General features: G+C 32.0%; 8 protein-coding genes and 3 long non-coding RNA genes across 14 annotated transcripts; 7 read left to right on the top strand and 4 right to left on the bottom strand.

The window, feature by feature from the left end:
• Positions 1-31,240: 31,240 nt before the first annotated feature.
• LOC127738025 (receptor-type tyrosine-protein phosphatase epsilon-like) lies at positions 31,241-295,622 on the top strand. Its single transcript, XM_052249048.1, has 27 exons — positions 31,241-31,407; positions 43,265-43,462; positions 44,522-44,656; positions 49,651-49,788; positions 53,696-53,830; positions 56,781-56,924; positions 58,545-58,679; positions 59,112-59,255; positions 61,746-61,880; positions 63,344-63,452; positions 66,010-66,077; positions 66,545-66,786; positions 67,337-67,424; positions 68,920-68,987; positions 71,138-71,174; positions 71,918-72,015; positions 72,756-72,893; positions 75,434-75,579; positions 75,905-76,040; positions 78,683-78,832; positions 79,235-79,334; positions 289,537-289,610; positions 290,676-290,801; positions 292,079-292,189; positions 292,932-293,086; positions 293,796-293,931; positions 295,037-295,622. Exons 1-27 carry the CDS (start codon positions 31,365-31,367, stop codon positions 295,106-295,108), a joined length of 3,261 nt encoding a protein of 1,086 aa, XP_052105008.1. The 5' UTR covers positions 31,241-31,364; the 3' UTR covers positions 295,109-295,622.
• LOC127724469 (uncharacterized) lies at positions 94,379-141,192 on the top strand. The gene is made up of 7 exons (XM_052231439.1): positions 94,379-94,408; positions 104,205-104,300; positions 117,465-117,686; positions 135,936-136,163; positions 136,546-136,746; positions 137,685-137,860; positions 140,996-141,192. Exons 2-6 carry the CDS (start codon positions 104,225-104,227, stop codon positions 137,747-137,749), a joined length of 792 nt encoding a protein of 263 aa, XP_052087399.1. The 5' UTR covers positions 94,379-94,408; positions 104,205-104,224; the 3' UTR covers positions 137,750-137,860; positions 140,996-141,192.
• Positions 146,848-151,674, top strand: LOC127724479 (uncharacterized). The gene is made up of 3 exons (XR_007992523.1): positions 146,848-146,941; positions 147,838-147,968; positions 151,512-151,674. It is a non-coding gene; the product is annotated as an uncharacterized LOC127724479 (long non-coding RNA).
• On the top strand, positions 155,894-169,768 carry LOC127724475 (uncharacterized). The gene is made up of 4 exons (XR_007992522.1): positions 155,894-156,122; positions 157,701-157,809; positions 158,630-158,651; positions 169,349-169,768. It is a non-coding gene; the product is annotated as an uncharacterized LOC127724475 (long non-coding RNA).
• A 3,682-nt stretch (positions 295,623-299,304) lies between the features above and the next one.
• LOC127738026 (fibropellin-3-like) lies at positions 299,305-323,786 on the bottom strand. The gene is made up of 8 exons (XM_052249064.1): positions 323,666-323,786; positions 323,163-323,267; positions 306,842-306,955; positions 304,876-304,989; positions 304,079-304,192; positions 302,597-302,710; positions 299,808-299,892; positions 299,305-299,389 (listed from the first exon to the last, which is right to left on the bottom strand). Exons 1-8 carry the CDS (start codon positions 323,784-323,786, stop codon positions 299,305-299,307), a joined length of 852 nt encoding a protein of 283 aa, XP_052105024.1.
• Positions 323,787-341,675: 17,889 nt separating this feature from the next.
• LOC127738027 (cadherin-like and PC-esterase domain-containing protein 1) lies at positions 341,676-389,344 on the bottom strand. Its single transcript, XM_052249079.1, has 22 exons — positions 388,984-389,344; positions 378,502-378,637; positions 377,777-377,853; positions 377,169-377,253; positions 376,310-376,442; positions 375,466-375,610; positions 374,423-374,553; positions 373,136-373,239; positions 372,551-372,570; positions 372,281-372,418; positions 371,313-371,411; positions 369,483-369,703; positions 368,639-368,703; positions 367,205-367,388; positions 366,246-366,417; positions 364,777-364,909; positions 364,140-364,497; positions 363,744-363,845; positions 363,167-363,254; positions 357,850-357,996; positions 351,424-353,206; positions 341,676-342,325 (listed from the first exon to the last, which is right to left on the bottom strand). Exons 1-21 carry the CDS (start codon positions 389,293-389,295, stop codon positions 353,093-353,095), a joined length of 2,964 nt encoding a protein of 987 aa, XP_052105039.1. The 5' UTR covers positions 389,296-389,344; the 3' UTR covers positions 341,676-342,325; positions 351,424-353,092.
• Positions 389,345-395,192: 5,848 nt separating this feature from the next.
• On the bottom strand, positions 395,193-402,843 carry LOC127714272 (uncharacterized). The gene is made up of 3 exons (XR_007987671.1): positions 402,743-402,843; positions 395,838-395,948; positions 395,193-395,278 (listed from the first exon to the last, which is right to left on the bottom strand). It is a non-coding gene; the product is annotated as an uncharacterized LOC127714272 (long non-coding RNA).
• Positions 402,844-453,228: 50,385 nt separating this feature from the next.
• Positions 453,229-466,393, top strand: LOC127707991 (transcription factor E4F1-like). The gene is made up of 4 exons (XM_052212776.1): positions 453,229-453,275; positions 460,185-462,236; positions 463,031-463,198; positions 464,196-466,393. The coding sequence occupies exons 2-4, from the start codon at positions 460,217-460,219 to the stop codon at positions 464,987-464,989; spliced, it is 2,982 nt and encodes a 993-aa protein (XP_052068736.1). The 5' UTR covers positions 453,229-453,275; positions 460,185-460,216; the 3' UTR covers positions 464,990-466,393.
• A 4,794-nt stretch (positions 466,394-471,187) lies between these two features.
• Positions 471,188-518,126, bottom strand: LOC127708015 (striatin-interacting protein 1 homolog). Of its 4 annotated transcripts, none has more exons than XM_052212829.1 (21): positions 517,880-518,126; positions 495,535-495,604; positions 494,462-494,536; positions 493,031-493,162; positions 492,084-492,204; positions 490,950-491,018; positions 490,155-490,261; positions 488,221-488,348; positions 487,601-487,789; positions 486,620-486,640; positions 482,440-482,612; positions 481,652-481,781; positions 480,929-481,000; positions 479,886-479,960; positions 476,620-476,717; positions 475,767-475,893; positions 475,146-475,246; positions 474,338-474,404; positions 473,311-473,415; positions 472,761-472,965; positions 471,188-472,417 (listed from the first exon to the last, which is right to left on the bottom strand). In XM_052212829.1, exons 2-21 carry the CDS (start codon positions 495,599-495,601, stop codon positions 472,167-472,169), a joined length of 2,313 nt encoding a protein of 770 aa, XP_052068789.1. In that variant the 5' UTR covers positions 495,602-495,604; positions 517,880-518,126; the 3' UTR covers positions 471,188-472,166. The 4 variants fall into 4 exon arrangements, with proteins under 4 accessions (XP_052068789.1, XP_052068769.1, XP_052068783.1 ...); XM_052212809.1 differs by lacking the exon at positions 517,880-518,126 and adding an exon at positions 500,164-500,264; XM_052212823.1 differs by lacking the exons at positions 486,620-486,640; positions 517,880-518,126 and adding an exon at positions 500,164-500,264.
• On the top strand, positions 506,583-510,854 carry LOC127708816 (uncharacterized). Its single transcript, XM_052213966.1, has 4 exons — positions 506,583-506,697; positions 509,298-509,392; positions 509,760-509,818; positions 510,483-510,854. Exons 2-4 carry the CDS (start codon positions 509,309-509,311, stop codon positions 510,730-510,732), a joined length of 393 nt encoding a protein of 130 aa, XP_052069926.1. The 5' UTR covers positions 506,583-506,697; positions 509,298-509,308; the 3' UTR covers positions 510,733-510,854.
• A 14,060-nt stretch (positions 518,127-532,186) lies between the features above and the next one.
• LOC127708380 (chloride channel CLIC-like protein 1) lies at positions 532,187-560,519 on the top strand. Its single transcript, XM_052213246.1, has 8 exons — positions 532,187-532,301; positions 550,136-550,282; positions 551,022-551,297; positions 552,723-552,944; positions 553,661-553,801; positions 554,611-554,805; positions 555,606-555,884; positions 556,513-560,519. The coding sequence occupies exons 2-8, from the start codon at positions 550,142-550,144 to the stop codon at positions 556,852-556,854; spliced, it is 1,596 nt and encodes a 531-aa protein (XP_052069206.1). The 5' UTR covers positions 532,187-532,301; positions 550,136-550,141; the 3' UTR covers positions 556,855-560,519.
• The last annotated feature ends 3,861 nt before the right edge of the window (positions 560,520-564,380 follow it).

The raw sequence follows: 564,380 nt of genomic DNA on the forward strand, positions 1-564,380 counted from the left end.
TTTTTATCCCATTTCAGATTTGCTCTAAATGCTTTAATTTCAGAGATATAAGCCAAAAACTGCATTTTACCCCTATGTTCTATTTTTAGCCATGTCGGCCATGTTGGTTTGCAAGCGGGGTCATCGGACACATTTTTAAACCTAGAAACCCCAAACCCAAGTAGTTTCAGAGGAGAAGATTTTTATCAAAGTTAACGACGGACGACGGACGCCAAGTGATGATTGAGAAAAGCTCACTTGGCCCTTTGTGCCAGGTGAGCTAAAAAGGAATAGGACTTGCCCATAAATAATATACTGTACAACTAACTACATCAGCCACCAAAACCCAAACCTTTTGAAAAAAAGTATACATAAACAATAAAACAAAAATGTTCAGATAGAAAATATCTTGCTCGCAATATCATTAATAATATTTTCCATGGTTCAGTTTACTTTGAAATTGAACTAAAACTGTAATTTGGTATATAAGTTATAGATAGTTCATATCTTTTGGATAGTTTTGTGGTGTTTCGTAAATTATGAGACCGAAGGTCGAGTGAGGTTGCCGGGGGTTTCAACAAAAACTATGGTATAATTTTCGAAACGCCACAAAACTATCCAAAAGATATGAAATATCTGTTTTAACCTATAGCATCTTTTCATGTTTAAAATTTTATACTTCATTTTTTTTGTATGTTTAATTTAAAAATAATTTTGATAAAAATCAGCTAAATAACCCTTTTCTGGCCTTACACACAAAGCTCCGCCTACTTTCTTAAATAAGCACGGGATTCTGAAACCGCGGGAATATCAGTTAGACCTGAATTTTCGACATCGAAGGATGCACAATTACATTGGTGGCGGATAACGTTACAGATCTAGACGAAAACATGGCGAAGGAATTAGATTTTCTGGATATGGACGCAAGATAAGTCACAGATTTTCTGATATTTGGAAGCTCTCTTGAATCCCAGATTTAGGGTTAGTTTTTATACGCCCGTCAAATTTTTGACGGGACGTATTATGTTATACAAATGTCCGGCGTCTGTCCGTCTGTCTGTCTGTCTGTCCGTCTGTCTGTCCGTCTGTCCGTCTGTCTGTCCGGCGTAAACATGTCGCACCGTAACTTGAGAATGACTTGTCCAAATTTCATGAAACTTAACATAGTTGTTTCTTGTGATGGTCAAACGATCTGTATACTTTTTGGTGAAAATAAGATTAAAACTTTTTTGAGTTACGGGACTTAGTAACTAAAACAGGTGTGTGCTTTTTTTCACATGTCGCGCCGTACCTCAAAAACAATTTATGATTATTGCTTAAAACTTTACACACTTCTTAGTTATATTAACGTTAAGATCTGTATACTTTTTGGTGATGATTCAAAATTTTATTTTTGAGTTATTGAGTATTTTGTAAAATAGGGGAGGGGTTTTTCACATGTCGCGCCGTATCTCTAAAACGATTTATGATTATTGCTTAAAATTTTACACACTTCTTAGTTATATTAATCTAAAGATCTGTATACTTTTTGGTTTTGATTCAAAATTTTATTTTTGAGATATTGATTTTTTTTTTTAAAAGGGGGGGTTTTCACATGTCGCGCCGTATCTCAAAAACGATTTATGATTATTGCTTAAAATTTTACACACTTCTTGGTTATATTAATCTAAAGATCTGTATACTTTTTGGTTTTGATTCAAAATTTTATTTTAGAGATATTGAGTTTTTTGTAAAAAAAAAAAGGGGGGTTTTCGCATGTCACGCCGTATGTCAGAAACTATTTATGCTTATTGCATAAAAATTCACACACAAGACGACGGGCGTATCATGCGCTCATGGCGCAGCTGTTTATTATTTATTTCATCTCAACGTTCGAAATGTTAAATTGTTTTTATTATTAAGGATTATGTACCCTTGTGTTGATTCAATGCTAAACATATGGAAATGTTATAGAAAATCCAGTCTTTCCACTTGTACTCTCATATTTGGCAATTCGGTGCTTGATAGAAAGAGGATTATTGCATGGAGTGCTAGCAATGATTTCCTTAAAACAAGTTGATAAATTTAGATATTGGTTAAAACAAATATAAATATGGACCAATTCAAGTACACCTTCTAGGGTGCGCCCGACTTTATTGACTCTGCACGAGTTTTTTTTTAATTTAAAGATTGTTGAGGACTTTTTGTAAACAATTAACGCTAGAACATCATAGAAAAACATGTGAGTAATCTATGTTTAAAATTTTATATCAAAAATCTCTGTATTAAAGTCTGTGGATTTTTTACAAAAATCTTGGTTTTATTTTCCACAAAATCCTCTTTTTCTATTAAATGCAATGAAACAATAAATAATAATGCTTTGCACAAAGTTACCCCTTAGTATATGTACAATATGACCCATCTCTATTATTCATTATCTTTGCTGTTTTGAGACTATTGCAGTTTGAAAATTTCGTAATTCACATGACTACAGAAGGGGTCATAAACCTTAATTTTTAATAACGAGGAAATTAATTTCACCAGAGCTTTTAAAGTCATACATTAATTAAAAGGGATTTCAAAATTATCACGATTATAATCATGCACATGTTGATTATAGGTAATTCAGTGGCGAATCCAGAGGGGGGGGGGTTGGAACCCCCCCCCCCCCTTTTTTTTTGGACGATCAATGCATTTGAATGGGGACATATAGTTGGAACCCCCCCTTTTATCCTGGGTTGGGACCCCCCCCCCCCCTTTAAAAATGGCTGGATCCGCCCCTGTTATTTATACAAAAAGTTGAGCATTTTGAGTAACCAGTTGCTATCTAATTTTAACGGTCCAACATTATTGTTATAAAAAGTCTAATGTATTTATCATATATATGAAGCTGCTTAAAAGGGGCGTGCCATTTTTTCCATCCCTCTTAAAAAAAAAGCCTCGGCAAATTTAAATCTAGACACGTAGCTGTACAATGGAACCTATGATGATACAATCTAAGTGTATATTTCAATAACTGAAAATCAGCTGATATTTTCAAGTAATATAGATTATATATATTTTTTAAACTGTTCGTTTCGTTGTTTTGAGAGGGAATTTTTGTTTATTTTAAAATATAGGACAACGGAGTTGGTGTACGTGGGTTCGATTCCCACCCTAGGCATTCATTTAAATCGGCTGGTGCAAAGTGGGCAGTTTAGCTTAGTGGCCCCGCACTGACTCTGTTGTTCTTGTGTCAAAAAATTCAAGAGACCAACGCCAGGTCTCCCTACCTTTCTTTTTCTTTTCGAAGACCATATCCAACAAAACCATGGTATAATTGTGAAAATTATACCATAGATAGCTATGGTATAATTTTCAGTTATTGGGATTTATACTCTTGTTGCATTCCCATAGGTTGCATTGTACAGCTATAGGTTAATAAAAAGAAAATGTCACAGCATAATTCAAATTTGTACTAAGTTTCAAGTTGATGTCACTTAAACTTCATCATACAATACCTTAAACAAAAACTTGAACCTTATACGGAACGAACAAACAGACGAACGGACGAACAGACGAACAGACACACAGGCCAGAGAACATAAAGACCTTCTCCTACCATAGGGAGGTAATCAAATTAAAAGAAAGTAAAAAAATAAATTTACTCCTAATTTGATTTATTGTCTGAATTACTTCAACTTTTTAAAACTTGATCAGGTCAAAACGGGTCCTTTTCTTAATTCTTGTGTAAAAGACGGCTGTCACTGTTGCCTTTAATTTTTAATGTTGCGTATATCATTTTGCACAAAATAAATTTATTCGACTTCCATTTTTTGCATAAAACATTCTTTCTTTTGGGGTGAAAACGTTCATCAATCCACCCATCGGTACTTAGCCAACAAAGTTATTGAATTTGTAAGAAAGATAACAAAACTAGGATTTTGAATTATCCACATGAAATTTTTGTATCAGAAAAATGGTTCCTAGCTTTGAAGCTTAAGTGACATCAACTAGAAATCTTGTACATATGTGCATTATGATGTGAACTTTTTACAGGTTAACTGAACAAGGAATTTATATCTTTTTTTTTTTTTTTTTTTAACAGTATATTATTTTGGACAGTATCTATAATCCCTTTTTTTAATCATGGATATCTTGCTGATCATTTTAAACTGCTAACAGTTTCTGTCTTTTAAATATAAATATTGAGATAATTGCAAAGCAAGCTGAAATTCGTCAACAATTTTCGTCCTATAAATTTTTATTGCAAATTCAGCTATCTTCACCTTTTTGTCAATACTAGTATATTTATATTGAGGATGATTTCTGCTGTTTACAGTTTCTTTCTTTTTGTAGTTCTTAAGATTGAAGTGAAAAGTGCAAAACACGTATTTATAGTCCTTTAAGGGCAATAACTCTGATTAGAATTTACCTACACGATGCATCGATGTCGTTATTACGACAAATTCAGATATCGTTATCCCAATCATGTCGTATTTACGACATCGTTTTTTTTCATTGTGGCCCCAACCGGCTTCCGTAATATTCAGGTTATCAGTTCATATTATCTCATTGTTAAAATCATGTTCAACTGTTCAATATTCAACACAAAGTTTCGATGTATAACAATGAGTCCGATAGACAAGAATAGCACGAAAACAGTCTTTCTACAATAATAATTAAAACTATTTGTGCTCTGCTAGAAGATGGAGGTAACTTTGTACAAACTTTAGTTACTGCTAACTTGTATAAGTAAATTTATCTTACCTTCAATATAGATTAATGGGGATATGATTGGTAAATCGACTACACGTGGTGACCATATATATTTCATATAGGGTGTCCTAAAAAATACATGGTTAGTTACCATATACGGTTAGCAACCATATGGGGTTAGTAAGGGGTTACTTCCCTTTTAAAACAAAAATGACATCTGAAAGGTTTAAACAGACGAAGAAACTGGTAATAAACGATTGAAATACATTCATAAAACAAATTTAAAGCTGACATGTTGTTATTGTTGGCATTTGTTTTTTGTATAGACAAATGGAAGTAGGTTCTTAAACATGTTAAAATTAAGTATTGAAGTCTTTTAAATCACTTTGATAGGCCGCTAGTCTTAATACCACATGGGAAGATAGTCGGTAAGATAAATTCGTTACACGGTGTGCTAGTGACCTAATACGATATATATGGGGTCAGTAAATTCCATATGGGGATTCGAGCTTCGCTCTCAACCCATATGGAATTTACTGACCCCATATATATCGTATTCGAGCTTCGCTCTGACCCCATATGGAATTTACTGACCCCATATATATCGTATTAGGTCACTAACACACCATGTAACTAATAGTATAATTCATTTATCCTGACTATCGTGCTAAATTCCTGTGAAAAATTTATACAATCATAATTGAACGTTTTTTGTATACCATTTCAATTTCAATGGAACAGAATTTTAAATGTAGGATAATGACTTATATCTCCGTTTCATGTTTAAAATAAGTTTTTTAACAGGCAGGTAAATCACTGTCCTTGTAAATATTGAGTAGCCTTAACACCTGATTTCTCCTTTCAATACATTGTGTTTACTTTTAAAATGCACTACTGTAATAGTGTGTCTGCAGATTACAAATGTTAACATATTCGAGCCACGAATAAACTGAAAAAAACTGCATAAAATGAATTTACACTCTTCAACTTCTTTAATGTCTGTACCAAGTCAGGATTATGACATTTGTTTTCCATTCGTTTGATGTGTTTGAGTTTTGATTTTGCCATTTGATAAAGTACTTTCCGTTTGAATTTTCCTTGGAGTTCGGTATTTTTGTTATTTTACTTCTTACTTAATTTGATATTTTTTTTATTCGAGCGTCACTGGTGAGTCTTTTGTGGACCAAACCCGCGTCTGGCGTACAAAATTTCAATCCTGGTCTCTATGATGAATATATTTAGTATAAAGACGTCATATCTAAGCGGTCCGAGGAAACCTTGACACAACTTTTTCCAAAGGCAAACTATTATAATATAGATGAGAGAATTACGCGTCATCCAATGCTGCATCACAAATTAATAATGACCTTTTCAGAGGTGCGTCAGATTAATATAGAGTTGTTACTTAAATACTTTTTAGGCATGCTACTGTAAAAACTGAAGAAAGACAACTTCTGCAGTTGAAAATTCTTTCATCTAAATTCAAGTTAAATGTTCATGTATTTTAAGGTCTGAACTTTGTACAATAATCTTTAAATCATGGATTTGAACTAGAAACATAATAAACTAAACATTTAAAAAATATGAGATCAAATACACGGACAAAGATTGCATGACAATTATTGAAACTCAGCCCAATAAAAATGCTCTGATAACTAGTAAACACGTATGTATTACCGTCTTCAATTACAGAAGTACATAAGGTAGAATGGAGGGGAATCTACTAAAATACTTTTTAGTGGCTACAGACGCATAAAAGAATGCATTTTAATTATGTGAACAAATTATAAAGATGTATCTATACAAATGGCATAAATGGTCGATGAAAATCAGACTCAACATAATGTATTTTATTGTCCATCAACATTTCAATATTATAAAGTTGAAGGGTTATCTATGCTGAAACAAGAAAACAAATAATCTATATTCTATTTTGGAAAAGAACCGATAGTAGTAAAACTATCAAATAATTAAAATCGACATCAAATTGTGTAATTGACAAAACACTTTGGTATTAACATGAACCATTGGCGATTTATTAATTGAAACATGAATGTGAAAGAGAGGCGAAAGGACATTCAAACTCATAAGTCGAAAATAAACTGACAACGCCATGGCTAAAGAAAAAGACCAATAGAAAAACAACAGTACACAAAACACAACATAGAAGACTAAAGACGGAGCAACACGAACTCCATCAAAACTGGGGGTGATCTCAGGTGCTCCGGATGGGTAAACAGATCCTGTCCCACATGTGGCACCCGTCGTGTTGTTCATGCAAGTATAAACCCGGTGATAAGTCTAACTCGGTATGTCACATTCGGGGAAAAGGGGACGGGATTGTAGTTACGACAATTGGAACATATCCGTCGTCATCTGTGAAAAAGATATTCCATACCGGTCAACGTGTTAAAGGGGCAAACATGTCTACGAATTCGACAAAAAAATATTTTTTATTGCTTTGAAACATTTATAAAAGCGGAATTAACTTAAAAAAAACCATCACTGGTGTATTATTGACTTGCTAGTTTATAATTCTACTCACTTAAATCTGTTTTCACGTAACCTTTAATTTAACATATAGAAGAGATGGGTTGTGCATGTATTCAGCATATTGTGGTCAGCATGCTCATTCATTAAAAAGAAAGTATGTCAACATTGAAAAGTCAAACAAGGGAGACACTAGGAATAACCATTTTGTTTACTGATCCGGTCCACAAAAAAATCATTCTTAAACAGGTGAAACGTTGACTTACATATATAGTTAACCTATAACATGAAATCAAACAGACATGAAACAATTCGATTTTACGTGATCGCTATCTACTAAGTATTTATATCTATATTTATGTTCATATCGGGTTATATGATCGTCGACAGTCTTCGGAGGTCATCTCGATGGATAATGAATTGGCGTCTGGTCTGAAATGCTGATACATTATAACAAGTCCATGCATTGTTAATTGTTTCTTTTGGACTTTTGGACTTTTTGTAATTTTGATATATGTTTTAGTAAGTTATGAATAAAATGTGAGAATTTTGATTAAATCGGTGAGCAAGAACTTGACAGCCAATGCCTCTTTAGGGGAACGAACATATCTCAGTATAGGTATGAACTTACAAATACTTATTAAAACTGTGTCAGGAAGAAGCTGAAATTTAGCTAAAAGACATTTATCCTGCTATCTATGGTGCGTTTAATTACGCATATTATACTTGGGACATTAAATCGTAAATTTTTCTAATAAATGTTGTCGTTATACAAAATATCTATATGAATATAAATGTATCGTGTAACAGTAAGCATCGAACAAAAAGTATATTGTTCCTCGTTTCTCGTTTTTTATATAGATTAGACCATTGGTTTTCCTGTTTGAATTGTTTTACACTAGTCATTTTGGGGTCCTTTATAGCTTGCTGTTCGGTGTGAGCCAAGGCTCCGTGTTGAAGGCCGTACTTTGACCTATAATTATTAACTTTTTATACATTGTGACTTGGATGGCGAGTTTTCTCATTGGCACTCATACCACATCTTTTTATTTATATTCCATTAAAAGTCGCATCGATCAAAAAAACTCGTTTGAGATTGTTGCATGTGATAATCTTCTACCAGTACATGCGTTCAGTCACAACTTTGGACATTTTTCTAATGGCAAAGTCCAAAACTGTGATTATTAGTTCATAACATTGCATTTTCATATTGGCACTAAAACAGTCCATCGATCCATAATGAGACTTTAGGCTAAGCCCAATGTCCAATATAGGAGTCTCAAGATGATGTTATGTTAATTATTATCTATAATTATGATACTGTATGTGTTCCTAGTGAGAAGTAGAATAACAATGAATTAAAATGTATTTTAACCGATACAATTTGTCTTTTTAAAATTGTATTGCTTGATTTCTTAGCTTATCGTTCAGAGGCAAATATTTCATATATCTTCAGGACAAGAACACATGAACCGTTAATCCATTAATCTGAAAACGAATCGACCTTTTCAAAGAGCGGGAATTTTGACTACATTTGAACAATGGGTGTTACTGTCGAATTGGTGAAGCGATGACATAAAATTGTATAACCCAATCAACCTTGTCGTTTTTCAATTGAACAAAAATATTTTACAGACCAACGTGAGTCTAAAATCTCTAGCAGAAATGCTGTCTGATTGATTTAAGTGTTAAAGAAAAATGTATATTAATTATCATTCAACATAATTCACAAACCAATGTCAGGTTAAGAACAATTCTGGCTATAGATTCTGTCGGGACTTGTTTAAATCCATTTAATAATGCCTTACTTTTCCCAAACTACTATCCGGATTAATGTAGTAAATATGATTGGCCTTATACTAACGTTAAGTAACTTCGGAAAAACTGAGGTTGGTATATTATGTCAAATGTCATTAACTAATTTTTGTTATGCAAAGTACCGATTTGAAGACTCTATTCACTGTTTTCCTTATGTTTACAGAGAGACAAAAGATACAAAAGGGACATTCAAACTCATAGGTCGACAACACCATGGCTACATAAAAAAAAAACAACAGACAAACAACATTACATAAAACAAAACATAGAAAACTAAACACTGAGCAACACGAGCCCCAACAAAACTGGGGGTGATCTCAGGTGCTCCGGAAGGGTAAGCAGATCCTGTTCCATATGTGGCACCCGTCGTGTTGTTTATGGTAATACAAATCCAGTGATAAGTCTAATTCGGTAGGTAACATTCGGGAACGGGAATGTAGTTACGAAAATTTTAACATAATCGTTGTCATCTGTGAAACATATATTCCATAACGGTCAACCAACTCGTGATGGCGTCCGTAAAATTCGCAAAGGGATGATTTCAACTTCACCACTTGAAACTCTTGGTTCAAAAGCTTCTTTGTGAGCAGCAACCCTCTATCAAGGAAATCATACAAGGAAATACAAGCCTTGGAATATCGTATCAACTGGGAGATCACTACAATTGTTTCTATTGTTGTGTTCATATACCACTGTAAAAGGCTATATATTATTTAACTTTTTACAAGTCAGGAGCTGGGTTTCCAGTGATTGACGATGGTCTGCCATAATTGTCTGTCGTATATTGTTTTTAGCAGCGAAGTCATTTGGCTTTTCCTTTGAATAGCTTCATAGTTTGTTATTCGCAGGTCTTTTAAAATAGCTTTCTATAGGTTTTGCACATTGTAAATTATTTACGATCCTATATTGTCTTTGGCATAAAGTTATCCAACCGGCATTCATACCACATCTTCTTGTTATTTTATTTTAAGAATGTTGTGAAACTGAAGTTTTAAACCTGCTTACATTTTACGTTAATGTTTTTACAATCGGATTTAATACATGATAAAATGTCAGGTTTAGATGCAGAGATATAGTATAACATGTAATTTATAAATTTAAATCGCATTGCGGCTTTTAACAGTAGGTATACACTTGAAAAAAGTATTGTTGTCAAAATTGTCACACGAGTCCGATATCTTTAAAGAAGGTAAATTGATATAATTGCGTATTTAACACAAGATAGAAGGGGTTAAAATACCTATAATAACTAGTAATCACAACCCTGTGCAGTGTCAGTTTTCCTAAGGATGTTTTTAACCTGTTTTAAAACTTCCCGTTTCTTTTTTGCTGATGTGTGTACAATTTGATTTTTATGACGCGAGTTTACTTTCTGACAAATTTTAAGAAAAAATTAAAGCAATACTAGTAGTGATTTTTTAAATGAGAAAATGTACTGCTATTTGGTTAATGATGACCATAAAACTACAACTTCATCATTTATTTCCATCGATGAGTTTTTCTTGTCATAATTTCGCTAAGTCATTCTTAAATATTAACGTTGTAATATGATAGTAAAACCATTGAACAGTGTCTTTATCGTTACTAACCTAGTTTTTTTTATAATTTAATGCATAGTGATAGAAAAATTTCATTTCTGTTTTTGATACTAACTTAAATGCAAGATTATCAAGCGCGTCAAAAAGGCGGAGTGAAATTCATCCAAACATTATATTATTCCTCTTATCGGCAATTTGTCTTAATTATGTGCTTCATGGGGTAAAATTTGAAATTATATGAAGAAGTTGAAAAAGTATTTCAGCGCGTTGCATTATTTATTCGGTTGTTTGTATGACTTCGCGTGCATTTCACTGATAATTCGGCAAATATGAATATGCAAAATGTCCTGTCCGCGATCTAAAAACAATATTAAACATAAGGAAAATGGACAAATGGTCTATTACTTAACATGTTGCTATCCAGTTATTATCACCTACAGCCTGTTGTCATTGCAAAGTTTCGTGCTTTTCTGAGACTACCTATGACTTAAATCCGTAGAGTATGTACTGATTGACATTATGTCCGGAAAAAAACGGATCTTTTTTTTTATAATGTTATTAGGTTGAAAACTCCGGGCTTTGAATTACTTTTTATAACTGCGAGTACCCAAAAATCAAAATCTGTATCCTTTGTAAATTTGCTAGTTGTTGTACTTTACACCGATTAGTGGACCATTCTCAACAGTTTCGTCTAAGGCTATGACAGTGTATGTATGGAGCACCGTCCAATGTCAATGAAGATGTTGAGAGATAATAAACATGTTTTACCTCGCAACTTGCCTCTTGGTCAAAACCTTGTATCACTAAGTATGCCTAAAAATATCCTATATGGTCTAAACATGCAGAAAAATAATCACTGGTCCATTGCAGTTTATGTGGGGGTGATGAGTGACTCTATCTGAATTTATAGATGATAACTTTTCAACTAAATCATACTTTCACATAATGCAATGTAGTTATTCAAATATACACTTCACTGGTTTAGGTTAGAATGTTTTCCGATTTAAATTTAGATTACTTGGAAAAAGTACATTTTGTACGTCCGCTTATTATTTGTGTGATGTGGGAGAATTCATAACACAAGGTACGTCTTTTTTTTTAAATCGCCGAATTTGTCATTTGATAAATCTTAAACATCTTAACGGCATATAGTTTGTAAAGTTGTCGTTATATATCGACACAAAAAAACTATTAAACTGATAATCTCTTTTGTAATAGATACATGTATGTGTTAAAATACTAAAATTCGTTATGAAAATATACTTCAAACGTATTGAATAACAATTGTGTTACACGACCGTGAAATAATGTAATAGTAGTAATTTGTTGTCGTATATAATTTTACAATTAATTTTTCTTATGGGGAAACCTTGAACTGAAGAAACCCTAAAGGCTTCCGACATATAAAAGTGCAAATTCATTGTTGATCTTCTGTATGTTAACTTTATCATGTAAGTCCGATTCTTATGCATGTTGTTTTCTTTGAAAAGGGGAGGCATGTTTAACTTCTTATGATATTACTTGTGAACTTTTTTCATTCAGATTTATATTGAAATCGATATTTTTCCAGTTGGTTTCTCTTGATACATGTAGGAGTTTTTGATATAAACACAGGAAATCAGCATTGTGGTAGGGTTATATTAGTTTTCTGAGACTTTGACCCTCCACATTATAACCGAAAAGTCTAGACCAATTAAATAATAAGACGTATTAAGAGAGTCCTCAACTTCATTGTTACCAGTTAAGGCTAAAGAAGGTACCAACTCAAATTGCACATTCACGTCTTTATTATATTTAGTATACTTGTGTATGCGAGTGTTTGATACCGCATATATTTAGTTATAACTATTTCTTCAGCACTTACACAGGCGAGGATACAGCTTTCTTTTTTTTTTTAAGAATTTCAATAAATATCTTAACAAGAGTAAACATGCTGTGATGTCTCGAGTGCTTCACTGATCGTGATTGAATTTTATATTGAATGTCTTAACGATAAAAGTTTTACTACCGGTATCACATGAACTTTACATAGTCAGCAATGCCTGAAAATGATGTCCTGGACAGACAAACCCTGTAAGATTAATATGTTTACCTAACAATCATTCCATACACAGTATATAGTAGACCAACTGATTATAATATCGTACGTACATGCACATAACCACGGAAATAACCATGAACACGTAATGTGACCAATCATCCATGAACCATGTCAATTAAGTCCCACCAGTCATCTACACCGTACTCATTGGAAATTCAAACTTTAGCACATACTTACAACTTCTCGTCCAATCAAATTGCTTATATTTGCCTTCTAATTTTCATAGTACATACTTTTCCTGTGTACTAAGTAACTACGCATGAATGACCACAAGGGTAAGATTTCATTGTATCGTAATCAAGATATTTAAAACAAAAAATGCGATGTCATGAATTGAAAAACTGTGATTATGTCTAAAGATAATGTGCCACCTATATATATATATAAACATATTCTGATAAATCTTTTAGTTTTTACTTTGAACTAATAATAAAAAAAAAACACAAAACCTATAATCTCTGATCTATTTGTAGTTGCTTTTTAATGCCTATCTGCTAGACTATATCTTTGGGGACAAACTATCTATATGTTTCAAATTTATTATAGCTTTAGTTTTACTGTGAAATTAAAAAATGTTTTCAAAACATGTAAAGCTTCCACTGTAATTTAATTATTGCCTGCTTTTGGTCAATTTATTTCGTCATCTTACCTTGTAAGAAGAACATGTATAGTAAAACACCGCTTTATATCAGTAAACATACTTACACCAGCAGCTACATGTACCATCTTTTCATTCTGGAGTGAAGGGCCTTTTGAAATCACATATTTTACAATGATACTAGTGAGTAGATTTACAAAATTCGTTAATGAGCTCCGTTTTACAAACACCTGTGATACAAGTAGTCAGCCAAAATAAACTATCAATAGACCAATTAAAAGATTACTCGAGTTGTAAATATGTGCTAAATAGGATAGTCTATGGAAAGGTATATACTATGAAATTAAGAGCTCGGGGCAAGCCCCTCGCTCTAAATTTCATAGTATATACCTTTCCATAGACTAACCTAGACATAGTTGGCCTTCTGCATATAATATACGAGAAACAAAAAAACATTCAACAAAACTATTTAACGTTGACCAATGAACCATGAATAAGAGGTCAAGATAAAATAAATCTCCCTACAGACACATATAGCCAACAATCCTTTAACACACCAGATATACACTGTGTCTAAACTACCCCGGTAAAAAACGTTTGGACTCGATGTTATCTAATATTCGGCACGGTGACGGAACATCAAAAGACAGAGAAAAGGTAGTTTTCAGTTTATTCATTTGTTATTGTTATGATATCGAACAATATTTATACATATATAACTATTTTCTATTGTGAGATGTAATATTTTCTACAACCGTTCTAGATTAACGGGGAAATAAGTAAAAATGCACGTCAAAATGACGAATTGAGTGAACCTTGCTTCTAATTTGTTTAACTTTCTCCTTAAATTGTTCACATGGTACGGAAAGAAAGGTACGGAAAGAAAGATATTGACATGGAGATTGCAAAACTGATCACTTTGAGCACCTCAATCCTTGTATTTCTGCGTATGGAACGAAAGAAATGGGTCATGTCAAAATGGAAGCACCCGGTTTTGTCAATGTTGTTTACTACACAATGACCCGATTTTGCCTTTGTATAGAACCCGGTTTTGTTTATTTTATGAAAAGCAACGTTAACACTGGTACCCTGAAACAAAAAATAAATTTACAAATGGCTGACCATGTGGGTTTTCAAACCAGATACCTCAATAAAGCGTGTGGCCAAGTTTGATTAAATTGTTAAAGACGAGAAGATTTTTGTAAGATAATTGGCAAAAACGCATAGAAATGGTAAAAATCGTAATTAAAGATCAATAATTCTTACAAGGATATCGACCAAGTCGACTTATTTGTATATATTGTCTTGCTGATCATTTTTGCTATATAACTTTTATATATTTCAAGATAATAGACAAAACTGGAAAAAAGGAGAAATTTGTGAACATATCTGCCCCTGTTTTCTCTATCTATAGCTGTTTTCAAATAATAGACAAAACTTGCATCCCCCTATGTTCTATTTTAAGCCATGTCGGCCATCTTTGTTGACAAGCGGGGTACCCCAATGATGATGAAAAACAGTTAAACATAAGTTCGTTAGACCTTTTAAACCCGACATAAGATTGTGGATAAGGTAGCAATACACAGTTAGGAATTTGGTTTCGTATTTTGGCCCCGGTGGATTTTTCAAATATGAAAGTTATTGTGCAATAAAATTCATTTGTTGACAGCTGAGTACTAATTTAGCCTTCAAAGATGGTTTAGAACATAAAAATAATTTTCTTTTTGCATGTTTTATGCACTATTTTCTGTTTGACTCTCCGTATTTTCATAGCTAGACCGGCCATAGGTCCAGAAATTAATGTAATGTTTACGAACACTTTTTTTCTACACGAAGTTTTTGACGCAATTTTACAAAAAAATGAGATAAAAGACATGATTTTTATTGGATTTCTTTATAGATATATGTAAACAGTTTCAGAAAAGGTACTACTCAAAGTGATTAAAATTCTACTTCTGGCCAAATTTTGGGGAAATATGTGACATCTCCCCCCCCCCCCCCCCCTCCCCCTCCTTTTTGCAATATTTTATAACAAATAAATGCAGATTGTTGCCATGAATACACCAAAAAGAAATTATATTTTACCATTTTAACTACTAGATATAAAATCTATGGAAGATTCTGATTACATACATATGCATATATATGACACAAGCAGTAAGCTTTATTTGCAAGAAAGCAATGAAAAGGGGATGGTAAAATTTATGATGGTAAATTTTAATATTTTTTCCTAACTGTTTATTGCTATCTAAAGTTTTTTAAATGTATTGTAGCCCAGTAATTTCAGAGGAGAAGATTATGTAAAAAATTACGGAAGACGACGGACGACGGGGGCCAAGTGATGAAAAAAGCTCACTTTTCCCTTGGGGTCAGGTGAGCTAAAACCAACCAAGAATTTCAAACAAGATTGCACCGTTCTTGAATTAAAAAAAAAGTATAACAATTCATAATTAAGGCTTACACGAACGAGATAAACTAATCAGACATGGCAAAACAACTTCAATTGCGTTTTTTTTTAACAAAAATAAATACTACGTATTATTTATACAAGAGTGACTGTACGCACTGACATGTGTCGACTGCTGGAATGATCGTTATCGAATTGATTTTGAAGGTCTGTAAGATAAATAATTTTATAAAAGTATCTCATAAAATTAACATTGTTCATGGAACCATAAAAAAAGTTAAGGTCTGATGAAACCTGCCAGACGGACATGAACACATTACAATCATTAAAACCAACCAAAAAAAATGAACATTTACCAATTAATCAAGAAAATAAGTTCAAGGTCACTTAAATAGTCATATGCGTACGAGCAAATATAGTTGACATATTACTTATGGTATTAGAGATACGGACTTCAACACGAAATGTTAACCTTGATCATAGATATCAACCATTATCAGCTATTCATTTTGTTAGGAATTCGCTGAACCATGAAAATGAGGCCAAGGGCAATGGACATATGACAAATAGAAACATCGTTACATAACAGATCTGTGTGCGAGGCATATTGCAATCAGGCCTTCTAACTTCTAACATATGAAGCTTCATACAAATAGTTCAAGCCGCCACGAATTTGCATCCCTTGGTCTCGCATTCCGACAATTCCAAAATATCAATGTGAATTTTTAGAATAAACATGATAATCCTACTCACATACATCCAATTTCGCGGGTGTCCCTGCTTTCTTATTTCTTATAAAATTTTAAGTTGGTACACGATTTAGTTATATAACATCAGTGGCGAATCCAGGCGAATCCAGGCGGCGTATACATATACAGATGGGTGCGGTCCTAACCTGTACACAAGTTAACTTAAAGCAGTCCTTACGACTGCTCTATAGGTTAACTTTGGAAAATTTTAGCAGACCTGTAAGTTAACTTTATCCCTAGCAGACCAGACCTCATGTCTGCTTTAATAGGACTGCTGCAGACCAGACCTAAGGACAAGTTTGCTAGAGCAGACCTGTTCCCAGGACAGGTCAGCTCGACCAGACAAGACAAGACCTGAGGACAGGACTGCTTGACCGAACCAGACCAGACCTGTAGACAGGTCTGCTTGACCAGTCCAGACCTTTGGACAGGTCTGCTTGACCAGACCAGACCTGTGGACAGGTCTGCTTGACCAGACCAGACCAGTGGACAGGTCTGCTTGACCAGACCAGACCTGTGGACAGGTCTGCTTGACCAGACCAGACCTGTGGACAGGTCTGCTTGACCAGACCAGACCTGTGGACAGGTCTGCTTGACCGGACCAGACCAGACCTGTGGACAAGTTTGGTATTTAACAGAGCAGTCTTGTCAGTCATGGGGACAGGTCTGCTTTTTAATCGGTCCTATGGATATTCTTTACCACGTTGATACATACAATAAAAGCAGTCCTGTTTACAAGTTAACTTTGGATCATGTTAACTTTATTTTGGAAGAGCAGACCAGACCAAAGTTAACTTGAGATCAAGTTAACTTTATCTTAGAGGAGCAGACCAGACCAAAGTTAACTTTGGATCATGTTAACTTTATCATGGACCAAACCAAAGTTAACTTTTATAAGAACAGGTCTGGTTTGACTTTTGATAGCAGACATGGTCATAAGTTAACTTGTGTGTAGGACTGCTTGTGGCAAAGTTAACTTCGTCCAAAGTTAACTTCAATTCTGGACATGGACCTGTCCTGAAGTTAACTTTTCGGGCAATCATTAAACAGTCATAGGACCAAGTCTGCTTTTTAAGTTAACACAAATTCTGTCCTAGGACCGGTCACAGCAGTCATAAAACCGGCCCTAAGTTAACTTTAACCAGTCATAAAGTTTGCTTATTAAGTTAACTAGCTGTACAGGTTAGGACTGCACCCATCTGTGTGTAGGTCACAGTGTTTACAGATTCAAATAAATAATAAGTTGTCCTCTGTAAGAAATCGTTTTCCAACCAGCCACCAAACTCCTTTTAATTGCTGAAGTTCAATTATGTTATGCGATTATGCCTTTTTTATCTTTGACAAAACCGGATTCTGCCTTGTGAAATCTAGGACAAAACCGTGTTGTACACATTGACAAAACCGGGTGCTTCCATTTTGACATGACCCATTTCTTTCGTTCCATACGCAGAAATACAAGTATTGAGGTGCTCAAAGTGACTAGCTTTGCAATCGCCATGTCAATATCTTTCTTTCCGTACCTTTCTTCCCGTACCATGTGAACAATTTAAGGAGAAATTAAACAAATTCGAGGCATGGTTCACTCAATTCTCCATTTTGACGTGCATTTTTACTTATTTCTCCGTTAATCTAGAACGGTTGTAGAAAATATTACATCTCACAATAGAAAATAGTTGTTATATATGTATAAATATTCTTCGATATCATAACAATAACAAATAAATAAACAGAAAACTACCTTTTCTCTATCTATTGATGTTCCGTCACCGTGCCGAATATTAGATACCATCGAGTCCAAACATGTTTTGCCGGGGTAGTTTAGACACAGTGATATAGTTGACTTGCTGCTGATATTATTTGAGAAACGGACCTAACAGCGAACATTTAACCGTGACCAAAATGAACCCTGAAAATGAGACCAAGGACAGATGAACCCTGTCCGACAGATATTAACTACTAACAATAACTCCATACGCAAACTAAAGTTGACGTATTGCTTATAGTATGGGTTGAAGGGACCAATGGACCATGAAAATTGGGTTGAGGTCAGATAAACCCTACGTGAACACCGCACAGTAATTTTATACACGAACGGTGGTTGACCTGCCTATAGTATATGTAAAACGCATTTTACCAAAACACTAAGCGTTTACCAATGCACCTCGAAAATAAGAGTAAGGGAAAATTAACCCTGCCAAACGGACATGCATTACTAAAAATCATTTCATACAACAAATATAATTGATGTATCGGGAATATTATCCGAAAAACGGACTTAACCACGAAAATGTGACCTAGATTACTGTTACATTGAATGAGGTCAAGGATGGAGGAACACTGTCTGAGTGACATGTAAACTGTACAATGATTCCATATATCAATATTGAGATATGATAAATTATAGTTGCGGCCTTCAACAATGAGCAACAATCAATACCGTAAAGTAAGCTATAAATGCCCATGCTATGACAAAATGTAAAACATTATATCAAACAACAGCATTATGACCTGAATTTTTTAAAGGCTTCAGACTTGGAACTGACAAATATAAGATGTGGCGGGGATCAGCACGTTTTCTAGCGATCAACCAACTCCTTAATTACAGCGGTGTAACGGAATATAACATAAGAACAAACTCTAAAAATCAGTTGGAAAGTGAAAGAATTATCAGATCGGCACAAAGCATAAAAACAACTAACAAAAAAACAAAAAATAAAATAAACAAACAGAAAATTGAAACAACTTAGCGATATAAGATTACACAAAGTTACTGAAAAACAGTTCAAATACAAACATAAGAAGATGTGGTATGCTTGCCAATGAGACAACTCTCTACAACTGACCAAATGACATAAAAGATAACAACTATATATCACCGTACAGCCTTCAACAATGAGAAAAACCCATTCCACATAATCAGCTATAAAAGGACCGAACATGACAAATGTTACACCATTCAAACGAGAAAACTAACGGCCTGTACTAATGTCAAAACAATGAAGGAAAAAAAAAATATGATAAACAGCAACAAACGACAACAACTGGATTACAGGCTCGTGACTTGGGACAGGCACATACAGAATGTGGCGGGGTTAAACATGTTTACAGGCGCGCCAATCCTTTCCCTAAGCTAGGACAGTGGTGTAAAGTTCAACATAAGAACAAACTATAGAAATCAATAACAGGTTATAGATAAATAATATTTTCCCAGAACTTATGCAATGCCAAAATAGAAGTATCGACCGGATAATACCCAAATACTTATGAAAAAAAATGTCGCAGGCCAGACAAACTAGAGTGGGTGGCGCATATTCGCCTTGGACACATTTTCGCCGTTTAGCTATTTTTTCTGTCCTGTCAAATGTGTGTGCCTTTACCCAATACTTGCCTAAATAGATGGTAAAGGCTGATTGTAATGTTACAACTGTTGATATTCCTCTTAACCCCATTTCCAAGGTTATTCTCACACATTGAGAAATACACAGGTGTTTTTAAATGATTTTGGCAATTATGTAAGATTTATATGGCAATCGTGCGCAGTCTTAAAGTAAATATTTGTGAAAAAAATCGTATAGGAATGATCTCTCAAGCTAATTCATGTAATTGCAAACATTCTTTTTTGTAATATATCAGGATAATGAGTATGGTCATATCATACATTGCGTCGAAAATGTGTCCTCCATGGTACACGAACCACTTGATTTCCTCTCGAGTTTGCGTTCGTTTTTAGAACAATTTATCAATGTTTTGTAGATAATTTCTTTATCAAACATTTTTTTTCATATAGTTAAATTACTGAAACCTTCATAAAAAGTTCCAAATATTCGAATGTAGGTCAGATGTAATTGGAAATGAACGATTTATGCGGCGAATATGGGTCTCTCACTCTATTTATTTTAAGATCAAACAATTTAACAGATCAAAATGTATTGTAAAAAAGATGTAGGAAAGTTGGCAGTCTGAATCAATCATTTTCAATGCAATAGTAAATTTTAAAAAATCGCTCATTGAAAAGTGTTGAATAGTGAACTTATCTCACGGATGAAATATGACCTAAGGATGAATGTAAATATTATACTATAATTTTAATAGTTTTCTGAGGTTCAGATGTTTGTAAAAGCGTAAAAAAAGTTTTTTTTATACCTTTAAAAGACATTGTTTGCATTCCTTTAAAATTGTTTCACGAAACACGAAATAGTTTCCTTACAGAAAATATAACTATCATTGGGATTGGTATTGAATTAAAATTCACACTTTTTCAACGTTTTACGTTGAAATTTTATAGAGTTTATGAATTCAAAAGTCCAACAGTTTATTTTGAAATAAATGCAATCTATTTACTCCAGAGATCTTACATCTCGCATTTAAAAACAAACAAATGCGAGCAAAAGAAAAGAAAAGAAGATAAAAATATAAATCAATTGCTTTAAAAAAGCAATTGTAAACGGTCTTTCCCCCCTTCTGAAACATGATTGATTGATATGTTTGTTTGTTTGTTTGTTTGTTTGTTTGTTTCTTTCTTTAAAGGGTCCATATTAGTGTGTTGGTTAAGTTTCTATATTTAGCTAGTTGGAAAGTTTTTATTCTATTTCAGGTCCCGCGCGCGTATTTGTCTCGCGCCAGATTGTGTCGTCACGTGACGAAGCTTTTATAATAGCGAAAACAGCATTTTTATTTCTTTTTAGGTGGAGACGTTGGACAGACAACATGTAAAGTGACGGAATACACACAATGTATTTCTTTTGTCATTCTAGGTATTTGATGTTTTGATCACAGTTCACGAGCAGTGCATGCTTTGGATTTAATTGATCCTGTGTAACTTTCAAACACGTTTATCGATTATTTTCATACAATGTACATTTTTCAGCACCAGTTTGTATTTTAATCTAGGAGCAGACATTTTATTGTAGGATTTCCCTGAGATGTACGGAGCTAGCAAGCGATTTTTACGGCATTGCAATTTCTTTTCTCAACGAAAATTCTTGGGAGGTAGCTGCACCACGTTATTCTATAAAGATGTAATACATGCATACCCTGCTGACTGCAAATTTTGAGGTCAATTGGACATGTAGTTTCAGAGTTGATCAGACAACAAGCATGTGGATTTTTTTTTTCTGAAGAGATGTAAATACAATATTAAAAACCAATTGTTCAGAGAACAATTGAAGGTCTTTCCACCCGAAACGATATATTTTGATGTGAAAAATATTAAAACTCGGTTAGAAATGTAATTTTCAGCGCCAAATGATTATTATACGCTGAATTTAAAAATATATGGTTTCTATACATTTTTGTTTGCAATAAGGGAGATAATTTGTAACTTCCGGTTTGAAAAAGGTCACTTCCGGTATCATTTGATAGTTTACTTGACACTGATTCCAAAAACACTCTAGGTCTCTACTATATATTGTAAATGAGTTATATTACCATACAGCTAATATTAGATATAAAAGGGGCGAAAACTCCCATTAAATGTCTACGCACCCTTTCAACTAAAATTTACGTGTTACGACATGTCTCAACTAACAATTCTGTAAAAATATTTTGTCGATATCTTATTCAGTCTCTGAAAATAAGTGATAACAAGCCAAAATCAAAATTTAGAATATGACCTTGACCTTTGACCTTGACTTTATTTTCTTTTTTTTTTGGACAGAGGACCTCAAATCAAAAGACCTCAGGTCTCTATAAGTTATGGTTTTTCAGTTAAGAATGCACATCACTTTTATCAAATGCATAAGGGAAAATAATTCTCATATGGAGTCTCCGGATAGCTTCGGTCAAAATTGATCAAATCATCCGGAGGATATAGTGAGCAATTTGGTAAAATAAATTAGTCGGTTTCTTGTGCGGTTGCGACGTATAAGTAATAACAAGAAAAACAGTGTTCAGGGAGTAAACTCTTATATGGGAAAGTATTCGATTACGCGGTGTCAGTTTCAAAAGCGTATTAACTGTTTGATATCATATACCATATGTCTAAGTCACATCTTGCGAAACAAAAAAACAGCGAAGTAAAAAAATTAGGCGGAAGAAAAAAAAATAATAATTAAAAACCAATTGTTCAGAGAACAATTGAAGGTCTTTCCACATCAATGTTCTAAATTATTGATGAGAAGCTACATCCAGTTTACTCAAAATTACTATTGGCGTCCAAGCTTTGGTTTCTTCATACTGATTCAATTAATATATGGTTTATATATACTTTTGCCTGAAATAAGGGAGATAATTGCCAACTTCCGGTTTAGAAAATGTTACTTCCGGTCTCATATGATAGCTTTATTTATACTGATTCCAAAAATATATAGTTTATATATCCTTTTCCATGTAAAAAGGGAGATACTTAGCTACTTCCGGTTTAGAAAATGTCACTTCCGGTCTCATATGATAGCTTTATTCACACTGATTCCAAAAATATATAGTTTGTATATACTTATGGCTGTAATAAGGAAGATAATATGCTACTTCCGGTTTATAAAATGTTACTTCCGGTCTCAAAAGATAGGTTAACCTATGGTCATTCAAAAAATATATGGTTTCTAGGTACTTTTCCATGAAATAAGTGCAAAAAATACTACTTCCGGTTCACTCAAGGTCACTTCCGGTTGACATTTTTCAAGGTCATAGGTCAACCAACAGTTTGCAAAAGACCTTATGGCTTTATCATGTAACAAGTTGGAGTAATAATCAATTAACCTTAAATTGAATCATTTCAGGGACAATAACTCCTATAAGATGTCATTGGATTGTTTCAGACCAAATGTATCATATCTTAATCACAATTAGGCAAACATTTTGCACTTGATCTTTAATTTGTATCTTTAAAAGTGACAGAGGAGATCAAATAACAAGGAAAAGTCAAAATTTAGAATATGACCTTGACGTTTGACCTTGGCCTCAATTTTATTTAAATGAACCAAGGAACTCAAATCAATATACCTTAGGTCTCTATCACTTACCATTCATGCTATACATTTATATATCCCTTATGTCAAATACAGAAGGGGAAATAACTCTCATATGGAGTTTACGTACCGCCTCGGTCAAAATTGGACAAAACATCCTGAGGATATAACGAGCAATTTGGTAAAATAAGTTTGTCGCTTCCTTTAACGGTTATGGAGGAGATGCAGTAACAAGGAAAACAGTGTTCGGGGAGATAACTCCTACAAAGAAAATTGTTCGGCTTAGAATGGGTGAAAATAAAAAGCGCATAAACTGTATGATATTGTATAAGAAATATCTAAGCGACATCTTGCGAAACAAAAATTTTACGTGAGAACAAAATTAGGCGGAAGAAAAATAATAATGATAATAATCAGAACAAATACAATAGGTCTTTCCACAGAAAAGTGGAAAGACCTAATCAGAAGAAAACCAATAGGTCTTTCCACGGAAAAGTGGAAAGACCTAATTACAGAAATGGAAGCATTAATATTAATCAGATAGGAATAGAATGAAAATTGAACTGAATACGCCATAATATATTTTCATTCGATTTTTTCATTTTTAGATTTTCCAGATGAAAACTAAATTCCTATTTTGTTTACGTAACTTTAAATATCCTATACATTTTGCAATGGAATGGTCGGCAACTTACTAAATTACGTCATATAATTTGAATATGTGTAAGAACTTTTAAATTACTTAATTATATAGAAAGTTAAATTAGTTAAAAAGTTTAAATACGCGTGTTTTTTTTTTTTTTTTTTTTGATTAGCTGGACATAAAACCCTTAATAACTTAAACAGTTTTAAACTGTAGGGACACAATAGATTATAATTACGTAAAGGTGTGCTTACTTTATGCCTCTTTATGCTGTCATGATTTCCTATATGCATCAAATTTACTTTTGTTAAAAAGGCGGAAGATACAAAAGAGAGAATCAAACGCATCATTGAAGAGAGACCCTCTAAATCGTGGCAAAAATTGAAAAAAAAATGACAACTGCCAACTTTCCTACATCTTTTTTACAATACATTTTGATCTGTTAAATTGTTTGATCTTAAAATAAACAGTTTGTCTGGCCTGAATATAAAGAACTAAATACTGGGCAACACAAACCGCACAAAATTTCTGTTGTGAAAGGGTGTTGTGCTTTTGTGTGAAATTATTTTTTGTAGCATTAGCCGTTTTATTCAATGTTAACCTTAACTTGAAAATGTAAAACAAATTTCTGCTAAAACCATTTTAAATATGCGAATAATTATGACTTATATTAATTTTACATTTTTCATTGCATTTTCTTTTTTTAAATCATCGTCAGCCATTATTTACCATTTGTTTCGCTTTTTGGGGCTATTTGTAGAATTTTCCAGTCAGCAAGGTTGGTGGTAATATAAGTTATTTTGGCACTTTTCAAGATAAGTTAGCACATCAGTTAAACGGTTACATGTAAAACCCTTACTATATACATTTATGTAGTGAAAGCAGTTAACCATATGATATGGCTGTACATGTCATAGACACCAATAACAAAACAAGTAAAACAATACCAAAAAAAGATCATATACACGAATATTTGTTGGTAACTGCCTCATTGGAGTCTTTACAAAGAATACGTAAATATGAAATACGAAAAAATAGCGTGAACTTGATCCTAGTTTATCAAGTATATGTTATTCGTTCATTTCGAGCAAAAAACGTTCAACATTAATTACATGTTTCGTGATGCTGATTATCTATATATTAATATTGTTAAATTTCATCTCGAAACATCATTTTAGATGCATTCAATTATTCTTTGATTATTTATTTCAGCATAATATTTGTTCCGAATGTATTTCCTGAAAGCAAAAACAGAAAATATGTTTTTAGTATTTCTAATACAGACAGCTGATCTGTTGACCGTTATAGCACAACGTAAGATGATGTAATGTAATATTCAAAGTTTTGTCGACTATATGCCAAATGTATACAATTGTTCATAAACAATGAGAATCTGTTGTGATTCCTGATGAGACAACAATCCAAATGAAGCGCACTGAAGCAACGATAGATGACCGCATGACCTTCAACAATGAGCAAAACCCATACCGTATGGTCCGTTTTAGAGGCCCGACATAGTGAAACAATTCAAACGGAAAAAACGAACTGCATTATTTATGACAAGGCAATAAACGAAAAACAAATATACCAGACAGATGCTCTTGCTCATATAGAATGTGGCGAGGTTAAATATGTTGTGACTTCTCACCCTTCTCTAACTTTTGACAGTGGTGTAACAGCATAACATAAGAAAAAACTGTAAAATCAAGTTAGAAATAAGTCAGATGGACTCGAAACATAAAAAAAAAAAAAATAATTTAAAGCACCGATCTTAGTGTACTCGTAGTTTTTGAAAGCGCAGTTAAGGTCAATAATAACTAATAAATAGCTCTTGTTCTCTAAGACTAAATTCTTTTCTTCCTTACATTGACCGCATGATCTTCAACAATGTGCTCTTACCTAGCGTTATGTTGACTATCTTTCAAAGATAAGAAGGGTCTAGTAGATTCCTTGGAAAAGTGTGAAATACTTTGTAAATTAGCATCGCTTTTCTGTAATTACCTTCTTCAGGAAGACTCAAAGCCAAATATATTAAAGCTAAGGATGTACATTAATAAGATCTAAATTAATTGAAGAGCTATATGACAAAAGAGAAATTAGAAATGGAATATTTTGTACAAGCCCTATTTTTACCTTGAAAATTATACAAATTATAAAATTTTCATTTTGAAAACCCTTTGAATTGCATGTGTCGTTCTAAACAAAATAACATATCAAACGGTATGAAGAACCTTCAACTAAGCTTTTCTCGTCAAAGAAGTAATTACGAGGATGCATTTTTACACTTCTGTAAGCATTACACAAACTAACTTTGTAAGGAAGTCTTCTAGTTTTTTTAGCTTACATTCATCGTTCAAAAAAAGTTCAAGTCCATACTTTTATGCACAATTAAAGTTCAATAATGTACTCGTCAAATTGAAACCATTAGTAACAACATGCATGATAAAGGTGTAATCACACATTAAAATTTGGTTTTGGCAATATTTCGGCTCTTGCGGGCGAATTTTGAAGAAAAAAATTGAAGTAACAAAATATAATTCTTAAAATTTGAATAAGAAATAGAAAAATATCAAGGAACAAACATGTAAGTGTAGCAGGTTGGCCTGCAATTGAGATTAAGATCTTTGATCTAAAATTGTGAGAAACATATTTTGTTGGCTTTTTTGGCATGAGTATCTTACATCTTGTCATCTATTTTAATCAACTTACTTCATTAATTACTTGAAATCCAACATGTTGTTGTTTTATTAACTAAATAAAAAAAACTACCAAGCACAAACCTACATACAATTTTCCTAGTAAACGAATTTAAGTCTGAAACGGTTATTTTGATCTTTATCTCAAAAATTAATTAAATTATCAAGTTATGTTCAGTCTTTCAGTCAATTTTCAGATTAATTGACTGCGGTAAATTCAGTATCGTTCAGACGACTCGCTTGTAGTAAATTTAGTATTGTTCAGTAGCTTTCCGTAAAATGCAGAATGTTGTTGATCTGTACAGGTAAGTAACAACTACTGAACAGTCGGAATTTAGACTGAACAGATCTTAATTGACTGCACGCGAATGGTTTGAACAGTACATAATTGACTGCATTGGAAAAAACTAAAATTCTTTTACTAGTGTTTGACAAATGATGAAAAATCTATACAATAGACCGTTTCGAGTACGTTGCATTTCTGTCAAAAACTTTAGTTTTAGTGAACATCATTCGTGCGTTCAGGGGCATCGTCACTTCTTTCCCATGTTGAGCGAGCGATGGATAACATATGATTCTATATTGCACGAATTATTCGGCAAATTAAGTTTTATAATTGATTATCAGCACTGCTGTCATTAGGGAATTGTGATTAAGTACCTATGGAACAAACATTATTTCTAGTTTATCCTGCATAATGACGACCACGAGGACGCTTTATGAACTTTAATAGTGCAGGAATACAGGCGATCCCCTCTATCTGGTAAATGACGTCATAAAGGCAGGTATAAACGACGAACTTTTCCAGTAAAGAACATAAGTCGAAAGTTGTTTTTATTGAGACTCTTCCTACATCTTTTTTGTTACTACATGTAACATCTATGTTATATAGGCACCTACGTTTTAATATTGTATTTATATTGTGTCATAGATCATACTTATTCGTTCAGTGTATGATCACTTTTTTTTGTTTAATGTGTTTTATATCGAGTTTAGCCATTTCAATTGATATTTTATAGTGTGTCTTTTTATTTTGTAATGTTACACTACTGTCTCAGGTTAGAGTGAAGGTTGGCGCCTGTTAAAACGTTTAATCCCGCTGCATTTTTATACACCTGTCCTAAGTCAGGAGCATGTTGTTCAGTAGTTGTCGTTTGTTGGTGTTGTTCATTGGTGTTTCTTGTTTCTCATATAGATTAGACCGTTGGTTTTCCTGTTTGAATTGTTCTACACTAGTCATTTTGGAGCCCTTAATAGCTTGCTGTTCGGTCTGAGCCAAGTTTCCGTGTTGAAGGCAATACTTTGATCTATAATTGTTAACTTTTAATACATTTGACTCGGATGGAGAGTTGTTTCATTGGCACTCATACCACATCTTCTTATTTATATTAGAAGCAAGTTGATAATTTATAATATTATTGTTAATTCAAATAAAAAATACAAATGTTAAGAGTAACGTAACCTGATAGAGTTATGGGCCACGTCTATACATTTATTATAATTTTAGAATTACTACTGAATAATGATACATTTTACAATCTATTAATGTATAATCTAAAACATTTGATGTGGTATCATTATCATGTTTATATCGGGTGCATATATTACAGATAACCTTACACCATTTGGCACAGCTACGCAAAGTTCTCACTTCGGAGGCGATTATGGTAAACCAGAAAATGCTATAAAACCACCTATATCAAATAAATGGGGTTTGTATATATGTACCCATACACATGTAGACCGTTATAGAACACCAGCAGATTGGTGGATGTTTCAATTTTCATTCGGATCTGCATACATCACAGACATAACTATTTACTATAGAGAAGGCTGTAAGTATACACACAAATACATCATTATTAATACCATAGACATTTTTATGCTAAAGTAACTTGGAAAAGGGAGGCAAAAGATACAAAAGGGATATTCAAACTCATAAGTCGAAAATAAATTGACAACGCTATGTCTAAAAAAAAAAGACCAACAGACAAACAATTGTACACAAAAAACAACATAGAAAACTAAAGACTGAGCGACACAAACCCTACCAAAAACTGGAGGTCATCTCAGGTACTCTGGAAGGGTAAGCAGATCCTCCTCTACATGTGGCACCCGTTATATTGCTCATGTTGGTACAAACCCGGCAATAAGTCTAATTTGGTAGGTCACATTCGGGCAAAGGGGACGGCTATCATCCGTTAAACGGATATTCCATAACAGTCAACCAACTCGTGATGGCGTCCGTAAAATTAACGAAAGGATGATTTCAACTTCACCACTTGGAATTCTTGGTTTAATAACTTCCTTGTGAGCAGCAACCCTCTATCAATGATAGCAAATACAAGGCCTTGAATATCATATCTACTGGGAGATATATACTCCGTATGCAGGCGCTGCTGGAATGTTAATACATATAAATTGAAAGTTCACAATTGGGAAGATGAAATAATCTCTTTTGTCGTAAAGTTTGGTTTTCAACCGGCCCTTATTGTCAATCTCTAGATGTAAGTTGAACACTCTTCTGACAAAACCTACAAAACCTTCAAGGTATTGTAAATGTATCATTAAACTAAATATTTCGATTCAACGAGATATATGTATGTTAGATATGAATATAATGTCAACGGATTTTTAAAAAATATGACAGGTTTTTTAAATACTCGGTTGGAGACAACATACTCGGCAGTTTTAAACAACTATTACCACTTCATTATTCTCTACTGGTAAAATGTCCGCTAACATTTATGTTTTGTAATTGCTTATTCATAGTTGCATCAATAAAGTATGCTGGTGATAAAAAATGAAAACAATACTTTTTAAATTGGATACACCAAAAACGCTTTCTTGGATTTACCTTCACCAGGAACTTTCAAACAAAATATTTGATTGTCAAGGATGTATAAGAACCGAAATAATTGAAGAGCTATATGACCAAAAAGTACCTAAACATATAAACATAATAGCCAAATTCATCTAAGGTCAACTTTACTATCAAAGATCTGCTATCGTTACATTGCTAACGTTAAAATCTAAACCTGGATTATTTTTTGTGTTACAGTTGCTCGTCGTATGGATGGATTTAAATTATGTGTGACCAATACATCATCTATTCCACATGACAGTGATTCCTGTTATGAAGATCCCGATTCAGGTCTTCCAAATATCACTCAGACTTTTTCTTGGAATCAACTTGGAAAGTATGTCACTTATTACGATAACAAAGGATCAACAGAGGAAAATGGTCGCTACGATGGACCTGTTGTAGAGTTATGTTACGTTGCCATTAATGGTAGGTTCATCACTATTGTGTAAAGAATTTTCATATTTTCCACTATAATAATTTGTCCCTTTCTTAACTTGGTTTTTAATTTCTTCCACATATTTAGCTTTTAACAATAAGTATGATTACAGCTTCTAAATTTTCGGCTTAGCTGCATTTTACGCATATCCTGGATCATGGAGAGAGAGAGAGACAGAAAAATTAATTAAGTGAGCTCAACCTTGCAAATATAAGTTTAAATCACACTTTAAACAACTAGAACTAAAAATGTATAATGAGTATAACTAATGAAACATTCTAATCAAGGTTTATACTAACGAAAGCAAACATTTTGTATAACAGATAAATTTTAATGATCGACAAAAAACTGTGCAATTTTATAATTAATTTTGAATATAGTTCTAAATGAATCAGCGATTAATTCTTTTAGTCGTTTAAACTATTATTCTTTTCAGGATGTCAAAAAAGTTTCTGGGGAAGTAATTGTGAGACAAAGTGTGCCGAAAATTGCATCGAAGGTAATTGTTTCCCAGAAAATGGTTCTTGTGTTTGGGGATGTGACCCTACAAACTGTTTAAATGATGTTTGCAATAAAGATACGGCAGTTTGTACTGACGGTTGTAAGAAAAGAAGAACCGGAAGCCATTGTTACAAATGTAAGTGATTATGTAACAATATTATATATAGATGGTATGTAATAATATAAAGTTAAGCTTCTTTATGTCATAATCGTATACTATCAACGTGAACAAAATATAACAGCCTTATTGTAACTTATAAACCTACTAAAATGAGCAAATAAGCAGTGCCCAGTATACGTACGTTAATGTATTAAATAACACAATTGTAATGTGGCTCTATTTAGATATTTTATGAATGATGTTATATACTGAAACTACAGTCGAAACTACAGTCGAAATTCACTTAGACAAATTTCAATAGGACACTTTTGACTATGTTGTTCTTGTCTTTTTGATTTTAATGATCAGAAACGAAAAACTTATAGCACCATTTATGTATAGTGCCAGCATGTCATTTTAGAATTAATTTCAGTACGCTTGTTAACAAAAATTTATAAATTTGGAAAGTCATCGATATGGTTTTCCAAACTTTTGTTCGCCAGCTATCTAAAATTATTGAAATACGACTTGCGAGTATTATAAATCATTTGAAAAAAAACTTATCCGAATAGAAATCGGTATTAAACTGTGCATATTTGCCAGATCTGTATATTAACAAACGTGTTTTGATAAATGGTTTGTTGACATATACACACAGCTTTTTATTCCAAGTATTCGTTACAAATATTTTCTGCAATGGAAACATATTAACTACATCTTTTGTCACAGATAACCTGGCTTCAGACAGTTTGGTCACACAGAAGCCAAGCGGTAGTCTAGCGGCCAGTTTAGCTATTGACGGAAGTAAAATTTCATGTTCCAGAACTCAAGGATCTACTGTAACATTTCATGTTGATCTCATGAAAGCAAGCATTGTAACAGGAATATTTATAACATTTGGTGGTATGTAAGATAACAGATAATAATTACTATAATGAATACTATAAACATCAACTTTAAAAACCACATTAATCTAATGACAGGATAATTTATCAATACACGTGGAACGAGTATTTAAAGTTTTAAAAATATCAACGTACTCTTCATTGTGGGATGGACCATCTGTATGTGCGATTTCGAGTTTTCAGTAATTGTTACAAGGGCAATTAAATATTTGCTGATTCTTCCACTTGAATATTAATATGTAAGGTTTTTTTCATGTCGTCTGATATCTTTTTTCTGTAAATACACGTCAAACTGTTATTATACATGTTATAAAGGTAAACTTTTTCATAAATATTGATATTCAGGCAATCTATATGATCAAAGCAGTAAAGACTACATATTCAGCTGTTTCATTGTGAATTCTCTTTTTCATCCCTTCATTAGTTTATTGTTTTATCATCATAATTTTAAAATATCTTAGCATAAAGGACATATGTACATCTTTACAACTCTGTATAAAATTAGGAAGAATCCCTATAAAATAAAATCATTATATATTTAGATACATGATTGAACGATTATTAACAAATACATTCATTGTTAGATTTGCCAATCGAAATATTGACCAAGGTTTAGTGTTATTGATTTGTTATTCACTCTTTACTACATCCAGAAAGGCATTTAAACTCTCTCTCATACAAAGTTGACTTAAGATGGATTTGGTCATTATTTTAGTCCCTTTTTGATCATATAGCTCTTCAACTGGTTCGATTCTTATGCATCCTTGGCTTTCAAATATTCGGTTTTGAGCGTTCCTAATGAAAGTAAATCCGGAAAAGCACTCCAGACGCATGAAAGTTATAAAGTGTTGTTGTCAGTTTTTACTATTGTTATATATACCGTATATCGGCTTGTTTTCGCGTGTGTTTAATTTTTGCTTTGTTCGCGGCAGCTAAAGAAACGCAAGCATTTGACACCGCGTAAATTTACCTGCATATGCCCAGATTTACTGCTGTTGCATACATTATACTGTATATTATCGAGTATTCACGAATATGATACGTATAGACTGTTCTCAACTAAAGAAGAAATAACTTTATATATAAAATCAGTCTTTTGTGTTAACCGACAGATCACAAGAATATACATATTTAATCAAAATTTAATTAAAATCTCTCGTTTCATAATAATTAAATTGGCTTATTATACATGTCATACCTTTGAAAACACAGCAATCAGTGACAAGTTCCAAATGTTTATTAGCGACGATCTATTCAATGTTGTTTTACACCGAATATTTTGCATATTAGATGTAAAAAAAATGAAAAATCATATGGAAATTTGCAAAAATACATGCTTTAAAATGTTAAAACTGTTAAACCATCGCAACTTCCAATTTCAGAATGTCACAATGTACATTATTTACTTTCTTGAAAGATCTCCGAATTATGTGTATTTAAGATTGTAGTACTCGTATTCATTTGTAACCGATAATCTGTCAGTTAATAAAGTTTATGTCGTTTACATCTCTATCAATACGGTACAGTGATTTTTTCGTATGTGCTTTCCCATTCAGCAAAAATTATACACATCGAAAATGCAAACTGCCCCATTTTATCATCAAATCACGAAAAAGAGCAGACGCGAAAAAAAACCAGATATACGGTATTAGGGAAAATATTTGGTTCATTTTTTGACAGGTTAGATTTATTTTTCGAAACATATGTAAATTAAGACCTGTAGATGTTTTCACATGTAAAATTCACCTAAATGTATTTTTAGATCTGTATTGGTTGTGAATGTAATAGGATACAATGTACTCCTATGTTTGCCCTTTAGCATTATGGTAGACTTAAATGCTCTGAAGCATATTTAAAAAATACTATAATGAAAATTATAAATGCTTATTTGATGACAAAATGAAATGCTCAATGGGTCAATCAGACAATAAAATATAAAAGAACAGTCATAATCAGAATGTCAAACATTATGACCGGCAGGACGGCTTTTTGTTTCTTGTGTCGCCGATTTTTATATTCGTTTTTTTTGTAGTGTCTAGTTAACTAGTTCTTTTTAAGGAAGTATTTTCAGCTCGGTCAATATGCACGTAGTTACAGTATCGGATCAATTTCAATGAATACTACTGTTTCAAAACACACAATAAACATCAGGATAAAATATTTGCATCAACAGTGAAGTCTTTTCCAGAGAACGTCATTAGAATGTAGTACTTGCAACCTTAGGCGTTACTATTTTAGCGATCAGTCAGCAGTCATCGATCAGTCACCGATCAGTCAGGTCGCGTCAAACTCACGTCACCAATCCGTCAGAAGCCTAGTGAAAACCTTTGACTGATCGAACGGATCGAACGGATTAAAATTTATGGCGGACTGAACTGTTCTTCTATAAGTCATATGTTGAACTCATACAAATTACGGAATCTTACCTTCGTTTCTTTAATTCTGTATCTGTATGTTACTCGAGGCAGGATTCGATCGTGGATATATGCGCACAGGAAGGAGAGCTCGATGGGTAGTCCAACTGCCGTGAATCCCTCAACTGTCATTTGGGCTATTGTTTTCGGAAAGAGGAGTTCTTTCGGGTTGTCTGATTTGCAATCTTTCATTTTGAATGATCTTCTATTTCGGATTTCTTGTCTTTCTACGATGTTCGTGTCTAGGAATTCACTTTAGTTTTTTTGCATTGACTTGGCGTAATTAAAATGGCATCACGGAACTATACGAAATACGGAGGCCCGACATTTTATCATTGATCATTCAGCAAAGATTTCAACACTAAAATTTTATGTTTGTAAGAAGACAACAGAAGTATGCAGATTAAACTAAAAATTAAATCTCAAAGAATTGAGATGGTCGTAAATATATAGCCATATTTTTCAAACCCAATGAGTGTTAAACACGATGTTTATTGCGATTGGGTAATCTTCGAAATTGGACGAAAATGCTCTTAAAATCAATTGATCAAATATTATAAATTTCTGTGAATTAAGTTCAATGGAATAAAGAAATATACAAGTGGCACACATTAAAACATGCAAACACAATATAAAGTTTAAGTATCTTTTACATTATATTATTTAAGAAATAATTCATGGCAGCCGTAGATTTGTTTTCATTTAACCATGGGTTATGCATTTATATTCTATTATTTTATCCCGAGCAATAGCCGGAAGCATACATATGACGTCATCTTGTTTAGTTGCCGAAGACGATAACATCATTTCGCGGAATTTTCATTTTATGAAATTTTACAACGAAAAATAATGAAAATGGACTGATTTGTTTATTTTGCTTTAGAATAGGGATAACTGTATTGTATCTGAATATTGGCCTACGTAAACCATGGGTTTTTGCAGTGGAAAATTGAGTATACCTGGTAGTATAAATAAGTTGGGCGTAACGCGGAACAGCCAGTTTTGTGTATTTATGCGCTTGCGCTAAAAGTAGATATACTGTGATTATACTGGTTGACGATATATAGGTCGTCATATTAGAATCAAATTTTATAAAACATAACTTATTCAGAGGCATTTTAAATGACTGATTGCAAACACCAGTGCGTTATTGCCATTAATAAACAAGACGAACAACCTTTTATTATCTTTCCTCTGATATTCGTCATATTTTATGGGGAAAACATCCTGATGTTCATAAAAAAAACTAATACCAAAAGGCAGTTCTTAATTTCAATTAAAATAAAGAATATAACTTCTTACTTATTAAACACAAACAAAATTTTATTTTATTTTCTGTGATAATCATCATATTTTATGAAACAACAACCCATCCAGATGTATAAAAGGTACTATAATCCAACGGCGGTTCATGATTTCTATTACTGTGCTTATTCAGTTGCCTTTGGGGTATCATAACAGCAATGGCTAAAATAGTTTACCAAATTGCAGTTTGAATTCTTCTCCAACAAACTGGTAAAATATTTTAACAAATTGATTCAGTGAAAGTTTGTTAGTATGAAGTGATTGCAGTGAAATAAAAGGTAATACTTACCATCCGGCTCCAGTTAGTTGATGTCTATGTCATGAATTTCAAACAAAATATAAATGACTGACTATAATATGAGTAACTGGTTTCAAAAGGTCTAACTTTGAAATGAAAACTTCTATCCTAAATAAATTTTATAAATAAATAGTTCAAAACAATATTTTGTAGGTCAATAATGTATAGCTCTGTTTTTTCTAACAGCAAGTAAGTGCGTAATTGTAATTTGGATAATATTTTCTAAAGCAATTACTAATCTGCTAATATTAAAGGGAAATAATTTACATAACTGTAAAATCAGCAAAATTTTGTTCTGTCAAATGTCAACTTCCTTCATTTTATAAGTAATTTGTTTTTAACATTATTTCCATGATTATTCAACTATTATCCTCTGTTTTGAAAAGAACACTGAAATTTATTTTAAGACGATTAACATTTTGAAAAAAAAACAATTGTTAAAAACATACTATGGAACACATTCAAAGTTCTATAAATCATACAGATTCCTCTGTAAATTAAGAAGGTATCACCAGCCCATTAATCAGCAATTCTGTGTTGACATGATTCTTCATTGATATGGTCAAAATTATAGATTAATTGTTTTGCAAAACTTTGAATTGTTCAAAGTACTAATGATTTTTTACCACCCAGGATGAGATTACTTATAAGGAGTATTTAGCAAAACCTTTAGGAATTTCATTTCCTCAATACTCTCCAACTTCGTACTAATTTGGCATTTCAATATTGTTGATTCGAGTCGTATTGATGAATCTTTTGTAGGCAAAATCATAAGCCTGGTATCTTTGATTCAATTTTTAATATACAATGACTCAATAAAAATGATTTCCCATTTAATGCCAGCAGATCAGTAATTCTTATAGAAAATATTTTCCAAATCACAATTACACAATAATTTCCTCTTAGAAAACAAAGCCATAAATTATTGACCTACTAAACAATGTTTTGAACTATTTATTTATAAAATGTATTTACAATGTAGGCTAGAAGTTTTCATGTGTCAAAGTAAGACCTTTTTAAATCAGTTACTCATATTATAGTCATTATTTTGTTTGAAATTCATGAAATAGACATCAACTAACTGGAGCTGGATGGTAAGTATTACATTTTACTTCACTGCACTCACTTCATACTAACAAACTTTCACTGAAGCAATTTGTTGAAATATTTTACCAGTTGATCAGTTTGTGGGAGAAGAGTTCAAACTGCAAATTGGTAAACTGTTTTAGCCATTGCTCTTGTGATACCCCAAAGTCTACTGAATAAGCACAGTAAAATAAAGAAACAACTGCATTCTTATTCAATTCAAACACAATGTTAAGTATTTTTATCCCTATGTTATTAAAATTCTATAACAAATATTTTATCCAGAAGCAATAAAAATATCTGATGTCAAACACCAGTGCTTTATTTTTGTTTAAAAGTAGTAATATATATATATCTAAACAATGTGAACAGTATTTTAATATCTTTTCACTGATATCCATCATATTTTATGAAATAAAACCCATCCTGATGTTCAAAAAATACTTTTACCCAATGTCGGTTCATGATTTCTATTAAAATAAAGAAATAATTGCACAACAAAAACAAAGTTGAAGCATCTTTATCGTTATATTATTCACATTTTATAAAAAAAATAGCTTATCCATAGGCATTTATTATGACTGATTGCAAGTAATATTGTATTATTTTGGAAAAAAAAAAGAAACATTGGAATTTTTCAAACAATGCGAATAAAATGTTTATATTTTTTCACTGATAATCATCATATTTTATGAAAAACAACCCATCTGATGTATAAAAAGAATTAAATCCAATGGTGGGTCAGGCCTGTACCAAGTCAGGAATATGACAGTTGTTATCCATTCGTGTGATGTGTTTCAGCTTTTGATTTTGCCATTTGATTAGGGACTTTCCGTTTTGAATTTTTCGGAGTTCGGTATTTTTGTTATTTTACTTTTCATTTCCATTAGAATAAAGATACAGCTACTATCCCATTCAACACAAACAACAGTTTTAGTATATGTTACCTTATATCATTCAAATTTAATTAAAAAAAAATTTATGCAGAGGCATTTAAAATGACTGATTGCAAACAGCAGTTCTATATGTTTGATTAAAAAAAGAAATAAAGGTATATCTAAACAATGCGAATAGTATTTTAGTATCTTTTCTTATTCTATGAAAAACAAATCTCCCTGGTGTACAAAAAGTACTAATATCAAATTGTTGTTATAATTTCCATGAGAATAAAGAAATAATTGCATTCTTGTAAACCTGATAAAACAAAAACAAAAACAAAATTTTAAGCATCGTTATCCTTATATTATTCATATTTTATAAACATAGCTTATCCAGAGGTATTTTTTGATAAAAAGAAGAAACAAGGGTATTTTCATCAAAAGAAGAAACATGGGCATTTTCATAAAAAGAAGAAAGACGGGCATTTTCATAAAAAGAAGAAACATGGGCATTTTTAAACAATGCGAACAAACTTTTATCGATGGGGGTTCATGATTTCTATTTGAATAAAGAAATAATTTGTACATTCTTATTCAACAAACACAAATGTTTTTAAGAATCTTTATCCTTATATAAGTCAAATATTATTTAAAAAATAAATACTTATTCAGAGTCAAAGATTCATTTGAAATAACGGTTGCAAACAGTGCATTATTTAAAAAAAAAAGAAATCTAGGCATTTTTAAACCATGCGAACAAAATTTATGTATCTTTTCTTTGATATTCATCCTATCTCACGGAAAACAATCCGTCCTGATATTCTAAAAGTGCCAATTATCAATAACGTTGAATGACATCCATTTAAATGAAACAATTATTGGACAATTATTCAACACACATATAGGTATTAAGCATTTTTATCCTTAAGATATTTAAATTTTATACAAAATTAACTTATTCAGAAGCCATACAAATGACTGATTGCAAATAGCATTGCATTTTTCCGGATAAAAAAAGAAATCTTGACATTTTCAAACAATTCAAACACAATTTTAGTATCTTTCTCTTATATTCATCATATTTTATAAAAACAAAAAAACAATCCTGATGTACAAAAAATACTAAACACTTATGACGGTTTATGATTTCCATTAAAATAACGAAATAATTGCATTCTTTGTTAAAACTCACATAAGTTTAGGCATCGTTATCCTTAGATTATTCAAATGTTATAAAAAAAAAACACGCATCCAGGGGCATTTGAAAAGACTGGTTGCACTTAAAAGTGCATTGATTTTTATGATAAGAAGACATATTGGCTTTTTTTTTGTAAATGTGAACAAAATGTTGTAACTTATCTCATATGTCTAGCATATTTTATGAAAAAGAAACCATCCTGGTGTAAAGAAAAGTGCTAAAAACCAATGGTGGTTTATATTTTTCATTAAACTAAAGAAATAATTGCACTCTTAATCGACACAAACAAAGTTTTAGGTATCTTTACTATTTCATTATTTACTTTTATCAAAACTAACTCATCTAGTGGCCTAAAAATGCAGGTTTGCTAAATAGGGTACTTATTTCAAATGAGAACATTGTATCTCTTTGTGTTGATACAGAAAAAAAAGCATGACATTATTCGGTAATTATGCTATTTATATAGAAGAAAAATAAAGAAATAAAACAATAAGGAAAAAATAACATAAAATGCGTTAAATGTTATTAATTTATATATTTTTGATATTATTGCGATAGGTGTCTTCGTAGAGGTCTGCGTTTGTCGCACGTTATTAATGGGGATTTCGTTTCACATACGAATATTAATCATATATGCTTCCGTCCGATTATTTGACTGATCGATCGCTGAATGTTGTCACGGTAACTCTCACGTAGCTTATTTGACGTATCTGACAGATTCTATGAATCATCGATCACCGATCGTTCATCGATCAGTCAAACATCCGTCACCGATCATTCACCGATCAGTCAAGTAACCGTCAAACACAGAGTAACGCCTAAGGTTGCAAAAACTAAAACAGCTCCAAATGAGTCTTAATGAAGCGGATTTAAACAACTATAGTACGACCTTCAACAATGAGCAAACATCATACCGTATGAATGTAGTCAGCTATAAAAGGCACGATAAATACCATCATTTAGGACAAAACACATAACATATTTTCAAGCGAATAATTTGCATTTTGTATGTACGTTTTATATTTAAGTAACACTCTGCACCAACGCTTTTAAAATTCGAACTATTCATTTCATTTTTGGAACTATTTAAGAAGAGCTTATACTTTGTTTATCAAAAAGTAAAGTGCACGGATAAATTTCGTTATCTGTTTTTGACGTACAAAATGTAAATAAATTCTTCATAGATACCAGGATTAAACATTACGCCAGACGCGCGTTTCGTCTACAAAAGACTCATCAGTGACTGTCGAAACAAAAAAAGTTAAGAAGGTCAAATAAATTAAAAGCTTCATGCTAAGGTATATATTGTGTTGTATTTGGAGTAACCATTATTTTTCATGAACAGCAAATACAAAGGCACAACTTTTTAATACCCAAACTTCAAATCAAAGTTTGCAAGCAAGTTCAAAGTACTGACACAGATGACATAGAAATCATGACATGTACTATGGACAGCTGTGATAAAGAATATATTTCATTCAGTAAAGGCATGCCCAGTGCAGAAACACTGGATGTTGTGCAATAATTTGTGAACTGCATGTGTTTTAATCTAAATTTCGCCATGGTGTTGTCTTTTCCCTCCACGACTTTTGATTTATATAATTTCTTTATTATTTTATTTTCAATTATCTTCTCACATAACAGTGGTAAACTTTAAATGAACTCTCTCAATCACATTAAAATTAAAATATAACATAGGAAAACGTTTTAAAAGTCCCATTATTAGCGGTAAAGAGGACAGCCTGTGCTTTACACTTCTATTTCCCATAATCAATCGAAAGATCGCCTACATTGTCCCAATAAAAACAGCCTGTTGTAAAAATCAAAATTAATTCCCAAAACAAATGCAACTAAGACGATATTATCAAAATGCTGGACTTTTTTATCCACAAATATTAATAAAAAAATTATGAGATACCTATCCACCAGAGTTCATATTTAAGTAATTATAGGTCACCGTACGGCCTTCAACAATGAGAAACATATATACCATAGAGTCAATTTTAAAGGGCCCGAACATGTATCAAATGTAAAATAATTCAAACGAAAAAACTAACGACCTAATTTATAACAAAAAAAGTACGAAAAACAAATATTACAGTGATGAAACAATAACAATCACTGCATATCAGAATTTTTGGAGTACGGTTGATGAATAATTCAGCAAACAGTCCGTTCCGATTGGTATTAATTGTCTGCCGACTTGTTTTTGTACGCATATGAAGTAGAATTTTTTAACGGACCCGTCTCTAAGACAAAACGTCTTTTTCAAAGTTCCTTAATTTCACTCGTTCTGGTATATTTATCATGTTCTGTCACTTGATAGCCCACATTTCAATGGGTGCTTACATCTCATATTTCCTGGTGAACTTGAGATTGACACGGATGGACCAACCAAATTAGAATTTATGACTAAATGATTTTTTCAACTTTCAAAGTGTCAAATTCAAATTTCTACTCTATCGTATGGCGTTTACATACCTCTGTTAACACGTTACACACGTGAATGTTCACGCTATATATACTTTAGTAACAGAAGGGCGTTGCTCACACAAACTGCTTTAATAGAGTTACGAGGAAGAACGATTAAAATTAATAATACATATGTTTTACGGTCGACATCACACGTTAGGTTGACCAATATGATGTGTCCGTCACTCACTAGCGACATGTTTTTTTGTGGTCTAGGATCTTCAGATACATGTACAAGTTTAGTGGTCTGATCTGTAATTTTACCGATTACGTCCTATTCCCAATTGTGAAATTTTGTCAGAGTGAATTCGAATTGCGGTGATGAATGCATAGCAGTGTTGCTAGCCACGTAGACACACCCGGTCTCTTCCTACTCACATTACGAGGTTTTAACATCGATAGATCATAACAACTAGTTAACCGATTTTGATCTAAAACGGTATTTGTTTTCTGAAGAGCTCTTATAGAACTGATTAATAAATAATTAAGTAGTGTCCGAATTCAGTCTTTCAGTTAAATTTCAGACTAAACCATTGCTCAAAAAGTAGAAATGCATTAGGATAGTCATATATTTTGGTAAATCGGAGTTTCGTGTAATCAATCAATGTTCCTCTGATATAAGAAAAATATAAGAAAAATAAAGCAGCTCGTATTATTTTCTACACTTTTAAAGGGGCACTACCTACGAGATATGTAAAAAATTCAAAAAATGTTTTTTTTTGTTCAATCATTAATGAAAGTGAAATAGTAAAAAAAAAATATTCTTTTAGCAGTCAGTATGGCTCAATTTTGTCAAAATAAGCTAAGAAACATAGATGATGAATTATTCACTTGCAAGTGAATAATTCGACCTCATTGAATCCGTATTTATGTGCCCTTCAATTTAACCACTTAGCTAGAAATGGATTTCACATGAACTATGCGTGTCCAGTTATTAAAAGGAAAATAATGTCAACATTGAAAGTGAAACATTACAGTACGCCAGATGCGCGTTTCGTCTACAAAAGACTAATCAGTGACACTTGATTAAAAAATGTTAAAACGACTAAATAAATACGAAGTTGAAGATCACTGAGGACCCAAAACTCCGATAGGTTTTGCCAAAAACTGCTAAGATAATCAAACCTGGGATAGAACATAATTAGTAGTTACAAAAATTGGAATTGAGACGAAAAAAACGAAAGCATAGTTTACAGCCAGCTTTTTTAATTTTCCATACTCAAACATAAAAACAAAAACATAAACCTACTACTCGACCGAAAGCAACGTTTGACAGCAAACCAATACTAGCATACGATGACAACAATTTACCATGATAAACAGTCCATCTTTGAGAAAGAAAAAAAAACAGTACTTAAACAGAAACGTATGTATCACTACATTCATATACCATCACATAGCTTGTGTTTTCTATCATGGTTTTCACTTGATCATATTGCAGTGAGCAACAAATATGTCATTTGTGCAACAGGAATTACCACCTGAGTTCCTCTCTTGTTTAAAAGCCGACCGTGCTAGACCCTCATGTGTAATCAAGGTCGCTAAACACCCCCTAGTAGTTGTTTAAAAGAGGTGGTAAAATATGTTTGTGTCTCAACACACTAGCAATAGATCTTTAGATATCAGACCACTTTTTTATTACCGATCCTTACCCTGTCGACGCACTAGATCCTACTTCTTTAAGAGTTCATGCGATTCATTCAGTTTTTTACAGTTTCCTTCAGTATCTTGATTTGCATCTTCTCAATTGCTTAATTAGACATAAAACATTGGTAAACTACTATTCCCTTGTGTTTGTTTTTTGTCTTTGGTTTTAACCGTTTTCGAGTCAATATTTGTATTGTCCCCTTTGTGTCAGCTTTGTTCTAAAGATCATTACCGTATTCTGTCGTCTGACTGCGAATCTGTAGCGATACCAAGTTATCACTTCTGTTGTCTTGGGCGTCTGTAGCAACAAACTTTGCTACAACTTGGTGTGATATAATATTTCCATGCGCCTACTGTGTTTTCCCCTCTCTCTCTAATGATTATCCTTTAATGTATGATTAATAAAATTGTTGCAATCAAAAACAAAGCAGAATTTAATTGTTTTTTAACTGACCAATATGTGATTTATTGTATTCTTATTCCCCCCCCCCCAAACGAATCAATACGTATTATCAGTTCATATGTACTGTTAGTCTATAGTAATGATCTCATTTTAGAACACACTCCAACAGAGGATAATCATACCGTTTATGCTTCGAATACTAGCTCTTCCTGGGAAACTGGAACTGTTTTATACGATGGAAAAACGTTGCCTACTGAAATCAACTTCTTTGCTGTTTTAAGATTCTTGACTTATGTACCTCCAACTCAGGATCCATTTTTTGTGCTTGAAATATGTGAAATTGGGGTTATTGGTGAGTGTTTTATCAAAGCAGAACATTAAGATTTGACGATGTTTACATATCAAATGTATATATACTCGTCAATAAAAGTAACGATACACAAGTTTGAACTCCAATTTATCATAAAATATAATAAATAGGAAAAACTGTTAAATCATCCAATGAAAAACATACATTTGCAAAGCAAATGCATATGAATAAAAAAATCTGACCAAATTGGAAAGTGAGAAAATACTGTGTTATTGAACACAGAGGTCAAATTTATTTTGCGAAAAACGATGACAAAAGTCGACACTTAATTTCGAAGATGAGAATTAAGTATGCAAATATCAGCAAAGGCAATCAAAATTTTAGGCAGACCATGTTTAGGTTTAAAGTTTTAGTTCGAATATCGATTTTTTAATTTTTGGGTGAAAATACGTTTTTTGAAATAACAAAAATTGAAGAAAAAAAGTACGCGTATTTGTCTTAAATTGATGGTTTTGATAAGAAAATAACACTCTGTAGATATTAGAACAATTTGCCAATTATTAACCTTTGTACAGTGTATCATATTTTATCAAATATGGAATATACATTGCCTTGTATCGTTTCTTTTGTTGACTAGTATATGTCACTTATGCACTAAGGAAATTCTACATTGTTTCAAAAGTCAAAACACAACCTTTTAGTTGAATGCCTCCCCCCCCCCCCCAAAAAAAAAAAAACAATGCATTGACACCGCGACAATATTCACGTTAATAGTATGCTGATGAATTATTTAACAAGTGATGGTTGGTTAGTTGATGAATCGAATGTCGTTTTCTTCGAAAGAACGAATATACTTTTTATTTCTATAATATCAGATATAAAGTTTGATAATTTGTACAATAACATAAACAATATTTATTTGCATTAATGAAATATTGACCTTTGGAGTATGCTTTGTCAAACATATCAACTAAAACTACATATATGTCTAACTCGAAATATTTAAAAGTTAAACTACTTAAACAACAATTCCTTTGATGAACAGCTAGTTAGAAAATTTTATCTAATTAAGTACGATGAATTATTTTGACTACTTTTTAGGTTGTCCGCCTACACACTATGGTCCTGTTTGTACTTACTCTTGTCCGCAAAACTGTCAAGGACCATGTAACCTTGAATCCGGGAATTGTACATTTGGATGTTCAAACGGGTGGACTGGTAATAAATGTGAACAAGGTATAAAACATATATTTACATAATAATAATTATATTGGATTTTTGATCGCATTGATTCAGTTATTTTACAATTTAGGAAAACAACATCAATTAAATTTTAATCTTTTTACAACACTAAGGTATTCTAGCAGCTGCGACAATGAAAAAAGTATTAATCAGTAGAAACAAAAATCAAATAACATGGCAACAAATTTTTAACCGGAAAGTAAAAGATTGGGCAGCACGAAACCCTTGACAATAAGATAAGAATGATAACAATATCCAATAACGCTGGCTCATGACAGGTTAACGTCTTTAGGGCCTAAATGTTCATTAAAAGGTTTTAGGTAGTAAGCAAAATTAAATATGACTGTTCCTACAACATACAATCTTGGATCATCTTCCGCCAGAACAGTTATCTACAAGCGTTTTGGCAAATATATAGAAGTTACAGCAATCTCCACTACCAGGGTTAAAATTTGGATATAATACATTTTAAGACAATTTGTAAGACAACGAGCATTACGCAAAGCTAGCAAAATTAAGACCTTGAATTCTCTCAGAAAGCGTTGTGTGTTATTATCCGATGACAAAGAGATCAACAACGTTATCTCAGTTTGACATAGTACTATAAAGGAGAGGTGAAAGATACAAAAGAGACATTCAGACTAATAAGTCAAAAAAGAACTGACAACGTCATGGTACCGATATATAAAAATGGATTAAGATCACACATCCAATTATTCATACCTTCATTGTATAAATAATACTCCAGAAAATATCTTATATAACACGTTTGAAAACCGACTGATTTACAGGCTTCAACTGAACATATCAAAGTTTCAGCTGTGTCCTGTCTTCTCAAATCACACAAAACACATTGCAAATTTCGTTCTATTTCTGCATAAACTAATTATTCAACTAAGAATAATTCTACCAGACATTTTCTATTAAATAAAATGGTTATTCGATATATGTACGGCATCTCTATTGTTGTCGGTGTATTGATTCTTTTTCAATTATGAAACTAACAAAAAATCCATTCATTTTTTATGAGGTTTTCATCGATTATAATCGTATTGGTTTGGAGATAGAGCATATCGTGAAGTAATCGGTATTCTGAAAGTCTAAGTCTTTGCACAGTCAATATTTCATAAATATGCATGCTTATATTGGTGATTTCGAATCTGTTCAAAGTTTTGATTTTTCTACCCTATATACCACTTTGCCTCATAATCTTATTACGAAAAAATTCAGAATGCGAATAGATATGTTCAAACTCTTTTAGGTCATTTTTTTTGTCACAACAAACAAAAGAACTATGTCAATTGGACCTGCTTTGATACTATAACTGCCCTTGAATTTTTATTACATAACATTTTTGTTCGCTATGGAGATTCCGTATATCGTTAAGTTATCCGAATTTCAATGGGGACTAACTGTGCAACACTTATTGCGGACTTGTTTCTGTATTGTTATGAGTTACAATTTATGACTAAAATCAGCAAAGACCCATCAAACCTATCAAAACAACTGATACAAAAATTTAATAACACTTTTAGATATTTGGATGATATTTTGGCTCTCAATAGTGACGACTTGAGTATGTGCCCTAAATGGATTTATCCTGCTGAACTGACTTTGAATAAAGCTAATACTAACAATGAATACTGCCCTTTCCTGGATCTTGATATTTATATCTTCAACGGGAAGCTTAATACCAAAACTTATGATAAAAGAGATGATTTTTCATTTCCTATTGTTAATTATCCATTTTTAGATGGTAACTTTCCCTTGTCACCATCTAATGGTGTTTACATATCTCAACTTGTTCGATTCGCTAGTGTATGTTACAACGTATTTGATTTTAACGAAATAAATCTCTGTATTACTGAAAAATTATTACACCAGGGTTTTCGACATCTTCGATATCAAAAACTAGTCAAAAACATTTACTAAATTTTATCATCGGTACAAGGACATCATTCGTAAATATAAATCAACATGCAGACATCTTATACGTTCAGGTATTTCAGATCCAATCTTTTATGGTAATATTCTTTACAAAGCACAACAGTATCTGCATTCACCCATAAAGCTAACCAAACCTTTAAACAGACTTATTCAGAATGCATATAGGTACGATACTGTTGTCAGGTCATTAAAGATGGCATATTTAGGTATTAATATTGATTCACTCATAGGGCCTTTGCATCGGATATAAACACATTTATTCTAAAACCAGTTGTTGGCATGATACGGGTTATGTTCTTCTCATATATTTTATGATGGTATGATACTAAACCCCTAACGCGAGGGATTGTACTTGATTTTCATATGATGAAGACATACTCTTTCAATCAGTTTAATTGAGGTCTGGAGCTGGCATGTCAGTAACTGCTAGTAGTCCTTTGTTAATTTATGTATCATTGACATTTTGCTTAGTTTCTTTTGTTACCTATTCTGACATCGGACTCGGACTTCTTTTATACTGAGTTTTACTGTGCGTATTGTTGTGTGTTTGTTTTTTTCTACATTGGATAGAGGTATAGGGGGAGGGTTGAAATCTCACAAAACATTTTTAACCCCGCCGCATTATTGCGCCTGTCCCAAGTCAGGAGCCTCTTGCCTTTGTTAGTCTTGTATGATTTTTAATTTTAGTTCATTTATATGTTTTGGAATTTAGTATGACATCCATTTTCACTGAACTAGTACACAATTTTTTTTAGGGGCAAGCTGAAGCCCGCCTCTGGGGGCGGGATTTTCTCGCTGTGTTGAAGACCCATTGGTGGCCTTCGGCTGTTTTCTGATCGGGTTGTTGTCTCTTTGACACATTCCCCATTTCCATTCTCAATTCTATATCCAAATCTAATTAGTCCCAACTCACGCTTTTAAGAAAAGAGTGCGGATTTCCGTTTACTAAAATGCCCTATTACACTTCCTACCAAACGGAAAATTTAGTTTTTGCTTTCCTATTATACAATTTCATTTTCTCGGTGACAATGATCTGTTGTTTGAGATGCATATGTAAACTGTGATGTCTTAGATGGCAACAAACCTATTAGTTTTGTTATTAAAACCCTTTTATATCAGGAATACAGATTTTGAAAATTTGTTTATAAAGTTTATTTCATTTAATCAAACATATACGACTAATAGTTATCATGGAAGTTGAATTCATTCTGCAGGAATAATTTTTTTTCAAATTGGCATTTAACACCCGGCATTTAAAGAATAGAATATTGTCAAAGCCAACAATAACATGGTCGATTACACGACTTTTAGCTTTATAAACTTTCTGGTAAAGATAAGAATTATATTGCGTTTGGGTTGTTGACAATAACCGCGTCCGTTATTCAGTGTGATGAACACCAATTGACGAGATATTTACTGTTATATACACTCACCGATATAAAAATAAGTGACGGCATAATTTCATGACCGCAGGCTGAGTACATTAGACATTCAATAACCTGAAAACATTCTTTGATACTGTGCATATATATGTATTCATAATAATGTAACTTTAACACGCTATTGAGTGTTATAAAAAATGTTGCTTTATTTTAAATATTCAAGCAATCTTTCCCTAAACAAAGTTGTATTCTTAGGCATAATATAATTTAATGAGTAACTGCATCAGTTTATTTTCAAACTGATCCACGCCTAGATAGATTGACTGTTGATTGTTGCTATTTTTAGACATTTATATATACGTCTAAATATGTGACAACTTTACGACACACGTTCCCTATCGGATAATCTGTGGTTATACAGGGCTAACACCATAATTAATATATACTAAGTCTCAAATTTAGCCCAACAAGGTTAGATCCGCAAATTACCATTAGCATATTTCGATTCGAACCCCTGCATCTGAGACATGGTTAAAACACTGCCAGTACTGTGTGTAGCGCCCTAACCCACTCAACCAATTAGGCTATTAAGATATAGCGTTCGATAGTCGAGTAATGCCTTTCCTTGTTGGCTTTATCTAGGTTTGTAACACAGTATATGATGTAAAGTGGCAAGTAGATGGTATACCTTGCAGATCAGCTATTGTTTGTCTGTCGTAAAAGATCATTTTACCTGTCATGCCGTCTCATCAAATCTTTATTTTATAATGTTCGTCTTAATATGTGACAACTTTTCGACAGACGTTCTCCATCGGAAAACCTGTGGTTATACATGGCTAACACCATAATTAATATGTATATATAAGTGCCAATAAATAGCAACACATGAAATACAAATCTATTTGAGTGTGGATTAATCAGTACACAGATTAATACGATTACACAAATGCCTAATAATGTAATTTTAACACACTATTTAGTATGTAAATATTAAAATGTAAAACATATTTACAATGCAATAAAAAAATAAACGTAATGTTTCACTAGACAAACTAGCTTCATCAAGCGTGCATCTATCCATGTGAAATCGGATGAAGATAAGAAACTTTTGAAGCTCATTGTACATGGAAGCTGCGTTGTAAATAATTCAAAGTTTAATTATTTATCAAATTACAAAATTTCTGGTTGAAGTTTGCAACGTCCGTTTGCTAATATTACAGAGATATAAAGGACGATGCTGTATAATTGATTATTCTTTATCTTACCTGTATCTTTTTTCGTTTTTTTCATTAAGCCTATCAGGTTCTAGAGTATGCAGCTGGTGGATCAAACAATTTTCTCTTCTCCTTCTTGCCGTGGTGTTCCTCTCAGTGTTCACTTCTATGATTTGGATAGTAACATTATCAAAAAGATGTTTCTTTGAGCGAAGATGTCTTGTGAGGGGGCAGTATTTGTTTGGTTTGTATCACGATCGAGGGTTTCTTAGCCGAATAATAAATTTGTCCATTGTTTCTCCCTTTTTGATGATTTTTTTTCATATATAAACACGTTCTGTTCGCATATATATATATTTAAAAAAGGTAAATGTTCTTCCTTTAAGCATATTATAAACATGTGTACGTAATCTTTTTTGCTATTTTTAACGATTGTATATTACAGCATGTGATGTCGGCAAGTACGGCAAAGACTGTCTCGAGGAATGTTCAGAAAACTGTTTAAATCAACAATGTAATCATGTGACTGGTGAATGCAGCATTGGATGTACAGACGGATGGCAAGGATTCAATTGTACTCAAAGTTTGTTTCTTTTTTTCCATTTAACATCTTTTTATCTATCAAATTTCTGTTTTGTTACTTAACGAAATTTTTGATAATGAGATCAATGAATTGCATAACATTAACTTTAATTGGACTATAAAAAAGAGAGTTATGTTGTTAATCAGAATGTGCTAAAAGATTTTCCGGTAGATAAGTAATATAATTAAGCAATTTCAGGAAATTATGGGCAAAGAACAGTAAAGAGGCTATATCCCTGATTTTGGTAAAATTTTGCATACATCTTTGGCTCGTTGAACTATAACTGAAAATCGAAAAAATAATACATTTTTCTAGCTCTTTTATTGTCTGAAATATTTCCGTATTCGTGTAAAATAGGTGAGCATTTGTATAGAAAGCACATAAAATAAGCGAAAATCGTTCTTAAATTTGTCTTTATACCATCAAATCTCCGATTTCAAATACATAGATTTTTCTTAAAAAACTATATGTTGTTGATTCATAAATTTCCGTTTTAATGATATGAAATAATCAAATGGTCACCGACTATGACATAGCCTATATACTGTAACTTGACCTAACGGTATTTCGAGAACTTATATAAAATAAATGATATGAAAAAAAACAAATATGAAATGGAAAGATTTAAATATTGTAAAAACCCGGAAAATGTAGTGTTCCATGACTTGAAAACATGCTCTTTTTTTATATGTACTGATTTTACATTTCATCAATTTTCAGAATGTCGTAAAGGTCAATTTGGGACCAACTGTTCGGAGTTTTGTGGAGGATGTTTATCTCATATGTGTGATCATGTTGATGGTTTATGTGATAACACAACGGTCTGTAACCCTGGTTATGAATACATGAAATATTGCAATAAAGGTACGTAAAGTGCGGTATTAAAATTGTGATATACATGTGCTTGAGCAATTTACGTCAACGAGATGAAAACACTTATTTCAGAAAAAGATACCGCAAGTGATTATAAGTGTTTCATGATTGTCTGATGCCCAACTATTAGGTAAGTTTTAAGTTGTATTGAAACTTGACGGATTGGTCATATATTCACTAAACTGAAACAGCCTGAACCGGAAATAAAAATTACATGGCTTTGAATATTATAAACTGTTCTATTTTTTTTTTTTTTGCGTCTCTGTTAGATTAATCTGTACATGCTGTATGTTTGTTTGATTTTTTTTAGCCAGTTCAGTTGTGTGTCTGTGATGTATGTTTACACAGTTTTGGCTGGTGGGTCCCAATTATTGTCACATTGACCTATGATGTTTGTTTGGGTTGCTCTTCCAATTTTTCAATATAACGGAACTTTAAACAACTGCCATACAAGTTGGAGGTTTAGCTAGCTATACACCAGATTTAAACCAACATTTCTTCGGAAAATACATGTACATGTACCAAGTTAGGAATATTGCAGTTGTTTTTCACGTGTTCCATATGCATTGATTGATAACGTTTGATTTGTCATATTCCTGTTTTGGTACAAGCATTTTCCGAAGAAAATGGTGGGTTAAACCTGATTTATAGCTAAATAAACCTCCCATTTGTATAACAGTTGTTTGCAGTATACAAATGATAAACTATTAGTTAGTACGTTGAGATACTTCTTAAATTTCAAATAAGTCTTTAAATTCTGTAACATATGCATTTATGTAAACTATCTTTTTGTGACAAACATAGTTGTGTGAACTGATCTTTAAGTTTTTGTTCAAAATATTTTAAACCCATTTGTCAGCAAACTGCATATCCAATATATTTGATATCATACAGTTATCTAAACATTTTTTATATAAATAAACCATTTACTTTCAAAATCATTGTTATTTAAGTTTATAAATGATAAATCATAAAGATGATCAGAAATTGTTAACTCTTTACCTTTTTTTATAATTCAGCCCCAGAAAGTTATCATACGAACTTTTGCATAAAGAAAAACTGGTAAAATGCCAAATATATCAGAAACTATACAGTCTGTGATTGGTTGCTTCAAATGTAAAATGGGTCTGCAAAATTTTAGGTGCACCCGCTCTAATAATTCCAAAATTTAAACCCCACAAATCTTGGACCCATATAAAATAAAATAGGTACATCATCCTTATCAAAAAATCGTGTTGACATTTAATACATAGATTATCAATTCTACTCTTCTTCAAGATATAAAACATAGACTTTATTCCCTGGTCTCTGAAGTGTCTTTATTCCTTGGTCTCGTAAGTATTACTGTTTCTACTTTGTGGAAATGAACCACTTTTTGTGTAAAATATTCCAAAATATTTATAATTTTTAACAATCTCAATTTCAGAAACTTTGATATCTACCGTTTAAAAACCAGATCTTTTGTTGTATCAACATTAATCTTTAATTGCCATGTGTTACAATATATGACAAAGTTTAGCATATTTTGTGGTACAGTGTTACTATCTGCTAATAAAATAGTATCATTATCGCATAAAAGTAGGAAAATCTTCAAATATAAACCAATTTCAATTTGTAGGTCAGTACTTAGTGACTGCTAGACTTTTGTATCTAACTCTTCTATAAATGCTTTCAAATCATTCAGATATACAGAAAAAAAGCAGGAGATGCATTTTCACCTTGACGTAAACCCATTTCACGACGCTCGTTCTTCCTATTAAGTTTGATGAAAAGAATTGATAAAAAATCCCTTCATACAATATTGGTTTTCTTAATATTTTTTCGTATGAATATTACATTTAGGCACAGTTACAAAATTTCAATATAAAGAATTGATTTTAAAATTTTGTAGTTTTAGTTTTGCTAAAAAGCAAGTAATAGGTTATTGAATTATTCCCCTTTGAATAGTCATGAATTTTTGAAGATTTATGATTGGCCAGCTGATTTTTCTATCCTGTATTATATTATTTACTATCTAATCGTTACAAGTCTTTCTGTACAAAAAATATTTCCTTGATTAGCTCATTGTAATATACACTGCGTAAGCCGACCCTGTAAACACCAAATACCGGTTTCATAGTAAAGTCATCTAAAGACTCTTAATGCGTGTTGTATGTTGTAATAAACTCTCTTAAGAACATAGCAATGCTGATAAAGAAAATGTTAACAGAATGCATTTCGAGTGTTTGCACATTTTTCACCATCGACATTTATTACCACAGTGTATGCATTGAGTTCTATACGGATCCTTTTTAACTTTTACACAAACGTTGAAATTGCATGAATAATAAGTAAATTAATAGATAAGACAATTATTAGTATCTAATATCTTAAGACAAAAAAAAAAAACGTTTCTCACTTGATTATGACTGCAGAACTAATGTCGATTTTAGACCTTCTTCCCCGTACTGTATCAATTTTGCTTATGGAGCACAACCCGATGCCGAAATGGACTTGACTTGAATTAGGAGACTCTGTTTGAATTTCAATTAAATGCAAGAAATGTTTTCTTGTAAAAGAAAGCAGACCTCTGCAGACACAATTTCAAGACTTAATGTTAACTAGAAGTTGATGTCAAGAAAGACATTTTATGACCATTATACAAACTCATCTCGAATAACAGTTCATTACAGTCTAAGTTTGATCAAGAAACTTGTCTAATGTTATTACACAAAAACGGGGAACGTTATTTTGGGCATTGTTATGTTTGTAAGACATGTGGCAAGCAACAATTTTGCTTGGATAAGTTGATGTTGCATCATTGTTGATAAATAAAACCAATGTAGGTATGGTATATAGAAGACCGGATCGGCTACGTTCTTTACCTAATTTCAAGTTGCTGTTTCATCATTCCTTGATTTACCCGTCATTGAGTCGGGGGGGGGGGGGGGGGGGGGGGGGGGGTATTTATGTTTCAAACAGACTTTCGATAACATATCATATGGTATATATAATTATCATTTATGATTGAAAACTATATTTTTTCGTCTATCAGAATGTGACAATTGGTATTTTGGTAAAAATTGTTCAATGGAATGTAACTGTCTAGTCGAAACATGCAACAAAACAGATGGAATATGTCCAATTGAAGGTTGTAAAAAAGGATGGCATGGTGAATCATGTGACCAAAGTAAGTTGGTTATTTTTGTCGCAGTAAGCGAAAAAGTCATGAATAATTAATTCAACCAATTAAATTTATGTAAGATAAAGCTCTTCAAATTCAATCTTTTTCAAATATATATTTATTGTGGAAATCTAAGACACATTGTTTGATTGCTTTATTTGTACTGTAAGCATTTTACTATTTATCTATTGACATTTCCAACCAGCACCGCAAGACTATGTACCTCAATAAAACCAATAAACAAAGACGGAAAAACAAAACGTTAAAAACGATCGACTAAATTAAAAATTTATCAAGAGAGAGGTATGAAGATGATTTAATATTGGCAGTTATTTAAATTAAATGAAACTTCAAATGTTTGGGCAAAAAGATTCGCATCAGAAAAATTGAAAGCAATATCTTAACTGATTTTATCAGACGGAATTTTGCGTTATCTAAAGATTTCTTTTGAAATTGGCTACAAATTAAACTAAACCTTTTACCATTTAAAAATATATGCGTTAAAATGTTTAGAGGGAAATAAATCTATTAAATTCTTCACCGCAAGTAAAATGTTATTCCAATGGAAAATGATAATCGATAATAAATGTTGATACATGCATATGTGACCAAATAGAAATCTATACATATACCATTTCTTTTCAGATTTGCAATTTTTTTAGAGATAAAATATTAGGATCGAGAAATGATCCCTGATAAAAATCAAATTAAATTAACACATGAATAAACAATGAAAAACTTAAAACATAATTACAATATTCAATATAAATCATATCATAATATCAATTAGATTATATAAACTTTTTCTTTTCCCTGATTACAAAAAAGTTGGTAGGACAAAACAAATAATAAGTTGTTAAGCTTTAATCATGTTAAATACCAAAAAAAAACGGCAAAGGAGTACAATAACCTTAATCAGGCTGATATCCAGTTGAAATTATAGAAAAGAATACAACTGCCTATTATAGAAGGTATTAATGGTCAAGTTGTGTATATTTGAAATGTTTACATCTGTTTCTATGGGCTTTTAAAGTTTAATTTAGGTGAATGATTTATGATTTTTTGCATCTTATATACGTGTTCATAGTCATTTGTAGTATTGCGCTTCGACAAATTTTCAAATAAAGACAAATTTTCACAAAACCGTCGATTATGGCAGGTGCATATACATGTAGATCTTTTGTGTGCTCAGCATAAATTTAAAAATAAAAAGTTAAATGATTGATCTTTTTGAAATATTAATTTGCATCTCTGACCGTGGCAACAGTTTTTTTTTGAGAATAAAACCCTAAAAATTGGCAATAATCTCATCAAAAAGAGAAAGTCGGGCACTTCCTTTTTTGTGTGTTTTATCTAGGATAATTCGTCGTCAATCTCTGAAAATGTTTTTAAACTTTCGAAAATTCTCCCTGACAACCGATCAGACAATAGTTTAAAGTTGACAAATGGCATAAAACTACATTACGTGATGCTTAATAGCTAGTAGATACATTTGTCTTTTAAAACAAACTGTCATGTAAGAATGGTCATGATGCTTTGTGGATAAATTAACCGGTTTTCAGGAGCTAATTTTACAGCGCGTCATCCCTACAATGGTTTCCATTTTGAAAAAAAAAATAAGTTGCGTCGTGGGGATATAATTTTGATGAAGTAGAATCCTGACTGTAATATTTCGAATAATTCAACACTTAATATACAGTAAATCTGTAGAAAATGATCATATCGTTGATATTTCATGTCAACACAAAAGTTTAAGACATGACAAAATTTTGGTACAATCTTGCTGTACTATAATCTGAGGCATGTCAGTTGTGCAATAACTATCTCAGACATACTGCACAGTTCAAATGCACTCTTGCCTTATAATACCCACACTGTTCATTGATCAATTACATCTTTGTACAACACTCATCGTTGCCAAATATGAAATGAAATGAACTTAACAGTGTAAAAATGTATGGGAAGGAACAGAAGAAAGGCTTTTTCAACAACAACAAATATGACTTTTGTACAATGTCAATGTTAATCCAAAATTAATCCACAAACTAGGTAAGTCCGATAGATTATTATTTTTTTGTAAAAGCAATTAAAAAAAAGAATGTTAAGGAATTATTTCGTGACCGAATTAAATGGCATGATATCTACAAAATGTGTTTAAATAGATAAGATAATGATCAGGTGCAAATTTATTGAATGCGTTCAGGTGCGTCATGTCTTCAAAATTGGTTGTCGAATACAACTGAAAAAGGGTGCGATTAACTAATGAAAGCAGTATTACATTTTTCCATTTTACTTCATCCAAAAACTTTTTGCAGATCTTTCTTCAATTAAACTTCCTTTAAATTCAAAATAAAAACACTTAATGTATGCTCAATAACCAAATTAAGTTATTACTTTAGAATTTTCTACAGTTCTACGATGTCGCAAATAATCATACTAATTATAAGTATTTGTCCATCGACCATGTAACTTCCGTATGGAATATTTAAAATGCAATATTGGATATTTTAATGAAGGATTTATCTCCTATCGTTCAATAGTGTAGTGTGTTACGACCAAAATGGCCCCATAAAAATATAACAAATACTGTCATTATTTGACCAAAAATTTCACAACACCGAGCCATAAACGAGTTTGAAACAAGTTTAATTGAATTTTTGAACATTAACTATAAAGTATCAATGCGTTAGTTTTGAAAACACTTGACGCTATTAATGGTTTTATGAATACATAATTGAAAACGTGTCAAACAAATGATCATTTTTTATTTCAATGATGTAAACAGTATAACGTATGCATGTTTCACAAGAGGATGTACATATGCAATATATTGTGAAAAGAAGACAGAAAATGTCAGACGATTTGAGCGGGTAATTAAAGTAATAAGTCTAAGACAAAGATTTGGTCTAATTGAATTGAACAATACTTATTTAGTCAAAATTAACGAACATTTCAGGATGTAATAATGGTCGTTTCGGACGAAACTGTAATCGTTCATGTGATGGATGTTTATCAAATAGTTGCGAAGCCACTAATGGATTATGTTATAACACCACTGGCTGTGAGCCAGGTTATTACGTTGAGGAATACTGCAACAACAGTAAGTACAATATGGTGTTATACATTATTTCTCTTTCACTTTCCTGTATGTCAGTCCATCAATCTGTCTACGTCGTTATACTTTCGTTGTAAGACGTTTCACTATCCACTTCTTAGAATGGTCGAGGAAAAGAAGATAAGTTGTAGAATATTTCTCTATGCACGATTTTACAACATTTTGTTGTTTTTCTTTTTCCATGTTTTTGAAATTACAAAAACTTTTTGCTGCCATTCCCAATAATAAGGTCTTCAATATGAACTTGATGTCAGATAAGCCCAAGCTTAATATAACTTTATATGATTAATATAATTAACGATTTTCTTAAGAATAATATTCATATTGTATGCAATGTTCTTTGGATTCAGATTTGTGATTTCCCCACTGAAGGCTTGCTTATATTGTTGTTGGTGCCTTTCAACAGATCCTCTAACGTATAGCGTAAAAACAAAATGATTTATAACAGAGAGATTTCTAAAACAATACTTCAATATTGTGTTACGAAAGGGTCGATTGGTCAAACAATATTGCATCGAACAGCGGAACTAAATGTTGAGTTTTGGAAAATGCTAGACACCAAGTATAACCGATGATCTTAATTATAAGTGGCAATTCCGTGCTGCCTACAAAAAAGGTCAAGCAATGCAGCTAGTTTTTTATGACACAGTTTACGGAAAATATGAAGAAAATTTCATACTTGATAATTATAGAACACAATGAACCAATATGATTGCTGCTTTTGATGAGACTAGCATCTACTCAGTAAAATATTTATGTATGAAATTGGAAAGATCATGTTGTTTTACTATCACTTGGTCAATATTTCGTCACTGAAAATATCATAAAAATGCATACAAATATGATGTTTATTGATTTCAAATAACTAAATCCTCAAAATAAACATCCATCATGTAGAACTTTTAATAACAGAAATCAATAATTTGAGTTTCTTTTCGTTGATCTATATCCCGACCAGTTACATACACAAGCAGAGTGTAATTATCTAAATGCAGATTGTTAACTGCAGAAAAATATACAAATAAAAATTTCTCTATTTTTCATTTCATCTTTTTCATGTCATCAAGTAAGAGGCAACAGTAGTACACTGATGTTCAAATCTCGCATATTAAATTTCGATTAACAAATCTTGTTTTCTAAATACCTTAGGGAAATTGCATGAACTTCAAACGGTGAGAACCCAGGTTCGTCATCATGGTAAGCATCACTTGATTTGCATGTATCACTCATCAAGCGAATCCTCATTCAGTTAAAATGTCTAAATAGGCAATGGATTCAATAGGTACATTTGCATATCAAAAAACTATTCTGGTATTAAGATGCATGTATAAGACCGCGAACACATGTCGCTCATGTGTTAACACAAGAACATCGTTTCGGTTATGGTGACCATATATCATTTATAAAAATGCTTTGTCGATTTCAGTCTTTTTTCTTAATAATCATGTTGAAGCAGTTGCTGTGTCAGAAGTACACCCTCATATTAAATGAACATGCACGAGCGTTAAAAATCAATTTACATATATAAACTATATAATGTAGCAAGTGGTATTTCGAAAAGCGGTTTTAACATTGATATACTTTAATAAAATTTCTATTTTATAGCCTGCGATGATTGGTATTTCGGTACAAACTGTACAAGGAATTGTAATTGTTTGAATGAGCCATGCAACATGTTTACAGGAAAGTGTCCTATTGGTGGTTGTCAAAAGGGATGGCAAGGCCAATCATGTGAAGAAGGTAGGAAATTGGTTTTCACTTGTTCGACTTAACAAATATATTTATGGCATATTACAGACATAATCATTTGTTTGACCTGGCATACTTTTAGATTTGCAATCGAATTTACTGTCATGAATAAGATCATAGGAACCACATATTAACTTCTAATTCCAAATATCTCCGCCGACTTTTATCGATATATAACATTGTAGATGGCATGTCATTACAACTTAGCAAGAACAAGTGTGTGCCTTATTTTATAAAAAAAATACATGTATAAGATGATCTAAATCATTGAAAGTCTAAATCTATTCCTTAATATATACTTCGACAGAAGAAAGATTTCGATCGGGTATTCAAAGTTATTAGTCGAAGACAAAGAGTTGGTTTACTTTGACTTGAACAAAAGAGAACAAATACTAATTTGGACTAATATAACGAACATTTCAGGATGTAATGACGGTAATTTTGGACGAAACTGTAATCGTTCATGTGATGGATGTATATCACACAGTTGTGAAGCCATCAATGGATTATGTTATAATACCACTGGATGTGAACCTGGTTATTTGTTTGATGAATACTGCAACAACAGTACGTACAATATGGTATTCTTATAATTTTCAGTTTTAATTCCATTCAACTCCGTATTTGATTTGACCTTTCCATCGTTTTGGTTCAAGTGCCACTGATGAGTTTGATGTAGACGACGCGCGCGTCCGGATTGGTAAATTGTAAGCCGTGTATCTTTGGTTAGTTTTCAATATGTATTTCTTCTGTTACGTCTTTCTGTATTTCAGTACATCGAACCTTTTTAAATCCCTTTTCCATTCTCATACAGTAACTCTTTCGACTTTTTTCGAACGGTCAAGGAAAATCAGAATTAATTTTTAAATATTTGTTATTTCAAAAACGTTTTTAATTGTTATTTTCTAAATAATAATAAAAAAAACTCTTTGTTTCCATTCCCCAAAAACATAAGGCTGTCTGATATGAATACTATTTCAGATTTTCCATTCAATGCTTTAATCGATATTAATAATATTGTAAATGCAAGCTGTGTTTCTTCATCAACATATCATCATAAGCATAGCTTAAAAATAAAAATACATTCTGATAGAAAGGTAATTAACGATACTTTAAAGATATTGTCCGATTTGTAAAACAATATTGTGTTGGACATAAATAAAGGCAACAGTAGTATACCAGTGTTCAAAAGTCATAAATCGATTAAGAGAAAACATATCCGGGTTACAGGATTTTAAGAGGAAAACAAAGGAACAACAGGAACACCGAAGTTCAACAAAGACAAACGCCAACACACATAGAAACGAACTATTTGATAACATCTGCCATATTTCTGACTAGGTACAGGATATTTTAAGACAAAATGGTGGGTTGAACCTGGTTTCAAGCATGCCAAACCTCCCGCTTTATGACAATGTTAAAAAAGATCGTTAAAACGCTACGTGACAGAAATACAGCACAAACACACGCAAGAACATTCATAACAGAGAAACGCACAAACAAATAATATAATAGTCGACATAACATGCAAACCACAGAACAACAACGAACATATTCCAACAACAAAAAACACCACAGGATATCAAAAATGTGACGCGCTTACGTAACTAGCATGCAATCTCGAACTTTATACAATTATTTTCACAATATTCGTCCAAACAATTTTCATGACAATGATGGTATGGAAAGGCAATTTTATAATTATTTGGACTACAAACGATAAGACATAACAGATTATCCAAACGAAACCATAACAGAAACATCAAAATAAATCAATGAATGTTGGATGTACAAAACACCGAGACACGCCGCACAGCAATGCAAATTCACATTCAGTATAACAGTCATATTTGGGAATATGACAATGATGGTATTGAAAGGCAATTTTATAATTATTTAGACAACAAACAATACGACATAACACATTATTCAACCGAAACCATAACAAAAAACATCAAAAAATAAATACATGAATGTTGGATGTACAAAATACCGAGACACGTCGTATAGCAATGTAAATTCACTCTCGGTATAACAGTCATATTCGGGAATAGGTCACGTTCGGTACTTTGCAGACAGACGACATAGATGTTAAACCACAATCTAAGAGGTGGTAGAAATGTCATTAGTTAGTTTAGACACAGACACATCGTATAGATCAACCAATTCGTGATGGTGTCCATAAAATTTACGGAGTGTCATTTTTAATCTTTCCTCCTCATAACTCTGTTGGAGCAGTTTCTGCGTAAGAAGCACACTCCTGTATATGAAGTCAGTATAGTGTGAACATGCACGAGAATAACGTATCAATTGAGATATGTACACACCATACGACGGAGCAGAGGGTATGTTACTGCAGAGAAATGGGAAAGTGATAATTGGGAAGTTCCATAAGAAATGTACATGTAATGTTGAATTTTATCAACCGCTAAATATTTAAAAAAAATCTTCCTGAGAACTCTTTCCTTCTTTTTATCAAATATTACACGAAAGTTCCTTATATGAAACTACTGTGTGTTAGATCCTTGCTACTAAAATTGTCAAGTTTGTCCACTTTGCCAATGTCAACACTGCTCGACATTACCTCCTATTGAAAATTTCAGGCCCGGTATCAAATACAGACATTACTTTAAGAACCTCACTCGAACTTACTGCTAACTTGATGTGTCTATTGGTTGACATGATATTCTTGAGACCCGCATACCATAGGTAGCATGTAGAAATATATTCAGTTTTATATTACCGTTCTGTCAGTTCAATGCTGGTGAACATCTTTTTCCTCTATAACATAATCTCTTCAATATTATACACATGCATAATTTTACACTTCTACTTGTTGAAGTAACTTCTGACGAATATCATACACAATCATGTAAGATCTATTTTATGATTTACCTTTTCCATGATGGTAATTACGGTTGATGTTGACTGAAGTAGCATCTGGTACGTGCACATTTGAAAATACAGAAAATGGTAAAAAAAATTACATTTCAAATGGCTTTTTTAGCAAGAATAGCTATTGTTTTATTAAGATACTTTATATTTGCTATTTTGTAGCCTGTGACGATTGGTATTTTGGTAATAACTGCACATGGAAGTGTTATTGTTTAACTGGGCCATGCAGTCGGTTTACAGGAAAATGTCCATCTGGTGGATGCCAAAAGGGGTGGCATGGCGAATCATGCGAAGAAGGTAGGAAATTGATCTTCATGTGGTCGTCGTTATTTTTAAGTTACATAGCTCATTTATTGTTGTTTGCTGTGCATTAATTCTATGCTTTTTGCCCTTCATTAATTCGATTCATATTCATATTTTACCAGAGTATTAAAGGCTTGCCATACATTCTAAATTTTCAATAATACTGCTTCTTTTTTCTGTATGCAATATATTCTGAACCATTTTAAAAGGACGTGATGCTCTATTGTTTGTTGTCACAACAAAAAAGACACAAAATATAGACCTGAGAGTAGTTACAGCTACTGACAGCTAGTGCAAAGGCAATAACAACTTATTAAAAATCATGTATTAAACACTTAAAAATTAATCAGTACACGTTCAACATCCAATGGATTTAACCCCTTTCAGTAGGCAAATATTGGGACTTTGGCTCTACCTCTTTTCTAAAACAGTACTAAAACAATCGGCATTCTTTTCTGGTCCAATCTTAGTTACTTGTATGTTATTTTACGTTTGATGAAAATAATGTGGATTTGTTTTTGGTTTTATGGATTTGTGTGTATTTAAATGACAACTTAAAAAGCATTTAAACTTAAAATAAGGTCTTCTTTTTTAGGTATAATTTGACAAAAAGTCAGGATACTCGAGCTGTATTAGTACATATGAAAACAAAATGTTAATTTTAATTTCACGGCTTTTCCTCTCAAAATCTGAAAACATAAATCACCATCAAAAGGGTTACATTTAAGAATTGTATGGTATTCGCGTATGCAATGTTAGTGGTAAGTTACATATTTTGTCCGGATTTTAATGCGATATATAAACAAAAATGATATCATTTGGGGATTTCCCTATGTGGATAATACCAAATCTGTCATGGAAATAGGTCAACACAGGGAAATAAATGAACTTTGTTATACGAGTGTTCAAAGACCAATTAAGAGTTTTTATTACGATTTTTATCAACGAACTAACGTTATTTAACACTTGAAAATGATAAATATGTCTTTCTTTGTAGGTTTTGCCTTTTATCTGGCATAATTCTTGTATGAATCCATACGTGTAGTTGTATTTTTCTGCTTACGGATTCTGGCTCATGGTATTTTGGCGCTTCGGCTAACACATTTTGTAGAAATGTGTTGTGGCAATGTTAATGTCAAGAGTTATAAATTTATATTAATGGGACACTTCACGGGTGCGATCAGGTGGTTTATACTTGAAGTCGTCAATATTGAAATGCTGCCACAGTAACCAATGTCTGTATATCAAATGTATGTTCACAGTACATTAAGTATGGGTGAACAAATTTATCGCTGAAGATGGAAGTATTTTAGACTTTGGACGCTGCAAAATTATTGCTATTTTTCATTCACCGCAAATCAATCATCTGTGTAAATGGCTTGACATTTTTGGGTTGTTTTTTTTTTTTTTTTTGCTTCAAAATGTTCAAGTGACTGACTATTTACTTTATTTTTAAGCGATATCTGAATTACAAAAGGAAGATCCTCCTTATGCTGCCGCAATCGGTGGAAGTGCTGCTGCAGTCATACTTATTCTGCTTATAGTTGTGGTATTCATCATTTACAGGTTAGCTGTATTGTTCTTTAAAGATATCCTACTTTTCCGTTGAAAAGCATTTATTACTAACATCAATCATTTATTATTGTTATTGTTCAAAGTACTGTCTTGAAGTCGATAGACAAGATGCAAAACCTCGTGGAACAGTATCGGGTTTATTCATCATTATTTTCTTTGAACAAAATAAAGACAACGCTTTATAAATTTCATACGTTTAAAGTGCATTTCTTGATATTGGGATTGCAATTTAAAAGAATTGCTATTTATTTAGAATCAGATCAGTTGGTATCGCTCTTCATGAGCATTATAGGCAGCAATGTAGGTATCCAGTCGACTAAAATGTTTCAATTCTTATTTCTTTAGTTATTGACCAGTTGAAACTTCATTATATCAAACAGATCCCATGAATAAATGGACCTATAAAAACCCAACATAACATATTGACTATAAAGATTTATTTAAAGAAACAAATGTATTGTGTTTATATACGGTCACAACTATATATGAGTGCTATAAACTAGCTCAAACGAAAAATAGTAACTGTCCAATTTCATTGATTTGATATTTTAAACTTGACTTAAAAAATATAGGAAACAGTACTTTTCCGATGTTCAGTACTCCATAATGAACATAATGAACATAAATAAATCAAGTGACATCTTAAAGTACAGTAATCGTAGTACCGTTAGATTAATTACCCAGATCGATACCTCTGATAGTAGAATGTTAGTTCCAAAGGGTAACAGTTCAGTTTATTTAAACTGCTGTCATGGTTTTGTCTGTTCTCTTCCAGACATAGATTTTGATTGTCCCTTTGATATCTTTTGTATCTTTTAAGGAATATTTTCAGTCAAGTTTCCATGTGCCCCTTCTGGGTATGCTTTTGTCCCTTTTTGGTAATATCAACTCGTTAATGTTTTGTATAAGGTTATGTGTTTTCTCGATCAACTATGTAAATATCTAATTGGCGTCATATATATCGGATGCAGTGAATGCTAGTATCGTATAATTATTCATATGTTTTGACAAAGGATATTTAAATAGAATTAGTCCATCTTTTAAAACTTGTTTATTTTCTTTTTCCATGTACCATTCTACCAGCCAAAGTACGTATAACTTTTGCAAAACATAAGACGATTCTTAGTAATATTATTTTTAATTGTTATTTTCTTAATTAATTGATTAAACATTATAACGTATACTCTATAGTTAAAAATATTGTACATAATATGCAACATACCACACAGTTTCTTGAATACATGCTTTCAAATCGGGTCAAATTCGGGTGTCATTCTAGTAAACTTTCTACGTCGTTTATATATTCGATTCATAGAAGAATATTAACCGTTGGAATTTATCTAATCGTATTTATGTACTTTTTGGTTTTATCAGCTCTTCAATGTTTGCAGTGCGGGATGTATCAAGTACGCAGCCACGTCCGGTCAGACTGGGGTCGATAAAATCCAATGCCTCGTGTAGAGAGAGTGCCAAGCTCTCTGCACGTTAACAACCCTTGTAAAAACTCTTTGAGGGGTCCTTAGGTGGCCTGTTGCAAGGCAACATTTCTGTCAATATACAATATACCCTCGGTTTCCAGTGGCCTCTGTTACAAGACCTACCTATTGTATATATATAGGTCTTTATTGTTAGTTTATTTTGTCCTGAACATGTATGAAATATTTGCCACTGGACGATGGGCAACCAACAATGAATCAATGTTTGTAATATGTTTCGGATTTTTTATTATTTTGTACTCAAGCATTCTTGGAGAGACATTAATTGTCAGAATGGCATCAGGTACCATAAAATTGTAACCGTTTATGTTATTACACAAGGATTTCATTATCAAACTAGTATTCAATAATATATATGTACAATCCTTGTTCATTTAAGAACAAAACTAAAGTTTTCGCCTAGCACAATACATTGTACATACTTCCATCAGGTCCTTTCGAGACAAAACGTTGCTTATTTGAAAACCTTTAGTTTAATGTATATTGACAATTGAATTAGAATTTATTCATGGCTAGGTATACTTTAGGTAATTTGTTCCTCATACTTGAATGCATAGACATGTCTTTTTTATTTCAAAAAGGGAATGATACCATCTTAAAATTTGGAAAAGAAACAAAGACAGAAATGATTTCGTAGAATATTGATCCTGTATATGAGTTTGGAAATTTAAATTCAAATTATACTTTGGCTTCCTATCTTAATTATGTTGTATCCTCTGAAATTTCTTGACAATATTTACGTGTGTGCAAAACTTTACGGGTGACATTTTACAAGTGTTTCATTTAACGTGAGCATAACATTGCTATTGACATAATAACTTACCTTAAGTGTCTTTTACTAATGGTATGTTATAAATATAAAAAATATTTTGACAAAACAGCTCAACCATTTATTGAGACGATATTTACATTGTCAGGAACAGTTTTATCAATTGTCTTTTCCATCTCTACGTTTCTATGAATTTATGGCAGGCGTATGTTTTTCCATTATTCCTTGACATTCACAACTTCACCAATACTTATAGTTCATTTGGGTTTTTTTTTATTAACAGACGCAGGTTAATATCGACAAAAGATAGAAAATTACACCGGAAATCATCAAGAACTGAGACTGCATTCGGTGAGCAAACACATAATAATTCACTTTTAAATCTTACTATCTTCACCTTGAACCACAAAACACTAATCATTTGCATTTGATAACCATGAATACTGTAGTGCATTCAATGTAAAACTCTTGTTCCGTTAATCACACCCATGGTTGTGAAGTATGCATAAATAAACTCATCATAGATACCAGGATATATCGAGCATGATATATACCGGGGCACCATCCTGTTTGTGGTTCATGTCTGTTATGGTTATGTTGTATATTGTAAAAAGAATTTCAACGTTTATTATTCACGTTACGATCCTATTCGTTCTTGGTATTAGTAACTGGATTTAAATGATTTTGTTAGTGTCTGTTGGTTTTAAAAGAGACCTTAACATATCCATTGTATAACATGTATAATGAAGTCTTATCAAAGAATTGTTACATGTACATAACCTGATGAATGAGAACTATTCATTTAACATTTTATATAGATACAAGCAAGAAAAACAGTAGTGAACATAACTACGCTAATATAAATAGTATAGCAAAAGCAGAAGATGTTACTACTTCCTTGACAGAGAACGGGGAAACTGAATCACAAAAAGTCAAAAACGATGATGTGAACGTGTACAGTAATGTACTAAGCGTTTCTAAATACAAGATAATGATTGGAGATCTGAAGGCGGCTGTACATGAAAAACAAAAAGGCGAAGATTTCAAGAAAGAGTATGAGGTGAGTTATGCATATTTTAACACGTTTGATTAAATGGTTTTATTATTGTCTGTTAATTCAAAAGTGATCCGCTACAAGATCATGACTTGCGTTTTATAAAAGTAATGTTTTGGGGTTTTTTTAATTTGGTATTCAGAAATATAAAAGCTGGTATTCTTCACCATACTCTTCATGGTAAATCAATTACTGAGTTATTTTCTAGAGTTGAATAACGATGAACATTCAATAAGGCTGAAATATTTTACTTACTCAATTTATAAAAGCTTATCATAGATACCCAGAATAAAAAGACTCATTAGTAACTCTCGAATCAAAAGAGTTAACAGGGCCAAATAAAGTACGAAGTTGAAGAGCATTTATGAACCGAAATTCCGAATTTTCTTGTCAAATACATTAAAAGGTAATCTAATTCTTGGGTAGAAAATCCTTAGTATTTCGAAGAATCCAAATTTTTACAAACAGTTGAATTATAACTCTGACCATATCATTGATAATTCATGTCAACACAGAAGTGATGTAATATAACGGATTTTTATTTTTTCATTTTTAGGTTTTACAAAAAGGACTTCTTTATGCACATGTTGAAGGTTCAAAAGAAGGAAATAAAGTCAAAAACCGTTTTCTGTCTCTATGGCCTTGTATGTAAAATAGCATAAATATTCTGCTATGTGAAAGCTCTATAGATTATATGACTTAAAAGATATATATAGATCTTAAAAACAAATCCTACAATTCATAAAAATTCTCATATTTTATTTGCTTACACGGATGAACTAATATGTTTTGTGTGCTCAAAATGTTTCATTTTAAAAAAAAAGTCAATTTCTACATGTACGCATTACGAGGAGTAGTACGAGCTAGTTCCATATTAAAACTTTAATCAAATGAACATCTAACTATCCCTGATTTAAAGAATCATTGGCTTTATATTTAATTTTTACTTCATATATATTGTTGTTTTATTTCATGATATACTGTTTTAATGCATTATACATGTTATATACCCGTCAAGAGACAGTAAACTCAGTAAATGACGAGAAACTGTTGTTATTTTGGTAGAATGTGCTAATATTCAAGACTTCTGAAAGTTTTCTTCTTTTGAAGTTTGAAAACCTGAAAGAAGTTATATACTATCATGCATTTTATAAATGGAGAATTAACAAGGCCAAACGAATCCCAAACTGTATCTTCTTTCAAACAAAAATATTTAATTGCAAATCGTGAGTAAGATTATACATTCTTGAATCGGCAACATAAAGTTAAAATATGACTGTTTAACATTTGTATTCTAACAAAGCATTTAAGGATGTATTCTTCTGACGTTTCAGTCTCGTTGAAATCTCGTTTTGGAATTATTTCCAAAACATGTGATACAAGTGGAAAATATCAATGAATTTAAAAAATAATAATAATCAAACTTAACTCTGTGAACAAATTGTGTATTTACAATAAGCAGTTTTTGAGTAATAAAATTTTCAAATTTTATAACCAGTCAAGTCAGTCTCATTAGCCAAAATGTTGAGAAAATAGGTGAGGGGTACAAGAAATGATTTTACCAGATGCATGTACATCCCATATCAATTTCTTCTTTTCAAATTTCTTAGATATGTATTTTTTCAGTCATTTATAACAAAGAAGTTGAAATAATATGCTTCTCTAAAAAAAGAGAAAAATCACAAATTCACAAAATTGGCAACATGGTACATGTAAATTTGACACGAAAAAGCAAAAAAATTTTATAAAACTTTCTTATATTAACACCTACCCATAGTTCTTTAAGTTAAATTTATTCAGATTGGTCCACTTCATCTTTAGTGAAAATATGAAAAAAAGTTTAATTCTGAAACTGATTTTTTTCATAATAATAGCCCAAAAATGGGTAAAAATTGATGAAAAATGGGAAAAACATCAAAATTAGGTACTTTCAAATGGCTGTAGAAAAAAATAAGTACACCACCATATGATTTTTTTTTCATCAATTATTTGTTTACAGTCATATAAACCCAAAAATCAGGTTAAGAAAAAAAGTTTAATAATTTTTGGCTACTCAGAGGTGTACATCCTTAATCATACCAATGACAGATTGGTATCAATTTATAATACTGATATCATAACTATATGTATTCATTATAGATGATCATTCACGTGTTGTTTTGAAGGGGGACACGACGCACGATTATATAAATGCTAGTTATATTGATGTAAGTTTTAACAGATATATGTACATTCTTTTATATTCTAATATTCTAATATTGTCAACGGTGTATGTTGTCGACTTGAATTTAGAGATATTCAAAAGTCTAAGTCTCAATGACAATATTGCTACGATTTGAAATATAGTGGAAATGCATATGCAACTCCTGTTGGGAAAAGAACACAAAAACCAGTATTTCCAATTATTTCTATATCACTAAACCAGTAATAAAACTAGTACAATATTGTTTTCCTGTTTTCCAAAACGTTAACGACTACTCCAATCTAATTAAAATTAGTTCTCCGCACTTGCTCCTCGTTGTTTATATGTCGCGCGACTTATAGACAACGCGGAGCAAGTGCGAAAAACTAATTTTAATTAGATTGCGACTACTCATGAATAGTTTTGGTATGTAAATATAACCATGGTGTTCTTTCATTGTTACATTTAGTATGTGTTCTATTAGTAAACAAACAATGATAATTAAATAAGCAGGACGAAAAAAGGGGAGACCAAACTAACAAAAAAAAACAGCACAGACAACAAAGTTGCCAACTGTAAATAGATTGATTAATTGATGTTTTGTTTCCGTCCAAATATTGCATACAAAATACTGAAATCAACAAATAAACAAATATTTCAATAAGTAGATTCTGGAAACGTAGATTGACCGGTGATAAAAGGGCAAAACAATGTTTACAACTACTGGAAAATGAGGGAAAGGGGTAACCTACAGTCTAGGGACTGTGCAGATAGTTTCAAGGGTTCACAAACATGGAGAAAGATTGCCACTTTTGATAAATGAGACATCAGTTTAAATACTCCGGTTGGACTTTGCTACGTATTGACACATATCGTACAATTAAACGCATGCCGGTCGCGGGCATTTATATCAGTCTAACATAACAAGGGACAAAACACAAGGCAAATAGATATAGAATAATGGCATTTTTTGGTTTGATACTGACTTTATCAGCAAGAATATCAGGCGAGCTCGCTAGGTCGAGCTGATGAAGTTAGTATCGAATAAATGACATGCGATTATTCTATTTATCGGTAATTTGTTTTACAAAAAGGACTTCTTTATGCACATGTTGAAGGTTCAAAAGAAGGAAATAAAGTCAAAAACCGTTTTCTGTCTCTATGGCCTTGTATGTAAAATAGCATAAATATTCTGCTATGTGAAAGCTCTATAGATTATATGACTTAAAAGATATATATAGATCTTAAAAACAAATCCTACAATTCATAAAAATTCTCATATTTTATTTGCTTACACGGATGAACTAATATGTTTTTTGTGCTCAAAATGTTTCATTTTTAAAAAAGTCAATTCCTACATGTACGCATTACGAGGAGTAGTACGAGCTAGTTCCATATTAAAACTTTAATCAAATGAACATCAAATTATCCCTGATTTAAAGAATCATTTGCTTTATATTTAATTTTTACTTCATATAAATTGTTGTTTTATTTCATGATTTCGAGCTGATTTTCGAGCTGATGAAGTTAGTATCGAATAAATGACACGCGAGTATTGTATTTGGGGGGAGGGAGGGGGGTTGATAGTTGATAATATGAACTAAAACGAAATATTTAGTAAAACTACTTTTACGCGTACAAAACGTTGGGATAGTGGTTCGGTTGCATGAATGAACGTGCGTGTATTTCATTGATATATTGATGCGGATTGACTTGAGCCGTGACGACGTGCACTGATACATGACATCATTGCCTAATAATTTCGAGTATCAGGTTATACATCCTCGACTTTTAAATATTCGGCTTTCAGGGTTCCCGATGAAAGTAAATCCAGAAAAGCCCTTCGGAAGCATGAAATTATTTAACGTGTTGTTTTAAATTTTTTTCATTTCCTTGATTTTAACAATTGTAGATAGTTAGATCAAAGGGAAAATGTATAAATTGCCGATAACAGTCATTATCAGTCAGGAAAACAAACACACACTGATAATGTGTTCATTTGATGCAAGTTCGGACCAAACATTTCCACTGTACTGGTGATACAAATCGTATTGCTCTTGACCAGTAAGAAGTTGTTGCATGTAATCAATTTGGTACGATTTTCAAATTTGTAGTGTAACTATGACAAATAAAACTAAGTAGTATATTCAAAATACCCTCCTTGTACAATTTCAGAACTATGAAAAAGAAAAAGCATACATAGCAGCACAAGGTTTGTATACTATTTCCTATGTTTGATGGTTGTATTTTGTATAAAATCGATAATCGAAAGTCATTTGGTTTAAAAAGTGGGTTCTGTTATAAAAATAGTATTCGACATTCATATATTTCTGTCTATGTGTATAGAATATTTTTCATAGGTGTGTAACATGTATTCAAGAAAGGTAGAGAAACTTCTGCATTCATTTCAGAGCCTAGTTACATGCCACCACGAACTTGATTCAAGATGTAAAGTGATCTTTATAAATTTGGTGTGTCCGAATCTTTGCTCATGATTTACCTTTATTGAAAACGTTCAAACCTAATAATTTAAAAGCCAAGGATGTATAAGTACTTGAACACGTGAAGATCTGTATGACCAAAAGAGACATAAAAGGATTACTAGTAGTCAAATTCGTTTGTCGTAGCTTGATGATAGTCGTCTTTTTTATATTTTAGGAAGAGAGATTGTTCCCATTGTCTTTAAAGTATAAAGAACTACTAAAATGTATATCCTCAACGTTTGTTGTTTTTTTCTTTTCTTGTACATTTGACTGCCTTCTCTGGATTATTCATAAAAGATTTGAAAGTTTTTTATTTGGGCCTGTTACACAATCTAGGTGACTTATCGCAAGCGAAACATAATTAAAAAAAAACAGCGCATAGATTACAACTAATCTCTTTATCTAGATGACAGTCTTTTTGTTCTTATTGATAACCTACAAATCTTAATATTATCATTTTCCTAACATGAAGGTCCGAAAAACGAAACATTGAGAGATTTTTGGCATATGATCTGGCAAGAAAAGGTTGGGAAAATAGTGATGGTCACACAGCTAAAAGAAAATCACAAGGTAACAAACTACCTTAACACATTTTTTCTTCATGTTACATTTGTCTTATTATTTAGTCTATCGAAAAATGTGCTACGATATTTGAATTTTATTTGTATGTAATTGTTCATTGAATTGTTGAGTAAAAACATAACTAAATAAATACTCAAAACTAAAACATGTACAATGCCTATTTGATAACTAAAATTTAATTATGTTTAACTCATATAATTACGAGGCAACAACTATATTATCTGATGGTAAAAGAGAGGCGAAAAATACTAAAGGGACATTCAAACTCATAAGTCGAAAATGAACTAACAACGCCATGTCAAAAAAAAGATAAAAAGACAAACAACACTACACAAAGCACAACACAACACAGAGAACTGTAGCTTGATCAATACGAACCCAAACCATAAACCGGGGCGATCGCAGGTGCTCCGAAATGGTACGTAATTTCTGCTCCACATACGGCATTCGTGTTGTTGCTCATGTAAGTACAAACCCGGCGATAAGTCTAATTCGGTAGGTCATATTCGGGGAAAAGTGGACGGGATTGCGATCACTACAAATGGAAGATGTCCGTCATCAACTGTGAAACAGATATTCCATAACGGTCAACTAATTCGTGATGGCGTCCGTAAAATTTACGAAGTGATTATTGCAACTTCACCACTTAGTAAAGTGATTATCAAACTCTTCTATTACGTCGCTCTGAGATTGTATGTTAACTTATATCGATTTCATACGTTTTCCAGATAAAATGTGCAAAATACTGGCCTAAATCAGTCACAAAACCATTGGCAGTAAACAACTATATAGTAACCATGAAGGAAGAAAGAGAACATACAGTTTATGTGTACAGGTTGCTAACAGTGTTGAACAAAAACGACACGGTAATTTCATTATTAAAGAATATGGCTCGATAACAAAATATTCAGTTAAAAAACATCTATGATATGACGAATCAGCATTAATATGTTTGTTAAATTCCCCCCTTTGATTCATGTATGCTTAGAAATGAGCTGCGTCGGATAGAAATCGACCATATGCAAATCAATATCATTACATCTGTTATCCTATTTCGGGTTTAAAAAATATCTATGCAAAGTCTGTAACGGGTTGAAAACTGATTTGTTAAAAGAACTCTACAAAACAGACCAAAATTCATCTTTTATTTTGTATTTGAATGTTCCAAAATCAATGAAAGTGACTGTTTTAATGAGTGTGAAACGCATTGCTATAAGACGTTTCACGGTACTTTTCTATCCCAAATTCATGTATTTAATTTTGATGTTATATTTGTTATTCTCGTCGGATTTTTTCAAATGTCTTAACGTCTTTTCTGTTATATTCGTGTGTTATGGTAAATATAATTAATCACCCCTTCATTTATTAGATTTTAGTTTGGTTCAACGAAATTTATACGATATATTTGGTTTACAGTTTGATTCAGAAGAAACACCGACATAGCTAGATAATACAATTAATTATCTTATTACTACCACAATTTGATATTAATAAGTATTGTAATTTTCATTGTTATTAATAAATGTAATGTCAGTATTACAAATCTAATCTTGAATCAATCCTAATCCTATCTTATTTTTGGGAAATATTTTTACAAATTCAAATGTGACGTCACTTTGTGTGTTTTTTTAGAATTTCAAATGTGACGTCACTTTGTGCGTTGAGGCTTTGGCTAACTCGGCTGTGTATTTTTATGTGTTGGATTAAGTTGTTTTATGTAATGTATCCGTTTTAATTCTGTAGTTAGTCCCCACTTCGGTTTAATCATGTATATCTATTATATAGTCATTTAATAAAATTTACTGTTTGCTATATTATAAATTATTCTAAATAATAAGGATGTTCTTGTCCCAGGCAGAAAACCCTGGCCGTGTTAGGCGCAATTTTTTGGAAGTTTTGGTCCTCGGTGCTCTTCAGCTTTGTACTTGTTTTGGCTTTCAAACTGTTTTCATCTGAGCGTCAATGGTTGGTCTTGTGTGGACGAGACGCACGTCCGGCGTATTGAATTTTAAGCCTAGTACCTTTTGTTAGCTATTATTCGTGTGTTTCTTTGTCCTATGTGTTCTCCCATTTATTTGTATTGTGGTCCTCTCATGTGATGTTGTCGTTTTGGTGTTGTGTTTGACGTTGCCATAAAAGCGGGAGGTTTGGCATGCCACAAAACCAGGTTCAACCCACCATTTGTTTCTTAAAATGTCCTGTACAAAGTCAGGAAAATGGCCATTGTTATATTATAGTTCGTTTCTGTGTGTGTTACATTTTAATGTTGTGTTTTTGTTGTGTCGTTGTTCTCCTCTTATATTTGATGCGTTTCCCTCAGTTTTAGTTTGTAACCCGGATTTGTTTTTATCTCTATCGATTTATGAGTTTCGAACAGCGGTATACTACTGTTGCCTTTATTTATACATGTACATGTATATGTGATTTGAATGTTCCAAAATCAATACAAGTCTTATCAATGTACATGCATATGTGATTTGAATAGTCCAAAATCAATGAAAGTCTTATAAATATACATGTATATGTGCACTTACAAAAGGTTGAATTCTATTCGACGCAGCTCAAATGTCAACGAAATACAAGAAACTACGAAACATACTATAGACAAAAGTTCGCGAAACCATTGTGTATAAGATTTATCGCTCTTGACATTGACCGATAAAAGAGGGCAATCGTTAAATATTCAAAGTTAGTAATAGATAAACATGTTTTGTTTCAAGTATCAGATGGAAAGTCGATAGGACATTAATATCCGATCAGATATATGATATATGATATATACACGCTGAGTACATTTTGGATGGGAACCCGAGCTATGTTTTCGTCTCATATTGATTTACTGAACGTGTTCAGTTCATATAACGTCACAGATAGACAATGTTATATGTAGTTTTGATATGACAAATGGAGGGAAAATTGATGTCTGCCTTGAAAATTGATTTAATCAGTGTAATCGAGCGGAGGCATTAAAAAAAATCAGTTGTTGGTTATATATTTTTCTAATCTTCTAGTCTTCTTTAAAATCCTGTAAACTTTTCAATTTCTGACTCTCAAATTGCGTAGAACTTCAATATATCTAGGTCTTGACAGGCCTTAAAACATTTTCGAGTAGCAAAGCAAAAGTTGTCTGTACTAAGATTGAACTCTGGAGATTTTACAATGTTTATTGAACCTTTAAACTACAATTTTATTTAAATAGGTTTACCAAATTGCCTATTCCTCCTTAAAGTCCAGTGTTTCTTACTCAGTTTGTTTTGTTTGTATTTTTTTGTCATGCTTTGCTTTCTTGCTCTTTATTTTCGGACACTTTCGGCTTTTATATTAGGAAACCCGGGAGCTGTTTATATTGATTCTATAGTTTATATGTATTTTGCAGCTCCAATAACATCAATGTTTCCTATTTTAGAATGTACAGGAAAGAACAATTCACCATTTTCATTTCACTCAGTGGCCAGACCACGGTGTTCCTGACAGTATCAAATTAGTCAGTTTTTACAGGAAAGTTAAGATTGAAAAATGTTACCAAAATGGTCCGATGGTTGTACATTGTAGGTATGTGTATGAAAAGCAGATATCGTAATTAAAAGTTCAAAATTGCTTCATTAAATATCCTAGAAAAGGTATTATAATGCAATGTACACTACTTAGTCTAAAGCACTGTCTCTTTATAAATAAATTGTATAAACAACTAGAATAATGTTTACAATTTGATATCGAAAACTATCACAAAATATTTTCAATTAATCCTTCGTCTGAATTCGTAAAATTAAAAGGGAAAACGTTCTTTTTATGTTTTATTTCCGGTATAAAATGTTCTTCAGTTATACAAGGACATTGTAGTAAACAATTACTTTAAATTATTTAAACTATTCTAAAGCGCTGGAGTTGGAAGAACTGGAACATTTATAGCTATAGATGCTTTATATGAAATTGGCAAAAACGTTGGTTACGTAAATGTTATGGAATGTATCGAGATAATGAGGAAAGACAGAATGAATATGGTCCAAACATATGTAGGTATAACTGTTGTAGATAGACCGATATATGTACTAAAGTTTGAAAGACACTCCAAGAATCCCATATTGCTACAGTCCTTTGCTATTGATTCGTTTAATGACGACATGTTACATCGAAATCACATTCACTATGGAGTTATGAACGTACATGAATTGAGCATAAGTATTCCACGTTTATAATTTAAGAAATATTACAATAGACTTTTATCTCATCGAAACAAAATTTGGAGGCATTTATAACATTCTAAGCATTAATCCTGTCTTATTTGGCGTGCTGTTTAAAACAAATGTCTAATTGTAATGTATTGTTAATGGGTTTTTTTTTGTCCGCACAGGGTTACGATTAAGTGGGGTACTATAAATCACATAAAACAATTGATAGAAAAATAAGATGTGCAATCTTTAACTATGACAATGTACGTACTTAATAAAAACAGGGAAAATAAAAAAACAGTGACGCAGAAAAATGTCTTAAAATAATTTCTGAACCACACAGCAAAAGACTGGAACACATTCAGTCAAACGTGCGATCTATATTGGATATGAAGTATTGAGGCTAAATCATAAATGAATGCTTTGAAAGCAACCAACAGGTGCCTCATCTAACTCAATTTGGTATAAACTACAAATGTAATACTACTCTATCAAGCATTCATGAAGATTATTCTTAAATGGTCTTAATCAATTGTCCTTTAATCCACAAGATCTGGAAGTAGATAAAACGTCATAGAGCCAAAAAAAAAACTAAACATAATGTGAACTGACAAGCATGAATCATAAATAATAAAATTTAGTTACTGTGTTGTGTTTTCCGAATTAAACTGCTATCGATCAAATGTGCACCGGACAGGAATGTGAATTTATATACATTTGCACTTTATAAATAAATAACGTAAGAGGTGGGATTAACCAAATTTACCTTTTTGGGTCAAGTTACGGTTTATAATGGTTTTCTTCCATCTAAGGTGGTTACAGAAAACAATCGGTCTAAATTTTAAAGAAATATTCAAATTTTGTGGCCACAATGCAATTTATTTGTACTTCTATTCAACGAAAGAAGATAACAATGTAATTTTATCTAAATATATCAGTTTTAAATCATTTCTAATACAAACATAGTTGAAGATACATTAACTGTCGAAATGCGTATCTGGTGCAATACAAGTGTATAAGTACCGTTAATGTTATTACTACTGTCTTTAGAAAAACAGAATATTTCAGATTGATTAAAATGAAGGAACTCTGCCTGATAAGACATGGTATTATTTTGGTTGCAGTCTTAAACAAGAAACGCGTATTCATCGTAATGCTCTAATGCATAATCACCTAGAAATCCTTTTTAGCTCACCTGGCATAAAGTGCCAAGTGAGCTTTTCTCATGACTTGTCGTCCGTCGTCTGTCGTCCATCGTCGTCCGTTAATTTTTACAAAATATTCTCCTCTGAAACTACTGGGCCAAATTTAACCAAACTTGGCCACAATCATCATTGGGGTATCTAGTTTTAGAAATGTGTCCAATGACCCCGCCTGCCGACTAAGATGGTCGACATGGCTAAAAATAGAACTAATATTTTGAAAACCGTTATAAATAGAGAAATTCTGACGGGGGACAAAAATTTTCAGAATGTTGAGCTCAACCAATTGTCTTTATACTTCTTTTAGGAGTTATTGCCCTTAAATGACAAATTTTACAATTTTTTTCATGTTTGTCTATTATCTTGAAAACTATACTAAATAAAGAGAAACTTGAAAATGCAAAAATGATCAGCAAGATAAGTTCTATAAATAAGTAAAATGGTCCAAATCGTCAGTCGAGAGTTATTGCCCTTTGATGACGATTTTCATCAATTTTTTGCGTTTTTTGCCTTATATCTTAAAAATTATAATACATAATTTGTCATAGATAGAAACTTAACTAAGCAAAAATGATCAGCAAGACAAGATCTACATTAAAGACAGATGGAGGAAATCGTCCGACGTCTCCTTATTGGAGTAATTGCCCTTTATTTTCACCATTTGTGATGTATTTTGCTGATATGACAAACATTATAATAGATAAACAGAAACTTTGAATCACAAAAATGATCAGCAAGTCAAATTTTGCCGATATAGTAAGTAGACTGTCACTCTTTATAGGAGTGATTGCCCTTAAATGAGGATTTTTGTTTACCCTCTTTTGTGTTTTAAGCAAAAACTAAAGAAGATAGAGAGAAAGTAAACACACTAAATGGTCAACAATACAAGATCAACAAAACAGATTTTTGTCATGAATTCTTTTCTCGTCTACAATGTTGGAGAGTGTCCTTTGTTGAATATGCACATAGACAAAGGTGAGCGACACATGTTCTTTAGAGCTTCTAGTTTATATAGTGAGCAATGATTGTAAAAAGACAAATTACATTACTGAAAAAACATATACGTAAATAAAGGGTTCATTCATTAAGGTTTCTAATTGAATAAGTATGTTCTCCTAATTTTTCGTTTGCCAGAAGAAAAATCAAATTTAACAATTGTACAAGTGTATGCGCGCACAAATAACGTCATAAACAAAATCATTAAAACACCTTTTCAATGTAACAGCCATTACACATGATACTTTTGAAATGGTTGTGTTTAAATCTGTTCAATTTAAATTGCAGGAACAATATGAAGCAGTCTTTGAAGCCTTATTAGAACTTTTTACTGTACCAGAAACGTCAATTCCGAAGAATGATTTCTGTAAATACATTTCGGATCAAGAACATAAAACTTTACCACGAAATCAGAATATGTATAAACTACAATTCCAGGTATACTCCTTCATTTTGAGTGAATAAGCAAAAGTATGTTGAATTGATTAAAAATTTGCTACGGTATTTAAAATAGGATTGAAGAAACGATCGGTGACTATGAATTATTTTTACCAGAATCAACTTTTAATATTAATCAAGAATCGCATCACTGGAGGAGATGCATTAAGTGTCAAAATGCGCATTTAGTGCAATAAAAATTGGTATTGTTAATATTATTCTATAATATATATTAAAACCATTTTTTTTTCCAAATTTAAATCAAGCAGTTATGGTGTCCACTTAAACTTACGACTTAATAATCTACGGGCATTGCGTGTATGTACTGTTCTTTATCAGAACTTTCGACCATATATCTCTTCTTTCAAAACTAATTGTCATTTACGTATATGTTAATTTTAGAGATTGGAAGCCTTGCGACCCTTGAATCCTCAATCAGCATATACTGCTGGAACATCAAAAGAAAATATTCACAAAAATTCTGTAAAGAAAATATTTCCACGTAAGTAATCGTAATTTCTTTTAATCCAATAATTATTGTTGGCGCGGAAATATGTTTAACATGTAGTATGAAATATAAAGACAGTTTATGTATATGTGACTTCAAACGACGTAAGTCGATATACATAAAGTATAAGGCTACAAATATATGGACTGCCTATTCAACATGTGACTGATGCTTCCCAATGAGAAAACGTTCATCCTATTGCAATATGCATAACATTGCATATATCAAACTTGCGTCAACAAAAGATTTGTTTGTTCCACATGACAAATGAATGTTTCAGCATAATTGTTATTATTTGGTCAGATTCCTGAATACAATTGGTTTGCATATGAACGTTTTAATTTTCATCGAGTTTGTCTGTGTGTTTCCATGAAAATAAGAGTTGATGAATTTGTATTTGAAAAGAAAGATATGGTGTATCAATTCACCCTACAATATTACTTTGCATAAATGAAAATACGAAACCCAAACAGAGCTTTTATTATCTTTATTGTTGTTGTTTATAGTACAGTAAGGCTTTCAATATGCACCAACAAATTTAACCTCAATGCAAAGTCAAGACGTCCCCTCGCACCGGTTTGAACGGATTGTTTTTTGTTATGTTTTGTTTTTCATTTGCAACTCACTCGTGCAAAATTGACTATATATATAAATGAGAATTTGCGGTTCTTTTCAGAATTCTTTGGACGATATAAATTCCTAAGTATTTCAGTAAACATCTATTGCTCATATTTTGAATAAGAACCAATAAACTTATACCTTTCGTATGTTTTACCGTTAAAATAAAGAGAGAAAATACAAAAACAGATAAATTCAAGCATAACGGATTTTTTTTTAAATTAAGATGTAATGGTTATATTTTATTTTGTTTAGATGACAGGTATAGACCGTATTTAATGTCATATGGTAAAACACGTAATGATTACATTAACGCAGTGATTATTCCAGTAAGTTCTAATTTTGTCACACTTTATATCAATACTCGATATCCAAGTTATCAAAAAATGAAAGGCTGAATAACACTTTGTAATGAAAAGGTTTAAAACAATTTATCATCACCTCATAAACATTTTGTGAATTGACTCTTTAATAATGCATTCTTTTTTTTCTCATACCCACCATTATGTTGTATTGTTTGTATACATGTAAATATTTTATTCCTCTTGTTACACGTATGTAAAGTGTCTGAGTGATCAAAAAGAGTTGTTGTTCAATAGTTGTAAGATTCCAGAACATATCATACTTACATATAGAAATAAAAAAATCCGAAATGAATATTAATAACTGTTACATTGTACTAAAAAAGTGTTTTCAAAAAACCAAACCCTTAGGTAAATTCAAAAATGGGGAAGTCTTTAAAAACTGACAAAATCAAACGTTAGACTATTTCAACCAACGGAACGAATGAAAAAGAATTGTAATAGTCCTGGCTTTGTACAGGCATTTTCATAAGATAATGGTGGGACAAAACTGTTTGTATAGCTAGCTAAACATCCTACTTTTATGACAGTTAATTATAGTCTCCTTATATTGACAAATTTGGCTTAGTAACCCTGGTAGGCATAATTGATAAATGCGTCAATAATTGGGATTTGTCAGCCAAAATTGCTTTAACATACATCATACATGTATACATACAACACAACTGAAAAATGCAAACAAATATACAAATAAATCTGACAAAGAGGCCAACAGAAACGTTATTGTAGTTGATTGTGAATCTTACAAAATATTCCACGAATGGTTATTTCAATCGTAATTTCAGTTGAATATACCAACAAGTATTTCTTTTGTTTAAATATTTATCATGGTATTCATGCTGATATTAGTTCACTGAAAGTGCTCGAAGAATCGCCCAGAACATGGTATATATAGGCTGATATGTATATCACATAGTTATATGACGATAGCAATTTCTGGAATTTAAGAAAAACAGCACTATACAGTTATATCATAAAAATAAATATTTCGTTTTTCTAATCTGTGCATTTTTAAAGTGAAATACGGTATTTTGTTGGCATAAAATTGTAGGAAAACACACATAAGTTTACATGTTCTTTAATATTTGTAACTGAAGTCTGCTTGATTTCTTGAATCAAATCAAACTTGAATTTTACTTACATTTCTTCACAAACATGGTCTGTTCCTTGTTTAAAATCTATTAAAAACGTTGTTTGTTTTTTCACAGGGATACGAAGAGAAGAGTAAGCTTTTAGTTACACAATGTCCTCTAGAGGAAACTGTTGTTGATTTTTGGACAATGGTATATGACCATGAATCTGAAATAGTTGTTTTATTGGACCAGTTTAACAGGGTATGCTAATCTTACTTGACTAGGGGATATATATATAGGCATATAGAATACTACAATGTAAGGATAACTTTTTGGATATTTTATCAAGAGTAAAATAAACAATTATGAAATATCTTTTTCTGTTCTTACATAAGTCAATCTGGTCACATATCACAAATGTATTACCAGGAAAATAACCAGTAAAGATATAATTTAAATCAAACATTTGGAAAGTTTTTGAAAATATTATCAAAGATATTAAAAATAATCTTTTTTCGGTGTATATGCTTTAAAAAATAAGGAGATGTGGTACAATTGCTAATGAGACAACTATACATTAAAGTTAAAATGAAGTGGATGTAAGCAATTATAGGCAACCATACGGCCTTCAACAATGAGAAAACCCATACCGTACAGTCGGCTATAAACGCCCCGACATGACAAATATGAAACAAATTCAATTGCAAAAACTGACGGCCTAATTTATAACAAAACAACACTATTTCAGTTCGATAATTCTTTCATGAGTTAATACAATTTTTCAATAATATAATATTATCAATATTTAGTTGATTGTGGATTAAATAAAAAAAAATGGTTTAAAATTTAAATTGTATTTCTGTTAGAATGCTCCTTTGTGGTTAGGACGCCAGAAAGTGCTGGGGTTTGAGCAATTCACTATTGTGCAAGACAACGCATCCAATTCAGATGAGCTGCAGCTTACGTTGAAGCATGAGGTGAATATATATTTACATATAGTTAATTGATGGTCCACAATTACACAAAATGATAATAAAAACAATGATAAATTCATAACAACTGGAAAGAGTTACACAAAGTGCTTGCCATAGTAGGCATTTTCTGCAATGTACTTATCAGTTGTGATACAATTAAACGCCAAATATTTCCGTGGTATTACACATGCATATAAAAAATTGTTACGAAGGTTATTTGAAGCACCATATGCACACATTGGTTAATAATTTCATGACAAAAACAAATCACTACATATCAAAATAAAGAGTAGGCAACAAGAACCCTGAACATTAAAGTCTATCCTCTTAACTGGTCAACGGTTAATTCTTTGTTAGACTGGTTTGTTCTATCATTGATGCTTTTGAAAAAAATGTCATGTTGTCCAACTTGAAAAAAATATATAGGAGATGTTTGAATAACATCATTGAGGCAAATAACAAAACCAGTCACAAATCGCAAGGACTCCTAGGAGTCAGTTGCGATATTGGCATCACTTTTTTAACATCTTCATTTCGTGTAAAATCCAATAATCATTCAGGAAAAAACCATAACCACATAATTAAAAACAAGCACTTACAGATTCCGGATGTTGGACAATCAAATGAACATATGGCGAGGTTAGACATTTTTATTTTGGTATCAAAGGTGCATAGACAAATGATCATGATTGTCATTACTAGTGGTATAACACCAATAAAGTGGAATGAAGGAATGGAGAATAAATTAACAATGTCTCTTTTAATCATGGAAAATTTTACTTATATATTTTACTTCTTGTTTTTATTCTTATATTATTTCCTAAATATTGATATCTTGTTCTACAGAAGTAATTTTTATGAACAATATTCAAAGTTAGTTCATAGTTGGAACAGGTATATAAATTCAATGTTTAAGTGAAACAAATGTTCAGAAGAAAAAACTGTGATCAGACCAAGACTCTCTCTCTCTCTCTCTCTCTCTCTCTCTCTCTCTCTCTCTCTCTCTCATTAAATTTACCTTGACCTTAGATGAATGGCTATTCTTTTTATGTCCCTTTTGGTCAAAAAGCTCCTGACGTTGTAACGTATTTATAAATCCATGGCTTTCAGATACTTACGTGTGAGCAAAACTGATGAATTTAAATCCAGAAAAATGAAATTTATAAAGTGTTATTTTCATTTATCACAAACATTACATTACTTCGGAAAATGTCTGTATAAAGTTAAGAATATGAAAGTCGTTTTTTCACTCGTTTCGTTGGTTATTGATGTTCGAATTTGTCTTTTTCATTGACTATTCTTTTTTTATTTACCTTGGAAATTGGTATTTTGTTATACATTTTTTTACTATCATGATACTTTGTTTTTACTTGGACCTCAATATTTTACTTCAGCAATATAATTATATTTTCTTCAGAATCAAGGTGAGAGGAAAACAACTGTTTTTACAACAAACAAATCAAACACCACAAGTGATGCAATGCTTTCAACAAACATTCTACTAGATCTTTTAAAAAATGTAAAAGATTGCTGGGAAGAACACAAAGGACCTATTACTGTTGTTTGCAGGTACGTAATAAAATACATATCTTCAAGTAAGACTTCGCATATTGTGTCTGGTCGTTCATTGGTTTGTCACATGATTTTCTAATTCTTTCAAATAATCAAGGTACTTATGTAAGCATTTTTTAGCAAAACTTTTTAAAGAAACTTACGTACTCGGAACGGTAAAATACACAATTGATTATTTTTTACACTCTTTTAATTTAAAGTCAAGACTTGTTAAGAAATGTTGCGTTTTGATATTATATTAAAATACTTATATGCCGTATATAACTTATGATCTGTTCTGTGATATATTATCAAGTTCATATTAACAAAAAAAGTGTAAATTTTAGTAATTTAGTAAAACAACAATTAAACTGACTTAATATAACCGTGGTATCACTTGTTGCGTCTTCGATATTAAAGTGTGTGCATGTATTCAATAAATTGAGCTCTGTGTGGACGGTTTGGTTGTTATCAATCTATTACAGTTGAATCACTTTTAGACAATTTATCATTCATCGTATAGTAAATAACTTAAATATGTGTCTAACATATATAACTACATATGGAGGGCACTTAAGGTGTCAAACAGTACTGAATGAACTACAGAAAATATGCTAGGACAGATGACTGATTATGACATATTGGTTTATTTTTAAGTCTGAGATCAATAATAACTTTCTTGTTAACCTATGACAACATATTTCCCGCTATTGGTATAAATTTATAATAAATACCAGGATTAAAATTTTGTACGCCAGACGCGCGTTTCGTCTACAAAAGACGCATCAGTGACGCTCAAATCAAAGAAGATAAAAGGCCAAATACATTTCGAAGTGGAAGATCGTTGAGGACTCTAAATTCGGAAAGGTTTAGCCAAATACAGCCAAGGAAATCTATTCCTGGTGTAGAAAATCCTTAGTATTTCGACAAATTGTAACTTGTAGTTAATTTATAACTATGATCATATCAATGATATATCATGTAAACACAGAAGGGCTGACTACTGGCCATAAGCTTGTTATATAGGTCTACTGCACAAAAGGCCATCAACACAACACTATCACATATGACTGTTTGAGATGGATTTATAGTCTCTAAAACCAGCGAGCGTTGATTATACGTGTCTAGCTGTATAGCACCAAAGTCTTTGAAAAACTATTAAAATACAGTTTGAATAGTTTAATAATCATCATTTCCACATAATGGAATATTGGTTGTTTCGTGAAAAGTGTAAAGAATATTCAAATACAAACTGATATTGTTATAATTTAATATACAGCTATCGCGATGCGAATCCTTACTCGTCCGGTAGGTGAAGAAGTTGTTTTCAAGTTCTTGTTACTTTAATAGTTTTTATGATAGTGACATTGTAGGTTTCAAAGTGAAACACCCCCTTTATATTTCAGCGATGGCTGCAGTAAAAGTGGGATATTTGTTGCTTTAAAACTTATCTTAGAAAAACTATCGATAGATGATGAGATTGATGTTTTTCAAGTGGTTAGATCAATACAAGTTAGACGACCCGAATTTCTCTTGGAATTTGTAAGTTTTCTATAGGTTATTATTATGTAAGCGTATCTAAAATGCCAAAAGTGTGTAAAGGGAGGTAGAGTTTCACATTTAACTATTCAAACATTTATCTTTGTTCAGATTTCCTGTATATGTAAGCTTTTTCCCATATTCAATATATTCAAATTTCTCACTGCTTTCTTTTAATTTTTTTTTTAATTCTTTAAAATTGTAAAATATGTCTACGCTGGAGTAAATTCACTTGCAGGTTTTTTAATCAGTGATTTCTGAAATGATAACGAACCAAAAAGAAATTGAAATGTCTTTTTTTAATGTAACTATAGTCTAACAAAATCTTATCAAATGCATTTAGTCAAGGTTGAAGTTAAATTATAAATGAAAGCATTTGGACATGGTATGATATTAAGGGTTACTATTTCGTGCTCCGTATGCATTTATCCTATTTTGGAAATCAAATTTGTTGTCAAGTAATAAGTGTTAAATTGTTCAGTTCTTTAATTTACCCCATGTTTACTAAGGACAAAAAGACAAAAATAACTCAAATGTAAAACATGTTCTGTCGCACTTTTTAATCAATGCATTAAACATTTAAATTTATCTGATTAGTCTGATAATTAATCTTCACTTCCATTATTTTGATAACCGCAGAGGTTATTGGCCCCTCAAATTACTACTTCAATTTTTTTATAAATGTCTCAGGTTTAGGTGTGATCTTTAAAAAAATGTAAAATAAAATCGTTCATGTTTTGGGGTTACTAGATGCTAATAACGTTAACATTAAGTTGTTCCTGTCAAATTGTTGTAAGTTGCAAACAAATTTTATGTTGTTTTTGGACCTGTTTTTAATAATAAATGTTCATACTTTTTAAAGCTAATTCAAATGTAAAAAGCATGTATAACAGTGTATATTTTCAATGGAACTCAAACGATGTACTTTAAGGCTAATTCAAAAATTGTAACGTTGCTTATTTTTTGTTTGAATACCAATGATGATGTACGGAAACATTAAATGACGTCTCCTGCCAAATGTTATTTTCAGTGCACATGGTAGACAAAAACTAATAAATATAATGTATCTGTTACATTTGGACAAAAACATTTTTTTTCAGTGTTCTATAAAATGTTTCTAAAGCCCTGCATCAATAAAATATGATTTCTTTAATGGCTGATAATTTCTTTTCTCACAGGAGCAGTATGAAAATTGCTACAGGTGTATCAAGGACCATATAGAAAACGACTCGTTGTATGCAAATCTATAGTGTTTTATTTAATGATGGCAGAGTCAGTATTTTCGACAATAGAATACACTTTAATACAGATATGATTTGCTTACTGTTCTTAGGAAATAAGAATAAGACGCAAATAACAATGCAAAAAGCAATAACAATAGCATTAATTTATTGGGACAAATATAACTGCTCTTCATGAATAGGTCATACAACATGCAAAATATTTATAATAAGTATATAGATAAGTTTGATATCAGAACAGATTATACATGTAGATAGATTTTTTTATTAATGATGACGAAGTTCAGCAGTAAATTTAGTCACTTGTAACATTTTGAAAAATACTGACCAAAGATAAAATTTCATTGAAATACTTTATAACAAGAATTGTATGTTATTTTAGTAGAATACTGGTTTAAATGTTCATAAAACCTATAAAAATATCTGATGTCATTGTTTTTATATTGCCATTTTTCTCAAGCTATATTTTGATTTGCACAGGTTTTTACTATAACCTGAATTTTATTTTTGATATACGTGATATTAATTTTGCTCATTTAAATTTCTGTATGCTACTTATGTATATATGTGCTAAATCGTTTATTTAATTATGAAAATGGGATGTATATTCCCTACAAATGTACAAGTATAAATAGAGAAAGTGTAAAAAGTGCATATCATACATAAAGTAATATTCCTTTGTTTTAAATATTTAAGTGCAGGGTAACTCTCTAAAATGAACTTTACACAGAAATCGAGAGGCTTGTTTTTCAGACATTAAAAGGACCTGTCAGAATCTTTTGTCATTTATGAAGATGATGGTGGATGGCTATTTAACGTTCAGTGCTAAATTAAATGCATATTCAGGTCGAGACTATGTAAATGTAATATGAAGATTAATTATTTTCGTTTTAAACAGGCTTAATCAGATTGTTCACCTGCTAGCTCACAATGTAACACACGAAGACATGTCACTTAACTCAGATATTATTATTCTGTGTTCTGGTCAACCGGTCTTTGCTCTAACTCCTAAATGCTCGGCGTTTGACAAAACAGCTGCATATTCCAATTTTTAAATCTTTCCATTTACCAGACCGGGTTTGAACATATGACCTCGCGCACCCGAGGCGTTCTCGAAATAATAAATCACCGAGGCCATTTTTTTAATATTAAGCAAAAGTTACAAATTGGTATTCTTTTTCGAATACATTTGTCAATGTGGAAATAAATGTCCCTGTCCAATGTTTATTGTGGTAGTACGTCAAGGGAAACTATATGAAAACAGATCTGCGGTAATGATGGCAGAAAGTTCGTGGTCCGAAGGAGAGATAAAGAAACCATTATATGTAAAAAGCAATTATCTTTTAATTGAACTAGCTTTCAGTAACTGCCAGTACTCTTAGATAGATACTTTGTGCTTTTGGTCTATTGGTTACGTTATGTGTTAACGTTATGTTTCTTGTCGATCAGATTCGTTGATTTCTTTCCATCTGATTTTTACAGTCTTTTCTTCTTTTGTCGTGCTTTTAAAACAATTTCACAGATAAGGGAAGAGTTGAGCAATCACAAACATGTTGAAGCCTGCAACATTCTTAATGTGCCTGTCCAGAGCAAGAAACCTGTTACTTAGTGGTTGTCCTCGGTTGCTTTTTTTCAGCATACATCAGGCCATTGATTTTCCTCTTTGAATTGTTTAATTTTTTTCATGCTGGGGCCTTCTATTTCATACTATGCAGAAGGATTTTTGCTTATTATAGCATGCCATACGGGGACCTTTGGTCTCTGTAAGCAATACTGCTACATCTCCTTAGTTTGTTTCCTTCAAATATAGGTATGGTTACAAAATAAAACAAGGTGCACTATGATCCAAAAGAGGACAGACTTTATTATTTATTTAGTGCGATGAAATTTGGATGAGGATTCAAATGCTTCATATATGAATGTTTTTTTATTTTTAATTTTATCATATTCATGTCAAGTATGATTTTAAAATTGTACATTTACCGTGAAAGAGGATTTTTATCTGGCAAGGGTATATCATTTTATTCATTACTGTTATCATTATCATTTTAATATATTGTTATTATTTTTATTACTTTGATGATTTTTCTATTCTTTAATAATTTCTATGCGAAGTCTAAGTTATTAAGAATGTGCTGAACAGTGTTGAAGTAAAATTAAATAAAAACTGAAAATATTCGTTTTACCCGTTCCTATTCATAGCATGTGATCACGTCTGATGTGGTTCATAGGTTTTCCAGTGAAGTAAGAATAATAAAGTATTAGTATGGTTAAAAAGAGCACCAATGAAGTGGATTTAATTTATATTTACCGAAACTATGCTTTACTAGAAACAGTTTTAACCAACTACAATATTTTCAAAATCTTGAAAAACATATAATATAATAATGCTACTATTTTAATGCTTCTAGACATTATTACTATTATCATTAATGGTGTGATGATTATAATAAAGTCCACTTAGATTCTATAAATCATTAAAAGGTGATTAATTAAATAGGTTCATACTTAGTAGCTGCTTTTATATCCCGTTATTTTCTTATTGCTATATCTTTTCCAACATTGTTGGTCAAATTACAAAAGTTGCTCGTTAGGTCTCTATAGTAATTTCGTATTTCACAAACCATCTTAATCAGAGGGATGTACATTGTATTACCACAACATCTATGCTACTGTCACTAACAGTATCATTTATTAAAATACAAGTGATATACACTTGACCAGGACGACACCCTTTAATATTTAAGTTTTATTGTGTAGAATTGTAAAAATAACACCTGACAAGTTGCTTTCAAGTTCAGTCCATTACTCATTGTAATATACTTATTTTTATAATTTAAACATTAGACTTAATGACAACTTTTTATTACTAGTGCAAAAAGTCTTACAATTAATTGTCATAGTTCGAATACTTTACAGGTAGCGAAACATTGCAAAAGATATCATATCTTTCAAAAATCAAATTTTTTATAATTTATTTTTGAAAATTTATAGCAATCAAAAGGAGTATAACTATTGCGGTTAAAGATATCCTTAACCACATAAGGATTACAACTTGAAATCATTTGCAAACCAAATTTTCAAAGAACAGTTGTGGAACTTTCCACCATCTATTTCTCGTTTGCTGATCATTAAAATTGAAACGAACTTGATAGATATTAAAAAATGTATTCTTTTATTAAACACATGAAACAGTGGAACAAAATAGTTACATGCAGTTAGTCATTTTAAGAGCAAAAGAAATCTTATCTTGGACTAATTCCAAAAACATATATGTTATTGAATCTTTTTCTGAAATAAGAGAGATAATCAGATACTTCCGGATTCAAATGATGGGGTTTGTGTTGTTCAGTCCTTATTTTTCTATGTTTTTATGTAAACAGTTGTTTGTCTTTTGGTCGGTTTTTTTTTGCCATGGAGTTGTCTGTTTGTCATCGACTTATGGGTTTGATTATACTTTTGGTATCTTCCACCTCTCATTTTTATTACGTTGATTCCAACAATAAATGGTTTCGTTATATTTTTATGTGAAACAAAAGATAATTTGCTACTACCTATTTTTAATGACACTTCGGGTGTCATATGATAACTTACATTACAATGATTTCAAACAAAATATGTTTTCTATGTATTTTTGCTATAAATATGAGGGATAATTTGCTACTTCCTGTTAACACATTGGTACTTCATTGGCTACATTATACTGATTCCAAAAATATATTGTTTATATGTACTTTGCATTTTAGTAGTTCAAAAATAGACTTTTTTCGGTTAAAACAAGGTAAATTCGAGCTGACATCTTTCAGGGTCATATGTCTCAATCTCATATAAAAGACCACATGACTTTATCGTATAACAGTATTCAGCTATAAAATAAGTTATCCCATGTACAATAACTCCTTTAAAGGAGAAGGTCAGGAAAGGGCTTATTTTGGCCTAAAAAATGAAGTACATCTGATAGGTTTTTGACATTTAAAAACGTAAATGCCTTCTTCATTCGATTAATGTAGTTTATGTAAAAGATTTGAACTGATTTGGTCATTAAACACGCCTTAATTCATGCTTAAATATGAAAAATTTATCAAAAATACCTCAAAATGTCACTTTTCAGATGGTTTTGTCTAAAATGGAAGTGGCCGTATTCGTGTTCAGTCTCAACCTTTATATATGTTATGTATCATCTTCAAATACAACATATATTTAATATTAAGACTGAACAAAAGTGCGGCCACTTCCATTCTAGACAAAAACCATCTAAAAATAAGCACTAATGCTAAAATTGTGAAGATTTCAGTAATTTTGCATTAATTAATGATGCTTGTACCTGATGCATGTGCAGTGATAAATTATGTCAAAAACAAGCCCATATTTATGTAACAAACGCATTCTTCTTTCCAATAAATAGCTAAAAGTTTACATTTTAAACAAATTTTTGAAATGCTATATTTTGGGGCCAAAAAGGGGTCTTACCGGACCTCCTCGTTTCATCGGACTGTTTTGTGCAAATGTATTAAATATTCGCCATTATGTCAAAAACATTTTGTATACTTCTATTGTTTTGTGTTTTTCTCACCGTTTCAAAGGAAGTAGAAAAAACCCGCAGTTTAGATTAGTTTGTAAGTTCTTCTTCCATAGGAGTTTGAATGTCCAATTAGTAGCCTCTGTCTCGGTGTTACACAGGTGCTCCTAGAACGGAGAAAATAACTCAGAGAAGAAGAAGACAACCTAGAACACTGATGATTAAAACATTTCTCAGTGGTGCTAGTTTGTAGTATTTCTTTCTTTTTTTTCGAAATGTGCAAGTCAAGTTCTGTCTCTGTGTGATACAGGTGCTCCAAGAACGAAGGAAATAACTAAAAGAAGACAATCTAGAACTCTCTGATGATTTAAAACATTTCTTCAATGGTGCGAGTTTGCAGTATTTTGTTTTTCGAGTGGTGCGAGTTCTGTCTCTGTGTGACACGGGTGCTCCGAAAAAGGAGGAATTTGCTAAGAGAAAAACAAAACAATCAAATGATTAAACACATTTCTTCGAGTTTGTTATATTTTTTCTTTCCCTTTTTTTTTTTTTTTTTTTTTTGTGAATGGTGCGAGTTTGATAAAGTGATGCAAGTTGTAACAATTAGTGAGAGTGTTGGAGTTCGGCGAGTTGGCCGTGGGCCGAGTTGTCATAAATTCAAGACAAATTGAATACAAAACCATTTCCGCCTGCTTGCAAAACGTAGACGGTAAGGAACCAGCTACGGAACTTTATTTGGGGTTTAATGAATTAAGCTACGCTAATTAAAGCAATTACTATATGAAGTTATAAAGTACATTACATACACTAACTATTTATTATTATAAAACACTTCAGATGATTTTCGGCTCGGAAACAAACCGGCTAAAAAAGTTTGGTCTCCAAATTTAATAGTATACAGATTCTTATAGTTTGTTATATTTCTTTTTTCTTTTTTTGAGTGGTGCGAGTTTGATAAAGTGATGTAAGTTGTAATAATTAGTGAGAGTGTTTGAGTTGGGCGAGTTTGCCGTGGGCCGAGTTGTCATAAATTTAAGACAAATTGAACCCGCCTGCTTACAAAACGTAGACTGTAAGGAACCAGCTACTGAACTCTTTTTGGGATTTAATTAATTTAGCTTCGCTAATTAAAGCAATTACTGTATGAAGTTATAAAGTACATTACATACACTAACTATTTATTATTATATAGTACTTCAGACGATCGTCGGCTCGGAGACAAACCGGCTGAAAAAGGTCAAATCCGAAATGTCAAATCGGCGTTTGACCTTGACCTCAATTTCAAAGTCAAAGGCCATGCATTCAAATAAAAAATTCCAGGTCCTAAAATGTGTGATAATGGAGTTATCCTACTAAACAACTAAATTTGAATATTGAAGTGTAGAAAAGTCCTTTAAGTGTCACGACATCATTTCGCGATCGACTCAAATAAATTTGCGTTGCCTCATGTCATACCAAGGAGCGTTCCAAATTTTTGACATAAACTTGACCATTGACCTTGACCGTAATTTCCTGTTTGTGGACCAATGTCTCATATCAAATTGTATCATTGATTTAGAGTTTATGAGTAACACCGACATACCACTTATGTCAAAAAAAAAGGTGGCTAACCTTATTAGATGTAACCGAATCGCTACGGTCAAAATTGAACAAATCATCCTAAGGAAGTAACGAACATTTTGGAGAAAATATTTGAGAGATATCTTTCCCAGTTGTTAAAAACACGAAAAACAGCGTAATGGGAAATGACCGCCACAGAGTTTTTTATTGAATAACTGCTCGATTTCATATACAAACTATCTTATCGGAATGGTATGAAACAAAAGCGACATTTCAGTAATAAAAATGGCAGAAAACCCAAATTAATCTGAACAAAATAAAAATATCTTTCCAAGGAAAGGTTGAAAACCTAAAGATTTCTTTAATTTTGTCAATGATGATACTATGAAAATGAAATGAAAACTGATCTAGATTCATATAATCTATTACATGGTAAAATCGTTAAAACAAATGTTGGTGAAATACTACCGAGTGAAAACTGCAGTTATATAATAAAAAGAATATGCAGCCTTCTACTATTCTACATCAGGTACGTTTACATTAAAACCAAAGAAGTGAACGATGAAATTCAAATAGTCATCTTGAATTTCGATTATTTGTATTTTTCGATTTCATATAGCTTTTCGTTTTAATATCAAGGTGCCTCGTTGATCGAATGGTCTTAGAAGTTCATCTGAGTGATCTCTAGTGTGTAAATACTAAGTTTGTGAGTACGAACCCCGTTCAATTTCGATCTTAATCGACTGGGATTGTCATTTTTCCTACAGAAGGTCAGTTCTCTCTGGACAATGCAGGTTCCGCCACCAATAAAGAATTGTCCCCACGGTATAGCAAAATAGTGGTGAAAGTGGCGTTAAACACTAACAACCAATTAATGCATCAATATCATTCAGTTTTTGCACCCATTGATATGCAATATTAATATGCAATTGGTACATGTATTCAGGTATACGACATTCAGCTTTTTAGAAAATAGGGCCCTAAAATGATTTTTACACCAGTCATTATTATCTTAAGTTTTTAATCAATACTAAAATTCATAGATTCATTTGTTACCTTTAAGACTTTATTTTTAAATGTAATGTATTGATCTCTTTATAAATTATCTTCCTGACAATGACGTTATACATCAATACGCCTAGAAAGTTCGTAGCATGTTAAATATATTATGTGAAACTTGCAAAACGTTCAGTACTGAATGTTTACTAAAGGCAATTTAATTTTAGGTTAAGCACACCTACGTATTTTGAATGTTTGAATACAAATATATGCTTCACTGGTTTAAATTATTATATTGTGCATTTGGGGTTTAGATTACTTGGAAATACTAAAAAAATAAAATATACATCCGCATATTTTTTGTCTGGAGAAATTTCTATAATAAGGCACGTTGTCTTTTACCATGTAATGAACTATCATTTGAGAGACTTTAGGGCATACCCATATAATTTATAAAGCTTCTTTATTTATCGCCAAATAAAGATAATTTCTTTTGTTCTGAATTCATCAGAGTTAAATAGAAAAATTGCATACATGTGTTAAAAGTTAATTTGTAATTTAAAACTACCTGCTTATGTGTATAATTACCATTTTAAAGTTTCCTGTTTTACACAACGGTAAATGTTGAACAGGTAAGTTGTATTTTGGTAATGTTAACCGTCAATAAATCATTTGTTTTCTAAACAAAATAGTAAATAAATTTTGATTGAAGCAAGGCAATCATAAAAAAAAAAGATCCATCCTCTGTTTAAACTGTATGATGTAAGTTCGATTTCTATTATATGATAAAAATTATCCGATTTCTATGCTGTTTTTTTTTTTTTTTTTTTTGTCTTTTGTCTATGATGGGAGACTCTTATATTCGCGTTTTTCAAATAAATTCGTTTTGATACGAGTAAAGCAGTATAAAACAGGGATATACACAAATAAGGAGATACAAGTACACTACACTATTGCAGGGCTGATACTAATTTTTACACAACTCAGTCTTTTTCGTAGTCTTGATCAATTGAATAATAAAGTAAAAATCCAGATCACAAATAAAGGCACTTAACTCTTTGGTATTTTTAAGATAGACAATACAAAGATACAAGGAAAACAATACTTAAATACAAAAAAATTACAATAAAGAGTACTTAGCAAATCCAGACTTAATACAGAAACATATTTCAATTGATTTATTTCAAATAAACAACTGGTCAGAAACCTGGTTAATTTCATTCAATCCAAATATATTTTGCAAACATGCAACTAGATATAGGAAGATGTGGTATGAGTGCCAATGAGACAACTCTCCATCCAAGTAACAATTTATAAAAGTAAACCATTGTAGGTCAAGGTACGGCCTTCAACACGGAGCATTGGCTCACACCGAACAGCAAGCTATAAAGGGCCCCAAAAATTACTAGTGTAAAACCATTCAAACGGGAAAACCAACGGTCTAATCTATATAAAAACGAGAAACGAGAAACACGTATGAACTACATAAACAGACGACAACTACTGTACATCAGATTCCTGACTTAGGACAGGTGCAAACATTTGCAGCGGGATTAAACGTTTTAATGGTACCAAACCTTCTCCCTTTTCTGAAACAATAGTATAACATCACAACATAGAAAGACACACTATAAAATATCAATTGGAAGGCTTAACTCAATCAAAAAACGTAAATTAACACACAATGAACGAATAAATTTGATCTGTGATACCTGAATGCAAATACATAGTTAATAAAAATTATAAGGGATAAATAATTAAGGTCAAAAGTAAATAAACAGGTTTAAACAAAGTTAAAGTATGATACCACTGTGAAATATTAAACATTTTTTAGAAAATCATCACTTTTGAGAAAACCTGCGTCATATTATACACAGTGAATGAAAATAATTTTGTTGTTAAGTATACTTCATCTGTGTGTATAAAATCTTCCGTTTTGGAATACCAAGAAATTTCTTTAATATCAATAAAACTAATCTAACACTTGGTACATATGGGGTGAATATCAACAATAAAACTACAATTAGTGCTAGATAAAACTTCCTGTGCAGGTGCAAGAACAGTATCTAAGGAGAAATGAATTAATTTTGATGTTCATAGTACGAAGAAGTGAAAACTTATAGTAATTTCAAATAATCAAAGCTGGTATATAAGATCCATGTTAACATTAAATAACAAAAAAAGCATAACAAATAGTTTCAACAGGTCAAATTAACAAGAAAGTACGATTTGAGAGTACTCGCAGTTACTGACAGCTAGTTAAAAGCCAAAACAATTAGTAATAAAAAATCATGCATCAGAGACTGAAATCAACTAAAACACATCCCCAGGGATTTAGTATTTTAACGTCATGAACAGTTAAAGAAGACATGACTTGTGCAATGCCAAAAATAAATGTATCGACAGGTAGTAGGATAGTTAGGAGTGACTTCTTTATAGATAAAAATGAACGTGTGTGTGTCTCTATACATCCCGTATGAAAAGAAAATACAAATTTAGTTATGTTTTAATTTGCTAATGACAAAATCGATATTAGTGCGAATATAAACTATATTCAGAGATCTAATAACAACATTGGTACGATAACCCTTACTAATAAATTTGTTTAAAGGTTCGATGAGTTTACACGGATCACGTACAGGAACAGCCAAATTTACTAATCAAATATTTGTATCTATGAAAGAATTTAGTAAAAGTTTTAATTTATGGTAACGAAATCCCTGACTTAATAATTTACCAGTGATGTTCGTTAAAATCTATGACATCACTACACACACGGGCATACCGAACGAGTTGAGATATATATAAACACCGTATGATAGAGCCAAAGGCACATCGCCGTCTAAAAAAGGAAAATTAACAATAGGGAATGAAAAATCGTTTCTTTTGTCGTAAATTTTAGTATGGAGTTTCCCTTTAGAAATTGAAATGTCTAAATCTAGAAAAGGACAACTGCTGCTGTTTATTTTAGATTTAGTTAAAGTAAGTTCTTTTGGATAAATTTCGGTAGTATATTTAGAGAACTCTGGATTATTTAACGAAAAAATATCATCCAGATAACGGTAGGTATTGTTGAATGTATCAACCGAATGTAACAATGATGTGTCTTTACTGAGTTTGGTCATAAACTGAGATTCATAGCAATACAGGAATAAATCTGCTATTAAAGGGGCGCAGAAAACGTTTTATTTCGACTACATTATTAAGTTATAAAGATAGTCGATAAAACACTTGGGAATTTGAGTGGTGAAAATAAATGGAACGATCAGGTTTTAAAACAAAATTAAAAATATATCTAAACAGCTAGGTTTTATTACGAAAGTTAAAATATAATCTCACTCTTTCAAATTCAGAAAGACTATATTTATCTGATATAAGACCATTATTTGAGTATTGTTGCAATGTATGAGATAATTGTGTTGTCGCCAACACTGAACCGTCAGAAAAACTGCAGCTTGAAGCTGTAAGAATTGATACAGGTCTCTATTGTTATTGCAAAAATGAGATGTAATATTTTAAAATGGTCTTAGATAGAAGAAACCGAAGGCAACTTCAGTCATTTTACAATATCTATCATGAACAACCTCCTTATTATTTACGAACACTAATACCACCTACTAAATCAACTATTTTTGGATACAATTTTCGAAACAACACTAATAAATTATCAAACCTGTTGATGAGGCAGTCCGACTAAAAGAAAGGCGAAAGATACCAAATGGACATTCAAACTCATAAGTAGAAAACAAACTGACAACGCCATGGCTAAAAAAAAAACAATAAAAACAGACAAACAAAAGTACCCAAACATAACATAGAAAACTAAAGCCTGAGCAACACGAACCCCACCAAAAACTGGGGGTGATCTCGGGTTCTCCGGAAGGGTAAGCAGATTCTGCTCCACATGTGGTAGCCGTCTTTCTGCTCATGTTAGTACAAACCCGTTAATAATTCGGTATGTCACATTCGGGAAAAAGTGGACGGGATTGTAGTTACGACAATTGGAACATATCTGCTGTCATCTGTGAAACGGATATTCCATAACGGTCAACCAACTTGTAATGGCGTCCGTAAAATTTACGAAGTGATGAACTTCAACAATTGGAACTCTTTGTTTAATAGCTTCCTTATCAGCAGCAATCCTCTATCAAGGAAATCATGAGAGGAAATTCAAGCCCTGGAACATCGTATCAATTGTGAGATATATACTCCATATGCAGGCGCTGCTGGAATGTTGCTACATAAAAATAGAAAATTCACAATTGGGAAGCTGAAATCATCTCTTTTGTTTTCAAACGACCCTCACTGACACTTTCTAGATGTTAGTCAAGATATGAGTCGTTCTAAACTGTATCGGCTGTATCCTTTCTCAAGTTCGATGGGATAGATGCTTTCAACATAGTCACCAAATTTTTAAGACAGGTCTTAATTTTTTCTTTGAATGCCCGTTTTATGTTAAAATCAGAACTCATTTTTTTGGAAAAATTCCCTTTTGTCCCGTCTTTAGATTTCGTTTCTTTACTAAATCGATAGGAAAATATAACCTTAATCTGAATACGTCCTCAGTGAAATAGGAAAATATTCAAAAAAGTGAACGTTTTAACCCTTAGATATTTTTCTTTCTTCCTTATGAATTTATATAGTTTAGTATGTCGGTGAATAATTTTTGTGGCCTAGGAATATTACTTATTATGGAAATTTGAGAAATTTCGTTCTTCTTTGTGTAACTGTTGTGCAAATTTTTAATTGTTAAATGTTGTTGTTTCATGTCTTTATATTCATAAATTATAGCTTATTGTATAGCTTATTATATTTAGGAAAGGGCTATCTAAGTTGTGATGGCAAGCGTTTTTGATGTAGCTCTATAAGTTAAGTAGGAAGGGACCAAGTAGCTGAAAGATGCACTCTTACATGGTGCGCAAAATTGTTTCACTCTTCATGAGAGATTTAACACTGTTACAGGTTAAAAAGCTTGATCGTTTCCTTACGCTTTGTACACGAAATGACATGTCAACTACTTTGTTAAGCAAGATACGGTATTCACAAATGCTTTTGAATTTTTTACCGATATTTACATACTTTTAACGTTTCCATGTAAAAAAAAGTTGACGTATAATGTTATGCTCAACGTGATTCTTGTATATTTTACAAACTTTTGATTATATTGCAGGTATAGTGTCTGACAAGATTTTGTGACTTAAGAATTATCAAATTGAATTGTTATGTTACAGAAAGACAAGTCTGTCATATTATGACTTCGTTTTCTCAGTACTTTCATTTGGGTTAAATTGGAATGATAAAAGAAAAGTCTGACTAAAACTTGCTATCTTTTTTTAGAACACACAAACGTCTTACCTTATGTAGACGTGCGTTAAATATGTTAAAATGTTGGGTTTTTTTTCTTTAACAAAGTAACTTTCAAAGATGAAAACGAATGGTCTGTAGTATTTCTACATTTTCTAAAGAGTGCGTTTTAAATATTCTGTGTTTAAGAATATTTTGTGGAAAGGTGTGAATTTGCAAATCAAATCTTTTTCACATTTTGTTTCATTGATAACAATAACACGAACTTGTTTAGTGTCCAGTTTGCATTGCAGAATTTTGAAATTGTTTTACAAGAGCATGGAAAAGATGCAAATTAACCAGTTTTCGGATAAGAAGTTGTTCCTATATAGGATAATTTTAAATTCTAATGGCTTATTGTCTTCAGATTTTGAATTCTTAACAAAGATGTTTATGACATTTAATTTTTGAAATTATTTTGAGTTAGGGAATATATTTCCTTCATGCAAAGCTCTGGTTCCTTGTCCAGCTTTGGCTTTTCTTTTTGTCCTTTTCGTTTTATAAGCTCTTCAGTTTAGAATTTTTAAATAGTTTCATTTAGAGACATTTATTGTCGAAATGCACATCTGGTGCAGTAAAATTGGTACCTTTAATTTTATTCAGTTTAAATTTTTTTCGCTTAATTCTTATTGTAAAAATCCACGATGGTTGTATAGACTTGCACATTTTATTGAAGAAAAACAGACAAATCTAATCCTACGTATATTTGTATATCCACAAACAAAAGTAATTCTATTATTTGTTTTAAAGTTTAAACTTCAGAAATGCAATCAATGTCTTTATAATCAACTGTTTGTATACAATTAAAATTAAATAACTGACGCAACACACCAAGGAAACATTTTAACATGTAAATGTGAAGCAATAATAACTACATCCAATCGAATTGCTATTATTTTTCAATTATAATGACTAATTTATATCAAAATAAGCGTTAGGGGTAAATTGAGTAGAGGGAAAATAATATATATTTTTTTAAATAACGACCAAACCTTAAGCAACCAAATTTTTGCCAGAATTACAAAACCCATATGTTTGTATCAGCATAGTTTTTCGATATCTCACTACCATAATTAAAGCTATAAAACGTTACTACACAAATACATAGCAAAATCAATTTTTGAAATACTACAAAAAAGCTCTTTCCCGAAATCTACATATCTTATTAGATGCAGTTTTATATAAAGAAGTAGGTCCGTATAAACCATGGTATAGAGAAAGAGTGTGTTTCAATGAACAGTGGCATAGCACACTCGGAATTCCCTTACACAATCTTATCACACGCTATTAAGGTGCAAATGTACATCATTATAACTTCGTCGCAAATGCATGACTTTTTATTTATTTAAACATAACATTTGTTTTAACTAAACACTTTAAATATAATAACACCTCACATGGCACACTGTAATTTACTTCCAAGAACTGATATAGTCAGATTTTATCGACTTCCCTTTTTCTGAATTGACCTTGGAGTTCGGTATTATAGTTAATACTTTTCTTCAGTGATGCTCCAGGTCAAAATATTTGAAAACCAAAAACGTAAAACATACGTCGATTAAACAAAAAAAAATCTAAAGCATAGCCTAATCCAGACAAGGAATCAGAGCTTTCCATAATGGAGATCTAGTCCTTAATTCCAAATATTTCAGATATTTTATACCAGCAAATTTTAATCAAACAGGTATTTTCAACCTAGTACCGAAGGAACTGGCTACTGGCCTAATGATACCTTCAATTACTTTAGTAAACCAGTAGAGTTATCAACCCAGTGAAAGAAATAACAATAACGGTCCCAATTTTACTGCACCATATGCGCATTTCGACAATAAATGTCTCTTTAGTTATGATCGAGGCCAAAATATTTGAACATCAAAACCGTAATACAAACGTTGAAGAGCTGATTAAACCAAAAAGGACCTAAACAATAGTTGAATGCGGACAAGGAATCAGAGCTAGACACAAGGGAGATATATTTCTTAATCAAAAATGATTTCAAAACATTTTATAGCACCATTTTCAATCAAGTACATGTATATACTCCTATTTCATGCCAGTACCGAAGTATGAAGTACATAAATTTCAATGCTGAAATTTCATTGCGAAACATTCAAAACTGTATGTACCACAGATGCTTACTTTTCCTTTAATACTAAAATTATTATGTTTATACTTCATATTTTGAAATAATTCAGACTGTAAATTCGTTACAGTAATAGTTATCTATACTATTAAATGAAAAGACCTCATTTTGTGTGTCGCTTCTCTTCCTTCCACAATAAATTAATCATCATGCCTCTGTGTCCTATAGGTACCATGCATAGTCGCATTTGTCATCCTCGCTTATGATTATTCAGTTTGGGTTATTTTGGGAAGAAAACGAAAATAAAGGCGTCCGGATATTGTTTCCGTCATCGGACGGACTTTTAGGTCATGGACAAGACTTCCGTTTAGGACTGTTTTAAAATTAAACATAATTTTCATAAATACCTGGGGACAGGACAATTATTTTCGCGTTTTTTCTGTATACTATGAAAATGCATATACTATAAATAAAGTGTATTTGCTATTTACTATCAATTCCAAGTTTACTCTCTACGGCGGTCACTGATATATTATATAGAGAGCAGTGGATAGTAAACTTGGAATTGATAGTAATAGCAAATACACTTTACTTATAGTATATGTATGTTCATAGTATACAGAAAAAAGCGAAAATAATTGAAATTAACAGAAAACAAAAAATAAGGGACTTTGGAAAAAAGGGGGAGGGCTAAAAAAAATTGGCCTGTCCCCAACATGCCCAAGTACATATGACTTTTGATACCTTTCCTGAATTTCTCCAGTCATAAAATCTTTTACAAAAAATCATCATACAACAGTTTACATACTTCAACCACGCTCTAAATGCCCGCGATTTCGCGGGTGTGTTCTAGTATACTAGTATATACAATAATGTATAATGATTTATACTACATTTTTGTTTATTGTAATCATAACAAAATTGGTCACGCTCCATCGATTTTGTCTGTATGAACTTTTTCACATAATGTCAGATTTTACCAAATCTTATTTTACATGAGTGTTGTGATAGAATAATGGAAAAGTTGCAGAAGTTTCTAGCTCAAGATCATCGTTTTCTCAAATTGAAATTCTAGAACTTTCTGTTTTGGTTAGTATGTGTAGAACCCATTCCAGATATTTTTCAGTGCTATTACCTTGTTGATTGGAAATATTCATCAAGAGATTGAGATCAACCCTGGGTTTTTGGTGGGATTCGTGTTGCTCAGTCTTTAGTTTTTGTTTGTTGTGTTTTGTATAATGTTATTTGTCTTTTGGTTGTTATTTTGTTTTTTGTCATGGCATTGTCGGTTTGTTTTCGACTTATGCGTTTTCTCTTACTAACTCTAGACATAGTTACTGACATGCAAGAGTTTTATCTGATACAGTGGGATTTATTTGTTATTGCTGGTGGACTGTATACGCCTGAAACTATCATATCGTGTCGTTTATATTAGTGAGCTTGTCAAAACGTTCCCATTATGTACTTAGTTAACAAATTATCAATTGTCATGTAAAATTCATTTATCTATAGTACAAAGTTTGTATACAAAATAATGCTTATCTGATGTCAAATGAGATATTAAAAAGTGTCTGATTTAAGTTCAGATTACTTGGAAAATTGTTGTTGTAAATAAATGCTTCCGCTTTTTCATAATATGGTGGATTTTCTGACACAAGGTACGTCGTCTTTTTACTGTTGTTAATAATTTGAAATGTCATTAAGACACATGATTTATAAATATAAAAAGGAAAATATAACACAAATGTTGTAGATATAAGTTTAAATTTAATTTGAATCGAATTGTAAACTATATATATACTGTCCACATGCTGATTTGAAGTGTTGAAAAGTTTCCTGTTTTTATACGACCACAAAATATTATATTATTGTATGGTGTTATAGTCGTTATGTTTTAAAATTCTTTGGAAAAAAATTCGTATGAAGATTCCAATTTGGTTCCTCCTATGAATCATGTAATACAGTTTTAATTAATTTTAACCTTCAATAAGAAATGGCTACTTATTGTTGATATAAATTATTGTTCTTATAAAAAAAAAGATGTGGTATGATTGCCAATGAGACAACTCTCCACAAGAGACCAAATGACACGGAAATTAACAACTATAGGTCACCGTACGGCCTTCATCAATGAAAAAATCCCATACCGCATAGTCAGCAATAAAAGGCCCCGAAATGACAAATGTAAAAAAAATTCAAAAGAGAAAACAAACGGCTTAATTTATGTACAAAATAATGAACGAAAAACAAATATGTAACACAGCAACAAACGACAACCACTGAATTACAGGCTCCTGACTTGGGACAGGCACATACAGAATGTGGTATGTTTCATTTAGATTTACGATAGCTTTTCAAATTATGGCATTGCTGAGAAACAAGGAAAATTGACCTCACCTCTAAATCTTTTAACGATTGTTTAAATTGTGTTTTGACATTTTTACCTGTTATTTTCTATATGTATTTGTGTGGGTTATTTTATATCCTCGAACTATTTGAATGATAGTCTTGGCCTTCAGTAGTGTTGATAGATCAAGATATCTGTTAAACGTATATGAATGCTGAGAAAGAGAGAACCAAACAATCCGAACTTTACATTTAGTCTGAATCGATTCTTTTCATCGTGTTTTTCTGGATGACATATGTCTTTAGATGAGAACAAGTACACTACATTGTTGCAGGGTAATAATAGGTTTCTTTAAACTTAAGCCTACTTCATATAATCTCGATCTAAGGAATAATATAACGTGCAACGGAGAACTGTTAATACAAATGCACTTCTAAAATCAAAACAGTTTTAAAAATTTATGATATGTGTAAAATTGACATAAAAAAAGTAAGAAAATGAACAATACTGAACAATATTGCATTATTGCATATATATATGTACTACAAAGGATTAATCATGTGCATTCAAGATAGTTTGGTTTACTTCCTCGATAATTTTTATCTAAAAGAACTGTTGTTAATGCAAACGATCATCCCTTATTTATTAATTTTAGGATGACATTAGTTCCGACTGATGGATAATATAAACGCTGATATATTATTAGTGCTACTAATCCAAACAACTGTTCTATTGACAGTTACAGCACAACGTAAGTTAATGTTGTTTTTTTTTTAAATTCAAAGTATGTTGATTTATGTCAACTATACATTGTATATATTTTGATCTTTATTGATTTAGTTCACGCATTCCCTCTGCATTTTTAGTACACGTCGTTACCTAAAAGTACATGAGTTCATGATCTCCCAAAACATGTTTAACCCCGCCGCATTTTTGCGCCTGTACCAATTCAGGAGCCTCTGGCTTTTGTTAGTCTTGTATGTTTTGTAATTTTAGTTCATTTATATGATTTGGAGTTTAGTGTGACGTCTATTTTCACTGAACTAGTACACAATTTTATTTAGGGGCCAGCTGAGGACCACCTCAGGGTGCGGGATTTTCTCGCTGCGTTGAAGACCCATTGGTGGTCTTCGGCTGTTGTCTGCTCTTTGGTCGGGTTGTTGTCTCTTTGACATATTCCCCATTTCCATTCTCAATTTTATCCTTGTGTTTAGATATTTGTTTTTTTGCTCTTAACATTTCCTACTTACACTTTTTATAATGTATTATTGTAAAAAAAATCATTTTGAATCGTATGTCTCCTTAAGGGCATACGATTCAGTTTCGATCCCACGGTGATTTTTTTATGAAAATTTGCATACAGGCTATTTTTCACCTGGTCAATTCCAATATGTTATAAAAAATATACCTTCATGTGCTGAATTTAGAGATAAATGCGGTCGAAATTTTTGACATTTACCTAATATTTCGGTTTCTTGGACATTTCTATCCTATGGATAGACATACTTACCTGGCGCAAATGGCCATGTGAGCTTATGCCATCACTTGGCGTCCGTCGTTTGTCGTCGTCGTCGTAAACAATTTCAAGAATCTTCTCCTCTGAAACTACCAGGCCAAATACCTTCAAACTTTAACTGAATGTTCCTTAGGGTACTATCTAGTTTATAATTTGTTTCCGAAGTTTTGATCCATCAACAAACATGGCTGCCATGGTTAAAAATAGAACATAGGGGTCAAATGCAGTTTTTGGCTTATATCTTAAAAATTAAATCATTTAGAGCGAATTTGACAGGGATAAATATGTTCAATAGGTCAAGATCTATCAGCCCTGAAATTTTCAGACGAACCGAATAACCCATTGTTGGGCTGCTGCCACTAAATTGTTAATTTGAAGGAAATTTTGCAGTTTTTGGTTATTATCTTGAATATTATAAGATAAAGATAAACTGTAATTACAAAATTGTTCAGCAAAGTAAGATCTAGGATGACCAAAATTGTCAATTGACCCCTTAAGGAGTTATGCCCTTTATAGACAATTTTACACAATTTGTTCATCATGTTTGCTAACATTTAAAAAATCTTCTCCTCTGAAACTACTGGGCCTTATACTTCTAAACTTTTAATGAATGTTCTTTAGGGTAACTGGTTTATAAATTGTATCCGAAGTTTTGATCAATTAACAAACATGGTCGCCATGGCTAAAAATAGAACATAGGGGTCAAATGCAGTTTTTGGATTTTATCTCAAAAACTATAGCAGTTAGAGCAAAAGTGACGGAGTTAAAGTGATGAATAAGTCAACATCTATCTGCTATAAAATTTTCATACCAATTTGACCACCCATTGACCACCCATTGTAGGGTTACTGTCCGAGTAATTGCCCTTAAAACGTTGTTTTTTACATTTTTTTTGAAAGTCTAATTACTTTTGCAAAAATCTTCTTCTCTGAAACTACTTGGCCAAATACTTAAAAACTTAACTAGAATGTTACTTAGGGTATCTAGTTTATAGATTGTATTCGGGGATTTGATTCATTTAAAAACATGGCGGCAGTTTCTAAAAAGAGAACATAGGGGTCAAATGAAGTTTTTGGCTTTCATCTCAAAAACTAAAACAGTAAGAGCAAAACTGACATAGGTGAAAGTGTTAAACATGTTTAGATTTACCTTTAAAGTAATCTTCAGACCAATAGGACAACTTATTGTTGGGTTACTGTCCAGAAATATTTAATTTTTAGGAAATTTAACAGCTTTGGGTTATGTAATATCTTCAATATTATTATAGAAAGAGAGAAAGTGTAAATGACAAAATTGTTCAGCAAAGTAAGATCTACAAATAAGTCAAATTCCTGAAACTGAAATTACAGGTGTGCGATATCAGGCTCTCGTGAGCCTCTTGTCTGTTTCGAAAGGTAAACCCATGCGGGTTTTTGTAAAACGATTTTGAATACCTTCTTTACAAAAGTATTCTCTTAAGTTGTGAAACAATTATTGGAAATAATTCATTCTTATTAAATTTTCAAGATTTTAGAAAAAAAAACGACATTTTTTGCGGTATATTTATCTAATTTAAAAAATATCATCGGTGGTTTTTCACTAAAATTTGACTAAATAATCTCCATACAGTATCAAGTCAAATGTCATTTTAAAAAAGAGGGGTCTATGTACTCGTTTTCAAGCTATGGATTCAAATCACTCGAAAAATGCATGTTTCCCCAATATGTCGCAGTTTGACGTCGCGAAAAATAACATTTTACGTTAGCAACGTCATTACCTCCCCTGTAACAGCATCGTATGCCCTTAAGCTTTGAATATCACTTTGATGTCTACTTAAGCAATAGTTTAAACAAGAAACAATGTGACTTTTTTCTATTATTTATTGTTTGTCGAGGCATTAGAGTAACATTTTAGATATTTTCTATTCATGTATACTTAACAACAGAAGTTATGCTTCCCAAACGTTTTACTTTGTAATTAAATACTCAATTTCATATAAAGTACGAATAAACAAGAATTGGTTTTGACATCAAGGGTATAACTATTTGTTAATTTGCAGAATTTTATAAAAACAAAAACAAAATTTTATCAAAAATTTGTTTTTAAAATAATTTAAAGAAAATTGAAACCTCATCAAAATCCTTACAAAGAAAGAATGACACTGTGATTGCGTTCTGATTTCTAGTCGCATTTCTTTCTTACACACATTGCTAAAAGTTGTTTTATCTCAAATTTTTATTATCAACTTTTTTGTTGGGAAATGAGATGCTGGATAAGAAATGACGAGTTCTACTTAAACTTTAAAATAATTTTAATTTAATGTTTATTTGTTTTCAAACTGATGCCAAAAAAAGTAAAACCCTTCAAATGACAGAAAACGGACATCATAAAGGATGTGGTTTCTTTTTGCGTATATGATTAAATATTTATAAATAAGAAGATGTGGTTTGAGTGCCAATGAGACAACTCTCCGTCCAAGTCACATGGTATAAAAAGTTAGAGGTCAAAGTACGGCCTTCAACACGGAGCCTTGGCTCACACCGAACAGCAAGCTATAAATGGCCCCAAAATGACTAGTCTTAAACATTTCAAACAGGAAAATTAGGTCTAATCTATATAAAAAAACGAGAAACGAGAAACACCTATGAACCACACCAACAAACGACAACCACTGAACAACAGGCTCCTGACTTAGGACAGGTGCAAACAAATGCAGCGAGTTTAAACGTTTAAACAGGCGCCAACCTTCACCCTAACCTAATACAGTAGTGTAACATTACAACATAAAAAAACACACTATAAAATAAGTACATATGAAACTCTCTGCTCGTAAAATGTAAAATATATAAAATAAGGAACATAAATATGAAAAACATTATTTAGCCGAAGCGAATAAATTCAATTTAAAATCTTCCTTACTAACTAAATTTCGATTTAGGTCTTTATTATCTGGTTTCAAACGATCGTTGTTGTAATTGTGCAATATTAATACATTTAATTAGACCTACGACAAGGATAACTACGGTTTCGAGAACATCACACATTCAACAACACCCCTTAAACAACTATTTTCTTTTCTGATCGTCTAGAATCCTGGGCTTGATATTGTGATACATGTAGCCTTATATAGAGATACATCACGCTTTCTTTTTTAATGAACTTTTTTGACAACATTGCGCTTGAATGTAGACAGTTTTGACTGGTACAGTTGCCTTTAAAAATACGTTATTTTGTTCAATAGACTTGACATCTATGTCCCTTTTATGTACCCTATAAGTTTCCTCCAAGAAGGCAGTATCATTTAATCACACAAAACACTGTAAAAATAGGTTTTTTGCAAATTTGCCTATATATTTCGTCGATGATAAACCAACTGCAATACTCGAGTAAGAAAAAAATCCGGTAGTTTAGTCAATCAAAGTACTTATGCACTATATATTGTTCGATCGAATGATCCTAAGATGGCTAGCGAATCTCAGAACGTTTGTTGTGTGTTTAACTTCAAGTGGAAAATATTTCGTTCAGTAAATTTTCATGACCTTTATAACTTTAACTTTAGCAAAGTAAGCCGATGGGCGGAAAGATTTGAGATGTCCAACGGAGAAGTAGTTATGTTGTACATGGATACAAATATTGCCTTCAGCAAGTTATTGACGAATAATTTAAAGAGTTGTGTCAAGGGTTTCGGTATGTGCAGAGCGTGTTGCATTTTTCCTGCCCCGCAATGGATTTTACTTTCCATTCTGTTCGAACGTGGCTGCGTATTTATACATCCTACAGAGGCAATTCAATTAAGCTCTTTCTTTCGGCAAGGTGGTTGATAGATACTAGAGTATGCTGGGTTTTTCAATTTTGCCTTGCAACACGATCTCTAAAATATGTTTAACGTTCAAAGTGCACTGTACTCTCCGAACATAGGACATTGAATTAAATTAATTTCACCATTCCGATCGGACATTCATGAAAGAACGCACCAACAGAAAAAACAGACCCTTTCTCCCATTCAGAATTAGCCGTAAGACAGGGGACTACAGTATAATCAACTCAATCTTGCTGTGATGCTTACAGTATGCAATGGTTCTCTAATATCCGAGCTTATCATTTTCTTTTACCCATAAACATTCATACCGTAGATCTTAGGAATTTTCAGACAGTTAGATACTGTTGTACGCTTTATTTCAAATATATTACAGTTAATTTCATATCTTACCATTCTTCCGATTGGTCTAAGTAGTTCAACTACTGTATTGCTAGCCTGTCAACACTGATGTTGTGAGTTCGAACCCCGCCCGTGGCAGGTGCGTTTGACTCCAATCTAGATTGACTATGATTGTCAGTTTTCCTGTCGAAGGTCTTTGGTTCTCTGCGGGCATTCCGGCTTCCTCAATCAATAAAAACTGAACACCACGATGTATCCAATAGTGCTGATAATGGCGTTAAAACTCCAACAACCAATTTATCATTATGGGGTTTTCATTGTTTTTAAATGTGACAATGAAATGTAAGGAGTTTATCGAAAAGACAGCTCCGCTTGCAGGACTTCTAAAATTTGAGAGGAATTAACCTGCCTGAACCCTATCGTTGGACTGAAAGAAAATATTTCCCATTTGAACCTCTTTGTGCATGATTTGAAGCATATCTTGTTTAGAAACCCAATGAACTGGATCAAAATTTATAGACTTGAAATATATGTTCTATAAGTCTTGATTAATTATACGTCGGCTGTTACAGCTGTATCTGCTCTTTGGTCGGGTTGTTGTCTCTTTGACATATTCTCCATTTCCATTCTCAATTTTACGATACGAAATCGTAAAATAAAACAATGTTCAAAACAATTGACATGAATTTGCTTTTCAGTGGCATAATGAGTGAGCAGCGTTTTTTTATATATATATATATAATGAATTTACCGTTTATGCACACATTTATTTGAAGATCAATTACATCAAGATTGATAAAACGATGTTTTTCTTTTCAAATTATATCATGGTCAGATGTGTATTGAATGTTTGTGTATATATTAGTAATAGTCTATTATCATCAAGGTACTACCAGTATTATACATGTTATATGTTCATTAATTGAAGAACAAACAATTATCATTTTGTGTTTTGAGAATATAATGCAAATATTTAGTAAAATAATATCAAAAAAGAAAACTCGTGAAAAAATTTACAGATGCACATTGAGAAAAAAATGATGAAACGATATTCATTGTGAATATTATAACACAAAAACTCATGTATTTTGATTTGATTAATTATAATGAGTTTTATCTTACCTCCTATACATTTCTAGTTATATGATTGGTTAAAAGCAACCGCGTGGAGACCGTGTATATTTCATATTAGGTTAGTAGGCGGGGCTTATTTCAATACACGGTTAGTAGTGGTGTTACATGTACGTCCCTTTATTAAAACAACACGGTGTTGAAGAAAAATCTGAAAGGTTTCAACAGACGATGAAATTGATGATGAACGATTGAAATAAATTCACAAAACACATTTAAAGCTAAGAAGTTGTTTTTGTTGGCATTTGTTTTTGTATAGACAAATGGAAGTAGGTTCTTAATACTAAGTTTTGAAGACTAAATCACTTTGATAGGCCACTAGTCTAAATACAACATGTTAAGATAGTCGGTAAGATAAATTCGTTACACAGTGTGCTAGTGACCTAATACGATATATATGGGGTCAGTAAATTCCATATGGGGATTCGAGCTTCGCTCTCACCCCATATGGAATTAACTGACCCCATATATATCGTATCAGGTCACTAGCACACTTAGTCTATGTAACTAATAATATCAGTTTGGTGTTATCACCCACTTACCCTGATACTTATTATCCTGTTTTATCAATCGATAATGTGACATTCAAATTGCAAAATTAAAATACTAATTTGATATTTATATAGAATGTGGCCAGTATAATTTGAATGTCCCATTAAGGCTCTACTTTTAACATCTTATTTACAAAATAATGCACTTTTACTATTTTTATGTGTTTATTCAATCAGTGATCTATATGTGCATTTAAGGCTCTATTGAACCTCTGGTTGTTATTGGTAAAGAAAAATGTTTGCTCTAAATAAAACAAGTCAGCCTTTCACAATTTAATTCGCTATAATTTTTATGCTTACATTATTTTGCTTTTTATACCAAAGTTCCAGTGATAAAAAGTACTCCGGTGAGCCTGAAATATTTGTGGAAAATTGGCGGACAAAATGTATCATGGTTATGGTCATTGGGAACACTCTGAAAAGAAAAAAATACCGTAAATTTCGTGTTATCTGGATATACATTTTTTACCTTCATCGGAAACGCTCGATCCTTTAATTTGTAAAACCAGGGATGACAAAAATACGTAGCCACGTTAGGAGTTATATGACCAAAAGGGACATAAAAATAATAGATGTAGGCACTGTATGTTCATATTCCAAAGGAGAATGTTAAAAATAATGTTTAAAAATACTTTTCCGATTTTATAACAACTTACAATAGATATGGTTACCAAAATATACAAGCGTTTGACTTTTAAGCCTTGATGGCGAGAAGAGATATTTTGTTTTTGATTCCCTCCCCTGGTTTGTCAAGGAATTAATGGAGGACGTTGGGGAAATTCAATGGAGTTAGTTGTTTATCTAGATGAATTAATCAGGAGGCGAAAATTTCATATAACAGCCTGTAAAATAAATAAATCTACCACTTAAAATAATGTCAATTTAGGAGTTTTAAGGCTCTAAAATTTAAAAAAAATATACGTTCATCAACAAAACTTACTTAACTTGCATGTATTTTTGATTAAACAAATCAGAAGAACGTGAACTATTCATAAAGCTGAGGGATTAACACACTTTCCATATTTTTTAAATTTTATGTTTGAAGTCATATGATACTTCAAATTTAAAAAAAAAGTTGCATATGTTTTATGTACTTGAATGGCTAAGTTTTACTATAAAACAAGTGTACGTGGACCTTCTTTTAATAGAAAATCCTTTATCTTATCAAAATCTTCAGAAATGTACATTTGTACTGCTATTAAATTATCGTCTCCCCGTAATCGAATACAACGACATTTTCCCGTATACAGTAAAAGAGAGACAAACGATACAAAAGAGATATTCAAATTCATGAGTCGAAAACAAACTGACAAAGCCATGGCATTAACTACGAGACCTCTCGTTAGAACTTTGGCCACTGCATTGCACAGTGCAAGTGCGAGGAAAAACTCTGTTGAAAGAATGTAAACAAACGTGCACTGGAAAGTAAATAGTAATAATTGATTCTTACCGAACAAATTAAATACATCATATCATTTAACAACTGTAGTGGAAAAGTTTTATCAACAAATGTTGTATACCTATATGGAGTTAAGTCCTTTCAGAACGATAGGTCATTTTTTTTTAAAGAATCAACCCAGACGATACCAAGTTTCAATGAAATGTGCTGCAAGGCATAAAATAATGACCTGTGTAAGGTCAATTTTTTTCTTTATTAAAATGCAAACTACAAATTGTTAAAACATTTAATTCATTTGATAGTAATCGTGTGTTATTGCCAATTACAGTTTTACTGTACAATTTTCCCACTTTGATATTAGACTAAAATACCAACAACAACAAAACGTTGTAGTTTAGTTTAAGCATAGTTAAATTATTTTTGAAATAATTGGCCACCAAGGGTGACTGGGCCATGAAAATATGGTCATTCTTGGACTTTTTCCGAAGTAAGACCCTATCAGAGTGGAGCGTCTGTTTGGCTGTGTAAGATGTTCAAGTACGCAGCGACGTCCGGTAAGAATGGGATTCCGAAATCCAATGTCTTTTGTAGATAGAATGCCACGCTCTCGGATTATGAACCCTTGCAGAAACTCTGGGTGGTCTGTAGGTGGATTGTTACGAGGCAAAACTTCTGTTCCTATCCAATATACCCTCATTTTCTAGTGGCAGTCCAAATTTCCCCGACCTTCATCCCGCACTGCCTCCATTACAGGACCTACTAATTGTATTTATCATTGTTGATTTGTGCGTTCTGATGCATCAAATATTTGCCACTGGACGTTAAACAACTAATAACCAATCAATCAATCAATCAATCAATTAGTCAGAAGGGTTGTTAATTTATTGCTACAATAAACGGACATAATGTAAGATAAATTTAATATACAAAACTTTTTATAACAATTTTAAAACAAGCCAAATTGTAGCACAAATATGTTTCGGACTATTGAAAAAGTATACAATCGTGTTGACCCACACCGTATTAAAAATCGGACTCTGACCAATAAATGTCCATTTTAGTACATAAACATTGTGTGCTCTTTGAGCCATTTCGGAAATTTTTACAAGGGTATATGCCTTTTTCTTTTACACAATCAAATTCAAATACTCTTATTTTATAAAGGTGAACAGCCACGTACTTTAATTGAGGGCGGGGAATAATATTATCCTGGGACCTGGTTTTCGAAAGTATCTTGTGACTAAGACATGCCTTACGGTGGTCTTAGGACATGTCATAGTCGTAAGATATGTTTTCGAAAGTGTCTAAAGTTACGATATGTCATTACTTTTATCGTATACTTAAGACACCTCGCGACATGACTTATGATGGTCTTATGATTATCATAAAAGTTAAGACATCACTTTCACTGATTAGTGCCATTTACTATATTTATCTTTGCACATGCAGCCTCCCCTGCTATTTTTTCACCTTTTTTGGTTTTGTTGCTCATTCTGCTAAATAGTAAATATTTATTCTTTTCCACTTCGCCAATTAAAATTTTAATCACCTGCGACTTAAAATTTTGACTCCTTTTCTTACTCATGATTATGTATAATAAATATATATATACATATATATATCATTTCTTTCCTTATATAGTAGTTTGTTAACGTATTTGCACGAGCATTTAGCTTAGCGGGTACCCGATTTACCAAATCTTAAAAGTATTCACTATTAAATAACACTTCATGTATAATAATACATGACTAGAAGTTCTAGAATTTCAATATATATATATATATATAGAAACTTAAACAAATTGTCAACTCAGATTTTAATATATATTGTTCATATATACTTTATTGTTCATTTTAATAATAAAAAAAATATTTGTTGATAATAAGAATGGTAAAAACAAATATTTTAATACTTATTATTTTCATAGTAATTTTATCATTTTTTAGATCATTATTTAAAATAAAAGAAAATATTTTCACTTATGACAGTCATAAGAGCATCATGGGTATGACTATCTTAGGACAGCTTTGATTTACATTCTATGACATATCATATGATAGTCATAAGATGGTCATAAAATCAGTCCTAATATATATTTTATGACATATCTTAGGATACTTTCGAAAACCAGGCTCTTGATTCTCAGACAAACATAAGGGAGAAAACAATTCTTCTGAATAAATCCGTATAAAATTGTTAAAAAATTATCTGCTTTTCTGAGGTAAAAATGTCACGAAACAAGAGGACAAAAAACTTTTATAACTAGTTATGATTTGATAAGATAATTACCAAATGACTTGTATTTTTCATACACCGTAACAATTCATTTATTTCTTGCTTCATGCATTTACTGTAACATTTTTAATGTAACTGGACAGTGACTACTTACAATGTACGCTTATATCTAGATCAATGAGTAGTATTTCACCCTATAATTGAGCCCTTGGGCGCAGTTATACCTAATACAGGGGTGTTATACAACCTTAAAATATGCATTATCTTCAACTTACACCCCAGTTCTATTGTTATGCTTCATAGTTTCTATTTATGAAACAAGTGTAAATTGAATAGATCTATTGTTACGAATAACAATTGATTTTGACCACAGGGTGTGACGAGCGGGGTTTCTGGAAACCCCTGCTTCTACATCCCGAAAACACAGTCCATTGTTATTCATAACAATAGAAATTGTTTTTAATAACATGAACAAAAGAGATTACTAATAGTGTTCACTAAAAGTTGTTTCAAGACATATTAAAAAAACATATTTTCGGAAATTCCAACAGCGAAAAAAATATTTAGCATCTATTTTGAATAAAAAAAATCATTTAAATAATCCTTTGCTTGAAGCTAAAATTTTAATCCCATTATGGCAATGACTTAAAGAACATACATGTATAGAACTTTTATTTGAATTATACATTAAAAACATAAGTATATTATAGTATTCATTTGACTAAGTTTTAATCATAAAATAAATATTAATGTTTGGATAGTTGAAGACAAATGATGGCACCCAGGGGCGGATCCAGCCATTTTTAAAAGGCGGTTTCAACCCAGGATAAAAGGAGGGGGGTTTCCAACCATATGTCTCCATTCAAAAGCATTGATCGTCAAAAAAGGAGGGTTCGAACCCCCGGATCCCCCCCTCCCAAACCCCCCCGGTGTTCCTACATATGCAGTCTGTAAGTTAAGTGTGTCCGGTCGTCGGGTTTCTAATCCAGTCACATCTATCCTTCAGTATGTTCGAATATGAATGTTTGTTTAATGTTGAGAAAGGGGGGAGGCTTTTTTTTATAAAACCGTAGTATGTAAAATACATTTATGATTACCTCAATTAAACTGATACATGTAAGTACTTTGGGTTATAAATATTGCGTTATCTTCAGACTCTTCTGTCAAATCCAAAGCCTGACTCAAAATGTCGTCCGTCTTATACCCGTCTATATTGACAACTGCATACAAGGAGCATGATATATTTTTTTGTAATAAAAATGCACGATACGGCCAACCTTGACCTGCTGGTCCATATAATCACATGCATTTAACGGGAATATGCAAAAAAGGCAACTTTGTCATTTGTAAAATCTACTCACTTGTCAAAGTGTGAATGAAGATCGTCAAAGAAAGGTAACTAGTGGGGTTTCATTTAAAAAAATATGTTTTTTTCTTATTAATCATTGTTTGATATTGTCAATAAAAATGCTATCCGTTCTTTTTCATTTAAAATTCAATATAAACAAATATAGTGTTTAGTATCGGGTGTAAGTTAGTTATACACTTCGGGATACGGTGTGTCTGGATAAGAAACCACTCCGGCCTCCGGCCGTCGGGGTTTCTTATCCAGACACACCTATCCCTCTGTGTTTAACTATTACGGAACGCATCGTTGTTGATTGTTTCTTAATGTCACTATACCATAAACTTCGACAACAAACTCGAAAGTTAAATAGCTTGCGATCAACAATCACTGAACGAAATATTTTTTGTCGATGACAGGTTATAGATTCGTATTAAGGTGGATGGGGGTCTTAATTAAAATCCATAGAATTTTTTAATAATTTGTCAAAATGTAGTTTTTATCATGCTTTTTTACAAAATATAATAAAAAGTATGGGTCACCGGACTTTTTTTCACGCTAGAGGTTGTGCAAAATTGTCAGATTTTGTATAGATTATGCATGGAAATTCAATTTTGTGTGATAAAAAGAAAACTACACCATAGAATTTTAAGATAAAATGTGAGAAGATAGCTCTTATAACATGCTTTCAGATAAGAAAAAGAAAAAATGGGGTCACCGGACTTGTTTTCTTGCTACATATTAAAATAGGTAAATTCATAACACTTTCTATAAAAAAATCACTTTATCTGAGTTATCTCCCCTTATGTCGCAAAGTTGAAAAAAATGAATCAACAAAACAATGTATTTTTTTAGAAAAAACAGCCGTAAATATGATAAAACACATAATTTTCTATATTAACATGAAAAGTCTTACACATGAATTACATACTACTCTCAAAATTTGCACATATCATTAAAGATATAGACCAATTGTTCTGCTACTTCAAAATACAAGATGGAGGAAGACACCCCAGCCACCTTAAATGTAAATAACTAGTTTAGTATATATGCATGCGTAATATAGGAGAGGGTTGAGATCTCACAAAACATGTTTAACCCCGCCGCTTTTATGCTCCTGTCCCAAGTCAGGAACCTCTAGCGTTTGTTAGTCTTGTGGTTTTTTTAAATTTGGTTCATTTATATGTTTCGGAGTTTAGTGTGGCGTCCATTTCGCTGAACTAGTATACATTATTTTTAGGGGTCAGCTGAAGCCTGCCTCCGGTTGTGGAATTTTCTCACTGCGTTGAAGACGGATTTGTTCAATAATTGCATTTTAATCATAATAACAAGAAATTCGTTTCATATGACGTTAAGAACTGGTTTAAAAGTTTGTAATTTGTTTGTTATAAGCAGAGAATACATTTTTGCTATTTTTGGTCTATTGCAGGTTAAACTTTCATGTAAGTAGTAATGATCTTAATAGATCTTTTTACCGGTGGTACAATATACACATCAAACCGCTTATGATATTACAGAAGTTTAACCGTCTATCAAAAAAATGTCTATACTTTGCAAACATGTGATGTCTTTTCATATGTTTTTGCTTCGTATTTTACAGATAACCTTACACCAAATGGCACCGCATTGCAAAGTTCTGTGTTTAATAAACCTGATGGTAACCCGGAATATGCCATAAACCCACCTATATCAAACAAATTTACTTTGCAAACGTGTTCCCACACAAGGCCTAAAGGTGACAATAAACCGGCTTGGTGGATGTTTCAATTTTCGTTTGGATCTGCACATATCACAGATGTAACAATTTACTACAAAGAAGGCCGTACGTATACACATAAAATGCATAATTATAAATATCATAACAGGTTTTACCGAATTATAATATTCTTTGATACATGTAAAATGCAGTCCTCGGGAATATGTTTTGTTTATGTTATTTATGAAATTTCAAATTGCTATCACTCAATTGATTCAGAAAAGATTAACAAGAAAGTCGTTCCGTCACTGATTTAGTATTTTCTTTAGAAAAAAAGTTAAAGTTGTCATATTGAGCATGTTCATTCATATGAAAAGTTTCACAAAATTAACTGGGGTATTTATAACCAGAAAAGACTAGATACAATATTAAACATGCATGCACATAATTTGGAAATATAAAAAAAATATAGCAACCGATCATAAAATTTATGATTTGTGTAAATAAGCTGTGGAGGATGAGAATCAGAAGAACACAAGACGGATAATATTAAATGTGACATTTTAAACAAAATTGTTCAAGAACTTCATAGCCTTGTGTCTTTGGGCAAATTGTTGCCTTATATGTGAATGTTTTCGCTTTGACAGATAATACCGTTTATTTGGAAACTTTCGCGTGTGTCAAATTTTTTGCTATGATATTCTCTGGAGACATTTTACCGCAAAATTTGCACTACGCGAACAATTCTCTTGTAATTGAATCCATTGTTAAAGGCCATGACAGGCGAATAATTAATTCACGAAGATTTGACTGCCCTATCTAAGGCCAAAATCGCAAAAATAACCCGATACATGTATACTGTATCCTAAAAGGCAAAGTTTATCTTTTATCACTAAATTGATACCTTTTTTTGGGGGGGGGGGGGGGGGGGGGTATATGATATCTTTTTTGGGGGGTATACTACCAATTAATGGTATACTTCCAACCTACGAGGATCTCCCCAACTTTTTTAATATGAAACAATAAGTATTTATTTTGATTAAATCTTATCCATAGAAGCGCCTTTAGAATATATATATATATATATATATATATATATACAAGTCTAAATTGAAAACAACGTTCAAACCTATGATTGCGTTGGATAAAAACCGCAATTTTTATACATGTGCATGCAAAACAAATTTCTTGTTAGAGGGGTCTAAATACAGCACAAACAACATTTTCCAAAAGACCAAAAAAGTGAAAAAGTATATTTTAACAAAACGCATTTGACTAACAGGTCGAACAACAAATGTTCTTAAACCCTGCTGACTGCCATTGGCGATTGCCAAATAAACAGATCACCGATGTAATAAATGGATCTTAATCTTAAATTTAATACTAAACAGAAAACAATACACTTGCGGAAAAGATGATATACTGCCAACAAGAGGTGCAAAGGTTTTTGTACACCATATCCGGATTTCGACAAATAATGTTTCTTCAGTGATGTTAGGAATCGAAACGGTATTTGGAAAGCCCAACAATTTACCTCAATTTGGGATAGACTCTTGAATTTTGAGGAGTCAAAATAGGATGAACGGATCATATAAACCCTAAGGCAAAATATATATATATATATAAATGTCTAAGAATATAACTTAAACACGCTAATTAATACATTAAAAAGTTCTATTAGATTTTAAATAGAAATACGCAATATTTCGCTAAACAAATAAGCTTCATCAGGCGTGTGCATCTCTCAAGGTGAAATCGGATGCATGACAAAAAAATATTTTTGTAGCTTGAACTACACAAAATTTGAGTAAAAGTTTAACGTATTTATTGATGTTCTATAAAAAAATATATGTTTGTAGCTTCAACTACATAAAGTTGGAGTAAAAGTTTAACATATTTATTGATGTTCGATAAATTGTATGAATTTCTATAACAGAAACACCATTTAACATCCGACTAAATAACCATCGGTCATTCTATACAAAAGAAAGAAACTGCTCAATCACAAGACATCTTTTAAGAGCAGGACATGATTTTGAAAACGTCACATTTCAAATCATTGAGAAAAACCAAAATTGGGATACACAAGGAAGACAAAAGAGAGAGAGATTATATATATATATAAAGGGTGCCAAAAAGCTGAAAAGTATAGCATCCACACTAGGGGGACAATCATTTGATTCTGATGGTGTTTACAAATATTGGAAATAGATATTCCGGTCCCCACTAATAAAAATATAAGGCGATGTTGTATGATTGCCAATGTGACAACTATTCACCAGAGTTCAATGAAGTGGATAAAAATTATTATAGGCATCCCTACGGCCTTCAACAATGAGGAAAACCCATACCGTATAGTCGATAGTGGTATGAGTGCAAATGAGACAACTATCCACTAGAGTTCAAATGAAGTGGATATAAGCAATATATTATAAGTTGGAAATAAACAATTATAGTGCGTTATTGCAGATGAAAATATTTTTTCGGAACGCTTCAGTCGCCATATATATATATGATTACAGAAGTAATGTCAGTGACAGATTCAGGAGGCAAAATAGGCGTACGACCAAAATATCCTTTTCTAGAACCCTGAATCCTTGAGTGATCGTTATCCTATTATCTTTACTATTTCAATAGAATCAAAATTCTAGACATTTGGACTGCTCTTTTCTTTTGAAGTTGTATGCGTATCCTACCAAAAAATGGAATGCATTTCTTAAAGGGACGATCATTTGATTACAAGCTTTTTTTTCTGTCACTAAATAAATAATCTGAGCGCCTTTAATCTGGAAATGAATATTGTGACTTCATCAAATTTGCTAGGGCCCCGCCCCCTAATTCAATGGTCGTTTTCAATAGGGCACTGAAAGAAAATCCGAATGGAGATGGTGGTGACCCAAATCAAATCTTATCGTTTCAAATGCATAGTTCTGTATTCTATATTTACATTTTTTTAACGGGATTAACCTTCATTTACGTCATCAGTGTCTGAGCAGAAAGTTAATGAACCAGGGTTATTTTAAGGAACTTCTCGTCCTTTTTCTAAAAAAGTTCATCGGAAGATACCAAGACCTTGTTGATAAATATTCCGTATCAACTTCACAAATACTACATGATGGTCTTGAAGTATAGATTCTAGGTACTGACGTTGTTTATCATCTTAATTACGTGTAATAGTTTTCTTTTGATATGTTTTGTATATTTTAAACCTTTACTGTTTAGTCCTTTTATGGTAATATATATTTGGCGTTGCTCAGTATATATACATCCCGCCATTGTGTTATTGTGCTATGGTCATTTTTTGTATTCTTGTCTTTCATTTTTGCTTAAGTGCTATGTCTACTGAGTGTCTATATGCCATTTTGTTTTTCTTTGTTGACATAGTTGTTTGTTTTTATCGTGATTAAGATTATAACACAATGTTGAATGCTGTACCCCAATTTTTGACATTTATACCTATTATATCTGTTTGTTTTGCTCACACATTGTTGTCAATATAATAGAATTTTATTCGACTGTCATACAAGTGAGAGGTTTAGTTAGCTATAAAACTAGGTTTAATCCACCATTTTCTACATAAGGAAACGCCTGTACCAAGTCAGGAATATGATAAGCTTTTGAAATACAGGACTTGGAGTTTTTTTGTAGTAGTACTCATGGTGACTTAAAAAGAGCAATTTACAGAAAAAAAATCTTTTCAAATAATCGATATACTATAATATTTTATTTAAAAAAAAAAGAATTCTGAGAAAAAAACAATCTTTTATTTCAAATTGCAAAACAAGTAAGTCCTTGGTCCGTGTTTATTTGCGTCCATTCGTTTTTCATTTTGAAATATCAAAAACAAAAACAAAAAACGAGAGTGTTTTCATTTTTCGTTTTTGATTTCTCAAAAACCAAAACGAAAAACAAAATTGTTTTCATTTTTCGTTTTTGATTTCTTAAAAACCAAAACGAAAAACAAAAGTGTTTTCATTTTTTGTTTTTGATTTCTCTGAAACCAAAATGAAAATCAAAAGTGTTTCCGTTTTTAGTTTTTGATTTCACTAAACAAGAATTTTGCATTTAATTTTAATTATTTCTCGTTTTATAATGTACAATGTTTTCCTTTCTTGTTTCACAGTCATTGATAGTAAATAATGCCAATGTAAACACCCCGGTGTTCTTTCAACATAATGTAGACAAAATAGACCGCCTGACTTATGAATTGAACTACGGTGATAAATGAATCAAAGCCTTTCAAATTACCTTGTTTATATCTTTAATAAAAAATAAATTATTATATTTAGATATTAAACGAATCATAAATTTAAATTGTTCAATATAAAATTATATAAAGATGGTACAAATAAATAGATTGATTACAATATCACATTAACAAGGGAGGTTACTACTTTTAAAAACTTATAAGAAAACTACCCCGGTCGTTGAAGTATACATGCACAGTCACTGTGGTTATCAGATCTTTAATCGAAGATAATGTCGACGGATGCAAAAGACTTTACCAATCTGAACAATAAGGGTGCGTGATCTTTACTTTTAAATTTAGAAAGGTTGATCTCAGATGATTAGAATTCATGACCGAGGTCCATTATACGAACATTCGGGACGATAATGTGTTTTGCTTGATCAATTGATTGAAAAACAAATTTCCGCAATTTCACAATTCGTACCGGGATTAGCATTCAATCATTTTGCCATTCGGAGCCTACTCGGTATTAGTTTTGCTTATTTTTGAAAGCTATATGGTGACCTTAACTAGAGCCTGGGTGTGGATGGGTGTTTACGGAATAGAGAATCTTGGGCAAAAAATATGAATAATAGAGACAATGGACCAAGATATAAAAAAAAAATAGAATAATGAGGTGTTAAAATATAAAGAGAACAGAATTATTCCCAAAAAGTATAAAGAAATAAAGAATAGAGAAAAATTGCCTGAAACACTGATTAAAGAATAGAGAAAATCGGCATAGAATATCAAAGAATACAGAAATGAAGAATCCCGTATCCAGACCATCATCCTAGTTGCCTAAACCAACGTTATTTTGTCTCCGGTAGATTGTTATTGGTTATCATACGTTTTCTTTTTATTTCTATGCCTATCAATTAAGACGTGAGCTTTCATAATTTGCCAGCGTATTACATTATAAAAAAGACTAAGCCGAACATCACTCTGGATTTTTTCTCAAGTGGACCTCAGCTACCTACCCTACCACACCATTACCGAAAAGTTAATAAAAAAAACCTACGGCAATACTAGGTGCAAAGGGAAGTAGGGTAACTGAGGTCTACTGGAGAAAAAAATCCAGGGTGTTATTCGTCTTATTTTTTTTTTTAAGTAGGTCAAATTCTAAGGCAATACTTTTATCCGCACTAAGACAAAGGGAAGCTTAGAAGCTGAGGTCTACAGTAGAAAAAACACAGGGTATTTTTCGGCTTAGTTTTTTTTTCTAAAGTTGGTCCAAAGTTGAGGTCAGATACCCTACCCAACCCTTACCGAAAAGTTAACAACCAAAAATTCTATGGCAATACTTTTTTCCGCACTAGGTGCAAACGTAAGCTAGAGACCTAGCGCCTACTTGATCAAAATTCCCAGTTTGGGTATAGCACGGATTATTTTTTAAAGCTAATAAATAATTTTCTTGCCCACCATACTTTGAGTACAAAAAAATAAACTTTTCGTCCAATCATAAGTAAGCGAAATCCACTGTTTCAGAAGTAGAATGTTTTGTCAAAACAGTTTTGTGTGGCAAAAAAAAAGTTAAAGCACGCGTGCAACTTTTTTTTCTTCTAATGCAGAACAATTGTTACTTTTCATGAACTATTTGACAGGATGCCGAGAATATGGAAAGCTATTTCACACAATGGTGCAATTTTGCCAACATTTAAATACTTTCATAATTATTTACGATTCTATATACACTCAAAAGTGTTGACTATTTGAAATGTAAAGCGTGCAGCACGCTGTGTGATGTATTGAAAGCGATTTCTATTGTATTTATATGATTAACTAACAAGAAATGAAATTTTTAAATTCATTGAATAGTGTCTTTGACTGCTTAATTATATATTAAAACTGATAATATAGTGGATATATATTAATAAAAACATTTGAAGTACGTCTGAATCTCATGCAACATTTGGGTTTATATAAACATCTGAAAACTGGCTGCTAGCGAAGTGGCTGCTAGCGAGTGGCTGCTTGCTTGAACCTGGTCTCACAAACTCCGCATTTTCATTCACGTCGTCACATTACAGGTTTCAATAAACGTTTAGTAAATTATGTCAATGTGAAGAAAATGACCCGTATTATGCCAACAACTGGTTTTAGAATTAATTAGTTTATTTCCGATGCAAATACCTTAGAAGTGAATCAATATTAATACAAAAATATGTCATCCTTAATGATTCCTCATGGGGTTTTTGATTATGTGATTACTTGGCCGTTTTTTGTAGTGATTATTTGATTACTAGACCAAATACTTCATGATTATTTGATTATCTAGGACTGTATTTTAGATTAATTGATTACCAAGTTTAAACAATAAATTTGTGTGTATAGCATACATATAAAACTTGGCTTGAAAGACGTTATTTTTTTTCGCCTCGCTCCGCTCGGTAAAATTGTTAAGAATTAAGTCCGAAGATTGAACGCGTTTGTCCAGTAATCTTATTAAAGTTCATACAAAAAAGTTTTATAAGTATAACGAAATCAGAGATATATCTTTTAATTAAATTGGTTCGTCTAATTTAGTATTTTTATCTGAAGTAAATTTAGTAACTTCTTTAATAAAGGATTGGAATAAGAATGTGTCCATAGTACATGAATGCCCAACTCGCACTATTATTTTCTATGTCCAGTGGACCGTAAATTGCGGTCAGAACTCTAATTTGGCATTAAAATTAGAAAGATTATATCATATGGAACATGTGTACTGAGTTTCAAGTTGATTGGACTTCAACTTCATCAAAAACTACTTTGACCAAAAACATTAACCTGAAGCGGAACAGACGGATGAACGGAAGAACAAACGGATGCACAGACCGAAAAACATAATGCCTATAAATGTGACATACATTCACAAAATGTGCTGAAATTGAATAAAGGTCTTGTAAATCTCAATTAGACCATAACAGGCATATCCAAATAAAGTTCCCTGAAGTCACAAACAACTTCCCTCACTTGTAGATCTATTTCCACTACTTCTGCAATATTGTATTTATCAATAATACTATAAATAGAAATTGTATGCATGTAAATTAAAAACGATCAGGGTAAACTTATCAATCCTTTAAATAAACTTATTTTAAAAGGTTACCAATTGAACACTGTAAATAGATCTTTGAATATTGTTTTTATTGGTATACATATTAATTTTGTAAAATTATACTACATATTATTGTTATACACATCAAGGTACTACAATCTGTTGATACCTATGATTTGGCATTGCGCAAGGTAATGTCTTTCTCTGACTATTAATGACGTCTTTACACTAAATCCATTGGATGTTGAATGTGTACTGATTGATATTTTAGTCTTAGATACATGATTTTTGTATTAGTTGTTATTGGCTTTAAACTAGCTGTCAGTACTGCCATTACTCTCAGATCTGTACTTTGTGTCCTTTTTTGTTTGTTAAGGATGTATAAATACCCTGCCACGTCCGGTCTGTCCTTTTGTTAAATATTTTTTTCTGTTTTGTATCGATCTGATATGTTAAGCCCTTTTCAACTGATTTTTATAGTTTGATCTTATGTTGTTCTGTAACAAAACTCGTCCCAGGTTAACGGGAGGGTTGAGCGCTCACTTGCATGTTTAACCCCGCCACATACTGTATGTGCCTGTCCCAAGTTAGGAGCCTGTAGTTCAATGGTTGTCGTTTGTTGATGTCTGTCATATTTGTTTTTCGTTTTATTGTGTTATAAATTAGGCCGTTTTTTCTCAACTGAACTGTTTCATATTTTTCATGTCAGAGCCTTTCATAGCCGACTATACCCTACTGGTTTTTTTTTATTGTTGAGGGTGGTACGGTTGCCTATATATAATTGCTTACATCCACTTCATTTGAACTTTGAGGATAGTTGTCACATTGGCAATCATACCACATATCCTTATTAAAATGTTGAGGGGGAGGTGGGGGGGGGGGGGAATTTGTATTTCTTAGGAAAGTTCCAATGTTTTCATTCAGGTCACCCAGTTTTAATTGGATATTTTCTCATTTTGCTGTGCCCTTGGATTTGTGTTTAAGGCCAACCAGAGCTTACTGCCTGTTGGAGGGTAGTTGAAGACCATATGGCAAGCTCTAGGTGTCTTTTTGTGTATTGTATATAGTGATTTGGTGATGTCTTCATGCCATTGTCCCATTACTTTATATAGACAGCTTATCAGTCAACCATATCTATCAAAGACGACAAATGATGGCCAAAGCTCTCCTGGCCTTTTGTATAGTCAGGCGAGAAACAAGATATAAACGGACTTGGCTTGGTATAAACATGTATATTTAGTAAATTCGTATAAATTCAAGTCAAATTAATATTTCAAAACAACATAAAAATATAAAAGTGTAAAAAAAATTTTTTTTTTAATAAATCTTGAAAATATTATTGTGTTTGTGTGTGGCCATGGATAAAGGCATATTTTTCAGCCTGGGTTAAAAAAAAAATATTGACTTCGGGTACAAATCCCTGCCCCACCCCAGAGAATCAAATGGTTGCTTCCTTGGGAACAAAAGAGATTGAAGATGTTGAGAATAAAGATCAGGTAATAATTTTATGTTCTGCGGCGACGTTAAAGGAACACGAATCAGTCAATCGATCTTTATGACTATGGCTTCAGTTGTGTAATATTCCTTGTTGTAAAAGTTCCTTTTCAGCTTTGTGTAGACTTATTATGACTTGGAATAGATCTACGATGACTAATGAACGGTCGTGTATGGTTTGACAATTTTACATGCCTACCGATAATAAAATTGACAATGGAAATGGGGAATATGTCAAAGAGACAACAACCCGACCAAAGAGCAGACAACAGCCGATGTCCAGATATGATACGATGCTACCGGACATAGAAAAAACTGTCCTTTTTTCATGGAAAATTAAACTGTTACAGTATATTAAAGAATACAAAACTAGCTCTCTTTTCTGTAAATACAAATAAAAAGCTGACATGGGTGAGATTAAATCTAGAAATTCCAATCTCCCAATTCACTTAAAAAGACCATATATAGATATAAGAAGATGTGGTATGAGTGCCAATGAGACATTTCTCCGTCCAAGTCACAATTTGTAAAAGAAAAACCATTATACTTTTTGCCAATTATTCTATTCTTTTTATATTTTAACACCTCATTATTCTATTTTTTTTTATTTCTTGGTCTATTGTCTCTATTATTTATATTTTTTGCCCACTATTCTCTATTCCGTAAACACCCATCCACACCCAGGCTCTAGTTAAGGTCACCATATAGCTTTTTAAAAATAAGCAAAACTAATACCGAGTAGGCTCCGAATGTCAAAATGATTGAATGCTAATCCCGGTTTGAATTGTGAAATTGTGGAAATTTGTTTTTCAATCAACTGATCAAGCAAAACACATTATCGTCCTGAATGTTCGTATAATGGACCTTGGTTATGAATTCTAATCATCTGAGATCAACCTTTCTAAATTTAAAAGTAAAGATCACGCACCCTTATTGTTCAGATTGATAAAGTCTTTTGCATCCGTCGACATTATCTTCGATTAAAGATCTGATAACCACAGTGACTGTGCATGTATACTTTAACGACCGGGGTAGTTTTCTTATAAGTTTTTAAAAGTAGTAACCTCCCTTGTTCATGTGATGTTGTAATCAATCTTTTTATTTGTACCATCTTTATATAATATTTTATTGTACAATTTAAATTTATGATTCGTTTAATATCTAAATATAATAATTTATTTTTTATTAAAGATATAAACAAGGTAATTTGAAAGGCTTTGATTCATTTATCACCGTAGTTCAATTCATAAGTCAGGCGGTCTATTTTGTCTACATTATGTTGAAAGAACACCGGGGTGTTTACATTGGCATTATTTACTATCAATGACTGTAAAACAAGAAAGGAAAACATTGTACATTAGTAGTGGAGAAAACCAGAGTTCTGGGCCACTTTGTCTAATGTTTAACCTATGGGAGAGGATACCCATGAGGATACCCAGTGAGGATACCCTCTGACGTCATAATCACCTATTATGACACTAATTAAATTAATTAATTAATTTCTTTGGATAAGGTCATTTTAAAGTGTTACTAAGTACGTTTGTGTTAATTATGCATAAGTATATGATTTTTATTTTTATTTTAATTTGATATATGAAAATCCCCAGTCTATTAATAGATATACAGGTAAACCCATCTAAGTTTGTATCAAATATATATTTGTTTGTTTATATATCTATTCACCTACGGCTGTGAAGAATAAGACGTACACGTTATTGTATAAATAATATAATCGTTAAATCAATATTGAAAGCGTGTTTTAACTTGTCGTTATTGTACGTATAGTGACCTTTAACATGTTTAGACGTGTCTTTTTAATATAAGTAAATCGTTACATTAATGGAACAAAATAGTATTTTACATCTAACTATTTCTGGGGTGAAATTTTGAAAGGTATTTAATCTTGAATTTTATAATATAATTGTTCAATCAATATCGATAGCGTGTTTTAACTTTCAATAGGTTTTATTGATAAACGATGCACCGGTGTTTATCATTGTTAGTGTTTGTGTATGTTTGTGTGTGTGTGTGTTTGTGTGTATCGATTCAAGGTTAATCCATACAAATATGAGCAAGGAATTATCCAATATGATTCTCCTTTTGTGTGATTGTATTCCTATTTTATTTATTTTTTTAAGTTTCTGCTTCTCGGTACCACACTAGTAATGATAACAACAATAATTTGTACAATATTTAATATCCCCGTCAATTCAGACAGACATGGCTCGCGGAGCCATCCACATGCTTTCTTTACAATATATATAAAGAATAAAATTATCTATAATTATTTTATACATCGAGATAAAAAGAAATAGAGAGTTGCATATCACTAAACAGTATCTCTAACCTCACGAAAGGGCCAACAGTATGCTATATTTCGTGCAGGGGTGTAAACTGTCGAGACTTGAAGTTAGTCTTTCCGGGATAGTTAACTCTCTCAAATATCAGATAAATCGCGAGCTTTAATCCAAGAGTTGAATTTCTTTGGCCAGTGTAACCATTTAACATAATATTGCTTGTTGGGTCCTTTGCCTTTTGTTTTGAGGATGTTTTCAACTTTCCATATATCATCTTCCCGAACATCCACTTTCTGCACTTCTGATTGGTAGAAGGTTCCTGAAATTTCTTCGTCTTGAAAATCAATAAGTCGATAAACTGGAAGCCTACCACGTAATATTCTTTGAGATATTCTAAATATCTCTCCGCTCCATTTCTCATCGTATTCCCTGGTAAAAGGATTTCTTATGTATGTAATCCGAACTTTATCACCGATTTTGAAACGGAAAGGTTTTCGTACATTCTTTGTCTTAGGTTGTAATCTTTTTGGCCAATACATTTTCCACCACAGGTTTGTCTCTTTAGATAGGGTGACTTTATCTGGTGCCATGTCAATCGTTCTATAGAAGGTCTTGTTGTAGCTGTTAGCAAAATTCTGCAAGTTATCCACATAATCATAAGATTGCTTACTGGTGATAAATCTCATGATTTTTGATTTAATAGTCTTGATCACTCTTTCAACGTAATTAGCTTTGATTTCCGTATTTTGTGCAAATAGATGTTGAATATTTCTCTGTTTAAGGAGAGATTCTACTAATCGTGATCTGAATTTTTGTCCTTTATCTGTTCTTATTCTGTTTGGTGATCTTCCTTGTGATAAAACATGTTTCAAAGCATTCGCAACGGATTCACCTTTCTTATCCTTTAGAGGCCTTAGCCATACATATTTGGAGAATATATCAATCACCACCAATATGAAATTGAATCCACTGTTAAATTTCGAAAATATAGACATGTCCATTAAATCGATATCCCATTGATCGTCTATTCCAATAACGATAACTCTGTTCCGCTTAAACGACCGTTTTAAAGGTCTTTGCAAGCTGTATGGCTCCTGTCGTTGTAGCCATTTTCGTATTCTATATTTACTGAGAACGTATTTTCCATCTGTTCGAACAAATCTGTAAAGTTTATCAGGCCTTGCAAAACTCGCTGGGTTAGCTGGATTGTAATAAATATTTCTCAAGTACTTTTCCCAAGAGGCCATCTTTACACATGGAATGATGAATATAGAATGACATACAGAGTAAAACGTTCTCATATTTATACAGTTGAGCTTTCATCGTTTACATCCTCCTCCTCCTCCTCCTCTTCCTCCTCCTCCTCCTCCTCATCATCATCATTACTATCTGTGCTTTCAGAACCATCATCATTTGTTTCGTTATCAATAGCTTCATCTAGATAGCTTTCCAACAAAGGTTTATATTTCCTGATGGCTACTTTAATGGCTTTCTCGTAGTCCATGTCATCGTTAAACAGTTCTGTGATCTTTTTCATGACTTTGCCGTGCAATTTACCATTTTGTAGTTGTAGTAGATACTGAACCAAACTACTATATCTGGACAAAAACTGATCCATATCCTCGTCTTTTAGTTTGCGATTGGCCTTACGTCTTGCATGGTCTTCATTCATGTTACCACCCATGTATTTATCAACTTTTTCTTTCCATATATCTTCATTTGCCTCTCTGGCAAGTTCAGCTAATTTTATAAAAGCCACATCTTCTCCATCTTCTATATCAATTTCGTCTACACGAGACTTCTTGAAGGGAATGTCTTCATCCTCTTTTTCCCTTTTTCTTTTTAAATCATTATTTTCCGAGCACCACCTATTCATGTGTCTAGCTAAATCAGGGACGCTTTCAAAGACTACACCACAATCATCACATGAAGGCATGATTTTTCTCTCGTCTGGTAAATACGTCTGCTCACTTTGAAATGTTTCTTCAAACTGAGGTGGTTCTAGTTCTTTTCTGCTAATATACTCTTCTGAAACACCTCCACCAATCATGTTCTTATTTTCGAATATATTAATTTTTAGTCTGTCGTCTTCTGGTGTATTCTGTTTCAGACCAATGAATAGGCTCCCATACGGTCGTTGTGTCCCCTCTTTGTACTTATTCATGAATTTCTTTGGATTATTAGGATACATCTGTCTAGCAAATATAGCTGGTCCAACTTGATCACGCGGGTTTTTGAAAAGGACTATATACTGGCTATTGATGCTCATGGTTCGACTCTCCTTTCCCTTCGAGAACGCATTCTGCATTATACAAGCTACATTTAGGTTCCTGTGATGGCTGCCCTCCACAAAGAGTTCACAAACATCCTTACTATTGGTGGCGTCTCTCATTAAATCGTCTAGGATGATTAAACTTGGATATCTAGAGTCTATGAATGAGTCATCATTCAAATTTTCAGGTAAACCTTGAACAAACAAAATGTTTTTAATGGTCTGCTTCAGGTCACTAAATAATGGCTGCCACCGTTTATAACACCATATAATCCTATCAGGTGATGGTTTTAGCATAGTCCGTGCTCGCTCCAATAATGTTTTCATCCAAAACGTCTTACCTGAACCAGAAGGTCCAGCCAATATCATAGTGAACGGATGATGTAGTACCAGATGCTGCGGTGGTGGTGGTGGTGGTGGTGGTGTTGGTGGTGGAGGTGGTGGTGGTGGTGGTGGTGGTGGATACGCATGACTGCTCGGTGGATACGGATGACTGCTCGGTGGATATGGTTGATTGATTTTGTGTTTTTTCCTATAATGTCTCAACATACCATCTTTTCTCGAAAATTCTGTACCGTCAATATTTCAATCACTCTACGTCTATCATTTGAAGGAAGAGGACGTGTTTTAAGAGCTCTCTAAGATGTCTAATACTTGTCCAGATTGTGGTAAAGAATTTTCGAGAAAAGATGCTATGTTGAGACATTATAGGAAAAAACACAAAATCAATCAACCATATCCACCGAGCAGTCATCCGTATCCACCGAGCAGTCATGCGTATCCACCGAGCAGTCATGCGCATCCACCACCACCACCACCTCCACCTCCACCACCACCACCACCACCACCACCACCTCCACCACCACCACCACCACCACAGCATGTGGTACTACATCATCCGTTCACTATGATATTGGCTGGACCTACTGGTTCAGGTAAGACGTTTTGGAAGCAAACATTATTGGAGCGAGCACGGACTATGATAAAACCATCACCTGATAGGATTATATGGTGTTATAAACGGTGGCAGCCATTATTTAGTGACCTGAAGCAGACCATTAAAAACATTTTGTTTGTTCAAGGTTTACCTGAAAATTTGAATGATGACTCATTCATAGACTCTAGATATCCAAGTTTAATCATCCTAGACGATTTAATGAGAGACGCCACCAATAGTAAGGATGTTTGTGAACTCTTTGTGGAGGGCAGCCATCACAGGAACCTAAGTGTAGCTTGTATAATGCAGAATGCGTTCTCGAAGGGAAAGGAGAGTCGAACCATGAGCATCAATAGCCAGTATATAGTCCTTTTCAAAAACCCGCGTGATCAAGTTGGACCAGCCATATTTGCTAGACAGATGTATCCTAATAATCCAAAGAAATTCATGAATAAGTACAAAGAGGGGACACAACGACCGTATGGGAGCCTATTCATTGATCTGAAACAGAATACACCAGAAGACGACAGACTAAAAATTAATATATTCGAAAATAAGAACATGATTGGTGGAGGTGTTTCAGAAGAGTATATTAGCAGAAAAGAACTAGAACCACCTCAGTTTGAAGAAACATTTCAAAGTGAGCAGACGTATTTACCAGACGAGAGAAAAATCATGCCTTCATGTGATGATTGTGGTGTAGTCTTTGAAAGCGTCCCTGATTTAGCTAGACACATGAATAGGTGGTGCTCGGAAAATAATGATTTAAAAAGAAAAAGGGAAAAAGAGGATGAAGACATTCCCTTCAAGAAGTCTCGTGTAGACGAAATTGATATAGAAGATGGAGAAGATGTGGCTTTTATAAAATTAGCTGAACTTGCCAGAGAGGCAAAAGAAGATATATGGAAAGAAAAAGTTGATAAATACATGGGTGGTAACATGAATGAAGACCATGCAAGACGTAAGGCCAATCGCAAACTAAAAGACGAGGATATGGATCAGTTTTTGTCCAGATATAGTAGTTTGGTTCAGTATCTACTACAACTACAAAATGGTAAATTGCACGGCAAAGTCATGAAAAAGATCACAGAACTGTTTAACGATGACATGTACTACGAGAAAGCCATTAAAGTAGCCATCAGGAAATATAAACCTTTGTTGGAAAGCTATCTAGATGAAGCTATTGATAACGAAACAAATGATGATGGTTCTGAAAGCACAGATAGTAATGATGATGATGAAGAGAAGGAGGAGGAGGAGGAGGAGGAGGAGGATGTAGACGATGAAAGCTCAACTGTATAAATATGAGAACGTTTTACTCTGTATGTCATTCTATATTCATCATTCCATGTGTAAAGATGGCCTCTTGGGAAAAGTACTTGAGAAATATTTATTACAATCCAGCTAACCCAGCGAGTTTTGCAGGGCCTGATAAGCTTTACAGATTTGTTCGAACAGATGGAAAATTCGTTCTCAGTAAATATAGAATACGAAAATGGCTACAACGACAGGAGCCATACAGCTTGCAAAGACCTTTAAAACGGTCGTTTAAGCGGAACAGAGTTATCGTTATTGGAATAGACGATCAATGGGATATCGATTTAATGGACATGTCTATATTTTCGAAATTTAACAGTGGATTCAATTTCATATTGGTGGTGATTGATATATTCTCCAAATATGTATGGCTAAGGCCTCTAAAGGATAAGAAAGGTGAATCCGTTGCGAATGCTTTGAAACATGTTTTATCACAAGGAAGATCACCAAACAGAATAAGAACAGATAAAGGACAAGAATTCAGATCACGATTAGTAGAATCTCTCCTTAAACAGAGAAATATTCAACATCTATTTGCACAAAATACGGAAATCAAAGCTAATTACGTTGAAAGAGTGATCAAGACTATTAAATCAAAAATCATGAGATTTATCACCAGTAAGCAATCTTATGATTATGTGGATAACTTGCAGAATTTTGCTAACAGCTACAACAAGACCTTCCATAGAACGATTGGCATGGCACCAGATAAAGTCACCCTATCTAAAGAGACAAACCTGTGGTGGAAAATGTATTGGCCAAAAAGATTACAACCTAAGACAAAGAATGTACGAAAACCTTTCCGTTTCAAAATCGGTGATAAAGTTCGGATAACATACATAAGAAATCCTTTTACCAGGGAATACGATGAGAAATGGAGCGGAGAGATATTTAGAATATCTCAAAGAATATTACGTGGTGGGCTTCCAGTTTATCGACTTATTGATTTTCAAGACGAAGAAATTTCAGGAACCTTCTACCAATCAGAAGTGCAGAAAGTGGATGTTCGGGAAGATGATATATGGAAAGTTGAAAACATCCTCAAAACAAAAGGCAAAGGACCCAACAAGCAATATTTGTTAAATGGTTACACTGGCCAAAGAAATTCAACTCTTGGATTAAAGCTCGCGATTTATCTGATATTTGAGAGAGTTAACTATCCCGGAAAGACTAACTTCAAGTCTCGACAGTTTACACCCCTGCACGAAATATAGCATACTGCTGGCCCTTTCGTGAGGTTAGAGATACTGTTGAGTGATATGCAACTCTCTATTTCTTTTTATCTCGATGTATAAAATAATTATAGATAATTTTATTCTTTATATATATTGTAAAGACAACATGTGGATGGCTCCGCGAGCCATGTCTGTCTGAATTGACGCGGATATTAAATATTGTACAAATTATTGTTGTTATCATTACTAGTGTGGTACCGAGAAGCAGAAACTTAAAAAAATAAATAAAATAGGAATACAATCACACAAAAGGAGAATCATATTGGATAATTCCTTGCTCATATTTGTATGGATTAAACCTTGAATCGATACACACAAACACACACACACACAAACATACACAAACACTAACAATGATAAACACCGGTGCATCGTTTATCAATAAAACCTATTGAAAGTTAAAACACGCTATCGATATTGATTGAACAATTATATTATAAAATTCAAGATTAAATACCTTTCAAAATTTCACCCCAGAAATAGTTAGATGTAAAATACTATTTTGTTCCATTAATGTAACGATTTACTTATATTAAAAAGACACGTCTAAACATGTTAAAGGTCACTATACGTACAATAACGACAAGTTAAAACACGCTTTCAATATTGATTTAACGATTATATTATTTATATAATAACGTGTACGTCTTATTCTTCACAGCCGTAGGTGAATAGATATATAAACAAACAAATATATATTTGATACACACTTAGATGGGTTTACCTGTATATCTATTAATAGACTGGGGATTTTCATATATCAAATTAAAATAAAAATAAAAATCATATACTTATGCATAATTAACACCAATGAATTAGTAACACTTTAAAATGACCTTATCCAAAGAAATTAATTAATTAATTTAATTAGTGTCATAATAGGTGATTATGACGTCAGAGGGTATCCTCACTGGGTATCCTCATGGGTATCCCTCCCATAAGTTTAACATTAGACAAAGTGGCCCAGAACTCTGGTTTTCTCCACTACTTACATTATAAAACGAGAAATAATTAAAATTAAATACAAAATTCTTGTTTAGTGAAATCAAAAACGAAAAACGGAAACACTTTTGATTTTCATTTTGGTTTTAGAGAAATCAAAAACAAAAAATGAAAACACTTGCGTTTTCCGTTTTGGTTTTAGAGAAATCAAAAACGAAAAATGAAAACACTCTCGTTTTTTGTTTTTTGTTTTTGATATTTCAAAATGAAAAACGAATGGACGCAAATATACACGGACCGTCCTTCCCAAAGTAAAACACCAAAAGAGCTATCCCCAAAAGGACTACCCCAAAAATTCCTAGATATTCTACTGTAATGAAGTATTTTTGAATGATTAAAACGTCTAAAGAATTTTTGTCATGCATAGTTAACTTTTTACACTCTGCATTGTTGATTTTTTCAACAAGATTAACAGTGCTTCTTTAAATTATGTCCTTTGAAAACTAATAACTGTAAGTAATAAGATACATGTTTGCTATACAAATTGCCAATGATGTTAATTAATATTGCTGACAAAGCTTTAAAACTAATTTTGGTATAATTTTAATTACAGTTGCTATTCGAATGAATGGATTCAAATTATATGTAACCAATACATCAACTATTCCACCTGACGGTTATCTCTGTTATGAAGATCCTGATCCCGGTCTTCCAAACCTCACTCAGACAATACCATGTAATCAACTTGGAAAATATGTCATTTATTACGATGATAAAGGAACTGATGAAGGAAAATATGTCTACGGACCTATAATTGAGTTATGTTACGTTGCCATTAATGGTAAGTCGTTAATAATGTGTATAAACGTAAAAACTTTCATTTTCCACAAGTCTCTCGTCCTTGTCTATACATCAGTATTCTTTAAGTTTTTGTTTGATTGTTTCAAGTCTTTAAAGTTTGTTTACATTGTTGACCATCAATTTTTGGCGTTGATCTATAGCTGCTGGTTGTGCAACATGTTTCATCATTCACAATCACGAATGGTCTTCTAGAACGAACTATTCTTTAACCATTTTTTTTTACTGAAAACCTTATTCTGCAACAAAAATTAAAAAGATGAATTTCAATAAACGACATTATTGTATGCAATGGTTTACTGATATCTTGTATTAAATGTGTTTGTAAATGCATTTATAATCGGTTGAAGTATGCTTCTGTTAAGGTTGCCAAAAGAATCATTGGGGAAGTAAATGCGAGAATGTGTGTGCTGACAATTGTTTGGAGCAAAATTGTTATCCTGGAAATGGTTCTTGTGTTTGGGGGTGTAACCCTAAAAACTGTTTAAATGATGTTTACAATAAGGATACGGCAGTCTGTACCGACGGTTGTAAGAAAAGACAGACTGGACGCTATTGTAACGAGTGTAAGTAATTGTAAATAAAATTATACGTACTAAGTAATATCATTATGTAATTTGTCTTTATATTATTGACGTATACTATGTGCAAAATGTATAAACAGTGGAAGATAAATTATAACTATTAGATGTAAAAACATGCAGGTTTATGTGATAGACAAACAATAACATTTATCCAATGATAGCTTTAATTTGGTTTAATCTATTACAAAAGTTGCATAGAACGGCTTTTGAATTAAGAAGAATATGTACTAATGAATCGTACTTTCAACGTCAAAGTGGCTTATTTTGGAAATTAAAAATTCCCCTATAAACATCGGTCAATCAAAATAAATGACATCATGTTTTGTAAGTATAGATGACGAAAAGAGGAATAAATTTTAGAGAAAAAAAGTAGTTCAATTCGCAGTAATCTACGATGAGATTCGTACTTTAGAATAACGAAACCCGTAAATGTAACAACAATTGACCTTCTAAACATGTGATGCTGATTGTCCTTATCATTTAATTAAACAACTCTTTTCTTTATTTCGATAAATATTTTGTATAATTTACTTTTGAAAAACTGATATTCACTTCGCCGATTGAAATTATAGTAAATAACACACACAAAAAGACAATTATGGCATATTATTATACCTCACAGTATAATTGAATAAATCTATTGGCTAAAAAAAGATCACGTGGCGTGATTTGAATAGGATATTTTCGTCCAAATCGACTGGGCAGGTGAATAACCTCGACAAATTGTACCGTCCGGTTAATAACCCTATTATTCCCCGCCCCATACAATGTATTTGTTTTGTATAATAAAACAGTTACAGTCAGAGGGCCGTTATTGTAATGTATCATCTGTTAAGACGTATTTTTTCCTGTTATTTGTTGCAAATATCACCTTCAGTTAAAACGAAAGGAATCATACTATTTACATCTTCTCATCACAGATAACATGGCATCTGACGGTTCAGTCTCTCTCTACATCCCACTGGTGACCCACCGGCTAGTCTAGCAAATGATGGAAATAAAACATCTTGCTCTAAAACAAAGGGACTTAATGTAACATTTCAGGTTGACATTAAAAAAATAAGCATTGGAAAAGGAATGTATGTAACTTTTGGTGGTACGTTAATAGTAAATAATTATAATTACTAATAATTGCTTACTGTATATTTACACAACAGATGTGATGCAACTTTCATATATGTCTTTCTTCATCCTAGTTACAACTTTGTGGTTGTTTTTTTTTTTCGTCATTTATTACTAAGAATATTTGAAATATATTTACAGTTTGAAAAGAGTTTTCTTTAAATTTTTTCTGTAAAGTACTTTTTGTTCTGATTTATGTGTTTATTGCGTTATTTTTGCCATTTTTTCGACTGTTCAGTAACGGATATAAAAAAGAGTACAGATATATGTTAGATTAAATTTGCTTGGTTTTTTAAAAATTCGTTTTTCAGTTCAAACTTTTATTTGAAAGATGAAAACTATCAAAATGGCATCGGTGCAAGCTTAATTAAGTTTGGAAAGTCGAACACACTATTGTTTTATTTATACTCCAAATAATCTAAATAAACTGTAAAAATTAAAGAAGGATAACAAAAATTCAAAAAGGGGAAGTCCATACACTACAAACTTATCAGAGTCTGAAAAGACCATATTTAGATTTTACTTGACAAGACTCGACACAATCTCGACAGTACTTAACTGTATCCGACTTTTGTCTCGACTTTACTTAATAAGTTCAATTGAGTACTTTATAATCTTATTATAGTCTGAATATGGTCTCGACAAATGATCGACCAGTCTCAACGAGTCTCGATTAGTCTTGACCAGTCTCGACCAGTCTCGACCAACTTACAAAATTCCAGGTAATTTTGTCGTTAGGTTCATTGCTGTCAAATTTAAAGATTTAATTAATAGGTAAAAAAAAAAGGCTAGAATTTTCAGTTCGGATTAAATTCAAATAGTCACCTTTAAAGATTTCTAAAACTTTTTCAGTTCAACTTGGATTTTCATATAAGTCTACAGCTATCTCAATTATATATTGATCTTACAGAATGTCAGGTTATTTGGTAGTTTGGTCTATTGCTGTCAAAATTTTAGGATTTAATTTATAGGTAAAAAACGCTAGAATTTTCAGTTCACACTAAATTCAGATAAACACCTTTAAAATTTGTATAACTTTTTCAAATCAATTTGGATTTTCATAAAACTCTACAGCTTTCTAAATTTTAATCTATATTCGATTTGATCGAGCACAAAATATGGTCTTTTCAGACTCTGAGGAGTTTGTAGTAATAAAAACTGACAAAATCAAGCACTATATATCAATCAACAGAACAAGTGAAAAACAACTGTTTCTGATTTGGTACAGGAATTTTCCGAAGAAAATTGTGGGTAAAACCTGGTTTTTATAGCTAGTTGAAGCTCCCACTTGTATGACAGTTCTTAACAGTTCCGTTATATTGACAAAATTTGGTAAGCAACCCTATCAGACATAATAGGCTAATATTACAAAAATTGGGATCAGCAGCCAAAACTGTGTAAACATACATCACATACATAGAACACAACAGACTAAAACAACTAAAAGAGAGGCAAAGATACCAAAGGGATAGTCAGACTATAAATCGAAAACAAACTTACAATGCATAGCAAATAAACGAAAAACAACCAAAATACAAAAACTTTCTACAAAATACGACATAGAAAACTAAAGACTGATCATGGTCCCAACTATTAAAGCTTACGATAAAAAACAAAAAAATTGGTACATGTAAGAATCATCCTTTAATAGCAACAACATATTTGAGGAGTTGACTGACAATTCCCGCTATGCTGATGTATAATTTTGTAGATCTTGTCTTGCTTATTATTTTTGCAGTTTACATTTTTCTTTATCTATTACAGTTTTGCAAAATTCTTTTTAAGGGGCAATAACCCCTGTAAGTAATCAACAGACGGTACTGGCATTACCAACAAATTTGTAGTTCTTGTCCTGCTAATAATGTTTGCTTTTGATGTTTTTCTTAATCATTATGGTTTTAAAGATTACATGCAAACACCATAACATTGGTAATAATTGTCATTTAGGGGAATACATGTAATACCTATACAGAGAAGACCAACCATATCGGTCGTTTAACTTATTTTTAGTTCTTGTCTTGCTGATATTTTTTTCTGTATAATGATTATGTTTTCAATGCGTAAAAAGCAAAGGAACAGCGCTTTTATTGCTGTTCTTTATCTCAGCCACAGTAAGCCTCTCAGCACAGATCAAGATCACGACAGGTACCTGAACTAATTATTGCTATTATTACTATTATTATTTTTTAATTATTATTAATATTATTATTGATGTTTTAACTGACAAAAAACACTAGCTTTTGAACCTTTTATGTTCCTATTCATGTGGACTGGTCAATTTATTCATAAAGGAAAGGCTTTGTTTGTACATCTTTTGGAAGGTACATCTAGCAATACTCTGCGGAAGCACGAAAGTCTTAAAGTTTATTTGTATTGGACTGTCCAGTTTGTTGGTGACTCCTGTAAATCCTTTTTATGTATTATTTAGAAAGGGGCATACCAATGCCAATTAATAAGTACTGCTATAATGTATGTTTGCAATGCTAACCAATATTATATATCATATATTATAGTGTGTTCTATGAAACAAATGTACAGAATAATTTTTAAAAACTTTGTGATTAAGTTTATCAAATCCATGTCTTTGAACTTGATAAAAAGATATATCTAAGATAACAGTGTTATAAAGATCTGATTTACCCCAGGACTACCAACTAGAAATCGACAACCAAATCGTCAAGCAACCAAAGTTGACTACAATGGAATGAATAACATTCTCCATGGATATTTTTCCATCTGTATACGTATGTAGACAGATTCAAACACACTTACATTTAGATTATAATTCTCGTTGTTCATACTACATTAAAACCCTTGTGTTTCCTACAAGGATTTTAACTTATTTTGATAAACGAAGCAGATGCAATTAGTAAAAAAGGCACTAGTTACTAATTTTCACTGCCTGTTTCAGTTGGAAAGTGTAGATTTCTAGGATTAAGTTTTCAGTTTTTGACCATTATGGTGCCTTCCCATTTTATCCTTATGCTATACTCTAGTTCCATTGATATCTTCTTTTTTTCGATTATAAGATCTTGGTGTGGTTTTGGACATGGTATACAGTTTACAGTATTGTCAGTCCAAACTGAAACGTTTATTTTTATTATTTTAGAACGTACTAGAAAGGAGGGTCATCATATCGTTTACGCTTTGAATAACAGTAATTCCTGGAATATAGGAACAGTTTTATACAATGGAAGATCTTTGCCTACTGAGATTAAATTTAACGCCGTTTTCAGATACTTAACATATATATTTTATCCAGATCATGGGCAACCTTCTGAACTTGAAATATGTGAAATAGGGATTTATGGTGAGTTTTTTCATCAACGCAAAATATGTTTTGTACATGAATGCATCTACCAGAATGAATTTTTACGTAAAGTCGAGACATACAGAAAATCTGTAAAAAAAAAGCATAACGTTAAAGTACACAAAAAAGATCTAACATAGATTGTAATTTCTATTGATTATCAGATATAACTACTTTTTCTTTTTGCATCTCCATTGCAACATCCTCCAAAAGTAGGACCTGATTTTTATTAAACAAATTTGGGTTATAATTTTATACAATATTCTTGTAATCACCTCGCATCCTTTTTTGAAATTTGATATTTCTACTCTGAACAAAACCTTGCATACGGTTTTTCTTTCTTTTTTTTTTTTTGTCTTGATTTGTTTTATTACCAAAACTCTTTACGAACTGTCCATCCCTCACGTTAAAATCTTGCTCTTGGAATAAATAAATTGTTTGTACATGCTAAAAATGGCTATTCTTTTTTTCCCCGCTTATATGGTTTTAGTTTGACTGCTAAGGAATTTCGGTCGTTTTCACTAAATTAGCAGAATGGTTGTTCTATGGGTTTTCAATCAGCCTGTCCTTCGAATATTTCGTCATTCTTCCGAGTTGTGTCCAAACCTTTTTAACGGTTGGGTTACCTTTAATTGACTCATTATAGGCTTCTAATAAACCACTGTGTCTAAAGTTCCCCGTCAAAAAAGTTTCGTCTCAATACTAGTAGTATTTAATATCTGGTACGGTGACAGACAACCAACAGACATAGAAAAAGTAGGATTTCTATTTATTTATTTGTCATTTTTATGAAATTGAAGAATATAATTAGACATATACCTATGTTCGATTGTGAGATGTAATATTTACTATAACGGTTCTATATTAATGGATAAATAAGTATGAATGCACGTCAAAACGATGAATTGAGTGAACCTTATATAAAAAAGGAGATTTCAAGAAACCTCAATATTTGTAGTTCTATGCATGGAACGAAAGAAATGAGTCATGTCACAATGGAAGGATCCGGTTTTGTCAATATTGTTTACTACATCAGGAACCGGTTTTGTCTTTACATAGGACCCGGTTTTGTTTTGTTTTGAAAGCACGATTTATGAAAAAGACGTTAATACGGATCTGCACATTTTCCGTAGAAGGAAATTCATTATACATGTTATTGTAAAACAAACCTGTCGTGTTAAGATATTTATTTTAAATTGGAACTTTTCGGAATAGGGAGTCAAACATATTTTGCGAATGCTTTAAGGATACCTTATTGCACTCATCTACGAACTAAGTTTTAATGGAAAATAAATATTATGCACTTACATTAATTCTTTTATAACATTCTGATGTTTGTCTGTATACTGACTAGTATGTTATGATGTAAAAATTAGAAGATGCTGTATGATTGTGTCACTGTGTCAATTTATGAAAAAAGTAAAGCTATTATATTAACTATACTATACGTTGTGTTTACAGTTTTAACTATCCTTTACTCATGCATTCAGTAATTTTTTGACGAACAAAATACTTTAGTCTATATTATTCTGCACGAATTAATAATCCATACAACCCGGCCACATTTTCTAGTAATATATATACTGTGTACTCGTACTAATGCGAGTTTTCACACTTCAGCACGCACATAAAAGGTTGATCTTTTAAAAGCATTTAATTGCATCGCTGTCCCCGGCAACATTTTGTTGGAAAAAACAATTCTTAAAATGGGCAATAATCTCATCGAAAAGAGAAGTCTGGTACACCTTTTTTATGTTTAGGCACGTTTGGGTTGACTGTTTTGACTTGAAAACGTATAAAGCAAAAATATTTGATACAATTATCTCGGTTCAGACTCAATTATTTTTATATATTTAGGCTAAATATTGATATAATATCATTGAAAATTCAAAATGCCAAGAAATAAAGTATGTGGGTCAGTTGAAATACCTTTTTAATGAGTCATAATAACATAGTAGGTGTGTTTGGATAACAAGCTAAAAAAAAAGCTTCGTGCTACTGCAAATGTTAAAATTGAGATATTTTTTAAACTTGTATTCTATTTTCTTTTTGTTCATCTATTTTTCAATTAAAATTTAGATATATTAATTATTCTATTTATGGAATGTATCAAAAAAAAGTCGGATACTCTGTTCACTAACACCGCCTTTTTTTTTACAGAAAGCCCTTGACGACCGAATTTACTTGTGGATTTTTTTTTTATGCATAACTTAAAAAATGTTTTTTTTGCGTGTGGTATCTAGGGTAATCAGTCTTCAACTTCTGAAAATGTTTAGACTGCCCACAAAATATCAAATTTGATTTTATTTTATTTAGAGTTTTCTTAACTTTCAAAATCCCCCCTGATAACCGATCAGATTATATTTTTAAGTTGAGAAAAGGCCTAAAAGTACATTAAATGATGCTTACTAGCTAGTAGATACATTTGTCTTTTAAAATACAACTGTCACATGTGTCATGTAAGGACGAAATGATCCTATGTGGATAAATTGATAGGTTTTCGAAAGCTAAATTGACAGCGCGTCATCCCTACAATGGCTTAAATTTCACAATTGAAAACGTTAAGTGGCATAATGGAGAAATAATTTTGTCGAAGTAGAATCTCGACTGGTAACATAGCTGTTGGAACTATACTGTGCTGAAATTTTTAAAGAAAATTTGTCAAAGAATTCAAAGCAAATGGCCAAAAATCTCCACTTGCGTCTTTCATCATAAATAAATACGACATATTATTAATTTATACAAGAGCGCACAAACTGAATGGTCTCGACTGCTTATTGATCATGATTGAATTTATATTGAAGGTTTTTAGGGTAAAGGTTTTACTTAAAATATCACTGAAACATAACATTGTCGAAAAATTTAAACCACATATGATATCAATCATCCAGCTCCGTGTTTTTATGAGGAAATACAGGATTTAATTCATGTAGTTACAAAAAGGTGTGGGTATACGAATTTGAGACATAAACCTTTAAACACAAATAAATCCGAACATGCATTTTCAAGAGCAAGGTACGGCCAATATTTGCATTTTTATCATATTCAATATGAACATTAACTTGTGTACGCTTTATGGAAGTATTATGATATTTCTTACTAGTTGTTTTCATACTCAAACGTAAAAAGTCCCAAAATCACCACAACTTAATAGAATAAGTAACTAATACAACTGTTAGTCAGAAGAAGTTACAGGTAATTGAGTTATCATATTGTTAACATAATTATTTCATCTACGTTGTGTCTTTTTGGTTGTCCTCCTACACATTATGGTTCCCTCTGTAATACATCATGCCCAAAAAACTGTCATGGACCATGTGACCTTGCAAATGGGCTTTGTACATTAGGATGTTCAAATGGGTGGACTGGTGTTAAATGTGAACAAGGTAAAACATAGTTTGAAGTTCTAATTATGGTCTTTGTGTTTTTTGAAAACTACGAGGGATACATGCTATCGATTTTGGAAAGCACATATAATCTTTACAATCATGCTATACCAATAAAGATAAAAAGGTAAATAAAAGACAAAAGAAAACAGTTTTCAATGAAAGCATACCACAGTAAATTGACCCTAATGTAACACCAAACCAAGAAGAGGGCTTTATCTTCAGAATGCATCCAAAGTATAAGAAGATGTTTAGACTACATTCGATATGATTATTTATAAATCTGCAGTAACCATTAAAACCAAAGGCCGGGCTTCTAAAAGAGTAAATATGTACCCAGAAATCTGAAAGTCTCTTAAAAATGTATGCAATCATTTTTAGACTCTATGCGACACCTCAGTGTCTTTTAGGTGTTTGTGTCTTTAGACTGTGGTCTCATCAACGCATACTCACACATATCTTTTGATATAAAATTGTAACAATATTCAAAGCCGAGAATATGACTATATGAGAATCGTCAAGGTACCACAGTACGAGAAAGTTTTATGAATGTGGACCCATAAAACTTTCTCATACTGTGGTACATTGACGAGCTTGTGAAGGATAACTGAGAAAAATTATCATTGTTTTAAAATCTGCAAGAGTAGGATAACATGCAGAATACAGATTATCATTCAATCCATCTCTTCTGTGTTCACTCTTCAATGTTTGCTGCTCACACTAATTTTTCTAATATTTAATGACTTTTAATGTGTGGGTTTTCAAACTGAAGTCCCCATTTTATCTTTATATAGATTGTTCCATGAATATGCCAATAACCTTTTATAAATTATTCAGTCGTGCGTATGTTCATTTTTCATTTGAAAAAGCCGTGAATTAACTGTTTGTTGTTAGTTGTTAATGTTGGGTTATTTTTTTTTTTTTGTTGGTTGAAATATATTTTAGAATTTGTTATAAGTATGCATGTCTACGTACTTATTTTCAATCGAAATTTTTATCTTACAGCATGTCAATATGGTGTTCATGGAAAAGATTGTCTTGAGAAATGTTCAACAAATTGTATTATTTCACCATGTAATCACGTGACTGGAGGATGCAATGGTGACTGCAATGATGGATGGCAGGGATTCTATTGTTTTGAAAGTTTGATTTTTTTTTTCATTAACGATCTATCTATTTTTTTATTATTATTATTTACAAAGAAAACGTCGTTGTATTTAGAATTAAAGTACACTTATTTTAATTTTCAGAGTTTAATTTGGAATTGTTACAAAACGACCTGGTTCACTATTAACCTAATTTTGCTTTAAATTTGAATTTCAATTTTATAATAAACTATCCAAAAATCACATGTTGATTCCCGTAGGTTCTTTTTCAAAAGCCTTAATGCCAAGTAAAAATCTATTCATACGAGTAAAATATATGCTCTAAAGGCAGCATATTGTGCAATTGTTTTACCAAAAAGCTTCAGAAAACCTTCGCCACAACTTACGATCCAAAATCGTCTGTGACCAAAATGTGCCAGTGTTCATATTAAATATCTAGACAACACTTTTTCGGAGAATTGGTTGGTGTCAAAGTAATCAATGCAGAAAAAAGTGATCTATTTTGAAAAATTGGACCAAAACTGACGTTACGACACAAATAATGCATATTTAATGTATGCCTACGAGAAGTTATTTTGTATTACAAGTTATATCACAACTATTTCTGTGTTAAATATGTAATGATTCGGCCAGTTTGATGAAAATATAAAACTATTATGGCCAATTTCAATAATTATCCTGTCTACGCATCAAGCCTCGCTCCTATTCCTTCAGTTTTTTGTTTGTTACCTTGATTTGTCTTTTATTTGTCGATTTACGAGATTTGAACATCAGTTAACTACTGTCGCCCTAAGTTAACCCTTTCTGAACCTTCTCCTTTGAAATATTAATTTTTCAGTTTTACTTATTATTCGGTAAAATGTCCTTTAACAATTTGATTAAATGATCGTTGTAATTCAATAAAGCAGTATAAATAATTTCAATAGAATGTTGTAATTAATAAGTAAGAAGTAATAAAATTATGATTAGTTTATTGTTAAGAATATGATGTGAATGAACATTGATATTTTGTAATGAAATGTAGGAAAATGTTTGAAAGCTTGGACACATATTCTTTTTTCGATACTTATATAATATTGATGTTGAATTTGTTTACGCTTTTTTTTCAGAGTGCCATTATGGCCAATTTGGGAAAAACTGTTCTCAGTTTTGTGAGGTGTGTTTACTAGGCATATGTGATCGTGCTAATGGATTATGTGATAACACATCTGTCTGTAGCCTTGGTTATATATATGGTGCATACTGCAACAAAAGTACGTTATATTTGGTATACTTAAAAAAGATTTCATAAACAAATGACTTATCAGATCAACTTCAATGAGACAGTTCCACATTTGTACAAAAGAAAAGAAAAAAATCTCTCATTTATGATACCAGGCCTACATTGTTTTTATGAAAATAAACCTTTTATGTAATAAACTATTACTTTATATATATACATATTCAAGCGAGTATCATTAAAATGTATGATTGGTTACGTGGGCTTAAAACAATCAAACGGTTAAGTTTATTTGACATTCAAATAGTGATTGCAATATGGTCCCGTTTTCATTTTGTAAAAAGTTGTTTTCCAAATTTTTTGATGTCATTCAGAAGTCACTTAACCATATATGATTATAACGCCTGTGCCTTTAAACACAAACTAACCACGCAAAATAATCTTAAAAGTAAAGTGCATATTTTAAAACTGCACTCCTGATGACAAAATATTTTCTACATGACTATCATAACTATCAATAGACTTAAAGGGAGAATACAATTATGTATAATAATTTTTTCAGTTATAGAATGCAGTGATAAAAACCAAATGTAAAGGAAGGTATATCTGGTGATCGCTTTTAACAGTCTTGCTTGATTATTTTCAAGATATTCTTCCTTTTTTTGCTTTTTCTGTGATCAGAAAGTCCCATTAATAACATTCTGTTTCATCAGGAATTACGTTAATTTTAGAATGAATTCAATGCTTATGACAATGTATGACATGTGCTCATGAAATTACCTTCTTCATTTACATTAAATAATGTAAAGAGCAAATGCATTTTGTGAACAATACAGAACATTAGTATAACAAGGACAGATGCACATTTTTAACAATAAAGAATATCTATTGTTTAATCAATACACTAAACGATATTTCTTATTTTTCTAGCCTGTGACGACGGATATTTCGGTACAACTGCACAAGGTTGTGTAATTGTGCAACTGGAAATTGTAGCGCATTTACAGGAAACTGTCCTAGAGGTTGTGCAAAGGGATGGCGTGGCGAAGCATGCGATGAAGGTTAGAAAATTTATTTTGAAGTGGTTAACCTTCAAATAATATTTGTTTGACATACATGCCATCGTGTTATACACGTCTTCCTTTTGTACTTCGCAAGCTGTGTACTCATTATCGTGCAAATGTTTAAATATCACTTACGAGAACTTTTTTACTTCACTGAACCAAGCCTTGTTTGTGTGAATGATAGTGATAGTGGAAGAAATTTTCATCAATGTAATTAAGAAATATCAACTGAGAGAAAGGTATAGATTACAGTCACAAAGGATGCTAGCTAACAATCAAAGCGGATGCCAGCTTACCGTCATTAAAGTTGCCAATGTATATATACTTTGACTATTTCTAATATAACCCCCTAGTGTGATTAGAGAATAGAAATATGGTCACGCAGCCACGTCCGGTCAGGATGGGGACGTTAAATACGATGCCTCAGGTAAAGAGAGTGCCACGCTCTTTGCACGTTGAGAACCTTGCAACAACCCTTTGAGGGGTCTGTAGGTGGCCTGTTGAAATGCTGATTTTCTGTCCCTATTCAATATACCCTCATTTCCCAGTGGTAGTCAAAATTTGCCCGTTCTTTAACCCGGACGGCCACTATTGCAAGACCTCCCTGTTGTATTTATTTTTAATTTGTTCTCGTCTTGAACATGCATGACAAATTTGCCACTGAACGTTAAGAAACCAACAATCAATCAATCATTTTCTAATATGATTTTGAGATTGATAAGTATGTTTTCTATTCTTGATTTAGCTGACTTTTACAGAATATCTGTATTAAAGATGACCATGAATGTATTAAACGTTTGGTTATTATAATTCTGGCATGTTTTGTCTCAATTATTAAGTCACTAAATGCGACGAATTATCGAATTTGGAATTGCACTGAGTAACACAACAGTGCCTCAAGGTGATTAATCATGCTTACCCATCCGAAGCATATGAATTTGTTTTGAAGGGTTTCCTGTTACCTTAGCTTTAGTTTCAGTGTTGTTTATGGTTGTTTTTTCTTATTTTATGTTTCAATATATGTGTTATTCGCATAGTCTCACCTATCCTTTGTCTTCAAAATTCGTATTTTCATATAAATTTTTACGTATGGTCTAGATTGGTGTTAGATAATGAATGTGATTGTTTTATAAAAAGACCATAAACCCACTTATTCATGGTATGGTATCAATATTTCTGACCTGACACTACGTACTTTTTATTGCTTAATTCTTTAGAATTTAATATGCAATGTTTCGGGTTCTTTCGGGAATAATCCCAGGTAAACCCTCATCAGAGGCCGACCTTTATATATTTATTTTATATCTAGTATTGTAGATAGATGTGTGTCTGTTTCATAACAGTTTTTTTTTCAAATTTACTACACGTGCATATAGGTCTACGTTGTAGCTAGTCTTTTTACAGACTAAAGAAACTGACCAAGTAGATCAGCACCTTTGGTTAATTATTCATATATATAATGAAAAGACTTATTGTCTTTATTCTCGTAATCTAATCTATCATAAATCTACACGAGATCTAATAGAGATAGTAGTTATCAGTGCTATACTGTTGAATTCACACTAGACTGTCGTGTATGTTTTAACACCTATTTGATAATATACAAATGTCTCCATGTTTAACAATTGAAGAGGTTTGTGTAGATACCATGTCGGTTCTATGCATGAATATAACAGGAACCATTCAGTTTTACCTTGTACGTGATCTCTTGAAATAAATCGGCATCACGTCTTTTTACATCTGTTTCACAGTATAATGATTGTATACTAAAGCCTCCCGTGGTGGGGTATTGTGAATCAATGTCTTCGGCTTAATGATTAATAATCATGTTGCCAATATTCTTATTGTTTTTTAAACCAATATCAGGTTTGGATTTAGATAGTTTTTTTATTTATTATTTTGGCAATCGGATCTTTCCGAATTATATACCATATTTTGTTATTACCGTGTTAAGATATTCAAGATATTTCTGCCACTTGTTTTCTAATATTTGGTTTCTTTCGAAGTTGCTGTCTGCATCTATGCTAACTTAGCCTAACTGTTTTGTTAGGGAGAAATCTGCAAGACATTTACACTTTAGACCGTATTTAAACGATTATCTTATAAGTACATGTTGCTATTGTTTCTAAGAATTCTCGTACCTTCAGAAGGAATGAAAACAATGTACTATTTCAAATAATTGTTCACTTTGTTCACCTTCTTCATTAAATATATTAAATCCAGCAATTCTCATTCTGTAGTGGAATTTAATATTATTTTCGTAGGATATTTCTCTGTTTTATGTCTATAATTATGGTTAAATATAGCAATATCAGATATTTCCAGGGAGGCAACTCTGCCCATTGAAACGCCAACGATCTGTTGCTAGTACAACAGTATAACTTTCGTTGTTCATTGACAATCATATTTATTTGTTATTAGTTTCCATGTAACCTTCAACGGCTTGACATAATAATTATTATCGATATTAGTTGCCTAACGTCCTGTTGCCAATATTTCATGTATGTTTAGGACTGTGATATAGTGATGACATAAGGTTGTTTACTAGTATAATAGTATAACTTCCATAGTTCGTTGACAATCATATTAGTTGTAGTTAGTTTCCATGCTACCTTCTAAGGTTTGACATGATACAGCGATAAATTAACGATTTTTGGTTGCTTAGCATCCAGTGGCAAATATTTCATGTATGTTTAGGACTATGATATAGTGATGACATAAGGTTGTTTGCTAGTATAATAGTACAACTTCCATAGTTCATTGACAATCATATTAGTTTGTAGTAGGTTTCCATGCTACCTTCTAAGGTTTGGCATGATACAGCGATAGATTAAAGATTGTTGGTTGCTTAGCATCCAGTGGCAAATATTCCATGTATGTTTAGGACTATGATATAGTGATGACATAAGGTTGTTTGCTAGTATAATAGAATAACTTCCATAGTTCATTGACAATCATATTAGTTTGTAGTTAGTTAACATGCTACCTTCTAAGGTTTGACGTGATACAGCGATAAATTTAAGATTGTTGGTTGCTAAGCATCCAGTGGCAAATATTTCATGTATGTTTAAGACTGATATAGTGATGACATAAGGTAGTATGATAAATTATTATCATAACGTTGTGTAAGAGACAGTTACAAATTCGCTATTGTGTAGTAGCTAATCAATGGATATAGGACTCATACGAAATACGGATTACCATGTTGGGTATAACTAGTGGAACAGGATTTTTTAAGAGCAACTGAGTTCATCCATGTGGGATAAAAAAAAATCATTTTAGCAAAAAAGATGTTCATTTTGGTATACATGTAGTTAAGGATTTCTTAAGAGGTGTTATATTCTTTAGTTGACATTAAAACATCTTTTTTTTCAAATATGTACCGGTTTTTAGCACTTATTACATTCTCTACTGGTTTTACTATATCATATACCACCGTGTTGTATTTATACATTTCATTCATAAATGGTATATTGTACCGATAAGCTTTTTTGTTTGTGTGAATGCATTAGAAAATATATGCTTGTTTTATTGTTTAAGTTAAATCTAAATTGCTGTCGGAAGAGTCGTCTTAAGCGGGCGCGATAGGATGAGGTGTTGCTGCTGTTATAATCGTGATAATAATGGTGGAGACATTGATAGTTTACAAGTAAGTTTTATTGTTCATGCAGTATAGCAGGTAAAATAAACGATTACAAATTTTTTTTTTTTTAAACAAAAATACAAGGATCTTTCGAGAGCTCTTTTCGGGGAATTGTAATTAAAAGATTTATAAGATAATTTACTTTTCCTAACCAATTGATTGATTGATGTCTGCAGTGATTGATGCTACACATATAACAAAAAGGCCTCGGTATGACGTAATGAGAATGTCGGATAGTAACCAATGTCAACCACTCGATAATAGACTCCTGACTATATTAAATGGAGATTAATTCTTAAAATGTTAATTCATAGTTTACAAAGACTTATCTGCATAAAACAAACGATTGACATGGTACCATTTCTTGTATTAGAGTTTGTATAAGTGTCTTCTAGCTTCATATATAAAAGAATAACAAAAATACAGAACTCCAAGGTAAATTAAAAAAGGGGAAGTCCATAAAAACTGACAAACGGAACGAGTGAAAAAAAAAAACAAATCTCATATTCCTGACTTGAAACAGTCATTTTCCGTAGAAAATAAAATATATAACCTAGCGCTCAAATAAATATTTAAACATATTTTCCAAGATTGCTATATTTGTAATGTACACTATATCAAAGGAAATAGGTTACAAGACTTTGAAACGAGTGTACATGTTATTGAACAATCTGGAAAGGCATATTAAGTAACAAAGTCATATGTTATGTCTTGTTGAGTTTAACTATTTATTACATGCATATTTTCCTAATATTGCTTTAATTTTTCGAATTTTATGACACAACACGGCTTATACGAGTTTATTTATTTGAAGACGCAGGTTTATATCAACAAAGGTAAATATTTAAACCGGACATAATCAAATTAAAGAAATTCATAAACGACCAGTTGATTACCACAGATCATTTACGTTGGGAAAATCCTTTCAAATAAATAGATGTGTAAAAGTTTAAAATTAACCACAGAACAATCTACCGAGAAAAGGTCAAATCAGGTTTTTACAGTAAAAGATAATATATATAATTTAAAGTAAATATATATAAGCGAAACATGCTATATATATGAATCACCAAATCATGCATAAAAGAGCAATAACAGAATAACCATGTAATTGAAGACAAACATTTAAATGCATATGAAATTGCATATAAAGTATACACAGCGATACATGGAAAATCATTATAGAAACTCGATACAGACAAGAAATAAAATCTCGTATAGACAATGCTATTAGTAAGTTTTGCTGGGATTGGTTCATGGCCACGACTATTTATAAAACGCCTGCATAAGGAGTATATATGTAGGACTCAAATCTATGGTGGGTTCCAGATCTATGGTAAATTCCTAATCTATGGTAAATATGATGTCACAAACGCCAAACAAATCATAAATCTGTGGCAGTTTTTTGTTTTCTCCAAATCTATGGCAGATTTTGATATTACTTAATCCGGGGAAAAGAGTAAATCATAATGTCACAATTAAATAACGTCATATAAACGGTCTAGTAATATAGAAGGAAAAGAAAACGCCAGTTTTCAAGGACCCTAATCCATAGATTAAATGATGTTTCAGAATTTGAGTTTATGTTTACGAAAATCTCTGCAAATAGGAAGATGTAATCATCTCATTCGGATGAAATAAGAATACTAGCGAACAAATCCATAGTCATCTGTAACAGGAAAATCGCTAGTGCAGGCAATTTCACGCAAGTGAATATTTTTTTTGTGTTTTCGATGTTCATGTTTCGTGTTTGTTTCCGCTCTTTGATTTTCTTGTTCTCGCGTTCCTGGTATTGTCCTCTCCCTCAATTGTACGAGTTTTTACTCTGCATTTTGGTTTTAACCATTAGTATTTTGTCAGCTATATAATAGCGACTTCCTGTACTATTGTTGCAAATAAGTTTTATTGAGATTTGAAAACTAAAAAGAATCTGTCATAGATTTCTAATATCTATTTACATTATTTCAGCTATATGTATGTCGAATAACTGTAATTTTGGAGAAATAAGGATTTTTAATAAAGCCACGTGTTTGAAGCAAGTCATTGTTTATTATTGGACTTTGACTTTAATCCTCATCAGTTAAAAAAGATTTATTTACGCTCAAATAAATATATGGTAAAAAGTCAAACTGCTTTTTGCGTTGTCAATGGACTTGTTGGGGGCTTTTATAGCCAACCACACGGTATGGGTTTTTCTCATTGTTGAAGTCCGTACGGTGGCTTTCGCTAAACGCAGATTTTCTGCTATCTTTGGACATTTCAACTTTGAAATTTTTGGTCAGATATGTACTGACTGGTCCTTAATTCATTTGCAGAAAATCTGCCATAGATTTGAAAACTAGAAATTCACCATAGATTAGGAAATTAAAAATCTGCCATAGATTAGGATTCTAAAAAATCTGCCATAGATTGGGGATGGCACGACGCCATATTTACCATGGATGAAGAATCTGCCATAGATCTGGAACCCACCATAGATTTGAGTCCTACATATATCTCTCAGTTTGATAAGATATTCCAGGGCTTGTATTTCCTATCATAATTTCCTTGATAGAGGGTTGCAGCTCACAAGGAAGCTATTAAATCAAGAGTTCAAAGTGGTAAAGTTGAAGCCATCACGAGTTGGTTGACCGTTATGGAATATCCGTTTCACAGATGATAACGGATATGTTCATAATGTTGTAACTACAATCCCGTACCCTTTTCCCGAATGTGACCTACCGAATTAGACTTATTACGTTATAAAAGCCTTAATGCCAAGTAAAAATCTATTCATGCGAGTAAAATTTCCGCTCTAAAGGCAACATATTGTGTAATTGTTTTACCAAAAGCTTAAGAAACCTTCGCCAAAATTTACGATCCAAAATCGTCTGTGACCAAAAGGTGCCAATGTTTATATTGAATATCTAGACAACACTTTTTCGGAGAATTGATCGGTGCCAAATAAATCAATGCAGAAAAAAGTGATATATTTTGAGAAATTGGACCAAAACTGACGTTACGATACAAATAATGCATATTTAATATATGCCAATAAGAAGTTATTTTGTATTACAAGTTATATCACAACTATTTCTGTGTTACATATGTAATGATTTGGCCAGTTTCAAGAAAATATAAAAATATTATGGCAATTATAATGATTATCCTGTCGACGCGTCCGATCTCGCTCCTTTTCCTTCAGTTTTTTGTTTGTTACCTTGATTAGTCTTTTATTTGTCGATTTACGAGATTTGAACATCAGTTAACTACTGTCGCCCTAAGTTAAACCTTTCTCAACCTTCTCCTTTAAAATATTAATTGTTCAGTTTTACTTATTATTCGGTAAAATGTCCTTTAAAATTTGATTAAATGATCGTTGAAATTCAATAAAGCAGTAGAAATAATTTAAATAGAATGTTGTAATTAATAAGTAAGAAGTAATTAACTATGTCTAATTTATTTTTTAGAATATGATGTGAATGAACATTAATGTTTTGTAATGAAATGCAGGAAAATGTTTGAAAGCTTGAACAAATATTCTTTTTTTCGATACTTATATAATACTGATGTTAAATTCGTTTACGCTTTTTTTTTCAGAGTGCCGTTATAGCCATTTTTGGAAAAACTGTTCTCAGTTTTGTGAGGGATGTTTACTAGGCATGTGTGATCCTGTTAATGGATTATGTGATAACACATCTGTCTGTCTATATATGGTGCATGCTTTTATTTAACAATCTATTTTTTTATACATATACATATTCAAGCTAGTATTATTAAAATGTATGCTTGTCTACGTGGGCTCAAAGCAATCAAACGGTTAAGTTTATTTGACATTCAAATAGTGATTGCAATATGGTCCCGTTTTCATTTTGCTTAAAGTTGTTTTCCAAATTTTTTGAAGTCATTCAGAAGTCCCTTAACAATATATGATTATAACGCCTGTGTCTTTAAACACAAACTAACCACGCAAACTAATCTTAAAAGTAAAGTGCATATCTTAAAATTGTACTCCTGATGGCAAAATATTTTCTACATGACTATCATAACTATCAATAGACTTAAAGAGAGAATACGATTATGTATAATAATCTTTTCAGTTATAGAATGCAGTGATACAAACCAAATGTAAGGAACGTACTTCTTCGATAATCGCTTTTAACAGTCGTACTTGATTATTATCAAGATATTCTTCCTTTTCTTGCTTTTTCTGTGATCAGAAAGTCCCATTAATAATATTCTGTTTAATCAGGAATTACGTTAGTTTTAGAATAAATTCAATGCTTATGACAATGTATGACATGTGCTCCTGAAATTACATTCTTCATTTATTTTTTAACAATAAAGAATATCTTTTGTTTCATGAATACACTAAACGATATTTCTTATTTTTCTAGCCGGTGACGACGGATATTTCGGTAACAACTGCACAAGGTTGTGTAATTGTGCGACTGGAACTTGTAGTGTATTTACAGGAAATTGTTCTGGAGGTTGTGCAAAGGGATGGCGTGGTGAAGCAGGCGATGAAGGTTAGAAAATTTATTTTGAAGTGGTTAACCTTCAAATAATATTTGTTTGACATACATTCTGCCGTGTTATACACCGAGAACATCTTCAACGTCTTCCTTTTGTACTTTGCAAGCTGTGTACTCATTATCTTGCAAATGTTTCGAGAATTTTTTTACTTCACTGAACCAAGCCTTGTTTAGGTCAATGCTAGTGATAGTGGAAGAAATTTTCATCAATGTAATTAAGAAATATCAACTGAGAGAAAGGTATAGGTAACAGTCACAGAGGATGCTAGCTAACAGTCAAAGCGGATGCCAGCTAACCGTCATTAAAGTTGCCAATGTATATATACTTTGACTATTTCTAATGTGACACCCACGGGTGATTAGAGAATAGAAATATGGTCACGCAGCCACGTCCAGTCAGGATGGGGACGTTAAATCCGATGCCTCGGGTAAAGAGAGTGCCATGCTCTGTGCACGTTGAGAACCTTGCAACAATTTTTTGATGGGTCTGTATGTGGCCTGTTGCAAGGCTAATTTTCTGTCCCTATTCAATATACCCTAATTTCCCAATGGCAGTCAAAAATTTCCCGTTCTTTAACCCGGACGACCACTATTGCAAGACGTACCTGTTGTATTTATTGTTTATTTGTTCTCGTCTTGAACATGCATGACAAATTTGCCACTGAACGTTAAGAAACCAACAATCAATCAATCATTTTCTAATATGATTTTGAGATTGATAAGTATGTTTTCTATTCTTGATTAAGCTTACTTTTACAAAATATCTGTATCAGAGATGACCATGAATGTATTAAACGTTTGGTTATTATAATTCTGGCATGTTTTGTCTCAATTATTAAGTCACTGAATGCGACGAATTACCGAATTTGGAATTGCACTGAGTAACACAACAGTACCTCAAGGTGATTAATCATGCTTACCATCCGAAGCACATGAATTTGTTTTGAAGGGTTTCCTGTTACTTTTGCTTTAGTTTCAGTGTTGTTTATGGTTGTTTTTCTTATTTTATGTTTCAATATATGTGTTATTCTCATAGTCTCACCTATCCCTTGTCTTCAAAATTCGTATTTTCATATAAATTTTTACGTATGGTCTAGATTGGTGTTAGATAATGAACGTGACCAAGGGTTTATGATAAATTATTATCATAACGTTGTGTAAGAGACAGTTACAAATTCGCTATTGTGTAGTAGCTAATCAATGGATATAGGACTCATACGAAATACGGATTACCATGTTGGGTATAACTAGTGGAACAGGATTTTTTAAGAGCAACTGAGTTCATCCATGTGGGATAAAAAAAAATAATTTTAGCAAAAAAGATGTTCATTTTGGTATACATGTAGTTAAGGATTTCTTAAGAAGTGTTATATTCTTTAGTTGACATTAAAACATCTTTTTTTTCAAATATGTAACGGTTTTTAGCACTTATTACATTCTCTACTGGTTTTACTATATCATATACCACCGTGTTGTATTTATACATTTCATTCATAAATGGTATGTTGTACCGATAAGCTTTTTTGTTTGTGTGAATGCATTAGAAAATATATGCTTGTTTTATTGTTTAAGTTAAATCTAAATTGCTGTCGGAAGAGTCGTCTTAAGCGGGCGCGATAGAATGAGGTGTTGCTGCTGTTATAATCGTGAAAATAATGGTGGAGACATAAATAGTTTACAAGTAAGTTTTATTGTTCATGCAGTATAGCAGGTAAAATAAACGATTACAAATTTTTTTTTTTTTTTTAAACAAAAATACAAGGATCTTTCGAGAGCTCTTTTCGGGGAATTGTAATTAAAAGATTTATAAGATAATTTACTTTTCCTAACCAATTAATTGATTGATGTCTGCGGTGATTGATGCGACACATATAACAAAAAGGCCTCGGTATGACGTAATGAGAATGTCGGATAGTAACCAATGTCAACCACTCGATAATAGACTCCTGACTATATTAAATGGAGATTAATTCTTAAAATGTTAATTCATAGTTTACAAAGACTTATCTGCATAAAACAAACGATTGACATGGTACCATTTCTTGTATTAGAGTTTGTATAAGTGTCTTCTAGCTTCATATATAAAAGAATAACAAAAATACAGAACTCCAAGGTAATTTAAAAAAGGGGAAGTCCATAAAAACTGACAAACGGAACGAGTGAGAGAAAAAAACAACTCTCATATTCCTGACTTGAAACAGTCATTTTCCGTAGAAAATAAAATATATAACCTAGCGCTCAAATAAATATTTAAACATATTTTCCAAGATTGCTATATTTGTAATGTACACTATATCAAAGGAAATAGGTTACAAGACTTTGAAACGAGTGTACCATGTGTACATGCTATTGAAAAATCTGGAAAGGCATATTAAGTAACAAAGTCATATGTTATGTCTTGATGAGTTTAACTATTTATTACATGCATATTTTCCTAATATTGCTTTAATTTTTCGAATTTTATGACACAACACGGCTTATACTAGTTTATTTATTTGCAGACGCAGGTTTATATCAAAAAAGGTAAATATTTAAACCGGACAAAATCAAGGGAAACAGCCGGCCTTTTTCAGCAAACTGTTCTTGTGATATTGTCTTATATACACATGACAAGTTTCTGTTTACGGTAGAAAATTATTATCATCTTGAATCTAAAAACGAAGTACATCAATAATAATTTCAGTATATTGAAATTTTGATTATTGTATATCTTGCTACCGATAATGCTCACTATGAGTTGAAGTCATTTCATATGTTAGCTAGAACATGATTAAAGATTGTTGTTTTGTCATAAGCAAAACATAGTGTAACATGAGTTAAATATGCTCTGCTTACATGTATCCTTTCTGGAGCATTTGAGGTTTTTTTTTAACTGGACTGTTATCTTTAGTTTTCTATGTTGTATTTTGTAATGTTTTAATTATTATTGTCTGTTTTGTTTATGACTGTAATGCTCTTTTGTCTCTTATCTTGATCTACTGGTCCTATTTTCTTGGCATTTTCCGTTATGGTAATGTTATGAAATTAACATCTACTTATGGTTAAGAATTGAGGTAACGTCTTATGACTTTTAACAATAATTATGCAACTAGTGTCACTAGTGGAGCAGGAACTGACCATTTTTCTTGTTAAATGCTGGTTTTTCATGGGGCTCGTGTTTACTCATTGTTTTCTTTTTACAGTGTTTTGTCTACCGTTAATAGTATTTTTGTTCATTTCTGTTGGTCATGGTATTGTATGCCTGTCTTTAAGCTTGATTGTTAATAACCTCATCTGTATTTTTTAGTATTAAACCCTTTGACATAAATGAAAAGGAATTCACGACAAAGACAAAATGTTTCACTCAACTTAGTTACTATGAAAGTAAGCCGGACCTTTCTCTCAGTAAACATTTGAGATCCCCTGACCACACTAAGGCATGTCTCCACCGACTAACTATTATCATCATTGACCACAGCACTTCTTGGTCTAAGAAGGAGAGAATCACTCGGCAAAGAATTTGTTTAATATAATTAAATCGTTGGCACCAAATGGGATTAATGAAAAGGCGTAGTTCAAATCGCGCAGTGTTAACCACTACAGCTGGATGTGTTATTTTCTTTTGAGATGAATAAATACACCGTCTCTTTGGGTTTTTTACATATTAGATTTGCGTGAACTTTGAAGTTCTTGAATTATGCAAGCGTGGTTCGGTTTTTATATTGCATAACGTTCAAATTTTTTTTTAGTAATATCAGAATAAATTGATAAGATTCATTTTACATCATTTTGATGAAGGATATCCAAAATATTTATTGAAACTTGTATTTACTATTTCTTTTTTTCATACTGGTGTTCCAATGTACACCTTTTCCTGCGTATATAAATGAACAGATATCCGTAGCGGTATTTGGCACAATTTTTTGTAATATTTGCTTCATTTTTAAATGTTTTGATTCGAATGTCAGTGATGAGACTCATGTAGACGAAACGCGCGTATGGCGTACCAAATTTTACCATATTATATGTCTGGTATTTTTAATGAGTACTTTAACTATATATATTTATCAATTTTATTGCTAAGCTAACCAAAGTTTGATAAAATTCCAATAAGAAAATGTACTATCATATCATTTATATTTTTGATGTAGATTTGTGTTTCTCTGAAATTGAAGCGAAGGTCCTCATTAAAGTAGAAATTTATTTGTTTCTGTTGAAGCTTTGACTTGTGTACATAGTTTTAAACAAGTTCAAAGCTTTCAATCAATTTATAGTTTTCATCTTTTTTATCCTTTACCTTCAATTCCACGTACCAACTCCTATCATTTCCTCCAATTTGAAAGATAATATCAATTGATACATTTAGTTTCATTTTATGTTTGGACAATAACACCTATGATTGCTTTTTTCAGAGTTTGACCTGCCAGAATTCATCAGTTTATTATTTTGGTTTCTTCTAGATGCATAAATTGTATCTTTTAAAACTATGAACGTTTGTAAATTAAGGCAAAGTTAAATACGTTAAATTTGTGAAAAAAAGGAGATGTGAAATGATTGGTGATGCCAAATCTATCCAACACAGTCCAAATGAAATGGATTTAAGCAACTAAAGCTCATCGTTCGAACTTCAACAATGAGCGAAATCCATACCGTGTAGTCAGATATAATAAGCTGGACATGACAATATACAAAATATTTCAAACGAAGACAACGACTGAACGTAAGACGTCAAGAATATGGTGGGATTAAACATGTTTGTGAACGCTCAACCCTTTCCTTTAGTCAGTGGTGTAGCAGCATATCATAAGAACAAACTAAGAAAGTCAAAATGGTAATTGCTTGGCTATCATATTTAAGCGAAGCACAAAATATAACTGACATATAGACAATTGACAAAAATACCGATATTAGAGTACTCGCAGTAACTGAAAGCTAGTTCGAAGCTCATAAATAAATAATGTTCTCACAGACTAAAATATCAATCAGTACACATCCAATTGATTTTGTGTAAAAAACTTCATAAACCGTTTGAGAAAAGCATGTCCTTGTGCCATTGCAATATCTAGATACATAATACCGACAGGATGATAGACAATAAGTTTTCATAACTGTATAGCAATACATATTTAGCTATGCTTAAATGAGAAATAAACACTTTATAAATTTCGTTCGTCCAAAGCGTTTTCATGGTTTATTTTCATCAGAACGCTCAAACCTAAACATTTGAAAGCTGTGAATGCGTAAATCCGTTGCAACTTTAGGAGCGATTTGACCAAAACGAACATAAGCAAAATAGTCAAATTGATCTTAGGTCAATTTGGCTTACGGGAGATTGAACTTTGGTTTCTTAATATTTTTTATGATATGATATGCATGATAGCCAAAGTAACTAATATTACAAGAGCAGCAATATCGACCCAGTGCTAGTAAATGAAATTAACACTTTAAATTCCTCTGTCCGAAGTGCTGATTTTTTTTCTTCATCAGAGGATAATTTGTTCAATAAAATTACCGTAAAAACACTTTTCAAAGAACTTACTACCCTGTTGAAGAGATATCGTTTTAGAATACGAAAGGACCAATGAGTTAACATATATCGTATATAAATGTACGGACTTTATAGACAATATTACTGTAAATATGTGATATACCGTTCTGAAAAATATTTTCACAGTACAACTAATTATAAAACCAAATATTTGTAAATATGAAAAAAAAAATAGTATACTAAAGTCTTTTGTAACTTATGGTAACTAAATCCCTGACTTTAAGTATTAATCAGTTACACGTTAATTACTATCATTAAAATCGTATAAAAGTCACTACAGACACGGGTATTGCGACCGACTTGGGATACATAAACACCGTGTGATGGGACCAAAGGAATATCACCGTCAAAAAAGAAAATTTACAATAGGAAATGTAAAATTCGTCTTTTTTTTTTGTAAATTATATAATAAAGCCTACCGTGTGGAACTGAAATATATAAATCTTGAAAAGGAAAATTATTGTTGTTAATATTAGAATTATTTAAAGTAAGTTCTCTTGATTAAAATTTACAAGATGTTCTTGATAATTTAAATCAAAAACATCAAGGTAACGTAAGTGTTATCAAATTTATCAACTGAATGGAATTTAGGCAGATCTTTACTGTGATGTATGGATAGTATTTAGCTTTTAACAGAATGAGTCATCACCTTTCAAGCAAATGTATTTTAAAGATATGACAATGACTGTTTGGACCCTGGAATTAGAAATTCAAAAAGTATAAAGTAATACTCTTGTTCACTATTTGTGACCTCACAGTAACATCAGAAATACAATTTTACACTCTGGTATAAGACGTTCAATGCATTTAGAAACGAAATAAAAAAAAAGAAATATCCGAGTGAATCAATATTAATTCCAAAATATGCCATCTTTAATGACCTGACAACAGTATCGTAACTATATCCCTTCTGAATAAGTCTGTTTAAAGGTTTGGTTAGCTTTTGAGGTGAATTACGACATTGTTTTGCTTTGTAAAGAATATTACCATAAAAGATTGGATGTTAAATACCTGAAAGTATTAGATGTCTGCATGTTGATTTATATTTACGAAATTCAATGAAGTCCTTGTACCGATGATAAAATTTAGTAAATGTTTTGACTAGTTTGTGGTATCGAAAACCCTGGTGTAATAATTTTTCAGTAATACAAAGATGTTTTTCGTTAAAATCAAATACATTGTTACATAGACGAGCGAATCGAACAAGTTGAGATATATAAACACCATAAGATGGTGACAAGGGAACGTCACCATCTAAAAAGGGATAATTAACAATAGGAATGAAAAATCATCTCTTTTATCGTAAATTTTGGTATTAAGTTTCCCGTTAAAGATATAGATTTCAAGATCCAGGATAAGGCAGTGTTGATTGTCAGTATTAGCTTTATTTATATTCTGTTCAGCAGAATAAATCTCTTTAGTGTCGTACTGAAGTCGTCATTATTGAGAGCCAATATATCATCCAAATATCTAAAAGTGTTATTAAATTTTTGTATCAGATGTTGTTTCAGTGGGTCTTTGCTGATTTAAGTCATAAATTGTAACTCATAACAACACAGAAACATGTCCGCAATAAGTAGTGCACAGTTAGTCCCCATTTGAATTCGATAACATGGCGATATACCAATTAGTCTTGAACACAGCGAGAAAATCCCGCAACCGGAGGCGGGATTCAGTTGGACCCTTAACAAAAATGTGTTCTCGTTCAGTGAAAACTGACGTCACACTAGACTCCGAAACATATATTAGAACTACTACAATTAAAAAACATACAAGACTATCAAAGACCAGAGGCTCCTGACTTGGCACAGGGGCAAAACTGCGGTGGTGTTACACATGTTTCGTGAGATCTCAACCCTCACCTATACCTCTAGCCAATGTAGAATAAACAAACACACAGCAATACGCACAGTAAAACTCAAAATAAAAGAAGTCCGAGTCCGATGTCAGAATAGGTAACAGAAGAAACTAAGCAAAATGACAACGATACATAAATTAACAAAGGACTTCTAGCAGTTACTGACATGCCAGCTCCAGACCTCAATTAAACTGATTGTAAGGTTATGTCTTCATCATATGAAAATCAAGCACAATCCCTCCCGTTGGGGGTTTAGTAACATACCATTATAAAATAAGAGAACATAACCCGTATCATGCCAACAACTGGTTTTAGAATAAATGTGTTTACTTCCGATGCAAAGACCCCATGAGTGAATCAATATTAATTCCAAAATATACCATCTTTAATGACCTGACAATAGTATCATAACTATATCCCTTCTGAATAAGTCTGTTTAAAGGTTTGGTTAGCTTTTGAGGTGAATGACGACATTTTTTGTGCTTTGTATAGAATATTACCATAAAAGATTGGATGTTAAATACCTGAACGTATTAGATGTCTGCATGTTGCATTGATTTATATTTACAAATGCTGTCCTTGTACCGATGATAAAATTTAGTAAATGTTTTAACTGGTATCGAAACCCTGGTGTAATAATTTTTCAGTAATACGGAGACTTCTTTCGTAAAAATCAAATACATTGTTACATACACGAGCGAATCGAACAAGTTGAGATATATAAACACCATAAGATGGTGACAAGGGAACGTCACCATCTGAAAATGGATAATTAACAAGAGGAAATGAAAAATCATCTCTTTTATCGTAAATTTTGGTATGAAGTTTCCCGTTAAAGATATAGATATCAAGATCCAGGAAAGGGCAGTGTTCATTGTCAGTTTTATATAAAGTCAGTTCAGCAGTATAAATATCTTTAGCGTCGTACTGATATCATCATTGAGAGCGAATATCTCATCCAAATATCTAAAAGTGTAATTAATTTTTTGTATCAGATGTTGTTTCGATGGGTCTTTGCTGATTTTAGTCATAAATTGTAACTCATAACAACACAAAAACAGGTCAGCAATAAGTGGTGAACAGTTAGTCCCCATTTGAATTCCGATAACCTGACGTTATACGGAGTTTCCATAGCGAACACAAATGTTTTCTAGTAAAAATACAAGTGCAGTTATCGTGTTAAAGCAGGTCCAATTGACATAGTTCTTTTGTTAGTTGTTACTATAATATGACCTAAAAGAATTTGAACATATATATTCGCATTCTGACTTTTTAAATGCCCATTTAATTCGATGTTTGAATTTTTTCCTAATGAGATAGTGAGGCAAAGTGATATATAGGGTAGAAAAATCAAACTTCGAACAGATTTGAAATCACCAATATCAGCATGCAATTTTCCAAGTACTTCCAATGAATTTTTGACACACCAAAAGTAATTAATTCCACTATTTCCAAAGGCCTTATTTGAACACTTTTACCAGGTTTGTGATTGTACCAAGTTTACTAGTAAGTAGAATAGACAGTTTAGTAGTGGAACAATGGCTTGAAGACAAAATAAATCTATATTTGTAAGGTGTTTTGTGCAGCTTCGGAAGCCAGTACATAGTTGGAACTTTTATTGTATTTGGTTCTGCTTGTAAAGAGGTAGCTAAAAGTTTATGTTTGTTACAGATGTCATTTTTCCGGAAATGGAGTCAGTTTGAATGTTGGTGAATTTGTGATTTCCTTTTGCAGAACCTCAATGTAAAATTTACGTCAAACAATAATAATATTATTGGCAGCCTTATCAGCCTGGACGAAAACCAATTCCTTGGCGAGTTCTTTTAGCTTATGTTTGATACAAGAAATAGGGCTATTATGGTTGTTGTTAGGAGTAAAATGTTCTTTAAAATGTTTAAATACGAATATCAACTATGTTCATTACTGAATTAAAAAAAGAATCTAAGGATTTTTTGTCAGCTTTTTCTCGTTTTGTCCATTTCGTGTAGTAAGTACGGAGTCAGTCGTGGATGATGTTACGACACTCATTCCAATTAATAATTGACGGGGGACGATATTTAGGTCTTTACCAAGGAAAGATTTCAACTCTCGGTCCTGGACGATGTTAAGGTCTCCTGTTACAACAACTTACCTTTAATATTTGTAATTATATTTATATTTGTAATTTAATTTTTATATGCCTTCACTGGGAATCGAACCCTCCTTGAAATATGTTATGTCTGATTGACATCAACACATTGTCGAAACTTCTCGGCTTCCAATGGGTTGCAATTTTAATGTCTATTATATTATATATAACTGAACATATGGTACACATAGGTTCAGTGGACACACAGGGATTGTACCTATATGTATACATAATAGACAATCGTATAGTATAAGGGGTAGCCGCGATGTTAACATGGTTAAGATCAATGAGTTAAAGAGTCAAGTTAAAGGTAGTCCCTGTATTCTCTTTGTTGTCCCTATTCTTTAGTTTTTCCGTTTTTCTTATTTAGTATGTTTCTGTGGCTATTTTTGTAATAATAGCGTGTTTTCTCGTTTATTTTTGGATTATTATTGGCTATTTCATATATTTGAAAAGAAAATGATTACATTTAATTTGTCTATTTTTGTTTTATAAATATAACAGTAGTATGCTTTCATCTGTTTTACTACATATCTTTACACAAGTTACAAATGTTTATTCGCAAATTCCTATGCAAGTAAATCGTGATGTGCCTAGAATTAGGTTTTTTAATATAATTTTCGGTATCATATTTTGAAATAAGTTCGAAAATGTCTTATTTTCTAAATTAAGGATACTATTTAGATGCCTGATAATGTAAAGACAGGCGTGTTATGTTATATTTGTATTTCTTAAACCAATTAATTGTGAACTTAGATTTATTAATGCATCGTTGAACATGACAACATGGTTATTTAAACTCAATTACAATACCTTCTAATTAAGAAAAGACTGTAATTTTGAAAAGAAATCAACACAATAGTTTAAGCCTCCGGGCTCATGGTTTCTTTTTCAAGAATCAACGCTTATACATTGTATCTGTAATACATACATGCTTTCGTTTAGTTGGGTTTGGCTTTGAACTAGCTTTCAGTAACTGCGAGTACTTTCAGATCTCAACTTTGTGTCTTTTGTGTTACTGTTATGGGTTTTTTGTGCTTTGTATCGATCTGATGAGCTACGCCCTTTTCAACTGAATTATATAGTTTGTCCTGATATTGTAATGTTACACCACTGGCCCATATTATGGCGCATGCAATCATGTTTAATCCCGCCACATTCTGTATCTGCCTTTTTCTAGTCAGGAGCCTGTAATTTGGTGGTTTTCGTCTGTTGTTGTATATCAAATTTTTTTTTCGTTTATTGTTTAGTACATTAATCAGGCTGTTAGTTTTTTCGTTTAAATTGTTTAAAATATGTCATTTCGGAGCCTATTATAGCTTACTATGCCGTATGAGTTTTGTTCATTGTTGAAGGCCGTATGGTGACCTATTGTTGTTATCTTGTACGTCATTTGAACTCTGTGGAAAGTTGTCTCATTGGCAATCATAACAAATCTTCTTATTTTCAGGTTTATTATACATTTTATCTTTCTTGTTATGAATGTATGGATAAAAAAAAATTAATTTTAATATTGCATATGTTTTTCCAGGTCAAGGATTAAGATTTCGTAGATCCTCTAGTTAAAAATATTTGTTTGAATCAAAAAATTAGTCGTGACTGATAAAGATTATATCCAAAAAAAACTTGTTCGCACTGAAAACAACATAAGACGTTCATACTACTAACAACATTTTAACTCTAACGAACTTATGGATAATTTTAAATCTCGATCTTTCTCTGAAATTAATTCTGTCGAAACTTTTGATTTTTTAACCCTGTACACCACCATTCCCCATGTGAAATTGAAAATTCGTCTCAAAGAAATAATCCACAATGCTTCTCAATATAAAAATGGTAGCATACGCTATAAATTTATTGCTTTGGAATACCATACGGCATATTTTGTTAATAGTGAACAAAAAGGTAAATCATGCTACACTGAGGAATAAGTGATCATTATGCATGAGTTTCTTATTGACAACATATTTGTTGAATTTGGAGTTAGACATTTTCAACAAGTTGTCGGAATTCCTATGGGAATGAACTGTGCGTCTCTCCTTGCCGAACTCTTCGTATTTTCATATGAGTCGAAGTTCCTTCAGATACGTGTAAAAACCAAGATCAAAGAAGCCAGATCATTTAATTTCACATTCAGATATATTGTTGATGACCTTTCCATTAACAATCCAAACTTTCAAGATGGGTTCCATTAATATATTTTCCAGAACTTGAATTTAAAGAAACAACATAAGTGGTTTCCTCCGCCTCATTTTTATACCTCGAATTTGACATAAGCGATCATCTCAGTACCAGAATCTTACGATTTTAATTTTGAAATTATCAATTTTCCCCACCTTAGCAGCAATATACCAACTTCACCTGCATATGGGATATACATTTCCCAACTCATTCGGTATTAAAGAGCTTACAGCTACTACTCGGACTTTATAAAACGTCACCAGTGTCTGAGCAGAAAGTTGATGAATCATGGTCATGTCAAAGAACGCCTCGTCCTTTTTCTAAAAAGAAGTTCATCGGAAGATACCAAGACTAAGTTGATAAATATTTTTCCGAATCAACTTCACAAGTAATACATGGTGGTCTTGAAGTATAGATTCTTTTTATATTTTCAAACTTTACTGTTTAGTCCATTTTTGGTAATATACTTTTGGCGTGGCTCGGTATTTATACGTCCCGCCATTGTGTTATTGTGCTATGGACTTTTTTGTATTCTTATCTTTCCTTTTTGCTTATGTACTTTGTCTATAGGTGTAATACCACCATTGTTTTCCCCTATTAGTCTTTGTTAAATTTGTACTTTTCAAAAAGTTGTGCAGAATTTATCAATGTTTCAAATAAAGAAATACTTGGCATGAGTAAAGTTATATCCTGTCCAGTACTACAGAAAAAAAGTTTCACATAACATTTCATTGCATACAAGACAATAACCATCACTGGAAGTTAACCAATCAAATGTCCACCCCTTTCTTTCCTGTTTACAAGGTTTAGTAACCATGTATTCTCAAGTTTCCAAAATATTCCATAGAAACACCAAATAAAAAAAGAGTGGTGCTTTGAAACACCAAAAATATATGTTATGACTCAGAAATGTTTTACTGCAATGAAATGTAAGATCAATTTCCTACAACTGTCAAATGCAAGGGAATATTTTTTTTCGACACTTTTCCGTATGCAACCGGATGTGACGTACTATGATTTGGTGGTATTACACCTATAGAGTGTCTATATGCATTTTATTTACTTTGTTGAAATAGTTATTTATTTTTATAGTGATTAAGATTATAACAGAATGTTGACTGCTGTACCCCAGTATTTGACATTTATACCTATTATGTCTGTTTTTTTTTTGCTCACACATTGTTGTCAATATAATGGTATTCTATGCGACTGTCACACAAGTGAGAGGTTTAGCTAGCTATAAAACCAGGTTTAATCCACCATTTTCTACACAAGAAAATGCCTGTACCATGTCAGGAATATGAGAGTTAATTTCCATTCGTTTGATGTATTTGAGCTTTTTGATTTTGTCATTTCATAAAGGACTTTCCGTTTTTTAATTTTCCTTGTAGTTTAGTATTTTTGTTTTTTACTTTTTTTTAACAATGTAACATTTGAATGTATTCCTTCTATGTTCTAAAAGTTTTTCGATACCAACAACACTGTTTAGACATTTTATATTTATAACTTATTTTGTATTTTTGTAGTCATTAGCAGCAACATTATGACGATGTTCGAATGGAAAAGGTTTCTACATATCAAGATCTCATGACACGCCCAACATCAAATGCATATGATCCGATAAATACAGCATTCGTCCATCGATAAGCAGAAACTTTAATTTTGTTAACAAAACGTGTGCATACAACATAAAAATCAAACAGAATATGATTAATATAAGCCAAACTAACATAGGACAGTGCAATTACAATAGTGTATGTGTGTTACTCTCAAAAGGAAGGAAAACATTCTGGCTAGTTACCATGATAAACAGATCTATAATAATCTTCTGGTTCGTTTGTGATCATATGTATAGCTGCTCGGGTTGTCTGCAAATTGATATAGTAAAATATCAACCGCGATTACCAATGTTTACATACTCTTCAAATAAAGTTGGCATATTTAGATCATCCGTTCATATTATCTTATCGTTAAAATTATATTCAAGTGTTCAACTGATCATTACAAAGTTATAATATATAATTATGTGTCAGATAGACAGGAACAGCACACAAACTGTTATCCTACCAGTAGGACAACCGGATGTGCCTTTTTGGCCAAAATGTGATTCGACGGCGCTCAGTAGTCCTACGCGAAAACTTGGACTAGTTTGCGTCGGCCGACGTCAACTGAAAAATGGCGCGCTTTGTTAATTTTTAATTCGTTTACGGCAAAGTACAGATGGTAAATATTGTTGATTGTAAGCACATCTATGAGAGAAAAATATATGAGTTTACAAATTATTATCATTTTCGAACATTAAAATAAAATAAAATCTTATTTGTTTATATCTGAACATAAAATTTCGGATTTTGTTTTACTGCACTGTAGAATTAAATAGCGATATTAAAAATGGGTACAAAAAAAATACCTATCCTTTGATTTTCGAAAAGTTTTTACATCCTATTCTCGCTAGTTTTTGGCATCGAAATTCGTAAAGAACAGTGGTGTTTATGCCAGGGCAACAATTTGTATCCATTTTAATGTAGGGGTCTCAATTTTTTATAGGGTTTTCCTAGCAAGGTCGGTAGATTTAGAAATTGGAAGAGTTTCTGTTTTTAAAGTAAATATTCATTTAACTGTCATAAAAAGGTGAATCCTTAGATATTTAACCCCTTTTAAAATAACAATATGTGTTAATAATTTGTAAAATTATAGATTTTCTTCGAAATTGAAGAAGGCACCGTTTTCGTCTATTTTTTATTACGTCTATTGGTCTGCTATAATTATTAGCTGTTTCTAAAAAATCATCGCCTTGATTTTTTTTATACTTTCATGTGATAATCTTTGGTACATAATGTATATGTCATGAAAACATTAGGCACTTCTATCGAGTAGAAATGGAGAACGGTCATCTTTATTTTATATGTCACCTCTATGGGGGCGTTGTCCTCCCTTAACCTTGTTTCTAAAGTACACGATAGCTATTCATCTCTCGAAAATAATTATCGACGAAAAATTATTGAAACATAACAAATATATTTTAAGACATAAATAAGATTTAAATGCTAGTGATTTTTTGAAGCAGAATTGCCGGAATCGAACATAACCGAAGTTGTGTCATTATGTTAGATCAACGTTGTCAATTTCCGGCGCCGAAAATGTCACCGTTAAATGTCATTAAAAGCTGGATTATTTTCTTCTTTGTAGCAATTTTGTTTATCTTAATGTGAAGGAAATCATGCAATATGGTGAATCCATATGAACGTTATACCAAAAAAAGCCGAGTTTTGTAAAATAACAGCTTTAGGCCTACATAAACCATATATATCTTTGACATCATACTTCGTGAATCCATATTTATTTCGTGAATATTGTTACCTGTCAATGAGTTTTTTCTGAACATCTACTCTGAATATGTCATAGAAAAGCTATCATTTTTTTCTTCATAATTTTCCTTTCGTTATTGATATGTGTTTTGTTTATTTTTTTAAAAGGGGGGGTGCTCTTTTAAATTTGAATTTAGACAAGGATTTGTATAGTAAGACTTCTTACTTTCTGGTTTGCAGTGTAGGTTTAAACTCTTCATGACTTTTCTTTTTAAAAACTCCGTGTGCACTTTCTTAGGGCATGATTATTAATATATCTATGCATATGGGGGACGAACATTAGCTATTCTAGGTACATGTAGGTGGCGGTAGGGCAATCCTGATCCGTTCGCCAAAGTACCTGTTCGCCCTGGGTCATTTTGCCCTTATACCCATTCCCCAAGTTCTTTTATTTTATTTTTTTGTCTTGCTTAATGTAAACCATTTGAATGAAGTATGTATAAGTTTGTTTCGAATTAACCGCATTAGCCAAAACGTGGGAGGTAGTAGGATTTTTTTCTGGATTGGCTATTCATTTGCATCCATTGCTACACATGCTTTTATTTTTAAATATATTTTCACATTGCATACAGATGCAAAATATTCATTTTCAGCCTGTCATGTTATTTCGGGACCTTTTATACATGTAGCTTACTATGCGGTATTGGTTCTGCTCATTGTTGAAGGCCTTCAGAGACCTATTCTCATTAACCTTTCGTCATTTGGTATCTGGTGGAGAGTTGTCTCGTTGGCAATCATACCCCAACTTCTTATTTTTGTATTGGAACTGTAATCAAGTCTCGCTGTATTGAAGACCCATTGGTGGCCTTCGGCTGTTTTCTGCTCTTTGGTCGGGTTGTTGTCTCTTTGACACATTCCCCATTTCCATTCTCAGTTTCATGCTATTACGCAATACTGTGCAATTGAAGATTTCTTGATATTGCGCAATACTATGCAATTGAAGCTTTCTTGCCATAACGCAATACTGTGCAATTGAAGATTTCTTGCTATTGCGCAATACTATGCAATTGAAGATTTTTTGCTATTGAGCAATTCTGTGCTACTGCAGAATACTTAATATAATAATTTTCACATCCTGTTCGGTGTGTATCTCCTGCCATATCAGTATTTATTGCTTTTATATATAAATCAGAAATAAAGAAAAAAAATATGAAAAAAAAATCCCCCCCAAAAATATTATTTTTTTAACCCGTCCCCCCTTGAAATAATTACCCCCAAACTCAATCCCAACCTTCCCTTTGTGGAATGTTCCTTGTAGTACAATTTCAGAGAGATCCATACACTTAAACACAAGTTATTGTCTGGAAACTAGAAAAAATGCTTGATTTTTGGCCCCTTTTTGGCCTCCAATTCCTGAACATTTGGAGCAATTACCCCCAAACTCAATCCCAGTCTTTCCTTTGTGATATGGAACCTTGTGGTACAATGTCAGAGAGATCCATACACTTACACACAAGTTATTGTCGGGAAACTACAAAAATGCTTGTTTTTGGCCCCTTATTTCTAAACTGTTGGTACCATAACCCCAAAAATCAATCCAAACCTTCCTTTTGTGGTATTAAACCTTCTGGTAAAATTTCATAGAGATCCATTTCCTTAAACTACAGTTATTATTCGGAAACCAAATGTGTCTTCGGACGACACCAACGACAACATCGTAGCATCATACGACGCAAAAAAAAATTTGCGGTCGTATAAAAATCAATGAAATATTTTAAAGGATATAATGTAGCTAGCCATATGAAATATTTTTTGTATGTTGTGCACCTCTTTTCTCCTTTCAGTGGCAGGGGCTATGTTGTATGGTTGGCTGTATCATAACTTGTGATAGGATATGGTTATGTAGTGTTGAATGCCGGTCCCTATTGCACCCTTAAATTGATAGGGATAGAATAATTAAATTATTTCACTCAATCTCAACAACAGGGCAAAAGTGAAGGAAATCAATTTAAGCATACTAGTTTTTATTTAAGTATGCGATATGTGATAAATACTCAAAAATGAGCTTATTTGATCAAATCTAGCCTTATGATACAATTTCTTGAACAAGTATCAAGGCAAAGTTGAGTTCTTCTACAACATTTGGGTAAATGTCTAACTTTCCATAAATAAAGTCCAATAATTCTGGAATGGCAAAACTTGAATTCGCCAAAAGCAAAAGGGAGCTTTCTTTAAATTACACTTATGCAAAATAAAAGGGAAACACTTGAGGCCAGAGGGAAGATATGTTCGGTTCTCAAAAGTATAAAATAAAACATATGAAATCTTATTAATTACATAAAAGTGATATTGCTTTGATAAAAAATTTCATGAAAACAACTAAGTCAATAATCTGAATTTCTAAGAAACAATATTGCAACATTTCACATATGCACAACATACTCTTTTTACAACACTTTGGAGCCCATAGTCTACTAAAGTTTCATTTATTAAATTTTGCATTAGTTCAACAAAAATGTCTGCTAATAATCACTTGAACCACCTCAGGGTTATCTGGTGGGGTTACAATTCTGTACGTGAATATATCTCTCTTAACAAATTTCATATAAATTGCTGATTCTAGGTATTAAAATTTTTATCCTCGAGTAAAATTATTCTTCTGATGTGTTGTATACTGAAATTAAGAAAATATTTTGTTAATTAAATTAAGTTTGTTAATTCCATCAAAAATTAATGAAGAATGATAATTATAATATATTGTATTTCATTGTTATGGCCATCTATGACCCCAATATGGTCTGCTCAAGTCATTCTCTTATCTGACAAAATTATGGTCAAATTTATTAAAACACTTCAGAATATGATGCACATCATGTAAGAGTTACTTCCCTTATATTATTTTTAATCATATAAATGAATTTTAAATTACTGTACACTTCATTCTTGAAATTAGGTTTTAAATCCAAATGAAACAATATTGACATTCATACAGCATAGATAATAGAATAAAATCTTTAAACTATTATAGTATACCATTTGGCCTAAATTCTGTGTAGGATTACTTGACCCATATCCTATAAATTTTAAGTCCAGTCCTAATTTATTCCATTGGAAACTTTCATGTCTGAGTCACAGTCTGACTGTTAAATGCAGAATATTTTTAGTCTGTTTCCTTATGAAAACAGTATGAATACCATGTATATTATGTTTTGTTCCATATTTGGGGGATTGAAATCATAGCACATTGTAAATAACCCACTTTTGTAATTACCCTACACAGACACTTTTGGATTACTTACCCCTAATATATTGTAGTCCTATTGTTTCTATTAACAAAAATAATTTTGCTTTCAACATCACTCCATTAAAATGTGTTGTTGCAATCACATAGACATTCCATTTGATTACTGTTTTCTTTTTGCATGTATATCATACATGTACACGTATTTTTGTTTATATATAAAAGTCCTCTGTTTTGAATTTTTTATCCATAGTAAACATCTTTCTCCATCCTGTAAATATAAAGCAAATGTACATTCAATTACTAAATGTATAAAACTAAATAATTCATCAACACATGAATACAAATTTGCCAAATAAATTACCAAGAAAATACATGTACATGTATTTATTAAGTATTATAAATAATTATGCCCCCAGCATTTTTGCTCAATACATAAAAGTTACAGGCAAAGAAAACATTTCAAAGTCTTGAAAAATAATTTTTAGGTTGAACATGGAGCAAATTAAATTATGTTATACCAAACCTTTTGTCTTTGATAACATTTTTATATCTAATATTGTACATAAATCCAGTTTACAATGCATGCTGAAATTTTATACATTTTTGGGGTCACTTACAACCAATTTTTTTTTAAATCTTGGAACCACCACTGTCAAGACTGTATTGACACTAAATTGACAACTTGAATTTGATAATATCAATGAAGTTTGAGAAAGTAATATTGTCAACGGATTATCATTTCTAATTAGATTGTATATATAATTATTGGAAGAATATAACATGTCAGATTAAAATAAATTGCACAGGCATTGATTTGTTAGTTTCTGGGGATACATGTAATGCATTTGCAAGGTTTCAAATGGGTGGGTGATTGGTTAATTTCAACGTGTAATTTTTTTTTATAATTTCAGAGATAGAATTTAAATGGTGGCGATCTAATTTATTTTTTTTTATGGGAAAGAAGGAGGGGGGGGGGGGGTCTTATGGAAATGAACATGATGAATATTCTGATCTGATACATACCCATGTAATCATGGTAATAACTGAACATAAACTAAATATTACTCAAGATTGCTGACACAGGATGAAAATGCAGGAAATAATTGTGTACAGATGGAAAATAAATTAATAGTCATACATGCAAAATAAGAAAATGAATATTAGGGGGCATATGTCCCCTTAAACATGTTAAATTCCTGCTACCCAGGTATGAGTATGGATAGTGAACCCCCCATTTACAGAAACAAGTGCCTGTGATCGCTTTCCCTTTGTATTTTATGTTCATCGAAGTTTTTATAAATATTACATTTTGATGTATATGAACATGATGTAATGGAACGAATATATTTATATTAAACCAGGAATAAAGTAGCCAAGAGTTAAAGTGAATGTGTCTCACATGCTAATGATCTGGTACATGGACTTTTGAGTTGAACCTGAGACGTTCGGCAAATTTCATGTCAACATGTAGTATATTTAGGGGAAAAAAATACCCCCCTTTTTAGAGAACTTACACTTACAGTCGGCATGTAACGTGATCATCCGTGCATTCCAATTTGATTCATTTTGGTCAGTATTTGCTGTTAGGGGTGTACAAGTTCTATTATCTGAGCACGAAGTGGTGGCGTTAACATTTTCCAGGAAGATTGTGAAATACACTTTCAACATTAGTTTGAAAACAGATGTTGACAACTTGTGTGGGTATAATATTTCCGGAGACAAGGGCGAATATCCAAGACCGAAATCCGAATGTAATTCACCAGTGGTTGGTGTAAATTGTGGATTCAATATATGAATACGAAATGTCAAATGATGAAAAATTGGATTTATATTTTACATGTTTCATATCATTTTACAGTTTATTTTTGCCGTTTAAATCATTTCTTGAGAACACACTAATTTGAAAATAATTAAGTGAATATCTGAAATAAGCCTTTACCTTTTATTTTGTGTGGCATAAAGTGTAAGCATCCAAGAATGTCATAAATGCAACTTCACAGCGTGGAATGCCAAATCCAACGTGAAACAATGGCCGCCATTACGTGTTGACAACGTCGTCTAGTGAACCGAATCACTGAGCACCGCAATCCTTACTCAGACGCTTCTGGTTGTCCTACTGTACAGTTATAATTAAAACTATGTGTGCTCTGCTAGAATAAGGCGATAGCATTGTGCAAATTACTGCTAACCTTTATATATAAATAATTCAAGTGTATGTGTTTAACATTGTTTATTTAACTGTACTATTGTACCTAATTCCTGTTAAATATTTATATACCATTATAATTGAACGTTTCATGTATACTATTTCAATTTAAATGAACAGAATTTTTGATATAAGATAATGACATGTATCTCCGTTTCTGGTTTTAAGTCAATTATTTTACAGTAACAGATAGGAAAAAATGTCCTTGTACATCTTGAAAAGCTAGCCGAAATAAAATTACAATGTCATGTCAAAAAATCAAATAACGACGAACAGACAAACAACAGTACACACAACACAACATAGAAAACTGAGCAACGCGAACCCCACCAAAAACCGGAGGTGATCTCATTTGCTCAGTCTGCAGATCAAACTTTACAGACCCAAATGTTGCAAAACACTTGTCCTAACTCCATCTCAAATATGTTGTTATCCCCGCAGATAAAGCTCCAAACATCGTTTTTTTTTGTGTATAAATCCCAACACAGAAACTGCTTGAAAAAAATAATTAGATATTGACAATTATCTTGGAAACTCAACATATACCCAACGAAACTTATCAAAGAGAAAATCATAGAAAATCATAGGTCTGTTCTATGTTTTTTGGAATTTCAACCAAAGATGAAGAACTGGATCTTCCATCACTGCAATGGATACCTAAACTACATTAGTGTCCTTACAAAAAACGTTATATTGCTGGGTTTTTCAAGTGCTCTACGAAACCTCTTTCTTAATTATTAACATCAATTTTATCAGCAATCAAAACCTGTCTTCAAAGTTATTGTGAAACTACCTATCCTAGAGGAGGCGTGAATCAGATGTGGACACTTAAAAATTCCAAAGATATTTTAGAGTACATTCAATCTAAGACTCTTCATCTTACAATAGTATTAAAACATTTGACTTTTCTACACTTCACACAAGAATTTCAAATTCCAAACTAAAAGAAAAATTGAAAGAGTTGGTTCTTCTTTGTTTCATTACAAAAATTGCCAACGCAGATAAAGGTATCGTGTCTTAGAGAGGGATAAGTTACTTTATAAAAACTCACTCTGATTCAAACAAAAAATTCTTAGAAACTAACATTATCAAGATGCTTGATTTTTTGATTGACAACATATTTTTTACGTTTGGAGGACGTATTTTTCAACAAATAATCGGCATTCCCATGGGAACAAACTGTGCCCCTTTTCTTGCCGACTTGTTCTATTATTCATATGAGGATGGCTTCATACAAGAACTTCTTAGGAAGAAAGAAAAGAAGTAAGCATTATCCTTTTACTTTACTTTCCGCTATATAGATTAAATTCTCTAACTAAATAATTCAAAATTTGGTGACTATGTTTAACGCATCTATCCAATCGAACTTGAGATAAAGGATACAACAGATACAGTTAAGTCTGCCTCATATCTTGACTTACATCTAGAAATTGACATTGAGGGTCGGTTGAAAACTAAACTGTACGACAAAAGAGTTGATTTCAGCCTCCCAATTGTGAACTTTCCATTCCTATGTAGCAACATTCCAGCAGCGCCTGCATACGGAGTATATATCTCCAAGTTGATTTCCCGGGGCTTTTATTTCCTATCATGATAGATGGTCGCTGCTCACAAGGAAGCTATTAAACCAAGAGTTCCAAGTGGTGAAGCTGAAATCATCCCTTTATAACCTGCAAAGAACAGTAATTGGTCCTTTGTTCTTTCCAACAATTTTTTTACATTTTTCAAAAGATCTATTCTTATGTTTGATGGAAGGATAGAATCACTTGGGATGTTTAATTTGTTTGTTGTTCGAACTACAAGTAAACGAATTTTAGTCTGAAACGGTCTTGACATCATCTGAAAAAGAGAGGCAAAAGATACCAAACTCATAAGTCAAAAATAAACTGACAACGGCATGGACAAAAAAGAAAAGGACCAACAGTACATAAAACATAACATAGGAAACTATAGACTGAGCAACACGAGCCCCACCTAAAACTGGCGGTGATCACAGGTGCTCGGAAGGGTACGCAAACCCTGCTCCACATGTGGCACCCGTCGTGTTGTTCATGTTAGTATATATTCGGTAGGTCACATTCGGCGAAAAGGGGACGGGATTGTGTGTACTTCATTTTGAACATATCCACATATATGTGAAACGGATATTCCGTAACGGTCGACCAACTCGTGATGGCGTCCGTAAAATGTACGATGTTAGTCATGGAATAAATATCATCAAGATTTATTTCGTATGTCGTAGTTCTGTTAATGTAACTTTTGGATCATTTATTCTTTTTGTTTGTCTGGTCATTATTTGTCCCAAAGTTGATTTAGTTTAACTTTTTCAAATAATCATGTAAGTTAGGCCGTTAGTTTTCTCGTTTGAACTGTTTACATTTGTCATTTCGGGGCCCTTTATAGCTGACTATGCAGTATGGGCTTTGTTCATTGCTGAAGGCCGTACGGTGACCTATGGTTGTTAGTTTCTGTGTTATTTGGTCTCTTGTGGAGTCTTTTCTCATTGGCAATCATACCACATCTTCTTATTATTTTATATGTAAGTATTATTTCACCAAAACATTTAGAAAACTTAACTATTCAGAACGCATGGAACGGTAAAATATACAATGGATTATTTTTTCAATACTTTCAATTTAACGTCACAATTGTTTTTTAGAAATAAACTTTTTATATATCAAAATAATTATAAATGGTATCTGGATGATTATTGATAACTTGTGGTCTGTTCTATTAAATATTTATGAAGTGTTCTTTTAATTGTTAATTACACTAGGTCGATACTGGTGGATTATTAGTCCCCGCGTGTATCATCAGCTCATAAGTCAGTGTTCGTTACTGATATGGCAAACTATGCTCCCCACCACAGGAGAGATGGATTTGGCTATTATTTTAGGTCCTTTTTGGTCACGAAACCCTTTACATGTTACGGTTCCTATACATCCCTGGCTTTCATATATTTGCTTTCGGGCGTTCCTGATGAATGTTAATCCAGAGAAGTTCTTCGGACACATAGAAGATGGACGAAAGATACCAGAGGACAGTCAAACTCATAGATAGAAAACAAACTGACAACGCCATGGCCAAAAATAAAAAGACAAACAGACAAATAATAGTACAGATGACACAACATAGAAAAACTAAAGACTAAGCAACACGAACCCCACCAAAAACTGGGGGTGATCTCAGGTGCTCCGGAAGGGTAAGCAGATCGTGCTCCACATGTGGCACCCGTCGTGATGCTAATGTTATTACAAATTATTAGAATTTATCATGTGTTATTTTCCCTTGTTTAAGTCCCCGCGACATATAAGTTTCCACTGTCCGTCCGTTCGTTTGTCCGTTCGTTCGTCCGTTCGTTCGTCCGTCCGTATATAGAGACATGGTTTGTCCGGCTATCTCCTCCTACAGTTTATGAGCTACAGCTTTAATATTTTGTATGATGTTTCTACACATAATAGAGGTGTGCATGTCCACAGGATTTTTGATTATTTCATATATTCTCAAAATGTTTGGTATTTGGACTTTGTACCAAAAGTCAGAAAGGGGGGATGTTAGATATTCACGAAAACCGGTAGTTGGACTTCATTTCATTCTCACTTGATATATATTTGAAACATGGTTTGTACTACTATGCCATAATGCAATTCATAAGATGTATTAGTATTGTCAAATATTTAATCAATACCGTGAAGTTGATCTTGGTGACAACTGGAAATAAAAAGTTGAACTTGGTGACCTCTAAACTGGAAAGTTGAAACCCTTTAGTTTGACATTCAGTCCTGCAATTGTAGACATTCAGAATATAAATAAACGATAGATAATTAGACATAGTGCTAAATCTCTAAATCTTTTTTGGATCAGGCAGGGGCATCATTTGTGTCTTACAGACAGCGCAACAATTTCAAGTTCAAGTTGTACTTTAACATCAAATCTAAAGTATGTGGATCTATACTCATGCATATGGCAGAGCAGAGCGGGGCATTCTCCATATCTAGAGATCTAAAGTTCTATTGATCCTTACGGGGTCAGTAGCAAACAATATAATATATTGGATTTTATTTTGCACTTTACACACGAAAAGAGAGGCCTTGAGAGAAAAAACATATAGAAAATATTTGTTTTTAACATGATGTCATACATCATATACAGGTCAATTTTTGATTTTTTTTAAATGTACCTTTTCAGAGTGTATTTTTTTTTCTGGTGAAGATATCATTACTATTCATTTCGATTTTATTTTTATCATTTTGATTTTTAATTTTTATTAATATTATTTATAATTTCAAACATACAAAGGATATAACTTAATAGAAAAATCTGTGTGGTTGCCATTAATTGCTTACATCCACTTTATTTGCACTTTAGTGGATAGTTGTCTCATAGGCAATCATACCAGATCTATTTATTTTTGTACTAATGATTATTTTCTTTCAAGGTTGATACTATGGCAATGAAACCGAAACTAGATGACTGCAGTATTATCATAATGAGATATTTCTTTACAAATCTGTAGTTTTCTGTTGTTCTCCATCATGTTCTTTCACAGTAAAACAAAAGAAGTGGGGCTATTTTGCCATGAACATCCTTCGCAATATTGTAACTTTATAAAAGTCTATCTATCCAATGTAAATGAGTAGTATCATTTATATATATTGGCGCTGAAGATTTAAGCAAATATTGACGACTTTCCCAATTGTGATCATATTTAACATACTAGTACATGAAGATGATTTGAAACTGAAATATTGATAGGATTTAACAAACAAGGAAATTATACAAATAGACTCTCTGTGTCATGAATGGATACCCCAAATCTTTTGTTTTTCCATTGAAAAACAAAATTGGAAGGAATTTCATATACGTGTACATGCATTTATCCTGCAATTGGGTTTCTTATCATACATTAACAGCACAACAGATATCGCTTGCCGGTATTTGTATACTATACAGATATCGCTTTAAAGCTCCGCCCACTGCCGCACTATATTTGTGTATTGCTGTTGAGGAGTGTTGTGTGAACTTTCATGACACCAGAAAATGCATTGCAATCACAATCCAATGACGTATTGCTCCGTCTGTGAATGTTCCAGTTTCCGATCCGCAACCCACTTTCTGATCATAGACAAACATGAACAGTAGTATTAACTCTAATTTCTACGGCGCCAATCTTCAAGTTCAAAATTTGAATGCCTCAAAGGACTCAGCTCGAAACAGGAGTAATAGCTCGCTGAAGCTCGCATTACACCTGTTTCTTAGCCTCGTACAAATACAGCTGATATTAAAAGACACTAAAGTGTTACTGTCTTTGTATATTGGCTACTAATACATCTATCAGGTTCAAATCAATGTATTTTGGTTGAAGTTGCCATTCGATGCAAAATTTCATAAAACCATGTTAAATCAGCAACATGGTCTTCTATTAGGTTTTAACAACTCTCAAACATTGTCCCTGTGAGTGAAACAAATCCGTTGAAAATGACACTACCTCTAGACATTTATTACGATCAAAACAATAGCCTAAAAGAGAAAGGACAATTTACAATAACAGATAACTACATAAAAAACTACCGATACAAACCAACCAATTATTAGGAATTCAATTGAAAAAGGAGGTCGTGTCACAATCGTCAAAAAGAGAACAAATGTGTGGTTACGACCATTTTAAACAAAAATCCAACGATACCAAGGGGACTATAAAAATAACTAGTCGAGGTTGTGCAAGGACATTTAAAACATCTCTCTATTTTTATTTATTTCTTGTTTTGTATTTATGTTTCGCAAGATGTCGATAAGATATTTCGGATATAATATCATAATGTTATAACGCTTTTGAAATTGTTTCGGTTTAACCAAACACTCTTCTTTGTAAGAACTATATCCCCCACCACTCCTTTTGCATTTTTATTACTTTTCCTTTGAAACCGTAAAAGCTATCCACCTATCTTTTCCCGAATTGTTCGTTTTATCCGCAAGATGCCAGAACTAATTTGATCAATCCGATCTGGTGACACGAAATGAGATCTATTTCCTTAACTGATTTCTAAATGAAATCATTAACAGTTTCTGATACAGACCTGAACTGTTTGATATGAGTTCCTTGAGCTAACACAATTATTTGCGTTCCTTCGGCAACAAAAGTACTTGAGTTCAAGATCACAGGCAGTGTCATATTCTAAATTTCCAATTTAGCTTCTCATAGCCACTTATAAAACCAGTCACAGATATCACTAAAAGATTTTTACCCTAATATTATCTGCAAAAAGATTTAACTTCCTATAGGAGTTTTCTCACCTCGTATGTTTATATTAAGTTTTATAGAGATATAATTTGTATATTTTTATTTTAGTATGGTACAAGCCATATATTTTCAACTTAGTATAGTTATAAGACATATGACATACATACAAGTTCTACCAGAAGTAACCTCATATAATCCGAAGTAGCTAATTTGTTTTACTTATTTCATGCAAAAGCACTAGATAGTAAATTTTGTTGAAATCAATGTGACGTAACCTTCCATATGATACGGGAAGTGGAACATTATCTCCATTATTTAAAACAAATAACATGGTAAGCATGTTGTTTTAAATTGTTGAAATGTGAGCTAGTATATATTTCACGCCGGAAGTGAATTTCAGTATTACGTAAGTACAAGATATGCTATCTACCAGAAATGACTTCTTACACTTTCCACCCAAATTTTCTTAGATAAAGTGGTCGACCTCCAATTGTTGCCCGAACAATTAGTTTTTTTTTAATTATATTCATGTATTTTTATCTATTATTCAATACCCTTGAACATTTTAAATAGTAGTTTTGGCATTCAGTTTTGCAAAATATCTGGCTGGGTCTAAACTATAAAATGTGACATATACACTTAACAAAGTAAACAAAATTTATATCGACTTTCGTAGCTGTTGAAAGAGAAAATAAGAAATTCCAATTGTAAATTGCCCGATTTAAGACAATTACCAGTGTACACACCTATGTGACTTGCATTTATACATATGTTGGTCTGACAATTCCATACTTTTCTAGTCTCGATAACAACTGGTAAGCTTTCGTCAATGTACTTTGTTAATCTCTCAATGATTAAAGCAGTTACCGTTGTACTGTAAAAATGGAAAGTGAAGAGGTCCTATTTTTTGTTTCGATTTCGAAACAAAATTGGCGGAACGCGTGACAAAGTAGACGGCGGCTTTAAACATATGTATTAAGCTTCATATTTTAGAATATAGAGACCTGGACATTTATTGTCTTGTTTACATATGCCTTATGTCCAAAGTTTTTGTTTAAATGTTGTCCTTGACCTTATTTTCATGGTTGCTTACAACATCGGTTTTTCTTTACTCCTGATTTTCTCATTTATCAGTCTTAGGATAACTCCATGTGGCCCATAAAATCATTGTAAGGTCTAAATGTACGCCAGAAATGACTCACCTAACCATCACAATATTTCATGGATCAATCATCAATGTTAGATTTTCCAGGTCAAGTCAGTAAGATGAAGCAATGTGACCAAACCATATATCGTGTATTGAAAAATGTCCATGACAGAGTTAATCTGACCTTGACGACATTTCCATGATTTATTGTTAGGTTTGTTCTGCTAGGTTCGTTTTTTAGATACCAGAAGCAATAGACATAAGGTCAGTCATATTTGGTGATTGTTAGGTGTACATGTCCAGCTGGCAAGGTTCATCTTCATTTCATTTTCCCGATTCATTCGTCCATATCAAGTTATCGTGGTTAGATTTGTTCTTTTGTTTCTATAAGCAATAGTTGAACTCTTTTGGTTTATGCAATGATTATACGTTGTGCATTTATTTCTTGCAATGTGCCTCTGACCTTCACCTCATTTTCCTGGGTCATTGGTCATCAATACCTTATTATATTCAATTATATAAGAATTTTACATTATGTTGCACAAACTTTTGGTTTTCTTTTCAAACGGATATTGAAACTTGATTTTCGATTTCTGAAAAATCAATGCTTAAAGTTTTTAAAAAAGTCAAACTTCCAGTATCCTCTTGTACAGCTTGATATTCGTTCAGACATTAATCCTGAATTTCGATTATACATATTTTTTGAATTCATTTAGTGATACTAAGGTTTGGAGTTTGAACACAGTTCAACTTCGTTCTTAATTGGCTGGGATTGTCAGTTTTCCCACCGAAAGTCAGTGGTTCTCTGCGGACAATCCAGGTTCCGCCACCAATAAAAAATTGCCCCCACGATATAACAAAAAAGTAGTGAAAGTGGCCTTAAACACTTACAACCAATCAATCATTAAACAGGTTTTGCACCCATTGATATACAATATTGATATGCATTGGTACATGTATTCAAATTGGTATTCGACATTCAACATTTTAAGAAATAGGTCAAATTGCCCAAAATTAATTTTTACACCATTACTATTTATTTAAAGTTCTAAAATATATAATAAAATTCATAGATTCATTTATTAATTTTAATATTGTTTTGAAAATGTATTGTATTGTTCTCTTTATAAAACATCTTTCTGACAATGACGTTATACCTCAATACGCCTTCAAAGGTCGTGACATGCTAAATATATTGAGTGAAATTTGCAAAATGCTCAGTACTGAACGTTTGAATAAAGGCAATTTAATTCTAGATTACTCACACCTACCCACTTTGCAATGTACGAATACAAATATATGCTTCACTGGTTTCAATTATGATACTTTCTATTTTGAGTTTGATTACTTGGAAAAACTAAAAAATTGAAATATACATCCGCATATGTTTTGTCTGGAGAAATTTCTATAATAAGGTACGTGGTCCTTCATTGTCTAATGCATCATCATTTGAGAGACTTAAGGGCATATCCATATAGCTGTTTTAAAAGTTTATTTACTATCGACAGATAAAGATAATTTCTTTTGTTCTTAATTCATCAGAGTTAAATAGAAATATTTCATACATGTATTGAACGTTAATTTGTAAATTAAAACTACCTGCTAGAGTGTATATTACCATTTTAAAGCTTCCTGTTTTAAGACAAAGGTAGATATTGAACAGGTAAGTGGATTTAATAATGTTAACCGTCAATTATTTATTTGTGATCTAAAATCATAGGAAATAAAGCTTTATTGAGGCAGGAGATCATAATAAAAATGATGCATCCTCTGATGTAAGATTTATGTTATATGATAAAAAAAATATCCTATTTCTTCGATGGGAGGCTCTCATATTTGTATTTTTCCATTATTTTTTCTTCATTACATTTTGATATGAGTACAATATAAAAATAAAGAGATGAACAAATAAGGAGATACAAGTACATTACACTATTGCAGGGCTGATACTAATGTTTTAACTATTCAGTTCTTCTCGTAGTCTTGTGCAATGGAATAGTTAAAAATGTAAGTAAAATCCAGATGACAAAAAAAGGCACTTCATTTTATTTCTTTGGTAAGTTAGACAATAAAAAGATACTTGGAAAACAGTACTTACATACAAAGAAGTAACAACAAAGGGTACGTTTTAAATCAAGACTTAATATAGGAACATATTTCAAATGATTTATTTCAAATACACAACTGGTCAAAAACTTGGTTAATGTCATTGAATACAAAAAGACAGACATAATATATCTAACGCATGAGAAAACGTTTTATTTCTACTAGAATACCAAGTTATTAGTATATTCGACAAACACTTGTAAATGACTTTGAGTGGGGATAATAAATGGAACGTTCATGTTTTAAAAAAAAAATCAAAAAAATATCTACACGGCTATGTTAAATATAATCTCACTCTTTCAAATTTGACTTTATTTAACTGACATAAGACTTTTACATGAGTATGGTTGCATAGCATGAGATAACTGTGTTGTCGCAAATTCAGAACAGTTAGAAAACTTCAGAGTAAAGCAAGAATTTTTACACGTCTCTATTGTTATTGGAACAATGTAATCTTATATTTTGAAATCGGCTCGGAACCTTTGTTTGATAGAAGAAACCGAAGAAAACTTCAGTTATTCTACAATATTTATCATGGACATGCTACTTATTATTTACGAACACGAATACCACTTCCTGAATCAACTATTGATATACAATCTTCGAAACACCAGTGACCCAATAACATCATTTTGTAGATTAAAACTGATAAAAAATCATATTTTCCCAATACTATAAGGCAATGGAATGAGATCGATCAAGTATTGAGAAATGAAAATTACATTTCAAAATCAAATATTCCCTACGTAAAAAATACCATCAACCCAAAGCCCATAACACTATTATGTTGGAGAACGTAAGTCAAATACCATGTTCACAATACTTCGAAATTTATGTTCAACTCTAAATTATGACTTTTTAAAATTCAATATAATAAATTATCAAAGCTGTCAAGAGTCAACGATAAAGACAGCTTTCTTCTTTTTTTTTTTATGATGCCCGTTTTTTGCTGAAATCAGATTTCATCTTGTTGATAAATTAATCTTTGTCCCGTCTTTAGATCTCGTTACTTTTAAATCGATATGAAAATATAGTCTTAATCCGATTGTTTCCCTTAGTGAAAGAAGAAAATATTAGAAAAGTGACCGTTTTAACCTTTATATATCTTTCGTTCTTTCTTATGAACGTGTATGGTTAAGTATGTCGGTGAATACTTTTTATGACGTAGGAGTGTTATCTTTTTGGGAAATTGTGTACTTATTTATGTAACTATTGTGCAAATGTATAATTGTTTAATGTTGCTGATGCGTGTCTTTATATTGATAAATTATAACTTATTATATTTAGGAGAGGACTATCTAAGCTGTGATAACTTGTGTTTGATCCTTTTTGTTACATGTAATAGCAAATACAATATGTTTAAATGAAAAATGGTCAACAGTTTACTTCATGCTTTGAGTTATTGTAAGCGATCTTAAAACTACTTAGAATGGTTAGCCTGTGGATGAAAGTCGTCAAACATAATATGTTACAAACACAGAAACAAGTTTGTCAATACTAGAAATACCGTATAAAGTCCGAGTTTTGTTCTAAGTTTGTCAATTGTATTTGAGGTAGCTCTATACATATTGTAAGTTGAGTTGGAAGGGATCAAGTGGCTGAAAGATGCACTCTACTTTTCGGAGTTTTTGGTTCTCAGTGCTCTTCATCTCCGTTCTTTATTTGGACTTTTTATCTTGTTTGATTCGAGTTTGCGTCTCTGGTGTGTCTTTTGTTAACGAAACACGCGTCCGGCAAACACAATTTTAATCCTTGTATCTTTGATGAGTTTATTTACATAGTGTGCAACATTGTGTCACTCTTCATGAGAGATTTAAAATGTTACAGTTTAAAACCTTGATCGATTACATTGTACATGAGATAACATGTTAACTTCTTTGATAATCAAAATACTGAAATCACAACCACTTTTGAAAAAAAGGTTGATGACGTATACTGCTATGCTCAACGTTGTGATAGAATACAATTTACAAACTTTTGATAATACTGCAGGTATAGGGTCTGACAAAATTTTGTGAGTTAAGTGAATTCGGCTTAAAAGTTATCAAATTGAATTTGTATGTTAAAAGTATGTCATACTTTGACTTTGTTTACTCACTACTTTCGTTGCTATTTTTTTTTTTCAGAACACACAAGCGTCTTACCTTGTGTAGACGTGCGTAAAATGTGTTGAAATGTGGGGTTTTTTTCTCTCAAAAAAGTTACCTTTTTTAAAAGATAAAAACGAATGGTCTTTAGTGTTTCTACATTTTCTTGAGAATACGTTGTAAATATTCTGTTTAAAGAACATTTGTTGAAAATTGAGCATTTTGTTTCATTGGTGATAATAACATGACAAGTTTCCAGTTTGCAAAATTTTTAAGTCTCAACAAAGATGTTTATGACATTTAAGAACATTTTTGAAATTACTTTAAATTAGGGAATATATCTCCCTCATGCAAAGCCTTCATTTCTTGTCCGGCTTTGGCTATACTTTTTGTCCTTTTTGGTTTTATCAGCTCTTCACAGATTTTGATTTTCAAATACTTTGGCATCGAGCATCATTAAACAGTCATCTATTGTCGAAATGCGTATATGGTGCGGTATAATTGGTACCTTTAATTTTATTCAGTTGAAGAAAGTTTTTTTTTAATCATTGTTGTAAAAGTCAATCATTTTTATATAGATTTGCACATTTTACATAAGAAAAACAGACAAATCTAATCCTACGTATAATTGATAAGCGACAAACAAAAATAAATCTATTATTTCTTTCAAAGTTTAAACTTCAGAGATGCAATCACTGTCTTTATACTTAACTATTGTTACGCTATAAAAGAAAAAGATCTGACAATACACATAAGAAACATTTTAACAGGTAATGGTGAAGCAATAATCATAACATCCAATCGAATTACGTAGCTATAACATTCGATTACAATGACTATAATTTGAACAGCGCTATACTACTTTTGCCTTTATAGTCCTTATAAAAATAGGCGTTAGGGGTAAATTCGGTTCGGAGAAAATTATATACTTTCTAACGATGACACCCAAACATTAATCAACAAATTTTTTGCGAGAGTTACAGAACTCTGTATTGACAAAGTTTTGCGATTTCTCATTAGCGTATGTGTAGCAAAAAGTAAAATTACAAAAATACTGAACTTTGGGCATAAAAACCTAATTAATGACTTCATACGACAAATTTTCCTCATAAACACATTTCAATTTCTCAATTTCTCAACAATATTTTTTTTTAAATACTATAAAAAATCTCAATCTGTTTTATTCGGAATAATTTTCAGATATCTACCAATCTTATAAGATGCAGTTTTATATAAAACAGAATGTTCGTATAGACAAAATCTGCATTATAGCACACACAGAATTCCATCACAAAAATCTTATCACACGCTAATAGAGTACATCGTATAACTTCTCTGAAAATGCATGACTTTTTTATTTATTGAATTTAACAACACATGAGATGGCACTCTGTAATTTACTTCCAAGAATTGGTAAAGTCGAGCGTTAAATTTTATCAGATTTTTTCATTTTCCTTGGAGCTCGGTACTTTTGTCGATACCTTTTTTCAGTGATTCTCGATGCCAAAATACTTGAAAATATAATAGTAATACAAACGTTGGAAAGCCGATTAATCCAAAACGGATCTATATCATAGTCAAATCAGGAAAAGAATCAGAGCCTTGCATTAGATAGATATAGTCCTTAATTTAAAGTGATTTCAAAAATTTTATAACGGCAAATTTTAATAATTCAATTTCCTTATTTTCAAGCTATTACCGAAGGAACTGGCTACTGGCCTAATGATACCCTGGGGGACTCACATTCCACCAGAAGAGGTAACGATCCACTGAAATTAGTGACATTAAGAGTAACTATTGTACTGCACCAGCTGCACAGTTTGACAATGAATGTCTTTTCAGTGTTGATCGAGGCCAAAATATTTGAAAATCTAAAACGTTATACGAACGTTGATTAAACCAAAATGGACCTAAAGTATAGCCAAGTCCGAATAAGGAAATAGAGCTTGACACATGGGCCATATATTCCTTAATTTAAAATGATTTAAAAAAATTTAAATTTTCAATCAAACATTATCCGTATTTCATGCCAGTACCAAGGTACGAAGTACATAAAATGTTTACTAAAGTTATCATGATTTTACTTGTATATATAAATAATCAGCCTCTTTTGTAATCATTTAAGCTCCGTCAACTTTGAAATTTTAGCATTATACCAGTTCAAATCGAACAGTGCTAATCATTGATGAGGTATGTCTACGCTGTCTCTATTGTAATAACTTAATTTTCTTCCTCTTTGAACTTTTAGAATTGTACCAGCGCATATCGCACATTACTTTTCATTTTGGGATGCATATTTATGCAGTCCCTGTTGTACTCAACCTGCGTCAACTTTAAAGTTGTAGAATTATACAAGCGTGGTTCGGATTTTAATACCATAAGATTATTTTTAGTAATACCAGAAAAAATTGATCGGAATCAATTTACATCATACTGATGAAGGATATCCGAAACAATGCTAAATCTGTAAATTTGTGTCAGCAAATTTTTGTTTTTCCCTCGACGGGATTTAAACCCCAAGATCTGAGACATTGTGGCAACAGCGCCTGCACTGTCCAGTGCCCAAGACTACTCGACCAACTAGGCTGTGTCTTTTCTCGTCGGCGTTATCCAGCGTTGCAGCACAGTACGTGATGTATAGTGGCAAGTGGATGGTATACCTTGCAGATCAGCTGTTTTTGTCTGTCGTAAAAGATGATAATAATACATGTATTTCAAATTTATATTTATATCTATATATAGATATAAAATGACTGAATAGTAGCCAACGATAAATCTTACGGGGCGATGGATCATATAAATATGATACAGTACACTACAAAATATAATATATAACCAGTCTAAAAGGATACAACATCACCAAAAAATGACAATAAACGAACAAATGTTACTATAAATATTTCGGATAACAGATATCCTTCATCAGTATGAGCACGATGTAAAATGAATTAGATCAATCTATTCTGATAATTAAACTATAGCAATCTTGAATTCTATACAATAAAAAAAGTGAAACTGTTTCACCCGAACATCATATTTAGAGACGCTAATAAATTTTTTAAATTTCCAAAAAACGACTCAAAGACATGCCTAAAATGAAAATAGTAATTAGAGATATGAACTGGCACAACTCTAAAATTCCATAATGACGTCAGTTAAGATGTTACAACAACTGCGTGTAAATACATTCCCAAAAAAACAGCACTGATCGATATAAGCTGGTAAAATATGTCAAACAAAGGCTGCGTATTTATCATCCCAAATAAATAGCAGTTTTATAATGAAAAGAAAAAAATAATAGTAAATTTGTGCTAAGGTTGAAAAATTGGACGTGGATGCGTACTTGTACATCCCTACCAAATGAAAAGAACCCTGGTATTTAAACTAGTAAAATTCAAAAAATTCCAAAAGAATCCTCAAAACTGTAAGGGTCAAGTAAGGAAGCTGGAGTAACTGGAAACAAATGATGTCAGGAAAATGAGTGATGGTAGGGACAATGAGTGACTCATTCTATGTTTTTTTTCATTTATGCCCTCTGGGGAACCTGTCCTTAGCTTTCTTATCCAAAACCTTTCCCGAGCAAGTCTTTCGGCCCTTGACCAACCCTCGTTGTGGTCTATGATTGTGATTGTAAGGTTTTTGAGATCAGCTTGGGCGTGCCGAGGTGATCTCAAATGACGAATTACGGGGAGGTCGGGCTTGCAGGTGTAGTCACTTCGATGACCATTCATGCGTTTGTTGAATGGCTGTTCTGTCTCGCCAATATACTGCATGCCACACCGACACTGAAGAAGGTATACAACATTCTGTGTTTTGCAAGTTATATTACAAAATATAGTGTACACAGACCCAGTGGAGTGGCAAGTGAATGTTTGAGTATTCAGTATTTGTTGGCAAGTCAGACATCGTCTGTTACCACACGACTTGCACCATCCTGCAGTTGAACAGCTTTTATTAGAAGAGACGTCAGCACTCACACATAAGTCTTTCAGACTTGCTGGTCTCTGAAAAGCTAAGACAGGAGGATTGGGAAAGATCTTGGACAATTTTGGGTGCTTGGCAATAGTTTGCCAATTGGCACGGATCAAACGTGAAAGGTTAGTAAAGGCGGGATTGTATGTTAAAACAAACGGAACTATTTTGCTGCGCCTCTTCTGTTTGTACTGTAATAGGTCATTGCGGCTGTTGTTATTAGCATGCGCAAATCCCTTATCTATGTCCAATTTCTTCTAACCTCGTTTGGTCAAAAAACCGCGAAGTTCCTGTAACCGTTTAGTGACAGCCTCCTCAGAGGAGCAAATCCGCCTTACTCTGAGAGCTTGACTGTACGGGATACTTTTTGTACAGTGTTTGGGGTGACAGCTTTTGGGAGAAAGGTACTGATGTTTATCTGTAGGTTTACAGTAGAGATCTGTTGATATGACACCGTCCTTAATAGATGTAGTAGTGTCTAAGAAAGATATTTTGGAGTCGGATATTTCATATGTAAATTTAATTGACTGGTGTGTCATTTTGGAATTTTGGAGTTGTGCCAGTTCATAAATCTAATTACTATTTTCATTTTAGGCATGTCTTTGAGTCGTGTTTTGGAAATTTAAAAAATTTATTAGCGTCTCTACATATGATGTTCGGGTGAAACTGTTTCACTTTTTTATTGTATAGAATTCAAGATTGCTATAGTTTAATAATCAGAATAGATTGATCTGATTCATTTTACATCGTGCTCATACTGATGAAGGATATCTATTATCCGAAATATTTATAGTAACATTTGTTCGTTTATTGTCATTTTTTGGTGATGTTGTACCCTTTTAGACTGGTTATATATATAGATATATATATATATATCTGGTAGAAGTTGTCTCATTGGCAATTATACCACATCTTCTTATTTGTATATATAGACTGTTAATTCGTTACAGATATTGTTATATACTAGGACCTGTTTGTGTATAATGATTTATACTTTATTTTTGTTTATTGTAAAATTGACATTACACGTGCAGTCATAGCTGTTCTATACGGAAATAAAATATAATTCCGCGCTATTACTTTGATGATTGGACATATTTGTCTGTAGATTGATATCCTTCCCCTCACACCCCCCCACTGGATTTGGTTGGTTTTCATGTTACTCAGTCTTTAGTTTTCTATGATATGTTTTGTATACTGTTATTAAACTTTGTCTTTTGATCGTTCTTCGTTTGCTATTGCATTGTCAGTTTGATTTCGACTGATGAGTTCAAATATTTATTTGGTGTCTTTCACCTTTGTCTTATTAACTTTAGACATAGTTACTGACGTACAAGGGGGTTATCCGTGCGATTGACTAGTTATTGATGGTTGACTTTTATACGTATTGGATTTATCAAACTCTGATCTTTGTTATTGGAACAATATGGGATTAACATCATTCGTTAGACATACTTCGATTTTAAATTAGAAAATTCCTTCAGAAGTGAGTGGAATTAACAACCTATATCGAAATGTGAGCCAATTAGTTTAATGTACTAGTGTAACGTTTTAAACGTTACTACTGGGGTGAGTTTACGACTTTTTTTTTGACTGACGACATACATGAACCAAGTAATGTACAAGACGTATCATCTCAGCACGTTCAAATTCGTTGATGGTTTTGATAATATTAAAACACTATTAAAATGAACTATTGACTTGATAGCCCACTTCTTATAATTATACAACAAAGATTCGTTATTTAAACAAACAATTTTATACCAAGCAAATAATGCAGTAGGGATAGCTTCACGTCAATCGTTCCGGTCCATAAAAAACAAATAAACAAAATTTTGATAATATTATAATAATAAACTAATTTGTTACTATGATTTGTATTGTGAAACAGTGACTTAAAGTAAAAGTAAAACATAAGTGAGTTTGGGAGTCTTGTTTTCTGGAATTTTGATACAGTACTTTTTCTACGTGCTGGATGAATTAATATTTATTGTTCTGTCCTTTGGGTTTACTTAGACTACGCTAGACTGAGTAATTTGTTAATGTATAAAAGTATTGAATATTCAACCTTTTTCAAAAGAGAGAGAGAGTACTTCGAAACTACAGGAGTCTGAGACAAAGCGTATGGCAGATGGCTTTGTCGAGTGTACTAAGTACCTCGGGAGTCAGAACACGTCTGATGATAACTTAACAAATTGTGCTCTATTCATACTAAATAGAAACGCACTTGCTTATTACGTCACAATTATCGATTACGATAATCAAACCGATTTAGTAATCATGTTTCATGCCAAAAATATATGTCTTTATCAACCAAATAACGCTATTTGGCAACAATTATTACTGTCAGGAAAACAACAGTTCAACAAGTTCAACAGAAATCAAATTTACATAAGAAACACTTGTCCAGGTTATACTCTCTACATGGAAAATAAACAGTTAAAACAATATGAAATACTCAAATTAACAATATATTAATAATTAGTTCCTAAGAATATAGAAATTCTGGGCCAAATGTATTCCCTTATTGAAAATGAAAGTAGCATGACGTCATGTGGTTTTTTCTAACTCATTTCATCTGTTGATACATATGTTAAATGGAAAACAATATACAATAAATTGAAACATCATTTTAACAATACACAGCATAGTTATACATATTTTCTGTCAAGCAAGACAGTAATTGCATAGAAGGGCACAGTGAAACTAAATTCGTTACACTAGTACCATGCTACAAAAGATATGTTTTTGTTAATGTTTTGGTTGCGGTTCGTATATATTCGTGAGCTGTTCAAAACATTCACATTCAGTGCTGAGTTGTACAATTATTTATTATCAGGTTAAATACACCTATTTAAAGTACAGTATGTGTATACAAATAAATGCCTATCGATTTTAAGTTAGATATACAGATTACTTTGAAAAGGTTTTTAAAAATATAAATCCGCTTTTTCATAATATGGTGCATTTCCAACCCAAGGGACGCCGTTATTTCACTGCTGTTGATAAGTTGCAATTTAATAAGATAAATGATTATTTATAATTTTGTCTTCATTTGTCAACGTATAAAATATATTCAAAACATAATCCCTGTGGTGTTAAGTCGTAAGAAAAATATTTAAAAAAATATTGTAAATGTAAGTTTAAATTTAATTAGAATTGTAAACTACGTTCCACATGTTGATTTTAAGTGTTGAAGTTACCTGGTTTTTTTATAAGCACAAAATATTGTTTTAGTGTGATGTAACCGTCGTGATGTTCTCAAAGTTTTGGAGACAAATGTTTCGTAAATACAGTTTTGATTGATATTTGCCCATCCATAAGAACGGGCTATTTATTGTTCATATAGAATATCTTTATTGCATGTTACATTCAGATTTATGATAGCTTTTGAAATTACAGGATTGCTGAGAAGAAAAGGAAAATTGACCCTCCTCTTTATCGATTTAAAATATCGTTTAAATTCTGTTTTGATATTTGTACCTGTTAATTTGAATATGTATTTGTATAGGTGATTTCATATCCTCGAACAATTTGAATGATAGTCTTGGCCTTCAGTAGTGTTGATTGACTGGCCAGGTAAAACACATACTAGTACACAATAGTACTACAATGTTGTCAGTTTATTTTAAAATACTTATAACTATATATCTATAGATCTTCTTTGAAGAAAATTAAAAAAAATATCGCCATATTGGCTCATGTCATAACACAATTGGGCTTTAAGGATGTTTGCTCCTCTTGTTTTTGAACAATTTTTTTTTTAATAATTATTTTGGAATAATTTTTTTTTTAATAATTTTTTCTTTGGCGCCTAAACTAGGTGACGTCATAGGTGTGCTTCCGGCATTAAACGTAAACACCGGCCATTTTCTGGCTTCTTGTCCGCTTCAAAATTTAATAAATTTTGATGAAAAGAAGATTTGTCGGTCCAAATGTGAGTTTTTTTGCTTCTTTTTGGAGAAATTACATGTCAATATATTCCGGAATTCAAAATGTCGGCTTCCTTAGTTACATACAGGGAGATAGAGAATTTTACGCTTGTCGTCAACCAATCAGAGCCATTGATACAAAATAATTGCATTAGAATTTAGAGATAACTGTATTGTATTTGAAAATTTTTGCCAATTTTCGGGATTCTTTGGAATTATCCATGAATTGCCATTAAAAAAAATTGACCACTAACCCCTACTTTTATTTTCATAATTTTATTACATATAGTTTAAAAAGCCATATTTGAAAATCTTATACAATCCTTGTCATTTTTTTAATGGTTTTTGAAACAAAAAAGCGGTCAATGTTAAAAGTATGAAAAAACAAGAGAGAATCGTTTCCCGCCAAATTTCCAATGGCTTTTATCTCGAAAACAAGCACACGGACCTTTCATTTTTTTTTTGCTTTTTTAGTTCCCTTATTTATATACTATAATTTTAGAACAGTCATTTAAAAAGCTTGTTATTTTCAAACAGAGTAACGAACATCCTTAAATATTCTTCATATTTGTTTTCGGTTTTTGATTTTCAAATATGTTAGCTTCTTGCATCACTAAAGAGACGCTATAAGCACTGAAACGTAAAATTGTCGTTTACTGTCATGTATTATAGAATACAATTTCAAGTTTGCAATTTTATACATATATTGAAAAATTCTTATATTTCCCTTTTTTCTGGCCTCCCTAACTTCGGATTGGCATTATAAATAATAAAGTTGTTTTTAGTCTATTATCTAGGAACTCTTTATGGGTAAATAATGCCCTCTTCACTAATTACTAATCTATAAGAAAAATATTCTATGTATTGGGATTTATTTTGCTTATCATAAATGAACGAAAGATTCCGTGTCCATTAATAAAAATAGAGATAAGTCAAACAGGAAGTGTTCCTTTTAATAATTTTGACGCAGTTGACCTATTGCGCACTGTTTTTGACATACTTGTTTGTACTTAAATAAGTGATTTTATTTTTCATTCAAAAATAATGCCAATACTTATGGTATCATTATATGTTTAACCCTAGAATAAAATCAGAAATTGTAGTATTACCAACGTTCTTTTGTAGTGTTATATACGTGGGTTTTTGGTACTGATCATTGCGATCCACTTCTCAAGTTTGTCATAAAAAATTATCAGAAACACCAGGGTAACTGTTTAGAAAATTCTCTAAAATCCCATCAAAGATACCAGGCTTATAATTCTGTACGCAAGACAGGCTTTCGTCTACAAAAGACTCATCAATAATGCTTGAATCAAAACAATAAAAGGTCAAATAAAGTGCGAACTTATCCGCATAGGAATAAATAGCGATAAGGTGTATACTGGGCTCAAATGTATACCTGTACTACAAAAGTTTGATTATATTTATTCCAGGTAGTACATAATACATTACTTCATCTAAAAGGTTATCTAATAGAACTATTGTTTATGCGTCCGATAACCCTTTTTTTTATTAATTTCAGGATTTCTAGGATGATATTTGTTCCGACTACCGGATAATACAAACGCTGACATGTTATTAGCGCTACTTATTAAAACAACTGTTCTGTTGACCGTTACAGCTCAGAGTAAGTTAATGTTTTTAGTAACATTCATGGTATGCTGACTATACGTCAATCATATATATTTTGTTTTGGACTATTACATTGATTCACCCTGTATTAAGTACACGACTGTTACCTAAACGTTCATTGGTTCTTCATTTTTAGATATTAGTTTTCTTGTAAACGATGTACCTTAGGCTTTTTACATTTCCTACTTACATTTTTTTTATAATATATTTGAACAAATATTTGAAATGATCTGTCTAATTTGTATATCACTTTTATGCGGATTTTAAAATAATTTATACATCCTTGTATTATATTATTCTTATACATCCTTGGCTTTTAAAAATTCGCATTTGAGCGTTCCTGATGAAAGTAAAAGCGTCTCGGACGCACGAAATGTATAAAGGGTTGTTTTCATTTTTTTATAATAATCAAAAACTAACAAGTACTTTAGAAGAAACTGTTAAGACTTTTTCTTTCTCTTTTATTTTTGTTTGCGGAGTATTAAACATTTTTTCTATCCATGTTCATTTAACAACAGAAGATGCACAACACCAAAGTTAATTTCTTAGTACTTAAATACTCAAATTATTATAGCTTTTAAACTAGTAAAAGGATTTACTAAGAATTTTGATATATTCGGTTATGACAACTTTGCTTGTTAACTTTATTTGTTTTCAAATTGACGCAGTTAAAGTAAAAAGATTCAAATGACAGAAAATGTACACCGTAAAGAATGAGGTGCGTTTCTAGTGTTGTTTCGTATATGTTTAAATGAATACACATGAAATTCTCTTCGCATAAATGTTAAACATCTAATAAGAAAATAAGTATGAAATACAAAATGTTAAACATCTAAATTAAATGAGGAAATAAGTATGACATACAAAATATTGCCGAAACCAATAAATTAAATGTAAAAACTTCCTTACCAACTAATATTTAAATTTAGGCCTTTATTCGTTTTCTTCTTATTTTTTCAAACGATCGTTACTATAGTCATTTTCAAAAAAAAACTTGGAAAAACAAATAACGGTCTTGATCTCAAATAATAACGATCTTGATCTCAAACTATTATCGAACTAGAAACTGTTCTACACGTAAAAAGATTAAATAGCACTGAATAATTGAATCAAGCAATTATTAGGAATTTGTTTTGCTCTTTCTTATGGAAGCCAGATGCGGCAAATCGCGTTTTCCCGATTTCGCTTTCTCGCGCGAGCACTAAATAAACGAATACGCAATTATTGTATATTTGCTCTTACTTATGGAAACCGGATGCAGTAAATCGTGTTTACGCGATTTCGTTTTCTTGCGATGTGTATTTTATAAAGAAAACACAAAAGCGCGAAATGCGAAATCGCGAAAAAAGGGAAAACGCAAGTGCGAAAACGATTTCGCGTTTGTCAATTACTGTCCACTTCTGTCAATTATCTCTTATCTTTGATTTGGTTGGATTCTGATTAACAATTTGAAAATGACCTATATTGTATTATTTTCAAGTACTTTTAATTGTAACAACGAGTAGTAATGACAACGGGTAGCGCTTGTCGGTTTTATTTAATTACAGGAGGGTTAAGCGAAATGCCAACGCGAAATGTGTTATACGATGCACATTAAATGAAACTCATTTCATTTTCTATTTAAAGTTTCTTTTATATATTTTACAGAAAGCAAACGCGAAATTGCGAAAACGAAATCGTAAAAATGCGAAAACCCGAAAGCGGAAACGCAAAAGCGAAAACGCAAAAGCGAAAATGTAAAAGCGAAAACGCGAAAACAGAAACGCAAAATCACAATATGAATTTGATTTGGCGTTTTCGCGATTTTACTTTCGTGTTTTCGACTTATCACATTTAGTGTTTTCGCATTTTATGCTGTTAATATACAACGCGACATCTCGAAAACTGAAAATTGACCACATCCTGCTTCCATTAAATCTATGTAAGATAAAATTGTGCAATAAATTTGGTTAATACCACCGAGGAGAAGTCGGTCTTTAACGTAACGGGTAAGAAACTTAACGCAATAAGTTAATCATAATCTAGATCTACATGTATAATTAGTTTTTGTTGGGTTTTTAATTGCGACATTGAAAATTCACAGAGGCTATCTGAAAGGGAATTTGGAAATAATTAGAAAGAGTTTAAATTTGGTAAACTTCTTCTATATATCTTTATTCTCACAAACCAAATTACAAAGGTATAGAGATAATTATACATATTTCAATACAATTACATAAATAAATAATGTACGAAAGTAGATAGAGGCATTCACAATTCTTCACCCAGAAAAGTTCAATTTGTTATTGATCTCCTTAATAAGTTTACATAGTTCGTTCAGTTCTGTACATTTTTTAGAATTCATTAAGTCATAAAACTTCCATGTGTTTGGTCTATTTCTATAGTAAAATGCAATACATTGTTTTCTACAGTTATCAAAAGCTGAACAATTAAAAATGTAATGGTATTCATCACCAATGGCATCTGAATTACACAATACACATTTTCTGTTTTCTCTTTCTATGTTTTGCCATCTTCCAGTTTCTATTGGAAATTTCATGTTCAAAGTTCGAAATTTAAGAAATAAGGATATCTGCCTGTCATCCAAAATATTTAAATATTTCTCAAACTCCAAAGTATCTTTAAATAAACGATAATTTAATGCTTTTGGTGATTCCTGTAGGCTTGCTTGCCATTTTTGTTTGAATTGATCTGTTAAATTCTGTTTGATGGTTACATGTAGCCATGTTTTATTTACAAAATAGATATTGTTCCATACATATGACAAGCCACACGTGTCTAAAATTGATTTGACTTGTTTTAACCATAAAATATTTGTACCATATTTGACAGTTGCTAAGTTATACAAAATATAAGGCAATTTGTCATGTTTTCCAGTTACCAACTTGAACCAATAATTTATCATTCGTAACTTGATTGAAATACCTAATGGATATCTTCCCAATTCACCATAAATCATAAAATCAGGAGTAGACTTTTTTACTCCAAGTAATATTTTACAAAATTTAATATGAACCCTCTCGATTATTGAATTATTTCCAAAACCCCAAACTTCTCCATCTATGATTTTTCAACCCGAATTGTGCAATATATGGAGAAGTTCGCATACTTTCGCAAACCCAGTAAATCATCAGCAATAACATACAAATCACTGTTTACATAATGTAGTGTATCTCATGGAACTAATGTTTACTTTAATTGAAATGTGTAGAATCTGTTCTTAATGAAACTGGTTTATGTATGGTTAATTAAAATCTGTATTAATGGAATTTGGTTAAAGACTGCTGTAAGGGCATCTAACCAAGATCACTTTAAACAAACACGATATTCAGATATTCAAACGAACTCGAAAACATTTAATTACCGACTTTTTTATGATTTTTTTTGGATTCCAGGAGTATTGAGATGTTTTGGAAGCCCGTGATATTAATACCTTCTTTCAATTAAGACTAATTAACCATAGATTACCGATAGAAAGTGGTAGATGGAAAAACATTCAGAGAGATAAAAGAATATGCGAACAATTGATTTTAAAGATCTTGGAGATGAATTTCATTATGTAATTTAGTGTAAATTTTAAGCTATAGAAAGAAAAAATATATTTACTGGGAGGAATGGCGGGTTTTGGTTTTATATTTGAGTTCAATTGTCTCCTGCCTTCCTGCTTGGATCCAAATCGAAAAAGGCTCGTTACGTCAGATTTTAAAGTTCGTTAACCACCAATGAGATTATGGTACAAATGTATACGTATATTCATTAATAACCAAACAAAATATATAGGGTACAGCGCACCGTGATAACTGAATTTAAGTACAAGACTTAAATTCTATTATCCCAGATGCTTGTTAAAACCCAACAACATATTGGCAGTATTTGGCCACAGACTTTAATATTATTTAAATTTATACATATTGTATATAAGTAATCTCAATATAAATGTATGTATGTGCCGCAGATCGCTGGCAATATAACTGTCACTTGTATATCTGAAAATATGAGGTTACCGGCATATCGCTGATTATGGCAACCGTACTATCAAATATATATATATAAATGGCTACCACAAATTGTGGTAACTGAATATAAGATTACAACAATTTGGATCACCGTGGGAACACAGGTAAGGGATGAAAACCCTTACATTGTTCATCTGTAGTGAATGATACTATATATAAAACGAAATGTTTTTTGATGCAGCGAATTCTGCCAGATTGACATTGAAACCAGACCTAGGTTACAATGTCAACCGCCATGAAATGGGAGTTCGCTGCCAAGCTGTGTGCCAAATACATTAACCAATAATCAAAATATTTCAAACTTGAATTATAAAGTGGCGCCAATAACTGAAAAATTAAAACTCATTATGTAACTTAAATTATACAAGCTAGATAATTAATCATACATATATTTTTTATATCAAACTGCTTTTTCGGTAGTTGAAAATATATACTTACCAATTGCCTTATGCATGAGCAACAAAACCACATTTGGTCGATATAAAAAAAATTTCAAGAGACCATAAGAGTGTGTGAAGTTTGTTATATTTAAGAAGACGAGGAACACTTTTTCCTTCATTGTCAAATCAGCAGTGATATTAGAAATCCATTTTTTAACACAATTAAAGCCCGTTATTCTAACTTTAACCAGCTCTAATCAAACTGTAATCTATTTTAGTTCCAAATAAAGATCACCGATAAAAATATTTGTCAAGTCTTGTTGCTGTATAATAAAAGTAATCCATGGAGTTGCGAAAATAAGGTCCACATTGGTCAATTATCTATATACTTATATATAATTATAATGTATATTATCAATATTAACTTGACTTGCTTGGAACTTTTGTTCATGTATTGTACGCTTCCTGTGTACATGGATATTATGTTTGCATTTTAACCAGTCAGGTTTTTACTTTTTGCAATTAGTTATGTATTAAGAAAAATATTGTTTCCGACAAATGACAGATGTACTCCATCGATTTTAATATCTTTTCACTTCTTGAAATGTCTCACAATCTCCAACCAAATCTTAACAGGTTAACATAAACAACTCAATGTTACATTTAATTTGATAATAGTTCTTATTTGTGGAGGAAAACTATCGAACTGTTTACTGAATTGCGATTTAATTGTGACTTGAAAGTCTTGAAACATTTACCATCATTATTGAAAAAATAGCTCTTCAACCTTTTATGCAAATTAGCATTGGCCGACAATGCACGATAAACAGCAGAAACTATTTCCAAATAGGGCATGCCAATAATATCCCGCATATTAAATAACCAAAGCTCTAAATCCACTTTCCCGCATGAACTTGCTGGATCAAATGCTTTACGTAACCTGAATTGCTCACCATACGACTTTGTGTTAATATTTCGCTTTGCATCTAAATGAACAGTCGTCGTGTACTTTAGTAGATTCTGGGACTATTGGGATGAGCTGTACAATAGACATGTACATTTATTTAACAGATGTTCATTGCTGAATGAAGGAAACGAAATTTATTGTGTGTATTGTGTAACTAAATTAAAACTAGCTTACGTGTAGCCGGCTTTGAATAATTGTTCGAAAACAACATACCAAAATTAATAATTGACATTTTACAACTTTTATACTTCCAGAAACATTAAAAGCTATATCAATATGCATGCTAACATTAGTTATTTGACAAAATTGAATAAGGTTACATTACCTAATGAACGATCTCGACTGGTTCCGGTGTTAAAAAGTAAAAGTATATATATAGGATCATCTGTACTTGTAGTGGACAATTATACCTCTGCAGTTGTACTTAACATTCGGTTGAAGAAGGCTAATGTGGTAAATGGCAATACTATGTACCACCGAATTGTAACAGATATAGTTGCCGTTTAACTGTGGTACAGGTACAAATATAGCTGGTATCCTTTCGTGGACTTTCTTGTAGAAGCTGCTACTGACAGCTTACCCACTGCTTCATAACTGAAAAAAAAAATTGTTTTGCTTATCAGCAAAAATTACGAACATTTATACAATTCTCGAGATATTCATTTTTAGACCTAGATTCTCGCTAGCTCACCGAAATGCAAATATCAGTAAAAAAATTACCAAATGAATGTAAGATTTGATAATAATTAATAATCACAAACAACTCGTCCATAATTATGAATTATATTAAACCAAAAAAATCTCGTGACTATATGATGTATGTCATCTTCGCAGTTAAATGTTGCAGCCACGGGCTTGTTGCTCATTTTTCTCTCTTTTAACTGCACGTTTAAATGTCCTGTTAAAAATCTATATAAGCTAAGTAGTAGGTTTTCAATTCTGTGATGATCAGCCAATAGTGAATCTTGAAAACTGACCACAAAAAAAATCAATTCATTGCAATAGTTACGACACGAACAGCAAAATTTTAAACATATGCAGAATTATATTATAATAAATATTGGGTAGATAAATTAATCATTCTTTAGGCTGTGACCGGTTGTTTGTACAAAACAATGTTATGAATACGATTTCTGTTCTTTATCCTTAATCAAATGACACCCATATTTGAATGATCACTAATGAATGCATAAAAGATGGTTAAACATATCTTAGCAAAACATATTTTTTTCATCAAAGCAAAATATTTTATGGATGCCATGAATATGATATTAAAGAATTGTAAAATTTGATGCCGTATTGAGTCTTTACAAACGAATATGATATAAAAAAACTGCTAAAAGAAGCTTAACTAGAATCCTCACACACAAGTTTAATCTGAGAAATTCCAGAAATACGTAAAATCTAAAAAGAACAATGATGTTTAATTTCCACTAAAACCTTTTTTAAATGATGAAGTCGTACAGGGTACTGGACCATGGAAATCTTACTGCTATTTTACTTCTATTCTGTAATATGGTTCATCCTATCTCGTTCGGATAATGCAAAAATTTTAAAAGAACCATTGAATCTGGTTATATATCTGTAACTGGAGTTCCACAAGGTTTTACACTTGGACCTTTATTATTCTTGGTCTATTTAGATTTTAAACTAAATAGTTCCTGGAACAATTTGTAAAAGATTTTACCGAAACAACATAACTTAGATATATTTAAGAAATGTCTGAACTATTTAACCTTACAGAATGAAAATACTGGTAGATCAAACCCCATATTTATGAGTTCGTTCACCATCAACCTGACAAGGAACATACGTATTAATAACATCGTGGCTAAAGCAAAGAAAACATAAGGCTTCCCGAGAAGAAATATCAATATATTCCCGAAAGAAAGGAAAATAAGGCATACAAAGTTATTGAAAGACCAAATTTAGTATATGCCAGAAGTGCTTGGAATCCATACCAGGAAAATCTCATAAAAAAGATAGAAATACTGCAAAAAAGATCAGTGAATTTCATTCAACATTAAATACAGTAGACATTACATCCGTCGCTACCATACTTTAGGAATTAAAATTACCGTCATTAGAAACCAGACGAAAAATCAAAAAGCACTATAATTATAACATCATAAAATAGCCTAAAATATGCCCGATAATATAGAATCAAGGTAAATTCAGAAATATTTTAACATCAACCAACACTCACAAATACAGATTCTTTTCTCGTATCATCAAAGGCTGGAACAAAACAAAAAAAACTTAAATAAAGATGATGCAGAGGCAATTAAGAATAGCCTCACATCTTATTTAATAGAGTTGTTACGCAAGAATCAAATAATTTTAATTTGCACAGTAAATCACCATATTGAATGTCTGATTTAAAACCTGCGTGATGGATACTAAGACTGCATTTCAACGACAAGTAGTAGACAAAAATCTAATGTATTTATCAAATGTTAATTATCAAATTGAACAGTTAAGTCGGATAAACTTTCGGTTGACTAACCGGTTAAAACGCCAGCAAATTTCACACAGGTACAATTGTCAATTCGAAGGAAATTGGGGGGAGGGGAGCATCGGCGTAATTCATCTGACGAGTAAGTGTTCAATTTTAGTAAGGGTGCCCAATATATAAATAAAACCCAATAGTCAAATAAATTAACTTGGAAATAATCTTCGAAATTTTTTTTTTTTTTTTTTTTCCATGTGGTCGCCATGTGCTTTTGTATTTCAGTCAGTACACGTTCAAAAATAATTCATGATTAACGTCACTTTATGACGAAACACCTTACTTGCGTTAGTAAAACCACCAAATATAACTTCAAAGGCTTAAATATTTATCAATACTCCCTGACAATATTAAAGATTATCAATTTCTTTTGGTTTTATATTTGAGTTCAATTGTCTCCTGCCTTCCTCCTTGGATCCAAATCGAAAAAGGCTCGTTACGTCAGATTTTAAGGTTCGGTAACCACCAATGAGATTATGGTACAAATGTATACGTAAACTCACTAATAACCAAACAAAATATATAGGGTACAGAGCACCGTGATAACTGAATTTAAGTACAAGACTTAAATTCTATTAAATTTAAGGACGTTATGAATATGACCAAAAACGATATTTAAAAAAAGTAATGTACATTTATAATGCATATCAATTCATGTGTGTGTTATCCTGGTTAAAGTCAATTTAGATTTGTAAACAGTGTACATATTATGTTTTCTTTTAATTTATATCTGTGCTTTTTATTACACGTAACTTTTTTTATACCATTGTACTGACAAAGGTTTATTAAAATATAGATATATATTAAAAAAAGAAAGCTCCGCTCACTTAACTTTACAAACTTTAGATATGGAGTATATCATTTGCTCGTCTATATCTTAGAAATCCGCTGAACTGGATCAAAATTAAGATTAGAAATTGCTGAACTATATGTCTGAAATAAGTGTACATCTATGATACGAAATCGTATTTTTTTTTACAAACTTGACATGTTCAAGATCATTAAATATTGTTTTTATTGGTACTAATATTGATTTTGTTATCAGTAAATTAAAAGCAAACTAAATATTATTGTTATATACATATACACATTCATGGATCTACAATCTGTCGATACCTGTATCTTGGCATTGCACAAGGTCATGTTTTTTCTCTGACTGTTTATGACGTCTTTACACTAAATCCATTGGATGTTAAATTTGTACGGATTGATAATTTAGTCTTAGATGCATGATTTTTTTTATTAATTGTTAGTGGCTTTAAACTGGCTGTCAGTAACTACGAGTACTCTCAGATCTGTACGTAGTGTCTTTTTGTTGTTTGGATGTACAAGTACCCAGCCACGTCCACTTGTATTTGTAGTATTTGTATTTTTATCCATTTAATGAGTTAAGCCTCTTTCAACTGATTTTTATAGTTCGTTCTTATGTTGTACTGTTACACAACTGTCCCAGGTTAGGGGAGGGTTGGGATTCCGCTAACATGTTTAACCCCGCCACATTCTGTATGTATGTGCCTGTCCCAAGTCAGGAGCCTGTAATTCAGTGGTTGTCGTTTGTTTATGTGTTACATATTTGTTATTGGTTACTTTTTTGTACATAAATTAGGCCGTTAGTTTTCTCGTTTGAATTGTTTTACATTGTCATTTCGGGGCCTTTTATAGCTGATTGTGCGGTATGGGCTTTGCTCATTGTTGAAGGCCGTAGGGTGACCTATAGTTGTTAATTTCTGTTTCATTTGGTCTCTTGTGGAGAGTTGTCTCATTGGCAATCATACCACATCTTCTTTATTATATGTATTGGCTTTTCATAAGCATACAAAGTGAGTTATCAGAAAGCAGCGTTTATTTGATACATGATAAATTAAGCTTTTAAGCGCACATTACTTTGAAGTCTCATATTTATCGAACGATTTTTTTTTCTTTTAAGTAATATCTCGGTCAGATGTGTATTGAATGTTTACAAAATTCTAGTCTATTCTAACAGTAATACATGTAGTCTTTATTATGATGGTATAAAACCTCTATTGTATAATCTACTAGTATATACTTTGCATGTACTGTATGTTAATTGGACTATAATAATAAAATATTGAATCTGAATCTGGCCCATACAATAGACCATAACAAAGTTGGTGAATTGTCGCATGTGTACACAATATAAAGCAAATAGTCTAAATAGATAAAATACAAGTGCAATTCTATAAAGAATTATGAGAGACTGTAAAATATATATAACTTAAAATTCATATACTGGTTAACATAATATAAAATAATTTCAATTAAAGAAAATAAAACATATTACGTCTACTTAAAATATAAAAGCAGGTCTAGGCAACAATATCATAACACTTGTTATTTTTCAATCAATATACAAATTTGTCATCATCCGATAATTTAAAAAAAATCTGCATTGTATTTCAATGCTTCACTAAATAAACAGTTACGAAGATCTGCATTTAACGGGCATGATCGATAATACAACGTGTTTCTCATCTCCAATCTTATCATAAATATATAGAACATACGCTTTCATTTACATCTTTTTTTCATACCGGATTGTTTCTATTCTTAACGGAGATACACCGCATCTAAATTTGCAAAATGGAAGTTCTATATCTGCATGAGATATTATTAGACATTATAGTTCATTTACAAATTCAACTTTAAGCAATTATATGTCGCAACTTTTTACCCACATTTTGCGATAATACCCCATATTACCATTGATTGTATTATTAGGGATATACTTGCCTACCATATTAATTGGACCATGGTTCGTGTTATTAAGGCAAAAATCGGAAATTTATTCGGGCCTTCTTCTGCCTTCTCTAATCTAACAACATGTGTGAAAATACGTACTTTACATATAACAGATTCGCGATGGTCATAATTATTAAAAGTAACATTTAAGCTTTACACTCGATTACATCTCGGCATTTCATAGTGAATATCAAAATCAATGTTTCCCAATCATGACGTTTTATGTAAGTTAAACAATACAAAATCCATTAAAATATATTTCAGAGGTTTAGATCTTTTAGATTTAAAGAAAAAAAAACCATCATCAAATATTCAAAATTTCAAGAAAAGGTTTTATTTAGTACAATGTAACAGATGGATAGTTTTCTCATTGGCAATCATGCCACATCTTCTTGTTTTAATAGTATGCATTTTCTATTAAACCTGCAAGTATCAAGAATATATATTTACCGTAAGCCATTCAACTGTTTCTAAATATACAAATAGATTATATCCAACTAAATTTACTCTTATCATATTCATCGTAACAGTAACCGATGTCATTGATTTGCTTTGATATAAATGTAAGAATTATGCGAGTGACATTTTTCAAAAAGACACTTAGTTAATGACTTTAATGCACCCACCTAACATACGACTATATTATATATCATTTGAAAGCTTATTGTCTGTACTTTCTGTTTTGCACGGTCGTCAATAATTTGTACGGTGCATTTTTTGTTAAATCAGGGTCAAAGGTCAAGAATGAACATTCCTAAATTTCACGAGAATAAAACAAAATGCTCTTTGCTGGTTATTGTAGGACTTTTTTTCTAAATCATATGAACATAATAGAACAGAGTACCATTATTCCAAATCAAATGCATATTAAAATGTTAATTGCGCAATATTTACAGAAAATTGCAATTCTTCAAAAGTGATAAAATTGCGCTTAAAGTAAAATATTTCTTTTGGTATCAATATGTATATGTCAAAAATAAAATAAATTTATCATTTATAGGCGAAGGGATTTCTTTTTCTTTTCGTTGTTTTATACTGCAATTGATATAATAATGGGTAGGAATCAGCCTTTTGATGAAGCTTTTGCAGTTGCCTTAAATACCACCATCTTCAAATAGGGATCATCTTACTTTTCATTGTTTAGATCAAACATCGATTGTTGTCAATATCAGGAGGAAATAATTTAGCATATTTAATCAAAGTACTGAAGTACTGAACATCGGATGACCGCAGGTTCTTGTGGATGGTCAAAAGCACATGTCACAGAAACAGATCACATCTCTATACCTGAAACTGAGGTTAATTTACAGAGATTTTTTTTTTCTTATACAAGTTCGTGCTTGGATGATGAATAAATGACAGGAAATTCAACCTCACCGTAATAACTATTATATTGTAGTGATACAAATCAGTATACCTTAGACTATTATACTAATATAATAATAGTTCCAGAGAATACACTGGTTTGTTGTTATATATTATATTAATATTACGGTTGCATGTATATATAATTTTCATCTATATGTATATCATACTATTCTACTATTATTATAGTGTAATGCAAGTGCATGGTGGACACTCTTCTGTAAAAAAAAATCAAAGTCTTAAAGGCTGTAAAAGCAATTGCTGCCATGTTAATGTTTTGTGGACTTTTATTTTTCATCCATATATATAAGAATTAAACCTGACAGGACAGGAGTGTTGACTAGTGAGAAGCAAGACGGTTTTAACTTTATATCAATATAAGACTTTAGCAGGAAATCATTTTAAATATGTTTTATATTTTACAAGGAGACAACAAGTTTACCAGGCTAAAGTTGGGGTTAATTATACATGTGCTGAAACATATAACTGAAAAAAAAAATCATTATGGATTATCCCCTGGTAGTGTTTGTAACTGGGCAATAATTTCCTTTATTGATTTAATTTTAACCATTTTCATAATTAATTTAAATTAACCATTCAGATAAAACATTTCAACTTTCCAGACGCAAATGTTGAAAAACGGGACAGAAATAAAATATCTTACAAGACATAAACATGTAAAAAATAAATATATATTTCAGCTTACTAAAAATATTTTCATAATGTTACTTTGACATCATTCCTTAAAACTAAGTCCCAAACATAATTGCTCAGTTGACATGTGTCATCCTCATGCGATACGAGATAACTATAATTCTGATGCAATCCCGAAAAGGGGGGTCATCACAAACAAACATGACATTAAATTGTCATTATACGAACTAGAACAAACAGCTCTATGTTGCTTGGATATTTATCAATTTTCAGGAAACATGTGAAATAAATTTCAGGTCCATTTCATTATAGTGCCAAACAAGATTGCGTGAGGTAGACGAAATTGACCTTAAAACGATCGTATTGTCTTTTGATGTCCAAAAATAGGCAGATCGGACATATAAGGACTTTATCTAATGACTACATAAATTTGGGATTTATTATTATTATAATATTCTAATGAAACTGAAAATTGTATTTTTTTTTAGGATAAACAACAATTTTACCTGGCGTAGCCGTTTACAAATGTTTTTCTGCATTTATCTTCGAAAAATGGCGTATTTAATGGAATAGAACGTTAATACAGTAAACTTTCTCTTTTTTCTCCGCAATAGGCTATCAAAAATAATTTATCTAATGTGTATGTGGAAAATTATGTGAAAAGATAAAAAGTGGCAATTGTTACCTTTCATACCTTAAGTTTCGTTCATCTGATTCTGACCAATGCTTATATACTAAATATCTATTTATATGCCGCTATTATTGTTGTTGTTACCAATTATGTAAATCAATTGTATCTGATTTTATGCCCTTTATGGGCCCTGTAATTTGGGAAATAAAAAAAAATCTATTCATTGATAAAACGTAATATGGACTGGTCCAGTGTCCAGTTTGCAGGTCATTTAATTTTCTGTACACATTCATGCACGCTCTGATTTAATCAATATACTCGTACGAAAAAGCATGAACAGTTTGAAGGTAATCTAATAATAACTTAAAATCCAATCAAATTGCATAAGATTCAATAACAATGTCAAGTCCACATCATAATGAGTAATAGAGGTAAACTGGGTAGGGAGAGAATGACAGATATTTCAAGTTAATATTTATGCAATAACGAATTAAAATTTGTCAACCAAAAGTTTTGCTACAATTTCAAAAACATGTCGTTCTGTATGGGTATAGTTTTCGGATCTTTCATTTTAGCGTATTTAAGGCTATAAAAAGTTTGGGCTTCAAAAGTTCACACAATTATTGACTTTATACAGAAAATTCGTCCTTGTAAAACATTTAATAGTTCACAAATGATACGCGATTTTAAAGTAAAATTATTTCTTAAAACACTGCAAAAAATTTCATTCATATTGATAAAGTGGTATCGTCATAAAGTGCGTTGAAATGAACAGTGGTATAGCAAACATCGAATTCCCTCACGAAATGTTATCACACACTACAGTAAGGGGAGTCAGTTAAGTTTGTCTATTTTTAGATACTATACAGGTAATCTTTTGACACTACGTATACAACCTGTGTGACCTGTGTAGTGATTTTGATTTTACGATAAATTCATGAATGAACGATAATTTTATGAATGAACATGAGCACCTGACCTCTTTCTTAAACACCTATTAAACATATAAAACCGTATTTAATAAGGAGATAGTTCAGTCAAATTTTCAGTACTAAATCAACAACTGAAATGATTCCATTTTTTGATGAAACATCGTACGAACGGAGAACGGAATCGCAGGTATAAAAATGCACTTTTTTCCCTATTAATGACCGCGGATCTATAATTTTTATAGATCGGTTGAAATCCTAAAACTAATTTGCATAATGGAAATTTAGGCGATAGCAATACATCGGAGTGACCTCAAGGTCATCCTCTGTAAAAAGGGATAATAAAAGTGATTAAGGAATATACAAGGTATATACAGTAAACATATGTTTTTTTCGATGTCAAAAGTGGAAGACATGTTAAGAAGTTTATTCTCGATCAATATTCGAATGAATACTGTTTGCACCACGTGCTGAACAATCACAAATCCGCCTTTTTTTTATGTTAGCACATTATTACATACTATATTAGTTGTTTTATCAAATATGAATGATATCGTGGTAGATTGACTACCCTTCCTGCGCAATTTCATTCACCACAGGTTTAAGGTAGTGTTTGTACATTTCAATGGGTGTTTTGAGGACTGTTGTTTATCTTTCCTACTTTTATCGCGTTGGTCAAGGTTTCATATGTGTGTTTATCGGAAACATAGGAATCATCTTGTCCCTATGCTCATTATTTTTGTTCTTTCCATTCATATATCCCTCCGTTAGTCTAAAATTTTGTTATGAGCAAATCTCCCTCTACGTATACATCGCTTGGTAAATTTTAGTGAAGGATTTTATTCAAGATAAACACATTCAAATAGATTTCAATAGCAAGCAATTCAAATTCACCATTACAGTCCTGATTTTAAGTCATCTCATTTTTAACGCTTGTTTTTTCTGACATTTATAAACATACCATATTGTATGTTTTTTTAATGTCAACTAATATCAGACACTTATTGCAGTTAAGAGAATTTCGCACCATTAGAAACTAAAACGAACAAATTAAAGCATGCAAAGCATTGGAATGTAAAAAAAGATATACTTATTCATGTTATTGCTTGGATAAAGTTTTAGGGGTTTCTTTATAATTCAGTTTTGGAAAAGACGTTACTTCAAACCAACTATAATTTTGGCAATAAATTTGTTTATGCGACGTTTGTGATTAGAAAAAAAAAGCAAATAGAATTAACCTCGTTCTTCTCTAGTATGAAAATAAAGTGTGAAAATCGCCAAAACATCCTTGCAGGTCATCAACAGAGGGCTTAACGCAAAAATATGAAAAATGCTTAATATGTTTGGTCAGAGGTTGCCTATTTTTACCATATAATATTTATGATGATTGATTGAATGTTGCTGTGACACCTACACAGCAATTTCCTTTTTTATAGCTTTTAATTCTATATGTAATAATTTAACTACTAAGAAGTACTGGTGATACCATTGGTGAGGAAACCTACTGCAACAGTGCCTTTGATCCAGTGATTGGTAATATACTCATCTAAGGCACGGTAGGTATAGTGTCCGGCTAGGATCGTGGTTTTTCGAGTAATTTGGTCGGGTTTTTTCGAGTGTGACCACTTTTTTTCGAGTGAATATGATCAAAAATGTAAACAAACAGACTTCCTTTCTGACAAGACGTGATATAGAAGCTTAAATTTAATATACAAGGTGTGTTAGTATGTGAGATAAAAAGATATTATCAACCCGATATTATTTTTCGTGAAAAAAGTTGAATTTAGCCTTACAATGCTTTTATTCCAAAAAGCAGAATAAAGCCATTTTTATACACATACCAAGCAAATGTCGATGGAAATGCATACATGGAATCCATTTTTCCTTAGATATACAGACACTTTACAAAAAGTCTTGTTGTTGTATTGAAAACGACATTTTGAGACTAAATTCATTTCTATGTGTTCGGGTTTTTTCGAGAGCAGTCCGGGCTTTTTCGAGTGCGTCCATGTTTTATCGAGTGATTATACAAATTTCCTTTATCTTAGAATGGTATGTGTCAGTGTATTTACGTTTAAAAACAATAAAAAGGGTTCAAATTATGTACTTTTTAGGGCACGAAACAAATGCATTCATCAGTTTGATAAAGGCGTACTAACACTTACACATTATAAACAAGTATCGTTCATTTGTATATATTTTTGTTTGTCACATCTTATAAATTGCATGTACAGTATATATTCATGATGTCAACAATATAATGTGAGCATAGACAATTTGGATTGAGACGTACGTACAAATAATAAATTAAGCTGATGAACTATTCCTTTCATTGTTAACTATATATGAAATTTAATTAAGATTTTATCGTCAATGGGGAAAAAAAACTAGTCGGATTAAGTGTGTGAATGGTTTTTTTTTATTAATGAAAGGAGAAGGTCCGGTAAGGGCTAATTTCGGTCTAAAATTCGAAGTTCATCTGATGAAAGATTTTTGACATTTTTTAAACACTTTAGTATCTACTTCATTCGATTCAATTGGTTATTGTAAAAGATTTTGACTGACTTGGTCATTAAAAACGCTCAAATTCAAGCTTAAATATGAAAAATATATCAAATATACCATTTAACGTCACTTTTCAAATGATTTTTGTCTAAAATGGAAGTGGCCGCATTCGTTGTCACTCTCAACATTTATATATATTATGTATTATCATTAAATACAACATATATTTAAATATTAAGAATGAACACAAGTGCGGCCACTTCCATTTTAGACAAAAACCCGTCTTAAAATTAGCACAAATGTTTAAATTATGAAGATATCAGTATTTTTGCATGAAATAATGATGCTAGTACCTGATGCATGTCCATTGTATTATCAAAAACAGCCCATATTTATCTAACAAAAGAATGTTACTTTCCAATAAATAAGTAAAAGTTAACAATTTAACAACTTTGAAAAAAACGCTATATTTTTGGGACCATAAAGGGGTCTTACCGGGCCTACTCCTTTTTTTTGTGGGGGCAGGGGGCATACCTCTTTTAGTAGAATATTTTGATTACATAGCATTTTTCTGATTCTTCTCTGCTGTCCAGTAGGTTTCTTACTCCGTTTTTTTCTTAAATAACAGCTGCGCCATGGACGCATGATACGCCCGTTGCGTTTTCAAAGAATAAAGTTCATTCTCTTAGGGTTGTGGCTTATTATATATTTTTTGCATGAAAAGACATATCTCATATCACACTGCACGGAGTGTGATACGAAAAAATGATACGAAAATCTGCGTTCATTTGATTTGCTTATCCAGCATAATAAGACGACATTACGGCATTTCCATTGGCTATTCGTTAGGTCATTGATGGCCATCAAAGGTTACGACGATGTACATTTCATGTGCAAAATACTAGACCAACGATTCGTGGAATTTTTGATTTAACACAATGAGAGTGTTGACCATATTAACACAAATAGGTTTAACAACTTGTGAGAATGGGATATCGCTTGATATCAACTCTCGTTATTTAATTCAAGTAAGTAAGTAAGTAAGTAATTTCCCTTGTTATGTTATTCAAATAGTAATAATAAACTCGCCGGAGGCTCTTTTATTATTATATTGGAATTGAATGACTCGAGTTGATATCAAGCGATATCCATTCTCACTCGTTATGAAACCTATAAATAATTTCTCAATGTCATATCAAAAATTTATAATAAAAAAAACTAAAAGGGAGGTTACCTTAATCTATTATAATATAAAGCAGTCACAAAAGTTTCTTGAAAACTCCTTAAAGCACTAAAAAAATAATGTCGTAAAACTGTAAAATCACCCCTTTTTAGTTCACCTGGCCCTAAAGGGTCAAGTGAGCTTTTCTCATCACTTGGCGTCCGTCGTTGTCCGTCGTCGTCGTCCGTTAACTTTTACATTGTGTTGTCCCGTGATGCTCGGATATATATGTCTAGAGTTTTAATTGCTGTTGAACAGATCACAATCTGAGCAGCTTAATAACTGTATTTTAATGCTAAGGATAGCGGATCATGAGCAACGCAAATTTTTTTTTACAAAAATCTTCTCCTCTGAAACTTTTGAACCAAGTTCATTATAGATAGAGATAACTGTAAACAGCAAGAATGTTCAGTTAAGTAAGATCTACAAACAAGTCACCATCACAAAAACAGAGAATTTTATCATGAATTATATGCTTGTCAATGTAGAAGAGTGTCCTTTTTTTAATATGCACTGCAGCACATAGACTAAGGTGAGCGACACAGGCTCTTTAGAGTCTCTAGTTTGTTTAATAAAATCCCAAAACTCGGAAACGTAAAATCTAAAAAATTGAAAATTCAAAAGGGGGATACCTCAATAGATATAAACAATTCAACGAAGTTTCATGTAAATTGGTTACCGCGTTTTTGAATTATTGTCCGACATGCTGACGACGGACGGACGGATGGACAACGGTATACCATAATACGGCCCGTATAAAAGCTGCGGGGTTCACCTCGAAAAATATTATTAACTGTGACAACAAAAGTATCATAAAATAAAGTTGAAAAGATTAGGAGTCCCCTGCACTATGGTCTAAGGACCTTTTAATAAAGAATCCAATAATTTCTAATTTGATACTGGAAAGTTGTGGTAGAACGTTTTCCGAACAGAAAATTTGCATTAAATTGAAAATGGTTAATTTTGATCAACGTAGTAATATGTTTCGGTGTTTTATTGAGAATATATGATATTTCCATTCATTAAATTACATTTATAAACTAGAAAGGTAATTTTTTTAAGTCAAAAATAACTTTTTTCTTATTAAAATTTTTGTTAAAAAACCCGGACCATTTGTTTAAAAACCCGGACGGTTTCACAGTTCCTCTCGAAAAAACCCGGACAATCACTTACTCTGAATGTAATGGTTAAATACAAGGAAATTGTGCTTCTTTGTTACTCAAAACATGTATAATATTCAAAATAAGATGTGTAGTCATGAATAAAAATATTTTAATTACGAATAAGCAGTTAATTGATCTGATCGCATGTTTTATCACTCGAAAAAGCCCGATCTACACTCGAAAAAAATGGACAGATTCACTCGAAAACCCACGATCCTAGCCGGACACTATACCTACCGTGATAGGTATCAGGCTAAAATATTGCACGCCCAACGCGCGTGTTGTATACAAAAGACTCATTCGTGACACTCGAATTAAAAAAGTTAAAAAGGCCAATTAAAGTATGAAATTGATAAGCATTGAAAACCCGAAATTCCGAAAAGTTGTGCCAAATACAACATGCAACTACACGTAATTGCAACATTTTGTAATAGAAAATTACGTAGTTTGATATGGTTTCCTACATCAGACAAGCACAGAGAACATTTTCAGTGTCTAGAACATGATAGTTTTTACTTTTTTTTGTCAATTCACGATGCAGTTGAAGCCATCAGGAAAACAAATTTTATAATGTGTATAAGAGAAATATTTGAAATTGAACTTTTCATTAATTAGCTTTCTGACTTAATTATTTATATATGTATTTAGATTTTTGGGTTAACTTAAAATTTATATATAAAGTCCTTTATTTCTTTCAATGATAATCATGGAATTCCAAATGAAATAACAAGAAAGATAGAAGAGTTTTTAATAGGCTGGCAATTAAGCTAGATATTGAAACATCAAAGTTTAGCTCCATAAATTCCCCTTAAAAGCATACAGCACGCGTGTATTATTTCCTTCAAACATTTTTGAACTGTTTAAATGTGTTTCTTCAGCCTAAAATTGACTACATAAACATATTTTTAACGTAGAACAGCTAAACAGCTATCTTTTCGCAGATGGTGGTATTTTGGGCACCTGTATGGGTTTGTAAATATGATTGGCTGTGTAATTAGCATGGAGCGTGTTTGCAGTAATTTTATGATGTCAAAAACTTCCTTAGCACTTAATGAAATATGTTATTTGGTTTTATGGTGATAAACAATTGAATGACAGACAAATATTTTGGTTTTCACTCATTTTTATCCTTTTCGCCGAAATTTCAGGGAAAAGGCGCTATTAAAAAAATACGTCATTAATATTTTTTTTTAAAGTGCGTTTGACGATTGACTAATCTTTGTTCTAAATTTTTTTCTTATTTCCATACAGAATTTTATTATTTAGAAGAGAAAATATGCAAAAATGTTGACTTCTTGTAAAATAAGAAATTGTCCGTCCTTGACCTTTCATCGTGTTTTGACAGAAATTGCACCGTACGAATATTTGACGACCGGGCAAAAAAGATAAAACAGATGATATGCTTTCCAATGATATATGATTTAGCCGTATTTTAGGTGGGTGCATTAAAAATTAAATTTTATGGTTAATGTCACTCGACTAAATTGCTCATGGTAATACTAATAGTTCTTTCTAAAGATATCTCTTATTATTAGGTTGAAAATGTAAGTGTTTGCATTGACGTGTGACATTTCAATTAATAACAAACTTTTGCAGCAAGGTTATAAATACGACGAATTGGTTCAAACTAGTATCCCAATCTTTATCATTAAACAGCGATTGTATGACGAAGTGAGATTTTTAAACATGCAGTATTTAAATATCAACCCCCGTTTTTTGGTGGGGTTCTAGTTGCTCAGTCTTTAGTTTTCTGTGTTGTTGTTTTTTTGTATACTGGTGTTTGTCTTTTTGTCCTTTTCTTTTTTTCTTTTTTTTTTGCCATGGTGTCGTTAGTTTATTGTCGACTTTGGTATCTTTCGCCTCTCTTTTTCAACATCATATAACATTTCTTTCTTAACGTTTACGGTCATATCATTTGTAAAGGTAGGTTTTTTTTTTTTTTTTTGTGGGGGGGGGGGGGTAATTTACCTATTGACAAAGGTTATAATCACTCTATTATATTGCTCAACTATTGATTAGTAGTTTGAAATAAACTTATTGGCAGTGAGTGTATTTAAAACAAATAATGTACCAGAAAGTGATTATCATAATTAACATCTGTTGTCCTTATTTGTATTTTATGTGACGTAATTACCTTTTTAGTCAACTAATCGGGATAAATGAGAAACTGGAAAAACTAGTTTAAGCCGCTATGTGCTTGTTCAAAGTTAGGACAGTCAGTGTCATTGTCATGTATATTTTTTGTTTTTTAATGGTTTTAATGTCTTTTCTATAATTTGGTGTTAATTGCATATTTTTGGTGGTTTCTGCTCATTAATGCACAATTGTTTAAGACTCGGGACGATAAAGAGCTTTTTTTTTAAGACTTGAAAATCACCTAAATATAATTTACCTTGGATAACCAAGGGAAGTATACACAAGGGGCCCTGTGTTTACAATGATCCATCGTCCATTTTTAGCACATAAGTTATATTCTAATTTATTACACAGACAAAAATTGCGTACAAAACAATATAACATTCTACATTAGATAAAATACATCAAAAGACACACTACAATATACACATTAACTTTACTTATAATTGACATTTAAAATTTGTACTTTTAACACCTGGATTACATTGTAATGTGTCGGTCAGTGATTTTGATAGGTCACATGCTCGACGTTGTTAATTCATAGATATAAGAAGATGTGGTATGAGTGCCAATGAGACAACTCTCCATCCATCTCAAGTCACAATTTGTAAAAGTAAACCACTATAGGTCAAAGTACGGCCTTCAACACGGAGCCTTGGCTCACACCGAACAGCAAGCTATTTAGGGCCCCCAAAAATGACTAATGTAAAACCATTCAAATAGGAAAACCAACGGTCTAATCTATATAAAAAACGAGAAACACTTATGAACCACACCAACAAACGACAACCACTGAACATCAGGTTCCTGACTTAGGACAGGTGCAAATTAAACAAATGCAGCGGGTTTAAACGTTTTAATAGGCGCCAAACTTCACCCTACATGTATACTACATTTCTGTTGGTGGATGTACAATGTATAATGTTGCAAATAGGAAAAGAAAGTAAGTTCAAAATTGATAAGTAACTTATTTACATGTATGTATAAGGTTTGCAATAAGTTTTATTTCAGCTGCATATTTTTTTCTTTTCCATAGATTCAATTAAACTGCACAGATCCCGTTTTGCATATGATATCAATTGGCTGGAAGTAAAGCTTTTAGACTGATATTTGATTATATTCCCACATTTCCAAATAATCCATTTAACTTTATTCATAATCGTATTGGTTATGACATTATATTTTTTATTGTAATCGTACATTCCTGGTATGATAAGTTCTTCCTTCATTGGAATATCTGCTGTATTATTCGGCACATTATACTTTTTAAAAGCATCAACAATATGTTCCCAAACAACCTTTATCACTGCATGAAAACGAACCTTTTGATCATATTTTTCAGAAGCCAAAATGTGCACAAAAGGTGATCTATTTTGGAAGTTTACATTTTGTTACCTTTCGTAGAACAAAAGGTGGTCTTTCATCTTTTGTCATTGCAAAAATGTCTAAAAATGTCATCTTGCTACTTTTGATGCTACAAAAGGTAAAAGAAATGTCGCCTTTCACCTTTTGTTGTTGAAAAAAGATTTTTAAATATCACCTTCCACCTTTTTCTAACTTTTGAAAATATGCAAAAGGTTGTCTTTCGTTGTTTATGTAACCCTTCACCTTTTACACCTTTCCAAATCTTTATTCAAATATGTTTAACTGGATTTTCCGAGATTTTTTAAATATTTCTTTTGTAGCAGCAGACAATTTAATTCCTGCAACATTCCATTGCCCTATATTGATTATGTTTTGCTGTAACACCACTGTTCCAGGTTAGGGAGAGGGTTTATTGCTCACAAACACGTTTAACATGCCTGCGGCTTGCCCCAAGTCAGGCGCCTGTTTTTTGTAATTGTTTTGTTATATATTGGACTTTAAAGTTTTCTCAATTGAATTGGTTCACATTTACCATACGAGAGCCTTTTAAAACCGACTATATGGTATGGGTTTTCTAATTGATGGAGGCTGTACCTTTAAATTTGCCTTTAATTGCTTACATTGATCCACTTCATTTGAACTTTGTTTGATAGTTGTCTCATGAGCAAACATAGCACATCTCCACATTTTTATCCTTCTTCATTGAATGGTTGATTTATTGTTAGTTGTTTGAAATCCAATACCTTGTTCATTGATCTCTGGATTATAATTGATATATTTCCATATATTTAAATGAACTGTGGTATATATATATATATAATAAAATAAACTATTGTTGATTTTTTAATTTACTGTCACTATTCATAATTGAATTGGTCTTCATATAATCTAAAACAAACTAAAAAAGGACCCAGTTAAATTAATTGTTCATACAGTTCTTTTAATGAAATCATTAAATTGGTTTCTCTGTTGAATTATTTAAATCTGTAAGTGCAGGGCCTTCGATATCTAGCAATACTTGGTTGTGGGTTTTGCTCATTGTTGAAGGCCATACATTATTTTCATTTGTTAATTTTTTGTCATTTCTTCCCTATTGAAAAGAGGTCTCATTGGCATTCATACCACGATTTCCAAATTCATAAGAAGTTTGCAATAATACATGGAAGATAAATTTGTTAAAAATAAGAACAATTAGAGTTACACTGAGTATTCATTTAATTTCATTTACAATTATTTTGATAAGGTGTACATTGTCATATTTGATACAACATTTTTATCAAAAACTTGAATGACAAATGTTTCTTGTCATGTGAACATACAAATGTAAAATAATACAACTCTTCTTTCTATATACATATAAATAAAATTATTCACTTAAGGCTTAACATTGCTTTACACACTGTAATATAAGATCAATTTTTTGACAAAAAATGCCTATTTACATTCCTTTTTTAAGTTGACATGCATTGACCAATAATATTGCACAAACTTTTGATGGTCAATGGTTTTGCACAAACTTTTCATATTATTTTAAGATGGATCATCACTTATTCTGTCCTCAGATAGAAATTTATAATACTTTGTCAAAATGTATATTTCGTATAATTAACAAATTGGTTTCCTTGCTATTTTTCAAGCTTTGAGTTGTGCAAAGTTGACCAATATTGTATAGATTTTTACAGAAGATTGATTGTTGATTCCTCGACAGAAGAACACAATTTGTAAATGCAAAGAAGTCTACCAGATGAAGTTTGAAATTAAATAAGAAGAAAGCATTTAAAATGTTCTTTTAGAAACTAAAATTATAAAACAGTGGTGCAACCTTTCTTGTTAATTTCATTCTACTAAAGGCAAAGTAAAAAATAAAAATTTCATAAACATTCCAAAAAAAAAAATAGATATAGGAGTTATCTTCACTTATATGGTTCAGTTGGAAAAGATAAATTTACAAAAACAAATATTCAGTCATAATTAAAATTTTCTAAATGATACAATGGATAACTTTTTTTTAATTAAGAACAACAGTCTTGCAAATAAATTGTGTACTACTATATTAAAATCATAGATTGTGATATAAACATTTATTTTGTGATGATCTACCTTAAAACTATTATTAGCATTTAGTTGGTAAAATTTAACACTGTTAAAAATCTATTGCTTCCTTTTTTTTCATTAAACAACCAAACAAAAAAACGTTACACATTTTTAGGAATCTGTTTAAATGTTTACAGATAGGATTAATATTAATGCAAATAACATTTATTGAAAACACTATCTTTACCAAGCCTAATACTGTCTCATTATCATCTTGTTTGACCACTCATACAATAAAGAATAGTCATAAATTTTCTAAATAAGTAAATAAATGTAATATTATGTTATAAAATATAACGCTCTCTAGGTGAAATAACCTAAACATCTTTGTTAAACAATTTTGTCTTAACAAACTTCCCATACAAATGTCTAATTCGATCTTCCAACTTCTGGAACCAACGTACTTTTGCCAAGTAATGACAAATAAATTGTGTACTACTATATTAAAATCATAGATTGTGATATAAACATTTATTTTGTGATGATCTACCTTAAAACTATTATAAGCATTAAGTTGGTAAAATTTAACACTGCTAAAAATCTATTGCTTCCTTTTTTTTCATTAAACCAAACAAAAAAATGTTACACATTTTTAGGAATCTGTTTAAATGTTTACAGATAGGATTAATATTAATGCAAATAACATTTATTGAAAACACTATCTTTACCAAGCCTAATACTGTCTCATTATCATCTTGTTTGACAACTCATACAAAATAAAGAATAGTCATAAATTTTCTAAATAAGTAAATAAATGTAATATTATGTTATAAAATATAACGCTCTCTAGGTTATATCATTGAATCCATTAATCTGGTTTCGATTGGTAGTCTTTCAATTGAAGTCAATGTGAAAACATGATTCAGACCATTTTTAATTCTGTTTGTTATTTGTTTTTAAGACCATTTGACACACCATTCTATAGATACAATTATGGTTTATAAGGTTTTGTTTACTGTCACAAACTGCCTGACAATTGTGTGCAGAAGGTTATTTTTCACAAAACACAAGTAATTTGATTACTATATGAGAGACAAAACATTTGCAGGTAATTCATCATTGGTAATATTTTTTTACCTCAAACAATAACTATGGTAACCAACCTTAAAGTTGTGACAAGAATGTGAAGATTTTTTGGTTTCAATCATCAGGACAGGAATGTACGGACAGTTCATATTTTGGTCATCTTTTTTTTACCATGGAAAGGTATCTTTTGTTACCATTTGTGTGACAAGACTATACAGAAAGTTCATATTTTGGTCACCTTTTTACCATGGAAAGGTATCTTTTGTTACCATTTGTGTGACAGGAATGTATAGAAAGTTCATATTTTGGTCACCTTTTGTTACCATGGAAAGGTATCTTTTGTTACCATTTGCGTGACAGGAATGTATAGAAAGTTCATATTTTGGTCACCTTTTGTTACCATGGAAAGGTAAATTTTGTTACCATTTGTGTGACAGGAATGTATAGAAAGTTCATATTTTGGTCACCTTTTGTTACCATGGAAAGGTTAATTTTGTTACCGTTTGTGTGACAGAAATGTATAGAAAGTTCATATTTTGGTCACCTTTTTATCATGAAAGGTATCTTTTGTTAACATTTTTGTGACAAAATGTGCAAAAAGTTCATATTTTTATCACCTTTTGATCACCAACAGGTTATCTTTTATTACCTTTTGACAGTCAAAAGATCTCATTTGCACATCTTTCATAATTACACAAAAGGTCACAAGTTGTTACCTTTTGTTGTAAACAAAAGGCAACATGTTGTTTACCTTTTGTGAAAACAAAAGTGGGCCATTTGTTTACCTTTTGTTGCATCAAAATGTGAATAAAAGATAATCTTTTGTATCTTTTGTATTTTTTTAAAAGGTCTAGAAAAGATTAAAAAAGGTATATAAAATGTGGTCTTTTAGCAATCTTTTGGTGAAAACAAAAGATAAGTTTTCATGCAGTGTATAATGTTACAGCTGTGAAAAAAATGTGTGAGGGTTTCGTTTTCTGTTTTACAAAAATGGCATTTATCATTATTGGATTTGCCCATTCTGAATAGTTTTTGCTCCGTGTAGATAATGTTATGAACAATTTTCCAGCTAATTTGATTTGCTTTCCTAGAGGACATACTTTTATTTAAATTTCTCCATATCTTTTTCCAAGGTAATTCCGAATTATACTGAATATTCCATTTCATTTGACAGTTTTGAACTATATTTAAATTTAACGAATATAGGATTAATTTCAAAGATATTTCACTTGGGTTTACTACTTTATTCCGTCTATCGTAAAATTCAAAAGTATTTTTAATGTAATAACCATTTTTTTTGTGGTTCGGGATGTAGGATGACGTTTTTTAGTCTGTCCTTGAACGATTTTGGAATAGCTAATTTCAATCTTGTCCATTTCGAAATCCAGTTTCTTTTATCTTTAAGGATAATGTATCTAAAGTTGTCGCTTTTAATATTTTTCGTTTTTCAATCCCAAATATCTTTAATTGTATCAATTCCACTTTTTCCGAAGTTAGCGAAGAAAATAGGTTTTCTGTTGTATTGAATTTTTATGTTTCCAAATAATTGTTGGTTAAGAATATCGTTTCTATTTATTGGACTTCGTATACTTAAAAATTAAGACCACGTTTTAATTAAATCAAGATAAGATTTTGGAAAATTTTCCATTTGCATTCCTCGTAAATCAGAACATTTTTCACAATTATATTTGATATCATATTTCTGTAACCACCATTTGACTGTCGTGTTCCAGTTATCGGTTTCTGATCTTAAAATCTTGTGCATACTTTTGATTTGTTTTGATTTAATGAACGAGTCTATGTTGGTCATACCCATCCCCCTTCCTCCACTGGTAAGCAACGATTTAGAGCTTGCCACATATAAAAACTTGCTTGTGGTTGGTATTACCAATTTTTTTCAACTGATCGGGCGGAGTTTCGTTTTAATATGCATAAGGGTAGTCTATTTGAAGGAAGGTGTGATAAGGATGCTTGCCGTTATATTTATTAGTACTGATTTCTAATCACCCATCAATGTCAGCAAACGGATATACAAAAGAACTGAGTGTATGATATGGGACGAATAAAATAGTTTAAAATGTATAGTATTTATTCCTCTCAGTCAAAATCAATAGTTAACAACGTGTCAAATTTTGCCGCAGATTCAGCAACCGACGGCCACTCTAGTAAAAGCCTTTTCAGAGAGAACTACAGCGCTAGCCTGGTTAGCGAGGCTACTATATATCAAAACGTTATAGAATAACGACATATATAGATATAAGAAGATGTGGTATATGCATATTTTGCAACTTCCTTCGTCATAGTTATACTTTCATATCACAATTTTCAAAATGTGACAGTTTTTACATGTTTTTAAACTTAGTTTTACGAGAAGATCAACGGCTGTGTCTCACTATTTACTTTGCGAATACATAAATATATATGTAATGCATATTTTAACCGAATCAATGACAAATCAGAAGAACGTGAACTGTTCATATTGCAGAGGGATTCAATAGTTTTGTCAATATTAAAGAACTGTTGAAAAGTTTTTAATTTGTTTGTTATTTACAGAAAATACATTTTTCTATTTTATATCTATTTATTACATGAAATGAGTGTTTATTGATTCATCTAATTATATAAGTAAAATTTATCTGGTGGTACAATATACACATGTGCTGTCTTTTCATATGTTTTACTTGGTACTTTACAGATAACCTTACACCAAATGGCACGGCTACGCAAAGTTCTGTGTTTAATGCACCTGACGGTAATCCGGAATATGCCATAACACCACCTAAATCAAACAAATTTAGTTTGCAGGACTGTTCCCATACAAGGACTGACAATAAATTACCGGCTTGGTGGATGTTTGCATTTTCGTTCGGATCTGCACATATCACAGATATAATAATTTACTACAGAGAAGGCCGTACGTATACACAAGAAATAAATAATTATAATTATCATATCAATTTTGCCCGGTCGTAAAAAAATCGTACTGTGCAATGTCCGTCAATCAAGAAAAAAGTTCAAGGCAGGACAAATTCTCATTTTTCGAGATATCAGCATTAATTCATATTATGTCATCTCAAAAAAAATAATATATTTTAAATGAAGAAAACTTAAAGAAGAGATATTAAAAGTCACTTATCAAACGCCCTTTCAAATATTTATGACGTGCTTGTAATAAACAGCATCTTTTCCCAGAAATTCTAGTGAAAATGATAAATAGAGTGAAAACATCATCATAACCAAATAAAATCAGTTATTTAGTGCTAAGAAAGTTTTTAACGTCATCAATTTACTACAATGTTCCCTCTTAATGCTAATTCAATAGCCCAACAAAACAAAAATGCATCAGTCGGAAATTTACTTGATATTATTATTTCAATATGTATTATAACTGCCAGCCTAAAAGAATACTGTTTTAAATTTTCTTATTATTTCATTTGTAATTTCATTTAAACATTTGGTTAAAGGACTTTTTAATTATATAAAGTCTATCAAAAAAGATGTAAAACAAATATGTACCAAAAAAATTTAAAACCAATTAATGTAAAGATAAATTTCATGAAATTATGTTATAGAAATTGGAAAACCTGTCTGCTTGGTTGCTTCAACTGCGTCTTGCATTGTTCATTACAAAAAACTCAGTTTCAAGATATTTGTACCTGTCCATATACGAATACGAAATTTCTAAGCAGATTATTGTCATGTGCTGGTAACCACAGTATCTTGTCCTCTTTTTCTGAAATGTGCCATCACCAAATGAGTTTATCATCGAATTTGTACTTACCAAGGGTTACATGACGGATGGCATTAGCGGAACCTGATGGGCTCACCCTTCTGGAGCACCTGCGATCACAACATGTTTTGCATGCCAAAATGAGTTGAATCGAAGTATTATATTTTCCAAAATTGTATTTAAAAGAAAGCCCCTTAATCTTTATCCGAAGCATAATGAATAAATCACTATTTTAGCAGTAGAATGTTTTATATTCTATAATTTGTTCTGTCTATTTCCTAATGTTAAGAAGATTTCATTTCTGCAATAAGTGCCTAATATAATTTGACATAACTTTAAAGTGTAGCTGCAGTGCTGTTTTGATTATCTTGAATAAAATATATTATTTTTGCATATGTATTACAAGATGCAGTTATTAAATTGTGAACTTTAACCGAAATTTACCGAGCGATTGTTTATTACAAAATGTTTGGACATATAGTAGGACATACGGATGGACAAAATAAATACAGATGGTAATAAATACAAGATGATTCCTACATTGTCGTAAAATACACACATATATTTATATATGTATAAGAACATCCTTTGTTCAACCTGCTAGTCAAATGCGTTTTGTTAAAATATACTTTTTCACTTTTTTGGCCTTTGAAAAATGTTGTTTGTGTTGTATTTAGACCTCTCTACCAAGAAATTTGTTTTGCATGCACACGTATAAAAATTGCGGTTTTTATCCAACGCAATCATAGGTTTGAACGTTGTTTTTAATTTAGACTTGGTTGTATATATATATAATTAAGATCCATTTTTACATCTGGTGATCCGTTTATTTGGCAATCGCCATGGCAGTCAGCAGGAATTTTCGTGATTTTAACCTCAATTAACTTCTGTAATTCATCAGATTGAAAAGACCCAGAAATTTCCTTGAGGCAGTAAAGATGAAGATACTCATATCTTTGGGTCACAACCAAACACGGCCTTGTATGGCGAAACCCATGCTATAGAGGGGACTTTATGATGGATGTGGATGTATAAATTCTCATTTTTTCTGAATGGGGACATTAAATATATTGCCGCATGTTAGTAAAGTGCAACACTTTCTGCACGTTAAGAACTCTTTGACTGTTCTGCATGTGGAATTTTCTGTCCCTATCTAAAATACCTTCATTTCAAGCAGCAGTCGAAAAATCCTGTCCTTTATCCATGTTAATCCACTGCAGAAATAACCCATTTGAATTTTAACCAAATTGTTCTCGTCATAAAAATGCATGAAATATTTGCTTCTGAAAGCAAACAAACAGCAATCAGTCAATTAAAAACAAACTTCATTTTCTCTGCTTCATATGTTAACTTCACCGTTTTGAATCTGGATTTTCTAAAAATTCGTTTGTAAATTTTGTTCTATTGAAAGAACAATTTATCCTTCTGCCATTTTGACAAAATGTGTGGTAACAGACGATGTCTGACTTGCAAACAAATACTGAACACTCAAACATTTACTTGCCACTCCACTGGGTCCGTATACACTATATATTGCAATGTAACTTGCAAAACCCAGAATGTTGTATACCTTCTTCAGTGTCGATGTGGCATGCAGTATGTTGGCGAGACAGAACAGCCATTCAACAAACGCATGAATGGTCATCGAAGTGACAACACCTACAAGCCCGACTTCCCCGTAAGTCGTCATTTGAGATCACCTGGGCACGCCCAAGCTGATCTCAAAAACCTCACCATCACTATCATAGACCGCAATGACGGTTGGTCAAGGGCCGACAGACTTGCTCAGGAATCTTTTTGGATAAGGAAGTCAAAGACAGTTTCTCCAGAGAGCATTAATGAAAAAACATAGAATGAGTCCCTATCATCACTTGTTTCCAGTAACTCAGGCTTCAGTACAGGACTCTTACAGTTTTAAGGAATTTATTCCTCCTCCAAAACATCAATCTTGAAAAAATTTACCAGCGTATTGATTCGTGATAATTTGTATAACGATAAAGATTACTATTACAGTGTGACTACCAGATGTCAATATAAGAACCATTTGACATCTTACTGATGAAGGATATTAGTTATCCGAAATATTTAACATTTGTTCATGATTTTTTTTTTTTTTTTTTGGTGATGTTTTACCCTTTTAGACTTGCTTATTATATATTTATATATATACATACCTTGCATCAGAGGTTTTTTTTAAGTACCGTTGTGATTTAATAAACTCACTAAATTTGAACACATTTGTAATCATAAATTGATTGGTTGAGTGTTGTGTGTTTTACGTCCGGTGGCATTTATTTTATGCATTTGCAGGACGAGACAAAAAATAACAATTAATGGAATAGGTATACAAGAGGAACATTCAAACTCATAAGTCGAAAATAAACTGACAAACGCCATGGCTAAAAAAGAAAATGACCACAAGAGTAGACAAAACACAACATAGAAAACTAAAGACTGAGCAACACGAACCCCACCAAAAACTGGGGGTGATCTCAGGTGCTCCGAACGTGGTAAGCAGATCCTGGTGCACATGTGGCACCCGTCGTGTTGCTCATGTTAGTACAAACCCGGTAATGAGTCTAATTCGGTAGGTCATATTCGGGAAAAGGGGACAGGATTGTAGTAACGACATTGGGAACATATTCGTTATCATCTGTGAAACAGATATTCCATAACGGTCAACCAACTTGTGATGGCGTCCGTAAAACTTACGAAGGAATGATTTCAACTTCACCACTTGGAACTCTTGGTTTGATAGCTTCCTTGTGAGCAGCAACCCTCTATCAAGGAAATGATGATAGGAAATACAAGCCCTGAAATATCATATCAACTGGGTGATATATACCCCGTATGCAGGCGCTGCTGGAATGTCGCTACATAGAAACTGGGAAGCTGAAATCATCTCTTTTGTCGTTAAGTTTTGTCTTCAACCGACCTTCATTGTCAATTTCTAGATGAAGTCCAGATATGAAGCAGACTTAACTTTATCTGTTGTATCCTGCATCTCAAGTTCGAGGGGATATTTGCGTTCAACATAGTCACCAAATTTTGAATTATTTAGAGAGAGAACATCATCTATATAGCGGAAAGTAAAGTAAAAGGATACTGCTAACTTCTTTTCTTTCTTCCTAAGAAGTTCCTGTATAAAGTCAGCGTCATGTGAATAAAGGAACAAGTCGTCAAAAAGAGGGGCACAGTTAGTTCCCATGTGAATGCCGATTGTTTGTTGAAAAACACGTCCTCCAAACGAATATATTGTCAATCAAGAAATCAAACATCTTGATAATGTCAGTTTCAGAATATTTGTTGTTTGAATCAGAGTGATTTTTTACAAAGTAGGATTTATCACTCCCTAAGACAAGATACTTGTATCTACGCTGGTCATTTTTTTTTATGAAACAAAGCAGGACCAACTCTTTCAATTTTTCTTTTAGTTTGGAATGGGGAATACTTGTGTAAAGTGTAGAAAAGTCAAATGTTTTAATACTATTGAATGATGAAAGAGTCTTATGTACTCTAAAAGATCTTTAAAACTTCTAGTATCCACATCTGATTCACGCCACCTTTAGAATAGGTTGTTTCATAATAACTTTTGATTTTTGATAAAATAGATGTTAATAATTTTGAAAGAGGTTTCGTGAAGCACTTGGAAGACCTAGCAATATACCGTTGTTTGTAAGGACACTTATGTAGTTTAGGTATCCAATACAGTGATTGAAGATCCAGTTCTTCATCTATGGTCGAAATTCCAAATGAACATAGAACAGACCTATTAGTAACCAGGTTTCCTCTTTAGTAAGTGTCGTGGGGGTATATGTTGAGTTTCCAAGTGAATTGTCAATACCTAATTCATTTATCAAGCAGTTTATGTAAATATTGCACAATTAACCTCTTAACTTGTGTTTGATTAGGAATTATTAGTCTTTTCTTCTATAAGATTCGTATAATATTTAAAAATTGTTCATCATAAAAGAACCAGCAAATGTTTAATTCAAGTGAAATTTGTAAAAATTAATTCTTGACTTTTGACTTTCGTTTAACAGAAATTCCACCGTACAAATTTTTACAACCGGATTTCAAATACTTTCTCAGCAGAAGTCTTTCAACTTTATTTAGCGTCCCTTAAATTTTGTAATGGTACAATTTATCATATTTACTTTTTTTTCAAAACTCTCCCACATATACAGATTCTTTTTCATAGGTTGGAGTGAACAAGACAGCATCTAGAATATCACTGGTCTGTCTACAACCATTTTAAACATTACGAGGAAATGTCACGTAAATTAGTACTAGTGCATGAATGCATATTGATATGTAGATCCACATCTAGACTAAAGCAGGTGAAGAGTCTTCTGTTACATTTCACATTGAAAAACATGGTTTGATAATGCAAGTTAGTGATTAATTGGACTACTTATCGAAACGAAGGCCAGAATGCAAACAAAGGTTATTCAAGTGTCTACTTCAACTGTATTATGATTATATCTAATCAAATTAAAAATAGTTTATTCAGACTTGTAATAAGTATGGACATAGCATTGCGTTATATAAAGGACGAATGTTGAAATCAGCCTATCAATGCATGCACACATTCATTGTAAATCTTATGGTGAAACCCAGTAAAAAGACCATGACTGAGGGGGCACGGCCAAATCATGTCAATGAAATGAGATTTTTCAATGCCAAAAAAATGCATACCAAATATTATTGACTTATCGTAACTACCCTAAAACAAACTTTAACAAATTGTTGAAACCGCTGTCTTAGTCAACACCGGAAACAGCACGCCTACGTTTCGCATCCACTACTTCGTAGAGGCGAGACAAAAAGCAGTCTGAATTGAATAAAAAAAAATTAGGGACAAAATTGCCTTCTATTTTCAATTGCTATATACGTCTTTGGAAAAAAGTCCATTCCCTTATAAAAAAAACTCATAAAGAAATTATAAATGCCACGATATAATGTAGAAAGTCTTAAGGGAATATAAGGGGCCAGCTTTAGGGGCCAACTAATCCCAACTCCGTGTGCAGAATTTTCTCGCTGCCTTGAAGACCCATAGGTGGCCTTGGTTTGTTTTCTGCTCTTTGGTCGGGTTGTTGTCTCGATTTGATTTTTCCTTGGAGTTCGGTATTTTTGCTATTCTACTTTTGACACATTCCCCGTTTGCATTATCAATTCTATATTTTATTATTCAACTGGACTATTTGTACGCAAAATATGAAACTCCAATAACTGAAATACATTGTACATGTAAGATATGGAGGATTCCGATCATTATCTTTCCGTCAAAGAATTTTGTTTAAAGCAGCATTTCACCCGTGTCAGATGTAGGGGTGTCATATTGAAGTGATGGAATACATTCCTTAGTTTACTTTCTTAATAATTGCCTTCATATTTAACAAAAAATTATCCGTATTCAATTAATCAAATCTGAAAAATATTCTAGTAAGAAAAGTATATCTACTTTATATAAAGACGAGAATTTGGTATGATTGCCAATGAGACAACTATCCACCAAAGTTAAAATGAAGTAGATGTTAGCAATTATAGGCAAACGTATGGCCTTCAACAATGAGAAAAACCCATACCGTTTAGTCGGCTACAAAAGGCCTCGACATGAAAAATATGTAACAATTCAATTGAGAAAACTAACGGCCTAATTTATAACAAAACAATTTACAAAAAACAAATACGACAGACGTGAACCAACGACACCCACTGAACTTCAGGCTCCTGACATAAATAATGTGGCGGGTTGAACAAGTTTGTGAGCGCTCAACCCTCCCCTAACCATGGACAATGGTATAACAGTACAACATGAGAACAAACTATAAAAATCAGTTGAAAAAGGCTTAACTCATCAGATGGATACAAATAGAAATACATCTAACGTGGACGGGTTCTTATACATCCTAACAACAAAAAGACACTAAGTACATACGTACAATGTAAGAGTACTCGCAGTTACTGACAACATGTTCAAAGCCAATAACAACTAATAATAAAAATAATGTATCTAAGACTAAAATATCATTCGTACACATCCAACATCCAATATAGATTTAGTACAAAGACGTCATTAACAGTCAGAGAAAAACATGACATTGTGCAATGCCAAACTATAGGTGTCGACAGATTGTAGTACCGTGAAAGTACATATGTGTAATATTTAGTATGATTTTAAAGGGGCAATAACTGTCAAGTTCATGTTCACCGATTTGACCCAAATTCTCATATTAGATTTATAACATACTAAAACGTGTATCCAAAATACAATAAGTCTGAAATAAACAATTAACAATGCAAAGACTCGATAACATATATCAGCATTTCAAGTCAAGATGTCATCTGATTAACCATCGAGATGACCTCCGAAGACTGCCGACGGTCACATCACCCGATATAAACATAAACATAAATATAAAAGATAGCGACCTCGTGCAAGTGGACTTTTCTAAATCTGTTTGATTTCATGTTATAGGGTCAACAAAATAAGTTAATCATTGTTTTTACCTGTATAAGTATGATTTTTAGTGGATCGAACCAGTCAACGAAATGGTTCACCTTTGTTTCACTTTCAATGTTGACATTCTTTTCCTTTTAATGGCTGAACACGACTAATACATGCGTAAACAATCTCTAGCTATTGGGTGGAATTAAAGGTCAAATGAATACGGATTCAATGAGCTCGAGTTATTCACTTGCAAGTGAATAATTCATCAGCGATATTTCTTAGCTTATTTTGACAAAATTGAACTAAACTGGCTGCTAAAGGTTGCAATTCTGTAAATATAGACAATGCAATTTCCCATAGGAACTCCCTTTGCGGCTAAAACTGTGCCACTTTGACTAGGAAGTTTTGTGAAAAATTATATCCCAGAACGGAAAGTTGATATGCACTACTATTTTATTCAAAGGTCAAAATATAGGGCTGTGCGGCATATTTTCAACATTTATATGCCCTGAACTTCTAAGAGTTTAAACTTGTACTAAAATTCTATACTACCCCTACCTCTACTTTTGGACCTCCTAAGAATTAAATTTTAGGCGCTACCATTTTTTTCTAAACTGGTAACATTCTCAAGTTTTGTCTCTATGAGATGAAACACAGAGATCATATCTGGGAACCAGTACGTTAACAAATTAACATATCTATGAATATTATATATCTCCCCAAAAGAGGCGTGGCTAGTGAAACAGCTGTATTTACAAAGTGCAACATATAAGCGAATTATTATTTCACTATTTCACTTCAATTAATGATTAAACAAAAAAAAAAATTTTTTTATATCTCATAGCTAATGCCCTTTTGATTTACTGATAACAAAATAAATATTTATACCAATAAGAACAACATTCTAAGATTTAATTACAGTGTTGAATCGGTAACCTTTTAGAATAAATTTGTTTAAAGGATTGATAAGTTTACCCGGATCGTATCTTAATTTTCGGGCTCGGTTTACAACATCACCGTAAAATTTAGGATGTGCTATTCCTTTTGAAATAAGTTTTCTACAGGTAAAACCACACTTGCAGATCAAGTCTTTGTATCTATGGAAAATTTAGTAAAGGTTTTAAATAATTTGTGGTAACAAAATTCCTGACTTAACAATTTACTGGTAATACATAGATTACGCTCATTGAAATTCAAAACGTCACTACAGACACGAGCATAGCGAACGAGTTAGGATATATAAACGCCGTAAGACGGTGACAAAGGAACATCACCGTCCAAAAAGGGAAAATTATCAATAGGAAAGAAAAATTATCCCTTTTTTCGTTATATTTTGTTTAGAGTTTCTGGTGAAATACTGAAATATCTAAATCTAGGAAAGGACAGTTATTGCTGTTAATATCACATTTATTTAAAGTAATTTCCTTTTGATAAATTTCAGCAGTATATTTAGAGAATTCTTAATTATTTAACGAAAAAATATCATAAAGAAAACGGTAAGTGCTGTTGAATTTAACAATTAAATAGAATTTAAACGGTTCTTATCTGAGTTTGGCCATAAACTGTGATTCATAACAGTAAAGGAACACGTCAGCTAATAAAGGGGCACAATTGGTGCCCATAGGAATACCTATAACTTGTCGATAAACTTTATTGCCAAAACGTGCATAAATGTTGTCAAGGAGAAAATGTAGTACTTTAATCATCTCATCACATCTCCAGTAAGTATATTTAGCATATTTACCTTTCTCATTAGAGAAATAGGTTTTATATGAGTTGAAGCAAATAAATTTGCAACCATATTTATCAATGTATCAATTTATAACTATCATTTAATTGAATAGGAAAACTTTTGTTTGATAAGATTGTGTGGAAGTGTAGTATAAAGAGTGGAAAAGTCAAAACGGTCAACCGAATCAAAAGGACCACCAAAAGCACGCTATTTATCTAAAACATCGAAAGGATTTTTTTACATTCCAAAAATTGATAATTCCACTTTTTTCAAATGTTTTATTACAAAAAAATATTTCCAAAAAATTGAAGCAAAATTCTGATGATTGGACAAGTTTTTATTTTTTGAAACACATTTCATGCAATTTAAGAATGTTACTGAATGCTGAATACAGAAATAGGTAATCGCTTCACAAATTGAACTAAACTACTTGTACACTAATTTCATGGTGAACATATTTTCTTTAGATGTACATATATGCATCTGGGTGTAGACTGCAACGTTGATTGAATGTTGGTTATTGATCGAGTTGGGGTAATAGAAATCTAGTGTCAACAAATTGCTTTCCTTGAAAGCATACATTATTAAATGTATTATGACAAATTGAATCATCGTCTTGATAGATAGTAATATCTGAATATAACAGACTCCTGACTTGGAGCATGCACATGTTAATTCATGTACCTTGTCGTGACGCTACCGGTCTCGCTCATTTTTTAGTTGATGAGATTCAGTTTTTGGTTGTTACTTTGATTTGTATCTCTTTAAAATTCGATATATGAGATTTCAACATTAGTATTAAACTGCTGTTTTCAAACATTAAACATGGTTGTGATCGCAAAATAATGGGCAAATTGAACATAAGTAACTGGGCGAACTGATTCAGATTGAAATTAATAAAACATTAGTGGAAAGGCTCAATTATATTAAAAAAAAACTTTATGTCAGTAATTGTTGCCATTTTCCCATCCGTTTTTTTATTAATTTTAAAGTCAGAAAAATATATGCATAATATACAAGGTATTAATATGAAAAATAGAGATGTTGTATGATTGCCAATGAGTCAACTATCTAGTTTACATAACTGCAAGGAACTATAGGTGACCGTACAACCTTAAGCAATAAGCAAAACCCATACTGTATATAACAATAAGCAGATATGTGGAATGATAACCAATGAGACAACTTTCCACAAGAGACCAAATGTAAGTCAACTAAAAAGTCCCCGATTGACAAAGTATGAAACAATTCAAACAAGAAAAAACAACGGCCTAAATTTTACGAGAATTAATATGACAGACAGCAATCAACAACAGCACTTCATTTAGTCCTCACTTGGGACAGGCACATGAATAATATGGTGGGGTTAAAATTATAAATTTTTCGAAAAAATTAGGATTTTCTTATCCCAGGCATAGATTACCTTAGCCGTATTTGGCATAACTTTTTGGAAATTTTGGGTCCTCAATGCTCTTCAACTTTGTAATTCTTTGGTTTTATAACTATTTTGATCTGAGCGTCACTGATGAGTCTTATGTAGACGAAACGCGTGTCTGGCGTATTAAATTATAAGCCTGGTACCTTTGATAACTAATTAAACATGTTTAATTAGATATACTTTTCTTGCTAATTATTTTTCAGATTTGAACAAGTTGAGTACGGATGATTTTTTTTTTTTAAATATGAAGGCAATTATTAAGAAAGTAAACTATGGAATGTATCCCATAACTTCAATATGACACCCCTACATCTGACATGGGTGAAATACTGCTTTAAACAAAATTCTTTGACGGAAAGATAATGATTGGAATCCACCATATCTTACATGTACAATGTATTTCAGTTATCGGAGTTTCTTACATTGCGTATAAATAGATTAGTTGAGAAATACAGTATAGAATTGATAATGCAAACGGGGAATGTGTCAGAGACAACATCCTGACCAAAGAGCAAAAAACAAACAAAGGCCACGAATGGGTCTTCAGCGCAGCGAGAAAATTCCGCACACGGAGATGGGATTATAGTCAAGCAGATATAAGAATAATTGAACACTTTATGGCAAAAGCATGAAACTTGGAATAGTGAAAGATTATGGGGTATAAACAAAATTCAGATATGGAACCACGAAAAAAAATCCAATATGGCTGCCAAATTAAAGATGGCCGACATAAGGTACTGGTTATACAATATCGTTCACTTGATGAAGTTTACCTATATGCAAGAGTTCACAAATTAGAGGAAATATATTTAAGATATGCTAATAATTATTTTTTAAACTTTATAAATGCATAATTAATCAAAATGGAGTCCAAAATCAAAACGGCACCGTAAAAAATGTTTGACGGTATTGATATATTTACAGTATCAATTCGGTATAGAATTTTAACAATCTTTTTTAACTGATCATGTGATGAAGACATAGACCTACAATTTATTAAATAAAGCAGGGAATATAGGTTTTTTTATCAAAATTGCGGCAAAAATTAAAAATGGCGCCGCCAAAAATGTAAAAATTTTACGTTTTTTTTGTGATTATGTGGTATAAAATGATACATAAATAACGAAACATTTATTTGGATACAAATGTCAACCAACATATTATTTTTTGTAAGAGGGGCGTAAACTATGAAATCAGAATGGCCTTTACAATTTAAAATGGCGTCTCTGACAAGGTCTAAGTTTACACAGTTATAGTTAATATTAACATGACTTCCGAATTTTTTTTAATTTACTAGCAAAGAAAAATATGAATGAAACCCTATAATGATACAAGCCAAGTATTTCTTTATATTCAATATGGGAGCGAAAATAAAAATGGCGCATCAAAAGTAACTATTTGGCAGAACAACTTTATAGAACATGTTCAATTAAAATAAGATCCAAATGAAGGATATTCAAAATTAAGCACAGTCTAAATCAGTTTCTTTCTCACAGTCTGGCATTTCAATGCTGCTTTCAAGCATTTACATGCCCCTCGAATCTGTTCTTACAGTCACAGTTGATGAGCTCTTGACATGTTATTTGCAGCTTCTGCAAGCCCCGACCAGAATGGTACCAACGTATCATCAAGCTGATGATGGCATACTAGAACTTACGACTGAACAATTATCCCAAATAACACTAGCTCGGTAAGCTTCACGTTTCGTATGTTGTAGTAGTACATCTCGTGTCGAACGAATACTGTCTATTGTTCTTGTCTTCTGTATGAATAATGTTTCTTAATTCATTCACTATGTTAAATGAACTAAACCGAGCTTACAGAAGAACAACACACAGTTCTATAATTTTTATTACTTTTAATATTTCCACTACATTTTGATTTTCAATAATCTGCACAAATGCTTCTGACAATTCCTCAAATACGGACCCGTGAAGGCATGGAACAGTGATGAAACTTTCGATATCAATGGTCCTAGAGCATGGCAAAATCCAATTTCGGAAGTTCTTTCTAGTGCCAAAACCTATCTACATCTGTTCAATCTGCAGTCTGTTGAAAAAAGACACATATAATACAATAACATCTGTATTAACTGTTTTGATCAATATTCTTTTTTTACCTTTCTAGGCAGCATCTAAATCATGCAACACCATTCTGGTATCCGCCTCCTCGTGTGAACATGAGCTCAATAATAGTTGTGTTCTGCCGTTTTTCCAATAGGATTTTCCTGGTCAGTTACTACGATCTCGTTTTCTGTGACAGCTTTGATTATTTTATCATTTTGAAAAAGGAAAAACTCAACTTTAGTATCATCTAGACGCAAGAATTCTTGCCAGTTTCATGGAACATTCGATTCATCTTGAATTCACCTTCGAATACCTTTACCACGTTTTCCACGAGTCGGCGCTTTTATGCTTTTGTCAACGTACATGTAAAACACAATGTCAATACTTTGTCCATCTTTTCCAATTTTCAGGGAATACGGTATAAACACTTTTGAAGCGTATTTTTTAAATATCTTGAGATTGGTTGCCTTAGGCATATTAAAAACTGTAGATCCACTAAGATTATAGAAGACACTACATGTTGAACGTCTGTTTGAGGCGACACATTATCTAGACATTTTGATAGAAGGTCAGCTGTTGTTGCTAGACGGATGTACAATTTTGACTAAGCGATTTATTCAACTCTTGATTGGCAAGCAATATACAGTCTTGGAAATAAAAACTGAAATTAATTTTAAAATACAGTAGCTTGCATGAGGTGATGATTTTATCAAGGACAGACGTTGTTCGATTGGCAATGCGTTATCCCCACGTATAGACCATACAAATTTCAACACTGTCAATTCAAATTACAGGGTTACATACCAGATTTAAAATGACGACCTTTCCAAACACCACATTTTTTATTCTATGATTACCTCGTCATCAATCAAAGAAATCTGTGTACTGGCGGTAAGCGTTTGACAATAAACGGTAAAGTGTTCGGTACATGCTGTAACTTGGTGTGCTCAATGTGTTTTTATAACATGAGACGCCTTCAGGAATGAATCTGATGTACTGGGTGACGTAACCTGGGCATTTACTAAAACACTAGTCCACTAAGCCAACAACCAAGGTTTTTGAACGCAGCCATTTCTATGTATAGTCCGCCGAATATCATGACAAAGTTTTCCTCACCATACATCCAAGGCCAGTTATATTGTATTGATTGAACTACTGTGAAAAATGATTGGTCAAAAGCAACAACGGGAGTTCGACTTCGATTAAGCTTTTTTACAGCGCTTCGAATAAATGTAATGAATGTCGTATTATTGTAACGGATTTAGCATGCTCGTAAAACCAATTAAAACGATATTCAAATATCTAATTACAGTGTTGAATTGGTAACCTTTTCGAATAAGTTTATTTAAAGGATCGATAGGTTTACCGGGATCGTTTCTAAATTTCTGGGCTCGGAAAACAACATCTCCGTAAAAATGAGGATGTGCTATCCCGTTTGAAATAAGTTTTCTGCAGGTACAACCAAACTTCAAAACTAAATCTATATATCCATGGAAGAATTTAGTAAAGTTTTTAAGTAATTTGTGGTAACGAAATCCCTCATTTAATAATTTACCAGTAAAACATAGATTACGTTCATTAAAATCCAAAACGTCAAAACAGACACGGGCATAGCGAACGAGTTGTGATATATAAACAACATAAGATGGTGCCAAAGGAACATCACCATCCAAAAAAGGAAAATTAACAAAGGGGACGAAAATCGTCCCTTTTGTCGTAAATTTTAGTGTAGAGTTTCCTGTGTAAAACTGAAATATTTAAATATAGGAAAGGACAGTTATTACCGTTTATATTTGATTTATTTAAAGTTAGTTCCTTTTGGTAAATTTCGGCACCATCAACAGTTATTAATTTGTTATATGCTTTAGTAATGCAATAAAAATTGTAATTTTTGTTACCAAAGTTTACTTACACGCTAAAAAAACTACATTGATAAAATTTCTATTACAGTTGCTAAGCGGATGAGCGGATTTAAATTATATGTGACCAATACATCAACTATTCCACCTAACGGTGGTTACCTCTGTTATGCAGATCTTGGTCCCGGTCTTCCAAAGATCACTCAGACTATACCGTGTAATCAACTTGGAAAATATGTCATTTATTACGATGATAAAGGATCTGATGAAGGGAATTATGTTTACGAACCTATTGTTGAATTGTGTTACGTTGCCATTAATGGTAGGTTTAGCATCATTGTGTATTCATACGTTTCATCCTGATAATATGAAAATCGCATTTTTTACCTCCTTCTACTGGGTAAAACTGTTTAACTTGCTATGGTAGCAATCAAAAACTTGAAGTCAAATAAAATCAAACTTCGGTGACAAGAACTTTTGCTGCCATTGAAATGTACTCCTATTCAAGAGACGAAGTTCATAATTAGTGTTGAAATACTAAGCCAACGATGTGCATTATCCCTTATGATGAAAATGAGATCCATAAAGAGGGCAGCACTCTGCGTAACTGAAATTTTTAAACATTTTTTTTTATTAAATAGTTAATTCACAAAAAAATGAGGACGTTCAAGAGAATTCGAAACTGTATTCTATGGAAAACTATCTAATGAATATTCAGGTCGAGAAAAAATAAGACTGGTGAAATATGGGTGACCATTCGATCTCAACCAGCATGCGCCATTACAAAACTGATATCTCACTATGACAGGTGCAACATGTGAAACAAGAACTGCTCATCCTTCTGGGATGTGCAATTGAGCTTAACCCCCGGATGTTGTACAGTTTGCATTTAGCAATCTTAAGTTTTCTTTGTATTATGGACTGATGTTTGGTTTTTTTTTCCTGTTGTCGTATGTTGTCTTCAACTTCATGTGCTGTATTTCCACTCAGTATCGTCCCTTTTTTTAAACTCTATAATCATTAGTTGCACTGTAATGTAAAACGACATCTTTTAGAAGTTAAGGGTGGACGAGGCAAGCTCTGGGTGACAATTAAGTGTGAGTCAAAATAATTTAGAATAGTTAAGTCAGACTATTTCTTCAAGGTGGGGAAGGGGTAATAAGAAATCTTAAATTTATAACAAATAATAACAAAATAAGTAAATAATAACAATCAAGATAAATAAGTATTGTAAATCAATCAAATAATGTCTAAAGATGTTCATAAAAGTCTATTGAATATTGGTATTAATATATTTCAGTAACGACTTCAATGTTCTTTGATTTTAATGTCCAACTACAAAAACACTCTCATTTAAAGTTTTGTCATTTGAGCATTTAGCGATCAAGGCCAGGTTTCAAACTTATTGTGAAATTATATACCTATATGGAGTTATTTTCATTCAGAACGATAGGTCATTCTTTCGAAGAATCAACCTGGACGATACCATGTTTCAATGAAATATGCTTCAAGGCATAAAATAATGACCTGTGTGAGGTCATTATTTTCCTTGATGAAAATGTAAATATAATTTACTTCAAAATTTAATTTGTTTGGAAGTTTGTTGTTGCAAATCGGTCGGGGAATTTATTTTTTAAATTTGAATCTTTGATAGGTTTAAAAAAAATCGTCAATGACCCGCATTTTAACTTTAGAAACAAATAATGTGAATTTGTGTTAAATTACCGCTACAATAAAGGGACATTATCATATATGTGAGATGAATTTAATGTAAAACTTTCCATAACACATTTTAAAAAAGCCAGATTTAACACATTCGTGTGTAAGATTTAGAAAATCGTATTGATTCACACTGAATATGAAACCATACTGCGACCTACATGTATTGATATTCGTTTTCGTTTTCATGGTACATGTACATGTATCACGATTTCGTTCGCTCTTCGTGTCAGTTCTTAACTTTTTTACATCTATGCTTACCTTTTACTTTATCAAATGATGAACTAAAAAAATAAAATATTCTTATATTCTTTTAAATAACATCCACGTACCTCACAATGGGGTCGGGTGGGGGTTATATAATTAAATCCTGATTATCTGTTAAAAAAATTGTACTGTCATTCAAAGGAAAATTATTCTGAAGATTTCATTCGTTTAATATTGTTGAAAACATAATCACTTTTCCGCGATAAAATTATCATAACAAATAGAAAAAAAACAGCATAGCACCCCTTCCATAAACTATGTACTTACAAAGTGACTTGTATTTTTCATACACCGTAATCGGGTGGTAACCATTCATTTGTGTCTTACTTTGTGCAGTTACGGTAATATTGTTAGCACATACTTACAACTTCTCGTCCAATCAAATTCTTTATAGTTGCCTTCTAATTTTCATAGTACATACTTTTCCTGTGTACTAAGTAACTATGCATGAATGACCACAAGGGTAAGATTTCATTGTATCGTAATCAAGATATTAAAAACAAAAATTGCCACTGGCTATTTTGAAATAAAATGCTGTGTTCCAAATTAAATTAAATAGTTTGTAATTAGTTTTCACGTTGATTTTTAAATATCTTGCTATTAAAATCTTTGGATCTAAAAAATGTTTTTGACAATTGCAAATTTCTTTCATTTAAATAAAGGGTAATACATATGGTTCTTTATACCTTGATTAGAGTACAACGATATCTTAAAATTATGATAATGTATCATCCATGCAATTACTTTGTACACAAAAAATGTGTACTATGAAACCTTGTGAAGGGAAATTAAAGCAACTTGGTGATAATTTTTTAAACTTTCTTAAGGAAGGTGATCTATTTCGTCATGAATTGATTGATTTATTGATTATTGGTTGCTTAATTTCCAGTGGCAAATATTTCATGCATGTTCAGGACGATGTCATGAATTGTAAAAATTATGTCTGAAGATAATGTGCCACCTATATATATATAAACATATTCTGATAAATCTTTTAGTTTTTACTTTCAAATAATAAAAAAAAAAAAAAACACAAAACCTATAATCTCTGATCTATTGGTAGTTGCTTTTTTATTCCTATCTGCTAGACTATATCTATGGGGACAAACTATCTATATGTTTCAAATTTATTATAGCTTTAGTTTTACTGTGAAATTAAAAAATGTTTTCAAAACATGTAAAGCTTCCACTGCAATTTAATTATTGCCTGCTTTTGCTCAATTTATTTTGTCATCTTACCATGTAAGAAGAACATGTATAGTAAAACACCGCTTTATATCAGTATACATACTTACACCAGCAGCTACCATCTTTTCATTCTGGAGTGAAGGGCCTTTTGAAATCGCATATTTTACAATAATACTAGTGAGTAGATTTACAAAACTTCGTTAATGAACTCCTTTTTACAAACACCTGTGATACAAGTAGTCAGCCAAAATAAACTATCAATAGACCAATTAAAAGGATTACTCGAGTAGTAAATATGTGCTAAATTGGATAGTCTATGAAAAGGTATATACTATGAAATTAAGAGCTCGGGGCAAGCCCCTCGCTCTAAATTTCATAGTATATACCTTTCCATAGACTAACCTAGACTTATTGTGCCTGAATAATGATTTCTAAGGTTTATATCTAGATTAATTAAGTGAGTTTTATTTCATGTTCTAAATGAGCCGTAGGGCATATTAAAACCTGAACGCATTAGAAAGGAATATCCCACTTTAGTGTGATCGGTAAAATAGGATGCTAATTCTGCAAATCGTTGTAGAAAATATTATTTTTTTTGAAGGTATGTAAGTCAGATAATGCATATTTTAAGGTTTTTCTTGTCGTAGAACACACCGAGGGGTGTCAGGATTGATCAAATGAAAGACCGACCGTAAAATATGCATTATCTATAACCTACCTTCTATAAGGATGGCGTGGATCAGATGTGGATACATAAAAATTCCAAAGATCTTTAGAGTATACACAATCTAAGTCTCTTTGCACTTACAATAGTATTAAAACATTTGACTTTTCTACCCTTTACACAGGTATTCCGAATTCCAAACTAACAGACAAATTGACAAAATTGGTCTTGCCTTGTTTCATAAAAACAAATGGCTAACGTAGAAACAAGCATCTTGTCTTAAGGAGAGATAAATCGTACTTTGTGAAAATTCACTCTGATTCAAACAAAAAATTCTCTGAAACTGACATTATCAAAATGCATGATTTCTTAATTGACATCATATTTGTAACGTTTGGAGGACGTGTTTTACAACAAACAGTCGGCATTCCCTTTTGAACCAACTGTGCCCTCCTTCTTGGTGACTTGTTCTTTTATTCATAGAAGGCTCAATAAATTCAGGAGCTTGTTTGGAAGAATGAAGCTAACATTATCCTTCAAATTTACTTTACTTTACGTTCCGCATAACAGATGATGTCCTCTCACTAATATTTCAAAGTTTTATGACTATGTTGAACGTATCTGAAATAAGATAACAGATACAGTTAAGTTCGCCTCTTGTCTTGACTTCCATCTAGAAATCGATACAGTGAGGGTTGGTTGATATAAAAAAAAAATACTTTAAAATAAAAAAAATGAGTTCACAATTGTGCACTTTACATTCCTTTGAAGCAACATTCCAGCAGCGCCTGCATATGGAGTATATATCTCCCTGTTGATGCAATATTGCAGAGCTTGCATTTTCTGATATGATTTTTCTCGATAAAGGGTTTCTGCTTATAAGGAAGCTATTGAACTAAGAGTTACAAGTGGTGATTTTTAAATCATCCCTTCAAAACAAAATTACAGACGTCATCACGATTTGGTTAATCATAATGGAATATCTGATTCACAGATGACGACAGATATGTTTCAATTGTCGTTACCACAATCTCGTCCTCTTTTCCTCGAATCTAAAGTACCGAATCAGCGGGTTTTTACTTACATGATAACAATACGACGGGTGTCACATGTGGAACAGGATCTTCTTATCCTTGCACCTGAGAACCCCCCTTTCCCAAATCCCCCTCACATGACCCTCCCTCCCCCAACCCCCCAACCCCTCCCCCCAACCCCCGGTTTTTTATTTGGTGTTCGTGTTAGTCAGTCTTTAGTTTTTACTTTATGTACTGTTTTCTTATCTTATGGACGTTTTTCGTTTTTTGCCATAGTGTTGTCAGTTTGTTTTCGGCTTATAAGTTTGGATATTCCTTTTGTTTCAGCTCTTTTTTTTATTTATATATTTGCCAATGTCCTACCCAATCATATTAATGTGAGTAAACCATCTTTTGTGTAAAGGGTTTGGTTCGTATCAAATGTAAAGACGATCAATTTAAGTCAAGGTGTCAATTGCGAGATGCTTTTGACTCTAACATTGTTTATAGACCCTGCTCCAATTGTAGTTCATAGGAATCCCTCAGTTTTTGTTTTTCGCCTTGATTTTTTATCTCCTTAATTACATTTTAACATCGTTAAACTACTGTTGCCTCAAACTTATGATTACAAGTGCCATTCCTATACTAACGTGTCATGATTATATTGTCCTATTCATTTATCGATTAAAAAAACCTTATATTGAAGGTTTGAAAAAAAGCTAGCTTTCATCTAAACTAACATAGCATTCGACATCTTTAACAGAAAACATTAAACACTTGCCTTATATTGCATGTCTGTAATCAGATACACAAAATTGCGGAAATTTGTACGCTTCTTTATAATGTAATCAAATAGAAAATTACGGGAAATCGTTTTCCTCTCTATGATGTTTTAAGTCCCGAGAGAAACGATACTGGAAAGGATTTCTGCGCAAATGCGAGTCTGAATAAAAATTTAAACATTTTTGGATATATTAGTAAATTGATTTTCTATTGATTATTTCTTTTTATTGAATTTCTGCTTTATTTGAGGATTTCGTCCTCAAATTATTTATTTTTCTTGTAAAATTTTGTACATTTATCATTTTGTCCATGTTGATAATGAATTGTGTGAATGATCATGTTTTCAGGTTGTCAAAAGAGTTATTGGGGAAGTGACTGTGACAACTTGTGTCCAGAAAATTGTGTAGAGCAACATTGCTACCTTGGAAATGGTTCTTGCATTTGGGGATGTAACGCCGAAAACTGTTTAGATAATTTTTGCTATAGAGAGACTGCAATTTGTACTGTTGGTTGTAAGAAAAGACGGACTGGACACTATTGTAACAAGTGTAAGTATTTATGCATTTTAAGGATCAATTACAAAACTGCTTGTACCACAGTAATGAATACTCTATTGACTTTGGTAGAATGCCGCATTGATCATTATTGTCAATGACTATTGATAACAATGCTTTCTAATATAAAATCTTGAAAATTTAGCTGCGTCTTTATCAAGGGTAGAAAAGCTAACAATTGCTGTTATTTTTTTTTTTTTATTTATTTATCTAATTATTTGTGATAATGCAATTTTTCATCTGTTGAAATATTTAGATCAACATGTTTCCGTCTGGATCACCTTCAATATAGATAAAGGAAATCACACTACATACATCTTTAATTACAGATAATATGGCATCTGAAGGTTTAGTCTCGCAGATTCCAGATGGCAGTGAACAGGCGATTTTAGCTACAGATGGATATAAAACATCATGTTCAAGAACACAGGGGCATAACGTAATATTTCAGGTTGACTTAAAAAAAGAAAGCATAGTTACAGGAATTTATATAACATTTGGTGGTATGTTCGTTTCATTTTTATATCTTTTATCATAATATTATCGTTTGGTCACCTTCAAATATTTTATTATTATATAGAAATGAAATAGAATAGTAATAACTCATTTGATTAGGATTTATTTTACCGTTAGGGTATTCATGTCCATTTCAGTGGTCACTTTAAAACATGTTAATAGTTTGACTGGAAAAGGTAGATAATATCAGTTTGGGTTTTTGATACTGCATATTTATTCCGATGAAGGAGGCACATCATTTTGTTTTGAAGTAATATTTAAGGTGTCAATAAAAACTATTCACCCAAGCTACAAAGTTTTTTTCGCATTCCAAAACCAGTTAAAACAATATCTGTTTGTTTTCCAATCTCATTCAATTGCTAGTCAGGGAACATGTATACTGCGTTCTCCCTTGAATCGTGACATTCATTTTTCGTCAGAATATCTGAAGACTTTGTTGCTACTATGTTCACATCGAAATTCAATGATCTTATACAAAATTTATTTTAATTAATACCTTCGTTACTAGCTTTTACCTTGAATGAAACTTTAAACAATTAAACACACTTTTTAAAGTTACAATTGTGTTGCAAATGTCCAGTTGAACGTGTATTCACATAACATAAGGTCATGCTTTAAGCAGTATAAATATCTATCCGGGAAAGCAAAACTAATGTGTAGCTTGCAATTGAGTTTTGAAGTGTCTTTTAGCATATGGAGATCGGTATTTCTGTTTTTCAGGTAATAATATTTTGCGCTTTCAAACCCAATCTAATGAGCCAAGCCCTTTTATTAACTAGCTAAGCATAATAGAAATTGTGAGCTTTTGTCATCGCTTGGCGTCCGTCGTCGTTATCTTTTTTTAAATCTAATCCTCTGAAACTACTAGAGAAAGTGTTATGTAACTTTACCTTCGGTAATCTATTTAAAAATTGTATCAGGGGATTTGATCCATCAACAAACATAGCTGCTTAACATGCAATTGTTGGCTAATATCTTTAAAAGCTAAAGCAATATAAAGAGCAAAACTGACATGTGTTCAAAATAAAAGTAAAATAACAAAAATACGGAAAGTCTCTTTTCAAATGGCAAAATCAAAAGCTCGCACACATCAAACGAATAGAAAACAACTGTCATATTCTTGACTTGGTACAGGCAAAATGCTTATCAAATCAAAATTGGACAACCCTTTTTAATTTATTGTCCCTGAAATGTCAACTTTTAATGAATCACGACATTTTCTAGCTTTCTTGGAGACTATAATAGATTTGTAGAACTTTTAAACAGTAAATACACCAGAACAGTTAGATCTAAAAATATAGCAGAAATCGGCAATTAAAACTTTATAGGAGTTATATATGTTTTGCCTTTAATGAGTATTACCATTTTGCATTTTTTGCGCAAACTATAGTAGATAGAGAATCATTTTTAGTTTAAATGTTCAGCAAAATATAATCTACAAATTAGTCAACATTTGTCAATTTGACCCCTTATAGAATAAATTGCACTTGAAAGATGTTTTTACCTTTTTTTGCATATTTTCAGAAACCTAAATAGAATGAGACAAGATCTACAAATAAGTCAACATACCGATTATTGACAACTGACTCCTTGTAAGAGTTATCATAACTAAGTGACCAGTTAACCCATTTTCTGAATTTTTTGTCAAAACTATGACATGTATGATAGAGAGCAAAAATATGTAGCAAAAGTGTTTATCAAAATAAGATCTTTTTATAAGAAGATCATAAAAATACAACGTAGAATGTGTCCCCGTGCTTGTGGTGTATGCCCTTATATTTTACAATAATGGGTTGTTTGCCTGTGAGAGAGCTTTCACATGTTTATTATATCTTTGTTCTTAATAGCTTGCTGTTCGATGTGAGCCAAGGCTCCGTGTTGAATGCCCTACTTTGACCTATAATGGTTTACTTTTACAAATTGTGACTTGGATGGAGAGTTGTCTCATTGGCACTCATGCCACATCTTCTTATATCTAATTAATAAGATTTACAAATTAGGAAACTGATTGCAACAAAGGTAAAATATCTTAACACGTGGTCAAATCCAGGCTCTTTTGGGCCTCTTACATTAAATATAATGTTGCACTACTACACCAATGTCTAAAATTTAAGCGGGTTTAAATACTTCCAAACATATTCTTTATCATTCGCATTCAAAAGTGCCATCTACAAGCCAGGAATCTGTAGTTCTTTGATTTTCTATAGACATAGATACATGCACAAAACACTTTATTTGAATTCGGCATAGTATATAACATATAAACATAAGCTCTAGAGAGCTTTTACATAACAATTGAAACAAAGCATCAAGCTCGTATAAAACATACGTTTGAACAAATAAAAAAATTGTGAAGAGAATTTCAAAATGCTAGATACATCCAATGCGTTCTATGATATAGCTGATGTCTTTTAATCTTTAATTTTGTCTGTTTTCATGGACTTCCCCATTTTGAATTTACCTTGTGATTCGGTTTTTTCATACTTTTTTAACCAGAAAACATAAGAATGGGTGATTTCAATGATCGTAAATATCCCAATGAACATACAAAAACAAAATTACGAGATAGAATTATTAACATTTTCACTGACTTTCCGTCTTTTTGTAGCATTACGAAAGCAGAACCTTCATTTGAAATATATACAGTTTTTGTACCTTATTGCTCTGTTTATTTCCCTCTGTCGTATAATTTTCTGTATTATCGTGATTATCAATACTAAACGCAGTACTTATCAGTTCAACTGCATTTATGTTAATTGATTAGGTCTTTCCACTTTTCCGTGGAAAGACCTATTGGTTTTGTTTTGATTATTTTTTTTTTTTTCTTCCGCCAAATTTTTTCTTGCGCTGTATTTTTGTTTCAAATGATGTCGCTTAGTATTTTTGTGTATAATATCATACAGTCTATACGCTTTTGAAACTGACCCTGTTTAACCTAACACTTTTCTGTGTAAGAGTTATCTCCCTGAACACTGTTTTTCTTGTTATGAGATCTCCTTCGCAACAGTAAAAGAACGCGACAAATTTATTTTTCCAAAATGCTCATTATATCCTCAGGATGTTACATTTTATTTTGACCGAAGCTATCCGGATACTCCATATGAGAGTTATTCCCCCCTTATGCATTTGATCTAAGTGATATGCATTTCTAACTGGTACACCATAAGTGATAGAGACCAAGGTCTTTTGATTTGAGGTCCTTGGTCCAAAAAGAAGAAAATTAGGTCAAGGTCAGAGGTCAAGGTCATATTCTAAATTTAGATTTTGGCTTAATTTCACTTCTTTTCAAAAACCGTATAAGGTATTGACAACATATTTTTACTAAATTGTTAGTTGCGACATGTCGTAACACATGCATTTTGGTTGAAAAGGTACGCTAACCTTTAATTGGAATTTTCTCCCCTCTTAGGTTTAAAATTCGGCGTATGGTGATATAACGCATTCACTAAATATATTAAAGACCTAGTGACTTTTGACTTTAGGTCCTTGATTTATGACCTTCAAATTGAGCTCAAGGTCATTGGTAAATTTGACCTTTGCTTTTACTTCATATGTATACATGATAAAGCCATGGGACTTTATGCATTAGGTTGCAAACCATATGACCTTGGAAAAGCCAATCGGAAGTGACCTTGTGTAAACCGAAAGTAGCTATTTTTTGTACTTGTGTAATGTACAATTATATGGAACCATATATATTTTTGGAATCAGTGTCAGGTAAACTATCAAATAATACCGGAAGTGACATTTTTCAAACCGGAAGTATTAAATTATATCCTTATTTAAAAAAAAAATGTCTAGAAACCATGTATATTTTTAAACCAGCGTACAATAAGCTATCATTTGACGCTGGAAATAACTTTTTAAACCGAATTTTAATATTTTTGTATCAAAATAAATCTTTTCGGGTGGAAAGACCTTCAATTGTTCTCTGAACAATTGGTTTTTAATTATGATTAATATTCTAACGTCAGTATAATGGATACACAATATCAATTTATATATTTGAAGTTTGATTTTATTAATTTAGAATTGACTACAAAGAATGGTATTCATAGTGTTTATGCTTCGAATACAAGCACTTGGACAAATGGAATAGTGTTATATGAAGGAAAAGATTTACCTAAAGAGATCAATGTTAAAAACGAAGTTTTCAGATTTTTTACTTATTTATCTGAAATCCAGGGCTTAACATTTGACCTTGAAGTATGTGAAATTGGGATTGTCGGTGAGTGTTTTTCTGATAACAATTTACAAGGCTTTTAATTTGAATATATCAGAACACTATGAATAATAGATATTATGCATCTGCGTGACGGAATTTCTTATAAAAAGTCGAGACATATACACCAACTTAAAAATAAGCAATGGTTTAACTTAAGTTCAATCAAAGTTTGAAAAGCAAATCAGCCGACAAAAGAACGACTATTTGTATTTCTGTGTCCATGGCTACAAAACTCCGTAATTGCATCTGAAAAGGGTTTAACACTCCATAGCGTGACATTGATTAAAAAGCAACTCGTCGAACGTATCATTATTATGAATTAAGACACTACAACCATTAATGCAGAACCTAGATGTTAAACAATAATTTCATAAAATGATTACAATGCCGTGGATCACTATTCAAGTGCCATTAACACTGTCAAAGCAGCAGCAATTTATAAACCGTATTCAATAGGAAATCTAATGACATTTTTTGTTACGCATTCATTGCATTCATCAGAAAAAAACAAAAATAATTTTTTTGCAGGTTCACAATTTACTGCCATCGCGCGCTCTAAACCATTCGTTTCAGATTCCATAATAATACAATTTTGAGTACATGCAATTGCAGTCAACATTTTATTGACAGGATTAAGAATTGATTTGTGAATAATTATAGGTACACAATTTATTACTTAAAAATAATGGTGTCAAAATGTATATAACAAATTTGATTACTTGTCAAAAGACGTGTTATAGATCATCTCCCTTTGGCTTCCGTCTGTTATACGCGCCATTGTTAAATATAGTTCTAGATTTTAAATATAATGAAATGCTTCTGGGTATGTGGTGAATTTTTAAGGTGGCTCTTGAAAGGCCTCATCCTTTATGTTCACTCGATTTATTTTAATCATTATTCTCTTATATTTGCATACACTAGCATTACTTTGTAAAATTGTTTGTTTGGGTTTTTTTAATTTCAAGACGTGGCATGTAGTGAAGAAGAAATTTGTATTTAAAAGGGGCTTTTTCAAATCTAGAGTTTCTTCTTGTTGGCATATTACAATGAAAAGTTAAAAAAAAAGGCTATGATATTGTATTATACAATACTTGTAATAAAAAAATAAAAATCTGGGATTATTTCTTAAACAATTTTTCCGAATAATGTCCACAATAAACGCATACAAAAGTTATTCCTTAAACTACTCAAACTATTGCATAACTTTAAACATTAACAGATTTAGAATTTGATAAAAACCCAAATTATATGAAAAACTTTACGACTGCCCATATCCCGACATTTCGGTCTTCTGATATTTTACTTTTTTTAAATTTAATGCATATATAAAATTAAGTTTGATAAACAAGTTTTGAATTTCAGAATGTTCGCTACTCTGTTTTAAGATAACAAGCTTTTTGAAGGACTGTTCTAAAATGATAATAAATAAATAAAGGAACTAAAAAGCAGAAAAAAATGAAGGGTCCGCAACACAGTTCGAAATGTTGCGATGCTTAAACAATACTAATGATACTGTCATAGTTTGATGGCATATTTATTTCACATCAAAGATATGGTTGTGCCATAAGTAATGATAGCAACTTAAAATCCCATTTGTTCAAACAATTTTTTATCAATTCTGCAGAAAAAGTACTTTTAAAGAGCTTTCAAATAGTGCGTTGCGATATTCTAACAGATTTTCCGAATAATGTCCACAATAAACGCATACAAAAGTTAACATATTATGATGGGGATCTCTTGGGATCAAACAACGCATCAAAATTGCGTGAAAAAATTAAACAAGTATTTGTTTGTGACATAACCTTTTTTTTCCTTTTAGGTTGTCCTCCTTCTAATTATGGTCTCTTATGTAATAAGATATGCTCAGAAAACTGTCATGGTCCATGTGACCTTACAACTGGGCATTGCATATTTGGCTGCTTAAAAGGATGGACTGGAGATGAGTGTAAACAAGGTATAAAACCAATTTCATAGTATATTTAATTGTACTTTTATAGGGACAAAAGCTATCGATCTGCAAATCTTAAAAGCAACATAAATGAACTTTGAATATATTTTATACAAATACGGAACCAGTTAAACAGAGAAAATTCAAGAGAAGTAAGGACCGCGACAAAAAAAATACGGTAAACACGTTCAATAACTAGATATGGACAAGGTCCCCCCCTTTCTGCTCTGCCATATGTATGAGTAAAGTTCCACATATTTTAGATTTGACAAACAGTAATGTTGGCATACAACTTGAAATTGTTACGCTGTCTGTAAGACACAAATGATGCCCCGCCTGACCAACAAAATCCAACTACCTGTCATTTTCAGAATATTTGGAAAAAAATCAAAATCCTGTGGCCATGCACACCTCCATTATTGTTTGAACATCCTACAAAATATTAAAGCTGTATCTCCAAAACTGTAGGAGGAGATAGCCGAACAAACCATGATCTCTTTATGCAGCTTGTACCAAAAAAATGACTAAATCCAACTACCTGTCATTTTCAGAATATTTGGAAAAAGCAAAATCTTGTGGCCATGCACACCTTCATTATGTGTAGCCGGACAAACAATGTATCTTAATCCGGACGGACGGACGGACAGACGGACGGATAGGGGTAAATTAATATGCATCTCGACATTTTGTCGCGGGGGCATAAAAACATAACACGAAAAGCTGAAGATTCTGTAACACTAAAAACATAAAGACGGCTTGAACATAAATTTGCTTTTTGAGATAGTCAAGCGACACGAATTATAGGGTTATCTTTCGACAGAACAATAAGCGCCAACAAAATAATTTCGTCCTGACTAAGGTTAAAAGGCACATCAAAGTACTAGCACCATCACACATCCATATACAATTTAAGATTAAGCTAAACGCCTAAAAGATAAATGAATCAATGAACAAATAAAAACAATTACATTAATTGTTAATACTGCAATATTATTGTGGTTAGGTTTGTAGAAAAAAACTAACAATATACCTATTTGTAAACATTTCAAGACCGTTTGGTCGTTCCGAAACTGGATTCGATTAGTCTATATTACAAAATCTGAAAGCGCCAACTACAAAAGTAAATATGTTTGAAATTAAATTTCAAGCAATTCAATCTCTGTCCTGTATGTTCTCCCATTTATTTGTATTGTAGTCCTCTCATGTAATCTTGTCATTTTAATGTTATATTTACCATTGCCATAAAAGCGGGAGGTTTGGCTAGTCACAAAACCAGGTTCAACCCACCATTTTTCTTAAAATGTCCTGTACCAAGTCAGGAAAATGGCCATTGTTATATTATAGTTCGTTTCTGTGTGTGTTGCATTTTAGTGTTGTGTCCTTGTTCTCCTCTTATATTTGATGTGTTTCACTCAGTTTGAGTTTGTAACCCGGATTTTTTTTTTTCTCAATCGATTTATGAATTTCGAATAGCGGTATACTACTGTTGCCTTTATTTATATTGCAACTAAATTTTGTCACTAGGGAGGCTCAGTTTTGTTCATATTCGTAGTTGATGTGTTACAGTCATCGATATCGTTCGTTAGTTGATTTCAGCTTCTTATAATGTAAAATGTAAAAGCGTTTTAGAGCACATAATGAAGTGAAGATCCAAACAGGTACTCAATTAAACGTGCGTTTTCTTCCATGTGACATTTGCACAGGGACAGTTAATTTTAGAGGCTTTGCTTGTTCTGTTTTGTCCCATTTAGTTATGATGCGTACCAACGTCTAATGTATTTGGCTTCAAAAACTTATAGCCTTAAACATATTCAACCCCACAACATTCTATATTTGTCTGACCCAAGTCAGGCGCCTGTAATACAGTGGTCATCCTTTGTTGCTGTATATCATATTTGTTTTTTCGTTCTTTATAAAAATAAGGAGATGTGGTATGATTGCCAATAAGACAACTATCCATCAAAGTTCAAATGAAGTGGATGTAAGCAATTATAGGCAACCGCACGGATGTCAACAATGAGAAAAACCCACACCGTATGGTTGGCTATAAAAGGCCCCGACATGAAAAAAATGAAACAATTCAATTGAGAAAATTAACGGCGTAACTTATAACAAAACAATTTACGAAAAACTAATATGACAGACATGAACCAACGACAACCACTGAACTACAGGCTCCTGACTTTGGACAGACAAATAAAGAAAGTGGTGGGGTTAAACATGTTTGTGAACGCTCAACCCTCCCCCTCACCTAGGAGAGTGGTGTAACAGTACAACATAAGAACAAACAATTGAAAAAGGCTTAACTCTTCAGATGGATACAAATAGAAATACATCTATCAAAACCACAGAGTGGACGTGGACTTATACTTATACATCCCGACAACAAAAAGACACGAAGTTCAGATCTGAGATTACTCGCAGTTACTGATAGCTAGTTCAAAGCCAATAACAACTTACAAAACAGCAAATCATGTATCTAAGACTTAATTTCAATCATTACACATCCAACATCCAATGGATTTGATGTAAGGACGTCATCAACAGTCAAAGAAAAACTTGACCTTGTGCAATTTCAAACTATAGGTATCGACAGATTGTAGTACCGTGAAAGTACATATGCGTAATATTTATATTTTTAGTATGGTATTAATTTACTGATAACAAAAACAATATTTATACCAAAACAAAAACAATATTTATACCAAAACAAAAACAATATTTATACCAAAACAAAAACAATATTTAAAGATTTAATTACAGTGTTGAATAACTAACCTTTATGAATAAGTTTTATTTAAAGGATTGATAAGTTTACCCGGATCGTATCGAAATTTCCGTGCTCGGTTTACAACATCACCGTAAAACTTAGGATGTGCTATTCCGTTTGAAATAAGTTTTCTACAGATACAGCAAAACTTGCAGACCAAATCTTTGTATCTATGGAAGAATTTAGTGAAGGTTTTAAGTAATTTAAGGTAATGAAATCCCTGACTTAATAATTTACCAGTAATACATAGATTACGCTCATCTAAATCTAAAACGCATTTACAAACACGAGCAAAGTGAACGAGTTGGGATATATAAACACTGTAAGACGGTGCAAAAGGAACATCACTGTCCAAAAAGGGAAGATTAACAATAGTGAAAGAAAAATTATCCCTTTTTCGTAAATTTTTGTGTAGAGTTTCTAGTGTAAAACTGAAATATCTAAATCTAGGAAAGGAAAGTTATTGCTGTTGATATCACATTTATTTTAAGTAAGTTCCTTTTGGGTAAATTTCAGCAGTATATGTTTGAGAATTTCTGATTATTTTACGAAAAAATGTCATCAAGATAAAAGTAAGTGTTGTTGAATTTATTAATTATATGGAATTTAGACGGTTCTTAACTGAGTTTTGCTATTAACTGTGATTCATAACAGTAAAGGAACAAGTCTGCTATTAAAGGGGCACAATTCGAGCCCATAGGAATACCTAAAACCTGTCGATAAACTTTATTGCCGAAACGTACATCAATGTTGTCAAAGAGAAAATTTAGTGCTTTAATCATCTCATCACAGTTCCAGTTAGTATATCTAGCATATTTACCTTTCTCATTAGAGAAAAACGCTTTATATGAGTTGCAGCAAATACATTGGCAATCAGATTGATCAAACGACCATTTAATTAGATAGGAACACTTTTGTTTGATAAGATTGTGTGGAAGTGTAGTATAAAGAGTGGAAAAGTCAAAACTGTCAACCAAATCAAAAGCACCATCAAGAGCACGTAATTTTTCTAAAACATCCGAAGAATTTTTTTACACACTAAAAATGGTTAATTCCACTGTTTTCATGTGTTTTATTACAAAAATTAACGATTGTACTTTGATAGTAGTTAAGGAACCCGTCAAAAGCACCGAAAGATTAGTAGTAGAACACTTACTAGAGGCTGAGATGGAACGATAGTTTACGGGTTTTTTGTGTAGTTTAGGTAACCAATTCATAGTGGGGTCTTCAAATGTTCAGAGGAGGCCTTCAGCTGAGCTGTGGTAGTGACATGATTATTTACTATATGACTCTCTGTGGCGCGTATCGCCTTCAATGTAGTTAGATGTTTAATTTCATTCATAAGGACTTCCGTGTAGTATTTACGTTCACAACACCACAAATCAGGCCGTTAGTTTTCTCGTTTGAATTGTTTTACAATTGTCATTTTGGGGCCTTTTATGGCTAACTATGCGGTATGGGTTTGCTCATTGTAGAAGGTCTTACGATGACCTATAGTTGTTAACCTCTATATCATTTGGTCTCTAGTGGAGAGTTATGTCATTGGCAAGCATACACATCTTATTTTTATACAACCGCAAATTTATTTGCGGTAGTATTATGTTATGGTGTTGTCTGCGTCTGCGTCTGAAGACATTTTGGTTCGCAGACAATAACTTGAGTATAAGTTCATGGATCTCTATGAAATTTTAGCACAAGGTTCCATACCACTAAAGAATGGTTTGGATTGTTTTTCGGGGCTATTGTCCTTGCTGTTTTGTAATTAGGGGCCAAAAAAGGTCAGTTTTACTGGTTCATGGAAAATAAATTGGTTCGCAGACAAAAACTTTAGTGTAAGTGTATGGATGTGTAAGAAATTTTAGAACAAGGTTCCATTCCACAATAAGAGGGTTGGGATTTATTTTTGGGGTTATTGTCTTGGGTTTTGTAATAAATGGTCAGAAAGGGTTAATTGTCCAATAAGAGATATTTATTTGGTCAATATTTAAGCACAATGTTCCACACCACAATATGAAGGTTGGGATTAATTTTGGGGTTATTGTCTTAGCTGTTAAGGAATGAGGGGCCAAAAAGGGTCTAACAAAAACATTGTTTTGTCAGGTTCACAGACAATAACTTGAGTATAAGTGTATGGATCTCTCTTAAATTTTATCACAGTTTCCATACCACAATATGAACGTTAGGATTTATTTTGGGGTTATTATCGTAGCCCTTTTAGGAATAGGGACCAAAAAGGGCCAAAACAAGCATTTTTCAGGTTTCAGGACAATAATTGGTGTATAAGAGTATAGATGTCTATGAAATTTTACCACAAGGTTCCAAACTTCATAAGGAAAGTTTGGAATTATTTTTGGAGGGTCATGGCCCATATCGTATAATAATTAGGGGTCAAAAAGAGGCAGAAAACAATTATTTTTCTAGTTTGCAGGCATATTTGAATATCAGTGTATGGATCTCTATTCAATTTTACCACAAGGTTCCATTCCCCAATAGGAAGTTTGGGGTTTATTTTGGGGGGTTGTTATAGTAGCTGTTTAGGAATTAGGGGCCAAAAAGTGCCGAACAAAAACAATTATTTGTCTGGTTCACAGACAATAACTCGAGTATAACTGTATAGATCTGTATTAAATTTAAGCACAAGGTTCCATTCCACAATAGGAAGGTTGGAACTTTTTTGGGGGTTATTATTGTAGCTATTTAGTTATTAAGGACAGAAAAGGGGTAGAAAAAAAAAAATTTCATGTTTCAAGACACTAATTTGTCTAATAGAGTTTGGATTTCTATGAAATTTTACTACAAGGTTCCATACTTTAAAAGGAAAGTTGGGATTGATTGTAGGGTTAAGGTCCAAATCGTTCAATAATAAGGGGCTTAAAAGGTGTACTAAAATTAGGATTTTCTGATTTCTGAACAATAACTTGAGTATAAGTCTTTATATTGCTATTTGATTGTGCCCCAAGGTGTTATACCATAAAATAAAGTTTGGGATTGATTTTAGAGGTTATGACACTATTGGTTTAGTTAAAAGGGGCCAAAACCAATACTTTGTATAAATTGCTTAATTTTTTTATCAATTTCAATGGGGTTATAGTAATTCAAAAGTCTTGAATTCTTGGGAGTCTTAAATATGCTGAATCTAAATGGGTATTTGATATTTGGATTTTAGGGTCTTTTTTTGAAATGATTAAGGTCCATAGGGTCAAAAACTAAACTGTGTTTGAATTCTTTCAAAATTAAATTATTGGTGTTCCTTGATATGCTGAATCTAATTGAGTATTTAGATTTTTTTTAATTTTGCGGCCTGTCTTCAAATGGGTCCACATTAAGGTCCAGAGGGTCTAAAATACAACTTTTTGATTTAAAAAAAATGAATTTTTGGGGTTCTTTGATATGCTGAATCTAAGTGTGTATTTAGATTTTTGATTTGGGGCATGGTCGGCCCACATTAAGGTCCAAAGGGTCCAAAATTAAACTGTGTTTGATTTTAAAGGAAAAAAGAATGGTTGGGGTTCTTTGATATGCTGAATCTAAGCGTGTATTTAAATATTTGATTTTGGGCACAGTATTCAAGATGGTCCAAATTGGGGTCCAAAATTGAACATTGTTTGATTTCATCAAAAATTAAATTGTTTGTGTTATTTGATATGGTCAATCAAACAGTGTTTTAGATTTTTTGATTTTGTGCTTGGTTTTCAAAGTTGGTCCAAATTTGGGTCCAAAATTAAAATTTGTTTGGTTTCTTCAAAAATTAAATCATTGGTGTTCTTAAATGTGTGCAATCTAACAATTTTTAAATTTTTGATTTTTGGTCCGTTTTTCAATCTGGACCTCATTAAGGTCCAAATTATTTAAAATAAAACTTAGTTTGATTTTAACAAGAAATCAAACAATATGGTTATTTGATATGCTGAATCCAACCATGTATTTAGAATTTGAATATTGGACCATAATTGGTAAATGTCTAATTTTTAAATTAGTTAAGAATTGATACCACATTCATTCTGTGTCATAAACTATGCTATTATTACATATTTGCTTACAATCTAAATTCAGAGATGTTATTGGACAATTAACAGAAATTTTTAGTAGGGTCATAGTTGAAAAAAGATTAGGTATAACATCATATCTAATTTTAGAGAACTATTTTGTGGTTTACATCACTCACACTGGTTCATGGAAAATAAATTGGTTCACAGACAATAACTTAAGTATAACTGTTTGGATGTGTAAGGAATTTTAGCACAAGGTTCCATACCACAATAGGAGGATTGGGATATTAAATGGTTAATCAAGCTCTACATTTATAGATTTATTGTAAACTAATAGAAATTTTAAATTGAGTCATAGTTTAAAATAGACTTGCTGATTCAGATATATTAATTGTGGTAATATTGTGTATGCATTGTATTCTATTTAAAGATTGTTAACATGTTTGAATATTTTCTTATGGTTGAAAATTCCATTGGAATTCAAAATAGACCTTTGTCCATCTGTTGAAGTGAAAGTGTACCGACCATGGGATGGGTAATCGTGATGGAGGGCACTTTCTATGTAATGATAGGTAGGGGTGAAAAATAGGTAACTTTTTCATCATCTCCATGATATATGAAAATAGTGATAATTCAGATTAAATATATCATTAGGTTGATATTATCACTTGCTTGATTATATCATAAGTATCTGATTTACTAATCAGATGTCAGTATTTATTTTTGATGGGTTAAACCACAGTCGTAAATGCATCAGCTATTTGTCAAACCAATTAATCTCTATTTAATTCCACTGATGCTATTTATAGATGCTATAAATCCGCTTATTTTGATATTTGCACCTAATTAACATTCAAAGGTTTGTATACATGAAACATGATAACAATTATCAAAAGAAATTCCATAGTGTCAGCGTCTACTGAAAGTGTTACTCTTTGGGGTGTTACTACATTTATCTGATTAAACATATTTTTTTGTCTATTGAAAATGAAATTTTTTCATAATGAAAGACTTAAAAGGGGTAAATAATAGAAAGTGTTTAAGATGTGACGATTGTGACGAACTTATTAGAAAAGCATTTGTAATTATTGTGACTGCGTTGCTACTAAACATGAACGTGATGATCAGCCGGACCAAAAAATAATTCTCTATACTACTAGAAGATGACAAAAATCCAAATATATCTAAAGGTCTGTTTTTTTTTGTTATTTGATATATGACAAGGTATATATTTTCGATAACCAAAATATATGAAAGGGAGGGTACTAGATGTCTCACCCCTACCACAAAAAGATTGAAGTGCCCTCCCCCTCACCCACCCCCCACCCCTCTCCAAGGGAAGTGTAGGTAAGTGAAAATACAATTGTGCCATACATTGTGTTATGTTACATCTTAATAAAAAATAATGTTATTTTTATAACAAAAAGAAATTGATGATTTAATTTTTCTTCCTATAATACTACACCCAATTTGTATAATAGATTTTTACAATTAACTTAATATACACATAGCACAATGTATTTACTATTGATTTATTCATGCAATAATTTTAACCTATTATCAAGATAACAAACATATGGTAATTGTCTATAACACAATTATAATTGGAGTGACAGATTTGTTTGAAAATTTTGTGTTTCCTAAGTGTTGTTGATGATAAGCTCTGTAGGACTTAAATATAGTTTGAAATTTACTGTTCATTATCAGATATTTTGAAGATAATTACTGATAAATTTATAGATTTTTTAAAGACATTGTATAAATGATAAATGGTATTTTGGCAATTATTTTTTTCTTTTCTTTGGTAAATTGTTCAAAGAATTTTGTGGTAGGTTTGTTTGTTATTCTGTACAAACTAATTTTCTAAATGCTATATATATTTTTTTTTGATGAAGCGAACTCCTGTAAAAACTAAGCTTATATTGTCTATTAATAAACATGTATCTAGATTTTTGATTTTGGACCCAGTTTTCCCTATTTTGGAGTTCTATAATATGCTGATTCTAACCATGTTCTTAGTTTTTGGATATTGGACCAAAACGTAAAAGGTAAATGTCCAATTTCAAATTTTTTAGTTCTTTGACCACATTCATTTTGTGTCACAAACCTATGCTGTGTCAAATATTCAATCCCAATCCAAATTCAGAGCTGTTTTAAGCTACAATGTTGTGTCCATACTTGCCCCAACTGTTCAGAGTTCGACCTCTGCGGTCGTATCAAGCTGCGCCCAGTGGGGCATTTTATTATATCAAGAGCTCATAGTTTCAGAAAAACCTACCATTCACCTGGGAATACGTGCTTTTCAGGTTTTTAATTGGTTTCTCTTTGATTATTATTCATCCTTTTCCAAATCTAAGGCGTGTATACTGTGAAAAGAAGGAATGGTTTGTGCAATATTCAGTCGTATATGTGTGAAATTATATATTTGGAAATTATAACATATTCTATCAGAACGTGTGTAACATACATGTTTTTTGTTCGACTATTTAATGACAGCTTTATTTTACAGCATGTCAAAATGATACATACGGTGAAGAATGTCGTCAAGCATGTTCAACAAACTGTTTAAATCCTACATGTAATCACGTGACTGGAGAATGCATAGGGGGATGTAATGACGGATGGCACGGATTCAATTGTACACAAAGTTTGTGTTTTGTTCAAGCATTATTTTTTCTCATTATGATTGAATACAAAGAATATATGTTAGTATGATCTACGTGTTACATTTCATTCAAACCAGCAAGGATAATTTTGACGTTTAATTAATTCAAATCACTGAATACATTTTTTCAGGTGTTTATTTTGATGCAGACCTACCAACTCTTTAATTAAGAATTGAATGCTTCTTTTTTAATATTTAATTTGTGTAAAAAAATTGTTGAACGTAGCACATCTTGTATGAACATGAGCGCTTCATACTACAAATGTGCGCACGATCAACGTTTAAGTAACATTTACTAGTTAATTAAACGAATTTAGTTAAATTGTCTTACAAAATAACATTAGAATATACAATTATAAAAAAACGACCTGAATCTTCACGTTTGACAGTTTGAACATTGTTATGGTTTTTTTTTCTATATCAATAATCGTAAAGGATTAATTCAAATACATTTTATTCAGAATGTCCTAACGGTCAGTATGGAAGAAACTGTTCTGGGTTTTGTGATGGATGTATATCAAGTATATGTGATCATGTAAATGGAATATGTGATAACAACACTGTCTGTAAGCCGGGTTATGTAATCGGAGAGTACTGCAACAGAGGTATGTACAGTACGGAATTTCAAAAAATGAGTAATACATGTTTGTGATATAATAAAATGACAAACCAATTGAAAGAAAACATCAATAAGATAGTAACAAACTATTTTCAACGATATAAATAAGAAACATATCTGAAGGAAAAAGGTAAAAAGTACAATTATATTATTATTGTAGCAAAGTTGTTTTACGATAATGAAACAACCTGCTCCTTCGCGGAAACAGACAGTGACCGACAGAGACCGACGACAAGTCACCTGACTATAAAATACAAAAATCAATTTTGATAAGGCGGTGTTGCCAGCTTGGAAGGTTAACTCCGACTGAAGTTTGAGCTTTAATCTACCACATACATTATTCATATTAATAAAGTAAACTAAAAATTCAAAGTACGAAATTAGAAACAGATATTTGAATACATTACTTCTCTCGTGTAAAATGTGATAGAAAAAAGTCGAAATATAAACACGACGTGAAACTGATTGATGCCACTAAATAAAAATATAATCAAGGGAAGTTAAAACATCATGGTACATGGTTTCGTACAAAGGAGAATTATGTTTTCCACACGTAATAGTTAACTTTTTTTAAGGTTAAATGTTTTAAACAGTTAACATTTTGGAAATTGTGGCAATAAAATTAAAGCAATCTCCTTGGTGTCTGCTTGTAACAAATGTTGATGCTTACAATAACAACATACCTGGATAATACGACAATTCAAATGAGCGACTTTTTTTCCTAAGATTTTGTTGAATATCTGTTAATTGATTGCTATTTTTGTATTTGTTTTCCCAGTGAAATGTTACTAACAAAAGATTTTGTAAGCTATATACATGATATATGTTTAAACCATGATCAGAGGACGCTCTTGCATATTATTTCAAATTAGAATTGTAAAGGTCATGTCACTATTCACGAATAGAAGGCAATTTAAATCTTGGCGATTGATTATCGAATTTATCTTATGAATTATTTATTAGCGTTAATTTCGGGGAGAGAAAACTGAGAAGATATTAATGAATCAATCACGAAATATATCGATATCTTATTTTAAAGGACGCTGTAACATACCGGTGCTCTGTAAAGAGATGTGTTGGTTTGAAAATTAATTATTTACACTCTACCTACCCTTTATCAAGCAGCTTATCAAAGTTGACCTGAAATGGAAATGTCTAAATTGTATGTCCTTTTTGGTCCTTTATGGTCATATAGCTCTTCAACTCTTTCAGTTCTTATACATCCTATTAAATCTTCGGTCTTGAGAGTTCCTGAACAAGGTTAATCCAGCAAAGCTCTTTAAACGCATGAAATTTATAGAGTATTATTTTCATTCTTTACATCACTAACTTCGATACCGCTGCTGATGGACTATCAGTCCCGGATGTTATTATCAGCTCAGTATTCAATACTTTGGAACTGACTTGATTTATAACAAATCTTTCTAAATTTTTCTGTCAATAAATTTAGAAATTATAAAGAAACTAATGTTTCAACTGCCTCAGGCAAAGTTGATCTTTGATTGATTTTGCTATTTTGAGGGTCCTTTTTGGTTATATAGCTCTTCAACTCTATATACATCCTTTGCTTTCAAATATTCGGCTATAAGCATTCCTGGTAAAGGTTTCTGTTTCTACATATAGGATATTATATCGCCACTTGACACATTATTTATACAATTACCTTTTATTGCAGTCAGTTATAGATGAAACTCTGAAAACATTCCAAATAGAGGAAAACATGTTATTTAATTAGTAGATATTTATGCTTTTATAACAATATAAGTTTGTATACGTGAATATTACTTTTGTCCATAATCTATTCATTTGTTAATCTGATAGCTTGTATCGATTGGTATTTTGGTAATAATTGTTCAAGGAAATGTAACTGTCTAGACCTACCCTGCGACAATGCTGATGGATTATGTCCACCTGAAGGCTGTAAGGAAGGATGGCATGGTAGATCATGCGATCAAGGTATGAAAGCAAGAATGTCCTAAAACATTCCGATCTAGACGAAAGTAGAAAAATAACTGAATTAACAACCGCAGGGAACATGAACCATGTTATCGATTCTCATTTTATATGGACATCTCATAATAATTTATAGCGTTGTCCCTTTTCTTTTTGTGTGTTTGTTTTGTTTTGTTTTTGTTTTGTTTTGTTTTTTTTTGTTTTTTTTTTTTTTTGTTGTGCATGTACTGCTTTTGTTTCATGGATGGATACCCCGTATCCTTTGTTTTTTCTATACAATTTACGTTACATGTAAAGAGAAATATTTTATTATCTTTGAAGTTTAAAGTGCTGTATTTATGTCCGTTACTTATATATAACGATAAGAAATACAAAATTGAACTTCGTATTAATATAGTTTAAAAAGGGAATAGGTTTTAAGCATTCATTCGTTAATTTCAACATCAATTACATGCACATCGCAAAACATAAATAAAACAAGACATGATATAAATGAAAAAGCCAATACAGAATTGCAGATAAAAGGTTTTGAACAGATCTGTTTCTGAATCTATTTTGATTTGGTCGTTCTCAATTTGCTTGAAAACGAAAAGGCACTCAACAGCACACGGAACATAACATGGAAAACTAAAGACGGAGCAACACGAACCCCATCAAAAACCGGGATGATCCCAGTTGATCCGGATTGGTAAGCAGATCTTGTTCTATATGTGGCACACGTCATGTTGCTTAAGTAAGTACAAACCCATCCATAAATCTAATTCGGTAGGTTACATTCGAGGAAAAGAGGACCGGGTTGTGGTCACGACAATTTGAACATGTTCATCATCACATTGTAATTAACTTTGTTAGAAAACTAAAATTAAATGTTTCAGAATGTAGCAGTGGTTTTTTTGGTCGAAACTGTGAAACATTTTGTAAAGGATGTGTATTGAATATATGTGATTCTATGAATGGATTATGTTATAACAACTCTGAATGTGAATCTGGCTATATGTACGAGGACTACTGCAACAACAGTACGTAAATAATAATATAAAGTGTATAACCATTCCTGAATGTACATGTTAGTCCATAGACACGTACCCTTTCTAAATCTGTTTGTATGCGTTGTTTTTTTTTTTTTTTATTATTTTATTTTGAATGATGCAAATCAAGTTGACAAAATATTAACTATTATACAAGGATTTATAATTCGGAAACGATTGGTCAAAAGCTATCACAGCAGAAAGCATGATTTCAATATATTTTCCGTTGTAAAAATTTGCAAATATATGACGAATACTCTTACCGAATACCATTATTTTGTTGAATTCAAAGTTTTATTAGCAATGATGCCACATTCTTCTCCTTATTTTTATATTCAAACATTTGCATGTTATTTATACTGTTTATTGGTTCACTGAGTTTCTATAAAGAATGTCCTATTTTTTAGCCTGTGATGATTGGTATTTTGGTAATAACTGTACAAGGAAGTGTTATTGTTTGACTAGAACATGTAACCCGTTAACAGGAAAATGTCCACCTGGCGGTTGTGAAAAAGAATGGCATGGTGAATCATGTGATAAAGGTAGAGAGTTTGTCACAGAAAATTCTAATGTTCCAAACATAACTAATTTATTATTATTCATGGGGTTCAAATTGTCGTGGATATCCGTGGGTAAAGATTAACCACGAATTTAAAAGTTCAACGGAGTATCAGTTTTCTACAGACTAGTATGCAGACTTTCGTCAATCGACGAATACACAACTGTTCTTCAATTCACGAGACTTATAGGGGAAAAAACAATGGTGGTATTACACCTATTATTGGAAGCTGCACATGCACCTTTGACCTGGCATGTTCTCTCATGTGTTAAAAATCATGCTATACACAACTGTTCTTCAATCTACGTAATTAACCACGGTATTTACAAGCTTTTGGTGTAATACCACCGAATCATAGTACGTCACATCTGGTTGCATACGAAAAAGGGTTGGAAAAAATATTCCCTTGAATTTGACAGATGTAGGAAATTAATCCTACATTTCATTGCAGTAAAAAAATTCTGAATCATAAACATATATCTTGGGTATTTCAAAGCACCATTCTGTTTTATTTGGTGTTTCTATAGCATATTTTGGAAACTTGAGATTACATGGTTACTAAAACTTGTACACAGGAAAAAAAGGGGTGCAAATTTGATTGGTTAACTTCCAGTGATGGTTATTATATTATATGCAATGAAATGTTATGTGAAATTTTGTCTGTAGTAGTGGACAGGATAACACTTTTCTCATGCCAAGTACTCCTTTATTTGAAACAAAGATAAATTATGCACAATTTTCTGAAAAGTGCATATTTAAAAAAGACCAATAGGTGAAAACAATGGTGGTATTACACCTGAAGCTACCTTTATGCAAATAAAGTTGGTTAATTTGGTGAAGTGATTTTGTAAATGTAAATTAGTTTTCTTTGTGTCTTTGTGTCCATAAAGGAAACTTCTGTTACTGATTTTAAATTTCACTAGTGTATAGTAATGCACTTGGCAATATATATCAATATATACATACATAGGACAAGATATAAAAAAGACAGGTACTTCATTTGAAAAACATATAACAAATGAAATAGGAAGATGCAGAAATGTTTATTACCAATGATCAATGTCTGATAGCTGATAGGTCATTGACTCTTTCTGTTAGTTACAGTGACATTAATTTTAATGTTGAAGGATGAGTCTTATGTAGACGAAACGCATGTCTGGCGTACTAAACTTTAAGCCTGGAATCATTGATAAATTTTTTCAACCACTTGGTCAATGCCATGTGTTGACATGTAATATCATTGAAATGTTCATTTTCCGTAAATTTGATGTCCGTTCAATATTGAATTACTCGGGACACTAAGGTTTTTCTACCAACGTTATAGATGATATGAACCTTACTTGGTGCATTTTTTCCAATATCATGTTTTAATGCTCCTCACATTTGCATTTGAAAACGTTTTGTAAAAATACAGAATCTTTAAAATTTTGGACCAACAACACTTTCTAAGGACTCAGTTTGAAGTACAAGTATTGCTTTCTTTTGACGTATAAATTTTTTCGCCACAATAATTACTGTAATTAAGTGTATCCGGAATAATCTCGATATTCATTTAAGGACATTACCCTTTGATGAACATACTGGAACATTCCATACATTATATCATTTTCCGATTTTATAAGTCTTCATCAATACTGAATGTCTTCTTACCTAAACAAATAATCTGTCACTATCTAAATATAATCATTATGCTTATGGATATGATATGTAATCATCTGCTTGTACTCGGATGGGTATTCAAATTATACCTTCTCGAATAATTATGGCCGTGTGTATTTGAAGACCCAAGGTTAACATCAAATCAGGCAAATATTTTCGTGTTAACACCACAAAATGTATACTGTGTGCATACAAACTTGTATATCTGGAATAGTTTTCAGGCATTGGATGACCTTATATAAACAAACACTTAGGTCAACACTTGATACAATCACTGTTACACAGTTTATTATCACCTAGTATTGTGCTGATATCTATTGTCTCTCTATTGTTAATGTCAATCTGTACAGTTTACTACAACTAATACAGACGGGAAAGTTCTCAAACATTTTTGCATCATAATTTATTTTGGCACCTTCGGCAAGAAAGAAAAAGGTTCACAGCCAATACCAGTGAAGTTTTTATAATTCTGAAACGTCAAAAGAATTTGAATTATATTCATCTGGATCCACCCATGTCTTAACACTTTTCTAGCTACACAAGCTAGATTGCTTAAAGTACGTTTCGTGGTGTAAACATGGCTTTTTTCCCAAAAGGTTACAATGAACCTCAAGAATAGCCTACACCGCTAAATATCGCTGAAACTTTATACCGTCATTGTAAGTTTAACTTTTTTTCCGTTCTTTGCTTTCTCCAAACTTGAGTTTGATGAGTGACTTTTTCAAACATTTGCAAGAGTTATCCCCCATACGCTTGGTCTCTCCTTATAAAATAAGTATATGTTATAGTTTTGCTAAGGTGACTGCTATCATAAGTCATATTTTTTTCTTTACGTACATTATATCGCTATCTCTGTTTCATCAAAATTGGCATTATTTTTGCTTAAAGGTTTTACTTGTTAATATTGTTAGTAAGAAGTAAAATAACAAAAAATACCGAACTCCAAGTGACGATTATGAGGTTGCTATCATCCAAAGAAAATATCGAGAGTTTTCCAATTTGCGGTAACATAATTGTAAATGTATATAAGAGTGCTGTAAAAATTAAATATTATTGAAAATTGCTTACTTTCTTTGACAATAGTTTTTTGTTTTATTATTTAAGTTGGATCTGAGTCACTTAAGGAAGAACCTACAAACGCCGCTGCTATAGGAATAGGTGTTGTTGCTGTCATAATTGTTGTTCTCATATTGGTGGCGGTATTTATCGTTTATAAGTAAGTATCATTATTAAGTTCAGGGATATGTTTATAGAGTAATCATTATATCTTTGTGTGCAAGCCGTGATTGTTTCAAACCCTTTTGAATGCCTGAAAGGATATTAATGATACTTGGTTTTATGGTTGCACACCGCTCGAGGGTGTGTTGTATATAATGTACAAATTTCTGTCCGTAAGTTTAGGGTCAATACTTTAAAACGATTACAAGTGGCGCCGGTTTTATTATGAGAACTTTGCTCGCAGTACATGTAATTTATACTTGCTGTAAATTGCTGTGGTATATTTTTTTGTCAGGATTAATGTTATGAATCTTTTTTATGTTGTTTATCATTTACTTCAACTTAAATGGTAATCCCAAAATCAATCATAATCCATTTTCCATCAATACACCCTAAGAAATGTACATGAAAATTTTGCAAGGATAAAATGTTCAAGATGTTTTTTTCACATAACATTATTTCAGCATCAGGACAGCTTCATATAAAAAAGTTCTGATGATTCAATAAGAATACTCTAAATAAATGGAGACGGGGTATGATTGCTAATGAGACAACTATCTTCCTCAAACCAAAGCTCAGAGATGTAAAAAAAACCAGGTCATAGTACGGTCATCAACAATGAGCAAAACCAAACAGTGAGCTTAAACGGCTAGGATAATCGTATGTGAAATAGGATACAGATTTTTGATGCGCTCTTCATTTTCTAAACTATGTTTCATCACGTAGAGACAAAAATTGTAAGAATTTACATACAGGTCTAATTTCTGCTTTTGATAATCCTATTTGAATTTCATATGTTGTTTTGATTTTTAGAATAAGACAAAGAACTTCTATGTTTGAAATATTAATGAATAAACTTTGTATCAATAATATCGAAGGATTTTTTTATATATTGTAAATGAGCTTGAAAAAAAATATCCGATACCAAACTTATTTTTTTAATCGTCTCCCAACATTTTTTTTTTTATAGTTTACTTATCTTCCAGCAAAAGTAGTGCTTTCGACTTTTAAATGCTATATATGAATTGCTTGTTTTTGCAGGCGCAGATCAATATCAACGAAAGGCATATTTATACACTGGACAAAATCAAATGTTAAGACCGCTTTGGGTGCGTTTTTTATTTTATTTTATTTATACATGATTATTATTCTTTGATAATAACTTAACTTTTTTAACCTTTTTATTTGTATGAGTTTTAGTTCAGATGCTTTAATAAGTCCTTCAATGTTACACTTTTATCACTCAAAATTCAGATAAATTCAATTCACATGTACTAATGGTTGATAATTTTGGTAATGTCATTGGATTTTATCGTAGAAAGTGAATTAATAAGTGATTTTTTGAAGCCTTTTAACGACTATCAGATATCTAATTTAAACATTGTTTGATTAAACATCGGATGTCGCTAGTACAGCGGGAACTGCTCACAATTCATCAGATCTAAGGTCACCTCCGGTTTTGTGGTGCAGTTAGATTAACTCTATCTTCAATTCTCTTTAAATAGAGTTTTTTCTACTCAAACATTTTAAATGTTAAGATCCCTTCTTTGGTATCATGAAAGTTATGTTTACAGAAGTTTTATTAGCAGTTAAAGTATCATGTGGAATGACAAAAATGCTTCTTTATAAAGTTCGTATGACACAGAGTTGTTTTAAGCGGACCAACATACAGTTTTCTTGTCTCGTATATTGTTATGACTAAAAAATGCTTACATCAAAAACTTCTAAAATAATACAAATTTGCATAACAAGCTAATAGTTACTGAAAAGAATGGAATTTAACTTTCAATTCTAACCAAACAAATAATATACTCAATAACACAAATAACGCCCTTCTTATTCCCATATACAGAAGTATCACATTAATTTTTGTTATTTTCTTAAAGAAAACTTGTTAATTTTGTAAAGGAGTAGGTCCGGTAAGGGCCGATTTTGGCCTCAAAATTCAAGTTCATCTGATGAAAGATTTTGGACACTTTTTAAACACTTAAGTGTCTACTTCAGTCGATTCAATCAGTTTATGTGAAAGGTTTGAACCGATTTAGTCATTAAAGACGCTCAAATTCAAGCTTAAATATGAAAAATCTATCAAATATGCCATAATATGTCACTTTTCAGATAGTTTTTGTCAAAAATGAAAGTGGCCGCATCCGTGTTCATTCTCAACCTTTATATATGTTATGTATTATCATCAAATACAACTTACATTTAAATATTAAGAATGAACACAAATGCGGCCACTTCCATATTAGACGGAAACCGTCTAAAAATTAACCAAAATGCTAAAATTTCGAAGATTTCAGTTATTTAGCATGACTTCATGATGCTAGTACCCGATACATGTGCATTGCATTATCGAAAACAGCCCATATGTATGTAACAGAAGTATTCTTCTTTCCAATGAATAGTTAAAAGTTTACATTTTAACAATTTTGTAAAACTGCTATATTTTGGGGCCAAAAAGGGGTCTTACTGAACCTACTCCTTTACAAAACTTTGAAAAGTATCCATGGTTTACAAAGATATGTTCGTTGAAGTGGCGACAAAAGCCGTTTTTTTTTTAAATCAAAAGTCAAAAGACTTAGATAAGTCTATTTCAAATTGATAATTACAAAACAAAAACCATTAAAACTAAACGTCAAAGTCATAGTCGTTGTCTTCGAGTGAAAAAATACACGCAACTTTAGCTTAACGAAGGAGCCAACATTTTCCCTACTGTGGTTTGAAATGAGTTTTTTGAAGAGTCAAAATTCAAAATAAATTTTTAGTTAACAATTGCACAACAAACTTTTAATTCCTTTTCATTAATTTATGATTGTATTAAATGTATTAAGATACGAAAAAGAATGTTAATTCTGGAAAAGGATATGCCAATGTACATGTAGCTACAGTGGCAGATAGAGCAAAGATAACTTTATCAACCACAGAACGTGAGGATACTGAATTACAAGTAGCTGAAAACGAGGATTGGAATGTGTACAATAATGTAGCCAGTGAACACAATGTTTTCAAATACAAAATACTTATTAGAGATCTGAAGGAGGCTATAAAGGAAAAACAGAACGACGATGGTTTCAAGAAAGAATATGAGGTAAATAAAATTATATCAACAGATTAAGTTTGCCATAATATAGAAGGTTAAACGTTCTTTCACATGTTCAAACAGTCAATGTAATTCAGAACTTTCTTTACAAGTGGTTTCAAAATAAAATATTCATATATATTGAATTAATCAATGCAGTTAAATATATGTGATATATAACGCTAATCAATCAAATGCATTGTTTTGTTTATTTGTAGGTTTTACCTAGAGGGCTTGTTTATGCGCACGTGGAAGGTTCAAAAGCAGAAAATAAAGAAAAAAATCGTTTCCTTACAACATGGCCTTGTATGTTAAAATGAAAAGTATATAGTGAATGATATTAATTTTTTAAATCTTTACACCACAATAAGACTAAAAGTTCATAAAAATTAGATAGATTGTTAAAAAGATAAAAAAAACTAATCTGAAAATTTCAGCGAAGTGATTTATGGTTTCTTAACGTACATATAGAATACGAATAAGCAAATGAGTTTTCTCTCGTGGTATGTATGCAAATAAAAAAAAGCCATAATAATGTAGAAAAAGTAGAGAGATACCGAAAGAGTGTTTGATACATCATGACTTCATTTTAACAAATCATCAGTCGTTTGAAATCTAAAAATGCAAAAGCTAAAAAAAAGGAATCGGTACTGATATAATGTACGAACCAAAGTTCAAACCAATGTTAGAAAAAGATGTTGACCCCAGGGAACCTAGGGAAGGCTACTTGTTTGTAACAAGTTATTTTAAATGATTTTAACAGTTAATTGAAAAGTATCAATATCAGCTAATACCATTACTGATCAAAAGCACTAGCGCCGAATTTTTGATACCTACATGCAGTGGGATCTACATAGATAAATAGAATTATCAGATACTGATATATATTCTGGTCAGTTGTGTCCCTAAATAATTTTTAAATTAGAAAGTATGGTATGTTAGATGCAATTCATCAAAGATATAAGACCACACGATGGCGCCAAAACTATGTAAAGAATCGGAGTGCAAATGTTTAATATACAGTATTATTTGATATTTTACTTGATAACTCTTAAACTAATCTAATCCACACATGGAATGGATGATTAATAGAAGGATTTCTATGATTTGTTCACGTTTGTTACGGAGAATGAAGACAACTATTTTAAAGCATACATCTAATTTTTCGGGAAAAAATTAAAATTATGAACCGTGAGTTTCATGCTTATATGGTGGCATTCATAATGAAAAGAATGTGACATACATTCCGTCGGACCTAACTGACAATATCATTTTTCAATTCTTCATGCGTATCAAGTGCAAATGTGCACGACACTATGGCTCAATATTTATAACGAAAAAAAAAATATTTTTTCAATGTACCATATAGGGCATATAAAACTTTTTCAGTCAGTGCAAAACATGTCGAACATAATGTATGTAAGTGTTTCTATAAAAATACCCCTTTTTGCTTGTACAAGCCCATTATTCTAAGTGGTAATTTCATTATGGTTTTAAATTGTCTATCTCTCTAGCTCCAGATGTTCCTAATTTCATGTTGATGAAGAAGCAGAGTGATTTATTAATGTAAGATGACATATTTCACGAGAAAAGGTATTTTTGAGTTTGCCTTTGAAAAATGAAATGCCCAGTTTATGTCTTCATTTAAATGATCAAAATTATACTGTAGCATGTTTTCACCACCCACACAAACAATGTACCTATATGTATTGTAGATGATCATTCGAGGGTTGTTCTGAAGGGAGACCCAAAGCACGATTATATAAATGCTAGTTATATTGATGTAAGTTTTAAAAGTATTTAGGTTCTGTTTTAGGAAGTATTAATTCCATTTTAAACTGAATTTGAGAGCTTTTCAAAAATTTTCATGTTTAAAATGTGGTCAATACCAATAAGTCAACTTACTGATTGTTGCAATTGCACAATAAAATTATACAGATTTTGAGTACCAAGAATTTTATAATCGGTTTTGTATGTATTTCTGTTGGAAAAAAAGAAGAAGAAACATTGCATTTTATTTTTTCTCATGTCGACTTATTAAAAACACGATATCAAACCAGTATCCCTGTTATTTCAGAAGTGAAGGTTAGTACTGTATCAGAAGTATTTTGGTATATTACAATTATCATTTTGTTCGTACAATTTTACAGTAATGAAAAACAAACAGATCATAGTAAAACGGTAGATGAATCATTATTTAATGTCCATTGTCAAATATATAAGACGAGGTCATAATAATGTGTTGTGAATATTAACCCTGCCCTTTACTAACCCGGAACCACATTTTAAAACTGCTTGTTGACACGAAAACATAGAAAATATTGCATCGTACCCACAAACATAAATATGACTTCTAGCCGAAATTTATTTGCTCTTTTCTAAATAAAGCGAAGAAGCAGCAAATACAAAACAAGTTACAATCAAAATCACAAATTGAGAAAGGCATAATTCGTTTATAGGTAATAACCGATGTACGATGGTTTGGATTATGGTTACGACAAATGAAAAAAACATGTGTTTTCATTACTTCATTGTAAACCTTTTCAGAACTATGAAAGGGAAAAGGCATACATAGCATCACAAGGTGCGTATATATATATATCATGAATGCTATCTTTTGATGTAAAAATATTTCCTATTTATATTATTGTAATTCATTTATTTGTAATTTTTAGATAATTACAAATAAATAAGAACTAGTATTTGGTAAAATTTTCTTAATCCACATTAAGATATTTCTCTCTGTGTGTAATATATTTCAGATATATGTAATGGCAAAACAAACAATTAGGCTCTATTCTTGCTGTAGTACAACATGGAAGGACATCACCTTCATGATGATGTAGTTAATTTGTTTTACCAAATACATACTAACAAATTATAGTGTTATCTAGACATTCCCGTGTTTTATTATCAGTATTATGATTGTTATTATTATAGTTATCATTTTCATAATTTTCCATAATTATTTCATAATTTCATAATTTTTCATAATTTTGTCAATTTTCCTTGCCTTAATTTAGTTTTGTTTGTCTTGGTTTGTACATTTTCTTTGGCATCAATCTTTGCTAGCCAAGGTTAACGATCCGGTCCCTTTCTCTCTACCCTTGGCAGATTAAGTCAACATTTGTGATTACAATGCTGCGCGATCTAATTCTGACTACATCATTCCTGACCAATGGCAACACTTGAACTCTCTTCGGTATGGAGGTGTAAAATTGGTTGTGTCTACAAATTTCGTGAAGCAGGGACAGAAAATATACGTTGACATTCCAACGTCTGCATCAGAAGCATACACAGGAACTCCAATTAATTGATAAAAAAATTGTCACTTAATTATGGAACGCCACAGCTGTCTTATGTTGAACTCTGATATTACGTTATGTTGTTTTATCATTACTTGATGATATTTTGTCTTTACATAATATGGTTTTGACATTACGTAATGATGTTTTGATATAATTCAATATGGAATAGTCATTACTTAATGATATGTCGATATTACACGATATGGTTTCGTATTGACTTGATATATAGTTTTGTCATTACTTCATATGGTTTTGTCATTACTCCATGTGGTTTCACCATTATTTAATGTGGTTGTGTCATTAGGCAATGTGGTTTTAACATTACTTGATGTGTGTGTGACTTAACGTAATGTATTTGTTTCATTACATGATGTGGTTTTATTATTTTGTAATAATGATTTGCCAATTCTTTATATGGCTTTCACATTACGTCATGATGTTTCAAATTTTGACGATTTTACACTACATGATGTGTTTGTTTCAGTATTTGATGTGGTCCTGTCATTCTTTGATGTGGTTACATGTATCACATTACTTGATGAGGTAAAACCTCATGACCATTTCGGAAAAAAATATGTTCTATTTTTAAACCGATTTCCATATGTCATTTGTTTAATGTGCTTTGAATGAGTATCGCTATCTAGCCATTGAGTTAAAGTTCACATTAAAGTTCGAGTAGTTGTTCAGAGTTATTTGGTATGAAAAAGGGGAACGGCAGACAAAACTAAGAAAAAAAGTACTAAAAAGTTAACAGTATTTCGGACATAAGGGGGATATCCCCAAACTACTTGGTCCTGCCGTTTTTTACCTTAGTTCTCAAATGGAAGCAGTATTATAATAAATTCGTAAAAGATTCCACGGAACCCTGTGTTTCGCCTGATATTGCTGCTGTCAGTGTAAAAGCGTAATGTTGACTACATTTATCGGTACATTTATCGGTAAAAACAAAATTTAAAAAAAAAATATTTTTCTGTAGATGCTTTATCTTGATCTTGAAGAATAACTCCTATACAAGTTTTATAACAATTCATGGAGGTTTACAAATTTATCATGTCAAAACAGTTTAATTCAGTAATATTTAATGCAAAAAAACCTTATATAAAAATAAGAAAATGTAGTATGATCGCCAATGAGACAACTCTCAACCACATACCAAATGACGTAGAATATAACAACTATATATGACTGTATGGTCTTCAACAATGAGCAAAACCCATACCACATAGTAAGCTATAAACTGTCCCGAAATAAAAAATGTAAAAACAATTCAAACGAGAACAAATGAAAAGACTTGTAATTTATTGTCAACAAATGAGACATTTTAAATCAACTCAGACTAAAGTTACAGGGAAATGGGGGGATCGGACTAAGCGACAAAGCATCAATTCTATAAAATAAGAATTCTTCGACTTTTTGTTAGCGTGTATGATCATTTGAACATATACGAATATCAATCTTTTATTTCAATAAATTGCATTGTCTGATATACTATTTTGGGGAACATTTTTAGAAATTCAAATGTGACGTCCCTTTGTGCGTTGATCTCTTTGGCTAACTCGGCTGTGAATTTTTATGTGCTGGTTTATGTTGTTTTATGTATCCGTTTTTATTCTGTAGTTAGTCACCACTTCGGTGTTATCATGTATATCTATTATATAGTTGTTTGCAAAAGTATGTATTATTCTAAATACTAATGATGTTCTTATCCCAGACAGAAAACCTTAGCCGTATTTGGCACAACTTTTTTGGAACTTTTGGTCCTCAATGCTCTTCAACTTTCTACTTGTTTTGGCTTTCGAACTTTTTTTATCTGAGCGTCACTGAATAGTTTTGTGTGGACGAAACGCGCGTCTTGCGTATTACATTCTAAACCTGGTACCTTTTGTTAGCTATTATTCGTATGTTTCTCTGTCCTATGTGTTCTCCCATTTATTTGTATTGTACTCCTGTCATGTATTGTTGTCATTCTAATGTTATATTTAACATTGCCATAAAAGCGGGAGGTTTGGCTAGCCACAAAATCAGGTTCAATCCATTTTTTTTCTTAAAATGTCCTGTACCAAGTCAGGAAAATGGCCATTGTTATATTATAGTTCGTTTCTGTGTGTGTTACATTTTAATGTTGTGTTTCTGTTGTTTCGTAGTTCTCCTCTATATTTGATGTGTTTCCCTCAGTTTTAGTTTGTAACCCGGATTTGTTTTTTTCTCAATCGATTTATGAATTTCGAACAGCGGTATACTACTGTTGCCTTTATATACCTCGCACTTGTTGCAATATCTGTTTCACAGGTGACGACGGATATGTTCCAGTAGTCGTAACCACAATCCCGTCATCTTTTCCTCGAATGTGAACTACCAAATAAAACCAAATCACTAGGTTTTTACCTTCACGAATAACACGACGGGTGCCACACGTTGAGCAGAATCTGCTTACCCTTCCGGAGCACCCGAGATCACCCCGATGGATTTATATTTCCCATTCATATCGATCTATTGAGTTAAGCCAATTGAAACTGTTTTTTCACATTTTTTTCTTATGTTGTGCTGTTACACTAAAATCCGAGGTTACGTTAGGGTTTAGCGCTCACATACATGTTAAACTCCGCCACGTACACTTTCTTTATGTGCCTGCCCCAAGTCAGGAGCCTGTAGTTCAATGGTTGTCGTTGTTTCATGTGTGTCATATTTGTTTTTCGTAGATTGTTTAGTTATAAATTAGACCGTTAGTTTTCTCGTTTGAATTGTTTCACATTTTCACGTGGTGGCCTTTTGTAGCCGACTATACGGTGTGTTGAGGGATGTACGGTTGCCTATGATTGCTTACATCCACTACATTTGAACTCTGGTGGAAAGTTGTTTCATTGGCAATCACACCACATCTAACTTTATTTCAATTTCTATGTGGTGTTTTCTATACTGTAACATTGTTTATAATTATCTGTTGTACGCATACCCCTGAGCCCTCTTTTCGGAAGCCCAAGCAAAAACCCTTGATCCGCGATAGAACATTTAAATACAAACTCATATTAGATAACTCGAATATCACAACCGTAACCTAAATGAGACTCAAATTCGAGTCTAACTCAATCTCTACCTCAAAAGGTGACTCAAATTCAAAGCTGAAGTCGAATTGTAACTCGAACTCTACCTTTAAATGTGACTCAAACTCGAAGTTCAACTCGAAACTTAATGCTAACTAGAACTTTAATTCTAATAATGGCTGGAATTCTAACTCGAAATCAAAGATAAACTCAAAGTTTAACTCGAACATTAACCCGAACTTTAATTTGAACTCTAACTCGATTGATGGCCACACTCATCCAAGGCCATAAAACATGGAAATTTATTTAAAAATAGAACTAGTTTTTCCGAATTGGTGACGTGGTTTTTTCTCATCAAGTAATGTGATAACCACATCAAAGAATGACAGGACCACATCATATACTGAATCAAACACATCATGTTGTGAAAAGTTTGAAACATCATTATGTTAAAGCCATATAAAGAATTGGCAAATTATCGTTACGAAATAATAAAACCACATCATGTAATGAAACAAATACATTACGTTAAGTCACATACACATCAAGTAATGTTAAAACCATATAGCCTAATGACACAACCACATTAAATAATGGTGAAACCACGTCGAGTAATAACAAAACCATATTAAGTAATGACAAAACTATATCAAGTCAATACGAAACCATATCGTGTAACATCGAAATATCATAAAGTAATGACTATTCCATATTGAGATATATCAAAACATCATTACGTAATGTCAAAACCGTATTATGTAAAGACTAAATATCATCAAGTAATAATAAAACAACATAACGTAATATCAGAGTTCCACATAAGACAGCTGTGGCGTTCCATACTTAATATCATCCTATGTTTTTGGGGACTACACACATACTATAACAATAATGAATTTACTTTATGTTGGTGTCTTAATTTGATTTAGTGCTATGCGTTAGCTATCATCTATTAGTTTACAAACAACGATAATGGTGACGAATTTTTTCCTTAAAGTATGTAACAACATGTATGCCCTCAAACTACGTTTTAGAAACTGTGTATTCGGGATTTGTTATAGTTAAATACCATCTAAAAAACTAAGCTTTGATCAGACGTAGAAAGTATAATATTATTTGGAACTTAGTTTCGTAATTTTCACAATCCACTTTATCTTTTTGATAGGTATGCTTTTCTTTCCTGATATGATATCATGTAACTGTCTTTACTTTTATTTTCTCAATATTAAGGTCCAAAAAAGAATACAGTGAGAGATTTCTGGCATATGATGTGGCAAGAAAATGTGCAGGAAATAGTAATGGTAACACAGCTGGTAGAAAATAAAAGGGTAATTATTATCTTACCATATTTTCCTTAACTTATTACTTTGTCTAGAAATAATTTAAATGTTTAATGGAATTGAATAGACTTTTTTTTTAAATAGTATGAAAACCTTTGTTTGACAAATATTTAAAAACAGGAATTCAATCATTGCTGATTTTGTGACATTACAAATAGATAAAAAATGAATCAAAAACAAAACCTCTATTATAATAATGTGACAATCAAACACTTCTGTACGATGCTCATTTACATTCATACATTTTCTTCAGATAAAGTGTGAAAGATATTGGCCCGAAACAGTTAATGAACCATTGGTAGTAAACAACTATATAGTAAAAATGAAAGAAGAAAGAGAATATACAGTTTATGTTTATAGATTGCTCACATTATCGAACAAAAACTTAGTGGTAATTTCATTATTGTCCTCAATATAGCTCAACAAAAATATTCAGTTTAATAAACCCACGAACATGACGAATCTGCATAAAGATAGCTTAATTGTTATTTCACTTTTTCCATTCCAATAGTTCTTTTTTCATACTAAGAAATATGCTGCAAATAAAGAAATAAATGATACAACCATGTAACTCGTTGCTCATGAACATCTATCACTAAATTGCAAAAAAAAACCTTAGAAGTTTCCGCCTGCATATCTCCCAGTTGATACGATACTCCAGGGAAGGAAGCTATTAAACCAAGAGTCCCAAGTGGTGAAGTTGAAATCATCCCTTCGTATATTTTACGGACGTCATCACAAGTTGGTAGACCGTTACGGAATACCCGTTTCACAGATGATAGCGGATATGTTCATAATGTCGTAACTACAATCCCGTCCCCTTTTCCCGAATGTCATCCACCGAATTAGACTTATTACCCGGTTTGTACTAACATGAGCAACACGACGGGTGCCACATGTGGAGCAGGATCTGCTTACCCTTCCGGAGCACCTGAGATCACCCCAAGTTTTTGGTGGGGTTCGTGTTGCTCAGTCTTTAGTTTTTCTATGTTGTGTTTTGTGTACTATTTTTTGTCTGTTTGTCTTTTTCTTTTCAGCCATGGCTTTGTCAGTTTATTTTCGACTTATGAGTTTGAATGTCCCTTAGGTATCTTTCGCCCCTTTTTTCAATTGTACGTATAAATTAAAACAAAAAAGGAGAAACATAGGACGTTGATGAATTAAATATTACTTATAAAACATACAACGTTTGTTATTAATTTGATTGCAAAATCATGATATATAGGTCACACCTAGTATGTATGTCTCTGAATTTGGACACATATTGTATAAAACAAGTGGAAAAAATATTGGAATATGGCAACTTTGAAAATTAAGTCTTTTACAGCGCTATAAAATTACAAAAAAGAAGCATTCAATTCTTATAATTACATGTATACACTCTAAGAATGTGTTCAGGGCCTAAACTTAAACCTATACAAGTTTTTCAAACGGATAATTGTTACATCATAGATACATCTGTTCACAAAACGATAACAGTGACACCAGAATTGAGTTGTTTCTATCTTAGCATTTTATATTTGTTATCGATTAAGTAGGAAAAATTACAATGTAGCATGTTGCTTATTTGGTATCTTTAGATACATTAATTGAAATTACGTTAGTTGTCCTGTTTACTGTCAGGTTAAGTTTTTTTTTTTTAGATGTTTATGAAGGATTTATCAGATTTCAATATATCTAAATGATATCATGGGTGTAAATAATATCATTTCTATCCAATTTAGAAAACTAAACATTGTTAAATGTTTTTTGGATGAATTTATGTGATGCAAATTCAAATCGATTACAATTCCAAATATATCACGTCAGATAATCTGAAATGAAACTTGGCTTATTGAAAGGATACATAAGTCCAAATGATAATTAGAAATTATATTTCGAGTAAGAAATCAAACTGTCTTACTGTTGGAATAGGTTCAGGTAAGATGTATATTCAAAAACCCTAATTTTGTTCAAGACAAATTAGGCTTAAAACTGCAACTTTGCTAAACTGACGTTATATATTGTTTTTAAGATTTACTCCTTAGCTGGTTTGAACTTACTTTTAAGTTTTGCTTATATTTTTCGGATACGTGTGACTTCACGTTGTTTTATTTATGAACATCACTGATAAAAAAAGATTTTCGAATTCAAATGTTTAAAAAATCTTTTATTTCGATTACAGTAAAATGCGTTGATTATATGTATGATAGATCTCTTTTACACAATATGTCGTTTATACCTCTAATAACAGTAGTATATCCATTTCAGAGGGGGCAAGAAAGAGAAATTCACCATTTTCATTTCACTCAGTGGCCAGACCATGGTGTTCCAGACAGCATCAAAGTGGTCAAATTTTACAGGAAAGTAAAAAGTAAAACATGTAATCAACTTGGACCAACGGTCGTACATTGCAGGTATGAATGTTAAGAGAAAACTAGTCTAATATAAACATGTTTATGTCAGTGGGTCAGAAATCAAAAATTTCACTTTATATATTTTTTGTCTCCGAAGTGCTTTCATGGACTAAACTTCATCAAGAAAGTGCAATACTAAACATTTTGACCACAAAGCATGTGTTAATAGTTGAATATTTGATTTGTATGATCAGAGGGAAACTGAAAATAAAAAAATCTACTTAAGGTTAGCATATTGGATGGAGGCTGTCGAACTTGTTACTTAGATATTTCAATATTTATCAAAGGAGAATTTGAGAAAGGTAGGATATAAATCATGTTAGAACCAAAACACTGACTAAAGAGATGATGATATCCCCGAGGAACATTCCACCAGCAGCGGTGACGTACCTTCATCAGTGAAAATTACCTCATCAAATATTATCTTAGATAACGTGTACTGTGTACTACTTATATTAACATCATGTATGTTGAGATAGAAATTATGTAAAACAACTAAAATAATGCTTTCAACTTACTATTCCAACGTTATTAAAAATAATTGTCTAGAACAAAGCTTTTGCAATCAATCTTTCTTCTGGTGTACGTATATATAATACTAATTTTGTTCTATTTCTTACGTACACTTACATTTGAAAAAGTTAGTAATTGACATCATTACACGTTAGATAAGATTAAACTAATTCTTAATTAATTCTAAAGCGCTGGAATTGGACGTACAGGAACATTCATAGCCATAGATTCATTATATGAAAATGGAAAGAAAGTTGGTCATATAAATGTTATGGAATGTATACAGATGATGAGAAAAGACAGAATGAATATGGTTCAAACATATGTAGGTATAATTGTTGAAATACCATTACCATAGTAAAGAGGCCTGTATTGCTACTCGTTTGCAATTTGTTTGCTTTATGTTTAATTTTAAATGTATTGATTTCATATGTTGTCATGTGGTTTCTCACAGATGTCACTGTGATATACATCAAAGGATCAATTCCAAATTGGGATTATTCTTATTAGTTCCAATTTATCATTTTGTATGAATTTGAACAAACTTTGGAACATTATTGTCAGTAGAAAAGATCTTGAAATAAATGACCAATCAGATATAAAACTGCTACTATGTTTCCTATGAACAGACACAGCATGTAAAATATGTAAAAAAAATGTATATGGGCACAAAAAGGAAACTAAACGATGGCAATGACCATTCGGGAGCTTATCTGTGAAACCTATGATTTGGTTGAGACTGTGTTGCTAAATGTTAGGTTCTCAATTAAGGCAACAGCAGTTTACCGATGTCCAAATTTCATCAATCGATTAAGAAGATACAAATCAAGGTAACAAACAAAAACTGAGGAAATCGTATGTACTTCGAGAGGAACAAGACAGGCTGTGTCGTTATGATAAGCCTCTCCTGTTACGCATGTAGCATAAGCCAGACGAACCCACACTCAATCCAAATGGCACAATCCAAAATTGGACAAAATCGGTAAAATTACAGATTAGACGACTATTCTGGTATCTAAAGATCTAAGACTGCTAAAACATGTCTCTAGTGAGTTGAGACACAGACATATCATATAAATGAACCAATTTCCCAATTTGTGATGGTTAACGTAAATGTTATGTGGTGTTGTTTGTTGAGTTCAGTCGTCCTTCCTCATAACCCTCATAACATATGGCAGTTGTTATCAAATTGTCCGTTTCTATATATGTTGGCGTTTGTTTTTGTAGCAGTTCAGTGTTTCTGTTGTTCCGTTGTTTTTTTTTTACTCCTATAGTTGATGTGTTTCCCTCGGTTTTTGGTTTGTGACCCGGATTTGTTTCAGTTAAATCGTTTTATGACTATTGAACAGCGGTATACTACTGTTGCCTTTATTTAGAGAGGATTTTTGTGTAAGAAGCATAGTCCTTCCAATGAATAGAATAGAGAAAGAGACGGGGAATGTGTCAAAGAGACAACAACCCGACCAAAGAGCAGAAAACATCCCAAGGCCACCAATGGGTCTTCAACGCAGCGAGAAAATCTGCATCCGGAGTCGGGCTTCAGCTGGCCCCTAAACAATAATGTATACTAGTTGAGCGAAATGGACGCCACACTTAACTCCGAAACATACAAATGAGCCAAAATTATAAAAAAAAAACACAAGACTGACAAAGGCTAGAGGCCCCAGACTTGTGACAGGCGGGTTTTAACATGTTTTGTGAGATCTCAACCCATCACCTATACCTCTAGCCAATGTAGAATAAACAAACACAGCAATACCCACGTGAAATCCGTTTAGTTTGTAATCAATTTACATTCGTCTCATCTATTCGACCTTTTGTCGTTATCCATGACATATGTTTCTCATATGATCATTATCAGTTACCCCCAAGACCACAGGGTTTGATAAGTAGATTAAATAATTTTGGATAGTCCAAACAAAACTCATCTTAACGTAACATTCGTGTTGCTCGGTCTTTATTGTTCTATGTTGTATTTAATGTACTGTTGTTTGTCTTTTCATGGTTTTAAGTTTTTTGCAATGGCATTGTCAGTTAATTTTCTTCGGAAAATGCCTGTACCAAGCCAGGAATATGGCAATTTGTTTTTCAATTGTTCCGTTGATTGACAATGTTTGATTTTGTCAGTTTTTATGGACTTTTCCCATTTAGAATTTGCCTAAGAGTTCGGTATTTTTGCTATAGTTTTTTCGACTTATCAGTTTCAATATCGCTTTGATATCTTTCGCCTCTCTTTTAACACGAATAAAAAAATCATGAAAGGTTAATGTGGTTTGACTGAGTATAAGGCAACTATACATCAAAAGACTACTAGATGAGAATGTTATAGGCACATTCAGTACATTTTGTTACGTTAAGATAAATGTTTTTGAGCATTTAAATCCCACTAAATCTGGCAACGTTTTGTGATATAAAAATAATAAGATAGAATAGAAAATATAATGGAACGGGTTAAATTCAATAGAATTGTTCTTTGTATTAGAGAAGAAATTTCCAATAGAACAACCCACTAGACAAAACTTACTGGCTCTAACATTTCCAAATCACTTGGCTTAGAAACAACTGAAGCTTCCGTAAATGTTATAATGTCAAAAAAGGCACGGTTGATAGGGACTATTTGTACTGAGTTCTACTTTGAGTGCCACTTATCTATGTAATAAACGTTTAGATCTGAGACAAATAATTTGAACAAAAAGTAAAACATCTACGAAAGAACTATAAAGAGAAAACATGATCTTTCAAATTGAGTTGATTTCAATTGCAGGAACAATATGAGGCAATCTTTGAAGCCTTGTTAGAGTTATTTACAGTACCAGATACGTCTATTCCAAAGAAAGAGTTCTGTCAATATATTTCGGATCAAGAACAGAAGAAATTACCACGAAATCAAAAACTTTATAAACTAGAATTTCAGGTATTTTTACCATTAAAAGTGTGTTTGAAGGAATGTTTTATATTAATTCAAATCCAATAAATCATACCCTACTTAATTATAACTTAAAACAAATTCAAACATATTTGATGCCCCCTGGAAATACAATCAGTATGTCTCAACTTTGTAAAAAAGATATTTTAGCTGACCCTGTTTAATTTGTTTTATGTGTATTTGTAAGAACCACTTACAAATGACTTAGACTCTGTTATTTCTATTTTAATTTTTTTTTTTGTTTTTTTTTTTTGTTGTTTTGTTTTTATTTTTTAGAGGGGAATGTTTTTCGGTTAACCTAATTGCATTACTGCTTTCCCTTTCAAACCACTAACCTTATAATGAATGTTATAACCAGTTGTCAATTAAATTATATCTTTGATTTAGAGATTGGAAATCCTAAGACCCGTGTATCCTCCATCAGCATTTTCTGCTGCTACATCAAAAGAAAATATATCGAAAAATTCGATAAAGAAAATATTTCCACGTGAGTAAAGAATACATTTAGTTTATTCAATTATTATCATGTGCTGAAAAACGATATATATATAACATGACATTCAACTTGGGCAATATCCTTCATCATAAATTAGTTCAATCGAAAATACTTCCCTATTTTAAAGACCAGTCTGTACCTATCATTTCTTATACCTATACCAAACCAATTGCATAAAATTTTCAATTAAAAACACGTGTTGCAGGATCTCAATATTGACGACTTCAAATCCGGCTGGCCATGTTATTACCGGTGACCTCAACATTGGCAATAACACTTCCCTGCGAAATGTGTTATCGAAAGGTCCGAAATATCATGAGCCTAAACCAATCAATTGGAAACACAACTTCAAAATACTGATAGATTCAGTCGAGGATTATGCCAGGCAATGGGTTAAAAGCGATAAAGAAGACATAGATACTCTTTCCGAATGGATTAAGGCTGTGAGGTCGTTAATACAAACTAGAATTAAGTAACTGAATGGGTCTATCAATACCTATGCTACATCAATCTTTAAAGACCTAAATGTTGCAAAACACTTGTCCTACCTCAATGACAAATATGTTGTTGTCCCGCAGATAAAGTCCCAAACAACATCATTTTTGTGTGTTATTCACATTATATAAACTGCTTGATAAATGAATTATGTATTGACAATTCACTTGGAAACTCAACATATTACCCCACGACACTTACTAAAGAGGAAATTCTGGATAATCATAGGTCTGTTCTATGTTCCTTTAGAATTTCAACCAAAGATGAAGAACTGGATCTTTCATCACTCTGTTGGATGCCTAAACTACATAAGTGTCCTTACAAACAACGGTATATTGCTGGGTCTTCCAAGAGCTTAACGAAACCTCTTTCTAAATTATTAACATCAATTTTATCAGCAATCAAAGCCAGGCTTCAAAGTTATTGTAAAACTACTTATTCTAGAGGTGGCGTGAATCAGATGTGGATATTAAAAAATTCCAAAGATCTTTTAGAGTCATACAATCTAAGACTCTTTCATCTTGCAATAGTTTTAAAACATTTGACTTTTCTACACTTTATACAAATATTCCCAATTCCAAACTAAAAGACCAATTGAAAGAGTTGGTATTTCTTTGTTTCATAAAAAAGAGTGGCCAACGTAGATACAAGTTTCTCGTCCCCTTTTCACGAATGTGACCTACCGAATTAGACTTATTACCTGGTTTGTACTAAAATGAGCAACACGACGGGTGCCACATGTGGAGCAGGATCTGCTTACCCTTCCGGAGTACCTAAGATCACCCACTGTTTTTGGTGGGGTTCGTGTTGCTTAGTCTTTAGCTTTTTATGTTGTGTTTTGTGTGCTATTGTTTGTCTGTTTGTCTTTTTCTTTTTTAGCCATGGCGTTGTCAGTTTTTTTCTCGACTTATGAGTTTGAATGTCCCTCTGGTATCTTTCGCCTCTCTTTTATAAATAAGTTGAATCTGAATATTAGCTTTAAAACCAGGTTTAACCAACCCTTTTCTGCGGGAAATAAATGCACCAATCCAGGAATATGGCAGTTGTTTTTCACTTGTTTTGTTGATTGATATCGTTTGATTTTGTCAGTTTTTTATGGACCTCCCTCTTTTTGAATTTGCTTTGGAGTTCGGCATTTTTGCATTATAGCTAGCTCATTAAACCTCCCACTTGTATTACAGTTGTTTATAGTTCCGTTATATTGACAAAAATTGAGTAAGTAGCCCAAACAAACATGACAAGTTGATGTGACAAAAATTGTGATCCTGCAGTTAAAACTGTGTAAACATTCATCACAGACATACATAAAACTAACTAAAACATTCAAACAAACATACAAATCATTCTAACAAACACGCCAAAAAAGGTGTTTTAGATAGCAATTTTAAATTTGACAATGAGTTCAACAAAAAACGTTTTTGTCGTTGATTAGAAGAAAAAAGTCTCGTTGTATAATTTTATTGACATTGGCGGTACTTGTGAGGACCCAGTCAATATATCAAGTGACAGAATACCGAAAAATATGTTTTATTAAATTTGCTATTAAACATAAGCTGTTGAAAGGTATCCAGTTCAAATATATACCTTTTTTAATGATGAAGTTCTGTTCTGCTATATTTATAAACTTTTTTTTTGTATTTGCAATTCCGTGCTGCCAAGTTGACATTATTAAATTGATATATGCGATATTTTTTAACTCTCATTTGACATGTATTGTTTATATTTAGTTCAGAATAATTATGTCTCGGATAGAAAATTAAAATTCAATCTATTAAATATTTTACATTTAATGATAAAATGCTGGTTCATTCATTCAACCATACTTAATTAAAAATAGAACAGAGTTCGTTGCAGACAGAGCTCAAACAATTAAGAAGTAATGAATTTATTTAATTTTGTTTTAGACAACAGATATAGACCGTATACAATGTCATATGCAAGAACGCGTAATGATTACATCAATGCAGTGATTATACCCGTGAGTAAACGTTTCTGTTATAATTGATTTACATTTAAAGATTTAAAACACATATTGCCAAATGCAAGTAATAATAAAGGAGATAAATTGAAATCAACAACCGTTACTATATCTTTAAATGAATATACAGGTTTAAATCATATTTTAGAAGAACTTTTCGTGTGAAGTTAGATTGAAACTTAACAAGGGCTACATGCCGCTCTTCGTGTATTGTCACTAATCGTTGAAGAAGACTTTCGGAAGATGATGTATTTTAAGCAAAACACAATGTTGTCAATATAATTGAAGTTTTGCAACAGTCATACCAAGTTTTTAAAAAAATAAAAAAGTCAATGTGGGACTTCCCTGTTGAACACGTATCCTTTTAGATATGTTTATGCTGGGTTTTTTATGCTTTCTTGTTCCGGTGCTATTAAAAGCTACTACTAAAAAATGATAACTCCACATTATAAATGGCATGCGCCCGAAGCGCTTTTCTGGATTTACCTTCATCAGGAACGTTCTAAGCTGAATAATTTAAAGCCAAGGATGTATAAGAACCTAAACTGTTGGAGAACTATATAACCAAAAAGGTCCTAAGCCTTTGCATTTGATATTATTTTTGTTTAAAATTTAAGACGAATTGACAAAGGATTGACATATAAATTCAACAAGCAGCTCGTTTTGCTGACAAAAAGCATTGTGATAGTTTGTACTTGTAGCAAATATATTTTTATATCACATGCATGCATCTGATGTTCAGTAGTTGTCGTTTGTTGATGTAGTTCATAAGTGTTTCTCGTTTCTCGTTTGTTATATAGATTAAACCGTTGGTTTTCCCGTTTGAATGGTTTTACACTAGTAATTTTTGGGGCCCTTTATAGCTTGCTGTGCGGTTTGAGCCAAGGCTCCGTGTTGAAGACCGTGCTTTGACCTATAATGGTTTACTTTTATGGATGGAGAGTTGTCTCATTGGCACTCATACCACATCTTCTTATATCTATTTACTTTATGATAACAATGGAAAATATGATTTGCCCAATTTATAAGTGTTCATGCATAATAAAATGTAATTGCCATTTACAGGGATATACATATGACAGTAAAATTTTAGTAACGCAATGTCCACTAGCAGAAACTGTTGTTGATTTCTGGACAATGGTATATGACCATAACTCCCCCATTGTTGTTTTATTGGACAAGTTGAACACGGTAAGATATATTCAATTGATATAAATTTAAGCTTTAACAGTTGTTATCAGTTCACAATGTGAAGAACGTAATATTTTGGTAAAGTTTTGCTAAATGTCGAAAATAAATCCGTAATATGTAGTTTTTAATTCCCTAGTTATCAAATGGTAATTGTCATTTTCCGCCACATATCTATATTCTACACTGTACAATGACTGCTTTTACTGTTACACTAATGCATTGAATATTTATTGTAATAATTTATATTCTATAAGTTGTATTGCAATTTGATAAAGTATTCATTTATTTATATAAAACCTCAAATTATCTATTGCATTTGAAGACATTGCAAGACTTATTATAATATTTATGGGTTTTTATTATTATTTGTATTATATTATACTTATCTGCTTAAATTTAGATGAATAATATGAAAATGAGGAAGATGTGGTATGATTGCCAATGAGACAACTATCCACCAAAGTTCAAATGCAGTGGATGCAAGCAATTATAGGCAATCGTACGACCTTCAACAATGAGAAAAAACCATGCCGTATAGTCGGCTTTAATAGCCTCCGACATGAAAAATATGAAACAATTCAATTAAGAAATCCAACCGGCTTATTTATAACAAAACATTTTACGAAAGACAAATATGACAGACATGAACCAACGACAACCACTGAACTACAGGTTCCTTACTTGGGACAGGCACATAAAGAGTCTGGCTGGGTTAAACATGTTTGTAAGTGCTCAACCCTCCCCTAACATGGGACAGTCGTGTTACAGCAGAACATAAGAACAAACGATAAAAATCAGTTAAAAAATGGCTTAACTCATCAGATCGATACAAAGCAGAAAAATATCTAATAGATACATAATGTACACAGACCGGACGTGGTATGGTATTTATGCATCCCAACAAAAAAGACACAATGTACAGGTATGAGAGTACTCGTAGTTTCTAACAACTAGTTCAAACCCAATAACAACTAATAAAAACATCATGTATCTAAGACTAAAATGTCAATCAGTTGACATCCAACATCCAGTGGATTTAGTGTAAAGACGTCATTAACAGTCAGAAAAAAAAACGTGACCTTGTGCATTGCCAAGATATAGGCATCGACAGATTGAAGACCCGTGAAAGTGCAAATATTATATACTATATAGTATGGTTTTAATTTACAGATAACAAAATCAATATTAATACCCAAAAATACAATATTCAAAGATCTAATAACAGTTTTAAGGTTATATTCAAAGAAATTAAAGACTAATGTTGTTGTTTCTCTTAGAATGCTCCGTTGTGGTTAGGACGACAGGAAATACTACAGTTTAAACGATTTACTATTTTGCAAGACAACTCACCCAATCCAGAGGAGTTTAAGCTTACTTTGAACCATAAGGTAAATGTGAAGGTTGTAAACGCCTTTTTTATAAGCAGAGTAAGTATTTTCTGCTATGCATTACACCTCTGTGACTCATTTCACAAACAATCGTACGAGTGAAAATACTCGTAAGTCATGAACATTTCAGTATAACTTACGATCAATTTTAATCCTAAGATATTTTGTGAAATGAGCCCTGTACCAAAAGTTAGTTCATTTCTAGATATTCAGTGGCAAGTCATTGACACATATAAAATTATAGATTTATTCTCAATTGCCTGCTTGTGATAAATGTAAAATAAGCAGATGTGGTATGATTGCAAATGAGACAATTATCCATCGAAGTTCAAATGAAGTGGATGTAAGCAATGAAAGACAACCGTACGACCTGAGAACCTGGAATTATTAGTACCATATGCGCACTTTGAAAAGTAACTTCATTGAAAAAAAGAGTAAACGTTAGCATAAGAAATCAAAAAAAGAAAAAAAAAGCATACCATATCGAAAAGTGACTAACAGACATCCATAATTCAACAAAACACAATAAATGAACACGAAACACTAACGATTGACCACCCCAAACCCCAAAGTTTAAAAAAACAACTGTAAAAATCGCATCGACCCAAAAGAAAAGAAACCGGGTGAATGTCAGGGTAAGCGTCGTTTGTTTTGTTCAAAAATTGACCAACAAGCGATTTTCATTCAACAATTAATCTTATGTGATATTTCTAAGCAATACATTTTGGGTTTTTTTCTTCAGGAAAAGGATCCGATGACAATTACTGTTTTTACCACAAGTATATTGAACAATGACATGAATGATGCAATGCTTCCATCAAACATTTTACTAGACCTGCTGAAAAAAGTAAAAGAGTGCTGGGAAAAACAAAAAAGTCCAATTACTGTTGTTTGTAGGTGCGTCATCAAAATATGAATATCATAAAAAAAATGTCGCAGTGTTGTTCTGTTGCATAAGTTTTTCTCTATGAAATATAATATGCCATTCGTACGTTGGTCACAATAGTAGTTATCTGCAACTCTGTTAACATAACTCATTTGGAGTTGTTTAAGTTAATCAAACTTATTGTATGTAAGTATTTTGTTCCCAAAATGTTCTGAAATAAATACACTTCAAACATATTATGGACCGTAAAATACACAAATTATTCATATTTGTATATTTGACTTTTTTATGACTTTTTCAGAGTTTAAGATCATAAAAAGTACATAGAGTTCTGTTCAGACATTTTGCTAGGTGTTAATTTTATATGACAATTTATCATTTATTGCATGAAGAATAACAGTTTTAACTTGGACTAAATGCTAATATTTCCATAGAATTTGATATTGGCTTACTTGAAAAGTGCATAGGACATTCAAATAAAAAAATATGTTTTGAATATAAGTAGACATGGTATGATTGCCGATGAGAAAAATATCCTTTTTGTTTTTTAAGAATATTTATTTTTATATTCAACTACTGTAATTAAAATCCCTACTCATCCGGTAGGTGCAGAAGTTGTTGCAATGTTTGTTAGACAAGTTAATTTTAGTTATTGTTACTATTTTTGACGGTCATGTCATTGATGATTTAAACATGAAACAACCCCTGTCCGTTTTTCAGTGATGGTTGCAGTAAAAGCGGGGTGTTGGTTGCATTGAAACTTATCTTGGAAAAAATGGAGATAGATGATGAAATTGATGTTTTTCAAGTTGTTAGAACAATGCAAGTTAGACGTCCCGAATTTTTCACGGAATTTGTAAGTTTCGTTTGGGTAAATCTTTAGGTAATTCAAGTTATTTGCAAATAAAACGGTAGCAGTGTAAAAGGGTAAGTACCTAAAGCAGACTATCCTATTTACCCGTTAAAATATTCAAAATCATTCCTTTCAGATTTTTATTTAAATGTAAGCTTTAAAGTTCTTCCATAATTAATTTATTTACCTCTAAGAAACATACTGAACAGAATACTTACCATGGTGTTTGCTGTGATTGATTTGATATGCTTTGTATTCAGGGCAATCTCTTATTCACAAGAAAAAAATCAAATAAAAATTAACAAGAATTCCGTCGTTCATTTTTCATCAATGTATTACATAGATGTCAGATCAGTCTTATAGTTTAATAAGGTACATTGGTTCATTGGTCTAGTTTCACACTGAATTGTCCACTCTTTTATTTTGCTGAATGTTTCAGATTTAGATGTGATCTTTAAAAAACAGCTAATTTAAATCGTGTATCTTTTTTTTGGAATGTTTAAGGCTAAAATTTGTTACAAATATTTTCGAAAACATGTGTTTTTTGTAATAAAAAAAGTCATCCTGGATTTTTTTTAAGACTAATAAATTCTAGTATTAAATTGTATTTCAGAGGTTATATCAAAGGAAACTCAACTTATGTTCGTTTAGGCTAATTCCAAAATTGTTGCCTTATATTTTGCAAGAAAACCAATTTATGACGTACTGACAAAATAATGACGTCTCCTGCTATAATTTACATTAAGTGTAAATGTAGGCAAATAATGCTTATCAAATCTACAAGGCTCATCATGTAGTATTCAAAACGCAGGTTTCGTCTATTCAATACTCATCAGCAACACTCTAGTCAAAACAGTTGAAGAACAAATCAAATATGAACTTAAAGAGCATTCCCAGGGTACAAATTCCTTTGTTTAGAGACGCTAATATATATGTTTCATTTAAAAACAAAAACAAACATTTAGTTTTAATTATTAATTTCAATGTTTACTATATCCAATTTTCTAAGGGCTAAACTTTTCCAACTCCTATGGGGTCAATAATATTTTCGAGGGTCTGAATCATTAAAATGTTGTTTCTTAAATGACTGAAATTTTCTTTTTGACAGGATCAGTATGAATATTGCTACAGGTGTATCAAAGAGTATTTAGAAAACGACTCGGTGTATGCAAATCTATAGTGATACCAGACTCCGTGCTAACGGAAATATTTATGAAATACAAATGAGAATGGCAATTAGACTGTTTTATTGGAACAGTGTTATATCCTAGATTAATCGATGTATAGAAATAAGTATTATATGAAATATACAATGTATGTACATAGTCGGAAAATATAAAATTTATTTTTAAGAGCTTTAGAAACAGGACGAAAAGCGAGGTTCGCCGAGAATGTACATATATTGTTTTATCCTGTAATTTACACCTAGCACTTTAAGGTTTAGTTGTTTAAATCGAAATATCTGTTTTTAATTTTTCAAAGAAATCGTAATAGTATAAACGCGGACCGCGAAAATAACTCCAAAAAATGAACTATTATCCCAAAAAATATTCATTTTACCGTTTGCTCAACATGGAAACAGAGTAACAGAATACCTTTTTGTAAAAAAATAAAGCAAAATTTATTTGTATACATGTTAATCTACAATAGTTGGCTGATTACAGGATAAAACAGATGATAGATGTTAATTTATTGTTAGGGTTAGGGATAGGGTTTGGGTTAGGGTTAGTATGACGTCCATTTTCACTGAACTAGTACACATTTTTATTTAGGGGCCAGCTGAGGCCCGCCACCTGGTGCAGGATTTTCTCGCTGCGTTGAAGACCCATTGGTGTCCTTCAGCTGTTATCTGCTCTTTGGTCGGATTGTTGTCTCTTTGACATATTCCCAATTTCCATTCTCAATTTTATTAAAAGCAAGAATCTATTTTGTTAATATTAACAGTAGGTTTTCAATTCATACAAATGCTCATATGTTATTGGCTGAAATATGAATCATTTTATTCCGTCTTTTTGATTCGTTTTGTATAATTGCATGCCATATCGTATGGAGCAATTTAACCCAGAATCATTTTCTCCGCCTAACTTACTTGACAATATGTCTGTAGATATTGACAATTGATATAGATATGTAACAATAAATGATTAGCCTATGATGTAGCTATACAATAATGACTCAAATTTTCCAAACTGGTTATCGATCTGTACATGGAAATCGACATCTTCATATGCTATATGATGTATGGCTTACATTTGTTATTACATTTTCGTGTTTATTCTTTTAAATGTCATGAGTGTGGTGCAAAATGAGATTAAACCTGTAAGGCTAGGTTTTGTAGAGTCTTATTCGACCTTATGCTGCTGTTGGTGTTGCCAAATTTTTCTTTTGTATCATTTTCATCAGAAACAACTGGACAAAATTGAACTACATTTGGAAGGAATAATTCTTTTTAATATGTTTAATAAATTTATAAGTTGAACAGTAATGAACTGATGTGAATACAAACTATTCTGGTTTAAATATGATGTTAGTACATACATTTATCTCTAGAAATGACGTAAGCACAAAATGATCCATACGATGATTGTGATTTAGCAACAATTGGATTGTTGACTGCTCTTAGGTTACATCCTGTAAGCCTTCTAAGCATGTGAAGTATAATATAATCATTTGTGTCATGTTGATCTAAAAACTTATTGATTCCTTTATATAACAATGGAATTATTTTCACTTTCACTGGAGCATTATTATCTGGTCAAGCTATAATGTCATTTATCACACAAGATAAATCTTTCGCAATGCAGCCATCAAACCAAAACCTGACTAAAGTTACTGAGATCAGACCCAATATTGTAAGCTAAATCTGGCCATTGCACAGCTAAAATGGGGTTAAGATTGAGACAGTTTGATTGATTTGCCAGTTTTCATCCTGCACAACTTCCATGCAATGTTTTGCAATTACTTTGGTTGGTTTTAGGGTAAGATACTTCAGTGACATATCATCTGCACTTTAAATGTTTAACTCTCCTTTGCTTTGCCAACTTTTGTTTGCAAGTGTGATAAATAGTCAGTAAAATTGAGGTTTCATTTTTGATGACAGCTTTTAAGACATGACCCCACTTTTCAGATACCAAAATTTTACTAGAAATGATAGTTGATTTTAGAATACCACTGACATATGCTATTATATAGAAATTCATTATGTAGTTAGACAACGTTTACTTTTTAAGCGCTTATAAACAGAATACAGTTATGAAAATGAAAAGTTGTAATTTTTCATTGTTGGCCTTCATACATAAGTTTTGGTAGCATGTTGTTAATTCTGGTGATTTCTAAGTTTATTGAAACTGTGACATACATTAATATCTTACTTTTGTGTTTGCATTTGGTGTTGAAGGTTTATTTTTGTTAATCTTTGGTTAATTATTTAACATCATTTCATAATTTGGGCAATTCGCGCTTAGGATATTGTACAGATAACCGTGAGTTGCTGAAGACTGTATATTTATCTCCAGACATTCTCTTGTTATTTGTGTCTCTGGGTTATTGTCTAATCGACGTATACACAATATCTACAGTAATTTACATACTTTTTTGAGTGTTTGAATTATGTTAATAAGTAAAGTATATTATTCAGTTGTCTTCTGTAATCCTGCAGACAAAATTAAAAGAAAGAGATAACGTCGAAATTGGGACAAACCAGTATAAACCAGCTTCATATAAACTTAGCTATAAGTTGGTATAAAATGTAATCAATGTACGCTTACTAAACTATCAAAAGTGATCGTATTTATATGTGAACCTATGACAGGAGCAATTATGAAATCTAAGCATGTTTAGGCATTTCATATCGTATCCCGACAGATATACAACAAATGAGGTACATGTACCTTCCTAATTAATGCTTTGTAGTCGTTTTAGTCATCTTTGTATACACTCTATTAGCTAGTCATTCAGATAGTTTTGCGTAAGGTTCGACGATTTCGTCACCAAATTGGATAAAAAAATATTTTTCTGATTTGGTTAATTATCAATAATGACTTGAAACGAGTATGTGTACAAATGTATCGGATGTGTGCATACTAAAATAAAAGAACCAAAAACACGCAATTATATCGATTTCCATTAGCGAGACACGTCAGTCTGGAGTAACTTTCGTAAACAAAGTACGAGACCAAAATTGAAATTAGCTGCTGGGATTTTCGTTCAGTTAGAGTATGGTTTGGTGGTAAAATAATTTAGATCTTTTCAAACAGTGATCCTTTGGGAATGATAACGTATTGTGGTGTTAATCATAATGATTTTTTCCTATGCTGATAACGCAGGTCTTTTATTTTGTATTCTTTTCTTGGTTCCATTACCAATATTTGTTTATTGCAAAAGAGAGGCAAAAGATACCAAAAGGGCATTCAGACTTGTAAGTCGGAAATAAACTTATAACGCAATCGCACAAAAAGAAAAAAAAAACCTAACATCAGTACATTAGACACAAATTAATAACACAAAACAAAACTCAATTTCATTTATGAAGTAGAATACAATCAACGAAATAAAGAAATCATTGTTATTGCAACAAATATAAATACAACAACATATGACAATAAGCTTAAACGACATAACTAACCACATAATTATAATGTTTTAAATGGTATTTTTTTAGTTGGCATAATCTTTATCATTATGCTCAAAACCAATTAAAATTAGTTTTTGTAGTCTAAATTTTCCCCCTTAAATGCTTGTAAGATATGTCATACTGATTATTTTAACAAAGTTAAAGTAGAAATTGGTTGAAGTCAAATACATTATCACGCTTTTACAGATCTTATCTAAAATGATTGATTATGTGCATTGAAGCGGTTTCTTGCATCGGTGACGATTTTCATAGACGGTTAACTTGGTTCCCATCATTTAAATTGGCCGACAACAATTACGTGTTGTTTTAAAGTAAAATATTAGTTCATTTCAAAACAATACAGACAGAACTGAACGTGATGTCCATGACGATATAACGAAGCGTTGTAATAATTAAACCAAAACCAACGAAAAAACTGTAAATATCTTAGCGTTTGAAACAAAATATGTATTGGTCAACGATGTGAACCCAAAACAACTACTAAAAGAAGATTTCAGTTCTTTTAAATGTTTTTCCTTGTTTATCAAAAGGACAAAATAAAGGTATGTATAGGATTGTTTGCATAAAACGAAATCTTTGAAAATTGAACAGGCATCACTATCGTATGCCATTCATTATTGTTAATTCCAAGTCTTATATGTTGCATTATTGAATTGAAATAAAATGACTTTTAATTAATAAAAAAAATAAAATAATTGTAATCAATTCAAACAAAAACTATTTTGTTTATTTATCACCATCTATCATATCCATCGCAGTTCCATTGGTTTCGGTTCAACATCTATTTCCTGTGGTTTAACTTTTTTCTTTTCATCATTCCTTTTACATCTGAAAAAGGCGAAATGTAAGTCAATTGTATTTAAAAGTGTACACAGGTTTATTATTGTATATGCATATATTGAAATGTATATTACACACAACATATATATATCTTTAAAAAGATATTTGACAAAAACTTTTGACAATCTCCTAATTGCAATAAACTCTTCAGTTTTCAAGTAATTTAAAAATAATTTGCGTCAACATCAGGCACAACAAGATTTTTTTTTCCATTTCTATCGACAATCTTATATTCATCAAACAGTGCATGCATATATAAAAAAAAGACAAAAGGAATAGATAAAATAAAAATATAAACAAACATTTTTCAAATAACAATATAAAAACAAATGGTCAAGATTTTTTTCATTTTCAGAAATGTTTTTTAATAAGTAAATACTTTTTTTCTATATGGAAAAGTACTTACTTTCCAATATTCCGCCTGAAACAACAACAAGTTAGAAGAGCTGCAATAGATGCTAAGACTATAAAAGCTACGGCCCATGCTGTAACTACAAATAGATTTATTGTATACCTTAAATGAAGGATTATTTCATCATTGCGACTGTCTTGAATAAGTAATTCTTTACATTCTATTGTTACAGGCAATTCAAACTTTTTAAAAACAAAATACAGAAATATTTTACACGTATAGCATACTTAATGTGATATCTAAAAATTCTCGATGTTTACTAATATATTGACCCATGAGTGCCGCTTTTTATGCCTTTAATTGATTGATTGGTGTTGTGTTGTTGTCTCATTGATATGTCCCCTTCTTCTCTTTATTCACTTGCATACTCTGTATTTTCATTTAAATAAAAATAAATCAAAGTCATTATGCAACAGCTGCGCAAGATGTGAGTATACTAATTTACCTATGTCCACGTTTCTGTTCCATGACATTTATATCGAATTTTTAAAGGAACTCATTTTAGCTGCTTGAGATTTGGAAGCAAACTGTATGTGGCCATGCTACATATGTATATCGTTTGAAGTGTTTACGTCGCTCATTAGCTTCTTACTAACCGAATTCCTATATATTCTTACACATAATGGCCATGTTTGAAATTTTTAGGAACTGTTAGGTAGTTTTTTAGTGGATAACCTCGAACGTGCAATCAAAATGTTAGTTTTGAAAATAACCATACACTCTGGATCACCGGTGTTGCAAATTAAGACAACAGCATACCAATGTTCAAATCTCACTCATTGATTAAGAAGTCAAATCAATCTAACCAACACATGATTGCATGAACTCTAAAATGAGCGAGACCGGGTGCGTAATCCGAACAGTAAAAAATCCATGTAGCCTGAAGTCACTTATTAACTAAGTGGTTGTCAACCTTATATTGCTTCTATTTATTTAGTGTACTCACGTTTGTTGCATATCTTGCCTTTGCGGAAGATTACACAATCGCAGTGAAAATCATTAACTCGATCATGACATATTCCGTACTGGCATGGATTGTTGGTACAGTCATCTATGTCTGTATTTAGTATATATTAAACTTCAGTAAAAATAAATTACATTTTCATTTTTATTTCACAAGATTCGACTTATGTTAATGAATACATTATGTGAGACCAGCAGAATCCCGTTTTTCCTTAATTTTTTTGTCATTACTTGGACTTTTTTGATAATGTCTGATTTTGCTTTTTTTCTATTTGGGGGGAGGGGTCTCAGTGTAAATGATGCTTTCGAACTTTTGTTCTCTGCTAATATGACGACATAAAAAGAAAAAAATTATATAATGAAAAAAACACACTTTTTAGTTGAACATTTTTTCTTTTTGCATTCATATTGATGTTTTACGGTAGAATTTTGTACCTGAAATACCTTTCTCATATTAAAATCAAATAAGGCCTCTTAAACAAAATAAATTGCAAATGTTTCGTCATTTTGTTTTTAATTACCTGTCTCGCAGTGTGTGTCAGAGAATCCAGCAGCACATGAACAGTTAAATCCGTTGACTTGATCATTACAAGTAGCTCCATTCGCACACGGGTTAGATGCGCATTCGTCTATATCTGTAGTAAATATTATAATACATGAACACAAAGTAAGTATTTAAATTAAAGATTGTTTAGATCAAATCAGAATTGATTGATATGATTCATTTAACATCATCGTTATCATACTGATGAAAGACATCGGTTATCCGAAATATTTATTACTATTGTATTTACTGTTTCCTTTTTTCATATTGGTGTTGTTTTATAGACTTTTTAAGGCGTAAACATATATATATTCTGTTTGGTATTAAATTAATAACAAAGATCCATTTTGTTACATCTGGTGATCCGTTTATTTGGCAATCGCCATGGCAGTCAGCAGTGTTTAAGAACATCCGTTGTTCGACCTGCTAGTCAAATGCGTTTTGTTAAAATATCCTTTTTCTCTTTTTTTGGTCTTTTGGAAAATGTTGTTTGTGCTGTATTTAGACCCCTCTACCAAGAAATTTGTTTTGCATGCACACGTATAAAAATTGCGGTTTTTATCCAACGCAATCATAAGTTTGAACGTTGTTTTCAATTTAGACTTGTTCATATTTTTTCGTTTGGGCTTGTATTATATTTGCCTTCGGGTTGATATAATTAATCCGTTTATCCTATTTCGACTCTTCAAAATTCAAGAGTCTATTTTAAATTGAGTTAAATTATATGGCATTCCAAATACCGTTTCGATTCCTAACATCACTGAAGAGACATTAATTGTCGAAATCCGGATATAATGTACCAATGTGTGCACCTCATGTTTGCGATATACCACCTTTCCGCAAGTTTATTGTTTTCTGTTTGGTATTAAATTAACAATTAAGATCCATTTCGTTACATCTGGTGATCCGTTTATTTGGCAATCGCCATGGCAGTCAGCAGTGTTTACGAACATCCGTTGTTCGACCTGCTAGTCAAATATATACTGAACGTCAAATATGATCTTGATTTTTTTCAATAATCAAAGATCAAAAAAAATTAGAATACTTTCAATTGAATTAACAATGACAAGTATCTGCTTTGATAACGCATAACTTATCCTTTATGTAACATCGATATTCTTTGGAATATTCTCAAGTGAAAGCGCAAAATCGACAAGTACATATTTGATATAAACAAGTTGTAACTTTACAATAATGATGTACTGGACATCGTACTATTGTCAAATATAGGATCTTTGAAATGTTGGATTGCAAATGGTTTTTTTTTATCTTTTACCTGTCCTGCAGTGTGTGTCAGTGAATCCATCAGCACATGTACAGTTATATCCGTTGACTTGGTCATTACAAATCGCCCCATTCTCACATGGGTTAGATGCGCATTCGTCAATATCTGTTAAAAATAATCATAAATTGATGGACTTTAAAAACGCAAAGCTAGATCATTCTTTTTAATGCTCATTTTCAAGTATGCAATACTTGTAAAATATAACTGTAACCATTCATTTCATTCATTACTTCATTGTCCAAAAACGTTTGCAGTTCGAAAGTTGAATTTATTACCTTATGTTTATTGTTCAAATCATGTGGTGTGACTGAAACCCTAGTTTTTACCATATCGATGGATGTGTTACCGTTGACGACAATGACTTCCTGTAACAAACGCCTAAATGACAGAAAAGTCAACCAGTTCTGATTGGAATGTTGGTTTGTACGTTCTGATTTGACCTCTGTCCAACACATTACAGTGTGTTTTGGCATTATGCGGTTTGATTAACAGTTGACGTTGCGGCCGAAAACATGTCTCGCAAATTACGTTGCGTAATCAAATTTTATTGACGTGGCGTTGTCAAAACCTATCTATCTGGTCATGGGTGGTCATCAACAAATCCCATCTTCCTGTACCGTTTTTGTAACGACAATAAGAGGAGTTTCTGACGTGAAATTTAATAGTAACAGCACATTCACGCATTCCTGCCTGCAATATGATTATGGTCTGATTCCGATTGTCATTGCTCTGTCTCGGCAATATGGAGATACAACATTCTTTTACTGATTGAAGTTTGGTTATTGATTGAAAGAATTGTTTCATGAACAAAAAAATTTCAAAGAATCATTTATGGGTTTCAAATAACGCTTTAAGAAATTCGTGCGACTTCAAAATTCCAGTATGTTCAATTTCCTCAGGTAAGTCAGGTATTTAGTTTTCCTTTTTCTTCTAGAAGTATGGTAAACATGAATAGTATTTATATGAGGATCAATCATGATTTGGTTAAAAAAAATCACCCAAAATGTGTGTTACGTTTGTAAAGTCCGTCAGTATAATACATGTACAAACAGTATTTATTTCAATTACATATGTTTATGCGTCTATCACTTATTATCTAATGATATTTACACTTGCCTCATAATTTTTCCCGACTATATATATACTTCACAAATATAACCTTGATTTTTCTCAATAAATATAGTTACACTCATTTGTTTTAAATAATTTAAATTTTTTTCATTTCCATAATTAACTGTTCTTTTTTCATAACCCATAACTTATCCTTTAATATAACGTCCTGATGAACATTTTAAGGGGACACGCACTATCCACTGTTGAACCATGACAACTACATCTTTAATATCAACAACTTTTTTCCCGTTTAGAATTATATTGCACTGACAAAGGTAGTACCTCAAACACTACTCTCAGTAAGGTCAAATATAGGCACTTAACCATAACGAATTGCAAATGTTTGATCAATTTGTTTACCTGTCTCGCAGTGTGTGTCAGTGAATCCAGCAGCACAAGTACATTTATATCCGTTGACTTTGTCATTACAAGTCGCTTCATTCTCACATGGGTTAGATGAGCATTCGTCAATATCTGTAAATAAAATACTGATTTCTGGGTTACTTGTGACATAAACTCAGAGGTCAAATTTCTAGTTTGCGCCTATCACATTTTGTATTTTATTGATATCTAACAGGCATAACAAAATTTCTCGACTAGTTGAATATACTTGTCATTTATAACCCTGATTCTAATAACATCAAACTGATCATTTATGAGTAGGTATAATAGACAATCGGAAAGGCAGGAACACAATTAATTTTTTGAATCATGTCAAGAACATTTTTCATATTCACAACTTTTCCCCTTTTAGAACTGTATTGCACTGAACTAATTCGTACATGAAACAAAAATCTTAAAGTAAAGTAAAAAAAATAACCATCTAAACATAATGAATTGCAAATATTGGATCAATTTGTTTACCTGTCTTGCAGTGTGTGTCAGTAAACCCAGCAGCACATGTACATGTATATCCATTGACCTTATCATTACACGTAGCACCATTCTCACACGGGTCAGATGTACATTCGTCAATATCTGTAAATGAAATATTGAATTTTTGATTGCTTTATAACACATGTACACTAAGTTTTGACTAAATGTGTCGTTCCTATATGCATTTGGAAAATCAAGCACAATTTTCACTTTTGTCAAAATAAGGTAAAATAAAACCACTTAACCATAATGGATTGCAAATGATTGATCAATTTGTTTACCTGTCTCGCAGTGTGTGTCAGTGAATCCTGCAGTACATATACAGTTATATCCGTTGACTTGGTCATTACAAGTCCCTCCTTTCTGACATGGCTTAGATGAGCATTCGTCAATATCTGTAAGCAAATATGAAATTTGCGGTTACTTGATTTCAACACATGCAGATAAAGTATTAACTTTAATTACATATGTTAATCATATTTGTATTCTTACGATATGAACACGCCTCACAATTCTATACACTAGAGATAGATTCTTGACGAAATATAAAATCAGGATTTTTCTCTATAGTTATACTTACAAATTCAAAATAAAGTAGTTCCCTTTTTCGTTTTAATAACACTTTCTTAATGTGTCGTTCATATTTGCATTCGGAAAGTCAAGCACAATATTCACTTTTGAAACTTGACAAGTCGATTTTTGATTTTATGTACTTGTTTCCATTCAGAATAATTTTGTATGAAACCAACCGACTTCGAACCGAGAACACAACTCTCAAAATAAGGTCAAATAAAACCACTCAGCCATAATGGATTGAAAATGATTGATCAATTTGTTTACCTGTCTGACAGTGTGTGTCGGTGAATCCATCAGCACATATACAGTTATATCCGTTGACTTGGTCATTACAAGTAGCTCCATTCTGACATGGGTTAGATGAGCATTCGTCAATATCTGTAAAAAAATGAATTTTTGGTAACTTGACATCACTTGTTGTATTCTAACGATATCATCACTTGCCTTACAATATTTCTCAACTTGTTCAACAAACTTGTCCTCAAATATAGAGCTGTTTTTTTTTCTAAAGAGTTATACTCTCAAGTTAAAAAAAATAGAATTATTTCACATTATAAATGACAAGTATTAGTTTTTGAAAACGTATAACTTATCCTTGACGCGTAGTGTTTATGTACATTCGGTAAGGAACACGGGAAATTCACTTTTGGAATCAAGACAAGTACATATTTCATAGGAACAATGTTTCTACCTTCAGCATTATATTGTACTGAAAAACTTTGAACTTTAAACACAACTCTTAACGTAAGGTCAAATATAGCCACATAAACATATATTGCTTTCGTAAATTTTTGTATTCTTGTCATTTATTTTTGCTTATGTGCTTTGTCTATATGTCTTTTGGTTTTTCTTTGTTGACATATTTGTTTTTTATAGTGATTAAGATTATAACACAATGTTGACAACTGTCAAATATTTTTGACTTTTTTACCTATTATGTCTGTTTGTTTTGTTCACACATTGTTGTCATGTAATGAAATTTTATGCGACTGTCATATAAGTGAGAGGTTTAGCTAGCTATAAAACCAGGTTTAATCCACCATTTTCTACATCAGAAAATGCCTATACCAAGTCAGGAATATGATAGTTGTTATGTATTCGTTTGATGTGTTTGAGCTTTTGATTTTGCCATTTGATTAGGGACTTTCCGTTTTGAATTTTCCTCGGAGTTCGGTATTTTTGTTATTCTCTTTTTGCAAAGGATTGTCATTTTTTTACCAGTATCGCAGTGTGTGTCAGTGAACCCAGCAGTACATATACAGTTATATCCTTTGACGTGGTCATTACACATAGCTCCATTCTCACATGGGTTAGATGAGCATTCGTCAATATCTGTAAGCAAATGTTAAAGTTATGGTTAAAAGATAATACACATATACATAAAGTATTAAATGCAATTGTGATTGTGCATGAGCATATCACGATATAAACGCAGATTACAATTTTTCTCGACAAGATATATTTTTCTTGATGTCATATATAACCATGATGTTTCTTGAAAGTTATATTCAGAAGTTCAAAATAAGTAACAAATCTTTTAATTACATTATTAGTTACAAGTTTTCGATTTCGTTCTAATGTGAATTCGGAAAGACAGCGCAAGATTCACTTCTGAAACATGACAAGTACACTTTAACGTAAAACTTTGGAAATGTTTCGTCAATATGTTACCTGTCTCGCAGTTTGTGCCCGTGAAACCAGAAGCACATGTACAGCTGTATCTGTTGTCTTGGTCATTACAAGTAGCTCTATTTTTACATGGGTTGGATGTGCATATTCCGATGTCTGAAGTGAATTACATAAAATTACAAAACACTGAATTGAGTCCATATGTTTCATTTAAAGAAAATTCATTGAAACAGTAAAGGAGCATTTTGCATTCAGTTCTTTAATTTTCATTATAATTAATTTACTGAATTTAAGCATATTTGATTTTTTCATACTTTGTACTTGGCTACGGGTGAGATTTTGTTATCTTGATTATGTTTCGTCACTAGAGACAACATTAGCATGAATCATTGTCCAATATAACCCATTTAAAAGAAACACATTACCCAACAGACAGAACTATATTTGTATTGTTATGATAATGTAATTATCATGTTTAATCTATCTTGGTCTAATTTGTTTTGGGTGGCCTTGTAAGATGTTTTTTTTTTTTTAATTACAAAATCATAACAGTATATACAGTGTTCCTGTTGAAGAAAAATCCAGGAAAGCACTTCGAACGCACCAAACTTATAAGTGTCATTCTCATTTTCAAGCGCTATGTTATAACGTAACTAGTGACCGAGGGTATCATCAGCTAATAAGCCATTGCTACGGCACTGACATGATCTGTTACCGACTTTTAACAGCGCAACACAAGCAGTCAGGGAAAATTTTGTAAACGAATTCGTCATTGAAATTATATAATATATTTTACACACTGTGATGTCACATCGATAATTTAATAAACCAGCATAGAGAAGATATTGTTTGGAATTGGGGAATCAAAACGTGAGACATGCACATTTCAGGGCATTTATGGTTCCAATGAAGTAAAACGTGCCTTAATTTAAAATATTTGAAAAGATATTAACATTGAACAATATGGTTGAGTAAAGAACGGTTTTGATTTTGTATGTCACATAAAGGACAAACGCTTAAATGTAAATATAAAATGTTTTCTATTATTTATTTCAACATAAATATGTATGTGGCAATCCGTTCAATGTTTAACATAAACTAAAACCTATGAATATCGCATTGTAGTGGATAAGAGAATACAGGTCTAAATATATTTCATTTTGTTTGAAATTGGGTTTTTCTCGTTTGCTATTTGTAGTACTTATGTATAGATTGGAACTAGTATAACTAGTTCTGATACTAGTTCTGCAACAGTATTTATTATTTATGAAGTTTGATGTTAGGTTCATATGGCACGAGAACAATTTTGCGGTTCCTACGGATGGGGTTTTATGGTACTATATAAAGTTTTGCATTTAAATGTATTAGTATCGAAGGTGCTCGCAGTAACGTCGAATCGAAGTTAGTCACATTAGTATATATACAGTTGCTGCTATGTTTATCATATTTTTGTTTATGGGCCAGCTGAAGACCGCCTCCGGGTGCGGGATTTTCTCGCTGTGTTAAAGACCCATTGGTGGCTTTCGGCTGTTTTCTGCTCTTTGGTCGGGTTGTTGTCTCTTTGACACATTCCCCATTTTCATTCTCAATTTTATTATTACATGTATTTATATGTTGTTTGAAGAAATCTGTGCAATTAAATAAAATAAAATATTGTATCGCAAGAGAAAATAATATGTTACTGCGAGCAACTAATCCTATTTCTGTGTTTGTCTTGTTTATAGCCTATTGAATTTAGAGTAGAGATACTTTAAATTTGGAATAGCAGGGCGAGGAAGAATTTAATTGTGGAAAACAGAGACATATACAAGTTTTAATACGATTTAAGCCTATGCTGTGGAACGACAACAATGCTCACTGCCTCAACTGCATTTCATTTAGAACCATCTGTTTTACAATATATATAATAAATGTTTTCTCACCATTTACAACTACAAGTCTTATGCATTCTTGGTCGGATGCTTCTCTGAAAAAAAGAGACAACAGATAATAAATTGATAAAAAAAATACCAAGAAATACACCACAATATGTCTAGTTTTCCTGAAAAGGATTTTTACACAACAGTTTTATGAATAACCTTTTTTTTAAATAGTTAAACATGTTTCTGTTATTTTACAGAAGTAATGATATTTTTTTAGAATTAATTACACCTCAAATAAGGTGAAAATGAGATAAATCATATCATTACCATAGCTCATCGTAAGATTTCTTTTGAACATTCAAAAAACCTACATAACGGCTTATACTAAGTGTTGTCAATTAATCGTTCTGATATGTTAGCATGTTTTTAGCTAGTTCTCTCACTATAATTAAAGAACTTATCATATTTTTGTTTTGTAATAAAGCTGACTATAATAAGGGAGTGAATTATTTTGAAGTGTGAAATACTATTCGAATGTTCAGATAAATAATGTTATCTTACTGTTACACATATAAATACAAAAAAAAAGAAGATGTGGTATGATTGCCAATGAGACATCTTTCCACAAGAGACCAAATGACACAGAAATTAACAACTATAGGTCACCTTACGGTCTTCGACAATGAGCAAACCCCATACCGCAAAGTCATCTATAAAAGGCCCCGAAATGACAGATGTAAAACAATTCAAACGACAAAACTAAAGGCCTAATTTATGTACAAAATAATGAACGAAAACTAATATGTTACACAGCAACAAACTATAACCGCTGACTTGAGACAGGCACATACATAATAAACTAGTATGAAGGCACCAACCCTCCCCCTAACCTTGGACAGTCGTGTAACAGTACAACATAAGAACAAACTATAAAAATCAGCAAAAAAGGCATAACTCATCAGATGAATACAAATAGAAATACATCTAACAAAAATACAGAGCGGACGTGGCAGGGTATTTATACATCCCCACAACAAAAACACACTAAGTACAGATCTAAGAATACTCGCAGTTACTAACAGCTAGCTCAAAGCCAATAACAAATAAAAAAAAATCATGCATTTAAGACTAAAATATCAATCAGTACACATCCAACATCCAATGGATTAAGTGTAAAGACGTCATTAACAGTCAGAGGAAAACATGGCCTTGTGCAATGCCAAAATACAAGGATCGACAGATTGTAGAGCCATGAATGTGCATATGTATATAAAAATATTTTTTAGTTTGATTTTAATTTACTGATAATAAAATCAATATTAATATCAATAAAAACAATATTCAAAGATCTAATTACAGTGTTGAAATGGTAAACATTTAAAAAAAAGTTTATTTAAAGGATAGATAACTTTACCTGGATCGTTTCTAAATTTCAGGGATCTGTAAACAACTTCTCCTTAAAAATTAGGTTGTGCTATCCCTTTTGAAATAAGTTTTCTACAGGTTCAATCAAACTTCAAAACCAACGGGCATAGCGAACAAGTTGTGATATATAAACACCGTAAGATGGTGCCAAAATAACATCACCGTCAAAAAAAGGAAAATAACAATAGGGAACGAAAAATCGTCCCTTTTGTCGTAAATTTAAGTGTAGAGTTTCCCGTGTTAAACTGAAGTATCTAAATCTAGGAAAGGACAGTTATTTCCGTTTATATTTGATTTATTTAAAGTAAGTTCCTTTTGGTAAATTTCGGCAGTATATTTAGAAAATTCTTGATTATTTAACGACATATTATCATCAAGATAACGGTAATGGTTGTTAAATTATTCAATTAAATGCAATTTTGACGGGTTTTTACTGAGTTTGGTCATAAACTGTGATTCATAACAGTACAAGAACAAGTCTGCTTTTAAAGGGGCACAATTGGTGCCCGTAGGAATACCTACAACCTGTTGATAAACTTTGTTACCGAAGCGTATATCAATATTATCAATGAGAAAATTAACAGCTTCAATCATATCATTACACCCCCAGTAAGTATATCTAGCATATTAACCTTTCTCATTAGTGAAGAAGGCTCTAAATGAGTTGCAGCAAATATATTTGCATTCATTTATTTAAATAGGAAAACTTTTGTTTGATAATATTGTGTGGAAGTGTAGTGTAAAGATTTGAAAAGTCAAAACTGTCACTGGTAACGTTTTCTTCTGTAGCTCAGTCCATATCGTAAACTTGGATATGTATGATGGCTCGTCTCGAAGCTGAGACATTTTCACATAATTATGTAGTTAAATTTTCGGGGATTCATTTTCCGTAAATTAGCATACCCCGAAAATTCTTTCGTGATGCGGCTCCTCGTGGTAAAAAATCCCTTTTTTTAAACAATAAGTTCTTTGAAAATTTAATACTTTAAACACATTTAATAACTCCATAGTTTTAACACATTTATTCTATGGTCCTCTACTTTCCAAATCAACACTAATGGTTAGGCTCAGTCATTTGTTAAAAATAGAAACATGTCCATTATCACTACATAGAGATTTTTTGTTTACGCACAACTTTTGAGTTCCTCAATTTGAGGCGCATTAGGGAAATTGACCAATATTAAAATCCATAATTCTGATTTTTCCAAATATTCTTGTGTGATCTTCATCGGTATGACTTTCTGAATAAATCTGTGTATTTTTGTTCATTTCTGAAAGAAAATAAAGTTGTTTCAGCACTATAAGGCAAAGACCCTTTTATCGCTATATTTATTAATTCTGAATACAATGTGTATGTTTAATTGATTTCTTCCTGTATACCTTCACAAGTCAAAATATGGATAAAACATCTGATTATAACCTTCAATTTCAATATACAGACCCTGTTGAAGCATTAAATAAAATTTTCTGATGTCTAAAAGTGCTTTTTAACTGAGAAAATATATGTAAAAATGTAGATTTCATCAAAAACCCTAAAAAATACTTAATAATTTATACCACTTGAAATCTAATATTTCAACCTAAGAAACCACTCTAAACTGCTATGAATGTCATATTTATCATCTAAGTAAAGCACAATGAAGTGCAAATCTTAAAAACTTGGCCTTTCACATAAAACTATTTCAAAAAAAGATTTTAGCAATGTCTTTAGTGTGTCATGTTGACTTACAATTTAACAATATTAAATGTTTCCATAGAAGTTAGTGCCTTTTTCAAGTCAATGACATGTGCCTGTCAGCGTCTCATGTAAACAAAGTTTTGTTTGTGCCTAAAAGAAGTGCTCCAGCCCCGTGCCAGTAATACATTTTAAAAGCGAAAATTGTTGCTGATCTTTATAGATAATGTTAATCTAGAACCAGCTGTGATATCTAGGTATTTATAAAAGACAACTAACCTTCATTTTCACAATCTTCTCTGGTGTACAAGATGCAATCATGCATAAATCAGTCTGACAACTTCTAAAATACATCTTGTAATTTGGGTCAATATGCGCAATTGATTTCCCATAGATGGTAATGGTAACGTTTTCTTCTGTAGCTCAGTCCATATCGTAAACTTGGATATGTATGATGGTTCGTTTCGAAGCTGAGACATTTTCACATATGTGGTTAAATTTTAGGGGTACGAAGTGAGATTCTTTTTTCCGTAAACTAGCATACCCCGAAAATCCTTTCGTGATGCGGCTCCTCGTGGTAAAAAAATCCTTTATTTTCACACAATAAGTTCTTTGAAAATTTAATACTTTAAACACAATTAATAACTCCATAGTTTTTATACATTTATTCTATGGTCCTCTAATTTCCAAATCAACACAAATGGTTAAGCTCAGTCACTTAAAATAGAAACATGTCCAATATCACTACACAGAAATTTTTTGTTTACGCACAACCTTTGAGTTCCTCAATTTGAGGCGCATTAAGGATATTGACCCAATTCCACTATTTTCGTATATCTTATTACAAAAATTAATGATAAGTTATTTGATAGTGGTAAAGGAACTAGTTAAAAGCACTGAAAGATTAGTTGTAGAACACTTACTAGAGGCCCGAGATGAAACGATATTTTACTGGTTTTTGTGTAGTTGAGGTAACCAATACATAGTAGGGACCTTCGAATGTTCAGAAGAGGCATTAAGCTGTGACGTGGTTATGATATGGTTGTTTACTATATGGCTATCTGTGTACGGACTTGAATGTAGAAGAATTTAAAATTTCATTCATAAGAACATCCGTGTAGTATTTACGGCATACTACCACCACATTGTTGGCTGCTTTGTCGGCCGGTTCAAACACAAACCGCTTTTAAAGTACTTGAAATTTGTTTCTTATTCTTCTAGAAATAGGCGTATTATGTACTCTTTTATTTATTTCTGATTTATTTTCAAAATGTGGTATTCGAATATCCACAACATTCATACATTTATTTAAATAAGAATCAAGAGAGTTTTTTATTAGATTTTTCCCGTTAACACCAATCTTTACAATACGATGAAAAAGCGTCTTTTGTGACTTGACGACACTGTTTCCAATCTATTTTAGATGATGGACGATATTTTTGGTCCTTTTTTCAAAACATTTTTAACCTCTCGGTCTTGAACGATATTGAGGTCACCCGTAATAACATGGCCAAAGGGATCATGTCTAAAATTCGACGATTCACAGTCTCAAATTAGAGTAGTAGTATTTTCTACACTGACGTCTGATGTTACTGACGTATAATTAGATATTAAACTTCTGCTGGATTTTTTGTATTATACGAAATAATAGGTGGTTCCGTGTTATCAAAATAGGGAGGTATAAAGTTTTGAATGGTAGAGTCATTAGATAAACTCGATAAGTTGATGAAATCAATCCCTCTGTTAATATATTTTATTTTCAGAAAACGCCCTTTATGATCTTCCAGTTTATCGATACGCGGGAACAGACTATGGTGGCAAAAAGCTGTAATTATACGCGAATATTCATTGAGTGGGATGAAGAACGAGATTGTGTGACACTTCTTGAAAATTTCATGTAATTTACTAATTGGTATTTGACCCAGTTTACATAATAATTGATGCCTACCATTGTTTTCTAAATATAGATAGATCATCAAGTGTATAATTTATACGATGTTTAATTCGTTGATTTCGATAAATACGTGTGCTATGAGACCTGTTATTACGTTGTCTTTTGTCAACAATATTCATAATATCAATAGAAGAAGTTTTAGATATGTTCCCTTGTCCCTTTATATTGTCATTTAGATCCAGGGGGTATGCTGTCTACAGTCGTTTAATCCAAGACATTTCGATAATTTTACGGGAATCTTCAAATTGTTTATGACTGTTAATGAACGTATATGTGCTAAATACACTAACTGGAACTGTGATGAGATTATGAATTGTTATTTTCTACTTGTCAAGATCTACGTGCGTTTCGGCAATAATTTTTATCGACAGGTTGCAGCCCTTTAATAGGTTTATGTCGGTATTGTTATGAATTACAAATTATGGCCAAACTTGCTGAAGATCCGTTTAAATACCATTTAGTAGAAAATTTCAATAACACTCACCGTTACCTGTATGACATTTTTGCTTTAAATAATCAACAATTATTAAAGTTTACTGCGAACTTATACCCAAAGTAATTGAATTTAAACAGATTAAATTAAATTCAACAAAGTTGGCCTTTTCTGCTTTTAGTTATTTCATTTTCATACACGAAACTCTATTATAAAATTAACGACAAAAGAAACGATTCTTTTAACTTTGATGATCTGTTTGTCCCTTCTAAAGAAATGTGTATTTCCAAAAACGTTCGCTTTGTCCATATCTGAGGTTAAAAATTTCAATGAATTTTATCTTCGTATAAATAGTTAATGTTTAAGTCAAACCTTTACTTAACACTGATTTAATTTGGAAACTCCATTTTTTATGTTATGTTACTGTTTATGAGTTGGAATTGGCTATTGAATAGCTTTAAGTAAATGTAGATTGGCACCTTTTGAATTATTTGTTGATGTTTTTTGTGTTCTTTTTCCAAATAGCATACAACATCTATGGCGACATCTGCTCCTCTTGACAATATGCAACGCTCAACAAAGCATAGAAACAAACGAAAATATCGACATAACACGTAATTTTATTGTTTCAGCAAATAAATGTTATCATGAAAATCGAATGCCTCTTTTCGTATTTTTTTTTTTTTTTTTTTTATAAAATCGCTGACCATACGCACATTATTAGTATAAACCGCGTCGGCACTTCATACATAATGTGTTTTAGGAAATGTTCAATGTTTTCATATTCATTTCATCATGAGCGCTGGAACACTCTAGTGTGTATGCAAAGTATACACATAATATCAAATTAACTTTTGCAAGGCAATCATGTAAGATAAGGAACCTAAATAAAAATGTATACAATATGTTAGAAAGCTCCCATAACAAATGTTGCTATTGTGGTATTCAAGTTTTCACTTCTTTTATATGAAGCACAATTACCTGTTATTATCAAATGCTGTATAGCAGAATATATGACTGCCGATATGTGTCTCTGCTGGAGTCCATGTTACGTTTATATACCATTTGTTATTGGATGAACCATACGTTAGCAAATTAGACTTTGTCATCCCCAATGGTGACACTGTATTTATTTCTGCTATTCTAAAGGAAAAGATGTGATAAACGTTATCATGTGATAACCTTTTGTGTTGACAAAATCAAATATGAATAACAGCCTAACAGAAGACTATATTCAAATAACACTAAAATATTTAGATAAGACGTTTTGTAGCAATGTGGTGTCTAAGGTAGAATTGGAAGCGTTGCCTTTTAGCACAAAAACATTTTTGACATAAATATATGATAAGTTAACTTATGAACAAGTTATGCGCATATATATTTTTTTTGTGTCGCTGATTAACATAAACGGCCCATTTCCCGGCAAAAATTCAAGCTTTATCCTGTAGCTAACTACACGAAGAGTATTTGAAGTGAGTACTAATAAAACAGAGGTATTTGTAGTGAAGTCGAAAATGTGAATAGGAGCAGACAACGCATTGAGCATTCATAAAGTTAGAATTGTATCTGGAAACAAATTGAAAAACAGCTGCCAGCGTATAGTGCCTCAATTGAAAATCAATTTCTCCGTGACATCTAGAGGCAAAATTGAGTTGAATTTCCCTCAAAATAGATATGGCAGCAATGATATAATGGATAATAACTGACAGTTTTTAATGCAAAACATCATAAGCTGTTTAATGTTGTGAACACTGTAGTACAAAGAAGTGTACTTATAGTTTGCTTACAAACAAACCGGATTATTAAATACTATTCTTCCGATTAAAGTAAACAAGTTTATATTACTAAAAAGGAGTTCGTACATATCACTTCAATTGAACTCGCACGACAGAGATCAATCATGAATTACGACCATTAATTAAAATTAACGTTTAAAACTCCCTTTCTGTCGCAAATGTCTTTGCAACTTACACAGACAGGTCACATTGGACCAGCAAAACAAGTTCTTTATACGACGAAACCATTGAAAAAACTGCTGACGGAAGATAGAAGCTAAGTTAATCACAGTTAAATAAGAGTCCCATTCAGCAATATACGTGCATTTCGTGGATAAAGACGTATACGTATCACGTACCATCCCTATATTGGAAGTTCACAAACAAGTATATACATTTGTTTTATATATTTAAATATGATCATCTGTGTATCACTTTTTTTTAAGTAGCTTATAGTTTTTATTCAAAGATAGAATGCAAAATCTCTAAAGCGGTGACCATGTTTCCAACAGCCATATAACGATACTAGTATGGAGCATATTTAGTTTGCTACTCCTAGTTCACGGTTCTACCTTCTGTCGATACTTGTATTTTTGGCATTTTAAAAGATTATGTTTTTTTTTCTCTGACTATAAATGACGTCTTTATACTAAATTCCTGAGATGTTAGATGTATTATGATTGATTAATAAAAAATTGCTAAAAAATTGTTTCAAAGCTTGTATATCAAGCTTTTGACTTCACACTGCCATTATACTAAGTAAGGTAAGCACTATGCATTCCTGATATGCTCGAAATTGACATAATCAATGCTCCTTTCTTTCTTTTCGTTTTTTTTTTTTTTTGTCTTTTTATTTAAAATAGACGACGTAATCTATATCCAATAGACGGCGTGAGTCTGTTTTTTTAATTATAGACCAATCTTAAAATGGGAAGCGTATTTGTATAAAAGTAATCTTTGTAAACAATAGTCATCAATTGAATTTATTTTCTCTCTGTAGAATTGAATGGGTTGATATTAAGTACGAAATTTTCCACAAAAGCACCTGTTTGCTGCGTAACACCATTATTTTTGTTTTATACCTGTCTTATAAAAAGTAAGAAAATTATATTCATAATATCTTATGTTTTCTTTGCTTTTCTTTTTTTATTTGTGCAAAACAAATAGCGAAATGTTCCAAATTGCAATGTGTTTGTAAAAATACGAGCGCAAATTAATATCGTTAGAAAGACAAATGTTGTAAACAATCATCAAAATCGGACTTAATCCATTGTTTTGTTGTAAAATTATATTAGACGATAAAACTGTACAGTATTGGTTTTCGCTTGATATAATTTGGAATGGGATTGTTTGGAGGTAAAGTTATTTGTTTCAGTATCATGAAGAACGGATTTGCCTACACTGCACTATGGCAGATACATGTATAACGTAGGTAACGTCAGAATCCCTTAGAATGAAGCGTTTGAACAAAAGATTTTCGTCACAAATGTATATTGAGGAGAATTCGTCACGACTTTATACATCAAACAATAGCTGCAGGTAGAGTTGCATCAATTTGATCAGTTGTAAAGATCTTTCAAGCAGTAGGACAATGTCTTTTCTATTGTAACGCGCATTTTTTTTCTGTTGTAAACGTCATTTGTACAACACGAAAATTCACCAAGCAGTTACAAAAAAAAGATGCGGTCGCAAACATTCCTTTGACTTTGTTAGTCGTTCTCATCTCTGTTAAAATACTCGTATAAACGGTTGTTAACAACGCGTATTGGAAAAAGCCGAAACAAGAAGATGAAGCTTATAAAAACCAACAAACTGGAGATCGATGATAGAGGCAGCTGATCTTTAGACGATCATCATGTCCATATATTGATAGGATTAAACCGACATGAAACAACACCTGCAACAAATGTCGGCTACATTTGAGAGGATCAAAAACTCCTTATCGTCCTTTGTAGGCCAACGCCGATCGGTAGCTTCCACTACTTCAGTATTTGTTTCATCGCACTTTACTACGACATCTTGTTTTCCCTTCAACTTCCCAGTAGAGTCATAAGCTCATTTGGTACCAGTTCTGTTCCTTGATCTTTTCCTGGAACAAGTCCCGGTCTTCATCTCCTGAGCTACTGTAAAAACTCTGTTGACTTCTTATTCATTACTTTATTTAGCAAATACTTGAGATTTCTGTGCTCATCTTCAAGTCAAGAGCTCACAGCATTGCCAAACAAAATGGGGAGGTGGGACAGACACGCTGGTATTGTGACAATTATTTTATTACAGCTGTAGTAATTACTTGGAAATGTCGTAATGTATGGTACTATAACTTGCTTAAAACTTTTACTTATAAGCATTAATACTCACTCATACACAGTATGTATCATTCTCTTATATATTTCGATTTTTCAATTACTGCCTAAGGCCAAATTGAAATGTGGTATAATATTATACTTACGAACTCAAAGAGCTTGCTACAATAGTTTGTCGGTAGATGGTATTTATAGAAATTTGAATTACTGATCCATCGGCAACAGTAGTTTCTATAGCTGGTTTACTGTCACACGAATCACTTAAAGAGTAAATGTAGACCAGGAACTGTAAAGGCACACTACTTAATGGATTCGTTTCTAGCCGAGAAGTAAAGTCTTCAATTTGAAGGGCAACAACATACCATCCTGATGCTCCCGTCGCATTATAAGAAAGAGTGCATGTTTCCTGGAAAAAGATTGAGATCATTCAAGTAAAATTAAACTGCAAACTGAAAGATTTTTCACTTTTAACATAGTATAATTATTCTAAATAAATGTCTTGTATACGTTAATGAGTTAAATGAGACAACAACCGATAGATGAGAATAGCCAAACGACATCTATAGTGTAACATAAAGTCTTGATAGAATGACAGGGTTCCATTTATTACACCAAGTATCTAGTTTGTTAAGCTTATGAATATATGAACTTCACAGAATAACAAAAACAAACGTTTAAGTAATGGCTCAAAACTATATAAAAAAACGAATTGTAATCGCAAAGTCAACTAAAAGGTCAACATACATTCTTCAACGATAGGCTGGTGTTTATACAATGTGTCAATATATTTTTGTGCTCGAGACTGAAAAAGTTGTGAATTATTTTAACAGCGACAATAGATGATTTGTCACCAACATTTTAGTCCACAAATGACAAAGCATAAAAATATAACAAAAGACAACCACTGACATGATATCTTGAAAATTCGACAGCAATCAAACATGACACTTAAAAAATATTCCAATCACTCTTAAAACTATATATTTAGGTGATGACTACCAGTAGAGCTATGTAAATGGTTTGGGGTTATAGCATGTGATATTTGGTATGATAGGTCATTTCTTTATCTTACTGGTGTGATAATAGAAGTTCAGTCTTATAGTATTTTCCATTTGTTTTTAAGTAAATATACATTTATGTAAATGTCATTTTGTATGCTTGATAAGTCATTCCATATTTTGAAATACTCCGGTTTTAAAATCATATATCTCAGTAGCATGAGTTCGAATCCCGGCGAGGGAAGAACAAAAGATTTGCGAAAGCAAATTTTCAGATCTAACATTGTTGGGCTGATGTTTAGACGAATTATATATACAGAATGTATTTTCAGCCTTGTATCACCATCACTGCTGGTGATCCGATGGATGAAATCTGTTGTAGAGTCGTCACTGGTTCAGACGTACTTATAATATAATTATTTCTGTGACTGCATCTTACATTAATTTGTAGGATCCTTTACAATAGATAATTCAGCTGATCTGTAACAATTCCATCTTCATGCCTTATATATCATGTACTGTGTTACGACGCTAGATTAAAAACTGACGAGGAAAGGTAACACCCGGCCACCGAAAGCTTTATTATTGTAGAGCCTAGGTGGTCGAGTGGTCTAGCGCGTCGGGCATAGTGCAAGGCGATTTGGTGCCACGATATCTCAGTAGCATGAGTTCGAATCCCGGCAAGGGAAGAACAAAAAATTTCCGAAAGCAAATTTACAGATCTAACATTGTTGGGCTGATGTTCAGACGAATAATATACAGAATGTATTTTCAGCATTGTGTCACCATCACTGCTGGTGATCCGATGGATAAAATCTGTTGAAGAGTCGTCACTGGTTCAGTCGTATTTATAATACAATTATTTCTGTGACTGCATCTTACATTAATTTGTAGGATCCTTTACAATAGATAATTCAGCTGATCTGTATCAATTCCATCTTCATGCCATATATAGCATGTACTTTGTTACGACGCTAGATTAATAACTGACGAGGAAAGGTAACAACCGGCCACCGAAAGCTTTATTATTGTAGAGCCTAGGTGGTCGAGGGGTCTAGCGCGTCGGGCATAGTGCAAGACGATTTGGTGCCACGATATCTCAGTAGCATGAGTTCGAATCCCGGCGAGGGAAGAACAAAAAATTTGCGAAAGCAAACTTACAGATCTAACATTGTTGGGCTGATGTTTAGACGAATTATATATACATGTATATATAAGACCAAAAAAGTGACAAAGTATATTTTAACAAAACGCAATTGACTAGCAGGTCGAACAACGGATGTTCTTAAACCCTGCTGACTGCCATTGGCGATTGCCAAATAAAATGATCACCAATTGTAATAAAATGGATCTTAAATATTAATTTAATATCAAACAGAAAACAATAAACTTGCGGAAAAGATGGTATAACAAAAGGTGTAAAAATTAGTACACCATATCCGAATTTCGACAATCAATGTCTCTTCAGTGATGTTAGGAATCGAAACGGTATTTGGAAGGCCATATAATTTACCTCAATTTAGGATAGACTCTTGAATTTTGCACCTTATGTTTGCGGTAAACCACAAAATATAAACAAGTTTAAATTGAAAACAACGTTCAAACCTATGATTGCGTTGGATATAAACCGCAATTTTTAAACGTGTGCATGCAAAACAAATTTCTTGGTAAAGGGGTCTAAATACAACACAAACAACATTTTCCAAAAGACCAAAAAAGTGACAAAGTATATTTTAACAAAAAGAATTTGACTAGCAGGTCGAACAACGGATGTTCTTAAACCCTGCTGACTGCCATTGGCGATTGCCAAATAAAATGATCACCAGATGTAACAAAATGGATCTTAAATATTAATTTAATATCAAACAGAAAACAATAAACTTGCGGAAAAGATGGTATACCGCAAACATAAGGTGCAAAAATTAGTACACCATATCCGGATTTCGACAATTAATGTCTCTTCCGTGATGTTAGGAATCGAAACGGTATTTGGAAGGCCATATAATTTACCTCAATTTAGGATAGACTCTTGAATTTTGAAGAGTCGAAATAGGATGAACGGATCATATAAACCCGAAGGCAAATATAATACAAGCCCAAACGAAAAAATATAAACAAGTCTAAATTGAAAACAACGTTCAAACCTATGATTGCGTTGGATAAAAACCGCAATTTTTATACGTGTACATGCAAAACAAATTTCTTGGTAAAGGGGTCTAAATACAGCACAAACAACATTTTCCAAAAGACCAAAAAAGTGAAAAAGTCTATTTTAACAAAACGCAATTGACTAGCAGGTCGAACAACGGATGTTCTTAAACCCTGCTGACTGCCATCGGCGATTGCCAAATAAAATGATCACCAGATGTAACAAAATGGATCTTAAATATTAATTTAATTTAATATCAAACAGAAAACAATAAACTTGCGGAAAAGATGGTATACCGCAAACAAAAGTTGCAAAAATTAGTACACCATATCCGGATTTCGCCAATTAACGTCTCTTCAGTGATGTTAGGTATCGAAACGGTATTTGGAAGGCCATATAATATATATATAAAACGTCTAGAAATTAGTCAACGATCTTTCTCACGAGGTAGCTGAATCATTGCGAGTAACGATACCTGTACACAGTAAAATAAACTATATAAACGCCTAAAAAGTGTACAAGACAACACCAATATTAAAAAAGGAAACATTTAATGTTAGTATCTATAAATATTTCGAATAACATATATCCTTCGTCAGTATGATTATGATGTAAAATGAATCATATCAATATTTTTTGATTTACCTATGAACCATATCAATATTTCGGATAACAGATATCCTTGATCAGTATGATTATGATGTAAAATGAATCATATCAATCTATTCTGATTTAACTGTAACTATCTTTAACTATTTAGCTAATCTGTAATCAATTCCATCTTCATGCCAAATTTATCATGTACTGTGTTTCAACTCTAGATCCTACTGACGAGGAAAGGTAACACTAGGCCACCGAAAGCTGAATTTTTAGTTCAGTCTAGGTTGCCGAGTGGTGTAGCGCTGGACACAGTGCAGGCGGTGTTGTCACAAATAGCATGAGTTCGAATCCCGGAGAGGGAAGAACAAAAATTTGCTTCCGCAAATTTTGCAGATTTAACATTGTTGTGCTGATATTTAGAGTAATTATGAATATAATATGTGTTTTCAGCCGTGTATTAACTTCACTGATCCAATGGATGGATTTGTCGTAGAGTTGTAAACTGTACTTTTTATTTCTCACTCCTACGACAACACCGCCTAGCATTGCGCAGACGCCTTATCCCTTCCTCTAACTATAGCTGATGAAAGCTTTCGTTTCGGGAGGTGTAACCATCTCGTAGGAATTAATCAATGTCATCTAACACAATACACGAAGTATTTTTAAGTGGACAGGAATGAGCATCTACTCATCTCTTCAGATGATTAAATGATCATTATATATTAAGCTTGAAAACTCTGCTGAATAAAAAGAATAGAAGCTGTACATGCATGTATAAGATAGTTGCACCTTCATTATGAAATTAAGTAGTTTGTGGCACTGTGGTTTTTTATATGTAAATGAAGGACTGTTTAGAAACTACACATTATCCGATGGAGGTAGTCACATTCCTGTTTAGTTCATGTGTCAGAGAAAGAATCGAGATTAGTTTGAGAACAAGTCTAATATGATTTTTTTATAAAATGATATAAGTTAATGGTAAGCACAAATAATGTATTAAATTTTTCATATCTGGTTTGAATAAAATTCCCTTCATTGATTATTTAAACAATATTTAACAATTACAACAAAAATATCAAACTTAAACAGAAACGTGCAATTGATACGTTAACAATCAACAATTCTTAAAAACGAAAATGTCAATAAAGGCACATGATATTGACAAACTCTAAACTGAAATATACCTCACCCAGTATAGAGTTACTTAGACCATGGCAAGCATCTCCGCATTCATTAACTCCCGACGAACTGGTTGCCCATCGACACTTTACAAAATCGCCATCTTCATCTATAACTGAAATCAGATGTTGCCAGTATAAACAAATATAAACTCATCAAAACAAGATCACCCATTTAAATACTAAGAAACTCATTTTTCGTTAGGTAATTTTTAACATATTTACCATAAGATTTAGTTTGGTAACTTATCGTTCAAACGTATAAATGTTTTCATTTTTCTTCAATTATTAAGCCATACTTTTTAGAAACGGCAATATATTTTATATTCCTTGTCGTCATGGGATAATGAGCTTTTTAGACTAAACGTTGCCATTTTACACAAACTACCTCTGTAAATCATAAACGTAATTACAGGGTGGTTCAATTAACCTACTTAAAATACGGGGCTCTACATCACATATTATAGCGAAACCATTGTATTTGAATATTCTGGAAAGTCTGTAAGTAAATTACCTGGAATTTTCATTGAATACGAACAACCTTGCTTCAGTCTAACAATTGGTTGCATAGAACAAATTGGTGGAGAATTGATAAGTCCATTATCCGAACGAATGGTTAAGTTTGCAGTTGCCATCAATGACCAGCTGCTTCCACTTTCTACAAGAGAGATCCAGGCAGAGCCTGCGTACCTGAAAACAAAGTGTGGTGTCAAAAATCATATTATGTTAAATATGCAGTTTTAAATTTAATATTCGTTCTTTTGTAAAGATATTTACAACAAATATTTTTTTTCAGATGGCGTATACGTCAAGAAAACTTTTTTGTTTAGTTGTTTTCTCCTTTGATTGATATAATTATTATAATGTTTATTCCACTTTCTACAAGAGCGATCCAGAAACAGCGTATATATTAAGATAGCAGTTGTGTTTAGTTCTTTCCTCCTTTTTTAAATCGACGAAAAGATTGATATGATTTTTATAATGATAATTCTTAACGTCGAGATAAAAACAAACTTTGAAAGTTTCCAACTTAGGTAATAAAACCGAAAAATTGTGTTCCATGTCTTTAAACAAAAACTTCTATTATCTAGCAAGCAAGTAAACACATTTAACAATTTTAAAGATGAAGAAATACTTGATTAAGATTGACTACATTCCTTCTACAGTAAGAAACCTGAAACCTTACTTACAGGAAATTTCCGTCGTTCTACTTAATAAATTATGGACATTCCTAAGCCTTCAAAAATAACATCATCGTAATGTCTTTACGTCAGCAAGTGAAACAGACAAAAACTTGTTTACAACAGCGATATATGAGTGAAAAAGTTTAACTATTAAGCTTTATCATAAGAACATATAGAGGGAACTGTGTTGGAATTATGATTCCCCTTGCAGGAGTTTAATTGACATTGCATTTCACAGTTATATCATGCAAAAAGCTAACACTTTTAAAAATGAAACTAGAGGCTCTCCGGAGGCTGTGTCGCTCACCTGATTCTACTTTGGTTTTGAAAATCATGTAAAAATAGATTAAAATCATAACAGATACCCTAATAATGATTGAGGCAAAATTTGGTTTAATATTGGCCTCGTAATTTAATAAAAAATCCTGGTGGCCTTCTTGAACAGTAAATCGGCAACAAAGTAGCAACACTTCATGCACCTCATGAAGAACATTTATGCCATGCTTGGTTTCATGCCATTTAGTGCTCCTCTAGAAGAAGCATTTGTATGTATTTCTCATAGGGTCTTATGTTAAACTAAGTCCCCTGCTGGCGGTCATCTTGGATGATGGTTCGGCTACAAAGTAACAACACTTGGTCAGCACCTCATTAGGAACTTTCATGCCATGTTTGGTTTTATTCTAGTCAGTGGTTCTCTAAAAGAAAACATTTGTATGTATTTCCAATAGGGTCCTATGTTAAACTAAGTCCCTCTCTGGCGGTCATCTTGGATGATAAATCGACTTCAAAGTTACAACACTTTGTCAACACCTCATAAGGAACATTCATGCCATGTTTGATTTCATTCCATTCAGTGGTTCTCTATAAGAAGACATTTGTATGTATTGTCCATAAGGTCCTATGATAAAACGAAGTTCCCCGCTGGCGGCCATCTTGGATGATTAATCGCCTACAAAGTTACAACACTTGGTCACCACCTCATAAGGAACATTCATGCCATGTTTTATTTCATTCCATTTAGTGGTTCTCTAAAAGAAGACATTTGTATGTATTTCCCATAGGGTCCTATGTTAAACTAAGTCCCTCTCTGGTGGCCATCTTGGATGATGTATCGGCTTCAAAGTAACAACACTTGATCAGCACCTCATAAGGAACATTCATGCCATGTTTGGTTTCATTCCATTTAGTGGTTCCCTACAAGAAGACATTTGTATGTATTGTCCATAGGGTCCTATGTTAAACGAAGTCCCCCACTGGCGGCCATTTTGGATGATTGATCGCCTACAAAGTTACAACACTTGGTCAGCACCTCATAAGGAAAATTCATGCCATGTTTGGTTTCATTTCATTCAGTGGTTCTCTAAAAGAAGACATTTGTATGTATTGTCCATAGAGCTAAAAAGATGTCGAGATCATACGTCGTCTATCAACATATTTCAGACCATCAAAAGAAGCATTTCATTTTTAATATTATCGTAAAATGAAGAAAAAAGAAACAAAAGGAGCATTGCTATATTACAAGAAAAAGAAGAAACTGAATATACACAAATAGAAAAAAAAACATTGGCAAAAATGAAAATAGAAAATAGAAAAAAAGATAGACATCGAATGACATGGCAATATTCTTTTAAGCGATATTAGAGGAAAGAGGTAGTGTGAGTTTTCCCCAGCATTCGTTTCTGAATCAAACATTCATGAAATTGAAACAAATACTGAATAACATACGAAAAAGGTTTCAATTCATTTTGAATACATTCATCACATCAAATTGTTTTTGTTTGCTAAACATTACTGTTGGAGGCAATTATGACTAGAAATTACAAACTGTGCATGTGTTTTCAAAGTTTTGGTGCAGAGACCATCGTTATCCAAATTGCAATAATTTGTATCTGTCTTTTTTAATCAACTTTAAAAAAATATATACTTAAACGTTTTCATAACCCATCAAAACTGCATTTTCAGCCATTTATAGACATTAACAATTAGTTTGGTCACATGTTTAAATTACGCCAAAATGTTGTTAGATAAAGGCAACAGCAGTATACCGCTGTTTGAAACTCATAAATCGATAGAGATAAAAACAAATCCGGGTTTCAAACTAAAACTGAGGGAAACGAATCAAATATAAGAGGAGAACAACGACACAACAAAAACACAACATTTAAATGTAACACACGCAGAAACGAACTATAATATAACAATGGCCATTTTCCTGACTTGGTACAGGACATTTTAAGAAAAAAATGGTGGGTTGAACCTGGTTTTGTGGCATGCCAAACCTCCCGCTTTTATGGCAATGTTAAATATAACATTAAGATGACAACATTACATGACATGACTACAATACAAATAAATGGGAGAACATATAGGACAAAGAAACATACGAATAATAGCTAACAAAAGGTACAAGGTTTAGAATTTAATACGCCAGACGTGCGTCTCGTCCACACAAGACTAACCAGTGACGCTTAGATGAAAAAAATTTGAAAGCCAAAACAAGTACAAAGCTGAAGAGCACCGAGGACCAAAACTTCCGAAAAGTTGCGCCTAACACGGCCAGGGTTTTCTGGTTTTTGTTAGAAACTTTTTTTTAAAAAGTACAAAAACGAAGCTAAGATACTGTGATTTTTAAGAAAAAAAGAATGAAAAACATTTGCAAAATTGACCAGGTGTAAAATATATTCAAGGGAAATTGACCAAACTTCTTTCAATTTTGTGAACTTTTCTTGTGCTTATTTGAACTTGTTTGGAAATAAAACTATAAATAAAATGGTCAAAATAAGATGATTAATTCAACACTTATTTTTTTTTTTTTTTTTTTGAGAAAAAAAATAATAGAAATTTGGATGACAATTTTTCGAATTTATCAATGCATCAGAAAAAGATTGTACATTCTTTGGAACAACGTTAAAATCCTCTTTTTATTGGAAACGTCATGTTACTCTCAGTGGTATCAATATTGTGCCCAACGTCACTCATAAGCGTGTAAAAGTTACTATTTGAGGTATGTGTAAACTTAGTCTAAAATTTTTGATGTTAGATCTACAAATGATTTTTGCGACACCCCCTTCACTGCATATAGCGCCTTTTTATCCCTTGGACAACTAGGCAATTTGCCTTCGTTAGTCGAGTAATGCCTTTCTATGTAGGTGTTGTATAGGGTTTGGTGTATAGTGTCATGTAGGTGGTATACCTTACTGATCAGCTATTTTTATGCGTCGTATTGGATGATAACACTTACCAGTCAGTCACAATGATATCATTTTATTATATACGTCCTACTCTATTGGAAAAATTTTATAATAATTCTCCATCGGATAACTAGGCCTTGGATTATGCAGCCTGTGGACTTATACAACAAATCGCATTTACGCACCCCTGCTACTGTAAATTTGCGTATCTATAATTGTTTGGCAAAATATCAAACGAAGTATACGTGATTAGAGTTGTAACAAACCAAGGTTAATCGTATTTTTTATTATTTACGTCGTGACATCCAAAAACACATGCTCATTAACATTCTGTAATTGCACAGTGAGTAAGGTTGTCCTTCGAGAGAATGTTTTGAGATGGTGATTTGGTCCTGATCGCTGTTGGTATGATTCTTTACATTTTTCGGGATGTTAATAAAACAACAATTGTGCAGATGACTAGTCTTGGTTCCCAATTCACACATTTTGACTTCTGGATACCAATAATGGTCACATTAACCAATTGTGTCTGTTTAGGTAGCACAACCTATTTTGTCTATTTTGTCCGTATAACGGAACTATCAACACCTGTCATAAAAGTGGAAGGTCTATCTAGCTATAAAACCAGGTTTAACCCACCATATTTTTCTATTCGTTCCGTAATTTAATATAGTCTAACGTTCGATTTTGTCAGGTTGTAAGGACTTCTTCCTTTTTTAATTTACCTTGGACCTCGGTATTTTTGTTAATATCTTTTTCTTTATCAGTACTTCGTGCAGTTTATTTCGACCGGGGTTTTTTTTATTGCAAAGGTCGTGCAAATTTGCTAAATCAAATGAATTTCTACGTCTCAATTCTGTGTTAGCACTACGTGTCTTCTGGATTTCGTTGTAGCAGTGTATTGATAAATGAATGAACTACCATGAAATTGTTTTGGGGGCAGAGAAAGGTCGAAAACATAATCACATTGATTAAAACAGCATTAACTTCTGCTGCATTTGATACACTGCAAAATATGAACAGGTATTGTTCTAAGCTCACCTGGCCCAAGGGACAATTAGAGCTAATATTATCACTTGACATTCGTAATCGTCGTGGTTGATTTAAAAAAATCTTCAACATCTTAAACTATTGGACCAATTGTTATCAAACTTAACATCAATGTTCCTTAGGAAATCTAGGTTACAAAACATCCACCAATATACATGGTTGCTGTTTGTAAAAACAAATTTAACAGGTAAAACTGCAGTTTTCGGTTTCTACCTCAAAATGTAAACTACTTAGAGTAAAAATAATCTAAGGTCTATGTACTAGCATTTTTCAGAAATTTCAGATCACCCAGTTTGGAGTTATTGCCCCTGAAATGTCCAATTTAAGCAATTGTCGCTAAATTGACTTATTATCTTCAAAATTTTTACAGATAGGCAAAACCTTTATAAATAGTTACTCTGACCAGCAAAGTAAGCTCTACAAATAAGTCAACATGACCAATATTGGATTCTTATCCTTAAATGACGATAAGCCTGGAAATGTCATGGCGGGTCACAGATATGCTTACGCAAATTTGCAGATCTAACATTGTTGGGCTAAATTTGAGACGAAGTATACATATACATATATATACATCATGTACTGTGTTACAACCCTAGATAAAGCCGACGAAGAAAGGCATTACATCGACCACCAAAAGCTACATTTCTATGTAGCCTAGGTGGTCAAGTTGTCTAGGGCGCTGGCCAAGGTGCAGGCGGTGTCCCCACGATGTCACAGAAGCCCCGCTGACGGAAGAACAAATATTTGCAAATTAGAAGTTCTAACATCGTTGGGCTAAATTTGAGACGAATTATATATATATATGTATATATTATTAATCGAATATTTTTAAGGATTTGTGATTCGTTAAAACATGATCACATGTACATTTGTAATTGCTCAGTTTGCACGCCAATACTGTTGTGGTTAGCTTTTCGTAGGTCAAAAACAGCATATTGCACAGGGCATACAGCATGTTACTAAAATTAGATTCTAGAAATCCCCAATTTTACATTGTTCATGCAATAGCTGTTGATTAATAATATAACAATTGTAGCCTTTGGTTGAGGTCAATACGATGTTATATCGACCCAGAGAAGCATATCGACCTCGGACTTCGTCCTCAGTCAATATAATTCTCTTAGGTCGATATAACCTCGTATCGACCTCATACAAAGGCTATAATTGTTTAATATAAAAGCCGTGGTATAAATATGTGTATTGCCATGGCTTATGATATTATTTTATACATACCCAAATCGATAAATGTTATCTGAAGAAGAATTTAACGTGACAGTCCTCGTTCTTTGGCCCATGTTCCAATTTTCATCGACACTTCTGTCTGTGCAATAATATGACAGTGGACTTATCAAAGTACCAACACATCCAGTATGGCAATTTATGTTACCTTCACCGGTTACAAGAGTTTCGTTACAAAAACTACCGGTATATGATAATTTGTATGTTATGTCTACCTATTTTGAAAGATAAAATAATATAGTGCAATAGAAAATATTAGTTGCTGAAAAGAAGTGTTTTAATAATTATACTCTTGCCACAACCACAATGGTTGACATTATTGAAAAGGCATGTAAGTTATCTATTTTGATATATGTAATAGCAATTACACATTAAATAACGGAAAATTATTTGTAATATTAAAGAAATTAACTAAAAACATAAACATAAAAATAAACAACAACAAAAAACAAATGGGGCCCATACCTCAAGCGCCTGTGGAAGAAAGATGTAGAGATCGTTGTGAGTATATGCTTGATGTTGATAAAAAATGAAATCGACAGGTAAGTTGAGAACTTATCGAAATATCAAAACGAATATAATCAAGGAACAACATCTTTTCACGGATAATGATAAACATAGAATAACATCATTTGTGAACGTGTGTATGAGCGATAGTAGTTTTACTGTAGTATTAGTATGATATTGGTATCTAAAGTTGTCCGTATGTGAGAAGATTTGTAGCTCATGTAATTCAAGAGTTGAAGAACATTTCAATTTTTCTCACGTACACGAGACTATGCGAAAAGAAGTACAGAAAATAATTCTTCAGAACCATAATTCCTGTCATACTCTCTTATTTTCTGATTAATCTTAGTTTTAGAAATGTATTAAATTTAAAGTAAGCAGTAATGACTTAGATATATGTTAGTTATAGATTTTTGGTTAAACAAGATGTATGGTAAAATTTATACATTTTCTTTGATATGTAATAATTTGTATTTTCTTTTATAACTTTAATAGTTTAGCATGGGATATAAGTCTTCGATAATCATTTTCAGTATACCCTATTCGCTGATATTATTTATTCTATAGGAAGTTATAAATAAATGCCATATGTAAAGTACTGCCGATAGCCCATCAAGCACAGTGGACAATGAATTTATCAATTGCTTACATATATTTATGAATATATGTATATTTAAAATGAAAAAAAAAACAATAATTACAAATAATCCAAATTTCAAAATAATGACTGTAGGTAAAACTTAGATGTAAGATGTTAATTTAAGACAGACAAAAATAAATATGATTGTCATGATCGAAACTGAAAAGCTCACTCTTGGACGACCTTGCCTGCCAGGAACAACCAAACAGTTCAGATATTGCACATCCTATCTTTTATGGTAATATTCTATACAAAGCACAAAAATGTCAGCATTCACCTCAAAAGCTAACCAAACCTTTAAACAGACTTATTGAGAATGGATATAGTTAAAGATAGCATATTTTGGTATTAATATTGATTCTCTCATAGGGTCTTTGCGTCGGAATTAAACACATTTATTCTAAAACCAGTTGTTGGTCTGATACGGGTTATGTTGTTCTCAAATATTTTATGATGGTATGATTCTAAACTGGAGGGATTGTGCTTGATTTTCATATAATGAAGACATAATCTTTTAATCCGTTTAATTCAGGTCTGGAGCTGGCATGCCAGTCACTGCTAGTATTCCTTTGTTAATTTATGTGCCATTGTCATTTTGCTTCGTTTCTTTTGTTACCTCTTCTGGCATCAGACTCGGACTTCTTTAAAACTAAATTTTACGGTGCGTATTGCTGTGTGTTTGGTTATTCTACATTGGCTAGAGGTACAGGGGAGGGTTGAGGTCTCACAAAACATGTTTAACCTCGCCGCATTTTTGCGCCTGTCCCAAGTCAGATCTTTGTTAGTCTTGTATGTTTTTTTTTTAATTTTAGTTCATTTATATGTTTTGGTGTTTAGTGTGACGTCCATTTTCACTGAACTAGTACACATTTTTGTTTGGGGGCCAGCTGAAGCCCGCCTCCGGGTGCGTGATTTACTCGCTGTGTTGAAGACCCATTGGTGGCCTTGGGCTGTTTTCTGCTCTTTGGTCGGATTGTTGTGTCTTTGACACATTCCCCATTTCCATTCTCAATCTTAATCCCAATATTGTGGTAAACTGGAAACCTGTGTCCGAACTCAATGCGTCAAGTCGTCTCAAGAGATATACATTGTATTTTGATTAGTAAAGAATATATAAATACAAGTATTATAGTATATTTGTTACACCAAATGGAACTTGAATGTTGCCATGTCTGTGGAGGTCTAGAAAGTGATAGTTACTGGAAAAAAGTCATGCTACAAAATTCTTCACGTCTCTTATACCTCGCGACGAAAACTAATAGGCCTTTTCACTAGTACCGGTAATACAATAATGTCTCCCTATACTAACTACTGATTAAATTCGTCATAGATACCAGCATCAACATTTTTTTCGCCAGACGCGCGTTTCATCTACAAAAGACTTATCAGTGTCAAATCAAAACAATTAAAAAGGACAACTTAGGTACGAAGTTGAAGAGCATTGAGGATCCAAAATTTGTTTGGCGTCTACTTCTGTCATTAATGATGGATTTGACGAAATTAAATTTCCAAAGTTTAATTTTTCTTTAATTGCCATACTGGAATTTTATTCCTTATCTTTTGTATTTCTGGACATATTCCCAATTCTATATCTAATTCTAGACAATAGAACCTTAGCCATATCATATTCATCGAACCAGATCCGGTTTTTCATAAAGTAATAATTTCAAAATGGCGTGAATATCGAATGAAACTAATAGTTTCGCATCGTGATGCGGAACAAAAAAAAAGTAACAATTTATTGATAGCTGATTCATTGTCCGTACGAACCATCAATAGAAACGAAAAGGTCAGTCTTTTTGAGGTCATAATTATCCTAATTTGTATGATTTAATGGAAATATAGTGCATGTATCAGGGAGAGCAGATGTACGACATTTATATTTTCGATCTTTCCTGCATTTTAGGAAAAAAAAATAGAGGGACATCAAGTTAACTACTGTTATAGTAATATATCGTATGTATAAGACCAAGACCACATTAGATAAATTAAAAGAAGTTAAAATTATTAAACATTCATTTCCCTTGTTTGAGGCAGATATGGAGATTTGTTCGAGAAATTCATATTTTTCGAGGGCATCGCCCGAGTTAAATATGACGATTCGAGGGTGAAGAAATCTTCATATCTACATAGATCGAGGGAAATGAATGATTTATTCAATTACCTATACCAACATATTTAAAATAAAAGGATATTCATTTACCCAAGTACCTGTGGCTGTACACGAATCACACACACGTTTATAGCTCGTTTATGCCAACATCATCGAACAAAATATCAACAATATTGACAGATATGTAGAGACTATAAATACTACTGAAATTAAATAACAATTAATAAACGGGTGTTTTTTCCGAAGATATATAGACTCGAACTTTTAAATAGGAACTTCTTTGTTGGTAATTCCAATTATTATTATAAAAGTCGCAATTGTAATCTTTTAATTTATATTGTTTAAAAGGAAACCACCTATTGATAATACGCACTTGATCGGGGTTAATTCTTTACAAACAACAGTAAATAGTGTTATTGGTTACTGGAGTAGCATGACATTTTGTACTTTTCAATTGATCAATTTGAATAGGTTCAACATTCACATCAGAGTGGTTGTTAAACTTTTAAAAGGACATTGTGTAGATATATGTAGGTGCATACAAACTTTCCAATTCCATATTTTATTTCACTATTCCCCTTTAAAAGAAATATATCATTCATGGTATTTAATCGGTTGATAAATCAGTCAAAGATATGTTAAGGTTCAAATAAGTCAAGTTTTATGAAGAACTACATGAACGTGTGTTTATATTTCCGCAATGAATTCTTCTTAATGTGAAAGAAATAATTTTTGAGAAACTAAAAGAGATGATTCAAAATTTTTATCAATTGGGAGATATTGATAATGCAGGATTTAAATGCCCACCTTCACCAAGATGAACACGATCGGATTATTTTACCATTCAGTTACGTGTCAGACAACAAACAAAATATTCGTAATACTGACTTGCATCAATATACAAATGAATATGATTATTGTTGACTTATGCAATTATGCACACCTTAGGATTTTAAATGGTAGAACTATATAAGATCTTCAATCGATGATTATTTCATTTGTATTGCAAACTTTTCGCATAAAATATAATTACATTACTTGTATGTTTTATTATAATCCGCATTATTGATTGGCTGACAACAATCGCTGAGACCTCCAATATTAAATTTTATTTCTGTATAATATACAATAGCTATGACTGCACGTGATATCCTTGACAATGTTAAAACAATGCATAGAAAAACAAAAGAAAAGTTTGAAGTTACTCTTAATTTCATGGTTGTTGCATAAAAATGAAATTATGTTTATTGAATGCTTCTTTTTATAATTTTATAGGGTTGTATTAAAAAGCGTTAATCGTGGTCACATTTTATACTGATTTATGGAGGGATAACTTTATTAAACCAATCTTCAAAGGAGGTTGTTACAATGATCCTTTATTATATAGGAGTTGCGTTATATATTTATTTAAAAAAATATATAAAATGTTATCAATCTCATTACATCTGGAAAAAAATAATGCTATATGTAGTAAACAAATTGGATTTAAGAAAAAATGTAGAACTGGTTAACATGGTTTAACTCTGAAATGTCTTATCGACAAGAACCTTCAAGTTGTCCAAATTATTGCATGTTTGCTTTATAGATTTTATAAAAGCTTTTGAAAGAGTCAATATTGAAGCTTTGTTATATAAACTATTTTTCTATGCTATATTATGTTTTACTTAAATTGCAAAAACTTTGTTGTTGGTGTTTTCGTTTTATAAAAATGCAGTCTCGACGATTGTATTTATTTGTTTGTTTTATAATTTGGTATAGATATATATATCTTTGGTGTATGTTTACAAAATTTAGGATGCTGGATCGCAATTATTGTCATATTAATCAATTATTTCTGTTTGGATTACTCACTATTTTAGAATATAAAGGAACTAAAGTCAAGTGTCATACAAGTGGAAAGTTTAGCTAGCTGTAAAACCAGACTTTATCCAACATTTTCTTCGGGAAATGCCAGAAGAAAACGAGGAATATCATTGTTTTAATGTTGTTTTTTTTTAATTTACCTTGGCGAAAGATACAGTTATAACTAGTAACTAGGAAAAATAATTGAATGTCCGGGTGACTTGACGTGTATTGAGGTCTTGTATTGTTACTTTTGAAAAGACTTTACTGAAACGGCTACTCCTTTTATATTCAAATCGGCACATTCCTTTCCATACCATGCATATCATCCAGTAAGCGGATATATAAAACAAATCATAAGGTCTTTCCAATTTTTGAAACTTATTCCTGATTAACCAAACACATCCCTTTGTAAGAAGTATCTCCTTTGACACTGTTGTTATCTTGTTATCGCTACTCCATCGCAACAACAAAAGAAACCAACAATTTGTTTTTCCAAATTGCCTTTAATATCTTCAGGATATTGAGAATAATTTTGACCGAAGCAATCTGGAGACTCCATATGAGAGTTTTTTCTCTTAAGTGAAATATAATTGTTACTTTCAAACCATACGTTATATGGTCATATGGGTTTTTTTTTTATTTTAGGTCCTAGGTCCAACAAACAGAAAATGATTGTTGATTGATAGTTTGTTGGTTGCGTAACGTCCAGTGGCAAACACGTATTGCATGTTCAGGACGAGAATAAATTAACAATAAATTCTGTAAAAGAGGCTGTGTGGGATGAAGGTCGGGGAAATTTGGACTGCCACTGGAACATTAAGGTACTAGTATATTGCTTAGGGACAGAAATTTTGCCTTACAACAAGCAACTCACGATTCCCTAAAAGAGTTGTTTCGATGGTTCTTAACATGTATAGAGCGTGGCAATCTCTTACACGCGGTATCGGACAGATGGTGGATGCGAACTTGTACATCCGGCACAGCCAAACGGATGCCCCATTTTGGCATCTGGTGCAATGAAATTAGTACTGTTTATGTTATTTTCTACTGCCGGTCGGAAGAAGATCATAGAGGCAATATTTATATTCCCCATTCACCATTGTTGGGTAAAAGAAAATGAGATCAAGATCACAGGTCATTATATTTATTGGAGCATTATCACAATATGAAATAGTTTGAATAGCTATGAGGATTTGAAGATCTGAGTTCTAAAGAAAGGTTGAATGTTTTATGGTTGAGTAAAAAGGTTAAAATATCTTCAACATATCTTATTCATTCTAAATACTGATAGGGGCATTATTACTTGTATGAAGTAGTTTGAATAGCTATGACAATTTGAAAATCTAAGCTCTCTAAGTTCAATTTTCCATGATATGCAGGTAAAAATACCATAGCTAAGTGAAGTCGTTAAAACATCTTTTCCAACATGTTTTACTAGTATTCATAAACATACTAACTAAAACATCATTACTATATAAGATAGGTTCAATGGATATGATGATTTGAAAATCTGGGGTCTATAGAGGGTTACAGTTTCTAAGGATGAGAGGTTAAAATACCATGGCTAAGTTAAAATGCTAAAACATCTTTTCCAGCATGCTTTATTGATACCAAATACGCATTGTTACTATATAAATAAGATTGATTAGCTTTGTTGATTTAAAGATATGGTATCTATAAGGTTTTTTTTCAATTTCCATGGTAGGGAGGTCACAATACCATTGTTAAGTAATAATGTTAAAATATCTTTCCAACATGCTCTTTTCATGCCAAATACTTATTGGAACATTTTAACTGTATAAAATAGTTTGAATGGCTATGGTAAATTTAAAATATGACATCAAAAGAGGGTCAACTTTCCATGGTTATGGGGTTAAAATGCCATTTGATATCAAATATTCAAAGATGTTTATTCATTAAAAATACGTATTGGATCATCATAAAAAAATAAAATAGTTTGAATGAATGAGATGATTTGCAAATCTGAGATCTATAGAGTCAATTGTATTTTAGACCCCGCACCAACCATTGGAAATTGACTTCCTCTCCCAGTATGTTAGGATTGCGTTCTAATTACTTAAACTATTAATAATGCTTCAAAAAATATCAGGATGGAAGAAAATATATTGGAAAAGATTTTATAACACTTTTTCTTAGACATGGTATTTTGACTGCCCCCTCTTTCACACATACACGCCATGGAAAATTTAACCCCTCTCCTAATAGGCCAGATTTTAAATTATAATAAGGTTTAAATTACTGTAAGTAGTAATACTCAGTCTGCCTCAATAGTACAAAATGTACATTGGAAAGATTTTAGACGGTGTTTTGAACTCCCGTTTGTTGAAAATTGAACCCTCTTTAGATATCAGAATTTTAGGATATCAAAGCCTTTAAATCATAATGTTTCATGAAGTATCTGGAAGGAAAAAAACAATGTTCGAGAAGGTTTTATAACACTGTTTGAGCCATGGTAATACGGTCCCATATCATAGGAAGTTGACAAACACCCCAACACCACCCCTCCTCGCTCCCTACTTTCAGATGTCAGATTTTTAATTTACAAAAACATTTTAACTGCTTATGACATCCATAATGTTTCGATAAGTACCTGGACTGAATTTACAGGGGAGGTCAATTTTCCATGGGGTTTCAATTTTGAATAAAAGGGGGAGGGGTCAATTATCCATGGAATTCAGAAACCACTCTGTGAGACAACAGTGATATCTATTTTCTTTTTACAGTATATTGGGATAATTTAACAGCTATTAAATTTTACAATTGTAGAAATTTACCTTATTGTCTCTATATTTCCATGAGATAATTCCACCTCGAAAATGAGATCCCTCTGTAATATTAATTTTAATTAATATTATTACCGTGAAAATGGTGCTTTTAAAATTCATTTTATTAACCAAAAAAAAAAACGAACCAACACTAGGAAGATGCAGGTATAATAAGTCTGGTAACTAAGAAAATAATTTAAGGTCCGGGTGATTTTACGTGTATTGAATTCATGTATTTTTACTTTTCAAAGACCCCTTTATTCAATCTCAGAATATTTCTGTCCATATCCTGCTCACAGGGACTCGGTAAGCGGATATAGACATAATAATCGTTTGTTTTTTTCTACTTGTCCGTGAAAGACCTTTTGATTTAAGAATAGTTTAGACCCAGCGATCTTGAGGCTAGATATGAGAGTTATTTCACTTAATGTAATGTATTCAATTGTAATTGTAACTCAAAAGCCATAAGTTATAAAGTCCTATGGTCTTTTGATTGGATGTTTACAAGCTTTAGAGCTTTTGAAAACTCTTTTGCTAACAAACCATAATCACAACTCTTATAAAATTGCTTCAAATAAGGTAGCGTTAAACTTTTGATAACAACTGGTTATTCTTTAAAGTCATACGTAACGAGTTTTTTTGTAATTTTAATGCTATTGAAATTATTGAACCAATGCATGCATATATACTTAACTAAGTCCTGTTTGTACGGTTTTTTTTAATATTTTTTACGAATCTGTAACTTATTATCGACAAATACTATTTCATTCATTTTGATAAACAATCAACACAGAGCATGTGAAGAACCTGACAAAAAAGTGAACTGATAGAGCCATTTGTTAATTAAACTTTTCATCAACAGTTATATGATTTGTTGTATTAAATTTGTTCTTTAACAATCATTTATTTCTATTTACCTTCCAGTGCACGTTTGTTTAATTCTTTCATCACGGTTTTTCCCGAACATTTGGCAATGCGCTGTGTGGTGCAAAAGTTCTTATGAGAGGTCTGGTAGTTAAGGTCACTGCATACGGGAAAAATATTGACTAATTATTGTACGAGAAGACAATAATTCAATAGAAGTACATTTATGACGATTTTGATAATATAAAGGATTTTCTTTTAAAAGAAACTTCATGATCACTTGTTTTAAAGTAAAACTTAGCCATTCAAGTAAATAAAACATATTCAACTTTTTTTTTAAATTTTAAATTTCATATTACTTTAATACTGTATTAAGATCTTTGCATATGGTCTTAATCGGTACTAGCATTGATTTTGCTTTTCATGAATTAAAATATAACTTTGTATGTCACAATTGCTATACAGTTAAGAACATTTATTGTCCTACATCCTATGTTGTGCTGTTAAACCACTACCCCTGGTTAGATGGAGACTTAATAGCTAAACATGTAAGCCCCGCCACATTCTTTACATATCTGTCTCTAGTCAGGAGCCTGCTACTTAGTGGTTGTCATTAGTTGCTCTCTGCTGTACTTCTTTCTCTTTTATTATTTAGCTTAAATCAGTATGCAAGTTTTTCGTTTGAATTGTTTCACATTAGTTGTCTCGTTGGTAATCATACAATCACCTTATTTTTATATAATTTATCGAATTTAAATTCGATTGCCGTTCTAGTGATTTTTTTTTTAATTTAAACAATTTAAACTAGAAATAGATATTTGCAATGTCTGTTGAAAAATTGGCATCAAATGAAAAACTCTTTGAAAGACCTGGTTTTAATCTGTTCAGTGATTCTAAAGGATGATGAAATTATGAACTGTTGACAGACAGATGAGGAACAACAAGTGGTGGCTATAGCTAACACAGTCTTAGATTTTATTGTGCATAATATGAGTTTCTGGAATACTCTTCAGTAGGTAGATCCAAAACCAAAAGTTTGAAAAGCCAAAATTATAAAATGTTTGGGAGCAGTAAAACCTAAGAGGCATACATAAATTTGAGACTACCAAAACTGTATAAGACAAAACTTGCAAGAAGGAAATGCAACCTTGGCTTTAGCACAAATACATAGTTTTATATCCTGATTTTAGAATGTTTGTCATTGTAATCATGCCTGTCCTTAAGCATTATGTTTTATAGTGTTAGACCATTTTTGTTTATACATTCTATCTTTCTATAATGAAAGTTGTTTTAAGACCTTTTCTAATATTTCATCTTCTTGAGTCAAAAACTTTTTAAAATCACAACTTCTTTAAGTCAATAACAAACTTATCAATCACAAAAAGGGGTTGAAAACAACAGAGACAAATAGTTGGATGAAACAAGTGATACCAACACAATACATACACAACTCTACAGTATAAAATAAAAGAAGAATGTGTCTGTGGACAGGAATGCACCCAGTCAAGTTTTGCAATTTTCCATGTTAAAAAGGGGCAAAGCTCTAGAACGGTAAATGACTTACTGCCCACATTCCAACTCTGTCTGCGTGTTGTGGTTCTTAAAATTGTGTATAAGTTTCATAAAATTTGGATGAGGAAAACTTAGGTTGGAATGTGGAAACGAAAATGAGATGGACAGTCAAGGGTAACACTTAATGCACATATTGCCTATGGCAGGGGCATAAAAAACCCTAAAGGCTTGATTTGACTATGAACCAGTAGAAGTCATACATATAGACAAAAATATTCTCAGCACTATCAGATGTATTAACAACAGAAATTCTGACTGTGTCTCATTCAATAAAAGCATAAATTCAAATTAATCACATATATATGATTTATTGCAAATAAAATTAATAGATACATAAATTGATAAAAATATATATTTGAAAGACAATGGGTGTAGAACATGGCAACAAGAACCAAATATTTGTACATTTTTATATTGTATACAAACACAAGTCATTCATAAAGCAGAATAATTAACAGAAATATCCATTTTCACTTTGATTGCTGAAACATTTTTTTCTTTGCAATGCAATACTTCAATATATAAAACATATAACATATTACAATTATAGACATCAATTATTCATTTACTATGTATATTTAAGCTTTCTTGCAATTTACTATTAAGCTATCCTCAAAAGTTGATGAATGTGCATTACCTTAACAAAATGTACTTTATTGACATCTTTGTATGTTCCATTAAAATCCTCCTAAAACATCAATTATACTGAGAACTGAAAGATATTCTGTCCAGTAAAGTAAACTTAATGTAGGTCAAAGTTTTCACTTACCAGTCTAATCAGATTCTGCTTTTCTTTTTTTTTGTTTGCTTTAGATACTTCATTTTAATGCTTATATAAACAGTTTATTAAAAAGGATTATAGTTTCACTGCAAACATTTAAATAACATAGCCTAGAAAAAAGTGCTATTACTGGAAAAAACACTAAAATAATTTCTTTGGAATATAAATTCCCTTTCAGAGGTTTCAAAATGTTCATATCACCTATAAGGGTGCCATGAGTTGATTTGGAGGTGCAACTTGCAGAAACAAGGTAGTTAATACTGAAAGTTCAGAAATGTTTGCATGCATTTATTATTTGATTTTTGTACAATAGGTAGACAAAAATATGAGATTAATAATTGCAATTTCAGGAAATACTGCATACAAATAGTGCTTTCAAAATCGAAAATGTGTAAAATGAGTTTAAATTTATGTGAATCCAATCTTTCGCAATTTGAACAATGTTAAAGATGTTGTATAGAAAAAAGTAAGATAACAAAAATACAGAACTCTGAGTAAATTTAAAAAGGAAAGTCCCAGACTGCTGAACTTGAAGTAGGTATAAATTTCTAATCATCAAATAAATGATTAAAGTAATCAACTAATAGTTAATAGTACAATAATTTTTTTTAGCACCAATATAAAAATAAACATATTGGCATAAATGTCATATAACTTACAAACTTTTACATAAAATTGTAAAAATCTTTAGTTAATAAAACAGTGCAAAATAGTTAAAATTTGCATTTCAAATAGTACATGTTGTGCATTATAAATGAAGGACAAGGCTCTTTTAAAACAAGAAAGAATTAAAAACAAATGGTTATCTGTAAAATGATTAATTCTTAATCTTAAGAGCACTCATAGATGCCTTCCCCATAAACATATCCATTTGGAAAAAATAACCCTAAAAAGTTTTGATTTTGATTAAAAAACCATCAGTATTGTTTACACATTTAACAAAATGGCGAATAAAAACTGTAGGACCTTCAAATAACAAGAATTGATTGTTGCTGCTATTTTCATTTCTTATAGTTAGTCTGAATGAACCATTAAATTATAAAATGTCCTAAATATGGCATATAAAAAACTAATGAAGGTTTAAATGTCAGGATGTAGGACAAAAGTTCACCTGAAGCAATATTTGAATTATTTTAGAGAGCCATGTGCTTTCAAACTAAGGTCAAGGTCACATGAAAAGTGTCAGGCCTCATGTTTATATAAATGTAGTATACAACATATCTCATGCCTATCATGTATAATTTCTTTAGTTTTCCATGTAGATTTTAAGACTGTTGTTTGTTTTTTTGTTGTTTTATTGTCATGGTATTGTTGCTTCTTCTAGGACTAAAGATTTTTTACCACCCCTTTGGTATCTTTTGCCTCTCTTTTTTTCTGAGATACAGATCTAATTCAAAACCTCTGACCAGTGGAGCATAAAAATGATGTTAAAGCCATATGTCATAAATCAGACCAACATACACAAATCAAATCAAATCTAAACACTAAATATATTTAGATATAGTTAACGTTTACCAGACCAATCAAGCATGAAAATGAGGTCTACATTATGTTATGTATGTTGGATGGATGACTACTGCTCACAACCAATCTGCACACTAAATATTGTTGATTTTTCATGTATAACTACTAAGGAACAGACCTAATTCAGAAACTTAAATGATCACTGGAGCATGATAATTAGGTCAAGACAATATGGCATATATCCCACAAATATATATTCCTTGAAAGACACTATACAAAAAATTTCTTAAAATTTACTGAGGAACTGACCTATTCCTAACCTGACCACTGTAATATAATACTGTAATGATGATTGAGATAGGATGATTGTGTGGACAGGTTTTCATCATCATTAACTTCCATGCAAATTAGTGTAATTACTATGATGAGTGTGTCTAAGATGCTGTATACCATTTTATCAATCCTCACTTTAAAAGTAAATATTTTCTTGCATACCCAAACTTTTTTTGTAGGTGAGACAAAAAGCAACCTAATGGAGGTTTTTATTTTATGATGACTTGACCCCACTCATCAAACACCCAGATATGCCATGAACTGATAGTTGACTAGAATACCACAGATATACTATCATATAGTAATTCTTCATATAATTACTTTTTTTACCGTTCAAGTACTTAAAGACAGTAAACAGTATATATTCTGTACTTTTTTTTTTATGTAAGAGAAGTTCCTGGAATAATGATTATGTAATAGAAATTCCAGGAATAATTTGTATGTAAGAGAAGTTCCTGGAATAATAATTATGTAATGGAAATTCCAGGAATGATTTTTATATTAGAGAAGTTCCTTGGATAATGATGATATATATGTAACAGAATTTCCAGGAATAATAATTGTATAAGAGAAGTTCCTGGAATATTTGTTATGTAACAGAATAGCCCCAGGAATATTTATTTTAACAGATATTCAAAAATTTATTTTGTAAGGAATTTCCTTTTAAAGTTTGGAGAAACAAAACATTTTACGTTCAAAAACTATATGCAATAAATGCTTATAAATGATTGCTTCTAACCTTCATTTATGAAAAATATCATGCATGTATAAAACTACATGTACAGGTGATTAATTTTTAAAATGCACTCAGGTGTAAACAATCACATGATCCTTTATTATATAGGAGTTGCGTTATATATTTATTTAAAAAAAATATATATAAAATGTTATCAATCTCATTACATCTGGAAAAAAATAATGCTATATGTAGTAAACAAATTGGATTTAAGAAAAAATGTAGAACTGGTTAACATGGTTTAACTCTGAAATGTCTTATCGACAAGAACCTTCAAGTTGTCCAAATTATTGCATGTTTGCTTTATAGATTTTATAAAAGCTTTTGAAAGAGTCAATATTGAAGCTTTGTTATATAAACTATTTTACTATGCTATATTATGTTTTACTGAAATTGCAAAAACTTTGTTGTTGGTGTTTTCGTTTTATAAAAATGCAGTCTCGACGATTGTATTTATTTGTTTGTTTTATAATTTGGTATAGATATATATATCTTTGGTGTATGTTTACAAAATTTAGGATGCTGGATCGCAATTATTGTCATATTAATCAATTATTTCTGTTTGGATTACTCACTATTTTAGAATATAAAGGAACTAAAGTCAAGTGTCATACAAGTGGAAAGTTTAGCTACCTGTAAAACCAGACTTTATCCAACATTTTCTTCGGGAAATGCCTGAAGAAAATGAGGAATATCATTGTTGTAACGTTGGTTTTTTTTAATTTACCTTGGCGAAAGATACAGTTATAACTAGTAACTAGGAAAAATAATTGAAGGTCCGGGTGACTTGACGTGTATTGAGGTCTTGTATTGTTACTTTTGAAAAGACTTTACTGAAACGGCTACTCCTTTTATATTCAAATCGGCACATTCCTTTCCATACCATGCATATCATCCAGTTAGCGGATATATAAAACAAATCATAAGGTCTTTCCAATTTTTGAAACTTATTCCTGATTAACCAAACACATCCCTTTGTAAGAAGTATCTCCTTTGACACTGTTGTTATCTTGTTATCGCTACTCCATCGCAACAACAAGAGAAACCAACAATTTGTTTTTCCAAATTGCCTTTAATATCTTCAGGATATTGAGAATAATTTTGACCGAAGCAATCTGGAGACTCCATATGAGAGTTTTTTCTCTTAAGTGAAATATAATTGTTACTTTCAAACCATACGTTATATGGTCATATGGGTTTTTTTTTTTATTTTAGGTCCTAGGTCCAACAAACAGAAAATGATTGTTGATTGATAGTTTGTTGGTTGCGTAACGTCCAGTGGCAAACACGTATTGCATGTTCAGGACGAGAACAAATTAACAATAAATTCTGTAAAAGAGGCTGTGTGGGATGAAGGTCGGGGAAATTTGGACTGCCACTGGAACATTAAGGTACTAGTATATTGCTTAGGGACAGAAATTTTGCCTTACAACAAGCAACTCACGATTCCCTAAAAGAGTTGTATCGATGGTTCTTAACATGTATAGAGCGTGGCAATCTCTTACACGCGGTATCGGACAGATGGTGGATGCGAACTTGTACATCCGGCACAGCCAAACGGACGCCCCATTTTGGCATCTGGTGCAATGAAATTAGTACTGTTTATGTTATTTTCTACTGCCGGTCGGAAGAAAGTAATAGAGGCAATATTTATATTCCCCATTCACCATTGTGGGGTAACAGAAAATGAGATCAAGATCACAGGTCATTATATTTATTGGAGCATTATCACAATATGAAATAGTTTGAATAGCTATGAGGATTTGAAGATCTGAGTTCTATAGAAAGGTTGAATTTTTTATGGTTGAGTAAAAAGGTTAAAATATCTTCAACATATCGTATTCATTCTAAATACTGATAGGGGCATTATTACTTGTATGAAGTAGTTTGAATAGCTATGACAATTTGAAAATCTAAGCTCTCTAAGTTCAATTTTCCATGATATGCAGGTAAAAATACCATAGCTAAGTGAAGTCGTTAAAACATCTTTTCCAACATGTTTTACTAGTATTCATAAACATACTAACTAAAACATCATTACTATATAAGATAGGTTCAATGGATATGATGATTTGAAAATCTGGGGTCTATAGAGGGTTACAGTTTCTAAGGATGAGAGGTTAAAATACCATGGCTAAGTTAAAATGCTAAAACATCTTTTCCAGCATGCTTTATTGATACCAAATACGCATTGTTACTATATAAATAAGATTGATTAGCTTTGTTGATTTAAAGATATGGTATCTATAAGGTTTTTTCAATTTCCATGGTAGGGAGGTCACAATACCATTGTTAAGTAATAATGTTAAAATATCTTTCCAACATGCTCTTTTCATGCCAAATACTTATTGGAACATTTTAACTGTATAAAATAGTTTGAATGGCTATGGTAAATTTAAAATATGACATCAAAAGAGGGTCAACTTTCCATGGTTATGGGGTTAAAATGCCATTTGATATCAAATATTCAAAGATGTTTATTCATTCAAAATACGTATTGGATCATCATAAATGAATAAAATAGTTTGAATGAATGAGATGATTTGCAAATCTGAGATCTATAGAGTCAATTGTATTTTAGACCCCGCACCAACCATTGGAAATTGACTTCCTCTCCCAGTATGTTAGGATTGCGTTCTAATTACTTAAACTAGTAATAATGCTTCAAAAAGTATCAGGATGGAAAAAATATATTGGAAAAGATTTTATAACACTTTTTCTTAGACATGGTATTTTGACTGCCCGCTCTTTCATACATACACGCCATGGAAAATTTAACCCCTCTCCTGATAGGCCAGATTTTAAATTATAATAAGGTTTAAATTACTGTAAGTAGTAATACTCAGTCTGCCTCAATAGTACAAAATGTACATTGGAAAGATTTTAGACGGTGTTTTGAACTCCCGTTTGTGGAAAATTGAACCCTCTTTAGATATCAGAATTTTAGGATATCAAAGCCTTTAAATCATAATGTTTCATGAAGTATCTGGAAGGAAAAAAACAATGTTCGAGAAGGTTTTATAACACTGTTTGAGCCATGGTAATATGGTCCCATATCATAGGAAGTTGACAAACACCCCAACACCACCCCTCCTCGCTCCCTACTTTCAGATGTCAGATTTTTAATTTACAAAAACATTTTAACTGCTTATGACATCCATAATGTTTCGATAAGTACCTGGACTGAATTTACAGGGGAGGTCAATTTTCCATGGGGTTTCAATTTTGAATAAAAGGGGGAGGGGTCAATTATCCATGGAATTCAGAAACCACTCTGTGAGACAACAGTGATATCTGTTTTCTTTTTACATTATATTGGGATAATTTAACAGCTATTAAATTTTACAATTGTAGAAATTTACCTTATTGTCTCTATATTTCCATGAGATAATTCCACCTCGAAAATGAGATCCCTCTGTAATATTAATTTTAATTAATATTATTACCGTGAAAATGGTGCTTTTAAAATTCATTTTATTAACCAAAAAAAAAAACGAACCAACACTAGGAAGATGCAGGTATAATAAGTCTGGTAACTAAGAAAATAATTTAAGGTCCGGATGATTTTACGTGTATTGAATTCATGTATTTTTACTTTTCAAAGACCCCTTTATTCAATCTCAGAATATTTCTGTCCATATCCTGCTCACAGGGACTCGGTAAGCGGATATAGACATAATAATCGTTAGTTTTTTTCTACTTGTCCGTGAAAGACCTTTTGATTTAAGAATAGTTTAGACCCAGCGATCTTGAGGCTAGATATGAGAGTTATTTCACTTAATGTAATGTATTCAATTGTAATTGTAACTCAAAAGCCATAAGTTATAAAGTCCTATGGTCTTTTGATTGGATGTTTACAAGCTTTAGAGCTTTTTAAAACTCTTTTGTGAACAAACCATAATCACAACTCTTATAAAATTGCTTCAAATAAGGTAGCGTTTAACTTTTGATAACAACTGGTTATTCTTTAAAGTCATACGTAACGAGTTTTTTTGTAATTTTAATGCTATTGAAATTATTGAACCAATGCATGCATATATACTTAACTAAGTCCTGTTTGTACGTTTTTTTTAATATTTTTTACGAATCTGTAACTTATTATCGACAAATACTATTTCATTCATTTTGATAAACAATCAACACAGAGCATGTGAAGAACCTGACAAAAAAGTGAACTGATAGAGCCATTTGTTAATTAAACTTTTCATCAACAGTTATATGATTTGTTGTATTAAATTTGTTCTTTAACAATCATTTATTTCTATTTACCTTCCAGTGCACGTTTGTTTAATTCTTTCATCACGGTTTTTCCCGAACATTTGGCAATGCGCTGTGTGGTGCAAAAGTTCTTATGAGAGGTCTGGTAGTTAAGGTCACTGCATACGGGAAAAATATTGACTAATTATTGTACGAGAAGACAATAATTCAATAGAAGTACATTTATGACGATTTTGATAATATAAAGGATTTTCTTTTACAAGAAACTTCATGATCACTTGTTTTAAAGTAAAACTTAGCCATTCAAGTAAATAAAACATATTCAACTTTTTTTTTAAATTTTAAATTTCATATTACTTTAATACTGTATTAAGATCTTTGCATATGGTCTTAATCGGTACTAGCATTGATTTTGCTTTTCATGAATTAAAATATAACTTTGTATGTCACAATTGCTATACAGTTAAGAACATTTATTGTCCTACATCCTATGTTGTGCTGTTAAACCACTACCCCTGGTTAGATGGAGACTTAATAGCTAAACATGTAAGCCCCGCCACATTCTTTACATATCTGTCTCTAGTCAGGAGCCTGCTACTTAGTGGTTGTCATTAGTTGCTCTCTGCTGTACTTCTTTCTCTTTTATTATTTAGCTTAAATCAGTATGCAAGTTTTTCGTTTGAATTGTTTCACATTAGTTGTCTCGTTGGTAATCATACAATCACCTTATTTTTATATAATTTATCGAATTTAAATTCGATTGCCGTTCTAGTGATTTTTTTTTTAATTTAAACAATTTAAACTAGAAATAGATATTTGCAATGTCTGTTGAAAAATTGGCATCAAATGAAAAACTCTTTGAAAGACCTGGTTTTAATCTGTTCAGTGATTCTAAAGGATGATGAAATTATGAACTGTTGACAGACAGATGAGGAACAACAAGTGGTGGCTATAGCTAACACAGTCTTAGATTTTATTGTGCATAATATGAGTTTCTGGAATACTCTTCAGTAGGTAGATCCAAAACCAAAAGTTTGAAAAGCCAAAATTATAAAATGTTTGGGAGCAGTAAAACCTAAGAGGCATACATAAATTTGAGACTACAAAAACTGTATAAGACAAAACTTGCAAGAAGGAAATGCAACCTTGGCTTTAGCACAAATACATAGTTTTATATCCTGATTTTAGAATGTTTGTCATTGTAATCATGCCTGTCCTTAAGCATTATGTTTTATAGTGTTAGACCATTTTTGTTTATACATTCTATCTTTCTATAATGAAAGTTGTTTTAAGACCTTTTCTAATATTTCATCTTCTTGAGTCAAAACTTTTTAAAATCACAACTTCTTTAAGTCAATAACAAACTTATCAATCACAAAAAGGGGTTGAAAACAACAGAGACAAATAGTTGGATGAAACAAGTGATACCAACACAATACATACACAACTCTACAGTATAAAATAAAAGAAGAATGTGTCTGTGGACAGGAATGCACCCAGTCAAGTTTTGCAATTTTCCATGTTAAAAAGGGGCAAAGCTCTAGAACGGTAAATGACTTACTGCCCACATTCCAACTCTGTCTGCGTGTTGTGGTTCTTAAAATTGTGTATAAGTTTCATAAAATTTGGATGAGGAAAACTTAGGTTGGAATGTGGAAACGAAAATGAGATGGACAGTCAAGGGTAACACTTAATGCACATATTGCCTATGGCAGGGGCATAAAAAACCCTAAAGGCTTGATTTGACTATGAACCAGTAGAAGTCATACATATAGACAAAAATATTCTCAGCACTATCAGATGTATTAACAACAGAAATTCTGACTGTGTCTCATTCAATAAAAGCATAAATTCAAATTAATCACATATATATGATTTATTGCAAATAAAATTAATAGATACATAAATTGATAAAAATATATATTTGAAAGACAATGGGTGTAGAACATGGCAACAAGAACCAAATATTTGTACATTTTTATATTGTATACAAACACAAGTCATTCATAAAGCAGAATAATTAACAGAAATATCCATTTTCACTTTGATTGCTGAAACATTTTTTTTTTTGCAATGCAATACTTCAATATATAAAACATATAACATATTACAATTATAGACATCAATTATTCATTTACTATGTATATTTAAGCTTTCTTGCAATTTACTATTAAGCTATCCTCAAAAGTTGATGAATGTGCATTACCTTAACAAAATGTACTTTATTGACATCTTTGTATGTTCTATTAAAATCCTCCTAAAACATCAATTATACTGAGAACTGAAAGATATTCTGTCCAGTAAAGTAAACTTAATGTAGGTCAAAGTTTTCACTTACCAGTCTAATCAGATTCTGCTTTTCTTTTTTTTGTTTGCTTTAGATACTTCATTTTAATGCTTATATAAACAGTTTATTAAAAAGGATTATAGTTTCACTGCAAACATTTAAATAACATAGCCTAGAAAAAAGTGCTATTACTGGAAAAAACACTAAAATAATTTCTTTGGAATATAAATTCCCTTTCAGAGGTTTCAAAATGTTCATATCACCTATAAGGGTGCCATGAGTTGATTTGGAGGTGCAACTTGCAGAAATCAAGGTAGTTAATACTGAAAGTTCAGAAATGTTTGCATGCATTTATTATTTGATTTTTGTACAATAGGTAGACAAAAATATGAGATTAATAATTGCAATTTCAGGAAATACTGCATACAAATAGTGCTTTCAAAATCGAAAATGTGTAAAATGAGTTTAAATTTATGTGAATCCAATCTTTCGCAATTTGAACAATGTTAAAGATGTTGTATAGAAAAAAGTAAGATAACAAAAATACAGAACTCTGAGTAAATTTAAAAAGGAAAGTCCCAGACTGCTGAACTTGAAGTAGGTATAAATTTCTAATCATCAAATAAATGATTAAAGTAATCAACTAATAGTTAATAGTACAATAAAAATTTTTAGCACCAATAAAAATAACCAGATGTGCATAAATGTCATATAACTTACAAACTTTTACATAAAATTGTAAATATCTTTAATTAATAAAACAGTGCAAAATAGTTAAAATTTGCATTTCAAATATTACATTTTGTGCATTATAAATGAAGGACAAAGCACTTTTAAAACAAGAAAGAATTAAAAACAAATGGTTATCTGTAAAATGATTAATTCTTAATCTAAAGAGCACTCATAGATGCCTTCCCCATAAACATATCCATTTGGGAAAAATAACCCTAAAAATTTTTGATTTTGATTAATAAACCATCAGTATTGTTTATACATTTAACAAAATGGCAAATAAAAACTGTAGGACCTTTAAATAACAAGAATTGATTGTTGCTGCTATTTTCTTTTCTTATAGTTAGTCTGAATGAACCATTAAATTATAAAAATGTCCTATATATGGCATATAAAAAACTAATGAAGGTTTAAATGTCAGTATGTAGGATAAAAGTTCACCTGAAGCAATATTTGAATTATTTTAGAGAGCCATGTGCTTTCAAACTTAGGTCAAGGTCACATGAAAAGTGTCAGGCCTTATGTTCATGTAAATGTAGTATACAAAATATTTCATGCCTATCATGTATAATTTCTTTAGTTTTCTATGTAGATTTTAAGACTGTTGTTTGTTTTTTTGTTGTTTTATTGTCATGGTATTGTTACTTCTTCTAGGACTAAGATTTTTTACCGCCCCTTTGGTATCTTTTGCCTCTTTTTTTTCCGAGATATAGATCTAATTCAAAACCTTTAACCTGACCTGTGGAGCATAAAAATGATGTTAAAGCCATATGTCATAAATCAGACCAACATACACAAATCAAATCAAATCTAAACACTAAATATATTTAAATAAAGTTAAAGTTTACCAGACCAATCAAGCATGAAAATGAGGTCGAGGTTATGTTATGTATGTTGGATGGATGACTACTGCTCACAACCAATCTGCACACTAAATATTGTTGATTTTTCATGTATAACTACTAAGGAACAGACCTAATTCAGAAACTTAAATGATCACTGGAGCATGATAATTAGGTCAAGACAATATGGCATATATCCCACAAATATATATTCCTTGAAAGCCACTATACAAAAAATTTCTTAAAATTTACTGAGGAACTGACCTATTCCTAACCTGACCACTGTAACATAATACTGTAATGATGATTGAGATAGGATGATTGCTTGGACAGGTTTTCATCATCATTAACTTCCATGCAAATTTGTGTAATTACTATGATGAGTGTGTCTAAGATGCTATATACCATTTTATCAATCCTCACTTTATAAGTAAAAATTTTCTTACATACCCAAATTATTTTTGTAGAAGAGACAAAAAGCAACCTAATGGAGGTTTTTATTTTTTGATGACATGACCCCACTCCTCGAACACCCAAATATGTCATGAACTGATAGTAGACTAGAATACCACAGATATACTATCATATAGTAATTCTTCATATAATTACTTCTTTTACCGTTCAAGTACTTAAAGACAGTAAACAGTTATGGAAATAAATACTCTGTACTTTTTTTTTATGTAAGAGAAGTTCCTGGAATAACAATTATGTAATAGAAATTCCAGGAATAATTTGTATGTAAGAGAAGTTCCTGGAATAATAATTATGTAATAGAAATACCAGGAATAATTTTTATATTAGAGTAGTTCCTTGGATAATGATGATATATATGTAACAGAATTTCCAGGAATAATAATTGTGTAAGAGAAGTTCCTGGAATATTTATTATGTAACAGAATAGCCCGGAATATTTATTTTAACAGATATTCAATGAAAATTTATTTATAAGGAATTTCCTTTTAAAGTTTGGAGAAACAAAACATTTTACGTTCAAAAACTATATGCAATAAATGCTTATAAATGTAAAATTGCTTCTAACCTTCATTTATGAAAAATATCATGCATGTTTAAAACTACATGTACAGGTGATTAATTCTAAAATGCACTCAGGTGTAAACAATCACATGATAAACATGTATCTTTTAAATCACTCTATTGTATTATTTCCAGTCATTCTAGGAACAAATTTGATAGGGCTTTAAGTTCAAGGAATTTATTTTATGAAGAAGGAATAAATATCATGTAATTTTAGTTCTCAGAAACTTTTGTAATATACTCTTTTGTTCCATGTGGAACATATATTATGCGGAACAAATATACAGTCACAAGTACATTCATCAATCATAATGTACTGAAGATTCTCTTTACTTCAAGTCTTGTAATTAACTGTTGCGCTGACATCATTTTGAAGTATTGTTGACTAGAACCAAGTGACTAAGACTTTGAGTACTTTTGCACACCTTTAGTTGAAGTGCTCGTTTCCTTGAGATCATGTGATTAAGTTTTAATGACATTATCCAAGCTATTTATCCTGATTTACTGAAACTGTGCCTTTCATCCAGGATGACGCTGACATATTGCATTTATCATTAACTCTGAGTAGGCAGCATTGATGTCACCTTCAATGTGGTATTGCTTAATTCCCTTTCTATTTGTTGTCGTGGTAACCTAAAAAATTAAAAATATTTTTTTCTAATTTTTTATTAAAGGGAAAATTCGCGATTTTTTACTTATCATCTTATTATGTTCATAATGCCATAAAAAACATATTCACCAAGTTTTATCTGGATATGAACACTAATAAAGAAGAAAATTGGGAATTATTAATTTTATTTATTCGAACTTCCTGACTTCTGTGACGTAGTTTAAGTCTTTTTGCATGCCGGGAGTGGATTAATCTCATTTTAAGTCTTGTTCGTTAATCATCTTATAACGCGATTTAAAGCGCATCGACGACTTTTGGCGTAGCTATTAACCAACTAATAATTCAGAAAGAAAAGTGATCAGCCGTGCAACTTTTAAAATTAAAATGCACTTTTTATATTTTAAGGATTTCTGATATGATTATAGTAATAAAAGTAAATCATACAATAGAATGTTTTTATGATTTTTTTCCCGACGGATATGTTGAACAAACATATATAACTGATAGTGTAATAAAAATGCATGTTTGTATTCTCACCTATTACTTCAGTCGAGGATTTGTCTTACTATACAAATCCTTGCTTCAGTCTAGTACTGTGTAAATACAACGCATGTGTATTATACTGACACCACCTGGTAAAGGCGTGGTTAAATTCACGGTTATTAAAAGATTAGCATTATGTAATTTTAATCTTTTGATCTTCACAAGAGTTTAGTGTGGCCTCAAGGGTTCACCGGTGTAAGTATGAAAAACATGGGGAAAAAAGGATAAAACAGAAGTGCGGGTTTGAGACAGGATATTTTTTTTTATTATTTGGGGAGGAATATGGTGGCAAAATAACTGAATCGCCGTTTTATATTTTTTAATATTTTGCGTTAGCTCAATTTTTTAATAAATAAGTGATCATTTTGTTGTAACATCAAAATTCTGAATTACTTTCAATTAAATAATTTTATAGATAAAAATGGCTCACGAAAACGAGTGTATAAATCAAAACTGTACTATTTAAAATTATCATCGGTAACCTTGAATATTTATTTAAATGTGCAGAGAAAATTATCAGTTACATTAATATAGTTTGGTCCGTCCAAAGCGATCTACATTTACCTAATCGGGAATGCCCTGATTAAAATATTCTAAATCTCACAACGTATAAATTCTTTAGCTATTTGACAAACGATGTTTTAAAAAATTAACAGAATCAATCTAACGTCAACTTTCCTTTTTTGAATGGAGAAAGACCGGCGGAATCAATTTTCAATGTGCTTTATATCTTGTACCTTTGCAAGACTTATCATTCATTCATAAACCCACTCTAAACCAGAGACATATATACGTCTGTTTAAACTGACAAGAAAACTCCTAAAACGGACAAGCAGTATATTCTTTAAATTTCTGTGATTTAATACCAAGAAAGAAAAAAATCCCGAAATTAATTTGATCATACTCAATATTTTTCCTGGAAAATATTCACATCCTCATTCGGTCTGAAAAAAAGATAAGAATTTGGTATACAGAACATGCAGAAGTGTGAATGTCATAAAACCTAATTGTTATATCAGAAACCATTATAAATGTGAACCTGTATACGTAAGACCTCATGGGACGTCACCTAAGATCACCTAACCACATAAAAGTAATATACAAGTAGCTCTGTTATACCCGGAAATGTCAAGGTTAATCACTTCTGATACAGAATATACCAATGCAATGAAAATTCTGATGATTGTGAAGCATGACCATTCATTATTTTAGAGGCGTCTTAGGTGGGGGATTGCCGGAACGATTTAATTTAAATTCTGACTAGATTTTTTTTTTCTCAATTTAAATCACTGAACTAAAAAAAAGAAGAAAACTACGCCCAAGAACAGAATTCTTCTTGTAAATTCATAAATAGACCGTTCTTATTTTGTAACTTTCGATAGACATGAACTCCAACCCCCCCTCCCCAAACCTGGGAACAGTATATCTTACAATGTATATATTCCTGCCAAAATAACAAAAAAGGAGAAAAAGAAAGACATGAACGGTAAATCACATCAGATTCAGATATTTATATAGTTGATTGTCGTTAGCTAGAGATGTATACATGTCTCTGCGTTAACTTATAAAAATAACAGGAAAGTATAAACTTGAAATAGATTTATGATGAATACTTTGCAACTGCGACACCCCTTTTTATCACAGCGTACATGCATGTATTTAAATGACTGTCCGTTATTTCGATTAAGAATGACAATCGTACGTAAAATCCTATAGTTCATGGTGAGACTTTTTGTACCAGATATGCGACTTTTCGTATTTATATTTTCTCTTATATTACTCTCATTTGATATTTTATGCATAAGTGCAATATTGGGAATGGTTTATTACCACCACAAGCTAACTAAATAAATTAATCAACCCTCTAGCTGACCAGACGTTAATACAACTACTATCAGTCTATCCGCAGTGAAGTTTCTTTATTTCTTCAAATAAGCTTTTTGGGTAATCATTAGTGTACGTCCAGTGGCATATATATTACATGCATGTCGGAACAGGAAAATTGACATCAGGTACTTTTAGAACCATGTTCACATTATTATACATTATACCCAACAATTGTGATGATGACGAATTTTTTAAACTGTTCAAAATAATCTTATTGAAAAATAAATCTGTGATTTTACTATGTCCATAACTTCGATGAACCAAAGCAAGTAATATATCGAACTGTATTTAAATCAGATTGGTTCTGGATGTTTCTCTCGTATATTCAATTTACATGTATATACTCTAAATTGCGACTATCTATAGTTCCGTAACCTTCTATCTAGGCGTATAAACCAATGATCGACAAGTGCGTACATTTTGTTAAATCAATATTTGTATGTTTCAAGATGTCCATACTTATTGAAAACGAGTATATACTTACATTTTCCCCCAATTTACCCTTGGAAAATATGTAAATAGATTTTTTATTTTATCAAATCTTTTTTTTGGGAATTATTTAGATTTTCATAAATATCATTCTTTACACCAGAAAGGTTATTTATAAACAAGCGTATGAGTTTAGTAATGACTAGTATATCACTATCGGACACGCAAGACAAAGATGTATATTACACCTGATAGTTTCAAAATGGAAAGTTACAAGTTATCGGCCGTGTACACTGATCAATACCCTCAGAAGTGAAGTGATGCACGAACTTGCTTTACGTAATTGTGTAATAAGAGTTTTAAAGCCCGACAGGAAATCGCTTGAATACCTGGACGTGTCACCTCACAATACCTCTGGGATTTCTTAAGCCATGCTAGTGATCAGACAAGGGAAGGTCTGAATTTATTTAAATACGTTTATTACATGAAAGAATTATGAACAAACTAGATTTTCGAAAACAATTTTACACGGAACACTTATTTATGACTTTGAACTTTGACTATTAACTAATTTCCATTAAAATTTCTTGTTTCAAAAACTTAGATAAAAAAAACAGTTTTAAAACGACAGACCATAGTACTAGTTATTTACAAAAAAAAATATATAATTACATTTTCCGTATCAAGTTAGCTAGGAAAGGTTGCACAACCATGTCTATTATAATCTTTTTTGTGACCCGGGAAACTGTTTATGCTTTCCTTGTCGGATAAAACAACCGTACGCTTAACAAGATATCGACACTCAATTACGGCTAAGTTAGGTTACTGCTTGTTTTGGTACTTTGTGGTTTATAGATATATCGTGGTTTCTATTCAGGGAGGATGTCAAAATGGCCGCATGTGGAGAATTGATACTCTTAAATTTAAAATCGATGGTGATCTCTTATCTAGCAGAATAAAACTTTAATATTTATGAATTTGTGCTTTTTTATACATAACGAACATAATATCAATTTTTCATTTTTTTGCGAAGTTTCCCTTTAAATTCTACTGGTCCAGGACCAGTTACTGTCAGTTACTAGTTTTGGTAACCTAGCATTTTATGCAATAACGGAAGCATTGGCTAATAGGACATACTCTTCTTAACCTCAGACAAATAACATCAGATCAATTGATGTGTAAACAGTTACATTAAATTCAGTCGAGAAAAAGTTAAGTTCTTGTAGACTACATAAAAAAAATAAAACACCAAAAAAAACTCATAAGTCTAAAATAGCACAAGTTAAGTTTGTTGAAATTAAAAAGGAATATAACTGTTCTTGATCATTAAATTATAAATATAAAAAATGAAAATAACTATTTATATATAAAAATGGTGTGCCTGAAGGGTTTTTCTGGATATACAATAAACAGAACACTCAAAACTTTAAATCAAAGGTGTTTAAGTACTTGAATACGTTAGGAGATATATAACCAACAGAGACCTAAAAAAAGAATAGCCAAATTCATAAAGGTCAACTTTGCCAGATTAAGATTAGTTTTTTACTAACTTCTAAATTTACCAATCGAAAATTAAAGAACAGGTATGCTATAAATCATGTCAGTACTGACACATAACCTGACGGACTAGCATTCAATCAAATGTTAATTATATTTTATGAAATGTGAAATGAGTTAAAAAATTACATCTAGAAATGTGTGGCTAGATATACACCATTGGTGTTTTCTGTACAGCTAAATTACAACCAATGGTTTGATCTGAATGACAAGATCAAGATATTCATTTCTTATATTATATATACTATACCTTATGAAAATGACAAGCACATTTTCCTTGTAAGAAATCTTTATATCTAGACATAGTCATATTAAATGTAGGTATAACATGGAATCCATATCTAGAAGCATATCTGCCTACTTCTCTTTCTTGTATCTCTAACTTCTCTTGATGGTACTGCATATAAAAGAACAAATGACATGTGCATCAATAATTCATGGGGTTATCATACAAATTTGCATACACCCAGTTCTAATAAATATTTTATCAAACACATACTTTTCCAATAAAATATAAAGGTATAATGATCAGTTTTAAATTAATTTACAATGTCTCGCCTGCTTTACTGACCATTGATTTCATGTTGAAAGCCTTAAAGATAAAAGTTTTACTATAAGTACCACATAAACTTAACATTTTTAAAGATCTAATGACAATGAGGCCAAGGTCAGATAAAAACTGTCAGACAGACATGTACAACTTATAATTATTCCATTCACCAAAAATAGTTGACCTATTGCTTATGGTAATTGAAAAAACAGACCAAACACCAAAACAAAACATTGACCATTGAACCATGAAAATGAGGTCAAGGTCAGATGATACCTGCCAGACAGACATGTTTACCTTACAATTATTCCATACACCAAATATAATTGACTTATTACTATTAGTATTTGAAAAACTGACCAAAACACAAAACTTAACATTGATCAATGAACTATGAAAATCAGGTCAAAGTCAGATAATACAGGCTAGACAGACATTTACACCTTACAATTATTTCATACACCAAATATAGTTGACCTATTGCTTATAGTACTTGAAAAACAGACCAAAACACAAAAAATTTAACATTCAGCAATGAACCATGAAAATGAGGTCGAGGTCATGAAATCTGCCAGACTGACATGAACCCCTTACAATCATGCTATACACCACATTTAGTTGACCTAATGCTTATAGTACTGTGGATTCATTTATTTTCGTGGGTATCAATTTTCGTGGATAGAGCAAAAAAGGCATTTCGTGGGATACGTAAATTCGTGGTTCGCTGTTTCAAAAATAAAAAAAAAATGTTTCAGATACATAAATTCGTGGATCTCTGTATGAAGAATAGTTAAACAAAAGATAGTAGTTCATTGAACATTTTTTGAATCGTCAAAATCCTCGCTTGGTCATTCTATGTTAAAGTGTTCATTTACAAGCGTGGACAAAGGCAACTAATGATTTGTTTGCTTTACAATTTATAATTTGTCGTTAGAATTTTATAAGGTATACAAAGGCCCTTTGATGTACAACTGATTGAAAGTTATTTTTCCTAATCAAGACATAATAAGAAGTAATTAGAAAATGATCAAAAGTAAGAAACAAGCTAACGAAGTTTGCGATCCAAGCTGGAACCCAAGCCATACAACAATGATAAAATTTACTCCTCTCACGATTTTGTTATATATACTCTGGGGAATATGATTCCCTCATAACAAATAATGTCGCTTCAACAGTGGTTAAAGTCCGGTAGTATGAAGGTGAAAGCTCCTGCCACGCCAGGCTTGCCCGATCCATCTCAATGCAGTACACAACGTGATGTTCTTGTAACCCAAGCAGCCAACGACGGTATTGACACGATGAATTCTGCTACTAGCCTTCCAACTACTCCAACCAGAAAACGCAAACGGGGAGACTACAACTTTTAGGATGACGAGACACGTGCTAAAATTGCCAGATATTCAGTCGAGAATGGCGTTGCTAGAGCTGCACGCAAGTTTTCCAGTGACCTCGGCAAGAAAGTTAGCGAGACGTCTGTTCGTAGCATGAGAGACACCTACCTTAAATTTAAGAAACACAATGCTTAAACGGCATTTTATCAGAATATTATTTGAAAGCAATTTGTAACCTCCGTGCTCTTCCTTTGACCAATTTGTTGAGTAAAATTTTATTTCGTAAAAAATGTCGTTTTTGTCCAGAATAAACTAAAGTACACGCTTAACCGACAATTTCACGGAATATTATTTGAAATGCAATTTGTGTCCTCCCAGCTCCTTCTTAATCCAATTTGTACAGTAAGATTTTATTTTGATAAAATGTTGTTTCTGTCCAGAATAAAGAAACACAATGCTTAAACGGCATTTTATCAGAATATTATTTGAAAGCAATTTGTAATCTCCGTGCTCTTCCTTTGACCAACTTGTTGAGTAAAATTTTATTTCGTAAAAAATGTCGTTTTTGTCCAGAATAAACCAAAGCCACGCTTAAACGACAATTTCACGGAATATTATTTGAAATGCAATTTGTGTCCTCCCAAAATGTTGTTTCTGTCCAGAATAAAGGAACACAATGCTTAAACGGCATTTTATCAGAATATTATTTGAAATGCAAGTTATGTAGTTTTTGTCCAGAATAAACAAAAGTACATCTGCAATTTATTGAAATTTTATCTAAAAAAAAATTATATTCTACCTGTGTTACCTTATTAACGATTGTCTACATATTTGCAAAGTCAAAGGTGTGAATTTTCTTGTTCCTGTCACAAAAATATCACCTAAGGGCAATATCCCGTCCTTAATCCTTTTAATCAGCAATAAAACCAGATTTTGACACGGTTATTAACAACTCATTTACCGTTATTTTCTAATGAATAATTTATATCAATTTAAAACGTAAATTATGAATGATATTTTAAAGGTTTTATTGTTTATTTAAGGAGGTGGAGACATAGAAGTTTTACCAAGATCGCCACGTGGAAATCCTCTCTTACTTGGTCACCTAGATAACGACGTTCAACAATGGATTCTCAACGTGCGTAAGAACGGTGGAGTCATCAACTCACGCATCGTTATGGCAGCAGCTGAGGCCGTTGTGACAAAGTTCGCCAGACACAAGCTGCAAAAGTATGGCGGGCATATCAACATCACAAAGACCTACACTATTTCCGTTCTCCGCCGCATGGGCTTCGTTAAGCATAAGGGAACCAAGGGTGTAAAACATCTACCAGCTGATTTCGACGACATTAAACAGGAGTACGTAAAAAAATTCAGCACAGTCATTAAGCAACACAGCATTCCAGACTCTCTTGTGATTAACTGGGACCAGACCGGGTGTCAGCTGATACCAGGCGGCGACTGGACAATGGAGCAACAGGGCTCCCAACAGGTACCAATCACCGGTATTGATGACAAACGTCAAATAACACTTCTTCTAGCAACATCTATGAACAGGTCTCTATTGCCACCTCAGCTAATCTACCAGGGTAAAACAGACCGTAGTTTACCGAAAGGTGTCGATTTTCCAGACAACTGGGATGTTACAAGTACCGAGACACATTGGAGTAACGAAGACACAATGATCCGTTTTGTAGATAAAGTCATCTTGCCTTACGTAGAGGGTATTATAGAAGATCTTCCTCTTTCTCAGAAAAACCAGAAAGCCGTAGCTATCTTTGGTGTTTACAGAGCCCACACAGGAGAAAAGCTGCTAAGCCACTTAAAGAAAAATGACATCATTCCCTTGTTTGTGCCTGCAGCCTGTACTGACAAACTACAGCCGTTGGACTTATCCGTTAACCGAGAATATAAAGAACAATTAAAATCTAATTTCCATGACTGGTACTCAGCACAAGTAGTGCAACAACTAAACCATCAAGAAGACATCACCGGTGAACGTGCACCAAAGGTCATCGTAGATTTGAAGACATCCGTCATGAAACCAGTTCATGCCCAGTGGATAGTTTCAACACACCAGATCATGTCCACCCGTACCGACCTAATCAAGTCTGGCTTCCGTAAAGCAGGTTTATTGTAAATTTGACATTAGAACATTTTATCTAGTGCTTTGTTTCGTACTGAGTGACATTGTATGTATGTGAACTAAAGTCTTGTTAAAGATTGTTAAAAGTATGTGTGCAAATGTGTTGTTATGTGTATTTGAGCGGTTATATAATTTCAATTAATTTATTATATGTACTTGTATGTAATGTTTGTTAAAATGTTTAAATGAAAGTGGAATACTAGTATATGAATAAATGTAATCAAAATACTTTTCTATTTTATTTAAAACACGTGTTTTGTTACCATGTTTGTCCCGAATCAACACTACACTAGTATTGCAAAAGATAACCGGAAGTAAACATCCGATTCATTTCAAATTTGTTGGGATTATTGTTCGTTGAATTCTTAAATTCGTGGTTTGCTGTGTCCCACGAAAACCACGAAAATGGGTATACCACGAATAAAAATGAATCCACAGTATCTGAAAAACGAACCTAATCAGGTAATTTTAACCTTGATCACTGATCCATTTAATGAGGTTGAGGTCAGGTGAACCCTGTCTGATGGACATTTAGACATTGCAAGGAACCCATATACCAAATATGGTTATCCTATTACTCATAATAAGTGAGAAATTCACATGAAAAAAAAAACTGTAATTTTTTTTTCAGGCAGTTGTTAAACCATGAAAATGTGGTCAAGAACAATGGACACATGACAGACGGAAACTTCATAACATAAGGTATCTGCATATCGCTGGATAGTAATCCCAATGTCTCACATACTGCGACTTTCGTCTCAGGCGCGACAAACAAAAAATATCTTTTAAAACTTTTCAACATCAGTTTTCTAAAACCGTTTTGGAAAGACAAGTAGATTTAAATTGTTCTGCATATATATCATATTGTGATTTGGCACAGGTTTTGAATGGCTACAGTGGTCAGCTAATTATCATAAAATTTTGATAAATATCATAAGGAAAATGATTTAGCCAGTAAGGGTAGCAAACAAGAACACAGATTTAAAATTGTGTTGCGCAGCTTATATTTTTAAATGAAATAAATCGGAAAATCGGAAAATCGAATTGTCAAATAGTTTTTTGTTAACAATATAAACTTGATAAGTATTGGTCAAAGTCATCAATGCTGGGTGTAAAATTATCACACCAAAGCTTAGTTTAGTTCATCGGATGTCAAAAAGCCACAATACTTCAATTTGTAATGGAAGAGCTGAGCTGAGGCTAAGAGAAGACTCATACGTTAAAATTTAGAATTATCTATATCAAAATTTTCTGCTATTAAATTTATAACCAAAGGATCAGTACCTGCTATTACTGTAAAATTATGGAATAATTTATATCAGTCCTTTCTGCTACAAACTCATAACTAAAGGATCAGTTTCATACTATTTGGGAACTTAAAATTTCAGTTATCTGTATGAATAAAAAACCATTTTACTGTGGTAAACTTTGAGACAACCATAAACCTGAATGAACTGAAAACATGCCATAGGATACAAAAACAGAAGTAACTAAGCCACTGTCAGGTCACTCTATTTGTTTTACACATTTGTGTACTCACTTGTGATGCAAAGTGTACACCTTCTACATGCTGATGAAAACCAGCTCCATGACCTTTCATTACCAATGTGATTCCTGTCAATCCTTCCCTGAAATAGTTATATTACCAATGATGAAAATTTTCTACAATTCTATATCTACCTTTGTTATTTCAATTTTAAAGTTGACGTGTTACATATTTATCCCTCATTTAGGGTGGTAAAGGATTATTTTCGTGCAACATAATTGTAATTTTTATTTCTTAGTGTTGTTGTACTTGAAGTTCATTATTCACCATGTTTTGTTCAAATTGTTGAAAAAGCAAAGTGCAAGCTATTTTTTATATTTTCTTTCATCCTGAAATGCCCATTTTATTTTCCATTTGTTTCATCACATACCAACCCTTTTACAACCTCTTCATTTTTACTTAATCCAATGTCAATAAACATTCCACAAATGTAAGTTCACTCATATTTATTTTCATATTGTGAAATTCTTCCAAAATGTTCACTACAACTTAAAACTACATATTCCAATCTGCCTTTTTCAAAGTGTATGACTTATTTTAAATGATTGAGAAATTTGATCTTATAAAATACCTTTTCAATGCCTTCCATATGACATTAATGTGTGGTTTTCCAAGCCAATGGACTCCTCCTACCACCAATACAGTGTTAGTGTTATTCTCTAAAGGTGATGTCCTGTTAATAAAGGATGAAATTGAACTATTTTCCTGATTTTTCATTTTCCCTGAAGGTCTTTTATTAATAGATGTGAAATATATCAGCAAAGATTCAGAGATCTGGATTTATTTTCATTTTTACAATACAGGGAGATAACTCTCTTTTTTTTTTTGGTCAGAGCTAATTAAAATAGAGATCAAAGCAACTTCATTAAAATCCAATTAGAAACCTTATCAAATATTTCAGTAAATGAAAAGAACTTGAGGGTCATTTAAAAATATTTACAACAAATATGCTATTCTTTTTACATACCATTTAATAAGTTGATACACAGCTTTGTCAAATCCTGGTCTATGATTGTTAGGCAACCAGAATTGTGGGTAATATGCAAAACTCATTAAGGTCTGTCGATTGTTAATACTGGTGTAAAGTTTTAAATCATGTGTTTTATCCCAGTCATACAATGTTCCATTTATCTTTTCTAAAATATAGTGCATGATACCACGATTTGTAGAATCTCCAATGAATAAAACTTTCTTTCCAACAAAACATTTCTTCACTTCTGCAGTGCTACGTTTCCTGTGCTGGCATGATGATGGCTGCCATCTTGCTTGTTGCCAATAGCAACTTTCTCTATCTGCACATGAATAACATGGTACTTTCCAGTCAGCTGTAAATGTAAATTATAGTCAAAATTTGACATTAAATTCCTGATTTTACTATTATTTCAATAATGAATGGGTTTTTTTCATGCTTTGGAAATATTTGTAACTTTACAATAATTTTACCTACAGCTAAAAACTTCACCTAAATAGAGTCTTTTCTTTATTAACCTTGAACATGCATTTTCATAGATCTTCTACATCACTCAGTAGTTTAGTCAAAAGATAGGCTAATATGTATGGTATTGGTTTCAGCCAAAAGTTAACTGTTAAAAAGTAATACATACCATCTAAAGAATCTTGATAATTGTTACAATAGGGTTTCTTGTTTGACTCTAAAATAAACTGGTTCCATGTTGTATATTGAGCAGATGGTTGTAATCCACAGTTTTGATCAGGCAGAAACTTCAGTGTACAATCCTACAATTTAAATAAGAGCCATTAAAAAATACATTGGATAACAAATTGTTAAGTGATTCTCTTTAAATTGGCCACTTAGAACCATGATATTGGGAATACCTGGTTAATAATTCTATCTTTTATTACTAAAGTTCTAACAATCAGGTCTCTCTGAAAACCAAAACAATTTTTTTGCAATGAAATAAGTATGTTTCTGGCAAATATAATCTTTGAAATTAATAAAACAGGCATAATGAAATCAATGTGTAAGTACAATACTATATATGCCTTGTAGATGATATTTGTTTTGGGACAGATATTTTCTTTTCAATTCAAGGTCTGACAATAAGTCTACAGTTGGACTGTTTAATAATGCTTTCAGTGCAGTACCAATACAAGGTATGCCTAATAATCTATTAATTAAATGTTTATTTGTTTGTAATTAAGATTTGGTTTTGAAATTTAGCTGTACCAATAAAAATCTGGTAAAAAACAGGATATCACAACCTAATTTTTTGGTGATGTTGTATATAGAGCCCATAAATTTCAATATGACATGTAAACTTATTTATCCTTTGAATACCCTCATTTTAAAAAGTTGTCCATTTACTACAGTAGTCAGCTCTTTGAATGTTGCTTTTTATTGGTACAAACATATATCTAAATAAATAAAACCATAACTAAATATGTATTCCTATACAGCTATTAATACTTTATACGATCCTACATCTTCCTTATATTTCAGCATTGCACAAGGTCTTGGTTTTTTCTCAGATTGTGTATGTCATTTTTACACTAAATCCAATGGATGTGTACTTATTGATATTTTAGTCTGAGAAACATGACTTACTGTAAATTCAGAAATTATTGCGAGGTTAATATTCAAATAATTCGACTCTTTGAGAATCGGAATTATAAGAACTGACTTTCTGATAACGGATACATATGTCTGTATGTAGCTTTCCTTAAATGACAATTAAAGTGGCATTTTTGTTCATTCCTCAAAAATCACAATAATAAATACACACAATAATTGGCTTTGAACTAGTTTACAGTAATAGGTTTTGCTCATTGTTGAAGACTGTACAGTGACCAATAGTTAGTCTCAATGGCAGTCATACCACATGTTCTTATTTTTTGTTAACAACACATTGAAGTTCAGTACTTGGTAGGCCATGTAGTCTAATAAACTACGTTTTTAGTATAGGACTTTGTATGCCCTGTAATGTAAAATTTACCTGTTGAGGACACACGTTTGCAGTACAGTACCAAGAATGGCCTTTAGTGTATAATTTACATGTTTGAGAACACATGTTATCAGTATAGTACTATGTATGCCCTGCAGAATAAAATTTACCTGTTTAAGAACACATGTTTTCAGTACAGTACTAGGAATCCCTGTCTGTCCTCCATATTTTCTATAGACATTGAATGTGTAGGTATTTATTATAACTGGTTTTCTTTTACTAATATCCACTACATGTATCTTAATTAAATTGTCTCCAAGTCCTATTGTGAAGTTACTCCTACTATATAGAAATAAAAGAAAATATTTATTTTTTTTCAAATATAATAGGAGAAAGAAACCCAAAGAAAAATGTGAGTTAAATACAAACAATTGTTTGAATAGAATAATGTAATTGTTTCTTTTTTTATTAAATACATGTATCACATTGGAAAGATTCAATTTTGAAATTACTGCCTTTTGTCCATTGCAACATTTGTGGAACTCTTTTATACTGGAGCACAAAAAGCCTACTTTTCTATGTCAATGCTACCATTCATATTTTCATGATTTCATAACAGTGTAATCAGATAAGATTTTTGTTACTTTAAATTTGTGTTATATATTAATGGCCATCTATATTTGGTCAAGGAATTTTTTATGTATGTAACAAAATCAATCCGTGGTTGTGAGCATTTACTGACAATTTCCACAATTGCAACATTCTTCCAAAGTTAGGGCTCAATTATGATCAGCTGACTGTGATATTAACATGGCTATGGAATTGCCGCTCTGTTTCCTCTGCTTAATATTTTTGTTCGAGGTTAAAACTAAACCTATTTTTTTGGTTTGACTCTTTTGGTATGCTAATTGTTTTTTGACAAAAATTATCCTGACTTTCAAGTCCTAAATTAATACTTGTTTTGTATGAACCTCATACCACAAGTTATGTAGTGACCCAAAGGCAAAATACAGGAAATATGTGAGTAAACTTGTTTTAAATGAGTTCAGTGATGATTTTTGGGCACCAAAAATATTCTGTAAATTTTTTTAAACTTTAATTGGTTCTTCTGTAACATGTGACTATATACCTGACTAAACCACTTATGTTGTCAAATCTAGCTTCAGTTTTACTGTCTTTAGTTCTGACATCAAAATGTAACATTATGATGTTGTAGTTCACTGTAATGTTATAATTCATCTTGTATGGGTCAAGGTGAAGGTCAATTGTTGGATATACTTCCAGATGACTTAGTAATGTTGCACCTTCCTCATCTGTAAGGAAAATATGATGATTTCATTCATATCATATACACCATAATTGTATCTGAAGAATGATATTACTGTGGATTCATATATTTTCATGGATACCAATTTTTCGTTGATTGAGGAAAACTTTATTTTTTCGTAGCCGTAGGTACTTGATTTTGTGGTTTGCCAAAGTCTGCATGCAACATATAGAAAATGTGTACTTCATTGAGCATCTAAATTTGAGGTTTACCTTTATCTACCAAATCCACGAAAAATTGGTTTCCCACGAATAATGATGAATCCACAGTATCGGAAATTATGTATTTTTGGAATGAGACTATTTTTTTATTGACAGAAAAGTTTTCTATAGTTCTTTCCAAACATTAAGCACCAATTCATTATTTATTGAGACAACTCATCTGAACAAAATAAAGGAATATAACAAATTTGTACTTACAAATCACCACAATACAACTAATATTAATGAGGGTAGTGAAGGGGGAGTATGTGAATGGATGACACTGATTATAAAATGGTTAATTCATGATGAACGAAAAAATAGAAAATACCTTGCATGTTGCTTTTTCACCAATTTGTATGAAACACAGTGAATAATAAGTTTAAAGCACAAAAACATGTGAAATTAAAATTGCAAACATGTTGCCTGAAAATAGCCAATTAACAGCCTCATTAATGAGCTCAGTTGTCTCATATGTATTGATTGCGATTATTTATGGCGGTTAATTTTAAATGTTTACTCAACTGTTTGTTTTGAAACTTAATGTCTTACACCCTATATTTTCTAGAAATTGTTTTAACAGTTTTGATTGTGTGCAGTCTACCAGTACATATTATATCTTTATATGGTCTAATTTTATCACTACAACATAATTACTTTTGTTAGTCTAACTTTTGACTATTTTATAAATCAAACACCTATGATTTAACTTTTTAAAAGAAAATAAATGATTTGTGCTTCAAATGGCTGCGGATTGAAAATAAGCACTTGATTAAATGTAGTATTCTTCTAGTATTTTTAAGTTATAGATTCAAATGTCTGCTAACATGATTAAGTAGCCTTTGCTAGTGTTTCTGTCCCAAGTCTGGGAAACTTGTCAGTGGTTGTCATTGCTTATATCTTGGTTTTATTTTACCTTTAAAGAACGACAATGACCTTTGAAGGTCTTCTCAGGTTATTTGTATCTAAAGGTTGAAATCATATTGACATATACCCTGAGCATATACCCCACATCTTTATTTGTTAATTCACTTACCAGATAATGTGTAGTCTTTCTGATCACTACTCTTTAGATGTCTGCGGAAGTTTGAGCTTGGAACCCTGCAAATAAATTTATTCTTAAGTCATTTGATTAAAGCACTGTGATCTGTGATTAAATCTTCTATCAAAGAAATTTCTCTTAAAGTCTAAGGGCTGTAATTCTTTGAAAAGGGGGTCATTGGAAGGGGAATATGAACTTGATCTGTAACTCAACATTATACACTTATCAATCAAAATCAGATTGTAAAGGCATAATGGAAAAAATCTGGACAGGAGTTAGATATCAGGTAGAACAAGCATTCTGAGAGTATTGCATGGCAATACATAGTCCCCTACCGGTTAAAAAATCATTGTATTGGAACAAAATGCTAACTTGATCTATAACTTTTCATGGTGTAAACTATATAACAATTATCAAGTCAAAAAAAAAGTTGAAAACTGATTATTTAAGTGAATTTTCTAAGTCCAAGGACCATAACTCTGCACAAAATCATCAGATCAAAACTAAATTCGAACTTGATCTGTTACTTGTCACTATAAAACTATATACCAATTATCAAATCAATATCTTCAAGCATGACGAAAGAAAGTGCGGAAAACTGATTATTTGAGTGAATTTTCTAAGTCCTAGGACCATAACACTAAACAAAATCATCAGACCGGAACAAAGTTCGAACTTGATCTGTAACTTGTCATGATAAAACAATACACCAAATATCAAATCAATATCTTCAAGCACTTCGTCGGTAGGGGACTAATAAAGGTTGAAATGACAGAAGCAGGGAAATCTATATTTGCCATAGCCACAAAGTGGCATGGTTATACTAAATATTACTTACAAGTTTGATCTGAGTAAATCTTCCTCAACATAATCCACTTCTGCAGATAAGTGACTCTCCACTTGATGAAGGAGAGAGTGTATGTCTGCTGTAGAATGGAACTCTGGGATACGATGTTCCTTGATCTGTTGATTAAGTGTGTGTAGAGATCTTTCATTCATCCAGATCTGCTGAAGTCTGATGAGATCTGATGTGTAATCATCTGACAGTGAAGGATACACCTGAAAATAGAAATAATATTTAATTTAACTTAAATTGTTCAACTTTGTCAAGCTAAGATAGGGTAAAACAAAGGGATTCAATAAGCAATGCATCCATGATTATAAACGCATTAAAAAATTCATAATTTATACATATAGTAGACTTTGTCTGCACAAATATGTCCATCATTAATCCAGGTATTTTCAGTCATATCCAAATACTGAAAATCCGAGTTCAAACTAAATTTGGAATTTTCAATATCAGAATTATGATTCAAAACACAAAACCAAGCTCTATGACAATGCTGACTGCTAATTTCATTCATTCAGCATAGAGTAAACAAAATAGGCTGACTATATAATCCCCACAATAAACTTTATGTGTCCAAGCCTTTATGGGAATAATCAGATTTTTTTATGCCCCCACCCATGGCTTCCAAAACAGTCATATATTCCGGACATTTATAAATTTACCGGACATTGTCCGTCTGGGAAAAGCATGAAACGGACATCTACTTTTAGTTTTCAAGGCTTTCAGAATCTTAAGAGACGGTCAATACATTTTAACATAATTTAAAAAGTTTATGCGATCTTTTTGACCCGACCTTTTGCCTTTAAACAGCCACACATTTCCGGTTATCAGAAATACGTTTATAAATATGATTTGATGAAAAATTTAAAAAGGTTTAAAACGAAAAAGCATCAGAACCACGTTGTTTGAACCAGTACACGTGTGCGCATGTGCGCAGGTGGGAAATTTAATTATGCATTCCTATTCTTCAAAAACGTTAACATTATCATTGATACCTTTATCTAACGTTCATTTCGAGTATTTTCTTGAAGAAATAATGGAAAGAGCTACTTAAACTCAATCATGCTTTGTAAACGTACACGGATTTTACGTATCCGTCTCTGGTTCATGTTTTACCATTGTCAAGTCAACATCAGGTAATAGGAAAATGTGCTTTTTAAAAACAAAGTCAAGTTTTTGACAACGTTATTTTGCACCAACAAAGAGACTAAGGCAGATATTAGTACGCTGATGTTGCACACTTCAAATGATGCACTGTCAATCTGACAGATTACGTCAGAACATCGAATTTATATCAAAGTAAAGTTTAATATCGTTTTTTTTAATGTCAATCATTGGTTATATGATGGCCAACTGATTACTATAATTGCCTTTTGTTACTAAGTCTTAAGGGATTAAAATCGAGATCAGACATAAAATGTCCGGCTGGCTCAAATATTTTTTGGAAGCCTTGGCCCCACCTAGGGGCATTATGTTTTTCGGTCTGTGCGTCCGTTCGTTCGTCTGTCTGTTAGTCCGTCTGTCCCACTTCAGGTTAAAGTTTTTGGTCAAGGTAGTTTTTGATGAAGTTGAAGTCCAATCAACTTGAAACTTAGTACACATGTTCCCTATGATAAGTTCTTTCTAATTGTAATGCCATATTAGAGTTTTGACCCCAATTTCACGGTCCACTGAACATAGAAAATGATAGTATGAGTGGGGCATCCGTGTACTATGGACACATTCTTGTTTAAATTCTAAATTGATAAAAAAAATTCAATTTTTATATAATCATCCAGTGAATAATTAATATTTTTTTTTATCTATATAGGCTGCTACCTTAATAAACTGTCCTAATTTTTGAATCTCTTGTGCACTTTTCAGAAGATAAATCAGATCAGAATCCAGTAAACACACACCATAACCATTCCTGCATTTCTGTAAAAGAAACCAGTATGAAAAATAAACAGAATCATTAAATATTTTGTTAATATTGATGTCAGAGAAGGTTTGTTATTCTTAAAGATATCATTTTGGCAATGTAATGGAACATGTTTTTTTTTTAAGAAAGAACAGAGCTCTAACATTAATGCTGTTCAAGACAAAAAAAAATATGACTATGTATTTATTAAAAGTTTGAAAAGAAGTGAATATCTGTTGATTCTTACAACAGAAAATCTAGGTTTCCTGTGAAAAAAGCCATATGTTAAAGAGTTATGGAAAATTCCATTTAACATGGTACCAAGTAAGTCAGATCATGTGTGAGAGTGATGGTTTGGAAAGAAGCCATTACACATGCTGTGGATTCATTACTATTCCTTGGGTACTAAATTTAGTGGATTTAGTGGGTATTTGTGTTAAACTTTAAGTGTTAACTATTTAAGTGTTGAACAAAGTTTTTCTATAGGCTTGTATGCAGAATTTGTCAAACCCACATATCAAGAATCAACTAAAATACAATTTTTCCTCAATACACAAAAAATTGACAATGACAAATATAAATGAATACTCAGTATACAAGTTTACCAGAAGGACAGAGAAATTGAACAAAATGTTACTATCAGTGGGTACCTGAAACGATTTAGAGACTCAGCTATTGGATTTTATGAAACGGAGATAACTATGATTTGTAGAAAACATCTCTAGAGATGAGTTAATTTCTTAAATATGTTTTTTCTATTATTTACATATCAGCTATCTGTACATCACAGCCATACCAGTTTTACAATTTTACATAATGTTAGATACTGTCCAAATTCACTTTATATATTCTTTCAATCTTTGTTTTAGGAACATCAACAACATACCTGCCGATCCAGTATAATATCCCTGCCACTTTCACCAAGAGCAACAGCTACATCCGTTCCAACTGTTTCCTTGGTAATCATTAGTGAAACAGTATCTTTTACTATATCAAAACTGTCACTCTGAGGCAAAAGGTTCACCTACAAAGATATTAAAACATAGTAGTATTTATATAAGATTATGAAAATTCTAAATGAGTACTAACTGATATATGTAAGTAGTTGATGTACTATTTTGTTTGCAATATATTTTTAGTGATATCGTTGTTTTACTATGTTCTTGTAGAACTGTTCTTTAATAAGTTTTTATATTGTTGGAATAAAATTTGTATACACATCTACAAAAGGTCATGTTAGTCTGACACAGCATACGACTGTTTTGGTATCTTATGATGTAAGACCGCGAATACATGTCTCATGTGATTTCAAATACATACGCATAGTTTCGGTCAACCAAGTCCCAAACGTAACCGTACTTCTTGTGTTTCGGTAAATCAACTACTATGTATTCACTGTTATTCGTGGCATACCAATTTTCGAGGATTTTGTGGATAAAGGTGTACCACAAATTGAAATATTTAAGGAAATGCAAATTTCCTAGAAGCTTGTAGAGAGAATTTGTGAAAACTACCAAATTGAGAATCCACAAAAATACAATTATTCCTGAATCCATGAAAATCGGTATTCACAAAAAACAGTTAAATCCAAAGTAATCCTTCTGTAACTACAGTCATCAAACTTTTTTATAATCTATTCCGTTTTAACATTTTAACCATGTAGAATTTAACGAAGACATTAATTTAGATACCACTGATAAAAAATTCATAGACAAAAAATAGTTGTGTGCTTTTTAAAAACTTTCTAGACTATGTAAAAATTGTATACAAACCTTTAATATGATTGGATGGAAATTTGATGTGAAAATCACATGGTACTGTAATAACTGTGTGTACTGGTTATATCTACGAATAAAAAAATTGAAGTCAATGATATTGCTGATTTACAAACTTAGAAAAACAAAGACATATATAACATTTCGTAGTATTTTGCACAAAAAAACTGAGGCATTGGCAAATTTGAAAAATTCCAAACAATCTGAATATTAATTTAAAGGGGGGTCGAGAAATCACAAAATTTTTTTTAGCTATCATTTTTTATTGTCTGACACAACTATATATAAACTATTTTGTGATTTTTGTTGAGCTATATATGTTAAGTATGATCTTTACAATTAACATTGATCTTTAATACTGTAAACAGGGAAATTTTCGCAGCATTTTTATTTTCGCGGTAAGAGTTGAAACGCGAAAATAAAACGACTGCGAATATTTCAAGTAAATCCGAACACGAATATGAAGACCATACATGAACGTATTTCAATAGGATATGTAGATGGCTAATTTAAAACATCGGTTTTACAGACGACAGATCTATACCGCAAAACATAACTTTATTTCTGAAGGAAAGTCAGTGTTAGATATCAAAACTTTATCTCATGATAGTCCTAATTAATCCAAGTGGACATTACGGATATTGCTAAATAAACAACTATCGTTACAGTTATGTAAATGACACCTGTCAATCAGTTTTAAAATGATTACCCATTGTATCTGTTGCACAGATCAATCAGATTAAAATATTAACTAATAAACAGTAATTCTGTCAGCATTTAATTCACTCTTAATTAGGTTATTTTTCTTTGTTTATTGTGATTGTGTTTGTACAAGCAAACATGACTAATAGTTTTAAATGTGAACCGACAAAAAGGAATTTTGATTGGTTTTATCACTTGATTTAAATACATTTATTAACACTGTACAGTTTCCAAATCATTAATAAAAAAAACTTATATAGGACACCGACCGGGACATCGCGAATTCAAAACGGCGCGAATCTAGATTTTGTTGGTAAATCCCGAAAAAAAGACGGCGCGAAAATTTCCCGGTTTACAGTAGCTGAAATATGTTTTATCATTTTTAATGATATAATGAAAAAAAAGTCACTTGTAATTAATACAAAAATGGAAATAGTTTAAATTGTGTCATGTAACACTTCTTGCATTCCCCTTAAGCTGAATATTTTTAAACATAAAACATGCCTATAGAACCAACCCAAAATGACACAATTTTATACACAACAACTTACATGTAATTGTACTGTAGATTCAGTTTCAATGCTAAATTTTCTGATGTCAGTAAACTAACAAAAATAGACTGCTTCAGGTTTTTCCACCAAATGGCCTCTGAAGTTTCACCGAAACTATCTGATATGTATGTCTAAAAATATCATGTGAAATATCAATAATTCAGGAATCTTAACTTTAAATGACCTACAAATTTGTAAAAAATACAATGATAATGTCATGCAAAATTATTTCTCCTGACTTTGTCCATAATGTCTTGCAAATTATCTCCTCTGACTTTGTCCATACAATTCTAATGTCTTGCAAATTATCTCCCCTGACTTTGTCCATACAATCATAATGTCTTGCAAATTATCTCCCTTGACTTTGTCCTTAAAATCATGATGTCTTGCAAATTATCTCCCCTGACTTTGTCCATACAATCATGTCTTGCAAATTATCTCCCCTGACATCATAAAATGCAGTTTTGGAAAATTATTAATGTAAAACATTTTGTTTACTGTTATGAATGAAGAATTGATTCTAATAGAATAATTAATAATTTATAAATGATGCAATCTAATTAAATTCCATACCAAATTCAGATTTTCTTTTGAAGAAAGATCATTGAATTTAATTAGGCTGGTGCTGAGAATTCAATGGTTAACAATTCCATTAGTTCGAGTCTGTTTAACCACATAAGATTTAAGTTTAAGCACATCAGTCACATGATGACATCAGTAGTTAGAGATCAACACAATATCAACTTATCCATAGTGACACCTTACTGTAAGTTTTTATCGAAGTGAGGGAATCAAAATATATATATGTGGTCAAATATTTTAAGTGGAAATCTATTAAAATAATTTTAATTGCTTGATAAGTCTGTGAAGAAAACTAGTTCATAGAAAAATGTCACATGCTATGAATTTTCCAAACCACATTTGAAAGGATCTTTCCTGGAACTCTCCTATTGTGAAAAAAAGATTATTTTCAACTACCCAGTAAAAAAAAATCTTTACAATCCTAATAGTAATTCATTAAACATGTCTACGAAATAACATACCTTAATTTTTTCCAGTTCATTTCCAGAGTAGATGTATAGTCTTACAGGAAACATGGCTGCCACATATACTTTTAGTTGCATATGGATGATAGTACCATTCTTCTTCAATAAACTGTTGTCACTATGCCAAAGTCTACCTTTGTACCTAGAAAATAATCATCCAAATACTTTAAGAGATGTCAAACAATGTTGTTGTCTGTCCATTGCTTAATGCCTTATAAATGACCTGTAGATGGCAATTTTGGGTAATTGAAATGTTTTCCACTGTTTGATATATAGATTCTAGAACTGAATTAAATGATATATGATATTTCTCAATTTGAAACAGTTATGCGTTTAAATTTTGAAGCATTTCCTTTTTACTGGGTTCTTTCTCTGAGGCATCATCAGGCTTGGTGACCATTTCCATGAGATTACAATAGCAAAATCAAAGCACTGTAACAAAATATCTCATAACTTTATATTTATTTTTTTAAGTAAAACTGAGAACAAGTGAACCATATGTTGACTTCTGGATGTATTTGTTTTTGTGTTGTTGGGTTACTGTCTGATTTACCCCACATCTCCTTTTTTTCACATGTTTACTATCAAAACATAATTATCCTGGTAGGGAAGTTGAAATTCCCTTACTGTGAATTCATTTATTTTCGTTTTTCGTGGGTACCAATTTTTGCAGACTGAGGAAAACTTATATTTTCGAGGATATATGATATACAAACAAGCCTATGGAAAATGTGAACTTCATTAAACATTTAAATTCATGGGTTACTTATACCAATACCAATGAAATCATAGAAAAATGGTTTCAAAAGAAAAATAATAAATCCACAGTATTTAAACCTACCTCGCATCTCTTAAATCTGTTCCATGTTTGGTCTGAATTCCTTTCTGTTCATCGTACAATAAATAACTAGACTGGAGTTCCATGTTGTTTTCTAAGGCTGGTTGTTTGTCATAGCATGTTGTATTATGACTCTCTGCAATACAATAATCTTCAATGAGAAACTGTCTTGTAAATATTTTGCTCTGTACTACACTTTTGTGCAGAAATACTCAAGTTCATTTAAAGAAAATTACTAGTAAAAAGATTAAATTTCCAGCATCATGGGACTTTCAGCATGATTGAATTTAGCTGACATTAACATGATTACTCCATCATGGGACTTTCAGCATGATTGCATTTAGTTGCCATCAACAGTTTATTTAATATGTGTGCAAAGCTATAACTATGACTTTGAGCTCCAATAATGAGTTGATGTTCCAAGTATCAAATAGCCTGATTCCATATTCATCCTCAATACCCAATAACTTTAAGACAAAAACCACTTCTGGGGACATGCATTCATTCTTAAGTTGAAGGAATTTTAAGCTGATTTGATTTGTAAAGGTTCAAAATGTTACCATGAATCTTGTTCAAATAAGCTATGACTTACGTTTTGTCTTTCTAAGTTTTAGTTGATTATCCCTAAAAGACTGCCATACGAGTCATATTAGTTAAACACATCTTCACCTTGGAATGTGCTTGTTCTAAGTGAATAATATGTCAATAATTTTTCATGTATTCTATTGGTTGATTTTTCAAGTGTTCAGTCAGTTTTTTTACATTTCAAATGTTCCATTCCCTTTTTTACCATTGTTTTTTAATTACCTTATTTTGAGAACATTTGTTAAACCATTTATTCTTCTGTATAGTTTATAAATACCTGTAACTTTACTATAGACTGTATGTAGGTAACAGATATATTCTGGCTGTTTGATAACTTGATGTAGGACTGGTATGTGGTTGTACTGAAAGATAGGAAAGCAAACATACAATGAAGCAGACTACTATGTCCAATATTTGACAGTACTAAATGATATCAAGATAATTATGATTAAGCAGAAATTATATTTATACCCGTGTCTTTTTGTTTGTTATCATTAATTTGTAAAAAAGAATTTCATTTTGGCAATTAAAAAGACACTTTCTGATTCTTTGATTTTTAGGGGAAAGTTCTCTCATTGGCTATCATACCACAATTTCTTAATTCTGATTTTTTTTTTAATAAAAATAGAAATATCTTAAGGACAATTTTCCTATGATTACAACTAAGTTTAAAAATTCTTAAGAGAAAATTAGCAGTTAAATATTTTCAATACCATGATTGATTTTTTTTAACAAGAATCTTTTAAAGGGGAGTTAAATATTTTCAATACCATGGTTGAAATTTTTTTTAATAAGAATCTTTTATAGCGGTGAGGTATAAATAAGTATCTGAATGCTTGTGACAAGTTGTCATAAACAATAAATGTAAGGACTCTCTGTTCTTACCTTGGTATAGACATCATGTCTATTTTCTATATCAGTTTTACTTGCCGTCCATACTACAGACCAGTTTCCTTTTGTATCTAGAAAACAAATATCAAATAAGCTATTATCATTTTATAAAAATTATCTTCAAAGACAAAGAACACCCTGAACTGATTGCACTATCACATTTCCATTTTCAGTGAACCATGAAATAGGGGCTAATCCCTTAAGTTGGCAAATAATTACATATTTCACATCACAATGAACATTTGTACTAAGATTCAAGTTGATGTGACCACAACTTCATAGTGTGCTTTATTTTTGTTGTATTCATTGTAGGCATTCAAGAGTATTTCACAGACTATTAGGGAACTGTTATATATTTGGGCAATTAAAACAGACTTTGTTCTTTGTCTTTTCAATGGCAGTGGTACCACTTCATTTTTATATGACATACCAGTAATTTTTTTATTTACATTTTAAGAATTGCTGCATAATGAAAACAAGGAGCTGACTTGTTACTCGTGATTTCACTCAATTTTTCTCTACTTTTGGAGAATCCCAAGATATTTAGTGGAATGCAACATCCTTTTTCACATCATTAATGAAAAAGATTCGAACAAACTGTAATAGAGAGAAAAGCTACCATGAGTCATTCCAGCAATTTGAATCGATGAAAAGTGATATTTAATTGAATTAATTATCATTGGACATTAGAAATAAACATAAGCTTTTTTAATACATACCAGTTGTTTCATCTTTTGTAAACACTGTATAATTATGTTTAGAGAACACATCCTTTATAAATTGTGTTTGGTTTTTAGTCAGACCTAATGTCAGTACAGTTCTGTATGCAGATATACTCTGTAGTCTGCTTTCAATCTGGAAAAAAGACAATCATGAATTGCTAATTGGTATAATTACATGAAGCTTGACATCAACCAATAAAAAAAACAGTACAGCAATTGGACTTCTATTTTTATGGTAGAAATAATCACATTAATTGAATCATCATTATCAATAAGAGTTAGTAGAGTAAATAGCCTGTGTAATTGATTCTGACTATGAGATCAAGGTCAAATTTCATGCATCAAACCTTTTAGAGACATTGACATCATTTATCCAACTATAGACTTTATATAGAAATTAAATCAAATTCTATAATAATGTAGAAACTGACCTAATCACTAAACATTTATAAACCACAAATTAGGAAACTTAGTCTATAAAGCAAGGAGGTTGTATTCAGAATAGAAACTCCATGCTTGTAGTAACAAGAAACTTATATACTGGTAATCGGTAAATACAACTTTCATCAATGTATGAATAAACTATATTACAAGGTCAATGTTAGATGAAGCCTGACAGACAGACAGACAGCTAAGTGTATCTACAATAATTCTATGGACATGATAGATCTCATGAAAAAAAATCACCCAATAATGAAAAATTTACATTAATCAATGAATTTTGAAAACAAAAAAACTTAATTACTGCTATACATAATTTCATGCTTGCATCTCAGCTGAAAATTGACAAATCAGATAATTAGATTGTGTTTATCTATTTGAATATTGGAGACTTGAAGCGAGGACAAATCCTCGGGTTTTACCATATATAATAATAAATACAAATTTAAAAATTAATTTATTTTTTTGTTGAATCACTAAAATTCAATTTGAGATGGATTTTGCAAATCTCCTGATCATATTTAATAGACATTGGTTTAAAATATCTTTGTGATGTCTTTTACCATTTTGTTTTAAATCGGAGTTAAGCATTGTGAATTTCCAGAGAAACCAAGAGAATCTCATCTCCTAGAAATTTAAAGTGCCAGGATGTTCGAAAATATGTTAAAGGTTTAATTTGGACTAATATATTGTGATATTACCACTGGACAGACACAAGTCAAGTTCTTATCTTTTCCTTTCTTAACCCCATTAACAAATACACTGCTATAAAAGTAACTGTCATTATTTTTAACTGCTTTACACTAAAAAAAGACAAGTTCACATGACTTTTAGTCTCATTCATAAAGACAATGTGGGGTATAAGTCAATGAGACAGCAATATAAAAATATGCTTTAAGGGGTTAAAATAGAATCCTATCAGATTTGACACCACAGTTAACATAGAAATGACAATTGACTTTTTACATCATGTTTAAAAAATTCATACATTTTATTATTTATATGTAAGTAAAAATGTTTTGTTTATGAGTTGTAATAAAGATAAATGGTCTATTATAATCCCCCCAAGGTCAAAACATAAAAACAAGAAGCAGGGTCACTTAGATTAATTGATTATCATCCCCCTGTAGACAAACACAATGACATATATAAATTATCTGGAAGCAGTTAGTAATTAAATCTAACATATGTCTTCATCAACTGTAATAAATAACACAAGAAAAAAAGCACCTGTTGGTATACCTACATCCATTTATGTGGTGCTAAATATTGGCTTCATTTCATCAACAATAAACCAGTATTTTCAAACATATGCCATCTAGATAAATTAGTAGATGTAGACTCAAAAAATCTTGAAATGTTTGAATAAGCTCAGTTCCAGTGTCAAGTTCAAAGGTGACAGTTATGATTTTTCTACTCTTTATGGAGCACTACCACTGTTCCACATCTTATCAAACAAAATTTTCCATTGAAAGTTTTTTAATTAATCTAGGCATTTCTATATCTCAATTCCTTTGTAGGGGGAAAAACAAATAAATACTAAAAACACATTAATTAGACGAGAGACAAATAATGAGTCTCTGAATAGACATACACACAAATGATTTAAGCTATAAGTATTTGTATGAAAATATTTTTTCATTCCTAAAGAAAAAAATATACAGTTAAAATGGTATTCTTATGGGGACTAACTGTGCACCTCTTTTATCACATAATTATTTCCCGACTTATATAATATATATCAAAGTTTATGACTAAACCCATATAGACTTAAAGTTGTCCTAAACAGATATTGTCAGCATTACTCCATCTTAACCAACTTCTTCTAATGTGAAATATGCCTTTGTTAGACCTTAATATCATAATTGTTAATTCCTCTCAGTGTGTACCTTTACTTTTTCCAATAATTTTATTAAAAAATTCGTAAGGGTTCCACGGAACCCAGTGTCTCGCCTATTTTTGCTGTTAATCGCAGGCTCAACAAAAATGAGGGAAAAAAAATTAAAATATTCCTCTCGATACTATCTTTTGATTGTAAGAAGCTTCTGTCCAAGTTTAGGAAAAAATCCAGGATGGTTTATGAATCTAATAAATGTTTTAAAAACTTTAACTGCAGACTGTATGTAATGTTAACTGGCAGAAAAACTAAGTCCATTCATAAGTTAAATACGGAAAAAATAGAATTTTTTTTTTACAAAATTTACTTCTGGATACTATCTTATGATCATAAACAAGCTTCTGTCCAAGTTTGGTATAAATCCAGGATAGTTTAAGAAAGTTATTAAAATTTAAACAAGAGTGCACACGCTGAAATGTCTCGCCTTCTTTACTAATCATTGATATTATGTTGATAGTCCTAAATATAAAGCTTTACTACAACTATCACATACACTTAACATGATCCAAGAAAATGAGGTCAAGGTCATATAAACCAAACAAGAAATGCATGTACACCTTACAATCATTCAATACACTAAATATAGTTGACCTATTGTTTATAGTTTCTAAGATACAGACTTAACCAAGAAAACTAAACATTGACCAATGAACCAAGAAAATGAGGTCAAGGTCAGATGAACAATGCCAGGCAGACATGTACTACAGCTTGCAATCCTTCCATACAACAAATATAGTTGACCTATTGCTTATAGTATTAGAAAAACAGACCAAAACACAAAAACTGAACACTGAGCAATGAACCCTGAAAATGAGGTCAAGGTCAAATAAAACCTGCAAGACTGACAGGTACATCATAAAATATTTCCATACACCAAATATAGATGACCTATTGCATATAGTATTAGAAAAAAAGACCAAAACTCAAAAACTTAACTTTGACCACTGAACCATGAAAATGAGGTCAAGGTCAGATGACACCTGCCAGCTAGACATGTACACCTTACAATCATTCCATACACCAAATATAGTAGACCTATGGCATACAGTATAAGAAAAACAGACCAAAACACAAAAACTTAACTATAACCACTGAACCATGAAAATGAGGTCAAGGTCAGATGACACCTGCCAGTTGGACATGTACACCTTACAGTCCTTCCATACACCGAATATACTAGACCTATTGCTTATAGTATCTGAGATATGGACTTGACCACCAAAACTTAACCTTGTTCATTGATCCATGAAATGAGGTCGAGGTCAAGTGAAAACTGTGTGACGGGCATGAGGACCTTGCAAGGTACGCACATACCAAATATAGTTGAACTATTGCATATAGTATTAGAAAAAAAGACCAAAACTCAAAAACTTAACTTTGACCACTGAACCATGAAAATGAGGTCAAGGTCAGATGACACCTGCCCGCTAGACATGTACACCTTACAATCATTCCATACACCAAATATAGTAGACCTATGGCATACAGTATAAGAAAAACAGACTAAAACACAAAAACTTAACTATAACCACTGAACCATGAAAATGAGGTCAAGGTCAGATGACACCTGCCAGTTGGACATGTACACCTTACAGTCCTTCCATACACCGAATATACTAGACCTATTGCTTATAGTATCTGAGATATGGACTTGACCACCAAAACTTAACCTTGTTCACTGATCCATGAAATGAGGTCGAGGTCAAGTGAAAACTGTCTGACGGGCATGAGGACCTTGCAAGGTACACACATACCAAATATAGTTATCCTATTACTTATAATAAGAGAGAATCTAACATTACAAAAAATCTTAACTTTTTTTTCAAGCAGTCACTGAACCATGAAAACGAGGTCAAGGACATTGGACATGTGACTGACGGAAACTTCGTAACATGAGGCATCCATATACAAAGTATGAAGCATCTAGACCTTCCACCTTCTAAAATATAAAGCTTTTAAGAAGTTAGCTAACGCCGCCGCCGCCGTAGCCGCCGCCGCCGCCGCCGCCGCCGCCGCCGCCGGATCACTATCCCTATGTCGAGCTTTCTGCGACAAAAGTCGCAGGCTCGACAAAAAACTTTAACCACAGAGTGAATGTAATGTTTCCTGGCAGAAAAAACTAAGTCCATTCATAAGTTAAATACGGAAAAAATGGAATTTTTTTTTTACAAAATTTACTTCTGGATACTATCTTATGATCATAAACAAGCTTCTGTCCAAGTTTGGTACAAATCCAGGATAGTTTAAGAAAGTTATTAAAATTTAAAAAACTTTAACCACAGAGTGAATGTAATGTTTCCTGGCAGAAAAACTAAGTCCATCTATAAGTTAAATACGGAAAAAATGGAATTTTTTTTTTACAAAATTTACTTCTGGATACTATCTTATGATCATAAACAAGCTTCTGTCCTAGTTTGGTAGAAATCCAGGTTAGTTTAAGAATATTAAAATTTCAAAAACTTTAACCACAGAGTGAATATTTGTGGCCGCCGCTGACGCCGCCGCCGACGGAATGTAGGATCGCTATGTCTTGCTTTTTCGACAAAAGTCGAAGGCTCGACAAAAATGGGAGATGATTTAGTTTATCAGTTTAACCCAATTACATTCTAATGACCCTGTCTTAACAGTCTTTATTCATATTGGTTGTTTTCTTTCAAATCTTTGAAGTCAGCATTCTGCATAAATTTACATAAATTTCATATGTCAGACTAAATCCACTTCACCTTCCACTAGTTATTTAAGATTTGTGTTGTCAACATTGAACCTAATAGTTTATACAAAGAGCAGCAATTTTGATTTAAGATGAATGCCTTGATTTAACAGTTTTACTGTGCTTACACATTAATTACAAGGATTTATTGTTATGATCCTTTAATTTACAGATATTTTTCATCATCAGACCTTGCCTATAAACAACTGGAATATCTTACTTCTGTATACAGTTAATATATAACACAAAGCAACAATACAATAATCTATATACATAAATCAGATCAGTTTATCACACATCACCAATTCTCTTATCTACTTATCTAGATATCATCAACTAAATAAACCAATTATATACCAATTATTTTGTTTAGAACATGTGTATTCTGAAGGTAATTTATCAACTCATATTTTTATTGTGGCAGGAACCAAACAAAAATTATCCAACTGGTTCCTTTTCTGCAGTCTGGTAATTAATACAATTGTAATATTCCAAATCGCAGAATATCTTTAGTGATTTGATGTTTTTTTTATAAATTCCCCTGATAATTTGAGTTCATCTAACATACATTAAAAAGAATTCTGTATTGCATATAGATTAGAGAGATCTATCTTTTTTGGCACAAACATATGTACCACCTTTTCTCAACATCAAAAGCAAAGTTTGAAACATTTTGTAAGTGTCAATCCACAGAAAAAGATTATTTCCAGGGCCTTATCTGTTCAATTTCAAAAGCATACATCTTGTATTTATAAACAAATGATACTGCTTTACCAAATTATCAGTGCAAAGTTGGATTGCTGAAAGATGACTTCCTCATCATATCTTGTATCCTTTACTTTAACATCCAATAAAAAATACTCCAATATTAAACCCTTATTACTATATATATAATAAAATATTAATTTTCGCGAACCATTTAGGTCACAGAAATTCCAAAAAATGGCATCAGTAAGGAGAGTTGTACAAATGATGTGAATACACAGAACCCGGATCCAATTTATCTTTTACTAAAAGTATTCATCATTTTCTGTTTTGTATGTACTAACAACATTTCATTTTTCTACAATTTCGATTAAAATATTATAAAACCTGCAGTTCAATAGGTCACATGCCCCAAATAAACATTCCCCGATTGGTCGAACTACTGTGGCCTCGGTGTAAAGCAACGCAAGCCTCGATGTAAAGATCACGCTTCTAAAAATAGAGGTATGTCCCAACTTAACATTCCCCAATTGGTTGAATTGCTGCTCGATGTAAAGCAACGGAAGCCTTGATGCAATGAAGAAAAGGGATTGACAGGATAAACGTAATCGTTATGAATTTTAACTTCATGGTTCTTATGCAAGCAAATTTAATAAACAATGATTTTATACAGTTGTGTTATTGTTTTCACCTTACATAGGGCTTTATTTCTGATCTTATTTCTGTGTACACAATTCTGAATCTACATATTTCACCTACATCAATATTAGGTAATCCGTTTGGACAATTCCATATACTATTATGTTTTAGGGTTTTATAGCTTTAGTGTCGAGTTGGTGTATAGTATTGAGGGCTATCTGCGAGAAATAAATCCTTTTTTCTGATAGATTAACTAAATCAAAACCAATATAAAAATAGTTAACACATATATTTTATTTAACTGAGTAAATTGATCGGAATGTGAATGATACATAAACCTTAAATTCGTTTTGGTCTATCCCAGTGATGACATTTGCGCGGGAATTTAGTCCATTGACATCGTAATATAATTTACTTTGGATTGTAATTATCTTTAGATGTAATGTTACAGGATTTAATGTGAAATTATTTGTCTCTTCTTTTATAGTACACGAGTTTGACGTCAGGTTTGTACACATGAAGTCTCTAGTCTAAAAAAGCCAGTGATAGAACTTTAAACAGATAAGCAAATGTCTAGGGCCAAGTAAGGGAGGTGAAAAAGCCAGTATTACGCAGAACGATAAACAGTTACATAGACGGATCCAGGGGGTGGGGAAAATTTGTTGATTTTATAGGGAAGCAGGGGCGGATCCAGCCATTTTATAAAAGGGGGGTTCCCAACTCGGGACAAAGGGGGGGGGGGGGGGGGTGTTCCAACTATGTGTCCCCATTCAAATGCATTGATCGTCCAAAAAAAGGGGGGGGGGGGGGGGTTCCAACCCTCGGAACCGTCCCCCCGGATCCGCCACTGGGGAAGCATGACGGGAGTGGGCAACCCTTAGGTCAGTCAGCGGCCACCCCCCTTTTATGAAAAGTTGTGGATCCGCCACTGAGATTTATATAAGCATGTTTTCTTTGTGTAGATACCTTAAAATATCACCAACTGTGACTGAGTACACAATTTGATTCATTTTAGCTCATTAGCTGGGCTCACTCGCTAAAAAGGTTCATTGCGGGCCTGCTCACTGGCTAACATTTTACGATATTCATGACTCGTGTAGAAAAGCCGATAATCTTTACATGTGTGTGAGGAGTAGTTATCAAGCTTGCTTTCGTCTGTAAAAACTGTCTTAGGCCAAGTTAGGGAGGTGAAAAAGCCAGTAATAGAACGATAAACAGATGATCAGGTTTTCTTCATATAGATCCCTTAAAATATCCCCCACTGAGGACACAATTTGATTCATTTTAGCTCAGCTGCGCTCACTCGCCATAATAGGTTCATTGCGGCTTACCGGCTAATATGTGCAGAAAAGCTGATAACCTATACATACATGTACATGTATATAGTCAGATCATATGTTTTCGTTCGTCATATGAATTTGTACTATGCATGCCTTTTCAATGGAAATTGTGACGACAGTATGCATTCTTAATAGCACGAAAAACGATGAGAAGAGGATACATATGTCAACCAAAATTTTTCAGCAACGTCAAAATATGTGAGGACACCCTATCAAGATCTATTAAGCTTGCGTTCATGTTGCGTTAAAACTGTTTTAGGAAGGTGAAAAATACCAACAATATAACAATAAATAGATAATCGATATTGTAAGTGTTGAAAAGCCAATGGTCTACATATATACTTAAATATGTCAACCATAAAATAAAACTGATTTAATTTACACCACAACTGTTGAAAAAACCTTTATGTTTATATAACTTATCTCATTCTAGTCCATTCAACTGACAGAATCAGTGTACATTTCATGAACTCTTTAATAACAATAATCATCATGGACTATTCTTTATAGCAATATCTGTTAGCCATTTAGGGGTCTTTTGCATTCAAAGTTTAGTTTTAGTGGGTTTATTTTGCGAAAAAGAACTCAATTTCCAGATCAAAGTTAACACTTTCTATATATTTTGTTGTGTCAAAATGACCTAATGAATATAAAGGACAGTACCCATATAGACCCAAAAATGGTATATCACATTCTACACATGACATTTTAGCAGGAAAGACTGCCATTGGAGTATATAACTTTTAACCTGTGTATGTATAATTAAAATATGATAATAAAATTCATATCTTTTTCAGGACTTCTGATCGAACCATGTACATGTAGTATGGCATGTTTGTGAGATATGGTTTTGGTGGATAGGATGTTCATGAAGGACCTGTAGTACAAAGTATATCACTGGATTGAGCTCTTTGTCTAAGTGTATTATTAAAGTGCTTTGCTTTGAGCTCGGTTCATTGTTATGCAATTCATTCTTTGTGAAATAAAGATTTGACAGACAACTCTCATGTACAAGGATTTGTCAGGGTAGTATCCATTCTATGTACAATGTAAGTAATAAGGAGATAAAAGCATTTTATTATGATTTGAACCAAACATTTTTTGTCCTTTAACCAAATTTTAAAAAAAGAACAAATTTACCTGACAATGCTACACTCGCTACTAGCAATATGATGCTAGGTTGTTTTAATACATCTGTACTGCCTACTGATGACTCGGTCCTGAGTGTAAATGGTCATTCAGTATGTTAAAAAAAAAAAAAAATTATAAGGCCTATCTGGCCTAATTGATTTCTAAAACTATATTTCATTGTACATGTTCAACATTTTTCATTCATTTGTTTATTTCATAATTTGTGTGAATTAACATTGTTACAGTAAATGTTAATAACTACACTTTCATACCACAACAAATACTGTATTGGTATCACTTATATTTCTATCCATACATGTATAACAAAAAAAATTGAAAAGAGAATAATTTTGCAATACCTTTTTCATATTGAATACTATAACTTTTTTGATATTTAGACATATTAAGTAGATTTTCATAATACCCACTTGACATGCTTGAAATTCTATCAGATTACTTTTGGAGCAGTTATGAGTCTTTGAAGCATGCTCACAAAGGTTTTTTTGTTGATATCGTTTTCATATTGGTCAAAACTTGTTTTTGCTTCGGCCAGCTTTGGAGGAGATGTTATCAAAGAATTGATAAAAAACAACACAGAAGTTTACTTTCTAGCTCATCTAGCCCCAAGCATCATGTCAGGCATTTTCATTACTAAAAACCAATAAATGTCTTCTAATCTGAGAAATAATTTCGACATTTTAACAAAATATTTTACTAATGATACTGACAATCCACCACAAAGTAATATAAATAGAACCATACAAATAGTGAGCAAATACATATAAAAAAGATGTGGTATGATTGCCAATGAGACAATTCTCCACAACAGACCAAAATGACACAGAAATTAACAACTACGGGTCACCGTACAGCCTTCAACAATGAGCAAAGCCCATAACGCATTGTCATTTATGTTATTTATGTTCACAAAATAAACAAAAAACAAATATTATGTAACACATAGACAAACAACAACCACTGAATTGCAGCCTCCTGATATCATGTTCTCAGATATCATCTCCCATTTAAAAAAAAATCACATGAAAAAATGAACCTATTATGTGATGCTCTCCTAGCTACAAAATTTATCCAAAATCAAAGATGTGGAAAATATTCTATCATAATCATTTGGTCATTAATGCAATTAGTGTCTCTTTCATGCCCTCTTGAACATAAAATCTAAATATTAAATAAACAACACTCCTCATGCTCAGATTGGTTGTCATCGTGCAACACAGTTAATAACACCATATAGGAAAAACATAGAACTCCTTTTGTCATATAAAACACTGTCAAACATCCAAACATACTATCCACATTCATCTGTGTCCACACTTGTTCTTTTATAAAATATAAGGAATACAAAAACAATGGGATGTGGCATGATTGCCAATTGCCAATGAGAAAACTATCCGCCATAGACCAAAGAATGTGGATGTAAGCAACTATAGGTCACTGTAAGGTCATAAAGAATAACTATAGGTCACTATGAAGCCTGAGCATGACAAATGGCAAATAATTGAAACTAATATTTACAATACATGTTCTTTAAGGTACAGTGAGGTACAAATATTTAAAGTTTGCTTAGTACTGTGAGCAGTCAGATAAGTACTTACTTGTTTCAACTTGGCCAGTATAGTGGAGCTCTGTGTACTGTGATGCTGATTAACAGATAACTTCCTCAAGGAATTTTGCCTGCCATTATTTTCATATATTCTGTCATCAGTGCCAGTCTCTTTTGAATTAACTTCTTTCATCAGCATACGATTCATTCTTACATGTTGCTGGACCTGATCTGAAGCCTGGTTCGTTTCTACCCATGGTAGTAACAGTCCAATATGGTAAGTTACCAGTGAAGATAAGCAGGCTACCAGTATCATCCATAGAAATGTCTGACGCAGAGTACTTTTTGACAGACAGACAGACATCTTTCAACATCACTTTTTATTTCGTCATTCATGTACATGTAACCATTCTAATAACAATATCTACAAGATAAATGTTACATATTTGTGTAATGTACTTTATTATAGAATTATATGCTAATTTAAGGTGATAATAAAAACTGATCATTTGAGTTGATATACATATCAATTTTATACTTAGATTAATTATAATGGACAATTTGTTTAATGAAAATAATAATAATGGCAGCATAAAAAATATCTATATTAGGACAGTACAAATAAAGTGTACTTTCTCTTAATGTTGCAATGTATGAACACAAATAAAATAGCCCATTCAAGAGAAAAATGGCCTATCAATTTCAAGCAATGTCTGTGTCAGTCATAAAAAGGACCTTTTTTACCTCAGGTATTGAAAAAGTTATATAAATCAGCCTTCCTTACATTCAGATACATCTGGATTTGCAGTTCAAGAGATGAGGAAAATGTGAAAAGTTAACAATAGCTCTAAACATGCCAACTGAAAATAAGTTGTGTAGCCATCCAAAGAGTGGAGGTTTGTTACTATAGTTAACTGAACCAAGGCAAAACTGTATTTTTTAAATGGTATTTCAATTTGAATATGGCATCATGACGTTGGAGGTTTCTTCCTATCTTATAGTTGGTAAAGATGAACTGAAGGGATTTTTTATACTTTTAATTAAAATCATATATGACGCTGTAGCTTCTGATGCACTTATTTTTATCAAACTATTATATTTCATTTTCAATTGATATATAAGTAAATGTTTATCTGAAATGTAACTGTAAATAAGTATTTTACAGGTGTAGTCATATAATTGAACAGGGATTCATTGAAAGCTCACCTTCAAATTCTCTCAAATATTTTCAAGCAATGTTTAATAAACTGCTTGTCACTAAACAGCAAACAATTTCTTCAGCAAAACAATTAACATCAATATAATTAATGCCAATTCAACAGGTAGGCAAGTTATCGTGCTTATAATGCATATCTGAAAATTAAGTTTTGATAAGGTAATAATATATATTCCTCTTTAAGATGTCTTACCAAAATTGAATATCAAAGTCCTGTAAGTTCTCTTCACAGTATTTTCTAACAAATTTAATATATGACACAACAGCTGAACAGCAAACATAAAAAATAAACATCATTTGACAGTTCTATTACATAACATGTATTTAGTTAGCACAACCAATTCCTCATGCACAACTCTCACCATCAATTAAGATAAAAAGTATATCATTTTCTGGAAATATCTGTTTAATTTCAACCACAAAACCTGACAATCCATCTGTTTGTTAACTAATCCTATCTGCAACTGCAGAATTTTATCAAGACTTTCTTTTAGACAGACCATGCTCTATCATTACTTGAGATAAAAGGTTTCATGGTCTGTGATTATCAAATAAACCATGAAAGTAACAATTATTACTTAGCTATTTAGTGACAAAAGGTGAAATAAACAAGGACTTGTGTGACATAATGTTTAATGATGTCCCCTACTGTTAAGATATAATTATTGTTAAATGGTGGGAAAATAATTCTTAAATTTTTCAATAAAGGGTATACATAACATACAATTGATGTATAAATAACAGGGAATAACTAGATAAATAACAAAGCAAGATGGTATTTACTTTCATGTCAGGGAAAGATGAATTACCTGGGTACTGTCTCATAAAAACTAAACATTGTAACTTTGAAAAAAGGACTTTTACTCTATAATCACTACCAGTATGATAAATGTCTATTTCTGTAGGTTCAGTATATTTTGGCATCTTATTTTATGTTATTAACTTTATTGTATGCCCCATTTCAACAACCTCTTATCTTTAAAAAAATATGTTCAAGGCTAACAAAACATTTAACAAGAATTGAGCATGGGGAACAAAATTAGAAAGAATCAAGAGAGACAATATGTCAATGAAAAAAGTTTAAAAAAAAAAACACCACTGGAATACATGTTCATGGCCTGAAAAAGGAGTTGGACCACTTAAAAGGTTAGAACTACCACTCAATAAGACAGCATTAAAACAAGACTTTCAAGATCTATATAATTTCATACTTTTTAACAAACAAAAAAATTGAGGACTTTCATACATAAGGTCCAAGCAACCATAAATCCAATCTTAGATACACATCATTTACATTTGATTCTTATGGATTCAGCTAACCAAAAGAAAAGCTATATTTTAAATCTTTACATTTTATTTCAATATATTTTTTAACTGCTATTATAGATCTTTATAAATTTGAATTTATGAAAAAAACTCCTTTTTCTAAAATTAATTCTAACATTTAAATAATCATTGGACTTTTTCTTAAAAAAATACTTGCAACCACAAAAGCTTACCTGAAAAAAATGATAAAAGTCCACACTGCTGAAAAACACAGAGATTCTTTGTTAATCCAGTGTCACTGATCTCTGTGTAATGAATGGATTAAAGGAATCAAAGGTTAACAATGTAAACAAAACCAGGAACATACTGTTTTATGTTAAGGATGGGAGGGGATAATAATCCCTGACCCTAGAGCCATTGTAACTTGACAATGATAAATTGTTAAAGGTGGGATCAACCTACCATACATCACAGTATACTTTAACAAGCCACACAGCCTCCAGGCAAATCTCTACGTATTTATCAAAATAACTGTGAAATTTAAACATCTTCAAAATTGGAAGTTTTGAGTAATTGAAACCTGATCTTTTCCATATCATCTGAGAAATTTTTTATCTTGCCATGATCTTTTCATTCAGTTTTTTTTAGGAAATGAAATTTAATATGTCGTACTGTTTTTTTTTACTTTTTTCATTAAAATTCTTGTCATTTTAATATGACATGTGTATAAATGTTACTTGATAAAGCAATTTTCAAATTAAGAAAAAGCCATTTAAGTTTCATGTTATTAAATATGTTTAAATCCCTGTACATTTTTTGTAAGGTGAGGCTGTAAGAACGAATATAAGACTGACACATGCTTTACTTCTTGTGGAAGTGAGGGAAAAACGTTATAACTGAACTCACAATCTGACTCTTTTTGTTACAGATATATATCTAAGTATAAAATTTCTCAATATACATTAACTAAATAACAGATGCTGTTTTATGCTAATAAAACAAATTAAAAAAAATACCAGGCTTAAAATTTAAAACGCCAGACATCTGTTTTTTTCTACATGAGGCTGCTTAGTTGCAGAGTAACAAAAATTGTAGTCATGGCTCAAAGAGATTGATGTTTTCCAAATAAAAAGAATTAAGAAAAAAATTTCAATGAAAATTGTCATACTAAGAGTTTGATAAGTATCTATCTATGAAGCAACTCTTTAAGAGGACAGACAAGACTTAAGAGTATATCATGATGATGTCAATTGGAACTGTCATGTCAGCTCTAGACAGAATAAGTTATGGTAGAGATTGAAGGACATATATTATACTGGTACCCATTAATTACTAGATATCTGTTTTATCGACTGGTGTCAGTCCAAGGTTACATGAAGTATTACTATAAGTACCAATAAATCAAAATGAAACACCAGTATCTTCAAGGAAAACTGGACCTTATCTGTGAACCAAATATCTATATAAATCAATTCCTTAAAAAACACTGAAGTTCACAGCTTCAAAACTTGTTTGTTTAATAGTACTCTTTATCTTTAGAAATATAAACCACAAGCTCTTTAGCTTTAGAAATATAAACTGCACATGCTTTATTGCACGTATATACAAATAAAATTTTGAATGCTAAAATAACATTTACACTATGCTATTACAACTGTTGATTAAGCAAAACGTTTACTTTTTCTTCTATTTTCATTGCCTGATTGATATATCTTGCGGTAAACCACAAACTGATATACATGTACATTAACTTCACCTCAAATACCACAATAAATCATTCTCTTTTTTGGGATTCTTTATTTCACCACATGTACCTCAATATTTTATTTTCATTTTAACTGACCACACATGGTCCTTGAGGCCTTTTGAGGTTTTAAAGCATAAATGTTAATGTATCTTAATATATATCTTACAAGAAAGTTTGACTTTTAATGTCTCAAACAGTCTTTTTAAGTTCTAAAATTTTCTAGCAGAGAAAGCCATAGAAGAAATCTTTATCTTGAACTTACTATTGACTTTTCTTTTAAAGGTGCATAACAAACATCCAATCACAAACCAAGTTTCATCATTTTAACAACATCAATGTAAACAGGCAGTACATTTACATACTTTGTCTATACAAACCATAGAATCATGAGGAATGGACCCCTGTTCTTTCTTTTTTTTTGAGTAAGGTGCTGATATTTCTTCACATCTTAATCATTTTCAAATATATATTGGGAGGAAACTAGGCCAGTATTACTTGGATTATTCATTCCAGAATTTCTATTACTATTACTTTTTGTAAACTTTCTATAAAGTCTAGGTAACTGTCATTATTTCTGCTGTACTTGTGAACAATAAACTATAAAAAGGTGATGGTACCTGCCAAAAGCCACTGTGATACAAAACCCAATGTCAATAGTTATTCCTACAATCAATATTTAATAACATACATTATTGTTTTGTATTATTATAATAATTTATTATATATTTTTGCCTCTGAGGATTTCAGAAGTCCTTGAAATTGCAATGTATGATTTTAGTTTTGATGGACCACCAAAAAAAAATCCTGACCTACCTGTTACTGCTGTATTTCAATTTTATGTTCCACCTGACATGCCTGATCTACATGAAACCAAACAATGTTAAAAAGTAACAATACAAATTGCCATTTCCCTTAAAGTTTTATGTAAAGATTTTAATACTATGATCAAATACTATAATGGCTCTGCAAACTTTTAATTCTAAAGATTTAAAGTCAAGTGCAGATGTATCAGATGCATCTGTTCAGAATTGTTTTCATTAGGGATTATAGCTTGTAATGTTCAAACTTCAAGTCAACAATTAAATAACTAGCTTTTCTTCCTTTGAGATTCAGGGTAATGTATTTGATCTAAAATTAAATCTTTATTTTTGTTTTTATTCCAACAAAAACATTTTATGTTCAATCATCAAATGTAATTACAGTAAAACTTTAAGATTGTGAAATAGATTATCAACTCTTCAATTGTTTTTTTTTTTTTTTGCATAGTGCTTAATATACATTTTTTTCATTTTTCTTATGTTTCAATAACTTTACATAAACCACTACATCTGAATATTTTTCGTCAATTTCAGGGGCAGTTTTAGATAACTACATATCTGGCTAATGCATAGACTTATATATAACATTGATTTGGTGCCCTTACCCCAGAATGTAACTCTTGTCAAGCTCTACAGTATGAAAGCTCTCCTATTTTATGAAAACATTTTGCATGAAGTATAATCATAAATAATATTTTTCAATTCAACAATTTTTGCAAGAGTTGTACCTGTTTTTTATTTAACTATTCCTTTCCATTTTTGTCTAGGTTGATTTGTCAGGAAGATGCAATATTGGTAATGTTGTTCCACAAACAAAACCATCCATTTTGGTATGAAAATTTTCATGAACTACATCCATTCAATGTTAACTATTTTTGGCAAATTTTCACTTATTATTGACACATGGACATATAAAGGATAAAACATTACAATCTTGGATACTTTCATCCAAAACTAATGGTGTAAACCAAATTTATTTTCTAAAATACTTATAAGAGAAAATCCTATTTTGAAATATTCGCAATGATTTATATTCACATTATTTTTCACAAAAGTCATGAAAATTAGTTGGTTTACAGTAATTCTGATCTGTGTTTTGAACATTTTCATGTTCAACTTTAAATATAAGAAATCCACAACTATTAGTAAGAATGTGTGAACTCAGCAGAAGTCTCAATATTTCAGTTATTATTACCTATCAGTATTGATATAGGGATTAGCACTATCTTTATTAGTACATGCTTATCACATAAATTCTCACCTTCTCTAACAGTCAGCAATGAGTACAGATGTCATTCATCTGGAAAAATAATAAAACATTTTGTGAATTCATTCAGCTTCATTCTTTATCACCTTTTTTCAAAACTGTCAAAATTCTGGAACATAACAAATTCTATTACATAATACAAATTTTCTATGATTTTTTTTTAAAGAAATAGGCAGTGTTCTACCTGGGTGGTTAAGCTATAACTTTTCAACCTCATTCTATCAGAATTGAATTTCTAACAGGTTTTATTATAGAATTTGATTTTGACCTAATTGTATAAATTCCAGCAAAAACATGCTCCTAAAAAGTTTCTAAACCAGGACACTATTTAGAATTTTATAAAAGGAATTTGATGAAATAATAATTGAAAACTTCTGATCAATTTGAATATATAATTATGAATAAAATCAAATCAACCTGACAATATTTTTTTCCATGACACACATCATGATTACAATGGGAAAAAGGAAGAAATTTTTGATAAATTAAGTTTATACAAAATTTAGAATTAATAGACAAAATTCAGGCAATAGCAAAAAAAATTTATTTTCATTATTTCTAAAAACTATCAGGTTTACTAAAAATAACTTACTGGTCGTTTTGTGAAGGTCAAATATTCTATGACCAGCATCATTTGGCTTGTAGCACCAACTGTTCTAAATTATTGAAGATAATCTGTCATCTCAAGGTTGATTAAGTTTATCTGAAAATGATGGAAGAAATTTTACCAATCTTGACAAGAACCAGCTGTGGTGTCAGATTATGCAATTTTTTTTAGGAAACTTGAAATTAAAATGAAGTAATTATACCAGTATCTGCTGAAATTTATAACTTTTTTAAAGATTGTTTTGCACATGGAAGTTTATTTCGTTAACATTAATTACTCTGTATTTATAAGATTTATTTATCACATACTTTTCTTTAAAACATGTTGTTTAGACATGAGTTCTTTTCAATCAATTTTCCAAATGGAAATAATCAAATATTTTTTTTTGTGATGCAAACAATTTAACAACTTTAATGAAAACAGTAAAGTTTTACCCATTAGATAAACAATTTATGCGATAATGTTGATCATTGCCTGCTGTTGCGCAAAACATTTTCATCACAAAGTTTCAATAGTTGTGTACGTAGCAAAGGAAACACTGAATTACTGAAATACATGGGTCTAAGTTTAGATATTTTCTACCTCTTGGCCATAATTCCCTAGTTAAATACGAAAGTTGATACATAACAATTAATAACTAGCTGTTTGATTAATGCTCGTACATACCTTTTGCATTATTTCTAAAATTGTTATCTGACAACAATACAAAATTTGGATATTAAACCAATAAAATTTTAAACTTTAAACTTTTGCATTAAGAAGACAAAACTATTTTATTTCAGAAATTCATTTATAAATCTATGAGAAATATACACAGATAAACATGCTTGTATGTATCCATGAACTTTACCTACAATCCATCACGAAACTAATCCCCTATCATAACATCTTTAAAATCACATCACCCCTTTGTATGGATTCTATATAATTTTATTTAAACATTAAACAAGATTTATATATAGGTATAATAGGATTTTATTCTGTATGATATATCCTATTTTGAGTAGTCTTTTCAAGGTAAAAGTACCTCAAGCTATGCCTTTTTACAATCCTTAAGTTCATCAAATAAAATGGATGTCGACCGTTTTTCTGTAGCTGTACATACAATTTTTAGGAAAAGCTTTAAACAGTTATAGTTCATGCTTTCAATGGAAGAATTCTAGATTCTGGAACTAAATAAAGGTTTAAAAAGTTTGTGAATTAGATACACATCCTTAGGACACTGTGTGACAGTGTCCCATTCATACTATCACATTTTCAAGTCAGTGAACCAGAACACCTTTGGTCAAAGCCCTAACTTAGCATACATTTTTAAAATTTCCCATTATAATGAACATGTGTCCAAAGATTCAAATTGATGTAGTAATTGCATAGAAAACTCATTTTATAATAACCAGATAAGGCACAGACTAACACAAGGATGCAGAGACAGGAAATTATATTCCCCCTACTATCATAGGCTACCAGTATATTCACAATGTTCTCTCCCATAAATATCATGAAACATCCTTGTTAAGGTAGCTGGGGTGTCTAAATGTTCAATGATAGATTTTTCTGAAACTTCTGTAAAAGACTTCTGGGTCAATTTACATTCAAATATCAATAAACAAAACTGGGGGTCACAGACCTTGTTTTTTCGTTAAAATACATTAAAATTAATGAAATCACAGTTATTCAAAACGAGTTATATAGGGAAAACTTATTTTTTTCTTATTGAGGAAACACTAAACAATAGAATTGGTTCAAATTCAATGAGAGAATTACTTTTCATAAATACTTCTGAAATATCAAATAAAAATAGGGGGTGACGGGCCTTATTTTCTAAAAAATAAAAAAAACACAAATTTTCCTATCAAATTTAGTATTATTATCTGCCCTTGATTTTAAAAGGATTTTTCTGTAAAATTTTAATACACTTAATTGACACTTAATTTTTCTGTAGTTTAATCTTGAAATTTCAAGTTTTTGATGTTTGTGTTGTATATAGAATACAACTTGGTAAAATATTTTTAAACCCAAAATGTATTTTTGCAACATGCCAAGAAGGGATGCTCTGAAAAAGACACCCGATCTAATTTAAAAAAAACATTTTCTAGAAACTTTAAGATCACACCCATTAGACAATCTATAAGAAGTTCATTTCAGATAGCATCACCTCACCATGATGCAAAAAGGCTCCATGGAAGAACATTGGGCATGAAAAAGAAGAAGAATGGGAGGGGAGATAACTTTCATAAGAAAAAAAGGACAGATAACACCATAGCCAAGAAAAAAAACAAGACATATAAAGCAATCTAAAGGTGCAATAAAAACTACACAGACAGAAAAACTAAAAACTATGAAAAAAGAACCCCAACTAAACCAGAGCTGAGGACAAATGCCCAAGATGAACAAGTCATTTCTGCTTCTATTGTGTTGCATATGACCAGAAATATTCACAGATATTAGTCATATTTTCTAAGGTTCCTGTATTAAAAACCAGAAAACTGCTTTCAAAAAATTTAAAACTTTTCCATAAAGTAAAACTTTTATTAGCTGTATCAGTGCATGTATCATACAGAGTTCTCGAAATCTTTATTTCCCCAGTGTTCCTTGAAGAAAATCTGCTGATCTTCACTATTACTTCTATTGCATAATAACAAAATTGTCTGTCCTATGCAAAATTTTGGTGGTCAAAACCTTGACCACCACTTTTTGAGAACTCTGGTGTCATACTCTTGTCTGCATTTAGGCACATGATCCTAAAAAGCAGTTTTAAATAATAATTAACAAATCTCTTCAAACTGTCATGAAATTTTTTCACTTGATTCATCATGACTACCCATTTCCCATACACTTGTTTCTATATAGAGTCTGAAGTTTTTAATCATGTACCGGTAGTTATTCTTAATACAAGTAAATCATATTGTTAAACTTCACTAATCCACACTATCTTGATTTTATAGTTAAATACATTTTGTAACTGTAACAGTTGGACAAATTGGTCATGAAATCTGATGATAAAATTATCCCCTTTAAGAAGACTTTCTCTTGAGGTGACTCTGGGTGGTCACTTCTTTGTTGTGACAAGATAAATTAATCTATTGACACCACACCAGTATTACACCTGTCCAAAACAATTTATTTAACCACCCCAGGTGTAATGTAAAGGTAATACAGATTGATATGGGATACACATTCTCTAAGAAATTTATGAAGTTTACAAGAAATTAAAGAAGTAATACATCTTCGACAGTGACGGTGATCTTTTGTTACTAAATAAAACTCTATGGAGAAAATTTAAGGTCAATAGTTTGTAATCCTAAACTTAAAGGTTTACAAGGGTGAGCAAAAACAGAACTAAAGTGATTAAAATATATAGATTGCTTCATAAGGAGAATTGCATGTCTGAACAAGTACTTTTAGTCCAAATTAATCAAGACCATGAGAGTCGTTTAAGATTAAACCTTTGGTTTTTGCTTTCAATTTGTTTCACCTTTAGCCATGCGGGGGTCTTTTAACATTTACTATACTGTACGAGTTTTGGTCATTGTTGAGGGCCATACAGTGGCCTATAGTTGTCTACATCCTGATCCTTTGGTCCCCGGTTGGTAGTTTGCATAGGCAATCATACCACATCTTTTTATTTTTATATTCATAAATGTTGAAAGTAGATAAGTTACTAATCTGAAAATGTATCACATGTAAAGGTTACTGCTACTGAACAAGATGCAACAAAAATTTCATACATAACTCACAGTGCATCAATATGAAGAACTAAAATGTATAGGTAAGTGACTGATCTTGAAATATGTCACACAGTAAGGCTTTCCAATATGAAGCTTGGTATTAAATATCAAGAAGCTCTGATATTTAGTTGCTGAGAAAAATGCAACAGAAATGTGTTACTCTTTAAGAATGGGGATATAATTAGTGAGCTAGACTCTCAGTGTATTGTACCTAAACCAATATGTGAGATACACTGTCAGTGTATTGTATCCATAGTACCTGTAATGTGTGAAAACACTGTCGGTGTATTGAATCCACAGTACCTGTAATATGTGAGATACACTGTCAGTATCCTAACTAATATGTGACATACACTGGCGGTGTATTGCATCAACAGTACAGGTAATATGTGAGATACACTGTCAGTATCGTTACTAATATGTGACATACACTGTCAGTACCCTTAATAATATGTGAGATACATTGTCAGTATCCTTAATAATATGGGAGATACACTGTCAGTATTCTTACTAATATGTGACAAACACTGTCAGTATCCTTAATAATATATGAGATACACTGGCAGTGTATTGTATCCACAGAACTGGTAATATGTGAGATACACTGTCAGTATCCTTACTAATATGTGACATACACTGTCAGTATCCTCAATAATATGTGGGATACACTGGCAGTGTATTGTATCCACAGAACTGGTAATATGGGAGATAGACTGTCAGTATTCTTACTAATATGTGACATACACTGTCAGTATCCTTAATAATATGTGGGGTACACTGGCAGTGTATTGTATCCACAGAACTGGTAATATGTGAAATACACTGTCAGTATCGTTACTAATATGTGACATACACTGTCAGTATCCTTACTTATATGAGACACACTGTCAGTATCCTTTCTTATATGTGAGATATACTGTCAGTATCCTTAATAATATGTGATATACAAGTTGTCGGTGAATTGTATCAACACCATTATGTGAGATACAATGTCAGTGAATTGTTACCCACACCAATATGTGAGATACACTAGCAGTGTATTGTATCCACACTAATATATGAGATACCATGTCAGTGTATTGTATCCACCCCAATATCTGAGATTCACTGTTAGTGTATTGTATCGACGCTAATATGTGATACACTGGTAGTATACTGTATCCATAAGTATGAGTAAGATACCTTGTTAGTATGTTATATATGCCATCAAGTGTCTTGAATCCACACTAATTACCAAAAAGTGAGATATTCTCAGTATTTTGTATCCATACAACTTAGTGATATACACTGTCAGAATACTGTATCCATAGTAATTTGAGGTACACTTTTAGGTTCATTATATTCACACCAATTTGTGAGATACACTGTCAATGCATATAATATATACTGTATACTTATAGTGAGGTACATTGTCAGATTTTGTATACATACTCATTAATTTCTTTTAATACATGTACTGCCTCTCCGTTGACTAATATTAAATCTGTTTACTGATGTTTATTCAAAAACATAACATGTACAAAAGACTTTCAGATAGCAGGGTCTAATTATAACAAGAGTGCACACGCTGAAATGTCTCGCCTTCTTTACTAATCATTGATATTATGTTGATTGTCCTAAATATAAAGCTTTATTACAACTGTCACATAAACTTAACATTAACCAAGTAAACTAAACATTGACCAATGAACCATGAAAATGAGGTCAAGGTCAGATGAACCATGCTAGGCAGGCATGTACAGCTAAAAATTCTTCCATACAACAAATATAGTTGACCTATTGCATATAGTTTAAGAAAAACAGACCAAATCACAAAAACTTAACACTGAGCAATGAACCTTGAAAAATGATGTCAAGGTCAAACAAAACCTGCGTGACTGCCAAATAAATCATAAAATATTTCCATACACCAAATATAGTTGAACTATTGCATATATAGTATTAGAAAAAAAGACCAAAACTCAAAAAACTTAACTTTGACCACTGAACCATGAAAATGAGGTCAAGGTCAGATGACACCTGCCCGCTAGACATGTACACCTTACAATCATTCCATACACCAAATAAAGTAGACCTATGGCATACAGTATAGGAAAAACAGACCAAAACACAAAAACTTAACTATAACCACTGAACCATGAAAATGAGGTCAAGGTCAGATGACACCTGCCAGTTGGACATGTACACCTTACAGTCCTTCCATACACTGAATATACTAGACCTATTGCTTATAGTATCTGAGATATGGACTTGACCACCAAAACTTAACCTTGTTCACTGATCCATGAAATGAGGTCGAGGTCAAGTGAAAACTGTCTGACGGGCATGAGGACTTTGCAAGGTACGCACATACCAAATATAGTTATCCTATTACTTATAATAAGAGAGAATCTAACATTACAAAAAATCTTAACTTTTTTTTCAAGTAGTCACTGAACCATGAAAATGAGGTCAAGGACATTGGACATGTGACTGACGGAAACTTCGTATCATGAGGCATCCATATACAAAGTATGAAGTATCCAGACCTTCCACCTTCTAAAATATAAAGCTTTTAAGAAGTTAGCTAACGCCAGCGCCGCAGCCGCCGCCGCCGCCGGATCACTATCCCTATGTCGAGCTTTCTGCGACAAAAGTCGCAGGCTCGACAAAAATCATTCAGCATGCTTCAAAGAAAAGATGGGATCCAATGCCCTCTGATTATACTGATAATAGTAGACTGTTTGGTTAAATATTTATTAATATGTGTAGTATCTATAACCCCTAGTTCCCAAGTTGCTTAGCTCTTTCTTTATACTTCTAATCATATATTAAAGTTTAATCATAAAATCATAATTAATGCATACAGCATTCATTTGGCAAATCAGGGGTGAAAATATGAAAAAAACATGACATAAATATGAAAGAGTTATTGCTATTTGTATATAACTTCCTGAAAATTTCCAGAGTGAAAACTATCAATATAAAAAAAAACTTTGCAAAAGGTATACAACAATATCCAAAATAATCTTACCCTAAAAAATGTTTTAATCAAAGCATCCATTTCAACTTAATATTGATTTTAAAGTATGCATAGTTCACCTTTAACAATACTTGCCAAATACTATGAGAAATTTAAGAAGATTTTCTTTTGATTGTGAAGATACAAATGTGTCAACCTACCTGTAATACGTTCACCTGGGAACAAACTCCGGCTACACCTCACCGAGCCTTTTCATCATTGGAGCAGTGTCCTATCATCTTAAATGTCCATTCAGTTTAACCTGTAATCATTTTGTTCAGATTATTAATCTTTAAACTTTTCTTTTTGATTAAATTCTAAATTAACTTTAGCCTTTAAAAATCTGTAATCATTCAATCCAAGTTAAAAATGATGGAAAAGATCTAGTCTATCTTATTGTCTTTAGTCTATTTAGATACATGTATTACATATTATCAAAATGTTTATCAAAATATAAGAACAAAACCTTGTAAAATAACTCATTTGAATAATTAAAGGCTATAGGTTAACTTTGACATCTAAAATGTGTCCCATGCTATTTATTTTTAATATTTTAAAAGTTTTAAAAAAAATCTGATTTGCATCATATTTTAAAATATTATCCCAAAACAAAAATAATTCAAAACATAGAAATATGGAATTTCCAGATATCTGTACATAAAAATCACTCACAATCCTCACATGACCATTTTTGTTTCTGGAAATTATACCAAAATATTCACTGTTTTGTTTCATTCCAATAAAAATGTGTGACAGATGTTAAAAAAGTTTTATTTCCTCTGTGTTAATGACATCCCCTATTGTTAGTGGTGATTTACACATCAAATGTATTCTGAAATGCAGTTTAATCTTTATATTTATCTCCCAAAAAATAGAACATCAAATGCAAAGTTATAATTTTATGTCCTTGAACAATTCTATTTTCTTATAAATAGTAAACTAACGCATTTACAAATGTAAATAACTTTCTAAAAGTACAGAAGCTGTTGGGGATTTGGCAAAAGCAAAGTATGTATATTGACAGTAGCGATCAAAGGATCGTAGTGCATATATATTATGAGTTACAATGTTTATCAAATACTAACAAGGACAAATTTAAGAACATTGAATTCAAATTTGTAAAATATTACCCCAAAAAATTCTAAAACCACAATTATTGATATTTGTATCTTGTATGAATCAAAATTGATCTAGTATTCAATCTCTTATAGATGACTTTCAAATTGGTGCATTTCCTGTACAATGCCTATGTTATTATAGAATAGTAAAAAACAGATTGTTTGTAGACAGTTATTTACGCTGATTCAATCTGTGTAACTCATTCATAAAAAACAACTTCAGATTGGTCTATGCAACAAATGTAAAGAAAAATATTTTTTTAAATACTTTCACTTAAATGAACTAGGTTAAATATATCAAATAACATTCAGTTCCTTAAAAAAATATTATATTTCTTAAAAATGTCAACTGAGTATAAATGTTTACCGCTACTGTTCGTAATTTCATCTTTTTGAATATATTGTATAATGACCCATATTTATCCTCTTTCCCAGATTATACAACATTATTTAACTTATTTTATTCATATTTAATCATACTTATTAAGTCATGAGGAAGAATCAATTATAATGGAAATTATCTTTCGCCTTAGTTGCCTAATGGCTGATTTCCATTGGGATCACAAAACATGTACTCTTTTGGTCTGTGCAATATGTTTAATTCATTCTTAAATGCATATTTAGATTTCTCTGGTCTGTAAGGGACTAGCCTTATTCCCAAGCCTATTAAACATAAGTAATTTACCTATTATAAGTTGGTCTTCTCTTATCATGAACCATCTAAAAAAGTCCACTTTTATCCTTATAAATTATGTTGACCATCCCAGCATCCTTCTCAATGGCACCGAAACCAATCTGAACATCCAAAACCATGACATTTCCAGCATCTCCTTTCATTCTAAAATTAAACCATTTCTGCACAAATTTTGTTCTATTTTTTTGTATATATATGACCTTGACCAGCAAGCTCTCTTACACAACACACCCCTTTAAAGGAAAGGAGCTTATTGTGAACTGCTGGCTTTGTTTTATTTGTTTACGATTCTTTTTTGTTATATATGATTTCAGATAGTAAAATTGTCTAAAATATCAAGTTTTAGTAGCTATGATCTTGTCACTTAAAATTTAGATGTGGTGGCCTCAAAATCAATAGTCATCTTCCTCTCATTTTAAATGATCATATGAGTAAGATTGCAATCAGATATAAGTACAGTACACGGTATTTGATTTTGCATCTAAAAACTAAAATGACTGATGGACAGGTCAAAAACTAATTTATTATATTGGTGTAACAAACTTCTCAAAAAATAATCGCAAGATGATATGCATTTGTATTTTCACTTCAGTTTAATGACTGGTTTAAGTTCTTTGATACCATCACATAACAAGATCTGACAACTGACAAATTACGTACCTTCACATGCATTTTGGAAATGAGTAATCATAGAGGGTTTAGAGGATTTATACATCTATGGAATAATCAAAAACTGTTTAAAAGTGGTTGATGCAATAAGTTATTTATAAAAAATGATTAGTTTTTCATGGATTATTGAATGTATTGTCTGATAACTGCATATCTAACACCAAATTGCTAAAATAGAGAGTAATGATCAAATTATTGAATACTGTGAAATTGAAATTGTGATGTTTAAAACCACAATTACACTCTAATATTATATACTCATATTATGACCAAAAGCAACATAATCAATGTAAATTATAAATAAAACAACCTCATTTAAGGTATTTTTAGAAAGTAGGTCACACTGTCTCTATTTAAAATTTGCATACACCTTATAGTTTAAAAATTCCTGCCTAGATTTAAGACATATGTCTTGTACTTGATAATATCCACAGAAGTGGTACAAATATTCTTTACTTTGACTTATCTGCACTGTAATAAACATCTGAAAATCTGACATAGTAATATTTATTTTATCTTATCAAATTCACTTTCCTCATCTTAACACCTGGTAAAATCATAAATTTAACATTTTTGTTATCTAAGTTTTTCTGTTCATGTTTCTGTCAGGATAACATTAGTACAAATGTACCAGCAAAAGTCTGATTACTAGAGCAGGAAAATGAGGGCAAGGCCATATTTTTCAAATTTTGTTGGTCTATCAAGTTATAAAAGAATAGAATTAATCCTGAAGACAGTTACTGACCAAACCAAATTTAATTCCAGTCCATACGAAATATTACATGTAAGATTACCACATATATCATATTTACTCATCACATGTAATCCACATACCAAAATTTGTTGATCTTGACTTAATTAGTATAGTTATGTTTTCCCAGCTGCTATACCACTAAAGCACTGTGTGAATGGACTGACCCTTATATTATATATACTCATCACATGTAATCCACATATCAAAATTTTTTGAACTTAACCTAATTAGTATAGTTACTGGGGAAAACTAAGACCTCATCATAAAAAGTCAATATGACCTTAGGAGGGTGAAAATGAAGTCAATTTTAAGCATGTAGGACAGAGAGTCACAAGACAAAAAGTCCTGGACAAAAAGTCACAGGACAAAAAGTCACAACTCAGTTTTGAAAATATTTTTGACTTTCTGTCCTGTGAATTTTTTTCCTGTGACTTTCTGTCCGTTTACCAATTTTAACGGTGGTCTGGTCACGAACAACCTAAGTCTCAAGTTCTCAACTACCAAATAATGGATTATTTTCATTGCAGGTGGATCAGATTATTTTCATTAAGATACAAGCTAATTTTATAGATTTCTTAATTTTTAAAGCTCTTTTTAAGATCAAAACTATCAATTTAATGGCATTTGTTTTAAAATGAAAATTAAGTAACCAAAATATATTGACTCTAGGTTGCAGTGAACTTAAAACTAATTCCATCAAGATGTGATGTAACATTACAAAACTTACAATTCAAACAAGAAAAAAAGAGGGAAAATTGTTAATAAAATAACATTTAATCATAACCTAGCAATTATATTAACATTGGGTGGGGTAAAACCTCTGCAGATTTGTAAGATATTTTCAGCTACAGCTTAATTAATCTATTTTCTTTACCTACATCTAACTTATTTTTTTACAGATTATCTTTCCGTTGAAATTAACCAGTAGGGCATGTTTACAGTTTATCACCATCTTAATGGCCTCATATGTCTAATCAAATAAAACAGAACTTGTAATATTATGCAAGCTTCGTAAGACCTTGAACATTTCTGTTTTATAAACAATCTGGTATCACTAATAAAAGTTTTATCACCAATAAAACAGAAAACAAGAAACAAAACGAACAGTTTTTCAGGATTTAAAATTTGTTAAACTGTTAAAGATAAAATTTATCTGCTATATTACTCAAAACATTTTGTGAAAATGTTAATAAAAATGTATAAGTAAGTCACATCAGTTATTCTGGGTAGATATAATTTTACAAGAATCATAGCTTTCTTTATTTTTAGGATTGCCACATTTTTCAAGTGAATATTTGAAATGAGCAGGATGCTAATCTCAATAAAATGCTTCGCTGAGCGCAGCTGGATATGACCGCAGAGGTCCAATCCTGAACAGGTGTGGCGAAAATGGACACAATATTCGCACTTGATACAGGTCTGAATTTGGATTGTAATTAAATATTTGACACATAACAAATAGGTTTCTGACACCGAATAACTGTAGTCAAAGAACTTAGAATTGGTTATATGATTTGAATTTATATTCAATTTTCTGCTTTTGTGCAATACACTATGCTGTTGCGAATTGACCCCCCCCCCCCCCCCCTCCCCAACAAAAACAAAAAAAATATACCCCCCTTTCTTTTTTGCTTTTGTGAAATACACTATGCTGTTGCATATTGCCCCCCCCCCTTTTTTGCAAAAAAAAAATTTGAAGAAATTTTCTTTTTAATTTCTGAAATCTGAAATGAATGAAAAAATTGCCCCCCACAATTTCTTTTTTACCCCCCTCCCCCAAAAAAAAATCTTTCTCTCAAGATATGGTCATAATCTCAATTCAAATTTCCAATGGAGTTTGCAACCATAATTACCAATTTAAATACATCATAAAAGTCTTAAATAGATAATTTAAAAACAGTGTAAGGGAGGTAATCCAACATTGTACAACATTGTACAATTTTGTTTTTGGATTACCTCCCTTTCACTGCTTTTAAATTGTCCATTAACCAGGAAACCCTTGTTTTTTCCCCTTTTTTGCCCCTAATTCCTAAATGGTTTGAGCCATAACCCATCAAAGCCAATCCTAACCATCCCTTTGTGGTATGGAAACTTGTGGTATAATTTCAGAGAGATCCAAACACTTAAACACATGCTTATTTTTGGCCCCTTTTGGCCCCTAATTCCTTAACTGTTAGTACAATAACCCCCAAAATCAATCCCAACCTTCTTTTTGTGGTATTGAACCTTATGGTAAAATTTCATAGAGATCCATTAACTTAAACTAAAGTTATTGTGCGAAAACCAACGTGTCTTCGGACGACGACGACGCCAACGTCATACCAATATACGACATTTTTGCGGTTGTATAAAAAGGCACTGTTTCTCCATGTGAGATCAACAAATGTGCTGAGGTGGCAAATTATCTACAATGAAACTGTGCTCCATAAAAATAAGGTGGGGATGTATAAGTACCCTGCAACATCCACTCTGTGTTTTTGTTACATGTATTTCTATTTGTATCCATCTGATGAGTTAAACCTTTTTTCAACTGATTCTTATAGTTAGTTCTTATGTTGTACTGTTACACCACTGTCCCAGGTTAGGGGAGAGTTGGGGCTTTCAAACTAGTTTAACCCCGCCACATTCTGTATGTGCCTGTCCCAAGGCAGGAGACTGTAATTCAGTGGTTGTCGTTTGTTGTTGTGTATCATATTTGCATTTTGTTAATTATTAATAATTTGTACTTAAATTAGGTCATTAGTTTTCTGGTTTGAATTGTTTTACATTTGTCATTTCGGGGCCTTTTATAGCTGACTATGTGGTATGGGTTTTGCTCATTGTTGAAGGCCATACGGTGACCAATAGTTGTTAATTTCTGTGTCATTTGGTCTCTTGTGGAGAGTTGTCTCATTGGCAATCATACCACATCTCCTTATTTTTATAATAAAAACAAGTTTGAACATCTATCATATCTGGACCTCTTACACAGCTGTTTTGAATCATTCAGTTGTACAGAAATGTAAAATGAATAAAAAAGGGTACTTAAAGGGAAAGTCCGCGATTTTTGACTTATCATCTAAATATGTGCATCTTAACATAAAAAACACATTCACAAAGTTTTAAATTTATATTCTTTCTAATAACGGAGAAAATCAAGTATTTGTAACTTTTTTGGTTGACCTACGTCACTGGGTTGTGACGTTTTAACCCGATTTGTTGAATCATGGGAAAAAATAAAATCTGTTAAAGTCTTAATTGCTTATCAGAATTTTACGTAATTAAAAGCGCACAGATGACCGTTGGTCGTAGTTAATAACCACAACATGAGAATGAAAGAAAATGAATATGTGTGTACCGTTTTGTATTGATTGAATAAAACTTCCTATATGAAGTTATCTAAATATAAATATTTTCGAATTAATTTCATAAATTATTGAGATTTTTTCTTAAATATCTATAGAACATTTTTACTGATATTGAACTGAAAATATTTTAAGTTTTATTTACCGTTATAACTTTGATAACCATTTCAATGCAAAATATTTGTGAACAGAGTGTGTATATTATTTTGTAAAGTCATTGTTTATTTATCGATTTGAGGAGAATTCGTTTGAACTATACCTTGCAGCAATTTAGCCTCAGGCGTACACAGGTGTGAATTCAAGCGTACACAGGTGTGAATATTGTCATTTTGAATGGATTAACAGATAGAGTATAGCGTGTTTAATATACCCAGATGAAATACCCGATGACAATAGAGAAACAATAATTAAATTGTATAAATTAATTGAAAATTAACATTCAACTTTTTAATTCCGGAAGTGTTGCAATATTAAAATGGAACAATTTTCGGTTACGTTCTATGCAACTATTATAAAGTTAAGATATGAAGTTAAAAGAATAGTACTTTTAATCTTAAAAATTAAATGTAACATTTCCCAATTAATAATCATTGCCAGAGACATATAATACAATTGTATTATATGTCTCTGTCATTGCACATCTGTTTAATTTACTTTACCGGAATTCTTTAACTTGTATTTAAATCTGGCGATGTTTAAATGCTAACAATCTTAAAACTATCGCATATTTAAAGTTTTTAATTGAAACTAGAGGCTCTAAAGAGCCTGTGTCGCTCACCTTGGTCTATGTGAATATTAAATAAAGGACGCAGATGGATTCATGACAAAATTGTGTTTTGGTGATGGTGATGTGTTTGTACATCTTAATTTACTGAACATTTTTCCTGCTTACAATTATCTCTATCTATAATTAACTTGGCCCAGTAGTTTCAGAGGAGAAGATTTTTGTAAAAGATTACTAAGATTTACGAAAAAATGGTTAAAAATTGACTATAAAGGGCAATAACTCCTAAAGGGGTCAACTGACAATTTCGGTCATGTTGACTTATTTGTAGATCTTACTTTGCCGACATTTATTGTTTTTTACAGTTTATCTCTATCTATAATAATATTCAAGATAATAACCAAAAACAGCAAAATTACCTTAAAATTACCAATTCAAAGGCAGCAACCCAACAACGGGTTGTCCGATTCATCTGAAAATTTCAGGGCAGATAGATCTTGACCTGATAAACAATTTTACTTCATGTCAGATTTGCTTTAAATGCTTTGGTTTTTGAGTTAAAAGCCAAAAACTGAATTTTACCCCTATGTTCTATTTTTAGCCGTGGCGGCCATCTTGGTTGGTTGACCAGGTCACGCCACACATTTTTAAAACTAGATAACCAAAGATGATTGTGGTCAAGTTTGGTTTAATTTGGCCACGTAGTTTCAGAGGAGAAGATTTTTGTAAAAGATTACTAAGATTTACAAAAAATTGTTAAAAATAGACTATAAAGGGCAATAACTCCTAAAGGGGTCAACTGACCATTTCAGTCATGTTGACTTATTTGTTAATCTTACTTTGCTGAACATTATTGCTGTTCACAGTTTATCTCTATCTATAATAATATTCAAGATAATAACCAAAAACAGCAAAATTTCCTTAAAATTACCAATTCAGGGGCAGCAACCCAACAACAGGTTGTTCGATTAATCTGAAAATTTCAGGGCAGATAGATCTTGACCTGATAAACAATTTTACTTCTGTCAGATTTGCTCTAAATGCTTTGGTTTTTGAGTTATAAGCCAAAAACTGCATTTTACCCCTATGTTTTATTTTTAGCTGTGGCCGCCATCTTGGTTGGTTGGCCGGGTCACGCCACACATTTTTTAAACTAGATACCCCAATGATGATTGTGGCCAAGTTTGGTTTAGTTTGGCCCAGTTGTTTCAAAGGAGAAGATTTTTATAAAAGATAACTAAGATTTACGAAAAATGGTTAAAAATTGACTATAAAGGGCAATTACTCCTAAAGGGGTCAACTGACCATTTCGGTTATATTGACTTATTTGTAAATCTTACTTTGCTGAACATTATTGCTGTTTACAGTTTATCTCTATCTATAATAATATTCAAGATAATAACCAAAAACAGCAAAATTTCCTTAAAATTACCAATTCAGGGGCAGCAACCCAATAACGGGTTGTCCGATTCATCTGAAAATTTCAGGGCAGATAGATCTTGACCTGATGAACAATTTTGCTCCATGTCAGATTTGCTCTTAATGCTTTGGTTTTTGAGTTATAAGATAAAAACTGCATTTTACCCCTATGTTCTATTTTTAGCCGTGGCGGCCATCTTGGTTGGTTGACCAGGTCACGCCACACATTTTTAAAACTAGATACCCCAATGATGATTGTGGCCAAGTTTGGTTAAATTTGGCCCAGTAGTTTCAGAGGAGAAGATTTTTGTAAAAGTTTACGGACGACGGACGACGGACGACGGACGACGGACGACGGACGCAGGACGACGGACGACGGACGCAAAGTGATGAGAAAAGCTCACTTGACCTTTCAGGTCAGGTGAGCTAAAAATACAACAGTACAACATGCATGATTTTTTTTAATTTTCTTATTAACATTTCATTCTTACATAATTAAATTCATTTGACAATCACTTAGACAAATTATTTGTGAAAAGAATACCAATTATCGTTTTTTTCATTAATGAATATACATACATAATAAATCTAAGCTAATACATTAATTTGTTTGAGAATTTTTTTTTAGGATAGCCGTCATTAATCCAAATTAGTAATAAAGCTGTTGTAATTAAAGGCATATCTTAGTAATGTATTACTGATATTGACGATTTTAGAACAGTTCGTCCCAACCTCGTTGTTCTTGAAACAATCTTTACTAGTATACCTGTAAGTTTCCTGACGTATATGCGCCATTGAGGATGAGCTCCAGAGATAGCAGACTAGTAGCGTATTTGTTTGTTGGGGCAGGAGAGGCCATGCAACCACTTGTACAGATAAACAAGCTTATGTTGTCAACACTATCAGAAAGAGTTCCCATCGTCGGATGGGGTATATGAAGGTTCCAAGAATGAACTATTGACATGTCTGACTCTGAACAGTTAGTAAACGGACTTAACAATGATCTATAGACATCGACCGCTTGTTCTTGATATTTGAAACTGCATGCATATATACGTTTATGAGAGTGATTATTTATCTTGTGTCTGACGAAAACTAAATGCCTGCATGGTTATATCTTGCCATACGTTTGTATTGGTTTGGTGGGTGTTCACTCAAAATCGTAATTCAAAAATTGTGTTTGTGAGATGTAGATTCACTTCAATACCGAATTTCGTCTATATATTTCACAAGTGTATACCACGGAAAAGATCTGAAGGTATATTACTCCCATTTTGTTTGGGTGTGAACCATCGATGTTTACAGCAATATTTAATGAATAAGATGATGATGGTAGAAAGAACTATGAGCGTCATGTGGCAAATATTACATGCATGTCGGACCATGAGTTGTCAATCTGTATGAAAAGATTTCCAATACAACCATATTGAGTAGGAATTTTTACATGCTATACTCTCGTACTAGTATTACAGGGTTCTTGTGTCGTTTAACTCAGACACACATCTTTTACTTTAAGATGTATGAAAGGTTCTAAATATATATATATATATATATCTTAAATGTAACAATAATCAAACGCCTATAGGCAATCACTAAAATGGTATGAAGTTTTTATACAGATTTATTCTTATTTACACAATCATTAACAAACTAAATAAATTTAACAAAGTAACACCGTTACACTACGATATAACAAATGGGATACTAATTATCTTTAACCATGCTATGCAGAAACTTAACACATCAAGCAGGAACATATATATTAATATACTGTTCCCAGCATCAAGTTAGTGCACGCGAATACCAATTAGGAACACGATGTGTGATTTTGTATAACTAAAAATTTCAAAGCGAGCATTAACTTTGTCAGGCAAACATTTTTTTTCACTATGCCTCTCTTTATCTCCGCTCCTTTACAATAACTCTTTCGCTTTTCGTCGATCATTCTCTATATTGTTCTCTTCTCGGTTATTTTTTTTTCACTATGCCACTCTATCTCCGCTCCTTTTCCCCTGTCGTCCTAAACCCTATAAAGATAGGGACATTAGACATAGAAGGGGCTCTCTTATCTTCAATGAATTAATATTGATAGTGACTATAAGTGCTGCATTACTTTATATATCTGCATGTTTGCCAATCGACAAAAGCTTGTATTTGCGTGAAGAATTTTTTTCTTCAAAAATATGGTCCAGAATCATGACAAAACAATATTCATTTCACAAAAATGTTCAAAGGTCATGTTTATAATTTTTTTTAAACTTATTATCAGCAAAAATAGTGGATAATATTATTATCAGAACATCATTCATTAAAAGGTGGAATTATAATTTCAAACACACACAAGATAAACAACGTTAGACACAAATATATGGTTCAATAAATGTTACCTGTGCACACCGGGTACCTCAATAAAGAGGCCATGCATGAACCTGTATTATATAATTGTGTAATACGAATTTTTAGTTGACAGGATGTCACTGGAATACCCAGGGACGTGTATCTAATATATGTCCTTGGAATACCTAACTGAATGTGTCGCTCTGACACGACATCTATCAATAATACTGACATACCTATTATCAATTCGGGAGGAAGCCAAAAAATATATATAATAAGATAACGTAAATAAAATTTAAAAAGAAAAAAACCTATAATTTTTTCACCGAACATACCAGATAGAGTCACACATTTAACTGTAAAGCTAAGTGTCTTTATAAGTGACCGTTCCGAATTGATCCCGTGTCAATTTGATAAAATTTAAAGATTAGTTAAAAAACCCACTTTTAATAAAAAAATTGAGGTGTCCGATATTTCGATATTTACATATCTATAACCTGGGAATATTATACTATATCAACATATTATGTCCCAGCTAAAACCTCTTCCTAACATTGTCCTTGTCAACAGCTGTTAAATTTCATAATTAAAAAAATGTTATTTTATATCGTATAACTTTATTAATTGAAAAATTATCTTGTCTAAATACGGAACTATTCTTTATACAAATCAATGCACTTTATATAAAAGAGGCATACTAATGACTGTAAATCAGTGATTGTTACAAGAACACTGCATTTGTCTTTCTTATAATTGAAACTGTTCTTCCTCATCAAATCTATATTTTTTTTATTCAACGAGATCTTATCATATAAGGATTTGATAACTATAGCTATCAGAACTGCTAGGTTATTTTGTTATTAAAAAAGGATAATTACCATCGAATCTCCCTCGAAACAATATTGTTCAAAATGGTCTTCACACACCAACTTGTGCTTGCTATAGATGCAACTATTTGCTGTTAGTTTAAGGTTGTACAACCATGTCTGATACAATTCTTTCTTTTTTTGTGGGATTGGGAAAACTATGTAGACTTTTGTCATAACCTTGTCTGACAGAACAACCGTACTCTTGACAAGACATTTTGACACTGAATAACCGTCTATGGTAATCCCCAATTGATGATGGGAGTTTTTAACGCACGGTCGGTAAATCCCCGATTCTTTTTGTTCTTTGTGGTTTATAGATATCACGTGACTTTTTAGATCGAACATGCCGACAAGATGGCGATATGTCGAGAACTGATAGTGAATTTTAAAAATCGATTTTGATCTCTTTACATAAAGAATAAAAGTTTTTTATTTATGAACATGTGGTTTTTTATGCTTAAAGAACAAAATATCAATTTTTTATTTTTTTGCGGAGTTTCCCTTTAATATAAAAATAAGGAGATGTGGTATGATTGCCAATGAGACAACTATCCACCAAAGTTCAAATGAAGTGGATGTAAGCAATTATTGGCAACTGTACGGCCTTTAACAATGAGAAAAACCCATACCGTGTGGTAGGCTATAAAAGGCCCAGACATGAAAAATATGAAACATTTCAATTGAGAAAACTAACGGCCTAATTTATAACAAAACAATTTACGGAAAACAAATATGACAGACATGAACCAACGACAACCACTGAACTACAGGCTCCTGACTTGACAGAGGCACATAAAGAATGTGGCGGGGTTAAACATGTTTGTGAGCACTCAGCCCTCCCCTAACCTGGGACAGTGGTGTAACAGTACAACATAGAACAAACTATAAAAATTTGTAAGGGTTCCACGGAACCCAGTGTCTTGCCTACTTTTGCTGTTGTCTATGTTTTCAGTGTGATAGGGGAATGCACATAATAGATACAGTTAATGAAATGGTTTATGAATCTAATAAATGTTCTAAAAACTTTAACTGCAGACTATATGTAATGTTAACTGGCAGAAAAACTAAGTCCATTTATAAGTAAAATACAGATACATGTAATCAGGATTTTTTTTTTACAAAAAATTTACTTCTGGATGCTATCTTATGATCATAAACAAACTTCTGTCCAAGTTTGGTACAAATCCAGGATATTTTAAGAAAGTTTTATTAAAATTTTAAAAACTTTATCCACAGAGTGAATGTAATGTTAACTGGCAGAAAAACTTAGTCCATTTATAAGGAAAATACAGAAAAACAGGATATTTTTTTACAAAATTTACTTCTGGATACTATCTTATGATCATAAACAAGCTTCTGTCCAAGTTTGGTAGAAATCCAGGATAGTTTAAGAAAGTTATTAAATTTTCAAAAACTTTAACCACAGAGTGAATATTTGTGGACGCCGCCGTCGCCTATGACGACAGAATGTAGGATCGCTATGTCTCCCTTTTGCGACAAAAGTCGCAGGCTCGACAAAAATCAGTTGAAAAAGGCTTAACTCATCAGATGGATACAAATAGAAATACATCTAACAGAAACATGGGCGTGGACGGATACTTAAGCCTGTATTTATGAAATTGGGTAGAAGGACGCACTCAAGTGTGTGAATGAAATGGAAAAAGTACACTTTAAGATGAAAAAAAAACATTAATGAGATAACCTTTTAAAGTTGTTCATTTTTAAATTTTTAAATATATTTATTTATTTATTAAAACTTGTCTTGTTTGAACCTTGTTGTATTATGATGTTTTGTATATGTTATAGTCGACTATAAGGGCTTTCTTAATCTTATATTTATTGATGATTGTACATATGTGCCGACTCTAAATAAAATACTTACTTACTAAACTCATAAATCTATAAATCTGCATAGTGGGAACGAAAACCGGATGTCTTTATTATACGACTCTATACAAACACGGTAATGATTTATTCCGGATTTCTTATTATGCAATTTAAATGAGTGAGAAAAATCTCCCATATATCCTTTAATTCTAACAAACTATTTCAAGAATTCATATTCGGGTTTTTAACAGAATTTAACTACCATTTTAAATTTGTCATATCTCGCAGTCCTAAAAACCGGTCAATTATAGACCAATCTCATTAACTTGTATTGCTGCAAGTTAATGGAACACATAGTAACATCACATATTATGAAACATCTTGAATCAAATAACATCTTGTACGACCTCCAACATGGATTTCAACTCTCCTTCATCCAAGAACTTCAATCCACAAACAATTCAAATACACAAACAGATCTTATAATAATGGACTTTGCAGAAGCCTTTGATAAAGTTCCACATCGTCACTTACTATACAAATTAAATTATTTTGGCATTAACGGAAACACATTAAACTGGATCTCTGCATTTCTCTCCGACCGTACTCAGACAGTTGTTCTGGATGGAAGATCACCAAGTACAGTCCCAGTCACCTCTGGGGTTCCACAAGGTACTGTCTTAGGTCCAGTCTTATTCTTGGCCTATATTAACGACCTTCCACACTATCTTACTCATAGCAAACTAAGATTATTCGCTGATGACAGTATCATATACATGCCAGTTAAATCCCAGAGTGACTGCCTAAAACTACAAGCTGATCTTGATGCAGCTGCGAAATGGGAAGTGGACTGGCTGATGGCCTTCCACCCAAACAAGTGTAATGTTCTCTCTGTCACAACTAAACGTCAACCTTTACAACATAATTAGACTCTTCACAATCATATTTTAGAAACTGTTACATCTGCTAAGTACTTAGGCATCACACTACAATCAAACCTAAAATTGGACAAACATATCATGCGCGTAGCTACGTTTACGTCAAAACGCCCGGGCGTACACATAAATTTTGAAGAAAAAAAATATTTGAACCCAAAAAAATTATAAGAACTGATTAAAAGCACACGAGATTTGTAATTTTTTCTTCAATGACTTGTAATTGGAGATAAAAGACAAAGTGACGAAATATACTTTTTAATCAAATGGTTCCATATTATTTTTTTAGGTACTTCTAGGTCATATACATGTATTTCTGTAACTGTTTCGGTTCTTATACATCCTCGGCTTTGAGCGTTCCTGATGAAGGTAAATCCAGAAAAGCGTTTCGAACGCATGAAATTAATAACGTGTTGTTTTCTTATTTTATATTATAAGTTTTTTCATTTTCTGTCAAAGTCTCAATCTACTGTGAATTCTACTCAGTTTACTATTGTTTAAAGCAATTCATTATCTGCTGAGATACGATGTGGCTTGCATTTTTATGTTACAGTTCAATATTTAGTTTAACTTCAGAAATTATTACGAAAAATGCGACAGTGTTATAATCGCAATAATTTAAACTCGCATTTTGAAATTTTCTATATGAAGTAAACAGGATTTTTCTCAATATCGCAAAAATTAAAATCGCATTTTAGTGTAAAATGACAAAATCGCAATAGTAAATGCACGCAATAATTTCTGAATTTATAGTATTGGTATCTCTTTCTCAATAACGCGTGATTATATCATAAGTATCTGAAACTAATCAGATGTCCTTATTTATTTTTGAGGTGGTTAAACCACAGTTGTAAATGCATCAGCTATTTGTCAAACCAATTCAACTCTATTTATTCCAATGTGGTATTTCTATGAGGCTCCGTTTTACTATTTATTCTTTATTTTCTGATATCAAAAAATATTTCTTGATATCAAAAAATTGAATTCCTGATATCAAAAATTGATTTTTTGATATCAGAAAATATTTTTTGATATCAAAAAATATTTCTTGATATCAGGAATTCAATTTTTTTATATAAAAAAAATCCCTTTTTTTTGATACCAGGAATTCGATTTCTTGATATCAGAAAATAATCTTTATTTCTTGATATCAGAAATTCGATTTTTTGATATCAAAAAATCATTTTTTGATATCAAGAAATCCATTTTATGATATCAAAAAATAGATTTTCTGATATCAAATAATACTGACGATTATTGGATATCAAGAAATACATTTTCTGATATCAAAAAATTATTTTTTTTATATCAAAAATTCGAATTCCTGATATCAAGAAATGATTTTTTGATATAAAAAAATAAGAAAAATATCAATGATTGCTCCCTGTGTGTCAAAAAAAGCATCCGAGCTCACCCATAACCCTAACATTAGGTCTGGTGTTTCGGTCATGTTTAAGGAAAGAATATCTCAGAGTTCTGCTTCATTAATTTAGTCATAAGAAGTTTTGTGTGTTTGTGTTTCTCACATATTAATTATTTTAAGGTTTATAGTCAACAATTGTAAGTTCCCGCTTCTTTTATGAGCAATTATTGGTTTCCTCTGAAACAGATTTGTGCAGCCAGGTTTTTGTGAAATTAAGCCCCAGTGTTTTGGTAATCTTGTTTTTAGTTTTTTTCCCCGTTGTTTATGTTGCGAATTTAGTAAGTCAGTTAGTTCTGTTTAGTATAAAAATAAAGAGATGTGGTATGATTGCCAATGAGACAACTATCCACCAAAGTTCAAATGAAGTAGATGTAAGAAATTATAGGCAACCGTACGGCCTTCAACAATGAGAAAACCCAATACCGTATAGTCGGCTATAAAAGGCCCCGGCATGAAAAATATGAAACAATTCAATTTAGAAAGCTAATTAACGGCCTAATTTATAACAAAAGGTATTACGAAAAACAAATATGACAGACATGAACCAACGACAATTACTGAACTACAGGCTTCTGACTTGGGACAGACACATAAAGAATGTGGCGGGATTAAACCCTAACCTGGGACAGTGGTGTTACATCACAACATAGTGTACGAACAAACTATAAAAATCAGTTGAAAAGGGCTTTACTCATCAGATCGATACAGAGAAGAAAAACAGCTAACAAAAACACAGACCGGACGTGGCAGGGTAACAACAACAAAAAGACACAAAGTACAGATGTGAAAGTACTCTCAGTTACTGACAGCTAGTTCAAAGCCAATAGCAACAAATAAAAAAATTGCATGTCTTGAATTTTCAAATACTACGTCTATTTCGTCTTTTTACGAGACGTTTTTTGAAAGACTGCTAGTATTTCTTATATACCGCGCCTTGCATATATCCTTTAAATACATTTATTTATATGAGCTTTTCTGTGAAGTATTGAAAAGTTTCAGTAGGCTTGATGTACGTTTTCATTTCTAAAATACCTTCATTTTGGAAGCGTTTGTCTTTGTATTATACGACTGTCAAGAAAGTAACACTTCATTTTGAGAAAATTGGTATGTACAATTTAGGTGGGTATATGCATTGTATTAGATATATAAGGCGAAAATATCGTGTATTACGTCAGTTAAACCTGAATATATCATCCAGCTATCGTATCTAAATCTTGAACACATCAGTATTTTGTTTCGACGTGTGAAGCTTTGTAAAACATTTTCCAGTATTTAGTAAATTCTTAGGTCGACTAATTTCGCCGATTGGGATTGTTCGACGCAAAAGTAAATATGTTATAGTTTAGAATAATTTCAAAAATCTTCAATATATTGTCTTGTAGTGCATGGGACTCGAATTTCGTAATTAGTTGGATCGAGGTAATTCAGTACTCGTTCAGTTTCGTCAAACTGAAGATTAGTGTACATGTTTTTTGCTTCAAATATTGTTATTAAATAGCAGTTTTCTGGAGACTTTGAAGTCTAAATCATGTTTATAAAACTTGCAGTGTTTAAGCATTTTGTTTTTGTAACAATGGACCCTTTGTCATCAATATATAATGACCAATATCGTGTAGCGGTACTCCACATTATAAACAATTAGTCTACCGGAAACATTATTTCAGATATTTCCTGATGTTTGGGCTCATGGGTGAGCTTGGATGCTTTAATTGACACACAGGGAGCCATCATTCATTTGTTTCTTATTTTCTGATATCGAAAAAAGATTTTTTGATATCAGGAAATCTATTTCTTGATATCAAAAAATAAATATTTGCTGATATCAAAAAATTCGATTTCCTGATATCAAAAAATGTGAATTTTTGATATAAAAAAATTGAATTTTTGATATCAGAAAATATTCTTTATTTTTTGATATCAAGAAATCGATTTCCTGATATCAAAAAATTGAACTTTTGATATCAGAAAATCATTTTTTGATATCAGAAAATAAGGAATAAATAGTAAAACGGCGCCTCACATATTTCCACTGATGCTAGTTATATAGATGCAATAAATTCGATCCTTTTGACATTTGCACCTAATTAACATTCAAAGGTTTGTATACATGAAACATGATAATTATTTAAAGAAATTCAATAGTGACAGCGTCCTTAAGGAGGGACAGCAATGTTACTTTTTATCAGCTTTTCATTAAAATAAAACTGTTAAAAATGAAAATGTTACTCTCTGGGGTGTTACTACATTTACCTGACCAAACATATTTTATTGTCTTTTGAAATTGAAATTTCTTGATGATGAAAGATATATATAAAAGGGACAAATAGAGCAAAGTGTTTAAGATGTGACGAATTTATTGGAAAAGCAAGGTGTGATTATTGCGACTGCGTTGCTTCTAAACAAGAACGTGAAGATGAGCGGGAAGAGAAATGGACGGAAGTCACTTTTGTGTAATTTGATCTTACCAAAATTACATATGTGATATTCATTGGTATGCTTATGCGTCGACGAGAAAGCAGGAGCGAAGATATATCTGAATTATAATCAGATCCTGACAGTTTCATTTTATCTACCTGTTACAGGGGTGAATTTAGGAGGAATGCCTCCGCCTTATGGAGCTACATATATGGTTAATGCATAGACTTTTTACAAGTCCCACATTTAACGTTGCCTTGGTGCCACATCCTCCCCTCCTTTTTCGAACCCCTGAGCCCACCACTCACCAATGAGTTCAGAGACCAAATATTGTTAACCTATCGTGTCTTATTCTTGAGATTCGGAACTAATAAAAAAAACAATACAAGTGAATAGATCTGAAGGCTACTAACGAATCCATAGCTAACCAAATAGTGGTTACTTATATAGATAAGGAGATTTGGGATATACTACAACAAGAGAGCTTCCCAAACACACACACACACACACGCACACAACATTTCAAGTCTCATTTATAACGTATTTTTAATTTTATTATATAAAAGCGAGTTAAAAAAAAATCAACAACAACAAAAAACTTGAGGACTATGATATTATAATGTTTTAATGTTATTTGCATTAGATCCCATCCGTCCAAATGGATTGCTCATAGTTGGACTATCAATGCTTACAGACCATACAGATCATACATGCTAATTTACTTCTAGTCAGCATAAACAAATGTAGGTTAGAATGTCTGTAAATAATGATAGAGCCCCCACGCCACGACAAGGCCTGAGCAATGTGAGGGTGGACCCCCTCCTAGAGAGATGGTGTTTATCAAAACAAGCAGGAATGTTCGTTTTATTAAGTAAAAAAAATGCGTAGGGGAAATTCTTTTTATATATCATGGATCAAGATAGAAACTTCATATTTTTCTTCAATATATAATACCTGAACTGGTGACGTATTTTGTTTATTATTTGAAATTCACTGAAATTTTAGCACAGGTCCAAATGGAATGCAATGTCAAGCATCAAAGGAAGGAACAACATTGAAATGAACGAATTAATTCATCAATTGGTGACTTGGACAAATATAAAAGGTATAAACAAAGAAAACAGAAAGACTAAATTTAAAGCCAAAGCATTGCAATTAAAATAAAAATAAAACATTGCTAAATAGCCTTTATAAAATATAAATATGGAGTTCACACTTGTTATTTAGTCAACCATTCTAATGAAATCTTAATTTGACCCCTTTATACAAGATATTGGGCTTTGCGTAGTTAACTTAACTTTGTTACCAACTTTAATTGCAATTGCACGAAACTAGTCATAACCTACTCGTAGTTATTTCTTTATGTTCATTTCTGTGATAGTATACATTTAAGGCTTTGTTGATTATTCCGTATTTCTGATCCATTTTATGGACTTATCCCCGTTAAACCTATAACTGTCATCTTCTTGTTGAAAATATTAATTGCAGCGTTGAACTTTACATGGTATAATATCTGGAATCTCTAGTCCAGCCCTGGCCTCAGTGACTTATTTTCAATATTTATTTTTTTTTGTTGTCACTGAGTCCAGCTCGCCCTCCATTACCTTCAATGGTGCAAGCTCCCGGGTAGATTACCCGGGGACGATATAGACAATACCAGAGCGCTCAAGTACGAAAAATGTATACCAAATGGTAAAACTTGATAAAATAAACAAGTTACATACCTGAAATGCTTATACACTATATGGAAACTCATTTTAACAGGAGGAAATCCCTTGCAGTTGGAGCTGTGGAGATCTTGTTTACATCAGTAACGCTATATTACGGAACGTGACGTTTCTACGCTATAACGTAGACGAAACGAATTCAATGTATCGATAAACATTTTCAACGCTTAAAACTCGTTACGGTAACACGACACCGAATGGCATATCTCCCGATATTTAAATTTTTGTGGCACACTTGTATTTTGAATCGAGTTACATTAGCATATGCCATTGTATGCAATAAAAACTTAGGTCACCATTTTTGTTCTTGTAATTTTTCATAAGAAAACGTCAGTCAATGTTAACGTTGACGACACATTTTTTGAAGGGGAAATATATAACAAATGGGGCTTGGTATTTCTGGGGGGTAATTGAATTAACTTAAACTTGCATAGTTGATTTATGTATAAAATTGACAAAGTAAACTCGTGTTTTTCATCGAAGGAAATTCAATGTTCACACAAGTGTTTTTGAACCAGGAATGATTACACTAGTGCTTTTGTACCAGAAATGATTACACTGATTTTGAACCAGGAATGATTACACTAGTGATTTTGTACGAGGATTAGTTGCACTAGTTATTTTGGACCGGGATTCATTACACGAGTGTTTCAGATCCATATATTGATGAAGTGTTTGGGTACTCATTTTGATTTGAACACATGATAACACAATAGCGTTTTATTTACAAATTAGATTTAAATGATTTTTCTATGCAAATCCATAAAATCTTATGATTTGAATTGTCACTAATTGTAATAATCATATGCTGCATTGCCGAAGTTTTACAGTGCATTTGCGTTTTAATCGACTTAAAATCATGTCTTCTTTGTCAATATCTATATATCATTACACGCCGGATAGATTGATTCAGATCAATTACACTGGTTCCTTGAAAATTATTCTAATTCCAACCCATAAATGTATGTAAACAATAAACCGGTCAATATAAACAAAACAACGATATCAAGATCGACGCTTTCAAGCTATTTACATCCAATATTCTCTAGTGAAAAATAGGTACCCGGAATAAATACACGGTGGAATGAAATTACGCTTACATATGCACCCTCTATATCATGATGTAAAAAACTCTGCGCAAAAGTGCTAGTTTGAAATTGTATATGTAGGAGATGTAAGCCAGCGTCTGTATTATGCGTGCCTTTTTATATTATCAAAATGCCAAATCCAGCAACCTGTCATTTACAAAATATAAACCTGACGATATGCGCAGCAACTTTAGTATAAGCAGGTATACAATTTAAAAGACTGCAGTCCTAAGAAATTAGCCGTATAAAACCTATTTATACCCAGTACGGATTGGACTGTCGAACGGGCACGGTTAAAACAATATATATATATATATGTTATGGTGCTATTTTATAAGGAATGTGGTGACAATACAAATATCATTGAATATGCAGTTCATAGCTATAATGAAATGGTAATTTGGAGATCTGAAATGAAGCAATATTAGCAAACAAACATGTACGTCATTTGGTCTTTGGTGCATGGAAAGTTGTTTCATTGGCAACTATACCACATCTCCTTATTTCATTATGGTTTGAGTTTTCTCCAGAAACAAAAGAAGTTTAACGACTTAAACAAATATGTACAAGGAAACTGAAATATGTTACTACGATAATTAAAATATGGCTATTGTTGTGAACGTGATAGATTTAATTCTTGCTATACTAAATATATATACAATATTAGTATAGTGTAGAAAAATATAGAAAATATTTGTATGAGGCTGAGAAACAAGGGAAAATGCGAGGCTTTGCCGAGCTATTTTTCCCTTGTTTTGCGCCGAGTACAAATATTTTCTATATTTTTCTACACTATATTAATATTGTTTTTATCCTGTAATTTTGTTTATTTTGGGATTTTTAAGCAATTCAACTATTTTTAAAATTGTAAATAGTTGTTCCCCCAATTGGGGCCTTTTTGCGTAGAGATATTTCCTTCTAGTGTTTACCTGTGCAATAATGACGTGCCACGTTGCAAATAGTTTTCATACAGTGGTGAAATGAATAAAATTGATGAAGAACAAGTATTTTTATTCAATATGAGTCGATAAATGTAGGTTTTTATGTCAAATAAACGTACTTGTAACAATTGAAACAGTAACACATTTGTTTTGATCGAAATCGATCAGTTCAACTATTGAGCGGGCTTTTCACTGTGTGGATGTGTGTACACATTAAGTGTGCCAACATGGAGCGTTGCACCGTAAAACATAGATTGAATTTGGTTGGACATGTTTGTCTGAGAGCAGAAAGAAGTCGACAAATTATCATGATCAGACTGACAGACAGCGGGAGCGGAGATAGTTGACGTTGCCACGGGTCCAGTAACTGTTGATGTCCTTCTAGGTAAGTTTGATTGTTCAGTTTGTGGTGTGTATGGCACAACCACCATGTTTTCATCTGTTGTTGTATTACTGAGAATATTTGAGATATTCTTTTGCTGCTTTTCAGAAATAGTGCTGTAATTGTTAACAGAGGCAACATTCTTGTGTCCTGAAATTTGCATTATATCTGTTCCCTGGATATTATTTTCCCTTAGCTTTTGCACGAGATACTTTCTAGCACTATGATTTGTGAGCCGTTTGTTTTTGTCTAGATCCCCCCTTTCTTTCATAGTTTTCACCATTGATCCTAGTTTTCTTTCCCCAAGCTTTTGTCTTAAAAACCAGATGTCGGACCTCTTGTCTTCAAGTGGAATGGTGCGTGTGGCCAAATAAAAGGGAGATTCAGGTGTACTAAACCCAATTGGTCTCTTTGCGGCATACAAAGTATAGAAATCAAGTGGGTTACGGTCTCCTTGGCTTTGATATATTTTAGGCGAAATCTCCCGTACATCTGATATGTTTTCTCCAGTCCTTGTTTTTGTCTGTCTTTCGTTTAACTCCAAATATTGGGAACCATGTGTGGATGTATTCAAGGTTACATCACCCCATCTGAAAAATTATAACGCTAATTCTAATTATATTAATTTGTTAAAATTTTTAGGGGTTGACTGTGTATCTGTTACTGTTTGAATTGTTTTACACTAGTAATTGTAATTTGTTGGGCCCTTTATAGCTTGCTGTTTGGTGTACGTGAGCCAAGGCTCCGTGTTGAAGGCCTTCCTTCGACCTATAATATTTTTTTGCTGTTGAAAATATGTAATTTATTTGAAATCGCAATTAAACAGTATAAATTATTAGCAACCTATACATTTCATTCACAATATTTCTATATAGCTCATACAAAATAAATGATTCATGTTTGGACAACTAACTGTACTTATATTACATATAAACATGATAAATATCTTCTGTTTTAGCAATTTTAAAGTCAGATATATAGCAGTGTCACTTGTTTGCCTCGTGTTACAATGTGTATGGAGAATAAATAATATATTATGTTTTTCATGTTCAAATTTATTTACAAGCATTCATTTTTTTCAGATTTGGTGAGACGATGGCAGTGCAAATAATATCACTTGGATTATACATTTTATAGTGTACTAAATATATAGAAAGCGAGCCATATTATGCTCAACAAGCAGGATTAGGAATTTTAGTGTAGAAGAGAAGAATATCAATGTTCCACTATAATGAATATGTGCTTGTGTGATTAATCTATTTCCTGAATGATGGATGGATTGTATGTTTTCGTTTCATATATTCAAAGGACAGCGAATCAGAAAAAGATCTACATGTTACCTGATATATGGACAATACTATACAAATTCATACGGCAAATTTATATGCCATTTGGAAGCTAACATTTATACACATGATACACATGTGAATGTTAAATAAAGGTAGGATGATAATGAATAATTATGATCGGATGATAAATAGTGGAATAATACATACAGGAGGGAGTCGAGTGTACAATACATATATGTTAAAGATTTTTTTAAATGACTGCAAAATAATCAGATGAAGGTTTATTTGCAAATTGTTGTTGCTGTTAATATTTTTTTTTATCAAGTACATGTATTAAATCAAATATTAAATATATTGATTGTTTATTATGTGCATTATACATTTATGAAAAATTGCTTGACATATGTCACAAACCTTAGTGTATAGTGTTCTTGTACACCACGAAGTCCAAAATGAACACAGTTGTTCAGCCAGATAGTCCGTAGAAGGGCATCAGGACAGCTGTCACCCAAGACATTTCTTTCATAAAGAATGTTAATTTCATCGTCCGTAATTGGCTGTGATCGTAGGGGCTTATTTCCTTTGCCTTTCTGTTTAAGTACCTTCTGCTTTGCTTTCAAGGATTCCCTGGTTAGTCTAAAAGCCTCATCTTGGTGTGTGGTTGATCCAGCAATTGAATGGCCATATTTGTGTCTTTTTAGTTTCCTGTCAATACTACTGACTATTGATCTCAAGGTGGATGGCTCATATTCCCCTCCATCTTTTTTACGAAGAGTTAATAAGTAGTTGGCCAGCAAAGGGTCCAATTCCACTGGTGGAATAGTCTGTAATTCTCTGTTTTCATTTTTGGCTTTCAGAAATTTGTTCAGTAGGGCAATATCTCGTACTGTTTTTGTTAAAGTGTTTTTATTTTGTTGGCCTTCAATAAATTGTTCAATATCATGTTCTGTCATGTCCATATATTGGGCGTCAAAATGTGGATTTACAGATGCATTTTCTAAATTTTCAGAATGACTTTCCTCCTGAACTTGATTTGTGGGGTTAGGATTTTCTGTCAAATCTTGTTCATTTGGCCTATCTAACTGTGTGAGGGTGTCCTGCAGGTCTCTGTCCATCAAATCATCTTCAGTTAATTCAGCATAAGGTGACCAAATTAATCTAAACTGAGGCATTTCCATATTATTTTCTTCAGAATCAGATGACATGTTTGGTTTTAGCAGACGAATTTAATTGCAGACGAAATATTTTTGCAGCAAGCAATTAAAGGAGACCCCCCTTTTTTACAAAATGCATCTGTTCAACCACATTTTTTTTTCATGGGATAAGAATAATACAATTAAAAAAAATGTTTGTTTGTTTATTTTTATTCATTGTTTACGACATTATTATGCTGGTTCCTGAGTCAGAACGTTTTGCAATAAAAAAAAATGTTCCGTACCAGTCAACGATAGCGGCGTTTTGTTTACATAGTTGTCAAGCAGGGTCACGCAAGGTTAAGATGATGAAAAAATAGTTCCGGTAACAAGTAGGCGGTGCCTAATGCATAATTTGCATACTATACAAATAAAGCAAAAATTTATTTGTACACCTGTTATTTGTACAATAGAAGGCCAATTACAGGATAAACTTATATATCTTTCCAATCCAGGGGACCAACGTTTACTAAAACTACAAATTAGAAGTACAAAGATACTAGTCCATAATGCATTAGTCACGATTTTCTAGATATATGTGGTTTTGATATCATTAGTTGCTATCTTATTGTATATCCCATATCTCCATTTATTCACACAAAGAAACACCAACACTATTTTTTACATACATAAAATTGAGAATGGAAATTGGGAATAGGTCAAAGAGACAACAACCCGACCAAAGAGCAGACAACAGCCGTACATACATACTTGTTTACTTGCTCTAAAAACTCCTTATAAGACTATGAAAACCCTCGGGCTTTTCCCCGACGCCTATGTGAGCAATATGCCCTCCCCCCAAAAGGCAACTCTGTTAATCGTCTTTCAGTCGTTTTATCTCCCCCTTGAACTTGTTCATTATGTCCAACTAAAAAAAAAACAAACAAAAAACACACCATCCCCGAATTCCCAGGCGTGAATTAACATGAATATAAAACCTAAATGATTTTAAGATCTCATTGTTTTTAGTCTGTTTCTGACGTTTGACTTACAATTAATGAGTCATTTGCTTGTAGATTTCGAGAAAATAATTTGTAATGGGACCAGTCTGACTAATGCCAGCCCCACCTACCCACTTGCGTTTTTTAGACTCAAGTGAATACGGTAGGGGGGGTATGGCTTTAATCAGGCTGTAACGGGACATGAATTATGTAATTTTCTTTCTTTCTTACCAAGTGCACATGTATTTCTGAGCCTTTGTTAACTTTCTCCTCATTCCGATGTTGCTGTCCTGTGGAGACCCGTTTATACGATTACAAAGCTAGAACTTTTTTTCTAAATATTTCCGAAACTATATCAGATTTCTTCTGTACAGACCAATGAATTTCAGAGACTGGTTACACTTGGAACACGGGGAAAGTTATTTGGCCAAAAAAAAAACTCTTTTCTGTATGATCATGAGTTTCAACGTGTGCTTGTATTGTGCTTTTTTGCCTTATTCCATCCGTATTCTTTCAGTCCAGTAAATTACGTTGTTTTTTTTTTAATAAAACAAGAGTGTCCACCATGCACTTGCAATGTACTATTACTAGAATAAAAGAAATAGAATGATATACAAATGGATGGAAATTAAAAAAAACATTCACACCGGTAAAGGAATGTTTTCATGGTTGGCCATATCTTCTAGGACTAAAAAAACTAGAATCTGATATAATCACATGACTATTGTCCATATCTTCGTAAATTTTCAGTAAATGACGGGACAATAAGAAATCTCTTCATCAATAAATCATTACACTTTTATTCTTTTAACAATTTTTCAACCCGAATTTCAACGGAGATGGTCCTGCCATGATACGATTCTGGAAACTGGACTGAGTCCGTAAGTCTAGTTTCACATTAATCACCATTCAAAATACTTTTTTTTGGCCCAAAGGTTAATAGCAGGTATGTGTATCGTTAATTTGAAAGTTAAAAAAAAATGTATTAGATTGCATTACATTACAATGTTAAATTGAATACACTAATTAAGATATAAAAGACTTTAAGTGAAAAAAACAGTTTCAGACTTATCATTCGCTGCTTCAGGAAAAAAAGACTTAATGAGGCCGGAATTTCAGTAGCTTTAAAACAATGAGAGAAGATGAAAATCGTCAGTATTAAAGTTGTTCTCCATTTTGTCACCAGTAACACTAAATTCACATTCAAAAAGCTTTTGAACGAGCGGTTAATATATAAGTTATCGCAAGGAAATCGACAGAGCCGCCTATCAGCCGTACGGCAACCCCAAATTTAAATTCGGGGTTATTCGTTGAAATTCGGGTTGACAAATGGTTCAAAAAATAATTTTAAGTGTGATGAAAAATTGATGAAGAGATTTTTTTAATATTGTCCCGTCATTTATTGAAAGGAACCATGATATGTGAAAACGTTTAAACTGTTTTGGTTTCTGTCACTTGGAAGAAAAAAAACACTATCAGTAAACTTCTTCTGAACAACAGAAGGTATACACTTAATTATGATTTTAATAATTTAAAGTGTCATTATTTACCAGCAGCATTCAGTGCCCTAAAGTCCACGTTTAAAAAGTTTGAGGTGCAAAATCGTTGATTTAACGAGTTTAAACGTTGAATATCTTGATCGATACATTGAATTCGTTTCGTCTACGTTATAGCGTAGAAACGTCACGTTCCGTAATACAGCGTTACTGATGTAAACAAGATCTCCACAGCTCCAACTGCAAGGGATTAAAATGAGTTTCCATAAGCATTTCAGGTATGTAACTTGTTTATTTTATCAACTTTTTCCATTTGTTATCATTTTTCGTACTTGAGCGCTCTGGTATTGTCTACATCGTCCCCGGGTAATCTACCCGGGAGCTTGCACCATTGAAGGTAATGGAGGGCGAGCTGGACTCAGTGACAACAAAAAAAAATAAAAATTGAAAATAAGTCACTGAGGCCAGGGCTGGACTACTGGAATCTCCAACTGTAACTAAGGATGATCACAGGCGATCTCTAACAAGTTAACAATGAAAACTTTACATAATATAAATAGTAACGATAATTTCCATCTGTAACTAAGGATGCACATATGCGATCTCTAACAAGTTCACAGTGAAAACTTTACATAATATAAATAGTAACGATAATTTCCATCTGTAACTAAGGATGCACATAGGCGATCTCTAACAAGTACACAGTGAAAACTTTACGTATTTCTGATCCATTTTATGGACTTATCCCCTTTAAACCTATAACTGTCATCTTTTTTTGTTGAAAATATACATTGCAGCGTTGAACTTTACATGGTATAGTATCTGGAATCTCCAACTGTAAATAAGGATGCACATAGGCGATCTCTAACAAGTTCAAAGTGAAAACTTTAAAGAATATAAATAGTAACGATAATTTCCATCTGTAACTAAGGATGCACATAGGCGATCTCTAACAAGTTCACAGTAAAAACTTTACATAATATAAATAGTTACGATAATTTCCATCTGTAACTAAGTATGCACAAAGGCGATCTCTAACAAGTTCACAGTGAAAACTTTACATAATATAAATAGTAACGATAATTTTCATCTGTAACTAAAGATGCAAATAGGCGATCTCTAACAAGTTCACAGTGAAAACTTTACATAATATAAATAGTAACGATAATTTCCATCTGTAACTAAGGATGCATATAGGCGATCTCTAACAAGTTCACAGTGAAAACTTTACATAATATAAAAAGAAACGATAATTTTCATCTGTAACTAAGGATGCACATAGGCGATCTTTAACAAGTTCACAGTGAAACCTTTACATAATATAAATAGTAACGATAATTTCCATCTGTAACTAAGGATACACATAGGCGATCTCTAACAAGTTAACAGTGAAAACTATGCGTTATATAAATAGTAACTATAATTTCCATCTGTAACTAAGGATGCACATAGGCGATCTCTAACAAGTTCACATTGAAAACTTCACATAATATATATACTAACGATAATTTCCATCTGTAACTAAGGATGCACATAGGCGATCTCTAACAAGTTCGCAGTGAAAACTTTACTTAATATTAATAGTAACGATAATTTCCATCTGTAACTAAGGATGCACATAGGCGATCTCTAACAAGTTCACAGTGAAAACTCTACATAACATATAGTAACGATAATTTCCACCTGTAACTAAGGATGCACATAGGCAATCTCTAACAAGTTCCCAGTGAAAACTTGACATATTATAAATAGTAACGATAATTTCCATCTGTAACTAAGAATGCACATAGGCGATCTCTAACAAGTTCAAAGTGAAAAATTTACTTAATATTAATACTAACGATAATTTCCATCAGTAACTGAGGATGCACATAGGCGATCTCTAACAAGTTCACAGTGAAAACTCTACATAACATATAGTAACGATAATTTCCACCTGTAACTAAGGATGCACATAGGCGATCTCTAACAAGTTCACAGTGAAAACTTTACATAATATAAAAAGAAACGATAATTTTCATCTGTAACTAAGGATGCACATAGGCGATCTCTAACAAGTTTACAGCGAAACCTTTACATAATATAAATAGTAACGATAATTTCCATCTGTAACTAAGGATACACATAGGCTATCTCTAACAAGTTAACAGTGAAAACTCTGCGTAATATAAATAGTAACGATAATTTCCCTCTGTAACTACGGATGCACATAAGCGACCTCTAACAAGTTGACAGTGAAAATTGTACTTAATATTAATAGTAACGATAATTTCCATCTGTAACTAAGGATGCACATAGGCGATCTCTAACATGTTCACAGTGAAACCTTTACATAGTATAAATAATAACGATAATATCTATCTGTAACTAAGGATGCACATGGGCGATCTCTAACAAGTTTACAGTGAAAACTTTACATAATATAAAAAGAAACGATAATTTTCATCTGTAACTAAGGATGCACATAGGCGATCTCTAACAAGTTCACAGTGAAAACTTTACATAATATAAAAAGAAACGATAATTTTCATCTGTAACTAAGGATGCACATAGGCGATCTCTAACAAGTTCACAGTGAAACCTTTACATAATATAAATAGTAACGATAATTTCCATCTGTAACTAAGGATACACATAGGCGATCTCTAACAAGTTAACAGTGAAAACTATGCGTTATATAAATAGTAACGATAATTTCCATCTGTAACTACGGATGCACATAGGCGATCTCTAACAAGTTCAAAGTGAAAAATTTACTTAATATTAATACTAACGATAATTTCCATCAGTAACTGAGGATGCACATAGGCGATCTCTAACAAGTTCACAGTGAAAACTCTACATAACATATAGTAACGATAATTTCCACCTGTAACTAAGGATGCACATAGGCGATCTCTAACAAGTTCACAGTGAAAACTTTACATAATATAGATAGAAACGATAATTTCCATCTGTAACTACGGATGCACATAGGCGATCTCTAACAAGTTCACAGTGAAAACTTTACATAATATATATACTAACGATAATTTCCATCTGTAACTAAGGATGCACATAGGCGATCTCTAACAAGTTCACAGTGAAAACTTAACATAATATAAATAATAACGATAATTTCTATCTGTAACTAAGGATGCACATATGCGATCTCTAACAAGTTCACAGTGAAAACTTTACATAGTATAAATAATAACAATAATCTCCAACTGTAACTAAGGATGCACATAGGCGATCTCTAACAAGTTCACAGTGAAAATTTTACATAATATAAATAGTAACGATAATTTCCAACTGTCACTAAGGATGCACATAGGCGATCTCTAACAAGTTCACAGTGAAACCTTTACATAATATAAATAGAAACGATAATTTCCAACTGTCACTAAGGATGCACATAGGCGATCTCTAACAAGTTCACAGTGAAAACTTTACATAATATAAATAGTAACGATAATTTCCAACTGTCACTAAGGATGCACATAGGCGATCTCTAACAAGTTCCTTGTGAAAACTTTACATAATATAAATAGAAACGATAATTTCCATCTGTAACTAAGGATGCACATAGGCGATCCCTAACAGGTTCATAACGAAAAAGAAATAATAATTTTTCTGTCAATGACTTACCTTAAATGGTGTCCAAATTATTAGCATCATTTAGAAAGATAATGCAAATTGTACAACTTCACAGCGAAATTAAGTTTAAAATCGTATTTCTGCCATAAGCAGACAAAACAATTTCTTGTCACTCATCGAAAGACCGTCCAACCCTCTTGGCAGTGTGAGAGGGAATGACTATATGCACATTGTCTCCGCTATATTTATTCACGACAAACACTGTGACGTCAACAAACGTCGCTAACCGACGGCTTCTTTCAACCTTGTGTAATATAAATGCGCTGGGGAAAATAATTCTCACAGCCTATGATTTTTAACTGTTATTCGAACGTAATGCGTGGTTAGCTAAATAAAATATCATAAATAATTATTTGTTATTCACATTCCTTGTGTATGGTAATTTTTCGTTTTATCAGAAGACATTTTTTAATATCAGTAACGTGGACGTGATAGAGAACACCCAAAACATGATCACGGCAAATAAAATGAAACTTGACGGAATGGGAGAAAGTGTGCTTCCTAGAATTTTTTAAATAAATATATTCCATGTACCACAACTTTATTTCAAGTCTTGAAAGAGGAAAATAATCAAACGTGTTCCGAAATTTTGAAATTCAACACAAATAATGAATATTTTCAGTAGTTTTTATCTTTATGCATAGTGAAGAAGTGTGATCATTTTGTATGATATAAACAATATGCACCAGCTGAAAGCATTAACGCCGGTATAAGCCTAGAATATAAAAGTCTTAAGGACACAAATTCAATTACCAGTTTCATGGTTCTCATTCTTTTTACAGTTTAAGATTAAGTAATTTTGATTGGCAGGCAATTGCAACAATCGAAAGGCATTTCTAAAATTATATTATATTTGCAATAAAATGCAACACCTCGACTGCCAGACTGCACTTGCTCTCAATGACAAAAGTTAACGGTGCATAGGAAAAAACGAATGGTTTGATTAAACTCATAATTTCATCGTTATAGCATAAAAACGTAATTGTAAGAATTCTATGCTTCCTTTTACAATTTCTTAACGTTGTAAGACCGTTGATCCCGCTTCATTCAAGATGTGATTGATTCGGTCGTGGATTAACATCCCAATAAAATTATACAAAAGAAACATTCAATTCTTAAAGATGCTACCTTTTACAATATACATTTTATTATTTTCTGCTGTTCACTTTGGCTGCTCTGGAGTGTTATTACGCTAGGCCGATTGTCCACAAGCGGTAAAACTTTTAAAATCGACCACCAAAATTGTCTTTAACTAAATGTGTTAAAGACTATATTCGTATAGTTTTAATAATGTGTATTCTGTATTGCCTTTATATCTGAATAAGAATGGAATAATGATACAAATTGATTTGTTATTTTAGAGAATAACAAATCTATCTGAACTATCTACAGTTGTAATAACTATTATTAAAAGTATCTCTACATAAATTTGACATGGATGCGTTGTTGGTTAGGCTCACAAGACGTCCCCGAAAGTCCCCACTGAAATCGATGGAAACGCGCTAAAAAAAATGCACCATAACACTCCGACATATCCTCGGAGTATTTCGTAATTGGCCAAATCTATGTTACAGAGAAAATATCTTTGAATGTGATATAAAGTTGATTAAATCCGCTTCTTTTGGACTCTGTTAGATAGTTGTCTCATCGACAATCTTACCACATCTCCTTATTTTGTATCATATTCTAGATCTTAAACTCCCATATCGGTATTTGAATAATATATTTACTGTGGATATTTTTATACATAATACTTACGACCCCTTGTTAAAAAATAAAACAAACAGTTAAAAAAGAAGGAAATACGGTATGCAGATAGTAGAACAAAGTTAAACGGTATCTATGGGGAAACAATGAAAAATGAAAACTTAAAGTGAAGAAAATCTAGCTAGGATGCATCAACAATCAAAGTATTCAGTCAGTTTATTGCTTAATATAACATGACGCCATAATGAGTACTAATAGAAGATAACTACAAAACCTACGGCATGTGAATTGGAGTACTTAGTATAATGTTTGTTTTCAAAATTCACACTGTCGACTGATGCAAAGTACATGTAGTAATCACTAATGTTGAAAAAAGTAAGTTAGCTATTTTCGTCAAGGTCTATTTCTTAATACCGTTTGCCAAGGAAGTTGCGGTGCGTTGTTTTTGAAATTCCTGGTTGTTTGTTTGATTATGGAAACGAAAGCCTTCAAGTATTGATATATATCTGGAGGAAATTCAGAAAATCTTTTATTTTTCCAAACTATTCCTCAGATATTAATCAAAATTATTAAGGACAAGTGAGGATAACTAAATACACTTACTGATCAATTTAATTGGGAGATTTAACACACACACACACAACAAAACAAAAACACAACAAACACCTAGACTTAACCCAATTTAACCACAAATGTTGGTTAACCTAGGTGAAAGTCGGTATCGCTTTTGTATTACAGATCTTCTAATTGTTAACACCACCACTGAGATAAACTGTGACACAGAGATATGTCTCGCCTGTCGGCATAAAACTCAGAAAAAGACAGTCTGATGGACAGCAACTTTGCTAATTAATTCAAAGAAGTTGGACCATGAACTAGTGGGCAAGGCCTCGAAATGGTCAACAAACTGAGATTTACAGACAGTAATGTAACTTTATAGAAAATATCGTGGTTCCTATCAAACTACCTTAAGCAGAAAAGCTTAACATTGAAAATTGGTAATTAATTGAAAGTCACTGGACCATGACCTACGGGACAGGGAGTCGACATAGTCGTCAAACTGTTATGTACTGATAGGTAATGCCGCTTTATAGAAAGGCACTGGCTACTATTACCCGCAAAAAGTAACTATAAGAAACAATTATTGTTACTTCCGAGACTATTTGTCGAAACGTATTTCCGGACAGGGACACGACTTCGTACAGAAATTGCAGGTAAAAATAATGTTGCCCGCAAAATATATTCAGACAGACTCTGATCTAAGAAATGTTGGATTTACGAGCAAACTGTGAAATAAATATTTCAAACAATTCAATTATGATGTAAGAAAACTGACTTAAGCAGAAAACTTAACATTGAAATCCGTACAGTTGTACCCGTTGTACTTCTATCTGCGAACCTTATTTCCTTCTTTTGTTTCAACTGTAAACATCATTTATTAAATTATTCACACTTGCTAATTAATTCAAAGTCACTGGACCATGACCTAGGGGACAGGACCTCAAAATAGTCGTCAAACTGATAGTAATGCAACTTCATACAAAATATCATTGATCTATCACAAGTTGTTCCTATAAAACTAACTTAAGCAGAAAACTTAACATTGGAAATTGCAAATTAATTCAAAGTCGCTGAACCATGACCTAGGGAGCAGGGCCTCGAAATAGTCGTCAAACTGATATAAAACTTAACAATTGTTGACACCAACTACGACGACATCGTCGTAACCAGAAAAGCAATCCCTATGTCTTGCTTTCCGCGACTTTCGTCGCAGGCGAGACAAAAACGATACCAAAAAATAATTGTAATACTTTAAAAGTAGTATTAATGGTTTACGAAGCGTAAGGACTATAGCTCGCATTTCGAGACTTTCGTCGCAGGTGAGACAATAAAAAATCATTGAAGTCGAAGAAAGACTAAACACTATACCAAAAAGAAAACAAAAGACAAACAGACAATCGAAACACACTAAAGAAAGCAAACAAAATAGAACACAAAGCAAATTAGCATCCAAATCCGGGATTGAGCGCCACTGATGAGTCTTGTCACGGTAGACGAAACATGCGTCTGGCATTATATATTAAATCCATTTAATCTTTAGTTGCTCTGGAATGATATATCGCCGGATTTTCTCGACTAGAGGAATCCGTGGAGTTGCTCTTGCCAGGTAAAACAGTGAGAATTCGCATTCTGTGATGACATAAATGATGAAAGGAGGATTTGACTGTGGTCATGATAAGTGGAACACATCCTTTGTCCTCGGATTTTAAGCTTCATTCTAAAAATGTGTGCACGGTCAACGCTTTTACAACCCTATAAAATTACTAAAAGAAGCATTCAATACTTATAATTACATTTTTTTGCAAGGATCATGAAAACACGAAATCTATCAAGTTTGTCTTTATTAATCTGTGCACTTTATTGTGGAAGCTCGTGCTATCATGAATATTACATTTCATTTTGAAATGAAGGTTAATTTCAGAATGACTCGAGATAGCTGCCAATCAAAATAAAGTATTATAATGAAACATACATGTAATGTAATTATTACGTATTAATTTTTGTCGAGCCTTCGACTTTTGTCGAAAAAGCGAGACATAGCGATCCTACATTCCGTCGGCGTCGGTGTCGTCGTCGTCGTCGTCGGCGGCGGCGGCGGCGTCCACAAATATTCACTCTGTGGTTAAAGTTTTTGAAATTTTAATAACTTTCTTAAACTATCCTGGATTTCTACCAAACTTGGACAGAAGCTTGTTTATGATCATAAGATTATATTCAAAAGTAAATTTTGTAAAAAAAAAAATTCCATTTTTTTCGTATTTTACTTATAAATGGACTTAGTTTTTCTGCCAGGAAACATTACATTCACTCTGTGGTTAAAGTTTTTGAAATTTTAATAACTTTCTTAAACTATCCTGGATTTCTACCAAACTTGGAAAGAAGCTTGTTTATGATCATAAGATAGTATCCAGAGGTAAATTTTGTTTTAAAAAAAATCCATTTTTTCCGTATTTTACTTATAAATGGACTTAGTTTTTCTGCCAGTTAACATTACATTCACTCTGTGGTTAAAGTTATTAAATTTTAACAACTTTCTTAAACTATCCTGGATTTGTACCACACTTGGACAGAAGCTTGTTTATGATCAAAAGCTATTATCTAGAAGGAAACTTTGATAAAATTTTGTTCCATTTTTCCGTATTTTACTTATAAATGGACTTAGTTTTTCTTCCAGTTAACTTTACATACAGTCTGCAGTTAAAGTTTTAAAATCATTTATTAGATTCAAAAAATATCCTGGATTTTTACCAAACTTGGACAGAAGCTACTTACAATCAAAAGATAGTAAAGAGAGGAATAATTTTATTAATTTTTTTCCTCATTTTTGTTGAGCCTGCGATTAACAGCAAAAGTAGGCGAGACACTGGGTTCCGCGGAACCCTTACGATTTTTTTTCCCTGGCGGTCCCTGTATGGAAGTTGTTCAACTGATTTGACCTCTTTTAAAACCCCCGAAGTTTAACTGTTTCTTAAACGTGTACAGAGAAAAAGTGGATTTTGGTAATTTTACAAACGAAAACACACACATGAACAAAAGACCACGAACTTGAAAAGAAGCAATCATATTACCCTCACAGTGAGAAACATTAAAAATTGTATAAAAAAAAATCGTAAGGGTTCCGCTGAACCCAGTGTCTCGCCTACTTTTGCTGTTGTCTATGTTTTCAGTGTGATAGGGGAATGCACATAATAGATTTAAAGTTAATGAAATAAAACATTTGAAATGTATGAAAAAAGTTATGAAAAAAGTAAGAAATGAATACAGCTAGTATGCAATCAAATCTATAGATTGTCTGGAAGACAAAAGTCGCATGCTCAACAAAAATGGGGGAAAAATTATTAAAATTTTTCCTCTAGATACTATCTTTTGATTGTAAGAAGCTTCTGTCCAAGTTTGGTACAAATCCAGGATGGTTTATGAATCTAATAAATGTTTTAAAAACTTTAACTGCAGACTGTATGTAATGTTAACTGGCAGAAAAACTAAGTCCATTTATAAGTAAAATGCGGATAAACAGGATTTTTTTTTACAAAATTTACTTCTGCATGGATACTATCTTATGATCATAAACAAGCTTCTGTCCAAGTTTGGTAGAAATCCAGGATAGTTTGAGAAAGTTATTAAAATTTCAAAAACGTTAACCACAGTGTGAATATTTGTGGACGCTGCCGACGACGACGACGACGGAATGTAGGATCGCTATGTCTCGCTTATGCGACAAAAGTCACAGGCTCGACAATAAACCAAAATGTTTGCACAAAACTCATAAAAAGACGCGACAACCACGAGTACATGCGGTTTTGTTGTATGTGTTTAAATGCGGTGCTCTGTTTGGTAAGCAATCAGCCATCATCTCATCAAAGACCGATTTTAGTGAGCAATTAACCCTAATTTTACAAAAGACATTGTATGAAGAGCAATCAACCTTCATCTTACCGTGGAAGTATTATATTCAATACAATACTTCCATGATCTTACTACGGACAGTGTATGGTAAACTCTTCTGTAAGCAATCAACCCTCATCTCACCCAGACAGTGTATATATGGTGAATTGTTTGGTGAGCAATCTATCCTCATCTTACCCAGGACAATTTATGGTGCTCTTTCGTGAGTAATCACCAACAATCTTACCAAGGGCAGTGTATGGTGAAAAATCAAACTTTATCTCACAAAGGGGAGTGTATGGTAAATTGTTTGGCGAGCAATCTATCCTTGTCTTACCAAAGACAGTGTATGGTGAATTATTTGCTGAGCAATCTATCCTCATCTTATCAATTAGTGTATGGTGAAGATGAGCAATCAACCATTATCTTACCAAGGACTGTGTATGATGAACTCTTTCGTGAGCAATCAATTATCATCTTAACAACTTTGAAGGACAGTGTACTATGATGAATTGTTTAGTGAGCAATCTACCCTCAACTGTTCAAGGACAGTGTATGATAAACTCTTTAATGAGCAATCAATTCTCATCTTACCAACTTTGAGGGACAGTGTACTATGATTAATTGTTTAATGAACAATCAATTCTCATCTTACCAACTTTGAAGGACAGTGTACTATGATTAATTGTTAAGTGAGCAATTAGCCATTATATTTCTAAAGGTGAATTGTTTGGTAAGTAAGCAATTAACCTCATTGTACACCAACGTATAAAAAAAAAACAGTATGTGCTGATTGTAAATTGTTTGATAGGCAATCAATAAATTCTCATCTTAAAATGGATGGTGAGCAAATAACCTTTCAAGACAGAGTGTAAAGAGCAATTTATCCTCAATCTCCGTCTAGTGTATAGTAAGCAATGAATGCAGAGTCCTATTCTTACTATATGAGGACAGTGTATGCTGATTGTGAACTGTTTAAAACCTCTTCTGTCAGCCAGTGCAAGGCCAGCTGTTTGGCAAGTCATAAAACCTTGTTTGACTATGGAGAGTGTATAGTGAGCAAATCTTCTAATCAAGCAAAGTGGTGTATGATGAGCAGTTTAGTTAATCAATCTCATCTTACAAGTGAAAGGGTAAAGTAAGTTACAAAGAATCAAAAATAGATGCCGACTTGATATCATAGAGCAAAAGGTTAATTTTTAAAACAAAATGATATTAAATTAACAGATCTGGAATATTCTTTACTTTTCTATCTGAAATCCTGCACTAGTAGTTTTGAGAAGATATGATGGTGGGTCAGTGGATGAAATGGTTTTTTTCTGACAATTTTTGCATACTTTCACATGTGACATTTCTAATAGCCATACTGCTGATTTATTAATAAGATCTTAACAAGCAATTTGATTTTTGGTTGGAGACTAGCTAAAGGGAACTAAGGAAAAGGGGAAATATATGCACATGACCTATAATTGCTTATATTCATTTCATTTGAACTCTTGTGGTTACATGTAATTGTTTCATTTGCAATCATACCACATCTCCTTATTTTTATATACATGTGTACATATATTTGAAGCAATGGCATCAAACAGCACTTCCTTTCATGTGGCTACCAGGAATACTGGATTTTCCCCTCAGCTTTGTAACTCTATAATTTATTACTTTGTTGATTCAATTAAAACGGGGAAGTGTAATCCCTATTAGGATTTAGAGTTTTCTACTATTTTGCTGATATGGCTACTAACTGAGAAGGTACCTGCTTCAAGATAAAAATTCATAAGAATTACTGAAAGCATTTTTGAGTTATTGTCTGAAAACTGGAAAGTCCCCCCTTTTTTAATGAATAAGACCCCATAACTTGGAAATGTAAAATCTAAAATTTATAAAATTCTAAAGGGAGCTTACATCAATAGATATCAACAATTCATCAAAGTTTTATGAGAACTGCTGAAAGCATTTTTGAGTTATTGTCCGAAAACTGGAAAATCCCCCTTTTTTTTATGAATAAAACCCAGTAACTTGAAAACGTAAAATCTAAAATTTATAAAAATCAAAAGGAAGCTCATGTCAATAGATATAAACAATTAACTAAAATTTCTTGCAAGTTGGTGAAAGCATTCTTGAGTTATTGTCCGAAAACTGAAAAATCCCCCTTTTTTTAATGAATTAAACTCCACAACTCGGAAACGTAAAATCTAAAATTTATAAAAAATGAAAGGGAGCTCACGTCAATAGATATAAACAATTCACCAAAGTTTTATGCAAATTGGTTAAAGCGTTTTTGAGTTAATGTCCGACATGTTGACAACGGACGGACAGACGGACGGACAGAGGTATACCATAATACGTCCCGTAAACGGGCGTATAAAAATAAGGAGATGTGGTATGATTGCCAATGAGACAACTATCCACCAGATGAACACTTTGACATGTAATTGAAAGACACATTTTTTATATTTTTATTTGGCAATAAATAGTTTCTACTATTTTTGTTATTTACGGATATCACATGAGATGTAACAATAAGATGTATAAAAATATTTTCTTTTACATCATATAAATATCTAGTAAAGAACACTTATAATATTTCCCTGCTCCAAAAATAATTAATTAACAAATAAACAATCATGGGCAGGAAAAACAATCTTGTTTTCTTTTCAATCAAGCACTATTTGGACTTCCATCCATCAGTTTTCTTCACCATCCTTACACCTTCACAAAATACTGCTTGAAAAACAAGTATTTCTATGATTGAATTTGATACTGCCTTTGACAAAAGCAGAAATAATATGATTTCATGTTTTCTTAAAAACTGTAGTTTTCTTTCCAAAATTTCAAATAAATATATATAACTGTCTTTCCTGTCCATGAATTGGCACACAGAGAACTAGTAATCACAAAACAAATGGGTTGAAATATGACAAAGAATTAAACTCCAAAATGGAACTTTTTTAATGTAACAGCTAAATGTAACGAAAATAAAATGTTACAGAAGTTTATATCTTTTTCTATTCACACCATGTCTTATATTAATCAAAAGAAAGCAAATGTATATAATATGTAATATAAATGGTTTGAAAGTTTACATGTGGTTCCTAATAAACTATGTAGCATTTTAAAATAACTAAGTGTTACTGTGTAAAACCTAAAATCAACAACTAGAGATCACATTTAAAGGACACTTCTGTAAAAAATATTATTGATTTTAATTTGGCATATGTAAAATGCAGTGTAAATTAATAATTCATCAATATCAAAGGCTTTTAAATGATATTTTTTGGCTAAAGGTTTCTTAATAGTCAAAACTTCAAGGATTGTATAGTATAAACCAATTCACAAAGTGTTGAAATATTTTCATTGCAAATAACCTTAATTTAACCACAAAAGAAGTCAAAATGTACTATTATCATATGATTTTTACTTCAAAAGATTATGGGGAAATCTTTTTACATGCCTATTGAATAAAATATCATAAAAAGGGAGACAATTCTAACATCACAGTTTTAGCTTTGTTGTATCAATACTCTAACATTCGTCAAACATTCGTTAAATAAAATCGAAATTAATCAATTACTAAATATCTAAGACATTTGGAAAGATATAAATGAAAAATCTTCAAAGGAAACACAAGTCAGACATGACTAAAGAGACACCCCTAATAATTTCAAATGGAGTTCAATTTCATTTCAAATCTTAACTTATTAAAAACCAATCATATAACAAATCAACTAGAACAAAAGGCAAGATAATATTTGAGCTATATAATACTACTGTATTAAATTAATAATTAACAAAACAATACCTTTTTAAGACTTAAGACAGTGTAAAACAAAATCTAAAGGGTAGAAAAGAAGAATTCACATAACAAAAGGTCATTAAAGTAAATTGTTTCGTTGTATTCAACTTTGTAGGCACAATATTATTACTTTTGATCAAATATAACTTTTTCTTGCTTCATAAAAAGGTACATAGTTTTCATTAATGATGGATTTGACATTTTAGTGTATTAGCAATGTTAAATTCATGTCAACATCTATTAAATACATGCAAAGAATCTTTTTGTAACTAACTTCTTAAGTTAAACTTAAGGAACATTTCTCGTTACGGTAACTTTGGACATTCATGTCCTTATTTTGAGAGAACATGTAGAATCTACATTTTACTCCCTTTTCATACTAATGCATACTATCTTTTATCTCGCATAAAATGTTTTGGCATATAGACAGTCATATATTTTCAAACTTTGATATTAGTATAAACAGCAATGATAAATTCATGTTAGAAATTCTCCTATGACTAGATTCTAATATTTGTTGTCGTCTAATTTTGAGATTTAGCATGAGATTCACAAATATAAATCAGTCAACAACCATATTCTGAATGAGAACATTTACACGCACAATCTATTATAAAACATACCACACATCCATTGAAACATAACAAATTTTGTAAATAAATATGAACGTCTACAAAAACCTATAACAATAATGGCAGGCAAAATGCTATGACTGAATTTGGCATTATAGATGACATTGTGTAGTTATAGTACCCATTACCTATTCAGCCGTGGTATACATCCATGACAAAAATGGTACAGACATTCAACATGTTCAATCACATATATATTCATTAAACAGTCAGTTAAAGCTCTAATAACATTATGTAGCATTTCTTTAAAAAAAAAATGTGGCACTTTTTATCGACTGATGGTCAGTGGACCTGAATTCCAATTCTTCACTTCTTTTTCTTTTTTCCTTTTTTTCCTTTTTTACCCTTTGGTGCCTCAGGCCAACCAAAGCCACGTTTTTCTAAAGCATCAGGTGCATCATGGGCAATAAAATATAAATTCTCCATAGCAGGTCCACTCATTATATCTGGAGGTCCTTCTTTTTCACTCTTTGCTGATTTGGCTGAGGCTCGTGCTGATTTTTTGCCACTTTTCTTTCCAGACTTTTTACCTGATTTTTTACCCGATTTTTTTCCACCACCCTTTTTCTTCCCTGGCTGAAACAATAAAAAAAGTATTTCATTTCATTAACAAAGTTGTCCAGTTTTTCGCAAATTAAGTGATTGTTGGTTGCTTAACAAATTGAGCTGCATTTACAATTTAAAAAAAATTAAAACAAGAGTCTCTTAGCAGATAGAATAAGCTGTTGTTACAATGTTTACTATTAATGACTAGAGATCTCACTGATGAAATGTGTCAAACAGGAAAAAATTGTATTGACCATTTCAATTTCATCTAGCTACAACTCAATATTATCAAGCAGCAGACCAAAAATACAATCATTCCCTTCCATAGAAGCCAGGAAAAGTTTGATGAAAATTTCCTTGTACATTGAGTGTTGTAAAATTTTTAATAATTGACAAACAGGAAGCGGCTACACACCAGACATATAAAATCATTCCTTTCTATAAAAGCCAAGAAGATTTGGTCTGAAGTTTTCTCCTAAAGGTGTTTTGGACAGAATCACATATGGAGTCAAGCAATTAAAAGACCTGCTTTCGACATTGCGACCCAGGTAAAAACCAGGTCAATTTTTGCAAGAATATATAAAATCATTGCCAAATGTACATCAACAAAACTAATTAACATGAATTATAATTTTCAAATACTTGATAATATATATACAAGTATCAGCACACCATCTACCAGAATGGCTTCAAATAAATCTAAAAAAACTATCCCTGGCATAAATTTTTCTGAGTCCTAAACTCCTAAGATCATAGACAGGTCAAACACAATCAAAATCACATATGATCTGTAACTATTTGTTACACATTTATATACATCATTGTCATGTAAAAGATCAGACAAAACAGATTTGTAAAATTCTATTTGCATATAATAATGGACTAATATAACATTAAAGATGCAATGATCATTGAGCAGCCATCATCTACCGGTACATCATTTGGTCTCTGGTGGAAAGTTGTCAGACAGTGTCTCATTTGCAATATTACAACATCGTCTTATTTTTTATATTTAATTTTTCTTTTAAAGATTGGCAAGTACATAAAGAAACTGATTCTTACCATTGTTCCTGTGACTGCTGAGTCAGACGGGATATGCATTGAACACTTGGTCTGTTGTCAAGACCATCAATTTTCCCTTTCCGTATACACAAAGTTAAATGTCAAAAGCCAGTATGGCTACCGTCATATATGCTGAAATGGAAAATAAATTACTAGTTATGCTAAACATATTGTTGAATGATGAATCAAAACTTGAACATACAATAAAATCTATTATCCCAAATGGAAGTTTACACAACATAATATTTGCCTTCAAAACTAATCTAACCAATTCACAAAAGAACTGTTTTGAAATTAACCTCTAATTTGGAATCAAATAAAATATGTTTACCATAGATGGATAAGACAATGCGTTCACCATCATGCAATTGAAATTAGATTTGTTTTGACTACAAGTTTGCTTAATCCTGACAATGCATATTTATTCCTATTGATATAACGTTGAGAACAGCAAATGACAACTCAATCATTCAATAGAAATTAATTACAGAATTCATTACCAAAAGTGAGATATTATGTTCCACCAAATGTCAATATATTCCAGTTGCAAAAAGATTAGAACAATTGTTTTGATCAATCTGGTAGTAATATTAACGGTGTTTTGATAACATGAAACAATCCTCAGTGATTCTTCAATTTTTTAACCTGACTTCACTTCTTATTACACAGAGGGTCTTGTCCCTTTTATTGCATTATATATACAATTGTACTTGTAAATGTATTGAAAATTGATTTAAGAACATAAATTTACATCAGCCATGAACTTACACCTAGAAAATCAGCATAATATGAAGCTTTTATAACCATAAATTAGCATCCGCTGGTTACCAACCGAACTATAGAATATCTTGGCAATACTAATGTACACATCTATTCTGACTATTATACATCTTTTTTTTTTGTTTGGAAATGAAAGAAGTCACCCTTTCTGTTAAATTTTCCATTAAAATTTGTAAAGTCATATTTTTATCAATCATAAGAGGTTCAACATTTAACAATCAATTTTCAACATCAATAAAAATTTCAATAACGGAGATAAACATGCTACTGATATCGTAAATACCTTTTAACAACCAACCCTAACAATATTATACTATCGTATAATAACTTGGCTATGTACAGAGATATTAAATATACATTAAAATCACAGCCTTTAGTACGAACATGTAAACTTTCAAATTTGATCGATAATCTATACCAATTAAAAATCCTAGAAATTTAAATTAATTTCTAAAGATCAATTAAATAAAAATTACATGGATGACATTATCAACATCTAATTATACCACAAAAAATAACCTCAAGAAGTATGTAAATGATTTTTCATGACCACATACCTGTTACAATGCTAACACCTTATCAACAATATGTGACAATGTTAAAGGGCTCAGTTTTATACAAAAGACACCAGTCAATATTTTGATCTGTGGTGGGTTAGCACATACGTTGTTTTTAATTTGCTTTAAATGCTAAGTAATGGACTGTAACAAACAGACAAAAGATCTTGATAGGGGAACGTGTCATTATGAAATTTAAAAAAAAAATCTAAATATTTGAACTGAAAAAGTAATATACATTACTTAGTTTTATGGTTTCTGGACAGATTTTAACTGAAAAGAATATAAGTATCTTTCGAAGAATGAAGGTTCCCTTCGGATAAAAAATTTGGATTAAAATATAACAAGTTCCTGATAGAAAATAAAGAAACTACATAAAACATGTTTCAATATTTCTTTTGTCAGATCAATGTGTGTCTAATATATATTTTTTGTATAGATTTTAAAAATCCCATTTGACAACTTAATCTTGCTTTTAAATGTCTGATATAATACATAGTATTATCTTGATTCTTTGATATGCATGTTTGTCACAAAAACAGTTTATGGCTTTATGAAAATTAAATATCAATGCACTGACTGGACTGTAAGAATCATATACATGTATATACAAGGCAAGCATATTTAAAGTATTTTCTTTGATAGAATTTCCAAGCATGAGTGACTTAAGTTTTGTTAATTCTTGTGATATCAATAAAATTCCAATGATGATTCATCCATTTATTCATTTATGTAAAATCTTAATATCTAAAGTAACATCATTATTTTTTTTATATATATGACTACAAAAATTCTGTTATCTCATTGGCTTTAAACTATCAAAGAATACTTAAGTGTTATGAAAGAGTAATATCTCCACCTATAAATTCAAGGACTCCAATAGTTTTGTTTATTTTAAGGCAGCTAGATTTTGGGTTAGAAATTACCTCCATGATAAGTAAAATTTAGATTTATGCTTAAAATGGACATTATCAATGAATATTTTAGGTCAGTTTTGAGGGTAACAATTCATGTGATAAATTAGAGAATATTAATGCAAAAAATATATGCATGAATGTACTAATGATTCACATATAATATATATAGCTATAATCTACAAAGGAAAATATTATTTTTAAGAATTTTGTGTTTCCAAAGCTCTTTTCTGGCTAACCTTCACCAGGAATGCTCAAACCAAAACATCTGAAAGCCAGAGATGTAAAAATACATGTATGTAAAAACATTAACAGCTTTATTACCAAAAGGGACCTAAAGAGAATAGCCAAGTTCTTTTAAAGTCAAATTTGCCTAAGGGAGTTGGAACCTTAGTTTCTAAATCTATGAATGAGTACTTTTAGAAATGTATGTTCTAAATCATGTCAGTTCTGACACACTGATATAAACTGTTATTAACCTCATCACAAAGCTAATTACCAGCCTACATGTATAATCAATAAAAAAGAGAAATAAAACTGAGTTACATATTAGCACATCTTTACATAGAAAATTCTCAAACTGAGTGTGACTTTAATGAATTAATGAGACAATTATTCAACATAATTAACAAATGGATTGGTGTCAGCTAGCTAGTGGGGATCCAGTTGGCTGTATAAAGAGAGATAACTCCAATTTGATCATTATGACTATAATACATTTTTGTACATTCACTAATAGTACAGATCTATTATACATGAGAGAAACAAAATATATAATTATTAAACTCTTAAAAGAGGGACGAAAGATACCAGAGGGACAGTCAAACTCATTGATCGAAAACAAACTGACAACGCCATGGCCAAAAATAAAAAGACAAACAGACAAATAATAGTACAGATGACACAACATAGAAAACTAAAGACTAAGCAACACGAACCCCACCAAAAACTGGGGGTGCTCCGGAAGAGTAAGCAGATCCTGCTCCACATGTGGCACCCGTTGTGTTGCTTATGTTATTACAAATCCGGTAAATAGTCTTATTCGGTAGGTCACATTCGTGAAAAGGGAAGGGTATTGTAGTTACGACATAAGGAACATATCCGATATCATCTGTGAAACGGTTATTCCATAACAGTCAACCAACTCGTGATGGCGTCCGTAAAATTTACGCATTTAAATTACAGAACTATGTAAATATAGCATAATATTATATGTAGAACAAGAGGCTGTAAAAATGACAGCATACCAGGTTTTTATTACATTTAAAGCAATGAAGGGCCATAACTGCTGAAGAGTGAAAACAGTCAATATCACACTTGACCAATTTTGTCATCAGTAACAAATAACATATTTAAATCGAAAAGCATTGGTTCAATATTAATGCAAAGTTCTTAACTTATTGCACAAAAACGACTGAGAAGACCATTTAAAATACATCGGGAGCATTACTCCTGAACAGTGAAAACAAAAATGGTCAATATTGGTCTTGAGATCAATTTGGTCAACAGTAACAAACTATTAGAATTTGAAAATAATATGTAGAATGGTTAAAGAAAGGAAATAAAGTGCCATTTTTCATTCAATAAAGGACCATTGCTCCTGAACAGCTAAAAATCATCAATATTGAACAACATAAGTTGAAAAGCATTAGCTGAAAAAGTCTAAGTTATTGCACAGAAACCACAATATGTGATATTTTCCAATCAATCATGGACAATAACAGCAAAAGTTAAACCTTATTAGACCATATGTCATAAAAGTAAATACACAATAAAAAAAAAATTGGACAGTGCAGCTACAAATGTACCAACTACTTCTTTGAACAAGGAAATAAAAAAACAGCACATAATTTAGAAAAGCTGGATAAAAATGTGAAACCTTCAACAAGAAGCTAGCCAAAGCAGTTACAGCTGTTGGTTGAATACTGCTGCACAAGAAAATGAAAAAATTGAGAAACAACATACCAATTATTTTCATGAGGTCTCATTATAAAACTGAATTGAAATTGGCAGTATTTTTGACAGGCCAGTATGTATTTAAAATCGTCAGACCATCAGAAGAAAGAAACATTTATTCAGATTTAGTGAATCTACATGTACATGTATCACATCTAAAAAAACTTTTCATTTGACTTTTTAACACTAAATTTAAACTTGATAAGGGTATCTGAAATTATCTTTACCCTATTTCAAAAATTATAAAATGTTTCTTGATACAATGAATATACTATTCTTATTATAAAACTTATTGAATCAATGGGTAATGCATGTAGACTGTAGCAAATCTTTCAATGCAAGTTGGCAAATGTGAGCTATCCTTTTCCATGTTTTCGGTTTTCTTTTATTTTTCTAGTATTTTTCATAAAACTTTGTGTTACAAAGGTTGAAAAAGTAAGTAATTAATAAACTATGTATATATATTGAAAAAGTAAGTAATTAACATAGTATATATATATATATACTATATTATTACTTACTTTTTCAACCTTTGTTACACAATGTTTTATGAAAAATACTAGAAATATATTATATATACCGTTTCGATTCCTAACATCACTGAAGAGACATTAATTGTCGAAATCCGGATATGGTGTACAAATTTATGCACCTCATGTTTGCGGTATACCATCTTTTCCGCAAGTTTATTGTTTTCTGTTTGGTATTAAATTAATAATTAAGATCCATTTTTTACATCTGGTAATACGTTTATTTGGCAATCGTCAATGCCAGCCAGCAGGGTTTAAGAACATCAGTTGTTCGACCTGTTAGTCAAATGCGTTTTTGTTAAAATATACTTTTTCACTTTTTTGGTCTTTTGGAAAATGTTGTTTGTGCTGTATTTAGACCCCTCTACCAAGAAATTTGTTTTGCATGCACACGTATAAAAATTGCGTTTTTTTTTATCCAACACAATCATAGGTTTGAACGTTGTTTTCAATTTAGACTTGTTTATATATATATATATATTAAAGTACTTACTTTTCAACCTTTGTTACACAATGTTTTATGAAAAATACTAGAAAAACTGATTCTTATTATTACAAAAACTACTGAAAATACTTCAGACACATGGCTTACTTGACTGCATCATTGTTACTGTACATGAAGCTATCCAGAAATAATCATATTTATGGAACTGTAAAAAAATGGTATCAGGTCGTTCCGTCCCCAGACAAAGTCGATCTGGCCACTTAATAAAATGATGAATAATTACTATAAAAGTCAAGAGAGTTTTCTGAAGTACTGTAAATTCAGAAATTACTGCATGGTTTTTATTATTGCGAATAATGTGACTGGTAGGTATTGCAATAATAAGAACTCACATTCTGATATCTGATACATATATGTGTATGCAGATTTTCTTCAAAATAACAATAATTAATCTCACATTCTTGTTTATTCTTCAATATTAAATCCCAATAATAAATGCACGTAATAATTTCTGATTTTACAGTATTTTAATCAGGGCAAGAGGCAATTTGCACATGAACAAGTTATTAAAATTTCGCTGTTCAGAGGAATTCTTATTAACAAGGAAACAATATTGATGATCAATGACAACTTTAAATTATTCTGGAAGGGATTCATTAAAAAATATATCTCAATTTGAGTAGTTTTTATAACTTTAAAAAAAGGTTTGTTTGGGGATCAGCTTGTGTGTATTAACCAATTGTTATTACACCAGTTGAAAAGATCATTAAGATTAAAGTCATATAAAAAATTGCTAATTGATGTTGACTAATTATAGCATTTACTTCTGTAATATATGTTTGTATTATAACTATGCATTTCAAATATTCTTTTTTTATAAATTCTAATAAAATCATAATCAGCTTGAATGCTATGTACTGCATCATCATCTCTACTCAGTAAAGGTGATAAGATGATTTAATACACCTTATCGCTATTTGTCCGCCATTACTGGACATCACACAGGTTCCCGTAAAATTTTGACGTCATAATACAAGATATCTGAAGCCACAATGGAAAAGTGATTGTTGTATGACGTCAATAGTTCAAGCGGGACGGATTCTCGGGTCAGCCGGATATAGCGATAAGGTGTATATAAATATTTTACTTTAAAAAATTATATATTAAATATGAATATTAAAAACAATAGTTGGATCTTTTTTTTTTTCAAATTGGGGCCGGATCAAATCTAAATGTCAAGCCGAAACGACTAGGGTCAGAATAGGCCACTTCACGGTTAGTTCGGCCATATTGAATAGGGGGCATATTTTTTTGAAAGAGGTGGAAATAGTATGATAGTACGGGAAGTCCTATGCATGTTTCCAAGCAACTGCTCTGTTTTAAAGATGTTTTCCAGTTTTTTTCATACTATTTTTACCTCCATTATTAAAATCTGCCCCCTATCCAGTATGGCCGTACTAACCGTGAAGGGGCCTTATACTTTTGAGGGATCGCCTTGGGCCAAATCGAAAATTGATTGCGAGAGGAGGTGGGCAGCTAACATTTGTTTGTGATAAGAGTCTCAGGTCAAAAAGCATGTAGGCACTTGTATCTGTTTAGAAAATATCAATATACTTTAACAAAGGTATTTTTTAAACAGGAACAAGCATAATTTTTGACAAGTGCTCGAGTCAAATAGAAATATATTACGGTGTTTTGAGTTTTTGTTCTTAATCTAATTAATGACAACTATGTGGGTCAAATTAACAACTATTTTAGTAAACTTACTCTTGTTGAAATCATTTAAAATAAACGATTGTGTGTTTAAATGTCATAAAATCTAGAAAACATCGTCAAAATCCCGGTTCATTACCGAGTCATAGTTACCATGAGCAACAATATCCGGTTCCGTTTTAATAAAAATATCCTTTGAAATACAAAGAAATTATCTACCACAACAAATAGTATTTTATACTTGATATTTGAAAGTAACATCAGAAAAATATAAAAATTTATTTATTTACACATTTATATGTTATCCATACGTACGAGATTATAAATGAATGACGTCATATCCTGCAGCTTTGATAAAGCTGGGGATCATTTCAACAGTTTTAAATGTAAGTTTCGATCAAAATACAGGGAGAATGTCCACTTGAAAAACACTAACTATAACAATAGAAAATTCCCAAACTGAAAAGGAATTATATGGCACATTGCATACATGTGTGTGCCATTGTCGCATATCTTCTTTGTAAAATTATACTTGATAAGGAAATAAATAAAAATAACGAGCTGAAAGGAAGATAACAAGAAAATGACAAAATATGCAAATTACATAATTATGCTAAAATTAGATTGAAGATGATTCTACTTCCTGTTAGATTGCCAAGATTTACAATAGAGGCAGGTGTTACCTGATCTCAGACCCTGAAGGTTATTGTTGGTGTGTTATTTATCTGCATTATTTTATACTGAGCTAATTTTTAAAAGACCTTATAGCTATTTGGGGATCTGCACCACTTGACCCCAGAATTTGCAACACTTGAACTATTGCCAGTATTGACCTCATAGAACTATCTCTTTTCCTTTGTGGTGTCAGACATTTTCTCTTGTGATGTCAAAATTTTACAGAAATTTTGTGATGTCCAGTAATGGTGGACAAATAGCGATAAGGTGTATATAAGTCCAATTGTCCAGTGAACCAAAATGATCCCATATCTTGCAGCCAAAATCAAATGAAAACATGTGTAAATATTGTTTTTCTTTTGACTTCATGTACATGATGTATCTTAAATTTTATTGAACCTATTGGAATATTGAAAACAGTAATGTGTTCTTGTAAAATTCATGATTTCTTATGTGAAACTGAGACTACTATAACACAGAGATTGGTCACTTCCCGTACTGACCAGTCAAATAGTAATTAATTGTAAGTCTTCGATCACGTGACTCGGCACGTGACTCGCAATGATTGACAAGAAGGATTCGACCGCCATTTTTGACAGCGAAAGAGAAAATAATAATTAACAAATGTGGATTTCTAAAGAGTGTTATGTTCCGGTAAGTGTGAATATAAGATTTGACATGTTCATAAATGTTGGTTTATAAGCACTTTAAATAAAATAAGTGCAGTTATAGACTTGAATTTACCGACCAAACCGGAAAGTAACCTCGAGTTATTACCAGTCCGTGGGACAGGGTCAATGAGCAACTCACCCATAACTTACATTCAGATGAACAATCTGTTTTCCGGATAATGTATGTGCAAGCCTTAGTAATTAACCGATGTAATGATGTAAAATTTGTAATTATATGAAATTCCAATTTTTCTGTATCAGTAAGTTCCCGCTGCAGAACTGAGAAACACACGAGACAAGTTGCACACACACAACATGAGGTCTGATAGGTGAATTTGTATTGTTAGTGAAAGAAATTTAGATTTATATTTGGTTCCCTTGATAATATATATGCAGTCTATACATGCTAGTATAATAATATTATGCAATGAAAATGTGTCACCATGTGAAATACCAGTACATCATGAGTTCCTAAATAGACGTATTTTTTTTAAATAATTGACCCAAACATGATGTAAAAAGTACATGCACCTTTGGTCTGCATCCTTTATCAGTTTAACTATTTTGATCCATATTGACATGATTGGTCAATTACTGCTGAGTCTCAAGTCTCAGATTACTGTCTTAAAAATTAACGAATTGCCTATGCTATAAACTTGACAAACATTATTTCTTTTTATTTATAATATATTCTTTATTGTAGGAATACCCCCAGAAAGATATCACGCATTAGAAGAAGGGAGAAGTACTACAGGAGAAAATGACTTTTTTCAGTATTTTTTTTAATTTCATTGAATTTGTCATGCTTGTCTTACATGGAGAAATAAATATTTAAGTCTTTGAATATACATTTTTATTATTATATACATTAAAACTAAGACAGGAATGCAGAAATTCACTACATTGTGTAACACGCTCAGTTTGGATAACAGTTCAATGAAAGAAAAAAAACAAGTAACCACACATCTTTATATATTAAAGGAATAGCCACTTGAAGCAAACTTTAAGGAGATTTTTATATATTTTTGCTAATGATCATCAGACAACTCCTTTAGTCCAAATGAAGTTCAATGAAGTGGATGTAAGTTATTGGAATGCACCGTAATTACCTTCAACAATGAGAAAACCTATAACGTGCAGTCAGCTTCAAAAGTCCCCGACATGGAAAATATATAACAATTCACTAGAGAAAACGAAGTGTCTACAATAACAAAGCAATTTACGAAAATTCAAATATGACGGACATGTACCAACAGCAACCACTGAATTACAGGCTCCTGACTTGAGACGGGCACATAAAGAATGACAATGTTAAATTTTTTAGGCGCTCATCACCATCACTAGCATGGGACTTTGGTGTAACGACATAACATAAAAACAAACTTTAAACACAATTTGAAAATAGTTCATTTCGGTTTAATCAGGCTGACTGTACATGAAATATTTGCCACTGACAAGCAGTTGTGAATCGAAGTTGAATTTACAGAAAGGTGATATCAATATATGCTATCATATTTAACATTCTTGTTTAGATCTGACATTGCTACTTATTTATACATTCTGCATTATTTTTGGCTTCTCAGAATTTTCACATGGTAAACTGTCAGCAGTTACCCAACAAAAAAATGTTATAGGAAACCTTTTTACAAAGCATCATGCAGACAACAATTAACATGGTATGTCACCAAACATTGAACAAGCACATTTATATTTGCTGTGGCTAAAAAAACTAAAGCAAATCACAACTCTTTTCATCTGAGTTGCTCAATTATTAGGGTTACAAAAAGCATAGCGATATAACTAAAACATACGACACTTTAACAATAGACAATATTCAAATTTTCAAAAACTTTACGGCTCTGTATTGAAGCACAAAATTTCTTGTCTGGGATTTTGAAAGAGGGCACATATTTCTGGTGTTGAAAAAATGTCATCGTAAATTACCCTAATGTGGTTCTATTTATGTTAACATAGAGATAATTTGATTATTCAGTCACATAATTTTGAAGCTTCTTCGTTCTGGTTTACATGTTCTTGCGGTTGATGCTTCTTTTGGAGTTTTTGTAGTTTTTGCAGTCTTTGCAGCAGGGACGTATAGTCATCCTCAGATTCAAAATCTGATGCAGTATATTCACCACGTAAAAGATCAAGATTGAGATCACTATCATCCCAAGATAAAAAATCAATGTTACTGGACATTGTGAATTGAAAAATGAAAATGCCAGCGATATTTTGGGAACATATATATAATTTGTAGGGCTTATGTTTGCTTTATGTATCCATTGCAGTTATAACCTCTTTGCTGATCTGTTACGTAAGGAAATTACTCATTTACCTTTAATGAAATTTTTTCTCTCTTCTGTGATCGCCGCTTATTACATTGTTTGCAAAAACTTGACCTAATTATCAGAAATCATTAACATTTTAAAAAAAGTGGGTGGGGGTTGAAACTTGTTTGAAAAAAAAAATTTACGTTGGATAATTTGAATGAGGGTCTGGATGGGGGTTCTTTATTTCCTATAATTTCTATGCCATTTTTCTCTATTCTTTAAATCTTAATAACTTATTATTTTCTCTTCTCTATTCTTTATTTGTCAGTCCATTTTTCTCCATTCTATACCTTTTTTGCCCCTATTTCTCCATTCTATAAAACCCCATCCACACCCTCCTGAATCCTACCACAAGTGCACCGACGATATTTGACAAGGTTTACTACAATAAACATGTATATTGGGCACTCAGCAGTGAAATACCTTACAAGTATAGAATAAAAGTTTACTGCAATAAACGGAGCCTCGTGTACCTTGGGCACCCAGCTGTGAAACAAAATTCATCTCCCATGCTTTTGAGACTACCTGTCTTTACAGGTAAAATATTTGTATATTAGATACAATTAACGGATGTGTAGCAAAACAATGTAACTGTAAGATTGATAAGATTAATCACATTCACATTTTCAAGAGTGGCCGCATAATAACAAACTATTAACAAATTATTAATGATTAAAAACAAAAATTTAAATATGAATAGAGATAACTGCATTTGAAAGATAAAAACTATATTCTTTTTTTTTTTTGATTAATTCAATTTTGTTTTTAAATTATTTTTAAAAGAAAAATAATAATATCCGATACTGTTATAGTATTCTCAGTGATAGGTGATATATGTCGTCTGCTACGGTCGAATACGAAACTACGTTAAAATAACGTAGCTAACTACCGGAGACTCAGATAATCCGATAAATCTATAGTGACCAATCTCTGTGTTATAGTAGTCTCAGTGTGAAAACATTACCCCTTTGTGTATTCATTTCTACTGGTATGACTGGTAACAGAGTGTAAATATACAATGATATAAGAACAAGTGATTGGAAAAACATTTTTTTTTTCTGGATTTTACCGATATAAATTTCCAACAGAAGTTTTTCGTCAGACTGATGAATTTTCCAAGATTGACAAAAAAAAAAGAAAGGGTTGATTGACACTAGCAAGAATTACTTGACTTTTATCACCATGTTGGAGGGCAAAGTCTGCAAATTCCTTTATAAATCAGCCAAATTCAACTTGTTACACTGACCACTAGATGTTAGAAGAGAGGTTTTTGTGAACAATTTTTATTTCTTTTAGCCTTATGAAAATAAGGAGATGTGGTATGATTACCAATGAGACAATTATCCACCCAAGTTCAAATGAAGTGGATGTAAGCAATTATAGGCAACCATACAGCCCTCAACAATGAGGAGGAATCTTTTATCAGACTTGTGTGTATTGCATGTTTCAATTTGGTTAGTTAAATGAGGAAATCCACCGTTCATCCCTCCATTATGAAAGCCAAGGGAAAACCTACATGTACATGTATAAACAAGAATTGACCATGTCAACAGTAAATGTAGTAAAATACTGGTTGATTGAAATTTTGAGTGGACATTACTATAAAAATCGCTTCCTATCTGGTCCATATTAGTCATTTTAAATGATCTCTTTTTTTAATATCATTTCCTTTGAGGTAGTTTTGTGATAAAATTGAGAATGGAAATGGGGAATGTGTCAAAGAGATAACAACCCGACCATAGAGCAGACTTCTGGCTTATTTGTTTTGAGTTGCTTTTTCATGTGAAAATTGAATTTGCTTTTGTGCTCATTTGTATCCTGCATTTTGTTTAGTAAACATATCATTTTTCATTCTGTCTTGGGCAGTTATTTAATTTTAGTTCTTAACAGGCCAGATTATTTTAAGTAGACCACCCCCATCCCCCACCCTAACCCACTAGACCTGTCAACTATCCCAATTTATGGGGGATATCCTACATGATAGGTGTGAAATTCTTTATTATATAAAACTGAACACCTCAAAACAGGCATTCAAATGAGTAGGAGGGGTATTTAAGCACATATACTATGTACATACTCATTCAAACAATATAGTAGAAGATTAAAAACAGTTATGACAATATAACAAGAGCATTTGTCCTCTTGCGCTTAAAATCCCCCATGGAGATTATGAAAAGTTGGCAGGTATATGACCCATCCCACTGAATATCAAATGATTGAATCCTTAAAAAAAAGAAGAAAAGAACAGCTTTTCAATGTCACCTGCCAATGCACATATTTTTTTAAATTTCCAAAGGCAATAACGCCAAAAAATGTAGTCGGGAATTCCCTTCCTACATACATGACATATGTATACACATTTCCATATTTCTATTAATTTATATATACATGTATGGAGCATAACTCCTTTAAAAACAATTGATTGGCACTGATTATTGAATTTTCCAAGACCAAATTAAAATTAACCTTTGTTACACATGTATGGTATAAATACATTTTATAGAAATGTAGACTTGAGAATTCTAAACAATGCAATACTCCATAGATATTCATTTCTAAGGGACATAACTCATCACACTCATGTAAAAAAAATAATTCAGTGCTGATTACAGGAGTCTTGGGACTTTTGCTTTTTTTTTAGTATTGTACCACAATGATACATTGTGAACGCAAATCTTCTGAGGCTGTTGGACAGAAAGCTATCATACTTCAAAAAATGTACTTTGCAGAATTGTTTGGCTTTGCCATGTAGCGTTGATCATATTATACCATCATTTAAATTTGATCACTATACCTGTAGCTAGTACTACATGTATTACAGGAGTAATTGGACTTTTGACTTTTTTTCTTACTTTTGTACCACAATTGATACTTTGTGAATGCAACTCCTATGACACCATTTGACAGAAAGCTCTCTCACTTGTTTGGTGAATGCAACTCCTATGACACCATTTGACAGAAAGCTCTCTCACTTGTTTGGTGAATGCAACTCCTATGACATCATTTGACAGTTTGGTTTATTTGCCTTCATGGGTTGTTGATCATATACTGTTATTTTGATTTGACTATTTTTATGGAAGTAATGACACATTCTGACACACAATTTAATTCCTCATTTACATGTATACAGTGGTGAGGGACATTTTTCTTTGATGAAACAATCTTGTTTTCATTACAGCTTGAAGCTCAGCCTCACATGTACACAATCCAGAGAAATCTGCACGCAAACTCTGATATACATGTACATGAAGTTACATATGCATGTGATGTACATGTGACAAGTGGCTAACATTGGAATTATTGTCGGAGTCAGGCCTGTGTTCAAAAGTTTATGAACATGATGAACAATGAATTGAAATAATTGGTTATCATGGCTATGTGAACTATCTTTAAACTCCAGATTCAAACCTCCTTAGATACATGTACATCATGTATATATGAACATCATGCTCATCATTGCAGATAATAGTTTTGCATCAGGCTTTTGGGAATATTCACATAACAAAAGTGTACATATTTATTACAATGCATATGCTAAAATAATTATTCTTTTGTGACATACACATGTACAAAATGTACATTGCATATTAAAATTAAATACCTTTTTTATACTTGATAGGTGATACCCTAACAGTTCTCTTGTTATCCAAGATGTCGTTCAGCACCTCTAACCAGTCCCTTAGCCAGCAGGTTTATACCAGTTCTGGGATGAATGCTTCAGTAATGACGACTCAACAGCACATCAGTTTTATTCCTGTACCACTGACACACAGTGTGGAAGTTATTCCACCAAGTGGATTTCCTCCTAGTTCAACAAGCTTTAATCTTTCTAGTAACAGTCCCACTAGTGCCAACCAGGAACGACCAAAACCACAGATAATGATACTTGAAAAATTAAAGCAATTAAGAGACGTAGGAAGATATTGTGATTTGTTTATTGATGTTAAAGGCATGCGGTTTATTGCTCACAAGTCATTGGTTGCTGCTTGGAGTCCATATTTTGATGAAGCTTTGACTAGTACAGACTACGTTGAAAAAGACTTGCTGATTGTTCACTATGATAGCTATGAAGTATTTGCTGATTTTTTAGAATTTTTGTACACAGGTACAATTGCTCCAAGAGAAACAAATTTTCTACAGCTGTTACATTTGGCTGTTAGCTTCAAAATTGACTTACTGAAAAGTTATTGCGAAGAATTCTTACGATGCAACTTACATCTGGGGAACTTTGTCAGTACCTACTTCTTGTCGAGGAAATACAGTTTAGATGAACTGGAAGAATTTCTAGTTGGATTTTTACAATCAAATTTATCAGATGCAGTAAAGCAGAGTGAATTCTTACAAATGAAAGCTGGAAAAATTCATGCTTTACTATCCAAAGGATGCATGTTAAAATTAAAACCAGAAATGAAACTATTTTTGGTGATAAGTTGGGTAGGTTTTGAAGTTCAACCAAGAGAAAAGTTCCTGGTATTATTATTAAAACACATTGATTGGTCATCAGTTGCATCAGACTTTTTACTAGAGATCAGTCGTACTGAAAATTTCTTCACAACTCATGAATCAAGCTTATACCTTCTGTTACAGACATTATTCAGTTCTGGGATTTCTTTGGGGCCGTATACTGAAACTTTCTCATCATTGAGACACACCTATTCTCATTTGCTTACTGAAGTGGTCACCTCAGGATTGATATTACCAGAGGTTGATGATTTTATAGCAGTTACTGCAGTTGGTACAACAACAAGACATATAAAGCTTAATACAGGGACAAACACAGACAACATGCCTTACATGTTCATACAATCTCATACAGCAAAGCCTATTAGTGAATCAGATAATAGCTTTCAACCAGGAGAGAATGAAGAAAATTACAATGAATCAGCAACCAATGAAAATGAAGTAACTGGTTCCCAGTCAGGGGAACCTGTTGAACTAGAAGCAAGTAGCAAGATAGTGACACCAGGGACTGAGAAAACTCCAAACAAAAGTATTAGAGGGAAAGTTAAAAAGAAAATAAAAATAATGTCAAAAGATACTTTAGTGGTCAGCAGAAGTTATACTCAACCTGAATATCAGCTGAGGTCATCACCACAACCTTCAGGAGAAAGCCAAGGTCATTCAGAAAATAATACAGAAGATTCTACACAAAATAATGTAGAAGAAGAGAAAGATGAAGAATTTAATGAATACGAAGAAGATGAAAATGCAGAGGAAGATGAAGATTACATACATGATATGGAGGAGGATGAGGAGGGCACTGATACTGAGAAAAATGATGGCAAAAAAAGTTCCAAGAAGAAAAAAATGACTCCTGTATACAATATGGTCAAATTAGAATGTCCTCATTGCACTTATAGTACAAAGATAGAAGGCAGGTTAAGAAAACATTTGAAATGGAATCATGAAAACGATATTCTATTGCGATGCACTGTGTGCAATGCATTTGAAACAAAATCGAATAGGGTATACAGTGATCATATGAAAAAACACTTTGAAGGCCCTCCATTTAATTGTGAGGTTTTTGGATGTGATTATTCTACAGAAAAGTTCCAAACATTATTAATTCACAGAATGAAACATTTCGAAGAACGTCCATATGCTTGTGAGATTTGTAATGCCAGATTTAGAACGAGGAATAATTTGTACGCTCATAAGAAGACTCATACAGGTGAATGTTATAGTACAAGGATAAAAATACTGTTGTAAAAAAATACACAGATAAATGTGAGGTTTGCTCAAAAGAAATCAGCAGTGTTGGTTTTAAAAATATATAACAGTTTATGGCCAAACTCACTAAAGATCCATCTAAAATCCATCTAATTGAGAAAACTAAAGATACTTTTCCTTGTTGATACCTTTTTCTTGAATCAGTTGGAGTTTACCTGTCCATATAAATTTTAGCAAAATGTACTGTCCCATTGAGTAATGGACAATGATGGAGTTCATTCAATGTGACATTTAAATTCTCCTTGAAAAACCAATCATTCATTGATTAATTTGGCTGTAAAGATAAACTTCATGATAACGTTGACATATTTAATTAATTTTGTCATACATGTTATATTAGAATACTTGTTTTTACTCACTTGACCATACATAGCTTTAAGCAGATTTTAATGTTTACAGTACTAGTTGAGCTTATGAAATATTAAATAAAATTCCACAAGGTGCACTCATGGGCAAAGTAGCTTTTCATTACCTTAGAGTTTATGTTAAATCTAAAACAAGAAGCTTCTGTTGAGTTTATTATTTTTCTTTGCACAGTTCCTGCTTTTATTAGAACTCACAGACTGAATATATATAGAAAATACCTTTATCAAGGAACATGAGCAATTGGCTGACATTTTACACTGTTGATCAGGTTGAAAAAAAAAAGAAATTCAAACTGCAACCTAAACAATGCAAATATTTTGGCCCTTTAGTATTATTATTTAAATTTGAAAGTTTTGAATTATTTTTCAGGGAAAAGACCATTTCAATGTCCACACTGTCCAAAGTCATTTGCTGTGAAGAACACACTTGATCAGCATTTGGTAATCCATGATGACCTCAGGCCATATTTATGTGACTTTTGTGGATTTGCAACTAAATATCAATCACATTTAACAGCTCACAAAAGAACACACACAGGTATATTTATTTCTATGTTAGATCAGATTTTAATTTGTGTCTTTTGGTATTCAAAAATATTATTTAGCAGTAAGTGTGAAGAAAAAAAAAAGGTAAAATATGGAATGTGGCTGCATGGTGATACAATGTTTTGCAGTAAAAAAAAAACAATGAAAGGGAAGTCTGCACTGATATAAATATAGTGTGGTATGATTAAGCAATTAAAGGTCACTGTATGGCCTTCAACAATGAGAAAAACCCACAAGGCTTCTTCACCTAGTCGTCTATATAAGGCCCTGACATGAAAACTCTGAAACAATTCAAAAAAGACTAATGGCCTGATTTATAACAAAACAATTTACGAAAGACAATTATGACAGACATGAACATTGATTTATTGGTGCATGTACTAGATTCATGTATCCTGTACATTGAACATTTTGAAAGTAAAAAACAAATCTTTATATACATTTGTACAATTATAGACATTTCAATGTTTACTTGTAAGTTCATTTTGCAAAATGAAATCAATCTTAATTAACCCTTCAGTGCTCATAAACACTTTGCCATTGCTTTATTTGGAGGTACTCATTTTGTATCCATAAATCCTCCTAAACCTTACAATTTATATAAACTTTCTTACAATCTTAATCATGTAATGCCCATATGCACTTCCTATTTTGTTACTGTTGTGTAACTCTTATCAGAATCATTTTCACAGTTTCCTTCAGCAAATCATGTACACTCTTCAGTATATATATGTTTATACCCTGTTCTCCTCCTAAATCCCTTATTTGAATTTGATGAAATTTTCTGAGAATCTTCAACAAACAATGTCGTATCATCTATTTTATTTTAATCTCGTGCTCGCAGTATCTCTAGTTTTGTAATACCTCAACTTATAGAATGGGACATAAATGTTAGTTTTCAATACAAATTTCAAAAATTAGGTCAAATAAAGTCCTAACCACACCCTGTTGTATGTAAATGTATTGATGAAGAGTTTTATTAATTGCAGGTGAAGTTTTCAAATGTGAGCATCCAAAATGTAATTACACAACACCAAAGAGAAGTCAGTTAAAATGTCACATGCGGACACACCTTGGTATACGTAGCTATGTTTGTGTAGAATGTGGTAAAAGCTTCATAGAGAAAAGTCACCTTAAGAGACACGAAAAAATACACCTAAGTGATAAACCTTTTAAATGTGTTCTATGTGATTATAGTACTAATAGAAAAGACAAATTAAAGTATCATCTTAATAAAAGTCACGAACCAAATGGAGAGAAAAAGACCAAAGGTCGTCCATCAAAACCAAGGATAAGGAAACCTCTTCAACAAGTACCACCACCGATTATACTGACTCAAGGAGGAAAAATTCAATTACCGCCAACCAATGTAATAATGACTCAATCAAAATTAGACATGGATCAAGCAGTGTATGTCAAAAACTTTGATCATTCTGGTTATACCATTCAGGGTATTACTCCTGACACAGGAGCACATGCTCTCACATTAGAAGAAATAAGACGGGCTCAGTTTGGTCATGGTAGTTTAGAAGGTGTGACAATTCAAGTGCCAATCACTATGGAACATCTGGTCATGGCTAGTGATGAGGTCAATAAAACTTCTACATCGCGCCCTTTACCAACTACTAGTCCAGTAACCCCTGTGACATTGATTCCAGAAGATCATCAGACATACATACAGAATGTTATGACTCAGGTTCCTATGACATCTGCTGGACAACAGAATACTACCCAGAGTCAAGATTATAGCCAGCTTGGTCCATTCATTCAGGCTTTATTTTGAATGTATAAATAATTTTTTTGTAAATTTGAGTTTGTTCTGAAAGTTTTGGGATTTTACTATTTGAGTAGACCCAGTGTCCACCTCTGTGAGGTCCTTTGTGTCTTAAGCCATTTCTTAAAAAATTACAACATTTGGTTTGATAATTAATATTAAAAAACATTTGGATCAGGGGGAAGGAAAAAATACTTCAGATTGAGATTTTTGCCATTAGATTAACACAGAAATTAAATTCCACTGCTATTGCACTTTGGATTTTATCTTTAGGGTTTATCAAGAATATTTTGGGAAGTTGCAATCTTTGTTATCGTATATTATTTTGTTCTGTGGTTCATTGGTGCATTTTTAAAAGATATTTTTAAATGATTATAATATATGTTTTCTGTGTTCAAGAATTGTTTTTTTTACTCTATGTCCCCATAGTCATTGTGTAGACTGCATTATTTATGGAAAGGTAAGAGTATATAAGACTCAGATTTCTCAACATTCTTCTACTTCAGGGATCTTAGGTCATATAGGTTATGATTTATTGTTCCAGGTAGGGTACTAGTTTGTATAGGGTAACAGCTATGACCCTATATGGTCTTCGACCACTTTAAGTACAAGAAGGCAACTTTGTTTTACCATATATGCAACCATGTTTGTTTTGTTTTGGATTTTGAAGACATAAAATATAAATGAACTAAACTTTGTTATAACTCATGTTATCTGAATCTATACATGTATGTATTTATTTGTTTGGTTTTGTTTTAAATTATTATTATTATTATTATTATTTAATATGAATAGAATGAACAATGTTGAAAATGAATTATTATAAACTGTGTTTGTAAAATTCTTTATTGAAAAGTATATATATCAGAAGAATTTCACATTTATACTTGTTTAAAGAGAAATTTTGAGGCTCATAATATAATAATGAAAGATACAATATTTTTTAATTGATTATGAATAGTTGTTGAAAAGTCTGATAAATTTCCATAATTTTAACAAAAATAAATTTTCTGCCAGACAAATAATATTTGTAGAATCTGTTGGAAGTATTTAGAATGTAGTTAGAATACTTTTGAATTTCTCATCTATTTAATTTTTCAGGAAGAGGTTTAAGAGTCATTATTTGGCCCCTGGTATTGCAAAAATAGATAATCTATTAGTTGATTTAATCTTCTCTCAACATGTATGTAAATTTATTCACATATAACAGGATTTAATGTTCAGTAAGAAATATCTTTAAATGAGTTGAAGAGTTATTATTTGTTGTTGGCATGTACATGTATACTCATACAGAATCAATAAAAGCACAGAAAGTTTCATATTTTTAAGTTATTTAGAACAGGTTTCTTTATAATGTGATATGATACTTGTTCACGTATTCGCTTATGACAATTAAAATTTTATAATATCATAGTTCAATTGCTCTTAAACTACATGCATTAAAACCAGTTCTGACTAGTGTCAGCAATTTTAATGAATACATTTGTCTCCTGTAATTTCCTGCCATATATATTCAGAGTATTGGACTTTATAGCCTTTTCCATTAAATAATAGTAGAAATTAATTCTACCACTTAACCCTATTGACAATGATATTTATCCACTCTCAATAATTTAATTTTAAAATGCTGAGTAAATCTTGTATTTTATCTTTAATAAATTTAAATATTTCAATTGGATTTAAACATCATAATCAATGGGATGGAGTGGTAGAATCTATATTTATATTATATATACTGTTTTATGTTTTTGTCCATCCTTCCATCAATCTGTCCCTCCATCTGGTCATTTGTGTTTCTGTCCATCTGTCCCATGAAATTTTGTTCACACTTCATATCTGAGCTTTCAGAAATTTTGAATCAAGCTTCATGTGAGATGTGATGCCTTTTCACATCCATCCCTCATCAACTTCCTGTTAACCGAATACGGTTCTTAAAGCACAGCATTCAAAGTTATTCATAGTATTTCAAATATTTGAAATTGAACTGTTCAGCATTTTTAAAAGTATAGTAATTGCAGCAAGGTCAAATTGAGTGATAAATCTGGACAACATTCTTCCATATAAAAATAAGAAGATGTGGTACTATTGCCAATGAGACAACTCGCCCCCAGACACCAAATGACATAGAAGTTAACAACTATAGATCACCATATGGCCTTCAACAATGAGCAAAACCCAGTCTGGAAGCATAATAAAAAACTTGCACGTAGCTATGTTTGTGTAGAATGTGGTTTTCTTCCTAGCTGTCTGTTAGTTTCTGTACATCCATATGTCTTTCAGTCATCACTTTGTTGTTGCCATACCAGTGCCTTAATTTTTTGTCAGTTTCTCTTCAAATTTAAATGTAGTTTTCCACTTATCAAAACCATGAATGAGTACAATAATCTGAAAAATCTGAAACTGGAAACTATTATATCATGAAGGGGACTTGTAAAAATATTCCATGTTCATTCTGTAATAGTTCTTGTCGCCAAGATAGTGCCTTCATTTTTATCAAATCCTCATCAAATTGTAAGCCGTTACTTCAAGACAATGCTAATAGGAACAGGCAACCATTAATCATAAAAGTAATGGCAGTAAAAACTGAAGATTTTGCATTACAAACTAAGGTAATAGGTGCTATGAAATGGTAAGCATATCCAGTCTTATATGGGACTCCTATGTATTGCCTTGTTGTCAAGGTAAGTGATATTCAGTTGAAAAGTGAAGATGAGATCTGTGATGGCAGTTTTGTAACCAACCAGTCTTGAATTTGAAGTTTAACCTTCCTGAAGCTATAAAGACTTCAAAGAACTTTGGTACTGTAGTGAATATTAGTTCAATATATAACAGTGCTGTCAAGTCTCACACAATTTTTGGCAACATTTTCCTTTGATCTATTGTTTTTGCCAAATCTCAGACGTTGGCTTCATGAAAACTTGACAGCCTTGACATTAGTTACCTTTTCTTCAAGTATCTTTTGTCCATCATAGCTAAAACCATCTTATTATAAAAAATTATGGAAGCTGATAAATAAAGCCAGATACATTAAGATTCTACCACTGCATTGAGTGTGATACGATATGACTCGACTCAAGAGGGTTAAATTTTCAAATTTAAAATGCGAGGATCTGAGCATTTTAAATATTTACAATTTAACTGCTGAGAGCGGAGAAATATTGAGCTGCCCGAGATTTGATGGTGGAATCTATTTCTCTAATGATTTTTAGACAATATACAGACAAACTTAATCCATCTTTTCCAATGATCTGCAAAAACAGGTGATATCATCAGGCATGGTCAACTTTTGTAGTGATGTCACAATAGAAAATTCAGAGGAAAGCAAGAAAATTTGACTTCATAATTGAATTTTGACCAAGGAAGAACTGAGATCAAACAAACCACATGTCGATTAAAAAAATAATCAACAGGTCAGGAAAAGGAGACATTTTGCAAAAAATAGAGAAATAGCTACAATCTATGTTGTCATTCACCTTTAAAGCTAACCAACACTTTCAACAGACTTATTCACAAGGGATATAGTTACAATACTGTTGTCAAGACATTAAAGATGTCATTTTTGTCGAGCCTGCGACTTTTGTCGCAGAAAGCTTGACATAGGGATAGTGATCCGGCAGCCGCGTTAGCTAACTTCTTAAAAGCTTTATATTTTCCAAGGTGGAAGACCTGGATGCTTCATACTTTGTATATAGATGCCTTATGTTATGAAGTTTCCGTCTGTCATATGTCCATTGTCCTTGACCTCATTTTCATGGTTCAGTGACTACTTGAAAAAAAAGTTAAGATTTTTTGTAATGTTAATTTCTCTCTTATTATGAGTAATAGGATAAATATATTTAATATGTGTGTACCTTGCAAGGTCCTCATGCCCATCAGACAGTTTTCATTTGACCTCAACCTCATTTCATGGATCAGTGAACAAGGTTAAGTTTTCGTGGTCAAGTCCATATATCAGATACTATAAGCAATAGGTCTTCTATATTTGGTGTATGGAATGATTGTAAGGTGTACATGTCCAACTGGCAGGTGTCATCTGACTCTGACCTCATTTTCATGGTTCAGTGGTTAAAGTTAAGTTTTTGTGTTTTGGTCTTTTTTTCTAATACAATATGCAATAGGTCAACTATATTTGGTGTATAGAAATATTTTACAATGTACATGTCAGTCTGGCAGGTTTTATTTAACCTTGACCTCATTTTCACAGTTCATTGCTCAGTGTTTAGTTTTTGTGTTTTGGTCTGGTTTTCTTAAACTATAAGCAATAGGTCAACTATATTTGTTGTATGGAATGATTGTAAGGTGTATATGTCTGTCTGGCAGGTATCATCTGACCTTGACCTCATTTTCATGGTTCATTGGTCAATGTTAAGTTTTCATGGTTAAGTTTGTTTCTTAGATACTATAAGCAATAGGTCAGCTATATTTAATGCATAGATTGATTGTAAGGTGTACATGTCTGTCTGGCATGGTTCATTGGTCAATGTTTGGTTTTCCTGTTTAAATCTATAAGCAATAGGACAACTATATTTGGTGTATTGAATGATTGTAAGGTGTACATGTATTTCCAGTTTGTTTTATCTGACCTTGACCTCATTTTCTTGGATCATGTTAAGTTTATGTGATACTTATAGTAAAGTTTTATATTTAGGACTATCAACATAAAATCAATGGTCAGTAAAGAAGGCGAGACATTTAAGCATGTGCACTCTTGTTTGGAACTAACATTGGTTCAGTCATAGGATCTTTGCATTGCACTTTTTTTGTTTATGGGAAAGCTGAAGCCCGCCTTTGGGTGCAGGATTTTCTCACTGTGTTGAAGACCAATTGGTGGCCTTGGGCTGTTTTCTGCTCATTGGTCGGCTTGTTGTCTCTTTGACACATTCCCCGTTTCTATTCTCAATTTTACATTTATTTAAAAACCAGTTGTTGGCATGATACGGGTTATGTTTTCTCGTATAATTTATAATGACCTGATACTAAACCCCTAAGGATTGTGGTAGGGATTGTGGTCGACTTTCATTTGATGTAGATATAATCTTTCGATCAGTTTAATTGAGGTCTGGAGTTGGCATTTCAGTAACTGCTAAAAGTCCTTTGATAATTTATGTATATCATTGTCATTTTGATTAGGGGGCCGAGTGGTCTAAGTAGTCGTACTACTGTATCACTAGCCTGTCAACACTGATGTTGATTAGGATTGTCAGTTTTCCTACTGAAGGGGTGGTTTTCTGGGCACACCGGTTCCTCCACCAATAAAAACTGACTGCCACAAAATAGCACAATAGTGTTGAAAGTGGCATTAAACAACAATCAATCAATCAATCATTTGGATTAGTTTCTTCTGTTACCTATTCTAACATCGGACTCAAAGACTTCTTTTACTGTGCGTTTTGTTGTGTGTTTGTTTATTCCCCATTGCCTAGGGGTATAGGGGAGGGTTGAGATCTCACAAAACATGTTTTGCACCTGTCCCAAGTCCAGAACATCTAGCCTTTGTTAGTCTTGTGTGTTTTTTTAAATTTTGGTTCAATGTATGTTTCAGAGTTTAGTGTGGCATCCATTTCGCTGAACTAGTATGCATTCATTTAGGGGCCAAGCTGAAGCCTGCCTCTGGGTGCAGGATTTTCTCGCTATGTTAAATACCCATTGGTGGCCTTGGGCTGTTTTCTGCTCTTTGGTCGGGTTGTTGTCTCTTTGACACAACTTGTTTCTATTCTCTATACCACATCAGAGATTAATTTATAAGATTTTCATTATCATAACCAGCTGTCCCTTATCACGTTAAAGCTTGGGTTTATAGTTTTACTATGAAGCTGCAGTCACATCAACTCAAAACTTAGTATAAAGGTTCATTATTATGTGTGAACTTTCTAAAATATGTTTCAAACAAGAATTTTGACCCAGATTTTCCATTTTACAAAAAATATGTCCTTTAAGTAATTCCAGATCTAGATTTGTATCTGAAAAAATATAAAAGTCAAACTGGGCCAAGTTTGGTTTTGGTTAAGTCAGCTTGAGGATCATAATCAAAATGTGTACAAATCTAATCACATGTCAGTTTTTAGCATTGCCCAAGTGTGAAATAAATTCAGTGAAAATAGATCACTACTGTTTCTTATAGCTGTATGTTATGTGCTTAATTGCAGATCTGGATCACTACTGTAATTCCTGTATGGAATGTCCTTGATTGCAGATCTCAAACACTAGTATTCTTGACATATTTATTGATATTATAAAGCTTATAAATAATAAATAACAATTTACATATAATATCAAATTCATTTATATTTTTCTCCAACTGAAATACCAGTAGAGAGTTTATAAGATCTCATATACAACATGACTTCACTCCTTACAAATGTTTAATAAATATTGAACTCACTTTACTTTTCACAATATACATCTTTTTTTTTTTAGTGGAGAGAATTTTACCTTTGTTTTTTTCTCCATATAGTTTACCTTTTTACCTTTCACTTATGCTCTATACAAAATACATGATTACATCTCCTTTGTAATGTAAATGATTGATAAAAACTCTTTGATTAGTTCAAATATGAGACAATTATAAGACAATAAATCCTAAAATAGGTATACATGTTTAGGGAAGGAGATTATTGACATTTAACAGGTGAAAAACATATACTTATTTTAGATTTTCAAAGTTGAGGTATACTTTATCTCTTACCAGAAAACCCCAATGCAAATGATGCACGCAATGTTTTTATATGTATAGATGAAAGAAAGCATATACTGTAATTTATTCTTTTATATCTACCAAAATCTCTATTTCTTATTCACTTAAAAATTCTAAAATTGGATAAATCTACATGATTTTATAATTTAAAAGATCTTATAATGGAAAATCTATTGTGGTTTCATTTGTTTTCGTGGATACCAATGTTCATGAATTGAGGGAAATTATATTTTTTTTTATATTTGATTGCATGGTTTTAACCAAAGTCTGAATATATATATATGTATATGCCAATAGAAAATTTGTACTTCATTGAACTATAAATTTTGTGGTTTTTGTATACCAATGAATAATACTGAATCCACAGTATTAGTGGAGGCTGTGGTCTTGATAAGCAAACTTTAAGTTGAAGTGACAGAAGATAAGCTCCTGTCCTACATCTTATCTTTGGTGACAACATATAAATGCATGCCCTAAGTTTAGGTATGCATATTAATGAGCTATAACTTGATCCCAATCAATTTGATTTGAAAAGACTTCTATGTCTAACCATCGTTCATAATTTTGTTTAAAATCTTCACAAAGTTCTAGATCTTCTCCCAACACACTTTGTGTACAATTATCAACTGGTTTAAAATCAGGATCAGTGCCATTGTTTCCATAACGCCTGTTGTTAAATCTGTCCACACATGCTCGTAAGGCACATTCTTCTGCTTGGAAATCCCATGGTCTTGCATCCATGTCTATTAATAGATAAAATAGAGATAATGAATAAATGTCAAATCAGCCATCAGATTGTTTTTATATTTTGTCAGGAGACATAGTGCAGTAAGGTGAACATTCTTTAGATCCTATCCATTTCCATATAAAGCAATTTATTAATGATGTATACTCAGATTTTCAAATTACAAAATGGATGTACAAATTTTCAAATCATATCAGAACTAAAAAATTTCATTGTCTTGCTAATCTTCAAAACCGAAGCCCCTAAAATGAAGATTCATATCTTCCTCTTTGTTTTCAATCTAAAACTTAATCGCAGTGTACAAACCACTCTATTAACACTATACAATCTCTTTCACTTACCATTACCAAAAGCCCAGTCATCATTTAGTCTGTGTCGGACCTTCTGATAAATAGCCGACATTGTTTTCATGTTACTCTTCCTCCATTGTCTACCTAGGTACTTTGTTTGCATCTTCAGTAGTTTTAGAATATAAAGCTGCATCATGGCCTGTTTTACTTTCAATCCTCTTTTTAAGATTGGTGCAGATTTAAATACTACTAGCATCTGAAAAGTATATTTGTTACATTAAAACAATCTCAAGGCAATCAGTTTTCCAATAACTATTTATCACATTTCAGCTTTTGTTGTTTTTTTTTGCAGTAAAAACTAAATTCAAGTTGAAAAGGAGTATACTGGATTCAAGATTTCTTACAAATGATAGAAAAATTAAGTCTACTAGAAAAGAAACGAAAAACTGTTTGTTGAGATTTAACATCACATTTAATCAATTTCAAGCAGTCATTTTATTTACAAAGCAAACTAGAGTTTGGTAAGAAAATGTCCGCTCTGTCGTGCAATCATTGTAACTAGAAACTCTGCAAATGATTGGAGCAAGTCTCAAACCCCTACCATTGTTCTTGAGTGCTTCCACTTTGTCAGTTTATTCAGAATTCTCAGTAGATTTATACAAGAAAAGAGATTCCTCCAACAATATTGCTGACTATCACCATTCTCCTGAAAAAAAGATGCCCAAATTATATCAAATTTTCTAAACAATCGCAAGTCACAGTCTTTATCTAACTCTTTAAAAACATATACAGATTTGTCTCAATCAATACTGTAAATTCAGAAATTATTGCGTGCATTTATTATTGCGATTTTGTCATTTTAGACTAAAATACGATTTTAATGTTTGCGAAATTGAGAAAAATCCTGTTTAATTCATATAAAAAATTTCAAAATGTGAGTTTAAATTATTGCGATTATAACCCTGTCGCATTTTTCGCAATAATAAAAACATCGCAATAATTTCTGAATTTACAGTATTTATAAACCGTGGATTCATTTATTATAAAGGATTGAGGAAAAAATTGTGTAATCATGGATATTTGATTTGGTGGATTTGCCAAAGTCTGCAAACAAGCCTATAGAAAACTTGTAATTCTTTGGACATTTAAATTTGTGGTTTATCCTGTACCCACCAAATACAATAATACGTCCCGTAAACGGGCGTATAAAAAAAATGGTACCCAACATATAATAACGAATCCACAGAAGCACAGTTCTTTATCTTATATGTTTTTTTTAATAAAATGCCAGTAGAATTATAATGTAATAACTATACACAGTTCCAATTATTTTCCTTACACTTGGCATGTAAAACAGGACAAAATGGACAAACAAAATTTTGAGTATTTTCTATTCCAAATATTCATTTTAAATATCATAAAAATGTTCATTTAATTATCATGATAAAATTTGACAAACAGGTACACTAAACTTTTCATAAATACATGAGTTAAGACACTTTTTCACATAAACATTCAAATTTCCTTATAATTCTTGAATGTCTTCTAAGGAATTTCAAAACATTTTTTTTTATCTTTGACAACTAAAATAATTATTTATCGAATATTTGAATGACTAATTGACTTACCAAAGCCTCTGCTGTAAGTTCAACTTGATCTCCAATTACACAAGATGGGAAATCCAACACTGGTATACTATATTAAAATATAAATTAATGTCTATAAACTGCAAATCGAGGATTTTGCCAATATTCAAAATTTGTGAAAAGCCTGGAATGTGTTCATCTGTTATTTTCTTATAAAATTATGACATTTATGCAAGAAATAAATCAGTCTTAGACTTTGCTGAAATTCATCTTAATATGAATATTTGTCTGTATCTTAATAAATCCGATTTTTTCTTACATTTTCTTCACAATGTTAGTGAAAGCAAAGTATAATTTAAAAGAGCTTAAATACCTATACAAAAGATTAATTTATTATGGAATAAGTAATCCTAAAATTCAAATGTTGAAAAAATATTTAAGGAGAGATGAACAATGCATTAATTCACTAAGCCACATAGAGCATGAGTAAATTATCACTGCTTTTTCCAAACATTTTCCAATGCTTTGAATTCTTTGCTTAGTTATTCTTTTTATTACATTTACTTTTATATGAAAACTTGTTAGTTGAACATAATTATTCAGTTTCTGAAAGACACATATAATTTCCCCATGATTTATAAAATTCATTATCAACTGATAATTTTGTGAAAATTTAAGAAAAATCAAAATTTTATTTTGACCTCAAGATGCTGTTTTTATTATTTTCTTAGATCTGTTTCAGTTTTAAATATTTTAGGAAAATTAATTTCTAAGGAGTTTCAAATATGAAATTTTTTTAAAACCTTCACAGAAATCCTTTGGAGGGAAAATATTTACATGTAGAACTTACCTATTTTTTGCACCAATATAGGACATGATATTCTGGTTGAAAAACTTGAGCACTAATGGTATACAGTTGGCAAATACAAGATGTTGACTCATAAATTCAAACTGAAAAAGTTCAAAAATGCTTGTCATTACTAATTCTACTTTATAAAATTTGTGATTGTGAGAATATCGGGAGACTGTAATTCAGTGGCTTTTGTAAGTTGCTGTCTGTCATATTTGATTTTTTTTATTGTTTGTCGTAAATCAGGCTGTTGGTTTTTTGTTTGAATTGTTTCACAATTTGTCATGTCGGGACTTTTTATAGCTGACTACATGGTATGGGTTTTGCTAATTTTTGAAGGCTGTATGGTGACCTATAATTGCTTACATCCTAGTCATTCGAATTCTGGTTACAACAAACTAAATTACCGTTGTACTAGAAATTGGCACAGGCACTATTTACATGAGAGTGGATTGTAATACTAGGTTTATAACATCAACCTCTCTTTTGTATGACAGTACTTCAAGATGCATCAGTGGAAACTTCCAAAGAAAATAGCAGTATATAATACATACCCAGTGAAATCAAGTTATGGAGGAACAACCATTTACAATGACCTTAAATAGATCATAACAAACTTACCTGATACACATGGTTCAGTTTAAAATGCTTCAACAGTAACAATGTCAACCCTGATATGGCCTTGACAATAATTTCTTTGTGTCTGTTGACATCTATACCAAGTTTCATTGATTGTAACACTGTAGTTCTATGAAGCAAAACAACAGAAAATAACAAGAATGTGTCCGTAGTACACGGATGCCCCACTCGCACTATCATTTTCTATGTTCAGTGGACCGTGAAATTGGGGTCAAACTCTAATTTGGCATTAATATTAGAAAGATCATATCATAGGGAACATGTGTAGTAAGTTTCAAGTTGATAGGACTTCAACTTCATCAAAAACTACCTTGACCAAAAAATTTAACCTGAAGCAGGAACAGACAGACAGACGCACAGACCAGAAAACATAATGCCCCTACTACTATCGTAGGTGGCGCATAAAAATATTTTACAAACAAAACTGAAAGTTAAACAAGTACAATGTCATTACAGCCAATTTTAATGTTGGATCCTACCAAAGGTAAAAGATGCAACCAATGGCAACTGGCAAGCTGGTAAACATGAGTGTAATCAACTTGCAAGTGAGAAATATCAACTATCTTAATCCTTAACCAATAAATATCCTGTTTGGCCATCTTTAAACTATTAATCATCTTACTTATGTGTCTTTATATATTGTTCTGAACAAAGAAATTTTGAAGTGATACATACAGTGCATGGACATATGTATTCATCACTTGTGATTTTTCACTATATATTTCATGTAAAACAATTTCTTTTTCTAATTATTTTTATATTGTTTTCAGTTTAATGTATAGTTGTATACTTGTGTCATCTCAATAAAAATATCAAACTGTTAATTAATACTTACGGCATTTCTTCAGGTAAAACATCAGACAGGATATTTATAGAATCAGTCTTTGTTTTAGATGTGGGTGCTGCTGCCAATAAAATCTTCAGCAAAGCAATCTGCAGTTAGAAAGGATCTAATTAGAAACAATCCAAAATATCTTATAAGGCATACTAGATCACAATGACTTACTTTCATGAGATAAAATAGTAAAGAAATAAAAAACTAATAAATATCTCCCTGTAGCAAATTCTAGCAACCAAAATAATGGAAGAATGTGTCAGTTGTTCTGTTTGTTTACTTTCAATGCTGCAACTATTGGTAGATTTTAGATCTCTTTGGATACCCTCACTCCCATCTACTGTAAATGTGATCTCACAAATACTAACAGTGAAAACTATCATAATAAGAGTAAAACAAGAGGTTGTCAAAATGACAGCAAACCAAGTTTTTATTCATTTATTAGTGTCATTGTTAAGGCAATGAAGAGCCATTACTTCTGAACAGCAAAAGTGAAAGTTGCCAATATCAAACTTTACCCCCACTTTGTCATCAGTAATAACATATCTGATCACATCTAAATTTGAAACCAACAGATTGAACAGTTTTCAAGTTATTGTGGGGAAGCAACCATTTTTTCCATTAATTCAAGGTGCATAACTTCTGAGTTACAAAAGTGAAAATTGTGAATATTAAATTTGACCTTCATTTTGCCATCAGTAACAACATTTCAAAATTTGAAAAATATTGTTTGAACCATTCATATGTAATTGCACAAAAATTAACTAGAGCTGCCACCCCTTCACCTGACTGGCAACTGTATAACCGGATTTCAGTAAAAAAACCCAGTTAATAAAAAGTATAACTTTCATGAAGGGTTAACACCATTTAGGACAAACTGTGTAAATGTTTGTACATTGTTGTAGACCATACAATGTGTTTAATGTCTATTTCTTTTGGTTGCTGTCCTATTGAAGTTTACATAAGATTCTTTTTTTTTCATTTTATTTCCTCAATCTTATCCTACATACATAAGTGAACTAATCAAATTCCATAAGACATTAACTGGTATCAACAACTAAAATTTTATGTACAATGCATTTGGCCTCTCATGACATACAAAAGCTACTATAGAGTTGTTTTAATCTTCCTGAACATAAAAAAAACTAAGAGGGATATTCCTTATCACAATAAACAGTCAGGGGTACTACTTGTACCAGTAATCTTTATTTACTTGAAGAAGTAAAAAAAATATACTTATATAAGTTAATTATAATGTTTGAATAATCTCCCCTTAATTTTCTCAAAAATTTACTTGTATAAGTAAACTTTTTTTACAATCCCACAAAAATTCTAAAGTTTTGAGATGTAAAAACATGCCTTTAATGATTTTTACCAGGTTAGCTCATAATTTTTTATTAGAGTTCAATGTTTCATCTCATTAATTCAACAAAGAAACTGATTGCGCAAAGATCTTAAGTATTTGCGCAAGGCCTTCAAAAATTGTCCCTTCGGGGCTGGTAAATGAGCAGTGTATTGAAGATAACAGATAAATGAGATTTTCATTGTCCATGAAATTACACTTACATGATTAGTAAAGACATCTGCAAAGGACAGACAATTGAAAATTCTATTAGAGCAAAGAAGTCCTAAGAATTCAAGAAAAGAAGATAGGATGACTTTTTTACTTATATAAGTAAAAAAATCTGAATGTCTAAGGGACATAACTAAGCCAAAAAATTATTTACCTATACAAGTAAATAAAATACACTTGTATAAGTATCCTACAAATTTACTTATGTAAGTATATTAATATTACTTATTCAAGTAAATAAAAATTACTTGTACAAGTACCGTTCCAACTCGCTTATTAGTCGGAAAATTGGGAGTAAAATTCATAATCCAGAGAGGGGGACCGACTAATAGACGAGATCTAGCGACCAGAGGAAAAATCCAAGCTTGAGAAAAGTGGTCAGGAGTGAATTTCCTGGTCAAAACTACGTTTTTGATTGCCAAACCTACATAAATCAATAAATAAAAAGTTTTTGTTGAAAATAAATGACTACAATACTGTCTTTGTCTTTTATTTGTTCTTTGGTAAACATTTTCTGCAAATTCGTGTTGAAATTCTACTGTTTCCGGTTTGTGTATTGATTTTCATGGTCACATGGTTTTCCTATAAACCCAAAAGAAGAGCCAAGAACCAAAAATGAAAAGGAGATAACAATGTACCAAATATGTGAAAGGATGTTTTCAGCGGAGTTATTGTGTCATTATTGTGATATCATGATATCAATTCAATGCTTATAAATCATATAATAATCAAAAAATAATTTTGATATTCATTCCTAAAATCAAAATATTATTCAGTAAAGTGTCTCAGGTAAACAAAAATTACAAAATTGATTGACAAGCCAATATAATCCATTGATAACCCCAATTAAGAGACAAAGAGTTGTATTTACTAAAGGTGTGAAAACTATCAGTGATAGGTAAACAGATGACACTAATGAGTTGGAGTTAGTTATTTTAATATATTGATTAGCTTCACTTAATTGTTTTGATCCTTTGATCATCACAATATAATAAGAATTATGAAGTGTACATGCTCATTTAACGTCGAGTTATGTATGCTGTGAAAATAATTTTCATCAAGTGTTGATTGACTTTAAATTTTTCAGGTTCATATTGGTTTATGTTCGCTTTTCTCAAACAATAGGTTGTTAGTCATACCCTACAAAATCATTGATGCATTACGTAAACAACACATGGCTAATCTAACATTTGAACAGTGAACAAAACAAGAGAAATGAATACATCTTTATTATTAACAGCAATATAAATTATCATGATGAGCATCAACTAAATTCAAACCAAACAAACGTTAATGCAGAAATGAATATTATTCCTGGATTTGCATTGGTTTAACCGGCGTTCAGTTACTGTCAGCTGAGAAAAAAAAATGCCCAAATTTTGTCCGACTTATACGAGGGTCAAGACTAAATCCTTAGAATTTGGAGCTGAAAAGGGCCCCCGACTTATAGTAGGATCGACTATTAGGCGAGTTTCTACGGTAGTACCCCTGACTGATAAATGTTGTCTGGTAAAGTTTAATGAAGATCAAACATGATGCTTAATTTGTAATGCTTGGATTGTAGCACTTTATTGAATTCATTATATAATAATTGCTAGGATTGTAGCAAACATTACTTTATTTTAATAAGTTTCCCTCTGTTGTTGGATATTCACAACTGAAAGAAACTTATTATTTTTTTGTAGTAACATACCATGTACTGTGGCAAGTTTGGTAATAATTCCTGATAAAATATTTCTACAGGAGTACTCTGTATCTCTCCTTCTGGCTACAAACATAAAGAATTCTTATATGATATTCCGTATAGGTCAAATAATAATTTTACAACTTTGTATAAAATAGAAACAATTTTACACATTTTTATATTGTTAACATCTTAACTGCTTGACAAAATGTAAAAGACATGCACATTTATATCAGGAGACTAAGACATTTTGACTTCATATTGTATGATTTTTTTAAAATTTACACAATTTGCTCATCAAAACTTTGACTATAAATTTGCATTGTGTCAATATTCAGTGCTTAATGAAGATTTGAATGCATTTAAGTGCAAAAATCTTAAATCTTAAGGTTTTTTTTTTACTTTCTTCTATGTATGGGACGTGTTGCTCCAAAGTCTTGTATTTGCTCCTTTGTACCCAGAACGAATGGCTTTGTGTTTTGTATCCATGGTTTCCCTTTTGGTTATGGCACCATAATATCATAAAGTAGTTGATTGAAAGAAAAGACATCTTGACCATTACATAGATGTATTAGACAGGTTTAGTGACACATCAAGGAGATGTGCTGTTACATAAAGTGCAGTACGTAAATAATATTCTATGTCAGTATTAACAAAACAGCCTTATCACAGATTATTACATACTGTAGAGTGGGAAATTTTCAAGAGGGTTTATTTTCTCTAAATTTGATGTATAAGGATAATCAGACATGGGAAAAATACATGAAAATTAATCCTCAGGAACAGGTTCTCAAACTCTGTGAAAATAAACCGCTTTACAGTATTGGTTTTTAAGAACCCAACAGACATCAATAGTTGAGCAGAAACTGGTAACCCTCAGTTCATTTCAGGTTTTTGGTGAGGTTCATTTTACTCAATCTAATACTGCGACAATACAAATTATCATTACAAGAATGGGCAAGAGTACATATTAATCTTTAACTCAGATAGTAAATAGTTAGTGATATTTCAAATGTACAGAAGCAGCATCAAATGATAATTTTAAAGCTCACCTTGGACAAAGGATTTTTTGCCATTTCTTCCTCTTTTTTTATCTGAATTTCTGTTAGTGATATGTATAAATGCTGGAAAAAGATAATCATTCAGTTTATAAACATTCTGATTTAGCTGTTCTGTTTATACCTTTTTTTGAGTTGAGCTCTTGAATACTTTATTTGGCTCCCCAAACTACTGATCTTGACCATACCTGATAATGATTACTGTTGATTCATTTGTTTTCCTGGGTACAAATTTTCATGGATTGATGAAAAATTAAATTTTTGATGTATTGACAGATTCTGCATGCAGGCCACTAATTTCTATTTTGTTAAACTTGAACTTATGATTCCCCTTCTCCCAAGAAATCCATGAAAATTTGTACCCAACATATCATAAGGAATCCAAAGTATTTCAGAAGCATGTGTCATATGAACTGAAATCTGTATCATGTTTATATTGCATTGAAAAAAGATGTTGATGTTTGTTTACTAACAAGATATTATGCATGGTACTTTATATAATGCTTTACTTTTGACTAGAGGCCGACGATAAACTCCTGTGATCTATACATGTAGACTTCAAACAACTAGCAAGATCACCAGGGCACGCTTATGCATATACAATATTTTGTAGATTTTAATATATATGGTGGCCAGGTTAATACAAATATTCCAATTTTCAAATTGATGAGAATTGCAGTTGCTAATTTTACGGCAGTAGCATGGATAATATTGTACCTGTTTCAGAACCTTGACACCTTCATGTATTGGTCTTGGTAACCCAGCTAAAGATGTAAAATCATTCTTTACATGGAAACCAACAAATTTCTTCCTTGTGTGCTCTAAAAATAACTCTAAATCTTTTTGTCTGAAAAAAATAAATAAGGATAAATAAAACTGAAATTCAAAGAAACTAATTTAATTCTCTTGCAATCACTCATGACATAAAATGAGAATGGCTAAAAATATTTAAGTTGTAAAATGTTTTTTTTACTATTTCCCATTTAAAAAATTTCTAATATACCATAATATACCAAATCACAGAAGCATAAATATTTTAAAAGAGTTGATCAGTCACAATACTAGTTTAGCAACATTTTTCTGCAGTCTTATTCTTTAGATATCAGAAAAGTCGTCTGATCTGTAATTTTACCAATTGTGTCCTATTCTGGATTGTGACATTTAGACTTGAGTGTGAATTCCCATGGCAGGTGATACATACCTAGCAGTAGATGCTTACCTTGTCCATGCATCCAGTCTCTTCTTTTGGAGTTCATGCCAATCCCTCGATTTTTGTTTGTTACCTTGATTTGCCTCCAAATCGATATACCGGTACAAGATTTGAACATCAGTTAACTACTGTCACCTAAATTTATCCTTGCAATATGTCTATAAGCTTTTTTAGTGGCTGTCATCTCTTTTTGATGACAAAATCACCCAAAATGTTCACACAACTTGTGGATAGTTGTCTCATTAGCAATCATACCACATCTCCTTATTTTTATACACATGAGCTCAATTCCTACCTAACTTTAGGTTTCCATGGTAGTATTCTATATTGTGGAACTGTTGGTGTTGAGGGTCTAGGTGGTGTTGGTGGTAGCTGTTCATCATCACCATTTGGTTTTATTCCGTCTACATCTTTCATCAGATCATCCGCATCATTCCCATTTTCAAAGGGGTCATCATTCAAACTACTCTGTTTAACCAAGATCTTTATAATGCGATGTTGCCGAGCAAGCCATACAGTGCCCGTAGAAAGATAGGATAGATGGCGCACAGAAAAGAGGTTAGAAAAGCAAGCATATTAGCAGAAGAGCACACATATTAATATATTACACCATACAAATGTACCAAATGCACAAGCTGTCTCTATTATTAGCAATTAAAGGGGGAGGGTAGGAGGGGGTCTCATCCAGAATTCTAGTGAAAATAATGAGTCCGTTCGAGCATCACAATATAATTATATCTTGAATTCACAACAATTTAACTGGCTAATCCCCAAATTCCCACGAATCAAACGGCTGAATCCAAAATTCCTTAAAAAAGGCCTTCCACACCTCATTCACATGTTAATTTTCATATCCTTTCCTTTTCTGTTTAATCATCTGAGTCCTTTTAAAAAATAAATGGGGAATGTGTCCATGGGTCACAGATGATGCCCCCGCTTGCATATCATATAAAGTTATAAAGGGACATAACTGAAGAATGGTAAAAGTGACCCAACCCAAATTTGTACTTGATCTGAGTTTTGTGGTAATAAGTATTGTGTATAAGTTTCATAAAATTTGGTTGAGGCAAACTTAAGTTAGAGAACGGAAACGAAATTCAGCAATTTTTCCATTTGTAAAGGGGCATAACTCTAGAACAGTAAAAGTGACACCACCAAAATTCAAACTTGATCTGTTTTTTGTGGTAATAAGCATTATGTATAAGTTTCATAACATTTGGTTGAGGCTAACTTAAGAAAGAGAATGGAAACGAAAATTTCAGCAATTTTCCCATTTGTAAAGAGGCATAACTCTAAAACGGTTAAAGTTACGCCACCAAAATTCAAACGTGATCTGTGTTTTGTTGTAATAAGCATTGTGTATAAGTTTCATAACATTTGGTTGAGGCAAACTAAAGTTAGAGAATGGAAACCAACTTTGGAACGTATGTACGTACAGACGGACAAGGGCAAAATTAATGCCCCCTCCACTACAGCGGGAGCATTAAAAACATGAGGTTGACTGGAAGTGGTCTTCATAATTATCAAAAAGTAACCATTCTTTGTCTTTGAATTATTTACCAGACATTAAAGCACAGTTTAAATTCTATAATTTTATGTTCTACTTTTGGAAAACCCCATAATCATTCAATTATAAAATTGAATAAGCACAAGATATGCCTTTTGTATGCATACTGAAATTGTTGCAAGAAATAAATGGGTCATTGTAGAAGGCATTCAATCCAAATTAGGTAAAATGACCCTACTGAAAAGTTGCAAAATATCTTTAATAGAAGTTAAATAATTGCCTGAAATTTGATGCTTAAAATGTTTGATAAATGAGTCACCCATTAAAAACAAAATTGCTGTGTACATTTGTTACATGTGACATTGTTAGTTATAGTTATATATATATATACAAGTAAACAAATCTAAACCAAAATCATGCACTCTTACAGATCATTATCAGACATAATACATGTACAAACAGTTATGTACGCCAACATATTTGAAAGTGATGTAAATGGATACGATAACCTAAATCTACTGTGGGATTCATTTATTTTCATGGATACTTATTTTTGTATATTTGTATTTTCGTGGATATTTGATGTCATTGTTTTGACAAAGTCTGAATACAAGCCTATTAAAAATTTGTACTTCTATGAACATCTAAATTCATGGTTTACTTATGCAAACAAAATCCATAAAAATTGGTTTTTCATTAATAATGAATCCACAGAACTTTTTTTTCCAACAACCAGTATTGCTTATTGCTTATTGTAAATAGAACTCTTTTTATCTAATATACTTTAACCATGGGACAATTTGTGAAATATTATTGGAATTTGTTGAGGTTAAATTCAATAAATCTTATAATGTTGAGAAGTGAGTTTTTTTTTCAAAGTTTTTCTAAAACAGACATAATTATATTTCATTACGATTTGGTTCCTTTTTGAATGAGCCATTTCTCAGCCTCATAAACAAGATCTCCATCACAGACAACAACAAACCAAAACCTTTTTTAGCAGCTGCATATACATAAAACAATTTATTGCTGTATATAATAACATGAAAAAAACAAAGACATGCTTATACAACAGGACATGAACTTTCAATTGACAAACTGAGAGAAAAAAGTTGAAAAAATGTTAACAAAAAAAAACCTAAAATGAAAAAGTAAAAGAGAAATAATAAGGAAGTGTACATTAATCATTAACTTTAATCTCTATAAGAGTAGTATCATTAACTTTTAACATGATTTTAGATTCATTAAACAATAAAATCTCTGACTGAGAGTTTATATCACATCCTCCATATAGCTAAAATCTGCCAAATATAAGCATTGAAAAGGCTTAAGGTGTTTGAACATGGCCATACTATCTCATATAACTGATCAAAATTAGCTGCCATCTGCTGTTAAATTATTACAGGGAATGCTCATGATTGTGGGTGATTCACTCTGAAATATCTATGTATATTCCATAAGCAATATAAGACAGGGTTGTAAAACCTTCTATCAACCCCACCAACATTGTATATGCAACAACAGGAAGGATGATATATAACTGACTAATATGAAAAGGTTCTATTATAATAGACATGTACCAACATTTTTATATGTATGTAAAAAAAAAACCAATTCATTCCACTGAGAAAAAGTCAACTCATGTTACAGAAATTGGACATGTGAAGAATGTAGTTAAACCTTTTAGTCAGAGGTACATAATTCAATCAAGGAATAGGTACCATAATAGATCATGTGATCACTAACTAAAGACCAGGATGTTAGTACAATCTTTTTTTATACAAATTTCCGATTGACTTGTTAAAACTTAGGAAACTGTTTATTGGAATATTTTGGCAGAGTGTCTATGTAAGTGTCAAACTTTTCATCACTTTTCTTTCAATTTTCTACATTTACAGCAATCTTCGTCATGGTACTAACTCCTAAAGGCAAACCATGCAACAAACAACTTGCTTCAAGTCCTTTTAATAATTAAATAGATTATATCACATAAATTGTTCACATTTATCCCAATAAAAAAATTCTTACATCATTATACCATCTCTGAAATTATTTTGTAGGGCTCACTTTCTGATAATTTTTTTTTTTAAAGTACCATATACCAAATTGTTTGATCTGGACGAGGATTGAGCCCACAACCTCATAAGGAGGTTCTCATGTACATGATGTATTATCCCTATCTATCATTTTCCTTAGACAGTAACATGCACTTGTAAGGGAGATAATTTACATACTGATAGAAGCCAAGTATAGTCTGTTAATAACTAGAAGGACTTAAAATAGATAAACTACAACTGCTTTAAAAATTGTTAGTCTTAAATAAGATCAGTGTAGCCTAAGTCACAAAGGCGGATAAATTTGTATGATGTTTTTTCATTCAATAAATTGTAATCATTTCAAAGTTACAAATGTGCCCACTGTTGTGACCTTAAAATTATTATAGTTGTTGAGATAGCAGCTAAATCTTTACATTTTTAATAATGGCTTAAAACAGTAGAAACTTTCAAATAATTATATTAAGTCACTGAGCATTCATTTATTTTCATGGATATCAATTTTTGTGGATTGAGGAAAAATTTCATGGATATTTGATTTCGTGGTTTTGCCTTTGAAGTCTGAATCTGAATACAAGCCTATAGAAAGTTTGTACTTTGTTGAACATTTAAATTTGTGGTTTACCAATACACTGTACCCTTGAATTCCGCTAAAATTGATATCCTAGGAATGATAACAAATCCACAGAAACTTATTGTGGGTACATCAAAATAAAGACAACTTGACATCATTGATAAAGATGTCATCAATATACTTTTGAAATCCCCCACCCAGAAATCATTTTAACTAACTTCTGCTACATTTCTAACAACTATAATATATACTAGCGCATGATTAGAAGGCCATGCTGAGGATTCTGTTTATAAGGATTTGTTTATCATATGATGCATTGCAATGCCAAATACTGACAAACCTTCATCATAAACAGATCATCCTATACAAAATAGGTAGAAATCATTAAAAATAGTTAACAAGAGTTTAACTCTTATATATTGTAGTTAAACAAAAAAATGAAGAATAACTGAAGTATTTCGTTAGTATGGAAATATTATACATTGACTAGAATTTCTAGGAAAGTTAAGTGAGTAAATATATGGTTGATATAATTTTATTGCATCTGGCATCCTATGTCCAAGATTGTTCAGTGTGTTAACATCTAATGCAAGTTAATGACATTCAGTAAATATAAAACATTCAATCTAACCATGGAAAATTCAACTTGCACCTTTAAAAATTTCTTGTCAGTCCCATTAGACAAGCTGATTTTTTATTGACCTTTATATCTCCAAATTCTATGCATTATTTTGAGAATAGGTACATGTATAATCTTAAAATCAGTTAACCACTAGTGATGATGAGTGTGTTTAACGACCTTGACTGGCTATAAATCCCTTGCAAGGTCGGTGTTAACCAATGTTGATTGATCAGTCAATATAAATATTTCACTTTCATAAATAAATAGTCAAAAAAGGTACCGAGCGAACGATATAAAACTCAGTTTTTGGAAATACTACTACGGAGGTAAATATCCATTACTGATTAGTTTGTAAAAAACTTTCCATGGCTAAATTAAACTTTGTATGAACATCACTTTATTTTCAAACATCTGTCATAAAAAATAACTTAATAATATTTCAAACACTACATATTGAGAGATAATTATCATAAATATTTCCAAATTCTAAAAGGTAAATTGTAAATTTTCATAAAATGTGCAATTCAAAACTAGGAATCAAAAATTGCATGAAACTGAATAAGAACATAAATGATTTTTGAACAAAACATAAAACACTAATCTCAAAAATTAATTCAAAATAGGGTTAGAAGGGAACAAATGAAAAATTTCCTGCTTAATATGAGAGTTAAAAGACAGATGGAATATGTGAATACATACCCGCTTTCCTCCCCTGAAAGCTCTGCGTGGAAGTTGTTGTTCTATCAAATCTACAGCTGAAGCTGGTGGGGATGAGGCTCTCATGTTCTTACAGACTTCATATGTATCTTCTGGTAGGGGAGATAATCCATGAGACTCTCTTACTTTGTTTTTTGTATCTTGTAAATCTTTTAATCCTCCCAAGCAAATCTAAAATGAAAATATTTATATGATCTTTAGCAAAATTTCATTGATTCAAAAATTAATTTTTAAAAAATCTGCACTTCATTCAGATTTCATTAATGAACGTGTTAATATTGTAATGAGGAATTTTATTCTAATTTCTGTGATATGGATATTTAAATATAATCCCTGTAGTAGCTTTTATTTGTTTGCTTTTTATCAATATTTCCCTCAAAATAAATTCTTCACTTTATCATATATGTTGGTAAATTTGCAAACAACTCACCATTTAAACTTTAAACTATCGATTCTAGTAAATAACCTGAACCAAAATAATAAAAAGACTTTCCAATTCTTCAAAATAACATATTAGATATAAAAATTTTGAAAAAAAATCAAAAAGAAAATGAATTTCATTAAAAATTAAAAATGGAGACATTACAGGATGATATACTCACCAATGTTATTTTCCAAAGTAACAATAAAACTTTTTTCATTGGAAAATGTGGAGCATTTCCACTGCAGAACTTTGTTACCATGACAAACAAACTCACAAGTAAGACAGAATCTCCAATATATGGCTGAACTGTAATAAATAACAAATTTTTATTATGTTTTTTTAATAAAATAGACAATACTTATAAATTGCAAGCATCTGTATAGTGCGGAGTGATTGCTCCTAGAAATCGTTATAATGACAAGCTGCACTGGTCAAACTTAAAATATGCGACTACACACGATTTTCTAATGTTTTTAATATAATGGACACATATGTATACTGTATGCATGTGATCCAAATGCAATGGTGGTGATATTTTTCTTTGCCCCATCTCACCAAAATGCATATTTTGTCTTTTTCTATTTTATGCACATAAATACTTTAGTATCCTGTTATCCTTTTCATGTGTTAGTGGAATGTCTAAAAGTCAAAGTAGAAGGAACCTGATATAACTATTTGACTTATTCAAAGTTCAAGTTATCCCAGGTTATAATTTACATTATGATTAACATTTATTCATTTTTCTGTTAATTGTGTACCTGATATCTTCAACCTTGTATATTTAATGTTCAAAATAGTACACCAATTTTTACAACAATATCTTATTATAAGGTACCAATACAAACATTCAACACACGCTGTAGCTGGAATTTTTAATGAACTTTAGTTTTAATATTTTAAAATCATTCATATTCAATTAATTTTAATTCTCATGATTTTTTTTTAATCTTAAATTGATTTTATTGGCTTAGGTCTTTTGACTCATTCAACTATTACCTCGATTAAAATGTGTTCAACAAACCCAATTTTTCAGCAAACAAGATTTCAAATCAAGCAGGATTGACTCATCAGGGGTAAAAATTTCTTGAGCAGATGGATATCTCATCATGACTGACAAAATATTTTGACTTACTAGTATCTGACTTTTTCAGGTTTGATTGTAGTCTCAACTTTTCTTTCTGACCAAATGAAATTATGTCAAAAATGTTGAATAATCTGGACCTGGTTGTTCATCTCTTGGTTAAATTTTAACCAAATTTAACCAAGGGTTAAATATCATAACACTTGGTTAAAATTAAACCATAGGTTATTTTCTGTTGTTCATCCTGTGGTTAAATTTAACCCTTTGTTAAATCCTTGGTTAAATGATTCAGATTTAACCTTGCTTCGAACTTCGGTTAAAATTTTAACCAAGGAATAGTTTTGTCTAAAAGTATGATTCCCTGTTTATTACTAGATTGGAAAGGTCACTAAATATTTGATACGACATCTTCTTCGTTTTCTACGACCATAAGTAATCAAAAACTGATTATTACGTTTTACAGTCCTTCCCCCTTTTTAGTAGGTTATTTTTATATAATTATATTTCTTGACCAAACAGTTTTTCTAGGACTGGAGAAAAGTGTTCATAATTCTTATTTTTATAAAAATGAACATTCAATGAAAATTTAACCATGGGTTACGTAACCAAGAGTTAAAAAGAAGTTGAACAACGGAATTTTAACCCTTGGTTATGTAACCCTCAGTTAAAAGATTTAACCCTGGGTTATATTTAAACTAGGGTTATATTCAAACAAGGGTTATATTACACCGAGAGATAAACAACCGGGTCCTGATGACGCATCAAGACTGTAGATGTTATCTTTACAAGTGTAATGCTCATATTAAGTTTTTTAACAAAAGAGGTGTAACTTAGAAATGAACTTGAACAAAAAAGTTGAAAATGTAGGTCAAAGTGACCTAGTTTTTTACTGAAAACTAATATACACCATGAGACAAATCTTTACATCAAGTTATATGATTAAGGTTGCTGAGTGGAAATCTGTTCAATTATAATGTCATTCTATTTGATCAAAATGTAGATTTTGGATTAAAACATATTTAATAGCTTACCCAATTCCTCTGTAAAAAGTTCTCTATTTCGTTTATGTTCCTCTGTTTCAGATTGTAATGGTACTCTCATGGTTTCTACCATAGTGTACAATACATTTAATATCATCCTAAAAAATAATGATATATAGATTCATCTAATAGCTTTATTAGAAGACGATTGTTTAATATATAATTATAACACTACCTTTCAGCAGCTACCCGGTACAATTCAATTAATATTATTCAAGAAAAAATACCTTAACCCTAATAGTTCAGTCTCTTCCCGTGATCAACTCTCCCACTTGTGAGGGCTTGAACACTTGATACAATAAAAACCTGTCACGAATCCAGGATTTTGATTGGCACTCTCTGCATGAGAGAGCAAATCAGCAGGTAGCTTAATGTTATCGAGGTAGGAAAATTAAATTTAGAAGAAATAAGAATTTTTCACAGGTCAAACATTTGGTTTTTTCCCCCCTCATACTGTAAACCAACTAATTTTCGCAAGCAATTTATTTTTTCGTGAATTTCGTGAATAGAAAAATAACGCGAATATAAATCCTTGCGAATAGGTAAAACTTGGATCTCTCCTTATTCAACTACATCAAGTAAATTTGAAAATCATGAAATTAAATCGCCGCAGAGTGGGCTAGAAAAGGCAAAACATGAAATGAAGTATCTGCGAAAATAAGTTGGTTTACAGTATCTAATTGTCTGCTATAGATACTGTTGGTTTGGTTATGGTTAAGGATTCTGATACTTACCTAAGATCTAAACTATCACAATATGTTTTGCTTATTTGACTTAGACACTTACCTAAGATCTAGACTATCTGCTAAAGATACTGCTGGTTTGATCAAGGCATTTGCTGCAGCTTTTCCATTTCTAAAATGATTGATACATTTGACATGTAGTTTAAAAATTCGTAAAGTATACATAAAATAGAAAAAAGCAAGTGCATTGCTTATTTCAACTTAATTTTATCTTACAAAGTACTCTCACATATTTTAATTGAAATCTTTGATCATGTATATTATGCTTGATCATGTATATGGGTAATAAATTATTATACTATGGTCATGCAATGAAAGGAAGTATGATCAACATGCAATCTGTGATTTGTTTGTTTTTACAGAAATTTAAATAAAAATCAATTTTTCTTTCTACAAGTACATCATACGTTTTGTTTTGTCCTATTGCCACTCATTTGACTGAATGGGGTAGATGTTTCATTTTTTCCTATTGCCACTCATTTGGCAAAAGGGTATATGTTTTGATTTTGTTCTATTGCCACTCATTTGAAAGGAGGGGCTAGATGTTTTTGCTATTCATTTGGCAAAAGGCATAGATTCTTTTTTGTCCTATTACCACTAATATTTGACAGAAGGGGGAAGATATTTCGCTTTGTCCTATTGCCATTCATTAGGCAGAAGAGGTAGATGTTTTTTTATTTGTCCTATTGTCACTCATTTGGCAAAAAGGCTCTAGATGTTTTGTTTTGTCCTATTGCCACTCATTTGACAGGAGGGGGTTGATGTTTTATTTTGTCCTATTGCCTTGTTTGGCAGAAGGGGGTAGGCATCTTTTATCGACACCTCTCACTGTGGATAGGATAATTATGGAAAATGAACTGGGAAAAAAACATGAGCAGGTTAATAAATTCAAACCCTCTGCTCCCAAGATTTGTAAATATTTGGCAAAGTCCAAGTTTTGCAAAGGGAAATCCCCAAAATTCTTTTAGCCTGATTCAGAGCAAAATAAAAGTAGGAGGTAGACAATTACAATGTTATTAAGAACTGAAGATCTTGTGTATAAGTGTCACTAAATTCCAGGTTTAAGAGAAGACTCAGTGTATGGACAACAGAAAAGAACGAAAAATAAATGGACATATATTGATCATTAAATATCTTCCACTCCACTATATATGCTGTGGTTATAAATAGTACATACTCAGTTTCGAAGGATAATAGTTCAACAAAAGAAGTAAAAATTCCTTGTTCATATAACATGTGCACATTTCTGTGTTCCCAGTCCATCTGTTCTTCTAGTGTACTGCATTCTCCAAAAACACCTGGATAAAAAAAATACAGTGAATTCATTAATTTTTATGGGTACCAATTTTCCTGGATTAAGGAAAATCAATTCATGTATAATTGATTTCGAGGTTTTGCAATCTACAGAAAACTTGTAATTCGTTGAACATTAGCACTATCATCAGATATAAGTTTAAAACTTCCCATAGCACGATTTATGTGTACTTTGTTATTTATGACCTATACATTTCAAGGAAGAATATTTTCACTGAACCATATTATAAGATACTAAGGAAAACTTAAGATGTTGTTATTCAATGCAAGAGGTATGTAAAGGTAGACAGCTAAACATTCAAGGGTTAACTTTATCTGAAGAAATTGCTAAGTCAATTTGGGGATATAGTAAACCCAAAAACCAAGGAATTAATAAAATAAAAAAAACGGTGCAAAGCTTGCATACATGCACATAAGGAAATGAATATATCTAGGCAGCTTCTGTTCAGTGGTATAGGATGAGATATTAATTAGGCATGTGTTCCACACACTGAACTTTATTGAAATTCCATTTCTAGCTATTATCAAGGTGATTTGAAAATAAAATAAGAGCGAAGTTTTAAATTTGACCAATGACCTTAGATATTGGAGAAGTTTGGGATTAAAGATGAATGCAGAAATACATTAAGACTCCCTGACCTTGGATATTGGAGAAGTTTAGGATTAAAGATGAATGCAGAAATACATTACGACTCCCTGTTTGGCAATGGGGAAACCATTTTAAATCAAAATGATTTAGAATTAAGATGGAACATGCACAACTTCAGAATCATTCACCATTCTGCTGGCGTCCTTGTTGGCCACACTTACCTTGAACAAGATAAAGAACAGCATGAACAGCGTTTGTTCTCCTTTCTTCACTGGCGATTTCTAGTTCGTTTTGTAGGTACACTATGTGTTTCTTTCTTATTTCACTTGATGTCTCTGTCCACTTGTCATACCCTGCAATATAAATTGACTCAAATTTATTTGTAATAAAAAAAGATTCATTGTATACAGTTCTTGTCCTGTTTTGTTCATAGGTGTCCTTGTTCTCCGAAGGTTTATTTATACTTACAAATAATTAAAACACTTCATAAGATGAATCAAAAAGCTCTAGCAATTAAATATATGTCCCATATATTTTGGTTGCTTAATCAAACTGTAGTAAAAATTATATAGAGGGTCACCTGAGTCCAAATTACTCACCCAGTGAAAAAAGTGTCAGCCTAATAATGAGGACCTTTAATTGTACATTCTAGTTCCATTTTGTGAGGACGATTATTTTTTGCAATTTACCCTTTTAACCTAGATCCATTACCTTTTGAGATATATATAAGAGCCAAAAACTGCACTAATGAAGCAAAAAGTAGTAAAAATTAACATTATAGAGGCAATTACTCCAACACAGGTTGTCCAGATTTCTGAAATTTTCAGAGTAGTTACATGTAGATCTTGTCATGCTGATTATTTTTGTAATTTTCATTTATAATCTAGCTCTTGTAATATTCAAGATATTAACTGCAAAAAACTGCAAAAATCAGTCATATAGATATTTCACTGGCAATAACTCTGAAACAGGTACTTGGATTTTTTTCTTTTTTCATGTTAGCTACAACCTGTCGTGCTGGTCATTTTTGCAATTTCCATTTTTAGCCTAGCTCCTATAGTTTTAAAGATATCAGACTAAAACTGTGAAAATTAGTAAAATCAAACATTTCTTGGGCCATTACTCCATATAAGATCTACACATTTTAATATTTATTTCAATGTTTTGATTCATACTTGGTTTTCAATGCCAACAAAAAATCTTTAAAATGTTTTAATTGAGAATTCTGTAATAATAACCGTTAACCTTCGACTTTTTGACGATGATCATTAATTGATTTTTTTTATTTAACAACAAATTTTAGTTTTTAACCAGAAGCGACCCTAGAAACTTGACTAAAAAATATTAATTGTATTTTATAACCCAAAATCTTACAAACTTCAGCTACATGTACTACGTAGAAGATAGAGTAAACAGATTATTACATGCAAAGCCAAATACAGGTAATATCAGAGCAAATAATATAATTAAATCATGGTTTTCTGTAAAACATACTTCCAACTTTAAGTTAATAAACTATTAAGATTTCAGTGAATTTTTGTGTAATTACATGTATATTGAATTATTTCAAAATATTTTTCATCCTTCTTTGAAATAGGTCTTTTAGGCACATTGTTTACATTTTGCTAATTCTTCAGTCTCTAAATTGTTACCTTTTGCCTTGAATCCTTCTTCAAAGCACTTTCTATTTAATGCAAACTCACATTCTTCTGTGTAACTGTATAATTCTACAATATATAAATATGATTGTATGAAAATCAGAATTTACAATATACATGTTTCTCTAATTCTTTGGTAATTTAACCCTTTCTGTACCCATTGTTTAAAATATATGGACAATGTGTCCATGGGACACAGATGATGTCCCCGCTTGAATATAACGTTATAAAGGGACATGAACTAGAGAACTGTAAAAGTGAAGCCACCCAAATTGGAACTTGATCTGAGTTTTGTGGAAATAAGCATTGTGTGTAAGTTTCAAAACATTTGGTTGAGGCAAACTGAAGTCAGAGAAACGAAACAAAAATTCATCCATTTTTCCATTTATAAAGGGCATAACTCAAGAACGGTAAAAGTGACGCAACCCAAATTCAAACTTGATCTGTGTTTTGTGGTAATAAGAATTGTGTTTAAGTGTCATAATATTTGGTTGAGGCAAACTAAAGTTAGAGAACAGAAACTAATTTTGGCTCAGACTTGATAATTCAACTTTCTTGATTGCATTAAAAGAAAAATTGGGTTCATCCATTACAAATTTTATTATAGTATATACACCTTAGAATATTTCTGATAATCAATTAGGTATTGTCTTTTGGTCAACAGACAACTTTTGAGTTCGTTGCATTTCTGTCAAAAACTTTGGTTTGAGTGAACATCATTCCTGCGTTTAAAGGCATCGTAACTTCCTTCCCATGCTGAGCAAGTGGTTGAAAAAATATAATGCTATATTGCACCAATAATTCGGCAATTTAATTCTTATAATTAATAATCAGCACTGCTGTCATTAGGGAATTGTGATTAAGTAGCTATGGAACAAACATTATTTGAGTTTATCCTACATAATGATGATTACGAAGACGCTTGATGAACTTTAATAGTGCTGGGAATCAGGCGATCCCCTCTATCTGGTAAATGATGTCATAAAGGCATGCATAATTGACGAACTTTTCTGGTGAAGGACATAACTCGAAAGTGATCTATTGCCTAACACCACTTTTATCTGTACCTGACATTTCACTCTGGTAAGTGTCTGCATCATCATACAAAAATTCTATATCTGGACTATCTGTCATACTCTGGAAAACAAAAGGACATAATTACCTAATTATACATAAACAGTCACCTTTACTCAAAATATTTAAATGAACTAGAGGTAAAAAAAAGTACTTTTCAATTTATTAAAATACAGGTAATTGTTTTCTGTGAGTGTATGTCTTTTATAATTACAAAATGTATTACGTCATAATCTCTAATCTCTTAGTCTCAAATTGGATACTATCTGAATTCTATGGAACTGAAATTTTACTAAAAATACAAAATTATCGAAATTTCAGCAGTCCTGTCTGTCCTGACCACCAAAAATCAGGCAGGTCCACCAATTTTGAGAGTATTGGTGGTCCTGATCTCAAAATTACAGTTTGTTGTGGTTTAATTCTTTTTAAGCTGTCTGGTATTGAGTATAGCTCCAGATTACAAAATGTATATCTATATTAGATATGAACCCATACAATTATTGTGCAAATTAATGGTCTAATCTTATTTATACCTACAATTGTGGATATAATTGATAGTAAAAATTTCCTACAAATAGAGGACCACAAAATATTTACTGGGACCATCAGATTTATAGTCTTGTTGGTCCTAATAACCAACAGACCAGAAGGGATTTTGAGAACCCTGAAATTTATGGCTCAGCAGAGACATGTTATTCCTTATATATTACATGCAAGTGTTTCTGCTCTAAGTTAGCTCAAATTGTGGAATCACTGACAGTATGATATAAGGATATGTGGTATGATTGTATTGCCAATGAAACAACTATCCACCAAAGACCAAATTACCTTGTGTAGATAATATCAACGATAACCTACAGTATAGATCACTGTACAACCTTAAACAAAGAGGAAAACCCATACCACATAGCAAGCTATAAAAGGCCCAGACATCACAATATAAAAACAATTCAGTCAAGAAACCAATGACCTGATTTAAATCGATGTACATGTATAAAACAAAAAACAACAAGCATTCTGTGAGTATTGCATGGCAATACATAGTCCCCTACCGGTTACAAATTCGTTGTAATGGCTAATGGAACGAAATTCTAACTTGAGCTATAACTTGTCATGGTGTAAACTGCATAAAAATATCAAGTCAAAATCTTCAAGCATGACGAAAAAAACTGTTGAAAACTGAAAATTTCAAACAATTTACCAAAGAAAAGGAACAAAATCCAAAATGTCATTTTGTGTTTTAAAAGTCTTTTAAAAAATGAGTTATTTCCCTTTGAACAGAAATCTACTAATTAATAAGTATTTCATCAAAAATTTAATTCTAGGGAAAGGGCTTTAACTGAACAAAGAGAAAAGCTAAAATCGTGAAAATTGAACTTGACCTGTAACTTGTTATGATAAATCAATAAACCAAATTAATATCAAATCAATATCTTCAAGCACGAAGAAAAAAAGTAAAGAATGTCAAAGACATAGACAATCAAGTTATTCAACATCTAAAGAAATGAAGTCACAGTGAAAGCATTTATGTCTTTGAAGACGCCATTTTTTTATCCAAACAAATTGAAGTACTGTCCTTTCACTTCTAAGAATTGCTTTATACAAACAGTACATAAAAAATTCTGATTTTTGGCAAAATGATTTTGAAACTTCATTAAAACATGATAAAAAGAGCCTTTAGTTTTAATGTTTGATCCACTTATTTCATTAATAAAAACATCATATTAATTCCAAATCACTTGTCATGATAAACATGGATTGGAGGCAAAATTACAATGACCGAATTCCATATTATTTTTTATAATAAAATTGAGAATGGAAATACATGTAACTACATATTCATGCATGGCTCAACTAACAGGAGAATAATGAGCACTAAAGGGGAAAAAATGCATTCAATTCACATTAATCTTCATTTGGTTAGATTCTTTTAGTTAAAAATATATATTATAATGCAAATGCATTGTTTCTTTTTATTGATTAAGATTTAAGTTGCTTTACTTTGATAAATTTATACATTTTCTAGTGAAAAACAATGAATATCATCAGAAGTTCATTACTAGAGGAAGTGTGCAAGCTGTACTATATAGCTAGGCGATCACACTGTCCCCGTTATCAGTGGAAAACGCTATATGTGGTCCTCCCAAATCTCGTTTTTCAACTATGGAATCATGGGTAGAAATGTTATCATCAAAACAGATAGCTGTTAATTAGTCTCCTTGAGTGTTTGATTAATTATCAGTTTGTTGAAAATAAAGTGAGCCGACTTACATATAGTGCGGTGGTTTCTTATTGCCAGTTATTTAACTTCATTTTACAATAACCGAACATTTGTTGCCTCAGATGACTTCGAAACAATTTTGAATTTTAAGTCTCTTGTTTTTTAGCTATTTTAAAGTTAGAGACATACGTTTCTCTTGTCTGTCCGTCATTACGATGTATATGTGAGTCAGTGTTGCAACGTGTCATAGTCCTTTTTTTTGTCGTTTTATACTCAAGACTGAAGACACCTTTATATCATGCGGACTTAAGTTTTGATTTATCGTGTGTTGTTAGCTTAACTTTCAGTGGCAAATATATCATACATATTCCATCAAAGAGTTGTCACAAGTGGTATTTAACATGCAGAGAGCATATCATTCATCCTGAATATGCGAGGTACTGGATTTAAAGTCCCTTCCCCGACCTGACGTGGCTGTTACTAATTTATACACCACACACTTGTAAGAAAGGGTTTTACTGTTGGAACGGGACAATTCCAGGGATAACTTTATTTCTTTACCCAAATCAACCCTTGAGATTGATTTAGTATTTGAACGAATTAAATCAATTGTCCTACAATTAGTAAGACTTCGTCATATTTCAGTATGAAGTATACTTACATAAAGAATATATATTCATTACTCATTTGTTTACAAAGATCGTGATCGCAACTTTTCCTACACTTTTAACCTATAAAATTTATTTGTCGAACACACGTGTTGTGAACTGCATTTTTTTACATATGTTTTAACGGATAAATGTAACAATATCTGACTGAAATGATAACTTTTGTTCGTCCACACCATCATCCGAGATAGTATTAACTTCAAGATCTCAGTTACACAGGATTGAATATATTCAAAATTAAAGAAAGGGCATACAATTATTTTCCCCTCTTTTTTTCAAAATTGAGGGTACAATTTGTTAATTTTGCTAAACAAGGTTAAATCTGCAGAATTACCGTGCAACTTTAAAAAAAATCTTATTTCTTGAAATTTGTAAATCGTAACATATATTCTTAAAATAAGTATAATAGAATGTTTATTCCTATTAAACTCATTCCTAATCCAGTGTTACTTGTACTGTATATGGATACACAATTTTCCGACCTAATTTTTACTTACCAACTTTTTAATGGCAATTTTTTCACAATTAACTCTGAAACCAAACGTTTATTGTATTATCAAGTGAGCTTTTTTTATTCTGTCTTACAATTTTTCTACGGTTATAATTATAGTTTTTAAATTGATATATAATACACAAACATTTTTATTATTTAATATTAAAACCATCATAATGACTCATGACACTAATATAATCATGATAATATGGCATCTGCTATTCATTAAAACGTCGATGGTCAAACATTATTTTTAACTGTGTGCTAATTAAGTTATAGAGTGTTTTGCATATATTATCTCTACCCAGAATGCATCGCAAAAAATTTGGCCATTGATTTTTGTTACTATAAATAGAAATCTCGCTCAATCACAGTTGGAAGTACAGGGACAACGTGATCACCTTACTATATAGAGGGTTGAACACTTCCTCTAGGTAATGGGAAATTATAAAGTGTTATTTTCATCTTGATTTTTAAATGACAAAAGGTCATTTTTTTTTCTTCAAATCTGTAACAAAGCTATATATTTAGATGGTATAAAATGTATACAAATGTACCATCTAAATACATGTATCTAGCACTATTACAAATTTAAAGAAGAAAAAGGCGACCTAATGCCCAACTAGAGGGAAAATATTATTGTGTAACTATAAATGACAATTTAAGACATAAACTGAGACAATTTTAATGGTATTCTCAGGCATAAAATTAAATTGAAAAATGTTGTACAGTACAAAACAAAGAAGCTTAAGTTAACAAGAAGAATACAATGACAAGATATATGTATATCTGACATTGTCAAATTTAGTGAAATTTTAGGAAGTTGTTACATTGTACATGCTAATTCAAAAATAAATTTTGCTACATATTTGGCTAGTTTGTTATGACCTTTGGTCGCACATTGGTTATGGTAGTAAAAAAAGCAAGAAGCAAATAGTAAAATAAGTAAAAAGAAATGTTAGGAAGAATGGTCTAGATAATAAAATTTTGCCTTCGTTTACTTTAAGATTAGGGTTTAATTCTGGTTATGGTGGGGGCTTTAGGGTAAGGGCAACTATTAGGGATGGGTTAGGGTAACGTAGTTTAGTATCGCTATATATTGGTTGGTACAAAATGTATCCCCCTAGCTAAAGTAAGGCCATAAAATTGACTGTGGAATTTGATTATTTGATAATGTCCAATCAGTTGAGCGGTTTTACTTATTTTTTAATCTTGAAACTGATATTCATAGGGTATGTACCTCTGATAGTGAATCTTCTCTTTGTCTCCGCAACAGATCCCTTAATTTGGGCAATCCCTCGCCCTTCCTAGGCCCAGCATCCATCATTATTATTATTTAAAAGGGAGACAATCATGTATACAAAACAGAGTTACTTACCTTTATTATTGTCAATAAGTACCGGGTTACACTAAAGACCTAAACGTGGACCTGAAAAGACCTGAAGATATACTACTCGATTTATTTATTCAAATTGCAATTACGTTTTTATTATACGATGGATTTTCTTCAAATTAGAATTTTATTAAAGGTAAAGAATCACGAGGTATTAGAAATAAATGTTTTAAATAAAAAACAAATGTTGATGCCAAAAATCAGACCTGAACGAGGAAATGAAAAGACCTGAACGGACCTGAAATTTTACGATCAGACATATTCAAACGTCAATAACTGTTTTATTTTTCAATGGATTTCCTTCACGTATAGATTTTGTGAAACGTAAAATTCAATATCTTAATAATATTAAAAAAGAAATTATGAAAAATATTTTTGGGGCGCCAAAACTCGGACCTGAACGGCAATTTCAATTACCCGAATTGACCTGAAAATCTCCGGTCAGATTTATACAAGTTCTATAACTGTTTTAGATTTCAATCAATCTTCTTATTTTTTGAATTTCGTTATAGAAAGAAAATGTGTAGTATTTTATTGAAATGATAAAGAATTTTATGAAAACTATTTTTTTGTTCCAAAAATCGGACCTTAACAGGGAAAAAAAATACCTGAATGGACCTGAAATATACGGGTAGATGTATTTTAACTGACAGAACTTTTTTTATTTTTTAATTGATTTTATTCTAAATGAAATTAATTAAAGAGAAAGACTGATTTTATGTATACAGGAATACCTTGTTGATGTTGAAACCTTAACCTGAAGGGAACACAGGATTGTCCGTGGAAAATTATTAAAACTAATTAATTTGTTTAATTTGTATCTATGTTGACTTCTATAAAAACAGGATTTGATTCAAATTGTTATATCTATATATTGAATATAAAAGTATCATTTGCACATGCATAAACCATGTAATATAAAGAATGTTTTATAGATTTGATAAATATATATATATTGTGATGATACGTATTACAAGTGATGAGACTTTGATAAAATATTGAATCTGAATCTGAATCTTTTAAAATACGTGTGTTCGTTGGTTGGAATGTATTTATTACATGAACGTGTGCCACCTGTAATTCACACCTAGTATTAATAGGTGATAACTGGATCATTGGTCTAAATAAACATTTCATTTTAATCTTTTAATTGGATTATCAATTAATCTTGTTACACGACCTAATTAACCATTGCTTAGTTACAAATTTTACTATGAACTTTTTCTTTTGATAAAATATTATGAAAATATGAAGATGTGGTTTGATCCCAATGAGACAACTCTCCACAAGAGAGCAAATGGCATAGAAGTTTAACAACAGTTACTACAGCTACACCGTACGGCCTTCAAGGATGTAATTTCAGGTTTATGTCTTTTAATTCTCAGTTCAGGTCCGAGACTTGTCACCAAAATACTTTTTTTCATTAATATTTTTATTTTTCGTTTTGAATCTAGATTTCAAGGAATTTCAGGTCCATTCAGGTTTCTAATTCTCCGTTCGGGTCCGAGTTTTGGCACCAAAAACACATTTTTCATTATTTAGTTTTTAATTTTAACAAAATGTTAAGTTTATTTTACAAAATCTAAAGTTGAAGGAATTCCATTTAAAAAGTTGTTGAAGTTTGAATAAGTCCGACCATAGATTTTAAGGTCCGTTCAGGTCTTTTCATTTCTCCGTTCAGGTCCAGGTTTTGGCATCAAAATTTTGTTTTTTATTTGAAACATTCTAATTCTAATAAAATTTGGATCTTTACCTTTAATAAAATTCTAACTTGAAGAAAATCCATTGCAAAATAAAAAAAGTTATTGTAATTTGAATAAACCGAGGGCGTGTTTTATTGGTCTTTTCTGCACATCTCCAGAATGTCTTCTGGTGAAGAGTCCAAAAACATGAATCTGGACCTCTTCTGGAGATATTCTACGGAAGATCAATAAAACAAAAAATCAGTTTGCCGTCGAATATAGCAGATTTTTGTTATGTTGAATGACATATTAAATGAAGTTTACGATGATTTTATAGAAAATTAAGATACGTCCGGTAGACATGACTGTAAATGTGTGCTCTGTTCGTGACATTTTTCTTTGTTCTTTCCTCTAACTCAATTTTGCTAGACAAATCAGGCGTAAACCCCCTCTATTTGATTTTTAAGAATAATCTTAAACTGCACAAACATTCGTCAATGTTTGTCTCGAATATGATCAAAAAGGACATATTGTCTATCCATTTTTTTTAAAGTAACCAGACTGGATTATTTTTGTATAAAGCTAAGATATCGAAAAGTTCTCAAAATCATTTTTCTCTGGTGGTCCTTGAAGAAAATCTTCTGGTCCTAACTATTATTTCTATTGCATAATTTCGATGGTCAAAACCTTCGGACCACCACTTTTCAAAAATTTTCATTGTATATGGATCTATATGCAAGTATACAATGTTTACCAGACATTTCTCAGACTGTTTTTTCTTCTTCTTTTTTATAATAAATCCGTTGGTTGTGTACTGATTGATACTTCAGTCTTGGAGAGCAAGATTTATTTCAGTACTATAAGTTGTAATTAGCTTTGAACAAACTTCCAGTAATTGCAAATACTCTGATTTCGGTGCTTTGTGTCTATTGTCTTAATGTAAGTTTTTTGTGTGTGTCTCGTACCGATCTTTTGAGTTAATCTAATTGCAATTGATTTGTGCAGGTTGTTCTTATATTGTACTAATATTGTCTAAACTACCTATCAAAAAAGAAGAGGCGGAAGAGAGCCAGAAGTTCTTCCCTATGCAAAAAAAACAGAAATGGACCTCTTCTGGCTCACTACCGAAGAACAAAAAAACACGCCCCGAGTCTTATATCTTCAGGTCTATTCAGGTCTTTTCAGGTCCACGTTCAGGTCTTTAGTGTAAGTAAACCCATAATTACCGTCTTTGTTTATAAATAAATCGTCTTTTGATGTTATCTGAATATTAAAAATACTGATATTGTAAGCTATGCATGGACACAAGATTATCAGAATGTTTTAATCAGTTTAATAAAGCGTTTATCACAGTTTAGTTTTGATCTGAGACTATATATATCGCAGTGTTCTAAATTAGCTGTTGACTCTGGTGTCCCTCAGGGAACAGTATTAGGGCCAACATTATTTTTGCTATTTATTAATGACTTACCAGAACATGTAACTTGCAATGCAAGACTTTTTGCAGATGACTGCTTATTGTATAGAAATGTAAATAATAATTCTGATGCACAATTACTTCAAAAAGATTTATCTAGTTTAGTACAATGGGAAGAGGACTGGCAAATGAATTTTAATCCTGAAAAATGTTACGTAATACATATCTTTAAAAAATTTATCCCTTTTGATTATACATTGCACAATCATGTTTTAGAATCAGTAAAAGATAGTAAATATTTAGGCGTAACTATAAGCCATGATCTTGACTGGGGAACACACATAAACAATATTACCTGTAAGGCAAATAAAATCTTAGGTTTTCTTCGTAGAAACTTAAAAAACTGCTCACGTAAGGTTAAAAACCTAACGTACACATCACTTGTCCGTCCAGTCGTCGAATAGTCGAATACCCTCCCCCCCTGTCTGGGATCCATACAAAAAGCAACACATCACTCAGGTTGAGCAGATACAGCGTAAGGCAGCCAGATTTGTCTATAGCGATTATAAAGACAGAACACCTGGAGCAGTCTCCAACTTGATAAATTCTTTGGAATGGGAAAGTTTACAAATTAGAAGAAAAAAAGGCTAGAGTAACTATGCTATATATATAATTAATTGGGTGTTAGTTGAAGTTCCAAAGGACAATTTAACAAAATCTGATAGACGTATTAGTGGGAAACATAAATTTAGGCAAATAGCAACCAAATAAAGATTTCTACAAATTTTCATTCTACCCTCACACTATTTCTGATTGGAATTCACTACCTGAAGCAATAGGCATGTCTGACACCCTGGAATCCTTCAAAAGTGGCATATCCACTCTAGCATTTGAAGGACCCACAACAACTTGTTAAACTACCAAGCCACTGTACATAATGTATATATGTTATTGTAACTATTTTTCTTTATTATATTAATTTTAATTAAGTCCATATGTACATAGCACACAAGTTCCGGGAAGTTTTACACTCCTACCTAGGAGTCTACTCCCGTATTCGGAAGAAGAAGAAGAAGAAGTGTAACTCTCAGTTTTGATATACGAATACAAAAGTTTTATTTAGATTCGGTATAGTTACAAAACTACATAGGCGGATCCATGGGGGGTGGGGGCGGCCCGCCTCCCTTTCGTGGCAAACTAAAAATAGAGAAGCACACATAAAAGTAAGCACAATACAAGCATGGCGAAGCAAATTATTATATTATGATACTGAGACTACTATAACACATAGTTATATTAGTCTCCGAATGATGCAATGATTTTACTGGAATCTGTGACATAATATATTGAGTCTACTAGTCCCAGCTGGAATCATATTAATCAAGTTATTTATTGGTGTAAAATCCAAATACTAAATTATTACCAAGACATACAAATGACAATATTTACAAACATACATAATTCGAAGTTAACAAACATTCTTATTATCAGTAGTCCATTACTAGGGCTCTAGTAATCTAGTAATGGACTTCTGATATTATATAAGTATATCATATATTTAGATATTTTGGAGGAGATGATACTATTTTGAATTTGAAATAAAAGTACGATATTCTTAATGAGATTGTTACGATAATAACAACACAAATATATGTGTGTTTTTCTATGTTGTGATGTTATACTATTGTTTTAGAAAAAGGAGAAGGTTTGGTACCATTAAAACGTTTAATCCCGCTGCAAATGTTTGCACCTGTCCTAAGTCAGGAATCTGATTACAGTAGTTGTCGTCTGTTTATGTGGTTCATGCGTGTTTCTCGTTTCTCGTTTTTGTATAGATTAGACCGTTGGTTCTTCCGTTTGAATGGTTTTACACTAGTAATTTTTTGGGGCCCTTTATAGCTTGCTGTTCGGTGTGAGCCAATGCTCCGTATTGAAGGCCGTACCTTGACCTATAATGGTTTACTTTTATAAATTGTAACTTGGATGGAGAGTTGTCTCATTGGCACTCATACCACATCTTCCTATATCTAAATAAAAATAATCATAAATTTATATAACAGAATTCTAGATTTTCTTGTCAACTAAGTTATTTCTAGGTACATATGAATCATTAACCCCCTTAACAATAACATAGTTTGTCATACTCGTTAAATGTAAACATAAATGTAATTTTTGTTGAAAGGTGGGACCTAACTTTCTACTTCTTAGAAAGGTTGTTGCCTGAGTTTTTCTTTAAAAAAAATAACTGCGGGGACATAATCTGTTTTCAAAGAATAATTTACGGTGCCTTTCCAATTCAATATTTAAATTACTATTACTTAATTTTATTTAATCAAATTAGCCATCCTGTAACGGTCCACACATATCAATGAAAATAAAGTCTAATTTGTAATAAATTTTTAGTTTTCTGTACGTTCTTAGTTTGTTTCCATAAGGTTTATACATTTTGGTCATTAAAAGAGTTTAAGACTATTTTTCCAGAAATCTATACATCTTTCAGCTAATTTATTCCCTACAGCATTTTAGAATGTATTTTGATTTTCAAATACATGATTGAATCCTATTTTTGAAAGATCATTTTTCAACTCTGTAGCAAAATCATTCTGTAAAGTATTGGTGCAGAGCCCACATATGGTGTTGTTTTTAGTACTATCACTTCACTTCCCTATTTTTTTTCGGTGGCCCCTCCCATCTTTTTGAAAATCATGGCCAACCCATCACCGTGTACATACATCAATCATAATGGGTTCGATCAAAATATATACAAACATAAAACATAACACGTAAAATATATACAAGAGGTAAAAACATTCAGTATGCCCAAGGGAGCTATTCGCTTCTACGAAGTACAGCAACCGATATTAGAGCGTCGGACAGTATGGTTTCTCATCACCAAGTATTTTATTAGTCATATCCTTATGTGTTTTGATATTTGGATATATGTTTCTGCTTAATTTATTCACGACTTTTAAAGATTAAAATCTCTAAATCGTACCGACTCTAGTATTGTTGTAAATAAAACCTTAGAGTATATCAAAACACAATTAGTGACGTTCATGACTTATAATCACTTATGTTGTAATATAATAATCATAAGTAGCCTACGTACTAATTGGATGGTAAATATTTTGTTAGGGAGATACAGCTGAACTTTATAAAGTGTTTATGCCGCATAAAATGACACAAAAACGGAAGAATGTCCACTTAATCACGAGTACCAATATAAATATAAAGAGTCACTGACATCATTTTGATACTTAATATTTGGAAACGTATTTGACGGTAAGTATCACTTATTGAAGTTATTTGTTTAGATGCAATTTTCAGATTTAAAAGTATTCATAAATAATTTTACTTATATGATTATATGAAAAACTTATATCTAATGGTTTTTTGTCCTTACAAGAATTTGGTATTAATGACAGAGAGTCTCAATTAAATTCATGCCGGACATAGAACTTAGCATATATTGTATCGACACTTGTCTGTAGTCTTTCGATGTCTTTGCTTTTTTTGTGCTGTTGGGTTGTTGTCTCATTTACACATCTCCGACGTCGTCTTTTTATTCAATGATATATTTTAGTTTTTTTTTCTGATTTGCTATGTCATTTTGTTACTTTGTAATTGACGCATGTACCGGGTAACTTTATCCACAACAAGTTGGTGGTTTCGACACTCGAAGACAGTCAATCAACGGATTTGTTATAGACAGCGACATTTTTGTTCACTGAAATTTGGCGCAGTTTACTATGTTACATCTTAAATCCTTTTTAAGTTATATAATGTCGATCATTTTCAGGTTTATAAACGAGCATATAGCTTATGAAGAAAATCAAAAGTTATATGATTACGATATTTTGAATACCGTACGTGTTTGTAAGCGGCATATACAACAACATAATATTCTTGTTATACTATAATATATATCTGAAATTTAACTGATTATTGTGACAAGTGCGAATTTCACATTACCTTAATAATTTCGTTTTTGAAAGAAAAAATCAAGACCGTTATATACCACTAGTACATGGTCTATTAAAGTTGGAATTATGCCTTGAACTATTTTTCAGTAACTGCAAGTATCTTTTACTTCGAAACTTTGTGGTTTTTTATGCCCCCGCAACTGAAAGTTGGGGGGCATATTGTTTTACCCCTGTCCGTCCGTCTATCCTTCCGTCCTTTCGGCCGTCCGTCCCATTATGGGTATATAGTTGTCCAGATAACTCCTACTACAGTTTGAATGCTAGGAAGTTTTCACTTTGCTAGCTGTTTGTACATATATTGAAGGTGTGCATGTGGTCAGGGTTTTGATTTTTATTGATATTTGCTCTTTTGGGAGATAGTTGAACGTTTTCATTTTTTGGAGTATATACTTGCATAAGAGGTGCATAGGTTTCCTGGTAACTCCTCCTAGTTTGAATGCTAGGAAGTTTTCACTTTGCAGGCTTTTTGTACATATATTGAAGATGTGCATGTAGTCAGGGTTTTGATTTTTATTAATATTTGCTCTTTTCGGAGATAGTTGAACTTTGTCATTTTTTGGAGTATTAATTTACATAAGAGGTGCATAGCGTTTCCGGATAACTCCTCCTACAGTTTGAATGCTAGGAAGTTTTCACTTTGCTAACTGTTTGTACATATATTGAAGGTGTGCATGTGGTCAGGGTTTTGATTTTTATTAATATTTGCTCTTTTGGGAGATAGTTGAACTTTGTCTTTTTTGGAGTATATATACTTGCATAAGAAGTGCATAGCGTTTCTGGCCATGATAACTCCTCCTACAGTGACCATAGACCTATGTTCTCCCATGTTCAACTTTGTTTATTTTAAGATAACACTTTACATCTACGGGGGCATTATTTGTGTCTCCCAGACACAATAATATCTCAACGAAAGTCCTACATTGCTACATTGACTTTGTTATAATACAGTTACTTCAGAGTGGAGTGCGGGGGCATCACTTTGTCTAGTTTTCATTTTTTTTTTTTGTCCAGTATTGACCAGTTTCGACGGTTTTGACTGTCTGTTTATAATGAATATATAGAATAGAATAGGGTGTTCTTGCTAATCACAGTCCAAAGCTGAGCTGAATAATTACATTGAATTTATATACAATGATTATAATGATCAGGCCTACAATGATTCTTCAAAACAATTAGTAAAAAATAAACAAATCAAAATCAAACCATTCAAACAAAACCAGCAATAAAAACCAGCTGGTATATTATTGAATATATTAGGTACAGTATCCCAGTTCCATAATACCGACAAACTGGACCAAACCCACATAATGTTACCCACGGTCAGTTACATCACTGTCACGGGTTATGAGGATGGTTGAACGTTAAAAAACAAACACGTTTGACACCGCCACATATATATGTGCCTTTTCTATTAGTTATCACCCCCCGGTTTTTGGTGGGGTTCGTGTTACTCAGTCTTTAGTTTTCTATGTTTTGTTTTGTATACTGCTGATTTCTGTTTTTCTTTTTCTTTTTGTCATGGCATTGTCAGTTTATTTTAGACTTATGAGTTGAATGTCCCTTTGATATCTATCGCCTCTCTTTTCTAACCCTGGATTATGTAGTCCAGTGGTTTTCGTCGGTTGACGTTTGTCATTATTGTTCTTCGTTTAATGTTAATAGCTTAAAAATCTGTATCTTGAACCGCTGAAAAAATCATACTCAAAGAAAGACCAAACGTATCGTATTCATCGGAGCGATTAATAGGACGATTGTCTTTATTAGTTTTAAAATGGATTCTATACGATTTTGTCTATACGATATCCCCGTTGTTATATGCCAGAACAGAACAGAGTCATAGGGTACCGTGATCTGCTACTGTAGTGTAGTAAAATCTTTTATTATTCTTAAAACATACAGGAACAAGAAGAATGAAGATAACAATTGTTTTAGGAATAGTTCTCCTGGTTTTGGCATCAGATTTAGTACTGGGACGACCAGCGGAAAGACAAAAGGTAACTGCAACAAATATACTATTGAAAAGTTCAATCATTACAATCATAAACATCTGAGAGGAAGTCTGTGTAGTTGAAGGCGTACAAAAAGCATATTGAGAGAGAGAGAGAGATACATACATAGAAAGCAAAACAAGCACAAAAAGGCAAATATTCCATTGCATGGTTAACAAAATCGAGTTTGAACAATTTTGTTCAAAAATTTACTTTATCATGTTGCATATGTTTAAATTATCTTGCGACTATTACTAGACTTCTTTCATTGGAATTAAGCGTTCAACTTGCATTCATGCGTTATGTGGTTTATTTCTGTACGATTTGGTTAGAAATTATAACGCCTATTTCAATCTAACTGTTATTTTTTCAGAGATGGGGTTTCTTGTCAAGAGCTCGCAATTTCTTTAATGATGTAGGAGATAAGATAAGGTAAGTTTGTTTTGTTAATGGAAAAAATAAAATTCAGAATACACGTAACGGACCTGTTGTATCTGCGTGTATTGTAAAAGGTCTCGTTTCTCGAATTTCAGCGGATATACCAAATTCTATATTACCAGCAGCATGAACATCTTCATTAATTTGGATTTTGGATAAAATACATTTTTTTTATTGTGAAACTTTGAAAGTTGTCTTTGGAAGGGTTGCCATCGTTTTCATTTTTTCAATAGATTTGCATAAATAAACATCGAATTGAAATTCAACAAAAAAAATACAATTAATTTTAAAATTGGCATTGGAACAAATATGTAAAAGGTTGGCTGCTGCGTTTTAAAGGCTTCGAAATTATACAAAATCATCTTGTACCAAAGCGATCTCCAGTTTCTCAAAACGTGTTTTCATAAAATTACGATATCTATAAATGTTTTTAACAGTAAACATTATTCAGAAATTTATTATTACAATCATGTTGTTAATTATAACAAAACTATAATAAAGGTCAATGGAAATATTGGAATAGTTTTCTCATTCTGTCCCTACTGAACGGACAACATTATTTTGTTCTGAAACTTCGATTTGTATTTTAAGGCATCAAACTAAACATTTTTTTTGGTGGTATGTCATAGAATAATGTAACCCATCCCTATACTTAAAGTGACGCCGCCGACGATGTTGGTGAATTTGCTGACGGAGTGGCAGACCGAGCCAGAGAAGGCATTGTCCATGCAGTTGGTCATCTAGAGGACTTTGGTGATAATGCAGGCGATAGATTGGCTGAAGCTGCACAGAATGCCAGAGAAGGCATTGTCCATGCAGTTGGTCATCTAGAGAACTTTGGTGATAAGGCAGGCGATAGATTGGGTGAAGCTGCACAGAATGCCAGAGATGCAATCAACAACCTATAGATGTTAACAATGTCAATCCATAGACAAATTTCCTGTATTTTTAACATTACATCAGTTTAATTAAGTCATTATTGAGCATATGTTACCAGTAAACAAGAGTTAATAAATATAATACGATCAGATTGCTCTTATTTCATTATATGCCTAGGCCATAGAACAATATACATTTATTTCCCGTGTCGGAGGGAGATATGAAGATTTGTTCACCCAAGAATATTCATATTTCACGAGGGCTCTGCCCGAGGGAAATATGATTTTTCGAGGGTGAGCAAATCTTCATATCTCCCGAGGCAAAGGGAAATGAATGATTTATTCCACTGCCTATGCTTTGTTTACTATCAATACATTAAATATTATTTTGCATACATTTTTTTTCTTATCCGCTTGTTTTTGTAAGTCAAACTAAACACGCCATACCCATTGATAAACAGTAAGGATCAAAATTTAATTATAAGTCTTTTTGTTTTATCGTCTGAAATAAATTTGAACATGATAATGATTTTTGCTATCGCTATTTTAAGAAGAATAAGAAGTTCAAAACGTTATATACATTAACCGCGCGTAACGTCGCACGAAGTAATCCCGACATTTCAGAGGGGAATATGATCCTCAGAATGGAATATGAAGATTTGTTCAATGACACGTGGGATAGTCTCAACCAATCAAATATTGATTAAACTATCAATATGTTTAAACAGTGGAATAATACTTTTTTGTTACATAAGCAGAAAATACTTTTTTGTGACATAAGCAAAAAATACTTTTTTTATTACATAAGCAGAAAATATGTTTTTTTTATTACATAAGCAGAAAATACGTTTTTTGTTACTTATGCATGCAGAAAATTATTTTTATTGTTACATACATTTCAAATATTTTATTGGATAAAGTACATATGATAAATATGACATTGCGAAATCCAAGTGTACAACATACATGACATATACACATGACAAATAATGTAAATATAACATAATACATAACAAGAGAAAATTAATGGCTATATATAAAACTACAAATCTAGTTTTTGTGTATAGTACTTCCATAACTTATGGTAGACCACTGACACTAAGCGTTATTATGAACTTCAAAAGTTTGTCTCAAATAATTATATATTTGTTTGGCATTAGCCAAATTATTTGGATTAAGTAAATAGATTACTGAATTGATATCATTATCTTTAATAAAATTTTGGAAAATATTAAACTTCTCTCGAAGGTTTTGATATAGGGGACACTATAAAAGGAAGTGCACTTCATCTTCTACTTAATCTCCGCATGATTTACAGAATCTTTCCATTGCTTAAGTTTTTTGGTTCACTGTATCTCCCAGTTTCAATTTGCAAGTGAATGTGCATCTATTCTTTTTTTTGTGAGAAGTGATCTCTCATATTTTGATATATCAAAGCTACCCGCTGCATTTGTTTGCACCTGTCCTTAGTCAGCAACGTGTTGTTCAGTGGTTGTCGTTTGTTGATGTGGTTCTTAAGTGTTTTTCGTTTCTCGTTTTTTATATAGATTAGACCGTTGGTTTTCCTGTTTGAATCGTTTTACACTATAGTCATTTTAGGGCCTTTTATAGCTTGTTGAAGACCGTACTTTGACCTATAATGGTTTACTCTTTACACATTGTGACTTGGATGAAGAGTTGTCTCATTGGCACTCATACCACATCTTCTTATTTCTATTAGGTAAGCTTTTAAGTCATATGATGAGGAAATTTTACTATAAAATCGGAGTTTACCTGTGTTATTAGATTTAATATGCTCAAGTTGCATTTATAAAAGTTTTTCAATGAATCCTCAAACGCAGTATATGACACTTGAAGTGAATCCAAATTAAGTGTAAGTAATTTTTTAGTTTATATAATGATTGCAGCCAGAAATAATAGCAAGGACCAGCAAATTGTCTTCAAGGACCACCAGGGGGAAAAAGATTTCAAGAACTATGAATTTCAACTTTTAACATTTTAAACCATATAGGTAAAAATTTACAAGAAAGGAATGTGTCAAAACGTGAAAATATAGTCTGGAAAATGATTGATTGATTATTGTTTGCATCCAGTGGCAAATAGTTCATACATGATTAGCACGAGAGTTAAAAAATTAATACAATAGGTAGATCCGGTAAAAGGGGTCGACTGGGATGAAGGGCGGGAAATTTAAAATGCCACTAGAAAACAAAAGACTGATATTTATCCTTTCGACAGGCCACCTACGGACCCCTCAAAGAATTGCTTCATGCTTCTTGGAGTTTTTTTTTTAAAACGTTTCGATTCTGACAGGACGTGGTTACAAATGTATACATCCCGCACAACCAAACGGACGCTCCATTTTGTCAAGGGATTTACTGCCTATCGGAAAAAAACCAAGGGATGGATGACCATATGCTTTTAGCCCAGGAACACTTAGAGTTTGAAAAATGTCATTGCCGTGTAATAGAGTAAGTAAGTAAGTAAGTAAGTAAGTAAGTAAGTAAGTAAGTAAGTAAGTAAGTAAGTAAGTAAGTAAGTAAGTAAGTAAGTAAGTAAGTAAGTAAGTAAGTAAGTAAGTAAGTAAGTAAGTAAGTAAGTAAGTAAGTAAGTAAGTAAGTAAGTAAGTAATTTTTATTGAAATAAAGTCCAGACATTGGACTATCATCAAATGACAATTACAAATGAACATATACATACAAGTAAACAATAAATTGAACAGAACAATTATCATCACTGATACCACGGCTGAGTTAAGTCCCTTGTAATATATATATATATGATATGCAAATTAAATGAGTTGCCAATTTTGATATATTATATATGTCTCTATTATGATTTGACTAGATTTTTTTTTATCAATAAGCAGCAGTGATTAATATATTTGAGACGTCTAAATATCGGTGCAGCACTCTGCGTCTAATGCATTTTATTCTTCTATGAATACTGAATGCAAGACTAAATATATTTACACGTATACATTTCTATTTCAAAAAACACACAATTTTGATAACAGGTATAATATATAGACATTTTCACGTTAATATTGCAAGGTCTACTCTTTTTCGGACTCACCAGTCAACTGATGAATCGAGAATAGAAGTGTCGGTATACATCCCTTGTTATCCACTGTCTCGATTTTGTTTAAAGTATAATTTTACAAAGCTTCTATATTCACTATACGAGCCGTTCTTGCAGTCCAAATTTTCCCTTGAAAAGAAAAGAAATCAACGGATATGATCCTGTTGGTAAAATGCAACATTGTTACATGTCTAAGTAATAAAGTTTAATAAATCACAATTAACAATGAAATAATTAATCACCATTTTTTCCATTTTAATCACTGATTTTTGTTTCCCGTTATCCAATTTTGAAACATTTTAGCCTTCGGCGTATCTGTTTTCTGTTCCATTTGTGGTACCTTTATTGGACCCCTTTTGACCTGAAGTTCATTTTGTTTACGTCTATAGTCTTTTAAAATAGCAGAAGTTGTTTTCTTAGAGTCAATAATATCATTCATAGGATTTGAAATATTCCGAAGAATTCTTTGCGATTCCTGAACCCGTCTATGAGTTGCTGTAAATTTTGGCAACGCTTTCTTTGCTTCATTTTCAAAAAATCGTTTTGTATTAACTTGTGTTTTACAGGCAATTCCCGTGACTGGTACATACGACTTCGGACGATTTTTCTGTGCTTTGCTGACTTGTGTGTCTCTGCCCCGCCATCTTGATGGTGGTTCTGACATTGCATTTCTCACTGGTTTTCTGTTTTGATTGTGTAATCTTTGGTTACCAAAATTTTCCCAGTTTGATAGTTTTAGTGTTGGAGTTCCAATCGGAGGCAGCCTTACATTTTGGTTGGAACCTTCATTATTTTTTGCAGATCGTGTGTCTGTCTGAAGAGCAGCTATGTCCTCTGCTTTAAATGTTGGGTAGGGATCGTTTATCCAAGACTCCGATGGTTCCGTTTCATGTGCGTTACCACTGAAGGATGCAGGTCGCCATTTCCGTGTCACTGGCGGAAAGCGAAACGATTTTGGCCTTTCATCATAATAACTTAATATGTCTTCCGGTAGTTCTTGAAGGTCTGGGTCGTTTGGCTTAGACAGAGCTGGTTTAGGGACTTTCACACGTTTCCTCATTAATGGTAATTCATCATTGTCTGGATTCTGACTTATCGAATGGAGTTTGTAAACATAAGCATATGCCATCATGACCTGGTAATCTTCTCGCAACGCATCTACCTGTTTACGGTTAGTTCTTGCAACTTTCTCTATCTCTTTCTGAATGCTTTCAATCTCAGTTGAATTGCGAACACGTACATTTTCATTTCTTTGGTACACATCAAACAATCTATTAAAACTTAATCCAGTCATTTGATTGTGCTTCTTTTCCCAGTCTTTCCAATTATAGCGTTTCGATCCGATTTCATCTTCACGTTTCTTTGGTTTTTGGGGTTTTTGCATCTTTCTCTTGAGTGCAAATTACGACTTAAAAGTTTTTTTCAAATATAAATCCGTTTTTCTTTAAATGTACATTCTAACCGTCCATAGTACTATCAAAGTAAAAACTAATTTTTATTGTTAAGTTTATTTTTTAAAAGTGAAAAGTCATAATTGTCCTGTGTTACGCTGCTTGTACATAACTTCTACTAATTACTTTAAATTACTTTTGAAGTAACGCTGTTTTGTAATTTGGTTAGAAAACTTTTTAAATAAACTATTGCTTTTCAGTAATTTCGGCGATCTACATACAAAGTAAGACAACTAAGCAGCTCAGATTGATTAAAGGTGTCCTACATTTAAAAAAAAATAAATTATCGTCAAACAAGCGGAAAATTATGTGGTAAAACTTTTGTGGGTCGTGTTTTATAATAAGGAGGGGATAAATCTTAGACAAAATAAAGCGCAATTAACTGTGAAGAATGGGATGACTTTCTTCTTTGTGTTGTCTTTGTAACTTAAAAAAAAGAATGGGACTAGGTTTGTAGTTTTATAAGTTCAGATGGTATTGCATTAGTGAAGTTTTGTTTTTTAATATATACATCTTTGCTGGAAAAATAGGTTTAATGATTACGATCCGCCGTGCTAGGGTCTATGGAAAAACTCTTCTTCGAATGAAGAGAGATATTGGGTACATGTTCATACGTATAAAAATAATGAGACTTGGTATGCGACAACTATCAAAAAAGACAAAAGGACGAAGATTTAAACAGCTATAGGGCTCTGTACGGCCTTAACAATGCCGATGATATTTTTTGATTTGCATCTCTGCTGCAACAGTTATTAGAAGAAAAAAGTAAAAAAAAAAAAAAAAAAGAGATACTATATCACCGTGAAGAAAAGTCTTGTACACCCTTTACATTAAGGCGTGTTTGACTGAGTCCGCTGCTTGCGAAGGGCCAGTAAGCAGACCTTCCCCTTTCCCTCTAATGTGAAATACCGAATTAGGCATATCACCGGGTTTGTAATTGCATGAGCAACACGACTGGTGCCACATGTGGACCAGGATCTGCTTACCCTTCCGGAACACCTGAGATCCTCCCCCCTCCCCCCCCCCCCCCCCCCCCCCCCCCGTTTTGGTGGGGTTCGTGTTGCTCTGTCTTTGGTTTTTTCTATGTTGTATTTTGTGTACTGTTGTTTGTCTGTTTGTATTTTTCTTTTTTAGCCATGGCGTTGTCAGTTTTATTTTCGACTTATGAGTTTGAATGTCTCTTTGGTATCATATCAAAGCTTATCATATCTTGAAACATATCCGTGGCCATCTGACACACATATTTTCCATAACGGTCAACCATATATCATGATGGTGTCCAAACAACTTTTGAAAGGATGACATCAACTTTACCAATAGTAACCCTGGTTCAATAGATCCTTTGTGTCTTCTTTTCTGTTTACAATTGTCAAGGATTCAATGTTCTTACCTTTTGGGTGCTAGTTTCTTTATTTTTATAAGATAATCTGATTAAAATATAGATCTTTGATTCCGTTATGCTCATAAGGCTGCTTCGACGAGTAAGCGAGTTCCGATAGATCTGTATTTTAATCAGATTTTTTATGGGATTTCTTTAAAGCTTAAACGTTATTTGTTGTATTGAGTATTCATTTTATTTTACTTCAGTTTTGTTGCAATTAAATTTCAAGGCAAGTGTGCGACAAATAACATATAAAAACATAAATAAATACAAGCTAAAAACAAAGCAAGCATACGACAATTTTAAGTCTCCTGTCGTTTATAGATGTAGGACCGTTATGTTTCCATAATACTGCGCGGTTATTGTAAAATGTGCCCACCACATAAAATTGGCATTACATTAAAAAGTGTTAAATTAATTAAAACATTATAGATATGTATATTTTGGGGGCCCTTAAATGCATATCATTATACCTGATAATTGAATTATAAAAGATAAAGTGGTGTGAATTAATTCGGATATTTTCGGATATATATAATAACCCTATTATTCACCGCCGGTGAGGCCATCTATTTGGTCGGTATGGTCCTATGAGTCGGGAGATATCCAAAATTATCAACCCTGCTAAGGAGGGTTGTGACAATTTGGATACCCCTCTCCTCAGAGGGCCGTAATTGCATATTATCTACCGTATTATTCAAAGGTATGCAATACATGTATACTATTATTATTCAAGAATACATGTATACTATTATTATTCAAGAGTACAACATGAATTTTTCTCAAAATATATTCTCAGATTCAGCTATGTACGTTCAATGTAATCATAATTCAAACTGTACAAATACTCATGATATAGGAAAGATAATGTTCTATATAATCTTCTTAATCAATATCAAAATACATTTGGTTTATAAGTACTATATATATATATATGTTTACAATATGAATATTGACTTTCGGTAAATACCAGTTTCTATTTATACATGTTATACATGTTATACTATCAAACTGAAAGAAAAAATTATAAATAATCATCACGAACGAGGTAAAGCTAGAAGTTATCAAATGTCAAGTATATATTGCATTTTGGAGTTCGAGTACTAGAAGATTATCTTCATGTGCATATTTAATTTCTAAAAGTACAAGAGGATGACGTAAATTGCCCTTTTCCTTAAAATGGTAAGAAACATGATGCTTTTGAAAACACAATCACTCTAGATCTCGTGATATTTTTTTACTTTATTTTCATAGAAATACTTACTAGTAAATTAAATTCTCCACATGCATATAACCTAATGATATATAGTTCAGCTTTACTTTCGTTTCACTATCGCTGATAGAAATATAAAGTACTATCACATCTTAACAAAGTATACTGACGTGCTGTTTACTCGGATGAAACCAAGATCTGATGGCTGGCAAATAAATAAAAAAATGTTCTACCTCCATGTGGACTTTTAGCAGTTGCTTTTACAAGTCAAATATCAAAACATTTCAGCTACATTTAAGACGTTAGCATACTAGTATTTAACATGTAATCAATAGTCTAGGTTTAGCGGGCATAATAAAGAGGGTCGAAAGGGTTAACACAATAAAATAAATGTGTTTTGCACTGTTTGAAGACCGGATAATACATTTACTGAATGCATTTCGTTCATACGTGATTGTGTTTAAAACAGACACCCTTCCTCAATACAAGACTGGAAAAGTATATGTGACTATAGTTCTATACTCATGTGACTCTTACTTGTGTAAACAGTATGCGTTGGTTGCCCTTTTCCTTAAAAATTCACAGCGTAGACCTTTTTTGTTCTTTGTTTAAATTTAAATATTTCTAATTTACTCAGTTTCTTAAATATGCCATGACCCCATCAATGCATAACATATTAAATTCTTGTAATTTCTAACATTTATATAGTAGCAATTGTTATATTTGTTTTATGAATTGTTCAAACGGAAGAGTTAAATCACAGAAGCATATTTTAGTTCGCTTAGTTTAATCAGTCGTGGATCAAGGAACTATAAAAAAGGGTGTGGTTCCATATCAAATAGGAGAGGAGGAAGTAGCCAAATCTTCTATCATACTAAATACTAATATTGAAGATATGAATAAGGAGATAATTAGTTAAAAGTCAGCGGGTCAGCAACCTAACATAAAAGATTGACATGCATAGACATCTATTGACTATTTGCGGTTTTGAAATTTCAAAAAGCAAAACTCCGATCTTTTTTTTCTTTCCACTTTTAGAATCACCCCCCCCCCCCCCACACACACACACACACATACACACACACACACACATATACACAAATACAATTTCAGTATAATCCATATAATGAAGCAGAAAACAGTCACCTGCTACAGCGATCACTACCAGATATTATATATAGAAAATGCCCCCTTATCAGAGTATAGACATAGCATGTCATGGCTCTTAAACCTATTACTGTTTTTGGTGTTAAGCAAAGTGAGCTTTCTTTTTGGTAAAATACAAAAGAAATACCGGTATTGCCCAGGGTCAGCAACTGAAAGAATTAAGAAATGCATCTAGTTTGATCATCCAAATGCATCATTGTCATTCGTAAATTGTCTGCATGATAATAACCATTTCCGAATGTGAGCGTTTAAATAGTTACATCATGTTCCTGTAAATGGATTAGCACTGATGAAAATACCTTGATATAATAGTTAACACTTTTCGGGCATCATAATAATGTGATATGATCAGAGTATAAACCCTGCTTTGTACTGAACCGACACACTAAACCTGATTCTTAACGTGCTTTGTTCACAAGGAAACAGTCCACAGATAGACATGTCAGCCTATGCGGACAAATATTCTGACTCCGAGTCGACCAGTCTATGCTGTTACCCCTAAATGCCGCGTGCCTAGTGGACAAGCAGCAAAGACGTATTTCCAAGTCTTTGGTTTTACCCGGCTGGGGTTCGAACCCACAACTTCCCGCACTCGAGGGGAGCACGCTACAAAAAGACCAAGAGGCGGTCAAAGAAAAATAAATCTAGAATCAATTTTGTAAACCATGTGTTACTATTTGGTTTTTTTTCTACCTATAATGACCCGATGTCAACCAAAAAAATGGAATATTTTGAAAGTTCGTTTTGGTGATACCCCCTGAAAATTTTCTGGTTCCGCCCCTGTTGATCCTTACAAGAATTTGACAGAAACAAAATTAGGCAATGGATAGTACTTTACTTCGGTTTTCTTAACGTTTACCTGTATACTTTTTTTATGCATATCATCAAACATTCCTTCTATAAAATGATAACCAAGCTGTGTATTGGACTCTTTGTTTATTGAGTATACCATACGCTAATAAATAGATATATTTTTAAATTATGTACAATTATGAGAGTCCATTGTCCTCACTTCTAATGACTTTTTAATGTAGGACCCCAATTTATATACTTGTGATGTTGTTGATGGATTGAGCATACAAATCACCTTTTCTTCATCAGACTAATCTTGAACAGAAAACTTTATTTCCAAATTATCAAAAAAGTTGTGTCAGCTCTCTATTTAATTCACAATCTAATAAAAAAATGTTTCTCAACTTCTAATATGTTACAAATAAGGCATAATCTCTGCTCTCTAGGACTCTCATATTTGAATGTCTCCCTTTTTCTGTATTAAAATTATGGTCACTAATTCTTATTTTTGTTATTTATATTCTATATGTAAAGTTTGGTGTTTATAAAAAGTCTTTTAAAATTAAATTTTGTTTAAGGTTCTTATATAAAGTTTTCTTTTTTCATCATATTTTTTTTGCATCTTATTATGAATCAAATTTAGTAGTTTTTAGAACTTGTTTTATATAACCTTTAAATGTGTTTTTTTTTTAATTCTTAGGCCAGTCTGAACTAGTCATGATCTTGTAGGATTTGTGTAATATCCTTAATTAAGTTAACATAGGAATGTTTTTACCCATCCCTCAGTCGCTCCCGATAGATAACATTACAACATGATAGATAAGAAGCAACCACTGTATGTTTATTCCTTTCTGATGTGCTATTTTGTGAATTAGAGGTAGCTTCCTGGCTGCAGTCGAAATGTAACTGTGAAAACAGTCTTTGTTGTAAAGAAGTTTAATGAAATATATCATGATTATTAGTTTTTGTAACCAGTTTGAAAATAGTTCAAAACCCTAAGATATATTCTTATTTGTTAATCCCGAACTAAAACCATTTTGGAAAACCAATTTCACTGGTTTTTATGGTTTGGTCATTGGCTATCATATTCAAGTTATGCTTGATCACATTTTATTTATACCCCAGGTAACAAACTGAGAGTAGAAACAGTTTGAAACCTTCAACTTTATACTCAAATCAGTTTGTTCAAACAAATCTCACTTTTTCATTTCATAGCTTGTCCTTTTGTAAATTAGCCAAACTATAATAAAATTGTTGATTTGTTGTTTTATTATACAGTGTGTGACAGAAAGAGAGAAGCAGGAATAACAGTGCCAATTCAGTATAGCTCATGTCCAGTACGCAATTTAAAAATCATGTTTTTGCAAAGAGGATCATAGTCTGAAAAAATGACTGCAACAAAAAACGGAGGCTTGATTGACATGATGGTTAGAGACTTTGTCTTGCTAATGGACACTCACAAACCGTATAAGCTGAATGTGTTTTGTGAGACTATTTGAAATTATGAATAAGCGTTCCAATATAATGTAGCTGCGTATTTATATATCCGTCGAACCTTGCGGCACTTATCGCCAAAGTTCACTAGTGATCGACCTAAACTATCAAAGACAAAACGGATACCCCCATTATCTTACATAATTCCCCAAAATAATCAAAATCGTCGTTATAACAATTTATGGGAAAACGCCTACAAAGGTTTTCTGAAACTTTGTAAGAATGTCTTTCCAAAAACAAGAAAGCTAACTGTTTGCACGAATAAATTGATCAGCTCATTTGCATAAGATTGCGTTTTAGCTACTACCGCTACAACATCTTAAAACATGAACCCTAATGAATCTAATATACTACAGACGAAAAACAAACTAAGCTGTGTTGATTAAAATTTGGTTTCGAAGAATGTTCAAAATTACAGAGTGCTAAGTACGTTATAGCTTTAATATACCAACTGTGTGTCTTTATTCTGAACAGACTTCGCCACCCTTGTAGAAAAAGTTGTTTTTACTTTTAACTTATATATGTATACCTTGTGATCTACATGTACAACAAGTCTATAAAACTAAATTATTTTCTACGAACGTTTCAACTTAAAATTAACAATTAACAGAATGTTTCCTTTCAGGACATGCTATTTCAATTGATACATTTATAATTAAATTGGCCATTTAAAAGTTTGAAAGACCACAGAAGAACTTTGAAAATGTATTTTTCATACACAATAAGACAACCAATTAGATTGTATATTGTAGTGTAATTCCTTATTTTCATTTTATAGTTTTAAAACCACAATTAGTACTTTGAAGTGCACATTGACGTGGAAAAGATCTAAATATGAAGCACACCTTCTACTTTCGGTATTATCCTTAAGATCAAGTTCACTGGGATATATGAGATGTAAGAACTCATAGAAATGTGGTTAAAAAACAAATCGGCCAAATGTGGTGCACAATTAGTACCCATTGGAATACCGACTGTCTGTTGAAATATCAATCCACCTTACTCAACAAATATGTTGTAGGTCAAAAAGTCCAGCATTTTGATGTTATCATTTTCAAATTTAGGTATTCAGTATGAGATAGGAGATCTTCATCATCCTTATTGATGTTAAAAACAAAGGAGATATTGACGCTTTTGTGATTTTCTAAAACCTCCTCTTACGAGAATGATGTAGAGGTATATATGGGATATCCAGTTTTGCTGTGATTTCCAATATAAAAATAAGAAGATGTATGATTACCAATGAGACAACTCTCCACAAAGTTCTTTAATGGGACATTCCAAGTAATGATTTGTGCATATAAAAACAATATTGTTTGAGATTTTGCCTACTGTAACAACATATTTGTCGTGAAGAGAGGATAAGTCATCCACATCCTCGAGCTTCTTGAATGGATCAGAAACCCATGTGCTCATTGTACATCATAGAGTTTGAATGCGCTTCTGATTGCATGGTCGATCAGCATTCATTCCGATAAAGTGTCTAGTTTTGATTCAACTGGCTCGCGCTTTACCAATTTTCTGACATAGTTCTCAACTTCATCAATGAGTAACCAGAAATTCTTCTTCCACTTGATTAGCTGGGGAAGTCGATATTTCGGGCATTTGACTAACAACTCTCCAATAAGTTGATCATTGTTTACGATGAAAAGGTCTCGAGTGATAACATGGCAAGCGGGACTATATTTGTATTTGGACGAAGCACAAGAGCAATCGGGAGGTTTGGATTTTATATCCCTGAGGGTGGAAATTTTTGATTCATATGTTTGATGTAGGTATATGAAATTACAGGTGAAGTGTTATCTTTGAAGTTATCCGGTATTGTTAAAAACAAGTTGCTTTCTTTAAAATAAGAAAAGCAATACGTGAACCCGAGACCGCTGACTGGTCACCAAAAAATGTTGTTATATTTTTTTTTTGGCTTTCAATTTGAAATAATGGACTGTAAATAGATTACGGTAATGATGATGTTAAAACGTCTTTATTATGGAAAATATGCATATGTGTTAAGATTCATGCTTGCACAATTGAAAGCACCGTTTTATTTTAGTTGTAAATAGAAAAGTGTATACATGCAGCTACCATTTGAATGTACCTTTTAAGGCTGGGAGTTTACATCATTTCTTTTTCGTACTTAATATACAAAGTCCCAATCCTATTGAAAACTGGATGTCTAAAGCAAATTGCACAGATCAATCCCATTATAAATTTCAGCACTCATTTTGCTTTATAATATAGATGCATTTATTTTATCTTTCATGTCTTTATATTTGTTTACTGGATGCTTTCAATTATATTCTTATACTCATTATTGAAGCTGTCTGTTCTCATGGTAGAGATGGTATAGAGCATTTACAAGTCAGATTTCCATGTGATGTGTAACTACTGTGTCAGGCAACTTATAAGAAGGTTTTGTATTTTGTTCTTGAGAGTAACACACCAGCTTCATTTGGACCTGTTATATACTAACAATTATTTTGTCTCACAAATTAAGGATTTCCTGAAGTTACTTATATAGATTCAAATGTTCAACAGGAGTAACTTAGTTTTGAAGAGTATCTTGTTTTCAGAAGTTTTATAAATACCTGAATATGCTCACAAAAGAACCAATTTATATTAAAAAAATTATGTAGATATATATAGATAGAATAGAGAATGGAAACGGGGAATGTGTCAAAGAATATATAAAAGGACTTCAAAATTACATAAAAGAAAACTTGATTTTAGAAAAACATATTTCCTCAAAATATTTAAGTGTGGAAGAACACAACTTGTACTGGAACCCCTGGGCTAAGGTCACTGATTAAATTTTAATGGGGTAAATCCATATACATGTGTGTATATGAATATTTGAAAGTATATGTATACTGTTATACCATATGTTTGTACATATATGTTCTTGCACTACTATTACTACTATTATTATATTAATGAAAATGTTATTACTATACTTAATCCATAGATGTCATACTGTTATACCATAGTATGCTTATTATGCTTATTTATTTCACTTGCTTGATTATTGTGCCACAAGATAAATATTTGTTGATACCTGTAAATTCATGAAGGAAAAAAGAAATTATAAGAAAAAGAAATTCCGAAAGGTTTTGCCAAATACAGCTAAGTAATCTATACATGGGTAGAAAATCCTTAGTTTTTTTTAAGAAAATTTCAAAGTTTATAATCGGACAGTAACTCAAAAAATGATGATCGTGATTCCAAGTTATATGTCAAGCTCTTGCTGCTGTGTCTTGAATTTAGATAATAAATGAAAAAATTCACATTACACGCTGATCGAGTGAAATTTATGCATGCACGTGGTTCAAGAAATAGTAAATGGAAAGCATGCGCACTCATATTCTGGATTAGAAAAAAATGAAAAAAACACTGAGACGTTATAAATTTCGTGCGCCCGAAGCGCTTTTCTGGTTTTACCTTCATCAGGAACGCTCAATGCCAAATATAAGAACCGAAACAGTTAAAGAGCTATACGACCAAAAAGGACCTAAAAATAGCCAAATCCATCTTGCCTGTGGGAGTTTAAACCTCAGTTTCTAAATAATTTCAATATTTATAAACGGACAGTTTTAGAAAGGTTTGTTATTATTCATGTCAGTACCGAAGTACTGACTACTGAGCTTATGATACCCTCTGGGACTGATAGTTTACCAGCAGAGGTTTCGACCCAGTGCTGTAAAAAATGAAAACAACACGTTATAAATTTCATGCGTCCGAAGCGCTTTTCTGGATTTAACTTCATCAGGAACGCTCAATGCCAAATATTTGAAAGCCAAGGATGTATAAGAACCGAAACAGTTGAAGAGCTATACGACCAAATAGAACCTAAAAGATAGCCAAATCCATCTAAGGTCAACTTTGCCTGAGGGAGTTGAAACCTTATTTTCTCTATTTTTTTCACTATTTGCACATTTTCCAACCGATTATGAAAAAATTGTTCTCCTCACTAGTGAAATATCTGTTCTCGGCAAATGATTGGTCGAAATTTAATTATGACGTCAAATTTTCTTGGTTTCCTCTGAATTCAGTCTGTTCCTATTGTATCCTACAGTTACACCAAAACCATTGCACCCAAAGTATTTAACTATAAACAAGCATTGCAGAACCTTGATTTAGAACAATACCTAAAAAACTCTCTGACATGTGACTGTTCCCACTCGCCTTATATTTACAGCCCCTCTGGCCATGTTATTACTGGGGGTCTAAACATAATTCAACATGAACATCTCCGAAAGGTGATATCTCATGGTCCAAAGTTTAGAGAACCCCAACACATCAATTGGAACCATAACTTCAAAATAATTATGGATTCCTTTGAGGACTACGCCAGAGCATGGGCTAAACGAGAAGTTGAACTGGACACTTTGTCAGAATTTTTTCAGTCTTTTTGTATCATTGTGGATGCGTCAGAATTTGATTTTATTGCCAACCTTACCGTCAGTAGACTTGTGGCATCAACCGGTTCTATGTCGAAATCGGCATAAAAAATTCGTTTTCAGGTATATAAATCCTGAGACCTGGGACAATTATACTAATAGAATATAAAGGGCGAAATGACCTTAACCAGCCACCATATATACTTTATCATGGTTAACGTTATAAATATGTGTTATACGTTAGTCTCAGATAAAGCATTCGTCATTGGATTTCTTATTCATGTCGCAGGAAAAATGGGACACCAATAATACATCGACTTGGGATGAGGAATAAGTCACCATAAACCCATAAACTTGTCGTGGTAATGCGTGTGGGCCATTTCTGCATTAAATGAGTCGTCCAATTTATATATACTTTATTATATAATCTGCAGCGGTGAATTTAGTCTGCCGCCTCCCCGATTGTAATAATGACCAGTGACTAACTCGAAAAGTGAAATTGTATTAATATATATATGGTTAGTATTGCCGCGCTTTGAGCTCATGCATAACACATGCTATTTGAATATAAATATATATCATTTAAATAATAATAAAGAATCGCTTTACCTTTCTATTGTACTAATTTAAATATTCGGTACGCAAAGCAAAACATAGCGTACAAAGCTATAGTTTATTTCAAAATACGCAGCGCAAAACAAATTCGTCAATCGTCAAGAATCAAGAATATGAAATATGAATATGATATGAATGGGAAACATACAACACTGAAAACACAAATAATATGAAATGCTTTATAATGAACAAAATGGATAAATATATCCGGTGACATACACCCCCTCCTACAAAAAGTTTCGTCTCGAAACTATATCGAAACTAATATATCAAACCTTATACAATAATATATGACACTTTTGAAATTTGGGCAACCTAGATGGGCATGTGGCAAACGCCTCTATACCATATAGCAATGACCAAAATTCAAGACACTTCAATAGAATTCACAAACAAATAACAAAAAAAAAATTTATCAAAAAGTCAAATAAAATTAAAAAAATCTTCCCTCATTGCTTTGAATTGCCGTCGACAAACGATCAATCCAAATCCTTGCCAAATCAAATGTAGGATGTACCCCATCCACTAATCTGTTATACAAATATCTAAATTTCCCACTCTTACATTTATGTACAGGAGAATGAAAAAATGGAGTGATAACATGATTTGTATGATTAAATTCTGTAATAAAATTATTTACATCCTGTATAATAGAGTTAAGTTCTAGCTGCATCCCATCGTATGCATTCTCATACTTTAAATAACTTGTTTTTCCAATAGACAATCTATGTAAATTCCAAAGACAGAAACTCATAGTTGTAATAGTAGCAAATACTGCCTTACAATTTATACTTTTTAATTAAGTTTCTGTATTTACTATAGTATTCTTTAGTCTCAATGCATGATCAAAACAACCATTGTCAGTTCTTTTAAGAAATGATTCCTCATAATTTGATCTACGATTCCTTTCTAAAGAACAAATATCCGGTATTCCAGCTATGAAATACACGATTTTCAGACCGTCTATATCTTTAAGATCATCATATGCATATTTGCACAAAGTTTCCAATTTCCCTCCAGGCACTACACGTAACGTTTTACAACGAACTTTGCCTTCTAGAACTTTTCCTCTACTAGACGTGTAAATATATGTATGCTGATTCATTTCTGTGAAACAAACAAAAATGAAACTAAATAGATATAAAACTAAATTCCAAATATCAATAAAAAAAATATTCAAAAAGTTAAAACATTAAAATACTAGTATCTAACATAATCTTGAAAACGGACTGGCGGTTTCACTTGTCTACTCGACCGCCGCACTTGAATTTCAGACTCTGGTTGGACATAATCTAATGCGCTCGGCGCATGACTATCGGATAAGCTTGACGCTTGATTATCAGAATTGGTTTCTGATTCACTACTGACGGGGACTGGGTTGCTAAACTCAGATACAACTAAAATACTTGACCTCTGACCATAAGATTGTTCAATACTACTGTCAGGACTACTAGATCGCTGACTTACTTCATCTAGATTCAAAATGCCAGGATGAAATTCATCCGCTAAAGGGTTAAGAGGCGGTACTATATCTACTCGACGCCTCGGGCATTCGTGAACTAAAAACTCTTCTTCTGAATCAGAATCAGAATTATCAGATGAAGCATTTGAACCAAATTGGTCGTCAGTAGTGATTTCGTCCACTGTTTTATCAGAGTCTAAAACTTTGTCTACTAATACAGACGGACAATCTTTCTTCTTTGAAACTACATTTCTCTTACTTTGAGAGTTATCAATACACTGAGGGTTTAAAATGGGAATGGAAGTAATGGGAAGTAACATATTCCTATGTACTGTCTTGCGGCCTCGACCGTGTTCCTGTCTGATGATATAAACCGGTATATCAGAGTCGGGTTTTGAAACTATAACATAAGGTTGTTTACCCCACTTATTTTCTAATTTATGCTTCCCTCTAGACGCTACATTTTAAATAGAACTCTATCACCAGGCTCCAGTACTGACTGTCTGACTTTCAAATCATATCGCGTTTTATGACGTCTAGCGTTTTTCAAAAGGGGATCTCTGAGACCTGACCACAACTTTGATCTAAGCATGTCGTTTTTAGCCTGTGAGTTAATTTGACCTTTTTCAGCAGCTTTTTGGGCAATATCTTCAAGTCTCATACCATAATCAGCAACAGACTGACCTTGTTTCTGAGTTTCCATGTAAAACTTTTGAATCAATGCTTCACTACTGAACACATTTCCATATATCCCATCTAATTTTTCAATAATCTGTGTGGGTGTAGCCCCATCTGGGAGTGATAACAATAAACCCCTAGCTTTACCCTTTAGGGACCCTCTTATACACTGCAATAATATAGTATCTGTATAATTACCTTCCCGTATTATACATTTAACTTCGAACTTCCATACGTCAAAAAACACTTCACTCTTTTCTTCCCCAGAAAATACAGGTATCTTGGGTTTTGCATATGAAGAGTTTGAACAAGAAACGGTTGTATTATTACCAAAATCTGCAGCATAAGTTGCCACTCTTGCTATAGACGAAGACCTAACAGGTGCCAAAGGAGGCTTAGTATGAGCAGTAGTTCCCTTTATAGGAGTACTATGTCCAAAAGATACATGCTTCTCACTACTTAATTTATCAAACTCATCTGATGTTACAACTCTAAAGCTTGTATTATGATTCAAAAACTCAATCATTTTCTGAACCTGTTCTTCTGAAACCTTAGGTTCAGTTTTTAAACCTTGTTTTGACTCCGCTTCAGCCATCACTTCAGTGTACTTCAACCAACGACAAAAACAACACCAAATAAACAAAAAAAAACAAGGACAATACACATGAATGAAATGAAAATGATGTAATGATGATGAACTTACTCATATGTCTGTGTCAATGCAAGTCGCTTTCTTAAGTCGCTGCTGTAACTATTAGTGCGTAACTTGTTAAATCAGGTGCGTGCTTCTATTCATGCACAAACAATAATCAAATCTGTAAAATACAGTAAAGATGATAAAATATATTCAAACAATAAAACACAATTTTTAAATCAATAAATATTTATAACATTTGTTTTCATAAATGAATGTCAAATAAATACTACTACAGTTCACCGGCAACAGTTGTAAAATTCTCCATCCGTACGTTGATCGAATAAATTCCTTCAGTTGTCTAGGTTGTCACGTGATAAAGCAATACACATTCACCTTCACAGGTATGCTGACCGTGCATGTTTCAGTTGAAATTTGTAAATTGACTTTCACTAATAATGAATAACATCAAACATATTTACATGATATAGTATGAATTTCCCGGTAGATATGCGCATTATAAGAAATATGAATTTCAAATATACCTTTCAAACATCAGGGTTTCACAGTCGTAAATTCACAATATACAAAGCAGTTGCTGACATCAAAGTTGACAAATATGGTTGTTGTCTCACCATGAAGTAGCGGTACGTTGTTCCGGAACTAATTTCTTGAACTTGACTGTATAATATTATAAACGGCAAACGCCAAATACTGGTTATGACGGACCGGGACTTCACAAGATCATTCTAGTTATAAAATGTAGAAATCTACGTTGTCAAAACCATATAAAGTTGGACGATCTCGGTGGAACCTCCAAAATGTCGCAGGAAAAATGGGACACCAATAATACATCGACTTGGGATGAGGAATAAGTCACCATAAACCCATAAACTTGTCGTGGTAATGCGTGTGGGCCATTTCTGCATTAAATGAGTCGTCCAATTTATATATACTTTATTATATAATCTGCAGCGGTGACTTTAGTCTGCCGCCTCCCCGATTGTAATAATGACCAGTGACTAACTCGAAAAGTGAAATTGTATTAATATATATATGGTTAGTATTGCCGCGCTTTGAGCTCATGCATAACTCATGCTATTTGAATATAAATATATATCATTTAAATAATAATAAAGAATCGCTTTACCTTTCTATTGTACTAATTTAAATATTCGGTACGCAAAGCAAAACATAGCGTACAAAGCTATAGTTTATTTCAAAATACGCAGCGAAAAACTATTTTCGTCAATCGTCAAGAATCAAGAATATGAAATATGAATATGATATGAATGGGAAACATACAACACTGAAAACACAAATAATATGAAATGCTTTATAATGAACAAAATGGATAAATATATCCGGTGACATTCATTTTACAAAATATGGACTGTTGGGGAAATTTATTAATGATTATTAACGTCTCCTCGGAGACGTTATTAAGAATTGAACGATGGACAATCTGCGGGCTGAATGCTTCTTACTACCTGATTGGAAGATATTACTGAGACGTGAATAATTAAAGTTCGTTGATTGGTTGGGACAATCCAAACCTAGTAAATGTCTTTCAATCCCGTAGAGTATCGGATTTGTACTCTCTACTTTAGCAATTAGATTTTGCCTAGTCACAAATCATGCATGTCGATACACAGGTAACCTTTATCTATAAATAGCCGAATCTCCTGATGTTTTGTTAACACGCACATGATTGTTTCACATTCAATCCATGAATCCAGTCGTTCACTGTTACGTACATTCTATATATACATGAAAAACATAAGAAAACTTGAACATGGTTATGATATTTCATGATGAGAGAATGAATTGTTTGACAAACATGTAAAGCATTTACAACCATGATTTAAAGAATTAGTACGATAAGGACCTTATTTGACACACAACATTAAACGATATACTACGGCTTCATAACGTGTGTGGTAAAATTTGTTGATTAATATGCAAGGCTATTCTGACTGAATTAATCTACAAAGCGAGAAAACTTTCCACTTTTATCAGCTAAGAGACGGCTAGCTTTTTTCGAAAAGCTATTTATACCTTTATACCTTTATACCGTTATCTTCGGGTCCTTAAAATAAGCCAAAGGCTTCTACTGACCCCTCATCTTGGATTGTCGTAATGCAATTTCTCCTCTCATAATAAACGCATAATAATATATTTATATATATTATACTTATAAAAATAGAACTTATTTAGGTGTGCGCAGCTTAACAATTAACATGAACATATAAATTTTTATGGGTTCCAATTCTCGCCATTTAACGCTGACTTAAATTCATTCAAAGTCTTTGCCGTCACTGTAAAATCTGACAGGTTATTCCACTGATCCACTACTCTAATTGAAAAAGTATTTAGTCTATGTCGTCGTCTTACACTTTTTCTTAAAAGAGTTTTAATGAGTGACCTCTAGTATTATTAGATGGTGCTAAAGTAAATAAGCTCATCCAGTTTATATCATCTATACCGTGCAACGCTTTATATACTTGTATCACATCATTTCTATCCCTACGATATTCCAAGGTTGGCAATCCCAATGAGCGTAATCTATCTTCATAACTTAAATGATTTATATTCTTTACGAGTTTAGTGGCCCTTCTTTGGACAGATTCCAATTTACGAATATCTTTTTTAAGGTGCGGAGACCAAACACATGTAGCATATTCCAACAGTGGACGAACAATTGACTTATAAAGAGTAAGAAACATATCCTGATCCATGTAGTCAAAGGAATGATGAATAAGAGATAAAACTCTCTGTGCTTTATTAACAATAGTACTAATATGTTTTTCAAACTTTAAATTTGACTCGAAAGTTACTCCAAGATCCTTTTCTTCATTCACCTTAGATAACGCAATAAAATTTTCTGTATCATCCAACATGGTATAACGATATTGTTGATCATTGTCAGGATTAATATGTAATACTTTACATTTAGCAGCATTAAATTTCAATTTCCACGTATTAGACCATTACTTGTGATACGTGCTTGTCTTCCTAGTTTCTGTTCTAAAAAATCGATTTCACTTTTGGTTCTTTTCTGTCCATTCTAGAAGTCGTTCTTTTCGGTACGTTGTTCGATTTATTTTCCCGCTAAGCATTTGTTGACAAATGAAAAGTAGACTCGTACTTTTATATTTATCCGTTTTATCTGTTTATCCTTTGTTATTTTCTAACTTGTTACAGTGTTTAGAACAAAACTCTTAAAACGTGTCACAGGTAATTATAGACAGAATTCTGGGCATGTCATTGAAGTAAAGAGGGAAGTCTTTCACAGGTGCGAATCCATGATTTTGTAAAAAAGGGGGAGGGCCTGGCAAGCCAACGTTTGGAGTGATACTTATAAAAAGTCTATGCTATCATATATGAAGCTCCATAAGGGGCCTGACTCCCTAAATCTGACTCTGTTTCAGGTTATGTTTGTACAGTTGAACAGGTTCTTGGACATGGGTTGAAATACAAATTATATTTTCTCTGAGGGAGATATATTTTACAAGCCAATGTTTCGAAAATCAATTTTTAAAGCTGTATTACCTTATACCACTCTTTCTCACTTGATGTCCCATGTTTAAAAGTTGAAATCATCAGTTTTTTAAAGAAATAATGGGCCTCAATCCTCAATCTTAAGGCCTGTTGGCACGAATTTTCCCAATGTGCAGGTTTTCTCTTTGGTGCGTTTTTCTCGGCGTATTTTCTTCTCTGTGCTTTAATTTAGTATGCGCTGGTTAAGATTGGGATTGAGGAACAGCAGTATCAAATCTGCCTGTTCTGTCAATGTAATGTGCCACTGTTTGTAGTTTGGCTTTTGTCTCTTCGGTGTTCTCGCCGTCTAGTCTCGTTAGCATAGTAGCTAAATTCAGGTTATTATTATTTCCTGCTCTGGGAAGGACAGAGCAGGAAATAATAGGCACTGGCTATGATTACCCGCAAAAAGTAACAATATACAATTATGGCCCGTAGAGAAGGTGAATATCCAAAATTGTCAACATGAAAAGGTTAATTCACTGAAGAAGCAGCCAGAAGTAAAATAATTTTTTAGGGTTGACAACTTTGGATATTCATCGCTTCTAAGGGGCCACAAATGTTTTATTATATCAAAGTAACAGTGGAAGGGCCTTTTAAAAAATTGAAAAAACACGTAACCTACTGTAGTCTGTATCATATCAAACACAAGTAAACGTTCAAAAATAAATTTGTGTCTTAGAATTTCTCATATGTATAACAAAGGTAGAATCTTTTTGTGAAATGTTGATGGCCCTGAAAAGGACCGTTTATAAGAGATATCCTAAGCACAAGATGCATTTCCAAAGCCTTGTTTCCTCGTCACTTGATGGGCTTCCTGTAACTTGAAGCAAACTCCATACAGCGTTATTGTTCAGGTCATACTTCCCTTTCTTTACAAAGTAAATTTGGCAGCATGATGTCACCACTGTTTCGAAGTTTGAAGTTGAACGTTGCCATTTTGTTTACTTACATCTGTGACGTCATTATCATGGGAGATAACTCATGTACAATTCAAGAAACTCGAAAGGTTATTCATCGATGAATAATAGGGTTATTCACTGCTGGTGTAAATTTTTTTGGTTATTCGTCCCTCCTTGCAATTAAATGAAAATTAACTGAATTATTCCATGTCACATGATAACGCGTTACCCAATAGAATTGTTTATAATATATGTAAGGTATATTAATAAGAAATAATTATTGTTACTTCCAAGACTAATTGCTGAATTGTATTTCCAAACAGGGACCCGATTTCATATGGAAATTGCAGGTAACAATAACATACTTTTTTATTGTTACCTGCAACATTTAATCAGACAGGCACTGATCTAAAAAAATTTGTAAGGGTTCCGCGGAACCCAGTGTCTCGCCTACTTTTGCTGTTAATCGCAGGCTCAACAAAAATGAGGAAAAAAAATCAATAAAAATATTCCTTTAGATACTATCTTTTGATTGTAAGAAGCTTCTGTCAAAGTTTGGTATAAATCCAGGATAGTTTATGAATCTAATAAATGTTTAAAAAACTTTAACTGCAGACTGTATTTAATGTTAACTGGAAGAAAAACTAAGTCCATTTATTAGTAAAATATGGATAAACAGGTACAAATTTTAACAAAATTTCCTTCTGGATACTAGCTTTTGATCATAAACAAGCTTTTGTCCAAATTTGGTACAAATCCAGGATAGTTTAAGAAAGTTATTAAAATTTTAAAAACTTTAACCAGAGTAAAAATATTGTTTCCTGGCAGAAAAACTAAGTCCATTTATAAGTAAAATACGGAAAAAATGAAATTTTTTTTTTAACAAATTTACTTCTGGATACTATCTTATGATCATAAACAAGCTTCTGTCCGAGTTTGGTACAAATCCAGGATAATTTAAGAAAGTTATTAAAATTTTAAAAACTTTAACCACAGAGTGAATGTAATGTTTCCTGGCAGAAAAACTAAGTCCATTTACAAGTAAAATACGGAAAAACAGGAATTTTATTTTTACAAAATTTACTTCTGGATACTATCTTATGATCATAAACAAGCTTCTGTCCAAGTTTGGTAGAAATCCAGGATAGTTTAAGAAAGTAATTAAAATTTCAAAAACTTTAACCATAGAGTGAATATTTGTGGACGCCGCCGACGACGACGCCGACGGAATGTAGGATCGCTGTCTCGCTTTTTCGACTTAAGTCGAAGGCTCGACAAAAATGATTTGCAAGTAATCTGTAAAGTAAGTTTAAACAATATATATATGATGTAAAAAACATTAACCAGAGATTAAACTCCGTATTGACCAATATGACAGTCACTTTGTCCATAGGGGGCCAATTAGAACAACTCCCATTTTTAGCTCACCTGGCCCGAAGGGCCAAGTGAGCTTTTCTCATCACTTGGTGTCCGTCGTCCGTCAGCCGTCGTCCATCATCGTTAGCTTTTTACAAAAATCTTATCCTCTGAAACCACTGGGCCAAATTTAACCAAACTTGGCCAAAATCATCATTAGGGTATCTAGTTTAAAAAATGTGTCCGATGACCCTGCCAACCAACCAAGATGGCGGCCATGGCTAAAAATAGAACATAGGGGTAAAATGTAGATTTTGGCTTATATCTCTGAAACCAAAGCATTTAGAGTAAATCTGACAGTAAACTGATTATCAGGTCAAGATCTATCTGCCCTGAAATTTTCAGACAAATCTGACATCCTGTTGTAGGGTTGCTGCCCCTGAATTGGTAATTTTAAGGAAATTTTGCAGTTTTTATACGACCGCAAAAAAATTTTGTGGTCGTATATTGGTATGACGTTGGCGTCGTCGTCGTCCGGCGTCGTCGTCGTCGTCCGAATACATATTGGTTTTCGCACTCTAACTTTAGTTTAAGTGAATGGATCTTTTTGAAATTTGACCATAAGGTTAAATACCACAAAAGGAAGGTTGGGATTGATTTTGGGGGTTATGGTACCAACAGTTAAGGAATTAGGGGCCAAAAAGGGGCCAAAAATGAGCATTTTCTAGTTTCCAGACAATAACTGTGGAACGGTGTATGGATCTCTCTGAAATTATACTACAAGTTTCCATACCACAAAGGGATGGTTAGGATTTGCTTTGGGGGGTTATGGCTCAAACCGTTTAGGAATTAGGGGCAAAAAAGGGGGAAAAACAAGGTTGTCCTGGTTAATGGACAAATACTTTAGTACAAAACATAATTTAAAGCAGTGTAAGGGAGATAAATCAAATACATCATTGAAATTATCTCCCTTACACTGCTTTTAAATTATGTATAAAGTAATGGTTAATGAACAATAAAGATAATCTAAAACAGTGTAAGGGAGGTAATCCAAATACAACATTTTGGTTACTTCCCTTACACTGCTTTTAAATTATGTTTAAAGAAAATAGATTAAGTTAGCACTATGGTAAATTTAAATGGGTAATTATGGTTGCCAACTCCATTGGAAATTTGAATTGAGATTATGACCATATCTTGAGGGAAAGAATTTTTTTGGGGGAAAAAGGGGGGGGGGGGGGTAAAAAGAAATTGTGGGGGGTCAATTTTTTCTCATTTCAGATTTCAGAAATTAAAAAGAATTATTCTTCAAATATTATTTTTTTTTCAAATTTCAAATATTAAAAAATTTCAAGAAGTAATCTTTAATTGCACAGTATGGCGCATTAGATTTGTAAAATCTTTGATCACATTTATTTATTTGTTATGCCGAATCTAACAGTGTATTTAGATTTTTAATTTTTGGGTCCAGTTTTCAAATTGGTCTACATTAATGTCCAAAGGGTCCAAAATTAAACTTTGTTTGATTTTAGCAAAAATTGAATATATGAGGTTCTTTGATATGCTGAATCTAAACATGTATTTAGATTTTTGATTTTTGGCCCAGTTTTCAAGTTGGTCCAAATTGGGGTCCAAAATTAAACTTTGTTTGATTTCAACAAAAATTGAATATATGGGGTTCTTTGATATGCTGAATCTAACCATGTATTTAGATTTTTTATTTGTGGACCCCGTTATCTAATTGGTTCATATTGAGGTCAAAAGGGTCCAAAATTAAACTTTGTTTGATTTCATCTAAAATTGAATTATTGGGGTTCTTTGATATTCCAAATCTAACCGTGTATTTAGGTTTTTTATTTTGGGTCCTGTTTTTTAAATTGGTCTACATTGAGGTCCAAAGGGTCCAAAATTAAACTTAGTTTGATTTTAGCAAAAATTGAATTCTTGGGGTTCTTTGATATGCTGAATCTAAACATGTGTTTAGATTTTTGATTATGGGCCCAGTTTTCAAGTTGGTCCAAGTTGGGGTCCAAAATTAAACTTTGTTTGATTTTAACAAAACTTGAATATATGGGGTTCTTTGATATGCTGAATCTAACCATGTATTTTGATTTTGGACATTGGACCATAATAGGTAAATTAAAAAAATTCAAGTTCTTAGACCACATTCTTTCTGTGTCAGAAACTTATGCTGTGTCAAATATTTAATAACAATCCAAATTCAGAGCTGTATCAAGCTTGAATGTTGTGTCCATACTTGCCCCAACTGTTCAGGGTTCGACCTCTGCGGTCGTATTAAGCTGCGCCCCAGCGAAGCATTTTATTGGTTATTATCTTGAATATTATTATAGATAGAGATAAACTGTAAACAGCAATAATGTTCAGCAAAGTAAGATCTACAAATAAGTCGTCATGACCAAAATTGTCAGTTGACCCTTTAGGAGTTATTGCCCTTTATAGTCAATTCTTAACAATTTTTCGTAAATTTTTGTAATCTTCTACAAAAATCTTCTTCTCTGAAACTACTGAGACAAATTTAACCATACTTGGCCATAATCGTTATTAGGGTATCTAGTTTAAACTTCCAACCATCATGGCCGACTTGGTTAAAAATAGAACATGGGGGTAAAATGCAGTTTTTGGTTTATATCTCTGAAACTGAAGCATTTAGAGCAAATTTGACAGGTGGCAAAAATGTTGATCAGATTTAGATTTATCTGCCCTGAAATTTTCAGACGAATCTGACAACCCGTTGTTGGGTTGCTGCCCCTGAGTTAGTAATTTTACATAAATTTTGCAGTTTTTTGTTATTATCTTAGATATCATTATAATATCTAATATCTAATACTATTAATTATGATTTTAACCTTATTTTACATAATTTCCAAAGCATCAGTAAATACAGGTGAGCGACACAGGCTCTTGAGAGCCTCTAGTTTAAGTATGGATACGCATAAGCAAGATGTCTAATCTGTGGTCATTGAACAGTTTTTACTTTATATCATTTCAAAATGTTTGACTAACTTAAACGGTTCCAAGATGCAAATTTTGTGCAGATGTATAGAAAGAGTTCTTATAGAATAGAAGCACCGTCCAGAGCAAAAAAAGGGATAAAAAATAAAAATATAATTTATTCTGAATTGAAATATACATAAAATTGAGAATGGAAATGGGGAATGTGTCAAAGAGACAACAACCCGACCCTAGAACAGACAACAGCAGAAGGTCACCAACAGGTCTTCAATGTAGCGAGAAATTCCCGCACCTGGCTAGAGGCTCCTGACTTGGGACAGGCGCAAAAATGCGGCGGGGTTAAACATGTTTATGAGATCTCAACCCTCCCCCTATACCTCTAGCCAATGTAGAAAAGTAAACGCATAACAATACGCACATTAAAATTCAGTTCAAGAGAAGTCCGAGTCTGATGTCAGAAGATGTAACCAAAGAAAATAAACAAAATGACAATAATACATCAATAACAACAGACTACAAGCAGTTAACTGACATGCCAGCTCCAGACTTCAATTAAACTGATTGAAAGATTATGTCTTCATCATATGAATATCAGGCACAATCCTTCCTGTTAGGGGTTTAGTATCATACCATCATAACATATATGAGAAGAACATAACCCGTGTCATGCCAACAACTGGTTTTTAAAGGCAGTGCTTTAATGCCTTTCTAGTTGCCGGGTTAATCCTTCCTTCCGCGATATCCAACTTATCTACGTGGGGGGTCATTAGGCTCCAAGTAGATCCGGAAATGTTGAATTCTCTCCTCTTCTTATTGTGATATAAAATGTTTTTTGTTTCAATTCATTTACATTGGGAAATAGAGAAACGATCATTGTGTTTTGTTAGTTTTAAAAACTTTTGATATATTTGTATTTTGCATTATAAGCAGTCAACCGATTGACAAACTAGAATTATTTGAATTCCGTGTGGAAAGAGCTCGGGTTAATTTCGAGTGTTATCTGCAATCTAGATGTTTATAAATCATTTCAGTCGTTGATATAATAATTAAGAGTCGACTGAACATTAATTATATTATACAATTTAAAGCGCATTTCTGTTTATGCACGTGAACCCGTCTAACGTTATTGTTATTTCACAGTTATATAAAGTAGCAAATTATCGTTCCTGAATAGGTGGCGCCGTGGTAGCCGATCCTGTTCCTCAACTTCCGGTTTCTGCACTGTGCAACTATTTCAGTTACATTTTAAATTAACGATGCCAAGTACTTGTTGTTGTGTACCTGGATGTCATTTAAGAGGAGGACATGCATTTCCAAATGACTTAAAAAGAAGGAAAAGTTGGATCAACGCCATGGCCCAAACGCAGATTGGACGAGAAAACGATTTCATCGTGGAGTCCATCTCAAATTCAATCAGCTGTTGTTTGAAAGGCACATTTTACTGAAAAAGACTACGTGCAGGAAACTATTCATGGTAAAACTCTATTTTCTTTTTGAAATATATAGTTATATATGTAATCGCCATGCGAATAAACCAAAGCCTGTTTACAACCGCAATTATCGTTTTAGAATAAAAGGGGTTGGTTAATTCAAGACGTCATAATTTTTTGGATTACGACTCAATGTGATCTGTTTGAGATTTTTTGGTGATTGCTACAGTTATAATGATTTCTTACAAGAGGTATATCATACTGAGAATTATTTTAGCACTAATTATGCTAATGTAGTAATGACAGGAATGCATAAGCTATGCCTCATAGACTTTCTTGAAAAATATCAATGTCAATGACAATGTTAACAGGAACAAAACAATGACATGCTCTCATCAATATTATAGTTATTTAGGTACAAACAATGTACGTTTGTTGCATAAGTCTCTCATTGTTTGTCCTTTGGATTTACATAACATACATTGAATCAGGCAAACATAGTTTTATCCAGATTGTAATGAATAAATCTAGTTAATATTTCGCCAGGTAATACAAAGTATACATTGCTAATGGAAGTTCATTTAATTATCAAAAAACTAATGTTTTATAACCTTTTTCAGGGCGCAAACCCACCATACAGAGACCTAAGTCTACTGCCATTCCCAGCCTATTTTCCTGGACCAAGCAAGAGACTGAATCGTCCGCAAAAAGAAAAATCAGGGCAGTTTCCTGTGAAAACAAAAGAACTAAACTTGATGAATATTGTAGTAGAAATCTAGAGGAAAGTTTTGATTGTAAAGTTGGTTTTCCTGAAGAAGTCATTCATACTGCAGAAAGGATTTATGACTGTCCACCACCAACTGCTGAGCTAATGTTGAGCTTCAAAGATGGAATTACGCAAACACCATCAATGTCTATGTTTTCAGCAGAGAATTTTGAAATGAAGACACGTGACACAGCCATGCATTTTTATACCAGTTTAGAGTTGTATACTAAATTTTTATTTGTTTTGACCACACTTGGTCCAACAGCACATTGTTTGAGATACATATATTTTCAAATTGATAGGGTGTCAGTTGAAAATCAGTTTTTTTATGACTTTGAGGAAATTGAGGCATTATACAACCAACTTTGAACTTTCTAGATTCTAGATTGAATCTAGTGTTAAGAATATTGTGTATACATGGATTGTTTATATGCCTAAACAGTGGTGTGAGGCTAACACTTGGCCATCTAGTGGTTTAGTCAGGCATTTTTCGCATCCAACTTCAAATTAAAGTTTCCTACGACTTGGATTATTATTGACAGCACAGAATATCCCGTGATAAAACTAAAGCTCCTAGAGCTCAGGCAACCTTTTCATCATATAAAAACAGAAACACTGAAAATACTTGTATGTTCGACGTCTGGTGGTTTAGTCAACTATGTCTCTACTGCATATGTTGGTTCTACCAGTGACTATGAAATAGTTGAAAGATGTAGAATACAAAATGTAGTTCAATTATGTGATCCAGCCATCGAGGTGACAGTGTGATGGCAGACAAAGGTTTAAATGTGCAAGATTTGTTTGCTAACTTTTTTCAAAAAAAGAAACAGAATTAGTTCCAAAACTCTTATACGGGATAGAAAAGTCTCCAATTAACATGTGCACATAGAGCGAATTATCATGATTATTGGACTTGGCAAAACATACAAAATTCTAACAAATCCTATGAATGGAACTGAAACAAAACTTTCATCTGAAATAACATTTAGTTGTTTTATGTTGTGTAATTTTAAAACTTGTATTGTACCAAAGGATGCAGAAATAAAAGTGACGCAATGAATTTTGTTCTGATATATATATATTTATAATTACATGCACATGTAAATTGTAATGCATATAAAAATAAGGAGATGTGGTATGATATTCAGTGAGTTAATCGAACTAAAGTGCATAAGAAATGGGTTTAAGCAGTTACAGGTGTTACTGTCACCGTACAATCTCCAACAATGAGAAAAACTTGTACCGTGTAAAAAATTTCAGAGATATTACCACTAAGTTTTGTTGTCTCACCTTGACTTTGGTGAATTGTTTATATCTGTTGATGTAAATATAAAAAAGAAGATGTGGTATGATTGCCAATGAGATAACTCTCACAAGAGACCAAATGACACAGAAATTAACAGCTATAGGTCACAGTATGGCCTTCAACAATGAGCAAAGCCCATACCGCACAGTCAGCTATAAAAGGCCCCGAAATGACAATGTAAAACAATTCAAACAAGAAAACTAACGGCCTAATTTATGTACAAAAAATGAACGAATATAACAAATATGCAACACATAAACAAACGACAACCACTGAATTACAGGCTCCTGACTTGGGACAGGCACATACATGTACATACAGAATGTGTTGGGGTTAAACATGTTAGCGGGATCCCAACCTTCCCCCTAACCTGGGACAGTGGTGTAACAGTACAATATAAGAACGAACTATAAAAATCACTTGAAAGAGGCTTAACTCATCAGATGGATAAATACAAATACAAGTGGATGTGGTCGGGTAGTTGTACATCCAAACAACAAAAAGACAGAAAGTACAGATCTGAGAGTACTTGCAGTTACTGACAGCTAGTTCAAAGCCACTAACAACTGATATAAAAATCTTGCATCTAAGACTAAATTATCAATCCGTAAGCTCCCTTTAGAATTTTATAAATTTTAGATTTTACATTTCTGAGTTATGGGGTTTTATTGGGATTTTCCAGTTTTTGTCGAGCCTGCGACTTTTGTCGCAGAAAGCTCGACATAGGGATAGTGATGTGAAAAGCTTTATATTTTAGAAGGTGGAAGACCTGGATGCTTCATACTTTGTATATGGATGCCTCATGTTACGAAGTTTCCGTCAGCCACACGTCCAATGTCCTTGACCTCATTTTCATGGTTCAGTGACTACTTGAAAAAAAAGTTAACATTTTTTGTAATGTTAAATTCTCTCTTATTATAAGTAGTAGGATAACTATGTTTGGTATGTGCGTACCTTGCAAGGTCCTCATGCCCGTCAGACAGTTTTCACTTGACCTCGACCTCATTTCATGGATCAGTGAACAAGGTTAAGTTTTGGTGGTCAAGTCCATATCTCAGATACTATAAGCAATAGGTCAAGTATATTCGGTGTATGGAAGGACTGTAAAGTGTACATATCCAACTGGCAGGTGTCATCTGACCTTGACCTCATTTTCATGGTTCAGTAGTTATAGTTAAGTTTTTGTGTTTTGGTCTGTTTTTCTTATACTGTATGCAATAGGTCTACTATATTTGGTGTATGGAATGATTGTAAGAAGTACATGTCTAGCTGGCAGGTGTCATTTGACCGTGACCTCATTTTCATGGTTCAGTGGTCAAAGTTAAGATTTTGAGTTTTGGTCTTTTTTTCTAATACTATATGCAATAGGTCAACTATATTTGGTGTATGGAAATATTTTATGATCTTTATGTCAGTCGCGCAGGTTTTATTTGACCTTGACCTCATTTTCACAGTTCATTGCTCTGTTAAGTTTTTATACGCCCGTTTACGGGACGTATTATGGTATACCGTTGTCCGTCTGTCCGTCCGTCGTCAACATGTCGGACATTAACTCAAAAATGCTTTTACCAATTTGCATAAAACTTTGGTGAATTGTTTATATCTATTGACGTGAGCTCCCTTTCATTTTTTATAAAATTTAGATTTTACGTTTCCGAGTTATGGGGTTTTATTCATTAAAAAAAGGGGGATTTTCCAGTTTTCGGACAATAAGTCAAGAATGCTTTCACCAACTTGCAAGAAATTGTGGTGAATTGTTTATATCTATTGACATGAGCTCCCTTTCGATTTTTATAAATTTTAGATTTTACGTTTCCGAGTTAGTGGGTTTTATTCATAAAAAAGGGGGGATTTTCCAGTTTTCGGACAAAAACTCTAAATTGCTTACAGCAATTCTTATGAAACTTTGGTGAATTGTTTGTATGTATTGATGTAAGCTCCCTTTAGAATTTTATAAATTTTACATTTTACATTTCTGAGTTATGGGGTTTTATTCATTAAAAAAAGGGGTGATTTTCCAGTTTTCGAACAATAACTCAAATATGCTGTCACCAATTCTCATGAAACTTTGGTGAATTGTTTATATCTATTGTTGTAAGCTCCTTTTTTATTTTCATAAATTTCTAATATGACATTGAGAATTAATTGAACTTTATTTGTTTATAGTCTGACAACAGGTTTACTAAGTATTGCACAACAGCAAGAAATCTTTAATTGCATATTCAATTCATATAACCAATTTCAAGATCTTTGACTACATTTATTCAGAAACCTATAATATGTCAAATATTTAATTACAATCCAAATTCAGACCTGAATCAAGCTTGAATATTGTGTCCATTTTTGCCCCAACTGTTCAGGGTTGGACCTCTGCGGGCGTATCTAGTTGTGTTTTGGTCTGTTTTTCTTAAACTATAAGCAATAGGTCAACTATATTTGTTGTATGGAAGAATTGTTAGCTGTACATGCCTGCCTGGCATGGTTCATCTGACCTTGACCTCATTTTCATGGTTCATTGGTCAATGTTTAGTTTTCTTGGTTAATGTTAAGTTTATGTGACAGTTGTAATAAAGCTTTATATTAAGGACTATCAACATAATATCAGTGATTAGTAAAGAAGGCGAGACATTTCAGCGTGTGCACTGTTGTTGGACAACAACTCAAAAATGCTTTAAGCAGTTCGCATGAAACTTGGGTGAATTATTTATAGCTATTGATGTAATCTCCCTATAGACTTTCATAAATTTCAAATATGACATTGAGAAGAAATTGAACTTTATTCTTTATAGTCTGGCAACAGATTTATTAAGTATTGCGCAACAGCACAGTTTATTGCACAACAGCAAGAAATCTTTAATTGAAAATAAATTCAATTCATATAACCGATTTCAAGTTCTTTGACTACATTTATTCAGAAACTGTAAAATATTTAATTACAATCCAAATACAGACCTGTATCAAGCTTGAATATTGTGTCCATTTTTGCCCCAACTGTTCAGGGTTGGACCTCTGCGGGTGTATCCAGCTGCGCTCAGCGAATCAGTTTATTTCTTAATTAAGAACTCCTTTTTTCATTCATAAATTACTTTAAACTTGGAAATATAATTTTGCTTGGAGTTATAGTTTCTAAAAAAGTATTGTCATTGAAAGAGTTGACATGTTGCAATGTACATTTATTCTACATAGTTCTATGGTACCAAATCAAAAGTTTATATAAAAGAAAGAAGTCAAAGGTTTCCCATCACAGTTTAGTTACATACATTTTGTTTGTACCTGAGGTCGTTGAATATAGATCATTATATAAATAAGGAGATGTGTTATGATTGCCAATGAAACAACTATCATCCATACTTACCAGTAACAAACCACATTTGCAGAGTTGAATAAAATACAGTTGATAACATTTACTTATTACTAAAAAGAAAATGCCTAACTATTTTAAACAGTATTTGAATATCAATTATATGGTCATTTTTATAAACTTCCTGTTACAAAACTTTGAATTTTTCGAAAAACTAAGGATTTTCTTATCCAAGGAATAGATTACCTTAGCCGTATTTGGCACAATTTTTTGGAATTTTGGGTCCTCAATGCTCTTCAACTTTGTACTTTTTTGGCTTTATAACTATTTTAATCTGAGCGTCACTGATGAGTCTTATGTAGACGAAACGCGAGTCTGGCATATTAAATTATAATCCTGGTACCTTTGATAACTAATTTGACTATAAACATAGATAAAAAAGGTACAAACTGGATATAATGCACAAGCTAATAAACAAGTGAGAACAAACGCCTTCATATAGTGCTCAGAATATGACATTCATAAAACTTGTTCAATATCATTAGAGAACTCTAAATCTTAAATACTGAAAGACACCTCTGATAAGTACACTGTACTATGCAAGATAATGATATAACTGGACTAAAAATACACACAACCTGTAATTAACTGCCTTTACAGCGCTTTCGCGCTTTGATTAAATAAATGTGTTTAGTGCCGATGCAAAGACCCTATAAGTGAATCAATATTAACGCCAAAATATGCAATCTTTAATGACCTGACAACAGTATCGTAACTATATCCCTTCTTAATAAGTCTATTTAAAGGTTTTGTTAGCTTCAGAGGTGAATACTGACATTTTTGTGCTTTATAAAGAATATTTCCATAAAAAATTGGATGTGAAATACCTGAACGTGTAAGAAGTCTGCATGTTGAGCTATATTTACGAATGATGTCCTTATACCGATGATAAAATTTAGTAAATGTTTTGACTAGTTTGTGATATCGAAAACCCTGGTGTAATAATTTTTCAGTAATACATAAATTTCTCTCGTTAAAATCTAAAACATTGTTACATACACGAGCGAATCGTACAAGTTGAGATATATAAACACCGTAAGATGGTGACAAGGGAACGTCACCATCTGAAAATGGATAATTAACAATAGGAAATGAAAAATCATCTCTTTTATCATATATTTTAGTATTAAGCTTTCCGTTAATAATATAGATATCAAGATCGAGGAAAGGGCAGTGGTCATTGTTAGTATTAGCTTTATTTAAAGTAAGTTCAACAGGATAAATTTCTTTAGTATACATACTGAAGTCGTCATTATTAAGAGCCAAAATATCATCCAAATATCTAAAAGTATTATTAAATTTGTTTATCAGATGTTGTTTCGATGGGTCTTTGCTGATTTTTGTCATAAATTGTAACTCATAGCAATACAAAAAAAGGGTCCGCAATAAGTGGTGCACAGTTAGTCCCCATTGGAATTCCGATAACCTGACGATATACAGAATCTCCAAAGCGAACAAAAATGTTATCTAGTAAAAATTCAAGGATTCATGCATTCATATTTTGTTCACATATACAAAACAACCTATTAGTGTCAATGACACGATGACAGTACAAAGTATCCCAATGCTACACACAAAAACGACATAATTTGCAAATGTGAGATTTTGCAGGTAGCAATAACTCCAAGCAACAAAAAAAAATTATATTATTATTACCTGCAATTTCAGTATGAAATCGAGCCCCTGTTCGGAAATACATTTCAACCATTAGTCTAGGAGGTAACAATAATTATTTCTTAATGTTACTTTTTAAGGGTAATCGTAGCCAGTGCGAAATAAATAAACTCATCATAGACACCAGGCTTAAAATTTTGTATGCTAGACGCGCATTTCCTCTTCAAAGGACTTATCTGTGACCCTCAAATCAAAAAATTCAAAAGGCCAAATAAAGTATGAAGTTGAAGAGCATTGAAGACCCAAAATTCGGAAAGGCTATGCCAAATACAGCTAAGGTTATCTATTCCTTGGGTAGAAGTCCTTTGTATTTTGAAAAAAAAGATGTATAAGTATGACCATATCAATCATAATTGATGTCACTACAGAAGTGCTGACTAATGGGCTTGTGATACCCTTAGATGAGGAAATCTCCACCTGCAGTGGCATTGAACCAATGAATGTAAATAAACTCATCATAGGTGTCGTGAGGCTTGAATTTTGTACACCAGACGCTGTTTCATCATCAAAAGACTCATCTGCTCATCAGTGATGCTGTATTAAAAAAAGTTCTTCAAAATTGAAAAAAAAAATAATCCTTCTGGACAACCCACTTTGCATAATCTGATTGAAATAATGATCCTATTTCCAGGCGTCCCTTACAGATTGTAATAAACAATTAATTTACCCATAGGCGACAATGATAGCCTTTTTCGAGATACAGACTTTAGAAAGTTGATTTTTTTTAACGAAACCTTGCTAGAATTAAAGAAAAATTATTCGGACAGTATTTTTTGGTCCAAAAAATATAGGTTCCTGTTGCTTTTCTTAATGTAATTTGTACTTATCTCCCATGCCTATCAATTTTGCACTTAAAAACACGTGTCTCGTCCTAGCGTTGAAAAGACATCTCTGTTCCGTTAGGGCTAAGGAAAATAATTTATTTGGCCTTTGTTATAATGCAGAGTGCACGAAGTCTCTAATAATAAAAAATAACGGGCGCCCATATCGACCAATCAGGATTAGCCATACTCTTAATTCTGAATACCATGTTATCTTCATAAAATGGCTGCACCCATAAAATCAAATGGTTTATTGTAACCTACAAGCCACTGGATCTTAAGCAAACAATCAATCAATCAATCTTGGATAGTATTAGGAAAGTTGTTTTTTTTTTTGTTTTTTTTTTGTATTCAACAAAAAATTGCACTTGTGCTGTTAACAATATTCCTCACTAGTCCAGCATTCAAGTGAGGGTCCCTGTTTGTTAATACCAGAAATTCAGTATAGGTAATCTATATTTGTTGTATAAAGTCATTGTAATATGTAATTGTCCATCTGACATGTTATCTGACTTCGACTTAATTTTCATAGATTAATGATAATTCTTACTTTTTGTTTAACCTTTAGTAAGGATTATCTCATAGACTTTGCAACATTAATTTCAGTTGTAATCATTAAATAATGAATGCCAGATATTTCAGCATGTTCAATCTTGTTCATGCTTTCAGTTTGATGCAATTTTAATTTACGAAGAAACAAACTGGAGAAAACCCTGTAATAATAATTTCTACATTGATTGCATAGTATATAAGAGTTCACTGCCATAGTAAATAGATAATCTTTTACATGTAGTTCTTGATTGTTTGATTATCAGTATAAAATAAAGAGATGTGATATAATAAATGTGAATGAGGCAACTATTCATCAGAGTTCAAATGAAGTTGATTTATGCAACAATAGGTCACCATATAACCTTCATCAATGAGAAAAACTCATACCGTATAGTTTGCTATGAAAGGCCCCGACATGACAAAATGTGAAACAATTCATTCGAAAAAACCAACATTATGACTTATGGCAAAGAAAGGTCTTTTTGTCGACTAGTAAATCATTGCTTACACCCTGACTCCAAAGGAAGGGGTATACAGGTTTCCTACTGCCTGTCTGTCTTTGTTTCCTTACACATGTTTTCTCAATTTTTATCAGAAGTCCAAGCTTCTTGAAATATGATCCAAGCTTCATCTTGTTATGCCAGCCCGTATCATGTGACATGTTTAAAGATCCTTAGATGTTCTACTTCCTGTTTGTTGTAAACATATATAAAATGTTCATCACATATATCATTGTGCAGGGGTATACTTAGTTTGCATCATTACATCGCGATGACAGTGAGGGCATTCTGATGTATTGCTATCGCCTAGATTTCCATTACGTAACTTTCATTTTGGGTTTGTAACCAATCTATAAACATGATAAATACGTGGATATTAACGAGTGCAAACTAACATTCCTTATCGTTTGTTATAAATACATCTCTTCAATGAATACTGATAAAAATATTTTTGTTTAGAACATAAATTAAAAATATGAAAATGTTTTGTCGTTAGATATATATATATATATGTAAAAAATCATTGATAATATCTATTCACGTGTACCGAAAAATTGTGTTAAAGCATGCGGAAGAATATCTCAAGAACATTTTGCAACAATCCCGGCAAGGACCGGTAACTCTAATTGTTTTTGCAGGAAAATATGAATGCCTATTCATATCCAATCTTTTAGAAAAATCAAATTTTTACAGAAGAGTGTCCACCATGCACTTGCACTGCACTATTATTAGAATAGTAGAATAGAATGATATACAAATGGATGAAAATTATATATACATGTAACTGTTATATTAATATAATATATAACAACAAACCAGTGTATACTGATTTGTATCACTACAATATAATAGTTATTACGGTGAGGTTGAATTTCATGTCATTTATTTATCATCCACGCACGAACTTGTCTCAGAAAAAAATATATCTCTGTACATTAACCTCAGTTTCAGGTATAGAGATGTGATTTTTTTCTGTGACAAGTGCTTTTGATCATCCACAAGAACTTGCGGTCATCCGATGTTCAGTACTTCAGTACTTAGATTTTTGATTATTGACATCAAAACTTGTGCCAAATAAGTGATTTATTATTAAATGACCACCCCATGCAAGTTTTAAGACAAATAATATGTATGCATAATAGATGAAATTTTCTTAATTTATTTTTACGCTGTCTCCCAAAATTCATACTTACCTATTAAATAGACACTTGTAAAGTATGAAATTTTTTTTTTGCTCTGTAAGACACCCACACTAGTAATAGAACTGTCATGAAACTTCTGGTTTTAATTTCATCTTAAAAATCAAAAGAAATGTTAAAGATGTCTTGAGAAATTGACCATTTTGAGTCAATAAAATCATTTTAATTTTAAACTGTTGCATTCCATAAACTGTTCTTGAACATTTTTAGAAAAACAGTAAGAAAATTCATGAAGTAAATGCAATGAAACAGTCAATACAAGTTCGTTGATGCTATGAATCTATTATCTAGTGTGAATAATTTCGACAGTTTGAAAAAAGGGCCCTATCTTTTAAGTCACATCAAAATGAGCGAAAATGTGTGACAAAATTTCCGGTTCTTTGGTTATACATCTGTGGATTCATGATTGTTCTTGGGATACCAATTTATGTGGATATTGTGGGTATAGGTTAGCCACAAATTTAATGTTCAAATAAGTAAAAATTGTCTATAGGCTTGTAAGTAGACTTTGGTAAAACCATGAAATCAAATATAGACGAAAATATAATTTTTCCTTAATCCACAAACATTGGTATCCACCAAAATAAACAGTACTTTGTTGTTTCCACTGCGACACATTACTTTGTATAATATGTAACAAATGAACAATTTTAATCCTCTCATCAATTATTGATTTTAACATCTTTTTTAGCCAATCATGAAGTTTTTATATTGCTTGGTTGTTTTGGTGGTTCTTAGCCTGACCTGTTGTTATGGAGATACAGCTCACGATGAAGATTACATTGATCCCTTTGACATGGTTAATTTTGATCCTGTCACAAAGACTATGAAGAATAAGGTATCATAGATAATAATATTTTTGTCATTATTGTGTTTTTTGTTTTTTAAGCACCTATAGAAATAGTGCCCTAATTAAACACACATGTAATAAAGATTTAAAAAGGATAAGGTATGATGAGGCCACTTTTGGCCACTTGAATTTGCAAATCAAAGATTTGAAATAACATCCTTCAGAAGTCATAAGTCTGCAAGAAGTGGTAAACAAAGATGCTGATATATATATTTAACTTTTTGGATGATGCTGTTACCGAGAAAAACAAATAAGCTTATCATTTGCAATATTTTACATAAACTAAAGTATAGATTAACCTATTATTAATTTTATGAAGGTTAGATGGAAGGATGATATTTTAATGCTGATTCAGTTGAATAAAACCGAAGGGACAGTATAAAGTTTGAAATTATGGAATTTGAATTTTCCAGAGTTCTTAAAGATATATTTTTAAATTAAAAAGCTGCTATTTTGAATACTTGTAGATAATACTTAACATTATTTACCTATTTACAAAATGGAGAGATATTAGCTATGTTTATATCCCTTTTGGTCCTATAGCACCTCAAGTACACAAATATTTATATCCAGAAAATGACCTTGAACACACAAATTTCATAAGTGTTACTGTCATTCATGTTGGATTGAGAGAAAAAAAATATACTCAAAAATAACTAAATATCAAAGAAAAACCCAATTTAAAAAGCATTATTTTAAATCAATAGTCCAAATTTACTGATTTAAGGGAAAAAAAGCCAAGGAAGAGAAAAACCAAGAAAATGAAATCACAAAGGATGGAAAGGTCACAAAGGATGAAAAAGTCATGAAGGACGAAAAAGTCACAAAGGATGAAAAAGTCGCGTCAGATAAATTAGCCCACAGCATCCCTCCAGTATCTACAACACAGTCACCACCAGTTACAAACCAAAAGCGGGAAGATGAGAAACCACCAGACAGAAATTCTGGTTCTCTCTTGTTCAGAAAATATGTTAAAAAGTTGATTTCATATTTTCAGTCAAAGGTAAGAATGGTAAGAAAGAAAAAGACTAGAGATTTAAGCTCTACTAAATTGCAAACAAGGTGTGTCATTCATATATTAAGGTCATTTGGTCTGTGTTGGAAAGTTGTCTCATTGACAATCAAACCACATCTTTTTTGTCGAGCCTTCGACTTTAGTAGAAAAAGCGAGACATAGCGATCCTACATTCCGTCAGCGGCGGCGTCCACAAATATTCACTCTGTGGTTAAAGTTTTTGAAATTTTAATAACTTTCTTAAACTATCCTGGATTTCTACCAAACTTGGACAGAAGCTTGTTTATGATCATAAGATAGTATCCAGAAGTAAATTTTGTAAAAATAAAATTCCATTTTTTCCGTATTTTACTTATAAATGGACTTAGTTTTTCTGCCGGGAAATATTACATTCACTCTGTGGTTAAAGTTTTTAAAATTTTAATAACTTTCTTAAACTATCCTGGGTTTCTACCAAACTTGGACAGAAGCTTGTTTATGATCATAAGATAGTATCCAGAAGTAAATTTTGTAAAAAAAGAAAATCCGTTTTTTCCTTATTTTACTTTTAAATGGACTTAGATTTTCTGCCAGGAAACAACACATTCACTCTGTGGTTAAAGTTTTTAAAATTTTAATAACTTTCTTATACTATTTTGGATTTGTACCAAACTTGGACAGAAGCTTGTTTATGATCAAAAGCTAGTATCTAGAAGGAAATTTTGTAAAAAAATAAATCCATTTTTTCAGTATTTTACTTTTAAATGGACTTAGATTTTCTGCCAGGAAACAACACATTCACTCTGTGGTTAAAGTTTTTAAAATTTTAATAACTTTCTTATACTATTTTGGATTTGTACCAAACTTGGACAGAAGCTTGTTTATGGTCAAATGCTAGTATCTAAAAGGAATTTTTTTTTTTCTTCCAGTTAACATTACATTCAGTCTGCAGTTAAAGTTTTTAAACATTTATTAGATTCATAAACTATCCTGGATTTTTACCAAACTTGGACAGAAGCTTCTTACAATCAAAAGATAGTATCAAGAGGAATATTTTTATTGATTTACTTCATCATTTTTGTTGAGCCTGCGATTAACAGAAAAAGTAGGCGAGACACTGGGTTCCGCGGAACCCTTACGAATTTTATATTTATATATAATAAATGTACTTGAATTTGTTTGTCATGAATAACTTTTATCAACCATGTATAACTATATTTCTGGATATTGATAAATTGATTTTGCATAGTACATGGTTACCATATTAAAGTCATGTTAGGATGGAAAAGTTGTATCTAATAATGTGGACTTGCACGTTATATAACGCATGCCTTATTATATTTTACTATGTCTTAGTGGCATTAATGTGTGATTAAAAACCATGAAATGGTTGGTTTTAGTAACCATTAATGACAGCAACCTATCATTTTACAGGCTCCAGATACTACACAAGAATATCATGTATGGGTAAAATTATCCAAGGATCAGTATGCCGTTCTACAAAAGTTTGCCGATGGCAAGTCAAATATTCATGATGCTCAAGAAATCTTAGTCAGTATGATTACTGATGTAACAAGGTCTAATGTTGGAACTACGGCCAAATTGTCCATGTGGTTTGAAGAAAAGACAGGAGCTTCACTTGATAATATCTTAAAGGTAGAATAAATAAAAGAGAGCATTTTGATGTATTCATAAAGTCAATTGACTAATAGACTAATATTCATTACCAATAGATTATAACAAAATATGAAACTGAGGACTTGTTTGTTCCCTTTCATGTATTATACATGCCTTGTAATATTTTGATGAAGTCTTTGAAAAAAATACTTCAATTTACATATGCAGTTACCAGTATGAATAAATATGAATATGATCAATAAATGTTATTTTACATTGTATGTTATTCATGTGTCAGGCTGGGTATATACTGTAACACACCTTGAATAGTAACCTGGGAATATAAGATTTATTTATGCAAGACATAGAAACTGGTAGAATATAGCACTTTGAGGATTTCTGTCTTGTTTTTAGCAAAGTGTAATTAAAAAATGTATATCCCAGATACTAATTTGGTGTTGATTTGTTGATGTAAGATCTTGGTAGTCTCTGGTGAATTCATCCACAATTTATTTAGGCTTTGAATAATTTATATCTGGACACAAAGTATGTTTTGTATCATTTAGAACTGTATGTTGACCTTAAATTGACTTTTTGGTTTTATTGTGTTGTTGACTTGCTGTCTAATTTACTTTTATCCAATCTTCCTTTGTTCATATTACTAATTTGATTATAATTACACTAATTTGACTATCATTGATAAGTCCATGCATTTATTTTTCCTGTATTATATTTTTAATTTATGAACATTTCAGATGGTAACTATAATGAGTTTAATATCTATGGTACTGTACATGGAGATTGGATTACATATTTCATGGAGGAGAAGAATAACACAATTAATAATGTTAGCCTTTGTTATAAGTATACCAATGACTTGGTATGAACTTTATCAGGTAAACTATAGTTTGATTGGTTATATCTATATTTAGACATTTCTCTCATTAATAAAGTGCATTTGTTTGTTTTTAAAGTAGCTGGAAACATTTCTCAGAGCAACTGTAACAACAGTTCTTTTTTTTTTTTTTAGAAAATTTAGATTTTTGACATCTTAAAATTCCTCTTCTCTTTTGTCTAAGAAAAGAAAAAGTCATAAACTTGGTTGGACCTATTGGTTATCAACTTAACTGTGAAAAATGACGACAATTGCTTGCAGTTGTCATCATAATCGTGATTATGACCAAAAGCATTTCAATTTATGAAAAAACAATAACATACTTACCAAAAACTTTTAGCATTATGCCATATTTACGATTGTAACAAAGTTTATTGATACTTGCCAATCAGGATTTTGAATTAAATAATGAGGGACATCTCATATGTGCACCATGAAACTGGTTAACTCTGATCAACTATGTTTCTTAAATATTAGGCCAAGGCCCAAGCAGGACAAATTGCTTACCATTTCTAAGCTAAAATATTGAAATTTACAATACATTTAAATATTTTAAGTTTTATCTCTGAACACAAGTTAGTAAAATTAGCTATTAGATCTGAGATTGACCTATACTCGAAATTTTACCTGTTTCATGGTCAAACATCTCAAGTCACATTATTCAAAAATTTTATCAAATCATGTTACATTTAATGATTTTATTGAAAAGGCCTTCATAAATTTTATTACAAATGTGTCAATTTTTCTTCTAAAATTTTGTATTAAGAAAGTAGCAAATAAAACTAGTATGACTTTATTGTTTTTATTCAGACAGCTCAGATAAGCCAGCAGACGGTGACAATGAAAGAGGCTCCAAAGGAATGTGTTCAGGATATGGACAAAGACGACTGGCTGACATTCTATACACATGCCTTCAAACATATATTTACGTTCCAGGAAGACAACTGTCAGAAGTACTATGAACACATGTTGATTGATCCTTTGCTTAAAGTTACCCCAACAAAGGTCAGGGTTTGGTTAAAAGATTAACATATGATCCACATAGCATTGGATTAAATTTAGGATTTTTATGATTAGGGTTATTCAAAAATTAAATGTAAGGGGAGTTTGAATTGCCCTTTTTTCTCAAAACCACTTCCTGTACAATTTTATTCAGAAATTTAATGCATTATTGTGCGTGAAAATTTGTTTGGAACTCATCTACCCTATATTTATTATTAGGTGCCTTCCAATTCTTTCATATGGTGAATACCATATTGAAAAGTTGCTTAGTATGAATGAAAGATTTGTGGTATACATCAATGAGACAGCAACCCAACAACACCAAAAACTAGTAAACATCTAGATGTCAACATGTCTATATAATGAGTCAAGCTCTGAATTCTCCCAAATCTATACAAAAAATATGTGAATAAATTGACTATGTAAGTATTGTTGTGGTTTTAATGAAACTTTTCTGACTTTTACATATTTAAAAAAAATTAATTGAAAATTGGAATTTTGTTGTGTATTCAAATTTGCATGAACAGAATGATGTGTAGGGTATATGTCATTGAGACACCAACTCAAATGATGATAAATCCAAAAGACCTTTGATGTCAATATATTATCTTCAACTAAGTCCATGAAAACTAGTATTCCTTGAACAACTACACTTTCATGTACAGTTGATCTTTTAGTGTAACAATTTTTCTCTTGAAATATGCAAGTATTAGAAATCATGCATGTAAGTAAAATGCTCGAATATGTTGTAGTAATATATATATACATATACACATGTATTTATTTAATTTTTTCAATTTCAGGCAATAGCAGTGACATTTGTCCGATTTTTCTTATCTCCCTTGAAGGATGTTGGGACAGCATTCAGTGAATTCATGAGAGCATTATTAATTGACTTACCAGTAACTTTATATCCAGTTGCTATAGTAACACTTTCGATGTTCTTTTTCTTGTTTTTGTTTATGTGGTTTGGATATAGTATCAGACTACCATTTTTCGTGTCCATTGAACCAAGTCCTGTAGTCAAGTTAGCAGGATCAGCAACAGATAATACTCAGGCAATAGAGGATGTGAAAAAACAGGTCAGATCATTAAATATAAATAACAATTATGAATTGCATTCAACAAAGTTGGGGAGAAAATATAGCTTGTCATGCCTTCATTTGTCTGCCTTCAGTTTGTTTTTTCAATTAGATGTTGATTTTACATATAAGATATAGGATATGTCATATCATAGATGTGGATGTTAACAGCTACAAGTCATGAGAAATGATATAATGTCAGTATTTACATCTTGAATAGTAACAAATATCAAAATAAGGAGATTTGGTATGATTGCTAATGAGACAACTATCCAGAGTTGAAATGAAGTGGCTATAAGTAATTATAGGTCACCATATGGCTTTTAACAATGAGAAAAAATTATACCGTATAGGCCGTAATAAAAGGCCCCGTTATGAAAAATGTGAAATGATTCAAATGTGAAAAATGGCCTAATTTTTAACAAAACTAATTACAAAAGAACAAATATAACCCACATGAAACAACAATAACTACTGAAAAACAGGCTCCTGACTTGGGGCAGGCACATAACATCAACTTCCTGTTTTTTGTATGCTAATAGCATGGATATCATAAGTGTGCAATAGCTCACAGTTCAACTTTTTTTACCTTGCTCAAACTAATTAATTTTTTTGATTGTTATTTTAGCTGGAAGCTTTAGTAGGCAGTATAGAAACCTCAGAAACCCGCATGGCAGACGAATTAAAACGAATGGGAGAAATACAAACAAGATCAATAGAGTATACGGCTGCTGCCATGACAACTAATGTTGCTCCTCCCACTCTTCCTTCATCCCAGTCAGCTATTACCTTTAACAGAAGTGACATTAGTTTCGAATCTTCAGAAGAGTTTGAGATAAAATCTCCTATTCCATGTTCTGACGATTCTTTTTCTGTTTCTGAGGATGTTGTGGTTAGGCAGGAATCAGTGACAAAAGTGATGCAGCCAATTGGTACAACACCAGTAGATAATATTGGTCCTAATTCGTGATTGTTGTGATGATTTATCATCTCATCTAAAATGTCTCATTTTCATGTGATCTGATTTAAATACAGATCCTGAGTCAACGCTTTATTTACAATGATCTGATAACACTCCCTTCAACATTCTGTTCTGGTAATTATTCCATCAGCCAATGAAATTCCTGCCTACAAATTTTGAGGGTGTATGTCATTGCAACAAAACCAGAGGATTCCAAAAGGTCTTAAAACAAAAACTAGAATGGAGTGTGTTCAGATCCTTGTAAGAGAAGCTTGGAACATGATCTGTATTTTAATGAGATAAATTTTCATGTAGATATCAAATGGAAAAAATGTGTTATGTGTGATAATTTATAGTGTGTTCGAGATATTGATTCACTCTAGTATTCAAGTGTTCTACTTTTTTTCTAATAATTTTAATGATGATTAGTAGGGGAGACAACTTTGCTGCTTTACTATTGGAACATCTTAATGCAATTGTATATTATATACAGATGGATTGATTCAATAGAAAAAATATAACAATTTTCTGAATATGATATTTTTAAAGCAACAATGTTGTTGGCAGGCATTCTTAATGTGAAAATATATTCCATGCCTGATAATAAATCCAAAACCCACAATAAACAGTGTACTGTGAATCAGACAAGATATTTGTGATTCATTACTACTTAATGTCAACATTTTATGATTATAATGCTATAGTGCTAAGTACAAGAATGTTATGACTACAAATACAAATTCTGAAATCCAACAGTTATACAGACTGTTTTCGTTATGCCTGCAGATATTGAGTTGATATTTAGTTTATAATTTTATATATAACAGTGAGTTACAGATAGAGGTTGTGTTTCATTTTGGTTGACTTACTTTTCATGGAAAAATGGCTTTGGATTGGAATAGCTATAACTTGTTTTAAAATATACAATGAAAAGATTTTTACATTAGCCATATTAGCCCAGCATTAGCCCTTAACAGAAAATTTTCTTTAACCTTATCCTCAGACTGATACAAAAAATAATTTGTGAAACACAGTATTGTGTATGTGTAAAATGTCATGCAGGGATCTGCATGAAACAAGTTGTACATTACTTTTTATATTTGTTGATAAATCTCTGTTATTTTTTATGTAAGGGGTATAATTAATATATACTGGTTATTTTTATGCCCCCGCCATAGCGGAGGGGGCATTAAGTTTTACCCTTGTCCGTCTGTACGTCACGAAATTGGTTTCCGTTCTCTAACATTAGATTGCCTCAACCAAATGTTATGAAACTTATACACAATGCTTATTACCACAAAACAAAGATCAAGTTTGAATTTTGGTGGCATCCCTATTACTGGCCTAGAGTTATGCCCTTTACAAATGGAAAAATTGCTGAAATTTTCATTTCCATTCTCTAACTTTAGTTTGCATCAATCAAATGTTATGAAACTTATACACAATGCTTATTACCACAAAACTCGGATCATATACGAAATTTGGGTAGCGTCACTTTTACCGTTCTTGAGTTATGTCCCTTTATAACGTTGTATGCAAGTGGTGGCATCATGTGTGTCCCATGGACACATTCCCCATTTATTTCTTCTGAAATATTTTGAAAGATAGTTCTTGATGTTTTTTTGTTATTTGTGTCCTAGGGTTGCTGTCTCATAGATCTATATCTATTTTCCTTAAATTGTCCCAGATTTTTATCAGATTCGTTTCAAAGGTATATAACAGCAATGTCTCGGACATTTTCGAAAATAAGTGCTGATCAACTATCTATAAAAGAGTTATGCCCCTTAGAAATATAAAATATATGGAAAAAAAAAATTTGCATTGTAAGTGCTCTCGCATGTACATTTTTTGCCAGATTTTTATTAAATTCATATCAAAGGTATATAACAGCAATGTCATCGCACAATTTCGATAATAATAAGTCCCCATCAAATATTTTTAATGAGTTTCCCTTGGAAATATTAAAAATATTCTAAAAAGTTTTAAAAAATGTTTTTTTTTAGTTATTGTCCTTGGATTTTTTTAAGTCATTGTCCTTGGACAGAACAGATAAAATATGTGCAACACAGGGGAAATTGGAACTCTGTTCTTTTATTAACACAAATGTACGCTAATTCATCATTAAATTGTGTAAGTTATGGTCACTACTCATATTTTGAGAGCTTATGATTTCAAATTTGACCTTTTTATAAAGTTTAAAGATGAGAAAATCATTCTTGAATTGAAAGAAAAAAACACAACCTAAATCTGAGCTATAGAAGCTGGTGACTATTATTTTATTTACAGTAATGGCTTTTCTTTAAAGTCAAAATTTGGATAATTTGCAGTCAGATCCAGTTCGTCTTTCTCACTCTGAATTGAACTAATGTGTGTAAAAGTTATCTACCTGGCCAAAACCAAAGATTCTTTGATTAGTGAATATGTCAGTTATTGTAATGTGTATATGTATTTGAATGTATTCTTGAGAATTCAGCAATGCAATTCCCAAGAAATGATAATTGCTTTGTTTGTATGTAAATAAAGATAAGATGTGGTTTAATTTTTAATTAGACCACTATCCTCCAGAGACCAAAGGACGAGTATGTTCACACCTAGCTGCAAGTTCAAAATGGCCTGTAATGAGAATGTATGCTTTATATTTTCCTCTTTTCACAAGGAACACAACCATGAGATAAGGTCTAAAGAAGGAATATTTAACACACTGTATTGGCAGATTAATGTGAGCATGTGCCTACCCAGTTCCAGAGCCAAGGCCAAGGAGGGTTTTACTACCAAACAGTTAACCTTACCTCCCAAAAAAATTCTAAAAAGTGAAATTATTTTATTTATTAATTAATCTGGTGTGTGCTGCTAGTAAACATGGCATTATGATAGAAGCTTTTCTGGTGAACTCTAGAGGAAATGACATTTTTTTCATCATCTTCGTACAGTTTCAGTTTTAAAGCATTTCTTATGACTGGAATATAAGGCACTATAAGATTCATTAAAATCATTCTATATAATGATTGAAATTTTCAATGAAAAATGAGGTATTAACTACTGTGGATTCAGTTATTTTCGTGGGTACCAATTTTCTTGGGTTAAGGAAAAATGTATTTCGTGATATTTGATTTCATAGTTTTACAGAAGTCTGCATTCAAACCTATACAACATTTGTACTTCGTTAAACATTTAAATTTGTAGTTCAGCCTGCCTGTATCCACAAAATCACTGAAAATTGGTATCCCACAAATTAAAATTAATTGGAAATAGGACCTCAACAGTGATTCCTAATAAAACAATATTATTGGCAGTGACCTATAGTTTACATCCTCATCCTGTGGTCTCGGGTGGATTGTTGTCTCATTGGTAATCATACCACATCTTATTTTTAAACAATGTAAAATTTCAGTCTTATTGTGCACCATGAAAGCTTAAATTAATATAAAATTTTGTTCTATCATTTATTTGAAAAAGTGCCATACACATGTAAATGTTTATATTATGAACATTTTTTTTTATGTTTTGTTTAGAAAGAAATAATTGATGAATTTTGTATACACAATATATTCTATTTGCATTTGTTACAGTGATTAAAGTTTGCATATATATTTGTTTTTCTAACATTTTTTATACATTGTAATTTTCTGTGCAAATTTTTAAGGCCATTTTAAAATTGTTGACAATTAGAAAAATCTTGTAATGTCTAATTCTCCTGCCAGTTTATAACATGGGAGACTATGTCTATTCTTGATGAAATAGAGAAGAAACGGATTTGGTGTATAATTCCACAAAATCCCTACAAGCAATTAAAACCCTGAGAAAAGACAGCACTTTTATTGCTGTTCTTCATCAGAAAGTCAGGTTCAAGTCAGCAACATAATAAAATGTCCGCTGGGTGCAGCTTGATACGACAGCAGAGGTCGAACCCTGAACAGTTGGGGCAAGTATGGACACAACATTCAAGCTTGATACACACTGAATTTGGATTGTGATTATATATTTGACACAGCATAGGTTTCAGACACAGAATGAATGTGGTCTAAGAACTTATAAATTTTTAATTTACCTATTCAAACCATATAATTATTATTTGCTTTTATATATAAATCAGAAATAACCAATTTAAATTGGAAAATTTTAAAGAAAAAAAAATGTAAAAAAGGAAAAAAAAAATCCCTCCCCCCAAATTTTTTGAACCCCCTTATGATTCATCACCCCCAAACTCAATCCCAGCCTTCCCTTTGTGGTATGGTACCTTGCAGTACAATTTCAGAGATATCCATACACTTGAACACAAGTTATTGTCTGAAAACTAGAAAAATGCTTGTTTTTTTGCCCCCTTTTGGCCCCAAATTCCTAAACGTTTAGGGCAGTTATCCCCAAACTCAAAACCCAGCTTTCCCTTTGTGATATGAAACCTTGTAGAACAATTTCATAAAGATTCATACACTTACGCACAAGTTATTGTCCTGAAACTAGAAAAATGCTTGTTTTTTTTCCCTTTTTGGCCCCTAATTCCTAAAATTTTGAGGCAATTACCCCCATCATCCATCCTAGCCTTCCCTTTGTGGTATGTTACCTTGCAGTACAATTTCAGAGAGATCCATACACTTGAACACATGTTATTGTCTGGAAACTAGAAAATGCTTATTTTTGGCCCCTTATTCCTAAACGTTTTGGGCAATTACTCCCAAACTCAATTCCAGCTTTCCCTTTGTGATATGAAACCTTGTAGTACAATTTCAGAAAGATCCATACACTTACACACAAGTTATTGTTATGAAACTAGAAAAATGCTTGTTTTTTTCCCCTAACTCCTAAAATTTTGAGGCAATTACCCCCAAAATCAATCCCAGCATTCCCTTTGTGATATGGAACCTTGTGGTACAATGTCAGAGAGATCCATACACTAACACACAAGTTATGTCTGGAAGTTACAGAAATGCTTATTTTTGGCCCCTAATTCCTTAACTGTTGGTACCATAACCCCCAAAATCAATCCCAGCCTTCCTTTTGTGGTATTGAACCTTATGGTGAAATTTCATAGAGATCCATTCACTTAAACTAAAGTTAGAGTGTGAAAACCAATTTGTCTTCGGATGACAACGCTGGACGACGCCAACGTCATACCAATATACGACCGCAAAATTTTTTTGCGGTCGTATAAAAATTGGTTTAGAGATATTCTTTGCCAGCTGTAAGAATCACTATATATCTGCATTAAGGTACATAAATGTGAGGATATACAAACAAACTTCTAGACCAGTTCTGTAAAAATATCTTTGACAGTTGGTTTCAATAAAATTAACTGCCATGAGTAAGAGTTTTACTTCAAAATAAGGAAAAACAATACCAGGGTAAAGAGATACCCACTGCATTACCATTGCCAAAATAAATTGAAGTGCTTGTGAGCCCAGGTGGGTATATATTTATTTCAATGTGTATTGTGAACTTAATTTAAAATTTAAACATATTGTGTTGTTTTAAGCAAGAACACATATTTATTTAGTCAATATTGTGAATTGAATTAATTCCCTTTGTCCATCCCCAAATTGTTCCATTTAATTTTATAGATTTGTGATATTTTTAATTTTGACTGCCAAATTTCAATTCCATTCTCATATTTGTAGTTGCCTTTATGATTTCTGAAAGAATTCTCAAGTTTATGATGCATTGGAGAGAGCATCATTGTATCTACTATGACTAGCTATTTTATTTTCGCCCTGGTTAAAATCAAAATAGACTTTGGACCACTTTCTTGGATATCTTCCATCATAAACATTAAAGAAGAACACTTTCTTGGATATCTTCCATCATAAACATTAAAGAAGAACACTTTCTTGGATATCTTCCATCATAAACATTAAAGAAGAACACTTTCTTGGATATCTTCCATCATAAACATTAAAGAAGAACACTTTCTTGGGAATCTTCCATCATAAACATTAAAGAACACAGACTTCATAGAAATTGGTATTATGCCCTTTGAATATATTGTACATTAGATGGACTTTACATATTTTCAAACTCTGTACAACATTACATTATAAAATGCTCTGCAGAGAGCAGCTTGATACGACAGCAGAGGTCGAACCCTGAACAGTTGGGGCAAGTATGGACACAACATTCAAGCTTGATACAGCTTTGCATTTGGATTGTGATTAAATATTTGACACAGCATAGGTTTCTGACACAGAATGAATGTGGTCTAAGAACTTAAAAATTTTAAATTGGACATTCACCTATTATGGTCCAATATCCAAAATCTAAATACATGGTTAGATTCAGCATATCAAAGAACCCCAAGAATTCAATTTTTGATGAAATCAAACAAAGTTTAATTTTGGACCCTTTTGACCTCAATGTGGACAAAGTTGATAACGGGCCCAAAAATCAAAAATCTAAATACATGGTTAGATTCAGCATATCAAAGAACCCCATATATTCAATTTTTGTTGAAATCAAAGAAAGTTTAATTTTGGACCCCGATTTGGACCAACTTGAAAACTGGGCCCATAATCAAAAATCTAAATACATGTTTAGATTCAGCATATCAAAGAACCCTAAGAATTCAATTTTTGTTAAAATCAAACTAAGTTTAATTTTGGACCCTTTGGACCTTAATGTAGACCAATTTGAAAACGGAACCAAAAATTAAGAATCTAAATACACAGTTAGTTTCAGCATATTAAAGAACCCCAAGAATTCAAGAATAAAACCCCATTGAAATTGGTCAAGAAATAAGCAATTTATACGAAGTATCTTCTTTTGCACAATACTGTGCAATTAAATATTTCTTGCTATTGCGCAATACTGTACAATTGACAATTTCTTGCTATTGCCCAATATTGTGCTATTGGATTTTTCTTGCTACTGCGCAATACTGTGCAATTGAAGATTTCTTGCTATTGCGCAATACTGTGCAATTGAAGATTTCTTGCTATTGTGCAATACTGTGCAATTGAAAATTTCTTGCTATTGCACAATACTTATTATATAATAATTTACACATCCTGTTTGGTGTGTATCTCCTACCATATCATTATTATTTGCTTTTAAATATAAATCAGAAATAACCAACTTAAAATGGAAAATTTTAAAAGAAAAAAAAAGGAAAAAAAGAAAAAAAAGGAAAAAAAAAAAAATCCCCCCCCCCAATTTTTTAAACCCCCTTATGATTCATCACCCCCAAACTCAATCCCAGCCTTCCCTTTGTGGTATGGTACCTTGCAGTACAATTTCAGAGAGATCCATAAACTTGAACACAAGTTATTGTCTGGAAACTAGAAAAATGTGTTTTTTGGCCCCTTTTTGGCCCCAAATTCCTAAACGTTTAGGGCAATTACCCCCAAACTCAAACCCAGCTTTCCCTTTGTGATATGGAACCTTGTAGTACAATTTCAGAAAGATCCATACACTTACACACAAGTTATTGTCCTGAAACTAGAAAAATGCTTGTTTTTTGCCCCTTTTTGGCCCCTAATTCCTAAAATATTGAGGCAATTACCCCCATCATCAATCCCAGCCTTCCCTTTGTGGTATGGTACCTTGCA

Source organism: Mytilus californianus, unplaced genomic scaffold, assembly GCF_021869535.1.
Source record: "Mytilus californianus isolate M0D057914Y unplaced genomic scaffold, xbMytCali1.0.p SCAF_1, whole genome shotgun sequence".
Taxonomy (NCBI): domain Eukaryota; kingdom Metazoa; phylum Mollusca; class Bivalvia; order Mytilida; family Mytilidae; genus Mytilus; species Mytilus californianus.

Excerpts from the sequence above, each read along its gene's own strand:
- LOC127708816 (XM_052213966.1), top strand. The coding sequence starts at position 509,309 with ATGAAGATAACAATTGTTTTAGGAATAGTTCTCCTGGTTTTGGCATCA. Across the intron at positions 509,393-509,759 it reads GACCAGCGGAAAGACAAAAG|AGATGGGGTTTCTTGTCAAG; the intron begins GTAACTGCAACA and ends TTATTTTTTCAG. Across the intron at positions 509,819-510,482 it reads GATGTAGGAGATAAGATAAG|TGACGCCGCCGACGATGTTG; the intron begins GTAAGTTTGTTT and ends CTATACTTAAAG.
- LOC127708015 (XM_052212809.1), bottom strand. The coding sequence starts at position 500,250 with ATGATGGATGCTGGGCCTAGGAAGGGCGAGGGATTGCCCAAATTAAGG. Across the intron at positions 495,605-500,163 it reads GAGAAGATTCACTATCAGAG|AGTATGACAGATAGTCCAGA; the intron begins GTACATACCCTA and ends TTTGTTTTCCAG. Across the intron at positions 482,613-486,619 it reads ATGATCTGTTTATGATGAAG|AGTAGTTTGAATGATGACCC; the intron begins GTTTGTCAGTAT and ends TTGGTTAAACAG.
- LOC127738026 (XM_052249064.1), bottom strand. The coding sequence starts at position 323,786 with ATGGCAACTGCAAACTTAACCATTCGTTCGGATAATGGACTTATCAAT. Across the intron at positions 323,268-323,665 it reads GTATTCAATGAAAATTCCAG|TTATAGATGAAGATGGCGAT; the intron begins GTAATTTACTTA and ends ATCTGATTTCAG. Across the intron at positions 299,390-299,807 it reads TTCAGGCGGAATATTGGAAA|ATGTAAAAGGAATGATGAAA; the intron begins GTAAGTACTTTT and ends CGCCTTTTTCAG.
- LOC127724469 (XM_052231439.1), top strand. The coding sequence starts at position 104,225 with ATGGATAATATAAACGCTGATATATTATTAGTGCTACTAATCCAAACA. Across the intron at positions 117,687-135,935 it reads AATTTACTACAAAGAAGGCC|TTGCTATTCGAATGAATGGA; the intron begins GTACGTATACAC and ends TTTTAATTACAG. Across the intron at positions 136,747-137,684 it reads TGGACGCTATTGTAACGAGT|ATAACATGGCATCTGACGGT; the intron begins GTAAGTAATTGT and ends TTCTCATCACAG.
- LOC127738025 (XM_052249048.1), top strand. The coding sequence starts at position 31,365 with ATGAAAGCAAGCATTGTAACAGGAATATTTATAACATTTGGTG. Across the intron at positions 67,425-68,919 it reads TTTTCTGTCTCTATGGCCTT|ATGATCATTCACGTGTTGTT; the intron begins GTATGTAAAATA and ends TATTCATTATAG. Across the intron at positions 289,611-290,675 it reads TCAATGCAGTGATTATACCC|GGATATACATATGACAGTAA; the intron begins GTGAGTAAACGT and ends TGCCATTTACAG.
- LOC127707991 (XM_052212776.1), top strand. The coding sequence starts at position 460,217 with ATGTCGTTCAGCACCTCTAACCAGTCCCTTAGCCAGCAGGTTTATACC. Across the intron at positions 462,237-463,030 it reads TCATAAGAAGACTCATACAG|GGAAAAGACCATTTCAATGT; the intron begins GTGAATGTTATA and ends ATTATTTTTCAG. Across the intron at positions 463,199-464,195 it reads TCACAAAAGAACACACACAG|GTGAAGTTTTCAAATGTGAG; the intron begins GTATATTTATTT and ends TATTAATTGCAG.
- LOC127708380 (XM_052213246.1), top strand. The coding sequence starts at position 550,142 with ATGAAGTTTTTATATTGCTTGGTTGTTTTGGTGGTTCTTAGCCTGACC. Across the intron at positions 552,945-553,660 it reads CACTTGATAATATCTTAAAG|ATGGTAACTATAATGAGTTT; the intron begins GTAGAATAAATA and ends TGAACATTTCAG. Across the intron at positions 553,802-554,610 it reads CTTGGTATGAACTTTATCAG|ACAGCTCAGATAAGCCAGCA; the intron begins GTAAACTATAGT and ends GTTTTTATTCAG.
- LOC127738027 (XM_052249079.1), bottom strand. The coding sequence starts at position 389,295 with ATGTCTGTCTGTCTGTCAAAAAGTACTCTGCGTCAGACATTTCTATGG. Across the intron at positions 369,704-371,312 it reads AATTAGGACAGTTTATTAAG|GTGTATCCTTCACTGTCAGA; the intron begins GTAGCAGCCTAT and ends TTCTATTTTCAG. Across the intron at positions 363,846-364,139 it reads GTGTATCAACTTATTAAATG|GACATCACCTTTAGAGAATA; the intron begins GTATGTAAAAAG and ends CTTTATTAACAG.